The 450,734-nt window shown below is 40.5% G+C and overlaps 9 protein-coding genes, 2 long non-coding RNA genes, 2 other non-coding genes and 1 pseudogene across 35 annotated transcripts; 7 read left to right on the top strand and 7 right to left on the bottom strand.

Annotated features, from left to right (window-relative positions):
• The first annotated feature begins 15,429 nt into the window (after positions 1 to 15,429).
• Positions 15,430 to 129,257, top strand: ARHGAP31 (Rho GTPase activating protein 31). The gene is made up of 12 exons (XM_027060917.2): positions 15,430 to 15,569; positions 80,121 to 80,223; positions 82,889 to 83,033; positions 95,620 to 95,702; positions 96,651 to 96,758; positions 97,909 to 98,051; positions 102,574 to 102,775; positions 104,821 to 104,945; positions 112,157 to 112,219; positions 114,264 to 114,839; positions 117,844 to 118,124; positions 122,034 to 129,257. The coding sequence occupies exons 1-12, from the start codon at positions 15,470 to 15,472 to the stop codon at positions 124,461 to 124,463; spliced, it is 4,359 nt and encodes a 1,452-aa protein (XP_026916718.1). The 5' UTR covers positions 15,430 to 15,469; the 3' UTR covers positions 124,464 to 129,257.
• LOC113600029 (small nucleolar RNA SNORA42/SNORA80 family) lies at positions 101,530 to 101,671 on the bottom strand. Its single transcript, XR_003421008.1, has one exon. It is a non-coding gene; the product is annotated as a small nucleolar RNA SNORA42/SNORA80 family (small nucleolar RNA).
• LOC113600016 (uncharacterized) lies at positions 120,228 to 120,325 on the top strand (annotated as a pseudogene).
• A 5,634-nt stretch (positions 129,258 to 134,891) lies between the features above and the next one.
• TMEM39A (transmembrane protein 39A) lies at positions 134,892 to 165,531 on the bottom strand. The gene is made up of 9 exons (XM_015064631.3): positions 165,213 to 165,531; positions 163,850 to 164,036; positions 158,646 to 158,868; positions 152,686 to 152,769; positions 148,734 to 148,888; positions 141,569 to 141,917; positions 140,603 to 140,790; positions 138,558 to 138,678; positions 134,892 to 135,371 (listed from the first exon to the last, which is right to left on the bottom strand). The coding sequence occupies exons 2-9, from the start codon at positions 163,960 to 163,962 to the stop codon at positions 135,138 to 135,140; spliced, it is 1,467 nt and encodes a 488-aa protein (XP_014920117.1). The 5' UTR covers positions 163,963 to 164,036; positions 165,213 to 165,531; the 3' UTR covers positions 134,892 to 135,137.
• Positions 165,532 to 169,523: 3,992 nt separating this feature from the next.
• Positions 169,524 to 197,325, top strand: POGLUT1 (protein O-glucosyltransferase 1). The gene is made up of 11 exons (XM_027060918.2): positions 169,524 to 169,679; positions 170,438 to 170,528; positions 171,640 to 171,783; positions 180,549 to 180,684; positions 182,843 to 182,964; positions 188,236 to 188,295; positions 189,718 to 189,817; positions 191,635 to 191,693; positions 192,727 to 192,894; positions 194,060 to 194,116; positions 194,811 to 197,325. The coding sequence occupies exons 1-11, from the start codon at positions 169,595 to 169,597 to the stop codon at positions 194,965 to 194,967; spliced, it is 1,179 nt and encodes a 392-aa protein (XP_026916719.1). The 5' UTR covers positions 169,524 to 169,594; the 3' UTR covers positions 194,968 to 197,325.
• Positions 197,326 to 200,735: 3,410 nt separating this feature from the next.
• TIMMDC1 (translocase of inner mitochondrial membrane domain containing 1) lies at positions 200,736 to 225,540 on the top strand. The gene is made up of 7 exons (XM_015064630.3): positions 200,736 to 201,146; positions 203,565 to 203,730; positions 207,983 to 208,071; positions 208,512 to 208,579; positions 218,879 to 218,957; positions 222,328 to 222,438; positions 225,060 to 225,540. The coding sequence occupies exons 1-7, from the start codon at positions 200,965 to 200,967 to the stop codon at positions 225,208 to 225,210; spliced, it is 846 nt and encodes a 281-aa protein (XP_014920116.2). The 5' UTR covers positions 200,736 to 200,964; the 3' UTR covers positions 225,211 to 225,540.
• On the bottom strand, positions 225,155 to 253,685 carry CD80 (CD80 molecule). 4 transcript variants are annotated; one of them, XM_015064629.3, is made up of 7 exons: positions 252,472 to 253,680; positions 250,907 to 251,014; positions 241,260 to 241,577; positions 236,225 to 236,506; positions 231,496 to 231,600; positions 230,553 to 230,663; positions 225,155 to 228,013 (listed from the first exon to the last, which is right to left on the bottom strand). In XM_015064629.3, the coding sequence occupies exons 2-6, from the start codon at positions 251,004 to 251,006 to the stop codon at positions 230,590 to 230,592; spliced, it is 879 nt and encodes a 292-aa protein (XP_014920115.1). In that variant the 5' UTR covers positions 251,007 to 251,014; positions 252,472 to 253,680; the 3' UTR covers positions 225,155 to 228,013; positions 230,553 to 230,589. The 4 variants fall into 4 exon arrangements, 3 of the variants coding, with proteins under 3 accessions (XP_014920115.1, XP_053076883.1, XP_014920114.1); XR_008297679.1 differs by having other exon boundaries at positions 230,553 to 231,600; positions 252,472 to 253,685; XM_053220908.1 differs by having other exon boundaries at positions 225,155 to 230,663.
• Positions 253,686 to 254,425: 740 nt separating this feature from the next.
• Positions 254,426 to 268,729, bottom strand: LOC128315188 (uncharacterized). 2 transcript variants are annotated; one of them, XR_008297681.1, is made up of 4 exons: positions 268,432 to 268,729; positions 262,653 to 262,768; positions 258,361 to 258,428; positions 254,426 to 255,200 (listed from the first exon to the last, which is right to left on the bottom strand). It is a non-coding gene; the product is annotated as an uncharacterized LOC128315188 (long non-coding RNA). The 2 variants fall into 2 exon arrangements; XR_008297680.1 differs by having other exon boundaries at positions 258,361 to 258,463.
• On the top strand, positions 268,708 to 306,098 carry ADPRH (ADP-ribosylarginine hydrolase). 10 transcript variants are annotated; one of them, XM_053220901.1, is made up of 15 exons: positions 268,708 to 268,847; positions 269,698 to 269,797; positions 270,966 to 271,291; positions 272,341 to 272,701; positions 282,362 to 282,474; positions 287,005 to 287,206; positions 289,271 to 289,448; positions 289,949 to 290,057; positions 291,060 to 291,161; positions 293,985 to 294,074; positions 296,296 to 296,463; positions 297,825 to 297,914; positions 301,544 to 301,652; positions 304,939 to 305,103; positions 305,703 to 306,098. In XM_053220901.1, the coding sequence occupies exons 3-15, from the start codon at positions 270,979 to 270,981 to the stop codon at positions 305,785 to 305,787; spliced, it is 2,085 nt and encodes a 694-aa protein (XP_053076876.1). In that variant the 5' UTR covers positions 268,708 to 268,847; positions 269,698 to 269,797; positions 270,966 to 270,978; the 3' UTR covers positions 305,788 to 306,098. The 10 variants fall into 10 exon arrangements, with proteins under 10 accessions (XP_053076876.1, XP_014920113.1, XP_014920109.1 ...); XM_053220902.1 differs by having other exon boundaries at positions 268,773 to 269,055; positions 272,581 to 272,701; XM_015064621.3 differs by having other exon boundaries at positions 268,774 to 269,055.
• A 3,759-nt stretch (positions 306,099 to 309,857) lies between these two features.
• POPDC2 (popeye domain containing 2) lies at positions 309,858 to 338,401 on the bottom strand. Of its 3 annotated transcripts, none has more exons than XM_015064620.3 (4): positions 337,455 to 338,398; positions 332,832 to 332,940; positions 326,167 to 326,557; positions 309,858 to 319,884 (listed from the first exon to the last, which is right to left on the bottom strand). In XM_015064620.3, exons 1-4 carry the CDS (start codon positions 337,943 to 337,945, stop codon positions 319,799 to 319,801), a joined length of 1,077 nt encoding a protein of 358 aa, XP_014920106.1. In that variant the 5' UTR covers positions 337,946 to 338,398; the 3' UTR covers positions 309,858 to 319,798. The 3 variants fall into 3 exon arrangements, with proteins under 3 accessions (XP_014920106.1, XP_014920104.1, XP_026916725.1); XM_015064618.3 differs by having other exon boundaries at positions 326,026 to 326,557; positions 337,455 to 338,397; XM_027060924.2 differs by lacking the exon at positions 309,858 to 319,884 and adding an exon at positions 319,906 to 320,791 and having other exon boundaries at positions 337,455 to 338,401.
• Positions 338,402 to 345,107: 6,706 nt separating this feature from the next.
• On the bottom strand, positions 345,108 to 353,695 carry LOC106968279 (cytochrome c oxidase copper chaperone). 2 transcript variants are annotated; one of them, XM_015064616.3, is made up of 3 exons: positions 353,486 to 353,693; positions 351,205 to 351,293; positions 345,108 to 346,197 (listed from the first exon to the last, which is right to left on the bottom strand). In XM_015064616.3, the coding sequence occupies exons 1-2, from the start codon at positions 353,590 to 353,592 to the stop codon at positions 351,209 to 351,211; spliced, it is 192 nt and encodes a 63-aa protein (XP_014920102.1). In that variant the 5' UTR covers positions 353,593 to 353,693; the 3' UTR covers positions 345,108 to 346,197; positions 351,205 to 351,208. The 2 variants fall into 2 exon arrangements, with proteins under 2 accessions (XP_014920102.1, XP_053076887.1); XM_053220912.1 differs by lacking the exon at positions 345,108 to 346,197 and adding an exon at positions 348,412 to 348,436 and having other exon boundaries at positions 353,486 to 353,695.
• A 112-nt stretch (positions 353,696 to 353,807) lies between these two features.
• Positions 353,808 to 441,249, top strand: CFAP91 (cilia and flagella associated protein 91). Of its 7 annotated transcripts, none has more exons than XM_027060928.2 (21): positions 353,808 to 353,942; positions 355,158 to 355,248; positions 362,214 to 362,366; positions 365,123 to 365,181; positions 371,478 to 371,554; positions 372,065 to 372,222; positions 374,337 to 374,420; positions 375,961 to 376,017; positions 389,049 to 389,230; positions 400,006 to 400,183; positions 404,586 to 404,743; positions 407,001 to 407,183; positions 408,092 to 408,234; positions 415,586 to 415,702; positions 417,050 to 417,121; positions 418,672 to 418,818; positions 420,302 to 420,523; positions 424,689 to 424,837; positions 425,418 to 425,509; positions 437,437 to 437,598; positions 438,764 to 441,249. In XM_027060928.2, the coding sequence occupies exons 6-20, from the start codon at positions 372,089 to 372,091 to the stop codon at positions 437,595 to 437,597; spliced, it is 2,079 nt and encodes a 692-aa protein (XP_026916729.1). In that variant the 5' UTR covers positions 353,808 to 353,942; positions 355,158 to 355,248; positions 362,214 to 362,366; positions 365,123 to 365,181; positions 371,478 to 371,554; positions 372,065 to 372,088; the 3' UTR covers position 437,598; positions 438,764 to 441,249. The 7 variants fall into 7 exon arrangements, with proteins under 7 accessions (XP_026916729.1, XP_053076885.1, XP_026916728.1 ...); XM_053220910.1 differs by having other exon boundaries at positions 374,342 to 374,420; XM_015064614.3 differs by lacking the exons at positions 353,808 to 353,942; positions 355,158 to 355,248; positions 362,214 to 362,366; positions 365,123 to 365,181 and adding an exon at positions 366,076 to 366,313 and having other exon boundaries at positions 438,764 to 441,248.
• On the bottom strand, positions 414,715 to 424,538 carry LOC106968278 (uncharacterized). Its single transcript, XR_001429108.3, has 3 exons — positions 423,899 to 424,538; positions 423,266 to 423,365; positions 414,715 to 415,162 (listed from the first exon to the last, which is right to left on the bottom strand). It is a non-coding gene; the product is annotated as an uncharacterized LOC106968278 (long non-coding RNA).
• Positions 429,510 to 429,643, top strand: LOC113600025 (small nucleolar RNA SNORA70). Its single transcript, XR_003421004.1, has one exon. It is a non-coding gene; the product is annotated as a small nucleolar RNA SNORA70 (small nucleolar RNA).
• Positions 441,250 to 450,734: the final 9,485 nt, after the last annotated feature.

A 450,734-nucleotide genomic window follows, 5' to 3' on the forward strand; every position in this document is an offset into this window, starting at 1 on the left:
TCTGCAGCTTGATGGAGTTCCTTTCTATCTGCTAAAGGGGATACTGCCTGATTAATGAATCATTTAATAAAGCCAAATCTTTAAATTTTACTTGTTTGAAGTTTTGTTATTTAACAGACTTGGTGGCAGCAAAAGAATCCAACGTGAACTCTGGCCACGTTCAGGAACAACAAGAAACACAGGTGTGGAGCTCTGTGAGCACTTTTGAGTTCACTGTCTTTCTCAACATCTCCAAGGACCACTGGTAGGTTCCTCTCGGTTGAGCTCCACTCTTTTTGCGTTTGAGCTCCCGACCTAATTGGCTTTCCTTTACAGGGCAGGTCAGCTTGGGCTCGCAGATGGTTCTGCCCAATGCCCAACTGAGCTGGCAGAAGTGCCAGCCAGAAGCCGAGCCCGTAGACTATCAGACCACAATTCCCCAAGTGGAAAATCCCAGACCTTTGCTCTGACCCTGGGTTCCATGTTGGGAGCTGTTGGTGGCAGCTGCAGTTCTCCATTGTGCTTGAACATGGGGTTTGCTAGATCATTCCCTTCTGTGGTCCAATGTTCCATGGAAATTGATGGTGGTGTGAAGAGGGTCTTCTTGTGGGCAGGATACCATCATGTCTCTCGGTTACTGCCGATATATTAAGGTGCACATTCGTCTGTCTTGTTTTGTGTAAATAACAGTTATTGCTAAGGGAACCTCAGAAACCAGAAAGCAGCAAAAATTGGTGGGCACAGGTCAAGTGTTTAAAGGTTTGTAGAATGCTTGCCACTTCAAGAAGTCTCCCTTGATAAGATAATCTAACCTGTAGGAAACAGGTTAGATTGACACTAGGTCACCAGCCAACTTTAAGAAAACCTTCATGCAATGAGGTACACTATAAAATATCCCACAATCCCCAACCCAGAGTCTGTCCCTCTTTTAGGTATTCGTTTGGCTCTGAGAAATACAAAAGTCTAGGTAAAAGAATGGGATCCTTTAAATCCAAAATACTGAGGGGTACCTGGGTGTCTCAGTCGGTTGAGCATCCGACTTCGACTCAGGTCATGATCTCACGGCTCGTGAGTTCGAGCCTTGCATCAGGCTTTGTGCTGACGCTCAGAGCCTGGAGCCTGCCTCAGATTCTGTGTCTCCATCTCTTTCTCTGCCCCTCCCTGGCTTGTGCTCTGTCTCTCTCTCTCTCTCTCTCAAAAATAAATAAACATTAAAAAAAAAACAACTTTAAATCCAAAATACCGAGCCCGCCACTTTCCAGCACGCCTGCTTATCTTATGTCCAAGCACTATAGTCCTGGAAGTTGCAGATTATCTAGTAAAATGGCTAAATGCTAGTAAAAGCAACCTAAAATTACATTGACCATTATGGGGAATGTTTCAATTAGATAAGAACATGTAAGAAGGGCCTTAAAAGCAAGGGTTTTTGCTCCACAAATATCAATAACTATAAGGTCTTTATGTCTGTCTATGTGTTTGTGCATTATCTATCTATCTATCTATCTATCTATCTATCTATCTATCTATCACCTATTTACATATGATATATATATACATGTCACAAAATATATATGTTATAAACATGAGATACTTTTTTACTTCTGGGTGGTATTAATAAAATTAATTTGTAAAAGAGCCCTTGTAGTTGGTTTAAAGACCAGCACTTGTAGGTTTGGGCATTCTAAATCAGTATTTTTTTTAACTTTTTAAATGTTTATTTATTTGGGGGAGGGGAGGGCAGAGAGAGGGAGATACAGAATCTGAAGCAGGCTCCTGGCTCCTAGCTGTCAGCACAAAGTCCAACACAGGACTTAAACTCAGGAACCACGACACCATGACTCGAGCCAAAGTTTGACATTCAACCCACTGAGCCACCCAGGTGCCCTGGTTTGGGTATTCTAAAAGGCTCAGAAAGATCTAAACTAACCCAAATGTTTCTCAAGTGCACATGAGCTGGGAAAATACTCAGTATTAAAGCAGATTTAAAGTTGTTGGTTTAATTACAATAAACAGGTCCTTAGGGTTATCAGCATTAAATATAAAACTTTTATTCTGTCTGGATTTACTGACAGTCAAATAAGTTCATATTATTTATGTTGCAAAAAGTTGCCAGAAAAAATAACTTAGAATAATGGTTGAATTTGTCTAATGTGTCATGAAGTTTTTGTGGGTAACCTAAACATAAGAACAAGTAAATTAAATACATGTAAATAAGATAAAAAGTTTTTAGGTAAACTTTCTAAATAGTTTCTTCCAAATCTTTTGAGTAACCTGAAATGTAAAAGTTTTGTTAAGTTAAGGGATGAGTTAAGTCCATTAAATACCTAAATCATTTCCAAATAAGATAAAATAGTGACACAGTAATTACTGAATATTAGTTTATTGGCTTTTGGTTTCCCTATTACAGAGAAACTGAAGATAAATCTGGATCTGTTAACAGACATGTTTTGTGCTTTGTTCAGAGATTAGATGATGAAGCAGCATGTTTCTAGATGTTATAAAATGTATTTGCAAATTTATCTAAAGAATACTGGTGTAACAGTTCACAACTTCTTACTTCTCAGCTTCCACTAGAAATTAAAGCTTCTAAGGGTTAAGAATTCTAATTCATATATGTGGTTAAAGCTATTAGAAATAACAAGGGAAACATCTCTGTAGGCAAGAAAGGTACGATGTGTGTTTTTAGTAAAAGAAGGTACAAGAAATGGAAATGCATTTTTGTGGAAGGAAAAGAAAGTAATTTTATCCTAAAGTGAGGAAGAGGGAAAACTTAGGACAAAATCTGAATATAAAAAGAAAGTTGTAGAAGATTTATGAAAAAGGAGTCTTTGGAAAGAAATTTTATGTGTGGTCAGTACTGGCTAAGATTAAACTAAATTTAATTAAGTAAATGAGTTTTGGGGCATCTGGGTGGCTCAGTTGATTAAGCCTCCAACTTCAGCTCAGGTCATGGTCTCTAAGCTAATGAATTAGAGCCCCGCATCAGGCTCTGTGCTGACAGCTTAGAGCCTGGAGCTGCTTCAGATTCTGTGTCTCCCTCCCTCACTGCCCATCCCCCACTCATGCTCTGTCTCTGTTTCTCTCTCAAAAACAAAAGTAAACATTTCAAAAAATTAAAAATCAAGTAAATGAGTTTTAATATCAAAAGTACACTGGTGCAAAATTAAAATTTTGTTTTCTCTTTGGTAAAAGAACAAAGTTTACTTGAACTACTGGTCTGCTCTTAATAAATTGTAAATGAAACTATTTCTTTACCTTTAACATTATCTCTGTAGAAAATAAGGATTCTGTGTTTTGCCAAAATAATTTCTTATGTTTATCAGGGTTTTTTTTTTCAGGTCTTTGATTTCTCAAGAATATTAAGTCAATATTAAAAGAGTCAAACTTTGCTTTCAAATATATAACCTTCTGCATTTTCCTTTAAAATCTTTTATTGTAAATGGATAATTTAGGATAATTAGGATAAATGGATAATTAGGTATTGTTTCATAATGATCTGTGATCCTATTTAATCAAATGCTGAAATCTTTTGATAATTTTGATATACTTCCAAAGATCAAATTCTAAAATGAAATCTTTTGACCATAATCTAACTGAGGAGATCCAGAAGGCCCCTGCAACATTTCAAGTTTTGTTTTTATCATGAGAGATAATAAACCATCTAGGCTTATTTATTTATTTATTTATTTATTTATTTATTTATTTATTGGTATTTTAGACAGAGCAAAAAAGTATGTGAGGGAGGAAGGGGACAGAGGGAGAGAGAGAGAATCCTAAGCAGGCTCCACACTCAGTGCAGAGCTCATGGCAGGGCTTGATCCCACAACCGTGGGATCATGACCTGAGCTAAAATCAAGAGACACTCAACCAACTGAGCCAAACACCCCTAACTAGGTTATTTAGCATGTTAAATCACATGGGAAACATTGTCAAATAAGTGATACTAAACTTTTGATTATATTTGTATAGATATATGTTGTTAAAATAAATGTTCTAGAAATGGCATGAAACTCCTAGAAATCTGATATGTCCTAATATGTTATTAACGTAAAGTGTTGTGTGTCATAGAAATAACCAAATTTCCTTGTCAATTTCAATATAAGGACCTCCTATCAGATCTTTAGCCATGGCCATTTTTAAGTCTTTTGTTACTTACAATTATTGTTTTACTCTGATGCTTTTGCAAATGTGTTTCATCATCAGTGAAATTCATGGGAAGAAATCTGGCAAGTACTCTAGAATACAGATTTCTGATAACTTTCAGCTCATACAACTGAACTGGAATTTAGAAACTCTCAAACAAAGACTGCCCTTGAATCTCCTTGGAAGGGACTATACTAGGTCCTCATCACTAACATATGGCAGCCAAACTTCAGGGACTTACACCTTGAACATACACCTCACAGCTAAATATGGCTCCACCTGACATCTGCTCCTATACAAAAGTGAAAACCTCCCAATCAAATTGACTAGGAAGAGAAGTAGCTGACATCAGGGTAGGCTGCTTCTGCCCAAGATGCTGAATCAAGACTTCATACTAACTAAACATGAAATGCTTCCTTCCCCTTCTTTCCTTTACTCTGACCCTGGCCTGGAAAGACACTGCTGTCATCTGTATCTTCCAGGTTATTGCTAAAGGAAGTAAGCTTTGCCTTTCAGACTGTTGGATTTGTCATCAAAAACTTTTATCTGTCCATCAACAGCGCCATCTTAGTGAAAGTGGTTTGTACCCTTAGTGAAAGGATTTTGTCTTCATCTGTGGTGGTTATCATTCTCCTTGGGCCTGTGAATGCTAGATTCCTGGTGCCTGGCCATGCAATGCCTCCTCCATTACCTAACAGTGCTCCTAATTTTTCACAAGCAAACTAAGACATCTCATTGGTCGACTCCCCTGGATTTACATTATCTTGTTAAAAAAAGACCTAGTAGGAGATATTCATGACTCAGGATTTGCTTCCTTTGGCAGGGCCAGACTTCCCTGGTTAGGAGTAAATGTAAATGAGAATATGATCAGGAATGTCTCCTTAACTCTTAAAGATATTGCAGAATCCATTGCTAAGACAATAGCTGCCCGACAAAGATCCTTGATTTTTCTGGCCAAAGTTGTTCTTGATAATAGGATAGCCCCTGATCATCTTTTAACTGAGAAAGGAGGTATCTGTGCTATGGCCAGCACTGCCTGCTGCACATTCATGAACACTTCTAGGAAGTTAAAACGCAACTCATGAGACCACTGAGCAAGCCACTTGGCTTAAAAAGGAGACTCCTTCAGCAAGGTCTTTCTTTTACTTCTTTGATTTTGGTTGGTTTGGGTCTTAGAGACTATAGTTTCAAAATGTAGTCCAGACATTGGGAATTATCTTGCTTTTAGTAATCATAATAACCTCCCTGGTGCATGGTATCTCCTAAAAGCTTCAAATGCATGTTTGCAGCTGCTAACATCCAAGCAAATGATCTCCCTGATGAGGTTTTTGGAGTGATAGTGGAGTTCATGGGGTCCGGAGCCGGCGACCAAGAAAGAATTCTTGAAGATGTCTTTGGTGCAAAAAAAGAGGTGATTTTATTGAAGCATGGGGATAGGACCCATGGGCAGGAAGAGCTGCCCCAGGACCAGGAGAAGAGACTTGTTTTATACTATGGGGTTAGGGGGTGAGGTAAAGTCCAAAGGAAGTTTCCAGTGAGATTTTCATATGCTAAAGAAGACTCACAGGATACTGGAAGTCTAGCTATTGTCAAGCTAAGGTTGTTTTTCCCTCTGGCAAAGCATTAACATTAAGACAGTAAGGAGTTCTTGGAGAAACATTTTACTCTGCCAACCTCAAGTATTTGTCAATGGACTGCAGGTTATAAGGAAAGGTAGTTCTATCTGCCATTTCCTTCTGCCTTTGTTTCCCACATCACTATGGAGGGATGATGGAAACTTAGGTCCTGCAGGACTATGATATCTACTAGTAAACCATTTGTTTTTCCCCTTTCCTTTGCTCCTGGGCAGCCAGGAGTGCCCACAGGAATACCACACATATCCCACCTGGCTGGGGTGGGGGTGGGGAGGTGTTTGCGGCCTGTTAGCTTGCCTTATGCTCCCTCATCATTCCTAAGACTGGAAGGTCAGAAAAGGAAGGAAGTGGATGATGGACTTAAAAACTGTGAGTTTGAAGTCATAATCTGTGAATATCACAGAGATTAAGCAAAAATGTCATGACCTATGAATAGCACACACACAAAACAACAAAAAGCTTGGAGAACTCTGAGAGTGGCACTAATGTCTTAAATTTTGATCACATTTCAGTTAAGCTGAGAGCCTGATCAAAAGGAGGAATTATTGAAAAGAGAACCACAGGGTCATAATGGAGCTACTTAAGTAAACCAAGACTTAATACCTAACCTAATTGCAGTTTCAACCCCCCAGGAATGCAACCTTTAACTAGTTAACATGAGAATTTCCTGGTCAGCACTAATAAATTTACTGATAGACCTCTTCCATTCTCCTTAGGAGGGCAACCTTGACTGAAACAATAGATTCTTTGCTAATAACTTCCTTTTTTTCTGCTCCTTCTCTACCTTGAAAATCCTTTCCTTTTCTGCAGCTTGATGGAGCTCCTTTCTATTTGCTGGATGGGATGCTGCCTGACTCATGAATCATTTAATAAAGCCAGTTAGATCTTTGAAATGTATTTGTTTGAATTTTTGTTATTTAACAAGTGAGAGCCACAATCAGAACGCTTCCCCAATAGCCCACAAACCGCAATATATCTTCCCTGTTAGAAGACTGTTTAACAGGAAGCCACTTTACCGTTTCTGAAAAATTTTCTACATTCTAACACATAAATGTAAATCATCACAAATCATTTCTGAAACTAGGAAAGATAAAATAAATAAAATAAAATAAAATAAACTTAGAGTCTTACAAATGTGTTTTATATGGGACACCCTTGTAACAGGAAATAGGAAAAGACCCCAAGAAATTGGATAGTGATGAAGGGAATAGAAGAATTGCTAACGAAGATGATAATAATCACTCTTCATATATGAGCACTGACCTAGATTCAGGCAAAGCGTAGGTTATTTCCTTATCTTATTTAACCCTCACACAACCCTACGGGTAGCTATTATGACTTCATTTAACAGGTGGGACAACTGAGGCTCAGAGAGGTTAAATAATTTGTCCAACCAAGGCCCTGGGGCAAATAAGTTGCAGAAGCAGGCATAGAATCAAGGTTAGCCTGAACCCATAGCCCATGTGGCCAGAGCTGGCCAGGGGCCTGTGGGGATCTAAAGCTTTCATTAAGTGCTTCTACAACATCTCCCTCTCAGAGAGAATAGAGGAGCAACACCAGGCGTCTGGAGAAAGGTTGGAATGGACTGGGAGAAGAGTGAGGAGCTAGATTAAGGGGCATCAAGGTTTCACAACAACTGTGTATTGGGAAAACAATTTTGTTCAAGAGGGCTATTTATAGGGATGTTTTTCCTCAGCACTCCCTGCCCCCATCTCCTCCCTTTTGTGTTAAAAGGCGCCTGGCAGAGTGGTAGAGGGTTACAGGCAATGCACAGGAAACTCTGGAACACAATGAACGGGGCGGGGACAGATCTCCACCCACCTAAGAACATCACTAGCTGCAGTATTCAGAGACCCTGCAGGGGACAGATGGAACTCAGAACTGTGTCTCTGCTCCTTTTATCGTCTTTCTCCCAGCCAGAAAGAAGGCAACATGCCCAAAGGGGTGCGGAACAGAGTTAAAATAGGAAGCAGGGGCAGAGTAAGAGGCAACAGAACAAAACAAAACACCAACATAACAGAAATCAGTCGGCATCCCCTATCCAGAGGACTCCCGAATTCACGGATCCAGGTTTTTCCACCCAAGTCTCACTGTAGCTCTCAAACTCAAAAGATGCAGAGCATGAAGGGAGAGAAGGGATCCCAACTGCAACTGCTGATAGGGATGCTTGAACCTACTGTTAGACCCCCAGAACAGACCCAGCCAGGCTTGTGGGGGCTGCTGCTCATGGGAACAGCCTGTCGCATCCTTCCCTCTGGGCCACCAGACAGAGGCCTCCAGCCAAATGGATCCAAATTCAGACTTGAAGGTTAAGGCCAGACCCTGGGCAGAGTCAAATGTCTGTATTACTAGTGATTCAAACCACGGCACTTGGCTCTCCCTCTGGTCTTGTGAAGTCTCCTCTCCACATGAGACTAGGAAGGATGCTTCCTGCTGCTCTTTGGCAGTGCCCTGTGCCCCTGGTGGAGCAGGACAAGGCAGTCTTGTGCTGCCAGGTTTACTCATTGTTTCTGAAATACTGAAGACTCATTTAGTGCAACACTGTGCATCATGGGTCAAATGTCATTACAGTTTTTAAAACACTCCGCAGAGCACAAAAGATTTCCAAATCTCTTGATTTTGAACAACATTCAATGCAAAGAAATTAGAGTGTAACTAAAATACTGGTAGGAGAAGCCTTATTTCTCAAATAATTTCAAACTTTGTGCAGATGTCTCATCTAATTTCTAGTCCCAACCTCTTCACGTCTACCCAGTCCTGCATTTCACATGACCAAAGGGCATTTCCTCCTGAAAGCTCTCATAGTGTCACCACCTGTACCCCAAGACCTGACCTTTACTGCCTACCTGCTTGTACTCACCGACCTTTGTTCCACATTTTCCCTTGAACTCTTCTTTCCAGCTTATCTCTTAACTCAGGCAAAAGACCCAAAGGACATAACATCCTGTGATGGAAACCGAAACTACTCTTGAAGCAATAAAGACTGCCCAGAAAAAGAGCTCCTGCTGGCCCAGACCACCCAGACCAGTATAGATTTTTTTAAATATATATTTTAAGTTTATTTTTTATTTTGCGAGAGAGAGAGAGAGAGAGAGAGAGAGAGAGAGAGAGAGAGACACGGGGGGAGGGGCAGAGAGAGAGAGAGAAGGAGAGAAAGACAATCTCAAGCAGGCTCTGCCCTGTCAGCACAGCCCGATGGCTCCAACTCGCCAACCTCCAGATCATGAGCTGAGCCAAAGTTGGACGCTTAGACGACTGAGCCACCCAGGTGCCCCAGGACCGGTATGAATTTAACCCCCGACTCACACCTGCCAGGATGGACCATGGAGCAACCGAGTGATCCTTGGAGTGACTGACTGTTACCTTTATCTCCTTACAAAACTAAAATCTCCGCCCAAGGAAGAGCACAAGCCTCATTAACATAACATATGAAGCATGTATAGGCATGGCTTCTTAAAGTGCTCCTGCCACCTTATGCCTGCCTTTACCTATGATGATAAGGCTTTCCTATCTAAATAGTCATCCTAATCTGAAATAAAAGGAACCCATTGACTCTTGCTGGGGAGTGGTGGCTTTGGAAGTTATTCCCCACGATCACCTTATTTCCTGCAAATAAGGTTTCCTTTGTGCAACAACTCAAATGGTGTAGTTACTATATGTGACACACCATGGAGTGAACTCATGTTAGCTCGGTTACAATAAGGCCCTTGATGTATAGATAAATATATTTTTCTGCAAAAACTAATTTTTTCCCTTACCAGCCCCCAATTTTATAAACTTGTCATCTCTCTTACATTTACTCTTTTACATAAAAGGCTGAGGTTCTGAATTAATAGGGAGGGAGTGGTCAATGCAATTTTATCATAAAATGTTAGGAGGGCTTCCTTTTTTATGGAGTGTTTTCTTTTTCACTATTCTCTCACTTTCTGCCCTTTCTATCCCCAAACGCCTGGTTGATGGTGAAGCAACTGAATTGCATTCTCAGCTGGGCAACTGTGGCTGTAGTGTTTGCCAACGCCTTTTTTTTCCTCCTGAATAATGCAGTTTTGCAATTCTAGGAACTGAAAGGGAACTAAAATATACAATGCTTCAGACAGAGAGAGAGAGAGAGAGAGAGAGAACATCATGTGTAATAATAACTATGTCTGTTCTTCAACCTCTGAGCTGGGAGTGGGAGCATTTAAGGCTCTCCTCCTTCTCTGTTCTTATCACTGTGACTGCTTGCTCTTGCAGGCCCACTCAGAACCAAAACTGCCTGGGATGCCTGAGTGGCTCAGTCCATTAAGCATCTGACTTTTGACCTTGGCTCACGTCATGATCCCATGGTTTGTGGGTCTCGTGGTTCATGGGATTGAGTCTGGCATTGGGCTCCATGCTGACAGCACAGAGCCTCCTTGGGATTCTCTCTCTCCCTCTGCTCCTCCCCTCGCTCGCACTCTCACTCTCTCTAAATAAATCAACTTTAAAAAAAAAAGGAAGAGGAAAAACTTACTTTCCTGGTCATAGAGGTGGTGAAGCAATGGGAGCTCAGCTGGCATGTTTCAAGAGGTACTGCTAGCAGGATATCCCTGCTTCTAGGACTGAGAGACTGATCCTGGTTCTTGTTCCTTCTCTTCCATCAGGTGGACCTCTCCTCCACTCTGTTCTGTTTGATTAGAGATTGGTAATGTGGGCCTCCTCCAACCTCACTAGGCATGCTTGTTCCTCATTTGAACACCTAGAAACAACAATTTACAGCATAACCTAGATCTGGGAACACATGGCACAGAGAAATGCAATAATAGAGCTAGAAGCCCATTTTTTCTAGAAGCCCTTTTGTTGTGGCATCTTCATCCTCTACTAGCTTCAGACCTTCAGGGCACTGGCATCTGGGCCCAGGGTGGGCACAAGCCCTCTCTCATAGAAGAGTCTCACCCAATATATTAGTCTGCTAAGGCTGCCATCACAGAATACCATAGACAAGGCAGCTTAAACAACAGACGTTTATTTTCTCACAAGTTTTGGAGGCTGGCAGTCCGAGATCAAGGTGTCACAGTTTTGCTTTCTCCTGAGGTTTCTCTCCTTGCCTTGTAAGTGGCCACCCTCTCATAGTGTCCTCACCTGGTCTTTTCTCTGTGGGACACATCCTTGGTGTCTCTCTGTGTCTTCATCTCCTCCTCTCACAAGGATACCAGTCAAGTTGGATTAAGACCCGCTCTAAAAGCTTTGTTTCAACTTTCAAGGCCTTATCTCCAAATACAGTCAGGTTCTGAAGTACGGGGGGGTTAGGGCTTTAATATATGAATTTGGCAGGGGAGGCACAATTCGGTTAATAACACCCAACAACCAGTGACAAGACCAACATTTTTAAGCTGGGAACAGGGGAAAGGGAAGAAGAGGAAATGTACCCAGGAAGAGGATAAACTGATATTCTCCACCCCAGAACAGAGAATTCAGAACCTGTTAATCATGTCCATGGACAAGGGATCATTTATGAGTATTTAAGTGGCTGGGCACTAGCACAGGAGGGAGAACTCTAAAATTGCTGATTGATAAGTCTAGTTTTATGGGCAAGTAAAAGAAAGGCTAGCTCACAAGTGACACAAAAATCTCCCAATACCCATCCTCTGTCTTCTGCATCTATTCATTTATGGCAGAGAAGACTACTACCATCATTGGTGAGGGAAGGAAGCAGATGGCACACTTGGATAGGCATCAGTCTTAGTTGCAGATAAATCCTAAGCCATGACAAAACTCTATGGTGGTAGCTCCATGTGAGTGAAGTGCTTCTTGTTCTATCATAATCTGTTGAAGGGATAATTTATATCCAAACAGCTTAATTATTAGGCTGTTCACATTCCTACACAATCTCCATATAATCTTGCTTTCTAGGAAATCCAAAGTCCAACGGAAAAACCCTTTGAAACCCAAATCTGATTTTCTTCCATAGACTCAGGAAAAGGTACACATCTTAGAGTAAGCAACTAGAAAGAAATATGGGAAGAGGAAGAGGTGAGCAGAGGAAGGAAAGAGAAAGAAAAATAGAGTGTCCAGAAGAAGGGCTAGATTCAAGTTTGGCATCTATCACAGGGCACACTCAGCAATGAGAGGGGTCAGGGAGCAAATGGGGAGGAGGACAGCTTTCCAGCTTCTTGAGTCTTGCTGTCATTATGTGGTTCATTATCTGGCTTGGTAAATTGTGAGTTTTTCCAACCATAAGGTGTAGATAATTGAGAGTTATCAAATAAAGACAAAGAGCCACCATGCATATATATCAAATGTTCAGTCAGCCAGGCATAATGGACACCTCGCCCAGTGTTCATATCATCTCAACCCTGAACTCTATAAACAATGTGAACCCAACTTATCGTGACTTATCATGACACATTGTGGAGTCCCTCTGGGGAATCTTAGGGCTGTGTGGAGGTCACTAGCTTTACTGTTTTACCTAGGCAGTTCTGTTTTGTGATAACCTACACTTCTGCATCTGATGGTGATTAAGAGGACCTGGTACATAGCTAATGTTATACTGTAAAGTGTATGTGAATCATTTGTAAATTACTGGTGGGCTTTATTGTGAGAAAGACCCTACTTAATAAATATTGTAGGTCATTAAAGTTAATTGATATTTGAATAAGGGCTGTTGATTAGTTAATGTTATTATTACAATAATATTAACTAATATTATTTAATATGGTTAATATTAGTTTTATATAGTTAATTTTAGTGTTATATATTTATATATAAATATATTAATATAGTTAATATTAGTTTAATATAGTTAATATAGTTAAATATATGATATATTACATAATATATTATATATTAAAATTATTATATTAATATAGTTAATATTAGTTAATATTATTGTATAAATTAAATATTATTGTATAATATACATTTCCTAATTTTGAATTTTGATAACTGTATTCTGATTATAGCAGACATTAATATTAGGGAAAGCTGGGTGAAGGGTAAATGGGAATTCTTTGACTATTATTTGCAAAATTTTTATAAGCTGAAATTACTTCAAAATGAAAAGTTAAAAGAATGTTTTTAAAGATTTAAAGAAGCAATTCAAGAACTTGACAATTTATCCATATTTTGTGTCCTGGGGGCCTGCACCCAGGAGAAAAGCACCCCTTTGGCCTCTTTCCTTGGCTACCCAAGTGATGAAATCTACTATAGGTCAGATGAAATAAAAGAATATGAAAGTCCTTGCTAAAGTAAACTCCTAAACAAATGTTAATAGTAATAATTACAGTCTTGTATGGAAATGCTTCTCTATAGATAAAGGGAGGAATAAGCCATTACACTAAATATCCTACTGAATATTCTTCAAATAGCTTACAAAATGCTTAGAAACCACTGTCCTGGCACTAGAAAACAGGGAGTCCTTGACTGGTTTTGAACAAAGCAGGAATGTAACAAGAACAATACTTCAGGAAGGTTCATCAAGTCTTTAGTACATAGGATGTATGAAGTGGGCAGAGACCGAACTCAGCAAATCCCACTAGGAGTTATTCTGAGGAGTCACCGATCCTCACTGAATGGGCGTGGAAAAGAAGAAAACCAGAGGAGAGGCCTTTTGAAGGACTCATCGGTCTGGGCAGGACTAGCCTGGAGGTGGGGGTGGAAGGAAAGAAATGAGTCAGTTGTTACTTGAAGATGTCTAGCCAAGATGACAGGGCAATGCTGGTGTCGCTGAGAGACAGATGGAAAATGGAAGGAAGGAGCCACCATACTCAGAGCTTGGGTTAGGAGCTCTGGAGGTCAGGCAGGTACAAGGTGGGAAGACAGGCAGTGGGGGCTGTCACAACTGGGCATCAGCAGTCCTTGCCATGTGGGAGTGCACTTTTGGTGTTATCAGATCTGCATCTCATGTGCAAGAGAAGCCAGAAACTCACATCTCTTAAGTGAAATCTCTTAACCCTTTAAAGTTAGCAATTGATTTGAAAAAATTTTAAAGGATTGTGTGTGTGAAACCAAACACCTCTGTGGGCCAGATTTGCAAGACAGGCTATCACTTGTGACCTCTGTCAAAGAGAAAAGGTGAAAGGTCAGAGTTCAGTGTCACCAGAATACACAGGGAGACCGTGTATAAGTGACTATAAAGGGATTCAGTAAGTAAAATACTATACTTAAAGCTTCTGTCAGCAATCTGAGCTGTATGAATGTCCCTCCCCTTCACGTCTATATATGGATTTGAATTTGTACAGGAAGTTTAATCTAATCTTCCAATGGTTAAATCACACGGATTTGAGTGCTTACTGTGTGCTGAATACACAGAAGTCAAGGAATTTCAGATCTAACTGGAGAAGAAAAGAACATGCCCTCCTGAAAGCTTGAGGACAAATTATGGAACCGCCTGGGAGACTCCTTTCTCCACATTATGCTGGAGTATCAGTCACCTTAAATCCGGGGTACCCCGCAAATCACTTCCATTGTAGTAAACTTGCAATAATGCGTGTGACGTGACGTGATGTGTGTGTGTGTGTGTGTGTGTGTGTGTGTGTGTGCGCGCGTGTGCATGAATCTGTAACCAGAAATCTGATTTCCTGGGCAGTGGTTACAAGGCGGCAGCCTCTAGTCTTCCGTCAGCGTGGGAGGGGAGCTAACTGGGTTGGGGGTACCTGGGCGCGGGAGAGGAGGATGGGAGTGGCCGGCGGAAAACCGCTCCCGGGCAGGTCAGGTTTCTCTGCAGGAATCCCCGTCTTTGTCTCTGTCATTACTCTTGAAGGGTTTGTGTAGGATTAGGCAGGCACCGAAATAGAAAGTGTCAACGAGATGATGACAAGGAGGATGAAAAGGAGGCCGGACTTTTTTTCGGTCCCACCTAGCACCGTCCGTCCCGAAAGCTAGCGCGCCTCCTCCTACCCTCCTCCAAGGGCCGCGGTGGGGCAGGAAGCGGGCGGCTGGGGCTGCGGGTCCTCCTGGGAGCGCGGCGGTTTCCTCCCGAGCTGCCGAGTTATCTCCAGGGCCGCAGACCGGCTCTCCCAAGAGCGCGTCCTACCCCCCCGCCCCGTACTCCTCAACCCACCCACCTACTTCCTCCGGCCCCATACACACGCAGCACTAAGCTGCCAAAAATTTCCACCCTCCGCCCCCCTCCCTAGCTAACTTCCTTCCAGCATTTCCTGAGCTGGATGATCCTAGGATTTGTAAGACAGGAAAAAAAGGAAGGCGTGAGGGCGGGCGAGAGAGACAGGATGCTTGTTTTTCGCGTTCCCAACGCCGTCTGAAGGCAAGACAGCGGGCGCTGGGCAGAGGAGCCACGCAGCCCCGGGGCTGTCTCCTCGCCCCTGGCTGCTGCCCGCTTCCCGCGCTCTCGTCCTCTCCGGGGCGTCTCTGCAAAAGCCGAAAGGAGAGAGCTAGCCCTCCCTCTGGAGCGGGGGAAGACGCTCGGAGATCCCGCAGGAGCCCGTGAAAAGTCCCTGGGACTCCAAGTGAGGAAGTGACACTCCCGCCAGCCGGCCCGCGGCCGCCAGCTCCGCCCGGCCTCCGGCACCGCGGCCCTGGAGGAGCGCGCCGTGGACTGCAGGCTCCGCGGCCGCGCGGGTCTCAGCGCCCCGCGGGGTCCATGCGCGCTGCCCCGGGCCGCACTTCCTCCGCGCGCCCATGCGGGCCCCCGGAGCCGCGCCGCAGCCAGTGATCTGACCCCGAAGACCATCCTAGGCGCGGTGCCAAGCACAGGGGAGGGAGAGACGGAGGGGCAACCTCTTTGGGACTAACTCATGAAGAACAAGGGTGCCAAGCAGAAGCTGAAACGAAAGGGAGCCGCCAGTGCCTTTGGCTGTGACCTGACCGAGTATCTGGAAAGCTCAGGACAGGATGGTAAAGTGCCTTTGCCTTTCCCCCCACCCCTCCTTTTCTTTTTGTTTGAGAGTGAGATGGACTTTTCTGGAGCGTGTTAGATTCCGTTCGCAAGTTAATGTATTCCAGGCCTGTGGGCTCAATGTACTTTTTTTCTTTTTAAAGAACAGATATGATTCCTAAGGTGCACAGCGCTGCCACCTCGACGTGCAGAGGCTGTGTGGGTCTTTCCGTTTGTCGCACACAAGCCGTTATTGGGCGGTGCTGCTGCAAGTTTAACCGGCTACCTCTGCGGGCTGGGGGTGGGAGCTCCAGAGATCCTGAACGAGGATTTTGGATGTCGGAGGCAAGGGATTCGGGCAGGACCTGTGGGATGATGATGATCAGTGGGCTTCTCCGGGTACATAATTACGACCGCCTTGGGTGTCCCTCCCGGGCTCTCCAATTTCATCCGCTCACATCTTTTTTTATTAATGTGCTGGAAGGCAGGGGGTGCGGTGGATCCTGGCTGGGGGAGTGGTTGCACAAACATTTTCTGAATTTCTGAACGGATGCCAAATATATAGTACCTCCCTCCCTCCCCTTCCCAACCCCCCAGACCCTTTACCTCCTCTAGGCTTTCAGATTAGCATTTGGTGTGTCAGACAAGAAGAGTGCTGTAAAAAGGTCAGAAGGCCTGGATCTTAAAATACTGTAGGGTATGTAAAAGAAAAGGAGAGCGTCTCTGTTTTCAAGGCCACATTGGGTAAAAAAGGGAATCCTGCAGAGTAGAGACAGTTTAAACATTTGTTGGGGGAGAGGGAAAGAAAACAATTTAGAATACAATAATAGCATTTGAAGTTAGAAGTTTTTAATCATAGGAAGGCTGGGGAAATTGAGCAGTAAATGACTCCTTTTGTAAGGTTGACTGACCCCGTGCATACCCATGACAAAAAGGCCTTGTCTTTAGAAAGTTAAGTGCGGAAAGAAATTAGACCACTATATAGGCCTCGTATTTACACACAGCTAGCTATAACAAAGGAGGAGACTGGAGGGCTGTTTAACTGTGCAGAATAATTCTGCCTCCAGGAAAATAATCTCAAAAATGATTTGATTAGCTCATATCAAATGTGCATCTCAAAAACAGTGCAAAGATTTTGTTTCAATTACGTTTTTTTGAGACTCAGCACCACCTAGTAATTTGCAGTGGTGTGATATTCCTGTGGTATTCTGGAGTTCAGAGTCTGCTGTGTCATTAGGACAAATGGCTTAGTATCATAGAGCTTGGGGTACCACAGGTTTCAAAACTGCCTCTTTTGAAATCAAGGCATAACAGTCAACTCATTTAATCCTCTCCAATAATCGGGGAGAGGGCGATTTGATATAAAATTGCTTGGACTGAATTATTTTGAATGCGAAAGAACTCCACATGTGCATCTTAACCACTACCCTCGAAAGTTCAGAAGGAAATATTACCCTCCCCCTGTTTTTGTGAGGAACTTGAGGTTCACTACAAACGTTCGGGATGCCCCCTTCCACCCTGTGGGTGTTTTTCTGGGACCCCCTCCAAGCATGGGGTGCTTGCCATTCCTGCCCCATTCTTATGATGTCATAGATTGTAGGATGAGCCAGGAATGTCAGCATTCTGTGAAGACACCTCAAAGGCTGCCTTTGACAGCTCTTCTTTCACCTGCTTTGTATTTTGGGCTTCTATATAGGTTGCATTTGGAAAAGAAGGAAGGGAGCTACTGCTCAGAGGAAAAAAAAATGAAAACCAGTGCCTAATAATCCCAGCCTTGGGGAGGAGGCAAGGAAGCCCAGACAGGTAAATTGACCTGCATAAGGTCATACAGTATAAATCATGAAGGATGCAGAGAGGCTTGGCCTACCAGGCTCCTCTTCCCTCCCTAGCTTCCTTATCCAGGCCAACATTCTCCTCTAATGATTTTGTTTCCCAAATTGAAAGACTGCACAGGCAAGATCCTGTCACAGGATCAGCAAACTTTCAAGTCTGACATACTGAATAGAGTTTAGCTTTAAAACAAAAGGAAACTGACCCACTTAATGATCCAGACACCATTCTTGTGCCACATGAGGTTTAGGCATGCATAATAAACAGCTTATATAAATGAGAGTAATTAGGATTTCTTTTTTGCTACATGTAAAAACTAGTTATGTAGTCCTCTTTTAATTTGACTGTAGTGTAGTATCAGTAAGCACAGTGCTAATGTTTTTTTTTTCCTAAAACAATATGTTTTCCTCATGGACTTTCTGAAACATGTATTAGTTAATAGACAAGGCCTGGACTCTGCTCCCAGGGAGGAAAGCTGACCTGGGCACTGCCCCTTTGCCCACCACCTTGGAAGTTCAACCCCAGAATCCAGGTGACAAGTCAGCATGGTAACTAGAAACCAGAAGGCTAGGGAGGGCCTCACAAGATTGACATCATGATTACTGAGCTTCGGAGTCAAGGGTAAGGTGATGGTCCTGTGTAGAGATAAAGAGAAATGCTTTCAGGTCTGGGAGCACAGGAACAGAAGAGAAGGACCGAGATGTAGGGAAGCCAAGAGAGCCCTTGTGCTTGGACAGGGAGGGAAAGCCCTAAGCTGGGATGGTGGACAGAGCTGGTGATAATAAGCTGTGCTCAGGCCATCCGAATGTGGGGAAGCTACAACCCTGAGGCTGAACACAGATCATGAATGTCATCCACTTCAGTGATTTGCCGTGGCCCAGCCCTGCTACCTTCAGCTGGGCAAATCTGCCAGGGCAGGATGTGTGGGTGACAAATAGGTGTTCAGCTCAGAGCAGAAGCTGCCCAGGGCCAAGTGTCATCCTTAATCTTTAGGAAGCTGATGAAAACCAGAAACCCTTTCTTATAGAAATGTGTGTGTGTGTGTATGTGTGTGTGTGTGTGTGTGTGTGTGTGTGTGTGTGTGTAGTTTCCACAGTTCAGACCCTGCTGTTGATCATCCCCAGAGGCACACAGGCCCGATGTGAAGGCCGTTTTCCCCCCTTTCACTTCTTTGAGGACTTTTCTCCAGTCTGGTAAGAACACTCAAGAACAGCACAAAGTTGCTCCTGACCAACATGGCCGGAACAGTGACCACCACCCCAACCCTCAGCTCTTCCTTAGGAACCAGATAACTTTATCTTCCCATCTGGAATAGAGGGAGAAGAGCATCTCTTCTTCACTGGTATGCTGAAAGTAGTAGTTTTCTTTGTCTTCTTTTTGACAACTGAATTGAGAGAATCCCAACGAAAACCACATCATATTGTCACCTGTGGTTGGGAGGCTGTGGGTGAAGCCGTGTGAGGCCAGAGTGCATCCAAGAGCATTTAAAAAAAATTTTTTTTTAATGTTTATTTATTTTTGAGACAGAGAGAGACAGAGCATGAACAGGGGAGGGTCAGAGAGAGGGAGACACAGAATCTGAAACAGGCTCCAGGCTCTAAGCTGTCAGCACAGAGCCCAACACGGGGCTCGAACTCACGGACTGCGAGATCACGACCTGAGCCGAAGTCGGACGCTCAACCAACTGAGCCACCCAGGCACCCCGAGCATTTCTTATTTCATTGTGAGCCAAGTGCCCCTGGTCTTCCCACAAGACTTGGAAATGCTGGGGCTAGCAGTCAAGGGACCAGAAAGAGAAGGTTATTGGAAAAGCTGTCTTCTGCCTCCATTTGTGCCTTCTGTCTCCACTCTGAGGGCCAAGGACTTTCTCACCCTTCTGAACAATCTGTGTCATTTTATTCGATTCCTGGGAAAAGGTGATATTGTGTCACCCAGTGGTTTGCCATGATGGCAGCACATTAGAATCCCCTGAGGAGCTTTAAAAAAAAAAAAAAAAAGGTGAAGCCCGGGTCCCCTCTCAGAACAATTAAATCAGAATTTCTTGTTGTGCAGGCATAGGTAGTTTTAAAAGCTTACTAAAGGGGCACCTGGGTGGCTCCATGGAGCCTCCATTGGGCTCCATGCTGACAATGCCTGCTTCAGATTCTGTGTCTTCCTCTCTCTGCCCCTCTCCCCGCTCTCAATCTGTCTCTCTGTCTCTCAGAAATAAATAAACATTAAAAAAAATTTTTTTTAAAGCTTCCTAGCTGTTTCTGATATGCAGGCAGAGTTGAGAACCACTGCTTGCAATTTAGGCATTTACAGACTATTTTCCCCTTGGATAAGCAGCCTTGACAATTCAGAATGTCTCCTCTGAGTGTTTGGTAAGAACTGTGAGCCTTTTTATTACTAAAGTTTTTTTTCTAGTTCTTATCAGATTGAAAAGGGAGAAAAATGTGTATATACATATATATATATATATAATATTTCTTTTTTTTTAACGTTTATTTATTTTGACAGAGAAAGAGAGCACACATGTGCTCAGGGGATGGGCAGAAAGGGAGGGGAGAGAGAGAATCCCAGGCAGGCTCTGAGATGTCAGCGTGGAGCCCAATGCGGGGCTCAATCTCACAAACCGTGAGATCATGACCTGAGCCAGAGTCGGGTGCTTAACTGACTGAGCCACCCAGGTGCCCCTTTATATATATTTCTGAGGCTAAATCATTCTCTCAGTTTGTTTATTCATTTATTTCACAAATAGGTACTGAGGCACTGTGGAGGCACAGTGGGAGAGAAAGAAACAAGCCCTCCAGACTTGAGAAATTTACAGTTGAAGGGATGTGAACAGACTTTCAGAAACCAATGGCTCAGGGTGCCTGGGCGACTCAGTTCGTTGAGCTTGGGATTCTCTCCCTTTCTCTCTCTCTGCCCTTCTCCACTCATGCTTTCTCTGTCTCTGTCTCTCTTAAAATAGATAAACTTAAAAAAAAAAAAAAGAGAGAGAAGCCAGTGGATCAATGAAGCTTTGAAAATAGCTGTCATAACTGAAGGAGAACACGTAAAAGCTACTATCTACAAGTAAATAGATAAGATACCCAAACATAAACAGGAACAAAGTCTTAGCAAGGAAGGTAGGTAATATTTTTTTGTTCAAGACAGGATTTAACACTGACTGGAGAACCAGGGCTGGTACTCTCTTTGGCTTAGTCTTTTCCTCCCCAGCATCTTACCTCACACATCCTTATCACACCCTCCCTACCTAACTCTTCACTCTTTTTTTTTTTTTTGAAGTTTATTTATTTATTTTGAGAAAGACAGTGAGAGCAGGGGAGGGGCAGAGAAAGAGGGAGAGAGAGAATCCCAAGCCGACGTGGCTCTTGATCCCACAAACCAAACCATGAGATTATGAGCTGAGCCAAAACCAAGAGTTGACGCTTAACGGACTGAGTCACCCAGGTGCCCCCTGAGTCTTCATTCTTTAGGTCTCCGCTGCTTCTGGAAACTTTCCCTGACCTCCCAAGTTAGGTGCCCCTGCTGGGTATTCCCATTAGGAGTTCTGGAGGCTTCCTGTCCAGCATAGAATCCCCAAATCTCAACTTTGCCTGTTCCCAACCCTGGAGTAAATTACTTACCCCCGCTAGGCCTCAGTTTCCTCATTTGTGAAATGGGGCTAAGAGGACTGATGTGAAGATAAATGAATCCATATAGGCAAAGCACTTGGCAGAGGGCATGTGTATATGGAAAGCTATAAAAGTGTGGCTGTTATTATCATAACACCCTGGACTTGCCCTGGTATAACTACATTACACCCATGACTGAATGAGTGAGGGCTCCAATGAAATGGGTAAATGATATGGTCAGGTGGTTTCACCAGTCATGAAGAGGAATGGGAAACAGATTGGTTGCCCCAGTGAATGAAGAGGCCATTTCATGCAGGGATTTCCCAGAGCTACCGCAGAGTGGATGGACCATCGTGTATAATGGTGGAAGACCAGACTGTCCATCTGAATGGAAAGGGCCCTCAGAAAGATTGGAGAAAGATACCCAGCCACTCCTAAAACCAAAGGGAACTGAAAGAGAAGTCAGGTCTTGGAGGTAGATTTGTGCAGACAGAACAACAACTTCATAAGCTTGCGTTTAGAGGGGCATCCCCATATCTGGGTCCCAGAGTTAAATAGGCAAAACCAAAAGAGGAGAGAAAATGCTTTAAACCTGGAGCGAACTGACTGGTAACACAAAGCCTGACTGTAACTTACTCTGTAGGGTCTGGATATGACAAACAACCCACACAGAGAATAGAAACAGCCACCTCCATCTACCCACACCCCTCCCTCCTGCCACTCTCCAGACCTATACCAACAGCCCCTTGACCACAGGCACAGCCTCTCCCTCTCCCTCTCCCCACACTCCCCCACAGGCAGCCCCTCAAATGCCTTCCAAGCTCAGGAGGCTCAGGCATTGGGACCGCTAAGGAAGCCTACTCTCTTGTCATCCCAGACATTCCCTGAAGCCAAGTGAACCATCTGCTGGGGTAGAGGGAGCTGGAGGCTGGGCCTTATGCTGGGGCAGAGGGAAACATGTTGAAAGCGGGAACACGTTTTCCCGTAGACCATGCTGTAAGTGGAGGATAAGCCCCTCAATACCAGTACAGCTGCAGTTTTTGTTGCACTGTTCCCCCCCTAATGTATTAGGCATCTGTAGGCTAGCTGGAAACCTTTTCTGTGGGAGTGGGAGGAGGGGAGAACGCATTCTGAATTCCAGAAGCTGACTGACTTAGGCAGTTCTGAAACGCTTGCTGGGGACTGTTTGTTCCTGGGAATCACCTCCCTGGAGAAAGTTTCCTGGGATTTTGTGGCTGTGTGTGTGGCTGTGCAACAGAGGGTGGAGAAGAGGGTGGGCTGAAAGATCCAGGACTTAAGTCTGAGAATAAGAAGTGCCCCCCCCCCCGCCTTTTTCCATTAGATATTGTAGCTAAATATTTTTGAGACAAAGTAGTGACAGACCCTTTTAATTGGGGCGACCTGATGCTCGTTCCCTCCAGAACAGACCGAGTGAGCTGAACTGCCTGCCCCCCACCCTTCCCCCCCCCCCCCCCCGCCCCGCCGCTGGCCTCTGGGTTTCAGAACTCAGCTGTCCTTTCCGTGGTTCCTTCATGCCAGTCTTGAGGCCCAGGAACATGGAGCTACTTGCTTTTCAAGCCCAATGCGGGGCTCGAACCCACAAACTGAGATCATGACCTAAGCCAAAGTCAAGAGTCAGATGCTCAACCGACTGAGCCACCCTCGTGCCTGGAGCTACTTGCTTTTTTATTGTTTTGTTTTGTTTCTCACTCATCACTTGCCTTGAATTTAAGCCTTGAAGTAGCTTTTTCCCCACTTATCCCACCCTTCAAATTACTTTTCTTTTTGCATATGGATGCATGTCCCATTCAATTGTCTGAGCTATTTCTATGCCCCAGTACAAATGCCATGCTTGAGTTTAATTGGTCTTGGTGCTCCTCCCTCAAAGGGCAGGCCTTTAGGCTTTACTGAGGTGGGGCCATAGCCTCATAAAGCTTCAGGAGTCTAGATAGTCACCCTGTCCCTCTAACCCTGTCCCCAGCATGCAGTTTTAGGTACAGCTTAAAATAAGAGCACCCAGAAGAAATATGCTGACTACAATTCAGAGGAGAATAGATACTGGTACTGGACTTTTTTTTAAGAGCAACTTTTAATGGAGGAAGAGGAGATATATCATTAAGCTGCTGGATGGCTAAAGGAAGGAGGAGGAAAAGGAGGTCTCTTGGAAAGAGAGAAGGGACGCAGAAATGCAGGCTGAGTCCCACATCAGACCTGCTTGTTATTTTTATTAGTAGAGTTACTGTCTGCATTTATTGCTTACTGTGTGCCAGTCACTTTATACCTACCAAGTAATATTTTTGACATCTGTAAGAATGGGGCATTTTTATCCCCTTTTTATAGAGGAGAAAACTAGATGAAAGAGGTTAAAGATCTTGCCAAAATTATGAAGATAGAAAAGGGAGGATTTAAATCCAGATCTGCCTGACTCCCAAGGCCAGAACCCTAAGCACAAACACAATTTCTCAAACTAGCATATTTTGTAATTTGGCATTTACACTACAATTTTGTAAAAAAAACAAAAAAACAAGAAAAAATCTGTAAAGAGTAGCTTTTTCTCTGTTTTTGCCCTAGCCTAGATCATTAATAATAATAATAATGATGATGATGATGATGATGATGACAGCGGACATTTGCATGGCACTTTACCCTGTGCAAGGCACTTTTCACACACATCTATTCTAAACCTACTAGCTTTCAAGACCAACAAGACTCCACCTTTTCCTCCTGGCCCGTTCCTGCCGGCTGCAGCCCCAATCCTCCTTCCCTTTTGGAACACCCTTTGCCTTAGAGTCAGAGACACGCAATATGATCTTCATTCTCCTTATTACTCTATTTTCTAACTGATAAGCCAGTGATGAGCTCTGCTGAAGGCAGGTGGCATTCAGCAGCTCACACAGATTTGGTAGTACACTGTGCCTCTCAGGGTGAGTCCTATGGCCAGCACACAGCACTTGATTGATTGACCCTATTTCCTCCTCAGGAAGCCAGTGTTAGAGCCCTTCTAGGAAGCTCAGGACCAGTGACACTGCTAATGTGCTGAAATATCAGGAATCCAAGATAATTGAAGCTTCCCCATAGGGACTTACAGCTACTCTAAGATAGAAACTGACCCAGACTTTGCACAGGACGCCCCAGAAACACTGCCTTTTCCTAGTGCCTCACCAGTCACTCCTTGGTATGAACCACATTCTTGGCGGGGCCCCAGAACCAACTGAGTTTCTGGGATGGAGTCTCAGGCACTCTTTGTTCTAGTTCAAGCTTGGCTGATGCATACCAGGCCCTGGTACCACGCCCATGGCCTGATGCTGCCCCAGAATGCCTTTGGGACCCCCTCCACCCCCTCCCCTCCCAGAGACAGGGATGAATGTCACCCCAAAGCAACATATACCAGCTCTTACTGTGACAGACACCAGAAAACAGTTTGACATATAAAGTAGGATTCTGGCAAACTATAAATAAATCTATAGCTTTCGTGACAGGCAACTGAGCTAATTTGTGCAATTATGCATATTTCTCTCCCTGGCTTTGTTCACATTTTTATTCAGAAACCATCTTGCGTGGGGTTTTCAATTCAACGCAACAAGTATTTAATGGGACTCTAATGTGCAAGACACTCTTGGATTTACGAAGATGCTCTCAAGTTCTCAGCCTAGTGGGGTCGTGAGAGGGGAAGACGGCTAAAAGAAGTACAAAGAAAAATGAAATGAGGGCTCCTGCTGATGTGCAAGCAGGGGATACCCACGTGTAAGGCAGCTGAGTGAGAGAGCCATCCGACAGAGTGGATCTCTTGTAAGGGGGAAATTCAATAAAATGATAGACATCATCTGACCATGAGGAACAACAAGGATGGGGGGAGATGGGATGCTTGGTGTCTACAGACAGGAAACCACATGTTTTTGCCTGATACTTGTAATTGGTCACGCCTTCTTGCACCCTGAAGGGGAAGATACTTTATTCTGGGAAAGGTAGTTGAGTGGCCAGGCTTGGGGGTGAGGGGCCCTGTTGGGGTGACAGAAACTGTCTTCAGTGGCAGAAGAGTCAAGCTAGAGGAGGCAGAGTAGCTGATCATAACAAGAGTAGCCATTGGGTTAGCTGTAGTCTGTTAAAAGAGGGAGTCTGTTAAAAGGGAAAACTTTTTTTGGAAAATTTTTTTTAATGTTTATTTATTTTTGAGAGAGAGAGAGACAGAGCACAAACAGGGGAGGAACAGAGAGAGGGAGACACAGAATGCAGAGCAGGCTCCAGGCTCTGAGCTGACAGCACAGAGCCTGACATAGGGCTTGAACCCAGGAACCATGAAATCATGACCTGAGCCGAAGTCGGAAGCTTAACCAACTGAGCCACTCAGGTGCCCCCAAAGAGAAAGCTTTTTGTAACGTTAACTGACCATCCTAATTATGGGTCAATTAAATCTAGCATTATGGCATCAATGTGCAACCTTGACCTGTCCCTGTTGTGTGGAAATTCTGTTTTGTCCCCCATTTAAAAAAAAAATGTTTTTTTAAATGTTTATTTATTTTTGAAGAGAGACAGAGACACCATGAGCAGGGGAGGGGCAGAGCGAGAGAGACACAGAGTCCGAAGCAGGCTTCAGGCTCTGAGCTGTCAGCACAGAGCCTGACGCGGGGCTTGAACCCATGAACTGTGAGATCATGATCTGAGCTGAAGTCGGACGCCCAACCAACCGAGCCACCCAGACGCCCCGTCCCCCATTTTTTATACGAAGACCAACTCAGAGAGGTTAAGTAACTTGCCTAACCATCATCCAGCCACGAAGTAGGGGAACTGAAGGCATTAAATTCCCATTCCACAGCTTTGTGTCCTCTTAGCCACAGACAGGTCAGCTGGCAGTAAATCTGATATGCAAAGCTCCATTTTACCATGCATTGCCAAGGTGATAAGTTCAGCAGTATTTAGCTAGACTTTAATAAAACTTCTGGCAATGGAGTTCTCATGCCCAGTTTTTCAAAGTAAAACATTTAGGTTCCAAATGGCAGGCTTCTACACAGAGAGCGTGCCCTGTTACCATAAGTGGTCCCTTCCACCACTTCTTTCCCATCTGTTTCCTGCATGCAGAGTATTATTGGGAAACAATGATGTCAGCTCTTCCATATAAATCTACACCTCCCTGCTTGCCCCTCCCCTACAATGCATATTTTTGTTCCTCTTTCTGGCTTTTGTCTTGCCGTTCTGTTCCTTAAGGACTCACGCTTTTGGCGTCAATTGTTGGCTTTCTTTTTTAATATGTTTTAGCTATTTAAGCTTTTTGTGGCCTTCAAAGTGCACATGCTTTTTTTGGGTCCATATTTGGAAAATCTTTTGTTTGGCTAATAGCTAGAACATGGGCCTGATGTTAATGGAGAGGAGCCATTTTGCTTTATGGGAAAGCAAAGCTAGATGCAGGGCTCTGAATCAGCTCAGAATTGAGGACACAAACCCTGCTTGGGGGCCCTTAGGGGCTGCATTAAAGCTGTTTGGACCCTGGGTACAAAGCCTATAGGTGAAAGTCAAGGAAATCTACTCATGGAGTAATCTGTGTTTTCTCACCCCAAGCCTGACTTTCAAATGGGACATGGTTTCCTCAGTTCCCCTTTCTTTACTGCCCCTAATGACAATCTGGTTTCAGAAAGGAAAGGGGAGTGGGTAGGCCTTGGGGATAGGGGGTGGGGAGTATAAGCTTTGAATTCTGGATCTAAAAATTCTGGCCCTCTCTTTTTAAGCCTCGGGCAGTGATACTCAAAACTTTACTGGGCATAAGAATGACAAAACATGCAGTTTTTACTTTTAAAATTTAATTTAAAATCGAACTTCAAAATTAAAAAGAAATATCGGTTACATTTAGTACACTATTAGTACACTATAAGGAGCATTAGAAATGCTCCTTAAGTTTCATTTCAGTCTCCTTGAAACAAAATAGACATCTAATAAAAGTTTCCTCTAGGCATCTGCCTAGGTCCTATAGTATCTGGGTCTGTGGACGGCAAGAGGTTTCACAGAATGAGTGCTACGGTTTACAGGGCTCCGAGCGGTAGAGAGATGCTGCATAGTAATATCCTGAGGTCAGGCCTCAGAGATTCTGCTTTTGTAGGCCTGAGATGGGGTCTGAATCCCCATTTTTAAAGACGAGCTCCAGGTGATTCTGGTATCTTTGGTCTACTGATCTCACTTTCAGAAACATGGACTTAGCCCACAGAAAGAAGCAGCTAAGTAAGACCACATGACTTTTATTTTCTTCATTATATTTTATATATTGCCCAGTTTTTCAATAGTGGACATGTATGTTTACGATTTAAGTTGGGAAAATAATCTTTTAAAATTATTATGGGGATGGGATGTCTTGACTCATTCAATTTTTCATAAAGCCTTTTCGTTTTAATCCTTATAAAAAAATCTTCATAAAGTCTGTTCGTTCCCTTTCCTGCCTTGATAGGTACAGTTTAGTGATATCAATTAACTTCTCCTCTGAGAAGCCGTGTAGCCAGGTGGTTAGCATGTGGCTTTTTTGCTGATAGTCTGCCTTGGTTCAAATGTCAGCTCTCTCACATGCTGGCTTTGTGACCCTGGACCAGCTAAGAAATCTCTCTGTGCTTCAGTATCCTCATCTGTAAAGTGGGGATTATGATAGTAATAGTACCCATTGTGTAGGGTTATTATGAGGATTAAATGAACTCGTGCACTGCCTGGAATTTTTGTAAATCTTCTGTAAGTGTTGGCTCTGGTTATTACTTCCTTGGTGATTGGAAATCTTACCCTGTTTCAGCATTACTCAGAGTGTGGTTCCTGAGTAATGCTACAGATGTGGAAGTTGAGAGAGCTGAGAACAAACACTATTCCAAGGCTCCCATATATCCCTAGGGTCTTCCTCTTTAAAAAAAAAAATTATTTCATGTGCACCCAATTATTTATTTTCTTTGGCTGGTGGCATAAAAATGCTGGTTTTAAGACCTTTATTTGTTGATAAATATTTCTGGGGTGGGACTGTGGCAAACTTACTAAATCTTACATGTCTTTAGTAATCAGAAAAAATAATCTAAAAACGAAATGAAAAAGAAAAAGAAAATGAGGGTTACGGTAAAAGGCCATAGTGACAGCCATCCAATCTTCTGGTTTCCATTTGTATTTCAGGAGGGCTATAAATCTGGAAAATGAGCCCATTTTCATCACTGAGGGAACAATGTATGGCCTGGGTTCTAGTTGGCCCATATGATATATCTGTCTATTTGTTTGCTCCACAACGTCATTTTGACAGTTTACTGATCTGACTCAATCTTAGGATGTATGAACAGAATCTTAGGCTGTAGAGCATATGGATCCACACGGCACTCTTTGTGGGTTGACTCTGTGCTCATTTCTCAGTGCTTTATTTGAAGATAGAAGCTTGTACACAGAAGTATAGTTAGGAAGATGATCAAGGTGGTGAAGTGTAGACCTTTATTACTTCTCACCTCCAACTTCCACCCATCATAGTTTCCTAAATTGTCTCCTCCCCTGAGTAGAAAGAAAATTTTCTCCTTGGAGACTGGGACCGTTTTCTGTTTATCTGTGTGTTAGATGTCTGCAGGACTGGTTCCTTTCTGGAGGCTCTCAGAGAGAATCCGTTTTCTTGCCTTTTCCAGTTTCTAGAGGCTGTCCTCATTCCTTGGTTCATGGCCCCTCATCACATCTCTTTGATTTCCTGCCTTTTTCTTATAAAGACCCTGTGATGACATCAGATAATTGGATAATCTCATCTCAAGATCCTTAGCTTGATCACATCTGCAAAAATCCTTCTAGATATATGAGGCAGCAAGAATAAGGACATGGACTACTTTGGGGTGCCATTACTCAGCCTACCACAATCTGTTTTCCCCACAGCACGTTGGCTCAAAAGATATTAATAATGTGAATGAAAGGAATAGGGTGGTGATTATGCGAGGGGAGGAAGAGATGAAAATCAGCATTTACTAAGCACTCATCATGAACCAGGCTCTGGGTTAAGGGGGACACAAGGATGAACATGCATTGTCTGTCCTTGTGGGAGCTCACAGCCTCATGCAGGGGATGGACACATCCTCAACAGATTCTCACCAAACCACAATGGGAGGTGGATGACATTAAGTCTGACTCAGAGGAGCTGAGTCTTCTAAAATGAGTGGAATTTGAGAGGTCTCTCTGCCTGAAGGGAAGATATTCCAGACAGAGGGAAGAATCTAAGCAAAGGCATTGGGTGTAAAACAATATGGCAGGATCAACATTCTCAAAAGAAGAACAAAGAGAACAAGGGTGAAGCATGAGCCACCTACCTGCCTGGACTAGGTTTATAGGGACAAATGGCTTATTAAATGACCATTATAAATCTACCAAAGAAAGAAAGAACAATGAGCACAAATGGGCCAGTTTAAATTCCAGTTCGATAAAGAATCTTGAGCCACATGTCAAGCTTCTGTGTCCTTTTTGCTATTTCTGTTGTTGCTGGTAAGAAAAAACTTGGACCCCAGTCTAGAATAAACTTCCTCCAGGTAGGGGAAAAATGAAGTGCCCCAAGCAGTTATAACCCAGAGTTTCAGTTTATTCCATCTATTTATAATCTTAGGAAATTTCACTTCTCTCTGTCTTGTGGATGATAACCAGAGCGATGTTTAATATTTCAAGTCCAAGTTTTATTTGAGTTGAAAAATATTGTAATGTTCCTTCCCACTTACCTCCTGGCTATACTTTGACTCCATCCCATCTCTTTTTCTTCCAAGTTTCTCTTCATCTTTGTCATTCCTCCAGTATTAGAAACTGTGGAGCAGGGGCACCTTGGTGGCTCAGTCCATTGAGTGTCTGACTCCTGATTTTGTCTCAGGCCCTGATCTGACAGTTCACGGGATTGAGTCCCGAGTCAGGCTTTGTGTTGACAGTATGGAGTCTGCATGGGATTCTCTCTCTCTCTCCCCCTCTCTCTCTGTCCCTCCCCTGCTCAGGTGCTCTCTCTCTCTCTCACTCAAAATAAATAAATAAACTTAGAAAGAAAGGAAGAAAGAAAGAAAGAAAGAAAGAAAGAAAGAAAGAAAGAAAGCTCTATCAGATCCATTGTTCCTGTCAGTTTTACAGGTGCCTGGCCCTGTATGCTCCTCCTCCACTGTGGGATGGCCGTCCCCACCTCAGAGCAGTATCCTCCCACCCCGCTAGGTCCCCATCTCTGAGGAGACCTCGGGGTCCTTTGGATGTGGGCCTCCCTGTCCAGTGTCCACCTCGCCTCAGCCAGATTCCACAACTCCAAGGACTAAAAATACTTCAGCCTCTGCTTCTCCCTCTGGCAGGAGCTCAAACTGATTTTGTCCCTTGTGACTGAAAAGCACCGAGGACCAGAAGGAAGCGAGACTAGCTGGATGGTCAGCTGCTTTCTGAGGGGCTCCTCCCAGAGGTGTATGCGCTCTGACTCTGGACAGTGGTTGTCTCCATCACTCCCTCACCAGAATAGTTCCTCTGGCAACTCTGCCAGCACTTGACTCCTGACTAGAATTGGCAGGAATCATGAAAAAATACAGGATGTGATTTTAATGAGGAATAAACACCTGCCGGAGGTGCCATAGGTCCCCTTCTTTTGTAACATTTCCGAAGTAATTGTAAAAAAAAAAAAAGAATTCAAACGACATGGAGACTTATACAGTACAAAGTCCCTTCCTACATCCTTGCAATCCCATGTGTCAGTCTGGGCTGGATTCAATCAGACTAGTTCTGTCCAGCGGAACTTTCTGAGGGACATGTGTTCTCTCTGCACTGTCCAGTTTGGCAGCCACTAACCACATATGGGCTGTTACCACTTGAATGTGGCTAGTGCCACTGAGGAACTGAACTGTACATTTTAGTTAATTTAAATTTACATAGGGGTACGTGGGTGGCTCAGATGGTTAAGCAGCCAACTCTTGGTTTCTGCTCAGGTCATGATCTGATGGTTTTTGAGTTCAAGCCCCACATCAGGCTCTGAGCTGATAGTGGGGAAACTGTGTGGGATTCTGTCTCTCTCCCTTTCTGCCCCTCCCACTCTTTCTCTCTCTGTCTCTCTCTCAAAATAAATAAATACAAACCAAAAAAAATACCCAAAAATTTACATAGCCTTATGTGACCAATGGCTATTGTATTGGACGGCACAGAGACCTTTCTCTGTGTATATGCTAAAAAATATACACATCGAGTGAGTTTGTTTTTTCCCCACAAAGATAAAGTTACAACATAAATATGTTCTGAAACATGCTGTTTTAAATAACAGCAGGTTTTGGAGAACTATCCATTTTTGTAAGTATAGCTCAATCTCACTCTTTTTCATGACCACATGGGATCCTGCTTAATGGGTGGGTTTTTAATTTTAATTTTATTTTTTAAGTCAGGTATCACATTCTTGTGTTTCTGAATCTAAAAGACTCTAAAGGACATAGTAAAAACTGTCCCCCCATCCCTGCCCTCAGCTTCCCTGTTCCTCACCCCGGAAGTAACTAGTGTTAATTTTCTTGGAAATCTTTCTGTAGAAATTCTGTGCATACACAAGCAAATATATATGCTTTTAATAAAATATCATAATTAATTTAACCATTTCTTTCCCTTTTTACAAGTTCCTATAAGGCTTCTCTTCTTGTCTAAATACTGATTAATTGGGGACACCTGGGTGGCTTAGTCGGTTAAGCATCTGACCTCTGCCCAGGTCATGATCTCCCAGTCTGTGGGTTCGAGCCCCATGTCAGGCTCTGGGCTGACAGCTCAGAGCCTGGAACCTACTTTGGATTCTGTGTTTCCCTCTCTGTCTGCCCCTCCCCCGCTCATGCTTGCTCTCTCTCTCTCTCTCTCTCTCTCTCTCTCAAAAATAAACATTAAAAAAAATTTTTTTTAACGTTTATTTATTTCTGAGACAGAGAGAGAGACAGAGCATGAGCAGGGGAGGGGCAGAGAGAGAGGGAGACACAGAATCTGAAACAGGCTCCAGGCTCTGAGCTGTCTGCACAGAGCCCGACACAGGGCTCGAACTCACGGACTGCAAGATCATGACCTGAGCCGAAGTCGGACGCTTAACCGACTGAGCCACCCAGGTGCCCCTCAAAAATAAACATTAAATGCTGATTAATTGACTTAGCATTTATTGAATATGTTGTATGAGCCATGCATCATTTTCATTGATAATTGTTATTATCTATAACTTATTAAATATTCATACTGCTTCCCTTTGTTTATAATGAGGGTAGAATTGACTAGTCCACATACTTCTAGTTATACTTCAAACTTGTGTTCCAATATTCCTTAGAGATGTCATCTGGCCAATCCATGTTCTGTCTGCTGGAGTCCGGGCCCTGGGTTAAAGCTGAGGCCGGGTGTAGAAGTTAGAAGCTATTTGGCCTGCATGCTGGCATACCCATGGCATCTAGATCACAGTGCTCTGGTCCTCTGAGCCGTCCTGGCACAGGCCGTAGAGACCTAGGAAGCAGCAACAACAGTGAAATAGGTGGCAGCTTAAACAGGAAATGTGTCCTGAAGTTGAACATCCATATTTTTGTGGAAACTATAGCCAGAGTATATCTTATAGCAGAATTGGAAAAGAGAATGTCTGATAAGAGCCTGTCACTAATATCACTCCCTACATCCTTGAATGGCTTCCCAATGCCCTCAAGACAAACATCTGCTCCATAAACACTAAGATGGTGTTTATTGGTTTACCAGCCATCATTCTCAGAGAACTGCCTTCTCTGTAGCTTCCATGGATACCACCGCCCCATCTGAGCATGACCCTCGGCCACACTGTAGTTTTCATAGTTCCTCAAAAGTACGTGTTCCTCCTGCCCTCAAGGATTTGTACATGCTCCTCTCTCTGTGTAGAATACTCACCCTATCTCCCTTTTTAGCTCTACCAGGGCTCTTGCCAACTCCAACCCACCATTTGGGTCTCAACGTGGATGTCTCATCCTCCAAGATGCCTTCCCTGATCCTTCTGAGGAAAGGTCAGGTGTCTCTCCTATGTGCTCCCATTCTACCCCATACTGCCCCAGTGCTGCTCTTGTCACACTGAATGGGCCATCCTCACATCCACCCTGTCCCTGCCTCATTCTGGATGACCCTGGGTCAACTCTGTGAGATCAGGAGCCATGTCTCCTGGTTCATCACTTTAATCACTGGTGCCTACCATAATGCTCATCAATATGTGTTAAATGGGTCGAGGGAGCCAGGGAAGGGCAGTGCTTGCTCTCTTGGGTCCTTGCAGTGGTGGGTGAGGATTGAGGCGTGTGTCTGTGTGAATATTTTGCACATATGTGTGCATCTGTCATGTGACTGTGCATCCAGTGTGAAGACTGTGGGGGTGGAGGAAGAACCCACTGATGGAGTGTGGGGTGGAATCTTCATTCTGCAAATAATTGCCCACTGGTCTTAGGCAAATCATCACACTTTTTGAATCTCAGTTTTCTCATCTGAAAGACAGGAATGAGACTTAGATGAGAAAAGTTAGGCCAAAGAGCTTTTAAAACAGGAGAGGAATTCCAGTATTTATGAATACTGGATACCATAGTTATCCTGCTGTTGAGACAGTTGTGCTCAGGGGACTGAATGGCCCCAAAGGCCCTGTTTCCTGATGTGCTGTGAATGTGAATCCTCCTAGTAAACATCACCTACTGCCATCTTGGAAGGAAACTAGGAGAGCTGTTTCCCTAACACAGCCTTCCCACCCACCCGTTCCCTGCCGGCCTCAACCATCGGCTACCAGCAGGGCTTCTTCTTCAGGCCGGGTGGTTAAGAACATCATGCGGGTGCAGCGCTGGGGCCTCCCCGCCATTCAGTGCCAGCATCATCCCGGGCCAAGGCAAACACAGAGATAAATGAACTAGAAGCTACTGTGTCATTTCAGAGCTGAGAGAATCTTAGAAAATTGTTATCCAAACTTCTCATTTACTATACAGAGAAACCTGAAGCTCTGGAGAATACAGTCATTTGCCTGAGAAGATACACCTGGCCGGTGGAGTTTGCTGGCTGCCAGGGTGTGTTAGCCAGAAATAACAGGTCAGTGTGTTCCTCAGAAGCGCCCAGCATCAGGAACCCCCGAAAGAGGAGAAGGGGCTCAGATAATGCTGCCTGTAGGAGAGAAGGAGAATTCGTAAGACTACCTCAAAACTTGAGAAAAATATCCTTTATTATACAGCTGGTTAAAAAGATGACATATATTTACTGGCATAGAAAGATGTCCAACATCTAAGTGAAAAAGCTTACAAAACAGATATACAGTATAATTAATTCTATTTTGGTAACTATATATATTAAAAAAAGTCTGGGGGGATATATGCAAAACATTAACAATAGCTTTTTTCTGGATGGATGCTTTTCTCTTTCTTCTGCATACTTCACTGTGTTGCTGTGTTTTTTGAGTGATTTGGTTTTTTTTTTAATGATGAATAATGTATAATGTTTATACTCTGAGAAAACATTAAGATATGTTCATTTTGTAAAAGCGTACATATTCTCTAAATTATCCCAACTTTCTTTACTCTGATTTTGTTTTTATCAACAACTTTTATCATCTGCATCTTGCCCTCCTGAGGGAAGCCTCCATCTATACAGAGGCTACACCCAACTGTGAATTCCTATTTTAAAAAGATGGAATTGGGGCACCTGGGTGGCCTCAGTTGGTTAAGCATCTGACTCTTGATTTCGGCTCAGCTTATGATCTCACGGTTCCTGGGTTCGAGCTCCGCATTGGGCTCTGTGTTGGCAGTGGGGAGCCTGCTTGCTCTTCTCTCTCTCTCCCTCTCTCTGCCCCTCCCAAGCTCGCTGTATAAATAAATAAATAAATAAATAAATAAATAAATAAATAAGATGAAATTGCCATTAGATGTCATAAAGTTATCCCCACGGAACTTGATTGCAGAGAATGGATCACTCTCAGGTGAACTAGCCAAATTCAGGTTCTGATTCTGCCAAGGAGAAGACAAAGACCCTTGCCTGTGATGACTCCAGAGAGGCCCAGCTTCCCCCATGCCCGCATCCCTTGAGGTCCTCCTTAACACATCAGCTGGACTTACAGTCCTTATGGCCACTGCTTGGGGTTCAGAGTAAAGTACTCTTGGAAGCCTTTCGCAGCACATTCTTGAATCTCCAACAAAGGGAGAAAGAACTTCAGTTTGAGGTTGTGCAAAAGTATGGCAGCTGGCTGCTCTGGCTACCTGCTGAATTTCACAGGAGACTTGCACAATATCAACAGACAGTGTGAGCCAAATATCTTTTGGTTTGTAAAAGTGAAGTCCAAGTTAATGGAAGGACAGAGAACCTGTTAAAATCAGGGGTGCGGGGGGTGGGGAGGGGGCGGGGGAGAAGTAACTAACCCTTAGGTGGCGCCTTACAAAGTGCTGTTACCAAATCCTCTCATTTGTCCTGAATAATCCTGTGTGTGAGATGAAACAAATAATTATTTCATAGATGGTCCCCAAGGACACAGAACTGATAACCCCAAATCTGTAGTCTTTACTTGCTACTCACTAGGATGCAAGATTTGTGTATATAACCTGTATGTCTAAAGCTCTACATTAGGAATCAGAAGACCTATGCATTTGTCATATGACCTTATGGGAGTCCCTTCATCTTTCTGCACCTTAGCTTCCTCATCTATAGAATGGGGATAATAATACCTGTCTAGCTTACTTTGTGGGGTGGGAATCTGACAAGATAATGGACACAAAAATAGTGTGCTTTGAACATAGTGAATTGCTAAAGGAATAAAAAAGTATAACTTTCCAGTGCGAGACTAAGGGATATGTGTTCAAGAGAACTTTCTCTAAATGAAACTATTATTTTAGAACTGGATAAAATTAATACAGCTCCCCCCAAATCCAACAACCCCCAAGGAGTCCTCTGGGAACCCAAACCATCTATTCTCATGCCTCCTATCCTGCTTCAGGTAGAATCTCGGCTTTGAAGATAAGGAATCAGGTTGAAGAGAGGCAACCCAACCAGCTGCCTCTTTTCTCTGAAACACCCTGGAGTTGGAGTGGGCTTGAGTTAGGGGCTTTTGCTGAAATAGTTGTTTGGGAACCCATACTTGAATCCTAAGAAATTGGGCTAGCTTACTTATTTAGAGAGATATTTAAGTACAAATAAACCTAAATTTGTGCTATTCTTTTCCCATACGAGGGACCACTCCAAGGCCTGAAGTGAGGACGCTGGGGTCCCCTACCCTGCTTAAGCAGAGCACTCTTGCTTTCTTCAGTTCTACTTCTTTTATGCTTTGGGGTAAAATTCATCTGAACAAAACAGTTCATGCTTTAAAAAAAAGTTTGAAAATCACTGCTCCTTAAATCTGCAAGTCGAAACTTTTTTTTTTTTTTTTTTTTTTTTTTTTTTTGTCTGAGGGTCAACCACCCAGCCAATCATTTATCTCTTGTGCCCCCTCCTGACCTCACTAATGCCTCCTTTCTGAGATCTGTTGCCCTTAGGTTTGCCCTGGAATATTTCCTCTGGACAGTCCAGGTGTCATGTGTATTTTGTTTGGCTTGACTTGGTTTCACAAAGGGCCTATAGAACACCCATTCAAATCTAGTTCTATGGAAAAAAGTGGTCAGCACCCATATGTAGTGTGCTGTTTTATGTTTTATAGGATAGAGAAGTTTCCATTTTCAATGGAAACAGTATAGAAATAAGGCAGAGAGAAGCGGCTCTTCTCTAGATTTCTACGAATGATTCTTAGCTGTCTTGCCATTGTGGACATAGTTTCTTTTGTGAACATTAGCAACGTAGAATAATTTCTGGCACTATAGAGGCATCTCTATTAATGTGGGAGGAAGGGGAAGACAAAAGAAAAGAGAGGGAAAAAGGAAGGAAAGGAAAGGGGACACAAAGGAAGAATGGAATTAGAAGGTGGTACAGAAAAGTAGCTTTAGAATTTTTGAAGCGGCCAACCAAGGTGCAAGAATAGCCTTTGCTAATGTTGTTTTGTGTGATGGGGAATAAGGAGGCTCCATTTCCTTAGCTATAATAAGAGGATAAAAAATATTTACCTTATAGTCCTCACAGGAATGTGGTGAGGATCAGCTGAAATAGTGAATAGGAAAGGAACTTTCAGATTTCAGTTAAGAGGTCATTGTTGTTCCCTCAGCTGAAGACTGTCATTTTTTTCTTTTCTTTTTTTTTTACTGTTCTTTGAACAGATGGTTTGAGGGATTAGGATCTTTCCCTCTCTCAATTTAATTTTGGAGCTCTGAAACTAAACCCAGCTGTTTCTACAAAGTTTTCAAATGCTAGGTCTCAATAGTTTTTTACTGGGTAAAACTCAGAATCTTTATAAATGATATCCATTGGAAGTCTCAAATAATTACTCTTAAAAAAGAATATTTTAAAGATAGTACTAATGGCAGAGAAGTAACAGTCTAATTTTTTAAAAAATGTCATCTAATAATTTGAATTTTGCCTTAAATGTAATGTTTCCACTCTGCAAATGAAGGCCTGCTTGATTTTTCTTGCAGGAAATATGCTTGAACCTCACATTATTTATAAAAATGAAAAGATATTTTACTTAATGATCAGCTAATTTAATTGGGTTTCACAGAACTCAAGAACTAAGTTAAGGTAGTTCTTGGCTAAGGTAGTACACTTCCAAATGATATAGATTATTTACATATTTTACTTAGACTTCCTAAGACAACGAGATTTTTTTTTTTTAATTCTTGCATACTCCTAATTGAATACTGTAGAAACTGTAGAATTAGTCTGTCACTTATGGTTATTTTCAGTTAAACACTCAAAATTCTATCCAAAAATTCAAAAACTAAGCTTAGTGTGGAATGTAGCAATAATTCAATGAACAAATCTTTCTGGGACGAAAATTTGAGAAGTGGTGAAAACAAGCTAAACTACATTCCAATATTGGATGGACATCCATCTCTTGGTCCAGTGACCTACCCCCTCTTTTTTTTTTTTTTTTACATACAGGTCACATTACTGGGGAAAAAAAAAGCTGTTTCAAAATAAGCAATGCTGCTGATCTAGTCTATCTTGGGACTCATTGTTAAAAATTCTTCTCTTCTGCTGTCTTCTTTTGGGCAATACCAAACAAACATTAACAACTGTGGAACAGATGTTCTCACTGGAGAAGATTCCAAAGCTGGGCTCAAACGTATCCACAACCAGAACAAGACACTGACCACAGAGATTAATCTTCTGGTATGGGTGTTATGAGATAAAAGCACCTTCTGGATTTCATCACATATTTTTATGAAACAGTCTCTAGAGGGTTATGTGGGTTTGTTGTTGTTGTTGTTTTTTTTTTGTTTTGTTTTTTTGTTTTAAGGATAGAGTCAGAAAGTTCTTATATTTTCTGACCTAAGTGTCATAGAAATGCTTATATTCAGTGTTTTGGTCAAAGTAAATCAAAATGGTTTCTGTTTCTCTATTATAATTTTTAAGTAACACGATTTCTCTGCCACATTCTTTGATTTTGATGCAAGGCATTAAGAATTCACTTCATATTGTAGCATAAGGCATTTTAAGAAGATAACATTTCACTGCATTCCATGAGTTGCAGGATATCAAGCAAGATGGGTTCCCACCTTCCATCTAGGCACTAACACAAAGTTAACATCCAACCAAAACATTGTGCTCTTTATTTCTTCATTTAACCAACAAGTGTTTGTAGAAATCCTAACATTGTTTTAGTGCTGAAACATCCTGTCTCCTGGCTCTAGGAGCCTTTCATTTAATTAAATTTTTATTTGAGAGAGAGCATGTGTGCATGAGTTGGGGAGGGGCAGAGAGAGGAAGAGAGAGATTCTCAGAAAGGCTCCACACTCAGCGCAAAGCCCAACAGGGGCTCCATCCCATGACCCTGGAATCATGACCTAAGCCGAAATCAGGAGTCAATCAACTGAGTCACCAAGGCGCCCCATAGCCCTTAATTTTAAAAGTCTTAAGAGAAGCACGAGTGGTTCCTCCTGCCCCCCTCTAATGTATTTCAGTGATTGGAAAACAGAGTGATGAAGTTGGGAAGACTAGAGGGTGATGGTGTTGGGGAGACAAGGGTGTTGTTAAGGAAAGGAAGTGAATCTACAAGGCCCTCAACCGAATAGTCCCTCACACCTCATTCCCAGTATAGGGTGCACAGCTTTCAATAGATGGGGGAGAAAAAGTGAGATCAGCAACAGAGGTGATATCAGCCAGGTATCCCCCTTGTCAGGGGAAGAACCAAGGAAGGGGAATTAGAAATACCTGAGACATCATTAAGCCCAGAAAGAGAGATTTTTGTATACGGTTTGTTAATTTCACGTCCACCACCCAGAAAATCCTAGATTTCAATCCCAGAACAAGACTTTTGCCTCCTACCATAACATAGGTTCTTAACATAGTTTATGTTCCATCTGTTATTTTCATACCATATCTATTATTAGATTACTATAGATTAGTATCTATAGGATACTGCTATATTCTTCATTCTACCAGGTCCTTACACAGGATTGGACAGTTGTCAAACCAAGGAAACCTGCTTTTATCAATTAGCACATATTTTCTTGCTGCTACAGAAGGATCTCCAGGAACACGAAGTAGACATACAATTTTCTTGATTTTCTCCCCTTCCCTCCTTATAGAAAAGTTATGGGCCACAAATAGGGGGTTATTTTATTCTTAGGCATTTTCTACCCCCAAATGAACCTATTATCATCTGCTTGGGTTGAGATACAAAATACTATACCAGTATCAACAATCTTGGGCCAAACATGAACATGTTAAGTCCATTTTGCATATCTAATCTTCATGATTAGAAAATAGTGTCCTGAATTTACAATATATTTATTGTAAAATAAACTTTTCATGATGTCATTACCTTACCTTTTACTCCTTCACCTCCTTTCCTAAGTAATCATGTTTATTAATGTATTCTTTCCTTTGCCATTAAGAGTTCAATTCCATCTTGGCCCCTTCTGCCCATGAATCAGCATGTCCTTGCCAATCAGGAATCAGCTGCGAACTCACCATTTCCTTTTTATGTATTCTAAAGCTCAGATATTTGACCCTCCTTTGGCCCAACAGGGCATGGTCTTCCCTTTTGTTAATGTCTTGGATGTATAAAAATTGCCCCATCCCCTTTGACTTCTATATATGTTTGTTTGTTTGTTTGTTTGTTTGTTTCTTGAGAGAGAATCCCAAGCAGGCTCCATGCCCAGCAGGGAGCCCAACAAGGGGCTCAATCCCACCACCGTGAGACCATGACCTGCGCCAAAATCAAGAGTGGGTGGCTTTACCAACTGAGCCACCCAGGCAACCCTCTACATATCTTTTAAATTATGGACAATCTTGGGGCGCCTGGGTGGCTTGGTCGGTTAAGCGTCTGACTTTGGCTCAGGTCATGATCTCGCGGTCCGTGAGTTCGAGCCCCACGTCGGGCTCTGTGCTGACAGCTCAGATCCTGGAGCCTGTTTCAGATTCTGTGTCTCCCTCTCTCTCTGCTCCTCCCCTGTTCATGCTCTGTCTCTGTCTCAAAAATAAATAAACGTTAAAAAAAAAAATTAAAAAAAAAATTATGGATAATCTTTAAACTGATGGAAAAACCACTCAAGAACACCTTATCTTCTTTCATCCAGGCCTAGTGACTGGATCAGTGATTTCATATTTTATACATATGTGTGTGTGTGTGTGTGTGTGTGTGTGTGTGTATGTGTGTATGATATGCAAAGTTTTTGAAATAAATATTTTAATATTTTAATTAATAAGACATATTTATGCTCATTGTGGAGAAATTGGAAAATATATAAATAGGTGCTTGTTGTCAATTCTACCACACAAAGGTATAATTTATTTCCAGGTTTTTTTCTATGTATACTTTCCATAAGGGTTGTGATTACATTGTGTGTATATAAATATTATATATTATATACATATAATATATACAATGTATCTTGCTCTTACTTAATATTATAACTTAAATCTTTATTCTAGTTATCAAACCCTACATTTAGCATTGTTTTAAGGCCTTGTAGTATTTTATCATATAAATAATTTACTCCTCCTCATTATTGGTCATTTAGATCAGAGTGTTTTTAATATTATAAAGAAGGCCACAGTGAATATTTTGAGGCATATGCCTCCTATGTCATAACATTTCTTTAGAATAGATTTCCAGAAGTAAAATGACTGCATTAAAAGGTGTATTATTAGGACCTTTTTGTTTGGAAGTGAAGGAACTCGAACTGCAGGAGAATAAAAGGGGGTGGTGGTGATTGATTCATAATATAAGCAGACCTTGGCAAAGGGGTACTGAGGGGGATTTGCTTTAGGGAGCTGGGACCAGAGACTGAAATTTTAACTTTCTGATTTTTCCCTTGTCTCTGGAATGGGATAATAGTATTGATTTTACAGAGATAAATGAAAACAAAGATAATGCATTTAAACTGCCTAACTCACAGAAACAACCTTGCACCACCTTAAGTCCTTTTTTAGAGCCAACATTTTGTTTCTGAACTTGTCTTGCCTGGAGGTTGAGCTTTTTTCACCCCATTCCCCCTCTTGCCGCCTTTTCTCCTTTTGGCCAGCTTGTGTTCCAGATGGGTTTGTCTTGGATGTCTCCCTTGTGCCCTCATGCAGCTACCCACAAGCTCCCCCGCCTCACACCCCAATCTTTGTTTCCACTGCCCAGCTCTGCCCAACCATCTTCCTCTCCAGCCTCCCACCATAGGGCTTAGAGGCCAACGTTGAAAACAAAGGAATCTCTGATACAGAACCGGCTAGTCTGGGAAGGGAAGGCTGGGAAGGAGAGGTGGGCGGGGGTTCTTCGGAGGAGCCCTCACAGTACTCCACTTCCCTCAAAGCCCTCTTGGCTCAGGGGCCCGGCACTCCTCAGCCTGCTCCTCGGTCATTTGTTTGCTGACCTGAGGCTAGGTCAGACCCTGCGCCTGGCTCCCAGCGGGGGCGGGGAGAGTCACGGGAGGAGAGGGGGGCCCAGGCGGCGGGGTCCCGCGACACCCTGCCCCATTCAAGTCGTCCACCCACCCTTCCCTTGCCCCTCCCTGCCCCCCACCTCCCAGCAGGGGCGGCCGGGGAGCCTCCGGAACAGGCCCTGGGGCCCCGCGTGCGCACTGCCGGCGCGCAGTCCCCTCAAGGCCAAGTCTTTGGCTTTCGTTAAGTCAAGGCCACATTCCGTCCGATCCCTCTCAAAAAGGGAACAGTTACGCTTGCTTCTGCTCCGCGCGGTTCGGCTTCCTCCCGGGCCACTCCGCCCACGGGTTTCTGATCCCCATTTTGGCGTCGGGAACGCGACACCCTGCGGCTGCGGGGAAAGCCCTGCGCCCCCGCGCGACTCCCGCCGCTTCCCGGAACGCCTCGGCCCGTCTGAGTCACCGGGAGCCCGGCGGCGCCCCCACCGTGCCCGCGCCGCTCCCGCAGCTGCCCCACGGCTGGGGGAACCCCCAGGGGCCCCCGAGGCTCTGACTCCAGCCGCAGCTCGGGTAGCGAGGCACCCGGGGGAGGGTGCCATCCTCACACCCCGGGCCGAGGTGCGGCAAAGGAGAACACAGGGAGGAGGGGTGCTCTGGCCAGCAAACGGGGGTTTCGTTGGTCTTTTAACCACATCCGGGAAGAAGGGAAACCTGACTGATAACAGGAAAAGAAGAGAGAGAGAGAATACGTTAAAACTTTAGGAGATTGTTTTAATTGCCTCACGTGACATACTATCCGTTGTGAGCGGGAAGCCGTGGAAACACCAGTGGGGGCTCGTGCAAGCTTGGCCTTGCCATCTGGTATGAATGGCCTCGGGCAGGTCCTCTGAGCTTCAGGTTCTCAGGCAAAATGAGCTCATCTTTAACAGAAAATATTTATATCGCTTTTGTGGCTCATATCCTTACTTTCAAAGGGAGGGATTCTTTTTATTGTGAAAGTTTCAACTACAGTGAGAGAGTTCCTTTTGTTCTTCCTTCCTTGCATCTTAATTACATTCTAGTTTATGTGTTGGGTTGTTAACACTGTTTTCACATTTCCTCTCCTTCATCCTTGCCCTTTCCTCCAGGGAATGGGGGGGGGGGGGCTGCATCCCCAGGGAGTTAGGCAGGGTACACTCATGAATGAAAAAGAAAAGCCCCAGTGCACTTGGCTTTCTTCAGGTGTAATATAGGGGGCTCCTGCCATCCCTGTTTTGTATCCAAGGGATGAAGTTCCCTTCAGATCCAACACAGTAGGGCTCTGTTGTCTATATCTGTACATAATCCTAGTCAGAATTATGGCTACAGAGTGTTCCTCTCTTCTCTTTCCCTTTTTGGAATATACCATCTTCTTTAGCCCCCCACCCCCACCCCCACCCCGCCCATCTCCAGGACTCTAAACATTCTCAATTCGCTTCACATCCTCCCAGCTGTCTGGGATGGTGGCTCACAAATGGAGAGCCATGGGAGAAGTGGGAGGGATCATCTAATACATTTATCTGTACCTGTCATCACAGTTTTACGATTGCAACTGTCCCTTCTTAAAAAGAACACTCCTTTATTCTGAGATTATGCTCCTATGACTTCATTTATTGTGAACTGTCTATTCTATTATGAAATGGTGATAGTTGTTGTTAGTTGATGTCCTCTCTCAGAAAAATACAAAAATTAGTAATCCCATGAGTCCCCCCAAATCTTGTAAAACTGATTTATAGGGGTGCCCGACTGGCTCAGTGAGTAGACCATGCAACTCTTGATCTTGGGGTTGTGGGTTTAATCCCTATGTTGCGTGTGGAGATTACTTAAAGGAAAAAAAATTTTTTTAATTGTAAAAAAAAAAAATCGATTTACAAAATCCAGAAATCCTGGGTACCATTGCTCTATTCAGCACCTGGTTCACACCAAAGTGCTAGGGCCTTCTTATTGCCCCTCTCAAGAGCATTTGTATCCATTCAAAGAAACTGCCAGAATGAGAACCACAAAGAATTTCTAAAGAGAGATGTGGGGAAAATATATTTGGACAAAGGGGCCTTTCTGTACTCAGCATCTCGCACTTGCTCTACATCAAGGTAGTACAGTAGAATCTAGTTTTAAGTTCTGGCATTTACTGTGACTTTTAAGGTACCATTCTTTTTAGTAAAACAGAGAACCTATGTGGAGTAAGCCAGGTTCTCTTGGTCTTTCAGTTTGCAGATCAGCAGAATGGCTAAATGAAGATGCTGTACTTTTCCTTAAAAGGTGAAATGTAGGTCATGTGGGTAAGCAGTAAGTAGGACTCCTCACTTCAGTAATCTTAACTTAGGCCTCACTGGCTAATATTTATTGAACACTCACAAGGTGTTTGGTGCTAATCGACATATCCTCAAGCCACAGGATAACTTCCTTCTGGTAACTGATGGTGCAGGGAGGTATAATGTGAATCACCCACCCGTGTCAGTTCAGGTACTGCAGAGGCATATTGCTCTCTTTTGGGGACTTAGATAAAATTTCACCTAAAATTCTTGCTTACATTTGAGAAATAGGGGAAGGGCAGATTTTCCTAAGTTTGAAATGGGTATCCTAGGACTCCTGGACAGGAAGCTGTGCCAGCTTTCATGTACATTAATACTCTACTATTTTAAAAGCACTTTCCCAGATAGCCTCTGTCGATCTTCCCCCAAACCCTGTAACTCCATGAGGCACACTGGAGAGATATTTTTTCTCTTCCATTTCAGACAAGGTATTTAATAGTCTTGTGCAGGGCGCTTACCGTAAGGCCACGATGAAGGGGGGCAGTCTGCTTTCTTTCTCCCACTACCCTGCTGACTCCTTTCTACTTTGAGTCTCCACACCCGTGAACGCATCCGTGAGGCCAAGCCCAGGGCCCTTGAGTCAGTGGACAAAGGGTGGAGGAAAGCCACTTCTGCTGGTTCTTGCCTAAGAATCCACCTCCAGAAAAAAAATGACCAGGCCTGAGATCAGGCTGTTTGCCAGTTAGGGAAAGAACAGTGGGGAGAGGAATTAGAGGGGGAATGAAAGAGGAGCTAGCATTGATTTTCAGACTTTATATTAGAATCATCTGGGAAGTTTTCAAAAATCTCAATACCCAGTATCCACCCCATACTGATTAAATCAGATTCTCTGAAGGTGAAAGGAGGCATTGGTATTTTTAAAAGCTCCCTGGGGTTTCACAGCGTGCAGCCACATTTGAAGAAGTGGTTCAGAGCTCCTTAAACTTTAGTGTGCCCTTGAATCATCTATGGATCTTGTTAAGATGTGAGTTCTGATTCAGTAGGTAGAGAGGGATCCTGCTAGTGTTTGGATTCAGACAAAGGAACCACTGAGTGCTGAGTGGTCAGGAAGAGCCCCCATAAAGGAGGAAAAGTTTGGGCTGGGTTTGGAAGGTGGCAGAACATCATTCGATGATCTTGCAGATGTATGGGTAGAGGATTCTGGCTCTGTGGCCAGTCACAGGCCTGGAGGTGTGAACAGGCAAGGTGTATTTGGGGAGACAATGGCTGGTCCAGTATAACTAAAGAGTAGAAGTTTTTCAATGATCTGATCTACGCTTATTTCACACATGACAGTTGACTGCCTATTGTTTTGAGTACAGATGTGTTCTTTCCTTTTCAAGATCCTGCGTATACAGACCTGTGTTTCACTTCTTTTGTTGTACGTGATACTAAGCACTCAGCTGGTGGTGTATCTTTGACTGAGGTTTTGCATTTGCACTTGATATTCCCCCTTCCTGGAATGTTCTTCCAATAGATACTTATCTTGCTCACTCACTTCCTTTGACACTTTACATTTTAACTGTCACCTTAGTGGGGCTCCTACCATTTAAATAAAATGTAAAGGGACTTGACCACCCCGTTTAAATTGAAACATCCTCTTTCTTTCCCCTATCCTCCCACACACTTCACCCTGCTTTATTCTTCTCCTTAGTAAGTGCTGCTATCTAGTATATATTTTGTTTATCTTGTATATTTACTTTTATGTCTTGCTGACTGTCTCCTCCACTAAAAGACATCTCCACAGGAGCAGGGAATTTCGTTTATGTAATTTACTGCTGTTTTCCCAGTGCCTCAAACAATATTGGACACTCCACAAATATTTATTGAATGAATGAATTAATGAACTGAATTGAATGCATGTATGATACTATTGCCAATGCAAGTAAATTCATTATTCAGGTGTAGGAGAAACTAAAGGAATTCATCTTGCTACTATTCCATTTGGAAGAGGAATTAATGACAGTATTTGGTCACTAAATAGGAAAATCTGGAATAATGTGTTCATAAAAATTAATGTTCCTTGCCAATGGACAAGAGATTTGCTTAAATATCCCATATTAGAAATCTAGGGTAGGGGTGCCTAGGTGGCTCAGCCAGTTAAGCGTCTGTTTTGGTTCAGGTCATGATCTCATGGTCAGGAGATTGATTTCCACATCAGGCTCTGTGCTGACAGAGTGGAGCCTGCTAGGGACTCTCTTTCTCCCTCTCTCTCTGCCCCTCCCCCACTTGTGCACGTGTGTGTCTACACACACATCTCTCTCTCTCACTCTCAGAAATTAAATTAAATTAAATTAAATTAAATTAAATTAAATTAAATTAAAAAAAGAAATCTAGGATAAATGTTTGGCTGATTAGAAAGATCAAGCATCTTTAAATTTTTCTTTAAGGAAATCTCATAAAACCACCATTGATTAACTTCATATTGAAATATTTTAAGATAGAATTGATTCAAGTAAAAGGAAAAAGTAAAGCCTACCAAGTATTATAGATTAAATGCAGGGGCGCATGGCTGGCTCAGTTGGAAGAATGTACGACTCTGATCTCAGGGTCATGAGTTTGAGCCTCATGGTGGGTGTAGAGATTACTTAAATGAATAAATAAATTAAAACTTAAAAAAAATAGATTCAATGCAAATGATATATTAAGAGAAAGAAATACAGAATCTGAGAGGACATTTATGATGGTAAATTAACTGATAAATTGTGGGATTTAGGGATTGGAAGGGACTTTTTTTTATGAGATTTTAAGCATTTTTTTAAAGCTTATTTATTTTGAGAGAGAGAGAGAGAGAAAGCAGGGGAGGGGCAGAGAGGGAGAGAGAGAATTCCAAGCATGACTTTAAAGATCATGGAGTCCTGATGCTTGACTCTCCTCCAGCACATGAACACCAAGTCCTGTCTCTAGTTGGGTATCTCCCAGTGATGAGAAACTTACTATCTCACAAAGCACACTATTCCATCTGTGAATAGCTCTCCAAATATTGGAAAGCTTTTCTTTGTGTTAAACAGTTAGCAACATTCTTATACTAGCTTTACAAGTGTATGGAACTATTCATTACATACATTGGAGAACTGTATTCTTCCCTTAGACAACATTTCAAACTTCGAAGATACCTAAGATATCCCTTCTCCTCCCCCCACACCCCAACTCCTACATGTCACCAGAAACTCTAACTTTTCTCCATGCCAAATAACCTCAGTTTCTCAGTTTTTCTGCATAGGACATTGTTTAGGTCCACTTGCTTTCAAGGTCAGACTCTTCTGAATGTGGCTCAGCTTGCCTGTGCCCCTTTTAAACTGTGTTTCCAAGAATGGAACATATTGTCCCAGGTGTCAACCAAGGAGTGCAGAGTGGTGTTCTCCTTCCTCTTTCTAGATGCTATACTTCTGGCAATGCAGCCTGCGATAGGTCAGTGTCCTTTCAGCCACATCATACTTTGGCCATAGTGTGCTTCCTGTCAGGTATAATCAACAGGACATGACTTGTGCCCTTGGAGATGAAAAGTGACACTCAAAATTGAATGTACATTATATGGCAATTAAGAAATTATAAAATATTTGAGAATTGAATGTAGTGTTTGCTTACTACCTTCTCATCTGTATTTATAATTATAAAGATACAAGCTTTGGAGTCAGACAAACCGAGAGTTGAAAGCCATTTCTGCCCTTCCTAGTTGTGCAGACTTCACCTCTGAACCTCTGTGTTCTCATTTATTAGAAGAGATACTAATACCCACTTTCCAAGATTGGTAGGGAGAAGAAACAAAATCATGTAAGTAGATGTTTGGTATATCATAGATGCCTTAAATGATAGCTACTAGAAAAATAAGAAATAAATATAGAAAAAAAATAAGAAATAAAAATAAGAAATATCTACTGGACAGTTAAATCACCCATGATGGGACTTCATGACATGCTTATATAGCCACCTGACATTCCTTGGAATGGCAAGGAAGTCTTCCTAAGAATCTAAGTGGGTCTGGCATGCAGAGTTTACCCTGAATTAGAGACTTTAGAAGATCCTGTCATTTCACTGCCTTTTAGATCATGGTGGCCTATGGTCATAAAACTCATCTTTCTTTCTTTACTGCTTCTCTCACTCACCTCGGGTTGCCTGGTGATGCTCATGCACACACACAAGCCACATCAACGACATGGGCACCAGGTCCTCCTGTGCAAAACCCTTGCAGCCCGTGTGAGTGGGAGCAGCTAAAAGGAAACATTCAAGAGGTGTTGAAGGGTGCTAGAAAACTTGGAGAGCCTATTGCAGTGGATTAATCCTGGCCTGGTCTTTTGTGGGCCTGCCGTTCTGGTCCCTCTTTCCAGTTCTTTTCCCTCCTTCTTTGCGAGGCCCAGAACCCAGCTGTCCACACCCTCCTTCTAGAAAGTCTCCAGGGACAAACAAAGGCCCCTCACAGGGCCTTCCCACCCCCTGCAGCGTCTCCAAGGTTACAGTAGGGAACTTGGAAACAGGGATTTGGCCCTCCGACAGAGGATGCCCTGCGTGCCCGGTCACAGAGCTTGCGCTCATTCCACAGTGGCCAGTGAAAGGACAGACTGTTCTGTGACTGAACCATGAGCGCATTGAGAGACCGCATCCGCAGCGTCCCCACCGCAGTGTTAGCCAAGCCTCATTGTGTGGGTCTTCGCTGGTGCTGAGGAGCGGGTAAATGACGACCCTGTCTGGGTAAACAAACAGAGACACTGAGGAAGTCGCATGGAGAAGAGAATGAGGCTGTGTCTAAGTGAGGCTCTTCCACTGTCATCAGCGACTCAGCCATTTACTTCATAAAACCTACTGGTGTGGTAGATATTTCCATTCAATTGACTGATTGTTTGAACTGCTCTAATCACCCCAGTTAGTATTGTGGTCCAAGCTTTCAGGAAAGGAGCAAACCAGGCTGAAAGGCAAGGGCTACCGGGGACATGTAGGAGGTGGCTTTGTGTGTCTTCCTGCTTGACTCTTCATGTACTTAATAGATCAAAACAGCAATGATAGAGAACCCAGGGCTCACAGGAGATGGAGCATGGTGGGCCTAGCTCCACTGTTTGCAAGCAGGCTGGTGACAGCAGCTCGGCCTGCTGGCTTCATAGGAACGACCAGCCACCTTGCCTTCCACGCCAGTGGCAGGACTGTGCTGTGACCCAGTGTGAGCACCCCTGGTTTTTGTTACAGTGGGACACGATGTGCCTGCCTTTGAGGGATAAAAACCAGGCCTCCCCGCCCCTGGTGGCTTCACCCGTTTTTTAAAGTTGTTTTGTGATTTATAGTATAGATACTTTCTTTCTGCCATCACACAGTAAACTCTAGTTTTAGAGTCAAGAAATCTGGGTTCTAGGCCTACCTCTCTGACAACCCTAAAGTAAATCACCTCCCCTCTTGGAACTGCGGTTTCTCCATCCGTCAAACAAGGAAGACTGTGACGGGCTGGAAGTATCTGTGAGATGGGGCATTCCCCTACAGTTCTGTGGAGAGAGGTTTTGCCTTTATCTCTTTATCCTTCACCCCGCAGCACTGGGGAAAACCATCACTAAATGGGCTTTGAAATGCTTTTAAATGGGCTGTGGTGTATACATGCCATATGTAGAAACAGACCTGTGCTCTATATGTGCAATATATTTATAAAGTGTGTGCCTTTGAAAGCATCAGAAATAATCTTCGCTGTCAAACTCTCTCCTCACCAGGGCACTTTAAAGCTGCTGTGCTTATCAATAGCTCCTTCAGATCTGCCATGCTGCACATTCCTCAGGAGGTGGCCGGGCTGCTGGTGGGAGTGAGGTTGTTTATAATTTTTCAGATTAAAATGTCATTGGGTGCTCCTCTGAAAGTGCTGACATGTTTCAAATGTCCACTGCTCATGGTCTCACCCTTGGTCTAATGAGTTTAAGGGGTGCTTGGCTAAGACCTTAGGGTCCCCAAATCTCCTTTAAGCCCCAGGGTCCCCATGCTGAATAATTGTTCATTGTTTCAAAACTGAATCACATTTCTAGAGTGCTCCATGCTTGGGACAAGATAAATGATGTGATATACATGGCTCTTTTTAGAGAAAAGAGAGGATCAAAATCAGCCCTTTAATCGTTTCTTTCTATGTGTGCTTTCCTTCTGAACTTTAGAACAATTTCAGAGAAAAGAAGACAATGGAAGTGGTTAAGGAAAGCGATGTTGACATTTTTAGACTTTAAATTAAAAAATACTTTGGGACACCTGGGTGGCTCCATCGGTTGAACGCCCGACTTCGGCTCAGGTCATGATCTCGTGATTCATGAGTTCGAGCCCCACATCCGGCCCACTGCTGCCAGCCTGTCAGCACAGAGCCCGCTTCAGATCCTGTCCTCCTCTCTCTGCCCCTCCCCTGCTTGTGTTCTCTCAATAAATGAATAAATATTTAAAAAATAATAAAAGCAAAAAATACTTTAACTTTTGGGCAGAGCACTAATAAATAGGACTCATTGATTCCAGTCTGGATTTGAAGGCTGGAGGAGGAGTTAGGGAAGGTATGTATATAGTGCCTGGAAACTTTAGTTATTCATTAATTCTAGACTGGAATGAAAATCATCAAAAGAATTCTGAATCTAATGATAAAACATAGTCACTATTTCCTCTAACTTTTAATATGTCTCAGGATAATCACCTTCATGAACCATTTTGAAGAACTTAAGATTTATAAAATATGATTTAATTGTATAAAATGTGAACAAAAAATTATAACAGAATTTTTAAAATGGCTTTGTTAAAACAGGGCTGCTGTTGACTCAGAAGAGACCTCATAAGGCAGCTAATCTCAGTCCAGCCCAGTGCAGGAATCCTGGACCCAGGGAGTTGCCATCCGTGACATTCTCTTAGGGCAAGAGCTCGCTTGATGGAGCTATCTCTGGGTCCTGAATTGCTAGTTTCTACAGCCACAAAGAATATGTCTTCACCTATTTCCACATAAAATCCTTCAAGTATTTGAGAACGGTTTTTACTTTGCCCTAAGACTTCTCTTTACCAGGTTAAACGTCCCAGTTTCTTCAACCAAATGAGGTAATGTTCAGGCCTTCTGGCCTCCTCTGCACCCTTCCGGATTCCCTGTATTTTAAGATGAATCTCCACATGCTGCCCCCGGAGCTCCAGATGTGGTCTAACCAGAGGAGAATGCACAGGGATGAAACACGCACCCAAGTTCCAGACCCTCTGCTCCCGTTCATGAGGCCTGGGCTGGGTTAGCTTTCTTGGCAGCCTTGTCTCACTGCTCACTCATGATGACTAGTCACAGCTATTGCCTTGTTCTTGGTCCCCAACTTCTTGGCAGTGCAAGGTGGAGGTCAAGGTGCTTTCATAGTGACAATGAAGCAGATGTTAAATTTGGTCCTCCCCAGCAACTACCATCTTCATTCTCCAGGTGAGATCACTGAGGCTCAGAGAGAATAAATAACTTGGATAAAGTCACAGAGAAGCAGGAAGGGCTGGCTTGGAAAGGAGCCCAGGCTTGTCAGATTCCAGAGCCTACACTTTTTTCTGTAACACTACGCTGCCTTGATCAAAGGTGCCATTTGTTCCATCTGTTGGAAAGACTGGACTAAAACAGTCCAGCTCAGCATTCTGGTTCAAACCAGGAGTGTTCATTAGAAAGAAAAGCCTGTCCTTCCTTCTTCAAAAGGGGACTCTGAATTTCCATTACTATTTATATTCCATTATGGGTCCATCATCCCTGTATCTATCCCAACCTTTTGGGAAGATACTTGTATTTTCTAACTGTTGTATGTTTTCAGAGGGAGGTGAGGTTAGCAACTCCCACTGACGTATTCAAAGAGCGTGCAAAGGAGCATTTCTTTAGTGTTTGAAGTTATCATGATTCTAATACAATGAAATTTATTTATTACATTCACCCCAGCTTCAGTATTTTTTAAATGTAATGTCATTTTTTCTGAGCTTTTTTCTTAATACAAATGATAAATTTTTTTTATAAAATGCTGCTACTTTATTATCTTGTTGGAGCTATATAGTTTATCTAGCTGTAATTGTCCAGCTTATATGTGCTTGTATATTCATTAACACTCCATTGTCTTTGTAATGCTTGCACACCCAGACTCACTGTCCTCCCAATAGTTATCATCATTGACAGTTGAGACAGAACCTTGTTCTGACTCCTACCCCATTATTTCTTGTTGCCAACTAACCTTTTGATTAGTAGGGCTTTCAGTCATTCCACTTCATTTATGAGTTTTTTTCGACAGTCGCTTTGTGAGAAGTACTCAGGTAAAATTGCAGTAAGCTGCCAGTTCTGTTTCTTCAACGGAGAAAATTGACAGGGGCGGGTGCCAGAAACATTTGCCTCCGGAGGGCTGAGTGGCCCTGCCCACATTATGTTTGGTCCTTGTTGTCACCAGCAGTCTCCTCAGAGTCACTGGTTAACCCTGAAGCGTATGTGGCATTGCAGAGGGTGCAATCACATATGCCTTGGACAGCGCCTGAGCCCCTTTAAAGACTGTGGGGGGACTGACATCCAGGACCCCTTCCCTCACACAGTGAGTCCCATCGCCCTTCCGGCACTTTCCTGACCTCCCTTCCTGGTGTCCCTCATCTCCTGGCTCACCCTCACCTCCCATTTGGCTTGCCGTATTGGCCCCCTCTCCAGCCCCCACCCTGCGCCTGTGGCTCCTTGGCAGGGCTCCTGGCTGACTAGACACTTGTGTGATTGTTGGTTCCTTTGGCTGGAATCCCTAATCCCTGCAAGCTCTCTTCCTGGTTTCAGACCTTCAGCAGAACCCAGATTTCTGGAATCACCCAAATGGTAGCTCTGAGCTCCCTGGTGGTACACTCTTGACAAAGGCTAGATTTTCCTGTGATTAGGGAGCTCTAGCCTTAAGGCTGGCAGTCCCCTGGGGTCACAATTCTTGGGCCCTGCCAGCCAGCCTTCTGCAGGGAGGGTGATTTATCTGTTATCATCTGTATTGGGACACCGTAAGAGTGGAAGGGGGTGCTATTAATAATTTCATCTGCATAAGAGATTACACAAAGGCCATCCCTGGCCAATGGGGACATTATCTGGGTTGTAATCAGCCTCACTCCCCTATTAAAACAACATTGCACGTCTACTACAGATGGACTTTGTACCAACCATCGCACTGAGCACTTTACATGCCTGCCTCATTAATTTAGTTCTTACAGTATACCTATATGTGTATAATGTTGCCCTTCTTTTATGGGGGAGGGAATTGAAGCTCAAAAAGGTTAGATATTTTGCTTGAGGTCACATCTAGTAAGTGGTAAGCCCAAGCCTGAGTGTAGAGCTTTTGTTTTTAATCCTTTGGGTCTTGATCAGTATAATAATGGAATCAATAAAAATAAAACTTTCCTTGGAGGGATGATAGAGACAGCCCCCAAATTAAAATTGAGTTTTGCCCCAGAGAAACACTTGTATGTTGATCACTTGGAATTTGAAATGCATTTTCCCATGGAAAAAAAAAGTCTAAAATGGTGGGTAGGCTCCAAGACCAACCAACAAAAGTCTATGCAAACTGTAATTTCATTGCGGTTTACTCCTCTATGTAATACTGAACTGGAATAGGAAGCAGAAACCATAGGCTTCTATCATAGCTCTTTCACTTATTGGCTGTGTGACTTCAGGCACGTTTTTTAACCTCTCTGAGCTTTAGTTTTATCATCAAAACTGAGAAAATGTCTAGAAAATGTTCAACTTCTAAAAATTACAAGAATCACAGGAGAGAATGTGCATAAAATTCCTTTAAAAATATCACTTGTAGTACTATAGGAATGGACCACCACTTATGACATGGCCAGGAGGAAAGTTAGGTTTCCAAGAAGCCTAACCGTGACCCTCAAAGTGGAGACAAAAACTCCCATAAGCTGGGTGGGGTGGCGGGAAGATAGGTGACAAGGCCAGGGAAGGCCTCGGAACCTCTGGGGAAGTGTGTCCTCCTCAGGTGGAGCTGGTGGTGCTGTGTGTGGGGCAGAGAGGGACTTAGGAGGAGTGTGTGGAGGGAGGAGAACACATAGGTTCCTACAGGGACTTGGGGCTCAGTCAGGAGAAAGGAGGTACATGGCAGCCATGCTGAAGTGGAGATCTGGACTCTGAGGAGCAGGGACTTTGGGCCCTGGCTGAAGGGTGAGGTAACCTCAGGAACAGTGTCTCCACAGCTGTGAGAATAGGGGATGTTACTACTTTGGGGGGGGCAGTTAGAAAGAGCAACAGACACATCTATGGATCAGTCATAGTTCATCAGTATAGGGTGCTCTGTGTTGGTCAAGTGCGTAGGGAATTTAGATCCTTGGGTTGAGTTTAAAAACAGTGATTTCTGAGTAACAAGTCTACAGAAGACTCACTTAACTATATAAAAGTTTTTATTTCTCAACTCCCCCCAAACAAGAGTGTCACCTCAGGTTTTTTATTTAAAATTTTAAGTCCCAAATTATACTTTTTTTCTTTACATAAACAATTTATACCAGCCAGTTACCAGGTGGGCCGTGGTGTAACTATACATTGAACATATCAACAAGATGCAGTGGTGGGAGAGGTCCCTCCTGTGTGGACCTTCCCCATATCCTTCCCCATAATAGTCTTTTATTGGTCCCCACAATTGCTATGTGTATTATTGTTTTTTAAGAAAAAGTTTTGTGATATAATTGACACATCATTCAATTCACCCATTAATGACAAACTGATGGTCTATAGTGTATTCAGAGTTGTGCAACTATCACTGTAATCAATTTTAGAACATTCTCATCACCCTAAAAAGAAACTCTGTGCCCATTAGCAGTCACTCCCCATTCCCCCACCTCTCTACTTACTCCTCCTGTGCTAGGCAACCATTAATTTGCTTTCTGTCTTTATGGATTAGCCTATTCTGACATTTAATATGAATGAAATTATACAATACATGGCTTCTTGTGTCTGGCTTCTTGCACTCGACAAAATGTTTTCAAGGCAAATCCATGTTGTAGCACGTATCAGGACTTTTTTCCTTTTCATTGCCTAATAACATTGCATTGTATGGATACAAGAGGATTTATTTATTTATTCAACAGTTAATGACATTTGGGTTGTTTCCACTTTTTGGCTATTATGAATAATGCTACTATGAATATTCATGTATAAGCTTTTGCGCAGATGTATTATTTTATTTATTTTGGGTATACCTAGAAGTAGAATTGCTAGATCATATGGTAACTCATTTTAACATTTTGAGGGACTATGGGTTTTCATAATATATATGCAACTATATTTAGTATATGAATATACTTTTAAAACAATTTTTTTAAGGTTTATTTATTTTTGAGAGAGAGAGAGACTGTTGGGGAAGGGGCAGAGAGAGGGAGACACAGAATCCAGAGCAGGCTCCAGGCTTTAAGCTGTCAGCACAGAGCCCGACATGGGACTCGAACTCATGAGCTGTAAGATCATGACCTGAGCGAAGTCAGACGCTTAACCGACTGAGCCACCCAGGTGCCCCAAGTACGCTTTTATTACTTAATTACTTTTATTACTTACATTGTATTACTTTTATTACTTTTATTACTTACATTGTATTCTACATGGATGTTGAGTTGGAGGACCTCCCACTTATAAGCCATCCCCAACCTATGTGGACTCAACTGTTGTAGGTATTCATTTTTAACAATTATTCATACTGGTTTGAATAGTTTGAGCTCATTTCAGGTGCAGTTTGTGTCTCCAACCCCTTTGGTACTATAGATTCTTGCATTTAAACAGTGGATGTAAAATAAATAATGATAGCACAATGATTACAAGCCAGGAGAAACAGATGTAAGTCTTTGTATGACCACTTGAGATTTTTTTTTTGGTGGTTAAAACTTAAAACAGTGAAACAGTATAAACTGCAAGGTATATTTTTGCTTTATAAATGCAAATTTTAGTTCATAAATGAAATTTTTTACAGAATTTGATTATCTTTAAAATAAAGTTTTAATTTTTCCTTTTTAAGTAGATTGATTTAAAACTAAAGAACAAAATAAGAAAATAACAACTACTGCTATATTGCTATTATATTATATGCTAATTACTGAAAATAAGGTCATTATATAAAGGAAGATGGTATTAAAAATGATCTGCTCTGGGGCACCTGGATGGCTGAATCAGTTAAGCGTACAACTTGGGCTTGGGTCATGATCTCATGGTTCGTGAGTTTGGGCCCTGCAATTGGAACGGTGCTGACAGCTCAGAGCCTGCTTCAGATTCTGTGTCTCCCTCTGTCTCTGTTTCTTACCTGCTTACACTCTGTCTCTGCCTCTCAAAAATAAGTAAATGTTTAAAAAAAAAAAAAAGATCTGCTCTGAATGTCAGATTATTTTTATTGATCTCACACTAGGCGTGGCACTGTGCATGAACATGTGCAAGGTGACCAGGTTACTTAGAGAGTGTTTCTTGCATAGAGCAAGCTTGAATTGGTGGGGAAAAATGGAAACAGATTAGCCTGGCAGAGTGGAAGCAATTCCTGGCTGTGTTCTAGGAATAGGGAAAGGTCCAGAGTCATGAATTACCTGGGCATATCAAGAATGAATGAAAAGTAGAAGTTTGGAGGAGTTTGCAGAAACGAATAAATCTGCATTTGGGTCTGGAGTAGAAAGCCATTTGAGGCTCCCAGGTCAAAACTTTGTGGAAGAGGATTTGAGGTTCATTATTTTGGCAGCAATACATAAGAAGAATGGGAACAACAGAAGACTACAATCTAAAGGCAACTTATAAGGTTGGTCAAGTAATTCAGACTGAGCTAATGACATTCTCCTTTGGGTGTAGTTACAGGAATGGAGAAGGAACAAATCAAAAAAATCTTATGAACTCAGCATAGGAAAGATGTGAATTTCCCCCTAAAATGTCCTAAAGGTTTAATGTAATTCTTACCAAAATCCCTGCACGGTTTTCTTGTAGACATTGACAAGCTTATTCTAAAATTTATATGGAAAGGCACAGGCCTTAAAATAGCTAGAGAAATCTTGAAAAAGAAGAAGAAGATGGGAAGAATCACTCTACCCAATATTAAAACCTAATGCATAGCTACCATATGAAGGAAGTGTGGTATTGACAGAGGGATAGACACATAGAGCAATGGAACAGAATAGAGAACCCAGTAATAGCCCCACACAAGTACACCTAATTTATTTTTGACAAAGGTGCAAAAGCAATGTGATGTAGGAAGGATAGCCTTTTTGAAAAATGGTACTGGAGCAATTGGATATCCACAGGCCAAAAAATGAACCTGGACCTAAACCTTATACAAATTTAACTCAAAATGGATCATGGACTTAAATGTAAAATGCAAAACTATGAAACTTTTAGAAAAAAAATAACATCTTTGAGATCTGGCACTAGGCAAAGAGTTCTTAGACCTGACACCAAAAGCAGGATCCATAAAAGGAAAAATTGATTAACTGGACCTCATCAGAATGAAAAACTTTTGCTTTGCAAATGACCCTGGTTACAAGGCAACGGAGGCTGGCTACAGAGGAGGGGAAAAAATTTGCAAACCACATTTGACAAAGGACTAGTACATAGAATGTATAAAGAACTTTCAAACCTTAGCAGTGGGGAAAAACCAAACCAAACAAAAAACCCCCCAGACAATCCAATTAGAAAATGGGCCAAAGACACAAGCAGGTATTTCACTGAAGAGGGTATACAGATGGATACACACATGAAAAGATCTTCATTATCACTAGTCGTCGGAGAAATGCAAGCTAAAACCGCAATGAGATGCATGTCATGTAGTTATTTCTTATTTTGCTGAGCCACACATTTATGGCACACGTTGAGGGTCTGGCGTATGGAGACTAATAACTTAGCCAGCAAAAGAGCTTCGCTGACCCCAGTAGCCATCTCCTAAGGTAATTTGTTCTCTTCATTGTATCATACAAATTAAGTGCTCTGGTGGTATCCCCAAATTTGGGGATCTACAAAGGTCTCCAGATGTATCTCTCCCAAATGCCATATATATTTCTAGTAGGATTCAGTGACTAAGTAGATATAGGAGTAGCTCTAGTGTCTACAAAAATCAGCACCATTTGACCCTATCACCAGTTGACTAGCAGTGGCTATGTGAGGTGGACAGTGTCTGGGCTACTTCCCAGCTGTGTGATATGAAAAGGGACCTCTCTCTTTGAGACTCGGTTGCCTCCTCTGGAAATGAGAATGATAATTCTTACCTTACAGGGTGTTGTGAAGCTCAGGTTAAAACCCATGTATTTGAAGTACTCGGCCTAGTTCTCAGCGTGGGTGTGGATATTGTCTCCACATGCAGCCAAGGCCGCGGTCTCCAGGAGGATTTAAGTGACTTTCTGGAGCAGCTTAATTTTGTTGACCATATGGCCAAGAATATCGGAGTCAATTCCATGTTTGCTATTCTGCCTTGTTCTTCTCTTGAGTATTCTAATGTTTATCCAAGCACATACATACCTCAATTGAAAAACCCATCGCTGATATTATTATATAACCACCAGAAATCTGTGTGCAAGACATTCCTGCTACCTCTCAGGGGTCTTCCAGATGTCTTCTCACTTTCTGACACAGACTTAGGAGTTGTGGGCACTCCTGGAATGTTGATCGAAACCATTCCAGGCTGGATATCACAGCTTGTACCCAACCAGGTCCCTGCCACTTTTTTCTGAAGATGGTGATTGTTTTACTTTTTCATATTCATTGTCACATTCCTTAAAGTAGCGTCCCTCTGTGTTTCACAGCCTGATGTCCTATGACTCAGTGTGTGTGTGTGTGTGTGTGTGTGTGTGTGTGTGTGTGCGTCTAACAGAATGTGTGGTATAAATGTATGTGCTTTGAGAAAGCACTTCTATCCTAGGCCAGCAGCTTCAAGGACTTTTCTGTTAATAAGCCCTGCATCTTCATACAACTCTAGCAGTGCTCTACTAAAACCAGACTGAGGTCATTCGTGTGTAAATGGAAACACACTGAGAAAAAAATTAATACCAAATGTACATCAACATCAAAAGAAAAAATAAATTTCTCAATGGAATACGCAGACCTATCAGAGACCATTGGTTACTGCTGGTTCACATAAAATTGAAGGTCAGAGCATGTTTTAGTAAAGTTTTTTAAAAGGCATGGACCAGCCAGAGGCTATGATTTGAATATCCCACAAGGATGATTTCCCAAAAAGCCAGCTGAATCCTGAATTACACAGGGAATACATTCCCCCGAAACACTATAATAATTGTAAAACATAACTAGGAGCATCAAAGTCTGTGGAACTCAGGACCTATAACCACAATATCTTAATTTAAAAACAAATATACAGAGGATTGTAATGATATTAGCAGCCATGAAATATTTAATCACAAATTATACCCTGGTGACTTTTTAAAATAAAAAATGTTTTAGGGGCACCTGGGTGACTCAGTCGGTTAAGCGTCCCACTTCGGCTCAGGTCATGATCTTGCAGTCCGTGAGTTCGAGCCCCGTATCGGGCTCTGTGCTGACAGCTCAGAGCCTGGAGCCTGTTTCAGATTCTGTGTCTCCCTCTCTTTGCTCCTCCCCTGCTCGCTCTCTCTCTCTCTCTCTCTCAAAAATAAATATACATTAAAAATTTTTTAAAAATTTATTAAACACATCACGACAAGTCATCTTCCTGCTGAACATTGTCTAGGGGGTCTATAAAGGTATGTGTGGCTCATTCAGTTGTCACTCGTTTAGGAAATAGTTATTGAGAACCTAGTAGGTATGAGGGTGAATTCTGAAAGAGGAGCAGAGTAGGAGGCTGGTTAAAGAGTGGGCTTTGGAGTCAGCGAGACTTAGATTAATCACTGCCTCCACCATTTGCAAACTGAATGATGTTCAGCAAGGGAGTAAAACTCCTGGTCCTGATTTCTCATCTGTAAAATGAGGAGACTTATACTTGCCTTGCAGGTATGGATTGAATGAATAATACAAATGAGCTATTTAGCCCAGTGCCTAAGTAAAGATTGGAAGGAAAGGAGGAGCAAGGGAAGATGGTACTCCACAAATTTATACTTCCTAAACTCAGAGATACCCTGGTTTCTTGCTCCCTCCTTTTCTGAAGAATGCTGCCAAGATACCCCCAGCCACCCGTAGACTCATATCATCAAAAATATACTTGGTAACCAAGGAAAAGGGCCACCAGGAGGTGGGAACATGCAGAGACAGGCTTAGTAGACAAACGTATGGGAAGAGAAATTCTGATTAGATGCCAAGACTGGCTTTATCTCTGCTATCCCTTTTCTCCCAGAGACCAAGTGGGGAAATAGCTTTCCCTTATCTCAACAGGGAGGAGAGCTCATGGACCCTTCTGGACATCCAAGTTCCTCTGACCAGTGAGAATTCTGGCTCCCTGACACCCATACCTGCTGCTCCTCCCCTTTCTCAGTTCCCCCTCATGTTGGGGTGAGCTCACTCATGAGTGGTGCCTCATGGATAGGTCTAGGGTTGGCCAACAAGGCAAAGAGGGAAGATTTGTGGCAGTGGCTTTGTGAATATGAGTTTGAAAGGGAACACTGCTGTGGGCCAGGCAACAGCCAAGAGTGGGAAATTGACTCAGAAATAAGGTTACCATATTTAGCAAATAAAAATACAAGATACTCAACTAAATTTGATTTTCAGGTAAACAAAAAAATCATGTTTTGTTTGTTTCTGTTTTTTAAAGTGTGTTTATTTATTTTGAGAGAGAGAGGTGGGGAGAGGGAGAGAGAAAGAATCCCAAGCAGTCTCTGCTCTCAGCACAGAGTCTGACTTAGGGGCTCAATCTCATGGATTAGAGATATGACCTGAGCTGAAATCAAGAGTCAGATGCTTAACTGACTGAGTCACCCAGGTGCCCCAAATCATGCTTTAATATATGTCCCATGTTGGGGCACCTGGGTGGCTCAGTTGGTTAAGCATCTGACTTTGGCTCAGGTCATGATATCACAGTTCCGTGGGTTTGAGCCCCTGGTTAGGCTCTGTGCTGACAGCTCAGAGCCTGGAGCCTGCTTTGTATTCTGTGTCCCCTTCTCTCTCTGCCCCTCCCCTGCTTGCATTCTGTCTGTCTGTCTCTCTCTCTCTCAAAAATAAACAAATATATATATATATATATATATATGTATGTGTATATATATATATATATATATATATATATATATATATATATATATCCCATGCAATATTGGTGGCATACTTATACCAAAAATTATTTGTTGTTTATCTGAAATTTAAATTTAACTCGGTATTCTGTATTTTATCTGGCAACCCTACTTAGAAAGGGAATTAGGACAATATTCTCCATTTTCCTGTGCTTCTGTCTGAAACCAGATAGGAAGTAGCATCTCTGGACAGACCACCAATCTACTATTCTGTGAGTTTACCCTACTATGGCTAAAGTCTGTGGTCTGGTGCCTTTTTTGTTGTTGTCGTTAAAGAGAAAAAAAATGTTTAAGAGTGGGGGAGGGGCTGAGGGGAGGAGAGAGAGAGGGAGAGAGAGAATCTCAAGCAAGCTCCACACCCAGAGCAGAGCCTGACCAGGGCTAGATCTCACCGTGTGAGATCATGACCTGAGTTGAAATCTAGAGTTAGATGCTTAACCATCTGAGCCATGCAGGCGCTCCTGGCCTGGTGCCTTTAAGTAGACTTTGATTCATAATCTCCATTGTGCAGGGCATGTTGCTGGGTCCAAGGAATTCAAAGAGGAGTAAAATAGTCCCTGATATAAGGACCCACTCACTCTAGAGTACCAAAGTCCAAAGGTACAATAATCTCAATAAAAACAACAATGGCGGGACGCCTGGGTGGCTCAGTCAGTTAATCTTCCTACTCTTGATTTGGGCTCAGGTTATGATCCCACGGTTTGTGAGTTCAAGCCCTGCATTGGGCTTTCTGCTATCAGCACAGAGACTGCTTTGGATCCTCTGTCCCCCTCTCTCTCTGCCCCTTCCCCACTCGTGTTCCCTCTCTCTGTTTCTCTCTCTCTCTCTCTCAAAAATAAATAAACATTAAAAAAAAATAATGGCAATTGTTAATATTTTCTGGGGGCTTTACCGAGATATTGTTCCAAGCACTTTGCAGATTATTTTATTTAAATCTCACAGCTATGAGATTTATTATTAACTCCAGTTTATAAATAAGGAAACTGAACATTAAAAGGGAGGTAACCGTATCATTTTTTTACACAAATTGGGAAACACTTTTAAGTGACAGGGATTACTATTTGTAGTTACACAGAAATGGGGCATAAATGGGAGCCAACCAAGGGCACCAGGATTACGGCATCAGCTTATAGGAGAGATGCCCAGGTCTCACCGGTAGAAAGGGGTAGTGGGAGGATTTGAACCTAAGCAGAATGGCTTCAGAACGTGTTCCCTTAACGAGGAACAGTAGAAGAGGAGATTAATTTCAATGAATTCCTTCCCACTAGATTCAAATCCCTGAAGATAAGGCCTCTTGTTTCGCTTTCCATTGTGTTCTTGACCCTAGCACCCACCGCTGACCCATAGAGTGGGAACCAAAAAATACTTGACTGACAAATGCATCTGGGAAGCCGTCTTGGAGAGAGTGGAACACAAGCATAGCTTAAATAATGAAGAGGACTAGGGCAGGGACTCCTTTCTCTTCCTTGATCTGTCCCTGTTCCCAGATGTTTGAGGGAAGGTAAGTGAGAGATGGCCACTAAGTGAGCTAGCAAGTGATGTCAAACCAAAATGTTGGGACATGACCAACGTGAAGTCTGTGCTTGAGACTAAGTCATGAAAGGTTCTTTCAGCCTTTGGTCACCTCTTTTTTGTGGTCACCCATGTGCCCCATTGCTTGCCCTCTCCGGTTTCTCTTAGATCCCATGGATTGAGAACTAGTCACATTGCCTGGGTCCTGTGACCCCAGGGCTGCTCTGCCCTCCATATAGAGCTGATCTTCTCAGTAAGTCCCCCAGAACCTCCCGAACCAGCTCAGGTCTGCTTTCCTCTGTGTTCCGCTCAGAGTCCCTAGCCTGAGGCAACCCTCCCACACCCACGGGCTGGCCACAGGCTGCTCTGAGAGTGTCTTCACAGCCTGCTACTTCCACATCTCTTCAGGGAACTTGAGCCTGGAACAATTCATTGCAAGTCTACATCCTATTAAACAGGAATCAGGAGGTCTTTAAAACAATAAACAAAGCCCTCCTTCTTGCTGAGGATCAGCTACTCACTTTTTAGGAAGAGAAAGCAAATTTGTAGAAGAGGAGAGATAGTCTCTGGCAGCTGACTCCCTTTCCTCTGTCTCCAGAAAGATATCATTAAACCCAACTGACTCCTGCCTGACAGTTGTAGAATGAACAAGAAAGGGCTCTTCTTGACATTTTTGTTCTACCCACAATTTAACTGCATGTAATTGAACTAACTAGACTGTAAGCTGAGGTCATAAGCAGCGCCTTATAAGATATTTCTTTGGATCCCAAAAGTTTGGCATAGTGTTTTACACATAGGGATCCAATGAACACACTTAATTTGTTTGACGCTAGGGTGTGCCTAAATGTAAATGCCCTAAATTACTTCTGACACCAAAGTGTTAGTTAGTCTAGGACAGAAGGAGGCCTATAAGATATTTAAGCCCTAATCCTCAGAATTGAAAAGAGAGGAAATCCTGCTCACTTTTCAGTACTCCTGCCCTCTTTTCTCAGGCTGTCTCCAATTTTAGGACTTTACCACTGTAGAGCTGGGTGACCTTGAATAGGTCCCCAAACCTCCCGGAGACTTGTTTACCTGGGACTGAATCAAGCAGGTTCAACAAGATAATCTTAAGGTCTCTTCCAGCTCTGACATTCCAAAATTCAAGGATTCTGGCATTGATGGTATAGTGGTGAGCATAGCTGCCTTCCAAAATTCAAGGATTCTGGTCGACCAGGCAATGGAGAGCAGGAATAGAGGATGGAGTAAGGGCTTGGGGGTGGGGATGGGGTGGCTGGGAAGGAGAAAATAAATAAGGGGTTGGGAAGGAAAAACGCACAGGAGACAAAGGTGCATTTCGCCTCTGTTTTGATCTTCATGAAAATGATGACATCTTGCCACGTCCCACGTGAGGTCCAGTTGATGTCTGCACGTGTGGGCCAAACTTTCCTTTCATTCATTCCTCCACGTGCATATGCTGCCTTGTTGCAGGTGGTCCTTGGGAACAGGCCAATTACTAGACTGTAAGCTGAGGTCATGAGCAGGGTAAGTTGGGTAAGATGGAATAGCTCCTCACAGAGTTTACAGAATAGATAAAAAGCAGATGTTTAAAAACACAAAAACAAAAGCCACTCAGTTAAGTATTAACTGTATATCAGTTGCTTTAAAACTATATAACAAGTGCTCCCTCCTTTTGGGGATCTGAGATGGCTTGCCAGAAGAAGTGACCTGGAGGTGAGTCCCTCAGTGCCTGGATTTTTTTTCCAGACAGTCTCTCCACCTCTTGGTTCTCCTCACCATAATTGATCCTGATTGATCTTTTAAAACATCACTTTCTTGCCATTATTTCCTTGATGGAAGCTTTACAGGGGCCTCCCTGTATGCAAGTTTGAATGGAGACTTAATCTCCATTTGGAACTCCTAGTCTGTTGTACCCAGGAGGGCCCGCTGCCTGCTGGTGTCCAGAATGCCCTGGAGGCATCCCGGACCCCTCCCAGACCCCTTCCACGTGCCCAAAAGGGGATCAGGATTGAACCTTAGCATTTAAAAGCTGCCCTTCCCTGGGCTACCCTTGGATCAGATCTGACAGCTGACATTTTCTCCAGCTGTTATGGGAAAAAGTGAGAATAGAAGTTTTAGAAATTTAAAGCTAAAGAGGTCTGTTTGATATCTAGTTCCTCTAACTCTAGAACTGAGGGTATCTGAGTGGTAAACTAGTATCTTCTTTAGTAGTTTTTTACACCTGTTATATACTATTTATGACTGCCTCCTCCTCTAAGAAGTGTCCAGAAATTTGACAGCAGTCTTCTGTGTCATCTTCATTACAGGGCCTTAATTCTAGATACACCTGGTGAAATTTTCTTGTAAAGACAGAGGTATAACAGTGGTAAGTAAGGAGAGGAGTGAACAGGTTCTGGGAATTGCAATATACAGTCTCTGAATGAATACTGATTCCTTATAGAAGACATTCAGAGAATAGGAGGTCATTTTTGACTTGCAAAGCCTCAAGATAAAAACTTGAATGTCATCATCCTTTGCTGTTTTAGCAAAACACAGATTGCTAGTAATTTTTGCCTGATTTTATGTGAAGAGTAGTACATTACCTGCAGAGGTAAACATGCAGTCCCTCTGCAGCAGCGTATCTTTTTGTTGGGATGTGTCTGATTCATAGAAAAAGTTGGGGAAAGGGTGAATGTTAGTCTCCAAAATACTCTACATCATATGCCTCAACCGTATTCCCTGGGACCACAAAATAGAAACTCCTAGAAATTAGGATATCTTGATTTGCATCTTTTTTAAAAAAAATTTTTTTTGAACATTTTTTAATTTTATTTTTGAGACAGAGAGAGACAGCATGAACGGGGGAGGGGCAGAGAGAGAGGGAGACACAGAATCGGAAGCAGGCTCCAGGCTCTGGGCCATCAGCCCAGAGCCTGACGCGGGGCTCGAACTCACGGACCGCAAGATCGTGACCTGAGCTGAAGTCGGACGTTCAACCGACTGAGCCACCCAGGCGCCCCTTGATTTGCATCTTAAAATAACATCCAGAATTCTAGAAAATACAGCAGAGCTTTGTGTCCTGTTTTTGGCAACTTATTCTATTGGAGGTTACAGGAAAGTTGTGGGATGGTGCATTTCCAAAGGAGGAAGGAGAATGTAAAGGGATGAGCCATGGTCTTCATGGAACTTGGACAGAACTAGAGAAAGTGGTGTTGGGGGTGGGACTACAAAGACCCAGCTGGCCTTGCTATGGACCTTGGTCTTCACAAGGGAGACACACCATCAGATCTTTGTTTTTGAAATCTCATTCTGGCAGCTGGCAGTGAGATGGATTGAGGGGATTCTGATCCCTGAACACCCCAACAGTGTCACCCCTCTGCCACCTCCCCAATCCCACCTCCCAAATTCTGTTAACAAACTTCTTAAAGAGAATCTTTCCCTGAGTTTCTCTAAAAGTAGTCCTGAGAATTTGAGGAGGAATTTCCTGGAGTCTGTACTTTCCTCAAGCTGCCAAGGCCTTTTGCTTGTTCATGTATGAGACCCTCAGGGAGGCTGGTTTCCAGGCAGGCCTCCTTGCCTCTGTTTCAACCATTGGGAATGAGCATCTCTTCAAGCCCTAAGTCTCTGGGTAAATTCTGTGTATGTAGATGCATGATGCAGAGTTTTAGAGTATGAACACCAAAAAGATTTTAAGTGCTAATAGTATGGGTGTGATTTGGTGATTTTTTTTTCCTATGCTTCTCTATATTTTTATATTTTTTACATTTGCAGTACTTGCCTAAGCATAACTTTTAGAAAGAAAGTTAAATTAAATAAGTTGAATGTGCGCCTGGTATTTGCAAGCACAGAACAAGCTCATGTAAGAAATGAGTTGCCGCAAAAGGGTTACATACTGCAGGGAAGTGCGGCTGTTTTCAGCAGGAAAGAGAGGCCTTGTAACAACAGGAAGCACTGGGAGGCCAAGGTACCCAGGCTTCCAAGCAGAGCTATTCTGGAAACAATGGCTGCCTGTGGCTCGGGAATATTGGGCAGGAAATGAAAGGATGCTGGGACAGGGGGTACAGCGAGGAGCTGATAAGCACTACCTGGCTCTTCTTCGCATAGACCTAGAGGGCCAGTGATGAAGTTGTTTTTTTCCAAATGCTCCTCATCTTTCATCAGCATAATTGATTTTTAGAATAACACAGAAATGAAAAGAACCCATGGTGCCATGGGTCTGGAAACCATTAGGAAGCTGAGCCTCCTGGGAAACCAGAAGGTACAATAAGCAAAAGAAGGTATTTCTCACCCTCAGGGCATGGTCACATCAGTTGTGGTTGGGGGTGGGGAAGGAGCCTTCAGATGAACTCAGCACCATTTAAAGCTAAGTTCCTGGAAGACTCCAGTATCCATGATAATAAAAATCACATTGGGCTAATAGGAGCCCAGTCATACCAAAAGGAGATATGTGTAGACCTTCTGAGAGAGAAGTTTATATTTATTTAACACAAATTTCTATTCATAAGGGAAGGGCAAGTTGGGGAGTCAATAATACAAGTAAGAAACAGAAACAAAACTAACACTCATGCTCATGTTTTGCCTTGAAGACCTAGATATAAACCAGCAGAAGTGCGGACTCGAACACTGCAGGTAGAAGTGAAGTCTGCCTTCTAAATTTCTAGCCTAACTTCATCCAGGAAATTCACAGGTCATGGGGTGTAAGACCTGAAAGGAACATTAGCAATCATCTAGATCCAGAACTTGTTCCTGGTACAGATGAAAGTCTGGGGCTGGGAGTGGCAGGGTTTTTTTTTTTTTTTTTCCCCTGGAAGTGCTGATTCATGTGGCTTTAACTGATAAGTACCCAGCACCTAGTACCTGTGGGGGAATTCATAAAAGGAACCGTTACTTTCTCTTCAGAGGTCTGAAATCTAGTACCTGGGGGTCAGAGCAAAAACCTAGCTTCTTAACTCATTGTTTTATATCCTTCTCCATCATTGGGTTGCTCTTGGACAGGAAGTCATCTCTGCTTCCTGCTGCTTTCTGGTCTTCCCCATGCCTGGGATGTGCCTCAGTTTCCCTATCTTGGAGGTTACAAAATGTACTGGAAAGTGTGTGAACTTTGGATTCAACGAGGCTTGTAATTGTATGCTAGGTTTGCCACTAGCTATTTGACCATGGACTAGTCATCCAACTACACTGAATCTTAATTGCCCATCTATAAAATAGGAATAGGAATGCCTATACCTCAGAGTTGTGACAATTTGAGAATTAAATGAAATAATGATTGTTAAGCATGATACCCCACACAGCATTTGATGAGTGCATCCCATGACCACCCACTAGGCATGTAAAAACAAAAAACAACAACAAAAAAATGTGGCCAAGACATAGATGAGAGAAGAAGTTACATTGTCCTCATTCTTAAGATGATTGGTGTTAGTGAAGCATACAATTCAAGAACTGGGTGTATTTTCCCTGTTTATCTCTTGTTACCCTGCTGGACTCCTATCCCTTCTTCCCCTGGGACTCTCTCTCGAGGCACATGTGATCATCTGCTTTATTTATTACCGAGGTAGAGCCTCTATCCGTGGCATCCCAAGGAGCAGGTGGCAAGAAAGAGAGGGGCTGTTGGTCCAGGAAACAAAATCTTGATCGTGTCATTGAAGCTGACTGTGGTCCTCATGCAGTTAAATTGAGTATTTAAATGATTTGTTGGCAATGAAAAGGAAACTGATGCTCACAAGCTAGGCCTGGGAGTATGCTAGGGGTGACTGAAAGGTCAGCCCCATGAACTGAGTGATGTCTGCCCCACAAATACCCTGGGGACAAAGTCAGAAAGTAGGAAGGATGAGCCAAAAAAAAGTCTGCAAATGACACAAAGTCCAGAGGTCTTCATTTTCAGCAACGGAATGAGATCCTTCTGTACTATTCTTGTGTACAAGGTGAGCTGGGCCAGCTAAGCCCCGGGCCATGTAGGAGCTCCTCAGTCTTCTTGTCATCATGCCCCACCCTTTTTCTCTACCTGGCACTGTCCTTCCTTGGGGCCACAGCCACCTCCGTTCCCCAACACCCACCTTCACTGAGGCTGTTTCCACTTGCCCATTAACTCAAAGAAATTTCAGGAATCAGCTAGAATCACCTTCTCTTTCATTCTCAATAAAGCATAAAGAGGTCCTTTCCACTAACCTTCATTTTTTTCCTTTTGGAGCAATAGGTTTGTGGTCTTTTCCCTCATAGGATCTCCTCTCCCCACTCAGCTTTCTCAAAGGACTATTATTCCCTTGACCGGAAGAATTCAAGGGTCAGCCCTGATGGGACAGCTGAGTCTGGTCCTAGAGCTGCCGGGATTGGACATCATCCTACAGGCAACAGGGAGCCACTGAATGTTCCAGAGTAGGGGAGTTTTATCATCAAGTTCAGTTTTTTTTAGAAAGATTTGTCTGGCAGTTGAGCTCAAGATAGAACAAAATCTTCCTGGGCTGTCATTAAGAACTCCCCTAATTTACCTGAACTCTTCTCCACCAGACTGGTCTAGTCAGCATTCTTGGAATTCACTACATTGTTTCTTGCTTTCCCACCTTGTTTATACCATTCCCTATACCAGAAAGTGGGTGGCATTTACTAAGTGCTTATTATATGCCAGGTGCTTAACCAAGTGTTCTGCATGTATTGTATATATTACATCACGTTGTATCATATCGCAGCATAGCATCTCAAATCACCCCCTCGAACCAGTGTTAGAGTTCTTACTGCATAGCCTGGATTTGCCCTTCTTTATCCACTTATGTCACAACATGTGAGCCCTTCAGGGTGAGGGTCCTGTCTCGGCACCCTCTAGTGTGGTCTCCCTGTACCGTCGGCACCCTATAAATAAATGCACACAGTCTCCTCTTTTTGTTCAGCACATAAAAACCCTGCTTGACCTCGCCTACCATATGTAATCTCTTTAGAAGGACTTCTATCACATTTTTTGTGCCTCTCTAGAGCCCTTAACATAGTTTGCTTGATATTTTCATACTGGCCATGTTATTTATACCTGTGAGCTTCAGTTTCCTCACTTATAAAGTAGGAATAATTCCTCCCTCATAAGGTGGTTGTGCGTTGGGTATAAATAATGGATAGAGCTCAGGGATCAGCACAAAGTAGGTGCACAGTTATGCCCATTCCTTTCTTGTCTTCCTGAGGACAAAGGTCTTACCTTCTTGACCCTTCGGCTAGATGGCTTCTGTACACATTTCAAGGGGGATCATTGTCACTGGGAGAGAGTAGGTGCATTGATAGTGGCTGGGGTGAGTCAAGGATATGCACCAGAGGGAGGATCCGGTCTGGACACTTCTACAAGGAAGAGCTGACTTGATTTAGCATCTGAGACTCTAAAAGTGGGAAGGGCAGGGGTCTCCAGAATGCAATCCACCATCAGGAGCTCGGTTGTGGAACACAGCTAGTCCTTGGCCACACCAGGCCAACAGGTCAGGCAAATACTTCTATTAAACAAGGAGTAATTATCTCAATGGGGTTTCAACATCTAGATTTCAACATCTAGAAATTGCCTCACTGACTTCAGAAGGCTCTCTGACTTCTTTAATGAAACTTGTTTTTCAAAAACCCATGTCTTTCTTTAAAAAAATTATTATAGGAAATTCAGAAAAGCAAAATTAAAAATACAGAAAAGCAAAAATCATTTATTTTCTACCACCTAGAAGTAATTACTATTAATAACATATCAATGTGTTTTATTTTTTATCATTTAAGATTTGGGAAAGGGTGGTATAAAAGAGACACTGTCAGTCTATAGTCTTTACCTTTGTTTCTTGCCTTCCAGCTTTTTTTTATTCTTTAAAAATGTTTCTAGTTTTATTGACATATAATTGACATTACTATATGAGTTTAAAGTATACAGAATAATGGTTTGACTTACATATATTGTGAAATGATAACAGCAATAATTTAGTTAGCATCCATCATCTTATATAGTTAGGATAAAAAGAGAAAACAGAAAAAGAAAAAAAAACTTTTCTCTGTGATGAGAAGTCTTAGGAAATACTTTCTTACCAACTTGCCTATATGTCATATAGTAGTGTTAACTAGAGTCATCACACTGAACAGACATTCCTAGTACCCACTTATCTTGTAACTGGAAGTCTGTACCTTTTGACCACCTTTCTCCAATTTCCTCTTCCCCTGCTTCCTGTCTCTGGTAACTTCAAGTCTGACCTCTTTCTCTATGAGTTGTTTGTTTGTTTGTTTGTTTTAAGATTCCACAGGTAGTGGGATCATACAGCATTTGTCTGACTTAATTCACTTAGCATCATGCTCTCCGGGTCTACTATGTTGTTGCAAATGGCAGGATTTCCTTCTTCTTATGGTTGAGTGATGTTCCATTGTGTGTATGTGTGTGTTTAATCCATTGATGGACACTTAAGGTGTTTCCCTGTCTTGGCTATTGTAAATATAATGCTGCTATGAATGGGGGGTGGGGGGGGTGCAGATATCTTTTTGAGTTAGTATTTTCATTTCCTTTGGTTATATTCCCAGAAGTAAAATTGCAGGATCATATGGTAGTTCTGGTTTTTTTTGTTTTTTGTTTTTTTTTAGAACCCTCTATACTGTTTTCCATAGTGGCTTTACCAATTTACAATCCCACCAACAGTGCACAGTTTCTTTTGTCTCTATATCCACACCAGCATTTGTTATCTCGTATCTTTTTCACAATGGCCATTCTAACAAGCAGGAGGTGTTATCTCATGGTTGTTGGTGTTGATTTGCATTTCCCTGATGATGAGTGATGTTGAGCATCTTTTCATGTGTCTGTTGGCCTTTCATATATCTTCTTTGGAGAAATGTCTACTTTTGTCCATTTTTAAATTGAATTTTTTGGTGTTTTTTTGTCTTTTAGTTGATTTTTGTTTTTGTTTTATTTTTTGCTTTTGAGTTATATAAGTTCTTTGCATATTTTGGCTATTAACCCTTGATCAGATTTGCAGGTTTGCAAATATTTTTTCCTATTCTGTAGGTTGTCTTTTCACTTGTTGATTATTTCTTTTCCTGTGAAGAAGGTTTTTAATTTGATGTAGTCCTACTTGATTATTTTTAATTTCTGTTGTTTGCACTTAATGTATCATCTTCAAAAAATCATCGCCAAGACGCATGTCAAGGAGTTTTTCCATATGTTTTCTTCCAAGAGTTTCAGGTATTACATTTAAATCTAATTCATTTCAAGTTAATTTTTGTAAATAGCGTAAGATAGGGGTCTACTTCCATTCTTTTACATGTTGGTATCAAATTTTACCAGCACCATTTATTAAAGAAACTATCTTTTCTCTATCAAGTATTCTTGGCTCCCTTGTAAAATATTAGTTGACTGTATATGCTTGGGTTTATTCTAGGTTCTTGATGCTGTTTCATTGATCTATTTGTCTATTTTTATGCCAGTACCATACTGTTTTGATTACTATAGCTTGATAGTATAGCTTAGAATCATGAAGTGTTTTTCATTTTTTTATCAACATATATTGCTTTTGTAACTTTCTCAAGAAGAATTTTGGTTTTTTTTTTTAAATTTTTTAATGTTTATTCATTTTTGAGAGACAGAGCATGAGCAGGGAAGGGGCAGTGAGAGAGAGAGAGAGAGAGAGAGAGGGAGACACAGAATCCAAAGCAGGCTCCAGGCTCCAAGCTGTCAGCACAGAGCCTGACGCGGGGCTCGAACCCACAAACTGTGAGATCATGACACAAGCTGAAGTCGGACACTCAACCGACTGAGCCACCCAGGTGCCCCTAGTTTTTTTTTTAACATTTATTCATTTTTGAGAGAGAGAAAGACAGAGCACAAGTCGGGGAGGGGCAGAAAGAGAGGGAGACACAGAATCTGAAGCAGGCTCCAGGCTCTGAGCCATCAGTACAGAGTCTGATGTGGGGCTCAAATTCATGAACTGTGAAATCATGACCTGAGCCAAAGTCGGTCACTTAACCAACTGAGCCATCCAGGTGCCCCTTCAAGAGGAATTTTAAAATAAATATTAACCACTAGGTGTTGAATGCCTAAAAGCCATCACTACCATAAGGTAAGGGCTGCAGTGGGAGAATTTCAGGCGTTTGAATAGTTAAGGGCACAGAACCAATCAGCTCTTCCTCAATGGTGTCACAACACTTGGCCACCAACTCATGACAAGGAGGCTTTTTCTATTCCTCCCCAATTATAGTACTATGAAAAAAATAGGAACTTTGGAGTCAGTCACACTTGGTTTGGGAGCCCAACTCTGCCATTTACCAACTGTGTGATTTGGGGCAGCTTACTTAACCTATCAGAATCAGCTTTCACATTTTCAAAATGGAGAACTTCACCTATTTCATGGATTGGCTATGATTATAGAATGGGGAATGCCAGGTTTTTTTTGTTTTTTGTTTTTTGTTTTTTAAAGCATCTAATGCAGTGCCTGACACATAATAAGTGTTTCTCCTTGAGGGATTCAGGTATCCATGAAGCACAGAAAACCCATCTGGAGAAAAATGACCAATCTTCTGTCCAGCAAAACATTTTGAGCATTCATGTTTTCAATGCTATTCTAGACTAATGAGACAGAGTATTGTCCTCAGTGTCTCCAAGGAGCTCACAACTTAGTGTTGGGTAGGAGTAGGCTTGCAAAAAAATTTGTTAGATTTCATTTTTGTTGTTAAATCTCATTTTTTATGAAAAATTTTTTCTTATAGTTCAACATTCAAAAGTATAAAAGAATATATAATGAGAAGTCTCCCTCTTATAGCCCTAGTCCACCCCCAGTTCCATCTCCTATAGGCAGCTAAATTTATGACTTCCTTATGTGTCCTTCCATAAATATTTAATGCATAGATAAATGAATTGCATATCTGTTCTAGTCTCTCTTTTTAAGAAACAGATGCTAGGATACCATTATGCCTGTCTGCACCTTGTTCTCTTTGCTTGACAATATGCCTTGGAGACCACTCTGTATCTGTACATGAAAGTTTTCTCATTCTTTTTAATAACTGTATAGTATTTCACTATATGGATGCTCTAGTATTTATAAGAGGAGCTTCCTACGGATGGGCAATCTTGTGCCATTACAAAAATTGCTGCAATGAAATAAGCTTGCATATATGGAAATATCCTGGAATTGAGACAATGAAAATGTTCTGAAACGTGATGGTTGCTTACCTCTGGAAATATACCAAAAACCACTTAATTATATGCTTTAAAGGGTGAATTTTACAGCATTTGAATTATACCTGAATTTTTTTAATGTTTATTTATTTTTGATTTTTTTTTTTTACATTTATTTTTGAAAGACAGAGAGAGACAGAGCGTGAGCAGGGGAGGGGCGGAGAGAGAGGGAGACACAGAATCTGAAGCAGGCTCCAGGCTCTGAGCTGTCAGCACAGAGCCTGCCGCGGGGCTCGAACCCATGAACTGTGAGATCATGACCTGAGCCAAAGTCGGAGGCTTAACCAACTGAACCACCCAGGTGCCCCATGATGTTTATTTATTTTTGAGAGAGAGAGAGACAGAGAGAGAAAGAGAGAGAGAGAAAGTGGGGGAGGGGCAGAGAGAGAGGAAGACACAGGATCCAAGGCAGGCTCCAGGCTCTGAGCTGTCAGCACAGAGCCCAACACGGCACTCGAACCCACAAACCATGAGATCATAACCTGAGCCACCCAGGCGCCCCTATATCTGAATTTTTTTAAGATTAAAATAAAAAAACAAAAAACAAAAAACTTTTCTTTAAGGAAAACATGCCAAAGTCAAAATATATTTAAAAATTTAGAAAATTAGAAAGCAATTACTTTGCTTTTTTAAAGAACAGAGAGCATAACACTTTTTAAAATAAATACCACACATTTTCAAATTTCTCTTTAATTCGGCACTAGGCCAGGAGGAAGAGAGTAGAAAGAAATTACAAGGCGGAGGAAGAATCAGAGGGGAAATTGCGGGGGACAGCGACCTTTAGGCAAGCGGAGACTCCCAAATGCTAGGGAGAAGGAGTTGCAGGACAGAAAGGGTAGGACAGAAATAAAATGCAGGACAGAAAGGGTAGGACAGAAATAAAATGCAGGAGCTAGCAGAGAGAGAAGTTTCGGGGAGCCACTGTGACAGCTCTTAGATTCCCGGGGTCAGGAGGGGAGCTAGGAAGTTCTCTGCTGACGGCCAAGAGTAATGGAAAAGTAATTGAAATCTTTACTCCATCTCTTGAAAAAAATGCCATTGTGCTGCCCCATTCACAGCATAGCAATGCTGCTTGAAGTCCTCACTCTGCCCTATGCACGGCAGTAGATGTTCAAAAGATTTCTCCCCTGTGCAGCGATTTGTTTCCCTTGCTCTTTTACCCTCCTCCTGCAACAATCAAATCTTCTTCACCCACCCTCTTCACCCACCCTTGGCCCTTGGTCCCTTCTAGCACCTCAGTCACAATGAATATATCCTTCATTCCTGAAAGTTTTCCCCGACTGCTTCCCAATTCCTACCTCCTGCCTCTTCCCTGCTTTCTTCCACTATAGTTTGCATTTCTAATATAAATGGAATAGTACAGTAGGTACTCTTTTTTTTTAAATTTTACTTATTGGGGCGCCTGGGTGGCGCAGTCGGTTAAGCGTCCGACTTCAGCCAGGTCACGATCTCGCGGTCCGTGAGTTCGAGCCCCGCGTCGGGCTCTGGGCTGATGGCTCAGAGCCTGGAGCCTGTTTCCGATTCTGTGTCTCCCTCTCTCTCTGCCCCTCCCCCGTTCATGCTCTGTCTCTCTCTGTCCCAAAAATAAATAAACGTTGAAAAAAAAATTAAAATTTTACTTATTTATTTTGAGAGACAGAGTGGGAGGGGCAGAGAGAGAGAGAATCCTAAGCAGGCTCCGCACGGTCAATGCAGAGCCTGATGTGGAGCTTGAACTCACCAACCATGAGATCATGACCTGAGCCGAAACACAGAGTCGGACCTGAGCAGAAACCAAGAGTCAGACGCTTAACCGACTCAGCTACCCAGGTGCCCCTAGTATGTACTCCTTTATAGTCTGGCTTCTGTTGCCCATATGCTTTATCATTTATCATTTATCATATGCTTTTGATGGCTGAGTAGGATTCCATTGTGTGTATATACCATTAGACTTCACTTTAAAGATTAGGAATGCAGGACCCAGAGAGGGGATGAAATCTGACCAGTACAAGACCTTAACAAGAATCCAGAACGGGGCGGGGGGGAAGGACGGCCATGTTTCCCTAAAACCCAAATGCAGTTTGCACTATGAAATCATATGGTTGCCATGACCACATAAGTAACCAAATAAAACTGTGCTTGTTCCAATCTCTGTCTCCAGATCTGATCAGGTCCTGGCCACACAGGGAACTGGGGCATCTTACCAGACATTTCTTCTGGGGGGACTCAGAAATTATTTAACTGCTGGACTTTTCTGCACCAAATCCTTGAAGAGTTAGGAGTTGAGGAAAGAAGTGCCCCACATTACTTATAAGTATAAAATGTCTGTTAGTTGTACCAGGTTGGATCAAATCAGACAAAGGCTTTAAAATGTTGTGTAAACTGTAAAGCATAAATCAAAGGCAAAATTATCTTCTCTATCAGAAACCACCTCAAGATTTATTTTGTGCTCGGATTAAAATTTAACATTTAGGATTGCTGATCCAGGAAAAACAAAACATAAAAGGGTCTTCGAGAACCATCCGTGAAACAGTTCAAACAAGTTACAACATTCTATCACAATCAGCAACTGAACTGTGTGTACCTCTGTAGGAGGAGACTTGAAGTTCTTTGGGTCCATGATAAACCCTCAGAATTAAACTAGCTCTGTGATTCTGACTTCTAACATTACTCCTGCCCATGCCTAAATTGACAGTGAAAGCTTTCTTTCCATCTATGACTACTCAGCTATTTTGTGTCAAGCTTCTATCGTATCCACAATTCTAGGGTGTCCTCAATTTGGCTGGACCCCGGAGACAATAGTCTACAGAATTCTATAAACTCTTAGTACCCTGTGCAGCACCACTCACCAGTATTACCTTTAGACCCTTGCTACCCTAAGGGTGGGCTGTAGAGAGGCAGTATTCCTATCACCTGGGAATTTCTTAAAAATGCAAATTCTTGACACTCTTCCCCCATTGAAACCCACATGTTAACAAGATCCCAGTAACCTGGGTCACATTAAATTATGAGAAACTCGTGTCTAGACTAGTGGTTCTTCAGCCTTAGCGCATATCAGAATCTCCTGGAGGCAGCTGCTGCTGGTGCACCTGGTCCAGGGACTACAGTCTGAGAACCAGTGCTCTGGCTCTCAAGCTAGATGATTATGGAGATTCAGTGGATCCTTTCCCATTTACTGAGTATGATGGGGAATTCCTTCATCTTCCAACTCAGCCCGAGACAAGAATCCAGGAAAGCGAACACTCCTCAGGGACCCGGAACACAGCCTCCTCCCCTGAGTTGTTTCACTCTTGCCTCTTGTCTAAACAGAGCTGTGGACGAGAGGTTCTAGGGCCTCTGTATCAAAGCCAGAGTAAATTTGTGGTGGAGGCTCCATCCGGGAATGTGTTTTCTCCACCTTTAAATCAAACAGACCTGAGGTACTGCACCTAAGAGCTATGGTACTGGAAGGGCCTTACCTGAGAATGGGATAGGACAGGTTGGTGACCCCACACTACACCTTCTGTAGAGTGTTTCATAAAGGCCCTTCAAATCCAGGGCTTTGTCTTGAGTCCTTCTTGGGAATGCTCAGAGCTCTTAAGTCCACTTGTGCCCTGCATGGCACAATAGCCATATACCTCGGTACAGAGATGTGCTATGGACCACACCAAGGCCAAGCATAGCCCCGGGACTCTAACTCAAAATCTGTGCACTGTTGGATCCTGCTGCCTTTGTGTTATAGAAACACACCTAAATGCATAGAAAAGAGACTTCAGACAAGCAAAATTACCTTCAAATAGAAATATTTAATCCAAGAAGGACACAGAAGCCATTCCAAATAGTAGATATGAGTGTCGACTGGTAAGTGGTTGGTCCCCTCTACCCCAATCATCCATTGGATAGGAGGAGGTAAATTATTTTCACCAAGATTGCATTTCACAAATTACGAATTTACATCACAGAGAAGCTTCAAATAGAAATAATAACTGTCGTTGTAGAATGCTTATTATATGTCAGGGTCTGTGCTAAATGTTTACAGGTATTACTTCAATCCTAACTATGAGGTTAAAATCACTGTTATCCTCATTTTACAGATGTGGACACTGAGAAACAGAATTATTACATATGTATCTTGCCTAAGGTTACAAAGGCAGTTTGACATTCAAACCTGTGTTCTCAACCATAGACCAAATGTGGCAGTCACAAAACAACAGCTTGGTGCTGTAGGGAAAGAGTTGGCCATTATTGTGCACAATAGGGATTAAAACAAAAATGCAAAACATTTTTTTTTAAAAACATTGAACTCTGCTTGCTTATTTATTTGTTTATTATTTAGCAACATGGGGGTGGGAGACAAAAATCTCATAGAAAACTATTTCATAAAACAGATCAGAGTATAGCTCTTTTGGGTGGAGCCAGGAAGAGGTCCTGGACCCCTCCCCATTCTCACAGCCCCTCCCCCACCACACTCTGCTCCCACCTCGTATTCACTAATTGTGAGTGGTTCCACCTTGCTGGTTTCTGGTCTCAATATTTCCAATCCCGAGCCCATTCCCTGCCCTCTTCCTACCTGAGATAACTAAGAAGTTTTTCCCCAGTTCCAGTCATGAAAGAGCAGGGCAAAACATGGATGTGTCCTGGAGGGGAATGGTCCTGGGTGTGCACGGCCTTTGAGAGGTGGGTGAAATACTTTAAGGATGATGAATTTTACTGAACATCCAAAATTATAGTTGGTAGTTGAAAGAAATGGTGGGAATTGTTTAAAAAATATTGTAATATAGACTCCAGGAAGAATGTTAAGTCTGAACACCTGGTGTCTACTTATGTAATGTCCAGCCCAACTTGGAATTGTGTGCAGGCATGATCATGAACATTAAGCTTTAATGGATTGGCATTACTCTGATCTAAGGCATTAGTGGATTAGGTATATTTTGGGGGAGGGAGCACAGTGCTAACCCAAGCACTAGTTCATGACGTTCCATACCACCTCCATGACTGAAGACTTCAGCACCCAAGGCTTTGGTGCTCCACACCAAACCACCATTCACAGCACTGTCATGGAGGGACCTCAGGTGGATCTCTTCAGGGACCAGGGTGGCAAGAAACTTGTTCTCTCCATGCCATCCAGAAGGCCTACAACTGCCATTCTGTCACTGAACTGGCTGGGCCAATCAGGGTCAGCTTTGAGGAGAGGTTGGCATAGTCAGGCTTTTCTACCCAGGCAATGAACTTCTGAAGTGGCAGGAATTCCAAAGGCCATGGTGGTCCCTTTTATGTGGTCCATTCAATCAATGACTGGTTTGACCCATTCAGTGGTCTTGGTGGAGGGCGGTTCTCACCTTTAAAAAAATACTTCAGGCGTGCCTGAGTGGCTCAGTTGTTTAAGTGTCCGACTCTTGATTTCAGCTCAGGTCATGATCTCTTGGTTCATGAATTCAAGCCCCACATTGGGCTCTGTGCTGACAGCGTGGAGCCTGCTTGGGATTCTCTGTCTCTGTCTCTCTCTCAAAAATAATTAAATAAACATTAAAAAAAATACTTTAACACTTTGACCTTTTAATCACTTTTAACGTTCTGGTGGACATCTTTAGTCTTTTCTCCTTTGCATTTTTTTTAACATAGCTAAATTCACAATGTATATTTGATTTTGTGCCTTATTTTTCTTTTGCCTACTTATATCATAAGGGTTTTCCCACGTTAATTACTTTTCATAAGCAACAAATAATCTTGAATGAGGTAAGTAAATCTATCTGCACCTTGGTTTCTTCATGTGTAGTGTAGGCAATTGTATCGTGCTAGCATTCACATTAAAAGCTTTTAAAACACAGATTGTTGGGCACCACCTCCAGAATTTCTGATTCAGTGGGTCTGGAGTAGGGCCTGAGAATTTGCATGTCCAACAAGTTCCCAGGAGATGCTGATGCTGCGGGTCAGGAGACCACACTAGGAGAACCAGTGAAATGAGGAGATTGAGTTGTGGGATTTCCAAGGTCACTGCTGGTTTCAAAATCTAAGTGTTTGCATATTTTTCAAATTTTTTAAAAAAACCCAACCAACTCTTAAAACACATGACTTTTCTAAAGTTTAACAAAACCTCATGATTTTTTAAATACAAAAGAATATCATCTACCATTTAAAAGTAATTGTTTCCACTTGTAACTCACATGCATTCCATACTTGCTTCTCTTTGAAGTTACCTGGAGTTTTAAAAGGATATCTTTAAAGAACAGTTAGACTTATATCTAATACTTTATTGTTTCTCTTTTCATAGTTCCATATGTATTGAAGACCTGTGCAGAATTTATAGAGACTCACGGCATTGTGGATGGAATTTATCGGCTTTCGGGAGTCACCTCAAATATACAAAGGCTAAGGTGAGCTAAAAGAAGAGCCCCCAAAGAATTCTCCCATGAGCCTTCCTCTGTCCATACCTCTGTTCGCCAGAATTGGGAGTATTAAAAACCTGAAGCAGTTGAGAGAAGGGTGGCAGGGCAGAAGATCAAGTGTGATGTTTTCAGATGCCTAACTGTTCTTAATCTAATCAGGAAATCCTCTAGTCTGATGTAATTCTTTCCAACAAAAGCTCCTGAGAGTTTTTAATCTGTTTCTTTGTCTTGCACCAGGTTTAGCCTTCTTAGGTGGATTCAGCTGAACTCAAATGATTTAAAATACAAGTCAGGAAAACATGATTTATTATCATTCACTTGTCTACCCAGAGTTCAGTTAGATCCCAATTACATAGTGTTCAGAACTTGGAGATGATAGGAGTTTTTCTGTTGGCACACATTCAACATTGGATATTTCACTTGGTCAGGAAATCACAAATCTTCACGATTGTGCATTTCTTTCATTGAGGCTGCTATTTTATTTAATTTTAATTTTTATATAGAGAGAGCACAAGTAGGGGAGAAAGGCAGAGGTAGTGGCAGAGAGAGAGAGAGAGAGAGAGAGAGAGAGAGAGAATCTTGAGCAGGCTCCACCATTAGTGGAGCTTGATCCCATGACCCTGGGATCATGATCTGAGTGAAAATCAAGAGTCAGACGCTCAACTGACTGAGCCATCCAGGCACCCCGAGGCTGATATTTAAAAGACTATGGATAGATGGGTTATTTCCAAATGTATTGCTTTTTCCTAAACAATTCTAGAATTTATCCTAGAGTTTTTTGGAAGAAATTTCTGTCACATTGAATTAAGAGTATAATAACCTTCACACAAAACACAGATATGTGTATGTTTTATATGTATTACATATATCAAATAAAGGGAAGAGATATACAGTATATATACAGTGTTTTATCAGGTGGTATTTTTATATATTTATTATATGTTTAGTTATAAATAAATGTAGACTTTTGAAACAATAAAAGCATTTGTGTCACCAGAGTAGTCTGTTAAATTTAATAGATTGTAAAGTTAATGTATTTTGTCTTCTTCCTCTGACTTGGTTTTCTGTCCCTCCCCCTCAAATCGCAATTATAATGAAATTATACCAAAGGAATAAAACATCTTTTTTATTCCTGGAGAAGTGGTGACTGTTCAAAACTAATCAGCTTATTGTAACCATAGATTTTAACAGATCTATGTGCTTTTATAATTTCACTAATTTACTGACATTTTTTAGAGTTTCAACAAATACTTTTTAATGTTTCACTCTTAGCTCTGAAATATACCAACTATATGGTAGTTAGTACCGTAGGAGAACATTTGAGCAATGGCCAATTCTTTTTCATTTAAGGACCAACCCTATTAGCCTCGACAGGGAAATTTTGGCTAAATAAATGAATAAGCTCCAAATTATTCTTGTTCTGGCCTCTTACAGAAACACACACACACACACACACACACACACTTGTGAATTTATAAGTCCGTTGCATGGTTTTCTTTTCAGGGCCCCACTCAGCTCCTTTCAGGTTTGGCCACCATCAGGGATTTCCCCACCCTTTGTTGAAGATCCAGAACCAGGTGACAGGAAAATGGGCAGCGAGCTGTTTTGAAATGCTGGTCCCGAGAGTCCTGTTGACTTTGCCACTACTTGGCTGACCAAATGAATACTGTCAAGAAACCTAATTCCTCCTCTATGTTAAAGCTGAAAATTGTCATTTCTTAAACAGATTTTTAACTTATAAGTGTATACTATTTGAGGCAGTGTATTCACATAAGCTTGGTAAGGAAATGTTTTATAATCAGAAACAAGGCCTGGAATCTGATGATGTTCCCAAACACCTCACTATACATTGCTTATAAGAAGATATTTATGGGACGCCTGATTGGCTCAGTCAGTTAAGTGTCTGACTTTGGCTCAGGTCATGATCTCACAGTTTGTGAGTTCGAGCCCCGCGTCAGGCTGTGGTCTGACAGCTCGGAGCCTGGAGCCTGCTTCAGATTCTGTGTCTCCCTCTGTCTGCCCCTCGGCTGCCTGCACTCTGTCCCTCACATTGTCTCAAAAATAAGTAAACATTTAAAAAATTAAAAAAAAAAAAAAGAAGATGTTTAGAAGCTGGTCTATCCTGTGGGAGTCCCTGTCAGGCAGCTTAGAAGTTTCCATTTAGCAGCAAGGAGATAGTTGCTTAAACCTTGGGTTTGAGTCTCCAGATAAAACAAGTTTGTTGACGTAGGTATATGGAGATGAATGATAACAATCTGACTCACTCTGGTTTTGGTCTCTCCTCCAAGAAAGAAAAGTTCATTTGGAACAAAATGTTGCAGAATTGAAATCTCAACAGGCTTTTTTGGCGGATTGTTTTCATATTTCCCCACTGTTCATAACTGAAACTGCAGACATAATGCGCTGAGAAATCCATTTGTAAATGGGCATTATGTTTTCCTAATGACAGCAGCTTTTACAGGGAAGAGCCAGACCTGACTTGATAAGTCTTCCCATAGCTTCCTTATGCCAGGAATAGAAGGTCATTTTGAATCGAGGTCAAAATGTAGTCAGATCAGCAGTTTAGGGTCTTTTTACCCCTAAGCAGTCAAGCGGCTGCTTACATAGAACACATGTTCCCGAGGTTGTTATGTCTCTGTCTGTGTTGTTTCAGGCAAGAGTTTGGCTCAGATCAATGTCCAGATCTGACAAGGGAAGTGTACCTCCAGGACATCCACTGTGTGGGCTCACTCTGCAAGCTGTACTTTAGGGAGCTGCCCAACCCCCTTCTGACTTATGAGCTCTATGAGAAATTCACGGTAAGTGTTTGGATTTCCATTATGGTTACTGAGTGGGACACGTGGATAGGCCAAGGAGAGTTTCAGCACTAAAATAATAATAATAATACTCACCAGATGGCTGGCACTGTCTTAGCCAGGTAATGGAAATAGGATGGTATAGGGAAGAAAGTAAGGTAGTGGGTCTATTGGCTAAATTTTTCCTTTCTTAAATTTTCAGAATCGTGGCTATTTGTTTCAAGAGCTGGATTAAAATTACTTCTATGTTTATTTAGCTGAATGTACCTCATAGTATAGGGGGAAAACTAAGAATGAGAGATGTGAAATGACTGGCCCAAGGTCACACAGCAGGACAGGAACCTGAGACTCCAGATGTACACTCACGGCTAGTTCATTTTTATCAGGCGACTTCTTCTGTATTTCTTTCGGGGGTTTGGGAAGGAGGTGGGTGGGTAGAGAAGGGAGAGAGAACAAACCCAAGTCAAGAGAGAGATCAGAAAGCTGGAAAAAGAAAATAATCTGGGAAATGCAGCCAAGAGGAAGTGCAGGCCTGTGAGTTGGATTGGTGAAAGATAGATGGACAGAACACCTAAACAGCAGCTCTATGGTTACCAGATAGGGGCACCTATAGGAAAAGTAGAAAGCATAAATGCTTACAGGATGTCTGTAGAGACAGCATTAAAAACTGGGCTTGAGCATTTGGCTGCAGGGATGGAGGTACAGAGTAGGTACAGTTGGATTTAACCAAGATTGAGGGTGTATTCAGCTAATAAAGGGGATGAGGAAGATGAGGGTATATACAAGAGAGTGACTGAAATAGTTGACCATGGAATTTTGTCTGGATAAGAAGGGAAGTGAGGCCTTAAGGCAGTGTGTAACAGTGAGAAAATAGTATTGATGGATTATTGAGGTCAACAGACTGTTAGTATGAGGTGGTCAGAGGTGATGCTTGGAATTAAGATTTGTAGGAGTTGCAATTATGGGTAAGGACCAGATCTAGGCTTAGAGCATGGGCAGCAATCTTTCTCATGGCTCCTGTAATAAACTTCCTTTGAGCATATAAAATGTTCTTCAGTTCAAAATGATATAGGACTAAATGGATGCATTTTAAATGTTGAACTTGGACCATTAAAATGTATTTAAGAGTTTTCAATGATACAGAGAAACACTCATAATGATACCTGGAAAAGAACAGATACATAATTGTATATTAAAATGTGATTAAAGAAAAAGATGTTCAAAGGATTAACAGCCATTTATTTCAATAATGAGGTTATAGTTTTCCCTGCCTCTTTAGACTTTAACTTTCAAAATCTCATCTACTAAAAGGACATTAACTTTTTAATGAAAAAAAATGAGGCCAAAACACAAAAAACTTGGGCTTAGTTGTTGACTACTGGGGAAGCCAACATATACCAGCTGATGTGAAGTGTCAGTAGTTTGTGGACCCTAAGAGAGCTAAGTGGACCTTGAGAACTAAGGCCAAAGCCACTCGGAGTGGCTAAGTCAAAAACAATGGCAGTCTCTGACCATCAAAATCACAGAGGAGTCTTTCCCAGGAACCAGGAAGAAAAGTTGTGGGTCTCATGTGAGTCTGCCAGATTATAATACCATCACCATATGTAATTATTTCCTTGTTTTAAAAGTATCATATTCAGGGGGCACCTGGGTAGCCCAGTTGGTTAAGCGTCCGACTCTTGATTTTGGCTCAGGTCACGATCTCATGATGAGTGAGTTCGAGCCCCGCATCGGGCTCTGTGCTGACAGTGCAGAGCCTACTGGGTATTCTCTCTCTCTTCCTCTCTCTCTCTGTTTCTCCCCAGCTTGTGTTCTCTAGCTTTAAAAAAATTTAACAAAAATAAAAATAAAAGTAGTCATATTTGCTAAAAGACAGTTTGAAAAATGGAGGAAAGTGGAAAGGAACCCTTCGTCCCTTCTTGTAAAGACCAAAAACAACTACGGTTAACATGTGGGGTTTTTTTTCACTCTTACTCCTTGCACAGTGTTTTTGTTTTCCCAGATGAAAATAGAATTTTATTGCAAAAATGAAAGTAATGTAGAAACGTATAAAGGAGAAAGTAGAAATCCCTGGAAATCTCACACCCCAGGCATATCTGCAGCTAACATTTTAGGAGACATCATTACAGATTGCTCCCTCTCCCTCCCCTCTGACTCTTTCTCAAGCTCTCTCAATCTGTCTCTCTCTTTCACTCTCCCCACTTTCCCTTCTCAATACTATATATCACTGCTTTGCAGTGTTAACTCAACAGTGTGTCCATCTTTCCATGCTGACAAATAGACACTTTTTACAGAGTATTCTCTCATATGCGCAGTGAATTTCTAAAGCCAGTTTCCTACTATGGACATTTAGACTTTTTGTTTATCAACACTTTGCTTTTACAAAACAACATATAATAAACATTTTTGTACATATATCTTTATCCTTTTGCCTGCTTATATCTTTAGGGGAAAAATCATAGAATTAGATTTACTGAGTAAAAAGCTTTTATTTAAAATTTTGTTGGGGGGTGCCTGCGTGGCTCAGTCGGTTGAGCGTCCGACTTTGGCTCAGGTCATGATCTCGGGGTCTGTGAGATCGAGCCCCGCATCAGGCTCTGTGCTGACAGCTCAGAGCCTAGAGCCTGCTTTGGATTCTGTGTCTCCTTCTCTCTCTCTGCCCCTCCCCAACTCATGCTCTGTCTCTCTCTCTGTCAAAAATAAATAAACATTAAAAAAATAAAATAAAATAAAATAAAATAAAATAAAATTTTCTTGGGGCGCCTGGATGGCTCAATCGATAAAGCCTCCGACTTCAGTTCAGGTCATGATCTCAATCTCATGGTCCGGGAGTTTAAGCCCTGCATTGGGCTCTGTGCTGACAGCTCAGAGCCTGGAGCCTGCTTTGGATTCTGTGTCTCCCTTTCTGTCTGCCTCTCCTCCACTTATGCTCTGTTTTTCTCTCTCTCTCAAAAATAAATAAACATTAAAAAAAAAAGTTTATTACTGCAACACAGACTTTGGAGAAAGGCTTTTATTTTATTAACAGGAAAACATATTTTTCTCAATTATGATAATTCCTGTTAGTGTTATCTGGTAGGTCTCAAGGTATTTAAATGCTATTTGTCAATACCTAAACTATAAAAGTTACATTATTTATTTCATATAGTAATTCATAATCTTTTTTGAATCACAGATCCTTTGAGGGAAATGATGAAAGTTCTGGATCCAATTCTCAGAAAAATGCATATTCACACAAAATTGTGCCCAAAACTGCAAGTGATTCAGGCTTCAGATTAACAATTCTATGAGTGTCTAGGAGCTACTCGTATCTTTAAATATATGTATATTTCTTAAACATATATAATATTTTTTATATATATATATATGTATGTATATCTTCTCGGCAACAACTTGAGTTTGAGACTAGTTTATAGAAGAAATTACATTTTAATGTTATCATTTATTATAAATTAAGATTACAGTAAATAGAAGCTATTTAAACTTTATGATCTAACTAGTAGGGTTTCACTGATCTCTGGTGGATAATGTAATAACATAACAGAAAACACTAAACAAAGAGAATAACATTTTAGTAATGAGCAAATTTAGAATATATTAGGATTTGAGAAAACTTACTTTCATTTAGCATAATACACCAAATATCTATGAAACAAGAGAATATATAAACAAAAGAAAAATCCAGTTTGCTTATTTAAGGATGCTTATTGGTTTGCTTAAGCTTATTGGATGTTTAATAAGGTTTGCTTATTTTAGGATGCTAACTAGTCTTCGACCCTTTGCTTAACTGTGACATTTGAACCTGTTTCATCACAGGGGCAAGGAAACATTTTTTCATTGTATCCTTTCATTCTGTCAAAAACATCCCCTAGGCATACCTGGGTGGCTCAGTTGGTTAAGCGTCCTGCTTCAGCTCAGGTCATGATCTTGTGGTTTCTGAGTTCGAGCCCCACACTGGACTCTCTGCTATTAGTGTGGAGCCCGCTCAGATCCTCTCCCTCTCTCTCTGCCACTGCCCCCCCCCTCAAAAATAAACATTAACGATTTTTTTAAATCCCCTTATCTTCCATGGAAACATGGATTGTCTCAGCTCAGAAGCTGTCCTCGGAACTCTACCTTGACCATTGTGCCATGTGCTGCTGGTGTGAAAAAAAAAAAAAGTTTAAAATTTTGTGATGTATTGCCAAATTGTTCTCCAGAGAGATAAGAATGGTCTTTTCCCTGCAGCCTCACCAACCAACACTGGATATTTTTAATTTGTTAAATTATTTGCAATCTGAATCAACCAAAAATATATTTAATTTTTGTTTTAACTTGTGCATAAGACTTTATTGTTTGTTTTCTACATGGTTTTAATCCTCTTTTCAGTATAATAGTGCATCTTAGAATATGATAGAATAGAATATCATCATGTTAAAGAACAGAATGAGTCTAATTTATTTTAACTAAGTTTAATTTTATGATAGTTGGGGTATAGATAAGAATTCTTTTTTTTAATTTATTTTAATGTTTATTTATTTTTGAGAGAGAGAGATAGAGAGAGAGAGAGAGAGAGAGAGAGGGAGAGAGAGAATGAGTGGGGGAGGGGCAGAGAGCAAGGGAGACACAGAATCTAAAGCAGGCTCCAGGCACAGAGCCCAACGTGGGGCTCAAACCCACAGACCATGATATGACTTGAGATGAAGTCAGACACTTAACCAACTAAGCTGCACAGGTGCCCCAAATTCTTATCTGGAAACTTTAGATATACAGTTTCTTCATAAATCTTGCTTTTAGGCTCAGAACAAAATCTATATTTATCTCTTCTCACTTTCATTCCCTAACATTGCTAATCATTTTGTTCTCCCACAGTAACACAGTAATACCAAAGCAACATTATTGTCAACTTGTCATCATATTTCCAGGAAATCTAACATGGTATTGTTAGTTCTAACATGGTATATAACATGGGAAATCTAACACTAAAAAATAAAATAAAAGTATTTTGCTGTGCAACTGACTTCGACATAGGTAGGACCTTAGTGAAGTTAACTATGTTGAAAAATTTATCACTTAACTAATTTCTTTGATCACAATAACAAATTATGATGAAAGAAGCAAACCTTCTTCAGGAATATAGAAATAGCTCTGTTAACAGTGTCACAAATTCTTACAATGATTTATTTAAACCCACTTGCACGGCTAAAGTAGAATACTATGTCAATGGAATAATAGGACTAGAAAAATATTAATGAAATTATACTAATGGGCTTATTTATTGAGTGCTTACTACATGATAAACTTGATAAACTTATTAAAATGTTATACTTAATCTTCATAATAACTGTATGAAGTAGGTTTTATAGTCTCTTACAGATGAGAGAATTACAGATGAGCCTCAGAGACTCTTTTGTCTGGGTTTGTACAACTAATAAATAGAAGGAAAGGTTTAATATTCTGTCTCAAAAGTACCATACTATTTTAAAATAAAGTTAACAACTCCTATATAGGCCCAAGCATTCAATAACTTAATATGAAGTAAAGAAAGCGTCCCAGAGTAACAAAGGAACAATTCAATCAATGGTGGTAGGAAAATTGACTATTAGGAAAGGAGGAAAGTCCAGTTACATTCTTACCATTTAGCAGATTTTAGGGTAAAGAAAGTCTTTCTAACAACAAAAGCAAAGGGAAAAAGATCAGCAGAGACAAATGTAACAAACTAAACTACATATAAATTATTTTTCCTATGTAAAAAACACCTTAACAAAATTAAAAGGCAAATGGCCAACTATAAAAACCATCTACAGTAAAGATGATGGGAGATTAATATTCTTTAATTATATGGAATCCTACCTATTAATAAAGGGGAAAAAACCCATAAATAACCACATAACAAAAAAGCCACCCGCTAAACAAATGAGTGAAGAACCTCAACAAACAATGCAGAGAAGAAATACAATTAAAAAAAAATTATAAATGGACCCGAAACTGATGTAACATTGTGTGTAACTGTGCTTCAATTAAAAGAAAAAAGTCAGATGGGGCACCCGGATGGCTCAGTCGGTTAAGTGTCCCACCTTGGCTCGGGTAATGATCTTTTGGTCCTTGAGTTCAAGCTCCTCAGTGAGCTCTCTGCTGTCAGTGCAGAGCCTGCTTCAGATCCTCTGTCCCCCCCTCTCTCTGCCCCTCTCCTACTCACACTTTCTCTTTCTCAAAAATAAATAAACATTTTTTAAAAAGTCATATAGGTAGACAGTTTTGAAATGTAAAAAAAAAATTATTTATGTATTTATGTATTTAAGTTTATTTATTTTTGCGAGGAGAGAGAGAAAGAAGGAGAAGGCCAGAGGGTGGGTGGGGGACAGAGGATCATAAGCAGGTTCTGGGCTAACAGCACAGAGCCTGATGTGGGGCTTGAACCCACAAACCGTGAGGTCATGACCTGAACCAAAGTCAGATGCTTAACCAACTGAGCCAACCTGATGCCCCTAAGAAATTTTTTTAATTAAAAAAAAATTATTAAGTGTATTAGAAAAATATATTTGCATATTAAAGAAACAATTTTTTAACATTAGTATTTCATGCTGGTGATCCTGTGGTGACAGTGGCTCTTGTATGGTTTTTTATTGGAAGTGTGAACTGGCTGGATATCTCAGAAAGTCATTTGAAATTACTGTCAAGAATCCTAAAATGCTCATATTTTTAATATAGTAACTCTATTTCTAGAACTACATTCTAAGATAATAATCAGATGTGTACATAAATGATTGACTTGTAAATATTTCATTGCAATATTATAATACCAAAATTTGGGGAGTATCTGTGTAACAATAAGGGATGAATTAAAATAAATGATAATAAATCTACTATTTTTAATCCTGGGTAGCCATGAAAAGTCTCATTTCTTTTTTTCTTTTTTTTAAGATTGCATTTCTTAAGCGTATTTATTGGCCACAATATAAAGTTAAATGGAGAAAAAAAAAATAGTATATGCAAGTGAATAGGAAATGATGCCAGTATTCATGTTTGGTGCTGGGAAGTCCTGGCAGATTGATTCTTTTATGTTTCACATGTGAGTAGGTTAACAGCAGTTAACATCTGTATGGTAGGATAGCAAGTGATGATAATTCCCTCATTGTTCATATTTTAATTTTTAATCACATATTAGTTTCCTATAGCTGCTGTAACAAATGACCACAAACTTAGTGGCTTAAACAACAGAAATTTGTTCTCTCCCAGTTCTAGAGCCCAGAAGTCTGAAATTAGTTTCACTGAGCTGACATCAAGGTGTGTGCAGGGCTGTGCTCCTTCCAGGGAGCCTAGGGGAAACTGTTCCTCACCTCTCCCATCTTCTGTTCACTTCTGGCACTCCTTGGCTTGTGGCCACATCACTCCCATCTCTGCCTCTGTGACTGCACTGCCCTCTTCTCTCTCTGGGTCAGATCTCCCTCTGCCTCCCTCTTATAAGAGTAGCTGTGATTGCATTTAGGGCCATTGAGATAATCCAGGATCATCTCATCTCAAAACCTTTAACTTAATCGCATCTGCAAAGATTCCTTTCCCAAATAAAGTAACATTTATGGGTTCCAGATATTAGGACCTGATATCTTTGGGAGCAATTGCTCAACCTACAACATTACATTTCCTTTGCATTGGAAAAAAAGTTCATTTTAGGAAAAATTCAGTCTTCACCAGATTGATTCAGGTAAAATTATCATGCCCAAAAGAAAAGTTGCTGATTTGGGATTTTTAGAGAAGGCAGTTTGGGGAGGTGTTTAATTTTATACTGAATTTATATTGAAATAACTCTTTTGTGTATCGGTCTCCCTCATTCAATCCTAAGCTTCCTGAGGACAGAAACAGTGTTTATTTTGTTCATTATTATGTTTCCTTTCCCTGCTCTCCAGCTGCTGGAAAATGTTGTCACTGTTTACTTGGTAAATATTTGCTGACAGGTTTGCGGATCCACACATATTTGAAATGCCACTTGAGGTGGGGAACGAGTGTGTGGCAAAAGCCGACTGACCGTGAGCTCAAGATAGCTACAAAGGGGGACAGTGGCCAGCTGCCCTTGGTTTGCCTAGAACTCCCCCAGCTTTAACACTGGAAGTCCTGTGTCCCAGGAAATCCCTCAATCCCAGACAAAGCAGGATCATGGGGAAATTGGAGATGGGCCAGGTCATGTAATTGTAGCCAGGGCCCAGGGGTACAAGAGCACCTGCCTCTGGAGGTCCCACACAGACCAGGTTCCACCACCACTGCTGACAAAACCCAAAGGCAGAGAGACAAGTGGTGGTGAAACAAGAGAGGAATTATTTCAGAGAGGCCGACACTGGGAAGACAGCAGCTCGTGGCTCAAAGACTGTCTCCAAAGTGCTGAGAATACTTTCAAGGTTTATAGAAGGAAAATGTGGGGCAAAGGTGGGTGGGTACAGGCACGTAGGTAGTAAAGGTCAAACCGATCCTTGTCCTGGGGTCAGTCACTCCCATCTTGCTGACTCAGGGCAGTCCTTATTGCTTGAGGGGCAGTTTCGTCCCCATCAGGGGATGCTTTGCCCGCAGGGTCTTTTTCCTGAGTTAAGAGATAAGCTGGAAAAAAGAAAATCAATTGAAAGTCTGAGGCCAGACGGAGGTAGTTGAAGTTCTCTTTCATAATCATGCTTATTCCACATGTGTGACAAAGATGGAAAGGTATAACGAGTGCCTGAAAGGACACACTGGTTGCCTCTGGAGACAACCTCTGAAGGTCTGTGCCTGAGAGGAAGACTTTATTCTGTATATTCGTTTGAATGCTTTCATTTTTAAAATCATGTGCATCCGGGCGCCTGGGTGGCTCAGTCAGGTAAGCATCTGACTTCTGCTCAGGTCATGATCTCGAGATTCCTTAGCTTGAGCTCGAGTTGGGCTCTGTGCTGACAGCTCAGAGCCTGCAGCCTGCTTAGTATTCTGTGTCTCCCTCTCTTTCTCTCTCTGCCCCTCCCCTGCTCACACACACACACACACACACACACACGCTCTCACTCTCTCAAAAATGAATAAACATTAAAAATACTTTTAAAAATAAAATCATTGCATGAATTACTTTTGAGTCTAATAGCTTAAAATATTTTAAGATAATAAAAACAGCTTTTTAATAATTTTTAAATAATTGATGGGGGCGCCTGGGTGGCGCAGTCGGTTAAGCGTCCGACTTCAGCCAGGCCACGATCTCGCGGTCCGTGAGTTCAAGCCCCACATCAGGCTCTGGCCTGATGGCTCGGAGCCTGGAGCCTGTTTCCGATTCTGTGTCTCCCTCTCTCTCTGCCCCTCCCCCGTTCATGCTCTGTCTCTCTCTGTCCCAAAAATAAATAAAAAACGTTGAAAAAAAAATAATTGATGGAAAATCAAGGGCAATACTGAGTTGCAGTTGGATTACAGTTGGAAAGGATAGGCACGGGTTGTTTGTCCACCATGGTGACAGGGCTGCGAGGTAGCAGGACGTGAGCTGTAAGTAAGGGTGCTGGTGGTGTTCAGGTAAACAGATAAAACAGGAGCAAGGGGCCCACCAGAAGGGAGAGAGTCTAGTCTTGGACGGAGTCCACAAAGGGCAGAGAAGCAGTCTTCTTGATACTGATTGGAAGAGAGCAAATAGTCACAGATTCATCCTTAAATCTTTTAAGATTTAATTGCTAGCCAGATTAGCTTGGCAAAAGTTGAGTGAAATTTTCTTTCAGGCAAAAAATTGGCATAGGCAGAGTTTTAACTCCCCTTCCCCAATTTCCCAGTGGTAGGTTCTGCCAGCCTAATGGGGAAACATAAAGAGTGCTAAAAACAAGTTTTCAAGGACTGGACCCTCCAGGAGAAACTATAGGATCTAGAGGGCTTCTGAATGGGATGGGGAGAGGCTGTGAACAATTAAATAAACAAGAACCCCAAATGGGACCTACAGGCATCAGGGGATGGGCCCGCCCAGCCTCTCAGAACAAAGATGACTAACAGCTTCCTAAAATATCAAAGAAACTTTCCATGAGGGCTGTTAAATTGACCTGCACCTTTATTCCCCAGACACAGGTTTAGGAGGGTGGGGGCACTTTACAAAGTTTGCTGGGGGGAAAAGAGACCTACCACCCCTCCCTCCCCCTTTGCAGGATAGAATGTGGGAGGACCCGTACTACATTCCACAGTCCCTCCTTCCTCTGGAGCTTCTCTCCCTTGGCTTCCCTTATGAGGTTCTCCCTGCCTTTGGAGTCTGGGTCTTCTCCACAAATCTGTTTTCTAAATGACTTCTCAGAAAGAGCAGAGATGTCAAGGTGCTTACTCCAGGCCTCATTCTTGTTCCCACCCTCCACCTCCTCCATATCTCAAAAATTGAGGTTTACAACAGAGTTCATGTTTATGCTGGCTCTCTTCTCAGGCTTGCACACCCACCAGAAGATTGGGACACCTGTGACTGTGACCCTCCTGGACCCTCATTTCTCCCACCAATGCTCAGGAAACAAAATCTCAAGTTTTCCTATGTAGAGAATTTTGATTGCCTTTTAAAACAGTTGGTTTCTGTGTATGTTTTATTTCAATTAAATTAAGAGGGGAGAGCAGAGAAAAGAAAGGGGGGAAGAAACCACTGGGTTGACAAAGCCTTGGCATGATGTTCAACAAATATGGAGGGAGTGCCTCCTGGGTGCCAGGCCCTGCTCAAGGCACACGGGCTCATCACATCCCTGCACTTGTAGAGTTTATATCTAGCATGAGAGACTGACAGTAAGCAATAAACCTAACAAGTAAGTACATTATATTGTATAAGTAATGGTGGTGAATTCTGTGGGGAAAAAAATGGAGACAAATAAAGGAGTTGGGAGGTCCAGGCTGGCCCCGGTTAGGACTTCTTCTCTAATTTAGAACAGAACAGACCCAGCAAGTGTGACCTTAAATAGGGCGTGGCATAACAGAAAGTGCCCAGTAAAGTTAATTTCCTTCTACTTTTCTGTGCTTAAAACTTCTCACTACTGAGCATTTGAACTTCAGCCTTTATTCACAAGCACAAAATAACACCTAAAATCTGAATCGAGGTGAAGGATATAAGAAAACCACACCACACTTAGGAACTTATTTTTGGTTGTATTACAGGGGGCAATATTTATCAAATTAAAGAATGCATTTCCTGATTTTACTTTTTATTATATACAAATGTAAAGCAAGTTTCTAGCACTGGGAGGAAACACAAGACTATGTAAGTTACATATGCCTGTGAATTCAGGGTCATAAGATTGACATGAGCTCAGGAGCCCCCTTTAAGGTGTATCTTGATCTAGGTGGGGGTACATGGGTATGTGCATATGAATGAATTCATGGAGCTCTAGCTTAAGATTTGTACATTTTTAATGTATGTAAAGTGTACCTCAGTAAAAAAAGAAAGATGTGATTACCATTGACCTTGCACTTAGCTACTGCTCCCATGCTTGAGCACTCAGCCACCGCACTGGAAGGGGCTGGGCACAGACAGAACAGTTTCTCAGGACAAGGCACAGGGGCATCTGCTCAGGGATGCCTACATTGTGCAGGAGTTCTGAACAAGCCTGTGATCACACTGCCTTAACTGATACCCTTGCCTCTCCTTGAGGGCCCTGGGCCGAGAGGAATGATGCAGGATGGCTGGGTCCAAGGACCCAGAGGGGGTCTCATGGGACCAGCCAAGAGAGTCCTTGGCTTCTCACAGGGTGGAAATCAAACTCACAATGAAAGGAAGTGAGAGTAGAGTTTATCGAAGACATAGAGAGTATAGATATGGAGAGAGTATCACAGAGACTCAGAAAGGAAAGAAGAGTGAATGTCATCTTTGCTTGGGGCCTGGGTTTTTGTTGAGGATGGTTGTCTAGTGCGTGTGTCTTCTCAGTAATCCAGGAACAAAGATAGGTGTTTAGGTGTTCTCCGTAAGTCACTTATGCCCTAGAGCCAGGGGCCTTGATGAGTCAGTGGTCTTGGAAAATGGTCGTGATGACCTCACCTGGTCACTCTTTAGATGTCATCTCTTATGCTGGAAGACTCCAAAGAGATCATTAACTCCTTGACCTTTGCAAGGAGAACATACATTACCTGTTCTATAAGGTATGTGTAAGGCGGGGGTGTAGGTCCTAGCAAGAACAGAAGCAGGAATAGGAACAAAGAAAAAAAAACTCAGCTTTTTTCATGAGGTCCCTTCAGTTTCCCTGTCTCAGGAGAACAAAATACCCACACAGGAAACAACCAGAGAGTAAGTCCAGGCAAGACCATCAAGTCTCACCTGTCATCTCCACGTCTCTCTTTCCCTCTCCCAGTGTGAATCTCTGTCACTCTCTCTGCCACACCACACACCCAGCATTCTGCATCTTTACCAGATACCCAACAACATTCTGAGGACACAGAGAGACCTAAACAATCCACATGTCCCCACTCGCACTCACTGTTAGATACTTCGCATCACGAACTGTCAGATTTTAGTTGTTTGTTTTTACTAGGAAAGCATGCTTCTTGGAAAGACGATCTCTAGGCCTAGTTGGGAGGCTGGAGTGCCAGAAACCTAAAGAAGGCCAGCAGACGCAGGTGGGTGGCCACCCTCTCAAGCACTCACTCGCCTACTTCACGTTCTTCTTCACAGGAGGCCGTGTCTCATTGCCCGGAAGAAGGCCAACTGGCCCGAATCCAAAATGTTATCCAGGAGCTTCCCCCATCCCATTACAGGTAAGAATCCTTGGGAAAAGAAGCCCACAGCCTCTCAAAGTGGTGAAATACCAAAGAAGCAGGCTGGCATCATAAAAGGGAAAAAGTTCAGCGGACAGTGACTTTCCTGCGGCATTTTGAGGTGGATGAGCAGGTCAGCTTTATCAGAGTGAGTTGGTGCCTGACCAGGGACACTGACAGGAAGGGGCAGCCCTCAGAGTCTCACAGGAAGTCGTTCTGGCCATACAAGCCAGCCTCACTGGCTGTGATAGCCTAGGTTCTTACCCAGATTCATAGTATACACAAATCTATGGAAACCAGGATGATTTTTAAACAGGGTTTGGCTGTACCTTTTGAACTTTTGGCGGACTGATCTCTCTATTTGCTCATCAGTACCACCCCTCACATCAGCTCACCCTTCCATTTTGTTTTCACTGTTTAGCCCCTCATCTAACCACCTTTCCCAATGTTCTCTGAGCCTCTTTTACAAGGGGACAGATTTTGATGTGGGATAAGAAAGAACTTCCTATAATAACAGATGTTATTCACCCACGAGGTCAGCTCTCTAACAAGAACCAAGTTACCTGTAGCTGGAGTAATTACAGAAGGGGCAGAGATAAGAGCCGGTTTCAAGATTATGTGGCGGCAATGGCGACCTGCGTAAAAGGAAGCCAAGGGAGCCACTGATATCTCTCGGGCTCTGGGTGCTGTGATTCCCGGGTCTGTCTCTGGCTCTCCAAGGGCCTGAGCTGACTTCTGACAAAACCATTCCCCTTCTCCACCTTCGGCCAGCATGCCTAGGATGAAGAAAATTATTTCCATCAATCTTGTTACCTTCCTGATATTCCTCCAAAATTCATGAGATAGAAATATTTAGACTCTCTTAAATCCAAACCCAGTCGTCAGGCTTTGCACAGGCACTGAAGTTTCTTATTTTGTTAAAAAAAATTTTTAAATGACCCATTACAGGACCTTGGAATACCTGATTCGACACCTGGCCCACATTGCCTCCTTCAGCAGCAAGACCAACATGCATGCCAGGAACCTGGCCCTGGTGTGGGCACCAAACCTGCTCAGGTAGCCACCACAACCTCACCTTCTCATCACCCCAGTGGGCTCAAGGCAGCCCAACAACTGAAACGAAGACCGTATTCTTCAACACTGAAGCTACTAGAAGACAAACCTGTAGCTAAGTGGTCATGTGTAACACATGTAAATTAAAGATGTTTTTAGGGGTGCCTGGGTGGCTCAGTCAGTTAAGCATATAACTCTTGGTTTTTGGCTCAGGCCATGATCTCACAGTTTGTGGGCTCGAGCCCCTCCTAGGGCTCCGCACTGACAGTGCAGGGCCTGCTTGGGATTCTCTCTCTCTCCCTCTCTCTCTGCCCCTCCCCTGCTCTCACTGTCTCTGTCAAAATAAATAAATACACTTAAAAAAAAAAAAAAAAAAGGTGATTTTCACAGCCTGAGCTCTTTGCTTGCTAACCTGGAAACTCTGGGTTCCAAAGGCGTTTTATGGCTATAATCAGGATGTGGCTAAAGTTAAGGGTCTGTATATTATAATTTCTTGAAAAGGCCTTTCTTGTCTTTGGGGCTTATTGGCTTTTGTTGGTTATGGTGGGGTCACAGCTTCATGTGGCTTCATAAACAATGACCTGCCCCATAGCACAATTGGATGGGGGTGGAAGGAGATCCTGTGAAGAAAAAAATATATTCCTGCATATTCAGTAATACAGTGTTTATAGTCTAGCAATGTATGATACATGGTATACATGGTAACTGTTTTTAAATTTGTTCATGGAGTGCCTGGGTGGCTCAGTCAGTAAAGCATCCCAACTTCGGCTCACGTCATGATCTCATGGTTCATGGGTTGGAGCCCTGTGTCGGGCTCTGTGTTGACAGCTCAGAGCCTGGAGCCTGCTTGAGATTCTGTGACTCCCTCTCTCTCTCTACCCCTCCCCTGCTCTCTCTCTCTCTCTCTCTCTCTCTCTCAAAAATAAATAAACATTAAAAAAAATTTTTTTAAATAAGTTTGTTCATTGTGTTAGGCCTTACAGACTTTGTAGAGTCCTTTTAATAGGTCTTACATAGTTAAAATAATCTAGAGATGAACGAAGCGTATACATTTAGGAGACGGGGTTTGTACAAAAGACCCACTGGCTCCTCTTAACTTGCTTTCAGTTATGGGGCAGACTCACTCACTGAGTGTCTTTCGTCCATTGTTTAGGTCCAAAGAGATCGAAGCCACTGGTTGCAATGGAGATGCTGCTTTCCTTGCGGTTCGGGTCCAGCAGGTGGTGATTGAGTTCATACTGAATCATGTGGATCAAATCTTTAACAACGGCACTCCTGGGTCTTTGGAGAACAATGGTAACGGCTCCATCTGGCAGACTCGCCACCAGGCCGTCCTTCTTCCTTGCCTTAGTCATGGGACCCAATAATAAGTTAGGCTTCTAGCTCCGAGTGTTGGCTGTGTACGTGTGTGACTGCTCTGTGTGTCAGTGTCTGGGGTTCGTGCATACATGTACATTTGTCTGCGTGCAGCAAGATGTGTCTGTGGGTGGCTGTAGCGTGTTTCTGGTCAGCTGCATACCTGGCCTATCCCATGAATGCAGCATGCAGCACTGGATCTCCCATTGGTTTTAGTTAGTTATTAAACCCTTTGGGTTATTATCTACAGGCAACATTCCTCCCTTTTAACTATTATATTTCAAATTTAATTTCAATGTGGTATTTTGGAAGATACTTCTGCCTTCATCTTGGAGTTTTTGAGTTAAGAGGCAGCATGTTCATACTCGTGTGTATATTCAGAATGTGTTCCCTTCATAAACATTTATTGAGTGCTTACTTTAGTCTTCCCTGCACCAGGCACTAGGCTTACAAAACTGAGTGTGTACTTGTGGGCATGCGTAGGCAGAGTAGTTAGCATCGATCTCTGTAGCTATGTTGGTGAAAAAGACAGCTATTTTAGGCTGGGTGTGATAAGATGCAAGAATATGATTTCCTATAGCTCTCATAATGACATAATGAACCCTAGGGATAATTGGTTTATGTTGCTTGAACTCCTGTGAGCCAAATTTGTAAAACTAAAAAATCTAGATCAAGAAGCCTGTGACCACCACTTGTGTGAATTTTCCAACATTAGCATACATCACAATCACCTGGAGGGAAGGCTGTTAAAGCACAGTTTACTGGACCTCATGCCCAGAATTTCTGATTCAGTATGTCTGGAATGCTGCTGAGAATTTGTACTTCTAGTGAGTTTTCAGGTGATGGTGCTGCTGCTGGTCAGGGCCACACTTGGAGAATCCGTGGTATATGAGAACCCTATCTGCAAAATATTTGTGTTAGCTGATTAAAGCATTCTTTTCTAGTTCAGCTAATGTATTTGGAGAAAACAAGTATAACCACCAGAATAATCAATGGCAGTTAACATCAAATTTTAATTCCTGGTATAATTGTTCCCATCCCCACCCTGTCCTCTATGTGGTTTATAAACCTTTCTTAAAAAAATTTTTTTTATTGAGATAAAATTCACATAGCATAAAATTCACAATTTTAATCATTTTAAAGTATACAATTCAGTGGTTTTTAGTGTATTCACAGAGTTGTGCAACTGTCACCACCATCTAATTTCAGAACATTGCATCACTCCAAAAAGAAACCCCATACACATTAAGCAGTCTCTGCACATTTTGCTCTCCCCCGAGACCCTGGCGACCATGAATCTACTTTCTATTTCTAGGGATTTGCCTCTTCTGGACATTTTACATAAATGGAGTCATACAACATGTGGTCTTTTGTAACTGACTTCTTTCACTTACCATATGTTCTCTAAGGTTCTTCCATATTTTTGCATGTATCACTATTTCATCCGTTTTTAAGGATGAATAATATATACCCACTGTATGCGTATACATTTTGTTTATCCATTCATCAGTTGAGGCCACTTGGGTTGTTTCCACTTTTTGGTTATTATGAATAATGGTGCTGTGAACATTTATGTACAAGTTTTTGTGCGAACACATGTTTCCAATTCTCTTGGTTATATTCTTAGGAGTGGCTAATGTTTCCTTCATCTTTACTTTAAATCTCCCATTATTGTAAGCTATATAAATCCTTTTTGAAGGTAGGTGAGAATATGCATTCATCCATTCATTCATTCATCCATCCTTTTGAATCAACCAATAAATTATTGGGGACTTATGATCTCTGAGGAGGTGATCTTTGACCTGAGACCTTATGACAAAAGGAACCAGTCATGTGAGGATCTGTGGGTGAATGTTCCAAACACAAAGGACAGAGAGTCTAAAAGCTCTGAAGTGGAAAGGGGCTCATAGTAGTACAGAAAAGTAGGTCAGTGTGACTAGAGCCAATGTGGTCTCCAAAGTGGGGTGCCCCACCCGAGGGGACACCAAAGACCAAGATACTGAACTACAGGTGTTGGAAGAAACCATTAGAATTTCTTTCTCATTTCTTTATATTGTATACTTTGTAATTTCTATGATTTTGTATATTTTCTGTTATATACAACACTAATACACTAGTATAAATGTATAGTTTATAATGGGAGTATACATTTAAAAATTTTTACTGCATATTTTTGTAGCCCACTGGGTCAGTGGGCAAAGAGGACAGGGAAAGCAGATGGAAGGTCCTTGTAGGTCAAGCTAGGAGTTTCGTTTGTTCTCAGTGCCATGGGAAAGCATTTGAGGATTTTGAGTAGGGAGTGCAGGGTCTGAGCATTCTGATTGCTGTGTGAAGGAGAGACTGAAAAGCAGCAAGTCTGGAAGCAGAGAGACCAGTTAAAGAGCAATGGCGGAAATCAGATGGGCAATCATGGTGGCCTGGACTAGCACGTTAGCAGTGGAAAGAAGGCAGGTGGCTGGATTCCAAGTACATTTTGAAGGTAGAGTTTTCAGACTTGCTTGTTGACTCGATGTAGGAGGAGGTGGTGCATCAAAGAAAGGAATGAATGAAAAATAACTACTCCAGGTTTCAGCTTACACAGCTGGATGGTCCATGGTGCCACTTACTGACTTGGCAATGATAGTAGGGGTACCAGTTTAGGGGTGAAGAGCAGAAATTACAAGCTTTGTTATGAAATGTGAGGTTAGAGATGCCTGTTAAACATCTAAGCAGAGACAATGAGTAGGCCTTAGGACACTGCAGCCTGAAACTAGGGAGAGAGTGGTTACTAAACCAACTGAGGTCTCCTGGCCCTGCAGTGTGGGTTCTTCCCATTGATCCAGTTGCTCCTGGAGTGATTTCATTTTTTAAGTAAATAAGTAATTAACAAATCAGAAATAATCTAGAAAGCAAATATTGAGAGCATATAAAATTCAAATATTTTAACCTCCTTTGGATTAAGTTGGAAAATGGTTAAAGTTGGAAACTTTACTGAAAAGTTTTTGGGCTCATGGATTTACTTACTTGAAGCCCCGCTGAATGACTGCCATGCTCTCCTGCCTGGGAAAACCCCAGTGTCACACACTCTGTTTTCTACAAGGCCCTTTATCAGTGGTTTTATTTCCCTCCACTCAGAGAGGGTCATGTTCTGCAATGAGTGCTGTCAAGGTGCTTTCTGAAAATTATGTGAGTCTTATACCAAAAAAGATTGCTTAGTTTCAGTTGGTGCAAGTTATCTTTGAGTCTCTTCACACCTTCTGAAGTTATAGAAAACTGGCAGGGTTGCCAAAGGCTAAATAGAGGCCAACTTAGATCTCTGCTTTTTTTACTTAGACCAAGATTTCTCAATCTTGGCACTGTTGATAATTGGTGCTGGATAGTTCTTTGTTTGTTTTATGTTTGTTTGTTTTCCTTTTTTTTTTTTGTTTTTTTGTTCCCACATTAGACAGCACCCTTCAGTGCTCACAGGCCAGGCCACCAGTGAGGAGGCTGGGCAATGGTTTGGGGTTGCACACTCCTCTGGCATGTGTACACTATGAGAGGCTCACAGATAAGGGCCTGCCGTCAATGCATCACCATGCACTGGTGCTGGAGAGTTCTTGTTGTGGGGCTGTGCTGTGCACTGTAGGATGCCATCCTTGGCCTCTACCCACTAGATGCCAGTAGTACTCCTACACTTACACTTTGTAGTGTAGTACTCTTACACTTTAGTTGCTTATGGCAACCAAAAATGTTTTTAGACATTGCCAAATGTCCCTGGGGAAGTGGGGTGGGAATGGCAAAATTGCCCCAAGTTGAGAACCAATGACTTGGGGAAAAGAGATGACTCTGGACACCATCGATCTCTCATTATGACTTCTGTTTCTTAAAAAACAAAAAACAAAAAACCAAAAAACACCAAACCAAAAACAAACAAAACACAGAAAGAAAAGATTAGCTTGCATGCACTTAAGACCACTGAGTAGTGAGTAAAAAGCCACCTATCTTTTAGGGAATAATATAGGCTATAAAATACCTTTTTACTGCAGAGATATAAATAAACCTTAGTGATCTAGGGAAAGTATAGGCTCCCACGTTAAATTGCCTTGGAGTGTGTGTTGTACAGCTGCAGAGAGCAGGAACAGTCTCCTGCCTTGTTCTAGCTGAGCAAGGCTACCTCTATGGTTGGACATAAAATTCCCACCTGGCCAGAGTACTAGGCAGGAAGTGTTCAATAAATGTTTGTCGCATGAATGAATGAATGAATGGTCCCTCTCTGAAAAATGCAAGAAATATAGGTTACCTCCTGAAGCCCTGTGTGCCAGCTGGCTGTCTGGCCATGAGGTTGTTAGTTTCCTTATGTACAACCTCTGCCCTAAATCCCCCAAAACTCCAGAAGCCCCCTGCCAGGAAGTCAGGAATGGAGGGGCTGTGGATGGGAAATCTGGCTAGACCTGATGCACAGGACTCCTTCCATAACTGAGGTCTTGTCTTTTCTGTATAGAAAACCCACCAATCATGAAGAGTCTGACCTTGCCAGCCCTCTCCTTGCCCATGAAGCTGGTGAGCCTGGAGGAAGCTCAGGCTCGGAGCCTGGCTACTAACCATCCTGCTCGGAAAGAAAGGAGGGAGAATAGCTTGCCTGAAATTGTCCCTCCTTCCATGGGCACCCTCTTCCACACAGTTCTTGAGTTACCAGACAACAAGTAAGCAGCATTCTCTTAAATTCTGGGAAACGTCTGGGTGGAGGGGGATAGAGGAAGAAGTTATATAGTCTCAGAGCTACAGTGGCAGCATGGGTTGGGGGTACCGGCTGGGTTGGGATGTAATGGAACATTCCAGAGGAAGAAAAGGGAGCTGTCTCCACAGCTCTTTTTCACCAGTGATTGATGTCTTCACTCACTGTCCCTAAGTTATCAAGACCTGCTCTCCCACCAGACATCCTTAAGTACCATGACAGGGATGGGGCTCATAGGGGTCAAGGATCATGGCTGAAATCCCTTACTCTTTAATTTAGATAAAACAGTCTTCATATTTTCAGAAGGAAGTTTGCTAAAATAAAAAACTTGACCCCCTGCCCCCATCCTTCACCTCCAGGTGACATTATAAAAACTATAGAGATGAATGGAGGATAAGCTAACAAATAATGCCACTCTAGACTGAGAGCTCTGGGCATGCAGCACCTGGGGACACATATTCCTGGCTTCTGTTCCTTCTTCCATGCCTGTCAGAACCCTCCTTGCCCTCCCAAACCAAACTGAATATCATTTTTATTCATAGGATATTTTCTTTCTTCATTGCTTCCTCTGTTGTAACCCTGGTCTCCACACATCCCTCCTCCCCTCTCCCCTCACACCCCACTATAAATAGGAGGCAGTGAATGAAGCAGGAGTTCTAAACTTTAGGCAGACAATAGGTGGAGGGGCTGAAAGGCAAACTTTCACTGGAGATGGTCATCCTCAATGTTTGGTCAGTAGAAAGAGGCGTGAAAAGAGACACCTCAGACTTCTTGTCAGTGTCATCCCCAAGATGGCGGGGCTGCTTCCCATTGGGGAGAGAGAAAGTGCTACCATATTACACAGCAGTAGGGGCACTTCTCACAATGCATGTTATGGGAATGGTACACCTAGAACTCACCTGGCAAGAAACCCTTCCATTTCCTAAAATGCATTGATCATGCTCTGTCTGGACCAAGCCCCAGTATTTGCTCCCTAAATCCCTGGAAAATAAGACTTCCACCCAGGGATCAGGAAGAAGAGTACCTCAGAAGGACCCTCAAGTGCATTTCCTCTGTGCCTTAACTACATAAGGGGCACACCATACCCCAAGGTATGTGACCCTATAAAATACATCCTAGACCAAGTGCTTGAAAAAAAAACTAGGCCAGATCCAAAAGAAACCATCAAGTGCTGCAGATCTATCTCTGATTGATTGTAAAAACATATTGCGCTTGACATCTGGATGTTCTATGAGAACCTTATGGAGAAAGGGTCCTTTGTGGAACCCACAAGTTGTAGGGTTTCATCAGGAAACTTTTTGAAATCTGATAGTTGGGCAAACCAGAGCAGGGCAAAGTCTCTGTGGTGACCTCTGGTGGCATCAGGCTCTCCAGACCCAGTCTAGACCTCTCCTTTTCATGCCTTCTTGAGGCAGCCTGGTGAGAGGCATCAGGGAAATGAGTGAAGCCAGAGACACACTAATTACCCTCTGCCTTTCTCTGCAGTGATTTTTGACTACACCTGGCAGCCTCTAACTCTCACACGCCAGTCTCTTTTCCAAGTCACTTTCTCCTTCACCCCCTTTACAGTCTGCAGAAGTCTTCACCAGCTCTTTCCTCACCTGTGGATGACCTAGCAGTATGGCCCAAGTGCAGCACTGAGCTCTGTGGTCTTTAATGTTTACTCCTACAAAAAAATAGGTGTCTTTGAAAACCCAGGACTACACTGCTTACCAGAATCCCCAGAACTGTGTGCTTGCTTGTGACCTCTGAGTCTCCGATGCATCCCTGCCTCTGTCTGCCCTCCCCCCTGCCTTTATAGCACACCTTTGCCCCTTCCCCTGGGGAACATGAAAGCCTAGCTTGGTCATCCAGGGCATCCCCAGACAGGGCCAGACTCAGGCTCAGACTGGATTTTAGAGAGGGATTTCCTGAAATGTCAGAACATGACTGGGCTATTCCTTCTCAATTTAAAGGTCCCACTGAAATGACCAGTTACCAAACTAATGCTGTTTTATGGCTTGGCTCTTTTAGAAGAAAGCTCTCCAGTAAATCAAAGAAATGGAAATCAATATTTAACCTGGGACGTTCTGGATCAGACTCCAAATCAAAGCTGAGTAGAAATGGGAGTGTATTTGTGAGAGGGCAGAGGCTCTCAGGTAAGAATCAATAGCAGTTATGTTTTATGAGATATATATTGTCTTAGAAAAACTCAGTTGAGTCTTATCTCCTGCATAGGGAAAACCCCAGTTCTACCCTACTGTTACCCTCCCGTGTGTCTCCTCACTACCCACACAGCACTTCACTTCTGACACTTCTGGTCACCAAATGTGTGGAGGTTTTTCCCCACAACAAACAATTTTCTGCTACACCAACTGTAACTCAATTCTGACACTGTCTATCCAGAGACAGCATAAGATCCCACAGGTTAAGGGCTCAGTCCCACAAGACTGCCTCCCACCCCGCACATTCTCACACTTCAGGTGCCAGTTACAAGCCTAGATTGTCTGCTGTGCTTCTGACTTACTGCTATAGATTGGAGGTTCGAAAGACCCCCTCCTTGATTTGATTCATTTGCTAGAGTGGCTCGCAGAACTCGGGGAAACACTTCATTACATTGACCAGTTTATTAAAGGGTATGATAAAGGATACAGATGAACAGCCAGTTGAAGAGATACATAAGGTGAGGTCTGGGAGAGTCCTGAGCACAGGAGTGTCTGTCTCCTCCATAGAGTTGGGGTGCATCACCCCACTGGCGTGGATGTGTTTGCCCATCTGGAGACTCTCTGAACCCCGTATAATTGGGAATTTATGGAAGCTTCATCACATAGGCATATTTGATCATTAATTCCATTTTCAGCCCTTCTCTCCTCTCAAGAGAATGAGGGGCAGGGCTGAAAGTTCCAAGCTTCTAATCATGGCTTGGTCTTTCTGGTGACCAGCCCTCATCCAGGAACCATCCAGGAACCCATCCAGAGTGCCCTCATTAAAACAAAAGACACTCCTATGACCCAGGGAGTTACAAGGATTTTAGCAGCCCTGTGCTCCTAAACTAGGGACAGAGATCAATATATGTTGTCTATTTTATAAATAAGTATTCATCATAGTATGTGTATATATAATTTTTTCCTAGCTCTGCTTCTTAGGTCTTTGGTTTGGCCATGTCAACCTCACTAGACCTGAAACATAAAAATTAACTAGGCAGTCTTTTTAAAAAAAAAATAATTTTAGATTTACAAAAAAGTTGCAGAAATAGTAGACAGAGAACCCTTGTACCCTTTATGCAGCTGCTTCTGATCTTAACCATAATATAATGAGCCAAGCCAGAAAATTAACATCAATATAATCCTACTAAATAATTTACAGACCTTATTCATAATTGACCAGCCGTCCAACTAATGTCCTTTTTGGGGTCCAGGAATGCATGTTGCATTCAGTTGCCATGCCTCCTTAATTGCCTCCAGTCTAGGACATTTTTCTCAGTGTTTCTGACCATGACACTTTGGAAGAGTACAGACATTTATTTTGTAGAATATACCACCTCAGGCTGGATTTGTCTGATATTTCCTCATGATTCAGTTGAAGTTGTGAATGCTGTGCCTGTCTCAGCGGGTCATGTCAGGAGGCATATGATGTCAATATCTTATTGCTAGTGATGTTAACTTTGATCGCTTGGTTAAAGTACCATCTACAAAATTTTGTTACTATTTTTTCCTTTCCAATGAACAAGTAGGTTGTAGGAGATATTTTGAGACTGCAAATATCCTGTTTCTCATCATACTTTCATTCCTGAATTTTAGCATCCATCAATGATTCTTGCCTGCAAAATTACTGTTATTACAACAGTTATTACTGTGGTGTTTGCCAAATGGTCATTTTCTGTTTCCATCACTCTGTCTACATTCATTAATTGAAATGTACTATAAGGAAGATCTGTCCCTTCTCCCCTCTGACTCATGCCAGGGTTATAAATTTTAAATGACAGTGTTGCCTTGTGGGAATTATATCTGAATAATGAATAGGAATTGATATAGGAAAGAACTGAGGGAATCAGGGGTGCCTGGGTGGCTCAGTAGGTTAGGCATCCAAGCATCCAATTGTTGATCTCGACTTAGGTCATGACCTCACAGTTTGTGAGTTTGAGCCCTATGTAGGATCTGCACTGATGGCTCCGATTCTGCTGGGATTCTGTCTCTCCATTTCTCTGCCCCTCCCCCACTCGTGTTTCCCCCCCCCCCCCGCTCTCTCTCTCACTAAATACATAAATAAATAAACTTAAAAAAATAAAGAAATGAGGGAATCACTGTGCAATGGGGAATGTAACCAATCCAGCTGAATACTGTGTCAGAAAGGGAAGTGCAAAGAAATCTGCCACAATGACCTTTAGTGTGATAGATTGAAAGTCTGATTTTTTTTAAAAAATGAGGGAAGTAGTTATGAAAACAAATTGTAAAAACTAAATGTACAAATGTAATGAGCAAACCTTGATTGGATCCTTTGAAAAAAAGGACTACATAAGATAATTTGGGGGACAGATAAATTATTAGGTGATGTTAAGGAATTGTAAATTTTCATATTAATGGTTTCAGATTAATGGTTCTTAGGAGGCATATGCTAAAGTTAAAGTATTTAAAGATGAAATGTCAAAATACTGAAACTCATTTTCATATGATTCAGCGAAATGTAAGTGACTAGGTAGATACAGACATAGAAATACATGGCAATGTAGAGAAAGCAAATATATGGCAAATGTCAACCTGGGTGGTAGGTTTAGAGATCTCCAAATTTTGTGAATGTTTGAAGTTTTTAATAATAAAGATTTGGGGGGGAGGAATTAATGCTTATAGGAAAAATGAGAAGAAATACTTTTAAGGACTTTCCTTGAGCCCAGTGATAACTGTATGCCAAGCACAGATGTTAGAAATCTTCACATTTGCCTCCTGGAGTAACAAGGGATGTCACAGGGGATAGACAGCAGTTAGAATGATTTAGGCTGGAAACAATTGCACATCCAACTCAATTGGCCAACTCAATGAGGGAACTCCTGGGTTCTGTAATTGGACACCCAGACGTAAGGAAGGCTTCAGAGTGGTTTAGTGGCTCTGTCTCCACTCCCTTATGTTTTCCTCAGCTGTGCCTTCCCAAGTAGGTCAGCTTCATCCCCAGACTGGCTTCTTTGCTGCAACAAAGTGGCTATAGTACTTGTAGGCTTTACCTTTGACTGTCACTATGTCCAGAAGGAGAAAAGACATCACTTCTGGTGGCTTGCTCCTAAAAGCAGGGACCCTTCTTTTCCAGCAATCCCCCATCATAACACCCTAACCCCATCTCAGTTGCCTTCACCTGAGTCATATGGATCAATCCCTATGGCCAAGGGAGTGCCCTCTGCTGATCGGCTTAGCCATGGCTTCCTAAACCAATCACTGGCATGAGGAATGGGATTACAGTCAGATGCACCCAAAAAGTACAAGAGCTCTGTGAGAAGGAGGAAGGGAAATTGGTTCTGGGTAGGCACCTACAACATTCACTATATGGGGAAACATGTCTTTCTCCAAATGGAAAGATATCTCAGGTGAAGAGGGCAGATTGCCACAGGTATCGTGGATCAGATACAAATCAGAAATTAAGATTCTCTAAGGAGAATTTGAGGGGAGTTTTGGCAAGAAACTCCTGATCTAATAATAAAGAGATTTGCTTAAGCACATCAAAGAGAGAATTTCAGTTACAGAATCAATGATGTAATGAAAGAAGTTTACCAAGGAGCAAAAGGTCAAAAACAATAGAGCAAAACAAATGAGCAAAAGTGAAATGAATGATTTGCCTTGACCTTGACTTGGGAAGATTTCTACCCTGTGGTTTTCAAAAGGAAGGAGCTCGAGGTGCTGGATCAAAGGTTGGTCAACGCTCGGAATGCACAGGGTGTCCCTGGCCAGGGGGTCTAAGCCTGGCTGTCCTCAGAGGTTCACACCCATGGCAGCTTTGCCTCAAGAGATCTGTTGGGAAACCAGAGTACTGGTCATTTTTAGAAAGTCCCTCGGGTGATTTTGAAATGCAACCAGGCTTGAAAGCTACTGGTCTAATGAAACGCCCAGAGTCTAAGAGACCCCCAAAAACAAACCACCAGAGTCCAGAGTCAAAGCTAAGCAGCAAGGGTCATTTATTGCAGGTTCGAACCTGGACCTCTGCACCCCCGTTGCCGGTGACGCCAAGAGGCCCTGAGAGAGGTTTTTACACCCCTTTTATAGACAGGTACAAACAATTCATGGGGAAATCAGGAATTTTCCACAGTTACAGAGCTGCGATTGGTTGGTGTTTAAAGTTGGACACTTAACAGTATTCGATTGGTTCCTGCCTTTAGGTCAGACCACAACCGGGGGTACGGGTATCACAATGATTGATCAGTAATACACGGATGTGCCAAGCAACAATGATTGATCAGGAGTACACGGATGTGCCAAGTAACAATGGTTGATCAAGAATATACGGATGTGCCAGGCAATAATGATTGATCAGGAATACATGGGCGCGCCAAGCAATTGTACAGAAGCGGAACAAGCCGGTTAAGCTTGGTTAGGTTTCAGTTTCCCATAACTTAAGCTTTTAAGTTTCAATTTTCTCAGGCCTCTCACTAAGACCACATGAACAAACAAATCAGGGATAGATCACTAGAATGGCTGAATTTTGATGGGATGCAGAGGTGAAATTAAACAGCCAACAGTGCCAATACAAGTGGCTCTCTGACTTTGACTATTGCCTCAGTGACCACTGGAACCCTCACAACTAAAGACTGGGGGTGGGGGCAGCTTATGGTCATATCCACCAGTGTGGTCTCTGTTAAGTGACTCATAGACTCACTATTTGTTGAAATATGCATGTGAAAAAAGTCCATCAGTGGATTAATATGCTTAAATTATTTTTAAAATTTCTTTTAAAAATGTTTATTTATTTTTGAGACAGAGAGAGATAGAGAGAGACAGAAAGTGCATGACTGGGGAGGCATGGGGCAGAGAGAGAGGGAGACAGAGAATCCCAAGTAGACTCTGCACTGTCAGCACAGAGCCCAACACAGGGCTTGAATTCAGAAATCGTGAGATTATGACCTGAGCCGAAATCAAGAGTCAGATGCTCAGCCGACTGAACCACCCACATATTTAAATATGATTTTTAAAAGATTTTAAAAAATCTTTTATAAATTCCATCAACTAAGGGACTTTTAAAAATTGATTCACCATGTACAGCATTGGGGATTTTTTTGGAGGGGGGTAGATGAAGGGATGTTAACCTATATTTAGAAAGTTGAACAGAAATAAGAAATGAAGGATAAGAAAAAATGGGGTATTGACCAAATGAAGATGCATCACATTGGGGTCTCCCAGTCACTTATGTACTGGAATTTGTGTTATCCAACAGGGAGAGTCCAAGGAACTCTCCAAAGTGAATGCCTTTGAGCAGGGAAATCCCAAAGCCATAGGGATCATCTAAAAGAGGAGACTCGAGGACCCCAAAGCTGCCAGAAAACTGGCAGATGTACTTCCATGAGACCCAGACAAGGTCCGAGACAGAAAAATATAATCTAAATATATTAGATATCTAGATATCTATATTAGATAATCTAGATATATCTAATATCCATATTATAATCTAAATATAGACACAGGCCAAGGAGTCCTGAGTGCTTAGTTACTATCCAGAAATGGAGCCAGGGAATCCTTGAGGACTGTTCCCAAAATCAGCTGCTGTGGCCACCAAGGCCACAAGGAGCTGCATCATCAGAAAGAGAGTCCAACATGAAAAAGTGAACACTGGTGGCTATGCAGAGACAACTGTTGTCCATCCTCCATGACACTTAGTGTCATCTGGTCACTGGCTCTAAAGGCTATCGCATGGAAGCGAGAAGAAGTCCAGAAATGCAACCTCTGGAAAACAAAGGCAAAAGCTTTTCTCAAAGGAAGGGACACTGGCCAGGCAGTCTTACGGTAGTAAATCAGTCTGTAAACTTGTGAAAATAGCAGATCTTGAAAGGACAAGAGACCTAGCCCTACTAGTAGAAGTAAGGAGGTTGAAGGCAGTCTTGCTGTTTCCAAGGGTTTGAGTGAAGATGGCTCTGTCCTCTCTCTCCGGGCCCCAGGCAGAGAGAAGCCCCGAGCAGGGAGGCCAAGGGGCTAATTCAGAGCCTCTCAGAGGCAGCAGGGTTTGGGGCAAGGAGGAAAATGGGGGAACTTTAAAAGAGGGCTGAAACAGCTTAGTCTGAGTTGGGGCCAACACTGAGTGCTTCTTCCAGACCATCTCCCAAGTCTTTCCTGCTGCTGAGCCCTGGTTTATCCTGAAGAACAACAGCAACAAGGGTTATTGTTTGTCGAGCATTGACTGTGTTCTGGGTTAGTACAACCTGATTATTTAAATGCACGGCTCATGTATTTCTCATGACAACTCTATTTTTCCTCATTTTACATGTGAGGAAACTGAAGTTTAGAGAAAAGGTCAGCCACATATCTGAGTTCACATGGCCCAAAGTGGCAGAGTTGGGATTCAAAGCCAGATCTGTCTGAACCCAGAGTTACCTTACAGCCACAAGTCCTGGGGCTCCCACTCAGCTCCCAGAATGCCCTCTTTCCCTTCCTACAAAGCCTGCTGGGAGGAGCTATCTTTCAGCCAATTCAGCTCCCTGAGGTGACATTTTGAAGTGCCTAATCCTGTCCCTGGAATAAGTGTTTACTTCTTTAAGCTACACTCTTCCCCAAATCTGCCTAGGTGGCTTACAAAGATGCACAGAGGACACCAGGCACATAGTAAGTGCTCAGAAAAGGTTGGTTTGGTCTGGGTCTGCTCCAGGGTGAGGTTGGTGGGTGAGATCATTTGGAGAAGCAACCAGTCTGCAGAAGGCAGGAGCAGACCTGCATTGGGGAGAAACGGGACTTCAGTCCCTTGGGCCCTCTCACTTGCTGTACCCAATTCCTGGGTGCTATCAGGTGTGGCTGCAGCCAAGAATCCTGCTCTCCCACCTGCTAGATAGAAGGGGTGGCCAGGAGCCCCATGGATTCTATGCCATGGATGAATCTTGGTATAATAAAATTGGGTTCAAGGCTCCTCATTTGCTAACAGCTATTTGACAAAATTGTAATTTACCTGTGCTTGTAAAATGTTAATAAAATGTTGATCTATGAATGCCCTGTTTTTATAAGCTCAGTCCAATCATGAAAGTAGGAGCATCTAGGGTGGAATGAGGAATGTTTTCTAAAGGGGAGAATTATAAGTACTTGGAAAAACTTTCCTGAAGAAAGTTCTCTCGTGTATGTACAGCCTGACCTATTGTTCTGAATGTTTCCCCTCAATATGCATTCATCAGGGATATTTTTTCTTTTGTCTTTAGTGGAAAAGGCTACTATCCGACCAGCTAAAAGCATGGACTCATTGTGCTCAGTGCCTGTGGAAGGTGAGATCTCACAACTACCTTTGGAACTGGGGATTACTACTGGGAGACAGGAGCTCCCACACCAGACTTGCCTTCATGAGCTACCTGCCTGCTCATCTCATCGCAATCATGCACATCCCCTAGTCCCAAATCTGCCCTGAACCCTGAACCCAAGGGGTTCACACAGCCACTGCATTAATCCCTGCCATTACACTACAGGTCTTGGCCTAAAGGGCCATCCTGTTCCTCCAGCCTTCCTCTAACCATAGCTGGAGATGGCAGCCATTTTACACTCAAATCTCAACCAGGTAGAAGGGCAACTCCTGAGAATCAAAACAGATGGTCTTCCCCCTTGGGCATAAAGAAGAGACGAAAACTGGTTTTTACCTCATGGTTTAGTTCCTATGTACTTATGTGTCTTGAATTTATGTGCTCCCATAGGCTGTCAGGTTATGATTTTGAGTTGGTAGATTCATTCATTCACTTATCAGTAAACAGTGATGGGCACCAGCCTGGCACGTAGCTGGTCATCCTTTGGTGGAGTAGATGTGTGGAGGGTTGCATGCAAGGTGACACCCCACCAAAGTGGCATCTCACCACATTGGTCTTAAGGGGCTGACCTCCCTGCACCTCTCGCTCCTGTTTTGTTTTTTTTTCTTAAGCAGCCAACAACCCCTGCTACAAGTTGCGAGGCACAGGGCTCCCCCGTTTATCCCATGACTTTCCAATTCCTTTAATACAAAACATTTTGCTCTTTGATAAATGAGGCAGCCTGAAACAATGCAGAAAGTCTTTAGAACAACCTTTTAAAAATAACTGTAAACGTGTAAAATAGTGAACTTTTTTTTTATGTTTATTTTTGAGAGAGATAGAGGACAAGCAGGGGAAGAGCAGAGAGAGGGGGGGGGGAGACACAGAATCTGAAGCAGTCCCCAGGCTCTGAGCTGTCAGCACAGAGCCCAGAGTGGGGCTTGAACCCACAAACTGGGAGATTATGACCTGATCCAAAGTCAGATGCTTAACCGACTGAGCCACCCAGGCGCCCCGACAGTGAACTCTTTTTAAGCTGACGCGATTCTTTTAGCATTGTCTCACCTTTCTAGTCATCCGTTTGCTTTGGTTTGGAAAACTTTTGAGGCAGTTCTTGCCCTGCGCCACAGAATTTAATATTTCAAAATGTAGGTCCTCATTTGGATGAGCATTGGGCAGGTATCTGCCCCTCTGAGTCTCGCTTTCCTCATGTGTTAAAGGAGGTCATTACACTTCCCCTACAGAACATTCAAACCTCACGTTACATAAGATGTCCAGCACAGCCCTTAGCCTGCTGGGAATCATTTTCCCGATCCCAGACAACTCACTTGTTATCTTGCGGTTTATTTCCCATACAGATTTTTCTTTTCTTTACTTTCACTTTTAAGTCGGTTGGGAACTTGCTCCTCACAACTGGGCTTTCTAACTTTTCATTAATTTACATTTCTAGTTTCTCATCCCCTGAATCAGCAGGAGGAAGCCTGGGAAAAGGGAGAAAGGTCTAGCTGAGAACAACAGCATTTGTCTCCTTGCTGGGAAATCAAACCCCTGTTTGGGTCCATCTGCCAGAGGAGGCTTAAAACAATACGTTTTCGAGTTTTAAAATAAAACAAAATTCTGTTAGTTTGCCCTTTTTGTCTTCTCCTTTTGAGAAAACATCATTCTGCCATCTCCCATCTGTCTTTTTTCTTTTTCAAGATCTACATTTACTGTTTGGTGGATGACTGTTCTGTTTAGCAACCTTAGCAGTGGCCGTCTTGGAGAAACTGCTCTACCTGCAAAGTTTAAAACAGATGCATCTGATGACAGCAAACGTCCTGTCAGGGCATCATGCCAACATCCTGTGCACATGAGAGGAAGCTTACTCTCTTGTCAACCAAATGTATCCACCTGTCTTTATTAGGAGGGCTAGGCCCTTACTAGAACACGATGCCTTTCCAATATTCAGGTGTTGTATACCTTCCCTTACTGGAAGGCTGTGTAGTCGTATGTCTGCCCCAGCTGCTGACCATGTGTCTGTTTGCTTTTTCACCAGGGAAAGAAACCAAAGGAAATTTTAATCGAACAGTCACCACTGGTGGATTTTTCATTCCAGCGGCAAAATTGCATTCGACCAGCCCTGGCAGCTCCTGTGACCTCAGCAAGCAGGAGGGCGAGTGGGGCCAGGAGGGGATGCCGGCAGGGGCAGAGGGGGGCTTTGACGTGAGCAGTGACCAAAGCCAACTCGAGAGTGCTCAGGCCCGGCCCCCACCTGAGCAGCTGAAGGTGTTCCGGCCCATCGAGGATCCCGAGAGCGAGCAAACAGCCCCGAAGATGCTGGGTATGTTCTACACATCAAACGACAACCCCAGCAAATCTGTCTTCACCAGCAGTCTCTTCCAGATGGAGCCCTCACCCCGTCACCAGCGCAAGGCCCTGAACATCTCTGAGCCCTTCGCCGTGTCCGTGCCGCTCCGTGTGTCGGCTGTCATCAGCACTAACAGCACCCCGTGCAGAACACCCCCAAAAGAGCTCCAGTCACTTTCCAGCCTGGAAGAGTTTTCTTTCCAGGGCTCAGAGAGTGGAGGTTGGCCTGATGACGACAAGCCACTGGGCGCTGAGACTTCTACAGGTAAAGCAGGGGAGAAAGGGTTTCTTTTCATTGCAAGAGGTAAAAAGCTAGTCTTAATCTTGCTTGAACAGAGTTTGCAAGACAATATGGTGAAGTGGTTAAGACCATGGGCTGTGGAGCCAGATTGCCCAAGTGCAAGTCCAGTCTCAGCCATTTCACTGTATGGTCTTTAGCAGCTCAGCTGTATGCCTCAACTTCTTGATCTGTAAAAAGGGAATGATGTTCATAATCCTATCTTCTTCATACATTTGCTATGAATATTAAGTTAGTTAATACATGTAAGGCTGTCAGAACAGTGTCTAATACATAGTAAATACTCAGTAAATAATGCCTATTATTTTATTCACTCACATAGTGAGAAGGTAGGGGGAGAAGCTCAAAGAATGGAATTCTAGCTCAAAAGCTAGAATTAGGGATTCAATTCTTCTCATCCCTCATTTCTACCTCATATCTGCAGAGAACATGGTTAGCAATCCTAGCGATGAGAAAGAACATCTTGCTCCCAATTTCCATATGTCAAATGTGGGGAAGACTCTGATTGGTCCTGCTTGGGTCACATGCTCAACCGTGGACCAGTTATGGTTGCCAATCAATTAGGGTCCTATAATTGGCTAAGGGTGAGTCTCTGAACCATATTTGGAGTTAGGAAGGGGTTCTATGATGAACAGCCAACTGTGAGCCACATAAAATGGAAGTAGGGAGAACCTCAAAGGAGAGGATGACTGACAGACAAACCAACCAATGCTCCTTGTGGATTAAGAATGTTTTTATTATTGAGGTGCCTGGATAGCTCAGTAGGTTGATTGTCCAACTCTTGATTTCAGCTCGGGTTATGATCCCAGGGTCATGGGATTGAGCCCCACATCAGGCTCTCCCCCTCTCTCTGCCCCTTCCCCACTTGCTCTCTCTCTCTCTCTCTCTCTCTCAAAATAAATAAACATCTTTAAAAAGAATATTTTCATTACTAATATTAGCTAACCTTTTTTGAACAACTGTTATGGTATCAGGCACTGTCCTAAGTGTTCTACATGCATTATCTTCATTCTCCTCACAACAACTCTGTGAGGTAGAGGTAGTTACTATTATCCCCATTTGCTTAGAGAGGAATCAGTTAACTTGCCAAATGAGCCATAGCACGGAAACGGAAAAACCAGGATTTTAATCCAGGTTTTAAAACACTCCACCATGCTCCTTCACATGTTTATAATGGACTGTGGAGTTACAAAAATTGTTAAAACATGTTCCCTTGACCCAGCAGGCTCACGAACTAGGGAGAGAAATTAAACTGTACCGAAATGCCGCACAGGTCAGCCTGTAGAAGTAGCAGGAGACCCTCCTTGGGCTTTTTGAATGAGGGAGGGCTTAGGTCCCTGAAACGTAATGAAAGATGTATTCAGGAAGGATTTCAAGGGCATCAGGAAGAGGCAGTCCACTCAGGAGAATTCCAGGAAGGCTTCCCAGAAGAGGTGACATTTGGGCTGGGCCTTCTAACCTAGGCTTTCTAACCTTAGGCTTTCTCCACCCAGAAAAGATGAGGAGGATATTCTGGGCTGAGAGGCAGCTGAATATTGTGGGAAGTGTGTAGGTTTTGGACTTCAACTGGGCCAATTCGCATCCTAGCTTCAGCACTTTTTGGCAGTGTGACAGTGGACAATGGTTGATATCTCTGAGCCAGGGGTGATTGGTATCTCAAGGGCTGGGGTGAAGTGTCAATGGAAGAATGTTCATAAAATGCTTATTCACAGTCTGGCTCACAGAAGATCTTCAGTAAATTCGTCCTTTTCTCCTCCCATTCCCTTCAGGACATGGGGCACGAGATGAGCGGAAGCTCAGGTGCATCAAGTGATGCCTTGTTTGGGGAATGCTCCGGGTGGTGGGTTGGTGTGGATGGAGCAGGGTGAGGGTTAGAAGAGGAAGTGAAGCCTTTGAAGAGAAAGTGTTTCCAAAGGCTTTTGTGTGATTGGTTACTGTCCTGGGTATTTAGTCTTTATCCTGCACTGTGAAAACAGCCTTATACAATGAGATAGGACCTTCTTCATGCAAGTAGCAGAGGTCAAACTTGGGGTCTGCCTCCCTCTCCACTCCCTCTGGTCTGTTTAAGACCAGGGCTTAGGGGCGCCTGGGTGGCTCAGTCAGTTAAGCGTCCGACTTCGGCTCAGGTCGTGATCTCGCAGTGCGTGGGTTCGAGCCCCGCGTCGGGCTCTGTGCTGACTGCTCAGAGCCTGGAGCCTGTTTCGGATTCTGTGTCTCCCTCTCTCTCTGACCCTCCCCCATTCATGCTCTGTCTCTCTCTGTCTCAAAGATAAATAAACGTTAAAAAAAAAAATTAAAAAAAAAAAAAAAAAAAAGACCAGGGCTTAACCATTTCATTTTAGATATATCCAGATTGATGTGCGGAAAACCCCTGGGAAGGGTCACACAGGAAGCTGTCAATCATAATCATAATACATCTTTGTAGCTTTGTGTAAATAATAGATTTCTATGCCCCGGGCAACTGCTTGACTTGTCAGGATCCGAATTTATTTATCTGTGAAGTGAAAGCTTAGATTAGAACAGGGTTTCTCAACCTTGGCATTGTTGACATTGTGGGCTGGGCAATTCTTTGTTGGGGGTGGGGCTGTTTCATGCTTTGTAGGATACTTAGTATCCTTGGCTTCTACTCACGAGATGCCAGTAGCCACCTCCTCCCCACCTACTTGTGGCAACCAGAACTGTCCACAGACACTGCCAAATGTCTCCTGGGGAGGGGAAGAGCAAATGGTTCCTGGTTGTGAGCCCCTGGACTAGATGATCTCCAAAGCCCCTCCCATCTCTGACAGTCTGTGACTTTGGGAACTGAAGGCAGGACATGGCTAGAAGGAAAGGGTAAAAAATGTGAGGGGCAGCAGGCTGGGAGAATTTTCTCCATACTTGGGAAGGAGGACTAGCCCAGGACGGTGACTGTGCTGGGAACAGCCTCTTTTCAAATGAAGTCTTCAACAGGTAACTCTCATCCTCATTGCAGCTTCTGTACCTAAGAAGGCGGCTCTCGAGGATGCCAAGCCAGGACCGGAAGCAGTGAGGACAGAGGAATGCAGCAAAGGCCTCTCCCTGGAGCCAGGCTCCCAACTGGAGGAAAAGAAGGCTCCAGAAATCTCCCTGGGTTCTCAACATCCAAGTGAATTAGAGAAGAGGCTAGATCCAGAGAAGGTGGTGGAGGAGGGTCGTGAGGCTGACCAGGGGAAGCCCAGCACTCTGCAGGAGAGCCCCCGGGCCAGAGCCGAAGCCGTGTTTCTCCACGAGATGGTAAGGTCGACTCACTGCCTGATCCGGCCAGTAAGAGTCCTCTTTATCCCAAGGGTTCTCGGACTAGCTGAAAGCAGTTTGTTTTTATTTTTTTAGAACCAGTTTCTGCCAAAGGGACTTTAGGAGACAGTCTTCTAATCAGGTCTGGGAGTGTTTTTCAGTGGATTTTTCAGAAGGCCTGTGATGATGGGAAGGAACCATCCAGCTCGGATTCCCTAGGACAGGCTCAACTCTAAATATTTCTGATCTGAGGTCACCGTAAACCAGTGACACGTCCTTGGAATATAATGACATTTGATCCCAGAAGCAGCACAAAATCAGTCCCAAATATGATGACCATTATGGGGTCCAGCTTTCCTTCCAGACATCCTGGATGGACGGTTGCCTGTGCACGTTTGTAAAGTCTTCTGAAAGATTTCCAGGATTCGCTCCTTTCCCCCATGGCTTCTGGAGAAGTTAGAACATGATGCCAGGGCTTATTACACCTCATGTACTTTTTAGAGGTGAAATTTTTCCAAGGTTTTATGGGATGTCCTTTTATAAAATGAAGGTGTGAGGAGGTTTTCCAGGGCATCCAGGGAGGAGTCCTGCACGTAGGAGGCAGCTCTGTGACCTGGACGTGTATGTCAAAGGAGAAAGGAAGTTCTTTGCCTTTTAACTTGTTTCCGGGGATTTGGTTTCCAGGACATGCACAAAAGGACGATGTGCTGGGAGTTAGGACAGTGCAGGAGTGCTATAGTGGCCTCAAGAGGGCTGAGAAAAGGTTCCTGATGGATGTGTTTGCCACTGTAGAAGGAGAAGGATATGGACATTCTTACAGGGATTGAATTCTGGGAATAGCACTGCTTTCAGAAGCAGATAAAATTAGTTCTGGAAGGGGAACCAGGCTGGATTCAGGGGAACAGGTAAAGGCATCAGTCCATTCCTCAGTTTAAAAATGTATTTAAGGGGCGCCTGGGCGGCTTAATCGGTTAAGTGTCCAACTTCAGCTCAGGTCATGATCTCTTGGCTTAGCTCGTGAGTTCGAGACCCACATCGTGCTCTCCACTGTCAGCGCAGACCCTTTTGGATCCTCAGTCTCCCTCTCTCTCTGCCCCTCCCCCACTAGCTTGTGTGTGTTCGCTCCCCTCTCTCTCCCTCTCTCTCTCAAAAATAAACATTAAAGAAAAACAATAATAGGGGTGCCTGGGTGGCTCAGTCGGTTAAGCCGACTGCTCTGGTCATGATCTCAAGGTTGTGAGTTTGAGCCCCGTGTCTGGCTCTTGGTTAACAGCATGGAGCCTGGAGCCTGCTTCAGATTCTGTGTCTCCCTCTCTCTCTGCCCCTCTGCTCACACTCTGTCTCTCTCTCTCAAAAATAAATAAACGTGAAAACAAATTTTAAACAAACCAATAAATAAATAAAGTATATGTAAACACCTACTTTGGGCCAGGCACTCCTCTGAGCATGGAGATGACTGCAGTGTGCAAGACAGTCGCAGTCCCTGCCTTCTTCGAGCTGACAGCTTAGTGGGTGAAACATCATTAAACGCATGCTTTCTAGGATGATGTGGAATTACAGCATGCTGTGAGAGTGTATAACAGGAGACCTAACCTAGTCAGAGGGAGGAGGGGAGTCACAATGGTCAGGGAAGACTTCTCTGAAAAATAGACATTTAGACTGAGAACTTAGCTAGACTAAAGGGGCAGGGGACAGAATAGTAAGGGAGAGATTTCTAGGCAGAAAGAGTAAGATGTGCCATGAATCTCAGGTGGGAAAGAGCATGAAACATTCAAGAAACAGGAACAAGACCAGAGAACAGGAATTTGGGCCAGAGAAAGAGGCCCAGAGGGAAGCAGGGGCCAGTCAGACAGGGCTGCTTGGAAGGGATTTGGAGATTAAGGAGCAGTGGGAAATCTGATCTGTGCAGAATTTTATACTTTAAAGGTCCCTCTATTTTGTGAGGAGAATGGCATGGATGAGGCCTGATAGGAGGCAGGGATGCCAGTGAGAAGGCTAGTATGTGACAGACCAGGTGAGAAAAGATGGGGGCTTAGACAAGGTTGGGGGCAACAGAGATAGAAATGGAAGGCTTCAAGAGTTATTTAGAAGCTAGAGTGGCACTCACTTCAGCAGCAAACATACTAAAATTGGAGTGGTACAGAGACGATTAGCATGGTCTCTGTGAAGGATGATATGCAAGTTCATGAAGCTTCCATATTGGGGGGGGGGGGGGTTCCTGGCTGGCTCAGTCAGTAAGGCCTGCAACTCTTAATCTCAGTGTCATGAGTTCATGCTCCGCATTGGGCATGGAGCCTACTTAAAATAAACTAGAATAAAATAAAGTACAATAAAATAAAATAGCAACGTCTAAAATAATATTTTTATTTTAATAATTTTAACTATCACACAATTTTAATAATTTTAATTATCACATAAAGAAAGACGCTAAAATGAACAGGACTTGGTGAGGGATTGGGTAAGAGTGAGGAAGAAGGAAGAATCAAGACACCTCATAGATTTCTGATCTGAGCAGAAAGATGCACCATGGTCCACTTACTGAGATGGTAGAGAGGGGTGGAGGGGAGTTTCCATGCTCATTTATTTATCTAAATTTATTGATTTCTTAGTAAGAGATCAATAAATGGAGGTGCTGAGAAGAGTAAAGAGAGGCTGCCCCTGCCCTGAAGGTGAAATAGAAATAGATACAAATGAATGCAATACAGTAGAATCAGATCCTAAAAATATCCCTGCCTTTTGACCAAGTAATCCTATTTCTGGAGAATTCTCTGAAGGAAATAACTCAAATAGAAATAACTCAAAAGAAAACCTCTTATTGAGCAACTACTCACAGTATACCAGACTCTGGCCTTGAGGAATCAAAGACGAATGGACACAATTCTTGACCTCCAAGAGCTCATAGTCCATTCATTGGGAAAGATAAGATAAGCATCAAATTAATTGTAACATGAAACACATGATCAGAGCCGGATGAGAAGTGATGTCAGGTTGGCATGAGGTCAGGTTTCTCATAAAGGCCTGAACCCCCACAGGATGGATATGCCTTCTAGAACTGCTTCTCCCTGGGACAGAATTAGACCTTGAGAGAAGAACTGAAGGCCACTGAAATTTGTTTCCCAGGCCCCACCAGGCCTCCCTTCATCCCTTTCCTGTCTACAGTTTGGGGCTTTGTGTAGGGTAAGGGAGGAGTCAGACAAAGGGAAACTAGACTTGAGGGGAGACAAGGGCAGCAAACAAGATGGAGGAGAAGGCACCCCTTCAGATCAACAGTGGTTATCTGTGGGTAGTAGGAATATAAGATTCTGCTGTTTTTGTATTCTCCTTTATTTTAATATGTGTTAAAAAATTTTTTTCCATGTGAAATACATATTTCTTTGGTAATAAAATAAAATCTGTATTTATTTATTTGGAAAGCAGATGTCAGGGCAAGACTTAACATTTACATTCCACTGGGAGAATCTGTTTCTTGTGTGCCATCTGGTAAACCTGAGGTTAAATGAGACCAGGGGTTGGTTTGTTTTATAAGTCAACAGTGCACAGGGATTAAGTGTTTCTGTTCTGGTGTAGACACAGCTGGATTTTAGTCCCAGGCTGCTGCTCTGTGATTTCGGTAAATTGTTTAATCTGTTTGAACATAGGTCTCCTCACCTCTACAATGGGAGTAGTTATAGTAGTGTTTACCTCTTAGAGTTGTTGGGACAATTAAACAAGAAAATGCAGTTAAAATGTGTTACCGCACATCATAAGCACTGAGTAAACATCCATGGTTATTAATGCAGTGTCCTTTACTTGCTGGGATAGTGCAGCCTGGCACCTCGCCAATCCCTTTACTCTCCCTGAGAAACAGTTGCAGTTGTCGGTGCCGAGAGTCCTTGGCTCTAAAATAATCCGTTTCTTGGTGTTTTTCAGGATGAAGATGATCTGGCCAACACCCTGATCTGGCCCGAGATTCAACAGGAGCTGAAAATCATTGAATCTGAGGAGGAGCTCTCACTGCCACCACCTGCTCCAAAGATCTGCCCAGTTCAGCCAATCCTGGAGTCCAGTCCAGGGCCTCTCGCTTCCCCAGAGCCTCCTGGGAGCTTGTCCTGTGGCCCAACTGCTGTCTCCACCCCTGTGGAGGAGCGGACTAGGGATCCAACCAATCAGAGCACACAGGGGACTTCCACGGCAGCCAATAGAGAAAAGCCAGAGACTATGAACAGCCTCCACCCATCTGAGCCAGAGAAGGGCCAGCGCCCAGATCCCACCAGCCTGGCTCCTCTGGAAATCGCACCGTTTGAGGCCGCTTCTCCACAAGCAAGGGTGGACCAGGGAGGCCCAGGGAATCTGTCTCCTCTGCTCCCGCCTGCTGCGCCCCCTCCAACTCCTCTGGAAGAGGCGCCTCGAGATCAGCTATCAAAGGGCAGCCCTGAGAGAGAAGACTCGTCTAGGAATTTGCAGACAAATCCATATATAGACCAGCTGAAGTCCAAAGGCAGCCCTGGGACCCCCAGACTTTGTCAGGGGGAGGAGGTCTCTCTAGGGGAAAGCGAACATCAAAACTCAGAGAATGCTGCCCCTGAGGGAAAAGGCTCTGGTCTTCGAAGCCCAACAAGAGAGGTTGAGATCTCCCCACAAGGAGAGGGGGATGTAGCCCATTCGGTGCAGGAGCCCTCAGACTGTGATGAAGACGAAACTGTGACAGACATTGCCCAGCATGGCCTGGAGATGGTGGAACCCTGGGAGGAGCCCCAGTGGGTAACGAGTCCCCTTCACTCTCCCACCCTGAAAGATGTGCAAAAGGCCCAGGTGCAGGGCGCCCAGGGCCACCGATTGGAGAAGAGGCTTCCCCACAGGCCCAGCCTTCGCCAGAGCCATTCTCTGGATAGCAAAACCACCTCTGTCAAGAGCCAGTGGACTCTTGAGACTCCCTCCTCCAGCAGCTGTGCTAACCTTGAGGCAGAGAGGAATTCCGACCCTCTGCAATCCCTGGCATCCAGGAGAGAGATTACTGAACGGGATGAGAAAACCCTAAGGTCCTTCAGAGAGTTCTCTGGCCCAAAAGGGACAGAGGCTGTTCCCAGCCAAAAGGGACCAAGTGGTTTGCAGCCCAAACCAGCAGAAATCAGTCCTGTCAGCCTGGCAGAGGGAAAGGAACTGGGGGCACACCAAGGGCACAACAACCCTCAGATTGAGCAAGGTAGTGTTCCTGGGCCAGACAATAGCAAGGAAAGTTCACCTAGTGTGCAGGACAGTACCTTGCCTGGAGAGCATCCCCCAAAGTTACAGCTGAGAGGCACTGACTGTGGACCCCCCAGAGGGAAACACAGGCCTTCTTCCCTCAATTTGGACTCTGCCATTCCCATCACTGACCTCTTCCGGTTTGAGAATGTGGCCTCATTTGGTTCACCTGGAATGCAGCTCTCTGATCCAGCAGACAGGAAAGTCACATGGATGTCATCATCTCACTGTAAAGTAGACCCATGGAGCATTTACTCCCAGGACCCTCAGGACTTGGACATTGTTGCTCAGGCCCTGACAGGCCGCCGTAACTCGGCTCCTGTGAGTGTGTCAGCTGTGAGAACCTCCTTCATGGTCAAAATGTGCCAGGCCAGGGCAGTCCCAGTCATCCCACCCAAGATTCAGTATACACAGATCCCACAGCCCCTGCCCTCTCAGAGCTCAGGCGACAGTGGGGCTCAGCCTCTGGAAAGGGGCCAAGAGGAACCCAGCTCAACTGGTGAGACCAATCAGAAATCTGCCAAAGATGATTCTGTCTCTTCCTCAGAAAGCCCAAAAGAAGAGAAATCAAAGCAAGATACAGGAACCACTGCATCCTTGCCAATGGATACCACTACATCCCACATGTGTGAGGGACCCATCCTTCCTCCAGAACCAGTCTTGGCTAACCTGCTCTCCACCCAGGATGCAACAGTGCAATGCAGAAAACGCACATCAGAGACAGAGCCATCTGGAGACAACCTTCTTTCTTCAAAAATAGAGCGACCATCAGGGGGTTCTAAGCCTTTCCACAGGTCAAGACCGGGAAGACCTCAGAGCCTAATCTTATTCAGTCCCCCTTTCCCCATTATGGACCACCCTCCCCCTTCATCCACAGTGACAGATTCCAAGGTTCTTCTGTCCCCCATCAGAAGTCCCACCCAGACAGTTTCCCCTGGCCTTCTTTGTGGGGATTTGGCAGAAAACACGTGGGTCACACCAGAAGGGGTTACACTTAGGAATAAAATGACCATCCCTAAGAATGGCCAAAGACTAGAGACCTCAACCAGCTGTTTTTACCAGCCCCAGCGGAGATCAGTGATTCTGGATGGAAGAAATGGGAGGCAAATAGAATGACATCAGTTCACTGGTGTCTGAAAAAAATATCATGATTCATCATCTGGAAGTTATTACAGGGCCAACTTGCCATTATTCCAGGCGTAGGTTATCCAAATTTGGGCTTATTTTGGCCTCTTCTCTTTCTTCAGACTTTTGACCATTTATTAATTAGTTCGTTTGCCAGAAAAGAGGTCAAGGGAAGGACCAAGAGATGAAATTTAGATAAATCCATAACGGCAGGTAGGAAAAGATCAGGTAACAGAACAGGGTGAAATTCTTGCCTCCAATGAGATTTCGGTTTGTTTGTGAGTTGCATTTCTCCCACATTGTCATTATCTATTACCGTTGAGAGTTGGCTAAAATAACGTCTTTTGAAAGAAAGAGAAATCCTTTGCCTGTGTTGGAAAATGTTGCTGTTGAGGTTTGAAGGCCTCCTTTTTACATCATGCTCTTTAATGCTCTTTAAAGCATGTGTTCTTTTAGACCAGCTTTCTGATAAGCTTTGTAAAAGTGTACACTCCAGAATGGAAGAAGATTTGGAAGTGCAAACTAACACCTAAAGATCCAACTGGGTGAATTTCCCTGGAATCTCTGCAGACCTGTCCAAGATGGCTCCATATATCAGCGCTGAAAATCAGAATCTATACACAAGAGCAAATTCTGAGACTGGAAAAATCTAAGAAAACTTATTGGCTGTGGCTTTTGCTAACTTGGGACTCTACCATTATCCTGACCTCTGATTTACAAATCCAGTAGCTGGGCAAGGTGGGGGCTGAGCTGAGCTGAGGGTTACCTCAATGAAATGTGCTGAATCTTCACTTGAGTATGCAATAGTGAAGTGAAGTGATCTGTTTTCTTTCCAAATCAGAGTCCAAGAACAGGATATCATCATAGAGAAAAACCTCACACACGGGCAGAACCATACTCTAAACTTAATATGTTTAAGTTGGTTGGGCATTAGAGAAAACACCTCTAGTTCAGCTTCCCTCTCCCCCACACTAGGCTGGGAGTACAGGAAAGGATAAGTGGGGAACCCTGGCAGGGTGACCATCACTACCACTTGGTGAGAGCTGCCCTTCTGAATATGCATTTCATTTTAGCCCGTGGGTGCCTCCCCCTCTCCCTCTCCTTCCATTACTCAGAGCATATTTGAGTATCTTTCTCCTTTCCATAATCCGCCTCATCCATCACCCACCCCAGCACTCCAACTTGCCCTTCTTCTGTCTATATGCAGGCAGAAGCAATAAACCAATCTGATCTTATTTCAGTTTTTTAGAACTTCCAATGGTTCTTTCCTTTTTGATTGGTGAGAGGAAGGAGAACTAATATAACCTGCTGGCAGATTTTTGGTGCTTCCCCCAAAAAGGGCTTCACAGGAGCCCTTCTCAAGGCAAAAGCCATTAGAGTATCAGCAGTTTCAAACCTAAGACAACGATCTTATTTGAGAAACAAATTAAAATAGACCTGTTTCTAGCCCTATCCACGACTTCTCAGGGTCAAGTCTGGCTGAACTCTGTCCACAAGCTCAGTCATTGCAGAACTTTCTCTAGGGGCTAGCCAGTACCTCTGGGCAGGCCTCACAACCCATGCTGCTGCTGGGGTAGGTAGGGGCTGAATTAAAGTTACCTCGTCCAGTGAGAAATTGGAAGCTGATGCCCTGCAACAGATACATATTCCCCTCTCCTTTCTTCCCTGATAAACCTTACAGTTTTAAAATCTTGTCCTATACCTTTTAAGCCAGTGTCTGTAGTGGGGTAACTGGCAGGCCAGCTGATGAGTTCTACTTTCAGAGGGCGCTGAGGTGAGTGAGGAGGGGAGAGTTAATAGGCGTTTCGGGGTCTTGCATTCTCATTAGGTGAGCAATACACTGGACCAACAGCTGAGGAGATGTCAACCCATTAAAAAAACAAAGTCCTAGGGTATAGCATTTTTCCTCCTTGGCAAGCAAGGTGAAGAAATATAGTGGTGACAGATGAGAAAGGCCATGTTCAGGAGAGTTGAAAAGTACATTCCTGCCTTATCAGAAAATGTGGGCAGATAGGCTTTATCCCAATCGCAGTGCACTATGGTGTCTATGCTTTGATAAAGACCATGTTCCAGTTACAATGTGAGAGAGGAAGGGAACTGGACTTTGCCTCACCATCAGAACTCTGAGCCAAGTAATGAAATATTTAAACTGTTTTACGATTATTTTGAATTTTTGCTTGTAACACTTAGAGGATATATTTTTATTTGGGAATAGACTCAGAAGCCACTAAGTACATACTAATGAGTGGGTTCTGCTCGGGGCACCTAGGCACATTTCTTAAATGGCTGCCATGCTCCTTAGACAGACTCTGACACCTTTTGTCTGTAGCATCATCTTCAGGAGTTTGGATATGTGGATGCCACCATGAGACACAATGACAACTGTCTGGAGATATTCTGTATTCTCAGCTTCCCTAGCCAGTGAATCCAGAAGGCTGTGGAAGCTGACTCACCCTCTCAATCAGTGTCCCGCTGCGAAAATGTGGACTTCTTCTTCACTATAGCCCAGCCTGTCAGCTGTCACAAACGCATCCATAAACTTCCTGGGGACTAGGGCTAGCCTGGCGCTGAGGAAATTCCATTTCATGGCAGAGAACTCAGATTTTCCCCCCTGAAATTGTTCCCCCAAATGCCCTGAGATGACCTATTTGGTCATTCATTTGGGACTGAAAAATGACCCCCTTGAGAATGGCCGGCTGGAAATCAAATTGCCCACTTCCACCCAGGGGAGGGACAGAACAAGGGCTTGTGTTTTCAGGAGGATCTACAGGGTGCTCTGCAAAGGGCTGAAGAATCAAATTGGCAAAGGGCTCCCTCAAATCAATTACCAGTCCTCAAAATGGGGGTGGCTGGATTTAAATGTTGAAATGAAATGCATGCATCTCCTAATGTTTTCTTTCAGTGTTAGCAGTTGCTTGAGAGGATAATCTGTATTGATTGGCAAAATGGCCCTCTCAGGCCAGCTATTTTTTTTCTTTTCTTTTTTGCCAAAATGGACTAGATAGAGGGAAATTTGATTTTTATTCTTTGCTTTAGATGGAATGTGAAGAGACCTGACCAAGAACTCCATTAAGACAGCTTAATCTAAGCCATAAAATTCAAAATATTGACCAACTCAAAATGCGGGATTCTGGGGAATTTAAAAACGTAATAAACATCATCATCCTCAACAGTATTTATCAAGAGCTTAGTAATATTGCACTGGGTGCCTTAGAACTTAAATCCTTGAAGAGTCTACTGAAAAAGGGGAGAGGCATGGTAGCAAATGAAATAGTCCATAAACAAATAGGCACAAGATTTAGAACCATTAAGTTATCAAATGACAGCTGAAAGGGAAACATGTAGCAACTAGCATCCTTTAATAGGATTGTTAATAGTGTTCGAGTTACCTACTGACTTTAATCAAATTAAACACAATTGCAAATCCAGCAGAAGGTACTAGGGAGACAGGCGTTGAGAATTTTGCTTTGTTTAAAAAATGAGAGAGCGGTAATCAAGAACAAATAGTTCTGAAGTTGTGTGTAGTCTTAATTGGTTTGGTTGTGAAGGCCTGCTGGATCTCTGCTAATGAGCCAGGTAATAGCATGCCATGCTCCTGAGAGGGGGCTTTAGAGACTTCCATCACCACAAAATGTATTAACTCCTGTTGATGATGAAGTCATAGGTCCAAGATAAGCTGCTCCTTTCATGCCTAATGTTCAGCGCATGATCACATTTGACTAAAATTGGGTGGTTTATTTATCTACACAGGTCTTGAAGGGGCAGTGGGAAGCATAAGATTCATTTGTCTGGAATTGGAGTGGGAGAGGTTCGGGACAGGACCACATTCTACCACCGGCTTGTCCTATCTGATGACAAAATTAATCTTGGGGTTAAGTGTTGTCAGGAGTATGATTTTAGGCACTTCCGGCAGGAAGGTCAGCTCAAAATGTGGAATGACAAAGAACGTGTCCTCCTTTGTCATCACCTTCCAAGCATGGAGAGGCATAGGAGATAGAAAAAGGGTGATTGCCTGAGATCAGTGTCAGTCTAGATAGTATAAAACTGGGGGCCACCACAGACGAACTGGCACACAGATCATTTAGCAGCCTTGAGGTTCATGAGCAATGCAAAATCACTTCTCTGTGAGGTTGAAGGAGGATGTAGCTAAATATAAGAAACCCACGAAGTAGGTAGCTGTTTTACTGGATGGATCACAATGCTTTGCAATAACAATGCCATAGTAATTCCTGGCTTATTATAATTCTGCAAGATAAAGCACTTTTTCAAAGGCATCTGTTAGAAATCTACATGGATTCAGCTGTTTGTTGAGCTCGACAAGTGTTTCCAAAGATATAGTCAAATTGTTTCTATTGATTAAAAAAGTATAAATATTAAACCTATCCATAGAGACATTTAAGTGTAATTAAAACAGATGTTATGCTTTAAAAATGTATTCTAATAAATGATATAAAGGATAATGCTTATGATGGCACTGTGAACTAGAGAAAGACCTGGGCTCATCAAAATCAATAATAGGAAAAGTAGATTATATGCATCAGGCTCATTGTTCTGGTTCGATGTTGGCTTTCTTTCTTCAAGGTTTGGTTTCACAGCTGGAGTCCTGATGATTTGCTTGAGTAAATTTTTCTTGTTTTTGTTATTTTACCTCTTAATATTGTCAAATATTTGCAACTTCTCTCTCTTACTGTTGTAATCATACATGTTACCAAAGATACCCATTATAAATCAATGGATATTGTCATGAAAATTAAGAAGAAAAAAAGCTATTGCTTCTCAAAAGTCCACAGCTTACCAAGTTATGTGAATCCATCTGCACAGATGTGAACTCAATTTTTCTATTACTTGAATCAATTGGAGGGGACTGCTCTTTCATTTGAATGATTATGTTAATGGTGCTCTTAGGGAAAGAAGCAAAATCCTGGCATATATTATCACAAAAAAGGGGGAGAAAGGCACTCAATGGGTCTAAATCACAGGCCCTTAGGAAAAAAAAAAAATCACACAACTAAGGCTTACAATCTGGCAATGAAAAACACCACTGCCAAGAGGACAAAAATACTAGCCTTCTAAATAAAAATATTTAGAACTTCACACTACTCAGGTCTGCTCCTGTCATCCCTCATTACTACCCTAAATGCCTTTTCATCTTCCCTATTCCCAGATCCACGCTTCCTCTGTTTCTCTTTCCTGGATCCGTGCCCACTGCCCCCCAAATGGCAGCACACAGTTGCCCTCACTCTTAATCTTACCTCCAGCCTCTGGAGTCTTCTCTCATCACAGCCCTGGTATCTTCCCTCAATGTTGCCTCCACTTCCTGGATTTCAATAAAACTTGACTCTCCTCTGAGGACGCTCCTGTCCCTGAACAGTTAAGGCTACACATTTCTCCCTTGTTACACAAACTAGGTGTTCTCTAGTTTCCCACTTCTGATTTGCACCATTGCTCCTGCCCATCTTCTACAAAAATCTATTACCAAAATTCATGGAATCCAGCTATTTTAACTTTTATCATACTTTGTGGCTACAATGTAGTCAATGTCCCAGATCTCCCAGTCTTTGGCACCGAGCTCCCTCTTTCCACCATTGTTCTGGATGATTTCAGTGTTCCTGAGGAAAACCCGCCCCGCACTCTTGGCACAGTTGCTCACAGCTTTTACTTCTCTTTAGTTTGGGCCATTTGCCTCCAGGGTTTCACATTATGCTGTTTCACAACCCACAACTCTATGATCCTAAACTCTCATATTCCATTCTCAGAATTTCTCCTATCCTTGCTCCTTTATCCCTTCTACTTGCTCAAGATTACTAACGCCTGGCTTACGCCTACTCTGAGAGACAGTACTCCCAACCAGACTTCATTCTTCCTTCCCTAGCCTTTCCAGACCTCAAGGAATAGCATCTCAACTACTCCCACCAGCACTACTAACTCCCTTGACCACTAGTACTTCAGCCATACCTGCTTTGCAAACCTCCAAACTAGGACCAGGACTCTTACCACCCATCTTCTCCACTCTTTACTTATTGTTGAATTAGACCAGAGAAAAATTTAAAACCGTGGCAGGAGAGCCTTTGAAAATTTATGGTTTACCACCTCATCAGTACCCTCATTCCAGAAACTCACAAAAGATATTTCACTATTCTAAGCCCCCTCCTAGGTTGATCCACCCCCCACCCCCCCAATTTGCCCCTTACTTCACAAGTTTATGCTGTCAGATGTTTCTTCAATACCCCTGCCCCCCACCAGCACCTTCTCATCCATATATGTATGTACCTGAACTTCCTTCTAGCTCACAGGAATTGCTATTCCTCTTCCCAAGGGCTCCCAAGAACACCTTCTAATTCACAACTTCTTCATTCCAATTCACTGCTCTGGACCAACTGCAACCTGACCTCCACCCCCATTGCTCCATTAAAATTTCTCTTGGCTAAAGTCACCAATGATCCAATAATCACATCAACAGTCAATTCTGTCTCTTGACTTCCTTCTTCTCTCATATTTGATACTGTTGATCATTTCTTCCTTGAAACACTAGTTCACCTTGTCTCTTAGACCTCCATTTCCTTAGTCTGGTTCACTTGAAAGCTTCCTCTTCCTCTCTGCTCTAAAATGTTTTTATTCACCAGAATTGTCCTTCCCTTTCACCCCACTGTTTCTATCACCCACACAACTTTGACACCTCACCCCACCCCCTCTCACCTTCTCTTACATGAACTTTTTAAATGGTTGGCTAACTGATCTCCCCGCTTTCTCACTGACATCTGTCCATTCTCCAGATTGTACATACTGCTGCCAAAGTTGTCTAAGGATGGTGGATCTCATCGAAATCACCTTGAGTGTGTTAAAACAGATTTCTGGGCTCTATCCAGAGTTTCTGACTTAGTAGGTTTTGGATAGGGCTCAAAATTTTCCATTTCTAAGCAGTTCCTAGTTAGGTGATGCTGCTGCTGCAGACCCAGAGATTACATTTTGAGAACTCTCTGGGTCCTAACTCCTAAGTTTAAAATCTTCCATTAGCTGCCTTCAGTTCCTAGACTTCTAAGAATTACTTGAAGTGCTTGTGAAAGGGGCACATTTTTGGGCTTCACTCTTGATTCTGACTTAGATCTGATGTAGTATCCAAGGATCACACCTTTGAGAACCTGTGACCTATGTGGAATTCAAGTCTTTCTATAATCTATCCTTTGCCTATCTCGCTAGCATTATTGAACTGGTTTTTTAAAAACTAGTCCAAGTCCATGGCATGCTGGGTGGCTCAGTTGGTTAAGCTTCCAACTTTGGCTCGGGTCATGATCTCACGGTTCGTGAGTTCGAGCCCCGCATTGGGCTCTGTACTGACAGTGCGGAGCCTGCTTGGGATCTCTCCTTCTCTCTCTCTCTCCCTCTCTGCCCCTCCGACTCATGCTTTCTCTCTTTCAAAATACATAAAAACTTTTTTAAAAACCCACTAAACTAGCCCAAGTCCGTGCCTTGGATTTTTGTATGTCCTGTTCGTACCACATGAACCTTCTTTCCCTCATCTAAGTGGTCAACTCCCAGTCCTCCTTTAAAATGCTCCTTATGTGTTACTGTTGCAGTGAAGTCTTCATGACACTGCAGCTTTCAAGCAAAGTTGATAAATCTCTTTTCTGCATCACCTCTGTACCTTTCTGTACCTTTCTGAACACCTTTGTGTTATAATTACTTATCTGTCTTCTATTAATGAACGCTCAGCATCACCATCTCTGGCACCCAGCAGTGTCTGATATGTAATAATTGCTCAGTAAATAGAAATGGGGGAGGGTTGGTGGTGATGACTGATAGGGAGGGGAAAGAAGCTTAAGGAATATAACACGGAATCAGAGTAAATAGGATATTGAGGAATATTCCCATCATGCTCATGCCTATGAACTGCTTTCCTCTACTTACCCACCTTAAACCACCCAAACTGGCCAAGCATCTTTCTCCTTTTCCTGTATCCAAAGTTCACCCAACTGATCTTTTGCTATGCCATTTTTTTCCACTTAATTTCCCAGTATATAAACAGTCACCAAAAGGCAATTCTTTACTGAGTATGCATCTCCTAATCACCAAGCAAAGATGATGTACTTTCTTTCACATGACGCATAAGTAAAGGGATACACAGGGAACTACATCTGAATGTGGCACCTACAAAGGACAGCTGAAATATGTAGGAGCATGTTGCACTGGAGGCTTTTATCTCCCTGATGCTGTCATATCTGCAAGGGGGAGGGGGGCACTTTGAAATTTCATTAGCCCAAACTTAATTTTTTTTTTAATTCTTTTTTTTGAATGTTTATTTTTGACACAGAGAGAGACAGAGAGAGAGACAGAGACAGAGCATGAGCGGAGGAGGGGCAGAGAGAGGGTGAGACACAGAATCCGAAGCAGGCTACAGGCTCCAAGCTGTCAGCACAGAGCCCTATGCGGGGCTCGAACTCACAAGCTGTGAGATCATGACCTGAGCCGAAGTCAGACACTCAACCGACTGAGCCACCCTGGCGCCCCAGCCCAAACTAATTTTTATTTCTTATATTCACTCATTTGTTTAGCCAGCCTGGCATCTGGTCCTCCTGATTTAGGACTCATTTAGGATATGGCCAAGACAGGTCAAACCAGAAGGGGCAGGCAGGAGTGTAGGGGATCAGCTTAGGAGAGCCAGTCTGTTCTCTTTAATCAGATCTAATCTATCTGAGCTGATAGAACCAAGTTGGAGCCATTTTGATGTGCCAAGACCACCCATTTTGCTCTGAGCTGTCAAGTAATCTCTTCAAAATGTTTATGGGTCAAAAGAAACCCTATCTAAGGAAAGAATATTGAGATGGCCTCCCTCCACTCCAAGAACCACCTTATTTAGGTTGAGCCACTTTACAAAAGCAGCCAATACACTGTGGTTACCTGCTATTTTTCCAATATACCAAAATTGTTCCCACCTCAGGCCACTGTCTTTGGTATTACTGAATGCTCCCCAAATTATTTAGGTGGCTCAGTCTTGCTTCTTTGCTCTGCTCTTTGCTCAGAAATCATCTTCTCAAAGACGTCTTCTAGCAATGCCACTCCTGGCACTATTTCTTTGCCCTGATTTATTTTCTCTTTACCACGCTTACTTATTACTACCAGGAGACAATACACATGAATTTATTTACGGCACATTTTGCACCTCCATATTGTAAGTTCTATGAGGGTAGGAACTTTGCATTTCTTTTTCACTGTTATTTTCCCAGTGCCTAATATTGTGCCTGGTGGTCAATATGTATTTGTTGAATAGCTGCATGGACTCAGACTCAGACTGCCAAATAATGTATCTTAAAAACAACAAAAAGTATACATGTCAAAATATTTAAGGGGAAAATGGTTAAACTTAGCAGTCACCTTGGATAGCTGTATATAGACACGTACTCCTCATAATGCTGCCTTTGCTGAAAACCTGTTGGGAACTCTTCTGCAAGAATTGTTTTCAGAGTCAGTTTATGAATTACATGATTGGTCTTTTTACTTCATAGGTCATATTGTGTTTCACCAAAAACTTCACAGTGTAAAAAAGCCAAAGCACAGAAAACATATGAGAATACATTTCAGGCTCTCAAGACAAGGCCTCAGAAGTTTAGATGACTACTGACATCAATTGACTAAGTAGTTCACCTCTTGAGAATATGGACATGGACCAAAAAAGGTTAATGCTCACAAACATAGAGGTTCTGGAATTTGAAATTAAAAACACATTTTAGGCATAGATCAAATCATCTGAGGACAAAGAGGTAACTTCTTCTATTTCACTTCTGCTTATAACTCCAAACATGCTGTGGGCTGCTGTCCAGACTGCATCCAAGATTGTTTAGCTGAGAACTTGCCCATCCTTCCAGTTACTTGGTATCTTCAGCCTGCCTATATGCCAGCCCACATGGCTTTACACTCATCTTCTCCCACTGGTCCAGCCATACACCATCTCCTTCATGATATGGTCTTTCGTTCTAAAGACTGTCTTAAAAAATATTATTGCAAATAGCTAATAATAAAAGGAAAATCTAAGAGGCAAAAGAAGTGAAAGAACAGGGAAAATGACTGCAAAATCCTGAGTTTCAGGATAGTAGCTTATCTGTAAGTATTTTTAAATGTCATTGAACAGAACAAAATGCTGAGTTCCTATCTCAGAAATGCTTCCTCCCAGTAGGCAACAAAGAGAACCCCACCCAGGACTATAACCCAATCTTTATTCCATGTACTCCAATACAGTTAGCCAGCCAAAGAGAAAGAGACTGGGTGCTGTCAGGCGACTCCACTGACTTCCCTTTCTGTAGCAGTCGGGCCAACCGAGGACTAAAGATAATTCGGACTGGAAGCAGCGTAGACACACCAAAGGTATGGTGTCAAGTGATATATGAGATGTGTTCATAAATGAATGAGTTATTCCAGAGCCACACAAACAAATCAATCTCTTTACTGCAGAGGCACACCTCTCGTCCGGTGTATTATTCAAATGTACTAACACATGAAAGATCACATCACCTTGTTTATGGATACATTTAATATCCCTTACCCTTCCCACCTTTCAAAACATAATAGTATACAAAATATAAAATATCTTAAATATTTATAAAAATCGCAAGAAAAAAATAGAACGTATGAAAATATTTTTATCTGAGTTCTCCCTCATTGTTGAGAGGCAGCTTAATTTGCCTTGAGTTCATAACTGTTGAGTGGGTAGGAGTATGCCCTGCCTAATACTATTCTGTCCCGGAGAAGCTTAAATAAAACATAGTAGTTGCAGAAGAGGATGAGAGCCATGGAAAGTGTGTGGTTCCACTTCTCTGACCGCAGCAAGGAATAGAGCTGGTAGAAGACGACACTGCCCTCAATAAGGATAAGCAGATTTAACAGCCTTAATGGACGATGAAATAGGAACTGTAAAGACATTAAAAAACAAAACGTTATTTCACAGAAAAATACTGTAGTCTTCTCACATTTTCTCCTAAGATAATTTCATATTTACAGGTTCCTATGTGCAATAATATATAGATCTGCTTACTGAACATCAATCAGGCTATTTCTTGCTGTAGAGACCCAAACCTTTCCCATTTTGCTCAAGGAATAATGAAATAAATTTTATTTCAATGCCCTGAGACATGAAAAAGGATTATACCCAAAAGAACTCTGCCTCTAAACATTTTTCTTAAATTATATCTTGGGTATATATTCTATTTGAGATAATCCAAAGTATATTTATCTAAGACAGGGGCTGGATAAAGGACCGAATGGGAAATATTTTAGACTTTGCAAGTCACAAGGCAAAAATCGAAGATATTATATCGGTGTTTACAACCGTTTAAAATGTAAACCATTTAAAAATGTAAAAATCATTGTTAGTTGTGGGCTGGTCTGAGACATAAACACCTGCGCTAGACAAGTCTGGGGAGAGGGGAGGTCTTACAAGCTGAAATATCAATACAATAATTTCTTAATTTTCCCTTAAACTGTGTACCCACCATCATCACTGACTCAAATCCTCTACACCATATATTTCTGCTGGACTTTTTTTTCTGGATATTGAGAAATAGGGTGCACATACAGGACAATGAGAGAAGGAAAATTCAGTCAGAATTAGAGTTTGGCTAAAAACAGGGCTGCTGTATTCACTTCTACCAAATTTTTTATTTATTTTTTATTTTTCTATTTTAATTTTTTTTAACGTTTATTTACTTTGAGACAGAGAGAGACAGAGCATGAACGGGGGAGGGTCAGAGAGAGAGGGAGACACAGAATCCGAAACAGGCTCCAGGCTCTGAGCAGTCAGCACAGAACCCAACGCAGGGCTCGAACTCACAGACCGCGAGATCGTGACCTGAGCCGAAGTCGGACGCCTAACCGACTGAGCCACCCAGGCGCCCCTCTACCAAATTTTTTAAGTGGCTAAATCCTGGTTTACTAATAAAAATGCATTATGAATAGAAAGATAGAGGTCATAGGGTGCAAATTGTAGCAATGGTGGTATATCATATCTAAATAAACTAATTTGGACCTCAAGGCACAAATCTGAGAATAAAGCCTAATTATCATGAAAGGTAGCCAGGTTCTTAGGGTCCTTCTTTGGGAGAAAGAAACTGTTTACCCTGGGTTCTAGTATATGATATTTAGTAATAGAATGTACAAAAATGGCTCTAAAAGGACCCAGGCAATTGGAGTTTCTGTGGCAATTCTAGCAATTAAAATTAAACGTGCCACTAAGCTATAAACTGAATGAGTAGAATGGTGAGGAAAGGCTTTAAATTCTAACAGTTACAGGTAGTAGGCATATTTTAAATGAACGTTCTCAAACTTCAGTGTTCCTAAGAATCATTTCGAAATCTGTAAATGCTGCAAACTCCTGGAATCCTTCAGAGACTCTGATTCAGAAGTCTGGGGTAGGGGTCCTGAATCACTTTAAGGAGTGGGCCAGGTGATTTACATGCAAGTGGCTCAAGGACCGCTTTGAGAAGTACTGATTTACCTGTTTGGTCATGCAAAGTCAGGTAATAAGTTAACTTCCCTAATCCTTATTCTTTGGATTTTGCCCAATTCTTCAGCTGTTCAACACACTAGCAAGGAAAACACTTATTTTTCAAGCAGAAAACTCCAGTAGAATACCTGGTCATTATAGGTTTCAAGGGGACTGCCCAGGCCAACAGAAGTCATTAATGGCCTGTGGAAGTCAGCTGACTGAATTAAATATTCTGTGTAGAAACCAAATGATTATGCAGCTGTGACTTAAGTCTACTCTTCCATCTTAAGGCAACCCCATAGGAGTCTAGAAGGAGTTGCTGGTAGTTTCCTCATTCAAGGGCCTTTCACCTTCTCCGTGCTCCTCCCAGCCCCCACCCAGCCCCACCTTCCACAATGGTATTCACAAGCATCCAGCCCTGATATAGAGTTCCCAGTATTTAATTGAAAGGCCTTAGTAGCGAACGCCTACTGAACCAGAAAGCCCATGTACACTCCCACGGAACTGGGAGGGAGGAAGAGATTCAAGTATCCCCAAAAAGGCCTCCAATTCTTTCTTAGAATATAATCTTCATTCAAAGGCAATGCCCTGCACTATGAACGGTCCTCTGTATGAAACAGTCCTCTGTATGCACCTTCTTTTTCCCACTGCCACTGATCAGCTGGCTTTCCTCTTATAAGTTAATACTGTTGCCTCCTAGAGTCAGAATTTCCTGGACACTGAAAAGATCAAATAGAACATAATCCAAGGTATAAATTCAAATGGGACAGAAGCTGGGATGTCTAGCTAGATGTCTGGTGGATGTCTACTGCTTCTTCCTTTTTAACTTATAAACCTTTTCCCCTTTTATTTTATTATTTTTTTTTAATTTTTTTTTAATTAATTTTCTATTTTAATTTTTTTTAACGTTTATTTACTTTGAGACAGAGAGAGACAGAGCATGAATGGGGGAGGGTCAGAGAGAGCGGGAGACACAGGATCAGAAGCAGGCTCCAGGCTCTGAGCTGTCAGCACAGAGCCCGACGCGGGGCTCGAACTCACAGACCGCGAGATCGTGACCTGAGCCGAAGTCGGAAGTTCAACCGACTGAGCCACCCAGGCGCCCCCCTTTTCCCCTTTTAATCCAGAAAAAGTAAAAGGCCAGAGATCATGGCATTTGTCTTACTTTGATAAGGGAAGTCAAGGTACTTTAAGGAGGTGATATGTATGACAAATACAAAAAACAAAACAAAAACATTACATTACTACATCAAATGTCACTTAAGGATACACAATACAATATAATAAAGATACCACTAAACCAAACTATTACAAATAAATATTGTAAGATGAAACAAGGAAGTCTTAAATAATTGCCTACTTGTTTCAAGTAATACTAGACTCAACAAATTCCAGTGTAACTTCAAGCTGCTGAAGCTGGGATAATGGTATTTGACCTTAAAACTGCCTTTCAGAATACACTTCCAAAAGACAGGGACTATTATACTAGTAGTGATAATTACCATGTATTAACTTCCGTATGTGCTACACACTGTGCTAGGTGCTTACGCACAGAGAGGCCTCCTAATGCTTACCACTAAGTTTACGTTTGAAAAGAAATAAGTGGTACTTGCATAAAAGCGGGCATGGGATACGTCTGAAGGCACTGCCACGTTGTAAGGCCCCATGGCTCTATATAAACATCTGCTGTGTCGCACCAGCACCCCTTGAGGCCATATTGTATTTTCTGACCAACTAAGGGAGAAAGAAATGCAATGTTAGCATATTGGCAATAACAGCTAAGACAGTGTCTGGCAAGGGCAACTACATTTCTATGGAAGGGATTAAGTATTCAAGGCTTCATCTGCCTGAATTCTGAGAATACAGTAATTGCACAAACTGGAAAGAGTAGAAAGTATTTGTTATCATAACTTCACTGCTATAGAGTAGAGATGTTACCAAGTGATACAGTTAAATCAGTGTCAAGGGACTTAAGAGGCTTAGGAGAATGAGCCAAAATAAATGTGTAAGGCATCTATGAGCCAGAAAATCGAATGTAAGCAGGTGGATGGTCATCTCAATCCCAAGTGAGCAAAATCTATGGATGGAAATGCTGGAGAGAACCAACAAGAAGAGAGAGCGGATGGTAGTAGGAGTAGTGGAAAATGAACATACTGTCGAATTAGCATGACATTTACTGCAGAATTACATCCCCAAAAGCTATAGAGTATCAGTTTATTTGTCACATACTTCAAATGCCTCATATATGTGTGAAGCTATACAGAACACAGAGACACACAAGGTACTGACACACAGACTTTTCTTTTTACCACTTTCTTGGTTTATTTTTATAGAAGTTTCTCTAGGAAAAAGAAGTTATGGAAGAAGCTTCATTCTTTCCAGCACCAATGTAATGGAGTTGGGGTGGGGATGGGGATCTTCAGGTTAAGCTTTTTAAAAAATCTAAGTTAATTCATCTCTTGCTGATTTTGGAAATGTTAGTTTCCTAGGGTAAGAACTGGGACAGCATTTTAGATATGTTAAAAAACAAAAAAAACGTCTAGCACCCTGAAGCTTTCCCAGTTCAGAAAATGTTCCATCAGCCTTACTCACACTTACCAGCATTAAAGTGATGATACACCTCATGGCCATGTGCCATCAGGAGCCTGAAGATGTACAGTACTAGTACTGTGGATTGTATTTTCAATTTTTATTGAAATCTGTCCTTTGCCCACAGTCGGGTTTCTTTTCAGCCTGGCCCAATCTCTTTCAGTTCCTGGGCTTGAAGGCCTGTGCTAATCTGTATCAGACATCAAGGCAGATAATTGAAGGGAGGACTCTGAGGGGGAGAGGGGAAGGGAAGGTCCCCTCAATCTGTCCCACTTAATTAGGAAAGAATTTCTAGATGATGAAATTTGTGAAATGTTCCAATTATAAAAGGGAAGAAGATGAAGATGGTCCAGGTCTGAGAGGAAGGTATGGTGAGGGCTCAGAAGTGAGAGAACCAAAGGGTTCCAAAGTTAGGCATTTTGGATCACAGGGACCATGCAGAGAAATGACTGATAAGGGAACACAATGAGAGAAATGCTTACAGAGAACTCAACTAGGGACAGTTTTCATTTAAATATGGGAAAAGCAGAGAGACATTCATTAGTGAGTTTAGGGGGAAAAAATAACAAAAAAAGGAAGCAAGGAAAATTACTAGAACAAATTTGCATTTATTAGGAAGAAAAGATGAGAGAAGCAAATTTTAGCTGCCGGTGTGTGAGATGATTAGCTAGCAGCTATTTAGCTGTGGCAATGAAGATGAGAAGATGAATCTTACAGTCTTCCAAAGAGAATTAAAAATATATCATGACTCTGTGAATTTGGGCAAAGGGTTAAGACTGAAAGAAAACTCCAATATTACAGCTTGGGAAACAAATTACAAACTCTAGAGTGACTGGGCAGTTGAAAGGTAGGAGGCATTTAAGGAGGGTCTGGGGGGGTGGTGGTGGGAATGAGTTAATGTCCCCTGTGTTCAGTTTAGAGTGATGACAAGCATCCATGTTGACAGACAAACAAACAAAAAAAAACCTCAAATGTTCAAAGCCAAGAACAAGAATGACACACAAAGCAAGTAAACATGATCAGCAGCATGTAGAAAGGTGTGATATGGCTTTACCCTCAGGCTACTCACATGTGCTGTGGAGCATTGCTGTAGGACCCATGTTCGAGCTTCTGCCACTTGCCCAGGTGAGCAGCTGATTTATGTAGCAAATCACAATATTTGGATGGCAGAAGTTGTGTGGTGAGCATGACAAAAGCATTGATCCACACCATAATGAGGTGCTCACATGACCAGCGCATGTCATAGTACTGGGTACTCTGGAAGAGATCAGAAGAGGGAGAAATGATCCATGCACTGGTAAGCAAGAAGGTAAGGATGGGTGCGTGTACATACGCCCTGCAGACAAATGCCACACTGAGTCACACATGCATTGGTTGTCCTGCTGTCCGTGCAGAAAGTTCAAGAGCAGAGTCCTCCAAAATCCTTCAACCTGACTTTCTGGCTGTATGAATTAGGGTTGGGAGGGAGAGGCAATTATATTTTAAGTGCTTTCTTTCTAGAAGAAGTGAGTGCTCTGTGAATGACCATCCGGCTGCAGATGTGCTTCTCAAAGGGTAAAGAAAGGGCACTAAAATGTCCCAAAAGATTTTGGGCCCAAGTGACATCCAGACCATTTTTCTTTTCTACTGAAGTAAATTGAAGTTTAGATAAAGGTTAGATTAAGTTCAAGGAAACTCCTGATTAACCATGTTAAGATCAACTACAATAGGCTGAAACCTCAGTCCTCTTAAACTACTACATACTGATTCTATTATAAACACAAGTTTTATTCTCCCCAGGAACTGAAAAAAAAAAAAAAAAAAAAAAAACACTTTAAAAAAGAAAGAAAAAAAGAGGGGACCACCAGGGGTGCATCACATATATGGAAATACCTATCCGCCAACCAGGAGCGGTATTAGTGCACTCCAGATGCAGCCGAACTCCACCAATCCAGGCTGCCAAAGGGGAGACAGAGAAAAGGGGGATTAAATAAGAAATACCCAGTTTATGTCATTCACACACAAATCCAGGAGGCATACAAAAGTAACCACTTACCTTCACAAAACACAGGGGTAGAAATGCGACATAGTAGGCACTGAAGAGGGAGTTGAAGAGAACTTCCTTGATTCTGTGGTTGAAATCTGCTTTCAGACACTCTACTTCATTGCGAATGAGGTCTGGAGATAGGGGGCAGCTGTGGGTGGGGATGGGCGTGGCATTATTAAACTGTTCTTTTAGAGACTCCAGCAATAAGGAGAGAAAGTCTTTGGATTTGGCCAAGCCACCCACAGTTGAGGCACTGTCTTCTACCGCCTGGTGCTGAACCATGTAGTTATAGTCTGTGAGAAGAAGATGAGCTCTACTATCTTGGTGGAAACAGCAGAGAGGAACATAAACACCAAACCTGTAGAAAAAGGTAAATATGAAAAAAGGACCACAGATGCCCCTAAGATCAAATCTGATAACTATGTTAGTAAAATAGTCATGATTCACCAGTGTGAATGTAACAGGGACTTTGCTGTGGTAAATTCATTACTGGGGAAGTCCTTTAATTTCTTCCCATAAAGGCAATATACATTCATTGTAGAATAACAGAAGACTACAGAAAATCACGACAAAATACAAAACACCTAAAAAATAATCGGTTTTATAATTTTTACAACTGGGTGCACAGACTTCATGTTTGCTTTTTTTATATGTTAAGCCTCATACAGCAAAAACTTTTGTATATATATATTTTTAAGTTTATTTATTTATTAGCATGTGAGCAGGGGAGGGGCAGAGAGAGAAAGGGCGAGAGAAAGAATCCCAAGCAGGCTCCACGCCAATGCAGAGCTTGAACACATGAACCATGGAAAGAAATTACCTGAGCCGAAATCAGATTTAGTGATTTAGTGACTTAGCCACCTAGATGCCCCTGTATCTTGTTTTAACTGAGTGGGTGATTATGTGTGAGTGTATATTTTGAGCATTTTTCCATGTAATTAATATTTTTTCTACAACAATTTTTAAAGATAACTATAGTGTTCTCATACAGATGTACCATAATTTACCTATTTCTTGTTGGAAACTTAGGCTGTTTCTTATTTTGCATTACCATAAATATCAATATATGGATAAGCACTTTCCTACATGATCTTTGTGTACCTCTGGTAATTTTTTTTTCTTTTTTTAATGTTTATTTTTGAGAGAGAGCGAGCGAGCACGAGAGCAGGAGAGGGGCAGAGAGAGAGGGAGACACAGAAACTGAAGCACACTCCAAGCTCTGAGCTATCAGCACAGAGCCTGATGTGGGGCTCGAACTCAAAAACCATGAGATCATGACCTGAGCTGAAGTCAGATGCTCAACCAACTGAGCCACCCAGGTGCCAAATTGCAGACTGTTCACTTCAAACTACCCCCGCTTTTTTTAAATGTTTATTTATTTTTGAGAGAGAGAGAGAGAGAGAGAGAGAGAGAGAGAGAGAGAGACAGAGTGCGAGCAGAAGAGGGGCAGAGAGAGAGAGGCAGACAGAATTTCAAGCGGACTCAGGCTCTGAGCTGTCAGCACAGAGCCCGATGTGGGGCTCGAACTCATGAACCCTGAGATCATGACCTGAGCCAAAGTCAGACACTTAACTGACTGAGCCACCCAGGCACCCCTCAAACTTCCCCTTCTTAGTGAGGGGCTCCCTGCCTCCTGACTATATCACCCATCCTGATCCTACAGGCACTCCTAGGTCCCCTTGCCTGGTTATTTTTCTTCACAGATCTTTCTACTCCATCTATTTTACATGTGTGTTAGGTTTTTTATTTGTTATTTTTTCTCTTGGTCTATCTCCCTCACTACAATATAAGTTCCGTGAACCGGCGATTTTGGTCTGCTTAATTCACTACTATATCCTTGATGTGTAGAAAAGTGACTGAAATATACTAGGAACTCAGTAAGTATCTAATGGATTAATGAAAAAAAATTCTATAAATACAATAAATAAATCTCTACAAGTAGAGTAACTTGATTAAAGGCCTGAATATTTTGAGACTTTTCATAACTTCTTATAGTTATTTCACCCATGGCTCTTTAAAACTTAAAAAAATTCTTTCCCCAGTCTTTATTAAGTAACGTCCACATTGTGACTTATGCATTGTAAATAAAATACTCAATTTGCTGGCATAAGTTCAGATATGGAAAATAGCAAATAAAAATATATCCTATTTAGTTATGTATTTTATAAAAAATTAACAAATTCACCTGTTCATAGTTTTCTACAGTGGGAAAAAAAATGAGCTTGTTACTAAGTAAGAAGATGGGTAACGACTCCGGGATCCACTGTGTATATGCCCTGTGGGAAGGAATAAATGCAGAAGTAACAGAACTCACACGTGCAAAACTGTGAAGGCCAGAGAAGCCTGTAAGTTCAATACTGCCGAAACAAACTGCACATGTAAAGATGGGATAAGAGGCTACGGTGCAAGGCAGACTGCAGTGATGGCCCCATTTCTTAACCCTTCTTTGTAGTCTCACCACATAGCCCTCTGTGTGTGAAGTGATCCTGCCCTATACCCACAATGGGCTCAACAATGTGATCTGTTCTGGCCCAAGGAATGTCAGTAGACATGCTGTGATCAGAAGCTTGAAATGGATCTGATCAATTTCATGTGTCCATGTCTAGCCTGCCAGAGCATGAGAGACCCATGGAGCAAAACTGAGTTGTCCTAGTTACTTAAACTGACAGCCAGTCAATCCAACAAATGTGACTAAACATAGCTAAGATCAGGACAGCTTCCAGATTTCCGGATGACCCCAACTCATGCACGATCAATATATACTGTGGTATGCTACCATGGTTTTGCAGTTGTTTGTTACAGCATTATATGGCAACAGATAACTGATCCAGGGTAGAATGAGAGAAACTCATAGGATGAGAGAAAGGTAACATCAAAAGCTTAGACTATGGAGGGCTCTCTGTAAGGTAAAGGGGGTAAAGGAAATAATTTATTAAAGAATTTTAAAGAAGGTTAGTAACATGATTCAACTTTCATTTTGAAAATCATTATAGCTACAGTGAAAAATGGAAAGGAGGAGGGCAAGAATGGATTACCAGAAGACCAGATGGAGGTTTAGAATATAATAGCAGAGGTTACAGGGAGCAGTGGACAGATTCTTTTTTTTTTAATTTTTAATTTTTTAAAAATTTTATTATTATTTTTTAAATATAATTTATTGTCAACTTGGCTAACACACAGTGTGCTCTTCGTTTTAGGGGTAGATTCCTGTGATTCATTGCTTACATACAACACCCAGTGCTCATCCCAACAAGTGCCCTCCTCAATGCCTATCATCCATTTTCCCCTCTCCCCCATCCCCCTGGATAGATTTAAAATAAATGTAAGAGCTACAACTGTTAGTCATTGGACTAACTTACCCTAAACTGAGAAACTAGCTGAGAATCATATTTAAAAAAAAAAAAAAAAGGGCAGAAAAGAGTCCCTTTCTTTTTTAATCTATGAATAAACAAGAAAATAAAGATGATTACTGCCATTATCTAGTATTTTATATTTCGCATACTTAATTTTTAAATTGAAGTTAAATAAAAGATTATACAACTTTTAAAATTTGAAGAAAGTAAACATATTTAAATATAAACTGTTTAAATTACACGCTTATTTCACTCTGTTGCAGGAGTGTGGAGAGCCTTCAAAAATTAATAAGCTTCTTTCTATTCCTAAAAAGTTTGCTAGCCATTTTGATATGGTAATCCTTTTAAACTTAGCCAAAATATTCCTTGATATATCCATAATTAGCCTTTCAAATCAAATAGGGTTAACCTTCTAATGGATTCAGGGGTACCTGGGTGACTCAGTTGGTTAAGCATCTGACTTCGGCTTAGGTCATGATCTCACAGTTTGTGGGTTCGAGCCCATCTGGCTCTGTGCTGACAGCTCAGAGCCTGGAACATGCTTCGGATTCTGTGTCTTCCTCTCTCTCTGCCCCTCCCCACTTGTGCTCTCTCTGTCTCTCTCTCAAAAATAAACAAACATTAAAAAAAAAAAAACAATGGGGCACCTGAGTGGCTCAGTCGGTTGGCCATCCGACTTTGGCTCAGGTCATGATCTCCTGGTTTTTGGGTCTGAGCCCCGTGTCAGGCTCTGTGCTGACAGCTCAGAGCCTGCAGCCTACTTCAGATTCTGTGTCTCCTTCTCTCTCTCTGTCCCTCCCCTGCTCATGCTCTGTCTCAAAAATAAACTTAAAAAAAAAAAAAAATTAAAAAAACCAAAAAACCTTCTAATGGATTCAACCAGCTGTTGTTGATAAATAGAATAACGAAATCATTTCAGTTGAAGCAACTGAAATATTAATCTAGAAATAAAGAAACAATTGATGTAAAATATTATACCTTATAAGAAATATGAATCATGCAAAATGTTTGTAACATAGAAAATTCATTTTACAGGCAAAAAGGTTAATACTAATAAACTGAGTTGATGACTGCCTTAATTAAACAGTATAATCAGGCCTACCATAGTATACCAATAGACTTCCTATCATCCCTGTTCATACAATCTTTGATTATATCTTGATTTTATGCTATGTAACTGTTAAATTCATGCTTACACTTCAGTACCATAAATGGTTATATAAAACAATGATTCTCAAACTTGAGCAAGCATCAGAATCATCTGGAGGGCTTGTTAAAAGACAAATTGCTGGGTCCTACTTTCCGAAGTTTCTGTTTCAGTAGATTTGGGGCAGATTTTGAGAATTTCTATTTCTAAAAACTTTCCAGCTGATGCTAATGCTGCTGTTCTGGAAACCACACTTTGAGAACTACTGATTACAGAGTAATGGTACAGACAAGGGCTCTGAAATCAAAAAGGCCAGAGTCTTTCTCACTAACTGACCACGGGTAAGTTTATTTTAGACTCAATCTGTCTTTACCTGTGGCAAACCCTGCTGTCTGCCAACAGCCACTGTGCTCCTGTTCTTCCACTGCAATAGAATTTTTAGATCAGATACAGCTGCAAATTTCCAAAGTCCTTTACAATCTATCCTGCTAGGGAGTGTGGAGTAAAAAAGATAGCAGGAGCTTAGGTCCCAACACCATGGAGCTAGCTGCCACAGCTATCCAATATGATTTACACACATACTATACAGAAATAAACTTCTAACTTTTTAAAGCCCCGAATACTTTGCATCCGTTATGGCGGACTAAATACACTGCCTCCTGAGTTATGGTATGATTTCATGAGGTGATGTTTATAAACACCTAGCCTAGCACTTAGCACAGAACAGCTCAAAGAATGACAGCTATCCATTAACATCCAATGAAGAAAGTATTGGCCCAAGGCATAAAAGTTAAACTATGCAAAACAGTTTAAAAAGCCAACATGTACAATAAGTTGCAACTATACATTGATCAGAATGGCTAAAATTTTAAAAACACCAGGGATGCCTGGGTGGCTTAGTTGGTCGGGTGTACAACTCTTGACTTTGACTCAGGTCATGATCTCACGGTTACTGGGATCAAGCCCTGCATCTAGCTCCATGCTGACAGCATGAAGCCTGCTTGGGATTCTCTCTCTTCCTCTCTGCCCCTCCCCTGCTCACGCACACATGAATGCTCTCTCTCTCTCTCACTCAAAATAAAGAAATAAACTTTAAAAATAAAAAACAGAAAACATCAAATGCTGACAAACGTGTGGCGCAACTAGAATTCTTATAGAATTGGTGGGGGGTAAAAGGATACAACATCTTTGCGAAGAGGTCTGGTAGATTCTTATAAAACTAAACATACTCCTACCTTATGGCCTAGCAAGGCCTCTCTTAGATATTTCTCTCAAGAGAATGAAAACATTTCTTCACAAAAAAGGCTTGTGTAAGAATGTACCTAACAATTTTATTCTTAGTAATATCCCCAAACTGGAAACAATCCAAATATTCAATAGTAGGAGAATAAACAAACTGTAGTATATTCATACAATGAAGTGTTACTGATATATGTAACCACATGGATAAATCTCAAAAACAATATGCTGAGAGAAGCTTTACACAAAAGTGTATATCCAGTATAATTCCATTTATACGAAATTCTAGAACAGGCAAACTAATCTATGGTGGAAAAAAAATTAAAACAGTGATTACCTCTGGGAAGTGGTTGGTGGTGTTTGGAAAGAGGCATGAAGCAACCTCTAGAATAATGGTCATGTACTATATTGGGACACAGATTTGACTTGTAAGTGTATGCATTTATCAAAACTCAGCAAATGTACACAAGATTTGTGAATTTTATGTATTAATTTTACCTCAAAAGAAAAACTGTAAACAAATATCAAACTCTAGTGACTGATATGCATACATAGGCTGACATATTTTGGAAGAAGTGAACTGAGGTCTGCAACTTAACTTTGAAATGCATCAAAAATAAGGTGGACTGATAGATGGACAGAGGAATGGTTGGACAGTTATGTGTTATGCAATGATAGTAAAACATTAATGGGTGAAATTTAGATGCAGTTGCACAGGTGTTTGCTGAAAAATTCTTTCAATCTCACGTGTTTAAAATTTCCACGGGGCACCTGGGTGGTTCAGTCAGTTAAGTGTCCGACTTTAGCTCAGGTCATGATCTCGCAGTTCGTGAGTTTGAGCCCCACATCTGGCTCTGTGCTGACAGCTCAGAGCCTGGAGCCTACTTTGGATTCTGTGTCTCCCTCTCTCTCTGCCCCTCCCCAGCTCATGCTCTGTCTCTCTCTCAAAAATAAACAAACATTAAAAAAAAATTTAAGTTTCCATAATAAAATGCTGGTCAAAAAAGGTAAGTCTATAGGGCATGAGTACGGCATATTTGTTACATGAAGCCAAATATCAAAGTACTTTGACCAAAAGAGGAAGACCGGTTGAGCCAGTCCATTCAACTAACACTACCCATCATTTGTGTCAATACAGGCTGTACCAGGTCCCTTTATTTGGTGAAGAGAGCCAATTAAAATATTCTCCACTGGTAGAATAGCATACCTCTCAAGTCTCTTGGGACAGTCCTGGTTTAAGCCTATTGTTCCAATTGTGTCCTAGTGTAGAAAATAAATTAGATCGTCACCCTATCCACTCATCTTTCCAATTTTCTAAACTTTTGGTTTTTATATTTGAAGAATTTCCTTTTCCTCACTTTTATACTACTGTTTGCTTGATCCAAACTATTTCTTTAAAAACTTACTAATACAATGGTAAAACTGGAGTACTCACGGGTAGCCAAGGAAAAGGAGATTGAGCACTGAATGGCTTCGGAAGAGATTGACGAGGGTCCAACAAAGTACCCATCCACATAAAGTAAGTAGCACCAAACGAGCTGATATCAGAACCATGTAGTGAATCATAGATGCCGCACCCGCCTTAGTGGCCTGGAAGTTTGGAACCACCAAAAGGAACATTTTATAAACGGCCTTATTCAAAAGCAATATGACTCAAGTAAGGAAATTAGTAGATTTAGTGGAAATCTGTGACCAAAAAAAGGGGGGGGTGGTGGCGGGAGAAAAACTGTCTCATCCCACTTACCTTCCTCATTTTTAAAGATTCAGACCTCTCCAGGAAATTTCTTGGTTCTTTAAGTTCTTATGACATTGTCTAATTTGTTTACATTAGGGCTTCCCAAAGTATGAGAGCCACATTCATCAGAGTTACTTGGGCTACTTACTAAACTTGCAAATTCCTACTGCCTTTCCTTACAGATAGAGAACAAAGCTGTAAGTGAAGGAACCTGTATTTTAATAATCTACCAGGTGATTTTTATGTACATAAAGATATTGAACCATTAATTTATCTGACTTCAGATTAAACTGTGATGACCTCAACAGGAGTAACAACACTTCCATTTTTCTTGCAATCTTCCCCCCAATCTATTTAATGAATTAATGTGTAATAAATTACTGAAGATTCAGAAAATAATCAGACCTTCTCTGACAAATCCCTATGTAAATAAAACTTTCTTTTTTGACTTTTGCAAACATGGAAATAATGTACAATCACTTCCACTTCTTTATATCACAGCTATTCAAATATTTGTTCTTAATCTCACATTTTAAAAACTGATTAAATACAGTAAGAAGCATACTTATCTAAACATGAAGTTTTACAATGTTATTTTCTTTTACAATGAACTAGTAAGAAGAGAATGAGCAAAATGCAGGGGAAAATGGTAGATTCCTACAACCTCAAAACAGCAGTGTCAGAATACAGAAAGAAGAAAAAAATTATGTGGGGTCAATAGCAATGGGAGGGAATAAAGAGACTTTCAGGTCCTTCATATATCCGTTTCTTAGTTTACCCAACACACTACATAGCATATATAATATACACGCAATATATAATATTTATATAGTTACTTATAAATGCAAAGAAGCAGGTGAATTAATACCCTAAGCCTCAAACTATGGAGAAGGTTCAAACTGTTCTCAGTCACAGCAGGGCAAATAATTGTGTATTACTACCCTGATATATACCTCATGCCAATGTACCTCATGTATCAAAGCTGCTGGAATTATGCCATTGACTCCATTTTCAAAATTTAAAGGCTGTTTCTGAGCAATGTCACCAGAGTAGCAGAGCTTGGATGTATTTATCATTTTTGCCTTATTCCAAAGTCCAAGCTCTTAACCACTATGTTATGTATGACAGATACTGTATCAGGCCCTAGGGACACAGTAATAACCAAGACAAATAAGACTTCTGTCTTTATGAGGCTGCCGAAATAAAAAAGAAAATTAATATTTACACAAAATAATTATTTTTATAATTGTGGTATAAGTGCTACAGGAAAAGAGTAGGCTGTTAAGGAGAGCAAATAACAAGAGACCCCTAATCATTGGGAAAGCTTTCTGAGGAAGTGACATTTCAGCTGAGATCTAAAGAATAAGCAAAAACAAGCCAGGTAAAGAGTAGAAAAATATTCCTAATATTATGTTAATTGAGAAGTACAGTATATATATACAAATAAAGATTAGGAAATATACGAAAATATGGTCTTCTCAATAATGAGGTTGTAAGTTACCATTTTTTCCTGCTTTATATTTTAGTGTTTTCCAATTTTTTTCAGTAAAATATGCTACTTTCCTATTTAGAAAAATAATTTTTTAAAAAGGGAGTTGCCTCAGGTTGGTAGAAGAATAGCTGAATAACTTTTGGTCTTGTGGAGCAAACAGAGAAGTAGAATTGGCCTGGAGGTGAATGAACAGTCTTATCTAGTTGGGAGGTATTCCTCCGAGAATAGTATTTAGCTTTCTGAATTAATTACCTCCAGCCTCTCCTTAAAAATGGTCTTTCTCAAGGTAGGGATACTTTCTGATTTAAGCAAAAAAAAAGAAAAGAAAAGAAAAAAGAATGTAAACATTTTAATGGAAGGAAGGAGAGATGATGATGGTTCTTATCTAATTTGGCTTTTTTTAAGGAAAAGAATCACTATACAGCTCTTATTTTTAATTTCTGAATAGGTAATATAGTCAGTGCTCAAAATACAAAATGTGTAATAGTGTTTATAGTGAAATTTCCCTCCTAATGGTCTTGTTCCCAGACGTAACTAGGCAGTCCATTATTAGTTTGTATGTCCTTCTACAGATAATTGATTCATATATAAGCAGGTGTATTTTGTTCCTTCCACCTGCCTTATTTTAAACACTGTTCTGTACTTTGTTTTTTTCACTTAATATCTTAGTGGTCAGTACATTTTCATCTTTTTAATGGCTGTGTGCTATTCCATTATGTACATATCCCACAACTATTTAAACATTCTTTAATTCTTTCTCATGGACTTTAACTTACAGATTTAAGTCTCTGACCAGAAATCTTTTTAAATCTAAGTATTTTGATCTCTGTAAGAATTGCAGGTTTCTTTAGAAAACAGCTAAATACTTTCCAACTAAGATCATGCAAAAATTGTTAAGCTACTGTTAAGCCATTAGCAAAAGAAACAACAGAGTAGGTCAAGTTATAGCCCTTGGAGCGCCAAGGTAGAAACCTCAGTCATGAAGGAATTTACACATTAGCTGGACATACTAATTTGGCATAAACAAGTACCATTTCTAAGTAATTGAAGAGATGAAACAAAATCCTGCCAGTTTTCACAGATAAAAGCATAAAACTCCACTGAGTTCCTCTAAAGAAAGAACAGATTTTAATATATCCAAAGGCAAGCATCTATTTTCATGATCTAAATAACGAACCTGGGAGAAAAGGTTTTAGACAGGCTTTCCCGCTGTGAAAAAACAGGGAATCCTACTTTTGGTTAATTTCAAATGCCTTTCAGGTTATGACTTAACATCTGCACTTACTCTGTGCTCACAAGAAATAAGGTTCCTGAAAATTAGAGCTTATAGACACAAAGACAAAACATGCATGTTTTGGAAGGAAAAACGTTGACTCTCAGTTATCTGTAATTATAGTAACTATTTACTTAAAACTATACATTAAATTATAAACTCCAAAATTAAAATTCTTAGTCACTTCAGCTAAGATTTTTTGTTTTTGTTTTCATAATCATTTATAGGGCATAAGATAACAAAATCTTAAGAGAACACATTTTACCTCCTTCAACTGGAGTTTACAAATATATTAAAGAATAATTACCAATGGCCATTTATATCAACAACATGTAATTTAAAAAAGACATTAACGTCCCAAGTCTTTCTTCTATTGTCCATTAAGATTCTAATCTTTAATATTAGTCTTATGCAAATTTGGATGTTGTCATTTTAAAATTCCAAGTTTTAATAAACTCAAACAAGTATCTCTTGCGAGCAACTCCACAAATGGTATATAACTTCAAGTAAATGTTACCTAAAACAAAGTTTTAGATGCAACTGTTCATTTATATATAACTCTTCGTATCAATAGTTATTTAAAATTCATCCTACTTTTACTATAACTACTAAAATAAGAAAGGTTATATCAAAGAAGTTGGAAACTATAAATAAGCTCCTATCAAACAAATGAGATTTATAACCGTTCTCTTGAACACAGGACACTGAATTTTAAACATATTGTAGGAAAACCTTCTAAAAATAACTAGCACAACTCATGTGGAAGTAAAGAAATTAATTTGTAATTGTAGTCAATTATATTTGGACACGTCACATATTCAGCTTGAATCCATCTTAATAACTAATCTAGCTCCAAGTGATAAAATATAGTGTTATAGAGCTGTTACCTCTGAGATGAGGGCCCATACAAGCCTCCTTGCAAGCATCACTGTGATGAATGCTGCCAGGTGGTAATCAATGAGATGAAAATTCTGTTAAGAGAAACAAATCACTGCATCAGAAAGAAATATGTGTATCTGGCTGCAAATATTACACCAAAATGTTTGCCCCCTCAAAAGATCTTCCTTACATCACCTTACATATACAGACCACAAGAATTTAAAAGCTCTTGAAGAGACTACCTACCTTCTATTTCTCCTTTCATGAAAAACTGCTTTAACTTTACAAACACTATTTTAAACTATCTGGAATGTATTCCTCTCCTTTCTTTGAAAGTTTACTGTGTTGAAAGGAAAAGACTATAGCTTTGAGTTAAAAAGTGATAACTTGCAGAATTATAGCAAGAATAACTTATTTAAAATGCCATATTTATAGTAAGTGTCAAATGTAATGGATGAGATGGAACTCTTAGCGTTCAGGAGTTAATATTTTTGGTCTCTCTATGCAAGCTTATGTTAATCTAATTGGGCATCTACTAACCTAAACTCCCTCCTGGCTGATATATCAATTATATTCACTTTGGTCTTTCTCTTTAACTTGATTTTAACAACGTGTCCTCTATTTGATCTCTTCTTCCTAAGAAATGACAGCATTATCTAGATGTTGCATATGGTTCCTTCTAATTCTAAGCCTATATAAATAATAAGCAAAATGAAAAATCATTAGCAACAAACAAAACTGGGATGTATTTTCATCTTGATGGTCAAAAGGTCAATAGCTTTCCACAGTCCTTCTTCAAAAGCTGAATTTCTTAATTCAGTCAGTAAATATGTTCTGGGCACCCACAATGTGCTCCAAGTACTCTTCTTGATACTGACGATACACTGCTGAAGAATGACAGACAAGGTTCCTGCTCTCCTGGATCTTACTTTTTATTGTGCTGTGAGAGGCAAAGGGGATAGCAGAGATTACTAGTTGTCTCTTCTGCCATCATAGTCAAATTTAAGTGGGCACTGACTCCTAGCTAACTATAGGTTTATTTCCATGCCTCCCTTGCAAAAACTACTTATAGCTAAGGGATGTGAACGAAGTGATATATATAACTTCCAAGCCATGCCCTTAAAGGAAAGAGCTGTCTTTCTCCTTTCCTCCTTCCTGCTGGCCATATGTGCTGACAGGAGTCAGAGTAGCTATCTTGGACTATGATTTGGAAGAAGCATGTTGGAGCTGGCAGAGCAATAGAAACAAAGAGGTGCCACACTGGCATATCACCTACTTAATTTTTTTTTTTTTAATTTATTTTGAGAAAGAGAGCATGAGAGATCACAAGCAGGGGAGGGGCAGAGAGAGAGAGAGAGAGAATCCCAAGTAGGCTCTGCTCTGTCAGTGCAGAGCCCAATGTGGGGCTTGATCCCACAAACTGTGAGATTGTAACCTGAGCCAAAACCAAGAGCTGACGCTCTACTGACTGAACTACCCAGATGCCCCTCACCTGCTTAATTCTTATTTCATAAGGAAATAAAGTTCTATTCTGCTTTAGCCACCCTGTTACAGCAGCTAAAGCCATATCTTTCATAAATTTGTTTAAGTGTAAGGGCAATGACAAGCTAATAAGCAAAAGCATTTTAGACAGTTATAACTGCTCCCAAGAAATAAGACCGTGATAAATAATAACTGGGATGAGAGGTGCAGAGTCAACTTAAATTGTTGGTTAGGGAGGATATCTCTGAGACTGTGGCATTTGGATTGGGAGCTGAATGACAAAAAAGCATCACCCATGACAAGAGCTGAGGGCAGAGAACACCAGGAAGAGGGAAAAGCAATCACAGAAGCCCTAAGACAGGAATATATATGCCTGATGGGTCTGAAAATCAGCAAGAGGGCTGGAATGAGGTAATGAGCAAAAAAAGATTGAGTTTACATATATTATTTAAAAAAATTTTTTTAATGTTTGTTTTTTTTGAGGGACAGAGAGACAGAGTGTGAGCAGGCAAGGGGCAGAGAGAGAGAGGGAGACACAGAATCTGAAGCAGGCTCCAGGCTCTGCACTGTCAGCATAGAGCCTGATGCTGGGCTTGAACTCACAGTTGGAACTCACGAACTGTGAGATCATGACTCGAGCTGAAGTCGGACGCTCAACCGACTGAGCCACCCAGGTCCCCCATATTTAAAAATTTTTTAACGTTTGAGAGAGAGAGACAGAATGTGAGTGGGAGAGGGGCAGAGAGAGATGGAAACTCAAAATATGAAGCAGGATCCAGGCTCTGAGCCATCAGCACAGAGCGTGACACAGGGCCCGAACCTACAAGTCATATGATCATGACCTGAGCCGAAGCTGGATGTCCAGCCAACTGGGCCACCCAGGCGCCCCTTAGCTTTTTTTTTTTTTTTTTTTTTTTAACATTTATTTATTTTTGAGAGAGAGAGCACACACACAGGCACAGAGAGAGGGAGAGAGAATCCCAAGCAGGCTCTGCACTGTAAGCGCAGAGCCGGACACAGGGCTTGATCCCATGAACCTTGAGATTACAACCTGAGCCAAAATCAGAGTTGGACATCTAACCAACTGAGCCACCCAGGTACCCCTATACCCTCTTAGCTTTGAGATTCCTTCTTGCTCACCCCACTCCTCCAAAATAATGCAAACAAATTTACTACACCCCCTACCTAATGTTTGAGGGTCGTATTTATGGTCTTATTTATGGACTATCACCAGTCCATCTAAGACATTTTTGTATCAAAAGATTTAAGTGCCTAATGTATCATATTGTTAAGCAAATTTTGTTATATTCTGAATCACCGAAAACTGGTAATTCTGTAAACCAGAATATCTGATTAATCACCCTTCACTCCTGACTATTCTGAATAGTTTACTATGCTACTTCTAGCTTTTATGTTTCTTAGGGTTAAAATTTACTCGGCTAATGTCTTGATAGCTAGAACAATACTTTACTTATTCAGGGGATCTACATTTTCTTTTAGATAATTATTAAGATTTTGAAATGGAAAAAGAAAAACCTAATATATAAGTCTGACAAATTTCTGAGTCAGACACACATAATAAAAAAAGACCACTAGTTGAGATCTAAGTCCCTTCTAGAGCATCCCAGTCACATAGCCATCTGCTATGTTTGAATACCTTCAGTCACAGGAAGTAACTAGGTCTCTGGAGCCCATTCATCTTTGAACAGCTCACTGAATCAGGCCCCTCTCAGATGGATGGGCTAAAATCTTACTTGCTGTTCCACAGATGTTATTCTTTGCTTCACAAGTGAACTTTAAATTTTGTGTGAGCTAGGACCATATATGGCAGATAAGTGAGCCAATCCACAGAATAACCTGTTTTAAGTGTGCTTTCCTCTACTGCACAGACCAGAAAGCTAAAAACTACATTTCCAGACTTTCTTACAACTGAAGTTCTAGATTTGACTTAGTTTCTGCCAACCATAAGCATTACATAAAATCTGAATTCAGAACTGAGTGAAATGGGGCAGGGTAAAAGGCACTCATTTTTGTTGTTATGAGTCAGAGCAAAAGAAGCATAATTCTGGACTCAGCAGCTATAGTAGTAGCTTCTTGATTATGACAGGAGCACTGGCTCCCTTTGTTGCAAGGCAACATTTGTAGGGGACTTTTAAAAGAACTCTTGCCAGAAACATTTGACTGAGAGAAGAGTTCTTTGATCAGCTTACGAATTTAACAACTGAGAAGTTTCCATGGAATGGCAAAGTGAAAACTGAATAATGAACTACCCAGCAAGTACTTATGGAGTAAATACCGAATAAATACAAAAAGTAAAGCATAGCATTGAGTGAGCACTCATTCTGTCACTACTATGATTTTGAGCCAGCTTTAGAATCTTTAGATCTCATATTTCTCATTTATAAAATGGGAACCAGAAAGTAGTACCTGTTTTTAGAAGGAGTAAATAAGATAATACTTGCAAAGAATAGTAAGCAATGAATGTTTGTCAATGTCATCGTTAAGATAATGAGGAATTTACTTAAAGAGCTACATAGCTGGAAGAAGCCTTAAAGATCATCTAATCCAACCTCTTCATTTTACAACAACATGGCCAAAGAAGGGTAAAGTACAGTTCCTGCACTCAATAAATTCATAATCCAGGAGAAAAGGCTATTAAAAAAAAAAAGCACACAATTTGGCACTGAATCATTACAAGTTTTTTTTTGTTTTGTTTTCTGGAATAACACAAGCAGGAAAGTTTATTAAACCACAAAGTACACTCTTGATATGTAAGAGCAAGTGAGCTCACGAGAGCTGTGCCAAATCGTTACAATTCTTAAATAAACCAAAATTCTCTTACTTGGTATTAAGTAGGTGTATCATCAATATGCAAAGAAATTTTTTTTTAATATTTATTTATTTTTGAGAGAGAGAGAGAGAGAGAGAGACACACAGGCAGACAGACAGGAGAGAAGAGAGGAGACATAGAATCCAAAGCAGGATCCAGGCTCTGAGCTATCAGCGAAGAGCCCAACATAGGGCTTAAACCCATGAACTGGGAGATAATGACCTGAGTTGAACTTGGATGGTTAACCAACCGAGCTACCCAGGTGACCCGAAAATTCTTTTTTTTAAAGTTTACTTATTTTGAGAGACAGCGAGGATGAGTGGGGAAGGAGTAAAGAGAGAAAGATGGGGGGGGGGGGGAGGAGAGGGAGAGAGACAGAGAGAGAGAGAGAATCCCAAGCAGGGCTTCAGTGTGGAGCCTCATGCAGGGCTCAAATTCACAAACCATGAGATTATGACCTAAGCTGAAACCAAGAGTCAGTCACTTAACCAACTGAGCCACCCAGAGTCCCCGGAAAGAAAATTCTTAATAGTTAATTCCAGGAACAACCAAATGATACAAGTTTTGTTTTGTTTTGTTTAATGTTTATTCCCTTCCCATATCATTTTGAAGATTTTGGTCCACATTTGAGTCCTATGTTTACCAGGCCAAGGAAGTTTTCTAATCTTGATAAGTCCCAGATACATAAACTACCCAGCACAATAGTCTTCTTTCTCCTAGAGTGTATCTCCACTACCCACCCAAATCTGCCACTGCCAACCACTTACCTATCAAGTAACCTGAGCACCCTTACTTGTTACTTTATATACCCATCTATGCAGAACCTTCTCTGCACTGAGATTGTCCCAGCTCTCCTAAAGAAATGGAAAAATCACAGAAGAAACCTACAATATATTCTGACATACTTCAGCAAAGATAGTCTTTGTCTCCATTTTATTTTTGTAACAGCGCCCAATTTTATTCATCATAACAATAAAACCTATGAAAGGATTAGAATTTCTAGCCTCCTTGCAGTTAGGAGTGGAAGCATGTGACAATGATGTGAGCCTGGCCCACAAGACACTCTCCTTCATACTTCCCTATGCTCTTTCCCCTTTCTGGCTGACGGAGATGGACCACAGCCACCTTGGAAGCCACATACTGGAAGACAGAAGAGTCTCCATCTGGGTCCCCTGACTGACCACATGGAAGCATGCTAATCCTGTGAACCAAAACAACTGCCTCAGATATTACGTGTTTGAAGCATTATACAATTTTAGGTTTATCTGTTATAGAAGCAGCCATTATCCTAAAATAGCCATTAAAAAGATAAATTTCCTAGAATTTAATCATATTGGCACCTTAAATATCCAACAAATTTAAGACAGTGTAAAGAAAGCTAAGTATCAAAACTCTTTCTTGATATTATTGTAACAAATTATTTAAATGTTTTTTGTATTTTCATTTATATTTCATTTATATTTTTACTTTGTCTGGTCAAGGACCAAAGACAGATATTTATATTTTAACAATCTTATGAGATTAGTTTTTAAAGTAATCTGTGGTTTAACAGAAAAACATTTTATTGAAAGAAAAATTATGAAGACAAGTAATTTGTACACATAGGCTTTCCACTAGTTTCTTGGTTAAGTCACATAAAGGCCTATTAAGACTTACCAGTGAAGTACAAGAAGCAGGATGATTGTAAGGATACCACCACACTGTTTTATAGATATTGATATATTGGATGAACAGAGCAACCAGCAGGTAGATGAAAAAGAGAAATTCAAAGAGCAGGCTCCCATCCACAGGCAAATCAGGAATTTGGCAATGACGAACAGGACCTGGGGTGATTAAGGCTGTGATAGGTGGGACCGGAAGGCCAATAGCACTACCATTCCTGAAAAAGAAAACTACGGTTAACTCAAATGGTGACAGTTTTCAGAGTTATAGAGCATAAAAGGACCCTGCTTCCTTCCCCATTAACCTTTTAGATGTTGGCCTTCCCCCAAACTCTCTCCTAGGATGTCCTACTTGTCTCTCCCTCTATGCACACTCTCTCAGTGATCTAACATGTGGCCACAGCTTCCATGATCTCCAATGTGCTGAAAACTAAAATGTTTCTCCATAGAGCTCACCGCTGAGTTTCAAACCCACGTTATCATGCTATCTACTGGACATTGCTGTGTTCTTCCTCCTATAGTCTTGATCCTAGTTCATGGCCCACTCAGTAGCTGCCAAAATCAGAAACTTGGGAGTCATATTAGAACTTTCCTCTGCCTCTCCATACCTAATCACTCTCTAAATCTTATATATTCCACTTTGTAAAACTTTTTCTACACTGTACCCTCCTCTCTAAACCCAATGCCTTAGTTCAAGCAGTTACCATTTTTTACCTAAAACCATTGAAGTAATCTCCTTAAAATTGACTCTATTAAATTCTCCAACCTGCCTTCAGAGATCTTTCTAAAGTGAAATTGATAGTGTTACTGTCTTGTCTAAAACTCTTTAATGGCTCTCTACTGCCAACAGGATAATATCCAGAAATTTTCAGTATGTCCTATGAGGCTCTCTACTTAACAGATTAGCCTCATCTCTTATCACGCCTCCATATGCAACCTATAGAATACCCATGCTATTTGCTGTCTGTGAACATACATGCTATTCTTTTGTACATGCTATTCCTTTAACCAGCAAAACCATTCAAAACCACCTTCCTTAACCTCTCACTTACACATTTACTGACAAAATGCTTCAAGACTTTTTTTTTTTATTTTTTTAAATGTTTATTTATTTTTGAGACGGAGAGAGACAAAGCATGAGCAGGGGAGGGGCAGAGAGGGAGACACAGAATCTGAAGCAGGCTCCAGGCTCTGAGCTGTCAACACAGAGCCTGACATGGGGCTAAAACCCACAAACCATGAGATCATGACACGGGGCTCGAACTTGTCAACTGCGAGATCATGACCTAAGCTGAAGTCAGAGGTCAACCGACTGAGCTACCCAGGCGCCCCCTTCAGGACTTTCTTTAAATGATCAAGCATATCCTCCGTGCAGCTTACTATGAGTCACTCAGTCAAAACTAATTCACCTCACCTCTGTGCCACCATTATACCTAAATTATGCCTTTATTATTGTACTTTCCATTACTGTTACGTTATTTTTGTATACATCTATGCTTTGTCTATTAAATCATAATCTTAAGAACAGAGACTGTACTTTTCCTAGTTCACTGCACATATATACCTTTATGTTGAGAAGACAGCAGACTAATATATAGTCACAAAAGAGGTATCTTTTAAAACACAAATTAAAATATGGAGATTTTAATCCCCATCTTCTTGCTGTTCTTTCCTCCCGGATTTTTTATAGGTCAGAAATAGCTGGGCTATCTAAAATGATAAGATGGGGCCGGGGGGGGGGGGTGGGGTAAGGAATAAACTTTTCAATTGTTTATATGCCTGGGAATAGTTACAGAGATTTAAGGTCTACTTTTGTTTACACACCAAGGAAAAGAGGCTCGGTTCAGATATTTCCAAAGAATATTCTAGAGAGGGAACAATATCAGCATTGCCGTTCTACTCTAAGATTCCCAAATATAGAATTGTAGCATTAGTATGTGACATTTACAGTACTTTAAGTGACTCATGGGAATATGAACTCTGCTCATTCTCAACAGTTAAGAATACCATGGCAGAATCTCAGAAGAGCTAGAAGGGAAGAACAGGAATGGGGGGAGGGTAGGTAAAAACTGTAAAAGTTTCCTCCTCTCATTCCCAGAGCATACTCCAATAGAACAAGCTTACCAATGAGTAGGTTGTGAATTACCAGTAGGTCTCATAACCTTACCTGCTCAATCATAAACCCATAATTATCATACCATAGCCCTCCAGTGTGTTATGGGACATGCGCCACCGCACAATTCCAAGAGGTGCACTCACACAGAATAAAATGTGAAAGGTGTGCAGTTGTACAAGTTGGTGGACTTCAATGAAGGGGATTAATGCCAACAGCCAAGCCATTCCCTCTCCCCAGTTAATAATCAATGAGATAAGGAAATAAATTCTGATGAGAAGTTACAAGGTTAAGAGCCTCTACTCTAGAACATGCTGAAAATTCTTATTCTTCTTCAGTCAAAAATACATGAAAGGAGAAAGCATGCTAAATTATTTGCTATTATTTAAAGGTTAAAAAGGTTCTGACAGTTTTTCCCAAGTAAAGAAGACAAATGTGCTTCTGCAGTTAACAAATTCAACAAAATGCTGGGCTTCAAGAAATATTCAAAACAAAGTGCAGAAGCTCTACACTTGTGATATTCTATACAGCCTTGGCTATTATACTTCAAAAAACAAAGAGACAAAGGTCAAATAAAGTGATGTAGAGCATCTGAGGGGAAAAAGAGTTTTATTCTAATTTGAAAACTTAAGAGGAGGTAAGATCAAAGTTCTTAAAAAAAGGCAGCTAAAATAAACAGACTTTGTCTATACATCTCAAAAAATTAGAGTAATAAAATAATAATATTATTAAACAATAGTATTATAAATAGTATTATTAAATAATAATAAAAGTATTATTTTTCTAACAGGATATAAAAATAGATGCGAAAAAGCAAAATAACACAAATGTCTGAGATACAATGTGGGTAGTCCTAGTCTAAACAGACCAGCTGTAGTCTTTGAGAAAGTAACTTTATATTCTTGAGCCTCAGTTTCTTCACCTGTAATACAAGAGTTAGAATAGATTCTCTTTAAAGAATTATTTTCAATGTTAACATAGAATATTCTCTTTCAAATTATGCTACAGGTCCCTAAATCATGCCCAGGCTTGAGGTTCACTAGGAAAATTCAAAGGGCTTGGCATATAGTTATGTTCACAGCTAAGATTTATTACAACAAAAGGATACAAATCAAAATCAGCAGAGGGAATAGGTACATGGGGTAAAGTTTGGAGGAAACCAGGTGCAAACTTCCAAGAGTCCTTTTCAGTGGAGTCATTTAGGACCCACTTAAATCCTTGAGCAACTACCTGTGACAACACATGTGAAATGCTGTCTATCAGGAAGGCTTATTAGAGACTTAACACCCAAGGTTTTTACCAAGGTTTTAGCTAAGCATATGGATACAGCAAGAAAGATTCCAAGGAATAAAGAAGAATTAGAAGGGATGGAGAAAGCAGTGATCATTTGGACATAACAAAGCATAAGCAAGGATAAAACAAAGAAAAAAATCACTCTTAGTCTTTCTCAAATAAGATTCTCCTTCAACTAAAAGCTCTCCAGGAAACTCAGAAATTCACAGCATATTCTTCTTCTTTAGAAGGCAATCATTGAAGCACTTTTCCTATGAACAAATTCCTGCTCCCCATAAGAAAAAAGGAGGACAGGGAACTACAGAATTCAACCTTTACTTTTTTTTAACGTTCATTTTTGAGAGAGAGAGAGAGAGAGAGAGAGAGAGAGAAAGCGCACGTGCACAAGTAGGGCAGGGGCAGAGAGAGAGAGGGATGGAGACACAGTAGGGCTCTGCGCTATTGCAGAGCCTGATGTGGGGCTCGAAGTCATGAACCATGAGACCATGGGATCATGATCTGAGCTGAAGTCTAATGCTTAACCAACTGAGCTACCCAAGCGCCCCTGGATTTCAATCTTGATTGTGTCACTCAACTAGCTCTTTGACATTCTCAAGTTAACTTCACCAATCAGGCCACAAACACCTACCAAATACAGGCAAATGTTCTCTTCTCCAGCTGACCTGTATCTTGCAGAATCAAATATATCATCCAAAATTATATCACACTTAAGCAATTATCTATTAGTACTCTACAGACACTCCAGAAGTGAGTTCTCTAGTCTGGATTCTGTCTTACTTTGTACACATTCTTCCTAAAACTATTTTCTAGGCCACCTACCACTGCTATTATCCATATTTCTTATAATCCTTTCTAGGTGGTATGTAATAACCTATTCTAGGCTGCTTCTTTCCCATCAAGAAACAAATACAGAACCACCTTCCAAAATAACCTCTGTAGGTAAAAGTGTCACAACATAATTCAATAATAGTTTTAGTGACTTTTCAAGCCATAAAAAGTGCCAGGAAGAGAGAAGTGCACAAAAAACATGAGGAAGGCTGAAAAGGCAACAAGAGTCCAGATTGCTAGTAATACTGAAAACTAGAATCCAAACAAGAGAAAACTCTATTTAGAAAGGAAGCAGAAATTACGTGACAAAAGTTATCTTGATCAAACACTTGATAAAGTAAAAGCCATCTCTTTCCACTGCTATATGACTGAAACTCCTCATGAAGTGAGTTACCCTGGATAGGATTAGAAATAATCCATCCTAACTTCTGAAAATTAGGAACAAAGATAAATTTCCATTAAAAAGGCCAAATTCTTTACTCTCATACAACATGAGATAAGTCTTACAATGTTTGGGTTACAACTGATAGTTTATTCATTTCAAACAATTTTTTGAAGAAAATAATTTGTAAGATCCTTGATAGAATATGACTTACAGTTTTAGAATTTCACATTAACTGTCAGTTTTAATTTGTCCTCCCCTGTCCAAAAAAAGAATGTTAGTAAGTAGTTAAACAACCACATTTGTCTTATACTTTAAATTCACTTCTCCCTTCTTTTAATGGCTAAAAAAGGTGATGACTAGAATTTGAATTATCAGCTGTAAGAACAGGACTACTTTCACTTTGTGGGCCCCATATCACAACTTTCCACTCCAAAGTACTCTGAAATACTGAGCTTTCATTCTTCAAGAGCAGGATTGCTACAAATAATCTTGATAAGCAAATTATCATAATAGCATGATGACTGCTGTCATACTGATCATAGGATATTACAAATTATGCATAGTCTTATTTCTTCTTTACCTGTTCCTCAGGCCTGTTCCATTGCCACAGCCCCCACCAACCAAAGTCTGTAAAGAAGGTAAAGCTGTACGGCTTAGCTGCTGCCGACTAGGGCCCCTCCTTCCACCGGGCATGTCCGGGAACCAATCTGCTTCCAGTGCCACCTGTAGTTGCAATCCAGGTTAATGGCTGTCAACCTGTTTCAACTCTGAACAAAAGAAAAGACATTTAAACATCAGTTTACTATTTTTAAACTAGTCAAGGTAACAAAACAACCAGAAAAACTGAATGAGTAGGCCTTGTAAAACTAGATTTTCAAATAAATGCTCCCCCAGGGTCTATTACCTACTTTACTTTGATGAAAGGACTACGCAAACTCTAATGGGTCAGAAGCCTAAGTTGTGATCTAAGCTCTGGTCAGCATTAGGTTAAGTCACAATTTGTGTCTTTGGTCAGCTGACTTGTGTCATATGAAAAATATTACCATCAGGTAGAAGTTAACAAGAAACACCTAACAAACACATTTCCAATTCAATATTACAGATATTTCACAGTGAACTACCTGAAATACAGGAGAATCACCACTGTCCAAAATGTTGTGCTTTGTTATCAAGGGATCTGGGTTCTGAGATCAGATGTGCCACATATCATCTGACTGTAACTGAGTCACTTTACCTCTGAGTTTGTTTCTTCAAAAGTGTTCCTTGTCCTACAGAGGTGATTGTCAGGACCGACAAAGATGGATGAAAGTACACCAGTTGGCCTTTTAAGTCTTTAAAAGAATTGTTCAAGTTGTAACTCCATATGTTAGAGTGTAAATATTAGAAAGAGCTATAGTGGATGGCCACTATACTGGCGTGAAATCATTTAAAAATTACTGAAACTGCAGGATTAAAAGGCAAATAACAGATAAAGACCTCCCCCCCCAATCGAAAAGAAACTGTATCTTGATCAATTTACGGCAAAAACATGGCTCTGCCAATACGTACACCAAAATCTACTTCCTAAATAATACAACTTAAAAACGACATCCTGGAAAAACGTTTTCAAACGTTACTGCAGATTGATCCGATATTCCTTATTCCTAACAGCCTTCGGCGGTAGACTAAGAAACCCCAGGTAAGACAAAACATTCAAACCGCTAGATGTAGGGACTGCTGGTCCTTGCTCAGTTAACGAGGGAAAGAAAAGTGTGAAGCAAAAAACTGGGATAGAATAGGCGAGGGGATGAGGTGAAGGAAGGCAAATGGCAAGAGACCACAAACTTCAACAGACTGGCCCCTAAGAGGGGACAAACGACAAAGAGGTTCCCGCGGCGCAACCCAGAGGACCGAAGCACGCCGGGCAGTCGGACAGCGCATACTGTACATGCGGGAATACTCACGCATGGAGGAGGCCCAGCCGGTGGGGCGGGATCCCTGGGAGGAGGCGGCGGCTTTACAGGCTGGACCCCAGGCAAGAGAATTCCCTCCCCGCGTTGAAGAGCTCCAAACGAGCTGCTTGTCCGCAGGCCGTCCCCGCCCGGAAAGTTGAGAAAAGGTGTCCAGGCTTCGGGCTGCCAGCCCCCGCCCCAGCCCCAGGTCAGTGCCAGAGTCAGAGCCAGAGCTAAAGCTAAAGGAAGCGCCCGGCCCCGTCAGCACTCAACCTCAGCCTCCATTACCGCGGAGCTGAGCAGACGTGGCAGCGCACGGCAATGACGTCAGCTCCGCGACCGCCGCTGCCCCAGCGTCTAGCTGGCCCCCGGAACTGCTCTTGCAGTATGAAGAGCCAGCACCCCACCCACTCCTGCATGCACCTGCGCAGTGGGACTCTCCTTCTTCATTGGCTTGTGGTCCAACCTACCCAGCCAACGCTGGCCGAAGTATTTCCTTCCTGGACTTCTACGATGCGTTGGCACCATGCTAGGGGTCCTTATTGTGTCTCTTGGACTCTCCTTAACAGCTACGTACAAGTTATCGTCCCAATTTTACAGACGGAGGAGATTCGGAGCCGTCACCCACGGTCACGTCACCGCCAGATAAAGGAGTTCAAGTCGCGATGTCCTGCTTCATCATCCAGTCTGCGTCTATTGTATGTGAATTAAAGGACTGGATGGATGCTGGAGTTAATACTACAGATTGCTCAGTCTATTGAAAGAGGCGAGACACCAGGAAAACACAGTCATTACAATTACAGTAAATGCAACATTAAAAGTATGCCCAGGGGTGCCTGGGTGGCTCAGTTGGTTGAGCCTCCTAGTTCGGCTCAGGTCATGATCTCGTTGTGGGTTCGAGCCTCCCTCCCTCCCCCTCCCCGTCAGGCTCTGTGTTGACATCTCAGAGCCTGGAGTCTGCTTCAGATTCTGTGTGTGTGTGTCTCTCTCTACCCCTCCCCCTCCTGCTCATGCTCTCTCTGTCGCTCTCAAAAATAAACATTAAAAAAAACCCATTTTTTAAAAGTATGCCCAAAGTCCAGATATTAGCATGCAATTCAGTGTAATAAATTCTGGGGGATGGTGTTGGCGCATTTACCAAGAAAGACACGGCAAGCTTGGGGGTTAAAGGGAAAACTGCAAGAATGAATAGGTTTTCATGAAAGGCTAGCTTTTAGTAAAGGAAGTGACATAAAAAAGTAAAATGGTGGGTAATATGATGAATCAGAAACTGCCAATAGTTTACTATTAGAAAAAGAGTAAAAGTGTCAAAAAGAGTAGGTATATGAGATCTCGCGCTCCAGAGATGTTAAGCACCTTAAGAGAAAGCCCTCTCTGTGGAGTACATGATTAGTTAACCTTTATTGAGAGTCGTTGCGGTGCCAGGCACTAGACTAGTGCCTTTACATATTTCATTTAAATCTCATATTGCTTTGATGCTATCATTGTTCCTATTTTACAGAGGAAACAAATTTTAAGAGAAGTTAAATAACTTGTTGAAAATAACCGCACTAATAAGTGGCAAAGCCAGAATTTAGAGCCAGAATGACCGATATCAAAACCATTAAAGTTAGTAATATTCCAAATATTCTTACTGTCCTAAGGTACTACAGAACTTTCATTCATGAATATGTAAAACTCAACATAGATTATTACATATTTTCATAATTTTGTACATTTATTTTATATTTGCTCTGTTAACTGCTTCCTGGCTTGCTACATTGAAATTCCTTTGCCACTTTTCTGTTGGCTCCCCAGCATCCTCCATTCATTCAGCAAGTATTTATTTAGCGCCTACTGTGTACCAGGCATTGTCTAAGTGAACAAGACAGATATGTTCCTGACCTCCTGGACTTATATTCTAGTGCAGGAAGCATTTAATAAATAAAATACGTTACTAGTATTATGGAGACAAACAGGGGCTAAGGTAGAAAATAAGGAAGGTGCCATTTTGAGGGGATATGTGTTTGAGGGAATGGTATTTCAGTAGAAGCCTGAATGTTGGGAAGGAACCAGAGGCAAAGATGGGAGGGAAAAGCAGTCAAGATAGAAAACAAAACTTATGCAGAAATTCTAAGGTGTGTTAGAGCTTGGCATGTTTGAGAAACAACACAAAGCTGTATAGCTAGGTCATGGTGAGCAAAGGAGAATGTGGCATGACTTGAATTTGAAGAGCAGGAAGAGCTTGAACATGGAGGGTCTTTCAAACCAGATTTTTTACATCTTAAATTAGTGGCGGGCACAGGACTCAGAAATCTGTGATTTTCATAGCTCTAGGATTCTGCTTATTTACATATGGGAACCACTGGAATAAACTATCTCATCTGTTAGGAAAATGAGACAATTATTTCTGGGGGTTCACATGCAGCCTATCTCCCAATGTCTTGATGTTCTTCCACATAAACATTGTAAAGTTGCAGAAAATATTGATTTATTCTCGTTTTAAAGACATTATAATAGAAGGTTATTTCCATTTTCATCTGACAGAAAACTGAAATTATGGAAAATAAAAACTCTTATTAAAGTTTTAAAAATTATTCTCCACTATATTCATTTTAGACTACCTTTGAAGGGTTACTGTGGTGTTTGTCTACATAACACATTGTTTTAGTTATGTGCTTTTTAAACATTTATTTATTTATTTTGAGAAAGAGAGAGAGAGAGAGCACAAGCAGGGGGAGGGGCAGAGAGAAGAGAGAGAGAATCCCAAGCAGGTTCTGCACCATCAGCAGAGAGCCTGATGTGGGGCTCGAGCCCATGAACTGTGAGATCATGACCTGAACTGAAATCAAGAGTCAGATGCTTAACCAACTGAGACACCCAGGTGCCCTAGTTATGTGCTTTTGATGAACCACTGATTTTGACGTACTACACGTCTTCCTAAAGTAGAAGCAACAAATTTCAAGGTTTCATTTGGATCCCTGAAGAAGTCTTGTATAATATAGTGTTGAGGATCCATTTTCTCTTCTTGCCTACTCACTCCCCCGAAGTGAGTGATATAACCCAGTCCTAACTAATTAACATTATTTTATCTTCCACAACTCCTCAATGTGCATCCTACTACCATCTCTACTACTATCAATCTAAGTTCTACCCTGACCTTCTGCAAATTATGGCTCCCCATTTTTAGTGTCTCCAGCACACTATTCCTTAACTGTAATATTTCCTTTTCATTTCAATATACCCCTGCCCTTTTCCAAATTTCCACCTCACATTGATCTTTGTTTCTCTCTACTGAAGCCAATAACAATTACATATTGCCTTATGTTATAAATAATCTCTGGGGAAGTGTATTTGTCTTCCCACCAGTTCTAAACTCAAGGACACAGATCTCATCTCTCATACTTTCATGTATTTCCAGAGCCTAGAATGTTGCCTTGTACATTTTAGACAGTGAATAAATACTTGTATGATTATTATATATACCTATGTATAACTGTACACATATACTGTCCCGTATAATGTTACCCACAGATTTTTCCCATGTTTAAGTCACTTCAATTGTTATAAGATAAAAATTCCTATTACAAAGAGATTTGTTCTATACTGTTTTCCAACCCTTGAGTTCTAAAAGTGCTGTACATATTCAGGTACTCAACAAATCTATACTATTTAATAAGAGGCAGTTTGAGGGGCACCTGGGTGGTCAGCCTCCAACTCAATTTCAGCTCAGGTCATGATCTCACAGTTGTGAGACCCAGCTCTGCATGGAGCCTAAGATTCTCTCTCTCCTGCCCCTTTCCCTCACCTGGACTCTCGCGCTTTCTCTTGCTCTCTCAAAAAAAAAAAAAAAAAAAAAAAAAAAAGTTTGATCTCATACAAAAACTTCTAGCCTATGTTGTACCACTAACTATGAAGCTGTGGGCAAAAAACAGCCTCTCTGATCTTCAGTTTTCTGGCTGCAGAGAATAAGGTGTTTTAAATATGCTACAGAATGTAAGGAATTACCATTAATAGACTTATTTTCCCAGGGGATGCCATTTATTCACTCTCTCCTGGGCTTCGATTGTATGAGAAAAAGTGAGGAAGAGAGAAAGGGAGAGAAAGATACATTTTGAAACTTTCACTACACCCGGCGACATGAAGCAGCTGCTAACTATACAGCTTGGCTCGGAACAAACGAGGCGGGACTATGCACACGCCTCCACCACAGCACTCGGCTCAAGTGCCAGAGCGGTACTCCCTAAGAAACTCTGCCGCAGGCCGGGACTTGGGGGCGGGGAGGCGGAGTGGTGCGCGGCCATCTCTGTGAGGGGCGGCCCTCCGCCCACGTGGTGCGGCACCCACGGCCATCTTTGTGCGGGGCCGTGCTTCCGCCGGCGCCGCGGCTGGGACTCTGCAGTGGGCTGCGGGTGATGGAGCGGTGGGCGCGCCCGCAGCTCCTGCTGTGGCTGCTGTTGCTATTACTGCCCCCAGTGCTGGGCCGCCAGAAGGAGTCAGGTGGGCTCCGGGCGGGGCCGAGCCTGCCGCTGAGGCTCGGGGTCTGGCGCAGTCCAGAGGTGCTTTCCCGCCCCCCCCCCCCCCCCCCCCCGGTTCCCTGAGGCGGCCGGAGGCCGGCTGATGCTGTGGCCGCTGGAGCGCTTAGCTGGGCAGAGGGCACGGGGGCGCCTTGGAGCGGAGAGTGAGAACTTCTGGGTGTCTGGCGCTGCTTCTACTGCCCAGGACCCTGGAGAGTAACCTGTTTTTCGGAATTAGGATAGCGAGGTAGAGAGGGAGTTCTCCTGTTCACTTACAGCCAGTGTCGCCCGCGCTTGGCTACACTGTTCCTCCCTGAAACACACTGGGAAATAATTCATCTCTCTCTCTCTCTCTCTCTGCGTGTGTGTGTGTGTGTGGTTCTTAGTGAATTGACGGAGAGATGAAGGGAGAATTAATGTATTTGGCTTTTAATTAATCCTCTTTATAGGGTTCACTTTGATTAGTAAAAGGTGAGAATACGTGTTCCCAGTTTATTCATAGCTATCTGAGTGCCAGGCGTTGAGCTTGGACATTTTCCAATTTCTTGGACACCTGACAGCCCAAGTAGAGGAGCAGACTTGACATGAGTGCTGGAGAGTTATAGAATGAATCCTTCCTGGCGTTTCCTTTTCACCAGTGGAATGGGAAGGGGTGTCAGAAGTTGGTTCGGCATGCCTGCCGGTAGCAAATGAGAATGATCAGGATATTTTGTTAACTTTCATTTACTTCACTTCTTGAAGGTTCAAAATGGAAAGTATTTATTGACCAAATTAACAGGTCTTTGGAGAATTATGAACCATGTTCAAGTCAAAACTGCAGCTGCTACCATGGGTGAGTTCTTTTCTTTGATGTGTCTTTGAGAGTTTAGTACTTGTCACAAGAATTCCCCTAATATCCCCAAGAGACCTGGATTACAGTAATCAGAGAGCCAAGTACGCCTTGATAAAAGGCAATGTTCCTGTGGTGGGTTTCCTATTTCTAGGGAACAAAAAGGCCCTGGGATAGGAGAAGCCCAGGTGGTCTCAGCAATGCTACTCACTCCTTGGAGTTAGCACACATAGTTGTCTGTGTTCCCCATTGGACTGAAAGCTTCTTGAGGTCAAGGCCAATGTCTTACTCGGTGTTGCATCCCTGGTGCTGGCCCTCAGTAAGTACTCAATAAATATTGTCGGAGGAATGAACATATTTATAAATGAGGCTAATCATCAAGTTTCCTGTTGGTTTTTTTTAAAGTGTAAAAATTATGGCTGAGAGGGTAGTATGGTAGACAGATTACTTTAAAAGCAGTCTTTGGTTCTAGTCACAGATTTCCCACTAATTATCTCTGTGGCAAGTCACTTAACTTCTCTGGGTGTCAGATTCCTCATCAGCTAAACAAAACAGGGTCCTTTAGCTCCTCGATTTGTTATTCTATGACTCCTCAAAAAATTAACCTGATGCTTATGATACTTATTAAAATCTATGTATTGAACTTTAAAAGGGATACAAAATACTGTACTTTCCGGTCACTGCTGTCAGGCTGCTAGAGTATGTGTGGTGAATGGGTGCCAGACAGAACAAGGCAGTCAGTCTGAGACCAAGGGCATCAGACAGTGTCAGACTGTAAGGCATAAATCCTATGTTCTGCAGGATTTGGAGAAGGGGAGGTCAGTGGGACTTCAGTCACTGGGAGGACACAGGTGTTGTGTGCCTATTAAAGGTGAATGTGCATCAAGTAAGGAAGGGGCGATCCGGATCCAGAGAGGAAGAAGAGAAATTGACTTGCTTTCTCCTCTTTGTTGTTTTGCTTTAGATTACCTACAGAAAGGTTGCTCATTCCTGTCCTCCATTCTTTCCCTGGCTTACTGTATTTTCTAATACTAAACCTAAACCCATAGATAGGAAGTAGGTGGAATGGTACCACTTTTTGACCTGCTGTCCTTGACGATTCACATTCTTTCAGTGTCATAGAAGAGGATCTAACTCCTTTTCGAGGAGGTATCTCCAAGAAGATGATGGCAGAGGTAGTCAGACGGAAACTGGGGACCCACTATCAGATTATTAAGAACAGATTATACAGAGAAAATGACTGCATGTTCCCCTCGAGGTAAGAGCTATGAGGTAAATATATCTTCTGACCTTCTTATATATGGGCTTATTTGATACTGTTCTTAGAGAGGAGTTAATTAGAGGGCCCCACAGGTGAATCTCTCCTCATATTTCAGAGGGACTGCAAAATAGTGACAAACTCTTCCTGCCTGAGGATTTTTCTTTCCAACTCCTGCCCCCCTTTCTCCTATATTAAAGTCTGTCTCCTCTCTCTTCTTGAGGCTTGGGCACAATCACTGGTTGTACTGGCTATGGTTCTACCCTTCTCATCATCCACCAGATATGGATGCTGCAGGGCACAGGCTGATGAGACCTAGCAGGATTGAGCTGGGCTGAAGAAGGAGAAGGATTGAGTGTTTTTCATGGGTCAAGTATTGTTCTAGATACTGAGTATTTGAAGAAAGGTGGTGGAAAGTCAAGAATAACTGAGGCTGCAGATTACACAGGCTACACTAGCCAGGAATTCAGGTGTGGTGGTTGAGGTAACATATCAGTGGGCTGAGGGCTGGGGATGAGCAGGGAGGGTCATGGACTAAGCCTGGAAGTTGGACTTAGGTAGCATTACATGTTTATACAACAAATAAGAAACCTCCCTTTTAGGAGTCTTTTTTTTTTTTTAACTCAAATCTTTATAAAATTACAAAGTACAAAAATCAGAGGCCATGGTATTCTCAGCCTAAGATCTTTCTAAACAATCTCTATTCTGTCATTAAAAGGAAAGTATATGAGCAGTATTGCAAATAACGTGCATCCATGTGGACATAAGGAATTATTCTTAATAACAACTTTATTACAAATTACTGCATTTTAATTGTCAAAAATATGTAAAAACAACAACAAAAAAGAAAATAAAGATCACTTAAAATCCCATTACAGTGAAGTAATCACAATTACACTTTTGTTATCAAGTGTTAGGGGTAAATAAGCTGGTAATGGGGAAAATTATTGAAGTATTTTAAACAGACATTTGTTTCAACTTTACAAATTATGAGTATAGAAGAATTTCTAATTTCTACAAATGAGAAAGAAAATATGAATATAGACATTATTAGACTTTGAAGGCTTAACTAATGTTTAATAGTTAGATGAGCAATTTCCAAATGAAGTAAAATACTCTCAAAGTTTCTGTAAGGCACATACCTCTCATTCCAGACCTCAGAACATTTTGGTAAGAATCATGAGCTGTTAGAAATGTTCCTAAGGGAGCATAGGACCTTTCATTGACAATAAATAGTTATATTTCTAATGCATGGAAAGTTCCCTGTCTCAACTACCTACACAACTAAGAAAAGAAAGTTGGGCAAAGAAGAAACAAAATGAAATATTCAGAACCAGTGTCCTTAATGAAATGGATACAGTTGAATAATATCTTTGATTCCCATCTAGCCAAAAACAGTATCTTTCTAGGTCTGGATAATTTTAAATCACCCAGTTGGAGAAGCCCAGATTGCATTTAAAAAACTTTATTGTGAACAAAGTAAAATATAAACTCAGCATTTCAAATATGAGCTGAGAGATTTTGCTGAGGAACCAGAGCACCATCTAATTAAATGACTGGAGACATGTCATTTCAAAGATGGAGAATAATGATATTTTTAAAATAATAGTTTTAGTGAAGTGTGGCTGATATAAGCTGCACATATTTACTTTTTTCTATAATTTATTTTTTTATAATTTACATTCAAGTTAGCACATGGTACAACAATGATTTCAGGAGTAGATTCCTTAAACCCCTTACCCATTTAGCCCATCCCCCCTCCCGCAACCCCTCCAGCAACCCTCTGTTCTCTATATTTAAGAGTCTCTTATGTTTTATCCCCCTCCCTGTTTTATACTATTTTTGCTTCCCTTTCTTTATGTTCATCTGTTTTGTATCTTAAAGTCCTCATATGAGTGAAGTCATATGATATTTATCTGACTAATTTCACTTACCCTCTATTTCCATCCACATAGTTGCAAATGGCAAGATTTCATTCTTTTTGATTGCCGAGTAATACTCTATTGTATATATATACCATATCGTCTTTATCCATTCATCCATCAATGGACATTTGGGCTCTTTCCATACTTTGGCTATTGTTGATAGTGTTGCTATAAACATTGGGGTGCATGTGTCCCTTCGAAACAGCATACCTGTATCCCTTGGATAAATACCTAGTACTGTAGTTCCTGGGTTGTAGGGTAGTTCTAGTTTTAATTTTTTGAGGAACGTCCATACTGTTTTCCAGAGTGGCTGCACCAGTTTGCATTCCCAGCAACAGTGCAAAAGAGATCCTCTTTCTCCACATCCTTGCCAACATCTGTTGTTGCCTGAGTTGTTAATGTTAGCCATTCTGACAGGTGTGAGGTGGTATTTCATTGTGGTTTTGATTTGTATTTCTCAGATGATGAGTGATGTTGAGCATTTTTTCATGTGTCGGTTGGCCATCTGGATGTCTTCTTTGGAGAAGTTCTATTCATGTCTTTTGCCCATTTCTTCACTGGATTATTTGTTTTTTGGGTGTTGGGTTTGGTAAGTTCTCTATAGATTTTGGATACTAACCCTTTATCTGATGTGTCATTTGCAAATATCTTCTCCCATTCTGTCAGTTGCCTTTTAGTTTTGCTGATTGTTTCCTTCACTGTGCAGAAGGTTTTTATTTTGATGAGGTCCCAATAGTTTATTTTTGCTTTGGTTTCCCTAAACTGCACATATTTAAAGTATACAACTTGGTAAGTTTTTTGTGTTCATTATCTTTTTAAAAAATTAATTTTTAATTGAAGTATAGTTGACATACAATATTATATTAGTTTCAAGTGTACAACATAGTGATTCAACATGTATATTCATCGTAAAATGCTTACCATAATATATGTAGGTACCACCTGTCACCATACAATGTTATTACAATATTACTGACTATATTCCCTATGCTATACTTTTCATCTTCCTGACTTTTTTTATTGAAGTACAGTTGACACACAATGTTACGTTAGTAACAGGTGAATAACATAGTGATTCTGGACAATTCTATATGCTATGCTATGCTTGCCACAAGTGTAGTTACTATCTGTAAACATACAACACTATTACAATACCATTGACTGTATTTCCTATGCTGTACCTTTTATCCTCATGACTTATTTATTCCATAGTTGGAAGCCTGTATCTCCTACCCACCTTCATCCATTCTACCCATCCCCTCACATCTTTCTGCTTTGGCAACCATCAGTTTGTTCTCTGTATTTATGGGTCTGTTTCTGCTTTTTGTTTGTTTATTCATGTGTTTTGTTTTTTAGATTCCACATGTAAGTGAAATCATAAGGTTTTATTTATTTTTATTTATTAAGGTTTTTTATAGATGGTATTTGTCTTTCTCTGTCTGACTTATTTCATTTAGCATAATAACTTCTAGGTCCATCCATGTTGTTGCAAATGGCAAGATCTCATTCTTTTTTATGGCTGAGTAATATTCCATTATATATATATATATATATATATGTATGTATATATATATATATATGTATGTATATATATACACACACACATATATGTATTCATTCATTTAATTACATATATATTCATTCATTCCATTATATATATATGTACATATATATATTCATTCCATTATATATATTCACTCCATTATATACATGTAGATATATGTATTATATATATATATGTATATATATTATATCTTATCAAGTCATCTATCAATGGACACTTAAGTTGCTTCCATATGTAGTATTATAAATAATGCTGCAGTAAACACAAGAGTGTATATATCTTTTCAAATTGGTATTTTTGTTTTCCTTGGGTAAATACTCAGAAGTGAAATTACCAAATCATAGGTATTTCCATTTTTAATTTTTTGAGGAACCTCCATAATGTTTTCCACAGTGGCTACACCAATTTGCATTCCCACCAACAGTGCATGAGGGTTCTCTTCGTATCCTTTCTTTCCAACAATTATTATTTCTTATTTTTTTAATACTTAAAAAATTTTTTTAATGTTTTTTAAATTATTTTTATTTTATTTTTTTATGTTTTATTTTATATAAAATAAAACATAAGAGAGACAGAGCACGAACAGGAGAGGGGCAGAGAGGGAAACACAGAACCCAAAGCAGGCTCCAGGCTCTGAGCTGTCAGCACAGAGCCCGATGCAGGGCTTGAACTCACAAGCAGTGAGATCATGATCTGAGCCGAAGTTGGATGCTCAACCAACTGGGCCACCCAGGTGCCCCAGAAATTTTTTTTATGTTTATTTATTTTTGAGAGACAAAGAGACAGAGCACAAGTAGGGGAGGGGAAGAGAGAGAGGGGGACACAGAATCTGAAGCAGGCTCAAAGCTCTGAGCTGTCAGCACAGAGCCCGGCACAGGGCTTCAACCCACAAATTGTGAGACCATGACCTGAGCCAAAGTTGGATGCTTAACCAACTGAGCCACCCAGGTGCCCCTAATATTTCTTATCTTTTTGATAATAGCCATTCTGACTGGTGATGATATCTCACTATGGTTCTGATTTGCATTTCCCTGATGATTAGTAATGTTGAGTATCTTTTCATGTGTCTGTTGGACATCTGTACATCTTCTTTGGAAAATGTCTATTCATGTCTATGCCCATTGTTTCATTGGATTATTTGTCTTTTGGTGTTGAGTTGAATGAGTTCTTTATATATTTTTGATATTTACCCTTTACCAGATATTTTGCAAATATCTTCTCCCATTCAGTATGTTGCTTTTTGTTTTGTTGATGGTGTCCTTCACTTTGAAAAAGCTTTTTAGTTTGATGTAGTCCTAATTGCTTATTTTTGCATTTGTTGCCCTTGCCTGAGGAGACAGATCTAAAAAAATATTGCTAAAACCAGTGTCCAAGAGTTTACTGCCTATGTTTTCTTTCAGGAGTTTCATGGTTTCAGGCCTTACACCTAGGTCTTTAATCCATTTTGAGTTTGTTTTTGTATATGGTGTAAGAAGGTGGTCCAGTTTTATTCTTTTGTGTGTAGCTGTCCAGTTTTCCCAACACCATTTATTGAAGAGGTTATTTTTTTCTCCATTGTATATTCTTGTCTCCTCTGTTAAAGATTAAGTGACCATACAAGCGTGGGTTTATTTCTAGGCTCTCTATTCTGTTCTGGTGATCTGTGTGCCTATTTTTGTGCCAGTACCATACTGTTTTGATTATTATTGCTTTGTAGTATAGTTTGAAACCTGGGCTTGTGATACCTCCAACTTTGTTCTTCCTTCTCAAGATTGCTTTGGCTATTAAGGGTCTTTTGTGGTTCCATACAAATGTTAGGATTATCTGTCCTCGTTCTGTGAAAAATGATATTGGTATTTTGATAGTGGCATTGAATCTGTAGATTTGGGTAGCATGGATATTTTATCAATATTAATTTTTCCAATCAATGAGCATGGTATATTTTTCCATTGATTTGTGTCATCTTAAATTTCTTCCATCAATGTCTTACAGTTTTCAGAGTACAGGTCTTCTATCTCATTAGTTAAATTTATGACTAGATATTTTATTCCTTTTTTTGGTATTTTATTCTTTTTAATACAATTATAATTTGATAAGTTTTGCTGTATGTATACACCAAGATAATGAATGTATCTGTCACTCCCAAAAATTTCTTTGTGCCTCTTTGCAATCATTCTCTCCTACCCCTCCCTGCCATGCTGTCCTTTTACCCTATTCTCAGGCATCTACTGATCTGCCTTCTGTCATTATAGATCATTTCCTAGAGTTTTATATAAAAGGAATCATAAACGGCATTACACAGTTTGTGAAAGAGTGCTATTTTAAAAGCTGAACATGAAAGAAAACAAATGTTTTAGCTGTTAAATGTAAATGTATAGCAACATTATATTTTTTAAACTTCTAACTAGTTCTATTTGTTTATTTTATCATCAAAGGACTGTTCCTTGCACATGGTAAAATATTTAGATAACCTGAAAATATGAACAAGGAAATGGAAGTTTCTCTACTACCTTCAACCCCCAAACCTCTAGTCCCTGAGTCCTCCTCTCAAAAGACAACCACGATTACAAGTTTCTTGTATATCCTTCTAGAAATAGTTTATGCATATACAGTTGTCTAGACTCATCAACAAAATAGAACATGTGTATCTTCTGTTCTGCAACTTACTTTTCTTTTTCATATAACATATTTTTAAATTGTTCCTTATGAGTACATAGAGTATATCTCACTATTCCATGGCTGCATACTGATCCATTGTGTGGATTTCTTTATTCAGCCCTCTATCAAAGGACATTTAAATTATTCTCTACCATTCCCCTTTGAATTTCAACACATGTAAACAATGCTGTAGTGAACTTAAACCTTTGAGTACTCATGTAATTATATCTGCAGGCTCAATTCCTACAAGTAGGATTAGTAGGCCAACTAATGTGTTTTTTAAATCTTGATGGATAGAAGCAGACTGTCTTCCAAAGGAGTTGTGCCTATTTTCTTCTTTTATATACTTTTTCTTTTTTGTTTTGTAAGTAATCTCTACACCCAACATGGGGCTTGAACCCATGACACCCAGTGAGCCAGCCAGCCATCCCAAAGTTGTGCCTATTTTCACTTCCACCACCTTTGTATTACATGCTCAGAATAGACCTCATACTTTCATCAATACTGTGTATTATTGGACTCTGATCTTTGTCAGTCTGATTGGTGAAGACTAGCACCTAGCTTCAACAGCACTTTTTTTTTTTTTTTTTGTCATAGTGATACTTTGTTTTTAAATTTTTAATTGAGGGGCACCTGGGTGGCTCAGTCGGTTAAGCGTCCGACTTCGGCTCAGGTCACGATCTCATGGTCCATGAGTTCGAGCCCCACATTGGGATCTGTGCTGACAGCTCAGAGTCTGCAGCCTGCTTCAGATTCTGTGTCTCCCTCTCTCTCTGACCCTCCCCCGTTCATGCTCTGTCTCTCTCTGTCTCAAAAATAAATAAAACATTAAAAAACAATTAAAAAAAATAAATTTTTAATTGAAATATATTTGACATATAATATATACATTTAAGGTACACAACATGTTAATCTGACACATTTATATAATATATGATTGCCATTGTAGCACTAATTACATAATTATCCTTTCGTTTTAGTAGTTGGAATAATTAAATTTTGGTTTTTTAGCAAGTTTGATTATAATACAGTATTGTTGTCTATATTCACTATACTGTGCACTAGATCTCTAGGGCATATTCACTACTTGTTGTAAGTTTGTACCCTTAAGCAGCATCTGTCCTGTTCCCCCCATCCCTTGGTGACCACCATTTCATTCTCTGTTTTTACAAGTTTGGGTTTTGGGGAGCAAGGGAGGGGCAGAGGGAGGGAGAGAGAGAGAATCTTAAAGGCTCCACACAGAGCATGGAGCTCAACATAGGGCTCAATCTCATGAACCATGAGATCATGACCTGAGCCAAAATCAAGAGTTGGACGCTTAACCAACTGAGCCACCCAGGCACTTCTGGGACATTCTTTAATACAGTTGAGCATCTTTTCTTTCGTTTATGAATCATTGATATTTTTTGCAGTTACTTCTCTCTCTATAAATCAATTTTATGAATCAGTCATTTATATGCTACTGGAAAATTTTGGTCAAACCTTGCAATGTTCCCTCCAGGATAGTGGTGGTCAGGACCTCAAGGGATGGGGCAGAAAAGCTAATCTGCCAGTGTATTCTCTCTTTCCAGATTTCCTCTGAGGATTCCTGGGGAGTCCAGCCAGAAAAGTATACAGGCAAACCTTGTTTTATTTGGCTTCACTTTATTGTCTTTTGCAGATACCACATTTTTTAATAAATTGAAGGTTTGTGGCAACCCTGCATCTAACAAGTTTATTGGTGCCATTTTTCCAACAGCATTTGCTCACTTCACATCTCTGGGTCATATTTTGGAACAATTTTCTCAATGTTTCAAACTTTATTATTATTATATTTGTTATGGTGATTTGTGATCAGTAATCACAACTTGCTGAAAGCTCAGATGATTCTTAGCATTTTTTATCAATAAAGTGTCTTTCATTAAGATATGCACATTGTTTTCTTAGACATAATACTATTATTGCACACTTAATAGACCACAGTATAGTATAAATGTAACTTTTATTGTACTTGGGAACCCCAAAATTCTCTTGACTTGCGTTATTGCCATATTTGCTTTATTGTGATGGTCTGGAACCAAACCTACAGTATCTCTCAAGTATGCCTGTATTACAGTCTTTGTGATTGTGTACATAACATTCTTTCTGGCTTGCAAAACTGATTTTGATAGTGTTCTGAAGTATTCAACTCAAAGGCAATAAAAGTTTTCCTATCTTTCCTCCTAAATTATGAAACTTAATTACGGTGGATATAAATATAATGTCTTTGTGAGAGGCAAAGCCCTAGGGACACACTTAGAGAATTAGCTTTTTCTGGTTACTATCAAAATTTGTATCTTGCTTACTAATTAAACTAAAGAGGAAATTTTTAAAAACTAGGGATGAATAGAGGAAAAGTGGTAGGAGTAGCAATAATACATCTTTCAGACTTATGATCTAACTGGAAAACTTCATGAAGTGTTGTAAGCTGGAGCAGTTTAGCTAGGAAAGATGCCTTGCACAATATAAGAGAGTAGAAAAGTCCTTTTAGAAGCATTGCTTTCAGGAAACTTTGCAGAAGGCTGACGATCTGAACACGGGCTTTCAAAGTGTGAATGGGACCATGTCTTGTCCTATAGTAGGCACTGATTTGGTGAATATGTGGTATTTCTGGTTGACAGGTGTAGTGGTGTTGAACACTTTATTTTGGAAGTTATCGGACGCCTCCCTGACATGGAAATGGTGATCAATGTACGAGATTATCCTCAGGTTCCTAAATGGATGGAGCCTGCCATTCCAGTCTTCTCCTTCAGTAAGGTAAGTATAGGGAGAGATGTATGGGGAGATGGGAGGTGTTCCTCTAGAGTATGAGTAGGAGATGATTGTCCTATGACAGAATCTTCTGGGTAATGGTGAGGGTGACGCCTGAGGTCCAGGAATTGGCCTGTGTCCCTCTTAGCTTCACAGTGGCTGAGCAATAAGACTGAGGCAATGGGTAAAAAGATTGCTTATGTGTCTATAGGTCTAGGGATGAAGGGGAGAGAATAATGGACGCCTAAAGAACTGATAGGACATTGAAGGAAAGGTTTAGAGATCCTACAGAACATAGGGAGAGAGTGGCTCAAAATAGCTCATGGGCTTGGAGTTAGAGAACACCTTCATTCAAAAACTATTTGTTGAACTCCCATATGTGTGTGTGTGTGTGTGTGTGTAGTCCTATCTGTCAGTGTATCCCAGGGGCCCAGCATGGCTAACAGTGAAGCTGAAGGTGGTGGATAACTCCACACAGTTTGTGCTGAAGCAGTACATTGAGGGGATAGGTCTGGGATATCCAAGAGGAATATGTGACAGGGTGAGCTTTGAGTCTAGTTATGGAGGAATAGGAGTACTAGTTCACACCTGTGGACTTGAAGAATTTGAGATAGTTAATATCTTCTCAGTGCCCAGGTTGTTGCAAATGTGTATTGGAAGGCATGGGTCTTGGTTCCCTTGAGACTAGGTATGGCCACATTTAGGGGTGGGTTGGGAGGGCTAGAAGAGAATGGGTGGAAGATTCTATGGGGGAAGGGAGGGTTTAGGAAAACCCGGTGGACTTTGAGAAAAGGAGCACCATCTCTGATGTGGTTTCTCCAAAGAGGGACCTTTTATCCCCACTTTTTCTTTATCACAGTTTACTTTCTCTGTAGACTTGTGTATTTACTGTGTTGCAAATGGGCTGAGGCCACATTTGTGTTGCATTTCCCATGATTTAGCCTCATTTCTCAAAAGTGCTTGGTTTTCTTGTTTGTCATGAAACCCTCCCAGAAGAACAGATAGAAGCTCCCATGTAAGTCAGTAAGGACTTTATGCTTGTTATCTATTTGTTGTTTCTGTGTATGGTAAAGTATAACAATCAGTATACTTTCTTTTCATCTTCTCTTTTTGTTTCTAAGCCAGTGACTTCTAATTCCCAAGAGAAAGCTTTTAGTCTTTCAACTTTATAGTAATTGTACAGCTTCTATTGAGCAGCTGTTATGTCTGAGCTGCTTTATGAATCACATACCATTTTTCAAAAGTATTTGAGAAAGGCAAACAGCATATTGCATGTGTAATTCCAGTGAAACTACTGAAGAGTTAAAGGTTTATCAGGCCAGAGTTTTAACAGAAGTAATCATAAAAAGAGAACAGATGATTTAAAACTTTTTTCAAAAGATGTGGGATAATATCCCTTTCTCCCATTCTGCCCATCAGCACTTCTGGTCCTGATCAACAAATAATAATTTATTGACCAACCAGGGTGAGCTCAACAGTACCACAGTATTAGATAACACTAATGAACACTTACTGAGTACTTACTATGTACCAAACACTGGTCTAAGTTTTTCACATGTACTAACTCATTTAGTAAGCCCATTAGATAGGTAACATTATTGGTATTATTTCTCCCATCATAAAGATAAAGCAGGCATAGAAAAATTAAGTAACTTGCCTAGAGTTGGAAAGAAGTAGAGTCAGCATTTTGAGTCAGCATTGAAACCCAGATGATCTGTTTCAAGAGCCCCTCCCATTTTAACCATTTAATTGTGATTCTTGCTCTCAAAAGATCCATCTAGGAAATAATCAGGAACTGGTAAGACAGTATATACTCCAAATGTAATAGCAGTTAAAAGATAAGAGAGCTGTGTGATGATTCAGAGTTAGGTATTTTATTTCCTTAAACTAAAAACCCTAACAAATAGAACTTTGGGTAACTGGAAAAGTTGACCTTTAATGAGATTTTAAATTCTGGGATTCAGTGAGCCCATGATTTTTAACCCACGGTCATTTTTCTCTTTTAATGTCTAGAGTCCAGACTTTGCAGACAAAGGAAAATATATTTTTGGCAATTTAATACTAGAGCAAGACTTTTGTCCAGATCCTGTGGCATGACTGTAGTTTAATTCTTCTCTCTCTGTTCTGAGACTGATGTAGAACAACCTTTCTGTTTCTGTTGAAGACATCAGAGTACCATGATATCATGTATCCTGCTTGGACATTTTGGGAAGGGGGGCCTGCTGTTTGGCCAATTTATCCTACAGGTCTTGGACGGTGGGACCTCTTCAGAGAAGATCTGGTAAGGTAGGTCCTTTAGAGAGGTTTTATTTGTCCTTCTTTGTAGGTCTTCTTGAAATAAACTAATGTTTGTTTAAGTTAAAAACAAAAGAAAAACTATAGCATAAGAATTTTGTGTGTGTATAAAATATTTACCCATCCATAGGAAAAGAGCAGAGCCTACCCTAAAGTATCAGTAATGCCTTTGGGGAAAGGAGTATAGGAGCCTTTTCTTTTCTTCTTTAAATTTTTCTGTATTTTTAAGATTCTCCAAATAAGAGTGAATTACTTTCATAATTTGAAAAAAGTGAATGACCATGTTGTGGGGGAGAATAGAAAATTACTAGGAGGAACATAAATGTACTTTATAACTTAGATCTAAGTCCTTAAGGTGGAGATGGGGAGGACATATTGTCCCATAATTATCTCAAGTACAAACTTATTCCAGATTCTCCTGATTCACGACTGAGACATGCTTGGGCTGTTGAGTCTATCTGATGTCATTTCAGAATTTAGATTGTCCATGTCATCCAAGCTATAGGTATTTCTTACCTAGTTACATTTTGCATTTATGATTTAAACAACATTGATACCTAATTAGAAAACTTCTAGAAGAAATACAGTCTTTATAGGTCCTCTCTCAGGTCCATTGAGAAAGCAAAAATTTAATTTAACTTCATTTACACAAATATCTATCACCTGTACCATGTGTGGCTGGAGACTCAAAGGGGGTGAAAAGAATGTCCCTTTTCTAAAGAAACACATAGGGCTGAAGTCCTCAATGGCGGTTAGAGCCACCAGGTAAAAAATGAGTCTGTTATCTGGTAGGTGTACTTTGAAAATGATTTTGTAAAATACCTTGGTCTCATACTTCACAGAACTAGAACTGGAAATTGTCCTTTCCAACTCTTTATTTCAGGGGTTGAGTGACTTGGTCAACATCAGGAACCAATCTAGGCCTGAAGTCCTGGTATCCAAGTGCATTATCTTCTCCACATTACCAATTAACCTTACCCATCCTCTCCAGAGGGAAAAATAACAAGTTTTTTAACCTGTTTTTCTTCAAGTTATTCTTGGCTTTAGTTATCTAATCCTTTTTTTTTTTTTTCAGGTACTTGCAAATACACTTTTTACACTCTTCTTTTTTGTAGCTCTTTTTCTACCTGCTATCCATCTACTTTTTTTTCTTTTCTTCCTTTCTTTCTTTTCTTTCTTTCTTTCTTTCTTTCTTTCTTTCTTTCTTTCTTTCTTTCTTTCTTTGTTTTTAGAGATAGAGAGAGAGAGAGAGAGAGAGAACAAGCAGGGAAGGGGCTGAGTGAGAAGGAGAGAGAGAATCTCAAGGAGGCTCCATGCTCAGTGTAGAGCCCCATGCAGGGCTCAATCTTACAACTGTGAGATCATGACTTGAGCCCAAATTGAGTCGGACACTTAATCAACTGAGCCATCCAGGCACCCTACTTTGTTTTTTAAATCTTTAAAAACAACCTTTTTTTCTGATTATGAAACCTATATATGCTCATAAAAATAAAGAAGTATGTCTAACATCGGCATCTTTTCCCCCCACTTCTTAGTGTGTTTTAGGGATCTTTCCATGTCAGTACATATGAAACTACCTCATTATTTTTATTAGTTACATGGTATTCCGTTGCATGGATAATAATTTACCTCATTATTTTCTATGATAGACTTTTAGGCTATGTGTAATATATGCATAATTTCTTGTTTTCTGGACTATTTGAGAGTAAGTTGCATACCTTATGACCCTGTACATCCTAATACTTTAGTGCGTATTTCCTAATAGCAAGGATATTCTCCTTTATAACCATGCTGCAATTATCAAATTCAGGAAACAATATTGGTACAACACTTAATTATCCCAATAATGTCCTATATGGCACATTCTACCTCCAGTACAGGATACAATCCAGGCTCATGTGTTGCATTTAGTTATTATTTCTGTTTAGTCTCCTGTAATCTGGAACAGCTCTTCAGTCTGTTTTTCTCTTTCATAACACTGACATTTCGAAGAATACAGGCCACATACATTATAGAATGTTCTTCAGTTTAGTTTTGTCTATTCCTCATGATTAGATTCAGCTTATGCATTGCTGGCCTTAATACTTACCTAAGTGATTTTTGCATCCATCTATAACTCTTCTTTTTTTTTTTTTAATGTTTATTTATTTATTTATTTTGAGAGAGGCAGAGTGTGGGGGGGAGGGGCTGAGAGAAAGGGAAAGAGAATCTGGGCTCTGTGCTGACAGAGCTCAGTCTCACAAACTGTGAGATCATGACCTGAGCTGAAATCCAGAGGTGGATGCTTAACCAACTGAGCCACCCAGGTGCCCCCATCCTTAACTCTTTAGAGATATTAATTTTGATCACCTAGTCAAGGTGTTACCAGTTCCTCCACTACGTACTCTTTTTCCTCCCTTGAAAACCACTAAGCTTATTTTAGGGAGATAGATTATGTTTTAAAATCTAAACTTACAAGAACATATTTTTCTTTTGATATCGTCCCCTCTTATTCTTCAGGTGAATTTATTCATGATTGCAGAATTGTAATTTAAAAAAAGATTTTTTTTATACATCTATTTATTTTTGATAGAGACAGAGCACAAGTGGGGGAGGGGCAGAGAGAGAAGGAGACACAGAATCCGAAGCAGGCTTCAGGCTTTGAGCTGTCAGCACAGAGCCCGATGTGGGGCTCGAACTCACAAACCGTGAGATCATGACCTGAGCCAAAGTCAGACGCTTAACCGACTGAGTCACCCAGGTGCCCCCAGAATTATAATTTTATATTTTAGAGCCCTCCATTCAAAAGCTCTAGCTATGTGATTTCACGTCTTACTTTGAAACTTTAAAAATCTCCTTGTTTATCTGCATTGATGTCTGCCTGCTATTTTTTCTAATCTTTTGGGAGTTTGTCCCTATTGACTTACTTTTCACTCTGTAGAAGAATTCACTGTTTCTGTATTTTAAAGATTTATGTCTCTACTGTCATAGGAGGTAGGGAGGATGGTTATAAAAGAGGTCTGGGGCAGCCCCAGGCTGTGTTGGCCAATTTTAGCACTTGCCTGGGGAAAAAAGTCCTAACATAGGTCTTTTGAGGGGTAAGTAGGTGGGTAGAAAGAATGAGGGAGAGAGAAAACAGAGATGGTACAAGTCTGTGTATATTAAATACAGTTTTCCCAGGGACCAAGGAAATTTATACTCAGAATTTCAGTATAAATTGATACTTTTTTAGTTGGGTGGTTTGGCAATGTATATCAAAATATAAAATGTATATATCTTTGACCCAGCCATTTCACTTCTAGAATTTATCCCAAAGAGTTAATTGGACAAGTATGTAAAGGTAGGTACACAAAGATATTCACTACAGTATTGTTTCTTAAAGCAAAGAGTGAGACACTACCTAAAAGTCCATGAATAAGTAATGAAGTGGCATGGCTATAAAATGGAATGTTGTGCCTGAATGCAGAGTAAAGGTAGCATAGGGCTTAAAAACAGGGACTCTGGGTTTATACTCTGGCTCTTATCAGCTGTGTGACTCTGGGCAAACTGCTTACCCTCTCAAGAGCCTCAGCTGTAAATTAGGGATAACAAAACCACCTCAAGCATTGTGAGAATGGGTATATATATAATATATAATAGATAATATATAATATATAATATATAATATATATAAAATATCTGTGTTATACAGAGCAAGGTTTCTCAATATTGGTAGTATTGACATTTTGGATAGGATCATTCTTTGTTGCAGGGGTCTGTCCTGTGCATAACTATCCTGTCCTTGCAGGATAGTTAGCAGCACCCCATTAGTGTCTTAATGACACTAAATGCCAGTAGCAGTCCCCCAGTAGTGACAATCAAAAATGTCTATAGTCATGGCCAAATGTCTTCTGGGGGAACGGGGCAAAGTCACCAATTGAGAACCACTGATATGGAGACTTGATTGGAAGGAAATTCTTCACTGAGACGTTAAATTGGTAAAAATGGTTATCTACGGGCAGGAAGGTTCCAGATGATTTTTCTACTTTTATTTTATGCTTTTCCATTAGAATTTTATATAGGGGCTCCTGGGTGGCTCAGTCAGTAAGGGTCCAACTCTTGGTTTCAGCTCAGGTCATGATCTCATGGTTCGTGGGATCAAACCCCATGTTGGGTCTGTGCTAACAGTGCAGAGCCCACTTGGGATTCTCTCTCTCTCTCTCTCTCTCTCTCTCTCTCTCTCTCTCTCTCATTCTCTCTGCTCCTCCTCTACTCACATCCCCCCCCAAAATAAATAAAATAAACTTAAAAAAGAATTTTATATAATAAGCATATACCATATTTCCAGTAAAAAACAAAAACCCAGTAAACAAAAATAACCCAGTGGTATAGCATTTATGTTTCGGTGGGAGGGAGTATGGGGCACAATGAGAGATAGTTCTGGCTTTGGATTGTAGAATCAGGAAAAGATGGTATAGCAAGGAAAACCTATGAGATAGGCCACAAAAATGAGCAATGCTCTCAGCTGAGAGAAGCTGAGTAATGTGACATTTATGTCTTTAAAAGTATTTCTACCTAAAAAGTTTATATCCTAAGTCTCTCCATTATGGTAAATAGTCCAGCAATCCCTCATTAACTCCAATTCAGCTGTCCCCCTCATTTCTCAGAGGAAGACACCATGCAACCCTGTGCAGGGCCCCTACAAAGGAAGTTAAAAATGCTGCATCTGTGAACTAGCAACTTCAGCAAGAAAAGCTGGTCATGGTAGTATGTACTGAGACCTGAGTTTCAGGGACTTTGTTTCATGGAGCACTTAGGACAGTTTCAAGAATACAGGGTGCTTTGCAATATCAGACACGTTTCTAAAGATGCTGCCTATGCATCCAAAACACGAGGTCAAGGAGTGATTTGTTTTCTTGCCCTTAATTCAATTTCTGATATTTTCTGCAGGTCTCTTTGCCTATTAAGTTTATCAATAGCACCACTCTACATAAAGCAGAGAAGAAATCCTCATTGTATGCATTAAATAGCTCTAAACATGTCATTTAGGGGCTGGGAACTTTTCTTTCAATGTTGTTAACTTATTAACGGAGGAACAGATTGTAGATACTATTGGCTAGCATTTCCAAAGGAATGAAGCAACAACAAAGGGAAATGCAATGTCATTGAGGGCTCTTTCTTTTGAAAGCCTCGGTCAGACTTAATGAAAAATGTAAAGCTCTGAACTAATCTTCAGAAGTGGTTAAAACACGTCCTCATTTGGTTAAGAGAAAAACATAGAAACTAACTGAAATCTATTTTTAGGTCAGCAGCACAGTGGCCATGGAAGAAGAAAAACTCTACAGCATATTTCCGAGGATCAAGGTGACTATATTGTCTGGCATTTTACAAATAAATTTGTAAAATATAAGCAATTTTGAGGGTGTGAAGATCTCTAGTTCAAAGAGAAAACTAAGATAACTAAGAAATAAATGTAGAAGCACAGAATTTTAGACAGAGAATTTAAATTTTTTGCCCAAATCACTCTTAGTTGAATTGGAATTGAAAGAAGTAAGGTTCATTCATTTATTCATTGAATAGGTATTTAGAGTGCCATGAGTATATTAGGCATTGAGTGTATGTTGAAGAGAACAGCTGAGTTGTCCTCTTGCCTAAGAGATTATAGTGTCCTATGGGTAGCTTCTGACCTGGACCTCTTCTAGTCACTGTCTAGTTAATGGCGGATCAGGAACCATCACCAGATCTCCTGACTCCTTTTTCCATGAGGTCATGTGGCTGCCAAATAATGGTGGAGACCACAGACTGAGACTGATGAAAATGGAAAGGGAAGCAGGGAAGAAAGGGAGGAGGGAAAGGGAAATGTTGGTCAAGGACCCTCTCCATGTTACTCAGACCCACATCCCCAGTGCCAAGAACAGTACCTGCCATGTAGATACATGAAGACCATCTGTTGTATAGATGAACAGAACAGGGACCGTGAAAGAAGGGTCTTGTCGTTTTCCTGGTGAGTCCTTGTTGGAGATCATACCCTCTATTGAGGCAGTGAACTTGAGAATGTAGATAGGCCCAGTAGCCACTGCTTACTGGTCCTTATCAACTTCTCTTGATTCTCAGATCTTAAGATCACAGCTTCTTAACTTGGGATCCATGTGTGGACTTGAAGAGTTCTAGGACTTCCTATAAATTATATAGGGATATGTCCACTTTTCAGAGAGTGGGTCCATGGCAGGTCGGGGTGGGGGGTGGTGCGGGAGAGGTGTCCAGGACCTCTCAAATGTCAGGACCATCTCCTACTTGGACCATAACTAGGACTTTTTCTACAGGTTTTAGCCCTTTAGTTTTCTTTTTAATTTAAATATTACACTGGACTTTACGAAATACACACAACAAAGGTCATGTAGCTATTTTGGTGAGGGGTGATTACCTAGTCACACAGCTGTGAGTACTAGTGATTATAGACGCTACATGAGCCATCCCAAAAGGGAACTCATTCCTGGGATATGCCTGTAGAGTTCAGAACAACATCCTCTTAAAGACTAGATGTAAGCAAAGAAGGGCCCAATACTCCCCATCTCTGAAGGGTAAACAGCCAGGAACAGGCAGGAACACCTATATGCACAGGGCCCAGTACCCCCCCACCCCCACCCCCACCTCTGCTGTAACCAGTAAGTTATCCATCTATGTGTACAGTCATTGCATTGGGTCCAATTACAGCTTACTTTTTAGAGATTGGGAACAGTATTATGATGGAGGACACATGTTTTATGTCATATGCTTCTTTTATAGGACAAGTCCAGAACGGGATCCTCTCATTCTTCTATCTCGGAAAAACCCAAAACTTGTTGATGCAGAATACACCAAAAACCAAGCCTGGAAATCTATGAAAGTAATCACAATTGTCTGAATAGAACCATAGCAGTGAACATTCTCACTCAAAGAACATTGTCACCTGGGTAGAATTCCAGATCAGGTTTCCTCTTAGTGATAGATGAATGTAGAGAAAGATCCACAAACTAGTATTGGCATATATGTAAATTATTCTTTCAAACTCACATTGCTTTTCTGGGCCATATTATGAGTAGTAGTTTTGGTTTTGTTTTGTTGTTTTGTTGTTGTTGTTTTTGTTTTGTTTTTTTACTACTTTTAAGGTTTAAACCAGAGGACACAAACTTTTTATGGAAAGGGCCAAATGGTAAATATTTTAAGCTTTGTGGATTGTATGATCTTGTTGTAGTTACTCAACTCTGCCATCACAGTGTGAAAGCAGCCACAGACAATATGTAAATGAATGAGCCTGGCTGTGTTCTAGTAAAACTTTATTTATGGCATGGAAATTTGAATTTCATGTAATTTTCACATGTCATAAATACTCTTCTTTGGGTATTTTTCAAGCATTTGAAACGTAAAGATATTCTTAATTGAAATGTAAAGATATTCTTAATTTATTTACAACTCTCCAAGTGATTCTAAGGCAATGCCAGCAATGACTGGCTCCTTCAGGTTGGAGTTCATCTCTGTCTTCTATGACTTCTTGCCTTATTCAAAGAACTTTAAGCCCTAAATGTCCTCATTTGAAATTTTCAAATGCCATATGAGGATGATATGAAAAGAAGTTTTAAACTTCTTGTGGGAAAACTAAGTGTATCTGAGATGTAATATGTGATAGTTGTAATCAAACAGGAGCAAATGAAGTCTAACAAACTTTGTTGAAAAATAAAAATATGGGGGCGCCTGGGTGGCTCAGTCGGTTAAGTGTCCAACTTCGGCTCAGGTCATGATCTCACGGTCCGTGAGTTCGAGCCCCGCGTCGGACTCTGTGCTGACGGCTCAGAGCCTGGAGCCTGTTTCAGATTCTGTGTCTCCCTCTCTCTCTGACCCTCCCCCGTTCATGCTCTGTCTCTCTCTGTCTCAAAAATAAAAAATAAATAAACATTTAAAAATTAAAAAAAAAAAAAAGAAAAAGAAAAATATGAAAAGTGTATCCATTCAGCACAGCCTCTACTGTGGGATGCTGCAAAAGCAAACAAGACTTGTTTCCCTCATCAAAGTGTTTGCCATCTTCTAAGGTAGCTGGGATATAAATGGGGGTCTCAAACTCAGATGCCCCAGGAGGCCACAGGAGTGAGCAGGAGAAAGAGCTAAAGGTCTGGTCAACGCCGCCAAGGGAATAGGAGCTCAGTTTACCAGACCTTCCTTTTATGTTTTACAAGAAAAGTTGGAAATCGGGGTTTTTGGAAGAAATATCTTACCACCTGTAAATGTTGGCAATGGTTTGAATTTTTATTTTTAAATACTTTCCATCCCCAACAAAAATCTGTGTGTGGGTTTTACCTCTGAGCCCGCCAGCCACCACCTGTACCTTCGTATATGTATACTTTACACAGAGTGAAATGTGCTATAGGTTAGGATCTCTGAGTTCAGAGAAGGATCCACATGGCTCTGGGAGCTTAAACTCTAAAATGAGACAGGCCCAGGTTAAAACCCTTGCTCCTCTACATAGGGCCACGTGACCCTGAGCAAGTCTCAACTTTTCGAGACCATGGCTTCTTCATGTATAAAATGGGATAATAATTCTTCTGAATGTGTTTATTCAGGACAATGAAATGAGGTCGTGTTGATGGAATGCTTAACTATGTTTGCTGCATACTGCTTTTCAATAAATACTACCACTCTCAATACTAATAACTTCCTTTTCGCTTAAAGGACACCTTGGGGAAGCCAGCTGCTAAGGATGTCCATCTTGTGGATCACTGCAAATACAAGTAAGACTTCTAGGACTCCTGACTCTTGGCTTCCCTATTACATTTGGAATAGCTTCACTTTGGGAGAGAACTTTAATACTAGGTCCAACTGGGGTTTATGAAAGTCCTATTAATTCATCTGGTTGTTGTTTAATGAGAACATGCTGTGTGTACAGGGTTCTCACCTGAGTTCTATGGGAACTGCAGAGACCCTAAAAAATGGTCCCTGCCTCCATAGACCTTTCTGCTAGCAACCAAAGTGATGGGATTCCTTCTCTCTACACCCCATCCAACCAATAGGTAAAGTTAAAGTATTTATCAGATTAATAAAAGTTTACATTTCAAAATGAATAAAGCATATGTAACTAAAATGTTAGAATTCAATGCCAGGACTAAGGATTAGGTGAACAAGTAAAACCAGGTCAGGAGGAGGAAGTAGGGGGATTCAGAGAGGTGAATGCTGATTACACTGCATAGTGGGAACTCTAGGGTAGAAGCAACTCTAGTTGGAGACGGGTGCATGCATGAGAAATGCTGAAAAGACCATGTTCTTTTCTAAGATAGCTTTTTTCCAGGGGGCATTTCTTTGAAGATTAATTAGGTATACCTGGTTTTCTTCTCCAGAATTCAGAAGAGGAATTCTGTTCAGAAGGGGAACAGCAGGTGCTTTTGGTGGGGTACCCCAGGGGAAAAACAAGGCTTTGGGGAGCCATGACTCACTAGAGACATTAGGCCCAGGAAAGCTCATAGGAAAGGGTAAGGTACTCTCTCCATCTGAGACTTACATCTCTCTATCTAGACCCAGTTTGTGGCCCTCTCTAGGTCTGTCTGGAGAAAGAATCCTCTTTTCTCCCCCACCTGACATTCCCTGAAACAGCCAGTAGCCCCTGGAAACCCACAGGGACATGCAGATGTGTCCTTGAAACCTGAAAATAGGAAGGGCAGGGAGAGGGGTCATAAAAGGAGAGATGGGGAGGAGGGAATAAGAAGAAAAAGAGCCTATTTGTGGTAGCAGGTGTATAGTATTGAATATATTTTGCTCTTTCTTTCCCAGGTATCTGTTTAATTTTCGAGGTGTAGCCGCAAGTTTCCGGTTCAAACACCTCTTCCTGTGTGGTTCCCTTGTTTTCCATGTTGGTGATGAGTGGCTTGAATTCTTCTATCCACAACTGAAGCCATGGGTTCACTATATCCCAGTCAAAACAGATCTCTCCAATGTCCAGTGAGTGGCTCTCCCCAAGCAGAGTGCCTAATGACTCCCCAATCTGCCTCTAAGTCCCCAGCCATTTAAGGCATTTACTACTGATGACTTTTTCCCTTGAAAGTTTTTTTTTATATAAATTTTTCAATGTTTATTTACTTTTGAGAGAGAGACTGAGAGACAGAGAGCAAGCAAAGGATGGGCAGAGAGAGAGGGAGACACAGAATCCGAAGTAAGCTCCCAGTTCTGAGCTGTCAGCACAGAGCCCGACGAGGGGCTCGAACTCACAGACCGTGAGATCGTAACCTGAGCTGAAGGCAGATGCTTAACTCACTAAGCCACCCAGGAGCCCTGAAAGCTTTTTTTTCTATGTGGTTTGTATATACAGTGCTACCAGTCAACTAGGCTATATGTGAGATTTAATCTGAAAAAGTGCTCTAATGCTAGTTTGAAATGTAATGTTCAGGCAGTCCACAGTAGAAAAGTGCTTATCTCTCAAAGACTAAAGATAGGGATATTAGATGTTGTTATATTATCAAAGAGACTTTCAGATATGTGAGAACTGACCCCACTGAAGCTGAGGCCAATTTTCTCACATGATGGGAGGAATGAGGAAGAGATACGGAAAGGGCCCAGAAACATGAGACCAGGGCCCTCTTCTAGGGGCTACAGCAAGAGACAGGAGGGTAATTTTTTTTCACTATTGATTTTTGATGTGTATCATTGAATATTTCTCTATTTTCTCAAGTATGTCCCAAATCTACAACAGGTTGCCTTTAGCCTGTGTGGGGGCTTTTGTTGTTGTTGTTGTTGTTGTTGTTGTTGTTTTTGTCCTGTAAGGACCCAAATGTCTTTGCTTTAGAAAAGAAACAGGGACACCTGGGAGGCTCAGTTGGTTGAGAGTTCAACTTTGGTTCAGGTCGTGATGTGGTGGTTTGTGAGTTTGAGCCCCACATTGGGCTTGCTGCTGTCAGTGCAGAGCCCGCTTCAGATCCTCTGTCCTCCTCTCTCTGCCCCTCCCCTACATGTATGCTCTCAAAAATAAACAAAACATTTTTAAAAATGAGATAAAATAAAAAAGAAATAATCAATTATCCACGTATCTAGAGATTAACCATAGACCTCAGTCTGTGGTCTTTCTTAGCTCAGTGTATATTTTAGAGACTAATGATTCTTTCCATTTTAGGGAGCTGTTGCATTTTGTAAAAGCAAATGATGACATGGCTCAAGAAATTGCTGAAAGGTAAGTTCTATTCATTTTTCCTTATCTATTTTACTTTATCATCCCCAACTAAAGTCACATGACTATTGTTATCATGGTGATATCTGGATTTCGTTCTCATTCTACAGAGATAATCAGAATTAAAACTTACTGGGGGGCGGGCGCCTGGGTGGCTCAGTCAGTTGAGCATCTGACTTTGGCTTGGGTCAGGATCTCACAGTTTGTGGGGTCAAGTCCTGCATCGGTCTCTGTGCTGACAGCTCAGAGCCTGGAGCTTGCTTTGGATTCTGTGTCTCCCTTTCTCTCTGCCCCTCCCCTGCTCACACTCTGTCTCTCTCAGTCTCTCAAAAATAAGTAACCGTTAAAAAAAAAAATTAAAAAAAAAAAAAAAAACTTTCCAGAGGGAACACACACATTCACATATGTCCCAAGCCCATCCTTTATAGTAGTAGACTAAAATCTTTCAGGTAATTAAACAAGTACAGAATTTCTGAGAATTCACTCTTTATATGTTTATTTTTAAGAAAAAAAGTTAAGTTCTATTGCTAAGTGCATGTGTGTGGATATGATGGCTATAGGGTTGGCTCTGCAGATCAAAAGAGTTAATTCATATGAAGCATCTGAATAGGACTTGGCACAAGGTAAGCACTTAGATGTAAGCTATTAGTATTATTAAATGCTGTGCTTTAAGTGTTCTTATTAATCTCGTCTCTAGGGGAAGCCAGTTTATTATGAACCACTTGCAGATGGATGACATCACCTGTTACTGGGAGAACCTGTTGACTGAATACTCTAAATTCCTGTCCTATAATGTAACAAGAAGGAAAGGCTATGATCAGATTATTCCTAAAATTTTGAAAACTGAACTCTAGGCATCATCATTGGACCACAGTCCTCTCTGGCAGCAGCTCTCAAATATCCTGTGGTGAGAAGCTTACCATGACCGTGGCACCTCTACCTTGAATACTGTTATCAAGCCAAATACCTGGTTTTCCTTATCATGCTGCACCCAGACAACTGAGAAAGATCAAAAATGTGTATAATATGGACTCGGAGCAGCTCAACACTTTGGCTGAATAAGGACCAGAAATCATGAGATTTGGGTGTTGAACCCAATTCCACCTTTCATTTTCTTAAGACCAATCACAGCTTGTGCCTCAGATCATCCATACATGTATGTCCATCACTGTGAAACCAACTATGTCCGTCAGAGGATACTTTGTCCCATCATTTGGAGCAGAAAACTAATCATTTGGAACTAGTATAATTCATCTCTGCAGTTCAGTTATTCTAGGCTAATCTTGGTCACTGTATTTTAATGTAGGAAGCCCTATGGGGCTAGTGAAAACCACTTGGGGGTCATTTCCTGAAAGGTCTAAGGAAGCAGTAGTTGTGCCATGCAATGATGTGGCAGTTCTCTTTTGTAAAAGCATAAGCTTTTTGGTACTCAGGAGGTTTCTATAATGCCACAGAGAAAGGGGCCAATTGCATGAGTAATTATTGCAATTGGATTTCAAGTTCCCCTTTTTTGTGCCTTCACACACTACTTCTTTTTATGGTCTCTATTTTAAAAAAAGACAAAAACCTCTTAATAAATTTAGGAAGTAGTCCTCACTCTTTAAAGGAACTGTGCACAAAACAGCAAATTTTCCTCACTCCTTACACACCCTTAATATTTTTCCTCTTTAAATTGGCAGCAGTGTCCACAGCCGCAAGGGCATGCAGGGACCTCAAGGTGTCTTCATCTATGAAATGTTATTGGGGTTTAGATCATCCAAGTTGAGCACTTACTCATGTAGGAAATATTTCAGTGCAAATCCATGTTGGAGTGCCTCTTTTTCCCTTTTTTCCCTTTTTGAAAAACACATTTGGATAGTGGTTTAATCTCTCAGGATGCTCTTCCTTTTATAGTCAAAAGTGAAGAAAAATTTTTAGATGAAAACCCATAGAGTTTGATGACTCAGAACCATTCTGTCCCTTTGGCCCAACTTTTCCACATTAAATCTGCTCTTTTCCTTTGCTTCTTAAGAACTGTTCCGTATATTAGTTTGTTTCAAAATTAGTAAATGTGAGGTTCAGTCATATGAAATCAGGGATTTTATTCCATTAGTCAGGAAATTATTTGGCTTTTTTAAAATAATTTTTTTTAACATTTATTTATTATTGAGAGACAGACACAGAGCATGAGCAGGGGAGGGGCAGAGAGAGGGGGAGACACAAAATCTAAAGCAGGCTCCAGGCTCTGCGCTGTCAGCACAGAGCTTGACACGGGGCTCAAACTCACAAACCACGAGATCATGACCTGAGCCGAAGTTGGATGCTTAACCAACTGAGCCACCCAGGTGCCGCAAGTATTTGGCGTTTTAAACTACCTTCCATAAATGTTTAAGTCTAAGGACCTTCTTAGAGGAGGAGTTGAATATCCTTGGTAAGATCATTGCATAGAATAAGGCAGACATTGAAAGTTAGATGTTTTGTTTCTGAGCATTAAAAATTCATGGGGACCATGTCCTTAGGTGCTAGAAGTCTAACGATAAGCAGTCTGGATTTCTGTGTTGTACAGTGGTGTTGCCTTGTCAGTATGAGGTCCCAGTAGATGTTATCTTTCTTTGTTTTAATTTTCCTGTCACTAAACTAGAAACAGAATTTTCTCTTCTTTGAATGAAGAGCTGAAACTGCATTTCCCTGTGAATTTCCCATTTTGCTTCAAGTTCCAGCTCAAGCATCCTGTCTCTGGATCCTTTCTTTCATTCCATTAGGCAGTTAGGGGCTATGATAAAACTTTGCTCGTGCCTGTGTTATATATCACATTACACTGTAGTTATTTGACTATTTCTGCTACTGTTCTGTAGGCTTCTTGATGGGTGGGAATCATGTTTTATTCATCTTGAGGTCTCCATTATCCAGTACAGTGCCTCACACAGTAGATACTAAAGAATCATTGAAAGGAAGAATGGATGGATGGATGGAGACAGTTGACTTAACTAGATCCTATTTACAGATTGACTAGCCATTTGCTCCTAAGGGGAACTGGATAAGACTGTAAGAGTTGGATCAATGCAGATTCTCATCTGCCCTTTGAATAGTCAATAAGGGAATCTTTGTATTTAAATTCAGCAAATGTTATTCAGATTTTATACTTATCTGTTTACCTCAGTATAGGTGATATGAGGATGGTGTGTAACAATATGAAAAATGTATGTTTTTGAAAATAATTTTTATCCCCATAATTTGTAAAGGTTGTGTTGTTTGTTGTTAACATTACATAGGACCCAAACTTACCCTTTCCTCCTCAGAGGGCTAAAGGCCATACTTTTCTTAGAAAAAAAAAAAAAAGAGAGAGAGAATAGTTTTTTTGAATGAAGTGGCATACATGGATAACACAGTCATGCTCTTCTTTATCTGGAGAGCATCCTCTGTGTGATGTTGTCAGTGTCACGCCTTATTCTACTGTGGCAGGTCAGGTTCTCCTCATTGCCAAGAACAGAAACTTCTAGCTACTTTAAGCAAAAGAACTTATTTGGAAGACTATGAGGGCATCTCAAAGAATCTAAACAAATTTCATAGCAGTTAGAAAGAAAGCAGGGAAACTCCAGGAACATCAGCAAGAGTTTTGGACTGTTCTAGAGTGCTACTGTATGCAGTTCAAGAGACTGCCAGGCTCTGTCTTGCAGCCTGAAATTCCCAAGAGAAAAAAATTTAATGGGCTCCTTTGGTTCAGCTCCAAAGAGGATACTTCCCTACCCTTGACCCCTACACTGACTACAAACAAGGACACACAAGTATATAAATATCCATCTTCCCATGCATCCATATATGCCATCACTTAAGATAATCCTACTGCATCCAGATGTAAGGTGCTATGGGTAAGGCAGAGGGCTACAACTACAAATTAATATTTATCAAATACTGCTTGACATCTACTGTGCATAAACAGTGGGAAATAAGAAAATGTTTACAACAGGCTTCCTAGCCTCAAGGGGCTCTGTGGTTGAGATGATAAAGTAAATAACAATATGAGAGATATCACAGGCAGAAGGTGACTAAGGTGACATAGGCCTTAATCATAAGGCCAATTTTTCATACAGACAATGTGAATTTGGAGTTCAGAGGAGGAAGAAATTTCCATCTAGTATAACGGGGAATCTTCATGGAGGTAAAAATTGGGTTATGCTTTGAGGGGCAAATAAATGAGGTAAATGGAATCCTTGGGAATTCTCAAAATTCATTCTTTCTATCCGTGAAAACAGTTTGTCATATATAATACAATAAACTGTAATATATGTAGCAAGGGCAGTATCTGGTGAGAACCTAGCAGGGAAAGGGAAAACTTCTGACCCCTAAGAGAAACTCACAATGGGAGAAGAAGCTATTGAGTTCTATGAGTAGAACTCAGCAACAAGGGCTGAGGATAGGCAAATGGTGGTTCCGGGTAGTGTGGTGACTATACTGAAATCCTTCCTTGATGCCTTTACTCTAGTGGCAAGGGCACATGCTAGGGAGGAGAAAGCTGTACTGAAACAGAGTAGTCCAAATAAACTTCATAACACCTTTTGGCTTAGCATTGCTCTGAGACCCCTCAAAAAGGGCACACAACAGAGGAAGGGGAATATTTCTGCAGTGATAAAAAAAAAAAAAAGTAAGATCTCGGGGCTTGGAGAAACAGGAGTGTGGGAGTGTGACAGAAGGTAGAATCTGAGAAGCTAAGATGGAATAGCAGGAACAATGTGAGCAGTCACCAAAGGTCTGGGGACTTCTTGAAGTGGCAAAGGGAACCTTACAAAGTTACCCAAAGAAAGCAGCTATGGAGTTAGTGAAATTTGCCCATTAAAGACATCATTTGTACCTACAGGTTAGTGAGTTCTGGGGACATTTGAGTTGTACATAAATGACTTCATTAGTAACTTCCCAACATCCCTGCTCCACAATTGAAAGTCCTCCCGCACCCCAGAATGATTCTGGAATCATCACAAGCATTTAACTTTTCCTACATGCAGATGACAGACTTCACAGCCATTTTCTTGGGCTTTCAGGACTTGAGACTTTGTCCTGGTCCCCACTCCTATCCATATGGGATAAACAACAACCTGGAGTCAAAGCCAGGAGTCAGGGAATCTGAATTCTTCATTCAACAACCTATATGCTAGACACCATGCTAGGTCCTGGATATAGAGATGAATATACCTGGTCTCTGACCTCAGTTAGTCTGTTGAGACACATCAGCAAATAGGAAGTTGTGATGCAGTATAGTAAGTGCTATGATGGGAGCTAACCTAATCCTGTCTCCCAGATGACTGTCACTAATTCAGGTGGTGACTGTAGTCAATTACTCCTCTGGGCCTTTTCTTTAGAATTCCAGCTATCAAATTCCGAAATTCTATTCACTGTATTCTACTAAAAGAGTGTAGCAGTTTTGAATTACATCTAGAAGGGAATAAAGGAGGGGTAAGGATTGGCAAAAAATAAGGGACTATATTTGGTTGCCAGTAAAATGAAATTCCACAAACCATTTGGGAGTATTTCAAATGCGTGTGTGTTTTTAAAGTTTATTTATTTGGCAGGGGGTGGGGGGTTGGGGGAGAGAGAGAACACAAGTCGTGGGAATAGCGGGGGGGGGGGGGCAGAGGATCCCAAGCAGGCTCCGTGCTGACCGCAGCAAACCCAATGTGGGGCTGGAACTCAAACCATGAGATCATGACCTCAGCTGAAGTCCCTCGCTTACCTGACTGAGCCACCCACGCAACCTTCAAATGCGTGTGTTTCAATAAAAACAATACCTGGGCGCCTGGGTGGCTCAGATGGTTGAGCCTCCGACTTTGGCTCGGGTCATGATCTCACTGTTCATGAGTTCGGGCCCTGCGTCGGGCTCTGTGCTGACAGCTCAGAGCCTGGAGCCTGCTTAGGATTCTGTGTCTCCCTCTCTCTCTGGCCCTCCCCCGTTCATGCTCTGTCTCTGTCTCAAAAAGAAATAAACATTAAAAAAGATTAAAAAAAAAATAAAGCAACCTTTAAAAAAATAAAATAATAAAATAAAAACAATACCTCAAAGCATATGTTAGCGCAGGCTGTACTGAAGGGAAATTATTACTGGAATATCAAAGAAATTCCAGTTGTCTTGCCTTTTGAGGAAGAGTAAGCATATGAAAAGAGGGGGAGGGTAAAACCCACCTTGTTAAGAACTATCCAAAGCTGATTCTTCAAATGAGCTTTCTGGAAATCTCGGTCTATCAGGCACCAAGACATCTGGTTTTTTCTGAAACCAAAACTGAATCCCCGCCCAGCTCGGAGGCTTCACTACGTAAGTGAAAGTAGGTAGGGCTTCTATTTGTGCGAATTGTCTTCCCCTTTCCCCACTCCACTTTCTTTTTCATGTATGTGGAATTTCTGGCGTTTTAAACACGCTAAACTACTTCAGCCTGTGACAACATCTTGCCTCCCGGAAACTGACGAAGACCCGGTTTATGTGGCCCAGAAAGCCCAAAGACAGGTAAAGAAACCGGCCGGCGACGGGGCCACGCTACTCCGAGCCAACTCACTTCCGGGGGGCGGGCCAGGCACACTGGGTTCGTCCCGCCTCTAGGCGGAAGTGCTTGGCTACGGCTACGCCGTCGCCCCGCCTATTGGCCTTTGCCCCGTTGAAGGTGGGACTTCCTGTCTCGTGTATCCAAGGTCTTCATAAGTCAGTGCCGGCCCTGGGGAGGAGGGTGTCAAGAATGTGGTGGCGAGCCTGGCAGCAAATTAGCTGGGCATGGTAGAAGGGTACTCACCTATTTATTACTGCAGTTATCCTTACTGTCCTCCCACGGCGTCTCCCAGAGGCCTTGGAGCCCTGAGAACCCAAGCGTGTGCCCGCAGGTTCCGTGAGGGCCATGGAGGTGCGGCCGCCAGCGCCACAGAGCTACTTCTGCCGGGCGCTGTGTCCTTTCCCTCGGGTTTTTGCTGCGGGAGCTGTGGCTGCCGATTCGGAGAACCAGAAGCTGTCTTCCTACGTCCCAGAGCCTGATTACCTGGAATCCGGATGGGACCGCCTCCGGGACCTGTTTGTCAAAGAGTAAAAGTGCCTAGGGTCTGTGGGGAGGGGACTGCGAAGAGCTGTCCTGCAACCTGGGTCATCCTGGGGTGAAGGACCCCTGAGTGATGTGGTTTGTTTTTGAATAAGATTTGGTGTTGTAATGTTTGTGTCCCAAGTTTGTGTCCTCACATTGCCATTTAGTAGTTCTGTTGATTGACAGGACAGTTTACAAATGGTAGGGGTGAAACTCATTATAAGTCAGAGCATTTTTAGAGAATATAGTCTTAGTGTAATCCCCCGATTTTACAAATTAGAAGAATTGGACCGAGCTAATTAGTGTCAGAATTGACCCTGGAATCCACATCAGCGAGAGTACGCTCCAGTATTTTTTTTCGCATTTCACTTTATTCCAAACTTTGGTATTTCATGACCATAGCTCCCCCTTCTCTCCAAAAAAATGGAGATTGGAGAAACGGCAGAGAGAGCTGTAAAATGTTTATTCTGTCAGATAATGAATATATAAAAAATAATAGCAAGTATTGTCTCATTTTTATAAAAGAAACGATATTAGCTAGATCAACAAATAAGGTTATTTCAGAATACAAAATTAACTTCAAACTGAATTCACTTTAATGGAAAACTCATTTCATTTATTCATTTATTTCATCATTTATCAATTATTGGTGGAAAAATGGCCCTTTCATGAAATACTTTACAATACTACACTGTTACCAGGTGGTTAAATTAACTTTGAAGCTTTATTATGTTGCTGAGATTGTTGGGACAAGGAGTTGGCAGAATCGTGTTTAATTGCTTTATTGAAATATCATCTTTATTTTAAAGATAATGAGGCAGCCTTTCTCATTGGTCCTTCCAATCAATCCTTCCAGTCAATATTTACTTGAGATACTTGTGAAAGATCCTATATAGTATATAACAGAAGGGTGTTATTTTGATCAGCTTTGGAAACCACGGAATGTTGGAGCTGAAAGAAACTTGAAGGTAATCTAGGTTAACTTCTATGTTCCCCTCCATCATAGATGAGGAAACTAAAGTTCATAGATTGTGATCTTGCTGCAGGTCACTTAACAGTGGGTGACAGAACCAGAACCACAACCCTGTTGTCACTTGTAGTTTAGGTCTTTTCCACCACTGTGCTATTTCTTCACCATTTATTAGCTGTTTGGGCCAACCATAGGACTTCTTAGAGCCAAATAAATAAAATGGAGATAAATATCACCTATGGCATGGAATTTTTCAGAGAATGAAAAGGAGGCAAAGCATATTCATCTGGCTTGTTAAATTTTAAGCTTTTACATTTTCTCTTTTCTGAGTTCTGTCATAGGCCAATTTTTAGGTAAATGTTTTTGATCTTATTCACTATACAAGATAAGTACAGGGTTCAAATTATAGCAGTTTTTTCTTATTGGCCTAAGTAAGTATAAGAATTACAGTTTTCTGAGAAATTTTATTTAGATTTCTCTTGTAGATGCAGGAGCTGTAAAGACTCACTGATTCTGATTTCAGAGATGTGGTTATTGATAATTAGAATTAGATAAACACCTTATAGTCTCCGAAGAAAGTGATTTAGTAATGTAAATAACATTTAGTATTTAGAGGGCCATTTATAGTAACATAATACTTAAAAACTTAGCTATTCATTAGAGCTTCTAGAAACATCTTCAAAGCTTTATTATCAATTCTAATTTCTTCTTTTGAGAATAACAAATTGAATTAAACAGTGGTTTTTCCTTATGTTAGGTTGGTCTGTGGTGTCCATTGCACAGTGAGATTTCTCATTTGTTGCTTTTTATCATACAGGCCCAATCTGAGCATGGCATAAAAGTGAATTCAGAAAGACAGGTTTTGATTTTTTTTTTTTAATCTAGGATTTTGTTCTTGAATACATTGTCCTAAAATCCATAAGTTTGTGTCATTTCCAAAAGTTAGCTTAAAATTCAAAAAGGGAAATCTTGATCCTTGCATCCAGCTTTTACAGATTCTTCCTGATTCCAGAGATGTAGTGGACTTGTAATAGTCATCAAATAAAACCACCTTCGAAAAAAACATTATTGGAGTATAATGTGCATCTATTTACACATAAGTATATTGATCAACAAATTTTCACAAGCTAAACATAGGTGTGTAACCAACACCGAGAAACTGTTAGCAGCATTTCAGAAGCTCCCCTTTGTGCCCCTTCTAGTCACTATCTTCCTAAGGGTAATCAACCAATAGCTTGATTTCTAACAGCATAGGTTAATTTTGGCTGAAATTTGAGCTACTTGTGATATAACTGTGGTATTTAATTCATCAGGAGATTTTATTAATCTGGAGATTCTGCCCATGATGAAAAATGTGGTAGTGTTAGTATTGGGGTCATTTTGAATGTACTGTCTTTTGGAGAGCAGTATCCATAAACTAATCCCAAACAACATTGTCTTTTTGATGTCTTAGTGAACAGCAGAGAACTTCAAAGGAACTTGAGAATATTTATAAGGCGGCTATTTCAGCAGGCATCATTGGCTGGGCATATGGAGGAATACCAGCTTTTATCCATGCTAAACAGCACTATGTTGAGCAGAGCCAAGCAGAAGTTTATCATAGCCGGTTTGATGCTGTGGTAAGTACTGATACTCTAAAAGTATTTGAGGGCATATTAGTTTAGTAATTCACTTTACACTTAGCTATTCAGTTAGGTGGTAGGGTTGGAAGGGTTAAGATGTCAGAGTAAAGAAACAAAACCTGCACTTAAGAACAGTAGACGTATTAATGCTAAAGAGCATACGCATGGTTTGTCAGACTACTTTTCTTATCTTCAGAGGGATTACTACCATTGCTCTACTTTCTGAAATATATTTCTATCACTTCTCAGTCTTTTGGCTAAGATCAAGTATAGTATCTGAAATATATTTCTAATCCCTAGCTAAATCATCAAGGCTTAGCTGTAGCATATTAACCCCATTCACAGGGTCTCCTTGGAGGACACTAAAACCATAATTAGCATTTATAACTCTACAGTTTATAGAGTGCTAACTCTTTTGTTAGATCTGTACAGCAACTCTGTTTTATAAGTGAGGAAGTTACAGCTCAGAGAGTTAGTTGTTTGGGTTTTGTTTTGTTTTTTTAAATTCTGTCAGCCTTAAAAGTTGTAAAAGTAGTACAAAGAATTCCTATATACCTATCACCCAAATTCTCCAAATGTTAACTTTTTATCACATTTACTATAGCATTCTCTCTCTGTATAATGCATATTATTATTTTTTGTGACTGCTAAAGAGTAAGTTATAGTCATGATAAATACTTCAGCATGTATTTCCCTGAAAACAAGGACATTCTTTTATATAACCACTATATAATTATCCAGATCAGGAAATTATCACTGATATAGTACTGTTGTCTTATTTTCAGACTTTATGTAAATTTTGCTAGTCGTCTCTCCAATATTATTTATTTATTTAAGTTTATTCATTTATTTTGACAGAGAGTGTTCAGAGGGAGCTGAAGTGGGGGAGGAGCAGAGAGAGAGGGAGAAAGAGAGAATCCCAGTCAGGTTCTGTGCCAGGCTCCACGCTGTCAGTGCAGAGCCCAGTGTAGGGCTCAGTCTCATGAAGCATGAGATCATGACCAGAGCCAAAACCAAGAGTCAGACACTCAACCGACTAAGCCACCCAGGCACCCCTATTTTAAAAGTAAATAAAAATAATATTTTTTCCAGGTCCAGCATCTAATACTGGATCAGATGTTGAATTTGCCTTTCATGCCTCTTTAGTCTCTCTTTTTTTTTTTAATTTTTTTTTCAATGTTTATTTTTAAGGGACAGAGTAGGAGTATGGAAGGGGCAGAGAAAGAGGGAGACACAGAATTCAAAGCAGGCTCCAGGCTCTGAGCTGTCAGAACAGAGCCCGATGCAGGGCTCGAACCCACGAACTGTGAGATCATGACCTGAGCCGAAGTCGAACGCCCAACCTACTGAGCCATCCAGGGGCCCCTCTTTAGTCTCTTTTAATATAGAACAGTTTCTCTTTCTTTAACTTTCTTGATTGTGACATTTTTGAAGATTGGGGCTATTTATGTATTATTTTATTTTATTTTATTTTTATTTTTTATTTTTTTAAATTTACATCCAAATTAGTTAGCATATGGTGCAATAATGATTTCAGGAGTAGATTCCTTAGTGCCCCTTACCCATTTAGCCCATCCGCCCTCCCACAACCCCTCCAGTAACCCTCAGTTTGTTCTCCATATTTATAAGTCTCTTCTGTTTTGTCCCCCTCCCTGTTTTTATATTATTTTTGTTTCCCTTCTCTTATGTTCATCTGTTTTGTCTCTTAAAGTCCTTATATGAATGAAGTCATATGATATTTGTCTTTCTCTGACTAATTTCGATTAACATAATACCCTCCAGTTCTATCCACGTAGTTGCAAATGGCAAGATTTCATTCTTTTTGATTCCCAAGTAATACTCCATTGTATGTATGTATATGTATATATGTATATGTATATATATATACATATATATGCACATATATATGCACATCACATCTTCTTTATATATTCATCCATCTGTGGACATATAGTCTCTTTCCATACTTTGGCTATTATTGATAGTGCTGCTAGAAACATGGGGGTGCATGTGTCTCTTCGAAACAGCACACCTGTATCCCTTGGATAAATGCCTAGTAGTGCAATTGCTGGGTCGTAGGGTAGTTCTATTTTTAGTTTTTTGAGGAACCTCCATACTATTTTCCAGAGTGGCTGCACCAGCTTGCATTCCCATGTGGGCTATTTATTTTGTAGAATGTTCTTCAATTTGGATTTGTTTAATGTTTTCTCATGATTAGATTCCAGCTATGTGTTTTAGCAGGAATACCCTAGATTGGGGTATTAGTACTCCTTACTTCTTACTTAGATGTACTTAATGTACTTCTTACTTAGTACATTATATCAGGAATACATGATATCTATTGTCCCTTTACTGATGTTTACTTTGGCACTTGGTTAAGATGGTCTCTGCCAGGCTTATCCACTGTAAAATTACTATTTTTCTCCCTTTGTAATTTTTTTATTTTTTATTAAAAATTTTTTTTTGAAAGAGCACACGTGCAAGCAGGGGAAGGACAGAGGGAAAGGGAGAGAGAATCTCAAGCAGGCTCCACACTCAGTGCAAGCCCAGGCGGGACTTGATCTCAGGACTGAGATTATGACCTGAGCTGAAATCAAGATAATTAGTAAATGTAATTAGTGAATATCTTATGGATACTTATGAGATACTTTGAGACTATGTAAATATCCTATTTTTCATCAAATTTCCATGCTTTAGTTTTAGTATTCAATGATGACTCTTACCTGAAAGAGTTAATACTGTGGTGGTTGCGAAATGGTTATTTTCTAATCCCATCTTTCCTACATTTATTGCTTCATATTCAGCTTTAATGAAGAGCTTTCCCTTCTCCTGTATTTGTCTTTTTATAATTTATTTCTATCAATGTGGACTCGTGGATTCTTGTTTTACTCTGTAGTTTATAATCCATTCTTATCATTATTTATCTTGATGCTGAAATTGGCCTAGATTTGGACAGTTGGAGCCCTTTAAACTAGCTCCTTTGTTCTTTTTATATGTCCCCATCGTTCTTTGAGCATATCTTTATTTTTTGGCATAGCAAGATGTTCCTGGCTCATCTTTTACTTTTCCAGTACCAGCCCCAGAGTTAGTCATCACCAAGGAGTTCTAGTTTCTTTTAGTGGAAAAATTATATATAAAACTAAGATTTGAGGGGCACCTGGGTGGCTGAGTCGGTTAAGCATCCGACTTCAGCTCAGGTCATGACCTCACAGTTCATGAGTTCAAGCCCTGCGTCGGGCTCTGTGCTGGCAGCTCAGAGCCTGGAGCCTACTTCGGGTTCTGTGTGTATCTCTCTCCCTGTCTCTCCTCCACTTGCACTCTGTCTCTCAAAAATGAAATAAAAACATTAAAAAAACAAAGATTTGATGCTACATATGCTCACTTACAGGGATATCATGGCTTCTATAAGCCCTAGGAAATGTGTGTGTGCTCATATATACTTATGTACACATATTCATACACACATCTGTATCTATTTATTTATCTGCCTATTTGTTAAAAGCCACGAGTCCATACTGATACTCTTCAGAGAGGTTTTGACTTGCCCAGTATCTTGTAGTAGTTAAGGATCCACTTAGGGATTCTCTCAAAATCTAGACTATATCCTCAGGATATTGTACCAGACTTGCTCCATGGTGATGTGGAGACAGACAACCTGTCTTCCAATTCTGACTTACTCCTTCTTGGCTGAGTGATCTTGGTTAGAAACTTCCTCTCTGTGCTTTAGTTAAATCTGAAACACCTGCCTAAAAGAAAAGTTGTAAAGATTAAATGAGGTAATATGTTAACACAACTTTTACATAGAACGTGGGCAGTAAATATCAGTTCTCTTTTCTTTGCTCTTTTCTCTATATCTGTATTACTATCATCCTTACCCTTTTATTTACCATTTCTTTGGTTCTTTTTTATTTTATGGTTTCTTTTTTCCAAGATTTCTTGGATATAAAAAGCATGTCTAATACTGACTTTATATTTGCCATGGCATTTGCCACATAGATTCTCTGTTTATGCCTCATTGATAGATTGCTTGGTTGACACTGGCAATTCTTAGTTCCTTTTCTATCTCCCGATAGAATAGGATGCACATGGGACTTTTGCTTAAGTTTCAGTAAACGGTATTTCTAGAGATCTTAATAATGTTTCTGTTTAGGTGTCCCTGCCTAATCCATAGCCATCCTTCTACCACAGTTTTAGAATAAAGAAGGTATTAAGGGGTCTTGGAACCTCACAGCCTTTTCATTAACTTTAGCAATCTGCACATCGTGCTGCCACACGAGGCTTCATCCGGTATGGCTGGCGCTGGAGTTGGAGAACTACAGTGTTTGTGACTATATTCAAGTAAGTTCTCTCTGAGTTGTGACAAAAGGTCTTAGTATTATTTTGGGAGCACATCTTTTGAGCAAGTGAGATTTTTAAAAACTAAACACCCACATGAAAGTGATTCATAATACCTTTTTCCCCCAAGAACTTTTATCTATGTAAAAGATTGGTCCAGATATAGGTTTGCATCCATGGATGGAGGTCTTCCACCTATTATCAAAGTAGAGACAAGGTTTCTAAGTAAGAGAAATTCTTTGGTTCATTCTTCAACAGAAGGTCCACCTAGAAAACCTAGGGAATATTGGTAGTCGGGAACACATTGACGGGACCTAGACTAAGACCAGGAATTGACTTAGTAGGCGTTTCTAATACCTATCACTTTAGTGAAAATTGTGGTCGAGAAAGTAAGGGGGATATGCTTTAAATTTTATGTTTTCTTTCTTCCCCCTTCTTCCCAGCACAGTGAATACTGGGCTAAATGTGTACCGAAATAAAAATGCCCTAAGCCATTTTGTCATTGCGGGAGGTAAGACATTTTTGTTCTTGTTTATGTTTTTCAGTCTTCTCAAATATGGTTTGGGAAATATTTAAGGACTTATAAATCAGAACTACTGAATTCTTTGGTTGACTTCTCATCACATCTCATTCAACATTCATGCAAAATGTATGGAGAGCATTATGCTTGGCCCTTGGTATACTTGGTGAACAAAACAGAAAAGGTCTTTGCTTTCATGGAGTTTTATAGTCTAATGTGGTTGGGGGAGAAAAAGGCTGCTGTGATAGAAAATAGCAAACAGGTGAAGCAATGGGATGATCAGGGTGAGTAGAGAAGGCCTTTATCGGGAGGTGACATTTAAGCTGATACCTGAAAAGTGTGAAGAAGAGTAGCTTATGCAGAAGGAACATTGAGGGTGAAGTCTCCAAGGCAAGAAAGTTCCTCAAAAGCAGGATAATAAGGCTGGAACATAGTCAGTAAGGGGAAGAGTGGCTTGAGATAAGTTTGGTGAAATTACGTAGAAAGGGACCAGATTTTTCATACTAAGTTTGGATTTTATTTTAAAGCTTTATGCCTCTGGTAAATGTGACCTCTTTAAAATGAACATTAAAAAATAAGTATTGAAGTATTATTTCCAGAAATGTAAATGTGAAGTGCCACATATACTCAAACACTCACTGCCTCATGTAATTCTCTCACATGCAAAAAGGTACATATAATTCATAAAACATTTAAAAATTCTTTTAATTTGGAAATAATTTCAAGCTTACAAAAAGTTTTAAAAATAAAAGTAATACAAGGAACACCATATAACCTTTATATACAGGGATTCAGTTGTTTACATTTTAGCCCATTTGCTTCTTGACTTGTTCTCTCTTCTGAGTGCATGCTCTCTTTCTCTGTGTATATGTATATATACACACAGGCAAACACATGTACACATAATTTGAACTTAACAATTTAATGGAAACATTTTAAAATATAAAACTAGAAATAGGCATTAATAGCACTGGAGCAGCTGGAACTTGCCCTTTTTTAACTTGCCACCATTTTTCCATGAGTATTCTGTAGGCTCAAATGCCTATATCCAAACCAAACTCTGTTTTCCTCCCCCAACTTCCATACTTGCTCCTGTTGTTAGGTTCTTTATAATTTACCATGTTAAACAAATAAACAAAAAACCTGGAAACCAGATAATGATATGGTTCTGCCTTTTATCCCCCTCTTTGCAAAGTTCTAGTCCTTTAATTAGATTCCTTTAATATGTAGGGACTCTCACCTCCTCTTTCTTCCCACTGCTGCAATCTGGTCTTCCCTGTTTCTAGTCTTGGTTTCCTCCACTTCCACTGTTACCTTAGTTACTTTTTGGAAATATGAATGTGAGTATAACACTTTTCTGCTTGAGCTTCTTTCATAGTTTCCCATCATTCTAATGTTGATTCTTGATCTGGTCCTCACGTACCACTCTTGCTCCACCCTATGACTCTACTCTTGATTTCCCAAACCCATCCTAATCTTGCTTTACATGTATTGGTCCCTTTTCTTGAGCATGCCTTCCCACTCCTGCAAATAATTTTATTCAGCTTTTATTGAACCTGTCTTTCAAGGTTCAGCTTATCTGTCAGCTTTAGTTTCCTAGTCCCTATTTTCTTATTTTTGGGTCTTCAGGTGTCTTTCCCCTATATTCCCATAATTAACTATAAATATTTTAAGCAAAGCACTTACAACTCTATGTTGTACCTGTTAACTTGTTTTGCTTCTCCACTAGATGACTTACTTGATATCAGAGAAAGTCTTCGCCTTTTATATCACAACTATTTGACACATAGTAGAGTAGAATAAATGTTCCTTGAATGTAAATTGAGTGTAAAAATTAGTAAAAAAATAAACATGATACAAGATAAGTTTTTATCTCAAACCAGCAACCACCATTGAATTTAATGGTATAACACTGAAGTAATTTCCCCTGAAGTCAAAATCACGTCAAGAATGTCTCCCCTCGTTATTATATGGCATTCATCTGGACATTTATAAATGTATATTTGACATCTGGAATGACTGGGTGAGGAGCTTGGCAAATCCTTTCACAAAAAGCAACAATAGAATTGGACATAATTATCAAAAACAACCATTTAAAGATGCTGGAAATTGACCACAGGCACACAACAAATCAGTAAGCATTTATCCAAGAATTCCTACTGAGTTTCAGTAAGAAAATTGGGAGTCTGTGGTGTTTCAGCCTAGGGCTCCTCCTGCCCCCCTAGCCCACAGCTCTGTGATGCAGAAGTTTCATAAGGACAGGCTGGAGGACTGGCTTTATTTGGAGCAGAAAACAGAAAATTCCAAGCCAAGGGGTGTTGCTGAAAACAATTGCAACAGGGAAGGATAATATCACACAGCTAATCTGAGGTTTTGATACTGTTTGGGGTAAGGAATAGACTGGCAGATGAGGCAGAATCTTAACAGGAATATCTAGGGAACAAGACAGCCACAGGGGGTTTTAATAAGATTCTATGTATCCCTAGAATTCTGGAAAGTTGCACACATGTGTAAGTATGTATTCATGCACACTATGGAGAGACTGGCAAGGCCCCTACTTATCTTTGGTTAGTTGTGAGGGTTAATTGTGAACACCAAAAGAAAAAGCCAGAAGAGATTTTAAACTGTCTAAACTTTGAATGCATTCTTCAACCACAGATACGTTGGTAAAGGATAGGAGCGTTACTAGCTTGGGATGCTTAAGCATAATTTCTGACAAATCATTGGCTGACTACTTAAGCCAGTGTGATGCCTAGGAAACCACGCATACAAATAAAAACTGAGCAACGACATTAGTGGCTGTACTCTGCAGAAAAAAGACTCCACAGAACTAGTCCGGGCAAGTCACTACATAGACAAAGAATTACAGTCATCCCCCCTGTGTGGGGGGTGTTAACTCCAGAGTTGCTATAATTTATTACCTAAAATGTCCAGAATGTCCAGTTTTCAACAACAAAAAAATCATATGACATGTAAAACCAGGGGATTAAAAAAGCACTCACTGGGAATGTCTCTGACTGGACCCATCCATTGAACATAGAAGACAAGGCTTCAAACCATTTTAAAGAAATATAAAAGTATGATGATAGTGACTTACCAAATAGAGAATATCAATAAAGACAGAAATTATAAAAAAAAAAATCAAATGAAAAGTTGAAAGTTGATACAACAATAGAAATTAAAATTTCACTGGAGAGGAGGAGCTCAACACCAGTCTTGAGATAGCAAAAGAGAATTCGTGAATTTGAAGAGGGATCAATATAGATGATTTTTCGTGAAGAACAGAATTTTTAAAATGAAGAGAAATGAACTGAGCCTGAGCAACCTATAGGACACCATCAAAAATACCAATAGATGTGTGAAGGGAATGTTAGGTAGAAAAGAGAGAAAGGGTTAGAAAAAAGTATTTTAAGAAATAATGGTCCTTAACTTCCCAAATTTGATGAAAAACATTAATCCACACATCCAAAAGGTTCAACAAACTCCAAGAAGAACAAACATGAGGAGATTCACACCTAAGCACATAATAGTTACACTGTTGAAAGAAAAATCTTAAAAGCAGCAAGAAAAAAATAACTCCCATGAGGAACACCGAAGAGGATTAACAGCTTGTTGCTCATCAGAATGATGGAAACCAGAAGGCAGTAGAATGCATTCAAAGGCCTGAAAAGCATAAGTTGTCAACCAGGAATTCTGTTTCTAACAAATCACTCTTCAAAATTGAAGGCAAAAATAAAGACATTGGCAGATAAACAAACAAAGAAAAATTGTTACTAGCAGATCTGCCTTAACAAAAATACTATAGGAAATTCTTCACGCTAAAAGGATGTAATAAACCAGATGGTAACTTGAATCTATGGGAAGTGTTAAAGAGCATTGATAAAGATAATTATATAAGTTATTATTAAAGTCTGTATAAATATTTTTTCTCATAACTAATCTAAAAGACAATTATGTAAAATAATAACAAAATTGCAGTGTTAGACATACAGCATATTTAAAGTTGTATATGGCATTAATAGCACAAATGAGAGGGAAGAAATGGAGGTATGTTGGAGCAAGGAGATGACACCAAATAGTAACTTGACAGGAAGAAATGAAAAGTACTAGAAATGGTTAATATGTAAGTTAATATAAAACACTCTATAAACCTATTGTTTTCCTTTCTTTTAACTGTTTTTCCCTAATTTAAAAATAGTATTTGAAGGACTCCTGGGTGGCTCAGTCGGTTGGGCGTCTGACTTCAGTCATGTCATGATCTCACAGTTTGTGAGTTCGAGCCCCATGTCAGGCTCTGTGCTGACAGCTCAGGGCCTGGAGCCTGCTTCAGATTCTGTGCCTCCCTCTCTCTCTGCCCCTCCCCCACTCATGCTCTGTTTCTCCTTCAAAAATAAATAAACATTAAAAAATTAAAAAAAACAAAACTAGTATTTGAGGGAGTGCCTGGGTGTTTCAGTCAGTTAAGTATCCGACTGTGGCTCAGGTCATGATCTCCCGGTTTGTGAGTTAGAGCTCCACATCAGGCTTTCTGCCGTCAGCAGGGAGCCCATTTCATATCCTCTGTCACTCCCTCTGTCCTTCCCTCACTTGCATGTGCTCACATTCTTGCATGCTCTTTCTTTCAAAAATAAACTTTTTTTTTTTAATTAAAAAAAATAACAGTATCCAACTAAGTGGCTAAGTTGGTTAAGCAGCTGACTCTTGATCTTGTCTCAGGTCATGATCTCACGGTTTGTGAGTTGAAGCCCCACATCTGGCTTTGTGCGGACAGTGCAGAGCCTGCCTGGGATTCTCTCTCTCCCTCTTTCTGCCTCTCCCTTGCTCGTGCACACACACTCTTTCTCATCAATCAATCAATAAACTTTTTAAAAAGTGCTAGAGACAAAGGACATTTTATAATTTTTTTTTTATGTTTATTTTTGAGAGAGAAAGTGAACAGTGGACGGGCAGAGAGAGAAGGGGACAGAAGGTCCAAAGTGGGCTCTGCACTGTCAATGGAGAGGCTGATGCAGGACTCGAACTCACAAACTGAGAGCATGACCTGAGCCAAAGTCGGATGCTTAACCAGCTGAGCCATCTAGGCACCCTCATTTTATAATATTTAAAGGACCAATCCATCAAGAAGGTATAACATTTATAAACATATAAACTAACAACAGAGCTCATAAATACATAAAAAGAAACACTGAATTGAGAGGAGAATAGACAATAACAGATTGTGAAATAGACAATAACATATCAGGAGTTCAAGCCCCACGTCGGGCTCAGTGCTGATGGCTCAGAGCCTGGAGCCTGCTTTGGATTCTTTGTCTTTCTCTCTGACTCTTCCCCCACTCATGCTCTCTCTCTCTCTCAAAAAATAAATAAGCATTAAAAAATTTTTTTAAAATGACAAGATAACAGACAACTTTAGGAAGACTGACCAAGAAAAAGAAAATAGACACAAATTACCAAAATCTACTCAAGAAGAAATAGAAAATTTTGATAGCCCTACAACAAGTTAATAAACTAAATTGTTACTTAAAAATCTTTTCACAAAGAAAGCCCAAGACCAGATGGCTTCAGTGGCTATTTGGGAAGTTTCTTTCACAAACTCTTCCATAAAATAGAGGAAGAAGGAACGCTTTCAAACTTATTCCTTTGGACTAGTATTATCCTTGATACCAAAGCCAAATGAAGAAGATGAAGATAGCAAAGAGAACTACAGATCACTATCACTCAAGAGTATATACACAGGGGCACCTGGGTGGCTCAGTCAGTGGAGCATGTGAGTCTTGATTTCAGGGTTGTGGGTTTGAGCCCCATGTTGGGTACAGAGATTATTTTATTTATTTATTTATTTATTTGGTTTTTTTTTTTTAATATTTTTTTATTATATATATAATATAATATAATATATATATATAGTCAAATTAGTTTCCATACAATACCCAGTGCTCATCCCAACAGGTGCCCTCCTCAGTGCCCATCACCCAGTTTCCCCTCTCCCCCATCCCCATCAACTCTCAGTTTGTTCTCAGTATTTAAGAGTCTCTTATGGTTTGCCTCCTTCCCTCTCTGTAACTTTTTTTTTCCCCTTCCCCTCCCCCCCGGTCTTCTATTAAGTTTCTCCGGATCCACATATGATTGAAAACATGATATTTGTCTTTCTCTCCCTGACTTATTCACTTAGCATAATACTCTCCAGTTCTATCCACATTGCTACAAATGGCCAGATTTCATTCTTTCTCATTGCCAAGTAGTATTCCATTGTATATATAAATCACATCTTCTTTATCCATTTGTCAGTTGATGGACATTTAGGCTCTTTCCATAATTTGGCTGTTGTTGAAAGTGCTGCTATAAACATTGGGGTACAAGTGCCCCTATGCATCAGCACTCCTCTATCCCTTGGGTAAATTCCTAGTAGTGCTATTGCTGGGTCATAGGGTAGATCTATTTTTAATTTTTTGAGGAACCTCCACACTGTTTTCCAGAGTGGCTGCACCAGTTTACATTCCCACCAACAGTGCAAGAGGGTTCCAGTTTCTCCACATCCTCTCCAGTATCTACAGTCTCCTGATTTGTTCATTTTATTTTAGCCACTCTGACCAGTGTGAGGTGGTACAGAGATTACTTTAAAAAGAAAAGTATGTACACAAAAATCCTTTACAAAATATTAGTAAACCAAATCCAGCAACAACCAAGGATAATATTCTATAACCAAGTAGAATTTATCCAAGGAATTTAAGGTTAGCTTAGAAAAGTATTTGACAAAAATCCAACATTCATGATAAAAACTCTCAACAAACTAGGAATAGAAGGGAGCTTCTTTAACCCAGTGAAGGTCATCTATCATCTATTAAAAAACCTACAGCAAACATCGTATTTAATGGTGAAAGACAAGATTTTCCCCTAAGACTGAGAACATGGGAAAGCTGTATACACTTGTAATTAAGGTGTATACTTGAGATGAATACAGTTGTATTCAGCATTATACTGGAGACTTTAACCAGTGCATTCAGGCAAGAAAAAGAAATAAACACTAAGGTCGAAAAAAAAAAGTAAACTATTTACAGAACACATGGTAATAAAGAGTTTGTGTAATAAAGAGTCTGACTGATGTTTGGCTGCTGATAGCTTATAAGCCTCACTACTCCCTCCCCCCTTTTCAACTGACTTTATTTTTTAGAATAGTTTTAAATTCACAGTAAAATTGGGCAGAAGATACAAAGATTTTGCATATACAATAAAACTTTGGTTTGGGAGCATAATTCATTCCGGAAACATGCTTGTAATCCAAAGCACTTGTATATCAAAACAAATTTCCTCATAAGAAATGATGGAAACTCAGGTGATTTGTTTCACAACTCACAAATATTCATATAAAAATGATTACAATACTGTAATATAATACAAATGAATAAGGAAAGTACAAAATATAAAGAAAAATAGATTAACCTGCACTTACCTTTGAAAATCTTTGTGGCTGGTTTGAGGGAGACGAGAGAGGAGGATTATTGTGTAGGACAACTTTAACTATTACTAACGGATGTTGATTACAGTACAGTATTAATAAACTCTTGTCATATACTGTATTTAATGTATTCAGCATAAGACAACAGAGGGAAGGGTCTATATCTGCAGGCAGCCTGACATAGAATGAAGCAAAGCATTCCTAAGCTTACTCTTGTATGGAAAAGCAAAGGACTGTCCACAGGTTCTTTGAAGTGACAAAAAATACACTAGTGCCAGTTGTGGGCACCTTCCAATGTTCTGAAAAATCACTGATTTCCCATGCTCTGAAAAGCCTGAAACTGAGCATACGAGCATGGGGGATGATCACCCACAATCTCCCAGAGAGGGAGAAAGAGAGAACTATTGGCTCAGTTGTGATCATGTGACATTCAGTGTCAGGTGCTACTTATATTGCAAGTCTTTGCTCGTTTATCAAGTTGAAATTTACTAGAAATAATTGCTTATCTTGTGAAACATTCTCAGAACAAGTAAATTGCAATCCAAAGTTTTACTGTATTCCTCCCCCCGCCCCAACATACACACTTAAACATAGCCTCCCCACTATTAACATTTTACCCCAGGGTGGGATACTAGTTACAGTTGAAGAACCTACACTGATGCATCATTATCCCCTAAAGTCCATAGTTTCCCTTAGGTTTCACTCTTAGTGTACATTCTGTGGGTTTGGACAAATGTATGATGACATGTATCCATCGTTGTGGTATCATAAAGAGCATTTTCATTTGCCCTAAAAGTCTGTTCCACCTGTGTGTCCTGCCCACCAACCCCTGATAAACGGTGATCTTTTTTTACTGTTTCAATAGTTTTGCCTTTTTCTAGAAAGTTATATATTATATAACATTTTCAGATTTACATCTTTCACTTAACAATATGCATTTAAGTTTCCTCCAGTCTCTTTTCATGAGTTGATAGCTCATTTCTTTTTAGTGCTAAATAATATTTCATTGTCTGAATATACCAGTTTATTTATCCATTGCCTACTGAAGGACATCTTGGTTGCTTCCGAGTATTGGCAGTTACGAACAAAGCTGCTATAAATGTGTGCAGGTTTTGGTGTGGACACAAGTTTTTAGCTCCTTTGGGTAAATACCAGGGAGCATGATTGCTGGATCATATGGTAAGAATATGTTCATTTTTGTAAGAAACTGCCAGACTGTCTTTAAAGTGACTGTACCATTTTGTGTTCCAACCAGCAATGAATGAGAGTTTCTTTTGCTCTACATCCTTGCCACCATTTAATGTTGTCAGTCTTCTAGATTTTGGCTATTCTGAGAGCTTTTTAAAAAATATTTATTTTTATTTTTTATTTATTTATTTATTTTTTTTTTGAGAGAGAGAGAGGGAGAGAATGAGTGAGGGAGGGGCAGAGGAAGAGGGGGAGAAGAATCTTAAGCAGGGTCCACACCCAGCGCCGAGTCCTATGCGGGGCTCCATCTCACTACTGTGAGATCATGACCTGAGCCGAAATCAAGAGTCAGCTGCTTAACTGAGCTACCCAGGCACCCCTACAAAAAAAGAAAGAAAAAAAATACACACACACACACACATATGTTTGAGTTTATTTATTTTGAGAGAGACAGAGTGAGCAGGGGAGGGGCAGAGAGAGAGGGTGAGAGAGAGAATCCCAAGCAAGCTCAACAGCATGGAGCCCTACAAGGGGCTCGAAATCATGAACCCTGAAATCATGAGCTGATCCAAAACCAAGAATCAGTTGCTTAGCCAACTGAACTACCCAGGCACCCCTCCCCCCCCCATATTTTATTTTTTAAAAAATGCTTTCTTTGGAAAAGAAGACTTGAAAAAAAGACCAAATTTATTACCATCTCTGGGTAATGTTAATTAAAGGTGATTTTTTTTCTTGTTAATTTTAAAATTTAGAAAATTAAAAAAAACAAATAGTACTTAAGACACATAAGTCTCAATTGTTTTTTTAAAAATGTTACTACATGAGATGCATTAGTTGTGTTGTGCATAGTGAGGGAGGAAAATGAATGACGTCCTGGATATACCAGACCAGTGGGAAGGAAAGGGAGCCTGTGTACTGACCACCTGGTGGCACTGTGGACCAAATGCCCACTTGCAGGCCTGCCTGAGGGGTGTGTAGCAGGACAGAAAGGGTGAGACTGGAGCAAGGTACAAACTGCAGGGGTTTTTGTTCTTTGGGGAAAGCTTTTCTTGAAGAAGGATGAAACTGAAGAGATGGGAGTGAAGAAATTACAGATTTTTAAGGGGAGGTGGGCAAAAATGAAGCAGAATGAGAAGAGGTTGGACCCGTAGAACGGATATACAAAAATTAGGTTTGTAAAAGGTATGTTTCTTCCTTTGAACCTGCAGTGTGGAAGAGAAACTAGCTGTGTTGGCATTTTATTTATTTATTTTTTATTTAACGTTTATTTATTTTTGAGACAGAGAGAGACAGAGCATGAATGGGGGAGGGTCAGAGAGAAGGAGACACAGAATCTGAAACAGGCTCCAGGCTCTGAGCTGTCAGCACAGAGCCTGATGAGGGGCTCAAACTCACGGACCACGAGATATGACCTGAGCTGAAGTCGGCCGTTCAACCGACTGAGCCACCCGGGCGCCCTTGGCATTTTAGATTCAGGAAATCTAGGTTGTGGTGATGTATTATTGATACTGGGTTCTGAAAACTTACTTAGCGGTTTATGTTCTTTTTATAGAAGAAAAATTTTTTAAATGGATTCTAGTACTTAAAGATAATTTAATATTGGGTTTTTTGTTTGTTTGTTTGTTTGTTTGTTTGTTTTAAAATAGCTGTCACAGGAAGCCTTTTTAGAATAAACTTAGGCCTGCGTGGTCTGGTGGCTGGTGGCATAATTGGAGCCTTGCTAGGGTAAGTGTTAATATGGTTTGATACTAAACACAACTTTCATTAATGCCTTACTGTTAAAAATCTCATGCATTTCTAAAGAATAAATTTAAATCTTACAGCCTATAAAAGGCCTTCAGTTTTGTATTGGCTGTCGCTTTGACTGTCAAATTCTAATCTTACCCCAGTTGTTGATTTTGCTTCCAATTATCACCGCTTAGATATCACTAACACCTGAACCTATTTGTAATTTGAACAATGGTATTTACAAGGAGCAGGAAAATAATAAGAAACAATTAACAAGCACATTCCGTTAAAAATTTTTTTTGTTTGATTTTGTTTGTTTAATAAATTAAAAAATTTTTCTTCTCCAGCTTGTTAATTTGAAAAAATTTGAACCTACAGAAAAGTTGAATGAATTAGTACATCAAACACCCATATACTCTTTTCACTTAAGTTCACCAGTTAACATTTTGTCATATTTGTTGTATGTCTCTGTATATGTGTGGAATGTGTGTAAATTTCTTTTTCTTTCTCCTTTTTTCTTTCTGGCTAAACTGGTAGAGACCTCATAATTCTTCACCTCTGAATACATTAGCTGGTATCTCCCAGGATGAAATGAAGAACATTCACCAATGATACCACAGTATAATCATCACAGTAAATAATTTAGCATTGATTCAATATAGCTATCTAAGATATGGTCCATATTCAAAAATTTTCAATTATTATAATAATGCCGTACACATATATATTTAATTCAGGATCCAATTGCATAATGCATTTACAGTTTTGATTCCTTTAAGCTAGAATAGATCCACTGCTCTTTTTCCCCCAGAAAATTTCCCAATTTCTTTTCATTATCCCTTCATGAGTAGATTTAGGTTAAATGTTTTCGTCAGGAATACAGTGTAGGTGAAGTTAGTCCTTCTCAGTGTATCACATCAAGATACATATTGTCTTCACCTATTGTAAGTGATGTTAATTACTTGGTGCAGTACTTTTCTATTGCTGTGTAACAAACTACCACAAACTTTTGTGGCTGGAAACCACCCGTTATTATATCACAATTCTGTAGGTCGGAAGGCTGAGGAGGCTGATGGGCTCTCTTTGTTCAGAGTTTTACAAGGCCAAAATCAAAGTATGGATGAGGCAGGCTCTTATTGGACTAGGGAAGAATCTGCTCCTACACCATTTAGGTTGTTTACAGAATCCTTGTGGCTGTAGGGCTGAAGTTATTGTTCCCTGCATGGTTGTCAGCCAGACACCAGTGTTCCTAGAGGCATACATATTCCTTGCCACAGTGCCCCCTCTGTGTTCAGACCAGCAACTGGTATGTTGAATCCTTCTCATACTTTGAATCTGACTTCTCTCTGCCACCAGAGAAAACTCTCTGCTTTTAAAGGGTTCATCCAGATAATTTCCTTTTTGATTGACTCAAATTCAACGGATTACTAACCTTAATTACATCTGTAAAATTTTGCTATGTAACAGAATCATGGGTATAATTTATAGTTGAGGAATTAGGGCAGGACAATTTGGGGGGCTATTGTAGAATTCTGCGTACATATTTAGTATTGACTTAAATTTCTCCACTGAAAGACTTCTGTTATTCTCATTGTGATTAGTAAATAATCTTGGGTAAGACTATGTGAATAGCATGTTCTCCAGCTATCTTTTTTCTAGTGGTTTTAATGATCTATTATAATTGTTGCCATAATCAGTTATTACTGATGGTTGTAAAATGATTTGTTAGTTCTGTCTTTTCTTCTGTTTTTATTAGCTGGCATTCACCTGAGTTCTCCCTTCGCCTCCACCTACCCTCTCCCTTTTTCTACCCCCTTTTTAGGAGGAAGTTACACTAGACTTATGGATTCCTTTTTTAAATTATTTTTAAAAATTCAGCATGTCATAATCTATCGCTGACATGATTTTTGTTATATTGTGTTTTGTTTGTTTTTTAGTAAATTCTACCCTCAACGTGGGGCTTGAACTCAGGACCCCAAGAGCAAGGGTCACATGCTCTACTGACTGACCCAGCCAGGCACCACTTGTTATATTGTTAATATACCATCTTGGCTTGAAGGGAAAAATTGTTGAAATTAGCAGCAAAAATAATTTCTTTTTCATTGTCATTAAAAACACATAACATAAAATTTATCAGCCTGACCATTTTTAAGTGTGTAGTTTAGTAGTGTTTTTATATTCACATTATTGTACAAAAGATCTCTAGAACTTTGTCATCTTGCAAAATTGAAAACTCTGTACCCATTAAACATTAATTCTCCCTTCCCCTTGTCCCCCAGCCTTTGGCAACCACATTTTTACTTTGTTTCTATGATTTTGACTACTTTATTATTTTTTAAGTTTGTTTATTTAAAGAGAGAGAGTGTGTAAGTGGGATAAGGGCAGAGAGAGAGAGAGAATCCCAAGCAGGCTCCACATGTCAGCATGGAGCTCGACACAGGGCTCAAACTCATGAACCATGAGATCATGACCTGAGCTGAAATCAAGAGTGGGATGCTCAACCAACTGTGCCACCCTGGCGCCCTGATTTTGACTACTTTAGATACTTCATATGAATGGAATCATATATTATTTGTCCTTTTGTAACTGGCTTAATTTTACTTAGCATAACATCCTCAAGGTTAATCTATGTTGTAGCATGTGACAGGATCTTTTTAAAGGCTGTAGATACCACATTTTCTTTATCCGTCTGTCAATGGAGTTTGCCACTTAGCTACAGTAATTTTTCAAATGAGCTTACTTATGTTGTAGCCAGAGGGAACTTATCTCAGAGTCAAAAACTCCTTTTCTTTGAGAACATAAGAACCAAACCCTTAACTTACCGTAATAATTGTTATCTAAATCAGTTTCTCAATGGGTAACTATTGACAGTGTGGGTGAGACTGTTGTGCCAGACTTTTGAACTTTAGGATGTTTTGGTGGTTCCATCCCCAGAAGCCAGTGGTATCCTTCCTCCAACCAAATATGCCCTCCACAGTTCCTGCCTTCTGGAGGTTTTGGTACCATTCCTGTTACAATTTCATTTCTGAGAAATCTTCAGTATAAAGCTACTTACTAGAACTTGTCACAAGTATATATTTTCCCAGTTTATCATTCATGATAAAACAGCCAATTTATAGGCCTGTTGTTTTTATACCAGTTAATTTTGGGAAGTTGCAGTGATTGTTTTTCTCTACTGTTTAGAAGACCAGGAAGGAAATTGCCTTAATAATTTTTTCTTCATTTGACAAGGACACTTTGTCAGAGTTCCTGTACCTGTCAGGGAATAAGTGGCTCAGTCGGTGTTGCTCCTGCCTTAGCAGACACTCACATGGTGTGTGGTCTAATGGCTGCTTTTTCCTAAGCTTTCTCTCTGCTTCCCCCTCAGCACTCCTGTAGGAAGTCTGTTGATGGCATTTCAGAAGTTCTACGGGGAGACTGTCCAAGAGAGAACACAGAAGGATCGCAAAGCACTCCATGAGCTGAAATTGGAAGAGAGGTAAGAAGCAGGTGAAGATAAAGGTACCTGACTTTCCTAGCCATTGTGGTGTTCTCCTTAACCCAGGTACTCTAAACCACCACTCAATTCAAAGAGTTTCTGGGGCACCCGGCTGGCTCAGTTGGTGGCGCATGTGACTCTTGATCTCAGGGTTGTGAGTTCAGGCCCCATGTTGAATAGATAAGCAGTCTGGTTTTTTCCATGTTTTTACTTAAAACTTTGATTTGTGCTAAAAACACATACACACATGGAAATTTTTTGGTTTTTTTAATGTTTATTTATTTTTGAGAGAGACAGAGACAGAATGTGAGTGGGTTAGGGGCAAAGAGAGAGGGAGACACAGAATCCAAAGCAGGCTTCAGGCTCTGAGCTCTCAGCACAGAGCCCAACGCGGGGCTCGAACTCACGAGCTTTGAGATCATGAACTGAGCCGAAGTTGGACGCTCAACCGACTGAGCCACCTAGGCGCCCCCACACATGGAAATTCTTAATATCTGTAGATCAGTTGTCCAAGGACTTAGGTTCTATATGAGAAAAAGCATTGATTTTGTAGCCAATTAAACCTTGAAAACAGAGCTTAAATCCCAGCTAGGCTATTAATTAGTTCTGTGACCTTAGTTTCCTTAATTTCAAGCCCTCAGTTTTCTCAGCCATTCTATAGGCAGAATCACACCACAATGCTCAATACATATTTGTTTCATTCACTCCTCTTCTCCATTGTAAGAGGGTATGTGAGATATGTAGTTTTCTAAGTTCTGGGATAAAGCATTTAAAATTATAATGCCAGTATAAAATCTGGTGTGGAGAATTAAAAGCATGAAAGTGTTGTTAGCTTATTTCTAGTTCTTTAGATGTCATAAGAGGCTTTTTTTTTTTTTAATGTTTATTTACTTTTGAGAGAGAGAGAGAGGAACAGAGTATGTGTTGGGGAGGGACAGAGAAAGCAGGACACACAGAATCTGAAGCAGGCTCCAGGCTCTGAGCTGTCAGCACAGAGCCTGATGCAGGGCTCAAACCCATGAACTGTGAGATCATGACTTGAGCCGAAGTTGGACACTTAACTGACTGAGCCACGGCGCCCCAGAAGCTTTTTCTTTTTCTTTTTTTTTGTTTTTTTTTTTTTAAATGAAACTTTAAGAAATTGGAAAGGTAGGGAAAGTATATTGGTATTTGAATTTGATATAGAAAGTTGCAGAAGAATTAACATTTGGAAAAATATGAACAGATAATAATTGTATTTCAATAAAAAAGGGAAACCAGAGATAGAAAACCTCAAGAATGGCTAAAAGCAATAACTTGAATTGAATTACAGTAATGCAAAAATACTTTGGCAAAAGGAAATAGTGTCAAAAATTTATGTGTGTGTGTGTAGATATACATATATATATATGTATATATATATATGTATGTATATATATGATATTCCTGAGAAGAGTAATAATAGTTAAGAACTTATATGCCTGCTTCTTTGCTTGAAAATAATCATAGAGAAGTTAAAGTGAGAACATAAAACATTGCCTTAGTGAGCTGAAAATGTAGAAGCCTGGTCAGGGCACCTAGGTGGTTCAGTCGATTAAGTATCTGATTTCAGCTCAGGTCATGATCTCACAGTTTATGAGTTTGAACCCTGTGTTGGGCTCTTTGCTGTCAGCTCAGAGCCTGGAGCTTGCTTCAGAGTCTATGTCTCTTTTTCTCTCTCTCTCTCTCTGTGCCCCTTCCCTGCTCATGCTGTGTCTCTCTCTCAAAAATAAATTTAAAAAAACATTTAAAAATTTTAGAAAAAAAAAATATAGAAAACTGGTTATAGAGATATGGAAGAAGAAATGGTCAAACCTGGTTGTGAAGAGTTGAGAAGAAAGTCATAGATGACCTTGATAATCACTTCAAGGAAGACACTAATACTAGATTTAGAAAAAGAACTGATCTGTTATTTGGAAATTAGATTTTAATTCCTTGTAAATACACATCTATAGTGTTGTCCCATCTGACGTTTCCATCTTGAGTTTACCATTGTGCAGTTCCCACAAGGTCTGGCAACAGAGAGTTAATGAAGTGGCAGGGCAGTCACATGCCCCCCAGCCCTGAGGGCAACAGGACAGCCAGGTTGCAAGGCTGACACTTCAGCTCAGGGTGTTTCAGCTCCTGCACGATACCCCTGTATGAACTCTGGAATATCATAAGGATCAGAGCTGCCGCCACAGCAGTGTCCATTTTGGTGATATGAGAATCGTAGTCAGCATGTGAGTGGAACAGGTTAGTAGAGCGAAGAAGGTCCATTATATTTAAAGTGCAGGGAGCAATGTTTGCTCATAAGTCACAGGGAGAAGACGACAAATACTATCTTTTAAAAAAATCAGGGCGCCTGGGTGGCTTAGTCGGTTGAGCGTCCAACTCTTGATTTTGGCTTAGGTCATGCGTGTCCCAGGGTTGTGGGATTGAGCCCTGTGTTTGACTCCATGCTGAGCATGGAGCCTGCTTGAGATTCTCTCTGTCTTCCTCTGCCCTGCTCCCCCACTTGTGCACACACTTGCTCTCTAAGAGAAAAATAAGCTAAAATAAAAATCTAAGAACTAAAGAAATGGAGCAGTACTTGATATATCCTTTTCATTCTTTTATTACAGTAAAGCCAGACTGCAATTTACTGAACTCCTCCCTGAAGAAATTGAAAGTAGCTTACAGAAAAATCGATCCAAAGATGATGTTAAGAAAATTGAAGCACTACTAAATCTTCCTAGAAACCCTTCATCAACAAGTAAACAAGACAAAGACTGAAAATGTTCTGGACTTAAAATTCATTGGCAAATTGAAGGGATCTATGTTGCCCTGTCCATTGAATGCCAAAGGCTAGTCTTCTCCTTGGCCAGCCTGCTGACAGATATAAGTGCTGGCACCTCTAGTGGCAGTGACTTGCTCTTATCTTTTGTTTTCACCAAGAATTGGGCAATTGTACACTCACTTTACTTATCCTTAAATTTAAACACATAGTCTTTCCTGATTGATCTATATATTTGGCATTGTATCTGTACTGGTCAATCAATACATATTTCTTTGCCCTGAATTTTACAATAGTAAATTAAAAATTTCCCAAAATTGGAGTTGAAATCTGTGGATTGTATGTTTATTCTTGCAGCCTTTTAAAAAGATACTTAGTCACTAGAAGGAGGAGGTATCACTAGGTAAGGCAAATGGGTCTGTGATGAAATCCTTGTGCCTTTGGATTCTAGAAACATTGTGGGCCTAAGTGTGTAGTGGGGTTTGGTTTTGTTTTAATAAAAAAGATAATTCCTATGTCATTTGAAATAAGACATAAATTTAACAAAAATGAAGTAGATAAGCATTATTACAAAAAAAAAAAAAAGGAGCCCATCTTTTTTTCTTCTTAGTGTTGCTGACAAAATGTCTATGCTATAATATGCAGAAGATACTTAGCATAGATATTCAGTCTGTACATTGCAGGAGCTTGCTCCTTTAGAAGGAAGCTCTCATGCAGACTGAAACTTTTACTAAATGAGGGGGGAGCAATGCACTAAGTGTACATCTAGTGCTTTGTTTTCATGTTGGGCCTCTTTGTTTTTAGTTCCTGCCCTAAAAATAACCATTTTCAGGAGCCAGGTTTGTGTAGCCACGTGGTGTAATGGCTGAAACCATGGGCTCTGGAGGCAAATCGCTGGCTTGGCATCTATGGCTTTGCAGCCATGTGACCAAAGCAAAGCCATTCTACTTTAAGTCTCAGTTTTCCCCTGTATCAAATGAAACAGTATCCATATCACAATGGGTATTAAATGAAATGATGCATGTAGAGCGTAACACAATGCCGTGGCCCACAGGGGATGATAGAAAAACAAATAGTAGTAGTTATAAGGCTAGAAGAACCTGTGCACAAGTATATTTTTACCACGATTTACATGTTCTCACCACATTCCATAAAACCTGTTTTTCTCAATTATCCTATTCATAAATTGCTGACAAATTGGCAGTTAGTCAATCTCTTTATTGCTTTATTCATATACACATATAGATTAAATTCTCCCAACTAGAAATTATAAAACTAGTGGTTGGTTTTTAAAATATTTTTTTTAATATCACAAAAATACCAGAATGAAGGTAAAATACCACTTTTTGAAAAAAATAGTACTGACACATTTATCAAATGTAATAAGTAACAATATAACTTATTTTAAATATAAATAAGCTCTCTTAGGTGTCTTCTGTTTTGTGACTACTTCTTGAGGTCTCCTTTTGATCATGTCTAAGGATTACTAATCTTAACCAAATGCAGCAACTCCCTTTTTTTTGTTTCTTTGCTTAAAGTTTTTGTCAGTCTCCTACTTTTATTTCTTCCATGATTTTGTTCTGAGAGCAACCATTTAAAAGTGTACTTCTGTTTCTTAGACTATATAGCATAATTCAGTCCTTTTATAGCTATCAAAATTAAATGTTTTAAATCTAGCCATATTTGAGATACTTGGTCAACTTGCTATCCAACTTCAAATTTTCAAATGAGAATATCTGATTCCTCCAGCTTAAGTTAGGACCAAGGACCACTTCCTGGTCCACTGAGTTGTGGAAGGCAACGTCAGAGAAAGGGGAGTCATGAGTAAGTAACACAGGAGTAGCAGTTTGCCACTTTTCAATTCTCTGCTGATCTCAGAAGGATCAGAAATGCCAAGGAGGAAAAGCCACTTTAGTGATCTGAGGAAGCCCTATGGAATGCTACTTTCATTACCTCAATTTCTAAAGATAGCTTACTGTTTAGTAATACACAATAAAAACCTATCTCATTTTAAATGAGAACTTTCTCATAAATATTTTATAAATGAGGTTAAACAACATGAAGCCATTTAAGGAGATTATCAGTCCAATATGAACCAGTAGGATGTGACTATCCCTCTCCAACCTGGCTACTGTTTTGAAGTGTATAAATCATTCATCTTACATGTTAGAGGATATTAGTTTTGGATAGGTCTTTCTCCAGAACCTGATAGAGAAGTGGGAGAGCAACAGAGGAGAGCACAAAGGAAAATGAAATACTGGCTACACATAGACAATGTTCCATCATCCTCATATTGGTATACATACCAGCATACTACCCACACATTAGCATCAGATTGCTTTTTACAACATAAAGTCCTTCAGTGTTGCATCAGATCAAGTCCATAAAGTTGGCCTGACATTGGACAAATTCTTTTTCCAGAAACGTTGTGACTGGTGTGTATGTATATATACACCAGTTAATACCACAGACCCAGACTGATGATGGAAAAGAGCACCAGACACAGGAAATCTGGGTTCTGGCTCTGGCCTTGATCATTGAGGTCACCTCCTGGGCCTTGATGTCCTTGTCATTAACAAGTATTTTCAAATGTCTCTTCCAGGCTCAAGCAATTCTGTGTTTCTAAATTCTTTGACCAAGCCTACCAGAGCTACTAATGTTCCCACTGTATTCCACTAGTCACTTTCTGCAGAGCCACTGAAATGAAGAGGCTCCTAGAAAACAGATACATGAAGTACAAGGTGGGATAATCCTGGCCATCTGAGGAAATTCAAAGAGGTCAATCTAAGATGGAGGTGGGACCTGAGGAAACAAACAAATAAAATACTTTAAACCCTAAATCCCCAAAGGAAGAAAACATTTTAAAATTTTATATTTTGTATCACATAGGTGCTCCCAAATTGAGGGGGCATTGTAGATATTAATCTTCATGGCTAAAGAATATAAAGGGAAGTCTGAATTATGGGAGAATTTAGGACAAGTCTGACAATTTCTGATACATGAAATGTCAGAAAAATATTAAGCACCAGTTATCAACCAAACTATTGATCAAGGCAATACTCTTCTGCCTATGAGGCAAACAGACATATCAGGCATGTTTGTTCTCAATAAGCCTACAATTTAGTAAAGAATATAAGACACAGCATGTGAAAATAAACCCGGGATGGAATGTGATGTGCTCAAGATAGCACTGCTACAGCAGTTCAAAGGCATTGTTGCTTGAACTGGACAAGATGGCCATGTAGAAGACTGGACCCATGGCTTCAATATGAGGTATCAGCCAACTGAGCAGAAGACTGTTAATAAGGGAAGTCAGGGAAGCTCTAGGTAATCACAGAACTGAGGGGGACATCCTGGACAGAGCATCCTAAAGAAGTTGTAAAGAAAACAGGATAGGAAACTGAGAGACTATTGTGAGGAAATGTGTATAGGCTGCTATGGTGTGAAAGGAACCGGAGCTTAATGCCCAGTTTGAGTTCTGGCTTTTCTCCTTGCCTGCCCGACCTTGGGAAAATCACTCAGCCTGTGGGAGGGTGCCTCAGGTTTCTTTCCTATAAAATGGATGTAAAGAACTTGCTCATAGAGATTTTTATAAGACTAAAATGAAATAATGCTTTTGTAAAACAAAATCTATTAAATATATCTCAGGTGTTGTGTTTAATTTCCTTTTGTTTTGTAAAGGTAACTCCATAGACTCTTGTTTCTTTTTTTCTCCCCCTGTGAAAACATCTTTATTTCTTCAATGATAGTAACACTATAGAAAGTTACATTCATACTAATAGCCCAAAGGCACCAGCCTATTTCAGAGAGGTTCATACATTGCATAGAAGACTAGATTCAGTGAATTCATGGGCCTCCTCACTAGCTTACAACTATGCATTTTCTGCTATTCTTGTTTCATCTTTCCCTATGCCTACCCAAATTTTAATTTCTTCAGATAATTTTAAATCCTAGGTAGCACATCATTTTATGTGCAGATGCTTGAGTATGTATGTATTTCTCATAGGTGATGCTTATGTTAGCATCATTACAGCATTATCATATCTAACAAGATTAATAAACAATTCATTAACATCTAACATACAGATGGTGTTCAATTTTCTCCAATTACCTAAAAAATGTATTTTGACAATTGGCTTGTTTGAATCACAGAGTAAACAAGAAACAAGTGTTACTTTTCATTCATATGTCTCAGGTTTCTTTTGATCTATAACACCCCTTTCTATGCCATTTACTTGTTGAAGAAATTGGGTCATTTGTCTTATAATTTCTCACATCCTGGATTTGGCTGACTCTATCTTCATGGTGTCTTCAACATGTTTTTTTTATCTGCCATATTTCCTGCGAGTTCACAGTTAATGATTCAGCAGAGAGACTCGCATTTCTTATACTTTTTCACCCTAACTTCGTAAGTCAAAACGGAACTGTTTATGGAGGCTATCAATCACCCTGGATCTGGTATCAGTCTCTTGGATTCTAATGTTTCTCTTACTGAAAAGAACTGGGTAGTTTAGGATAATACAAAATTGATGTAAGTTAATACTGACTCAAAAAAAGCTGATGTTGTGTTAGTCTTCCTTAACATAAAGAACATTTCAGATCCCAGATAGTAATTTTCTCATTGTATGTAGAATTAGACCATATCTAAAGTCCTGGACTCCATTTGTTGACATTTAGTGTATTCACATGAAGCTTCTGGAACTACTACATGGAGAACAGTTGAAAGAACTGAGAATGTTTATACTAAAGAGATCAACTGAAATGTGGAAAGTTCAAAGTCTTCAAACTTTTCAAGGCATGGGGGGGGGGGGTCTCTTCTGAGTTTTTAAGTGGGAAAAATGACATGGAGAAGTGATTATGAAATTTAGCTCTGTTACTGGGTTAGTAGGATGGCTCTATAAGAGGCAGGGAGACCAAAGAGGATGTTACTGAGTGACCAGTGTACAGAGTGACCAGTAAGTGACCCCAATCAGTGTCCATCAGTGAAGGATACAGGGGAAAAGGAATGATCAGCACAAGGAGTTGGGCCAGGAATATTCAAGATGCACTTAAAGTAGTGTTTTATAGGTAATGTAAGACACTGAGTTGACTGACAAGAGGGAGACATTTCAACATGGCAGAATGGTACAGCAGAGAAAGAAGTTATACAATAAGCAAGTCGTATGTGGGGAGAAGAGATGCCAATCACCTGTTTAGAGTAACCTGAGTTAGGTTTTTAATTCAGGTTAGTAGTAGTAGGTGAAAGAGCTTAAATTTGGTGCTGAGAGGAAGAAGGCACTGTGCCTCATAATCCATGTATCTCATATATTCCACCCTAGTAGAGAAGAGCTAAAGAGGCTACCTCCAGACGCTCTGCTCATACAGTGGTTCTGCAGAATCTATGTAGACAGGTGAGATCTTTTCCATTTCCATGCTCTCCCCATTTCTCTTTGTCTCCACCTTGCAGCAGGTCCTTGAAAACAAGCACAAACAATAAAGATTTAGATAGGTTAGTTTCCCTTAAATGGTGCCCATATATCTGAGCAAGCCTTTGCTGGATTAGAACTATGTCAGTGGTTCTTAAACCAGGGAGATTTCTAACCACCCCCTCCCCCCACACCTTCCCTGGAACATTTGTAATGTAATAGGGACATTTTTGGTTGTCACAACTGGGGCAGGGGTGCTACTGGCATATAGTGAGTAGAGCCTAGAGATGCTGCTAAATATGCTACAATGCACAGAACAGAACCCTAAAACAAAGAATTATCTGGCCCCAAATGTCAGTAGTATTAAGAATGGGAAATCCTGAACTAGAGGGGTAAGGCTGGGCAGTCTGTATCAAAATCATCCTTGAGCCCACCAGACCTTTTTATCCTACCTGTGGGATGAGTCTTAGCCCCAAACCTTGGCATTCTGACTTTTCTCCAATTGAAAATCAAAGATTAGAATATCACTTTGCATCAGAAATGTCTTCAAATTAGTTAGCAGGCCTCAGCATCTCCAAGAAAATATAAAGTTAGGGGGGAAAATAAAAGGACTAAACTAGAATGTGTCGTGAGGGGAGTGATTGCTCATACTTGTAACTCCAGTGCCTAGTAGAGAACGGGGCACATAGTAGGTGTCCGAGAAACGTCTGTCCAGTGGATGAACAGAACTTGGTGAGACACATAAATGAGACACTAAAGTTTCCATAAAACGGGAGGAGGCTATAACCGAGGCTAAAACCTCAGAGAGACGCTGACCCATACTGATGGAGTTTGGGCTTCCAGGAATCAAGGTCAGAATGATAGTACGATAGTACTTACTGTGGACTAGGCATCTTAAGGTAAGTGCAGTGATCACAACAATCCCACTTACTACTGAGCTCAGGATAATGATCCAGAGCTGATTATTAGAAGGCTGTGGCTCTGCTGTGGAGGGAAAAGAAGAGTGTCAGCTCTCATGTGTTTCCACCTGCCATATTCTATGCCTCTTATGTTGACACAACTATAGAGTATTTCACTGCTTTCTCTGCTCATCCACTGTGCAGCTGCTAGCATTTTTCTTGCGTAACTCTTTGATCGGACACATATTTGTGGGTAACTAATATCCAGATGTCAGATATTAAATGTGAAAAAGACATTTTGGAAGTTGCATTTACTGAGTTAAATTGACATGAAAAAGATTCTAAGGAGATACTTTAACAGCATTCTTGTCTTTATATCTCATTTTTATAGCTGATATAACTATGTGTTATTAATAATTATTTGACATCATGTTCTAGATATGCCTTATTTTTCTTTTTCTAGATCTGTCATGCCTTTTCCCTTTCTCTTAGCACATTCTCTTAACACACACACACACACACACACACACACACACACCTCACAGTGGCTGCCTAAAGCTACAGGAGTTCTTTTGCATTTATTTTCAGATACACATTTAATTTTCACCGTCCAGCCTAGAGCTTCTGGAAGGATAGAAGAGGCATAGCAAAGAACTAAGAGTAGCTGTGGTTTGGTATTAGGTGGGGTCATCCTGGAGGGGAGCTCTGCAAACCAGCTAGTAGCTGTAGAACACAGAACAGAGAGAACAGGGGGGACACAGGGAACAATGTGGGTGGAGAGGAGACAGGGATGTGGGACTGCTGTCTGTCCCTGCTGATCAGGAGCAGTAGCTACATTGTTTATTTTTAGTAGTTAGAATGGCATCTAGAGAAAGGACAGGGACACAAAAGAAATATTAGCAGCTCATCTTCTGACTTCTCTGGAATAGTTTACTAATCAATATTGAACATTTGCTAACTTTTTGCTTTTTCATTTTTCTGATGAAAATGAGAGGGTAAATGTTGGTCTTCAGCTTATTCTCATCAGCATGTGGCCCAGTTGAAGCCTCCTCCTCCTTGGACTTCTATGACACCACCTTCTTCTCCTTCTGTTTGTTCCGACTCCGTTTCCTTCGTAGGCTCTTCCTCCTCTTGTTCTTCAAATACCGTTGCTCTCATGGTTCCATCTGTGGTCCCATTCTCTGGCCCCAGTCTTCCTGGGTGATCTCATCCACACCCAAGATTTAAAATATCATCTGATTTGTAAATCTGCATATCATATTTCTGATCTCATTTCTGAACTCCAGATTTGAATTTCCAGCTGCCAACTAGATGGCTGGATGCTAGCATTTCCACCTGATTTAAACTGAACTCAATATATTCTTTCCAAAGCATATCTTCCACCTATATTCACCCATCTCAGTGAACAGCAACACCATTAGTTACCTAAAGAAGAGTAAAGGCTTCTTTTTGTGCTCACTTCCCAGCAGGTCCCCATGGACTTTCTATTCTGTATTCAGGATATCTCTGCAATTGGTTCCTTTCCCCAAAATCTCATGCAGCAACTACTTTATTTAGTTCAGGTTTTTCTTCTTGCCCACCTTAGTAGTCTACATTTGGTCTCTTTGCCTCTGGTTTCCTAGGCTCTAATAATAACTACACATTCTGCCCCAGTAATCATTCTAAAATGCACATTTGATTATAGTGCTCCTGCCACTTAGACACTAGGGAACTTTGGTTTTCTTTAGATTGCATGAAGATGCGTGATTACCAGGATTGGCCTCAAACAACCAGAATGACAAGGGGGCTCTGGTTATTATCCTGGGAGTCTAAAAGTTTCAGATTCCGACTCACTCCTGGCTTCCACTCAGAAGGAAGGCCACTTCCCATCCATCCTCAAACCTCAGGCAGCCTAGAAAGAGGATGTTTGAGAGAAAAAAGGAGGAACTAGTCGTGGCAAACTGGCTCTGTCATGATGCCAGTTAGGAACCTAGTACATGTGCCACAGAGCAGACTCAGAACCCTAACTGCAGAGTTATGTGAGACATCTACCCGTGCTTATCAGACACACCATGAGTGGGATGCCCTGATTTACCCCCTTCCACAAACCTATGTGCCTTCCACTGTATCAAGGGTTAACCAATTTGGCAGATCCAGACTCAAAGAATCATGGACCCAATCTGTTTCATTAATAAATATGTGTGTATGGGGCACCTGGGTGGCGCAGTCGGTTGAGCGTCCGACTTCAGCCAGGTCACGATCTCGCGGTCCGTGAGTTCGAGCCCCGCGTCAGGCTCTGGGCTGATGGCTCAGAGACTGGAGCCTGTTTCCGATTCTGTGTCTCCCTCTTTCTCTGCCCCTCCCCTGTTCATGCTCTGTCTCTCTCTGTCCCAAAAAAAATAAATAAACATTGAAAAAAATTAAAAAAAAATAAATATGTGTGTTTTTCATTAATAAATTAATGAATTTAATAAATAAATTTTAATTTATTTAATAAATAAATTTTAACTAATAAATTAATTAACTTTTATTTTATTTTTTTATTTTAGAGAGAGAGCGAGCTTGCGAGCAGGGGAGAGGGGCAGAGGGAGAAAGAGAGAATCTTAAGCAGGCTCCACGCTAAGTGTTAAGCATGACATGCATCCTCAAACCTATGACCCTGGGATCATGACCTAAGCCAAAGTCAAGAGTTGGACACTCAACTGACTAAGCTACCCAGGTGCCCCTGGGTGTATTTTTTTTGAGTGGGTACTTACATAGTAAAGCTTCACTCACATTGACTTATAATATTTCTATGAACTGTATGCCTAATTTTTGTTTGTTTATGCAGTCAGCCCTTGACCAGCCACAAATGCATTATTTGCTTTTGACTCTTAATGATGACTATAGTTCAATAAATGAGATTTAAAGTATTGATATACTAAAGCTCTCTGACCATCAAGGCTAGTATCTATCAAGATGCTTAATAGCTGATAACTACTTAATAAAGATTGAATGAACAAAGAAATTAACAAACACATGTACTTAATCATCTTTCCATTAATTGTTGTAACTGTAGACCAAAGAGGGTAAAGAGCTAGTATTTTTCATTAGACGGAAAAGGGATACTGTTCATCCTTAGCTTGAGGGAAGAATTGAGAGAAGGCATATTAGGGAAAAGACGATAAAGCTGGGTGGTCTAAATCATCTTTAAATAGCAGCTCCATCCTTTTATTTGAATGGGCTACATTCTGTTTCCTGTAAGTTAGCAAATTACAAGCCAAACCTGGCCTACTCCCTCTTTTTTAGAATAAACTTTTGTTTGAACACAGCCATAGCCTTCATTTATGTCTTGTCTATGGCAGCTTCCATGCTGTAAAATTGAGCAAAATTGAGTTGGTGCCAGCCAGAGACCATATGACCTACAAAGACTAAAATATTTACTGAAATATTACTTTTCTGAAAATATTTGCCAATTACTGTCCTAAAATATCATATACATTCATAGTCCAAATATAATGTCCAAAATAAGATAACTGAAGCTATTACCCTTCTGTGGACTACTTACTCCCTGCCTTAATCACAATAATCTAAAATTGATTAAATAATGATATATTAATAAAGTGAAAAGTAATGCTGAATTAATAAGCTATATGATTCAAACCTCATTTTTATAAATTTTTTAGAACACATAAAAGATGATTGAAAGAAATGAGCTTGGACTATTAATAAAAACATGTCAAAACTGTGTTTGCATTTGAACTAATTTTCCCAGGAAATTTTATCTCATTACCTATTGAGAAAAATAATGAGTTCACCTCAAGAAGGAAAGATCTACAGTAAATCTAGCTCATTAGCTAGAATGAGCTACTAGACCATCTAAAATATTTCCTCTATTACAAGTAAAGATAAGAGGAAGACACGCTATACATTATATATTATACTATGTATCCATGTGCCACTCAGTGTATATCAGATTCAGTATATTGTTTATTACTATGCATCCACAAAACATGTCATTAGGAGTGGGCTCAGGGGGTGAGGGAGAGGTCTGCTGGTCTTCCATATAATCAGCCATAGAAGTTAGACACTTATTTCAGGTATCTGAGTTCTGTAATAACCTACTAAGGGTTTAACATGCATAAATTGATATAAGCCCAGCTTTTCCCATTTTATATTTTCAAATGATTTCACCTCTTGGGGACAGAAAATTCTGTATGTTTACTACCTGAAGGGTAAAGTATTTGGTCATGGTGTTTCGGCAAAAATGACCTTCTTTTCAGGCATTGTCCTCAAGTACCTTGTCATTTACCTTCTTTACCAGACTTGGTTTTGAATGAACCAGTAGTTCTTAAAAGGCACATTCACCCACAAAAGACAATTATTTGACACCATGGGACAATGGGAAGGAGGTACCCAAAAAGAAAGCACCAAAGCCCTAATGGCAAGTCCAAAGAAGGACAAATTTTAGTGCTTTCGATATCAACACTATTGTTACAATGACTTCCTAAGCTGGCCACTTGATATTTGGATGTCTCAATTTTAGAAAGTTTATTTTAAAAACAATTAGTCTAGTAACGTTATGGTCACACGTTATACAGTGACCTTAAGTCACCATAACATTTGTGGGTCTAAAAATACTACAGGAAATGCTATCAAAGTCAGTATGCATAATTCTACAATGTATCTGGCTGAGTTATTTTCTTTTTAGATTTTACATAGTAGAAACTCCCCAGAACAATGTTACTTACATTTTTGCCAGTTGAAGATCTGTGATACTATTAAGTTTCCATACTTGACAAGACACAGGAAGCTATGGTTGTTTGTCATATTGAAATCCAGTTCACTGCTAATAGTGTAGAGCTCAGTTTCAGGATCTTGGGAAACTGTTGTGTTGATGGCATTTAATTCTTCTTCATTTTCCAGCCAGGAGAGGTGAGGCTTTGGAAAACCTCCAGAAGTTAAGCACATTATCCTTTTGATGTTATGAGATGGATTTCCAAGATCAGTTATACTAGGGACAGGGAAGTCAGCTAAAGAAAGAACAAGGATGTAAGTACATATTGTTATGTATTGGGGGTGGGGTGGGAGAAGTGAGGTGGTGTTTTTTTTTTTTTAATAAATTATCTGGTTTTAATAAGAATAATAAAATGAGATATAATTTACAACTTCCCACAAATCATTAATACTTCTGTATGATCCAAAGATTAACTTTGGTTTGAATTGGGTATAACAATTCTTCATCACTTTTTTTAAAAGATCTCTACACCCCATGTGGGACTCGAACTCATGACCCTGAGATCAAGAGCCCCATGCTCTTCCGACTGAACCAGCCAGGCACCCCAATTCTTCATCACTTTTGATGGAGGTAGGAGACCACTTATAGAAAGAAGTAGATTTATATGAATAGATATAGACATAGTATTTGCGTTTGTAAGCAGTGAAGAGAGAAATAATAGACAACATTTATTGAACTCTTAATTTCTGGACACTATTTCATTTCATCTCTACAACAACCCTAGGAGGCAGGTATACATCAAGAAAGACCAAATATCAGCAATTTCATATGATTTAACCTAATTTACATTTTATAATCAGATTGAGGTTGAGAGAAATCATGAGTAAGTGGCAAAACTGGGGTATCAATTCAAATTTTTCTGATACCAGAACCTTCCTTTTCTTCCTCTTCTCTTCTCTTGCCTGCTTTTTCTTCTCTTTTCCTTTCCTGCCTTTCTTTTCTTCCCTTTCTTCCTAATGTTTGAGGTAGATAAAATGGCTTTTATTGATCTATTTATTAATTAATACTGTAAAAAACACCCACGAAAGCCAGCACATCCAACTTGAAAGCCAGCACATTGACTGTAACTTATGCAAATCTAGTTGTATGGTCACGCCTTTGTTGTCTCCCTATTTCCCACACTTGAGATAACCACTACTCTAAATTTTCTTTAGCATGCTCTTACTTTTTCAAAAGTAGTCTTTAATAAGATAAACCTCTGTCCAAATTGTACAACACTGAGCCTGTGATCTCAACCACTATACTTTGCTGACTCCCTTGCTGTTCTGATATGTGTTACAAGGACAGAAGAGACTTCCTAGCATTCCTCTGAGATACTTGAGGCACTCTTTCATTTGTATATTTGACTCCCAATGAGATACGAAAGCATATACAAAACAAAGCATGGTGAAATGACTGCAGAGAACATGGGAGAAAGCTCCTTTACCCGTTTTCTTCCTTATTCTTAGGCCTAAAGAAATTTATACTTCTCAGCCTGAATGTGGGGAACCAAGCCCCAGATACTTCATCCCATCCATACAGTTAGTTTTCTTTTCACAATTTGGAGTTCCACAAAGAGGTGTAGTATAGCATAATAGTAATCAACAGCAGGTTTTTTGTTTTTTTTTTTTAAGAGTTTATTTAGAAAGTATCATTGGGATGCCTGGGTGGCTCAGTCGATTAAGCGTCCGACTCTTGATCTCAGCTCAGGTCTTGATCTCAGGGTCATGATTTCAAGCTCCGCATGGGCATTGGGCTCTGTGCTGGGTGTGACGCCTACTTAAAAAAAAAAAAAAGTATCACAATGTAAACAAATTGTGCCACTTGGATTTTCTTTTAATACAAGACAAACAATGCAAAACTGAAGCCACTCATGAGGACTGTGCTTCTCCAGAAAGTTGGGGTTTTTGAAAAGACCATCTGTGAACCGTACATGATTACTAAAGGTTCCTTTAAGGCACAGACTGGCCAAGATCCAACAGCAAGCTTTAAAACCAGTTTTGCCCTTTAACCCTGGGCCAATCGCTTAACCACTTTCGGTTTTACTTTGCTCATCTGTAAGATGGGGATAATAACACTTGCCTTCCAGGGTTGTAAGCATTAAATGACATCATTAATATAAATCATAAAGCACAGAGCCTGACACACAGGAAATCAGTTAATAGACTGACTTAGGTGGGTCTCAAATTTGCCCTCTTAGATGAGCTCCCTTGTTTATATCAAGTTGCTCAGGGGAAAACTTCCCAAACCGCCTGGCAGAACTGTGAATAATACGAGAAAAGGGAAATTGTGTCAAGTGATTAGAATTGCCAGGAAAAAGAAAAGCTTGCATTTGGTTGGAGGTGAAGTCACCTTTTTTGAATCAACTCTGTCTCTAAATTAAGTTTGACATTTTCCTGAACCATTTTTAGTTTGACATTTCTACTTCTTAAATTTATCTTATAAGATGAGATCATTACAATGGTAGCTGACATCAAGAATATTCCCTTTGTAGGGCACATGGGTGGCTCAGTCTGTGGAGCATGCAACTCTTGATCTTGAGGTTGTAAGTTCAAGGCCCAAGTTGGGTGTAGAGGTTACTTAAAATCTTAAAAAAAAAAAAAAGAATATTCCCTTTATTTCTTATAACATCATTGTTATGTGTTTTAACCTGGAATAACAAATCCAAGTAACTCATATCCTAAATTATGATTCATGTTCATTTCTGCATGCTGCTTTTCTGAGAGATACTTAACCACAAGAATATTAAAAATATTCTGTCTATTAAAAACCATCTTCACAAGGTCTGGCTAGGCTTAGAACAGCCTCAGCTATCTCCTATCGCTTCAGGGAGGTGATCCATATCAAGTAATAGTACTTAAGGCCTTGCAAGACTGTGAACTATCAAAGAATTACTCCTTTGTATCTCATTTTAATGAATTAACCCATGTTTTCACAAACCTTAACGGGTAGGGTAAAAATATCTTACTGGAAGAAGAGGTGCACATATGTTAGAAAGCTAAAAACCTGTTATCCTAGTTAATCTGTTAACTAGTATAGCTATTTCCTCCAAATGCTGGTTAATGGAGGCTTTTATATACTGCTATGCTGATATAATATCATTTTGCAATCTTAGGCACATGTAGAAAAACCAACTTGTCCTGGTTAGCCTGAGATTTTCCCAGGTTTGGCACTGAAAACCTCTCGTTTGAGGAAAATTCTCAGTCTTAGGCAAAGTGGGACAGTGATCACCCTTGTCAAACAAGTGATTATTTAATTTCTTGTTTCTCAAACTGTGGTCCATACCATACAGGCATCACTGTGCCATACCGTACCATACAGTAGCCATATAGGCATCACTTGGTAGTCTGTTGGCACAGAATTGAAGATCCAACCCCAGACCTACTGAATTTGACTCTGCGTTTTAATAAGATCTCCAAGTGATTCATAGGAACCTTAACATTTGAGAAGCACTGCTCTAACTGACTGAGATGGAAAAATCAGAATTGATTGGTTCTGAGTCAAATGAAGCAAGTGAAGCTTCCCTTTTTGTCTTCCCCTTTCTGACTTTTGTGCCTACCACGGCACCCCCTCCCGGCCCTTTTGAGGCCCCTAGCACTCTCGTGTTGCCTTCTTGGCTGACCTTGGTCTCCTGCTGTAGTCTTGCACTCCCTGAGACTCCGACTCTTTTCCCTCTTGGGTTTTATTCTTCATCCTTCTATCAAAATGCACCTTTTGGAATGAGCATTGGGTGTTGTATGGAAACCAATTTGACAATATATTTCATATATTGAAAAAAAATTTTTTAAATGTACATAGTCCTAAGTCAACTTCCCATTAGGTATCCCATTAGAGGAAGGACTATAGCCAATGCGTTAACTAATACAGGTTAATATGTTTGTGGTGCTACCTCCTCCCCAGGTAAAACATTTTCATTTTTAACAGAGATCTCATAGGGGGAAAAGTGCTGAAACTAAGCAGGAGCAGCAATAATGGTGGGGATTCTCAGAATCAATGCAGGTTAGAATTTTGGAGAAGGTGGGCTTTGAAGAACACCTAAAATCACACCCCTATATAATTATTGCTGTCTTCATGACTAGGGAGTACAGAGTGAGGTTTAAGATAATTCTATACAACTGGCTCACTTCCTAAGCTTTAACTGTGATTTGGGTGCTAAAGTGAAAGATTCAAAATAGCTGCAGACTGCAGAGAAGAATAGTGAAGAATTTGCCAAGGATCCACTTACATGATCTGTTATCAAGGTTAATGATTATCTTTCATTAAGTAATAGGTTTAGTTTCCACTAAAGGCCCAAGTGTCCAGGAAGAAAAAGAAATGTGTTTGAATTTCAAGTATGAGGGAATGGTCAAGGGCTGTAATTTCTCAGCAAGGGGCTCAGGCTATATTAGTATCCTCTAGAACTACCACCTGTGATAAACGCAAGATTCCTTCCTATCCACGAAATGCTTGCCTTCACGATAGACGTATAAGTAGGACTTTGATTTATGAATTTTCTTCCCGGCCACATAAATTATGTATCCAATCCTCTAATGTCTAACTTTGTAGGAATAACCATTAGATGTGAGCCTCAAATATAATAATAAATATAAATAATATAGTAGCCATAGTAATAGGCATTCAAATACTATTTGAAAAATATTTATGCCTGCATTGTTCTTATACCTTTGAATATACTTTCACAAGAATATATAACTGGAGCAAGAGCAGTTAATAGTACAGCTACATCAAATCAAATGTGTCCCCTTATGATTCAGAAGGCACTTCAGGATGACTGCCATGAATTTGGACTGTCAAAATGCAAGAAATACACACTAATCAATATTTCTAGAATGTCTTGAGAGATCACTTAGGGTTTATTGTAACATTACAGACTTACTTAACCCTAAATGCAGATACATCCCTCCTTGGTAACATTTTCAATGTTTCAATACTCCTAAATCAATAGGTGTATGTCTTTAAGGGCATCAGCAGTCTGCCAGTTTATAGTAAATCAGAAAAATCCCACTGACCTCTGACCAATAACATCACCGAAGTCAGGTGTTTCACTTTGTAAGACCCTTTTTCAATCTTTTGAATGATACAGGTGTATTTGCCATTGTCTGACAGGCGCAGAGCCATGATCACAATGGAGTGGTTATCGGTGACATCAGTGAATGTGCGGTTCTTGTACTTGGGCCACACTTGTACTTTGCCAGACATGACAGCCAACACCATTTCATCATCCTTTTGCCAATAGATTCGAATTTCCGTCAGTTCTTCGGTGGAAATGTTGTAATCACAGGATAGTACTGCTACTTCTTCCACTGTCTTGTTCACCTGGATGATACCTAGGGAGAGGCAGAAAGAAAAGATTTTGTATTTATTAAATTTGGACTCCTGCACAAGCAGGAATTCAGAGTTGTCAATAACAAAACTCAAGGTGTTGTACCTAGTGACTAAGCATGATCAGAGAACTCAGTTTGATTTTGATCATTTTGGTCCCCAGAGCTATTTTTTTTTATTGTGGTTTAAAAATGTAAAATAGCAATCCCCATCAAAATAACACCAGCATTCTTCACAGAGCTAGAATAAACAATTCTAAAATGTGTATGGAACCACAAAAGACCCTGAATAGCCAAAGTAATATTGAAGAAGAAGACTAAAGCTGGAGGCATCACAATCCCAGACTTTAGCCTCTACTACAAAGCTGTAATCATCAAGACAGTATGGTACTGACACAAAAACAGACACTTAGATCAATGGAATAGAATAGAGAACCCAGAAATGGACCCACAAACATATGGCCAATTAATCTCTGACAAAGCAGGAAAGAATATCCAATGGAATAAAGACAGTCTCTTCAGCAAGTGGTGCTGGGAAAACTGGACAGCAACATGCAGAAAAATGAACCTGGACCACATTCTTACACCATATGCAAAAATAAACTCAAAATGGATAAGAGACCTAAACATAAGACAGGAAGCCATCAAAATCCCCAAGGAGAAAGCAGGCAAAAACCTCTCTGACCTTGGTCTCAGCAACTTCTTACTGAACATGTCTCCGGAGGCAAGGGAAACAGAAGCAAAAATTAACTACTGGGACCTCATCAAAATAAAAAGCTTCTGCACAGCAAAGGAAACAATCAGCAAAACTAAAAGGTGACCGACAGAATGGGAGAAGATATTTGCAAATGACATATCAGATAAAGGGTTAGTATCCAAAATCTACAAAGAACTTCTCAAACTCAACACCCAAAAAACAAATAATCCAGTGAAGAAATGGGCAAAAGACATGAATAGACACTTCTCCAAAGAAGACATCCAGATGGCCAACCGACACATGAAAAAATGCTCAACATCACTCATCATCAGGGAAATACAAATCAAAACCACAATGAGATACCACCTCACACCTGTCAGAATGGCTGACATTAACAACTCAGGCAACAACAGATGTTGGTGAGGATGCGGAGAAAAAGGATCTCTTTTGCACTGCTGGTGGGAACGCAAACTGATGCAGCCACTCTGGAAAACAGTATGGAGGTTCCTCAAAAAATTAAAACTAGAACTACCCTATGACCCAGCAACTGCACTACTAGGTATTTACCAAGGAATACAGGTGTGCTGCTTTGAAGGGGCACAAGCACCCCAATGTTTATAGCAGCACTATCGACAATAGCCAAAGTATGGAAAGAGCCCAAATGTCCATCGAGGGATGAATGGATAAAGAAGATGTGGTTTATATATACAATGGATTATTACTTAGCAATCAAAAAGAATGAAATCTTGCCATTTGCAACTTTGTGGATGGAACTAGAAGGTATTACGCTAAGTGAAATTAGCCAGTCAGATAAAGACAAATATCATATGACTTCACTCATATGAGGAATTTAAGATACAAAACAGATGAACATAAAGGAAGGAAAGCAAAAATAATATAAAAACAGGGAGGGGGACAAAACATAAGAGACTTTTAAATATAGAGAACAAACAGAGGGTTACTGGAGGGGTTGTCGGAGGGGGCATGGGCTAAATGGGTAAGGGGTTTAAGGAATCTACTCCTGAAATTATTGTTGTACCATATGCTAACTAACTTGGATGTAAATTAAAAAATAAATACATTCTAAAAAAATAAAATAATGTAAACTATACCATCTTAACCATTTTTAAGTGTACAGTTTAGTGGTATTATGTATATTCACATTGTTGTGAAACAGATCTCCAGAACTTTTCATCTTGCAAATCTGGAACTCTGTATGCATTTCTTTTTTTTTTTTTTTTACCTCTTGGTAACCACCACTTAATGTTCTGTTTCTATGAATTTGACTACTTTAGATACTGCATATAACTGGAATCATATAGTATTTTCTTTTTGTGACTGGCATATTTCACTTAGCATAGTGTCCTCAAGTTTCATACATGTTTTAGCATGTACCAGAATCTCTTCCCTTTTTAAGGAATAATAAGATAGTGATAATATTCCATCATATGTATATACTCCATTTTCTTTTCCATTCATCTGTCGATGGACAGTGAGGGAGAAGGTCCACTAGTCCCAGAAAAAGGAGGACTTTAGGCAACCTAGCATATGAATGCTAAGTATGGGTACACAATGTACTCAGCCTGATGAGGAATATGGAAATCATTGGACTGTGAGATCTTAAAAGGACTTCCATGTCAGTTCATTTTGGTTGTCTTATTTATAGGTGAGAAAACTAAGCCCAGAAGAGGAAGCTGCCCCTGTTTTACACTTTCTGGCCCAGACCTTTCAGGCCACTCTCCTTGTTTATTGGTTTCCCCAACTTTAGGCCCCAGTTCCAGGATTAAGTAGGCCAGCACTGCCCACACCCCCAGCCAGACCCCACCATTGAACATTTTTGCTTTGAGAAGCACAGTTGTTTTTGTTGCAGGCCTGGAATGAACTCATGACTTCAGGCTGAATTTACTCCCCTCATCTCCACCAGACAAGGTTTAGTGTGCACCTCCCCCCCCCAGACTATTTTTATCCTTTTCAGCAATGCTAAATGGATCTATATCTGGTCCTTATCTTTTCAGCTATCTGCAATCCATGTGACAGTTACCCTATTAGAGGGTCCCATTTAAAACATTCTGCCCATTTTCCCATCAGTATATTCCAGAAATACCAACATTTCAGTATCCAAACTCCACCTTTTTGTTAGCTCCTAAGCGTTTATCAGTAGCACCAAACTCCCCTGGCAGACTATATTTTCTGATTTTTTTGGTTCAGAAGGCATGGCCGTTCTTCCTATGCTACACTTGACCTACAAGCAGAGTCCCCCAAGCCCAAGCTCTTTCACTAGCCACTCCCTCCCCCACCAATGCTATCATGTCCCATATCCCCCAGAGCCACATGGCATCCCCTGGGGAGGCCCCTATCAAAGGATCCAGTCTCCAGTCCCTCTCTCTTCTTAGATAGCATGATCATGGAGCACGAGCACCTCTCTACCTCAACAGCTGTTCTTTAGGCCTTCATCAGATTGGACATGGGTCCCCCACAGCATTAGGAAGTAAGTTTTTTAATGGCGGGTATCTTCAGAGCAGTGTGAGGAAACTCCCAATGATCTCAGGCACCCCTTTTGGCAATTGCACAGAACACTGCCACCCCCAGCTTTAGGGAACATAACTGAGAAAGTGAAGAAATGAAAAGATATACTTCAGAGGAGCACATAATAGATAAATAACCTGAGTTCTTTTTTTGTCTAATGTTTATTTATTTGGGGGAGGGGGTGCGCAGCATGAGTGGGGGTGGGGCAGAGAGAGAAAATCCCAGGCAAGCTTCAGGCTGTCAGCACAGAGCCCGATGTAGGGCTCGAACCCCCAAAATCGTGAGATCATGACCTGAGCGGAGATCAAAAGCTGGACGGTCAACCGACTGAGCCACCCGGGTGCCCCAACCTGAGCTCTTTTGAGAAAGATACAGCAGAGGGCACCTGGGTGGCTCAGTCAGTTAAGGGTCTGTTGGCTTTTGGTTTGGGCTCAGGTCATGATAATGCTTTGTGAGTTCAAGGTCCGCTTTGGGCTCTGTGCTGACAGTGCAGAGACTGCTTGGGATTCTCTCTCTCTCCCTCTGCCCCTCCCCCGCATGCATGCACACACACTCTCTCTCTTTCTGTCTCTCAAAATAAATAAATAAACTTTATATTAAAAAAATACAGCGGAAGCAAACTGATATGTAGGAGCATCAACTACGGATTCCTACTGACTTGGATTCTAGTCCCAGCTCAGCCACTTGCTGATTAATCCAATTCCTCATCAGTAAAAAGTATGTAATACCTACCTCTCAGAATCACTGTAAAATTAAATTCAATTAAATGATATAAATGGAAAAGTCCCTAGTACATGGCAGGTCTTCTGTAAGACTTTTCCTTTCCTTCCCCAACTCTTGCTCCCAACTTCTACCCTGTGGTCTTTTCATTTCACTCAGGGGTTATGTCAGATACATAGGATTCTGGTCTTGCTATTGGCCATTACAGATACCACGACAGAAAGCAGCTCATTCATCTGAGATTCTAAATAGGGTCTTTCCCTATGATCTGTTTGTTCCCACCCAAAAAGAATCCAGGATTTCTAAGTAATTTTTACATGTGGTGACATTAGCCAAAGAGGAATCTCAGGGGCACATAGATGGCTCAGTCAGTTGAGTGTCTGACTCTTGATTTCAGTTCAGGTCCCAGTTCAATCCCAGGGTCGTGGGATTGAGCCCTTCAGTGTGGAGCCTGCTTAAGATTCTCTCTTTCTCTCCCTCTGCCCCTTTCCCTTGCTCACTCTTCCTCTCTCTAAAATAAAAAAATAAAAATAACAAAAATGAAAAAAAGAGGAATCTTAACTGAAAATGAGCTACTTTGACTAATGACTTTTTTTTTTAATTAAAAAAAGGGTTTTTTTTGGTTGTTAATTAAGTAGGCTCCACGCCCAATGTGGGGCTTGAACTCACAACCCTGAGATCAAGAGTCATGTGCTCTATTGACTGAGCCAGGCAAGCACCCCTTCAATGATGACTCTTAAGGAGTTTTTGTCCAGCCATCTGAGGAGAAGTGTGGGTGTCTCTCTAAAGGTCAGTAACCATCAATGGGATCCTTAATGTTCCTATGTGAACTCCTCTCACCACACACTCATGCTGAAGAAGAACCAGACTGAAAAGAGGAACCAAAAATCTTCTGGGCAATTTGGAAATTCCACCGGGACCCAGCTTCCATACTCAGGGCTGCTACATGCAGACAATTAAAAGGTCTCTGAAGTGTTTTGTGTGCTTCAGTGGCTCTGGAGGGGAGAGTCAGGTCCCTGAAATCTGAGTATTACTACCTAAAACCTAGTTGAATTTTGACCTTGCTTCACTATTTTACAGATGGGCACAACAACACTTACCTAACAAAGCGGGCATGAGGATTCTGTGAGGTAACACACAGAAGATACCTCTGCAGTTGTGGGCATATAACAGGTGTACCATTGCCTTCCCCAGACATCCACACAGCCCAGTTCCTCATTTCCCTTTGTCAGGGAGCCCTTCTTTGACTCTCTTTAACCAGTGCCCTCCTCCCAGACCTCATCCATGCTGCTCCTCATTAGTCCCTTGCCCTGATTTACTTCTCTTCAAGTTTATCTTCAGCAGCAGTTACTTCTGAGGCTATGGGAACGAGGGGTGGGGGGGGGGGGCTTTATCTGTTTAGTTTATCATTATATCCACAGAATCTAGAACAGGGACTGGCCCAAAGTAGGCACTCAATAAATATTTACTGAATGAATGACTAGGCATTAGGAGATGAGATCTGCCTCCATCGGTTTTTGCACATTAGAATCATAACCTCGGACAAATTGGTTCCTTGGGAATCTCTACAAAAGGGGCATAATACATTCTCTACTAAAACTTTACATAATTATCACGGGGATTATATGATGTAAATCATATAATACCCAGATGTAAAAGTGCTAAGTTAATTGTAACACACTATACAGAAATTTTAAACTTAATTTTCTCTCATTTCCTTAATTAACTTTCCTGTCATGTGCAGCATGTGATTTATTGAATCACACCCAGGACAGGCCAGAATCACTGTGGTAACTGGCTGACATCCGGACTGAGCCAAGTGCCCACAGCTGGGCAGAACAGATTAAATCCCCATGTGTTGGGCTGTATGTTAGCTCACTGGGACTTGAGAGTGCTTTTTAAGTAAAGATGTTCCCTAACTCTAAAGGAAACACACTAAATTTAGAAAGAATGGAAAATATAGAAACACCTAAAAGTTATAGATATAACCCCACCATCTAGAGATTTACTGCTAATGGTCTGTGTATATCTTTCCAATGGAAGTGACCTTTGGGGACACTTCTAAGTACTTTTCATGAAGGGAACCAGCACACCTGGGGCTCCTGTTGGCCTTGGGCTTGGTGCTGGGAACACAAGGGGGAGAAGTATCTGCTCTCCAGCAGCTAACAGATTTCAGACTTGTTACCTGATTTTTTCCATTGCTCCTGACTTTCTCTCCTCTTGAGACCCAGCCTATGCACTCTGTATAAAGTCTGACCCTTTTGTGTCTCTAAACAGTACTTAAATCTTTAAAAAGCTCAGGGACATTGAATATCAGAGTTCTCACAGCAAGAACTGTGACTTCTAGGACCCTTGGCCAGCAGCGCTCAGACAATACATGACAGGAAGAGTGTCTGTGGTGCATTGAGGGCATTCTTTTCCCTGTGGCTCAGTTTTCCTCATGCCATAAACTTACGGGCAACACCTTTCTTATGTCCCTGGCCCACTCCTACCAAAGGCCTCTCCACTCCCCTTAGAGCTGTGCTTACCTGAAGATATCCCACCTCAGAGAAAGCTGCCTGACAAGGTCAGCCCCTCTGAAAGCGACCGTGTTAGATCCTCTGCCTTAAAAATACCAGTTTCTGGGGGTGCCAGAAACTGGGGGTGCCAACTTCTCAGTTGGTTAAGCATTTGACTTCGGCTCAGGTCATGATCTCACGGTTTGTGGGTTTGAGTCCTGCGTCAGGCTCTGTGCTGACAACTCAGTCTGGAGCCTGCTTTGGATTCTGTGTCTGCCTCTCTCTCTGTCCCTCCCCTGCTTGCACTCTGTCTCTCTCTCAGAAATAAAATAAACATTTAAAAAATTTAAAATAAATAAATACATACATACATACATACCAGTTTCTGGAGTACACGAGTTTTTAGTTTTGCCTCCACAGACCAAACCAGAAGTGGAGAGGAGTCCAGCTGGCCCCTCCCTTTTCAGGACAAAGAGGTCACCTGTCCTGGGCAGCAACGGCTGGGGGTGGGTGGTAGTGCAGCTTCCTGGACCAGACCAGGAGAGGAAGGTGTGTGCCAAATCCCTTTCCCTGAAGCAAAGGCCTCCATAATCTCACCCAGTCTTGCCTCCCACAGGACATGCTCAGCTCCTAGCTGCACCCGGTCTGGCAAACTCTCCCCGATTCTACATCACACACACCCTCCGATTCCCCCATCTCCCTCTGACTCCAGTCTCTTCATCAAAGCTGTCTATTAACAGCCTCCTGACAGGTTTCACACAATCGCTCTGTCAGCCCTACAAGCCATTCTTTCTGCTCTAGCAACACCTTTTTTTTTGTAACATCATTTCAGAACTTTACTACTCAAACTGAAGGGCTGTGGCCCAACAGTGTCGGCATCACCCGACTGCTTGTTAAAAAATGCAGAATCTCAGGCCCCTCCCTGACCCACCTAGGCAGAAACTGTATTTTTCAAAAAATATACAGACTTTATTTTAGAGCAGTTTTAGGTTCATAGCAAAATGAATAGAAAGTACAGAGAGTTCCTGTATACTCCATCTTGTCCATGCACACAGCTTCCCCTACCATCAACATCCTATGCCAGAGGGTACATTTGTGACAATCAATGAACCCACATTAACACATTATCACCAAAGTCTGCACTTTACTTTAGGGGTCATTCTTGACACTATACATCCTATGGGTTTTGACAAACGTAAAACGACATGTATCCACCATTACAGTATCATACTGAGTCTTTTCACTGCCCTAAAAATCTCCTGCTTTTGACAAGGCCCCCGGGTGATTGATATGTATCATCGAGGTGTGAGCAGCACTGGTATAGACCATGACACAACTCCTTAAAACACTTCCATGGCTTCCCAGTACGCTCTAAATAACATTCAGATTCCTGACCATGGCCTTCAAGCCCCATGGAATCTGGTCCCTGCCTCCGCCTGCCCCAACACCAGCCGCTTTCACTTTCCTGCTCCTTTGTTTCCTCCACATGCTGCTCTCCCACCTTCACCCAGATCTCCCTCACCACTCTCTCCTGGCAGAGGAAGACATTGCTTGTTGCTCATACATTCATTTGAGTGATTCTTTGATTGATTTTCACGTTCTTCCCAATGACTATAACTTCCATGAAGACAACAGCCACACCAATTTTGCTGGCAACTTGTCCCCGGGACCAAGAAAAGTCTCCTGTACATAGGAGATGCTCAACATTTGTTGAATTAATAAATGAGTAAACAAAAGGAAGACCACTTGTGCCAGACTCATCCTTACCTTTGTGCCTTTGTCTGTGCTGTTGTCCTACTCAGAATTCTCCCATCATCGCCCATCCTCCACCAGAAGCTTGCCCAGCTGCCCTAGCCCGCCCTGGTCTTAGGCTCTTACAGTCAGAACCAGGCCCTTCACTGCTCTTTACTTGCCTGTGGGTTACTTTTGCCTTCTCCAACTAACACACTCAAATCTCTTAGAGGACAGGATTCCCAGGCACAGTTTTTAAGTACATAGTAGGTGTTCAAGCATGAGAAGTTCATGGATTTGTTTGTTGACTCAGTACAGCAACAAAGAAATCTGGCTGTAGCTATAGGACAAAGTGCTTTCCTAAATATTTTTCTTTAGCTCAAAGATCATCTCCTTCCACTTGCCTCTAATTTTCCTGCTATAATTGCTAAAACTCTGGTTTTAATTTTATATTCTCCTTTTCATTGGTTCCTACACACACACATATTTCCAGGAAGCCTGTATAAGTTTCCTTCTAAGTATTTTTAAACTCTTTAGACTCCCCAGGAGACTTGAGGGTGCTCCCCTAACTTACCAGAAGAAAACTGTAACTGTTGGAAAGGTCATATAACTGCCAAATATATATATAATATCTGATGCATAAATTGTGAAACTTAAGTCACAGTTCTCTTGATTCAGCAACCATGTGAAATAGCAAAATTTCCAGCCCAGGACAGAAAATATACGATGACCACCACTGCGGGCCAGTAATCCATGTGCCCAAACTCCTCTCCCCATCCACCTGCCTCCTTCCCTCACACTTAGATATTCTGGGTGATGCCTGTGGTGCGGACATGCTTTAAGTTAGCAGCTTTTAAGACCTTTTAAGGACCTTTGATGTCAGGCTCTTTGCAAACCGGCAAACCATGCTGAAGCCAGATTCTTCTCTTTACTTTGGGGAAACCAGGTAGTATGCTGTTCAGCAGAAAGAAGATATTTTGTTTCGATTTTAAAAATAAAGTCAGAACCATCCTTCAGCAGGATGAGCCCTGCTCTTCTCAACAGCCTCCCAAATCCAGCCCCCGAAGGTTAGCTTGCAGGGTGACAGAAGGGGGCAGCACAGAAAACACCACCACCTAAACTTTGAAGCAGCAAACTCAGTCAAGTTCCTGAAAGTTCCTTACCTGAACAGAAGTAAAAAAGACTAGCTAGCATCAAGAGCAGAAAGAGCTTGGGATATGGGTGCTTCAGTAGTGGTGTTTTCCACTTTGCTGCGTGATCCATGGCTTTTGCTGCGTAGGGCAGAGAATGAAAACAATTTCAAACCAAGTTAGACATGGGTAATTCCCAGCAAGCACAAGGCAGGAACAGAAGACAATTCAATCGTCTCATACAGAGGGTTCTCCCGTGACATTTGCAAAAACACACCATGAATGGTGTACCTGGGTCTCCAAACTCCTGAATATAAAAGGTTGTGGGTTTATTTTCACAACCTGGAAAGGAAAAAGAGTCACCCAGGAAGGAAGGTCGGCCTAGTATGGGTTGTAAAACTCCCTAGTTGCCTGCCTGAAATGAGTTGGCGATCTTAATCTGAGAAACTTCTAAAGCAGACAATCTTGTGGGAAAAGCAAAGGTTGGGGGAACTCCAAGGAGATAACCCTGCCTTGTACATGTTCCCCAAACTAACCACAGCTCTCCCATAGAATGGCTCTGTTTATGGAGATGATTAAGACTTTGGGTAAAAGCACAGAGAACTACAAGGGCAGTCAATATCGGTTAGCCAAAGTTCTGGTGTTCTTCAAAACATACCAAGAAACACAAAATATCGGTGAGGGCATAGTTTGTCCAAGGCAGTACTTAAGTTACGAAAGTACTTCCTTCTCAATACATTAACATATACATATACATATATATACACAGACATATATATATGTGTATATATATGTGTATATATATATGTATATATAAAAACAAAGACATGTCTTAAAGGGGTAGAGGATCTGAATCAACAGATTCAGATAGAAAACAAATTCAGATAGAAAAATCTATCAGTAGAAAGGGAAAAGACATATTGCAAATATTACTTAGTTATATTATGTACTACAATGTAAGTTGACTTTTTTCAGTAAATATATCAAAACTTAGAACTGAAATAGAATGCTGTGCTTCAATGTGATCTTCTGAAGTTGCCACCACAGACATAGTCCAATGCTACCCAGAGGACATTTGGGCCTCCTCTTTGGGAACCACCCCAGAGGTCATTTTCCAGCCACCCTTGATTGTTTGTTTTATTAGCCACGCTCCATTTTAACCAGGATTAGCTTGGATTCATTTATTCATCAGAATTTTATAAGCCATAATTCTAGTGATGATTCTCCAACTGTGCTGGGAAGCCTCAGCCTCCTATGGGAATGAGACCCCGGCAGGCTCCTTTGGAAATAGGTATGCATCTTGGAGATAGGAGTGATGGTATGCTTGTTTAAAAAGCAGTCAGATTGGGGTGCCTGGGTGGTTCAGTTGGTTAACGGTCTGACTCTTGGTTTGGGCTCAGGTCATGACCTCACAGTTTGTGAGTTCAAATCCTGCATCAGGCTCTGCACTGGCAGTGCGGAACCTGCTTGGGATTCTCTCTTTCCTGCTCCCTCTCTCAAAATAAATAAGTAAACTTAAGAAAAAAAAAAGCAGCCATGTTATTGGTAACTATTCCTACCAAGCTATCCCACGTTAAGATAATATTAAATGTACTTACCTGCTGAAGAACAATTGCTCTTTTTCTCTTGTGTTAAAAAAATCAAAGGATGAGGCCCCAGTTCTGAGATGTTCTTTTCTTGCTGTCTCCAAAATAATGGCAAGTTTCTCAGTTTTTCTTTGGGTGATATATCTTCCAACTTCCTTTTACTCCCTAGAAGATCTGATGTTCTTCACCAGAAATGTTTAAGTCAAAGCAAGGGATGGGTAGGGTGTTAAGTATGATTTGAGGAAGCTTGCTCAGCTTTCCCTTTTTATCAGCATCTCCTCAGAGGGTGTGGCCTAGACCAACCACACAGCCCCTCCCTCACTACCTCACACAAACCAGTAGTCTCAAGGGGAGAGAAGACTGCATTGGGCAGCCTGGGGGAGCCATTGGCTTTGGCGGTAGACAGACTGTGAGCTTTGTGGGCCAGTTGTTTCTGTGTCGGTCTCAAGTTTTGTTTTAGCACCCAGAGTTACCCCTCTCTACTCATGGCCCTGCCACTGCAGGAGTGGGCCATCTACCTCATATATAGTGGCCACTTTTTGGAGAGTGCTGGGCTCAACAGGCCACCCTCAACGGCACTCCCACCCCTCCACCTCAGCTACCTTCACAGAAGAGACTTCCGGCAGCCATGCTGGACAGGATTGCAGTTACTGTAGCCATGGTTGAGGGCACCTCAGGTGAGCACAGTGATAGAACCAAGGGGTAGGATGAAGAAGGTTTTAGTACCCACCCACCCCTTCTGTTTCAATCAGCCTTCTACCCCTGTATAGAATTCTGGAGCATTCTGTAGGTAAACAGCTGACTCATGCTGGTGCAGCCGACCTGTTTTGCACATTTCACAGTTTGCTTCTGCCTCTGGAGCTTCTCTGTTGCTTTGGCATGGGGAGTTTTGTGCTTGAACATGTGCAGCCTGGGAATTTGGGGGTAGTTAGTGCCCGTGGGGCTACTTCTTGACCAGAGGGGGTTGGAAGCTGACAGTTTCCAGGTGGAGAGTTCTAGGAGACATTTCACGAGGTTCTCCAGAAGGTCCCAGTGGGGTTGAGTACCAGTTGCCTGCAGCAAAAGCCAACGTCGTAAAGCACCCTTGTACTGGCTTTTCTTTCTTTCCTGTCTCAATCCCCCTGTCCTATACCACTGGACTACATTCCCAATAAACTAGGCCTTTTTTTCCAGCTTTGCTTTCTGCAGAATCTAGGGTAAGGCAGGAGGGATACTCTTTCTTTTCTTTTTCTTTCTTTCTTTCTTTCTTTCTTTCTTTCTTTCTTTCTTTCTTTCTGGAAAAAAAAATCACAGTTTAAGCTGCCATCTATCCTAATATTTTTCAGTGTTAAGGAAGGCACTGAAATCCCTTCATACTAAAAGCTGATATGGAAGGATGACACCCTCTGGGTGTCCGCAGGGTGGGGAGGAGTGACAATCATCATGAGGGAAGAGAAGGAAAGAATAAAGTCTCTTCCACTTCATGACTGTGCTCAGGCTCTCCCCAGGCCTGGACCTCACCTGGGGGAATGTGTCCCAATGCTCAGCTAATGCCCTAGCCTCAGAAAATTGCTGACTGCCTTTGAGACAAGTCTTACGCACATGAGTGAGTAGCAGCTAATACAATGTGATCTGATAGGTCCACTTGTATAGTATCTCTCCTGGTAGCATCCACAGCGTTAGTGCCTCTCTGCCGGGAGATGGAGCTGTTTGGGTTGAAGGGAGGGTCTTCAAACTGAGATACCTCTACCCCCAAAGTTGCCTGCAGGTTTTCAAAGGGTATGCAGGCACTGGTAATTTTAAGACAATCCATTTCCAGGTTTTCAGTTTCTTTATGGACTCTTTCATAAAACTTACCTGCGGTGAGAAGGACCTTGTCTTTCTCCCTATTAGAGAAGAAAAGGTCACCTCTGACTCAACTTTAATGTCACTATGATACAGTGTTCTAGAAGGTGAAAAAACTTCAGGGTGCCAAATAAAGAGACAATTTGAAATACTGGTGTTTTAATCAATATTGCCTTCTTACATCAAGACAATATCAGCCCAAGGTAGGGGGGTTTCATGTCCCTCCCATCTTGGCCATGTTTCTGTAGAGGTAGAAACGTGGCAGTAGAAACAGATGTATTGTAGAGTTGGCGTGGCAGGAGAGGCAGCAGCTTCTATTTAATAAACATTGCCTCTTCTACTTCTTGTCTATTGGCAAAGGCACCATCTCTCTGAAAGCAGCCAGAAAGAGCAAAGAGAGTGTGGGTAAGAAATGGGGGAGGCAGAGGCACCTTGCTCCACACCAGTGATAAGTTTGTGCCAGGGTTCAGTGGCTGACTGCTCTTAGAATATTCAAGTTCTACAAAGCATGCCGGTAAGACTTTATATGACAGGGGCCCACTGCATTTTCATCTTCTCTGTTAAAAAAAAAAAAAAAAAAAAAAAGCTTGGTGAGCATTTTCATTCATCTGTGTCTTGGTCTGAGCCTCAGCTGCATATTTCGAATAATGATGAGGAAGGATGTTAACAACTTCCACTTTACAGTTGCAGTGACCTTCAGCCTCTCAGTGGAGGGGCTGAAATGCTCCTCTGGCTCCTTCCCCTGCTTCATTCAAAGTTGTTTATAACCTGCACCCAGCATGGGGTGGCAAGATCTAGGCTATAAGACCATGGTCCTCCCAAGTGGTGCCATAGTCTGCTAAAGCTGGTAGAAACGTTATCAGTGTAAGAGTGGTCATCTCTTCCTCTCTGAATGCTGTCACACTCTTTCTGGTTCTCTGAAATGGAAATCACTGGATTCTTAAAATGAAAAGAACAGTGGAAATTCAGAGTTAAACCTTGTCTAAATTAAGGGCTCTATCCCCAATGCCCACTGCTCCTCTTCTGCCTGCGTTTGGCATTACATTCTCTCTGCCTGAAAACCTTGACTGTTCCTTAACTTTCTAGGTGCCTTTCCCTGTCTCTCTGCCCATCCAAACATCTTCCTTCCTGAAAGGACCAGACCAAATGCCTTTTCCTCAAGAAGTTGTCATTGATTCTTCTAATCCCCATCTGCTCTTTCCTTTCTCTTTGCTTCTAATGTATGTACCACTCCTTTGGCATGTCAAGCCAATTCCCCTCAAATGTATGGAGTTTGTACTGTGAACCTGGAACTGTGTCAAGCAATAGGGATGCAAAAAGGAACAGAATGGGAGAAATAAGAACAAGGTAGAGGGGCCCTAAGAAAAAGAAGCAAGAGATAGCAGAGAAAAGGACCAGAGCAATCAGCTGAATAGGGGCCTGCAGAATAGGAGTCCCATACCTCCTCCAGAGCAGTAGTTCACTTCTGTAAGTCATGATTTCCCACCCTTGGATTGGGAGATCCATCCACCAGTAGATTTTGAAACCTTTGGTTCACTTTCTACCAGATGGTCATCAGCCTCTCTGCTTCTCCCAATCCTGTTGGGATTTCCCTCCCACAGGGACAGAAGCTCAGCTGGCCAGCTGGATCCCCACGATCCCCTCCTAGGGTTTGCAATGGGCCTCTGGTACTCCTAACAGACTTGACTGCTCACTGGGCTGGCTCTCAGTGAGTAAAAATACAGCCTCCAGGAAATGGAAAGTAGCCACTCCTATGGTGAAGCCTGGGGTAGAGAATCTAAAGAGTGAAACCAATGACTTCACAATGGCAGCCGGTTTAGGCAGGTTTCCTAGTGGTGTCAGGCCACTAGAGAGTCCCTCAACCTCCTCCCGTGGCCACCAGAGAAATCAGTCCAAAGCTGAAGGGATTTAGTCTGAGAGCACTGTTAAAGCTCTTCACTGGGGGCACCTTGGTGGCTCAGTCAGTTAAGTGTCTGGGTGACTCAGTTAAGTGTCTGACTTCGGCTCAGGTCATGATCTCACAGTTTGTGGGTTTGAGCCCCCTGTTGGGCTCTGTGCTGACAGCTCAGAGCCTGGAGCCTGCTTCAGATTCTGTGTCTTCCTCTCTCTGCCCCTCCTCTGCTTGCGCCCTATCTCTGTCTCTCTGTCTCTCTCTCAAAAATGAACAAACATTTAAAAAAATGTTTTAAATCTCTTCATCAAATTCTGCCTTTATGGTGGGTACTTGCTCTTCTGCAGAGGCTTCAATTCCTCAAATTCCTTCTCATATTCAAACAGCAGCTAAATATCTATGCAAGGTGTGCTTTAAATGGTGCTGTTTCTGGGAAGACCTGCTGAGAGATAAATTCCCCTTTCTAATCAAGCCATGCAATTTCTCTTTAATTTTATGAATAGAGTTCAACTACTACTCCCCATCTGCCTTTTTGAAATCTGGACACTGTGACCTTTTGTTTTGGCCTTTTGGTTTTCCCCTTCAGTTTATATTACATTGTCAATAAGAAACAAATGGCAACCATTACTTCACTTTTCAGAAAAATATTCAAGGAAGAAAGGGGAGAAGGGGGAGGAAGGGAAGGAGAGGAGAAGGAGGAAGAGGAAGAAGAAGGAGGCAAGTAAAGGAGGTTGATTACTCCATTTTAGGGGTGCATAAGTAGCATAGAGGGCTTAAACAGTAAATAACACCCTACTGTTAAAATCTTTAATTCACATGACCTTTAATTCATTGAAGCTTGCTTTCACCGCACTATACAGTCCCGTTGTGAAAGCACCAAGATCATTTCTAGTTTCTCTTTCTCCTGCCTGGTGATTGGCTCCTTTCTATGTTTCTCGGGAGACAAGGAAAATAAAATAGAAAACTGAAAAGAGTGGCTTTTGTAAATTTGTTAACAGCTCTGGTGGACAGTGTGGGTAGGGGGAGGGGCAGCCAATGGCTGTAGTGAGTCTTAATTCCCCCAAATCCTGGACTGGCCAGGATTCCAGAGCAGGTCCCTACCCTCAGGCACAGAAGCCTCGATTCTCCTGGACACAGTACTTGTCTCTTCTTTTCTCAAAGGATCACGCAGTAACATGCTGCAATGTCCTTTGAAGGAAGCCCTTACCAGTTTAGTCAGAAAAAAAAAAAAAACTTCCCTAAACACAACCAAACTATCTCCTGCTTTAATGTAAGATGATTTTCTCTCATTCAGTCATCCACAGAATTTGTGTCCATTATAAGCCCGAAACAAATAAACAGAAACACTTCAGGGCAATAGAGCATCATTACCAAGCTCCTCAAAACCACTCAGCCTGTGTGAAACAAAACCTCGGCTTTCCATTGCTTTTTTTCTCTGAGTTATCCAGTTTAGCATCCTTTCTGTTGTTGCCTGTTACTTTTCTCTGGATCCATTTTCTACATGTAGTTAACCGGGCTCATTTAGAAAGAATCCACATAGGTGATTCCTGGCCGTGGTATGTCATACTTCCACTCATTATTGCCACAATTTCCACATATTTCCACAAATATTTTGTTGGCATTTTCATCATACTGCAGATGCATATTTAGCTAGTTGCTCTGGGGATGAGCAACTGTGCCTCAGCTCGGGAGAATATGCCAACCTAAACCTGCATCTTCACTTTCACTACTACTACTTCTCCTTCTCCTGTTTCTTCTCCTTCTCCTCCTTTTTTTTTTTTTTTTTTTTTTTTTTTTGCTTCTCCCGCGTGCTGGCTGTTTGGGTTATCACTGGGCTTCTGACAATTTTAAATTGTCTTCTTAATTATGCTTCAAAAATCAGCCCAGGTGTTATTTTTTCTGGACGCCTTCTCTGAACACTCTAAGATGGTAATGTCTCTCTCATATCTGCTGACCTTGTATCTTGAACATTCCCCCTTGTCACAGTCCTCATGGCCTAATGTCATTATACTTTACCAAGTCTCCTCTAGTAGCATGATTTTTGCCTTACCTCTGTAACTTTGGGGAGCACCTGGCAAAGCACCTGACACATTTTATGTGCTGTATAAGTAAGGGTTCTCCAAAGACACAGAGTCAATATGTATATGTATGGAGAGAAAGAGATTTATTCTGAGCAAGTGACCCACCTGATTGTGAAGGCTGGCAAGTCCAAATCTCTGGGGACCCAGGAAAGAGCAGATGCTGCAGCTCGAGTCTATTGACACAAAATGAATGAACCTTTTAGAATTTCTAAAAAAGAAAAAGGAAGAGAGTTTTATTCAAGCTCAAGTTAGGACAGCTGCCTGAGATACACAGTCTTCACAAAGAAGAGAGTGCTCCAGTAAGGGAACATTTGGTGTAGGGTTATATACATTTATTCACACAAAAAGTTACAAATAATTAGATGAAGAACATTTCAGTAAGTTGTAGGCCTTGTCTTAATTTTCTAGTATATGCAAGGGGCTATCTGACTTTAATCGTGTGGGAACAGGGAAATTTCTTACTTTTTCTTATCTTTTATGCTCAGAATGCACCTCTTTGGTTATTTTCTTCAATGAAGCAGATGTACAATGTGTACCCTGGGGAGAAATAGAGCCCATGCTTTGAGGTTTTGCCGAATCAGTTTGACTTGGTAAATGTTAAAGTACAGCTTCCCTAGAAGCAAGGGAGCCTGGCCCACAAACATTAAAAGTTGAAAACTTCCTTTATCAAGTCAGAAGACAGTCTGCTGTCAGACTTCCTACTTCCTTGCTGGAGGTCAGTCTTTTTTCTATTAAGGCCTCCATACTGAATTGGTCAGGCCCGATTCTGTCATGGAATATCATCGGCTTTACTCAGTATCTACTGATTTCAATGCTCATCTCACCTAAAAAATACTTTCACAGAAACATCTAGAAAAATGTTTGACTGAATATCTGGGTATTATTGCCTAGACCAAGTGAATATGTTCACCAAGTCTTCTGAATTGAATTGATATGTGGACAGCTGCTTTGGGCTTCCAATGTCTCCTGTGCTAGCTTTTTTTTGGTTTCTTCTAAAAAGCCTTTACTTCATCCCCCCCTCCCCCAACTTTAATTCATTTTAACAAATGTATATTGAAATCCTATTCTGTGGTATGTTTACCTTTGAATCTTTTAGTTATTTTGCGTCTGCAAGAGTTCAAGGGGCCCTGCCTATTAACCATTTCCTGTTAGCGCTCTCTCAATCTCTTTTTTTTTTTTTTTAGCTCTCATGCTTTAACTAGGTGTGGTATTACACAATGAAGACATGAAGTGGCAAAGACTTGTTTAATAACCTGTTTTTCAGTTATCTGTCCTTCTGTTTCCCTTCAAATGAACCAGTTTTGACAATACTGCGGTTGGAGAGCAACTGAACTTCAGGGCCTCATTTTCTTTGTATCAATATGAAAGGGAGTTTATGCTAGAGGCATTACCTTATCTGAGCATTTGGAATCAATTATGCTAAAAATACTATCACTAATGACAGAAATGCTTACAATGTAAAGCTTAGTGGTTAAAAATAGGATAAAAAATTGTATATACAAAAGGATCCACATTTTTTTCAAACACATGTGAAAAAAATAAAGATTTTAAGTATATACAGTATGAGTGATGAAATGTGAGTGATTATGTTTTTTCTGTGTTTTCCAAAATTTCTTTACACGTATAATATGTAAAAATTCTAATTGTGAAAGATTAAAAGTTTCCCCTTAAACTTCTCCTGGCAAACTCTCCCATTATCCTCTTGAGAGGTAATCATAATCATTATTAACAACTTGATGTGTATCCTTTCAGTCATTTTATACACACACACACACACACACACAGCTCTTCTTTTTTTTTTTACATAAGACCATATATATTCTTCATTCTCAAATTTGATATTTTTACTTAACAAAATATCTCTAAGCTCTTTCCATGTGAGCTTGATTATTTACCCAAAGTCTACTGATTTAAATATCCGCCTCGTGGTTTTAAACAGTTCCATAATTATGCCATGATTTAGGAAAAGGTAACACAAACTTACTTCCCTGTAAACAGATATTGAGGTTATTTCCAAGTTTCAGCTATTAGAAACAATTCTGCAAAGAACATTCAGGAACACTTATCTTCATGAACAAGTGTGGGTATTTCTTTTGGAAAGATTTTTAGAAGCTTTCCCAACATTTCTGCTGAAAGTATGCATTACTTTTATCATTAAAAAATGTAAACATTGTATTAAAAAATTTTAAAAATATCATGAGTCAGCAGCCTAAAATGAGATCACATGGCTGGGTTCACTCCATGAGAGAGGGTCCTATGTCATAGCATATACCTGGTAACAGTTGGTCTTTAATGTCTGTAGGATATATAAAGATCACTCCTGGACATTGTTAACAACTCTTTAAGAAAAGTACCATTATTTCCACCTTACAGATGAAACATCTCAGAGATTAGGTTTGAGTCCCTCAAGTTTGTTTCTCAGCAAAAGCCTCAAAATGGCAAATAATACTGAATTGGTGACTAATGAAGATACTTGCAATATGTCTTCCTCAATAAAACTGGGGGTGGGGAACTAAATCTTCAATGTCTCTGTCTTTCCAGTATCTACACTAATGTCTAGCACTAGTAAAATGCCAGATAAATATTAGTTCTTGGCAGACTAGCATTCACTCTTTCCTTTATGAACAAAATCTTGATTTTTGTATAAGTATCCATCTCTCAGGGAAGATGTTTTATCCTTGATCAAAAAAACCCTCATAATCTAACAGTGATTGGTTTAGTCTTGGAGGGGAGCACAGGAGGAGGCTTTCTTAACAGTTTCTTCATCCTTAAAAGAAGACATACTGTCTTTTCCCATTGGACATTGTCTGTTATTGTAATTGGACTTTATATCTGTCAGAGATGTCAGCTTGGGGACAAAGCTAACACAGTGAGACTAGTGGGGCAGAGAGATGAAAGGAACTGGATACTTGATAACAAATAATTAACCCTGGGGATTTCTGATATATATATATCAGAAATATATACATACATATATATATATATTAAGATAATCTAGATATGTGTAGACATTTTGTTATGTAAGATAATAAGTGTCTTTATTATTTAAGCCTGGTGAGTATGGGGAATGTTAGGGGGGTATAGAAGACTGTAATGGTTATTGCAGTTATTTGGAGCCAACTGACAGATTGTTCTTTTGGTTTTCCTGACCATGTCCTTGATGTCCTTGATGAGAAACATTTTCCAATGTTTGACCAAGAAGAAAAAATGTCAGTAGGTGTTGTCAACCTTAAAAATAAAGTAGCCAGTTATTTTACCAGCAAAATGAGTTTATGCAGGAATAGAGGAATTGCAATTTGGGACATGCAAACTCTGGTAAAACATAGTCAAGATCCAGAGAACAAATGAGAGGGGCTTGCTTTTATAGAGGAATGGAGAAAGTTGGGAGGGGTGGTTTTGAATGAAAGTTTATTAGAGGAGAGCCAGAGTTCACACAACCCTGAACTCTGGCTACTTCTCAATAGTTGAGATGTGGCAGTTTCTCACTGGCTGGGTTGTTGCTGGGCAAGAAGAAAATCTTCATCCCTCTAGTTGGGGTAGTAAAGGAAGCTGTATATAAAATAAACTGTAATGCATGGTATATGCATACGAGCTTTCCTCTTCAGGGTGGCCTGACTCCATTTTGAATGAGGCTTTCTTTTATTCATCTTCACATTTCCCCCTTTTGTTCAAGACATTTCCTTGAAAGCATCACTGATCAAGAGTCAGTTTTTCTGCATTTAGTGATTTTGTCCCTTGGTACCGGGAAGGGCCTTTCCTGGTTGTCATGTCCCATGTCAGAGGGAAAGTGCACAGGTTGGAGAAAACATTGAGGTCACATTTGAGTAACAAGGAAGGGTAGGGGGAAGAACTCTCAGGCATTTCCCATCTAAAATTTATATCTTATCAGGGTCATAAATAACCATTGGAGATCATCTTGAAGTGTTGAGTTGAGGGTGAGTAGCATCACCCTATTTGGTATGTTGCTTCTACAAAGGTTTGACAGGTAACGGGTACAAAGCTTAAAAATGATTATACAAAACAGAATTAAAAGCAATGTGACAAATCCAGTTTGTGAGATGGTTCTAAACTGGGAACCCCAACCTGAAGGTAACCAGAAGCCAAAGGACCATGGATCATTACATGAAATTTATTATAGCCAATGTGCTTATTCCCTAGTTTTATGCAGTTGGGCATCTACTTCCCTAGAAGAATTTATCCATGTGCAACAGGTGGTCTTGCCTATTCAAACCCTTCCTTGTTCAGCGCATAGATGATTGAGGGCCATTCAATTATCCAAAACTACTTTAGGCAGCGAGTCACGTGACTGTGTTTGGGCCCCTATTGTCTTGGCTATGGTTGGTTAACTCTCCCAATATCAGGGACAGATTTCTGGTCATGTGTTCATTGGTACTTACTCTGGTCCGAGGGAGAAAGTCTTTTTCTCCAGCAAACCCAAAGTCCTGAATGCCTTCTGGAAATTCCTGTTTAAGATGGCTGTGGAGGCTTAGTGGGGTAGACCAGTGGTAGGCTTCTGGTTTGTTATGAAGAGAAAACAGAACAGTAAATACAGGAAGAGCATATTGTCCTTTGATCCTCCAGCCATCATGACAGTGAGCTGCCCAAGTATAGGGGCCATTGCCAAAACCTCCTCATATGAGGAGTAGCCAAGTGGAGTACATAGGGCTCTCTCACAAGTATTAGTATTTATGGACCCTTTGGTTGGTAATGGAGCGTTACCATTATTATTACATATTGAAAGTGTTATTATTACATATTGAAAGACCACCCTAATACATGGGTTTGAAAGCAAGCCTACAAATAGTCTGATTTATGCTGAATGCTGTGCAGTATCTTTTATATATTTTTTTAATGGATCTCACTCTCCCACTGCAGGGTTGGGTTAAATTGAGGTAAGGAACACGGGTATATGGATTTAGTATTCTAACTTTATAAAAGGGACCTGTGGAACAATTGGGCATACAGTGGCATCTGGGATTTCAGCAAAATTCATTACAGGTTGAACTAAGGAGTCACTGCTATAGTGTGTTTTCTGATGGCAAATCTAACAATTGGAGCAGTTTCCCCCTTTTACATGGGATTGGCAAATGCATACAATGAAAGAGAGATTGAAGAAAGGGTGAAAATGAGCAAGGGAAAGAAGGTTTATAGGCCTTGGCTGGTTATCTTAGGAAAGCTGTCTCCTTCAGCTGCCATCTGCTTCAACTCCTGGAAATCTTTACTTTCAGGTCACCAGTTGATGTGCAGGCCCAGTTGGGGTTTGGTGTGTTCTTTAGATGTGACACATGGATCCAAGGGTTATTCCCTAGAGTTTGGCAGAATTGGGGTTTGTAAACAGCCCCTGCTAGGGGTTGTTGCAATGAAGTTGAAGAGAGTCTGGTCTGTCTTTTCCAAGAGAAAAAACCTCTGGGTTATAAGGAGTAATGCTTGAGGTATTCACCTCCTGGGAGTGTACTATGGAAATATGGTTCTACTAAAGCATGGTTATTTTCAACAAAAGCAATTAGGTCTTTATACTATTGAAGTAGATCTTCCTTTAATCAGCTGTATATCAAAGGACACAGGAGCCAGGTGCATTGGGTGCCCTGTGATTATCAAAAAGGGTGCAAGTGTATGAGTTCCGGAAGGTGTGGACCTAAGACTTAGAAGGACTGATGGCATTGCCTTTGGCCACAGGGTTTTTGAGGAGTCTCTACAATTTTTGCCAACTGAGTCTTAATGATGCTATTGGTACATTTAACTAGATGTGAGGATTGAGGGTGGTAAGCACAAAGTGTTGTACAAGTGTCCAAGTAGCACAGACCTTCTGATGCACTTGACCAATGAAGTGAGTTACCCAGTCACTATGCAGTTCGAGGGGGGTTCCCCAGCTAGACATAATCTTTTCTAATAGGATTTTAGCCACAGAAGGGGCAGTAACTTGCCTAAAAGGAGAGAAAACATATGTCCAGTGAGAAAACATACAAACCATGACTAAAACATAATTTTATCCCTGAGGTGGAAAAAGCTGAATGGCATCCATTTGCCAAACCTCGAATGGCCCATTGGGGAATTTAAAGTTTCCAGCAGCAGCTGTATTTTGTATTTCTCTAGGTTGTATCTGGGGCAGGTGGAGCAAGCAAAATAAGCACTTTTTGCAGCTCTATAGGTATTTTCCCACCAGTATGGGTTCATAAAAGTTATAATTTTATCAGTGGACCAATGATTCAAAGCATGTACAGTAGTCAGAAATGGGAATTTTAAGGCCTCTGGTAGGACTGGGTTTCTATTTGGGCCAAACCAAACTTCTCTTTTTATTGAACCAAAAGTTATTAGATTTCTAATTTTGTTTTTGCATTTCTGGGGACAATTGTTGAGCCTCTCTAGCCATTTTTTCTAGATTATTATTGGGGGAACATCCTTTTGGACCATGACAGAGGCTTGGTTGTTGATTCTTTTGAGAGCAGTGTTCTTTTATATATGTATGTATGTATGTATGTATGTATTTAATGTTTATTTTTGAGAGACAGAGAGTGTGTGAGTGGGAGAGAGTCAGAGAGGGAGACAGAGGATCTGAAGCAGGCTCTGTGCTGACAGCAGAGCACGTAATGTGGGGCTTGAGCTCACAAACTGCAAGATCATGACCTGAGCCAAAGTCAGACGCTTAACCAACTGACACTCAGGAGCCCCTAGAGCAGTGTTCTTGGTGGAAACATCAGCAAGGTGGTTTGGAATGCCCAGGGACCTGAATGACAGTGAAAGCAGCTAGTAAAAGTATAGCATCTAATAATTGTATGGCACATAATAAGCCTCACTGTTTCTGTAGCAGTCCAAAGTCATGAGCCACTCCAAAGGCATATCTACTGTCAGTATAAATATTTGCAGTTTGCCCTTGGCTAAATGTAGGCCTCAGTTAGAGTACAATTCGGCCTGCTGGACTGAAGTAGCCAAAGGCAATGGTGCTACCCAAATAACTTCAAAAGGAGTTGCAGTTGTATAGCTAGCACAATGTGTATCATTTTCACCTTTTAAAAAGAAGCATCAGTAAACCGTGAAAGGTTAGCATTATTCAGAGCAGTTTCTTGTAGGTCACCGTGGGGGTCAGAAGGCAATTTGTCGGTATTAAGCAGTCGTGACAGGTTTCGTCAGTGGAAGAAGGGAGATGAAATAGCAGGGTTAAGGTTATTACGGTGAGGAAGAATCTTGGGAGAAGTGGTTAGCAACAAGATTTTACAGGAGGCAAGGTGACTAGATGAAAGGTGTTGAGTATGGTGAGAATTTAGAAAGCTTCTACCACGTGGAGTACAAGAATAGTTGTAGGGGAGGAATCTCATGATTATTTCTTCAGTGGCCTTGACTGAAAGGACTATGGCAGAAATGGCTGAGACAAGGAGAGGTACCCTTGTACCATAGGGTCTAGCTGTTGGCTATAATACTGTTTGGGTCAACAGTGGGCCCCATGTTTTTGGGTGAGTACCATAAGAGCATTCCCTTCCTTTTAACATAGAAGAGAAGTTGATAATTGGGATGTCCAAGGGAAGAGGGATTTATTAAGCTTTCCTAAGACTTTAAGTCATCTTAGTCTTCTTAAATAATACGGTCAGGTTTATAGATTTTAGTAAAACTTATAGGGATGGGCCACAAGAGAGAAGTCTGGACAATTTCTACAGTCAGTCGCTAACTAGCTCCAAAAATCTCATTGTTGGTATTTGGTTTTTGGTTTTTGGTTAAGTTCAAGATGACATGAAGCCTATTTGGATCTAAATGTAGTCCTTATTCCAAAATCAGGTGCCCTATATATCAAACCTGAGTTTGAACAAACGACAATTTCTTCTTGGAGACTTTATGTCCCTTTAAGGCCAAAAGCTTTAACAAATGGATGCTGTCCACCTGTGAAGAGGCTTGAGCAAGGATCAGAGAAGCAAGTCATCTACCTATTGTAATAGGGCATAACCTCCAGGAAATTTTAGGTCATCTAGATCAGCCTTTAAGGTTTGTCAAAAGGAAAACGTTTCACCTGAAAATATGCTCAACATCACTCATCATCAGGGCACAGTAAGATACAATCTCACACCTGTCAGAATGGCTAAAATTAACAACCAAGGACACAACAGATGTTGGCAAGGATGTGGACAAAGGGGAACCCTTTTGCACTGCTGGTGGGAATGCAAACTAGTACAACCACTCTGGAAAACAGTATGGAGGCTCCTCAAAAAATTAAAAATAGAGCTACCCTAAGACCCAGCAATTGCACTGCTAGGTATTTATCCAAAGGATATAAAAATGCTGATTCAAAGGGGCAATGTTTATAGCAGCACTATCAACAACAGCCAAATTATGGAAAGCGCCCAAAAGTCCATCGAATGACAAATGGATAAAGAAGATGTGGTATCTATCTATCTATAGATACCTACACATGTCTATACACATGTATATATATACATACACACACACAGTGGAATATTACTTGGTGATCAAAAAGAATGAGATATTGCCATTTGCAACAATGTGAATGGAACTAGAGTGTATTATGCTAAGCGAAATAAGTCAGTCAGAGAAAGATAAATACCGTATGATCTCACTCATATGTGGAATTTAAGAGACAAAATAGATGAATATAGGATAAGGAAAGGAAAAATAAAATAAAAAACAGGAAGGCAAACCTTAAAAGACTCTTACAGAGAACAAACTGAGGATTGCTGGAGGGGTGTTGGGTGGGATGGTGGGCTAAATGGGTGACAGGTATTAAGAAGGGCAATTGTTAGGATGAGTACTGGGTGTTATACGTCAGTGATGAATCACTAAATTCTCCTCCTGAAACCATTACTACATTATATGCTAACTAACTTAGATTTAAATAAAAGGTTTTTTAAAAAAGGAAGAAGAGGTTTCAGTATTGTTGTTCTTCCCAAGTAAGGCACAGATACTAGCTGGCCTAATGCACTGGGATGCTAAAGAAGGCACTACATAAATCAACCACAGTAAAAAAAAAAAAAAAAAAAAAAATGCCATTTCAGCAGGGATGGAGCTAATAAAGTATGGGGATTGGTAACAACAGGGTGGTGAAGGATGACAACACTATGCCTCAGAGGTCCTGCACAAACCTCCATCTGCAGCCATTCAGTAGCATGAATGAGTCAGTAGTCTATCTAAGTGATAGCAAGGTCCACAGGCATCATAAAGTAAAAGGAAACTAATGGCTAAGAACACCACCAGTTATTATTTATATTCAAGCCAAAGACACACTTTTTCATGGATTTTTACGGAAAGAGCACTGTGTAATATGCAGAATATTTATGAACAGACATCTTAAACTGAAATAGTTATGAGTTTGATAGGGATGCTTATTAAAAATGTCCCTCACTAGGAAACTTTCTCTGACTACATCTTCAGAGGTTGAGTGAGTTGATTTTTGTAAAGGATCAAAAAGTCACTTTGGCTAACGGTGGAGGTAGAGGTGGGGGTTTGACTGGAAAAGGGCACAAGGGGACTCTCTGGAGTAATGAAAATATTTTGTATCTTGATTATGGTTATAAATATAAACTCATTGAACAGCACACCAAATAAGTGCATTTCACTACATGTAAATTGTATCTCAGTTGAAAACAAAAACAAAAACTCTCAGACTTAGTCTGGGTAGTTATAGCCAGAAAGATATAGCATAGAAAATTAAAGACATAGCAAATTAAAATTTTGGTGTATAGACTTCATACATATGGTGATTCTAATTCTTTTCAAAAGTGGCATTAATTTATTCAAACAAAAATACTGTTAGTTTTTCTTTGCTTTTATTTACTATCAGGATTCAAAACTTCTAAACTGCTACCAAATAAATGATGAATTTACATTAACTTAATCCTGGGGCACCTGCGTAGCTCAGTACCTTGAGCATCTATCTGACTTTGGCTCAGGTCATGATCTCACAGTTGGGTTCATGAGTTCAAACCCCACAGCCCACTGCTCAGAGACTGCTTGGGATCCGCTGTCCCCTTTCTCTCTGCCCTCCCCCCTGTTGCGCTTTCTCAAAAAAAAAAAAATCTAAAAAATTATAAAAAATATAAAAATAAAATTAATCCTTACAACCACCATAAGAAGTAGATGCTATTATTTTCCTGTTTTATGGGATGGGCTCAGAACCCCGACAAAAGCCTTGCACTCCGTACCCTTTCCCCAGTACTTGGTCACACACTGGCTCACCAGAACCCAGAAGAACTGGTCAGAGGAAAGGCCGAAGCGTCATTAAGGGGCTACAGGTGAGTTATGGACACTCGGATTGAGAGTCTGGCTCCCTGAGCCCTGACATTCCGAAATGCCAGGCTCTACCCAGCCCTGTCCCCAGCCCAGGTAGCCAGTGACGCAGGTCCCGTTGCCCCTGTTCGGGCGCAGAAGACCACAGCGCTGCCGGGAAGGCGAGGAGCGGTTGTCCACGGTCTGTTGAACCTGCGCGCGGTTCCCTAGCGCGGCTGCGCGGCTCCGCCCTTGAGCTGGGCGCTCCGCTCGGGGTGGGCCGTGAGTCACCACACACCGGATGCAGCCCGGCCCTCCGCGCACCCTGAACTCTCGGCGCTCGGCCCCTCCCTGGTCCCGCGCGCGTTTCAGTACTCGGCGATCAGGTACTCCTCCCCGCTCCTCCAGCACCTCAGCCGGCGCCCTCCTCCTGGCAGTGCCCGGGCCTGCCTGCCCTGGGTCCTCCAACTCGTCCTCGGGGACGAGGACCCGCAAGTCCAGCCCAGCGTTCCAAGAGCGCTCGCCTTTCCGGCGGTGAGCTGGTGCCCACCCCGCCCCCCTGCCTGGGCGTTTCCCACCCTCCTCCCCACCAAAGTAAGTAAATAAAACGAAATCAAAAAGGGGAAGACTGCCAGGAAGAAGATGTGCACAGACCGTAGTTTTGAATTTATTCGAATTTATATAGTTTGGGGGCGAAGAATGTAAATGGCAGAAGAGTTTAAGGAATAACTGTGTTCTGAAAGCAGGAGTGTGACGTGTAAATGTTAACATGTACATGTACATGTTAACATTTCCAAGGAAAGAGATGGTCATGGATCCCCCCGCCCCCCAGCTTGCAACGCACAAAAACACACATTCACCAAAAACACACATTCGGGTGGAGCTAGAAGGAATTGCAGAAAAGAAGCTGAGCGCATACCCGGCATTCAAATTTGGTCCTCAAAAGCCAACTAAGCTTAGTCTCTGAAGGTCTCAGCACAAGATGGGACCCTCCACTCTCCTATTTACTGATGGGAAAGTTGAGGTCCAGAGTGGGTGGTTTGTCCAGAGTGATGCACCTGATTCTTGGCAGAGCCAGATCCAGGAGCCTGAACTCCAGTTCCTAGGCATCGTTTATAAATAATAAAATATGTAAATAACATTTTATAAATACCCTTTGTGAGTCGAGAAACTCAGCAAGATCCGTAACTCGGTTTTGGTATGCTCAACCCATCTTCATTATTTACTCTTCTCCAGGTGCTTGCCAGCCTGCATTCCCTGGCCCACAGCAGTGCAACTGAAAGGGGACTCCTGGAAGTCCTAGGACTTGAACATAACCCTGAGTAAAAGGTTTTAGGTAAGTGGAGGGGAGGAAGGGCGTGGTGGGTTCCAGGAAAGAGCTTGAACTGAGGGGGAAGTTAGCAAGCCCAACTGCAGCTAGGCACGTTTAAAAGTGCCTGGCCTATGCGAGTAAAGTAGGTGGATAGAGTAGGGGCAGATGGTGAAGGGCTTTGAACATGAATGCTGCAGGCGATACGATACAACCAGAAATTAGAAATGCAACTACAGGGAAACCAGCACTTCACCAGGGATTAGATCCATGGAGGGAATCTGAGATCCCAAGACTGTTTAAGTCAAATCATTTAGCAGGAAGACAAAATTAAAATATTGCTGTTGAAAGGAACGTGGTGGGGAGAAAGTATTCTAGTTGAATAACAGAAAAATCTTTTCCCCTGGTTGCATACGAATAATAAAAATGGTGCTTACTATGTGGTAAACACTGTTGTAGGTGCTTTACAAAAATGTATTTACTTCTCACAATAAACTGGTGAGGTTGTTACTATTTTTGTCACCATTTTAGAGATGTGGAGGCTGAGGCACAAAAAGGTTGCCCAAGGTAAGTAGATCTGTGTTGAGGCAGAGTGGCCTGGAACCAGAAGATTCGGGTCTCAGTGCCTCCATTCACTGGTTGTGTCAATTTACCATCTCTGAGCCTCAGTTTTCTTATCTGTGGAATATATACACTAATCCCTGCCTACTACTGAGGTAGAGAATATGCAGGTGCTTTGCAAACTGTGCATTGTGATGCCAGTGGAAAGTACCATTATTTAATAAAGGAGGGATGCACTTCCAAGGCCAAATCCCAACTAAAAAGAAAATGACAAGCTTGGTTCGACTTGCAGAATTTAATGGGCTTGCCACTCAAAGAGAGGCAAAGATGGAATCAGTTAAAATTGTTGGCTGTGGAGTCAAATGGACCTAAGCTGGAATCCCAGTCCTGCCACCTATTAGCTTTGTGACCTAAGACAAGGCACATAACGTTTCTGATACTGTGTTATCTTGATGATCCTCAATTTACTCCCGTATAAAATGGGTCTAATACATTCCTCATAGAGCAGTTGTATTACATGAGATGCACTTAATACAATGCCTACAATTAGTAAGTGCTCAATACAATGTAGAGGGGCCCATTATTTTTTCCAATTCTTTTTCCTCATCCTCTGTATATCTTAATATTCCCCCAGACACCGCCTCATCATGTGTGAGGGACTGATGGAGAGGTATGTGGCTGCCATGGTGCTGAGCGCAGCTGGAGATGCCTTAGGGTACTTCAATGGGAAGTGGGAGTTTCTTCGGGATGGAGAAAAGATTCACCAGCAGCTGGCCCAGCTTGGTGGGTTGGACACCATAGATGTGGAGAGGTGGAGAGTCAGCGATGACACAGTAATGCACCTGGCCACGGCAGAAGCTCTTGTGGAAGCTGGGAAAATCTTGGATTTGGCTCACCTGTATTCCCTACTTGCTAAGCATTACCAAGACTGCATGGGAGACATGGATGGCCGAGCACCAGGTGAGTGCAACCACTGGAGGTCCTGGCGGTGGAGAATAAAGCGGCCCCAAAGCAGTCATTTAAAATGTTGATTGAGATGTAACATCAAGGAGACAGTTATATTTTGTAGTTGTGACAAAGATAGAAACAACCCAGATGTTCTTTAATTTATTTATCTGTAGTGACACATTCACAGCCTTTTAAAATAATGCAGATAAATATTTACTGATATGGAAAGATATATTAAGTTTAAAAAGAAAAAAAGGATTACAAACCACATAGGGCATCCAAAGGCTCATTGTTGCTCTGGGCCCATTGCTCCTTTTCCGAGGCCTGGTGCTCCTCACTCTAGAATCCACAGCCTCTTTCTGACATTCAGGATCTCTAATCCTCCGGTTCTCATTGGGTTCTTTAAAGGCTTGGGCTTGGAGTCTGATGGTTTTGATGGGGCCACTGATTAGCTGGTTATGTGATTTTGAGCAAGGTTCCTAATCAAGCTCTGAGCCTCAGCTTATTTATTCATTTTTTTAAAATATTAATTTATTTTGAGAGAGAGAGAAAGAGAGCACATGTACATGTGCAAGCTGGGGAGGAGCAGAGAGAGAGAGAGAGAGAGAGAGAGAATCCCAAGTAGGCTCCATGCTGGCAGAGCAGAGCCCGACACAGGGCTCAGTGTAACGAACCGTGAGATCATGGCCTGAGCTGAAATCAAGAATTAGATGCTTAACCGACTGAGCCACCTAGGCGATCCCTTTGCTTATTAATTTAAACAAGAGAATAATATGATAAACCTACCTTTTTGAGTTATTGTGATGTCTCAGTAATAACTGATAAAGACTCCCAAGACTCTCTATATGAATCTGATTCTTTCCTAATAATCATACTAAGGGTTGAATGGAGAGTAAGGAACAGTGTTGGCTTGGGGTTTGGAGTTTGGGAGTGTTCATCATCATACTTTTTTGGCTTTCCCTTTCCATCAAAGAAACTTAGAGACTGATCTTGGTTCTGTCTTCCTGCCAGGGCCTTTGCTTTGGTTACACTGACCCTCTGCTCTACCTAACTCTTCTCAGGGGGTGCGTCAGTGCAGAATGCCATGCTACTGGAGCCAGACAAGGCCAATGGCTGGAGGATTCCCTTTAACAAGCACGAGGGCGGCTGCGGGGCTGCCATGCGTGCTATGTGCATCGGTCTCCGGTTCCCCCACCACGGACAGCTGGACACGCTGATCCAGGTGAGCATCGAGAGTGGCAGGATGACCCATCACCACCCTACAGGCTACCTGGGAGCTCTTGTTTCTGCTCTTTTTACAGCCTATGCTGTGAACAACAAGCCTCCCAGGCAGTGGGGAAAAGAAATGATGGAGGTGCTACCAGAAGCTAAAAAGTACATTATCCAATCAGGCTACTTTTTGGAGAAGAATCTTCAACACTGGTGAGTTGGTAGGTGCCCGCACCTGCTAGAAAATGATTGCATCTGTGTGTGCACAGGCATGCACACATGTGCCTAGAATTCATAGATCAAAGCACCATCGTGGTTCTCACCATCTAGTTTTGCTGTCTGCTGGGTTCAGCACCCCCAACTCCAGCCCACCTGCTAAGGATTTCAAGTTCAGTGCCAGCAGTGGTTGCCACCAAGTAGCCAGGTGAAGACCTCAATGAGTAGTTACACCTGTGGTGCTTCCCTGTTGTATAGGGATCCTATTTTGTATTCCACCTTTCTATAGTTTTTTGGCTATCCTATACTGCTATGAACTTCCCTGCTTATTTCCTGGAACTTGTTTTTTCAGTGTTGTCTTGACACGCAATATTTTGAAATCTTTGGTTAGAGTGCCCAAGAGATAGGCTTTTTTCACCAGCTAATTAATAAGGGGTAAGCCACAATTTCCCTTTTTTGTGAGTTCATGTCACATCACCTTTCTTAGAATAAAAATATCCAGAAACTTTCTGCTGAAATCACTTAATGGTCATGATGTTCCAAAGTTCTATCTTAAAAAAAAAAACAACACAATAGAAGTATGTAAGGAAATGATGTGTTAATTAGCTTGACTATAGTAATCTTTTCACTGTGTATCAGTATATTAAATCATCATGTTGTATACTTTAAATATATACAAGATTTCTTAAGAAAATAAAGTAAAATAAATAAGTTCCACCCTTGAAAGGTGACACTTGACATTATTCTCAATTCAGGAAAAATAGACCTTTATTTCTCACCTTTACCTTGCTATATATCTTCTTTATTCAGCAGCAGCTATCAATGCCTTGTTTATATTAATCCTTGGCAAAAATTTATTGAATGAATGCCACTTAGAGCTCATTTTTATTTTTTTAAAATGTTTATTTATGTATTTTGAGACCGAGAGAGAGAGAGAAAGAGAGAGTGAGTGGGGGGAGGGGAGAGAGAGAGGAGAGAGAATCTTGATGTGGGACTCAGTCTCACAAACCATGAGATTATGACCTGAGCCAAAATCAAGGCTCAACTGACTGAGCCATCCAAGTGCCCCTCCTTTGATTTTTTAAAGCATTTCTTAAAAAGTTTATTTCTTTTGAGAGAGAGAGGGAAAGAGAGAATCCCAAGCAGGCTCTACACCATTAGTGCAGAGCCCAGTGTGGAGCCTGAACTCACGGAACCATGAGATCATGACCTGAGCCAAAACCAAGAGTCAGACCCTTAATTGACTGAACCACCCAGGCATCCCTCATTTTGATTATTTAATACAATTTTGATATTAGTACAAGAAGTTGAAGTCATCTTGGAATTTTCTCTATTCATACATTTATCTGCTACCTTTCCTTATGGTTTTCAAATTTATTTTTTCAATTGACTGTAGAATTTTTCCTTCCTACAGGTCCTACTTCCAAGACCAATGGGAAAAATACCTAAAACTTAGAGGGATTTTGGATGGCAAATCAGCCCCTACCTTCCCCAAGCCCTTTGATGTGAAGGAGAGGGATCAGTTCTATACCTCCGTGAGCTACTCTGGCTGGGGTGGCAGCAGTGGACACGATGCCCCCATGATTGCTTATGATGCCATCCTGGCTGCAGGAGACTCCTGGAAGGAGCTTGCCCATCGAGCCTTTTTCCATGGTGGAGACAGTGATTCTACAGCTGCTATTGCTGGCTGCTGGTGGGGAGTTATGTATGGTTTTAAAGGAGTGAGTTCCTCCAACTATGAGAAACTAGAATACAGAAACCGGCTGGAAAAGACAGCCAGGGCTTTGTATTCTCTTGGGTCAAAGGAAGATACTGTAGTTACCCTTTAGAGAGATGTGACATCATTTCTCGTGGTTTCTCCTCTTATGTAGTCCAGTTTCTTTTCATTTTTTCCAAAGTCAAGAGTTTTAACCTTGTACTCCAGGAATTTTGAGGTAACATGTCCCTTGAGCACCTGAAGCTTGTCTTTCCAAATTCATCCTGTCCCCCCTGACTCTGTCCCTCTTTCTGTCCTTTATCTCAGTTGATAGAAGTCAGTATCTCCCCAAGCTAGAAGTCTCATGGCCCCATATTTGAGTCTTCATTTTCATCATCTAATCTTTCACTAAGTTTTTTCTGTGTGTTTCAGGTTGAGTTCTCCAAAAGTGGACTTTGAGACAAAGATTCAATAACAAGTAGTTTATTTGGGAGGTGATTCCAGGAAGCCCTGGTAGGAAAATGGGAAGTGAGACAGGGAGGAGAGGGGAGGGAAGCCAGCACAAGGTGCGATGAGCAGGTCAGCACTCTGGCCATTTGGGACTAGTCCATCTGGGTTCTCTGTAAGGCACTCCTCAAGAGTTGTCCCACCCAAGGGGCAAGCAAACCTGGGGTGTCCATCCGTCACCTTCCATTTGGCATTGGTTGAGGACCACTCCTAGGGACGCTAACTCCCTGGTACTTCTTGGCCTGTCTTTTGTGCAAGCCAGACACAAATGTCTTCAGGCAAAGACTCAGAGGTGCTTGCAATGGCAAGCTGTACAGTGCATGGGAAGAGTGAAGGAGGTATGTGGGGTCCCAATGGCATCTGCCAGATGGTCTGCCTCCTAAATGTCCTTCACAGCTGTTACTCTTTTACTTTCTTGCACCAGTATTTTTCAGTTGGATTTCTGCAGTCCAGGGTACTCAAGTTTGGGGAGATGCTGCTCCAAGCTGTACTCTGTACTTTGCTGGCCATGACACTTAACGAATTGCCAGTTTTGTTGTTTTCTCTTGGCTTGTCTTTATTTTCCTCTAGACACAACCTAGCAAAGTGCCTGGGAACATGGGAGGTACTTGATCAGTATATATTAAATGAATGTTGTTAATTACCTCCTGTCTGGTCCCTTAATTCCAGTCTTGCCTTCCTCCTTGCCCTCCAGAGTTATCTTTACAAATCAGTCATGCTGAACTTCTAATCATGTTCCAATGAATACTCACCCCCTTTCTCCATTTCTTAATGCTCTTCCCTCTCCTTTTCCACCTGGTAGATGCTTACTCATCCTTCAAGCCCCAGCTCAGGTAGAACCTTCTGGGTGAAACTTGCTGTGATTATTCGGGCACTTGGCCGCTTTCTCCTCATATACCCACAGCCTTGTCTCCAGGCTTGTCACCACACTGGTCCTGTTGAGTGGTGATTGGGTGTCTTCTGAGGACAAACTCAGGTTCCTTGTGAGGAATTATCTTATTCTCTTTGTGGCCTGTCTGCTGGCCCATGAGAGACATTCAATAAATAGGCTCATCAAATTGTGTTGATGTGAATGCTTTCAACATGCGGTTCCACATCTGTTTCAGACACATCTGTTCAGACACCTGCTACTTCACGGTTGCCCAGAGTGACCTGTGATGCACTGTGAGAGACAGAGAGTCTGATGCTTTAACCATGCACATGTGCTGACCTACACAGCTCTGTATTTGAAGCAGGACTCAAGCAAGGGCATGGAATTTATTATTCTTTTATACGTAAAGGGAGAAGGAAATTCCTAAGTTCATTTTCTGTCTCAAAAAACTCTCACACGTATTTATATATTTCAGAAAACAAACACGTTTTATATATTACAAAAGCAAAAACAGGTTCTTTGGTAAGACAAGCAATTGGAGTTGCAGACGTTCAAGCATGCTGGGCTACAATTCACAGAACACTGTCATACGTCTTAAATTCAGATGTCTTAAAAGACTCCTTTGTATAAATATTCTGAGCACAGTTTTAGAAAAATAGAAAACACATACAAGATTTATACAAGACATACAACATTTATACAAGATTCCTGAGCAGAATATTAAGGTGACCCTCATGACTGCTTTCAATTTCCCAGTTGGTAAGAACTGACTTTATAGCACAGAATAGTGTGTGCCTTTCTGCAGATGTAAGACAAAAGGAAACATTTCTCCTGGTTGTTCTGAAGTGTCTTTTTCCAGTAGTTAGGAGCCTAGAATAGACAGAACACTAGAGTTCTATTAGCACTGGCCAAACAGTAGACCTGCTTAAATCTTACAGTATAGAAAAGAGCAGAAGAGCATTTTAACAAGTGGAATCTGAGGCATGACCTGTTTTACCTCTGTAGCTAGTTTGGTAAGTCATCTGAATTTAGTAAGAAGCAAACATGATTTTATTTTTCTCCAACTACTGCCTTCACAGTACTGTGTGGAAGCTGCTTTTCCTGTCCCTTGGAATATCACATTGTTTTTGGTCCTTTGGTGGGGGTGGGGGTGGGGAGTGTATTAAAAACCCAGTCCAGGGGTGCCTGGGTGGCTTAATCAGTTCAGCTTCTAGCTCATGATTTTGGCTTAGTTCATGATCTCACAGTTTGTGAGCTGACAGCATGGAGCCTGCTTGGGAGTCTCTCTCTCCCTCTCTCTGCCCCTCCCCAGCGCTCCCTCTCTCTCTCTCTCTCTCTCTCAAAATAAATAAATAAACTTAAAAAAAACAAAACCAGTCCAGTATTTTTTTTTTAATTTCAACTTTATTGAGGCATAATTGACATAAAAGATTGTAAGATATTTAAAGTGTACATCGTGGTGATTTGATACACATTTATATTGTGAAAGGATTCCTCCCATCTAGTTAATTAACACACCTATCATTGCACATATTTATATTTGGGGGTGGAGTGGGTGGTGAGAACATTTAAGGTCTACTTTCTTAGCAAATTTCAAGTATACTATACAGTGTTATCCACCGTAGTCACCATGTTTCACCTCATATCTTCAGACCTGCTTCATCTTACAGCTGAAAGTTTGTACCTTTTTACCAACCTCTCTCTATTTCCCCACCTCCCAGCCTCTGGCAACCACTTTCCTACTCTGTTTCTAGGAGTTTGACCTTTTTTAAAGATTCCACATATAAGTGATACCATGCAGTATTTGTCTTTTCTGTTTGGCTTAGCATAATGCCGTAAATGAAGCCCATCCCTGTTATCACAAATGGCTGGATTTCCTTCTTTCTCATGGTTGAATGATATCCCATTGTGTGTATGCATATACTCCATCTTCTTTATCCATTCTTCTGTTGATGGACACTTAGGTTGTTTTCATATCTTGGCTATCGTGGATAATGCTGCAGTGACACGGGAGTGCAGACCCTTTGGGACCCTGTTTTCATTTCCTTTAGATTTATACCCAGAAGTGGGAATCCCAGCCCAGTTTAATCAGTTCTAAAACTTCCATGTCATGCCCTCCATGCTCCCCACCTCCATCAGCCCTGGGCCCAAGGGACTTGGAGGAGAAAAGGGGACATTCTTCCCCTCTCTCTTCTGAGGCTCCTTGCTCCTCTCAGATGTTGCCCTGAGACCATTATCATTGGTGGAGCACTGGTAGGAAAGGCTCAAGACAGCTGTCTTCTGAGGAGTCCCCTCAGCCCAAGGGAAACTCGTCCTTCCTGCTCCTGTCCAGCAGTGGGAGTGCAGGCTTCCCACCTGTTGCTGTCTTACATTTCACCCATCCCTCTTAAATAGGCCTTGAGAGATCCAACTTGGAAATAGATACCCATGCCCCCTTGATATGGTCACCTTCAATCTCAACTGGTAGGCTCTCACTGGTTGTGGAGGGTAAGAAAGAGCACCACCTCCCCTCCTCTTTCAAGAAGGTAAGAGAGAACCCCCACAGAACTTGACTCTCTATTTTCCATTCAAATTACTGGCTTCCAGTGGAGGAGAGGTGGGGAAGAGAGGTCTGATAACAGCAGTTCTGTTACCTTCTCCTATATCCTACTGGGATTTGTCTTTCCAAGTCCTCCCAGTCCCTTTAGAATACAGTGGAAGAGGTGGGGGAGAGGGGTAGGAGGGCGAGGACTGAGCATTTGTTATTCCCCAGGTAGGACTTCAGCCACAACTGGAGACAGCAGAGAAAGACTTTAGAGATCCTGCTATGTTTGTTTGAGACAATCTGTCTTCATCACAGGCGCACTTCAAAAAGAGTTCAGACTTTCATACTCTTTCTTCTCAAACCTCAAAATCTCCTCTTCAAACTTTACTCTCAACTGGCAACCTTGCTTGCTATTTCTCTGAGAAAAGAGAAGCAACCAGAGAACAATTACACACTCCCCTCACCACCTCTGCCCACCACCTGCATCTGGCTCAGGGTGTCTACCTTTGCTCCTACTGTGAATGCCAGGTGCCAGTGTGTGTGTGTGTGTGTGTGTGTGTGTGTGTGTGTGTGTGTGTGTGTGTGTGTAGAATAAGGGAGGAGGAGAATAGAGGAAAGAGATAATGTAATTATATGCATGATGTTGCAGTAAATTAAAAAAAATGATCTGAGGGGCGCCTGGGCGGCTCAGTCAGTTAAGCGTCCGACTCTTGATTTCGGCTCAGGTCATGATCTCACAGTTCGTGAGCTGGAGCCCCATGTGGGGTGTGGAACCTGCTTGGGATTCTCTCTCCCTCTCCCTCCACCCCTCCCCCACTTGCATGCTCTCTCTGTCTCTGTCTAAAAAAATGATCTAGCACACAGTATGAATTTATTAGGCTTATCAAATTAATATGTGTGTACTAAAAAAAAGAAAAAAACATGTGTAACATTACAGGGATTAATTATATGTTTTTGACCTGCTATATAATGGTGCTTCATTTGCTTTGTTTGTTACCTAAGATTGCTAGATGTTATCTAGAAGTCTTGGCAATATTTTTTGTAAGAGCTGCAAAATTAGCATTGGCCACATCCACCCTCCTCCAGGCTTCTTCAGCCACCATATTCTCCATTTACTCCCCTCTATACCTCTCCAGGGCAAGTAAATGTGCTTTTTGTTTTGTTTTGTTTTGTTTTTTAAACAGCCACAGAGCTACTGAGAGTGAGGGGGAAGGAATAGAGATTCTGATGATTTCACAACTAACCAGCCTACTGGATCAGCTCCTCATGGGATGGCTGCTGGTGTCTGGTTAGGGATCCAGGGGTCAACAAGATAGGGCATAGTGGGGAGCCTTCCCATCATTTTCCATTTTGGGAGTTTGGGGGTTAGGAGAAGTGATACCTAGGGTATCCATTTGGAGAAGGAAAAAGAAGAGGAGGAAGAAAGAGTTACCAAGTGTCAGGTAGTTTATTACAGCCCATTAGCAGATGAAGAAATTGGGCTCAGAGAAGCTTCCATCTGTCCAAAGTCACATGTCTAGGGTGAGAAGGAGCCGGGGTTTAAACCCAAGCCACGTGTCTCCAATCCTATCATACTGCAACTGTTAGCTGTAGTTAGAAAGTTTTCCTTAGACAAGGCCAAAATGGAACCCAAGAGTTACATGGTGATGTCAGAAGCCTGTGCCCTCTCTTCACCTTCTCACAACTATGAGGGGAAGTCAGGGAGAAAGCTCGTTGAGGCTTGATCCACATTTGGGTGCAGGGGTAGGGAGGGGCAGAGCAGAGCTCAGGTCAGACTGTGAAATGGACAGAGTCTTCACTCTCCCCTCAGCTTCCCTGCCCTCCTCAGAGAGCCTCCTCTTCCTCTGACACCAAGGAGACCCCATCCAATGCCTGGGCTGTGACTGGGACTCCTCTCTCTACATTGTGCTTGGTTGCACCCGTCCCATTTAAGGTTCCTACTTCCCTTTTTTTTTGGTCTCAGTGTCATCATCTGTAGCAGCTGGGTGTTGTCCAGCAAGTGCTGTCTCTCAGGGTCTCTGGGCCTGGAGCCCATGGACTCCAGTTTCCCTGGATGATGCTGAGGCAGGTGGTCCTGCACACAGGAGAACTCCAGCAGAACTACTTGAAGAGTACTGTACTAGATGACGAAAGGGAAAGGGAAGGTGCTCTCTAAGTGTCAGCTGTATTAATGCCACCCACAAGGAATACTGTCCTGGAATGACTGGAGTAGCTAGCTTGGTGTGCCAGCTCTGGCTGTGGTGTGAGCGGCTATGAAAATGCAGCCCTCAATCTCTGGCCCCAGGGACCCTGATTGATTCACGGTCCCAGTTGCGGCCTTTCTGGATCTATCCTCATCTTTGTGCTGAGACTGACCCCAGCTAGTGACTGAGCAGGGTGGAGATGCTAATCAGGTTCATTACTGTAAGACAGGACTTCGTTAATAAGAAACTTCAGCTTGGGGCCCCAGGATGGTTCGGGTTGGTTAAGCGGTTAAGTGTCCGACTCTGGGTTTGGCTCAGGTCATGATCTTGCGGTTCAAGCCCCACCTCCGGCTTTGTGCTGACGTTGCAGAGCCTGCCTCGGGTTCTTCCCCTCTCCCTCTTTCTCTGCCCCTCCCTGCTCATGCTTTCTCTCTCTCAAAATAAATGAATAAACTTAAGAAAAAAAATCCTTAAAAACAACAACAACAACAACAACAACAACAACAACAACAACTTCGGCTTGAACATTCCCCATTGCCCTTGCCAGAACATTCCAGGAACTGTGAGGCAGTCCAAGACTTTTCCTATGTCATCCGTTTCCTTTCCCCTCTTCACAGGTGTCAAACTTGCATCATGGTCTAAAGACTGTCTCTGCCTTCTTCAGCGTCCCTTATTCCTCACAGGTGTTATCTCCGGTAAATCTCTTGCCCATCTAGCCCCATCTTGGTGTCTCTTCTCCGAGGAGCCAGACTACCACACCTGGCGTGGTTGGTGACACCAAAGCAGCCTTCAGTAGTGCCCTATTTATTGCTCCTCTCCTTCCTGGTGGCAGCAGTGCTCGAGTAGTGGGATCATGTGCACCAGGGGAAGCAAGGGCTTCCCTCCAAAATCATTTTATCCTCATCTTGGGCAGACCTGGCACAGCCATGATGACACAGCGCCAAGGCTTCCTTGGGGACTGTTACTTTCTGGTGCACAGGTGCGGAGCATGGCCTCTGGGATTAGTTCGTCCCAACTCTACATGACCTTGTGCAAGTTACTTAGCCTCTCTATGCTCTAAGGCTGTACACACCTCACAGAGCTATTGTCCAGAAAGTGTGATAGTGCCCTACTGGCAGGTTCCACCTCGTAGCGGTACGCTGCAGTTTAAGGAGTGCTGGGCAAGTACCTTGCCTTCCCCTTTCCCCTGACCTGCCCAGAACTAGCTCTCTGTGGTTTCTGCCACTCTTTTGGGTGAAGAGGCCATGTGGTGTGCTGGAAACGCCCTGGTTACAGGCCAGCACAGCAACGGGTCACTTTCTTTGTCTACTGTTCAGTTTCTTCATTCTTTATTTGTAAGAAGATGAACGTCTCTTTGAAAGGAAGGTACTGTCAGAGGCAAACTTCATATTTTCCACTCTTTCTGTTAAATATACACTAAACACATATTATTGGTCCAGTTCTATTCTAGGCCCTGGGGATTCAAAATGAAAGGAGAAGGTCTTTGCCCTCAAGTTGCTCAGAGTCTTCCTAGGGAGATAAACATGTCCACGATGATTCTGTGGGTTTTGTCATCACCTAGAGATAAAAGACTTCTGCCTGGGTTTTTACTAACATTTTATAATAGGAAGTGGGAGAGAGGCAGGAAATCATTTCCTGATGATGTTTGGCTCAGAGAGGAAGGACAATGTGTTTCAATGTCCCCTGCCTAAAAAACGAAGTGTATTTATTTTCATTGGGAAGAAGAAACCAAAAAACTGTGGAGGTTAGACAAATAGGGAGAGTTTATTTTTCTTCTAACAGGTCATGAGGCCAGTTAATAATCAGCGAGACTCAAGTGAGTGTTGGGTATCCAAAGCTTTGAGAGACGGGCTTCTGTGATCTCTTTTGGCATTAGGGGTCGGCTTCACTCCAGCTCTGAGACCTCCAGCTCAACAATGCCCCCAGGCCTAGGGGACAGAAGCTTCTGTTCGTGGGGACTCCTTTTGTGGCTCAGCATTGGAAGTGCAGGTAATTCGGGGGCTCGGGCCTTAGGTGGAATTTCTTTCAGTCAGTGCTTCTATTTCTTAAACCAACTATTTATATAGTGCTAACATTTGGAGGGTCCCCTAAAAGCCTTCTCTTCTCTTGAGATGAATTTAGAAGAGGGAGGGAAAAAAACCTACAATCATAAAGGGACTGGTAACGACCAGGATACTTTCTCAAGTCCCCTAAAAGCTGCATTAATCCTTTCACCCAGCACAAGACTGTAAGAAAATAATATTGCATCAGTTCCAAAATATGACTTACATTCACCCTATAAATATCCACTGTACCAAGATATATTTAATTTTAAATTAAAAATTTCCAGACTAACCAAGATTTTGCCACTGAGAATGGTGGATGTCCTTGCTAATCCACTACCCAACATTTTTGATAGATGTGGGAAAGGTTGCCTGCAAAGAAGTTACAACTATTTATTAATATGTGAGCATGGCTGGTTCCCCACCTCTCTGCCAATACTTCACAGTATCAAACATTTTTCATATTGTCAACCTGATGGAAAAAATAGTATTACATTGTTGTCTTAATTCTTATTTCTTATTATGATTTGTGCTTCCAGTGTCTTGTTTAAGCAATCATACTATAAAGGCAATTTTTCATATTTTCTTCTAAGCCCTAATGGCTAGCCCAATCAGACTAAGATCACTAGGGACAAATCCTTTAATCGTGGTGTATTTTTAAATATAATACTGAATTTTATTTTGCCAAAATTTATTTTTACTTTTGTATATATTTATATATTATTTTGATTATATGTCCATAGAAAATTTACCTATCATTTTCTTTTCTTGCATTACCCTTGTCCAGTTAATACTAAGATTATTATAACCTCATGAAATAAGTGTCTATTCTATAAACAGTTTATATAAGATAAAGACTATTTGTACTTTGAAGCAGTGCAGTTCTCAGATAAAACCATCTAGCTCTAGTATACTTTAGAGTCAGAAAGACTCTTGATTACCAATTTAATGTTTTGATGCTAGTTTTATTTGGGCTTACTATTTCTTCTTGAGTCAGTTTCACTAAATTGGATTTTTCTAGAAAATTATCTATTTCTTCTAAGTTGTCCAATGCATTTGGGAATTTTAAAAAATATCTTTTTATCCTTGACATTCTGGTGTTATACTATAATGTGCCTAGTGTAGACTTATTTTTTTTATCTCGCTCATTACCCTGAGTACAAGTTTTGATTGGAGAAATCATATCTTTAGTTGTGGAAAATTCTAAATAATTATCTTTTCAAACTAGTGCTTCTTCTCCCATTCACTTCCCTTAGAGAACAGCTACGAGATAAAAATAGAATCTTTCCATCTATTGTCTGTGCTTTTTGACTATACTTCCATATTAAAATTTTCTTTTACTTCTGTCCTAAACATTACAGTATTGATTCCCTTTTTATTTCAATGGTTATCTTTTTCATTTCTAATTTCCTAACTAGGTTTTTTCTATAAATCTTATTTTATTATTTATTTGTGTTTTTATTTCATAATTTCATATGCTCTGTCTTTATTTTTATCCTTGTGGGTTCTCAGCATATTTATTTAAAAGTCTATGTCAAAGGCTTTTAAAAACTTATTTCACCTGGAATGAATTCATGATCCACTTATTGGCTTTATTGACTATCTTTGTAAACATTTGATTTCTGTATAAATTTAGATATTTTGTTTGCAGGCTTTTTTTTTTAAAGAAAACTCGCTATTGAAGTACAACATATATACAGACAAGCGCACAGATTATTAATACACAGATTAATGAATTTTCACAGTGAATTCACTCACCTGTGTAACCATCATCCAAATCAAGAAATAAAACATTACCAGGTTCTTAAAACCCATTCCACATATCCCCTCTTAATCCACTACCACCCCAAAGATAACTATTATTTTGACTTCTAACACAATAGGTTAGTTTTATTTCAGTGTCAATGAGAAGTTTGTTTATGGCCTTCCCCACCTCTACCCCCCACCCCCAGTCCTTCCCATCTTTAGACTCTCTCCTCCATTTGGGGGGGGGGAAGGGTGGTTGTCTCAGTTCTTCTTAGTGAGGCCTTGTCTTTCCATCCTGCCTTCCTAAATAAACCTATAGCCCCAGGTAAAAAGTCAATAGCTACTTTTTTGTTGTATTGCTTTTGTTTTTAGCTTCCTTTATGGAGTTGGAGAGCTTCGCCTGGTGCTGACCTTCCACAAAGCACTGACACAAAGCAAGCTGAATCCTCACAACCACTGTCTTCTCCCAGAACAGGAACCCAGCACCATATTGCAATTCTGTTCTTGTTCTTGCCCACAGAGATATAATCTTTATATTTGAGATCATCTATGTCTTTCTTCTCTTTGGATATTCATCTATGATTAGTCTTTGGTTGGACAGGTGGTTAGGGAGAGGGGATATCGGAGTATGATTCACTGTGCCACCTTCCATACTCTTGAATGATAGAAAGTTTTATTATGTATCTGCAAATATTGTCAACTTTCTCTCCTCCTTTTCAAACTTTGTAACTTTGATTCCATTTTATTGTCTTGTTTCCCTGGCTTGGACTAGAACTTCCAGTACAATATTTCATAGAAGCACTGATAGCAGACATTCTCATTTGTTTCCAGTTCTAAATGGAATGCTTCTAATGTTTCGCCTATAAGTATGGTCATCAGATAGGCTCTTGGATAATGCTTTTTCTTAGGTTAAGAAGTGTTGGATATTAAATTTTATTGTGCTTCTTTCTTCTTCATCTATTGAGATGAGCATATGGGTTTTTCTCTTTAATTTTTCATATGTGAAGTACATTAATATATCTTCTAATGTTAAGCCATCTTTTCATATCTTGGATTAAACCCTACTTGGCCATGATGTATTTTTTATGCATATTATCTTTGATGGGCTTAGATTTGCTGGTAATTTATCCAGGGTCTTTATGTCTGTGTTTAATAGTGAAATTGGCCTTTTGTTTTCTTTTCTCCTTCTATCCTTGTCCAATTTGGATATCTTGGTTATTTTTGTAGAATGAATTTAGATTATCCCCCTTTTCTATTCTCTGGAACAGTGATAGGAATTGAAGGAATGATAGAATTTTTCTGGAAAACTGTCTGGCCTGGTAGAGGTTTTTTGATGAATAAATCAAAAACTACTGTTTCAATTCCCTCATGCTACTGTTTTACACTTGACTTTCTATTTTTTCTTTTTGACTAAGTTTCAGTAAGTTATATTTTCTAGGAAATTGTCTATTTTCTAGGCAAATACCTGTAATTTTAATTTTGGGTGGGTATAAACATGCTCTTTAAATTTTTTTTTTTAAAGTCTACTATATATCCCTTTTTATTCTCTATATTGTTTACTTGTGACTTCCCTCTTTTTGTCTTACTCTGTCTTATCAATCAAAAGTACAACTAGTTTATTATTATTTTCAAAGAAGTAGCTTTTCATGTTTATTATGTGTGGCATACCCTATTCTGGGCAGTAGAGTGAACAAAATGGATAAAAATCTCTGCCTTCTTTGAAAGTATATCCTAATACAGGGAAATCGGTAAGCAATAAATTTAATAATAAACTAGTAAATTCCATAGGAGATTAGAAGGTGATGATTGCTATAAAAGGAAATAGATTAAGATGATAAAAATTGAGAGAACAGGGGTGAGGAGCACAGGCAGGTGGCAATTTAAAGTAGTTACACTTGACAAGCAAAGCCTCGGAAGAGAAGAGGGTGTTAGCCATGTGGATGTCTGTGGAAAAGACACTCCAGGCAGAAGGGATGGCTGGTGCAAAGACCCTCAGGTGGTCTAAGCCTGTGTAGAGTGAGGAAGAGTTGGGAAGACACGTGGCCAGAATGGAGGAAGGAATAGTCAGACAGGCAAAGCTTTCCCGGAGCTCATGGTTTAGACCATTTGGGGCTTTAGTCCAATGTTAGGACTTCAGGTTTCATTCTGAGGGAAATGCCCTCTTTTGCACAGAGGTGTGACATTATTTGACTTATTTTTTGGCTTGCAGTTGACCTTCTACTTCATGTGTCTTCACATTGTCTTTCCTCTGTGTCTGTGTCCAAATTTATTCTTATAAGGACACCAGCCATATGGGATTAGGACCCACCCTATTGGCTTAATTTTAGCATAAATACCTCTATTTATTTAACATAAAAACTCTATCTCCAAATACAGTCACATTCTGAGGTCCTGGGAGTTAGGACTTCAACATATCGATTTATGGTTGGGGGGGGGTACTCAATTTATCTCATGACAATATCCACTTCACCATGGCTTTTAATCTTCTCTAGTTGAGTAATATTCATATCCTTTTCTGGCAATGTATCTTTAGACATGGAAACTATTCACAGATTTTGGTTACAGAAGTGATGTCTTTAATAAGTGAGTCTGAATATTGTACTAGCTGATTTATAATAAATGCTGGTAAGCCCCTGTTTGTCTCTTCCTCTCAAGAACAATTGTCTTCCTTCTAAGAATAGATGACCTCACCTTGAATCTTTCTTGTTTTTCTTTTTGTTTTTTCCTCCAGGAGACGCACCTCCTATCCCACAGACAAAGTGCACTGACTTCCAGAATGCTAATCTTCTCCAAGGCACCAATCTCAAAGTCCAGTTTCTCCTCTTCACCCCTTTGGATCCTAGCTGTGGTCAGCTAGTGCAGGAAAGTAGTGACATCCAAAAGTCTGGGTTCAATGCCTCTCTGGGAACTAAACTAATCATCCATGGATTCAGGTGGGAGTAATCAACCAATAGGATCATCTTCACTAAGAACTAGAGAGTGACCATAAGGCCACAGGAAGTTAATGGGGACCAAGGGGAGAGATGGATTTACTGACAGTCACATGTTTTATCTCTCACCTCCTGCTGTCTTTGAAGGTTTCTCATATCAACATGAATACACATTATGTTGTTTATTCCTGTTGGTCATGTATATTAGTCCTCTGCTTGGTCTTATCTACATGCTCTCAAACAGTAAATATGTATGACCCCGGACAAGTTGTCCCAGCACACGAAGCCTTGGTTTCCACATCTGAATAAAAGGGAAGTTGTAGAAGTGGTCCCAGTTGATCTTTCCTTCCTGAAGCATGGGGTATGTGACTCATCTCAGCCAGTGAGGTCATGGGCTGTGTGTAATCAGAGTAAGGGCATGGTGTTTTTATCCAGGGTTTTATTTCCTCTTCTTTATTTTCTTTATTTCTTTATTTCTTTATTTCTTCTTTATTTCTTTATTTCTTTATTTCTTCTCTGGCTTCATGATTTAAGAAACTTCCACTCACGGGTGCTACTTCCATCATCTCCTGAGACTAACCTTTCTCAGGTTTGATTTCTTTGATGCCCTATCGTCCAAATTTTGTTATAATATGTAGTCACTGAGTCTCAATTCGACCACTATCCTTCCTTCCAACGTCTTCTCTCCAGAGCCCACTGACAAGGCCTAAAACAGAAGAAGGTTGGTGGGAGGAAAGAGGGAGAAAATGCAGTGAAAATAGTAGCAGTATAGAGCAACTAGAGATGGGAGTGTCCAATGAAGAGGTGGATGCAAAGGCACTGCACAAAGGATCACCATTTCATGGCCTCTGGGTTCTCTCTGCTTCTCAAATCCCTGGACCCTGAGCACCCGGCTCTATACCTCCTTAGGTATATACTTCCTTACTCTTATGCCAAAGTCTCTTCTCCAGAAAATCTTCTATTTAGCCACTATCTAAGGCTGTATGTGTATCCCCAACCAAGAGATAGCTAACAGAGCTGGAGAGCTCAGCAGCTGTCACTCTGTCTGCTCCTAGATCCCCTGAAATCCACTTTCTATGGCACACACCCAATTTGTGCTCCTCTGCCTACGTGAGTATGCTCTTACCATTCCTTCACTGTGGGCCACTGAGAAAACTTCTCCAGATCCCAAACTCTTGGTAAATTTCTATGAAATTTTTTCTATCATTCTCCTTTTCCTAGAAAAGCGCTTTTATACCATGAGTTCCAGAAGAATAGAAACTGTATCTTATTTTTCTTTATTTCTCACAAAGCACCTGGAATACTGACCCATTGAATTAATGAAAGTATGATCAAAAGAACAAGTACATAAAAACATTCTTCAAGGGAAGTGCATATTTTTAAAATATATTTTTAATGTTTATTTTTGAAAGAGGGAGAGAGACAGAGTGTGAGCAGGGGAGAGGCAGAGAGAGAGGGAGACACAGAATCTGAAGCAGGCTCCAGGCTCTGAGCTGTCAGCACAGAGCCTGACACCGGGCTTGAACTCATGAACTATGAGGTCATGACCTGAGCCGAGGTCAGACGCTTAACCAACTGAGCCACCCAGGCGTCCCAAGGGAATTGCATATATTATAGAATGAGAATTAAGATTGCAAATCTTAATTCTAATGTACAAAGCTATCTTCTTTTTTTCTATAAATAACACAAGCAATGTCAGTACATATGGTTTGTGTGGTATCCATTGCCCAAAGGTACCTGACTGAGGGCTGGTGGGGCTGGAATTCAACCTGAGTTCTGAGCCCAGGCATGAGGCTGCATCTACCTAAAACAAAAGGCACTCTTTTATAATTTACACAAAGGCTCCATATATGCAGGCAGAAGCCCTGGTGACTATAGAATTATGTCCTCCCTATGCTCAAAGTGGTAGAGGGTTTATTGCCCATATATCCCCCTGATTCATTTTGATCGTCCCCCTCCCCCGCCCCCGGGTTTATTCTGTTAATAGAGAATGTCACTGTAATTCCCATGACAATGGATATTGGCTTGGCAGATAATTTTCCCATCCTTTTTTGGCCCCATGTCTAGGGCTTTAGGTACAAAGCCTTCTTGGATTGATAAATTTATCGGTGCCCTTCTTCAAGCAGCAAATGCTAATGTGATTGCTGTGGACTGGGTTTATGGCTCTACGGGTATCTACTTCTCAGCCGTGCAGAATGTGGTTAAGCTGGGCCTAGAGATCTCCCGTTTCCTCAAGAAACTACTGGTAGGTACACAAGAGCTTTGGGGGAGTTTTGCCTGCTTATTAGGGGAGAGGAAACAGAAAGAATCAACATATGAGGAGGAGCTTTAGGGCCGAAGCAGAGCTACCTAGTGGCTTGTGGGTCTTCGATTCTAATCTCAACTTTACCACTTACAGTGCTGACTCTGGGCAAGTAGTTGGCCCTCTCTGAGCCTCCCGCTCCTCCTCTGTAAAATGTGCCACTGCATGTTAGATAGGGAGTCACTCGAGAGGGAGTGGCCATGGGCATTACTCACACACGTTGAGCACCAAAAAGAAAGTGAAGCAATCATCAAGGTGGGGTTTCTAGGAAGAAGTTGAGTGGTGAATGGAATGAAAATTCTGCCTTTTTCCCCCAAAGTGTGTGTGGTGGGTACGTCATGCCCGGGGTCCTCGGATTCTGAAGCTTCAAGGAAAAGTGTGACGCTGTGAGGCCCAGGTTGCCATGGCCCAAATGCAACTCACTTGTAAATGTCCCATTCTAGGTATTGGGTGTGTCGAAGTCCTCAATCCACATCATTGGTGTTAGCCTGGGAGCCCACGTTGGGGGCGTGGTGGGATATTTCTACGAAGGCCAGTTAGGACGGATCACAGGTAACATTATTCTCTGCCCATCACCCCAAGTTTGGAGATAAAGAGAGAATGCCCTTGAAATCCCTCTATTGAGGCAAGCAGAAGGATCTTTGTTCTTATGACCAAGTCATTTATTTCCACTAAACTTTACTTATTGTGGCCATTTACATAAAACAGTACTGTGTTGTTATTGTGTGATCTCTAATGTCAGTATAAGAGGCCATGTATTTCTTTCTGAGCCTCAGTTACTACTTCTGCGAAATGAGTTATAATAGGTCATATCTCCTTGGCCCACTGTGGAAATCACCTTTAGTCAATTATGCTAAATACTTGCAAAACACTAGGGATTTTATGCTTTAGAAGCTACCCTCAATCAATAAAAGACCAGAGTTATGTGGTAAATACTCTGCTTTCTGGCTCTTCTGTGGGACAACTTGTCCCACAGTCATGAGTCATGTTCTACAGAGCCTCTCAGAAGGGTCCCAGTGGAATGAGACCAAGTTGCCCAAAGTGTTAATCCATTCAATACTTTTTTTCCCCCGTGCTCTGATTCATTTTTTCCACTCCTTCATTATGCTTTCTGTGATCTACTCCCAAAAAGCTACTTATGCTTTAAATCCTTGTCTCAGGGTTTGTTTTGGGGGAGGAAGAGGAAAACAGACCCAAACTAACACCTGGGGACAGTACTTTTTACTTGTGAAGACTAGCACAAGGCCTTGAACATAGTAACTGCTCAAAAAATTATAGCTGTTGTTATGAGTACATGAGGATTAATATTACTCACATTAGCCCTTACCAACTGGCTCACTTCAGAGCCAGAGAAGCTGCGTCATTGAGAGTTAGAGACACAGCATGCGTTTTCCTGGGTACAATGGCCCTGAGCTGGTCCTCTTGCCCTTGGATCCTTGCTGGGGGACTCTAGGATCTGACCAGGAAGGACTGCCTGGAGAGGTGTGTGATGGGTCCATGAGGGTTCTGGAAGCTGAGATGAAAGGGGCCCCTGACATCTGTCTGTCCCAGCAGGCCTGGACCCCGCTGGACCAGAGTACACCAGAGCCAGCCTGGAGGAGCGCCTGGACCCTGGAGATGCCCTCTTTGTGGAGGCCATCCACACAGACACTGACAGTGAGTGGGGGTGACCCTCCTGGGATTGGGGGGGGGGATGAGCATGGCAGGGGCTAGGAGGCTGGCATCTACCTGTGTAGCTCTGGGCAGATTCCCTCCCTTCTGAGCTTCTGTTGCAGTGAGGAGTTTACCAGCATCATCTTGATCTCTGGTTAACACTAAATCTTGTGACAAGGCTGGGTGGGGGAGGACACTGCTGCCTGGCTGGCGTAGGGGAAAGTCATACTACTTTTTTTCAGGGTGAATGTGCCTGGCCCCATGGGATTGGGACATTCCACTTCTGGGGCAGATACTCAGGCCTGTTGGGACTTCCTCCTCCCCAGGGAGGAGCCAGCCCTTCAGTCCAGTGAAAAATGAGAAATCCTCCCCCACCCCCAACTCTGAATCCATTGTGACCAAATTAAGCTATTCTGACTAGCTGGAAAAGGGGATGGGCATTCCTCCTCATTTCTACTTTGATATGAAATGCCCAGGAGTTAGCCAGATCCTGTGCTCAGGATGGTGGGTACGAGATCAATTCACGCCTATCCCTCACCAGAAGAGTCTGCTATTCAAGTGAGAGGTGTCCATGTCTCATTCCCTTTGTTCAGAAGCCTTCTTCTTAGCACCCAACACTCACAGACTCATAATTCTGGAAGAAACCCATGCAGTCATGTAATTCAACCCTCTTTCCCACCTTTGTCATCTCACAGTTAGGAAAGCAAAGACCACAGGCTTCTGCCTAGCTGTTGGGTTAACCATATTAATTATCAAGGTCAACTACTTCTGTTTCTAAGTTTGCTAAATAGGTGACTTGTTAGGTCCCTATTTATCAGAGGGCGGCCTCTCAGTCTCCTTCAAAGTTGGAGCCTCTTCCTAATGTGACCAGAGGGAAAAAAATCATTCCATTTGTTTAACTGATTTTCATTGAATTATGTAGTTAGCCCCAAGAATGCAACACACAAGGCATTGAAGAAGGTCCCTGCCCACATGGAAATACAGACTAATTGAGAGGGCATTCATTCATTACTTCCTTCAATAAACATTAGGTACTCACATGTGACAGGTACAGTGCTGGTATTAGGGATATAGCAGAAAAAAGGCCAAGTCCCTGCTATAAGTTGTAGAGCTTCCAGGCAAGTAAACAGACATTATTACACACTATGAGTATGGTAATGGAGGATGTGGGGCAGAGGGTGACTTGTGGGGTGGGGAGGCGGATTACTTCAGGAAGGATTATTGAGGAAAGTCTGTCCCAGGAGGTGAGATTTGCGGATGAGAACGAGCAAGTCCTGGGAAAAGCTGGGAGAACATTCAAGTTGGAGAGAACAGCCAAACGAAAGCCTGGACATGGGTGTGGGACAGGAAAGAAAACCATGTGATTAGAGGGCAGGGAGTGAGGCTAGAGAAGAAGGAGGAGGACCAGGCTGGCCATGGTGAGGAGTTTACATTTTATTCTACAGGCAGTGAGAACAGGGAGGCGATTAGGATTTCCTGTAAAGATTATTGTGGATGCTGTGCACAGAATAAGTTGCAGGGGACACTAAGGGGAGCCTGGAGGCTCATTAGAAGGTGTTTACAGTAGAGGCCAAGAGATGGTGGTGGCTTGTGCAGAGGTGGGGTCAGTAGAGACAGAGAGAAATATAAAGACTCAAGGGGCACCTGGGTGGCTCAATCGGTTAAGCATCCGATCTCGGCCCACGTCATGATTTCACAGTTTGTGAGTTCAAGCCCCACATTGGGCTCTCTGCTGTCATCCCAGAGCCCCCTTTGGATCTTCTGTCCCCCTCTCTCTCTGCCCCTCACTCTCTCTCACTCTTTGTCTCTCTCAAAAATAAATAAACATAAAAAAGTCTTTTAAAAAACTGAAAAAAGAAAGATTTGAGAGGTATTTTGGAGGTAGAGTTGACTAGACAAGTGATGGGCTAAGTGTAGGGAGTGACAGAAAGAGAGGAAGCAAGGATAACTTCCAGGTCATTGCTTAACCCCTAGATAGATGCCACTAAACAAATAACAACCAACCGATCACTTACAGTAGTGATAGATGTGGGAAGGGGAAAGATGTTTTGAAGGGGAAAACCGGGGTCTTTGGCAGCTGGCACTGACCCCATCTGAGGAGTCAGCTGTGGTCACAATGATGAGATGAGGGCTAAAGTATTTCAAATTAGCCAGATCTTATTTCTGCTCAGTCAGATAAGCACAAAAATATGAGGGAGACTGTGGAAACGTGGCCCCACACATACATATGTGAACTCTTGCTCAAAACAAAGTAAACCGTGTTTGACAAGGAAATTCACCAAGCTTGTAATATTTAGTGATTTATAAAAACTTATGTGAAGGGAGGGGCGCCTGGGTGGCTCAGTCAGTTGAGCGTCTGACTTTGGCTCAGGTCATGATCTCGCGGTCTGTGAGTTCGAGCCCCGCGTCGGGCTCTGTGCTGACAGCTCGGAGCCTGGAGCCTGTTTCAGATTCTATGTCTCCCTCTCTCTCTGACCCTCCCCCGTTCACGTTCTGTCTCTCTCTGTCTCAAAAATAAATAAACATTAAAAAAAATTTATAAAAACTTATATTAAGGGATATTTTTCTCGAATTTATTAGACAAATATGAGTATCTTATGGCTTTATTCTTCTTTGCTTCCTTCCAGTGTATAAAAACACCTTTAGAAAACTGATGGCAGGTTCTTCAGTTTCACAGCACTTAGGAGTGAGGTGGGCACCCAAGGGGCACACAGAGTGGATGCGCTCCCAAAGGCAGAGCTCAGGCTCTGCTGCCAGTGGACCCTGCTGTGGGGCCTGGAAAATAAGCCCCTGCAATCAGAAGTAATGAGATTCTTCCTCTTCCAGATGCGGGTATTCGGATTCCTGTTGGACACGTGGACTACTTCGTCAATGGAGGCCAAGACCAACCTGGCTGTCCCACCTTCATTCATGCAGGTCAGAAAGCCAGAGAGAGTTGGGGTTTGGCTGCCCCAGAGGCTGGAATTCACCAGTAGCCTTTATGTTGAGTCAGCCAGTGTGGAACACAGGGGGGTCTTCCTTCTCATGTCCTTTGTTATGCCCCATAATGCCTTTCCCAGCACTTATTGAATGGATGTCTTTGGAGCCCAGGAATTCCGGGGGAGGAGTGCCTGAATTTAAAAGCGTACACCATACTTCTCCTGGCCTACCCACTTTTTAAGCCCTGCAGTGATATATCATCACTCAAGCCAATAAACCCTATTTTTCCTGGGCCCTGATTTGTGGCAGGTCCACACTAGCTGCATCCTCTGCAGAGCTTAGTTGTGGTAGAAGGAGAACGACACGCCCAAAGCTGGCTAGCTGAAGGTTCAATTCACTGATGACTTACTAAATTTGACAGTTCCCCAAAATTGTTTTTAAGATAATCTTGAGTGCATTCAATAAATATACATTTCTTGGGTGCCCAGGTGGCTCAGTTAGTTAAGCATCTGACTCTTGTTTTCGATTTGGGTCATGATCTCACAGTTTGTGAGTTCAGGCCCTGTGTCGGGCTCTGCGTTGGCAGTGCAGAGCCTGCTTGGGATTCTCTCTCTCCCTCTCTCTGTCCTCCCTTGCCCTCTCTTCCTCTCAAAATAAATGAACTTAATAAAAAAATGTACAGTTTCTTTTCTAAATACACAATTGATGCTTGCACAATGTGAATTTGAACTGCACGAGTCCACTTATACATGGATTTTTTGATACAGTACAGTACTGTAAATGTATTTTCTCTTCCTTGTGATTTTTTTCAACATTTTCTTTTCTCTAGCTTACTTTACTGTAAGAATACAGTATTACACTTACACCAAATATGTGTTAATCAACTGTTCATGCTATTAGTTCATGTTATTGTTCTGGTCAACAATAGGCTATTAATAATTAAGTTCAAGGGTCAATGTATTCTTCTAGAATGTTCTTTTTTTAAAATTTTTTTTTACATTTATTTATCTTTTGAGAGACATAGACAGAGCTCAAGTTGGGGAGGGGCAGAGAGAGAAGGGGACACAGAATCCAAAGCTGGCTCCAGGCTCTGAGCTGTCAGCACAGAGCCCGACATGGGGCTCGAACTCACAAACTGTGAGATCACGACCTGAGCCAAAGTCAGATGTTTAACCGACTGAGCCACCCAGGCACCCCTAGAATGTTCTTTTTGAATTCATTCTTCTTAGCATTATTTTAAATAATATTAAATTTGTCAAAAGCTAAGGACCAAGGGTTGTTTAATCTTCTCACATTCTTCTTATGAACATAGCCAACCTATCAGCATTTCTTACAGGAATTTTATCCTGATTTCTGATTACTATGTTTTTAGTCTTTTCTTGCCTTACCAAATTTTTGACACTTTAAGGATTCTTTTGACAATTTTATTGAATAATCCCTAATCTAATTTACTAAATTCACTGATTATCCAAAAACATGTTTCCTTTCACAATTTGTAGATTTTCCAACTTTTTTTTTTTTTTTTTTTTTTTTTTTTTACCAGATGGGATAGTTTGGTTTTAATGGCTTTTGAATATTTCTGTGACATTTCAGCGGCCACTTTTTATTTTTCTTCATAACACAATTTGAAAAGGGTTTAGTTTGTATCCCCCACCTCCCTGTTGCAGCTGGAAGGAGCTTGCCCATAGAGAGTGTGCCAGCCATGGGAAAAAGAGAGTTGACACACAGCTCAGATGTGGTTACTGGTCCCAGAGTGGGAGTCCCAAGGTGAAGGGGGACTCTGAAGACCTCAGAACACTAGAGCTGACTCCCTTGATTGTCTCATCGCTGGGATGAGTATCATGAGGTTATAAAAAATTTTGTTGGGTGTTGATGAAGAAAGTAAAATGTGTAGACAGACATTCATTGTGAGAAGTGGGTAAAGATCACCAATAGTCTGAAAGCTCCCATTTTCTGAAAGAGAGTTTGATGATCATGGAAGAATGGGTCTCAAATTAAACAATTTTTTTTGATAGATTAAGCTTAGGTATCTCTGGAAAAGGAAAAGGAAGAAAGCAGTAGCCATGTCCATTAACATTAAAAAATGTGGCTCAAGAGACATCCCATGTATTTGTAGCCTGCTGGAATATAAAATTCAATAGAGTTATAATAAGTAGCATGGAGGGATTTTCATTTGTCTTAAACTAAAACCTTGGTTGTGTTTTTTTACCCTGTTAAGGTTACAGTTACCTGATCTGTGATCACATGAGGGCCGTGTACCTCTACATCAGTGCCCTGGAGAATTCCTGTCCATTGATGGCCTTTCCCTGTGCCAACTACAAGGCCTTTCTTGCTGGAAAATGTCTGGATTGTTTTAACCCCTTTCTGCTTTCCTGCCCAAGGATTGGTAAATGCCACCCCTTTGACTTCCTTTGACAATTTGGGGAAAGTTCAAGTCTTGCTAGTTGTCACCTCTTTAAGTCCTGCTCTTCTGTGGTCAATAAGTCTATCCAACTACAGTAAGGAAATTCACCAATGAAATGTTCAGCCTGTTCCCACCTGGAGGATGTCATTTGGCCTTCCACATCCCACCTCTTGCCACCCATGCTGTTGCCTGATACTCTACTTGCTCTGCACACACCCTTCACACACAGCCCCTTGTCTGCAAGTCCAGGCAAAGGACACTTTATAAACATTGGTAGAATTCAGAACTGCTGCCCCCACTCCCAGACCAGATGCTTGCCATAGGTCTTTCTAGCTAGGCCAGCCATTCTCCAATTCCTGATTGTAAAATAATCAGGATAGATTCTAAATCAAGGTGTTGTGGGGAATCCCCATGAGTGGCACATATGGCCCCCTTTAGGGGTTTGAGGCTGTAGTGACCATGTGCCAGCTGGAGGGCTGCCTAATTGCTGGCTGGCTTGGGCACATTGCTGGATGACCCAGGCTAGTCTGGGGAGAGGGGCTGGGGAAAGGCTGAGGGATCTGACCTCAATTCACCCTGTGCAGGTCATTGCTGAGAACATCCTAGGGTTCTCCAAGATGAAGCGTTTCAGGAAGAACTCTGGGGGAGTATAAATGGTTCCTTTCTCGCCCTCATTCTCCCACTTCCCACCCCTAGCTGCTACTCAGAACCGCAGCTTGACAAAATGTTAAAGTAGATGTAGCTTCCCACAATAAAGCAAATCAACATTACTTCCTACTCATTGTGCATATGCCACAATTTCCCCCAAATGTGATGGACCAGCCACCTCACACTTTCCCCAGCCTCAGCTCTCACTACACTTTCCCTGGCACTGAACACCCCAGGGATGTTCATGTTTCATGTTTCCTCACCCTGTATGCCTTTGTCCAAACTGTACTCCCTGCTTGTTATGCCCTTCCTTAACTTGTCAACCACTATTCTTCAGGTCAAACGCTTTCCGTGCTTTGTCTGTGAAGGATATAAATGCCGTTTAAAACAACTGTCTAATAGATTATTTTACAAATTGGAGATCTAATTTCAAATTTCTGATACATACCTCCTAAGAATGGGCCAGATGATCTTTAAAAATGTGCTTCCTGTGTATTTGCGTGTTTATCTTTGACTGGGCTGAACTGTATGTATCCTGGGACCCACCTTAGGGCATGACATATAATGAGCATACAGTGTAGTTGTTTGTAGAATGAATGGGTGTGCGAATTAATCAATATGTGGTTGCGTGCCATGGGACACTGAAATGGCCTCCTCGGGGGTCTTGTTTTTTGTCTTTGCCTCTGTATTTCCAGGGCTGATGGAAAAAAGTGGTGTTAAGATACAGCCGCTTCCCAAGGAAGTGAAAGTGTACCTCCGGACCACTTCCATGGCTCCGTACTGTGGTGAGTGGGGGGTTTGTGTGTAGCTCAGGTATGCTACTGTGCTGTTCTGCAGAGTCCAGGGCTCTGGCGTGGGCTGTGTCTAGCATGGCATGGGAGCTCAGGCGTGAGGTGAAGGACAGGGGCAAAGATGTCATAGGAGGGGTGAGGGGCAGCAGCTACTGGTCTTAGACCCTAAACTTTCAGAGCTAGTCCAACCCATGCTCTACTGCAGATTATCAGGTATCTTGCTGTCTATATACTTATCCTAGTTCCTCCCCACCTCGCTTCAGTGTGGGTTCTCTATAATGTGGTTTTTGGGAGCACCCTCTGGCTTCATCCTTCCCACATACTTTTTTTCACCCCCTCCTCGATGCCCATCTTATGTGTCTCCTACCCTGGCAGCCCTGTCAGGTCAGGGTCTCTAAGGAATGTTGAACCTTGCTCTCTACTCTACTTCCCCTACATACACATACTCCAACTATTTACTGTTGCTCCTAACCACTATGCTTCACTGAAGCTAAGATACCAGTAAAAGATGTTAAATGTGAGAGAAAAATGTGTCTTAAATTCTATGAAATATTACAGGTTGAAGCATCATTTTCTCCTATGCTGTTTGCGTCTTAAGTAGAGTGATTATACTTCCTTAGTGCTTGTTATCATAGGATCTTGTCTGGTTTATAGTGTGTATAGGATAAAAGTATGCTGGTTAGGATGATAAATTGTACATCCAAATTAACTCTGATATTCTGATCAGCTTGTGTCTGGTTGGTGGAGGGATCTTTCTTTATGGCCATTCCTTCCTTGGACCAGAACTCCTGTTGCCATGTGATATGGAGCCCAAAGTTCAGATTGTGGTCATGCAGACTTGGATTTGAATGTCAGCTTCTCCACCTACCAGATGTGTCATCAGAAGCAAGTTACTTAACCTGGCTGAACTCTCCATCCTTATGTAGAAAATGGGAACAGCAACAGTATCTACTTTAAAGAATCAATTGTGAGGGTAAAATAAAATAGTATACAGGAAGTTGCTAGCACAGTGACTGGAGCTTGATAAGTGATAATTCCCTTCCTTTTATCATTCAGAGAACTAGGGGAGACTAGATGCGGGTGTTTATCATTCTAGAGAGAATTCATGGCTACCTCTTAGGAACAAGTGGATTATAAGAGTCTACTGTGGGCTTCTCACATATATCTGCTCATTTTACAACCCCGCTCTAGTTAGCTGTGAGGACGGGGAGGTTCTGAGAGATTAAGCCTTGTGCCCAAGGCTACACAGTGGTGTGGAAAAGGCAGAATTCAGCTCAGGTCTTCTGACTCCAAAATCTATATTCTTTCCATGTCACCACCTGCCTCCACACTGGCTTCTTTGCCTCTGCTTCTGAGAATCTGCTCTTTACAACCGTATTTCTTGGATCCTCTTCTGTCCTCACCGCCCCCTCCAGAGGTCAGCCTGAGGGAGGATGCTTTGTCCAGTGGTGGAGGCAGCGATGCCAGGACCAGATGTCCAGCTTTACTTCCAGTTCTGGGACAGCTTCACAGCAACCTGAACTGGCTCCTTCCTGTCTGCGCAGCTGGGGACACACATGGCAGGGAGCCTGGGGCACACTTGAGGCTAGAGGCATTTCAAAGTCCCTGCTGAGGCAGACTCACATAGCTATAATTTTTCTGACTGTTTCGTATTTGTTGTGAGACTCCCTCTCCATGCCCCAGAAGCATGGCCCTGTCTGTTCAAAAACCTCACAGAGCTACAGAAAGAAATAAGCCAGCCTGAGTACCTGCTTCTCTGCATGCTCTGCGCCTTGCAATTCTGAGCTTTTTGTTCTGAGCACTGAAGCTGGGACTCTCCTCTACCTGGAGGGATAGGCCATCCACTTGGTAGTTTGGGTAGTACCAACGGCCTGCAGCTCCCGCTCTCACCCACTCCCAGGCCCCACGCACTGGGTGCCCATCACCCCGCTCGGCCTGCCTGGGTCTCAGCAGTGTTCAACAGGACAGTGGTCACCCCTGACCCCTGCCAGACATGCACCAGCAGGGCAGAGAACCTTCTCCAAATAGTTTTTCTATTGTTTTCAACACTATTGTTGAAAATAAATAGTGTTTCTATTGTTTCTAGATAGTTTTTCTAACAGTATTACTTTTCCCTTTATAGAACAGTGTTTCACACAAAGTGCTTTCTCTCCATTACCTCATTTAATCCTTGCCAATGTTCTGTGAGGTGATATCGAGGGTTGTAGATGAAGGAGCCAAGACACAGAGAGGTTCAGTGACTTAGGGAAAGGAAACAGTGAGTAAGCAGCGGGGCCAGGCCTTGGATCCAGATCTCCTGATCAACCATCCAGGGCTCTGTCTGCTGCCTCCCATGTCTGACTCCTGCACCGGAGATTGGATTCTGCTACTGATTCCCACCCATCCAGTGTTAGTAGACCTGACCCTCTTGGGGCTTCCAGATAATATAAAGAGAGAACCAGAACTTTAGGAAACTTTCTTAATGGGTGAGATCTGCTGGCAAAGGAAGAAGTGGTATAATATGTAAAAGTAAGCCCTGAGAATTCAATTCCTAAAGCTTATGTAATTTAGCTTTTTTTCCAGATTTCAGTTACCCACTACAATTTAGCTCTTGCCCATTATCTTAACAGTCTGCATCCTCTAGCAAACAACTGAGAAAGAGACAGAAGGGGCATGGCATTGGATGTGTTCCTCTGTCAAGAGGAAGCATACGGTACTCTCTTTTCTTCCATGTGGGTTCTTGGCATCTTAGCACCTGTCAGTGAGTCTTGTTACCAACTCCATTAGCCCAGATGGATCATAGCACTCCTCCAGCTTAGTGGTGAGTCTACCAAAATCCACTTGATGTCCCCCCAATATTTGCCTTTAAAACATGACAAATGAAAAAGTACAAGTAGGGCAGAAGTGAAGAATTGCCTGTCCAGCTATGTCCCGATCACCAAAGAAGTCTGTGGAAATGCCCCAAGACTAAAGATACTGCAAAATGCCACCAGATGGGTCTCCCCCTTAATAAGGAAAGGATAGGAGGTTAGGGAAGCTGTAATTCTTAACTTCTCTTGCCAGAGAGACAGCAGGGGCATCACCATGAGCCAGGCTCCTCGTCTGGTTTATGTCAATGACGCAAGTTTGAGAGCCCCAGGATCGATGCTGCCTGGGAGGGTGGAGATGCCATACAGGCACCCAGCTGCCACAGAGAGGGAAATAGTCATCTCCTACACACAAGTGGGCTCCCTGACACTGTGCATATGGAGGGTTATTTTAGGAGTTAATTATTTAGTATAAGAAAGATCCTTTTCAGTTCTTTTAAAATCACACCACCGAGATAATGTCATCAAGCAGGGAGGAATGGGACATTCTAGCATTATAGGTAATAATAAAAACTAACATGTATTGAATGCTTCCTAGGCACAGACACTGTCTAAGGACTTTTGTATTAACTCATTTAACTCTCATTCAGACCCATTTTTATTATCCCCAATTTACAATGAGGAAGCTAAGGATCTGGGATGACAGATAATCTGCTGCTAGTCACACGGCTGTTAAGAGGTAGATCTCAGATCCCTGCACTGCTGCTCTCCGGGGCTTTTTGCATGTTGCACCCACTGACCTCTGGCCCAGGCATCTGCTCTGCTTTGGTTTCCCAGTGCATCACAGCCTCGTGGAGTTTTACTTGCAGGAGCCAAGAAAGAAGGATACCTGTATCTCCATCACCTTCCTTAGCAGCAATGTTACTTCCTCGGTCGAGATCACCATGTACGTAAGTGTCCCGCGTTACATGCACACATCTCCCACAACAGGCCCTGTGCGATCACTGATGGGTGACCCGAGCTCGCTGGGCTGGAGGTGGGGGTGAGGGCAGCACCTACTACAGATGCACCCCACAGACACATGGTGGGCAACTGTCCCAGGTTCAGGATCAGTATTGGGTCCAAGGATAGTGTATTCAGACAACAGCAGCTGAAGCAGGCAGACAGCAGTCATGGGATGTCTCAAAAAGTGGTGAGAACAAAGTAATTGGGTCCCTGATAGGAAACAGTAGTCAGGACTCCAGGAAGGCCACGTCAGGGATGTCAGCAAGTAGGAGGACCTCAGCCACTAGCCCAGGGAGGGCTGGCCAGAGACTGCAAAGCATCTACTCTTGGAAAGTAGGGGCGGTACTAGGTGAGTTAGTAGAACTGAATCACAGGCAGAGGGTCAGTTAGCAAATGAGTACAAGGTGAGGCCAGCAGGGCTTGATGCCAGGTGGTGCCAATCTCTGAAACTGGGCTGCGCATTTCCTTCCCTTATAAGGTCACATCTGGGCATAGTGGCTGGCAGGACCACACTTGAGGTGGGAAGACAGAGAACTTCACCTATAGGAAGGCTCAGGCCTGGCAGGGGACAGGAACTCAGCAGCAGTGGTTCATGTTTCTTTAAAAAGCAATTGGTTAGGGGTGCCTGGGTGGCTCAGTTGGTTAAGCTTCCGGGTCTTGATTTTGGCTCAGGTCATGATTTCATTGGTTCATGGGATTGAGCCTTGCATTGGGCTCTACGCTGACAAAGCGGAGCCTGCTTGGGATTCTTTCCATCTCCCTCTCTCTCTGTCTCTCTCTCTCCCTCCCCTGCTCATGCCTGCATGCATGCTCTCTCTCTCAAAATAAATAAATAAACATTAAAAACAAACAAAAAAAAGCAATTGGTTAGTTACTCCCAAGCCAGCAGGAGCCAGTCTAATCAGAGAAGTAACTGTCTTGGTCAGGGTACAGTCCAGAAACCAGAGTCCAAGCTGGGAGTCCAACAGAGGGACTTCAACCCAGGGAACTAATTACAAATGTGTTGGGAGGGCTGGAAACCCAAAAGGAGCATGAGGCACTGCAGAGATCAGCAACAGAGGCCACTCCGCCTATGGGGTTGGAGGAAGAAAGCCCGGAGGTGTTTGTAGAATACCAGCAGGATCTGGAAGCAAGCAGGAAATATATCCCCTCTGGAATCACAGTCCAAAGCTGTCTCCCCACTGTGCGTGCCTCCTGCAAGTTAGACCTCACTGGAACCTGCTGGCAGGGGAGCCTGAGAAGTGTGGTTGGCAGGGGAATGCATGAAGCACAAACATGGAAATGACCAGTGCGTGTGCACAGAAATGTACAATTGTCCACAGTGGCAGGTGCCATGAGGACAACTGAGACAGAGCCTGACCAAGTGTGAGAAGGTGATGTTTGAGGAGTGTTTGAATTGACATTTGAGTGGTGATTCACAGGAGTTACCCAGGCCAGGGATTAGTGAGAATATGGCACAGGGAGTGGAGAGCAGGGGGTGAGGCATTGGAGAAGGAAAGAGCAGGGGTTGCAGCTGAGGGCCAGACTGTGCCAGGCATTGAAGGACAGGTTAGGGATTTTTATTTTTATCCTGAGAGCAGTTTGGGGAGCCACTGGGAATTTGAAGCAGGAGAGTGACCGGATCAGATTGGAGTTTGGAAATATTTCTCAGGCTGCAGTATTGGAGGTTAATTGCACTACCAGGGAAGACAAGTTTCCACTGAGAGGAGCACATTTCTGGATTCCCAAACACCCTGCCACCAGCCAGGGCTCCAGCTCACACAGACAGGGCTCCAGCTCACACAGGCCAGAGAGAAGTCCCACAGGCAATCAGGACCCCAGCACAGATTTTCAGGTGCCCACGTTAGTCTTGCAGATTATAGCTGAATAATTTTCACTACATCAGTTCAAGGTCACATTATTTCCACAAGGTGTTTTCATTGCCTCTTGGTTGCATGGGTAAATGAGCCAACATTGGCAAGAGTCCTGACAATGACACATAAGTGGCCACTCATTAGAATCACCTGGAAAGCATTAAACACCACTGACCCCCAAACCCTGCCCCAGGCCAATTGCAGCAGAATCTCTGGGCATAGCCTTAACCACTACACTTTTTTTTTAATGTTTACTTATTTTTGAGAGATAGAGACACAGCATGAGTGGGGAAGGGACAGAGAGAGAAGGAGACACAGAATCCAAGGCAGGCTCCAGATTCTGAGCTGTTAGCATAGAGCCCGATGTGGGACTCGAACTCACGGAGCATGAGATCATGAGCTGAGCTGAAGCTGGACTCTTAACTGACTGAGCCATCCAGGCGCCCCTCAACCACTACACTTTTAAATCCTCCCTGAGTGATTGGAATAGGTATCTACAGATTCTTCTTCTCCCCAAAACAATTTGCATTACTCTTTTGAAGAAGACTATCAGAACATGGTTATCTTCAGTTCCTTGTTTGTTGGTTTTTTTCTCTCTTGCAGAATAGAAATTGAAAAAGGCGGGGCGGGGGGGAGTTTATGTGTGAGTCTACTTTCTATAGCTTTGTGTGTGAGTCTACTTTCTATAGCTTTGTGAAATCCCAAGGTTTCCTTCTAATTAGAAAATTTACCCAAACCAGGTCTTTCGGCCACTTACTCATAGCGTCCTTCATACCCTGTTAGTTTGCAAGCTCCTCCATTCATGCAGCTTCTTAAAGGGAAAAACCTTATTTTTTTCCTCTGAAGTATTTCAAAACACTTCTAAAATTAAAAAAAAAAAAAAAAAGGAACAGCTTTTAAAGTTGTACAGAATCTTCCTCAAAAGAAAAAAAAAAAACTAGGGGCGTTTGGGTGGCTCAGTTGGTTAAGCCTCTGGCTCTTGATTTCAGCTCAGGTCATGCTCTCATGGTTCATGAGTTCAAGCCCTGAGTTAGGCTCTGCACAGACAGTGTGGAACCTGCTTGGAATTCTCTCTCTCCCTCTCTCTGCCCCTCCCCAGCTCATGCTCTCTCTCTCTTTCTCTCTCTCAAAATGAATAAATGAACATTAAAAAATATTTTTAAAAATCAACAACTATTTTCTGAGCCACGTTCAAAGCTGTGAGTATATGTGCAAAGGGACTGGTTAGTGTGATACAAAGGATTGCGGTCCCCACCTTCAAGGAGTTCTTTTGTGCATGAAAGCTAACCAATGCTACCAGCGGAACCCCATAGGAGCCAAGGGGAAGCAAAGGCCAAAAGTGTTTCAATAACTTAATTTCCCTTTCCCTTGCAGACCTAGACAGCAACTCCAGGGGAGAGGAATCATAGCTCACACCAACGCACAGTGCCAGATAAACCAAGTGAAATTCAAGTTTCATTCTTCCAACCTAGTTTGGAAAAAAGACCGGACTACCATTGCTGGAAAGTTCTGCACTGCTCCTTTGCCAGTCAATGACAAGTAAGCCCAGAATCCACACCTGCCCCATACATACCCACAAGGACCAATCCTGACCTGAGATGTGACATTTGTTGAGGTACAGTCTCATCACAGAGATTAGCTTCTTCAACAGAAATGACAAAGACTTAGGGTTTTCTTGAATTTCCTATGGGTCCATCTTGGGTTGGAGGTGTTCAAAAGCCAAAGAGGGTAGGCTTCAATTTCCCATTCCTACTTCAATATAAGAAACTTCATTTTATCTGATATACAGCTGAATAATTTTATATATACATATAAAATCTATTTTATATATGTCTTATTCAGTTTCTACATACGATTTATTGAAACAAAGACTTCTCATTGCATAGTTCCTCCTCCTTAGTCTCCACTGGTCACATTCACAGCTGTGGATCCACCTGTGCCTCTAGCACAAATTTATATTAGTCTTACCACCCCTGGGCACTTGGAGGACAGGAGTAGTAGACTCCTATAATAGACAGCTATAGGCTTCTTTCATCTGACATCATGGTAACACAAGAGCACACAACTCCTAGCCCTCTTTCCTGAGCAATCGGGGACCTGCCCTGAGCGCATACCTTCTTGTTGCTCTTCTTTTGCAGCAAACAGACTGTCTGCTTACCTGAGCCAGTGAACTTACAAGCGAGTGTGACCGTTTCTCATGACCTGAAACTAAAATGTGTATAGTATAAGCCTGGGCAGGATGCATCTCCCTGGATTTCAGAGGTCGGGGAGCTATGTTCAACTTACTCTAGGCCATTACTACTAGAAAGAAGGCAAAACTCGTGGTTATTTTCCCCATAATAGCCACCTTAGAGGGGAGAGATAACTCATTCTATCAGAGCTTTGTCTCTGTTACCAATTTGAACAGCCTTACAAAAATACCGCTTCAGCTTGTCTATTCCTACTTAACTGCATATTAACTGCAATTGCCCCATATCCTTGAACATCTGTGCCTAGGATTCAATGGAAACATTCACAGGAACAATGTTTTTTTTTTTTTTTAAATAATAAAACACCATGGAATATCTGAATGGTTTCATTGTTTTATTGGAATGGAATTCTGTGATGTATAGAAATGTGATTTTCTATAGGATGGAGAAAACAATAGGCGCTGAATTCTCTGTATTAAAATAGCAATTGAGAAGAGGTGCTTGGAACAGGAGAGGGGATGGAGGGCTGGGAAAAAGATGGCACCATTCACCATTCCTTACCATTGCCTTCTCTTGATATCTGGAAGGTTTAGGGAATCAGAGAGATCTTTGGGGAATATAGATGAATTTTCTTTGGGTCAGTGTTTCCCGAACTTTGTTGTAAGTTACCTTGTATACAGCCATAGTCCAGCAAGAAACAGATGATTTGCTCTAACAGGGTAATTTGAGGAGAATTTAGTAAAAGGACTATTTACAAAGGTCTTAGTAGGAAGTGGGAAAACCAGAAGGGATGGTGCTGTTCCCTCGGGCTAGGGGCTGAGTTAGCTCATCCTGCCCTAGGTCTGAAGAGGCAAGAGGAGAGAGCACTGGAATCCCAAGACTGACAGGGGCTGCCAGACCTTCAGTCAAGGGACATGGTCACCCGGACAGCAATCCTGTAGGGAGGGAACTGAGGAAATAGATTCTCCAATCTCACTCTTCTTTCTGCCCTCATCTCCTGCTAGTGCTCCCCAATGAATGACTCCAAGCAGAAGCCAGAAGGCAAGAAGCATGTTGATGTGACCCAGGGCATAAAGCAGGACAGAGAAGGGTGGAAAATGCCTGGGGTGTGGGTGAGGAACCCCAGAGAGATATGGCACACACCATCACACTTTCTCCACAAGCAGGTACTCCCTGGAATCTTCCAACTTAATCGTTTTACCACTTTTTTTTAAATGTTTATTTATTTTTGAGAGAGAGATTGAGCACAGGTGGGGGAGGGGCAGAGAGAGAGGGAGACAAAGAATCCAAAGCAGACTCTAGGCTCCGAGCTGTCAGCACAGAGCCCAACGAGGGGCTTGAACTCACGAACCACAAGATCATGACCTGAGCCAAAGTCAGACACTCAACCAACTGAGCCACCCAGGCGCCCCTCATTTTAGCTTCTTTAAAAAATCCTTTAAGTCATTTTTAACTGTACGATCCAGTAGTATTAAGTACATTCATAGTGTTGTACAGCCATTACCTCTTTCCATCTCCAGAACTTTTTCATCTTCCCCAATCGAAGCTTTGAACCCATTAAGCAATTCCCCATCGCCCCCCGGCCCCCGCCCCTGGTAACCACTATTCTACTTTCTGTCACTATGATTTCTACTCTTCTAGAATACCTCATACAATCACGCAATATGTGTCCTTTTGTATCTGGCATATTTCACTTCGCATGACATTTTCAAAGTCCCCCATTTAATAGCATGTGTCAGAATTTCCTTTCTTCTTAAGGATGAATAGTATTCCATGGTATACGTATGTCACATTTTGTTTACCACTTCAGCCATCCACGGACACTTGTGTTACTCCACCTTTTGGCTGTTTGAATAATGATGCTCTGAACACATGTGTACAAAGATCTGTTCAAATAAATGTGCTTTGAAAGAAACTGCTGACTTGCTGGTTCACTGTCCACAGTAAAGGCAGGAAGATGGTATAAGCAATAGCCTGCAATTGGTCCGTCTGGGCCAAGTCACCCAGCTGACCAGAAGTCAGGGTTTGGGCCTTTGTCTAGGCTGTAGAAATGCAATGAAAGGACAGGTGATGCATTGTGAATACTAACGTAGGTCTTTACTTTCTGCACTGTCCCCCACAGTCAGTGGGAGCGTAACATGCATGCAGAAACTCCCCCCAGTATTGGGCAGGCTTGGGGTTCATTTTTATTTTTCAAAACCCAAACCCCCTCTTTACTCCCTCCCTTACTCCACCCAGGTTCCAGGCAAGGACCTCGCTAGAGACAGTGTTACCCAGGAGCTATATTAGGGCTGTGCCTACTGTTCCTTGACCTTAATGTCCTTGTCACACATTTGCCATCCTGGGAGACACTGCTCAGCACATAGTTCTTCCTTGGTTTTCCCCACTGCTTATCGCTTCCAAGCGTGTGTAAATTATGCTTCTATGATCAAAATGATGTTACGTGATGCTGATTGGTGTTTCACTGACCTGTTTTTCCCTGTCCTCATACTTCCAGTTTTGCCTTTGAGTACATCCCTGTGCTTCTTTGCTAATAGCTTCTTACTTTAAAGCACGATTAGACTCTCTCACATTTCATTTTCCTCCCCATCAGAAATTTTAGATCATTACCCTAAATGAAAATCCAGTTTTCCAGGGGCACCTGGGTGGCTCAGTTGGTTGAGCTTCTGACTCTTGGTTTTGGCTCAGGTCATGATCTAATGGCTTTGTGGGTTTGAGCCCCGTATTGGGCTCCATGCTGATGGTACACAGCCTGCTTGGGATCCTCTCTCTCCCTCTCTCTCCCTGACTCCCCTACTCGTGCTGTCTCTGTCTCTCTCAAAATAAAGAAAAAAGAAAAAAGAAAAAAACTTAAAAAAAGAAAAAAGAAAAGCCAGTTTCCCTTCTTGTAAATTAATACAATGATAACATAATAATGTTTAAAAGTCCAACTAGATGTTGTGGCTTGCTGAAGGCTCTCCACTTCAGGCCTGTCCTTTCCTTATTAAAAAGGGAAGATTAGTAAATATGAGATGACAAAACCTTATTAACACCAGAGACTTTCTTCTTTATGTAATCAGTGACTTGAAAGAAAATGAAAACATAAACAGCAATCTCACCAGGAGACTTAATGTTATTTAATGCTGGGTCTATGTGCTACCTTAAACCATCCTGCCCAGTGGCCCACACTTTGGGAAACCTGGCTTTAAGTAGGTGGGACATGTGTGAGATTTGAAAAAAGAGAGAGGTAACAAGAAAATCTGCCTGATGGCAAGGCAAGAGCATCGTCTCCCTTCCACACCCCCTGCTGCTCACAACCTCTTTTGAGATCTTTCCATGAGAATTACAGAAGTAATTCCCTTTGATAGTACACCCCTTCCCTTAAGTGGCACTGCAAACATAGTTTCCAGACCCTTCCTCCCTCTGGTCGTGATACCCTGAATATGTTCAGTTTGTGCCATAATCCCAGGACTGGGCTCAATGTTTTCAATCTTCCTCCCACAGAACACACCAAGTATACAGTTTTACATGTTCCTCATTATAATCCTCCATTAATTCAGCCCAAGAGTCACTTTAGGGTTCAACTGCAACTCTTCAACTTTTTTTAAGTTTATTTTTTTATTCTCAGAGAGAGAGAGAGAGAGAGAGAGAGAACCAATGGGGGAAGGGCAGAGAGGGAGAGGAACAGAAGATCCAAAGCAGGCTCCAGGCTTCATGCTGACAGCAGAGAGCCCGATGTGGGGATCGAATTCACAAACCGTGAGATCATGACCTGAGCCAAAGTCAGATGCTTAACTGACTGAGCCACCCAGGCGCCCCTCAACTCTTCAATTTTTAGAGTCTATTATTCTTACTGATTCTGCTTTCTTTCTTTCTCATGGAATTGATTTTTTTAACCTGAATGAACTTTCCATATAACCCAATTCCTTTACATGTTAGTGTTGTAATCTTTCAACTTGTCAGGAATTAGTTATATCCCGATTTTATCCTTAGGAACATTTAGCTTTCCCTCCAAGCTTTATGTAATTTTTATATATTTATTATATATATATATATATATATATATACACACACATATATGTCATTTTTATTTTTATTTTTTTTAATGTTTATTTATTTTTGAGAGAGAGAGACAGAGCATGAGTAGGGGAAAGAGAAGAGACAAAGGGAGACACAGAATCCGAAACAGGCTCCAGGCTCTGAGCTGTCAGCATGGAGCCCGATGTGGGGCTCAAACCCACAAACCATGAGATCATGACCTGAGCTGAAGTCAGATGCTTAACCGACTGAGCCACCCAGGTGTCCCAATGCGTATGTCATTTTTAAATAGATTTCTTTTTATATCTGTATCCAAGAACTTGAGAGGAGAAAGTGAAGGGCAAAGCCCTACTTCTAGAAGCTCCCTTAAGATTAATCAATACTCTGGGTCTGAACATTTGCATAGATTTCTAATTCATGTTTATCTTGACTACTTATATATTATGAGAAAAGTTTCAATACTTTATAATGATCCCCTGATCTGAGAGAGAGAAAAGAGAGATAATATGATTGAGTTTTAGCATGACTTCATTCCCAAGAGCTCCTGATAATTTCTACTTAATTTCATAAATATATACAAGCAATGTTTTTAGTGATTTGTCCCTGGACTTTGCTGAGAACACACCAAACTTCCTAGTCTCTACTTTCAGGAATTTCTGCTTTACTTCCTTTTGGCTACTGGGGCAAATGTATCTACCATCTTCTAACTTCTTTTCTTTGGGATTATTCAGTGATCACCAAAGACCTCAGTTACCCTACAAGGTATTTCTAAGGCAAGATTGTAACTCAGGGTCTGGGTACCAGAATTCACTTAAAGCAGTTGGGTGATCGCTTCTCAATCTTGGTCTTCAGATTAATTTCCAAACCAAACCAAACAAAAAACCTCCCATACATTATTATATATATATTTTTCAAACTACAGAATCAATAAATGTTCATTTTAACAAGTCAAACTGTAGATATATAGACTACCATGGTCCTGAGGTAATCCATGTTAATAGCCGTATGTATGTCCTTCTACCCATTTCTCCATGTAAATACAAATATATACACACAAAGTTGTTTTTTTAACAAAAATGAAATCATAGTACACCTATCACTCTGCAATTTTTGTAGTCACTTAACAATATGTCATGACTATCCCTCCAATTAGACACAGGTCTAATCTACTCACTGGATGTGTAATGTTCCACAGTCTGGATATGCCAAAATTTTGTCAGCTTTTTTCTTTGTGATGGATTGAGGTTGTTTCAACTACAAATGATGCTGCAATAAATATTTGTGTGCATCTATCTCATATTGTGACTCCTGCATTTCTGTATGATAAATTTTTGCAGTAAGAATTGCTAGGTCAACAGATATATCAAAAGATTAGTAATGCTGGATTACTTTCTAAACATGGCATACCAGTTCACATATGCTCTGACAGTGGTTCAAAGAAACTGGTTTCTTGCAATTACTTATTCAAGCATTTGTCTTCCTAAGATAAGTTACTCAACCCCCCAAATTTCTCCTCTGGAGTTACCATGTGGTGTTCAACTGGCTCCAAGTTGGCCAGTCCATACCCATGTGTGAAAGTGGAATGACATTTTCCTTCAGAACTTTAGGGGCCTGAGATTTCATTACTTTTGAAAAATGGCATTCATTCAGACACCATAGTCTCTGAGCAGTGAAATCATTAGAAGGGATGAGCTATAAAGACCTCTAAAAAAAATTAAACTCTTATTTATTTATGACTATAAAACTCAACTCTTTAAAAAAATTTCAGTCAATACAGAAAGTTATGAAAGAGAAAGTGAAAAACTAAAACTTCCTGAGTATTTAATACGTGTCAGGTAGTGTTCTAATCCCTTTATATAAATTCTCTATTAATCCTCCCAGCAGTTCCATGTACTACCTCATTTTATATCAGAGAACATGGAGGGAGAGGGAATTAAGCAACTTGTCCATGGTCATACAGCTGGCAATGGGTGAAATCAGGATTCACACTAAGCCATGTGCCTCTAGAACCTGGGCTCTGTCCACTGTGTGATACGGGCTGGCCTCCTCAAGTTGGATTTTAGCACTTGCAACATCCTCAGTCTGGCCCCACTCTGCCTAACTGAAGTTACCTGCCGTGTCCCCCTTGTGCTGAAGCCAGTATCCCCCTAAAGCATACTGTAGACTATGTCACTTCCAAGCCTTTGCGCCTGCTGCCCCCACCATCCCCTTCAGGCTCTACCAGCCATTCAGATAGAACTTCCAGTTCTATCTCTTCCAGGAAGACTGGCCTTCAGTATGTCATTTCAGTCAGTATCCATGCAGGGCTCTTGGCTGGCTCAATTGGTAGAGGATATGACTCTTGATCTTGAGGTTGTAAGTTCAAGACCCACTTTGGGTATGAAGATTACTTAAAAATAAAGTCTTTAAAAAAAAAATATCTCCAGGAGGAAGCTGTGGGTGTATAAAGGAATCATACTGAAACATAAATCTTCTCATATTGCTAAAATCTCACCCAGCCCTTGATCTCCTTGTTCAAGTGGTCCCGAGTGACCTTCTCAGAGAGACATACACTGCTGCCCCCCAGCCTTAAACACACCTCTGACCTCACTCTTCAGCATGCTCAGGCCTTGGGGTGACCATCACAGCCCACATTTACCCCAGAGGAGGTTGGCTTCTTCTCCTAAGAGAGGAGCCTGGAGGTGATGTGGCCATCCCTGTGCCTGAGTTCTTCTATGTCCCAGGCCCTAAAATCCTCCCTATCCTCAGTATTCACTCACTTATGAAACATTAACTATTTGCTTTATGGGGGCCATTCAGTGTCCTGACAATAGCCCAAATTCAAACTATCCAAAATAAAATCAACATCTCCCCCAAAGTTGTTTCTCTCTCCTCAATGACAATAGCCACCACACTGGCATGCAACATCAGGCTTGAAGCCTGAGTTATCTTTGGCTCAAGACATTATAATGCTCAAAAAGAAAAAAGTAATTACCCCCTCTTCCTCCCTCCCAATACCTGATTTACACTTAGACACTATGTCTCTCAATTTCTTCAAAATGTGTCTGGTATCTGTCCCTTCCTTTCTGTTTTCTCAGACGTGGGGTAAGGCGTTGGATTTGGCACCAGTCTCTGAACTGGTATCTTCCTCCAGCTTCTTTCCCCTCTAGTCCCTCTATTTACCTGTGCCAGATAACTCCTACAAAGTCTTTAAACTTATCATTCTCCTGCTGCCAATTTTTCACTGGATTTTCCCAAAGGCCTTAGAATAAGAGCTTCTTAACTTCTTAACCTAGAATTCAGGAACTTCTATGCCTCAATCCTTATCTTTCTTCCTTGATTTCTCTTATTCTTTTCCAAAAGAAATTCTTAGATCCTCTGAGGTTGATCTATTATCATTATTATTGTTGGGTTCCTTAAGCAACCCTTGTTTATTAGTCATCAAGCCACAGAGTGTCAGAGGAAGAAAGAAGAGCCCAGAAAGATTAAGGGAATTGCCTGAAGTCAAACAGCCACCGGAGAAAAAACACAGCCACTCTCCCATTTTTACCGCACTTCCAAACCAGACTGCACTTCTATTGGGTTTTAATAACTCTAAGTGACTCTTCAATAAATGCAAATGTGAGCTTTAATAGCTTTTGAAGACTATCAAGGGGCAGTGTTTATCTGGAAGTAAATTCCTGCTGCTACCCTGAAGCTCTGGGTCTTTAACATTTACCCAGGCCCATACCAGTATAGACAGATTCTTAGTTTGGACAGAACTGGAGGGTGGAGAAGTGGAAAGAGATCTAGGCAAATATCCAGGGAAGGAGAGCCCAATATGTGAACACCCCTCTTCTTGGGGTCAGACTGACTCAAGTGAAAATGCCCCTTCTCTCCTGCAGTTACCAGCCCCTGCAACTTCACAACTCCAAGTGCTCACCCAGCCCTCCTGGTTTGGACTTGAAACTCAGTCCACCCCAAAGTCAAGATCGTTCCTTTTTCACTCTCAACCCATGGTTCACTTCAGAAGCTGCCCTTTGCTATACTTCTTCTATGGAGAGCACGGGGAAATGGTAAAACTAAAGACAAGCTATCACAAAACCAGAATGTTCACTCATTCATTCATTCATTCACTCATTCAGCAAACCTTTAGTGTAAGCCTGCTATGTCCAGGCACTATTCTGATGGCAATCCTCTTAATAATAACTACAATGTATTGAATGCTTACTGTGTGACAGGCATGGTTTTATGTTTCATTAAATTCTCACAGCAACATGAGATAGGTTCTTCTTTTTTTATTGCCATTTTACATATGAGCAAGCTGAGGTACAGAGCAGTTATGTAACTAGACCATGAATGTGGCAGTGCTAAAATTCGAATCCAAGTGGTCAACTCCAGAGCTCTGTTTTCTTAACCCTACACTATGTTCATAAGGCATCCTAACCCAATGTCTACTTATGTTATCCCCATATCCTTGTTTTTTAAACTTAATTTAATAAAAATTTGCCAGCAATGGCAAGGTGTCTGGCCATGTTGCATTAAAGTAGATTTTACTAGGTCAGATGAAGTATTACAGTGTAAATAGGAGGGTTTTAAAAATATGTGTATTTATGTTTGTGATGAATAAATGACAGGTGTTAAAATAATTTGAGAGCTACTGGAGGTTGCAAAAGACAAGAGAAATAGAAGACATGTGGTGAATGACGAGGAATCAGATTACAAGAAACAAAATTCAGGGAAAAGAGAAGAAATCACATTGGAGAAATTAGGAGTGACCCACATTTTCATCTCCCACATTTCAGAGAGGAACAGGCAAGAAGTCTGAGCTGTCCACAGACAGGAGATGGGGACAGCAGGCCTGAGCTCCTCAGCAGGGCCTGGAGAAACCAGAAGAAAGGACCTCCTTCCTGAGTCACGCATGAGTCAAAGACAAAGTGTTCTAACTTCAACAGGAGGCAGAAGCAAAAGAACACTGGAAAGTGGAACTAGAAGTTTCTAAAATCCTAATCTAGGCCATGTTGAAATGTTAGACAGCTGAGTTTAACAAAGATCTAACAATTACCAACTAAATGCCAGGCACATGACACCATGTGGGGTGCTGGGACTATGGCAATAAGAATCTGCCCAGCCCTCAAGCACCTGGAGAGAAAGTCTGGGGGGAGGTGAGAGCTGAGGGTGGTGGTCCAAGAGGACTCTGAGAGTCCTGGAGGGGACAGATTAATGTTGACAGAGGTGGGGTAGATGTCAGGGACAGTGTGGGAGGGGAGGGGACATTTGTACTAGTCTTGAGGGATGACTAGGACTCAGAGCAGAGGGTTGGGGGTATAGAGGGCAATTCCAGGCCATTGAGCAACCGTCAGTTGGCAATCGGCAGTTGGCAATCATGTGCTATGCAGAAGGCTCTTGGTAAGGATCACGTCAGAGAAGTGAATCAAAAGTGAAATAAAATCCCATGATCTCTAGGGAAATTTCTGAGTGGGAGACATGTGTCAACGTATGAATTCCATGACAATTAGAAGTGAAACCACTGAGAGCATTGCTCACATTTTTTCCATCATCGAGACTTGTGGGGGAGTCTACAGGAAACCACGGTGTCAGGAATATATGCGGAAGAAGATGGAGAACCTCTAAGATGGATTTGCCTCCTCTCCCAAGCAATTCCCCCCAGGCTATCTCTCAGGTGTCTGCCTCTCTGTTCCCATCACCATCATATATTCTGGCCCTTGGTACCTCACAATCCCTCTGACTGTTTCAATGGCTGACACTGTTCTCCTGGCTTTGTTCTCTCAGGTCTCTCAGAATGTGAACATTTATGAAACAACTAAACTCTGCCAGACTCTGTGGTATGCACTGAATGCAGTCTCCCTCAGCACTGCTCTGAGTGCGCCATTTTCCTGCTCACTTTCCATCGCCTTTTGATGAGAGCTTATTTGGGTTCCACAGTTAGTCACTAAGAGCCATTGGTTCTCCTCCAGCCATGCTTTTCTTGTACCTTCCAGCGTAGGGTCTTTGAGTCACATATTTCTTTTTCCTGGATTGCTTCTGCCTTGCCTAACTCTGTCTTTGAAGGCACAGCTCAGTTTCTCCATGAACCCTCCGAATACCAGAAATAGGAAGTGATCTCTTCTGCTGGAGTTCTGTAGGTCATATAGTGGTTTAAACCACTCTTGTAATGCTTTCCACAGTGGACTGACACAGTGCTTATTTGTACATACGTCAGGGATCTGACGTATATTTATTTATGGTTCACAAGAAACCTATTTACACATGGACTGAGGACTCTCAGAGGAGAGTTAATTAATTAATCCTCAGAGGAGCCAGGCCCAAGGAGCTTGACTTAGCAAGGCCTTGGTGGGGAGAGGGGCAGGGTGCTTATGATTCATATCTCTCCTTTGCTAGAGCTCAAGTTCCTTCAGGGCAGATACCATGAATGATTCACTTATTAAAGCCTGTGATGTCCAGCATAATGTTTGACAGCAAGTGAATATTTAATAAGTATTCATGAGATAAAAGAATATTTATTGTTGTCTCCTGAGAGCAAATCTAACTATTTGCCAGGCTTTATTGCTAAAATTTTGATATAAACCCAAGATTTTCTTTTCACATGTGTGGATCTCTAGTGTGGGGTTACTGCAGAAGGTTCACAAATCCATGTCATGTCAAGAATTTTCCATAGACTGAGTAAATACAATGCTTTGTACCTACATGTAATGCTATATTTCAAATACATAAAGATACCATTGTGGTTGATTCTAAAAATCTACAAATATATCTAAAAAAAAAAAACCTTGTAAGAATCCAGATATCTTTTCCCACACAACTTCTATGATGTAGAAGGTCTGATCCTTTTAAAAACAAACGCACACACGTTAAATGAAGTTCCCATTGTACAGAACCTCTGTTATGTACTGCATGTGTGTAACAGGAGCCCTGCTTAGGGAGACCTCTAGCTCGAGGGGTGGCACCACATCCAGGTAATGCTGAGTCTCAACTTAGCGTGTACACACTTTGTTGCTGTTTGTTTATTGCTTTATTTATTCTCCACAACCGCCCTCAAGGGTTGACAAAAGAGCTACTGAATTTCTCAGAATTGACAAGGGAGAAATATATTGTGAAATATATAGGGAAGAGACAGAAATCAAACAAGAAAGGAAATAAACAGTGTAATTTCAGGAAAAAAAATGAGAAAAGGATGTAAGAGCTATATGGGACACAATGTACAGTTCTATCAAGCATGTAATTGGAATCCTAAAAGGAGAGGAAAGAGAAAAGACTCTGAAGAAAGTCCAAGCAGGGAAAAGGGACAGAAGATGATGGTAAGGTGAGTGGGTATCTTAGCTGGGATGGTGACATTGGAGCTGAGAACTGAATGGCCAGAAGTCAGCAAGTGTAAAGACCCTAATATAGAAAGAAGCTAGGTATGCCTGACAGATACCAAAAAGAATAGTGTGGTTGAAACATGATAAATAAGAATGAGATCAGAATAAAATACAGTTGAAGGACAGGCAGGTAGGGCATTGTGGCTTATAAGTTTCCAGAAGAATAGGATTCACCAAACATGCTTTTGCTTCCCCACATTTCCCAATCCCTTTAACCAAAGCACAAAGTGGATTATTAAGTGGGTCCATGAGATTACCGCTAGTCAATGGACTATGGGCAGAAGTGATTTGTATCCTTTCTGGGCCAAAGCATCAAAAAGCTAGCACAGGAATGTCGAGCTGTTTCTCTCTTCAAGTGACAGAGCCAGATGGTCAGAGTAGATTGAATCACTGAGTTGCAACATGAAGATGGTTGCCCTCATGAGTCATGCAGACTGGCAGTAGACTTTAAGAGAGAAATAAACATTTGTGCTATGAAGTCATAATAAGCTCATCTTGACTAATGTCACATGGTAAGAAGTTTGGATTTTACTCTAAGTATAATAAAAGCCATTTGAAATTTTGAGCGAGAGAGTGATGAGATCATATACATGTTTAAATGACCACTATGCTGTGTGTACAATAGATTATGGGGAAGAGAGACAGGAGAAATAGGGAACCAGTTGTAAGTCCATTGAGGTTAATCCAGGTATGAAATAATAGCTTGAAATCAGTGGTAGCAGTGAAGGTGGTGAATTGAATTCAGGATATGTTTTGAAAATAGAACTAAGATAAATGGAAAGACTCCAAGGTTTTGGGCATGGGCAACTGACTGAAAAAGAAGACAGAGTAGAAGGTAACATGGGTGGAGTGGGAACCAAGAGTTATAAAGCTTTCTGGGTTTAAAGATCTCTTCCAAGAATAGGAAAGAAGAAAGATAGAGTACTTCCTAACTCCTTTTACAAAGTCAGCATAACCCTGATATCAAACCTGACAATGATATTACAAGATACATATTTGTAAAAGTCCTAATATATATATATATATATATATATATATATATATATATATATATATATTTGCAAACTAAGTTCAGATATAGACAAAGAGGAAAATACAACATAATAAAATTGGATTTCCTCCAGAATGCATGGTTGTTTTAATATTCACATATCTATTGATGTAATTCATTAACAGAATAAGGGAGAAAAATAATCTCCATAAATGCAGAAAATCATTTAATGAAATTCAATACTCATCCCTGATTTTAAAAAAAACAGCAAATTAGGAAAAGAACTTCTTTAATCTGATAGGGGCAATATAAAAATCTAATAGCACACATTATACTTAATAACGAAATATTGAAAATATTTTCCTTAAAGTCAAATATGAGAGAAGGATGTCTTCATTATCCCTTCCATTCATCCCTGTACTATAGGTCCTACCCAGAAAAACAAGGAATCAAAAGAAAAATAAGGAGGAGAAAGAGGAGGAGGAGTGAGGGGGAAGGTATAGGTTAGGAAGGAAGAAATAAAACCATCATTATTTATGGATGATATATGTGAATCTGTGGAAAATCCTGAAGACTCCCTGAATTAATTATTAGAAGTGATAAGTGAATTTATCAAGATCACTGAATTAAAGTTAAAGATACAAAACATCAATTATATTTCTATATGCTAGAATTTTCACTCATGTGTGGATCTTGAGAAACTTAACAGAAGACCATGGGGGAAGGGAAGGGGGAAAAATAGTTACAGAGAGGGAGGGAGGCACACCACAAGAGACTCTTAAATACAGAGAACAAACTGAGGGTGGATGGGGCGGGTGAGAGAGAAGGAAAAATGGGTGATGGGCATTGAGGAGGGCACTTGGGATGAGCACTGGGTGTTGTACATAAGCCAATTTGACAATAAATTATATTCATTAAAAAAAGTCACTGTTTTAGGTATGAATGTTATAGGACAATAGATAACCAGAATATATGTTGAAGTATTTAGGGGAAAAGTAAAATAGAATATATTAAATTTATAAACCCACTTAAAACTATGAAAGGAAATTTAATTAACTAAGTTTTTTAAAGTCCCTCTGAAAACTATTGTTTAATACTAGGGTCCTAAACAGAACAAGAGATTTGTAAGTTGAACTTAAAAGCTTAAGGGAAAACTAGGTTTTTAAAAATTTCTACTTCTATAAATTGAATCTAACTGGAAAAACAAACAAGTAAACCATGAAAACTTCTTGGCTAGCTGACTTCAGTGACCCTTTTAACAGTTCAGAAAAACAACAAGGGAAAAAAACTGAGTGATTTATGGAGTGCTTACTAGGTGTCACGCCATGTACATGTCCGAGGGGCTCTACCTAAGTCAGCTCATTCAGTGCTCACCACAACCCTGGGAGATGGGTTTTGTGAATCCCCACTCTACAGATGAGGCTCAGAGAGCCTATGTAACTTGCCCAAGATTCTGCAGTTAGTGAAGGATGGGATCGGTGCTTTCACACTTTTGGGTGCCTTTTCCTGGAAGGAAGGCTGGTGAGGGTAAATTTGCACAAGTCGCCTGGAGCCCTTGATGTTAGCAGCGGGGCAACGTCTTCTGTGTCTGCTCTGACCTTGCCTGTGAGCCTTCCAGGGGGTGAGACGCGGTGTGCACTCAAGTGACCTTCCTGTGAAGATTAGTGCGGCCAGAGAAAAAGATAGCCTGTTGATCCTTAAAGTTCAGGAGTGTGGGTTGGAGCCAAGGGGGCCTGTCCCCTGGACATAACTTGAGAGTAGCTGTGGAGAGGAGTTCTAGAAGCTGTGGAAAGAAAAAGAGGAAGGATTTCAGCACTGTGGCTCCAGGTGGCTTGCCTAACACCGCAGGGTTCTTTTCAGTTTATTTTTCTTCTACTAATTCACAACGCTTTAGCTGTCCCCAATACCTGATGTGATAGGGGCGGTCGTATCTTTGAATCGTCTCATTCTGGAGTATTAGAATGAACCAGCTCTGAAGTTATTTAGCCCAGTCTCATTTTTATAGGAGACGAGACCAAGAAATCAACTCCTGGTGCTTCCTATGAAGAACCTATAGAATTCTACTTCCTATCTAGCACTACTGAATGAGTTTCCAGGAAAAAAAAAACCTGTATGGCAAAATGATGAGTCTTATAAGACCCCTGTCTTTTTTTTTTTTTTTTTTTTTTTTTAAACAAAGAGAGGCCTGTAAAATACAAGTAGGAGAACAATAGGTTCAGGCTGTTGTGGGTTGCAGGCTGCTGTGATCCAGAGGGCTGGGAGGGAGCTGCTTCCTCTTTAACTGAGCTGACCCAACATGAGGTCTTGGCAGAGAGAGTGGTGCTACCACCCAGAGACTCAGAACTTGAGGCCCGGGGGGCAGCTCCTGCTGTGCCACCATTAGGGGCAATTTTTTTGCCCCAGGTCTGTTTAGCAAAACTGACAGCTCCAAAGGACCTTACAGCCACTGCAGAGAAAAATATAGTGTGATGAAAAGAGGGTGAAGAGAGTGTGATGGTGATCTGTCTCCCCATGAGCCAATAAAGGAAAAGAGATGAAGGTCTGGCAAGTGATTGGTGAGTCAGGGGCTGAGGAGCCCATCGTGTGAGTCTCCACCTTTTTGCTGGGCCTTTGTCCTCAGGGGCCTCTGCCAGTTGCCACCTTCCCTGGAAAGCCAGACTGGGGGAAATAAGAGGTGAAATCATGTACCTCTGACAGAGAGGGAGGGGGGTTGCTAAACAATTCTGTATACAATGGGATACTGAAATACTTTACACATTTAACTAGGGCTTTACAAATGACAAACTACCTTTCTATACATTATCTCAGTTACTCCTCACATCAACCTGGTGAGGTAGACAGGCTACCTATCTACCTATTAGTACGTATTTATTATCCATTAGACTATTAGTCCTGTTCTGGAGATGAGAAACCACTCTTTATGGTTAAGTGACAGGACCAGAGTCAGATCTTAGAATCACAGAATCATAGTATCAGAGTTAGAAGACACCTTAATAGCAATAGCCTAAGGCATCCTTCTCTCAGAGCCTGCATCACCTTATAAAATCTCTGAGATTTCTTCTGGCTCCTACCTGAACTCTTCCAATGATGAGTAACTCACTAACTCTATGAGGCAACCCATTATTAATACTGAGTAAAACCCTTCCTCCTTATCATATTCAGTCCTTAACTCATTTCTGTCCTCAAGAATACCAAATTAAGGCAAATTCTTTTTTTAAGCTTATTTATTTATTCTGAGAGACAAAGAACATGAGTGGGGGAAGGGCAAAGAGAGAGAGGGAGAGAGAGAATCCCGAGCAGGCTCTACACTGTCAGCATGGAGCCTGATGCGGGACTTGAAATCATTAACCGTGAGATCATGACCTGAGCCAAAACCAAAAATCAGATGCTTAACTGACTGAGCCACCAAGGTGCCCCCCCAAATTAAGGCAAATTCTAATTCCCCTTCTTTTCAAAATCTGAGGATAGCACTCTTGCTCATCTCTCCAGATTAAACACCTTCAATTCTTTCAACTGTTACTCATGATGATCCATGACGTAGTTATCTGGCACAGTGCCTAAAATATACAGTAGATACTCAAATAGTTGTTGAATTGGCTCCCTGGCCCTGGGTACTATTATCCTGGTCCTGTGCTCCTTCCCCGACCACAGTTAGTCTCCATGTTGTTATCTGTTTCTCATTTGCTCGTTTATTTAAACAATAGGGAGGAGCGCCAGGGTGGCTCAGTCGGTTAAGCCTCTGACTCTTGATTTCAGCTCAGCCATGATCTCACGTTCATGAGATAGAATCCTGTATGGGGCTCTGCACTGACAGTGCAGAGCCTGCTTGGGATTCTCTCTTTCTCTCTCTCTCTCTGCTCCTCCCCTGCTCTCTCTCTCTCTGAAAATAAATAAACATTGATAAACATTTATAAATAAACATTTATAAATAAATACATAATAGGGAGAAAGGCAACAACATATGGTTTCTACTTTCAAACCACAGGGTTGCAGAAGAACTTGAAAACATAATCAAAATTGGCCACATTTCAAACAGCTTTCGATTAGTGATTAATTTGTGCTAATAGACTTGCTCTCTGACTTAACTGCTCACTCCAGAGTTGCATTCATGGAGCAGCTCCTATAAGTAAGACACCAAATGGGACATTGTAGAGAGTGTCCTCCACAGAATTCAAACTCCTAGTGAAGGCTGGGTTAATGCGAGGTCTGACTCTAACACCCCCCATGAATGCATTATGCAGCAGGGCTGTTTTGCCCATTCAAAGAAGTAGCATTCAATTCCGGGCAACCCCAGACTAAAAGATGTACTGTTTTTCAAAAAGACCTCTAGTGGAAGCGCTGGCTATTCTTAGCTGGTCGTGGTGGGAAGGACAAGCACGGGTGTCCGTGTGATGAAGCTGTATCTTTCTCAATGATGTAGAACTCAGCCAGCTTCATGCTTCTTATGTAAGTGCTGTGCCAGGATGAACAGCACTGAGCTTACAATTCTGGTAACGGAAGAGCCGGGGAATAGATGGTGAGTTGTTCCCCTCATTATGAAGGAAGCAATAGTAAATAGCTACCTATCACAAGGGACTATTGTTTAAAGTAATAACCCTAGAAGGGATTTGATGACAATAAGTCAAACCAAGCCCCCGAAACACAATTCCAGAGAAGGATCTACGGTTTAAATTATCCCATTATCACAGACTGAACTGAAAGCCATCTGAAATTTATACAACTTGATCAGGTTTTCAAGTTGTTCTGAAAACTGTGGTTTGGAAGTAAATAATACGTTTTTTCCTTTCTATTACTTGAACAAAGAAACATTGAAAAATGTACTCTCTTTATATTGCCAATACTAATACTTTAGAAAGGGAGTTATAATAGCAGCTTTCTCATCTTGAGGTTCTGAAAAGGCTGCTTCCCAAAGGATGATTTGAAAAGGACTATTTCATATGATAGTCTCAAGGGCAGAGGAGCTTCGAGATTGAGTGGTGACCTTTCACACAGAACATCTGCACTATCATCACATAGTAGGTGATAGAGTCTTCACAGGTACAGAATTGGGGGGGGTGCTTTTTAAAAAATTGTCTTAATGTTTATTTATTTTTGACAGAGACAGACAGAGCAAAAGTAGGGGAGGGGCAGAGAGAGGGGGAGACACAGAATCCTAGGCAGGCTCCAGGCTCTGAGCTGTCAGCACAGAGCCCAACACAGGGGCTCGAACTCATGAACCGTGAAATCATGACCTGAACTGAAGTTGGACGTTTAACTGACTGAGCCACCCAAGCGCCTTGTGGCGGGACTTCTAATCAAGCAGAACCCACCATTCAGCAAGGAGGAGGACAGTCCCAAGTCATAAGAGTAAGTGTAGTGAAATATGCTGAAAGACACTGTGATGTCCTGGGGCTTGTGTCCATTTCACTGCTGACTGTTTCTCCTTTTTGCTTCTGAACAACTCATCCTTTGCCTTCTTAACATAAACCCAAGGAGGCCTTTGGGGTCCATCTTATCCAACACACTCAAATGAAGAAAGTGAGGCTCGGTGAGATTGTGTGGTTTGCAAAACGTAGCAGACCCAGACATAGAAGCCAGGACACTTCAGGCTCCCAGTTCTGGCTATCTCTCGTTTATCACGTTGCCTCCTCATGTCTGGGAAAACTCATACATGAAATGTGTAGCTACCTAAAGCTGGGAATTTTCATCCCTTCACCTGAATGGTTTTATCTACAGGCAGAGGGAGAGGTACTGATCTTGGAAGAGTATGGATTAAAGACCAAGATGGGGGTGCAGGGCAGGTTAAGAGGAAGAATAGATAGAGCAAGACAGGGAAGTGGGGAAGAAGGGAAAAGAAGGTAATAGAGGAGAAATATGTCAACAATTAAATGGGGGAAATGTAAAGGAGAGAAGAAATTAACTAAGAAGAGAAGGCCTGTTTTTTCTTCTTATGAGCAGCAAACTGAAGGCAACCAAGGACTGAACAGGAGTCGGAAAGAGGGAAGAAAGAAGAGCAAATAGAACTACAAAAAAAGGAGAACACTGGGACGAAAACGAGAACCCCAAGAGCTGCTATGAGTTAGGAGTGTGTACAGGTAGGTGGGTGGGCATGCTGGACAAAGAGAGGGATCCACGGGACATAACCCATATGCATGGATGGGGGTGGACAAGCAGGAAGGTGAGTATCAGCACAATGGGAAAGGGGTGATGAGAGTGGTCACTGTAAATGGAGGAAGTCAACAAGTAATCTTGGGTCCTGGATAGATCCATGGAATTCTCCAGAATCAGCCCAACTATGGTTCTAGGGACACTGGCACTACAGGAGATGATACATTCCCTATCTCTAACACCAACACTCTAACCTCTTATCATTTGCCTCTCCTACCTCTTTCATCATTTACATAACTTGTGTTATAAAATATATAAACATTCACTCATTCATCATGTGTACCCTGGAAACTTTCCTCACTGAGCTAGTTCCTTGAAAAATTTGTCAGTGCTTCCCAAAGGATGGTGGGTCCCTCGGGCACCTGCGTCACACACACTTGGAAATGCTTTCCCAACTGGGAACCGTGGGATTTTCCTTAGGAGAATCCAGACCTCCACCACTGCTGGGTGGAGTCCCAGAGGAAAATGTCACAGCACTGTGAGAGCAACAAGGGGGAATACGCAAGCGATTTCCCGGAACTACTCAGTGCAGCCTTTCTTGTCCATTCTCCTGCGGTGTGAGGGAAATCCTGCCCTTACTGTTAGGTCCTCCCAGATTTGTGCCCATCCACCTCACCCAGGTGTGGTTTGTGGGGAAAGCCAGGCTGCTGTTACACCCATAGGATCATAGTAACAGGGCAGCACCCAGTCCTCTGCCCGAACAAGCAACGCACTCTACACCGGGCAAGAGAACAGCAAGGTGGGATGCTTTCCTCCCAGGGCCATCAGCGTATATCACAAGCCTCTTTGAAATATGTAATTTTAACAGACATAGCTGCCCAATCCAAGCTAAATAGCGACTGCTTTCCAGAGCTGCCTCTATGCTAGGAAAAACCGATAGGAATAAGAACCGATAGGAATTAGCATTTTTTCCCCTTTAAAATGCATGCCATAGGGGTGCCTGGGTGGCTTGGTCGGTTGAGCGTCCGACTTTGGCTCAGGTCATGATCTCACGGTCCATGAGTTCGAGCCCCGCGTCGGGCTCTGTGCTGACCACTCAGAGCCTGGAGCCTGTTTCAGATTCTGTGTCTCCCTCTCTCTCTGCCCCTCCCCTGTTCATGCTCTGTCTCTCTCTCTCTGTCTCAAAAATAAATAAACGTTAAAAAAAAATTTTTTTTTAAAAAGAAGCAGCCAAACTGTTTAAAATAATTAATAATAAAAAATAAATAAATAAAATGCATGCCATAAATAAAATCCCCAGTAGCGCTCTCTGTGATCTTAACTATTCACACAGGAGCTCCTGGGTGGCTCAGTCGGTTAAGCGGCCCACTTCGGCTCAGGTCATGATCTCACGGTCCGTGAGTTCGAGCCCCGCGTCGGGCTCTGTGCTGACAGCTCAGAGCCTGGAGCCTGTTTCAGATTCTGTGTCTCCCTCTCTCTGACCCTCCCCTGTTCATGCTCTGTCTCTCTCTGTCTCAAAAATAAATAAATGTTAAAAAAAAATAAAAATAAACTATTCACACAAACTTGCAAACAATTTAGCAACTGTTTGCTTGCTCAAAATGTCAAGCAGCCCACTTTCTAAGACGCAATCACCCTTAATAAAAAATGAGTTCAAAAAAAATCCCCCGACGCCTTGCATGCACCTGGAGTGAGTTGCTACTGCAAGGCTGGGTTAATGCCACTTTCTGGGAGTCCTGTGAGAGGACAGACTCCGTGAAATGGTTTTTTGCCCTTACAAGCTGAGTTAAGGCCAACTGTTGGCGGGAAGGCAAAGAGCTGCCTTCTGAGTACTTACACAGGATCCTGAGCCAGGTGGTTGTGCCCGTGTTAGCTCTCCCTCACCTCATGTACTCCCCATCACTCCTATAATCCATGAACGATTCTGATCCTGACACCTCCTCAAAATCCTCCAGCACCAGACTGGCGGAGTCCTCACCCAGGACGCCGCTGTCCGGCCTGGACATCCTGGCCCGGGTGGGAGGTGCTGGAGGGCCACTGGCAGCTGGAAGAGGAGAGCGAGGGGGTGTTTGCTGGGCAGATGTGGGCATGGCTGACTCACGGACTTCCTCATCATCCTTCTCAGACTCTGGCCCTGTATCTGGAGCAGCAGGACCCAGGACATGGTACAGGCTGGGGAGACGGATGTCGAAACGCAGCCCAAACTTGGCAAAGAGCTTATCGTTGAGAGCGTAGAGCTTCTCAGAGATGTCATAGCCCAGCAGGGCTGAGAAGAGGCGGGAAATGTATCGCTCTTTGGTCAAAAGAAGGTGGAGACTTTTCCGGGGCCAGGAGATGTAGCTACATGCAGTCTCAGCAGTCAGAGTGACCTGAAAGGGGTCAGGAGAAGAGAGTGAAGATTTAAATTAGACTGTGTTCATGCTTAGCTCAGAGAAACATACAATTACATGGCAAAAGGCTGCACTTTTGTTGAAGAAACTGTGGGAGCCCCCCACCATAGGTGCCCCCCATGGCCTTGCCTGGAGGAGGGCCAGTGAATGACTTTTACTTGTGTGCATTGACATGGAGGGGTGTACTTGTCAGGAGCCCTGGGTTCAGCCATTCACCCACTGGGCCCTCCCCTCCAGGAACCTCAGTTTCCACACCCAGTTTCCTCAGCTGTCATATTCTGTGGTCCCATGGCTGTGGAAGGTTCTGAGTCTATTGTGATCTCAAGATAGAGATGGGGCCTCTCATTGCTCTGAAAAAGGCTGGCATGCTGATGACAGTTTGTTTTAAGAATAAAGAAGGATAATATATTGCAGTAAGGATTAAGGAAGGGTTGGAACACATTTCAGTTAGAGAAGAGCTTCTCATTAGGCCTGCCAAGTTGCATCAGTGGGAGAACATTGGCCTGGAATTCAGGCCCAGGAAGCTGCTCTTGACATGGCTATGACAAGTAACCAAAGAGATCTGATGACTAAAGTCAGAAAAAGGGCACAGAGGAGAGGAACTCTTTTTTTTTTTTTTAACGTTTATTCATTTTTGAGAGACACAGAGAACATTTATTCATTTTTGTGAATGGGGGAAGGGCAGAGAGAGAGGGAGGCACAGAATCCGAAGCAGGCTCCAGACTCTGAGCTGTCAGCCCAGGGCCTGGCATGGGTCTCGAACTCATGAACCGTGAGATCATGACCTGAGCTGAAGTTGGACACTTAACCGACTGAGCCACCCAGGCACCCTGAGGAAGAGGAACTCTTAAGAGCACAGAGACAAAGGGCACCTCATTCTCCATTTATTTAGCCATCTAGGAGGTTCTGAGCACTTACTACGGGCCCATAATGCAAAGCTAAATTACACCTGCAGGGTAGGTAAGGTGCCTGGCACGTAGCAGGTGCTTGATAAATCCTTGTTTTAACAATGATAAGTGCTAAAACTGGGGTTAAACTAGAAACGTAAGTAGGAGAGTAAAGGAATAGGGTGTAGAATCACACAATTCTTTATAATTGGAATGGCCACGATACTTTAAAAGTGAGGCGGCCAGAAGGCTCATGTTGAAGAATTGTGGAGACAATGGAGATAATGGTGATGATGATAGCAGCGAACATTTACCTAGAGGTGGCTGTGAGCCAGGCATTGTGTTCAAGTCTTCATGTGGATTTTCTTATTAAAGGTAGGGTTGACTTCCAAACACCCTTTATTAGAGATTTTCTATAGTGATTTTAATTCCTGCATTGGGGACCAGAGCTCCCACTACCCTTCTCTCTTCCTTCCTCCTGCAGTAGACCTCTTCTTCTTTCTTCACTCATTTCCTCACCTCTGCTTCTCCCCGCCCTCCCCTCCCATCATCAACCCTGAAGTCAGGCCTCTAAATTGCTTCATCAAGGCCAGGAGCTGGCTTCAAGTTCAGCTTTACCCTTTGACCAGCTGTGTGACATCAGACAAATTCCTTAATCTCTCCAAGCATGGTGCCTCATGAGAAAAAAATTCTGAAAGAAGTACTCACAATCTGCCCATTCCTAGCAGTTCAGCAAGGAGCCGTCACTATCTGCCAAGGCCCATACTTTATAGGTGTACTTACCAATAATTCCCAAACAGGAAATCAGAGTACTGACCCTGAAGCAGGTGTGAAGAAAAGCCACTCTGGACATAAATGGTGTCCTTGATGCCAAACACAAAGACAATGGGCCTGCTTATGAATGTGATTTTACTTCTTCCATCTTAAAATAAACCAAAATAAAATCCTTTTTCTTCCCCCTAGCCTCTCTTCTTTGGCTAGCTACGGCCTCATTAGTTTACTCCCCTTCTCAGCAAAACTCCAGGAAAATGGTTGTCTGTGCTTGCTGTCTCCAGCTCCTCTCCTCTCACTCTGTCTGAAACCAGCAAGGTTTTGCCCCTCACAGTCCACACACACACTGTTCCTGGTAAGGTCACCAGTGGCCTCTAAGCTGTAGTGTGACATCAGTTTTCCTGGTCAACCTTGCTGATGGTCCCTTCTCTTTAATGAGCTTTCTCTACTCGGCTCACAGGGTGCCACGCTCTCCTGGGACAACCTCCTTGTCGCTCCTTTGAGGCTTCCTTTTTCTCTCCAGCTTCTAAACACTAGGGTATCCCAGAGTCGGTCCATTCTTAAACTTTTCTCTGTCTAAACTCACTCACTTAGTGATCTCATCTAATCGAATGGCTTGGAATATCATCTGTGTTCCAAAACTCCCCAACTTGTGTCTCAGGCTCAGACCTCATTCTTTAATTCTAGACTCACATATTCAACTGCCTGTGCGGCATCTCCATTTAAATGTTCGTAGATGACACAAATCTAATATATCCAAAACTGAACTTCCTCTTTTCCTCCAAAACCAATTCTACTTGTAGCCTGCCTTATTTCAGTTGATAGCAGCTCCATCTTTCCAGCTGCTCAGACCAAAAGCCTTAGAGTCTTCCTTGATCCTCCTTCTCACACACACACTACATGCGATGCATTAGGAAATTCTTTTGGCTCTGTTTAGAAAATTCATGCTCTGGCCCCACATGATGTGGTTCCTTGTCCCCTCTTTGATCCTCTCCTACTATTCTCTCCCCTTCCTCTCTCGGTTCCAGCCACCACTGCCTCATTTCTGTAGTTCAAATATGCTAGTCCCTCCCACCACAGGGCCTTTGCACTGGTTCTTCCTTCTATCTACTCTGCTCTGCCCTCAGCTTCCCAGAGCTCACTGTCACCTCCCTCAGGTCTTTGTTTAAATATCACCTTCTCAACAAAGATTTCTATGACCACCCTACGTAAAATTGCATCTGTAACTCTCTTAAGCCACTCTATTTTTTTTCACTATTTTTTTCATTATCTTTTAACATCTTACATAGTTACTCATTATCTCTGTGGCTTATTTTTTTATTTTTATCTCCCCTACTAGAGTACAAATGGCATGAAAGCAGGGAACTTCCTTAGTTGTTCACTGATACATCGCAAACACCTTTAACAGTGCCTAGTATACAATAAATGCTCCATATACATTACTGAAGTGATTGAATGAATCAGGTAAAGACTACAAATCTTATATGCTGCAAAACAACCGAATGTGACTTTTGCACGTCCTGTATAAAATCCTTCCTCAGAGGTCTTCAGGAAACTTGTTTATTGCCTCGTTCCCCCATGCATGTGCATATGTCTGTAACAAAGTTTCAACAATCTTTTTCTTTAGTTCTCACTTCAGGGGCTGATTAAATGAATCAAATGAAAAAACATATGTAAAGAGGACTTGGGTTTAGTAAGACACAATGTAAATTGGAGAAATAATTATGATTTCTGTGTGATACCTCCTATGCTATGTCCTTGGTGACGAATGAGAGGATCACAGTGCTAAACAGTCAATAAATTCTTATTTAATTGGATTGCTGAGAGGTGTGATGGAACATTGATTCATTTGTGGTAAACACAATGAAAATTATGATTCAGACAGTCACTACAGATTGCCCTATTAGTCCACAAAGACTATAATTGCAGAAGGCAAGGACAGAATGAACTATAACTCAGGACAACACCTGACATTTACAAAGAGGAAATGAGACTTTACACAGCCAATAGCAAACGTGTGGATCTTATTGCTCCCAGAGGAGGTGCACACTAAAAATATAAATGGGAGGAATATGATGGTAGCTACATTCCAGGCTGAGAGGCCATCTGGGGTTACAGCCCCTCCTTTCAAGCATAGCTTAGGGGAGAACACCCAGCTTATCCACCACCTGTTCATCAGTGTCAATGTCAGAAACAGAGCCTGGTCTATCTGGCTCAGGACTGGTTCTTAGGGCCCTAAAGGAGTTCTCACAGGAGACTGCTGGGCTGGTTGGAGACGGTAGGGGTGTGTGTGGTGGAAGAGGAACATGATTAGTGGGGGTCTATGGCTGGTGGCCTGGCAGTGGGATGGGGATTGTCTGTCTCTCAGGATCTGTCCTCACAGAGTCAGAAGTCAGGGTGGGGCAGAAGCAGGCCCAGCCAAGTGGCCACTGCCTGGCATGTATCTATTCTGGAGTTAGCTCAAATGCTAGCTTGGGGGACTCCCCAATAGAAGTGATAGAAGTAACATGGAACGCAGTACTAGCAAACTATTTGGACAGGGGAGTCCTTATAAGGTGTGTGTGTGTGTGTGTGTGTGTGTGTGTGTGTGTGTGTGTGTGTTCATTCCACTGTACTAGTGACCTGCTCATTTTTAAAAAGAAAAGAAATATTGGGTGGGAGAATGGGCTAAATGGGTGATGGGCATTAAGGAGGGCACTTGTTGGGATGAGTACTGGATGTTAGATGTATGTGATGAATCACTAAATTCTACTCCTGAAATCATTATTACACTATATGTTAACTAACTTGGATCTAAATAAAAATTTTTAAAAAAGGTCTATATGATCATATGTTGGTGAGGATGTGGAGAAAAAGGCACCCTCGTGCACTATTGGTGGGAATGCAAACTGGTGGAGCCAACGCACTGGTGGAGCATGACAGTTTGGAGGTTCCTCCAAAAGTTAAAAATAGAACTACCATAAGATCCAGTAATCACACTACTAGGTATTTACCCAAAGAATACAAAAACACTAATTCAACGGGATACACATACACTGATGTTATAGCAGTATCATTTACAATAGCTAAGACATGGAAGCAGCCCAAGTGTCCATTGACTGACAGATGAATGGATAAAGAAGATGTGGTGTATAGGTACAATGGAATATTATTCAGCCACAAAGAAGAATGAAATCTTGTTTTCAACAACATGGATGGATCTAGAGGGTATTAGGCTAAGTGAAATAAGCCAATCAGAGGAAGACAAATATCATAGGATTTCACTCATGCTAAATTTAAGAAACAAAACAAACAAAAGCAAGAAAAGAGAGAGAGTGCATGAGAGAAAACAAGAAACATACTCTTAACTATAGAGAACAAACTGATGGTTTACAGAGGAGATGTGGGTGGGGAGATGGGTGAAATGAGAAAAAAAGAAGCATTTATAAGGGTGCAAATTTCCTCTTCATTTTTCTTCTCCTAGCTGTGCTAATACAACCATGGTTTGCTTATGCTGTAATTACCCCTGAGGTTGTTTTCATGTAGTTTGAGATTTGGGGGGGAATAAAAGTGTGAAGGAAAAAAAAAAGAACAGAAATAGTAGAGCCAGGCAACTTGACTTTGCCACTTTTGAGACGAAGACTTTGGGCAAATTGCTTGATGTTTTGGAACCTCAATTTCCTCATGTTAAGTGGGGTAATAATAATATCCAACTCAGAAGGTTGTTGCGAGAATCAATAAGGCAATATAACATATGGCGCCTCCCATGTACTAGCCATTCAATAAGTGAGAGCTGCAAAGAAGGGAACTAAAGTCTGAAGGGTTGGCAGCTCCCACCTTGGAACATGTCTGTGGATGCCAGAGTTCTGAGACACCAACTGCCCACTGCCAGGCCAGTTCAGAAAAGCTTTCTTGAACACTTACTGTGTTCATGGGACTGTCCTTTGGAGCCCAAGAATAGACAGAAGGGGAAGCCCAGATTTCTACTCAAAGAGTTAGGAAAGGAAAGACAGAAAGGAAACCAGATCATGAGAACAGGGAGCAATATATGCACCAGTCAGCAGAAGTAAAAAGAATAGAAAGGCACACAGACAGGAACAATAAGCTTTGGGATAGAAGCTGATGAGGTCAGTCTGGGCAGGCTTCAGAGGAAGTAAGATGCCATAGCCTCATTTAGAGGGGGGAAATGCATTTCAGGCAGAAGGTACAGAGGGGGGCAAGCATGGCTGTTGCAAAACAATTGGATGTATTTAGGGAAGTACTAGTCATTCAGTGTGACCAGTATGAGCAAAAAGTGGGAAGGAGAGAGGGGCTGGAGATGTGGCTGGATATCACAAAAGGTCTTAAGGAGTGTGGGTTTTTATTTTGTGATCACTGGGTTTTAGGCATAGGAGTGACATGGCCCACCTATCAGGGGTTAGGACCTCCCTGTCCCACCCCACCCACCTCTGCCAGCAGCCCACGCACTCTTTCCACAGAAGGAGAGCGCTCCCACGCCTAGCATCACATTGGCGGTGGTTCAGAGAACAGATGTAAGCGGGGAAAGATGGAGGGGGGCATATCACTGGGTCACAGTAGGATGGGGTGGGACGGTGCTGCCACAGGCTCCCTATTACCTGGAACACCCCCTCCTCGGAGGGCTGCAGCGATTCCCACTCAGGAGAGTCCATGAACTGGTAAGGAAAGATGTAGTGCAGAAATTGCCCATCCTGGCTCACACGAACCCTGGCAAAGGGAGAGAAGAGACCATGTGGGAAAAGGACAGTGACTACCCAAATCTTCTTCAGTCTACATTACATATTTAAAAATGGAAAATGTTGAGAATCCAATATGGGTTTTTTCCTCTTTCCCCCTGAAAACTCAGAGTTTCAGCTTCAACCTCTCTCTAACATGAGTTATACCAGGAAAGGAGGTGTCTCTATTAGACAAAGGGGGAAGATAAAAAGATCTTTGAGGTATATTCTGTCCATTGGAAAGGAGCTACTGTTTCTTTCTTTTTTTTTTTTCTGGAGCTTTATTGGCTAAATAAATATTCATGGAGTACCTCCTGTGTTCCTGGAGGTCTGGAAATGCAGAGAAGTGTATGATCTGATCCTTGCCTTTAAGAATTTCACAATTTAGTGGAAATCACAGATGCATAAATAACTGACTGTAGGTCAACCTGTGTTATTGTGGAACAGGAGAATAGAGGAAGGAGAGAAATTAATTCTCTTCAAGAGGCAGATTTCTAAAAGGTGACATTGGAGCTCAGTTTTGAAAAATGAATAGGATGTTGAAAAGCAGATCAGGATGGGAATAGATGGAGAACTGGGAATCCAATGTGTTGTCTGTTTTCCAATATCTGTTTTTTCCCTTCCCCCACAATGCTAGAATTTTAGCTGGGCTTGTGGCTGCTCAACTAGACTGCATTTCCCTACCTCCCACGCAGCTAGGTACAGCCATATAATTAAATTCTGGCCAAATGGGATTATTAGCACTCCAAATCTTGCTCCTAATGAACACCTAGATATATATGTCTACATATAGATTACCAAAGACCATCACCAATTAATAAGCTGTTGCCTTTTATCTGACATCCTAAAGATGGAAGACAGAGGGGATACAGCTCTCAAGCCAAGGATGTGGTGTTAGCCTATAGTCTCCAATGGAAGAAACACATTTGCTCTTACAAAACCAGGTAATATATAGAGATAGCCAGGCAGAACTTCCCTGAATAATAAGTAGATTCAAGAGAAAATGAAGTGCCATGCTCTCCTACCTCAGGGTCTCCATGGATTCTGTACCCTCCAACTGGATCTCTTCCTAATTTCTACCTTCTCTGTAGATCTCAGCTTAAACATTTCTTCTTGTAGGAAGTTTCATCTGACCTCCCCAGAAAAGTTAAATCCACCAGGTACCTGCTCTCAGTGCACTTTGCATTTCTCTTTGGAAATATTATGTCTGTTATTCATCACTATGTCAAACATTAATTATTGATTTTCTTGATAGCTCCATGAGATAAGAACAGTATTTTTCATATTTTAACACTGGATCCTTAGCCCCTAACACTCTTCACAAATAATTTTGGAAGGGAAAAAGTAAGAAGGGAAGGTAGGAATGGGGGAGAAAGAAAAGAAGGAAGGAACAATTGAACAGATGAACTCACTTGTGTCACCATAAAAAGCAGACCAACATCTCAAGGAAAAGCTTCTCAAATACAGGAAGAAAGACAACAGGAGAGAATGAGCCTGTTGCTGCATACACCAGACCTTACCAGCTCCTCAGGCAAGGGCTCTGGCCACTCAAGCCAGCTACTAGGAGTGCCATTATTTAGACTATGACATCTAATAAGCCTGCATGGCTCCCTGAAGCCATTTCAATTAGTCTATTATGCTCTTTGTCATTTAAGCCTCTTCTTCCTTCTTGATCTCCTGGACAACAGGTTTTCTTCCTACATGAATAGCTTAGTTGCCTACTCAGGAGACTGTGCATATGAGAGAATTTTGTGTGAGAGAAACTCACCAACAGTAAGCACAGCTCAACAGGGTGATAAACTTTGGGGAATTCCCTTGGCTTTTCTGAGTCTTAAAAGGGACTGGTTATAAATATTAAAATAAAAAGGACATCTGAGGTTTCAGCAAAGGGCTCTAGATGAGTCTGCATGAGAGATGGGGAGGTCTGTACAAGAAGCCCCCACTTCCTAGCATAGAGTTCTTGTTCACAGCTTCAAGGTGTTCAGTACCTAACTGTAACCAGCCCAAGGTACAATGATTGTCCTTTAAAACTGGAGCCTGGTCATAGACTAGAAGCCTTGGCTCCCAGCTCTAACTTAGCAAATTTGAGACAGGAGGACATTGAAAGATAACAAATAAGACTCTTGGGGCACCTGGGTGGCCCAGTTGGTTAAACATCCAACTTTGGTTCAGGTCATGATCTCACGGTTCATGGGTTCAAGCCCTGCATTGGACTATGTGCTGACAGCTCAGAGCCTGGAATCTGCTTGGGATTCTCTGTCTCTCCCTCTCTCTCTCTCTCTGCCCATCCCCTGCTCATGCCCTGTCTCTCAAAAATAAATATCTAAAAAAAATTTTTTTAAAGTAAGACTCTTACTCCAAACTTTGAAAAGCAAAGGGGAAAATTGTTAATTTTTTTAAAAAAATATTTTATTTATTTATTTTTTTAAAGTAGTGTCCACACCCAACATGGGGCTCGAGCTCACACCCCCAAGATCAAGAGTTGCATGTTCTACAATCTGAGCCAGCCAGGTGCCTCCAAAACTGTTTAATTTTTGATATGGATTTTTGATGCTAAGTATACTAGGAAAAGCCACACTGAGGGGGCAAGTCCCCCTCTCCCTGTCACGGGGAAGTGGTCTTATATAAGTTCATATTAAATTCATCACATAAAAGATAGCTGAACCATACAATAAGCTTAATATACTTCCATACACATGCATCATACTAGTGGAGAGGGCCTTTCTCCCCCCTGTCTCAATTTCCTCCTTTGAACAGATGAGCCATGAGGAGCAAATAATATCCTGGATCATGAATGAGAATGTTTCCTAAATTGTCTTTATTTTAAGCATGGAACTGTAGGGGACAAATAGTCATATTGTATTTGTATTTACACATGTATTTGTTTATAAATAATGCCACTTGCTTACACTTCACTTTACTCGTGAATGAAATGAAATGTCTCCCCACGAAACCTCATAGCTTATTCAACCCAAGACTTTGAGTCCAAAAATAATCACATGTATACATAACACTTTTGTTTCTACACATTAGTAGATAAATGCATATTAGTACTACCAGTAGTAGTTGTGGTACCATCATTTTCATCCTCAAACTTTTTTCTTTTTCACTGTGTGGTTGACAGTCTTATCTGGTTTCTTCCCCACTCCCACCTTGGAATTAAAGCCTTCTGATAAGATTACTATCTTTATCTTTTCTACCACATTCTCCTGGATTCAAAAAAGCAGGGGAGGAAACTGAGGACAAAGCTTTTGAAATACTTTGCTTGCTTTCCACTGAGGCAGCCCAAGTATATACCATGTTAAGTAGTTTACTGTTTGATGCTCAGTCCCACAAGTAAGTCCCTCTAGGGCAATATTTCAAAGATTCCACAAATGCCTACCAAATGTACAGCATAGAACCCCATGGTATTTCTTCTGAAAATATCAGCCATTGGCCAATACACATGTACAAGGTATGATTGACCATACACTGATCCTGACCAAGATCATTTTTGCTGGGGCGCTTGGGTGACTCAGTTGGTTGTCTGACTCTTGATACCAGCTTGGGTCTCGATCTCACTGTTCATGAGATGGAGCCCCACGTTGGGTTCTACACTGGCAGCAGAGAGCCTGCTTGGAATTTTCTCTCTCCCTCTCTCTCTCTCTCTCTCTGCCCCTCCCCCACCCACTTGCACACGTGCTCTCTCCCTCTCTCTCTCAAAATAAATAAATAAACTCTAAAAAAAAAAAAAGATCATTTCTGCTAATTTTTTACTGTCACCCTTCCTAAAAGGAGCCCAAGGTATCTCCACCAAATCCTCAATGAGATATGTGTGGGCATCACTACTCTTCCCTCACTGTGTGGTCCTTAGATTTATAGTACTTCACTGGTCTGTAAAAGAATCTCAGTAGAACAAATGGGAATGGAAAAGTGGACAAGGAACATTCCCTCTCCTCATCTGGTTGTATACCAAATGGCTTTACCACAGAGCCTATATATGATATCCTCAACACAATTGGGGCTGTTTCCTTGATCCCTTGGCAAGGAACAGGCACTGTTGCCTGTATATACAGTCAGCACTTAGGAAATACTGAATACATATGAAAGGAACAAATCTACCTCATTGAAATGTTCACTTTTCCAGAGCTTATAGAGATGTTGTGACAGCTTAAGCATGATCCACCAGTGTGTGTATACTGTGTGTGTGTGTGTGTGTGTGTGTGTGTGTGTGTGTGTGTGGTCATTTCAGACCCAGGCTGAAGAAACACTCACCCCACACCTCCCAACACCAAGCGCACCCACAGTCCTTCCTGCCAACCAAGAAGATGCCTCATGATCTTGTTTCCTCTTGGAAAATGCTAAGAAAGAGGAACCAAACCCATGCTTAGAAACATCTGTTTTGGTCTGTTTGACTTGCCATATCCTTCCCTCAATGGAAGGGGCCTCAGAATGCAAAGGGAGACACTGGGAAATGAGAAGCATGGGCAGAGGGAGGAAATGCTGAGCAGCGACCCAGTAGCTTACCGGCCAGAGAGTAGCAGGGACAAGCGGTTGATGGGTGTCTCACCCTCCACAGCGTAAGTCTGCTCAGTGGCCAGAGTGAAGACCTGCTCCTCACAGCAGTGAACAATCTCCTTGTACACCTGCAGAGGCACCTGCAAGGGTAGGCACAGCGTCTTGTAGAGGAGATCGAACTCCTCGGGGAGGGTGTTTTTACGCAGGCGGTAGACCAGGTATGCCAGCTGGAACAGGCAGGCCGTTGCCAGCAGGAAGCTCCAGAGGATGATGTCCAGGCCGCAGGCATCAAACCAGCCCCACATCACGCAGCACACATAGCCTGTGCCCAGGAAGCCAAAGAGGTAGAAGCATCCATACACCCCACTGCCCCCCATGAAGCCCAGGAGCAAGAAGCAGTTGGCCAGATGGTAGACAGCCCCTTCCAGATCCTGCTTCCAGCCACTGCACACTGGGTCCTGCCAGAGAAGCTGGCGCATTGTGCTGCCGTTAGCACTCATCTTCAGGGCGTCTCAAAGCCTTGCTGGGCTTGAAGACTGTCCTCACATAGGGAATTCAAAAAATGAACTAATCTGTCCTCCCAGAGTCTTCTCAGGTCCGGCTTCTCACCGCCAACTCTGCCTTTCCTGAGAGGAATGCTTCCAGTAGCCTTGGGAATAAATGGCAGAACATAGTATACTTCATGGAGAATTTTAAAACTTTTTTTCCTCTCGTTTTCCTTCAGCAAGGTTCTGGCCTTCTTTGCAGAGCTCTGGCAAGATTCCTGGGCTCTAGGTTTCTTAGAGCAGACTTCACATTTGGCTCTTAGCAGAAAAATCTAAATTGTCCCGAGGTAAAGATAGGACTATGGGATCGAAAACTTTAGCGGTGAGGGATAAAGTGGCCACATCCTGCTCTCTGTTGTCCCTAGTCAGAATGAGGAGAGCCCAGCACGGGAGGCACACTTGTGTTCCATTTGGAATGCGTCTCTCTTGGCACCGGAAGAAAGGGTGACCCCAGATGGATACCATGTTTGGAATTGGAATCCAAGAGGTACTGGCAGTGAGAAAAAACAGGCCAGGCACACAGGCAGGCTGGCAGAGCACTTAACATATCTCCCCAGAGGACAAGACCTCTGGGCAAGTGAGGCAGGCTGGGGAGAACAAAGGAAAAGTGAGCAGAGAATTTACCACAGTACCGGCAGGCAGGCCGGGTACTGCTCAGAGCTCCGGTGGGGAGGGCTAGGGGCTCTCCTGAGCTGGGAGGGCATAGCCAAGTAGGAAAGTAGGGGACTATTATAAGAAAAAATCCTAACAGTGAGAACTGGAAAACCCCTCAGAAGTCTTTATTAAGTCACATTATAAACATCTCTAGGCATTTATTTGACACCCATTAAACAAAAATGGCTACGCAAAGCAGTTCTTTGAATTCTAAACTGACTTTCTCCTGCATATATCTGGATTTAGGCATAGTTAATACAATGGTACTACAGTGCTCAGATCATCACCCTACCCATTATTTGCAAATTATAATAACTACCACCCATTAAACGGCCTACCCGGTGCTGGACCTCAATTAGGTACTTTACATAGATACTATTTAGTCATCATACAACCCCTCCAAATAAATATTATCTTCCTTCTAGATCTAAAAAAAAACTGAGGCTCACCTAAGTAACAAGTTCCCATAGGCAGTAAGTGGTCCAGCCAGGATCTGATCCCAAGTCAGACTCAGCGCTGTGCGCCAAGCAGTTTGCACAGCAAGTAGAAATAGACTAGATCCATGACTCCCAATCCCACATGCACCCTCCCCCACCCGCCAGAAGTCTGATGACATCCAAGGAACTTCTGGATGAACCTGGGGTCTATTTTGGGTCCCCAAAAAATAAATCTGGAGTATGCAAATATTAAGACATGTCCCTCTGGCTTCCAAATGACTCCTTGATTTTTTCCCTTGCTGCTACTTAGTACTTATTATCATTCTATTGCCCTTGAGACACTTTGGGGGGGGGGTGTGGTACCCAGTAACTTTCCAAAACTACTTGAGTGCTCAATCCCCAGGGACTTTTATTATACTGCTGATAACCAAACCAAAATTAGTGAGAAATTAGAAATTGTCAAATATGCTGAGGAGTGGAACTTTTTAGCTCAACAAATATTTACTGGGCGCCTGCTATGAGCCAAGCACTCAGAGAATCAGATTCCTAAGAGCTTTCACTCAATCAAGAGAAAGACACTTGAAAAAACAACGGCAATTCAGTGTTGGGCACAATAACTGAGTTAAGTTTAAAGAGAGGTGGCTGCCTAGAAGGAAACATTGGGTACAGGAAGGAATACATACGAGCTAATGCTGGGTTTGAGGCACAGGCATTGAATTAACCAGGTAGGTAGAGGGAGAAGAGCATCTCTAGTGGTCAGAACAGCAGAGGTAGAGCCGTGGAGTTGTGAAAATGCATGGCATATTAAAGGAAGCCCGTTTTTTCTTTTCTTTTTCTTTTAAATTAAAATCGCTTGACCAACAAATGTGTACCTTACTCCCTTCTTTCTAAAGTTGAGCGGGGGGAAATCGGTGGTAAAGGAAAAGAGCTAGAGAGTGCCTGGAGAAGGAAAGGCCCTGCCCCAGTCCTCCTCTCAGCGATGACGTGGATGTCATTTGAGCAGCAGAGTGTGGGGATTTCCATACGCTGCTTTTATGTCACCTGCCTGCCTCCCAACCAACCACTGACTTCGGCAAGCAGCAGCTGCTCATCCCTCCACCTTAGTCACGCACCCAGAGCTGCCAGGGCCGCCGTCCCTGCCAGCTATGAGCCAGGAAATCAGAAGCAGGAAAGAAGAAGCAACCAGGGCCCTGCCCAAGATAACATTTCAAAGCAGGTCGTCTTTCTCGGCATGCCTGACCGATGGGCTGGCCCTGACCCTTTAAAGAGACAGACGGACCCACTGACTGTTATTCTCAGCCTGCCTTGTCAGTCCACATACGTGCTCATCTGAGCAGAGGATGCTACCATCTATCAAGCAGTCATTGTTTCCTCATGTCATGCCATGACACCTTTCTTTTTTAAATGGAAGAAACAAACTCCGAGAGGTTAAGGAAGGTCAAAGAGCTAGCATGTCAACTACAGGGCAGGTCATTTGAGTTGTATGTTCTCTGTGTTGTCCCACCTTGCCAAGTACGTTTGGGAATTTATATGCTATGGGGGATTTTAGCATGCTGCTGGTGGTGTGGCCTCACTGGTACATAAGCCCCAGAGGCTGTCACGATAGTGATATTGTTGCCTGAAGGACGGAACCTATGATGGGAATACGACAATGCAAAGTTGTGTCTTGTTTGTTTTTAAATCCAGATGACTGAAGAGGGAAAACATTTTGTGTCAAAATGGTATGTTCTTATAAGGAAATCCATAAATATGCGGGTGGAAGCACAGAAGAAAATATTGGGGGAGAATAAAAGGAAACAAACAGAAGTCACATCATTTATGGTATTGATTCAATCCCATAAGCATTTATTTAGGGCAAAGTATGTACACCAAGCACAGGGGATATAAAGATGAGCAAGACAATTGTCACCTTCAGGGAACTTTTGGTATGATGAGGAAGAGTGACCCAGAAATAACTGCAATCCAATAAAATAAGTGTATTTGGGGTTCAGAGGAAACCCAAAGGATTGGGGAGAAAGGATTCAGAAAAAACATCACAGGGAAGGTGACATTTAAGCTGGTCTAAAAAGATGACTAGGTGTTCCCCAACTAGGGGAGGGCATTCCGGGAAGGGAGAACAGAATGTGAAGTCAAGTCCAGAAGTAAAACAAAAATACACGGCATATTCTGGTAACAGAGTATAGCCTGCTTTAGGTGAATCAAAAGGAACAGCAGGACACGAGGTGGGAGAGGCAGGCTGGGGCCAGATTATGAAGTCAGCTGGCTAAACTGTCCCTCCCAGTGTGGCAGTGAACCATGGCTGGTGTGTGAACGGTTACTGTCCCATGATGACATAAGGGAAGAAACAGAGAATTTAGACATTTTTATAGCAATTTGACAGAGAAAATGGCCATTAAATTCAATAAAAACTTTGGGCTTGCATAATGTATGGGTTTTTTAAGTGTATTCCCACCCGCCTCCATCTCCTTAGTAGTGGTTGTTAATTGGAAAATATTAAACCACATACAGTTTGAAAAACACTGAGCTTGAAATTAACATTTTCCTAATATATATTAAAACAGAACACAGGCATGATGTAGGCTTTAGACACACACTGCCAACGCGACCTTGGGCAGACACCACCGATTGTCTATCCGATAGCCATTCCCCATTTTTCCTTAGTTTATGGAACTGTGATCTTGCTTGGGCAATATGTTAAAGAAAGGTGGGCTTCTCCCCCACTTGCCAGGGCTTGAAATAAGGCTGGTCAAAGCCAAGGACGATATCCCATTCCCCTTGATGGCAACTGGTTTACGTGTAGGCGTGTGACAAATGGGATATAAAAGGAAGAGCATGTAGGAGCTTCTGGGGGAAAAGTATACTTCCTGACAGACAGTAAGAAGTCCTGCTACCTTTTATCCTGGCTTGAATATGCTTGTACAGTGATGTAATGCTTGGAGCTACCATGAGATATGATAGCCATGAGATATGATATACTTAAGGATGAGGATAAAGAGCTGAAAGATAGAATAAACCAGTTCTCAAAAGTATGACTGAGCCACTATCTCAAATCTGGAACTTTCAACCTCCAGACTTCATGACAGGAAGTAAACTGCACTTACTGCTTAAGTGCTTAGTTAGGTGTTTTGGTACCTGCAGTTGAATGCTTTTAGATTCAGATCTCCCTTAAGATCTCCATAAGGACTACTCTTCAGGAAAGTTCTCTGAACATCTGCTGATTGTTTTATTCTATGAAAACTGAACATTACACAACTTATTGTGTTCTACTAATACTTTTCTGTCAAAAATTTGAGTAAACTATGAGAGGAAATGCTCCTTCAAACTCAATTTGACCATTCAGAATGACTCGGTTAAGTGAACAAGATGGTTTAGTGGAAAATTGGTTGCCTACTCAAAATCCACTTATCACTTCCTCCTTGTTACAGAATTCCAGTTTTGTGCTGATATCTAATTATTATATATGAATCCATGGGCGGGAGTGGGGCAGGGATCCTGTTTAAGTCGATCAGCATAAGGCATTCTGTTGCCAACTATTATTAGTCTATAAAAATGCACATAACCTAATTTGGCTCAGACTTTAAAAAAAAAAATCATGCCTTGGGAATGGCTTCTTTCTTCTGCTGGACTTGAATAAGAAAGCACATGATTTCATCAGTCCTGGAAGCTCTGAGATGAAAATACTTGAGTCTTGGATGGTATCATAGAACCTATGATATTGTTTCATCTAGAGCTTGCCCTAACTCTGGACTTCTAGTCATATGAGTGTCCCTTGATGAGGATTTTCTATTACTTGATTTCAAAATCACCATGATGCACACAGATGGAACTACCAGCTAGCTAGTTTTTGATACCTAAAGAAACCTGGGTAGTCACACATGCACTCTTTTTAGGAAAGCTTCTTGGAATAGTCATCATAGTACTATTTAACTTTATATATTTGTAGTTTATATACATGTATCTACTAGATTATAACTCTTTGACAGTGGGGACCATGTCTTACTAACCTTTGTTCATTATTTAGCACATAGTTAGCATATTATTATGTCCTCAATAAATGTCGAGTCAAATAGCCTCTCATCTCCTTGAGGACAAGATGTATGTCTGATTCACACATGAGTATTCAATATCTAGGGCAGTTCCCTATATATAATACAATTTCACTAAATATGTACTGAATGAATAAATGAATTTATAACTATGAATAGGTTTATATTAGTTGGTACAGGAGAGAACATTGGGCTTGACCTCTACTCACCAAGACTCACATCCCAGGTCGCCAGCTGTTTGACCACAGCAATTTCCTTAAACTGAGTACCTCACTCACTTGTAAAATTTTTCCAACAGCCTTACATCACTCCAATGAAAGGTATAGTTATCCTAAGGTAAGCCCTGCTTAGGGTCATAGTCCCATTCTCATCAACCTTCCAGTCAAATGTTAAGGTTAGAAAAAAAGAAATGATTAGAAAGAATGGTGTGACTGTGTCTGTATTAAGAGTTTGGGAATTACTGTGAATAGCAGGGGTTTAGCAAAGATGTATGTCAGAATGTTGTGGTCACCTACTAGGAAGTGAAGTGCTTCATTTTTCAAATTACTGTGGTAACATCTCTTACTTTTATTAGTACCAAAATGCTGTGCATAATCTTTGGGAAGGCTTAAGCATTAGGGAAGGATGGGCAGAAGGTCTTGTGAGATGGATTTCTAACTGTGGCAGATGTCAAGAAGTGCTTTAGTTCCTCTACATATCGTGTGAGCATATCAAACTGGCAAAAGCTGAAAAAATTAGCCTTGCTAAGAACTTAGGGAAATGGGCACCCTCAGATACAAAGGTGCAAATGGGTATAACCTTTCTAGAGATCGGGCAGGCAGTACTCATCCAAAACGAAAACACGTGGAGCCTCTGGTCTATCCTTAGCTAAGTGATTGCTTAAGGATTTGTAAAGGATTCCCTATGGAAACTTCCAATGCATGATATTATGGAGCAGCCAAAAAAAAAAAAAAAAGTAAAAGTATATACATGCAGAAAGAGATGAAAGGCAAGGTCACTAAAAAACAGTCCTATTGTAGACTAGTGGGATTTCAGGTGATTTCTTCTTTTCTTCCTTACATGGTTCCATAAAACCAACCAATGAAACAAAATACAAAAGAAGAAACAAACAAAACAAATAATTTAGGCATCAGGTTTAGGTCCTGTTCAACACTGATGCTCAATTTCGTGAATGCTATTGGACATTTAGCAAGCATTCTACAAAACATTTGTTTAATAAATGAATGCACAAACAATAGGGAATTGGTTAAATTATTCTAAACTCAGAATGGATTCGTACATAGCCAATACAAATCATATTTTAGGACTATATTACAGGCTGGTAAAATTATCAAGGAGAAAAAGAAACTAATATTATGATTTTATTAAAAGTAAATAGCATAGAAAAATGACCTAATTTTTTATTTTAAAAAATGTGTAAATGCCTAGGAAAAGCCTGGAAGAGTATACAGCAAAAATTAACACTGGATGGTAAGTCTGTATTTTCTCCCTTTTTGTAGTTCAGGACATATTCAAGCAGAATCTGGATGACCATCTGCCAAGGACTGGTGTTGGATGGAAGCTGATTTTTATCTTGGGAGTCCAAGATTCTATTTTTCACCTAGCAGAATGCTCTGAAAGCTATGAAGTACTTACTAAAAGTATTATATCCAAATATTCAGGTGAAAACATGAGTAGAGAATCAAAAAATTAGAGAATGTTAATAACACTAAATGCTACTGTGCCAAGTGCTTTATATACACCATTTTAATTAGTGCTCACAATCTTGCACATTATTACTACACTTTTTTAAGTTTATTTATTTTGAGAGCAAGAGCACATGAGTGGGGGAGGGGCAGAGAGAGAGGAGAGAGGGAATCCCAAGCAGGCTCTGCGATGTCAGTGCAGAGGCTGACGCAAGGCTCAATCTCACAAACCATGAGATTGTGACCTGAGATGAAACCAAGAAGATGCTTAACTGACTGAGCCACCGAGACGCCCCTTTCAGATGAGAGAAACAGATCCAAAGAGGTTGTGACCTGCTTGAGATGACACAGCCAGTTGTTGAACCTAAGTCTGTCATACTTCAAAGCCATGCTTAATTAACTAGAAGGAATCCTAAAGAATACCTTAATTCAGCTCCTTTATAAAAGAGGCAATTTTCCCATCATAGAATGACATATGAACACTACATATTCTCTTATGTTCTTTAGTATCTTTTGTTGTTGAAATATGAAACTCAACTTACTAATAGGCAGAATATGGCTAATTTCTTCATTAGCCCATAAGCAGCTTCTAGAACCACAGGATTGCTATAGCAAGCAAACCAAACTCCATGTTCTATCCCAGGCATTATTATAGCAGAGCACTGAGCTAATTTCACTGATGACTTATTTGTTCTAGTCAAGCCTCTGACCTGGGCGAGCTTTTAATCAATAAGAGATAACTGTCTGGCCAGTAGGCATTAAACTATGATCCCCTAGTCTATCTTAAAATGTAACTAGACATCTACAGATTAATTATGCCAAACAGTTGAGATCTTCTGAGCCAAGGAATCCTAATGTGGTCCAAAATCTAAGCGAGTAACTTTCCCAAAAGACTGACTAGTAAAGAATAATAATAATGATCTAAAATATTAAGATTGAAGGCTTGTCCAGTTCTTGCCTTTAAGTAAGTTAAAAATAAAAAACAAAATGTTGAATGAGATGATGTGGGTACCGTACTCATTCTGAATTGGTAAAGGGTTATTTCCTTACTTCTATGCACCTCATTTTGGAGGTTTCACTGAATGAGATCAGGATCTGCTTTCTCGTTACAACTAAAATCTAGAGTTCCCAGAATGACACAAGAACATAAGAAATTAATATTACAGGATGTTTTTTTATACTATATCCTTTAAGAAAAATAAATGCCATGTGAGGACGTGAGGAACACAAAAAGAGACACACTTGAAGATTTCTGACCAGAGATAATTTCCTTTTTCTAAAAATAAGTTATAAATACTTTTTCCATTTATCAAAGTTCCACAAATTCCCAAAATTACTGAATCTTCTTCATTCTTCAGGAATTATTCATTCACAGAGTAAACCACCTACAAAAAAAAATTATATTAGAAAATTAGATTTTAAACATCATGCCAGACCTATGGAATTAGGGAATTAAGACCAGTAGAAATGAATGCCTCAGCCAAGTACTATTAACCAATTGCCACAATAATTCTAAACCAGTCATGAAATAAAAGACACAGAGTCTTAAATTCTAGTTTTGCCTAAAAAGCCTCACTGAAACTGTTCAATCCAATACATTTTCTCATCTTTAGAAGTCTGTTAAAGTAAAAACTATACATATTTATTTATTTACTCAAAAATATCGTCCCAAAAAGTCCAGAGCAGTGTATTTTTACAGATATTCAAGAGAAGAGACTTTGCAAACCCTTCGTTGCTGATTCAAGTATGTTTGGCAAAGATCCACGAAGTGGATAGCAAAAGGTCAGTTCTGTATACAAGGTGCTTCCTGTGGAAAGTTACTCACTTTATCCCCAGGGCAAAATAAGGGTAATGTTTTGAATCCACTTAGAAATCAGAAAGGGAGAGTAGGAGAGGATAGGGTTGCTGGTCTAAGTCAATCACTACCATGCTTCTCTCCAAACAGTTCTCACCCACCCTCACCCCCAGTCCCTATCCCAGAAGGCAGAGAGAACAATGCTTCAAAAAGTAATTTGGGCTAGCCAATTCTTCAAGTCCAGTGAAAGTGCTTCCTTCATCTAGCTATTATTATTCCCAGTATGTGGTTTAGAAAACATAAGCCTGATCAACAACACAAACATCTAACCTGTTTTCTAAAAGGCTAAAAGGAAGAATACACTTAAGGAAGGGTTTGAGCAGGAAAGATAACCAAAAATGAAGCCACTCAACATTGTAAGAGACAGCAGTCCACAGCACTGTTACCTCTTTTGCCACTAACTATATCTCAGGAGGGGCTACTCCTGAAAGCTTCTGGATGTCAACCTCTTGGTTATATATCTGGGTGTAAAGTCCTTGACAGAAGAGACCTTTCTCATGCTGGCATTTTCTAGGTATTAAACAATAAATATCTATTGAATAAATGTTTAAATAGCAAGGAAGGACACTTTTGCTGGATTTTGTTGGAACCATATTTTCATACATAATCAGTTGTATGTGTGTATATGAAATCAGCATATTTTAAGCATACTTTAACCAAATATTAAGTTCTGTTAAATAGTAAATACTGAGTATCCCCACTGCCTGGTGCTAGTCCTTTCATTTCTTTCAATGATTTTAGCACCCAAACTGGGTTCTCAAGGTTCCTTCTAACTCCTAAAGGCAGAAAAACAGACACTAGCTGTTAATGTTCCTCTTTAACATTTCTAAGTAGGTTCTAGGTTCCTCTAGTTTTTCTTTCAGTAAAAGAAATAGTCCTAAGATAAAAGAAAGTGTTTAGAATCACCACCATCATCCACTTATTTTTCCTTAAGAGCAGTTTTCAAGTCACTGCCTTTGCTACTATTAAATCTTTAGATAGTTTATACTTAGCAATATCCCTGCTACTTCTTCAGTTTAAGCCAATGGTTCCTTAAGAAGGGTCCACCTGAAAATTATCTAGGAGTTTGAGTCAACAGGAGATCAGGGCCCAGGGCTTGTGAATTTTGGAAAACAGTCCTCAGGTGATTACAAAGTGCACCTCTGGCTGAATGTAGCCCACATTTATATTAACTCCCAATCTACTAAATTCAAGGTACAATTACGACCTGTCTTATTTAGGATATAACATTAAAATCTACAAAGGTTTTTGAAGTAAGGAACTTTCATGATCATTATTGGGAAGATCTAGGTTTGCAAAAATATTTTTCCTTTGAAGCTATCATCAGAAAAATGTGGTCTAATAGTCTAAGAGATATCAATTTAGTTCGGTTTATCTTATAACAATGTAGACAGTAGTGTTGGATTTTACAGCCAATGACCTGGTTATTGAGTTATATATACCTACACATTTCAGCAACAGGTCTTTCTAATTTGCATTCATAATAAAGTTTTAGGATTGAAGATCAAGACTATGTGCAGTCCTAAAAATGAGTAGGCTGGTAACCAGACCTCATTAAGTGCAAGGAATGAAGTGTAAAGCATCCATGCTTTGGAGAACATAAAAGACCTAGACTCTAGTTTTAATTCCACCAGCTACCCATTCTTAACTTGGGCAAGTATTTTTTTGACTTCACTTTTTGTCCATTTCCCAATGGGAGTTGGGGAAATAGGATACCTGGGACCAAAGCAGATCCAAACACCTGTTCCTCTTCCAAAAGCAGTAGTATGCTGAAAATGAAAACATGACATCTGAATTCTAAGAGAGGCCCTACATGGATTCAGATTGTTCTTGCCATAATTGGGATTCAAAAACATGTAATCAGGTCATATAACCAACAGACCTCAATTGGATGTCTGCTATCCACAACTCCCAACATATGGGCTATTCCGTTCTGGCTTCTATTTGATAGTTTACAAATCCTATTTGTACACCTGTCATTTAATCATCACAATGACTCTTTGAAGTAAACTAAGGTTAAGAAAGTTAAGGACTTGCCCAAGACCACACAATCAGTTAATCATCAGGTTTTCTAAGTCCAAAGCTCTTGCATTTTCTTTTACACACAAATGAAGTACACAGGTATCCCTCTCACTTTGTCCCAATAATATAAAGAAAACTATGATATTTCCTAGTCCTTGTGAATTTGTGCTAATTATGACAACAGTTGTAGCACTTTTGTGGTAGACATGAAGTCCAAGAGATGCTTCTGATGCTCCTAAAATTAGCATTTTTAAAAATCACCCTTTTTATCAAGACAGGCTTGGCATTAGCACCAACACTTTATACAACTGCTTAGGAAAAGAGTAAGAATATAAACAAGGAAACTGTGTACAAATGTTGAGATTCCAGGTCTTTAAAAATAATTAATAGGTATAATTATACTTTTAAAGAACACCCCCTCCCCCCCCACACACACACCCAAACTTACTTATTTTACAAAATGATTCACTATGGAATTTCTTTAAATAACCATGTAATCTAAAAGCCACTTAAGTATGTCATGCACACACAGAGTAGATATACCATACTAAATATAAACATCACAAAATATGTTATGGGTCTTTTTATAAATTAAAAAAGTGAAATCCACAGAGGTTTAATGTATTGATGAATGTTAAATGTACCTGAAGCAAAATACATGCTAAGCTAGACAATCAAAATTAAGCCTCAGGACTTTCAGCCTAGACTATTTTCTACTACATAGTGATACTTCTTATTAGTTTGGAACAGGTTCCTTATCTGTCCTTTTTTTACAGCTCAATGAGTAAAGACTAGCTATGTATGAAATTCTAAAGAGGCAGTAGAGAGGTGAAAGAGAAAGAAACCAGGCTATTACTGTTATATTAGTATGTGACTTTGACATTATCTCTCAGCTATTATTAAGTTAAAACTGGCAGTGTGATATGGATGTTGGGCAGTGGAAGGGGTGGGCAAAAAGCAGAGGGAATCTGCCTGGAGACACGAGGTTGCAGATCTGATCCTACAACTTACCTTGGAAGTCATTCCGTATCTATAGGCCTTAGTTCCTCATTTATTTATTCATTTAATTAATATTCCTCTGTTGAACACCTACTATGTAACAGGCAAAATTATAGGTCCTGGGAATATGACAGTGAGTAAAGCAGAAAATTCTTTTTTTTTTTTCTATTAGAAAACCAGTATGTTCTGAAATTTTTTATTTATTTATTTTTTAATTTAAATTTTAGTTAACATACAGTGCAATACTGGTTTCAGGAGAATTCAGTGCTTCATCACTTAACATACAATAGCCAGTGCTCATGACAACAAATGCCCTCCTTAGTACCCATGTTTTAAAAAATGTTTATTGATTTATTTTGAGAGAGACAGAGAGAGAATGAGCAAGCAGAGGAAGGGCAGAGAGAGGGAGAGAGAGAATCCCAAACATGTTCTGAGTTGTTCCCCATAGAGCAGGACTCAGGGCTCCATTTCATAAACTGTGAGATCATGACCTAAGCCAAAGTCAAGAGTCAGATGCTCAACTGACGGAGCCACCCAGGCACCCCAAGCAGAAAATTCCTCTCAGAGCTTACGTTGTAGTCGCAGTAAAACAATGCAGATAATAAATACATACCTAATATGCAGGCAGTGATGTTAAGAGTAGCCACTAGCCCTATGTGGCTATTAAAGTTAAAATTAAATAAAACTAAAAATTCAGTTCTTCAGTTTTACTACCACATTTTAAGGGCTCAGTAGCCACACAGGGCTAGTGGCTACCAGAGTGGAGAGTGAAGGTACAGAATATTTTCATTATCACAGCAAGTTCTACTGGATAGTGCTGGGACAGAGTGATGGGGAAGGGATGTTATTTCAGATGGGAGTGTTAAGTGAAAGCATCTCTAATAAGGAGACTATGGGACAGAGAACTAGGAATGGGTTAAGTTGCTATCTGAAGAAAGAGTTCCAAACAAAAGATCATTTATCTGTGGTATTGCTGTATACACATAACTTAAAGTCCCTTTCAGCATTAAAATTTGGATTCAAAGTTCTTTTAAAAAATGGTCCGAGGTTTTAGTATTATTAGAAGCATGGTACAAAAGAAATAGCAATAATTCTATTTTTCTTTTGCAGAAAGCAATGCTTCCATGTACTGCCTACTCCCTATTTAAAAGACCCACATCAGAAACAAGGAATGAAGAATATTTTCCTTTTAGTTCTTTTAAGTCAGACAACTGAATATTTTGAACTTCCAAAACCATTATTCCTTCTGACTCTAACATAACTCTAAAGGCTTTTATCGAGCCCCTTTTTGAAAGATACATTCTCCCCTCCTTAAATCCACTGAATGATTCTCAACTTATTAGCATCATTTACTCCCTACATTAGAAACTGAAAATTATTTTTTAAGTATACTTAAGCACCCAGGTGAATTACCTTTTGAATAGAATGTTCTCTGGTGACTGCTAAATCTATAAAGCACAAATCTGAAGCAATAACCCTATGTATTATCTTCCCAATCAGAAAGTATCATGCTCACCATTTCATATCTTAAATCCTAGGGCTCTCATGCATTCCTTGTGGGCCTCAATTAGGTGTCCACAGTGCTCTTCTCCTTTCTCAATGATGCTATAAAACAAAATGTACTTGTTATCTAACAAAGTAGGCATTAGTACATTAATAGTAAATATGCATGACAGTGACGGGGAATGAGGCAGAACATGGATCTGATGGAATGTAGTTGGAGTTAAAGAAATAATTATGCATATCAAATATTGCCTCTAGTTCATATCAAAGGAACAATACAGTTCTCTAATGAAATCGATCATCTGAATACAATACTTATGTTAAAAAATTTTTTTTAGGGGTGCCTGGGTGGCTCAGTCGGTTAAGCGGCCGACTTCGGCTCAGGTCATGATCTCACGGTCCGTGAGTTCGAGCCCCGCATCGGGCTCTGTGCTGACAGCTCAGAGCCTGGAGCCTGTTTCAGATTCTGTGTGTCTCTCTCTGGCCCTCCCCCGTTCATGCTCTGTCTCTCTCTGTCTCAAAAATAAATAAACGTTAAAAAAAAAATTAAAAAAAATTTTTTTAATGTTTATTCATTTTTGAGAGACAGAGCATGAACGGGAGAGGAGCAGAGAGGGAGGCAGACAGAATTGGAAGCAGGCTCCAGGCTCTGAGCTGTTAGTACAGAGCTCCAAGCGGGGCAAACCCACCAACCTCAGATCACGGCAAAGCTTAACCAACCGAGCCACTCAGGTGCCCCTGAATACAATACTTAAGTTAAATGAAGGACAGAGAGAGGAATTGAATTTTTTGCCTATCACAGAGGAATTAAATCTTTTATTCTGCTCTACATTCAAATAGACCTAAATAAATCTCCTTCTAATCATAATACACCCAACAACATAAACGGCAAGATCTGTCAGGCAACAGCAAGCAGCCTGATGAGCCTCCCTCACAATGATCAAAGAACTTTTTACACTAAGTAAAATCTAGGATCACACAGCTTTTTATTTCTAGGGCCTGGAAATGTAATTTTAGCAAAGATCAAGTTAAGTCAAATTTAATTACAGGAAAAAATTGACTCCTGACTATAGATATTTTGGCATAGTGGTCTGAGACAATTAATGCAAAAGCAATTTGAAGGATAGGATCTCCTCCTTTAGAGATCCAAATCCTATATATCCTTCAATTGCGCAATGAATAGCTCATTCATTACAAATGAATGAATGTTTGGTGAAGATAACAGCTAGTATTCCCTGATCATTTTTTGAATACTGTGGAAGACCTGTATCACTAAACCTTACAGGAATCCTAGAGGCAGGCAGACACACTTTTATTAGGCCCATTTTAGACATAGGAGGCAGGTGTGTTAAATAATTTACTCAAAGTCGCAAAGTTGGTGGACCAGATTCAAACCTTGACTCTGGATTCCAAGTTCTTAGTCATGACACATTACTAGCTTTAGATTCAATAAGCACTTACTGTTAACTATGAAAGCAATTTCAGTATCAGATTGTAGTCTTTCAATTCTCCCTTCACAGTATTGAGAAGTACTGAGTATTAATAAAAAGGACTGCTTTCCTATAACTCTTAACTCCATTATGCCACTTGTGAATATTTTATGTGAGGGCAAAAAAGAGGGAGAGGTTTACAATTCACATTTTCTGAGCATTCCCCCTAATGAGATTTGTTCCACAACAGAGGTTGTATAGAATGAGAACAAACAAAACCTTTTGTGGGTTGACAGGAATTCAGATGTGTTATCCTGAATACTGTCACCTATGTCAGACTGTCTGATTTTTCATTCACCTACCCGGGAGTGGGGGGATAGGGGGGAGGTAAGGGGAACTCTTCAGTACTTTAAGAAATGTACCGGGTCCCACTATGCCAAAATTTTACCAGAAAATTTTACTCTTTTGTCTTGCCAAATCTTCCATCACAGCCCATACATACCACGTGGTAATAGCAATCATTAGTATCTCCACTACCTATAAGCTTCTTTAAATCAAGTAGCATCTTTACGTCTTTAGTAGACCTAGGGCAGTGCTTGACACAGAAACAGATGCTCAAAAACCCTATGAGTGAGTGTGCGAAGCGAGCCCGGTTCAATCTGACCTCTCTCCTAACCTTTCATCCATCTTTCGGGGCTGGGCTACGGGCTCAGTCAACAGACAGAGTACTGGGTCCTCTAACTCTCAAAATTGCAGCACGGCAAAGCTCGGACCAGTGAAAGCCCAAGGCCGGGCAGGGCACGGAGGTACCGGAAGGCAGCGCATGGGGCCTGCCCGCCGCTCCCTCCCCATTTGCGCACTGACCAAGCATCGCGCGCCTTCTTGGTCTCCGGACAGGCGCAGCAGGGCTTCAGAGGCTTCTTCTCCTGTGACTCAGCCGGGGCAGGGCTTGCGGCCGCCAGACCCGGCATCTTGCAAGCCTACAGCAACAACTAGCACAGCCACCCTAAACCCTCCCAGGCTCGGCGAACGCCGATTTGCCTTCAGTCACTTCCGGCAGTGGCTCTACCAGGGACAGGAAGTCCTGCCTCTCTCAGACGGAGGGGTAGTTAGGAGGGGGAGAAAAAAAAGATTTAAAATGGCGCGTGCGCAGAGAGGCTACATGAAGGGCGCTTCTTTCGCGCAGGCGCAGGGGCGGGATGAAAGGGCAAAGAATTTGTCAATCAACTTGGGGAAGACTGGAAGAAGGGGAAAATAGTGAGATGGTAACTCATATCTCTTAACCTCTCAATCTACCAATGGAAAACTGAAGCCCAAGAAGGTGAGATGACTTGTCCACCCTAAACAAAAGAAACACGAGTGAAAGCCAGTTTCCCTTGAGTAACAGATTAGTTCCACATATTTCATGCTCGAGTTATTATCTGCCTTCTCCTCCCTCCCCGCCCCCACCTCCATCTCTTTTGTTCTGGTTTAGTTAAAAATGATCAGCAAAGAGCTTTGAACAATCCAATCCACAAATGTGAGGGGAAAATTCTAATAACTCATACCATACCCAGTACACTATTTTATAGCTCCCTTTCTAACTGATTTGATTTCAGTATGAATTGTTAATCATAGGGCAAATATACCAGTTAATAAAATTGAAAAATGACTTTTCCTTGGCATTTCTTGAGTTCAATTAGGTATATAAGTAAACTGGCACCTACTATTTGCAATTGTGGGGATTTCTTTCATGCATAAAATTGTTGGGGAAAAGGAATGAACTTATTTCTTTTTTACCTTATTATTTTTTAAAATTTATTTATTTTGAGAGCGCAAGTGGGAGGAGGGGCAGAGAGAGAGGTCAGAGAGAATTCCAAGCAGGCTCTGAGATTTCAGCACAGAGCTGGAGGCAGGCCTCTATCCACCAACTCCTGACATAATGACCTGAGCTAAAATCGAGTCAGTTAAGCAACGGACTGAGCCACCCAGGTGCCCCTGGACTTATTTTTTAGAGCAGGACTTCAGGGCATAGTTCAAATAGCTGCCTAGTATATTTTAGGTAATAAAACTTTCAGTGTCACCTAACCAAGGTTTGTTTCTGTATTTCAGAGATTTAGCTCAGGGAATCCGTATGTATGTCTATGAACTGGTGCTATATACCTTTTTTTTTTTTTCCTTTGAGAGAGAGAGAGAGAGAGAAAGAGAGAGCACGTGAGTGGGGTAGGAGGAGAGATAGAGGGAGAGAATCTCAAGCAGACTCCACACTTAGCACAGAGCCTGATGCAGGGCTTGAACCAACTGCAAGATCATGACCTGAGTCAAAATCAAGAGTTGGATGCTTAAATGACTGAGCCATCCAGGTGCCCCTGTGAACTGGTGCTATATGGAAGTAATTTCTCTATGTGTATTTTACAAGTTACTAAAACATCCCCATTTTGTCATCTAAAAACTTTTAATAAGCATGATTTTTACTTCATTATAGATTGATATGTTTACTAATAACAACATATTGTCCTTATATTCTCCTAGACTCACCTTTATCCACTATTATCAGTTCTTTCAACTAGGTGTTTGCTACTGCTACTTAGTATCTTGCTATTGAAACAGTGCTTCTTGGACTAGCAACATCAACATCACTTTGGAAGGTAATGTACAATAAACATGGCTGAACAAATCAATGGGGAAAAGAAAACAAACTGAAGAAAATTAAACACCACATCAAAGGGTGGGGTTCTGGATGCATTAAAAGTCTACATGTGAAAGGTCAAACTAAGAAATCAATGAAAGGTAGTGATAGTGGAGGAGCTTATCTCTTTTTAAAATAATCTTCCCAACTTTAGGGGTGCCTGGCTGACTCGGTGGAGTGTTTGACTCTTGATCTTTGGGTTGTGAGTTTGAACCCCACCCCATTGGGTGTAAGGTCACTTAAAAATAAAATCTTAAAAAAAAAATCCCAACTTTAATAGCATGTCTCTGTTACTTAGGGCTCCAAAATACATTAATATAAAGTTGGTAGAGGTTATCTTTGTACTGAGGGGTGGTGTACATCTGATGGCATTTCAAAAGCACAAATTTTGTCGACACAAATTGAACAAACTTTTAGAATCTCTAAAAGTAAAGAAAGAGAGTTTTATTTGAGCCCAAGTTAGGACAGCTGCCCAGGAAACACATTCTTCATAGGAATGAAAGTACTCTGGAGAATGAACAATTTTTACAGGGAATATACATACTTCTTTACATCTCAAAAGATGATAGATTAGCATATAAGCAGGAATCATGAATTTTATCATAAAGGAATGCAGGGAACAAGAACACTGATTGATATCTCAAGAACAGGATGGGTTTTCCTTTGTACTACTCACTCACAAAGCAGATGTACAATGCATGTGTGGCAGTCCATAAATCAGGCTTTTGGTATGAACAAAGTTTATATACCATCATGCTAACTTAGAAAAAAATCTAAAATGGCTTCCCTTGTCCATCAGGTCTTTAGAGAGTTCTTTGCTCATCATAAGTAAATATATATATATATATATATATATATATATATATATATATATATATTCTTTTTTTTTTTTACATCAAAATAAAGGCTTAAGGTTTTACATAGGACATGTTAAATTAATTAAACAAACCAATAGACTGATGTGGCGCTAATGCTGCAGTGGTCTACACTAAGCAAACCAAAATCTAAACCTATAAATACCTCAAGTTTACAAAATCAAAAGGCTAAGGACAGCCAATCACAGCCAACTAGGATATTTGCTGTAGCCAATCAATAATTTCCTTACTTTTCTTCCACCTTTTCTCTGTAGAAGCCTCTCTCTGTGTTCCAGTAGTGCAGCAAGCATTCCTAACCATTTCTGCTGCCCATTTTGAACGAATTTTTGCTCCTAAAAATCTTACTATATCTCAGTTTATCTTTTAATAGAAACTATAGACAAATTTAACAAATGATGAATGGGTCAAAGATATTTGAAATATCTAAATCCAACAAGGGATTGATTCTAGAATATTTAAGGAACTTATAGAAAGTAATGATAAGAGAATAGCAACCCCAATAGAGAAATGGAAAAGGGATATGAACAGACAGTATATAGAAGCAGAAATATTCAAACAACTTGTTTTTGTTTGCCTACTTATTAAAGGCAAGAGAATATGTAGAATACACAGAAGAGAAAAACTGAGGCCAACACTCATAAAAAGAGCTATTCCAAAGGAGTACTAGTCATAGAAATAGAAAATAAAACAACCATGAGGTATCACTTTATACCCATTAGACTGACAAAAATTAGCAAACTGAATAATGCCAAGTACTAGTAAGGATTCAGGAATCCTCCCAGGTGACTGTTGGGAATGTGGAATGGTCTTGCCATTTTGGAGGGCAGTTAGTCAGTATCCAGTTAATTTAAGAATAGGTGCATATTCTGTGATTCAGCAATTCTATTTCTGGATCTGTATTGAGAAGAACTTCCCAGCAAGTCCATAAGGGAACGTATATGGGAATAATTGTCACAGCATGCTTCTGTGGCAGAGAACTGGAGGCAATGTGGGCATTCATGACTGTGGGGGTGGATAGGGAAATGGAGTGTACTGTGAACATACTGGAAGAAATTGACAACATACACAAAATAACATGGAAAAAAATTTTAAAGCGTATGGGTAGTGAGAAAAGGTAAGAAAGAGAATGGATACATAGCCCAATACCATTCACATAAAATTAAAGAAGGGGTACAAAAACCAAAAATACACACAAGAGTACATATGTATAAAAAGACTTGCTTTTGACAGAATGGGGGAAGAGAATAGGGATAAATGAAGACCCTGCAAGGGTCCCTTGCAGGGACCAATGATGACAATGTGTCATGCACAGAGTAAGATAAAGAAGTCAATTATCTACATTTGAAAAACAAGGAAAACTACACTGGTCGCATCCCACTAAATGTACTTTGGAAAACACTGCTTCATGGGTAGCAAATGAATTTAATAATTTTGATGTCCTTTTTCACTACCCTTTTAGGTGATATGGAACAAAGTTAAGTTTTATTTGAAGAGCTTAAGTCATGTCCTTGCTTTTAAGTAAAAAATAATGATTTTGTCATAAAAAGATATTGTGAATTTGCAGATGACATACTTTGATCTTATCATACTCATTTTGGTGCCCCAACAGCAGTTAGCATATGGTAGACACAGCATAAAGTTTTATTTAGACAAATTATTCCCAAGAAAGCTTTATTTTGCCCTGTTACTACAAAGAATCTAGAAGTATTTTTTCCCATAGAAAAATCTCTTATCCAGGAATGTCTGGGTGGCTCAGTCAGTTCAGTGTCTGACTTTTGATCTCAGCTCAGGTCTTGATCTCAGGGTTTTCAGTTTGGGCTGGCATTGGGCACAGTGTGGGCCCTCACGTTGGCCCCTGCATTGGGTGAAAAAGAAAAGATCTCTTAAATAAGCAAAGAAACAAATGTTGAACTGATTTTTCCCTCTAGTAATATCCAATAACCCCCATATTGGCACTGATAATTCTTTTTTCCTTTTTTTGTGAATATAATTTATTGTCAAATTGGCTTACATACCACACGCAGTGCTCATCCCCAGAAGTGCCCTCCTCAATGCCCATCACTCATTTTCCCCTCTTCCCTACCCCCCACCAACCCTCAGTTTGTTTTCTGTATTTAAGAGTCTCTTGTGGTTTGCCTCCCTTCCTCTCTGTTTGTAACTATTTTTTTCCCCTCCCTTCCCCCATGGTCTTCTGTTAAGTTTCTTAAAATCCACATATGAGTGAAAACATATGATATCTGTCCTTCTCTGACTGACTTATTTCACTCAGCATAATACTTTCCAGTCCCATCCATGTTGCTGCAAATGGCATGATTTCATTCTTTCTCATTGCTAAGTACTATCCCATATATATATATAAACCACATCTTCTTTATCCATTCATCAGTTGATGGACATTTAGGCTCTTTCCATAATTTAGCTATTGTTGAAAGCACTGCTATAAACATTGGGGTACACGTGACCCTATGCATCAGCACTCCTGTATCCCTTGGGTACATTCCTAGTAGTGCTATTGCTGGGTTATAGGATAGATCTATTTTTAATTTTTTGAGGAACCTCCACACTGTTTTCCAGAGTGGCTGCACCAGTTTGCATTCCCACCAACAGTGCAAGAGGGTTCCTGTTTCTCCCCATCCTCGCCAGCATCTGTAGTTTCCTGATTTGTTCATTTTACCCACTCTGGTATGAGGTGGTGTCTCAAGTGGCTTTGATTTGTATTTCCCTGATGATGAGTGACATTGAGCATCTTTTCATGTGTCTGTTGCCCATCTGGATGTCTTCTTTGGAAAATTTTCTATTCATGTCTTCTGACCATTTCTTCACTAGATTATGGGTTTTTTGGGGTGTTTGGTATAGATTTTTGGATACTAGCCCTTTATCTGATATATCATTTGCAAATATCTTTGCCCATTCCATCAGTTGACTTTTAGTTTTGTTGATTGTTTCCTTTGCAGTGCAGAAGCTTTTTATCTTCATGAGGTCCCAATGTTCCTTTTTGCTTTTAATTCCCTTGCCTTTGGAGATGTGTTGAGTAAGAAATTGCTGCGACTGAGGTCAAAGAGGTTGTTGCCTGCTTTCGCCTCTAGGGTTTTGGTGGTTTCCTGTCTCACGTTTAGGTCTTTCATCTATTTTGAGTTTATTTTTGTGTATGGTGTAAGAAAGTGGTCTAGTTTCATTGTTCTGCATGTTGCTGTCCAGCTCTACCAGAGGCATTTTCTAAAGAGACTTTTTTCCATTGGATGCTCTTTCCTGCTTTGTCAAAGATTAGTCGGTCATACATTTGTGGATCCATTTCTGGGTTCTCTATTCTATTCTGCTGGTCTATGTGTCTGTTTTTGTGCCAATACTATACTGTCTTTATGATTATAGCTTTGTAGTAGAGGCTAAAGTCTGGGACTGTGATGCCTCCTGCTTTGGTTTCCTTCTTCAATATTATTTTGGCTATTCAGGGACTTTTGTGGTTTGATACAAATTTTAGGATTGTTTGTTTTAGCTTTGAGAAGAATGCCAGTGCAATTTTGATTGCGATTGCATTGAATGTGTAGATTGCTTTGGGTAGTATTGACATTTTAACAATATTTATTCTTCCAATCCATGAGCATGGAGTGTGTTTCCATTTCTTTGTGTCTTCTTTAATTTCCTTCATGAGCTTTCTATAGTTTTCAGTATACAGGTCTTTTACATTTTTGGTTCTGTTTGTTCCTAGGTATTTTATGGTTCTTGATGTGATTGTAAATGGGATCAGTTTCTTTATCTCTCTTTCTGTTACTTCATTATTGGCATATAAAAATGCAATCTATTTATGTATATTGATTTTGTACCCTGTGACTTTGCTGAATTCATGTATCAGTTCTAGGAGTCTTGGTGGAATCTTTCTGGTTTTCCATTTAGAGTATCATGTTTTCTGCAAAAAGTGAAAGTTTGACTTCTTCTTTGCCAATTTTGATGCATTTTATTTCATTTTGTTGTCTGATTGCTGAGGCTAGGACTTCCAACACTATGTTAAACAACAGTGGTGAGAATAGACGTCTATGTCATGTTCCTGATCTCAGGGGGAAAGCTCTCGGTTTTTCCCTACTGAGGATGATATTAGCTGTGGGCTTTTCATATATGGCTTTTATGGTGTTTAAGTATGTTCCTTCTATCCCGACTTTCTTGAGGGCTTTTATTAAGAGAAGATGCTGTATTTTGTCAAATGCTTTTTCTGCATCTATTGACAGGATCATATGGTTCTTATTCTTTCTTTTATTAATGTGATGTATCACATTGATTGATTTTTGAATATTGAACCAGACCTGCAGCCCAGGAATGAATCCCATTTGATCATGGTGAATAATCCATTTTATATGCTGTTGAATTTGATTTGCTAGTATCTTGTTGAGAATTTTTGCATCCACGTTCATCAGGGATATTGGCCTGTAGTTCTGTTTTTTTATGGGGTCTCTGTCTGGTTTAGGAATCAAGGTAATGCTGGCTTCATAGAATGAGTCTAGAAGTTTTCCTTCCATTTTTATTTTTTGGAACAGCTTGAGAAGTATAGGTATTAACTCTGCAGTTGGGTAACAGCCCCTTCTTACCCTGCCCCCACTTCCTTTAATGAGCTGTGTTCAAGATATTAACAATCTCTTAGTTTCCTCCCTGAGCACTGTGACTCTTAAAACCCTTCCAACAACTGCTTCTTCAGAATGGAGTATTCTCCTGCCCATGAAAAAGAGGACCAAAAGATATTCCTTTCCAAGGTGAAATATTTAGTTGTTTATATCCAGCTACTTGCCTCTCCTCTTCTTTCAGAATGGCACAGCTACCCCACACATGTAGGTTACTTTTTCTTCTGCCTTTTAATTTATGAAGAGGTAAGCTTTAAGGTTAATGATTGGTTTTTACATTAACGTCATTCTTTACTTTTCTTACTCAGTCTAAATGTCTTAGACTTGTGGGATTGTTAGAGTAGGCAGTTAGTTAGGTTCTAACAGGATACCTGGAGGCCAGCACCGAGGAAGTCATGGCCAGTTGTTGGGAAAGTCAGAAGCCTGTCCTGGCAGCACTCCACAAGAAGCTAGATCTAACAAGACTGAGCCAAGGTTGTGGATGCTGTTAAGAGAAACCTCTGACCAAATTAGGAAGAAAAAACATGAAGCATTGTTTCCCAAGTAATAAATATTCTGACTCCTAGTTAGCAAAGGTCAATAACAAGACACCCAAACCCTCAGGGCATGCATCGCTCTCTCTTTCTTGCTATCATATTTCCAAAGTGTACTTTTTTATTTAATAAACTTTCCTGCTTCTGTTACTCATCCACTATGCTGAGTGTGTGTCCTTGAGTTCCTTCTCGTGACAGGACCAAGAACCTTCAGCAACTCCTTCAGGTCTGGCTGGGTCAGTTCCCCAGGGCCCTAGGTCTCTGGAGTTTACCCAGCAACAGGATGGTTTTAGTATTAAAGGAAACGTAGGAGTATAAAACAATGACATTTAGTATTTCCCATTCTCCCCCAAGAAAAATCTCAAAAACCCACTTCCTCCAAGAAAAACACAATTTTAGAGAGCTGTAATTAGAGATTAAATTGAGAGTAGGTGGCGTGTGGAAAGTAAAATAAGATAAAAACAGAGAGGGAGGCAAACTATAAGAGACTTAAATACAGAGAACAAACTGGAAGGGAGGTGGATGGGGGGGATGGGTTAAATGGGTGATGGGCATTAAGGAGGGCACTTTTTGGGATGAGCACTGGGTGTCTTATGTAAGAGATGAATCACGGGATGAATCCTGAAGCCAATACTAAAGACTACACTGTATGTTAACTAACTTGAATTTAAATTGAAAAAAAAACAGAGAGAGAGATTAGATTCAACCATCTGTTTTACAGAGGCAACTCAGAGGCTGGTTTGATTAGTACATTTCATATCACATTCTCGCTTCCCGGTTATGATTATAATCAGCAATACATTACTATTTTAAGCCCCTGGGGCTCTTTGTTAGTGCTATTGTAATTGCTATATTAGTAGGCAGCAAGAGTTGAAAAGGTGACTGTAATGGACTTTTTTTATAGTACAGTGAATACGTTATTGTGAAGTACTGAATGGGAACATCACCTATGAATGGCACCAAGCATTCTGTGGATGACAGCCCTAGTAATGCAACAAGCAACAACTAAAATCCCCCCATGATGAAAGTACTTAGCTATTTTTCATGCCTAACTAATTCCAGGTATGGAGACTTCACCAAGCAAGGGTGGGTAGTTGATGTTGGTAGAGGAGTGACACCATATGCTGAGACAGAAGAATTACAGGTCCTGAATTCTCACTTCCCTAGTTAATAAGTTTGGAGGTAATTTTGTATAGTATTTACACTTTGTCTCTGGGGATGGGGGAAAGCTTTCCAAATTTCACAGCTAAAGATGTGCAATACATTATGCTCTGTAGCTTTTCAAGAACTCTGAAGGTTTTGAAATTTTACCCAATTTGCCTACCACAGTCCCATGAACGCTAATAGAAGCCAGACAACTGTTAGGTTAGAGATAAGGGATAATTTATTTCTTACAGCCATAGCAGTAATGTATCAGCATTTTTGTGCCAGTTCTCTGAGCCCCAATTCCCACACGGTGATGTAACGAAGGCCAGATGACATCTGCATACACACTGGGTTGCATTATAGGAAAAAAATAATGATATTAGGAAACCCAAATCTTTAATAATAGGGTAAGAATGTATGCCCTTTGCTCAAAGGGAGACCATCTGACTTCTAAAGTTGTTAGCAAACCTGCCCTTTACTCCAGAATCACACACTATCTCTATTGTCCAAGGTTGTTTCCTACACAAAGGAACAAGGCAGACAGTATCCCCCTTACAAGACAAGCAGAAACACGGCAAACTGTCTCCCAACATGGGTTTTTTATTAACTTACATCTCTCTACATTATCAAAGTTACTTTTATACAAGTAAACCACAAGACGCAGAATGTAATTTCATAAAGATTCCACATTAGTGGAATTAACTAATGTTAATTCTTGCTGTGTAGCAATATTAGCAAAAACCTAGTGGGAATACACATTTATTATCTCAGTTTTTTATAGTTAGGAATCTAGACATGGCTTAAGTAGCTCCTCTGATTAGGGTCTCACAAGACTACAATCAAGATATTGGATGAAACTGTGGTCTTATCTGAGGCTCTAATGGGGAAGGATATCCTTTTTTTTTAAAGTATGTATGTATGTACGTATTTAGAAAGTGTGAGCAGGGGAGGGACAGAGAGAGAGAGACAGAGAGAGAGAGAGAGAGAGAGAGAGAGGATCCCAAGTAGGCTCCATGCTGTCCACGCAGAGCCCAACATTGGGCTCGAACTCATGATCCATGAGATCATGATCTGAGCCGAAATCAAGAGATGGATGCTCAACCCACTGAGCCACCCACATGCCCTGGGAAGGATATGCTTTTAATTTCACTCAAGTTGTTGGCACAATTCAGTTTCCTGCAGTTGTAGGATTGAAGGATTTGGTTTCTTGCTGGCTGTGGGTTGGAGGCTGCTCTCAGCTCCAAGAGGATCGGTACTTTGGTATGTAGGATCCCCAACATGGCTACTTGCTTCCTCCCAGCAAGGGAGAGAGTGAACAACTCCTGTAAAATGGCCAGTACAGTCTATGTAAGACATTCACATAGTCACTTATCTCATCACATTTGACATATTTATTGGTGAATGTCTTCCAGTGTATTTATGGAGGGGGCTGGTTGTTGGCTACTTAAGATTAATTTATGTGATTCAGTGAGGTAAGTCTTTCTGAGGGGACATTTTAGCTGAGAACTTGAACGATGAGAAGTCAGCAGCGTGAAGATGGGGGGGGGGGGCCAGGGGTGAGGAGCATTCTGGGGAAAATGGACAGAAAGTGGAAATGTAGCTATGCCCACAGACAGAAAAATATCACACCATACAACATTGTATTTTATTTGTTTCTGGGTCTGTTTTCTTCACCATCCAATGAGCTGTATAAATTATCTCAGAATCTTCAATACCTATTTTATAGTAGACAGTAAATTGTTTTGTTTTTTTTTAATTTATTTTGGGGGGGGAGAGAGAAAGAGAGAGAACCGGTGGGGGAAGGGCAGAAAGAGAGGGAGACACAGACTCTGAAGCAGGCTCCAGGCTCTAAGCTGTCAGCACAGAGCCCAATGTGGGGTTCAAACCCAGAAACTATGAGATCATGACCTGAGCCAAAGTTGGACACTCAACTGACTGAGCCACCTAGGTGCCCTGACAGTAAATTTGTTTAATAAGTGGATGTATTTATTCATTTAGGAATCGTTTTATTAAGATTTTATTTACCAGGTACTTCAGAGATACCAAATGACCATGTGAAGGCCTGTGTCCACAATGAACGCACAGTTGTGTGCAGGAGCGTTGCAAACCATTACTAATGCAAGGTGATCCATGATATTGGTGCTACTATAGCATTGGAAGAAAGAATGAACCCTCAATCTATTTGGGGGATTTGGGGAAGCTACATAAATGTAGTAAGGTTAGCACTGAGTCTTCAAGGAGACCTAAATTAGTTGGGGTGCATAAATAGGAAAAAGCATTTTAGGCAAAGAAATCAGTTTGAGCAAAGACTTGGGAGTGACAAAGTATATGGCTGGTTCAAAAGCCCCAAGAAGTTTAGGAGCAAACAAAACCAGGAGTATCTGTGGAAAGAGGGATAGCAGCCCAGGAGGCTTATTCTATGTGTCTATAGATCACATCAAAGGGATAAAGAAGTCAACTCTAAGGTGTGCCACTAGCCTAACAGGATAATTTGAGCATCATAAATAATAATGGATTAAAACTCATCAGATATGTAAAATGTATGCATTGCTAATAATAACTAAACAAAACCTTACTGGTTAACATTGGAGGTTGCTAGGGGACCAACTAATTTCTCTGAAATTTTATAATTAAAGTGAAAAAGCCCAGCATTTATCACGCCTTTCTTCTAGGATCCCTGTATTTCATGATAACCAGAGCTGGTGAGAGAAAGTTTATAGAAGAATCCCAGGTAATAAAATCATTCAAAGTATTAGAAATCTATTGTTCTAGGATAAGACTTAAGAGACATACCAAAATGCAGTGTGAAGACTTTTTTTTTATGCTTTTAATGGGAAAAAAACCCCCAACTATTAAATGATATTTTGGATTCAGCCAAGTTAATTTGAATATGTATTGAGTATTAGATGATACAAAGGAATTACTAATTTTGTTACATGTGATAATGGTGGTGAAGTTAAGAAAATCCGTGTCAGTTTGAGATGCAGATTAATTTAAGGGTAAAATGTCTGGGATCTGTTTCAAAATAGTTAAACACGGAGCAGGCGAGGGGATGAAACTAGATGGGCAAAATGTTAATTGTTGATTCTTGGTGATGAGTCCGTGAAGGTTATTAAAAGTGGATTTACCTTTGCCTATGTTTAAAATTTTGCTTAATAGTTTTAAAAGCAGAACAAGCGCTGCGGAAAGGGGATGTCGGAAATGAAAAACCTAAACTATACTAGAAGATTGAGATTTCCCTGGGATTTCCGAAAGAGTTAAGAATTTTAATGGTCAAATCTCTGCTGGATTTGAAGAGCAGCCTCTGGCTGCTCTCCGGGCGAGGGCCCAAGGAGGGCGGTCGAGGGCTCGCGGTACTCTTGTAAGTGCAGTGAGAAGTGAGGACGCCCTTCCCCACCCGGCACCCTTCCCTCCTCAAGCCTGCCCTTCTTTTCCATCCTTCTTCTCTCCCCACCCCACACACCCTTTTACGCTCCTCCGCGCTCTCCTTTCCCCACTTCCTTCCCTTCCTGCGTCTCGCCCCACCCCTCCCTTTTCTTCACCCTACTGGTCCTTTCCCACACAATCCCCGCCCTCCCGTTCCAAGCCCCTCCCCGCGCATTCGTCCGGACCATCCTCTCCTGCTCCTCGCCCCGCCCCTTCTCTTAGCGTTCTGGCGGAGGTTACCATAGCTGCCGTGCGCACAACAGCTAGGCTTTTCTAGTTGGTCCCCGGCTGGCCGGAGGGAAGAGTCGACACCATGAACCATGTAGTGACTATCGAGGAGCCCCTGGCCAACCCGCAGGTGTCTCAAACCCGGTGCGGGGTGAAGTCGGGGACCTGGGGCAACGTCTCCTCCAGTCGACCGTATGATTTTCTGTACGGTAAGGGCGGCACCGGACCTCCCTCCAGAGTTGTCGACTCCTGGCCTAGGTGGGCTTTGGGTCGGTGATACCCGGCTAAGGGGCGAGGTGAACGGGAGACCAGCCTCGGGACGATCCCCTCACCACGGTTATCCTTTGTTGGGTGAGAGCAGCGCAGAGCTCCCCAGGTGGCGGTGCTCCTGTGCGCGCGTCGGAAGCCTCAGGTGCGCTCTGCTTCTAGGAGGAACACCGCGGGCAATCGCTTTACTGCCCCCACCGTCTTTTCTAGATAGTCTGCACAGCTTTAAGCAATCTTTCTGAAACCTGTACCGGGTGTTTTGTTATCCAGAAATGTATGCAATGATTTAGCAGACTTGGAGATTCACTCAACATTCCCTCATTCTAATTGTATGAAGTGCCAGACAAAAATGACCTTCCCTTTCCCATTCTCTGGGCAACTCCAAATTTGGCTTTGTAGATAAAGAAGTACCAGTTTATCTCGACTTTGTTTTCAGTTTTCTCTCTCTCTTTTAAAACTTATTGTTATTTATCAAAGCACTGCTTATAAACTAGGTCCACTGTGTTCCTTTGGATCAGTAAAGCCCCAGTTTATTTTAATGCCCAGCTTGCCCGTTTATGTTCTGTTTCTTCTACTGGACCTTAAGTTCTTTAAGTTCTTGTTTAACACATTTTTGCAGCCTTCTCAGCACCTATTCCAGTGTTGGTACATTTTTTTTTTCCGATTTTGCCCTCAGCAGTCCCATGCTTTTCACCTGAACCTTGCATTGCTTTTAACCGTGTGGTATCTCCTCTGGGATTCCCAGGATCTTCTTTCACTGGGAATCAATAGGTTACCCATTTCCTGGTATAGAGGCTTTGTAATGGTTGCTTACATATTCTGGCCTGTGGTTTTCTTTATTCACTCTTGGTTTCGTCTTGTAAAATAAATCTAGTAAACCCTCGTAAACACATCATGTTTATTTCGAAAGTAATTTGAGAATGGGATATACTTATTTAGTAAAGACAGGCAAATAATTTATCAAGTTTCCTGTCTTTTATCCTTAAAAGTCTCTCTCCCCCCCCCCCCTTTTTTTTTCTGCAGGGGGTTACTAAATGTTTCCGTGTCCCTTGCAAGGAACAGAAACCCACTCAAAATAGGCCAAATAAAGTTTGGATTCTTCCAATTAGACGGGCAATCTCACGTCTATTAATGGACAGGAAGCATAATATAGCCAGGACAAAGTAGAACCAAGACAGGGAAGGTCAGAACTAAGGTGTAGTGCCCTTCTGCTTGATTTCTTGGACTTATTTTTTTTTTTAACCTTGTTTAGGTTGTCAGATTTAGCAAGTAAAAATACAGGATGTGCAGTTAAATTTGCATTTGAGATAAATAACAAGTAATATTTTAGTCCCATGCAATATTTGGGATCTATTTATATAAAAAGTTATTCATTGCTTACGTGAAATTTAAATTTAACTGAGGATCCTGTATTTTATCTGGCAACTCTAACCCTGCTTTTTTCTGTGCATATGTGTCCTTCCATCTGACAGAAAGCCACTTGTTTATGGATTTCTTTTACTATGACAGGGACTGGGGTGGCAGTCTACATGGCCTCTTATCCTAAATAAAGCTCACCTGTGAGTCCTTGTGTATCTTAGCTGAAAATTGGAGAAATGAGATATGTTCTTGACCAGCCAAAGAGTTGACTGGCTTGGGTCAGATTTCCATCCTGACAGAAAGAACTGCAGTGGGTAGGTGTTGTGGTCAGTGATACACACACATAAGCACATTTCCAAGTTTTTTCACCCTTCACCCACCCACACCCCTCAAACCCAATGGCCTTTTCACCATAGTTAATTGTCTGCAAGGCTTTTGCTCCTCCAAGAAGCTTCGGGTGTCTTCATTAAATGTAATTTTTACTTCTCTGATCACTCTAGCAATTAAGGTTAATTCAGATACATTTGTAAAGTACTTTAGAGTTAACATCATTTTTTTTATAGATCATACCTCATTTGTATACCATTTTGCAGTTTCCTCAATTTTTTGCTAAATGTTTTGTGTCTCTCAAATGTCTAAGTGACCATCATATGTTATCACTTTCCTGAATCTAAACTTGTTGATGGATTAGTAGCTACACTATTGCCCTGATAGTTAAAGCCTTTTAAATATATGATCCATTTAATTTTTCTAGCTTCCAAAAATGTTTTAAAATGCTTTCTAGGTTTATCATAAGCTCTTTCTTGCTATCTTTTCCCCCAGAATATGCAATTTATTATGCCTTTCCCTAAAAGTAATCATTATGTCTTGGGGTTTGAAACACTTCCTGTCTCTTATGATTACTTGGTGTGACAATTTCCTAGGCTTATTAGAACAGTTTCTACAAGATGGGTAAATTGGCTGAGGGGCTTTCTCATGATTTCCATGAGAAACTTTTCCCTGTAAAATTCATGGGCTTTTGATATGTAAGGCCTGGGAGCCAGAAGAATTGGAGTTCACATTCTAACTGTTCCATCCGTAAGTGGCTAACTTCTTGAAGCCTCAGTTTCCTCACCTATAAAATGGAGGCCTAGTGCCTACCTCATTGGGTTTTTGTGAGGATTAAATGGAATATTGCACATAAAGCACTTAACACTCGTGTAAGAATAAGCAAGTGATGCCTGGTGAGTGCCATTACCTCGGCATCTCAGGGGTCTTTCTATTGCCTTTGAGCAATGATTATGATCACAATTGTAGGGTATGTCACAGAATGTGTAGTCATAAATCACATAGTATTGTGTAATTATTTTCTATAGATGGCAGGAATGTTTCTATAGATCATGTCTTCATACTCCTTATAGGAATAAGAGGAGAATGGTTTATAATTTATTATTTAGAGTTAGGGGAAATGCAGGCTAAATTCACTTAAGATGAACAACACAGTTGGAACCATAGGCCCAGTGACATCTTTTAACTCACTTAAAAAAAGAATACGAATAGAAGTTTCCCTTCGTCCGATGCTATTCCCAATATATTAGACGTGTTGAAGCTATAGCCTTCTTCCCTTTAAACAGGTGCATTCGTCCTGCCTTCAAATTCACTAGTCTGTAATTTTAGGCCATAAAATTTGGCCTTGCCATTCCTAAATCAGCCCAGTTTCCATCACCTTCTCAACTTGAGTCATAGAGGTGGATTTGGGTGATGAAGCTAAAGAAGATAATATCTAAAGGTGATGATTCCCAAGTTTGTATCACAGGTCCAGACTTTATCCCAAACTGTAGATTTGTATATGAAATTGCCTACTTTATATCTCCACTTGGACACATAATAGATACCTAAGCATGCTTTCCTAATGTTCTCCCTACAAACTTGCTCCACCACAGGTTTTCCTGTATCAGTTGATACCCACCCCATACTTTAGCTGCTGAGGCCATCATGTTTCCTCTCTCTTTCTCTCTCTCTCACACCATTCCAACACATTAATAAGTCCCTTCTGTTCCACCTTAAAAATATATCTAGAATCCTGCCCTATTTCATCACTTCTGTTGCCACCACCATGGTGCAAACCAGCATCATATCTCTTCTCTAGGCTTATTGCAGTAGCCTCCTAATAGGTCTCCCTGCCTCTTCCATTGCTTCCGTGAGGTCTGTTCTTCATGGGCAACCACAATGAACATTTTAAAATGTAAGTCAGATTTTATCGCTTCTTGGCTCAAAATCTTGCAGTGGTTCCCCACTTTACTCAGATTAAAGCCAAATTCTTTTCAGTGGCTCACAAAGCTCCCTGTGATGTAGGCCCTGGGTAACTTCCCTGACCTTTTCTCTATTATTTTTTCCCTCTCTCACTGTGTTTCAATCATGTTGGTCTCTTTGCTGTTCTCCAAACATGTCGGGCATGCCGCTGTCCTAGGGCATTTGCTCTAGCTGTTTTCTCTGCTTCAAACTCTCTTCCTTCAGATAACTGTATAGTTAACTCCCCACTTGCAAGTCTCCTTAAATGTCACCTTCTCAGTGAGGCCTGCCTTGACTACCATGTGTAAAATTGCAGCCCCATCTCCCTTAGCTGTTCTTTCCCCGCTTTTTTTAGTAATACTACCCTCTAACTCTAATGTATTATATAATATGCTAATTTGTTATGTTGTTATTATTGTCTTTCTCTCTCATGAAGTCAGGGATCTTTATCTTTTTGTTGATGTGTTCCAAGCACCTTGAACATAGTAGTCAGTCAATAAATCTGTCTTGAATGAAAGAGAGCTTGAGCCTCTTATAGCTTTTCAACCTTGGGGGGAATATTAAATGTCTGTTTCCAGTATATCATTTTTGTTGGGTAACTGAGGAATTACTAGACCCTAGGAACTGACTCACATTATCTAAATTAAATTTAAATTAAATTACTTACAAATCACCATACCAGCATATTAGAAGAAATATGTTACCAAGTCATCTAGACTAGTTGGTCAGGGTATTTGTTTCTTAAGAGATGTGTACTTGGGAAATCAAGTCTGTTTCTGAATAGACTTGCTTATGAATTTAATGCCATACTGTTTAATTTTAAGGGATGGTACAATAAAGCTTGAATAAATCACTTTAAAGATGTATCTAACAAGCACATACTTAAAATAATGGCAATCTTTTGTTGAACTTTGAGAAAAATTTAGTCCTGTCATCAACATACTTACAGATTCAAGGAGTGAATTATAGCTGATTTTATTTATCTCTTGTTAGACAATGACATTTACTTACTACATTTATCAATTCTGAGGTACCATGTTGTGAAGAGTTTGTATCTTTCTTTTGTCCTGAATAGGGGAAGTAGTGCCCAAATGTGTTATTTCTTTCACTTGCAGATGGGTGTAGTGAGTGTATACATGGTCTTTCATCTTAGAGTATTTCCTGGCCTATCCAGACCCACAAAGTGGTTTGTTGATAGGAGAGAAGACCGCATGTTTAAGCTCTGGTGCTTGAGAACTTATTAGGCCTTCTTTTTGCCTTCCATTTCTATAAACTGACTTTGGAATACATTGAAAAGAGATGAATCTAATAGACTCTCACTGGTGGTAGAGTAACAGGGCTGTGAGTTGCTACAGATTTAGGCAGTATCTAGTTTTTATAATTTGTTTCCCAATTAAGTAATTACATTGTTTTGCCATTATTCTCAGCCCAGGAGTATGTTCTATTCCTTATACTACCTTATTGCTTATTTTGCAGACCCATTGTTTATTGTGTCAAGTGAGAAAGACCACACACAGGCAAATATCCAAGCTAACCTGATTCGAAACAGACTGGTAGGTCTAATTCATTCACTAAGGCAGCCTGATGAACTTGAACCATCTAGTTTTACTGACTGCACTGATCAGATTAACTAGTCATCAGATCTCCAGTGGATTTTATATTCTGCAGAAATTACTTTGTCATGATTCCTAGGGGACAAGGCATCTTGATACTTGTGGCTCAGTGTGAGTATTAATTAATAGTGAATAAAGGATTCATTATAACCTAATTTATTTCAGTGGGGAAAGTTACGTATGCCTGTGTTAAAAGAATTCAGGTAGTACAAAAGCGTATATAGTGTGAAGTAAATTTTGACCCTCAGGCCCCTTCTCGTAGTCATCTATTATCAGTTTCTTGGGTATCTTTCTAGAGATAGTCTGTGCATATACAATATCTCTTCTTTCTATGCCACATTCACTGTTTTGTACCTTTAAAAAAAATTTACAATAATAAATAAAATGCTTTAGAAAATCTGATGGTAAAATTTTGTCCTTTTCTTCCCTACCTCCCTGTCTTAATATTAGAGAAAAGTTCCCAGGTTTAGAACCATGTTCAGTAACCTGATTCATTATCCAAGATATTCTCTGTATTGGAGCAAGGCAGACCCTGTCCCACCATTCATCTGTCAGGAATGGAAGAGACATGAGGAGAAACACAGAGAAGCCCTCTGGCACCTTGCCATGTAAGTGTCAGGTAGCTTCAGTTGCTACTCATGTTTTTAATGAATTTATTTTTCTTCTTAAAATTTTTTATTCTTCATTTTTTGAAAGTACAATTGTGATGTTATACCTAGGTTGATTGACCCCCAATTCTCTCTCTTAACCCCTCTACCTACTGGGGGGGCTGGGTGGCATAGTCAGTTAAGTGTCTGACTTCAGCTCAGGTCATGACCTCGCAGTTCATAGGTTTGAGCCCCGCATCGGACTATGTGCTGACAGGTCAGAGCCTGAAGCCTACTTTGGATTCTGTGTCTGCCTCTCTCTGCCCCTTTCCTGCTCACACCCTGCCTGTCTCTCTCTCTCTCTCTCTCTCTCTCTCTCTCTCTCTCTCTCTCAAAAGTAAATAAACATTGAAAAAAATATGTTAACCCCTCTACCCAAAACAAGCCTGATTTAGGGGCAATGGTTATAGGTTTATAAGTTAGTAGATATTCTCAGAACCTTGGAGTGAATATATATATTAAATAACAACTTGCCAGCAAAGGTAGAGGGGGCTGAATTTGTTGTTTCTTTGATCTATCTTAGAAATTGCAACTATACCTTTCTGCTAGTATCTAAATATATATTTTTGGAGACTTACAGCCAAAGCACCTTCAGAGATAAGTCTCTTGAATTCTTTATTCTTTTAATTATTTGAGTCAAACTTAGTAAATTTTAAAAAGCTACCTTTCAGCATGGATATAAAAAATTGTCTCTTAAAACTCTGTTATTCCTATGTGCTATTAATTAAAAGTGTGCATTTTTGTATGTGGGATAGCCTATGTCTACTCTCTTCTTACTCTTACTTCCTCTTGTTGGTTCCTGGCTTCCTGGCTCAGGGAAAGTAATTACAGCAAAACCTTGGTTTGAGAGCATAATTCATTCTGGAAACACGCTTGTAATCCAAAGCACTTGTATATCAAAGCGAATTTCCCCATAAGAAATAATGGACATTCAGACGATTAGTTCCACAACCCAAAAATATTCATATAAAAATGATTACAATACTGTAATATAATATAAAATCGTAATGAAAATACAAAATATAAAGAAAAGTGAACAAATTAACCTGCACTTACCTTTGAAAACCTTCATGGCTGGTGTGAGGGAGATAAGAGAGAGGAGGGTTATTGTGTAGGATGACTTTCACTAATGGAATCACTGCTGTCTCTTGGCTCAGTGGAATCTTTTACTGCATGGGCACCATTGTATACACTCACATGGATATTGACTACAGTACAGTATTAATAAACTCTTTGTCATTTACTATATTTAATGTAACTGGCAATAAGGCAGCAAAGGAAAGGGTCTTTATCTGCAGGCAACCTGACCTAGAATGAAGCAAAGCATTCCTAGGCTCACTCTTGTATGGAAAAGCAAAGGACTGTCCATAGGTGCTTTGAACTTTTTTTTTTAACGTTTATTTATTTTTGAGAGAGAAAACATGAGTGGGAGAGGGGCAGAGAGAGGGAGACACAGAATCTGAAGCAGGCTCCAGGCTCTGAGCTGTCAGCACAGAGCCTGATGCAGGGCTCGAACTCACAAACTGTGAGATCATGACCTGAGCTGAAGTCGGACGCTTAACCGACTTGAGCCACGCAGGTGCTACTGTCCACAGGTGTTTTGAAGTGACAAGAAAATACCAGTGTCAGTTGTGGGCACCTTCCAACATTCTGAAAAATCACTGATTTCTGCCAAACACCATGGCCTGAGACTGAACAGCTGAGCATGGAAGAGGATCACCCACAGCCCCGCAGTGAGAGAGAGAGAGAGAAGAACCATTGGCTCAGTTGTGATCATGTGACATTTGTCATCTGGTACCTCTTGTATTGCAAGACATTGCTCATGTATCAAGTAAAATTTGTTAGAAATGTTTGCTTGTCTTACAGAACACTCACAGAACAAGTTACTCACAATCTAAGGTTTTACTGTATTACCTAGTCTGAGATGTAGGTCAGTCAGATGCATGTTAGAGAAGACTTTGCTCTCAGTCTCAGATACCCTGTGTATCTCCTACTTTATAGACATAAAAATATGAAATAGAAATGTTTGGAAATGACATGTTAGACTTTAATAATGTTCTCCTGCTTCATTTTAGAACAGATACATCTTTTCAGATGGCCAAAGAGGTTTATGCAGATCCTGAAGTAACTGGAAAGAATCGCTATAAATACTTTGAAAGGTAAAAGTAATTACTAATGAAAATGAGCCCTGTTATTTTTAGAGAATGTCTTTATGATAATGATACCAGCTGTCACTTCTGAGTGCATGCAGTGTGCCAGGCACCAATTTAAGTGCTTGATATATATAATCAATTTTTACAACAGAAATATAGGATAAGATATATTATCCCCATTTATCAGTAAGGAAGCTGAGACCAAGACAGGAGAAGTAAATTGCTTGAAGTCTCTTAAGTTAGTAAGTGGCAGATCTGGGATTTCCAGCTAAATCTGCCTGACTTCAGAGCTATTAGCTGTAAATAGGAACGTATATTTGAGAACAAAATGAAGTCATCAAATCAAGTGAGATGCAGCAGAGACACCATGACAGTCCTAGTACATGGGCAATTGTTATAAGTGGACACGTAGGTGACGTTTGCTATCTGTTGTGTGAATGTTGCCAAAACCAACATGGTTGAAAGTTTCACTTCGTTTCATTTGTGATTAATGCTCATGTGATAGCCATATAGTCAAATTAAAATGAGGATCTCCCTATAGGTTTTATGTGGTTAGAAAAATAATCTTGTGTCCATCAACTGATGAGTGGATAAAGAAATTGTGGTTTATATACACAATGGAGTACTACATGGCAATGAGAAAGAATGAAATATGGCCCTTTGTAGCAACATGGATGGAACTGGAGAGTGTTATGCTAAGTGAAATAAGCCATACAGAGAAAGACAGATACCATATGGTTTCACTCTTATGTGGATCCTGAGAAACTTAACAGAAACCCATGGGGGAGGGGAAGAAAAAAAAAAAGAGGTTAGAGTGGAAGAGAGCCAAAGCATAAGAGACTTAAAAACTGAGAACAAACTGAGGGTTGATGGGGGGTGGGAGGGAGGAGAGGGTGGGTGATGGGTATTGAGGAGGGCACCTTTCGGGATGAGCACTGGGTGTTGTATGGAAACCAATTTGACAATAAACCTCATATATTGAAAAAAAAAGAAAAAAATCTTGATATACATACATAGGCTTCCTTGAGAAAGTAAATTTGTAATCTGCATTGTTATTTGTGAGCATCCTCCTTATGGAAGTTATGTGATGCTGATTTTTCAGAGAAATGTTAAATTTTTAACATGGTATATTCAATTTCTAGACTTTCTGGGGGTAGTTTTTAAAACTAAATCACTGGGAATTTCAGAATGTCTCAAGGAAGTGGGATCTAATGACCAACTGAAGTCCAGGTAGAAGACATCACTTCTGAAAGTGTGGCTTCTTTACCATCTTCAGAGAAAACATCAGAATGTTTATTAAAAATGCAGATTCATTAGCTCTACTTTAAATGTACTGAGTCTCCTGGGCTAGACCTGGTAATTTGCATTTTAAACAAAAATCTCCCCACTGCCCAGTGATTTTGTGTTTGCCCAGGTTTGCGGATTACAGATTTATGGGATATTCAAGCTCACTGATTTTAAGGGACGAATCTGAGAGTTGGAATAAGGCACAGAGAGCACACAATGCATAAGTCCCACATGGTTGTGTTCTTCTTTCTCCCGCCAGGCCTTTCCTTCCATTTCATCAACAGATGCCACTTAATGTCGTTTTTGCAGTAACCAAGTAAGTAGCCATTATTTTAAAACTTTTTTTCTAGTTTATTTGCTGTTTGTTCCCATGCTTATTTCCAGAAGATAGTTCTCTAGATCAATATTTTTCAAATTCTGGATCACAAATCATTCGAAAGTCATGAAATATTTTAGTGGGTGATGAACAGCATTTTAGAAAACAAAATTGAATAGAAAATAACCAAAAGCATTAGGGTAAATTGCTTTTTTGCTTATAACTTTTGTTTTGGATAGGTACATACATACATTCGTATGTAATGGTTATGATGTAAAATGTATTTCTTCTTATTATGAGTTATGGTAAAAATAAAAGTTTAAATATCCTTTTTACTTACCTGAAACACACACTTATTTGGCAACAGTTCTTCAACATTTTATCAAGAAAATGAATCAGTCATGAAATAGGTTTTGAATACTGGAACTTCATAATTTAATAATCATCTAAGCTATACAAGTTAATTTAATATGCAAAGATCAGGGGCACCTGGGTGGCTCAGTTGGTTGAGCACCCGACTTCAGCTCAGGTCATGATCTCAAGGTTCCCGAGTTCGAGCCCTGTGTTGGGATCTGTGCTGACAGCTCAGAGCCTGGAGGCTGCTTTGGATCCTGTGTATCCCTCTCTCTGTGCCCCTCCCCTACTCATGCTCTATCTGTCTCTGTCTCTCAAAAATAAAAAATAAAAATGTTTAATATGCAAAGATCAATAAAACATGGTTTCTGTCCCAAAGAGGATTGGACCAAGGTAAGAGAGAAGTAAAGGATAAGAGCCGAATCTAGGATTAATGTCCAGTTTCCTAGTCTTTTGTTTTAGGGCTATACTGTTTTTGCTATTACTGTTTCCTGTGTCAGTATAACTTAATGTTTGTTTGAGAGAAAAAAATGAAATGATCAGGAAAAGAAACCTTTTTTAAGGTCTCAGATTTCTGAATCGAAATTTAGATAGGGCTTGCCTTTCAAACAAGCATTTAAAGGATATGGTTACCCCTTATTATATAGCATTTTATGAATAGAATATATGTTATCAAATGTCTGTAATCCTTAAGATAAATGCCAGTTATGATCCCAATTCTCCTTTGATTTTTTTAAGACTGCATGGATACCTATGGCTCTTACATAGATGGAGAATAGATTTCTTTCTTTCTCCCTTGACAGAGCAACTTTGTGTGGTTCATTTTACCCAAGGACAGCTGCAGACTTGTTTTTAGTGAAATGTTTTATATGAGCAAAGGGAGAGATATGAGACCAGTAGATCCCTAAAGATACCTTTGATAATACTTTAAATGTAGGCTCACTGGATCATCTACTTTGGAGGTCATAATTACATCAGGTTTAAAAGTTGTTCATTTAATTATGGGGAGTTCTGAGGTGTACAGTCATGAACACTGGGCCTTTTCACTTCTTTTCTAAATTAACTGTGACATGAGGGATTTCCTATAACAAACTTTGACAGTTGACATCTTAGATAATCTCTGTCCTTCTTAGAAGTTTTTAAAGAATCAATCAGTATCCCTGAATGAAGTCAGCTCTGGAATTATGGCCGTGATGAATTTCTGAGCAGTGAGGATAATTCCACCTTATGTTAGTAGGGATGGACTTGTCTGGGGACCAGCTGGCCTTCTCCAGCCATACCCTTTTCATGTTTAGCTGTTGGAGTCTTTACTTACTCATTCTATGAAGCTAGCATTACCTTGATTCCAAAACCAGACAAAGACCCCACTAAAAAGGAGAACTATTGGCCAATATCCCTGATGAACGTGGATGCAAAAATTCTCAACAAGATACTAGCAAATCAAATTCAACAGTATATTAAAAGACTTATTCACCATGATCAAATGGGATTCATTCCTGGGCTGCAGGGCTCGTTCAATATTCACAAATCAATCAATGTGACACACCACATTAATAGAAGAAAGGATAAGAACCATGTGATCTTGTCAATAGATGTAGAAAAAGCACTTGACAAAATACAGCATCCTCTCTTAATAAAAACCCTCAAGTAAGTTGGGATAAAAGGAACATACCTTAATGTCATAAAAGCCATATACAAAGGGCCCATAGCTAATATCATCCTCAGTGGGGAAAAACTGAGTGCTTTACCCCTGAAGTCAGGAACATGACAGAGATGTCCATTCTCACCACTGTTGTTCAACGTAGTGTTGGAAATCCTGGCCTCAGCAATCAGACAACAACACAAAATAAAAAGCATCTGAATTGGTAAAGAAGTCAAATTAGCACTCTTCGCAGATGACATGATACTCTACATGGAAAACCTGACTTGACGAAAAAACTGCTAGAGCTGATATATGAACTCAGCAAAGTTGCAGGATGTAAAATCAATGTACAGACATCGGTTGCATTTCTATACACCAATAATGAAGTAACAGAAAGAGATATCAAGGAATCGATCCCATTTATAATTGCACCAAGAACCATAAAATACCTAGGAACAAACCTAACCAAAGATGTAAAAGACCTGTATGCTAAAAACTGTAGAAAGTTTATAAAGAAATTGAAGAAGACATAAAGAAATGGAAAAACACTCTATGCTCATGGATTAGAAAAACAAATATTGTTAAAACATTGATACTACCCAAAGCAATCTACACATTCAGTGCAATCCCTATCAAAATTGTACCAGCATTCTTCACAGGGCCAGAACAATCCTAAAATGTGTTTGGAACCACAGAAGACCCTGAATAGCCAAAGTAATGTTGAAAAAGAAAACCAAAGCTGGAGGTACCACAATCCCAGACTTTTGCCTGTATTACAAAGCTGTAATCATCAAGACAGTATGGTGTTGGCACCAAAACAGACACATAGATAAATGGAATAGAATAGAGAACCCAGAAATGGACCCATAAGTATATGGCCAACTAATCTTTGACAAAGCAGGAAGGAGTATCCAATGGAAAAAAGACAGTCTCTTTAGCAAATGGAGCTGGGAAAACTGGACAGCAACATGCAGAAGAATGAAACTGGCCCACTTTCTTACACCATACACAAAAATAAACTCAAAATGGATGAAAGACCTAAATGTGAGACAGGAAACCGTCAAAATCCTAGAGGAGAAAACAGGCAGTAAGCTCTTTGACATTGGTCATAGCACCTTCTTACTGGGCAAAGGAAACAAAAGCAAAAATAAACTAATGAGACTTCATCAAGGTAAAAAGGCTCTGCATAGTGACGGAAGCTATAAAACTAAAAAGGCAACCAATGGAATGGTAGAAGATATTTGCAAATGACATATCGGATAAAGGGTTAGTATCCAAAATCTAAAAAGAACTTAATAAACTCAACACCCAAAAAACAATCCAGTGAAGAAATGGGCAGAAGACATGAATAGATACTTTTTCAAAGAAGAAATCAAGATAGCAAACACACACGAAAAGATGCTCAACAGTGCTCATCATCAGGGAAATACAAATCAAAACCACAGTGAGATACCACCTCACATCGGTCAGAATGGCTAAAATTAACAAATCAGGAAACAACAGATGCTGGTGAGGATGTGGAGAAAAAGGAACCCTCTTGCACTGTTGGTGGGAATGATACTCTACATGGAAAATCTGGCACAACCAAAAAACTGCTAGAGCTGATACCGTGGTGCAGCCACTCTGGAAAACAGTGTGGAGGTTCCTCAAAAAATTAAAGAGAACTGCCCTACAACCCAGTAATTGCACCACTAGGAATTTATCCAAAGAATACAAAAATGCTGATTCGGAGGGGCACATGGACCCCAATGTTTATAGCAGTGCTATCAGCAATAGCCAAATTATGGAAAGAGCCCAAATGTCTATCAACTGATGAATGGATTAAGAAGATGTGGTGTATATATATAATGGAATACTTTTTGGTGATGAAAAAGAATGAAATCTTGCCATTTGCAACAATGTGGATGGAACTAGAGGATGTTATGCTAAGTGAAATAAACCAGTCAGAGAAAGATGAATATCATATTGTTTCACTCATATGTGGAATTTGGGAGGCCTTAACAGATGAACATAGGGGAAGGGAAGGAAAAATAAGATAAAAAGAAAGAGGGAGGCAAACCATAAGAGACTCTTAAATACAGGGAACAAACTGAGGGTTGATGGGGGAGGGGCGGTTAAATGGGTGACGGGCATTAAGGAGGACACTTTTTGCGATGAGCACTGGATGTCATATGTAAGAGATGAATCACTGGGTTCTACTCCTGAAGCCAAGACTACACAGTACGTTAACTAATCTGAGAATAATAAAATAAAATAAAAATTTTAAAAAGAAAATAAAGATGGTTACTATGAAAAAAGATAATAAGGGAATACTATGAATAACTCTATGCTTGCAAATTTGATGACCTAGATGAAAAGCTAATCACTTGAAAGACACAACTTGTCAAAACTCACACAAGAGGAAATTGGCAATATAAATAGACCTGTATCAAAGAAATCGAATCAATAAGTACTAACATTCCAAAACATAAAGCATCAGAACCAGATGGATCTACTGGTGAATTCTACCAAACATTTAAGAAATGATACCATTGTCTGTAATCTCTTTAGATAATAGAAGCAGAGAGAATACTTTCTAACTTTATGCAGTCAGCATTATTCAAATGCCAAAATCAGACAAAGACATTAAAAGAAAGCTACAGACCATTATCTCTCATGAACATAGGCACAGATATCCTCAACCGAATGTTAGCAAATGACCAAGCACTATGACCATGTAAGATTGTCCAGATTTGCAAAGCTGGTTCAGCATTTGGAAATCAGTTAGTGTCATCTGTCATATCAACAAGCTGAACAAGAAAAATCACATGACCAAAGTGATAGAGGCAGAAAAAGTATTTGAAATACCCAGTGCCCATTCATGATAAAAGCTGAGTAAACTAGGAATAGAGGGAAACATCCTCAACTTGATAAAGAACTTGTACAAAAAAACTACAACATACTTAATGGTGAGAAATTTGGAGCTTTTCCATTAAGATCAGGAACAAGGCAGGGATGGCCCCTCTCACCCCTCCTTTTCAACATCATAGAAGTCCTAGCTAACGCAGTAAGACAAGAAAAGGAAATAAAAGTTATACAGATTGGGAAAGAAGAAATCTCTTTGTTAGCAGATGCCATGTTCATCTATGTAGACAATCAGAAAGAAAGGGCTAAAAAAACCTAGAACTAATAAGTGATTATAGTAAGGCTGTAGGATACAAGGTTCATATACAGAAGTCAATTCCTTTCTATATATTACCAATGAACAAGTGGGATTTAAAATTAAAAAGACAAAACCATTTACACTACTATAAAAAATGGGATATTTAGGTATAAATTAAACAAGATATATACAAGATCTATATGGGGAACACTGAAACTTCGATAAAGAAATAAAAGAACTAAATAAATGGAGAGGTATTCCATGTTCATGGATGAGAAGACTCAATATTGTCAAGATGTTAGGTTTTCCCAACCTGATTTATAGATTTAATGTAATCTCAATCAAAATCCCTGAAAGCTATTTTATGGATTTCAACAAACTGATTTTAGAACTTATATGAAGAGGCAAGAGCCCTGGAATAGCCAACACAATATTGAAGGAGAAGAACAAAGTTGGAGGACTGACACTACCTTACATCAAGACCTACTATTAAGCCATAGTAATCAAGACAGAGTGGTATTGGGGAAAGAATAGACAAAAAGATCAGTGAACTAGAATAGAGAGCCAGATATAGCCCACATAAATATAATCAACTAATCTTTGACAAAAAGAACAAAGGCAATCTAATGGAGTAAAGGTAGTCATTTCAACAAATGGTGCTGGGACAACTGGACATCCACATGCAAAAAAACAAAATAACAAAAAGGAATCCAGACACAGAACTTACACCCTTCACAAAAATTAATTCAAAATGGATCACAGATCTCAATGTAGAATGCAAAACTGTAAAACTTTTAGAAGATAACATAGGAAAAATCCTAGATGACTTTGGGTACAGCAATGACTTTTTAGCTATAACACCAAAGGTACAATCCTTTTAAGAAATGATGGAGGGTTGCCCAGGTGGGTCAGTCAGTTAAGTGTCCTACTTTGGCTCAGGCCGTGATCTCACAGTTCATGAGTTCAAGCCCCACATCAGGCTCTCTACTGTCAGTGCAGAGCCTGCTTTGGATCCTCTGTCTCCCTCTCTTTCTGCCCCTACTTCACTTGCATGCACATTCTCTCTCTTTCAAAAATAAACATTAAAAATTAAAAAAAAAGAAATGGTGGATAATCTGGACTTCATTAATTAAAAACCTCTGGTTTTTTGAGCTACGATGGCAGAGAAGTAGGAGGACCCTAGGCTTGACTCTTCCTTGAACATAGATAAATATCAAATCATTTTGAACACCCAAGAAATCTATCTGAGGACTGGCAGAACAAACTGCACTACTAGAGGGAGAGAAGAAGTCACATCATGGAAGGTAGCAGGTGCAGAGATGTGATTTGGGGGAGAAAAGGATTGTGGAGGGGAGGGAGCCTTGATCATGGAGAGAAGTGAGAGAAAGAGAGTGAGTGTTGCATAAGGGATTCCACAAGGAAAACATTTCCGCAAAGCCATTGACTGTGGAAATGAAAAGGGCTGATTATCATAGTTTTTATAACCAGTAGAGTTCAAAGACTGAAGTTTTAGAGTTTCCTGCCATGGCTGATATGGAATCTGGCAGGTGAGGCAGTGCTCCTGGGGAGAAGGAGGGAGGAGAGCCTGGAAGCAGACTGTGCGAACTGAGGATTCCCTCAGACACACTGGGAGAGATGGTTCCCCCTTCTTGGAGTGCATCTGGGAGAAGTGGCATTGCCTCTCTGGTGACAAAAGAACCAGCAGGTGCCATTATGCTCCCCTGCCCATAAGCATAGGCGCAGGGACACCAGCTGCAGGCAGCTGACCTGGACACTGGCTTTTTGCTGCACTTTATTCCAAACTCCAAGTTCCTATGTGTTGGTGCAGCTGCTCTTCAGGGACAAACCTGCACCAGCCCCAGTGTGACAAGACCCACCCCTAGAGGACCAGCATGGGTCTGTGCCATGCCATGTCCCTAAAGTTTGGAGTTTTAAAACTCAATTGGCCTGCCTGGGATAAAACCCAGGTACACTGCACTGCTGGGTGGGCAGATGACTTGGACAGACAGGGTGAAGGCAGGGATCTGAGGGACACCTGAGACACGTGAGGGGAGATTGTTCACTCTTCTGTGATGGCTTCCCAGACAGCAGTGGGTGTGAACTCCCACTCCAGGATGAGGGAGAGGGCTGGCACCATTTCCCTTCCCTGCTCCTCAGCATAAACTAACTTCAGTAAGCAACACAGCACCAATAGTGGTGGCCCAAAACACTTATACCAAGCCCTGCCCTGCTGCACTCTGCAGGTGCTTCTTTACTAGGGGGAATGTTTTTGAGAATCAGAGCAGGAGGACCCTCCCACCCAAAGACCAGCACAAACCCCTCATGTGCACCAAATCTACTGATCATAGAGTGCTGCAAAGCTTCACTACTAGTGGAAATAACATCAGGTCTCTCTTAACAAACAGACCAGAGCACACCTAGTTAAAACTTGCCACACTCTGGCCAAAGTCCAAATACTTCCCAGTATAGGCAAGGAGAAACTCTATAGAGGACTGACCTGAGAGAAAGAGCAGCCAAAAGACAGAAGCAGAGAGCACACAGCATACACCAGAGACACTTTCTGAAGTGCCAGGTCCTGGACAGTATATGATCTCTTCTTCATAAAGCCATTACTCTCAGGAGCAGAAAATATAACAGGCTTTCCTAACAGAGACTTAGACAAAATGCCAAAATGGAAGAATTCATCCCAAAAGAAAGAACGAGAAAAGGTCATGGCCAGGGATCTAATCAAAACAGATATAAGTAATATACCTGATCTAGAATTTAAAACAACAATCATAAGGATACTAGCTGGGCTTGAGAAAAGCATACAAGACATCAGAGAGTCTATTACCACAGAGGTTGAAAGACCTAAAAACTAGTCAGGTCAAGATAAAAACTGCTATAACCAAGATGCAAAACTGACTTGATGTATTGACAACAAGGATGGATGCAGCAGAGGAATGAATCAGTGATATAGACGACAATATTATGGAAAATAATAAAGCTGAAAAGAAGAGGGAAAGAAAAGTATTGGATCATGAAAGTAGGCTTAGGGAACTTAGCAACTCCATAAAGCATAGTAACGTTCATATCATAAAGAGTCCCAGAAGAAGAAGAGAGGGAAAAAGGAGGAGAAAGTCTGTTTGAGGAAATTATAGCTGAAAACATCCCTCATCTAGGGAAGGAAAAAGACCTCCAAATCTAGAGGCCACAGAGAACTGCCATCAAAATCAAGAAAAGCAGGCCAACACCAAGACATATCGTAGTAAAATTTACAAAATACAGAGATGAGGGGGAAAAAAAACAAAACTAGGGTACTTGGAGACAATGTAATATATTATTCATCACTAAAAAGAAATGAGCTTTCAAGACATGAAAAGAAATGAAAAAGAAATCTTAAATACATATCACTGGTGAAAGAAGCCAATCAGGAAAGGCTATATACTGTATGATTTCAACTGTGTGACATTCTGGAAAAGGCAAAACTATGGAGATTATAAAAGGATAATTTATTGTCAGGGGGTTGAAGGGCATGGATGAATAGAAGGAGCACAGAAGATTTTTAGGATGGGGAAAATGCTCTCTATGATCCTATAATGGTGGATACATGTTATATATGTATACGTATATACATAAGGATTTGTCCAAGCCATAGAATGTATAACACCAAAGAGTGAACTCTAATGTACACTGTAGGATGATTATGATGTGTAAATTTAGGTTCCTTAGTTTGGTTTTTTTTTTTTTTTATGTTTATTCATTTTTGAGAGCGAGTGAGAGGAGGCAGAGCATGAGTGGGGGAGGGTCAGAGAGAGAGGGAGAAGAATCCAAGGCAGGCTCTAGGCTCTGAGTTGCCAGCACAGATCCTGATGCAGGGCTCGAACTCATGAACCGTGAGATCATGACCTGAGCAAAAGTCAGAAGCCCAACTGACTGAACCACCAGGTGCCCCTTAGTTTCTTCGGTTGTAACCAATGTACCACTCTGGTGAGGGATGTTGATAGTGGAGCAGGATATGCATATGTGGAGGCAAAGTGTATATGGGAACTCTCTGTACCTTCCTCTTAATTTTGTTGTGAACCTAGAACTACTATGAAAAATTATCTTTGTTAAAAAAATTTATTTTTTTAATTTTAAAAATGTTTTTAGGAGAGAGAGGGCATGCATGCAGATGGGGTAGGGGCAGAAGGAGAAAGAGAGAATCTCAAGCAGACTCCATGCTCAGCGCAGAGCCTGCCATGGGGCTCAATCCCATGACCCTGGGATCATGATCTGAGCTGAAATCAAGAGTCAGAGCCGCAACTAACTGAACCATCCAGGTGCCCCTGAAAAAATTAAGTCTAAAAAAATACAAACATTCATTGGAGTTTACAGAATTACAGAACAGGATTTGCTACTTTGTGAAACCCCTCATTGTGTTTAGTTTCATTGGGCTGGAAGGGAAAATCTAGAAGACTACAGGTATGGCAGATAGTCCGTGCTCCTGGTGTCTATGTGGTAGTTAGGAAAGAAACTGTATTAAGTTATTATAGGACTTCTGTCAAAGTAGCATTCCCCCTTTGCATCCTCTCCTTTGACTCACCTACAAGGGTCTTAAGTCACCATAAAGCTTAGTCGGAAGGATTCATGAATTTTATTTGTTGTTGTTGTTGTGTATTTATTTATTTTGAGAGAGAGAGAGAGAGAGAGAGAGAGAGTGCTTGCTAGTGGGGGAGGGGCAGAGAGAGGGAGAGAGAGAACCCCAAACTGGCTCTGTGCTCTCACAAACCCTGAGATCATGACCTCAGCCAAGATCAGGAGTTGGATGCTTAACTGACTGAGCCACCCAGGTGTCCCTCATTAGGTCTTATCCTAGCATACTTGATCAGATGGCTCAAATATGTAATTTTTAATTCAGAAAACAATTTATTCTTTTGATTCCAACTAATGGTATTATATAAAAATATGCATAAGATCTGGGATGATATAAACCTGAAGTTATTTCCTCAACAAGAATTTTTATAGTAGAATAATTTCTGCTGAAAATGTAAGAAATTATAAACACTTAAATCATCTACATATTTTAGAAATTCATAGCAGCTGCTAAAAAAATTATTTCCATACCATTAGAATTCAGCATTAATAACAAATTAAAGTACTATTTAAAAAAAAAGTACTATTTCATTACAGGTTGAACCTCCAAATAGGTACTTCTTTCTAGCTCATTTGAAATGCATTTTTTTAAGAGCTAAGCTGTATATGTTTTGCTTATATATAAACACCTCTCATTACCTTTGACTGTTTTTTAAAATGGAAATTCCTCTTTTTTGCTGTTATAGTTTTTTGTTTATGTAATTTAACTAATTCTTTTACCAACTAGAAAACATATTCTTTTAAATGGAAATAGCTATGTTGTTTTTTTGCTCATTTTAATAGTAATACATGTCCAGGTTAAAAAAAAAAGAGAATTTAGAAAACTATAAATATGAAAAAAATCTGTAATCCTACTATCCAGAAATAATTGTTACTTTATTGTATATCCATCTAGGCATTTTCTATGCACAAAACACAGGTTTTAAATAAAAATAATGTAGTCCTGTTGTACATATTGCTTCATAGTGTCCTTTTTTTCTATTTTACATTGAATCATGGACATTTTTGTATGTTCATAAATACAGATTTCATTGTTACTTTTAATAGCTGCATAAATTTCATTATAAGCATGCCATATTTTTTGAAGTCGTTTTTCTATTCATGGTGATCATTTAAGTTTGATTTTTCTTGAAAAAGACCCACATGAATAGATTAGAAAGATTTCCATGAAGTATGGTTTAGTTAAAAAAGCAACATGCAAAAAGGTATTCATAATAAGATTCCATGTTAGCAAAACAATAAAATAACACTCTACATGTGTGTATTTGTGTGAGTGTAGAAGAATAAGAGTGGGTAAAAATACAGCAAGATTCAAGGATAATTCAAGAATATATTCTAGATCTAGGATATACAGAGAGGGTAGTGCTGTGGGTGTTAGGGAGGAAAAGATATTGAGGGAAGCTAACTCAAAAGTAAAGGAAAAAAGCACTGCACTAAAATATTAAAGCATATGTGCTATCATATGTTTTGTTACAAAAATTATGTATAAGAGTAGGCATATGTTTAAATGAATCAACTAAAAATTTTTTTCTGTACTTAAAAAGAGCCAGAACAGGTCATGATCTCATGGTTCCTGAGACTGAGCCCTGCATCAAGCTCCATGCTGACACCACAGAGCCTGCTTGGGATTCTCTCTCTCTGCCCCTCCTCTGCTTGCTCATGTGCTCACTCTCTGTCTCTCAAAATAGATAACTAAACCAAAAAATAAATTAAAAAGCCAGAATAAAAAAATAAGATGAAAATAATGGATCCAAGGTTGATGCCTAATAACCTCAGTTGTAACCATTTTTTAATTGGCTATTAAAAAAAGAGTTTGTAATTTTTTACTCTTACACGTGAGACTTTATGAACATATTTGCATTTATCTCTGTACACTTGTCCAGTTATTTTCTAGAATAAATTCCTAGGAGTGCAGTTGCTGGGACAAAGGGTTGTTTTTTTTTTTTCTTTTTAAGTTTATTTATTTTGAGAGAGAGAGGGAGAGTACAAGCTGGTGAGGGGCAGAGAGAGACGGAGAGAGAGAATCCCAAGCTTGAGCTCATGTGGGGCTCAAACTCCTGAACCACAAAATCACAACCTGAACCAAAACTGAGTCAGATGCTTAACTGACTGAGCCACCCACATGCCCCAAAAGGGTATTTTTAAAGGTTGGATAAGATAACCTGTCAGATAAAGGTTAGATCGATAAGTTACCTTCTAGTTAGGTTGTGTCTATTTGTATTTCAGTCAACAGTTTATGAGAATGCCTGTTTCTTCACAACTTTGTCAATGCTAGGTATTTTCAGTCTTCTCAGTCTTTGCTTATGTGATGTAATAAAATATCATCTTGCTGTTTTACTTTATTTTTCTTTGATTACTAGTTATGTTCATTAATTTTTCATGTGTTAGAAGTTTTACTTTTTGTTTTGTGAATTGTTCTTTACCCATTTTTTCTTTTGGTATTTCACTGTCATTTATTTATAAGGACTTTTTGTGTAGAAAGGCTATTTAACTTTTATCATATATGTTGTAAAACGTATTCCTAAGTGTGCCATTCATATTTTAAATTTGTTTATGACATTTTGAGGTGTAGAAGTTTCAACTTAACCTTAATTCTATTGATCATTTCCTTTTATAGTCTCTGGCTTTTGAGCCATGCTGAGAAACACTTTCACTCAAAGATGGTGTATTTACTCATGTTTCCTATTACTTTTATAGTCTCGTTTTTACATTAAATGCTTTAAAATATCTGGAATTAATTTTTGTCTAAGGGATGAGATAACTATTCCATAATTAACCAAGTGATCCCAGCATTAATTATTGAATTGTCCATCTAGAAAGAGCCTTATCTTTTAAAAATTCAGAAAGAATCTCTTCTTTTTTCTCTGTTCCTGTATTTCTAGAGGGAAACAGCTAAAATTGGATGTGTAACTACAAGCAGAGCGGAAAGAAACTAGGAAGTAGCAATTCTAAACATGTTCAGAAGTAACTGTATGACAAGCTAGGATCCACCTTTTATAACTCTATGTTCAACCCTGCCCAATGATATACAGATGAACAGGCACTTTTATGAATAGACCTGGGCATTTATATCCCTTCAGTTTCTTGGCAGAGGTGAGAATAGCAAGGCAGTTCACTCAAGATAATTGGCCACAGTCCTGGTTACACTGGGTGCATGAATTTGTGCATGTTTAAAGGGGGCATAGGCTTAGTGAAGCTAAGGATTCATTTCTGCTTGACTATGTAGTATTGTAAGTGATTGGATCAGGTTTTAATTTTTAAAATAATTTTCCCTTTTAGGACAGAGCCATATACTTTTCCTACTACTTCTGCTAAGTACCCATCTATCCCTTCAAAGTGTACTGTGGGCACTCAGACTGATTATCGGGATGCTGAAGTTCAAACAGATCCATATTCTCCAGAATATGTAGTATGTCAGGAGTCAATCCCTGAGCTCTTGACCCTGGCTACTCTTACTTGGGGTGAGTTGGTAATTGTCTTGGATATTTGTAGATGCCTGTCTTGATAACCATGCATGCTATTGAGTTGCTGGAAATGATGTACTTAGAAGCAACTATGGTATAAAGTGTTGCTATTTAAAATGTCTTGCTCAACAGAGCTACTTCATAGACTCATACTTTTTCTGATACTTTTGTTCAAAGAGAGGTATGCCCTTTTCATTGCAAGGAGGCTTATTGTACTTTATCCCTGAAGACTGAAGTTTTATTTTGGCTTAATTTTGTGGTTGCTTTGCTGACTACTCACCTCCCTGTTCTCAGTTTTTCCTAGTGAATCAGTTCCTTTTCATTGAGCAGTCCTTACTCCTTTACACATAAACCGTTTTTGAGTGTATAATACTGAATGTATATTCCACCATATGTAACAATATTATCTTACTTTGACAAAATATCTTTCAATTTACCAAAGCTCTCTTACATACCCTATTGGATAGTTTGGATGATTTCTTTTTTTTAATTTTTTTTAAAAAAAATGTTTATTATTTATTTTTGAGAGGGAGAGAGAGAGAGAGCAGGGGAGGGGCAGAGAGAGAGGGAGACACAGAATCTGAAGCAGGTTCCAGGCTCTGAGCTGTCACATAGAGCCCGATGTGGGGCTTGAACTTAGAAACTGTGAGGTCATGACTGAGCTGAAGTTGGACGCTTAACTGACTGAGCCACCCAAGCAGCTCAATGATTTCTTTTGATATTATCTCTGAAATGTTAATATAGTTCAGGCTCAGAAAGTCACTCTTTGATGGTATTAAAATCTGACCTAGGCCTGTATTATGTGAAATTAGAAAAATTAATAAGAAAAGGGGCTTTTTTAAATGACTAGACATTAGCTTATTGAACTCACTTGATTGTAGCTGGGAAACTGAGGACCAGAGAGGCCACCTCCTCCCAGGTTGTGGAGATAGTTGGTACACTATTATGATTTTTATTAAAATGAGATTACTTTTGTTTCCCAGCTGTGATGGTTTGCTGTGATCAAGTCTGTGTCATAGGCAATGAAGACTTCCATATCTGAACTCTAGTTTTGATTCTTGTTTCTTGGCTCACCTTATGATATCAGATGAAGCATTCTTGACTTCCATACTTTATAGCAGGGGCTCTACTTTCAGGCGTAGATGGCAGATTAAAAATATGCTGAAATCTTTCCCTTCTGCTCTGAATACCTAAAATACACACACACTAATAAGCACATAACCACACTTTTTTTAAAAAAGGTAAAAAATTTCCATACATCAGAAGTGGAGATTACTTCCTAAAAGAAAGAAATAGCTGGGAATCTATGATGGTGAGCAGGGATTGGGAATGGTGGGGAGCTAGATCCAAGTTACCTGCCCGGACTAGAGGAGGCAAGACTTTTCTCTTGTCCACAGGTGGTACTGAAGCCCAGTGCCTTCCAACACAGAGGTTGAAGTGTCAATAAAAACCACTATGAGTCTGGCCTGCCCCCTCATTTGTGAGGCCCTGAGTAGGAGTTTAAATGGAGGCCTACATACTATATGTATAGATGTTTAAAAATTATAAATCAAGTTAATATTTGTTAAGTAAAATATGTTCTGTATTTTTTACAAATATATCTTTATAATAAGTTGAAAGGACAAGTTTAAAATTCTTAGATTCCTTGGGATTCTTTGGTGGAAGGTGGCAGCAAGGGGAGAGGCTGCCTGTGGCTTGCCTTTTTCTCTGGCTGTTCTACATCACGAGGGGCCTGTCATGTGTGCATGTGATCACCTTACCTGGTTTTTCCAATCTCAGTGTACACATCCCTGCCACTTGGCCACCCCTTGGGCTTAAGGGTGAACAAACAACAGCATATAGTCTGCCCTCAGGAGTCTGAATCCTGGGAAGAGGTCCATGTAGATTTTGGAAGCAGGCTTGGGCCATTTGTTTAAGGAATTCCAGGGTCTCTAAGAGTAGAGTAGCTCCAGGTGGGCATAGTCTGTTGAACTATGATGCTGGGTAGGGCTCTGAAGAATGAGGCTGGGGAGCTCTCTCTCTGTCCAGGTCAAAGAGTGCTACTGCCCAGGGTACTCATGAGAGAAATCTACAGATGATCTCAACCCAAGAATCACAAAGCATCTAAAGAACACAGATGCCAGTAGTGATCAAAAAAAGAAAAAACCAGAAAGAATGATTTCTTGAGCAAACAGAGCAAATGGAACAATCTGAAAAGGACTTAGGAAGTACTTTTTATATCCTCAAAGAGATAAACAGGGGGAGGAACATGAAAACAAAAGTGTGAACTATGAAAAAAGAATCAGTTGGAATCACTGGAAAGGAAAACTATGAAGTTTGAAATAAAATGAACTCAGTAGTAAACTAGGCAGAGCTGAAGAACAAATTAGTGAAATGAATGATTAAATGAACAAGTATTCCAGAATGCAACATGCAAAAGTACAATAAGATTTTAAAAAGAAAAAAAAAAGGTAAGAGCCTTGGGGGATTAGATTATAAGATCCAGAAATTGAAAGGAGAGAGAGTGGTAGAGAAGCAATGCAAGAAAAGATAATGGCTGAGAATTTCCCAGACTTGAAGAAAGATGTAAGCCCACCGGTTGAAAAATTTTATTGAGGGATAAATTTTTTTTTATCCCTGCTAAGTGTTGGCAGAAAAATTTTTAAAAATTCATAGCTATAAATCAAGGAAAAAGAAGACATTGAAAAAGCTATTGGAGAGAAAAGTCAGATTACCTACAAAGGGACAAACACCAGATTGACATTTTATAGTATTATTTTTAAAGTGCTGTGGGAAAAGAATTGCAAATCTAGAATTCTTTCACCAGCCAAGCTATTATTCAGGAGTGAAGGTGAAATAAAGACTTTTCATGGGATAGGACATTTCCTAGGATCTATGCCATAGGATATTGTATAGATGAAGCAAATTCATTTATGTAAGGTACTTATTAGACCAGTGCTTCACATATAAATAAGCATCTGTAAATGTTAGCTATCAGTCTGAATAAAAGAAGATTAAAGGATATACTTCAATTAGAAGAAAAATGATCTCAAAAAGAAGAAGCAGGGTTTAAGAACATGATGAACAAAAAAAGAGAAAAATATATAATTAAAAATTTTAGGTGTCGAGTTTCTAAAAATCATTTTTTAAAAAAGAAGCAAGTACTAAAATTCTAGGTCAATATTGGCAAACTGTGGTCCACAGATCAAATTGGCCTATTGCTTTTTTTTTTTATATAGCTTGGATGCTAAGGATGATTTTTACATTTTAAAATGGATGAAAAAATTTTGTATTTTGTAACGTGAAATTTATAGAAATTAAAATTTCAGTGACTGTAAAGAGGTTTTATTAGAAAACAGCCATACTCATCTGTACTGTCCTGCTGTTGCACTATAATTTTTGGAAAAAGTTAAAATTTTTTTAAATTCCAGTATAATTAACAGCGCTCTATTAGTTCCAGATGTATAATGTAGTGATTCAATAACTCTATACATTACTCAGCATTCATCATGATTAAGTGTACTCCTTAATCCTCTTTACTTGTTTCACCTATCCTCCCCACTAACCTCCCAGCTAGTAACCACTAGTTTGTTCTCTATAGTTGAGAGCCTTTTTTGTTTGTCTCTTTTCTTTATTGGTTTGTTTTGGTTCTTAAATTCCACATATGAGTGAAATCATACGGCATTTGTCTTTCTCTGACTTATTTCACTTAGCATTATGCTCTCTAGCTCTATCCATGTTGTTGTAAATGATAAGATTTCATTCTTTTTTATGGCTGAGCAACATTCCAGTGTGTGTGTGTGTGTGTGTGTGTGTGTGTGTACACCATTTCTTGTATGTGTGTATGTGTATGTTTATACACACACACACACACCATTTCTTTATCCATTCATCTGTGGATGGACACTTAGGTTGCTTCTATAATTTGCCTACTATAAACATTGCTGCTGTAAACAAAGGGGCACATATACCTTTTGAAATTAGTGCTTTTTTGTTCTTCAGGTAAATACCCAGTATCATATGGTAATTCTAGTTTTCATTATTTGAGGAAACACACACTGTCTTCCACAGTTTTTGCAGAAGTTTGCATTCCCACCAACAGTGCATGAGGGTTCCTTTTTCTCCACATCTTTGCCAACACTTGCTTCTTGTTTATTTTAGCCATTCTGACAAGTGTGAGGTGATATCTCCTTGTGGTTTTGATTTGCATTTCCCTGATGATCAGTGATGCTAAGCATCTTTTCATGTGTCTGTTGGCCATCTGTATGTCTTCTTTGGAGAAATGTCTGTTTATGTCTTCTGTGTCCATTTTTAATTGGATTATATGTGTTTTTGGTGTTGACTTATATAAGTTCTTTATATGTTTTGGACACCCTAACCCTTTATTGGATAGGTCATTTGTAAGTACCTTCTCTCACTCAGTAGGTTGTCTTTAAGTTCTGTTAGTTGCTTTGCTGTGCAGAAGCTTCTTATTTTTCTTTTTTAAAGATTATGTGTTCTGAGAAAGAGAGAAAGTGTGAGTGGTGGAGAAGCAGAGAGAGAGAGGAGAGAGCAAGAATCCCAAGCAGGCTCTGTGTCAGTGCAGAGTCCAACATGGGGTTCCAATTCACAAACCATGAGATCATTACCTGAGCCAAAGTCAGGCGCTCAAGCAATTGAGCCACCCAGGCACTCCAGAAGCTTCTTATTTTGATGTAGTCCCAGTAGTTTTATTTCTGCTTTTGTTTTTCTTGCCTCAAGAGACATATCTAGAAAAATGTTGCTGTAACCACTGTCAGAGAAATTACTGCTTGTGTTCTCTTCTAGGGTTTTTATGGTTTTACATGTAGGTCCTTAATCCATTTTGAGTGTATTTTTGTGTATGGTGTAAGAAAGTGGTCCAGTTTCATTCTTTTGAATGTAGCTGTTCAGTTTGCCCAATACCATTTGTTGAGGAGACTGTCTTTTTCCCAGTGTGTAGTCTTGCCTCCTTTATGGAAAATTAGTTTACCATATAACTGTGAGTTTATTTCTGGGCTTTCTATTCTGTCCTGTTGATCTATGGGTCTGTTTTTGTGCCAGTACCATACTGTTTTGATAACTACAGCTTTGCAGTGTATCTTGAATTCTGGGATTGTGACACCTCCAGTTTTGTTCTTTTTCTTTAAATTGCTTTGGCTCTTTGGAGTCTTTTATGGTTCCATATAAATTTTAGGATTATTTGTTCTAGTTCTGTGAAAAATGCCATTGGTATTTTGATAGAAATTGCATTAGCAATCTGTAGATTGCTTTGTGTAGTATGGACATTTTAACAATTATTTGTTCTCACAATCCATCAGCATGGACTGTCTTTCCATTTGTGTCATCTTCAATTTCTCTCGTCAGTGTTTTAAATGTTTATTTTTGAGAGAGAGAGAGAGAGAGAGAGAGAGAGCACGAGTAGGGGAGGGGCAGAGAGATAGGGTCAGAGGATTCAAAGTGGTCTCTGTGCTGACAGCAGAGAGCCCCATGTGGGGCTCAAACTCATGAACCGTGAGATCATGACCTGAGCCAAAGTCAGACACTCAACTGACTGAGCCACCTAGGTGCCCCTCATCAGTGTTTCATAATATTCAGAGTAGAGGTCTTTTACATCGTTGGTTATTTCTAGATATTTTATTCTTTTTACTGAAATTGTAAATGGAGCTGTTTTCTGAATTTCTCTTTCTGCTATACTAATAATTTAGTGTATAGAAATGCAACAGATTTTTATATATTGATTTTATATTTTGCGACCTTACTGAATTAATTTATGTGTTCTAGTTTTTTGGTGGAGTCTTTAGGGTTTTCTCTATATAATATCTTGTCGACTGTAACTAGTGAAAGTTTTACTTCTTTCCTACCAATTTGGGTGCCTCTTATTTCTTTTTGCTGTGGCTAGGTCTTTCAGTATTATGGTGAGTAAAAGTGGTGAGAGTGGACATCTTTGTCTTATTCCTGATCTTGGGGGAAAAGCTCTTAGTTTTTCACCATTGAGTATGATTTCAGCAATGGGTTTTCCATATATGGCCTTTATTATGTTGAGGTATGTTCCCTCTAAACCTACTTTGTTGAGGGTTTTTTATAATGAATGGATGTTGTACTTTGTCAAATGCTTTTATTATATCTGTTGAAATGATAAATGATCATATAGTTTTTATACTTTCTGTTGATGTGATGTTGATTTGATATTGATTGATTTTCAAATACTGAACCACCCTCCATCACAGGAAGAAATTCCACTTGATTGTGGTGAATGATTTGTTTCATTTGGTTTGCTAATATTTGGTTGAGGATTTTGTATCTATGTTCATTAGAGATATTGGCCTGTAGTTCGTTCTCCGCCCACCCCCCACCCCCCTTTCAGTCTCTCAGAGTCTCTCTCCTTTTGTAGTGCCTTTATCTGGTTTTGGTATCAGGGTACCGTTAACCTTATAGAATGAATTTGGAAGCTTTCTTTTCTCTTCTATTTTTTTGGAATAGTTTGAGAAGAATAGATATTAAGTCTTTTTTAAATGTGTGGTAGAATTTACTTGTGAAGCTGTCTGGTGCTAGACTTTTGACTTCAGTCTTTTCAAACCTGTTGAGAATTGTTTGTGACCTAATGTGTGATCTATTCTACAGAATGTTCCATGTGCACTTGAAAAGAATGTGTATGTGAGGCATGAAGATTAGAAATAAGAAGCAAAACTATCTTTCTGCGCAATGTACTCATTTAGAAAATCAAATGAAGTAACAAATTACCAGAACTAAGAACCTGATTTCAGTAAGGTAGCTGAATATAGAATCAACATGCAAGGATCGGTAGCTTTCCTATATATGAACAATATCTAAGTAGAAATATTGAAAATATCATACTCTTAATATTGACAATAACAAAGTGCCTAGGAATATCATTTAACAAAAACATGTGCACAGTATTATGGAGAAAAATGTAAATTATTCCTTAAGCACATGAACAAAGATTTGATAAAAAGAGAGGCATACCATGTTTATAAATGGGGAGAGTCATGCTTAAATAGATAGGATTTCTCCCCTAAACATTTTATACCTTCAAGCAATTCTAAACCAAATCTGTAATCCCAGTATAGCTGTGCCTATGTAAATCAGCATCTTTCCTCTTTTCTTCCCAGAAATCATACAAAAGCAACAAGCACAACACAACTCCCACAAATTGCACTTTCAGTGATACTTAAAAAAAATCTGTGAACTACTACTAAGTATTTGTTAGGACTACAAAAAGCAACTGAGATTCGGCAGAAACAATGTGGGAGGAAGGAAGGAAGCATGGGCTGTGGGAGAGCACCAGGGGACTCTCAGAAGGCTCGAGCAAAATTATACTTCTGGAAGGCAAATTTGGCAATATTCAGAAAAATTTTAAATGATATTTTATGATCTAGCTGCTAGACTTTAGATCCTTTCTAAGAATCATAGAGAAATTTGCATATGGGCATAATGAGACCAGTACAAGGATGTTTGTTGCAGCGTTACTATGTGTAATCAAAAAATTAGAAGCAACTTAAAACATCACTTTTGAGAAGATAGCTTAAATTGTGGTAGAGTCCTACAGTGGAAGAATGCAGTTAGATCTCTGTGTATGACTAGCATCCCCAAAACAAAGTTGAGTAAAAAAGCAAGTTGCAGAATGATACAGTAAAATATCATGGATGTAAATATTAAATAAAAGATTATCGTGTCTCCCTCTCTCTCTCTGGCCCTCCCCCGTTCATGTTCTGTCTCTCTCTGTCTCAAAAATAAATAAATGTTAAAAAAAATTAAAAAAATAAAAAGGGGCGCCTGGGTGGCTCAGTCGGTTGAGCGTCCGACTTCGGCTCAGGTCATGATCTTGCAGTGCGTGAGTTCGAGCCCCGCGTCGGGCTCTGTGCTGACAGCTCAGAGCCTGGAACCTGTTTCAGATTCTGTGTCTCCCTCTCTCTCTCTGGCCCTCCCCCGTTCATGTTCTGTCTCTCTCTGTCTCAAAAATAAATAAATGTTAAAAAAAATTAAAAATAAATAAAAATAAAAGATTTTCATATTGTTACTTATGTATAATTCATTTTCCCCCCAGCTTTCCTGAGATATAATTGACATACTGTGCAAGTTTAGGACACACCACATGACTTTATATACATATTTTTTGCAAAATGATTACCACAATAAGATTGGTTAACACACCTATTACCTCACATAGTACCATTGTTTTTTTAGTGTGTGTAAAACATTTAAGATCTACTCTCTTGGCAGCTTTCAAGTATATAATACATTATTGTTAACTATAGTCACCATGCTGTACATTAGATCTCCAGAACTTATTCATCAAATAACTGAAAGCTTGTACCCTTTGACCATTTTCACCCATTTCTCCCATGCCTCTTACCCCTGGAAACCATCAGTCTATGCTCTGTTTCTAGGAATTTCAGTTTTGTTAGATTCCAGATATAAGTGAGATCATACAGTATTTGTGTTTTTCTGTCTAACTTATTTTACTTAGCATAATGCCCTCAAATTATCATTCATGTTGTTGCAAATGGCAGGATTTCCTTTTTTATGGCTGAGTTTTATATATTTTATATTACATATAAAATTGATCACATATTAATTTTATTCAATATATGTTTATTATATTTAATATGTTATATAGGAATTATACATATATCATTTTTTATAACATTCATGTGTTAATGGACACTTAAGTTGTTTCCATGTCTTGGCATCTGTAAATGCTGCAGTGAACACGGAGGTGCAGATATCTCTTTGAGATAGTAATTTCATTTCCTTCAGATATATACTCAGAAGTGAATCATATGGTACCTATATTTCTAGCTTTTTCAGGAACCTCCATACTGTTTTTCATAGCGGCTGTATCAATTACATTCCTGCCAATAGTGTGCTAGGGTTCCCTTTTCTCCACATCCTTGTCAGCATTTGTTACCTCTTGTCTTTTTGAAAACAGCCATCCTAACAGATGTGAAAGGATATCTCATATTTTTCTTTTGTAATTCCCTGATGATTAGTGATGTTGGGCACCTTTCATGTACCTACTGGCCTTTTTAATATCTTCTTTGGAAAAATGGCTATTCATGTCATTTGTCCATTTTTTAGTTGCATTATTTTGTTCTTTGCTATTGATTTGTAAGAGTTCCTAATGTATTTAGGATATTAACTCCTTATCAGATATATGGTTTGAAAATATTTTCTCCCATTCCATAGTTTGCCTTTTCCTTTTGTTGCTCATTTCTTTTGCTGTGTAGAAGCCTTTTAGTTTGATGTAGTCCCATTTATTTATTTTGCTTTTGTTGCTTGTACTTTTGGTGTCATATCCAAAAAATCATTGCCAAGACTAACATCAAGAAGATTCCTTCCTATGTTTTCTTCTAGGAGCTTTACATTTAAGTCTTTAATCCATTTCAAGTTAATTTTTGTGATTAGTGTAAGATAGGGGTTCAGTTTCACTCTTTTGCATGTGGATATCCTATTTTTCCATTACCATTTATTGAAGAGGGTATCTTTCCCCCAGTGAGTATTCTTGGCCTCCTTGTCAAATATTAGTAGACTATGTATGGGTTTATTTCTGGGCTCTTGATTCTTTTTGTGTCTATGTGTTTATTTTTATGCTAGTACTATACTGTTTTGATTACTGTAGTCTTGTAATATAGTTTGAAACCAGAAAGTATGCCTTCACCTTTTTCTTTCTCAAGGTTGCTTTGGCTCTTTGGGTTCTTTTATGGTTCCATAGGAATTTTAGGATTGTTTTTCTATTTCTGTGAAAAATGTCATTGGGATCCTTATTAGGGATTATATCAAATCTTTGGATGTCCTTGCATAGTATGACTATTTTAACAATATTAATTCTTCCAATCCATGAACATGGGATATTTTTCCATTTATTTTTGTCATCTTCAATTTCTTTCATTAGTGTTTTATAGTTCTTAGCATATAGATCTTTTACCTCCTTGGCTAAATTTATTCCTGTTATTTTTGTAAATGGGATTATGTTCTTTATTTCTTTTTCAGGTAGTTCATTGTTAGTATTTAAAATACAACTGATTTTTGTATGTTGATATTGTATTCTGCAACTTTACAGAATTCGTATGTCAGTCTAACCATTTTTGATAGTCTTTATAGTTTTCTATATCTAAGATTATGTTATCTGCAAATAGAGACCATTTTACTACTTCCTTTTTGATTTGGTTGGCTTTTATTTCTTTTTTGCCTGATTACTCTGGGTGGGACTTCCGGTACTATGTTGAATAGGAGTGATAAGAGTAGGCTCTTGTTTTTTCCTGATCTTGGAGGAAAAGCTTTCAACCTCACTGTTGAGTGTGATTAACTGTCAACTTGTCTGTACAATTCATTTTTGTTTTATTTCTCTAATAGAGAGGAAGTATAGAGTAGTACATAAGACCACAAGGGTCAGATTGCTATGTTCAAATCCTGATTTCTGCCACTTACCAGCTGTAAGTTACTTTGATATTTCTTTGCATTTCAAAACATTGATTTGTCTAATATAGGGCATTCCAAGGTATGATTGTTCAGTAGTCACAGAATATTCTTCAAATACTCTCTAGCATGTTATGTGTAACTAAAATGTCTTCTGGCTGAGTAACTAACAAGAGGCAGTACAGGGGATAGATAACAAGCTGTGAAGCACAGTGTGAGGATGTTTCCCAATATCATTTCATCCTGTCTTAACCCTTGAATTTAAAAAGGATAGGAACTGAAAGGGAGTAAATTAAATACTGGAAGGTACATGAGTTTGTCCATGTGTTTCTAACTTGCTTTGCTTTACCATCCAGGTCGAGGGCTCCCAGCAGGACAAGCTGAAGTTGAGATGATAGAACGTGCCCGGGAGAAGCGTGCTTGGGAAGCCACTCTTCCCTGTCTGAGTGACACCTCCCAGTTTGAGAAGAGAAGGAGGATGATGAATGCGATGGAGAGGAAGGAATGGGCCTTCAGAGAGCAGGAGATTGAAAAGTAAGTTCTAGATTATCCAGACATCTGCACCTGCACTGGTGGAGTAACATAAATACTTTTTATCTGTAAAGAATTTTCCCAAATATGTGGGTTTATAACAACCCTCCACCTGTAGAGATAGGAAATTGGGTTGCTGGTTCTTTCAGGAATAATAGCTCTATAATTTTCTCTCTAATAACATAAAAGTGTATAATGCCCTCTTTGTGTGTAAAGTGAAGCGTGGAACCCTTAACAGATTTGAACAATTCCTCAAAGCATCTGTGATTCTTCTCTTCCCTTTTCTCTTTAGGAAAAATCTAATTTAGACTATTTCAGAATCCCACTGCTTTCTGCAAATGTCTTTCAAACTGACTATTTTTATTTTTATTTTTTAACAGTTTTGTTGAGATACAGTTCACCTATCCTAGAGTTCACCATTTTAAAATGCACATTTTAGTCATCTTTACTATATTCACAGAGTTGTATCTCCATCATCACTATCTAATTTTATAACACTTTCCTCACTCCAAGAAAGAAACGTTAAAGAAACTCTAATCCATTAAAGAAACTTTCCATTTCCCCCTTCCACCATCCTTTACAAATATTCACCTACTTTCTGTATCTTTGTATTTGTCTTTACTGGAAATTTCATATACATAGAATCATGAAGTATATGGTCTTTTGTAACTGGTTATTTTCACATGTGTTAAAGGTATACCTGCCTTGTACCATATATTAGTTCTTTTTCCCTTTTTATTTATTTTTTTCTTTTAATTCAAGCGTATATTTGTTCCAATTATTTCTAACAATAGTAAACTAAAAAGAGATTTTGAGCATTTAAATTTTTCAGTAGTTTTTACTATTTTTTTTTAATTTATTTTTTTAATTTACATCCAAGTTAGTTAGCATATAGTGCAACAATGATTTCAGGAGTAGATTCCTTAATGTCCCTTACCCATTTAGCCCATCCCCCCTCCCACAATCCCTCCAATAACCCTCTGTTTGTTCTCCGTATTTAAGAGTCTCTTACGTTTTGTCCCCCTCCCTGTTTTTATATTATTTTTGCTTCCCTTCCCTTATGTTCATCTGTTTTGTATCTTAAAGTCCTCATATGGGTGAAGTCATATGATATTTGTCTTTCTCTGACTGACTGATTTCATTTAGCATAATACCCTCCAGTTCCATCCACGTAGTTGCAAATGGCAAGATTTCATTCTTTTTGATTCCCGAGTAATCCATTATATATATATACATATATATATATAATACATATCTAAGCATATATATACGTTATATATATAAAAGCATATATATACGTTATATATATAACATATATATACATTATATATTATATATTATAATTATATATATTATTATATATTATATATCATATATTATAATTATATATATATGATATATAATCATATATTATAATTATATATATAATATATATAATTATAATATATGATATATAATATGTAATATATAATATAATATATTTTTATATATAATATATTATATTATATATAATTGTAACATATAATTATATAAGTATATATTATAATATATATTATATACATTATATATATATATATATATACATACACCACATCTTCTTTATCCATTCATCCATCAATGGACATTTGGGCTCTTTCCATACTTTGGCTATTGTTGGTAGTGCTGCTATAAACATTGGGGTGCATGTGTCCCTTTGAAACAGCATACCTGTATCCCTTGGATAAATGCCTAGTAGTGCAGTTGCTGGGTCGTAGGGTAGTTCTAGTTTTAATTTTTGGGGGGAACCTCCATACTGTTTTCCAGAGTGACTGCACCAGTCAAACTGACCCTTTCTGTTCATTCCCGATGCCATTTTGCCTAGGCCTTGGCCCTCTTCATATCCATCAGCCTCCTAGCTGATACTGTCTCTTATTCCCTCTCGTACTGGATTCACAGTCAGGACATCTTGGGTTCTAGCTACAGCTAACAGGGGCATTTTCTACTTAAAAGACAAATTGTGGAATTCCTCAATTAGGAAATGAACTCACGGTGGATAAACAACAATATACAAAGGTACTTCTGGTTTTCAGTCATTTAACTAATGTATTTTCAGTAATGAGGCTGTCCTTGGAAGGTGTAGAAATGATGAAAACCCCCAAATTCCAGCTCCCCAGCAAGAAAGGAAAGGAAGGGAACTTATTGAGGTTGTTCTTTGTTCCAGGCTGCGCCAAGGCACTTTGTTACTCATAGCAATGCTACCATGGTCCCTGACAGTCTGCTTAGAGTTAAGAACCAGGAGAGTTAGACTCAACGTGGTTCTGAATTCAAAATATGTTTGTCTTTTTACAACACTTTCTATTAACCCTGAATCCAGACTGTGTGATGTTTTGGTAAAAGCTTGCAGCTAATAGAATGTAAAGTACTTTGGGGCAAAGTAGGTATCAGGTACCCAATCCTGTCTGTAGAAAATTAAATTTAGTGCTGCAATTTAGAGAGGTATATTCTTATCAGAAGGACATTAAAAACCTTTAAAATGTTTCTGGCTAGTTCTGTTTGGAGTGAGTGGAGATTTGGGAAAACTGAGAGAAGGTAGCCTCTGAGCTGGGTGTTGAAGGGTAAGAAGCCATCAGGTAGATGATAATATTAGTGATGATGATGATATTCGTAGAGCATGTTACATTTGTGGAGAGGTTACCACGTGCTGGAGCCATGTTTGTTCCAAGCCAGTAGTTCTCAAAGTGTGGTGCACAAACCAGCAGCATTAGCATTACCTGGGAACTTGTTAGAAATGCAGATTTTCAGGCCCCTCCCCAGTACTCCTCAGTAGGTATTTCTGACCTACTGAGTCAGGCCATGGGCTCCAGGTAATCTGATGCATGTTTAGGTTTGGGAACCACTGTCCTGCCACATAGACATTAATTCATTTAATACTCACAACAACCTTATGGGATGGATAGATAGATACTATTATGCCCATTTTATGACTGAAGGAATTGAGGTAAGTGATGAACTTGAGAACCAAACCTTGGATTTCTAACTCCAGAGAGAAAGGTGACTATTGGTGTGTGGCTTATTTTTTAAAAAATACCTGTTTCTCCATTTTCATTTGTCACTACTTCCACACCCTCCCCTCTACGTTCACTTTGAGAAGCCCTGCCAGCATGACCTATTTGCTCTGTCTCTAGCCCTTTGATTTGAACATTCAGATTCCTCTGCTTAGGCATCGCTTTTTCCTTGTCAATGTGGCAAATCTCAATCTTTGTTTATCTTCAAGACTACAGAGTTAATGCCTCCTGTAAGGAAGCCTTCCCAACCTTCCCCATATCTACTGGGAATAGTGCTAAACATAGATGCTCTGTCATTTCTTCTCCCACAGTCTTTTCATTCTTCTGGTCTGGTATGTATCTCCTTGTCTTATAAAATGCTAGTTGATACGCCTGCTCCAATAGAACAGTGCTTCTTGATAGAAGGTGTTTTATCTTGTTCATCATTGTTTGTTTCCTGCCTGGCATATGGTGAGCACTTAATAAATATTTGACAAATGAGTGGCTAAATGAATTAGTCTATGAATTTTTAAGTAAGAGTAAAATGTTCAAATTCTATTTTAGGAAGGAAAATCTTGACAGCTGTGTGGAGCAAGATTGGAAGGAAGAGAGACTAGATTAGCAACTAGAGTCCAAGTTAGGAGAGGGTTGACAAAAACATGAGCTAGGGAATGGATGCGAGAAGTGCTTTAGAGGAGGAATCATTACAGGAGGGAAGAAGATATAAGAAACAGTAGATTTCTGGGGGAACAAAATGAGCAGGCGTTTTTGAGGTTGTCAGGGGATAGCTGGAAATTCAAGTAGACAGGAATTCTGGTTTAGAAATACCTGGGCTTGAGGTACAGATTTTGAAGTCATTTATACATGGTTATATACAAATGAGCAAGGTAGCTCTGGGAGAACAAGGTAAAGACAAGGGGAAGGGAGGCAAAGATTGACTGAGTGTCTGTATATGCCAGACCCTGGCATTTTCACATTTATTCCTTAAGATAGCATGCTGCCTCATTTTCTCGTCACTCCTATTACTTAACCCTCTAGCCAATATCTGTCGACCTGGAACTGTGCATATACATTTTGTTGTTCATTTAGGCTCATCTGCCTTGAGAGCACCCCCCCTTTTTTTCTTTTTTACCTGGCATACTTCTCTTTGCCTTTCAGAACTACACCCAGACATAGTCCTATTATAGAGAGACTTATTGTTGAGTTGCCTCCCCAAGCACCTAATCCATTTGTCACACTTTTGCCAGAGTGGTCTTTTTAAAATACGTGAATATGATACCAGCCCAAAGAGAAGATCCTGTTTATGGCAGGCGTTCCCTTTCTCTCTAGTAGAACATTCTGTTGGAGATACCACATACTTCTTTATGTTTGGTAATTTAAAGACTGCAGGAGATTCGCCTGGAAGTCCTAAAAGAGCTGCTGAAGAAGCGTGATGAGAATCAAAATGAAGTGAACATGAAGCATTTGAATGCCCAGTGGTCTAAACTGCAGGAAGCAAAGGAGGCAAAACTGGCACAGATTCAGCACAGACATGTATCAGGTAAAGGTGCAATATGAACAATGAAGAGAATGGGAAAGTTGGCTTTGCTTTGAATCTTTGACCAAACCTGATTTAGATAGAATTCTTATGAGTCCTAGTGTTATTAAATGAATAAAGGAAAAGAGTTACTTTCAAAAGTAGAAGACTGGAGGAAAATTTCTAAGAAAACCAAGTAGTAATGTTCTAACAGGTAGTCAAGTTACTGACATTATTGGCACGCGCACACGTGTGTGTGTGTGTGTGTGAGAGAGAGAGAGAGAGGGAGAGAGAGGGAGAGAGAGGGAGAGTAGGGGATGGGCTTCTCATATTCATGGGTTGAGTTCCCAGAGAGCCCAATTTCTCAACCTTTTTTTAAATTATTTCCCTTAAATGAGACATGTAGACATATTTTCTCCTGCTTGCCCCCTCCCATGAAATTTTAAGACCATGGATATACTGTATATCTGTTTATGTATTATATCTGTACATATAAAAGGAGTAGTCAGTGGATGATTAAGAATGACTATATAAAAAATTTTTAAGGACTATATAAAAACTAAATTAAAATTAAAAAAAATTTAACTTATTAGGATTTAGCTTTATAGCTTTATTTGCTTAGTAACTTTTAATATAATTTACTTATAAAATTGTAATGTATCAATCATATATGCAAATTATCAATTTAATGTATAATAACAGAATGTAATTACAACTTAAAAAATCAAATTTGTTATTTTTCTAGCAAAAGTAAAACAGTTATAAAAATTAATTCCATAAAATTATTTTTAGTGAACTTTAACTTTTAACTAGATGCTAGGTATACATGTTCAACAGTTGTTTTTTTTTTTTTTTTTCAGCACTTCACAATACTAACAATGGGTTGAGTAGCTTTTTTTTTTTTTTTTTTTTTTTTTTTTTCTCCCCCTGTCCCTCTCTTCCTGCCCTTTGGGATCACCTCCCAAATAAACTGCTTGCACAACTGCTTTTGTCTCATGCTCTGCCTTTGGGGGAACCCTGGCTAAGACAGAACTCAAATGTCACTTCCTCAGGGAGGCCTTCAAGGACCCCACTCCCTCCCATCATAAGTGAGGCACCTATTATCTGCTCTCACTTATATGCCCCTGAACTTGTCGTGTGTGTGTGTGTGTGTGTGTGTGTGTGTATGAGAAAATAACTTAACTAGCTTCGAGGTATGTAGTTAGACATTGTCAACATTTTTTCTTTTCAGTACTTGGTATAACTAATGATGAGTTGACTAACTTTTGTAGGTAAATAATAAAATGTTAACTATTTTTATTTAATTCTAAACCCCAAGTTATACACAGAAGCACTGAGGATCAAACATAAACACCCAAGTCAGCAGTGGTGCATGCAGCCGCCTCTTGCAACAAGACTTTGCAGTCCCACAGTATGACTTTGCATGCATTGACAGCACACAGCACAGAGCCTTCAAACCGGCTGGCACTGTGATAGGACTGAAAGAGAAGGAGCCGGTGGAGGTAGCAAGCATGACTCCTTAGATGAATGAACTCTGAATGTGCACGGCTCAGCCTTTTCCCTCTGACTGCCAAACACTTCTAGAGCTCTAAGCTGGGATATATTGTGCTTTATTCTATTGTTAACCAAGATGGTCAGATTACTGAAGAACCTGTAGTCTCCCTCCCTTGCAATTATTCTCCTAGCAGAAAATAATTCTCCAAATCTCCCCTGAACATATATTTTCAGTTACTTTGAGTTTCGTTTGTAAGCCTGGAAGACTTTTGCCGAATACACCTTCTTACCTCAGAGCTTGGAATGCAGTTATTCAATTTTTTTTTAAGTTTTTTAATGTTTATTTATTTTTGAGAGAGATAAAGAGCAAGTGAGCAAGGGGCAGAGTGAGGAAGACACAGAATCCGAAGCAGGTTCTAGGCTCTGAGCTATCAGAACAGAGCCCAATGCAGGGCTCAAACCCACGAACCAGGAGATCATGACCTGAGCCAAAGTCGGACGCTCAACCAACTGAGCCACCGAGGTGCCCCAGTTATAAAAGATTTTTGACGAGTACCCATTGAGGACACTAATTGCCTCAACTTCTGTCACTCCTGCTTGTCTCATGAGGATCTGGGCCACACAGAGGACTAACCTCTGTTTTTAGTGTTATATTCTGTCTGCAGTGAGTGGTCTTCATGACTGCACAGTTCAGTAGTTTCTCTGTGAACAAAAACAAAACTGGCCTATTATGCATTTGTTTAGAACTATATTTTGGAGATAGTCACAGAGGTATGTTTTATTCTAGCAATCAGGAAACTTGTGGGAAAGGGAAAGAATATAGAAGGGAAGTTGGAGAGAAGAAATATCATCAAGGATTATTCTGACTATGCATCCCAGGTCTATGGGCCTTTGTCTCGCCTTGGTCGTTTCCCTGATAACAACTCAGAGGACTTTGTAGTAAAAAACCACTATCTCAACACCTATGAAGGTAAGATGTTTACATGATAACAAGTCCAGTATAAGAGGAGTATTAGATTAAAGTACTAGAAGAGAAAGAAGTATTGGATTAAAGGCTAAACAACAAGTAAAAATATTTTCAAGAAATAGCAATGAACACATTCAATATTATTAATATGAGTTCATACAAACCAATAAAAACTGCTAAGACTCAAATAAATGGATATACTATATAACAGTGTATCAATGCTTAACTACTAAACATTTAAACTTGTTCAGTGTCACTAATAAAGTTATACAAAAATGAAACTGAAAAAGCTTTTATATCAGATTTTCAAAGCAAACAAGAAATATATCACGAAATCAGCCCTTTAAGAAGTGCTAGAAAACTAGTGGGCAAGGAAATGGATAACCAGGGGATAAATTCATAGAGCTGTACCTCTTACAAAGTCCAAGAGAAGCTTATTTAGATTATTTAAATTTTAGTTGACAAGTTGAAGCATCATGTATATGGCCAAGATCATGAGTTGATGGTCACACTCTTGAACTTGTGTCTCTGGCAGAATAAGATAAATTTGTGTACATCTACTTTAGTCTGGCAGAATAAGATAAATTTGTGTACATCTACTTTAGAATGATGATCCCATGTATCATATGACCATTAATTTTCTCTTGATTATTATCGTAGAATTTACTACATTTTTGTAGGGAAATATTGTATTAGAATGGATTCTCTTACAATCTTAAGTCACTGAGAACATGAGTTAATTATGCAGAAATTTGCTTTACATTTTGGGTCCACTCCAATTATGTGGGCTCTACCTCATCAATAATTCTAAATGAAACCACTTGGCAAATAGCTCCTAAAACTAACAATACGCTTTCAAAATGGTAAATTTAATCACCAAATACTAAAAAACATGTACTTTTTTCCTGTAGGATTAGTTGAACTTGAGTCATGTCTCCCAGATTTTGTGACACAACCCCGAATCAGACCTCCAAAGCCAAAAGTCACTACCACGAAAGCTGGTTTTCTCAAGAGGGCAGCAAGAATGGAACATGAGTTGGCAGAGGTTCATAAGGTATAATAATCCTTATTCATAGACAAGATGCTTCTAGTGGGACTTTTGCAGTGAAATACTATACCTCCAAAATTGCAATGTCCAGTAGTTCTCAACGGATAACTCTACATTTTTTCTCCTCCCTAGATTTTTCTCTTCTGGAAGTTGCCTTTGCTATGCTGAATGAATATGCTTCTTTTCCTCATTTCAAACTGTAGGAAAATCTCTTGGAGGTTGTTCTCCAATTTCTTGGCGGAAGTCATGTTACTTCCTAAAAGTGGTTCTGACTTTGGATCTCCATAATATCTGAGACTACGTTGAGGCGTAGCAAGTTTCTAGTGTTAGGAATTACTGCGGGTTTTAATAGTGTACTAGGCCTCATTTTCTCCCTTTTAGATTTGTTACCAGGGTAACAGGGAGTCACATTCAAGGCCTCTTTGATCTAGTTTAAAGCTCAACTAAATGAGAAGGTGCAATGGTTGTCCCCATGAAACAAGTACAGAGGAGCCACCAGCTGTGCTTCCCATTTGTTAATTGGACTGTAGGTGTATAGACTCTAGAATTCGTGGTTTATGATAGTGCTGCTCAGTCTTTAGCAGGCATCAGAATCACCCAGAGGGCTTGTTAAAACACGTGTTGCTGGGCCCAACCCCAAAGTTTCTGATTGAGTAGGTCAGAAGTGGGGCTGGAGTATTTGCATTTGTTACAAGTTTCCAGGTAATGCTGATCTGTAGGAACTACACTGAGACTCTCTGGTCCACGACATAATCTCCCCACTGGTCCACGTATGTTTGTTTGTTCAGTTGGTTTTGGTAGTGGAATAAGAATCCATGGGAGGCCATACTCACTATAAAAATTAGGACCTTAACAGTAATTCATGTGTATTTATGTGGTTCTTCCCACCTCATCCCCCTGTCTCCATTTACCCATTTGAACTCTGCATTCATTATTCTCGCACTTTCTGTAAGATGTGTTAGTAGATACTTTTTGTTAGGGTGTGGAAGTTCTCTTCTGTTCCTAATTTACTGAAGCTTTTAATCATGTGTTCATGTTGTATTTTATCACATGTTTCAGCTGTATCTATTGAGATAATTATATATTTTTCTTTTTAAAATTATTATTATAATAAGGAACATTTATAGTTGCTTTTTTTTTTAAACAAACATTAATCTATCCTTACATACTGGGGATGAGCCTAACCTGGTCAAGGTGTTTTATCTTACTTTTAATACATTGTTGGATTTGATTTACTAGTTTATTTTTCAGAATTTTGATTCTATATCTGTGAGTGAAATGGCCTTACTTTTCTTTCTCATTTTGATTCTGTACAGTATTGGTGTCAGAGTTATACAGGTCTTCTTAAATGACTGCAGAGTATTCCTTCTTCTCTACTTTTGAAAAGAGTTTAAGCTTAAGATGATCTGTTTCTTCAGTTTGGTAGAATTATTATCTGAGATGTTACCTTCATGGGAAAGCTTTCACCACTCCTTCTTTCCGTACTACTTACAGATCTTTCTGCATTGTTTTGGTAAATTACATTCTTTACAAGGTCCATTTCACCTAACTTTTCAAATTTTTTGGCATACGTTGATAGTATTATTTTATAATCTTCTTAGCGTTTGTTTTATCTATAACCGTGCCTACTTTTTCAGTCATAATATTATTTATTTGTGCTTTAACTCTTTTTTCTTATTCAGCTTTACTGGAGGCTTATTAATTTTCTTGGTATTGTTCTTCCAAGGAATGAACCTCCAAATTTGTTGATTTTCTTTACTATAGATATTTTATCAATTGTATTAGCTCCTATTCATATTATGTCTTTCTCTCTTGTTTCTTTTTGCTTTGTAGTTCTTTTCCTAACTTAAAGTAGGCATGTAGCTCATTAATTTTCAGGCACTCATCAATTTTATAAAGTATTTAAGGCTAAACATTTCCTTCAAAACACTGATTTTGGTATATTTCATTAGTTTTGATATGAAGTGTTTATTAGTATCTAACTTTTTAAAAACATCTGTTATGGTTTTTGCTCCTGTGAGTATTTAAGTTTTTAAATTTCCAAATATGCAGGAATTTTAACTCGTTTTTGAAGTAAATTCTAACTCATTTGCTCTATGGTCAGGAATCCCTATTCTTTGAAATTTAGTGAGGCTTGTCTTGTGAACTAGTATATGAGTTTACATATAAAATAATCTAAGTCCACCTTCAAGTAATATTATCACTTTCCATGTAGAGCATTTCCCTTATAGCAGATTATTCCCAGTTCCTCCCTACAGTCCCTGTGGCATTGCTGTCGTTCATTTCACTGATCCATAGGCTATAATCACCCAATACATTTTTACTGTCATTGCTTTAACAGTTATATTTTGGATCAATTAAAAATAAGAAAAAATAGTTCAATTTACCTTCATGTATTCTTTCTGTGCCACTGTTCCTTTCTTTATAGAAATGCAAGTTTCTAACCAATGTCATTTTTCTCCTGCCTGGAGAACTTGTTTTACCATTTATTACAGGACAGGTCTCCTGGCAATGAACTCCTTCAGTTTTTTGTCTGTCTCAAGAAGTCTTCGTTTCTCTTTTATGATTTTTTTTTTAGATATAATTCAATACCATAAAATTCACCCTTTTAAAATATACAATTCAATTGTTTTTAGTATGCTCACAAGATTGTTCAACCATAACCATTATCTAATTCCAGAACATTCTTATTATCCCAAAAGAACCCCATGTCGATTAGCAGTCACTCCCAATTACCCTCTTCCCCATAGCCCCTGGCAACCACTAATCTTTCAATTTATGGATTTGCCTATTCTGAACATTTCATATAAATGAAATCACACAATGTATGGCCTTTTGTGTCTGGTTTCTTTAACTTAGCATAATGTTTTCAAAGTTCATCCATGTTGTAGTAGGTCTCAGTACCTCATTACTTTCTGTGACTATATGATATTCCATTGTGTGGATGTGTTACAATTTGTTTATCTGCTCATCAGTTGATAGAAATTTGAGTTGTTTCTCCTTTTTATCTAAGCAATGCTGCTGTGCACGTTTGTGTACAGATTTTTGAGTGACATAAGTTTTTCAGCTCTCCTGGCTCTAGATCTAGGAATGGAGTTACTGGATCACACAGTAACTATGTTTTACTTTTTGAGGAACTGCCAGACTGTTTCAGAAGTGGTTGCACTGTTTTACATCCCTACCAGGAGTGTATAAGGATTCTGATTTCTCCATATCTTTGCCATCACTTGTGACTGCCCATCTTTTTATTATAGCCATCCTAGTGTGTGTGAGGTGGTATGTCACTGTGGTTTCAATTTGCTTTTGTCTAATGATTAATGAAATTTAGCATCTTTCATGTGCCTTTCATTTGTATATCTTTTTTGGAGAAATGTCTGTTCAGATTCCTTGCTCATTTTTTAATTGGGTTGTCTTTTAATTGTTTATTATAGACATTACTTTTAATGTCTATTGTTGAGGTATAGGAGTTCTGTATATATCCTGAGGCCTACCCTTATTAGATAAATGATTTGCAGTGTTCCTCCTATTCTGTGGGATGTCTTTTTACTTTCTTGATAGTATCCTTTGAAGCAGTTAAGTATAAAATTGTGATCTTTTCACTTTTGGATAATGATTTCACTGAGTATAGAATTCTAGGTTGGTGGGGTTTCCTCCCCCCAACACTTCAAAGATTTCACTCCATTCTGTTCTTGCATGGATGGTTTCTGACTAGAATTCCACTATAATTTTTATCTTTGTTTTTCAGTAGCTAAGGTGTTTTTTCCTCTGGCTTCTTTCAGATTTCTTTCTTTGTCTTTGGTTTTCTCTAATTTAAATACTATATGCCTGTGGTGTTTGTGTGTGCGTGTGCGTGTGCGTGTGTGTTTAAGGTATGTGTCTTTCATGGCGTTTTTTTAAGCTTTCTGGATCTGTAGGTTGGTGTTTGTCATTAATTTAGCAAAGTTTCCAGCCATTATTATTCCAAATATTTACTCTGCATTCTCTTTCTTCTCCATCTCGCATTCCAGTTGTACACATTACTCCTTTTGATATTGTCTCACAGTTCTTGGATATTTTGTTGTATTTATTTGTTTGTTTCTCTTTGCATTTCAGGTTGAGGAGTTTTTATTGACCTATCTTTAAATTCCTGGATTCTTTTTTTTTTTTTTTTTAGCTATGTGGAGTTTACTGATGAGCCATTGATGGCATTCTTCATTTCTGTTATAGTGTTTTGATTTCTATCCTTTCCTTTTGATTCTTTGAGTTTCTGTCTCTATTTACATTACTCATCTATTCTTGCATGTCATCTACCTTTTCCATTAGAGCCTTTATCATAATATTGATCATTGTTATCTTAAATTTTCTGTCTGATAATTCCAACATTTATGTCCTATCTGAATCTAGTTCTGATGATTGCTTTCTCTCTTTAGACTGTGTTTTTGTGGGGTTTTTTTTCCCCTTTCCTTTGGAATACCTTTTAATGTTTTTGATAGCCTGACATCTGTTATCAAGCAATAGGAACTGAAGTAAATAGGCATAATGTGGGATTTATTCTAATCTGGCTAGACATTGGGCTGTGTTTAATGTTTGTTGTAGCTGATGGGGTCATAGGATTCACATTATTTTATTGTCCTTGTTTTTATATGTCCTTTTGGATTTGGGATGAGATGCCATTGTATGGAGTCTGTTAGTTTAGAATATTGGTTTGAATTGAAGAGAATCACTAAATATCAGGTTTATGTCCAGACAGTGTATCTGCTTTTAGTCTTATGGCTAACATTATTTTGAGAATTCAGAATCATAGAAACATGAAGGTACAGGTGGTATAAGGTTTAAAAAATACTTTATGGGCTATGTCACAGTAATCATGGAAGAAAAATATCTAGAATGGCATAAAAGAATTTCCACAGTACAATATTTTTAGGCTATTCTTGGTAGTAATTTAGGTTGGAATATATTTTTGAAGATTTGTCAAATTACTTACATCTTAAAGTAGGTTAAAAGAGTGTAACAATCAGTTCTTTCTTTCATTTATGAAAACTATGGATTAAACTCAGTTGCCTAGCCAGTTTGTCTTTTAAGCAGGTTAAAATGTATTGTTTGGTAAGAGCATTTCCTTGATATTCTCATATTCATTCATGTTCCTTTCTCTCTCCCTGGGAACTTTATTTTTCAAGACAATGATAAGACTGAGATTGAAGAAATTCTCAAATATTTTTGTTAGTTTTATTATACTTTTGATTGGACTTCTTGACCAAACATTTTTAATTGTAAAAATCCAATTGCTTTTTTTCAAAATTTAAGTGATTTTTTTCTTTCTTTTCTCTCATATTTAGAATTTATTTATTGACTGGGAAAAATATCCACATAGTTCAAAATTCAGGAGTTCTATGAGAGTATTAAATGTAAACCTTCTATCCCTGTCTCCCAGCTATGTGGTTCCAAGTATCTTTTTAAACTTTTTTTTACACAAATGTTAGTATATAATACACATGGTTTTGTCTGTGCTTTTATTATTTAATATATCTTGGAGATCATCCCATAATTATGTTACATTATTTTTTGCATGATATATCATTGCTTAAATGTGCCATATTTTAACCAATCCCTTCTTGTTATTTATATTGTCTCGAGTTTTTTGTATTAAAAGTAATACTGCATGGGGCGCCTGGGTGGCGCAGTTGGTTAAGCGTCCGACTTCAGCCAGGTCACGATCTCGTGGTCTGTGAGTTCGAGCCCCGTGTCAGGCTCTGGGCTAATGGCTCAGAGCCTGGAGCCTGTTTCCGATTCTGTGTCTCCCTCTCTCTCTGCCCCTCCCCCGTTCATGCTCTGTCTCTCTCTGTCCCAAAAATAAATAAACGTTGAAAGAAAAATTAAAAAAAAAAAAAAAGTAATACTGCATTGAGTAATCTTGTTTGCATATAATTTGGTACATGTGTGAACATATCTAGAAGAAAATTCTTAGACATGGAATTGCTAGCCCACAATATGCCTGCATTTATAGTTTTGATGTATATTGACAAATTTCTTGCATAAATGATGTACTAATTGCTGCAGTGTATGTGAGTGCCTGTTTTCCCAGATCGATACCAACATATTATGAATGACTGGTTTTAAAGTGGTTTCATGTGGTGCTATTTAGGGCCTATCACTGAAGAGATGCCTGTGTTTAGAATTATTATTTTTTTGATTGCTGTTGCTTTTATTGATTCAGTAGTTGTGGTTATTGTAAAGCTGTTATATATTAGAGCTGTTATATATATTTTGTGTCAGTTTTATTTTGTAGAAACTCAGAGGTTCTATTACAACCACAGTAATTTCATATGGTTTCAAATTTTACTCAATTTGCATATTTTTACTAATTTCAAGTTTTGGCTTTGTGCTTGTTTTATCACTTCTGTATGTTTTCTGTGGGAAAACTAATGTAAAAATTATGTGGTGAAAATGTGATTCTATTATTTTATTCTTGAGAGACAGAGACAGCATGTGAGTGGGGGAGGGGCAGCGAGAGGGAGACACAGAATCCAAAGCAGGCTCCAGGCTCTGAGCTGTCAGCAGAGAGCCCGACGCGGGTCTTGAACTCACAAGCTGTGAGATCATGACCTGAGCTGAAGTCGGATGCTTAACCAACTGAGCCACCCAGGAGCCCCAGAAAAATGTGATTCTAAAGTATGATTTTTAAATGATGGAGATTAGAATTTTTGATACTTTTAAGTTAAAAGTATCCCCTCCTGTGGCTGAATATAGAACCAGTGAACAAAATCCTATGTTACATATAATTTGGGGGACTTTTGGTGATCAAAAGTAAAACAAATAAAACATATGTTGAAATCAGAACACACACACTTTCACAAGGAAACAAGTTCATTTTCAAGAATCATGATGTGCAGGCCTTCACTGCCAAAGGAAAGCTCCTCACTTTGAGACAGTTGCCCTTAAATGCTCCTCAATTCCCCTATAACAACAAAACATCAAATATTTCCATCATTTATGGCACAGGGAAATTTTCTATTGCCCAGGCACTTATTCTAAACAGATAATAGGCTCTTATGAAAGAATAGGAGTTGGGGTTTTGTTTGCATACATACGAGAGAACCTTTTAAAATCTCAAAAAAAAATAATTTAAGTCCTCCAAATCTTTGATTAAAATGGATAAACCTAGAATATGTGCCATGTTTATCCAGTGGTTAGTTGATCTTTAGGAATATCATAACATCCCTTGGGTCACAGAAGCACCTGGGTTTGGACTTTCTCAAACTGTCCAAGCATAACCATAGAGAAGATAATTTCTGATTGATCTTCAGAACTGTGGCCTAGATCTGGTAGTGGAAGAAAATGCAAAGGTAAAGAATGACACTACTTGGTGTTATTATTCTAGGCAATATTGGATAAGAAGAATAAAGTTCTTGAACCAAAGAAACTTCTGCGCTTTCTTCAAAGAAAGTCACTACCTCAACCTCGCCTTCCAACTCCAACTTTGGAAATGAGTTCCAATGTAAGTTTGAAACTTGATTTGAAATGCTAAATTCAGTATTGCTGTCTGTTCTTAGATACTTTGAGTTAAAAACAAACCTAATTTAACAGGGTTACCTTCTCAAGATATGACTTATATGGCATTTATTCTTATGATTCAAACATCAAACACACACGAATAAGCACAACAAAATCTTTCCAAGAAAAATAGGCATCAGAAGGTAATCCTCATGTATGTCAAATAAAAAAAGAAGATTGAATGATGATCAGTTACTATAACCATCTTGCCCACATGGGGAGGTGGCTGATGACAGCTGGTGTCAGAGAGGAGTGAAGTGCCAGAGATGTCATGAGGACAGGTTGGCTTCTGAGGTAGGACTGGCTCAAGGAGGTCACCTTGACCAGAGTCATACCTCACCTTCGTAGATCTCCAAACTCTGTTTGGATGAGGTACCAGAGTCAGTCAGGATTTAGGACTGACTCAGACTAGACAGCCCCCACCTCCAAGAAACTGCTAGAGATGCCACAATCCAAACGTCCTGCTTGACCGAAGGATAACTGCCTGGTAGATGGGGGCATTCCTCTTAGCAGGTCAACCCGTCATCTCCCAGGATAGGGCAGTTCTCACAAGAAGCCAGATTGTACTGAGAAGGTTGTCAGAGGGAGGGGAGTTGACAGGAGATCTCATTAGGGCTTCTGATGGGTCACCTGCGTGGAGGGACTGCCAGGATGTGCTTCTGGACATCCCCTTTGCTAGACTTTATGCCAATCACTGCCTGTAGTTAACACATTGTCTTTCACATGTGTGAAAGACATGCTTTCTTTTGCATTTAGAGGCACCTTAATTAGATTTGCAGACTCTGCTTTCTGCTTTTGACACAGTTATTTAAGGTGATTTTTGTAGATGGCTATTCTTGTCCATTCTGATTTTACCAGCTTATCTAAATTCTTGTGAGAAACACCTTACTCTAGACTCTGACACAAACTAGCTTTATTCCTTGTCTACTCTTGATCAAACATGAAAAAACTATTACAAAAGGGATGGTGTAAGCAATACTTGTTGTTTCAAGAAAGATTTTGCTGGAAAGGAGTATAGAAAAATGAAAATGGCTTAAATTGTAGGGATAGCATGAATTTTTTGCTGTTGAAATGATTTGTAATGATGTCTTATCATTATAAAAGAATGAATTTTAACAATCCAGTAGCATTTAAAATACTATATTTTCAATGAGAGTATAGACCTCATTTATTTCTCTTTAAGTCTCTGGCATCTAGCACAGTCCCTTTTGCTTGATCTGAGTCTTCAAAAAATATTTCGTGCTGACTGCTGCTCTTCTCAAGCTGCTTGGTTCTCACTTTGTTCTTTTAGGAAGAAGAAGATATAGAGATGGCTGTGATCTACCTTCAAAAGTTACTCCGGGGAAGAGTCGTTCAGAACACGGTGTGTAGGGTCCAACCACTGGTCCTGTGCTTCTCCTTTGAGGATGGATTTATAGAACGCATATGTGCTTGGTTCCTTGGGGTGAATTCCTTCTGGCACCCTGCTGTCCTCTGGAACTCTATACTCTCAAGTTACCTACCCATTCCCTTCTGTTCCAGTTTGTCCAAGTGGGTGGCACAGTGTCAAAGAGAGAAAGGACCTGCTTGCTGTTGGTCACAGTTGTAACCAGGGCAAAGTGAAATTAATATCTTAGAATTGCTAAATCCAGCCATTTTCCTACCTAAATTTTGACTTTTTAAAAAAGTTTATTTATTTAATCTCTACACCCAACATAGGGCTTGAACTCATTGACCCCAAGATCAAGAGTGTCATGCTTTTGCAACTAAGTCAGTGGGTGCCCCTGAATTTTTACTATTAAGGCATCACAAACCAAGTGGATTCCCTAATTTTCCACAAAGTCATAATTATTTGAGTTGGCATATAGCTAGCAACACCTGAATAATAAATAGCAAAGTAATAATAACTACAGTTTTAAAGCCATAGTATAAGCTCACATTATATTTTCTTTGCTTTACTTATATCATCTCTCTTTTTTTCTATCAGTTGCCCCATTTTACAGGCAAGTGATTTGAGTCTGAGATTATGTTAACTGCTAGCAAATTCAACTCTGGTCTTCCTGACTATAAAGCTTTCACCACATTATTTGTACAAACATACTTCACTTTTAAAGTGGACTAATATAAAGCACCAGCAAAAAATTTTTTTCTCCTCACACAGCTATAACTCATAAGAGACTCCGTTATAATTAGTAAGTCTGGGAAGCTGGGTGAGCATCTTGTGTTGAGCATTATTCTTTACTCTCTTTGAAAATTTCCCCGGAAAAATGTCACAGCTGACTCCGTATTACAAACCAGGGGCAGATCTCTTGGAAAAGAAAACATGGCTATGAAAAATACCATCCTCAGGCATCTTAGGGAAGGAGCACAGAAAATGAGGGGAAGGTTCTAGTTTCCTTTTTTTTAAATTTTTAATGTGTGTGTGTGTGTGTGTGTGTGTGTGTGTGTGTGTGTGTGTGCGCGCGTGCATGTGCACAAATGCATGCTCAAGTTGGGGAGGGTCAGAGAGAGAGAGAGAGAGGGAGAGAATCCCAAGTAGACTCCATGCCCAGTGCAGGGCCTCACTCAGGGCTCAGTCTCATAACTGTGAGATCATGACCTGAGCCAAAATCAAGAGTTGGACACTTAACCAACTGAGCCACCCAGGCGCTCCAGTTCTAGTTTAATATGACTCCTGTAGTAACCACCTTGTCTTCGAGAGACATTTTAAGAAATGAGTAAACAACTGATAACTAAGCTCTTTCTCTACCTGAGCAGCTGGAGGTGTAGAAAAGGGAGCTGACCTCTAGCTCTCTGGAGCACCCCTGCCCTGTAGTCCCAGAACGCAGGACTGAACCCACTGTTCACAAGTGCCTCACCAGTCCCTGGATGAGTCCTGATGTGTTGCACAAGGGACGTTAATTGCAAGTCTCTTTTTGATTTGATTTGATACAGATGTTTGAAGGCAAGGAAAAGCGACTGGAGTTGATCCAGGAGCTGCGCACCAGCCATGCACTCCAAGAAGATGACAGGCTGCTGAAGAAAGCTGAGAAGCAAGTGACCCTGGCCTTACAGCGACAGAGGAACTTGCATGAGCACAAGGTTGTCTCCTGGATTTTTATTATTGCACAAGTGGCATTATAATAATAGTAAATGAAATGACAAAAAAGAAACATTCCCCCCAATCCCATCACTCTATCACAGTCAGCACTTTGGAACAATGCTGCTGCAGTCCAGAAATGGAATGGGCTATGCCCTCACTGAACTGAGCATGATCTTATATTTGCCAAAAAAAAAAAAAAAAAGAGAAAAAAAAAACCCTTTTAAAAAATATTTGGTGACTCTACCAAATTTCAGTGGGAGCTTGGCAGAATAAAAAATAATAAATGCAATAAAAAAAGACATGAGATTTATTTTAAAATATCAGCACTTTGGGTGTTGGAGCTGTACATAGCTCAGGCTGGTTAAACTGCATATTAAATATGTTAATATCTCATGGTATTCTGTGATGTCATCAGTGTCACCTGACAACAGCTGGTAATTGCAGCTCTACCCCAACAACTGTAAATGTTTTTCCTATTTTCTTCTGGCATTTGTCTATATAGAGAGTTTTTAATGGTGCTGACTACAGAGTGGACATACTTTTACTATCTCTCCCACTAATCCATAAATCAATATGAAAAAGAATCAATTTGCACAGTATAGTGCTATATGAAAGTGAAGTTAGTATGACCCACCCTTAGTAATGCAAATTAATGCTTGTGCCATGTGGAATTGGGCACAAATGGTAAGCAGCTTAGAAATGAGTACATTATTGCTTTTACATGACATCAGGCTTGTGGATGGTCTCAGTTTGGGGGAGGGAGGAAAAAAGCCACAAGCTGTGAGACCCAACAGAGGGACCAGAGAAAGAAGAGCCCTGCAAATGATAGAGCTGGGATGCACTTCTGTTCAGATGGGAACACAATGTCCTGGAAGACCCAGGAACTGGATGGAAAAGTGACCTGTAGGCTTTTTCCTACTCTGTTTCAAAGATCGTTCTTAATGACTTTCAAGTTATTTAAAAGAATAAAAAGTACCACAGTTTTCTACTTTCATGTTATTCAGGATCTTACAATTCCCCAAACTTGTGTCAAAGGATGAAGCATTAAAAAATTAAAAGGTATCTGAGTGAATTTCTAGGGGACACTATTTTATTGAACTCCCAAAAAATTTTTTAAATAAAAACCTTAACATTTCCTTTCATGTCTGGGAAGATAGAAGCACTTTACCTTCTGGATAAAAATGAAAGACAAAAAAAAAAAAAAACAATTTGTGTGGATACTAATAGAAATGTTTTGCTAAGTCCTCCTAATAATTTGAGGACTATAATCTATCAGTGACGGACTGAGCAATCCACTTTCTCATGTCTAAGTTTGTATCCTAAGTTTTCATAGTAAGAACACTTGGGATGGGGCTGTCCTAGTGATAATAAACACTGAGTGCATTCTGAAAGTGAAGTGACCAAGAGTTCTGGCTAGTCCAGCAACCCTCCTTACAAACCATCGTGAGTAGTAGAATTTGTGTCATTAAAAATGTTTTTCAGGTGTCACTGGTTGAAAACCATTTGGCTGGACTGGAAGGAAGGGTTCTGGCAGACATGTTTGACTTCCTGTCCAAAGAGCTGGTGAGACTACAGGAAGAGAGGAGGATCCATGCTTTTGCCATGCTGGCCGAGCGGCAGCGGAGGATGCGAGAAGCTGAGGAGAGTGGTCGGCGCCAAGTGGAGCAAAGGCGCCTGCGGGAGGAGGACCAGATATTTAAGGAGGTAAGTGGGGCAGCTGGATGTCTGGAAGCTGCTTGTGTGTATGGAGCTGAATTAAACCAAATGAAACTCATGATATGAAATGCCTTTTGTTTTTTGTTTTTCATCGCGTTCTACAAATATGTATTGAGTTCCTGCGATATGCTAGGCACAGTTGGAAACCAGTCATGGTCCCTTTTCTTCTAGGGCTTAAATACTTAGATAACATGCAGTTATGTGTAGAATTAGAAAATATAGTAAGCTTCATGAAGGAAACATATGAGGCCCAGTGACGCATTTTAAACATTACTCTGCTTGCTGTGTGGAGAACAGTTTGGACGGAAGACAGTGGGAACAGGAGATCAGGAAGGAGGCTCTTGAAGTAGTTTGGGCCAATGAGACACAGGAAGTCAAGGAAGATGTATAGTTTCTGGCTTAAGTAACTGGGAAGATGATGGTACTATTTCCGAGTGGAATTAGTGGAATTAGTTTAGGGGCAGGGGTGGAAACAGGAAGTTGATTTATATTAGGTTCAAGACATTCTAGTGGAGGTGTCATTTCAGCAGGTGGATAGACAAGATGGAATTTAAAAGAGGTTTTGGCTAGAGATATAAACAAGAGGGGCATCTGGGTGGCTCAATTGGTTGAGCCTCCAACTCTTGATTTTGACTCAGGTCATAATCTCATGGTTTGTGAGATTGAACCTCATGCCAGTCTCCCTGCAGATAGCAGGGAGCTTGCATGGGATTCATTCTCTCTCTCTCTCTCTCTCTCTCTCTCAAAAAAAGTAAATAAACTTAAAAGAAAAAAAACACAAACTAGAGTACCAGGTTGGTAAGTTAGAATTCTGACCAGTGCATAATGAGCAAGATATAAATTCAAGATATAAAGTCAATTGAGCATCTCACTATTGATTTTGTCTTAGGTCATGATCCCAGGGTTGTGGGATTGAGCCCCGCTTTGGGCTCTGCACTGAGCATGGAGCCTATTTGAGATTCTCTCTCCCTCTCCACCCCTGCCCCTCCCGACTCATGCTCTCTCTAAAAAAAAAAATACATAAAAAAATATAAAAGCTCAAGTGTTAAAATTGGAGGGGATTTATGAGGAAGATTTCTTTATTTTTTTTTTTTAATTTTTTTTTTAACGTTTATTTATTTTTGAGACAGAGAGAGACACAGCATGAATGGGGGAGGGGCAGAGAGAGAGGGAGACACAGAATCGGATGCAGGCTCCAGGCTCTGAGCCATCAGCCCAGAGCCCGACGCGGAACTCGAACTCCTGGACCGCGAGATCGTGACCTGAGCTGAAGTCGGACGCTTAACCGACTGAGCCACCCAGGCGCCCCGAGGAAGATTTCTTTAAAAGGGACTGTGCTGTGCTATCCCCCTGCCAACATACCCAGACACCAAAATACCCCCAGAGGTTGGTTTCTTTTTCTGTAGTCACTGGAGAGCTTTATAAGTATTCTTCCATTTAGGGTGTCTGACCCCCTAGGAATGGAGAGGAGGGGAGCTGGGCTAACCAGATGCTTTGGAGGTGGACACAGATGAGGCTGTATGGGTGGCCAGCACACCCAGAATATGTCAAGGCAAAGGCTGTGTGAGAGTTTCCCTTGGACTAGATGTGGGACACATGGGACAGAGAGAAAGAGCAAACTTGGAACATAAAGAATTTCTTGTCCAGGAGGACTGTCTGAATTGTATGTGTGCATACTTTTGAGCTCCTCAGTTAAAAAATATGCATCCGTTTGAGATCTTATTTGATCTAAGATTTTCAGGATTTACCCAATTCTCATAGAATTAGGATTGATTTGTGAATAGTATTTTCTGTGTGGATTTCAATTTTTTTTTTAACCAAACAGATTGCTCTCCTTCTGTACAACTTAAGTTTTGAGTTACATGTAGTCAAGTGCAGCTTTTTAACTGGAGTGGCAGATCATCTATAATGTGTATGAGCCTATAATCCATATTCTAGCCTCCTACCATCCTAACACATTTTGCTTCAAAAAGAGTTGCTTTTTGAGACTTAGAAATTATCGGCAAAACTTACTACCCCTACCTAATATCACTAAGGAAAAAACAGCTGGGATGAGAAGAATCAACCTGGGGGTGAGAATAAAAAGGAAGGGGGTACAGAAACCAGTATGCTCAAAAACACAGAAGGGAAGAAGGAGGTAAGAGCTTCAAGGAAGGTAGTTCTAAGTGGGAATGACCCCAGGAAATGTCATCCATTTCTAGGAAGGGTTAAGATGACCCTCCCAGCCTGATTTAAAGACCATTTATGTAAACAGTGTATCTATTTGTGGACCTCAGATTCAAATACCATCCATCATTTAAATTCCTAATCTCCCTTCATATGGCCCTTTTAAAGACAAATATGCTTGCACATTTGTATAATGTTATGTGTATACACATAATGTATACAAATGTATACATTAAGTATTTCCAGAAAAATAACATATATTGAGAAATGTAGATACAGAAAGTCATAGACTCATATTGAAACACAGACACATGTTTGCATGCACATATTCAAAGACATTGACAAGCACAATGCAGGGTATATAGTATTAACAAAGACATGGAGAAACACATGTAAATGCACATACAGCCACCTATATGTTTCCTTTTTCATTTAAGCACATACAAACACAAACGGGTCCAGAAACTGACACATTTATAAAGATATATGTAAACACACAAGTGCGTATACTGCTAGAGGTGGGCCACATTAAACCTGCCACCTCTGAACTGTTACAAGACTCACCTGTATCATTGGCTTCCTGAAGAAGACTGTGAGCTCCATGAGAGCAAGCATACTGTATATCCCTTGGCCTGTTCCACAACACCAGCGTAGATCTCTGCACCTAAGACAGTCAGCAAATATATTTTGGTTGGTTGTTTGCTTGGTTGATACTGTATTAAATTGGTCATTGCGTCTCATCCATAGGGAAGGTCTAGGGATTTAAGGTTATGGACTTGGTGTTTTACAAGCGTAGGTACACTAAACATTACATACTCAGAGTCCTGCTGCAGTGCCACTCAAGAAAAACAGGGACTGAGTTGTTACTGAGTCCCAAAGCATTTATCTCAGGTGCAAAGAAATATTCAGACACAAAATAGAAAGGTATCCTTCCCCCAAGAAGCTCAAAATCTGTTGAGACAGAATGCATATAAAACTAAGTATGGCACACTTGATTCTTATGATACTTCCTGTGCATCTACCAGTAAAACAGACAAAACTGAACTGTACTGTTTACAGTTGCATACTTAAGGAGCAAAACTGTAGAGAAGTGGGAGTGTTTTCCATAAAAGCATGAGTGGAAAGGGGCTATGGTCAGGAAGAACCAATAGCAGCCTCCTAGAATTCTCACAGTGGCTGCATGGGTACTGGATTTACCTTAATTCATTACACTGTACATCTATCACTGTGCATTTTTCTAAATGTGTGTTCTATTTCACAATTTCAGAAAGCTTAAAGCAACAGCAGTCCAGGGTATGATAGTTCAAAAATTCATCAGAGTTCCAGGATCCTTGTAGCTTTCTGCTCTTCTGTCCTTAAGGCATGGCCTTCATGGCAGTTTAAGATGATTCCTGGTTCTCCGGCATTACATCCCCATGAAATGAGAAAAGAAAAAACAAATTCCCTTTAAGAATCCTTCCTAGAAAGTGCACAAATTATTTCTGCATGTACTCCCTCAACCAGAACTACAGGAACTAGGAAATATAGTCTTTATTCTAGACACTTGTTGGCTCACGGGCTCTGTTATGTAAGAGGAAGGAGAGAAAGGACGTTGGGAAATACCTCTAAGTCTCTGCCACAGCCAGGCAATTTGATCAAGTCACACTGCTGGTGAGAATAAAGCCAGGATCCAAAACGGGGTTATTGACTGAAGCCAATGATCTTTCTGCAGTGTTGTACTGCCCACCCTCAGTAAGACCCATAATTCTGAAATGGGCTAGATGGATAGGGGCTGCCAAGAATGGGCAGGTAGGTGGACTAGAAACAGACTGACCAGAAAGTTAAAAAAACAAAACAAAAGGAATAATCAACCAGGGGACTGTTGACTTAATGAACAAAATAGATGTGCTAAAATTAAAAAAAAAAAGGTCAACCAATGTTCCTGCATTTTTTGGATCTTATTTACTTATTCCTGTTCTCGGTAACGGGGGTATTTTTGGTTTTGCAGGTGGTTAAAGTTCACCAAAGTACTGTAACTTCCTATCTGGAAGACATAATACTGAATACCGAAGAGAATACTGCAGAAGAACAAGCCAGGGCAGAAATTGAGAAGATGGCTGAGGAAATCAATGACATTGCTTACGAAATGGAGAGCCGGTTTGTACCAAGAGAACAGATGGCAGAATGGATAGTCTATTTGCTGTTACTCATACATATTCTTCAAGAGCTTATGATTTTACCACCAAGGAGAAACAAGTATATAACTCCTGTTTCAGTGTCCATTGTTTTAACTGCATAACTCTTCAGAAGTCAACATGCCTGGACCTTTGTATGGCAGGAGTGCTAGAAATAGAATTTTCAGTTATCCTCTGTAGTCTGGATCACTTCCATATTAGTTACTTTCAGAATATCACAGAGCATGAAAGCAATGTGAATAAGTATGTGCAATATTACTTCACCCCAAAGGTTTTGGCTTCTTGTATATCTCTAACATTCCCTTTCCGGCAAGCAGGCTAAATGGAGGACAACGTCAAATCTGAATTTGCATGGAGTCAACAAGCCCATCAGGAGTGTAAGATTTCAGAGTACTTAATCAAGGAAAAGGCAGTGATGGGATTTGAACAGTGGAGTTTCTTATACAAGCAAGAAAAAACTGAGTATAAATCAGTAGCTCAAGTAAGGCAACAAAGGAAATAATTTGTTGTTTTTCTTTTTTTTTTTTTTTTTAATTTTTTAGTCGAACTCAGCTTCAGTCAGAGGAGATTGTTGCTGAGTTGGTTTATAGTTTCCTGATCCCAGAGGTCCAAAAGGACTTTGTCAAAGAAAAAGGTAAGCCGGGGGTGATTGGGTGGCTCAGTCGGTTAAGCATCCAACTCTGGATACTGGCTCAGATCATGATCTCACACTTTGTGAGATAAGCCCCCATCTTGCTCTGCGCTGACGGCATGGAGCCTGCTTGGGATTCTCTCTCCCCCTCTATCCTTGCCCCTCCCCTGCTTGTTCTCTCTCATTCAAAAATTTTTTTAAGAAAAAGTTAAGCCACTGTAAATGCTTCACTTTATGATTTTTTAAAGATATAAACTATTTTCAATATCCCGAGATTTAAAATAAGTATCACTGAATTTTCTTATTTTAGAGCTTGTCAAGTTTTCTTCATGCTGTCTGATTCCAGAAGACAACCATCTCTAGTATAGATGGGGTGCAGTTCTTGTTAGTGTGACAGACCATCAAAAGCCAAACCTTCCTTTAAGAGGAATTTCCCAAGTTCCCAAAAGAGGTGTATTTTATGATTTTATTTTTTTAAACATAAAGCAAATGTGGGGGTACCTTGGTGGCTCAGTCAGTTAAGCAGCCAAGTCTTTATTTCAGCTCAAGTCATGATCTCATGGTTGTGAGATCGAGCCCCACATTGGGTGTGGAGCCTGCTTAAGATTTTCTCTCTCCCTCTACCCCTCCCCAACTTGCATGCACTTTCTCTCAATAAATAAATAAATAAATAAATAAATAAATAAATAAATAAATAAAATTTAAACATAAAATGGGCGCCTGGGTGGCTCAGTCTGACTTTGGCTCAGGTCATGATATCACGGTCCGCAAGTTCGAGCCCTGCGTCTCCCTTTCTCTCTTGCCCCTCCCCTGCTCATACTCTGTCTCTCTCTCTCTCTCTCTCTCAAAAATAAAACATTAAAAAATTTAAAAAAATAAATAAATTTAAACATAAAGCAAATGCTGACAATATGGGATTTTCAAACTGTAGTAGCCATTTGCAGGTGGGACACATGCAAGGTTGGTATTGGAAAATTGGGATGCTTGAAGGTCCTAAATCTACTCTGCTGCTCTGCCTGTACTACAGATGTCTTCTCTTTTTTTCCAGGACTGTATCCAAGTATAAATATCTTATTATTTGTCAAAAGAGGCATGTTTTGAAGATTGATGCTTGTAGTCAATAGAGAAGGGGAAAAAATTTTGTCTTACAAAGAGAATACTCTTCTGGAGCTTTTAGACTATTGGTGCCAGTTTATCAGAGAGGGGTGCAACCAGACATGTATTTATCTGAAATGACTTACAGGGAAGATGACTAGGTAGGAAGATCCTAAGCTCACCCTGTCCCACAGATACACCTAGATAACACACCCATCAGTGTAAATAACCCAGAAAATGACCTGAAAACTGACAGAACAGACTCTCCACAGCTAAATGTGGAGAAGCGACCACATCAAAAATGGTAGAAAGGGTGGAGACATGGTCAGGAACCAAACTGACCCATTAGACTGTCCATAGGCGAGACACTGCAAATGTGCAGAAAGGAGAGGAGCAGACCCCATACCAGGTGCCCTAGGGAAGGGGGACCCACAGTGGGAAAATGAATCCCTGTAACATTTGACTTTGAAAACCAGAAGGGCTTAACTTCACACATTTTATAATCAATAGGGCTCAACACCTTTAAAAATCAGTGGCTTAGTTCTAGGAGAGCCAGAGAGCAATAGGAAATAGTCTCCACCCTTAAAGAGACAGCATAACATACAGCCCCACTGAGATACAGCATAGAAGCAGCAGTCTGAATGTATGGGAAGATTTATTTACTAATCTCAGAACATGTGCTGGGGGCAAGGATCTTTAGGATCCGAAAACAAAAGAGCTGACGGGTGCCATTTCCCTCCCTCAATCATTCCCTTCCTCAATAAATGGACACCTATAAGGACCAGGACAGCATACACACTCTTCACTTAGCTTGCTAACAACATACCCCACCCCTGTGTTCTCCTGTGGATTCACCTTCTCCAAACTGTTTCACTCAGCAGGAGTCCATCGAGAGTAATGCCACAAACCTGGCATTGTACAAGCAGCCCCAATGGGCTAACACTGCTCGCCTGACTCCTACTCCAGAGAGAGGGGAAGATGACCACACACACACCAATTCAATTGTGGACCCAGCAATGGGCAGATGTGGTCTGACTGCAGGCCTCACCCACCCAACAAACCCCCCCCCAGGGGTCAACCCAGAGAGAGCACCCTGCAGCTCCAGCAAACATCTGAGCTGACCCAAATCAAGCCCAAAGCAACATCAGACTGGCCAAATTACAACAGAGGGACCAAACCCTGCCCACAACAGGCAAAAAGAGCCATTGCAGATGACTGGACTAGAGGCAAACATGACTCAGACACAAAAGTAGGGCACATGCAACACACATAGGAGATACCCCTGAAGCACCAGGTTCTGGTGAACATGGGACAATTGCACTGCAGGGCACTATAGGGCTTCTTCTTTGTAAGGCCACTACTTTCAAGAGCAGGAGGTACAGCTGACTTTCCTAACACAGAGAAACACAGAGTTAGACAAAATGAGGAGATAAAAGAATATATCCCAAATGAAAGAACAGGACAAAATCACAGCAAGTGAGCTAAAGGAAAGGGTGAAAAGCAATATGACTGATAGACAATTAAAAGTAATGGTCATACCAATGGAATAGAATAGAAACCCCAGAACTAGACCCACAAAAGTATGGCCAACTAATCTTTGACAAAGCAGGAAAGAATATCCAATGGAAAAAGACAGTCTCTTTAACAAGTGGTGCTGGGAGAACTGGACAGCAACATGCAGAAGGATGAAACTAGACCACTTTCTTACACCATTCACAAAAATAAACTCAAAATGGATAAAGGACCTGAATGTGAGACAGGAAACCATCAAAACCCTAGAGGAGAAAGCAGGAAAAGACCTCTCTGACCTCAGCTGTAGCAATTTCTTACTCGACACATCCCCAAAGGCAAGGGAATTAAAAGCAAAAATGAACTATTGGGACCTCATGAAGATAAAAAGCTTCTGCACAGCAAAGGAAACAACCAACAAAACTAAAAGGCAACCAACGGAATGGGAAAAGATATTTGCAAATGACATATCGGACAAAGGGCTAGTATCCAAAATCTATAAAGAACTCACCAAACTCCACACCTGAAAAACAAATAACCCAGTGAAGAAATGGGCAGAAAACATGAATAGACACTTCTCTAAAGAAGACATCTGGATGGCCAGCAGACACATGAAGAGATGCTCAACGTCGCTCCTTATCAGGGAAATACAAATCAAAACCACACTCAGATATCACCTCACGCCAGTCAGAGTGGCCAAAATGAACAAATCAGGAGACTATAGATGCTGGAGAGGATGTGGAGAAACGGGAACCCTCTTGCACTGTTGGTGGGAATGCAAACTGGTGCAGCCACTCTGGAAAACAGTGTGGAGGTTCCTCAGAAAATTAAAAATAGACCTACCCTATGACCCAGCAATAGCACTGCTAGGAATTTACCCAAGGGATACAGGAGTACTGATGCATAGGGGCACTTGTACCCCAATATTTATAGCAGCACTCTCAACAATAGCCAAATTGTGGAAAGAGCCTAAATGTCCATCAACTGATGAATGGATAAAGAAATTGTGGTTTATATACACAATGGAGTACTACGTGGCCATGAGAAAGAATGAAATATGGCCCTTTGTAGCAACGTGGATGGAACTGGCGAGTGTGATGTTAAGTGAAATAAGCCATACAGAGAAAGACAGATACCATATGGTTTCACTCTTATGTGGATCCTGAGAAACTTAACAGAAACCCATGGGGGAGGGGAAGGAAAAAAAAAAAAAAAAGAGGTTAGAGTGGGAGAGAGCCAAAGCATAAGAGACTCTTAAAAACTGAGAACTGAGGGCTGATGGGGGGGTGGGAGGGAGGGGAAGGTAGGTGATGGGCATTGAAGAGGGCATCTTTTGGGATGAGCACTGGGTGTTGTATGGAAACCAATTTGACAATAAATTTCATATATTAAAAAAAAAAAGTAATGGTCATAATGTGCTCTTTTCCCATGGGAGCCCAGTGTACAATGGCTGCAAAGAGTACCTCCTTGGCAGTGTGTGATTACATAGCCTGTTGATTGTATGGGTGGCCCTAAGGGACCTTCAAGACATCTCAGATGGCTTTAGCATCAAATACATCCCAAATTTTGGCCCCTGGGAAAATGGTAGACTCAGCACTCTTGAGAACCTCAGCACTGCCCTCTCCTTATTCATGCCCACCAATAAATCCTACTACTTGTCAAAAATAAATTAATGGTCATAAAGGTACACAGTGGAGTGGAGGACCTCAAGGAGAGAAAATATAAAAAAGAACCAGAGATGAAGAACTCAATAACTGAAATAAAAAGTACACTAGAGGGGAAAAATAGTGGACTAGAGGAAGCAGAAGAACAGATTAGTGGTCTGGAGGTCAGAGTAATGAAAAGCAAGCAAACTGAACAGGAAAGAGAAAAAAGAGTGATAAAAAATGAATATAGGTTAAGGGAACTCAGCCACACCACCAAACATAATATTCACATTATAGAGATACAAGAAGGAGAAGTCAGAGAAAAGGGGGTGGGAGAAGAAAATGTTACTTGAAGAAATAATAGCTCAAAACTTCCTGAATCTGGGGAAGGAAACAACAATTCAGGAGGCATATAGAGCTCCCCCCAAAAATCAACCCAAAGAAGGTCAACACATAAAAATTAAAATGCAAAAAGTAGTGATAAAGCAGCAAAAGAAAACAGTTACATATAAGGGAAATCAAATAGGGATATGAGTTAATTTTTCAGCAGAAGAAGGGCCAGAAGGGAAGCATGATATAAGAAAAATGCTGAATGAAAGAAAACTGCAACCAAGAATACTGTATCCATCAAGGATTTTATTCACAATAGGAGAGAGAGTTTCCTGGACAAATAAACGTTAAAGAGGACTCCTTGAGTGGAAAGCAAACACCATAAGCAAGAGTAAGAAAAGTAGTAAGCACAAAAGCAGTAAAATTAAGTATATCTATAAAAATCAGTCAAAGGACTCACAGACATAAAACATGACACCATATACCTATGATGTAGGGGGAGGAGGAGTGCTTTTAGAACGCTTTTAGAATGGGTTCAAACTTAACCATCAATTTAATATGGAGTGTTATATGCATAGATGTTGTATATCAACCTAATGGTAACAACAAATCAAAAATCCGTAATAGAGGGGCACCTGGGTGGCTCAGTCAGCTAGGCATCTGACTTTGGCTCAGGTCATGATCTCAGTTTTTGAGTTTAAGCCCCATGTCGGGCTCTGTGCTGGTGGCTCAGAGCCTGGATCCTGCTTCATATCCTGTCTTCTCTCTCTCTCTCTCTCTCTCTCTCTCTCTCTCTCTCTCTCTCTCCCTCTCCCTCTCTCTCTGCCCTTCCCCCATTCATGCTCTGTCTCTCTCAAGAATGAATAAACATTTAAAAAAATGTTTTAATAAAAAAAACAGTAATATGCAAAAAATAAAGAGAAAGGAATCTAAGTACATCTCTAAAGAAAATCAGCAAACCATGAGAGAAGAGAGTAAAAAAAAAAAGGAACAGAGAAGAATAAAAATAACTAAACAAGTAACAAATGGAAATAAGTACATACTTATCCATAATTACTTTGAATGTAAATGGACTAAATATTCCAATCAAAAGGGTGATGGAATGGATAAAGAAACAAGATTGAGCCCCACATTGGGTATAGAGATTACATAAATAAACAAATAGCTTTAAAAAAAAAAAAGGCCCATCTATATGCTGCCTACAAGAGACTCATTTCAGACTTAAAGATATATGCAGATTGAAAGTGAAAGTATGGAAAAACATTTATCATGCAAATGGAAGTAAAAAGAAAGGTTAGTAGTATTTGTATCAGACAAAAAGACTTTCAAAGAAAGACCAGGGCACCTGGGTGTCCAGCCAAAGCATCCAACTTTGGCTTAGGTCATGATCTCACAGTTCATGGGTTCAAGCCCTGCATTGGGCTCTGTTCTGACAGCTCAGAGCCTGGAACCTGCTTTGGATTCTGTGTCTCCCTCTGTCCCTGCTCTTCCCCCACTCATGCTCGGTCTCTCTGTGTCTCTCAAAAATAAATAAACGTTAAAAAAATGTTTAAACAAAGACTATAACAAGCTACAAAGAAAGACACTACATAATCATAAAGGGGATAATCCAACAAGAAGATACAACGATTGTAAATAGTTCTATACCCAGCATGAGAGCACTCAAATATGTGAAGAAGCTATTAACACACATAAAGGAAGTAATCAATAGTAATAAAATAATAGTAGGGGACTTTAACACCCCACTTACAACAATGGATAGATCATCAAACAAAATCAGTAAGGAAACAGGGGCTTTGGATGATACATTGGGCCAAATGGATCTAAGAGACACTCAGAACTTTTCATCTTAAAACAGCGGAATACACGTTCGAGTGTACATGGAACATTGTCCAGAATAGATTACATGTTAAGCCACAAAATAATTTTAAAAATTCAAAAAGTTTGAAGTCATACTTCTAGTCCAACTACAATGTTATGAAACTAGAAATCGATCACAAGAAAAAACCTGGAAATAACACCTAGACAGAGGTTAAATAACATGCTACTGAACAATGAATGGATCAGCCAAGAAATTAAAAACTACATGGAGACAAATGGAAATGAAAACACAATGACCCCAAATCATTGGGATTCAGGAAATGCTGTTCTAAGAAGGAAGACTATAGCAACACAGGCCTACCTCAAGAAGCAACAAAATCTCAACCTAACCTTACACCTAGAAAAATAACAACAAACAAAACTCAAAACCAGTAGACAGAAGGAAATAATAAAGATTAAAGAAGAAATCAAGGAAACCAGGAGCTTGTTCTTTGAAAAGATTAAAAAAAAAATTGATAAACTTTTAGCCAGACTCATCAACAAAAAAAAAAAAAAAAAAAAAAGAGAGAGAGAGAATGATGCACATGGGTGGCTTAGTTGGTGAAGCATCCAACTCTTGATTTTGGTTCAGGTTATGATCTCAGGGTCATGAGATCTAGCCATGTGTGGAGCTCTGCCCTGTGCATGGAGTCTGCTTAAGATTTCCTCTCTCCTCTTCTCTCTTTCTTCTTTCCCCACACTGTCTCTCTTAAAAAAAAGGTGGCTGGGGGACTCAAAATCAGAAAAGAGAAATAACAACTGAAACCACAGAAATACCAAGAGTTAGGAGAATATTATGAAAAATTATATGGCAAGAAACTGGACAACATAGAAATGGATAAATTCTGAGAAATATATAAACTTCCCAAACTAGATCAGGAAGAAAAATTTGAACAGACTAATCACCAGCATGGTAGATTGAGTCAGTAATAAAAACAAACAAGCCCACAACAAACAAAAGTTTAGGACAAGATGGCTTCATAGGTGAATTCTAGCAAACATTTAAATAAGTGTTAATACCTATTTTCTCAAACTATTCCAAAAAATAGAAGAGGAAGGAAAGTTTTCACATGTATTCTATGAGGCCAGCTGTACCCTGATACCAAAACCAGATAAAGACACTACAAAACAAGAGAACTACAGGCCAATATCTCTGATGAACATAGATGCAAAAGTCCTCAAGAAAATATTAGCAAACCAAATCCAACGACACATTAAAAATTCATCATGATCAAGTGGGATTTCTTTTTGGTGGTGGTTTGGTATTTGCAAATCAATTAATGTGATACATCCCATCAACAAGAAAAAGTATAAAAGCCATATGATAATTTCAATAGATGCAGAAAAAGCATTTGATGAAGTAGGGCATTCATTCATGATAAAAACCCTCAACAAAGTAGGTTGGGTGGAAACATACCTCAACATAGTAAAGGCCATGTATGAAAAATCCACAGCTGACATTATACTTAGTGGTATAAAACTGAGAGCTTTCCCATAAATTCAGGAATAAGACAAGGATGTCCACTTTCACCAGTTTTATTCAACATAGTACTAGAAGTCCTAGCCACAAGCAGTCAGACAATAAAAGAAAAGGCATCCAAATTAGTAAGAAAAAGAAAAACTTTCTTTTGCAGGTGACATGATAATATATAAAGAAAAGCCTGAAGACTCCACCAAAAACCTACTACATCTGATAAATGAATTTGGTAAGGTTGCAGGATACAAACCCAATATATTATTTTATATTTATTAAAAATGAAGTAGCAGAAAGAAAAATTAAGAAAATCCCATTTACAATTGCACCAAAAAGAATTAAAAATCTAGCAATAAACTTAACTAAGGAGGTGAAATACCTATACCCTAAACACCTTAAAACATTGATGAAAGAAATTGAAGAAGACACAAAGAAATGGAAAGGCATCCCATGTTCATAGGTTGAGAGAACAAATATTGTTAAAATGTCCACACTACACAAAACAATCTACATATTTGATGCAATCCCTATCAAAATACCAATCGCATTTTTCACATAAGTAGAACAAGTAATCCTGAAATTTGTATGGAACCACAAAAGACCCTGAATGGCCAAGGCAGTCTTGGAAAAGAATAAAACTGGAGGTATCACAATCCCGGATTTCAGGATACCCAAAACTGTCAGTTACTGGCACAAAAAAACAGACCCATAGATCAATGGAGCAGAATCGAGAGCCCAGAAGTAAACCCATGATTATATGGTTAACTAATTTTTTATAAAGGAGGCAAGAAAAAGTCTCTTCAACAAATGGTGCTGGGAAAACTGGATAGCTACATGCAAAAGAATGAAACTAGATCACTTTCTTACACCATATACAAAAATACACTCAAAATGGATTAAGGACCCAAATGTGAGACCTAAACCCATAAAAATTCTAGAAGAGAGCACAGGGAGCAATTTCTCTGACATCATCCAAAGCAACATTTTTCTAAATATGTCTCCTGAGGCAAAGAAAATAAAAGCAAAAATAAACTACTGGGACTACATCAAAAAAAAAAAAAAAAAAAAAACCTGCACCATAAAGGAAATATTCAACAAAACTAAAAGCCAACCAACTGAATGGGAGAAGATATTTGCAAATAACATATCTGATAAAGGTTTAGTATCCTAAATATCTAAAGAACTTTTACAACTCAACACCAAAAAAAATCCAATTTTAAAATGGCAGAAGACATGAACAGACATTTCTCCAAAGAAGATACACAGTTGGTCAATTGACACATGAAGATGCTCACATCACTAATCATCTTGGAAATGCAATTAAAACCATGGTGAAATATCCCCTCATACCAGTCAGAATGGCTAAAAAACAAACAAAAACAAAAAACAAGAAACAAGTGTTTGCAAGGATATGGAGAAAAAGGAACCCTCTTGTACTGTTGATGGGAATACAAACTGGTGTAGCCACTGTAGAGGACAGTATGGAGGTTCCTCAAAAAAATAAAAAAAAAAACTACCGTATGATCCAGTAATTCCACTACTGAGAATTTACCCAAAGGATATGAAAGCACTCATTTGAAAAGATATATGCACCCCTATGTTTATTGCAGCCTTATTTACAATAACCAAATTATGGAAGCAGCCCAAGTGTCCATCGATAGATGAATAAAGAAGATATGGTGTATATCCACAATGGAATATTACCCAGCCATAAAAAAGAATGAAATTTTGCAACAACATGGATGGTCTAGAGGGGATAATGCTAAGTGATATATGTCAGCCAGAGAAAGACCAACACCATATGTTACATTAGAACAGAACAAATGAACAAAGAAAAAAAGAAGTAAATGGATTTCTAAATATAGATAACTGATGGTTACCAGTTGGGAGGTTAGTGAGCAAATGGGTGAAATAGGTGAAGGGGATTGAGAGTACATGACATGATGAGCACTGAGTAATGTATAGGATTGTTGAATTACTATATTGTACACCTGAAACTAATGTAATACTATATTAATTATGGTGGAATTTTTTAAAAAAGGTAAAATGATCTTTGTAAGCCTCAAATGTTTACAGTCAAAAAAATGAAAAAAAAGAAGTGAAATAACACCTTCAAATGTTTCTGTGTTGTGTAGGAAAATTCTGTACAGGTTTTGGTATAACATTTCATATCACCTAATGGGGATAAAGGAATGGTGGAGTGCATTTGAAGAGAACAAGAAAATATCTTATTTTCCCATTACATAATTGTACTATAATTTTTAAACCAGTACCCTCTGTGATAAACATTTAGTTTGTTTCACTGTGTTTTCCTATACGAGCAGTGCTATAATCAACATATTTTACATATATCCTGGTCATGCTTCTGACAGTAAATTCTTAGCAGGACAGCACTGGAAATAGGATATGTGCATTTTAATTTTGCTAGATACTACCAAATTGCCCCCACAAAAAGATTGTTCTAATTCATATTCCTGTCAACCGTGTAGAATAGTGATGATAATATTTCATTTTCAGATAAAGTAATATTTCTGTGTCACCAGATAGAAGGGATCATGTGTTTTCTAGATCTTTAAGAAAATATGCAACTCCTTTTTATTTTTCCTAGGTCCAAAGGTCAGCCTGCTTCAAGTCAATTCTACCTGAGGGAATTGAAAGAGGCAGGGAAATAGTGTGTTTAATAGTTACTAGTTTGTGACTCTCTCCCCTAGCTTCTCCAGGCTCTGAGGGAAAGAAGCTTAATTATTTAAGTGACTTATCTCAGTTTCTTACACCTACAGTAGCTGTAGGTGTATTCTCATTTTTCAATTATAGAAATTAGTGCTTAGAGACATTATATGACTTACAGATTTGAACAATGGTCTGTGTGACTCCAAAGTACCTATTCTTTCAACCATAGTACTGTGAAGGGTAAGTTGCTGTGTGATTTATCCTATGTAAACTCACTGATACCTGCATAGCACAGAATCCACAGTACTTCTTACTGTCCTTCACTAGCTGTAGGATTTGGGGTAAATTACCTAATCTTTCTGTGTCTCAGCTTCCTCATCTGTAAATGGGGATATTAATAATACTCTCTTTTAGGGTTGTGCGGTGGTTTAAATCAATATATGCCAACTGTTTAAAACAATGCCTGGCATCTAAGGGAAATGGGATGCTTAATGTACTAATTCTTAATAATAAATATTCTTAAGATATGGAGCTGGGACCGCCTTATATAGCCATGGGCTTAGAAACTCATCGTCACTCAACAGGTATCCCCCATATTAGGAACAAAAGTTCAGAGAGAAGTATGAGACAAGTGCTCTACCTCTAAGTCATTTACAATCTAGTGAAAAGACAAAATGGAACTCACATCAAGTGCTTCAGTGCTGCATGATTTGTATAAACTCAAGTGTGGCAATGGTAAACGTGGCTGGCAGTCAGAGGAGACTTCTGGAGGAGCTGGGACCTGAGTTGGGCTTTGAAGAAAGGGTTGGATTTGGAGCACAGATATTCCAGATAAGCGGAGCTGAGGAGGAAGGGAATAGAGGCAAGCCTGGTGGGGAGGGATATGGTGAGACTGAACTGGAGGGTGGGTACAGAGGGGCAGCAATAATAAACTTTGGATCTTGGAGCATCTGGGTAGCTCAGTCGGTTAAGCGTCTGACTCTTGATTTCGGCCCATGTCATGATCTTGCCATTTGCGAGATCAAGCCCTGCATCAGGCTCCATGTGCTGTCAGTGCAGAGCCTGCATGGGATTCTCTCTCTCTTTCTCTCTCTGCCCTTCCCCCACTCATGCTGTGTTCTCTCTCTCTCAAAATAAATAAACTTTAAATAAATAAACTTTGGGTCAGGTTACCTATAGAAGGTATACTTCTAAAACAGCAGTTAATTTTCACTTAATCCAATCAGCCTTAAGTAAGGGAATATGTGGTTTACAAAATTGTCATTTCTGTCACTGCCTTCTTGAAAGTCTCTGGGAATGATTTTGTTCAGATTTTCTGAGTAAAAATTTTTGTCACTTTGGTACAGTGAGGAACGCACAGCAGAAGCATATCCTTGCAGCCCATCAGATCATCCACAGACACACAGAAGCCATGCTCAAAAAGAATTTTGTTGAGCAACAGCAAGACGAGGTCTCAGACACTGACCAGTTACTAGAGGAAGAAACTCAAAATGACAAAAACAACTAAGGTGAGTTTGATTTTTCATCTGAAAGGAAGCAGAGAGGAGGAGAGGCAGCATCATTCAGCTTTCTGCTATACTCTAAAAACCATAATGTGGAAAGATTGTCCTCTGTTTAAGAAAGTGAAACACTCCCATTTTAATTGGCCCATTCCATCTAGGTTATGGAATCTGCTATTGAAATTATTAGAGAATAGAGTTGATATTATAGCAACTGGACTCTTGTGACCAGAAAAGAGGATTTTGTTTTACTTTTTGAGTCCTCATAGTATATGATGGTATTCCATCATAAATAAGCTGTAAAATGTGTCTGTGTAAAAAAAAAACAAAAAAAACAAAAACCCTTATGGAGTAGACAAACTACCTATCCTATCATGCTAGTTGTAAGCATAGCATTAGGCAGAGCCTGCCCAATTCTAGCCCACCAGGAGTTGGTCTAGGCTCAACTAAGCATTCCTAGTCACAAGGCAATCGTTTGATACGATTTGAGTATCTATCTATCCAGAAAGATGCAAGACAGGAACCACAGCTTCAAGCAGGGCAGCATCCGGTATTTCTCTTCCTATGGAAGCTCTTGCCAAATCCACATAAAAGAACACTAGCTATTTTCTTTAGTCCCCTGCTTACAAAGCTCTGGTGCAAGGAAAAGAAATTCACATTGGGTAGGTGCAGGACCTGCCTGGTTTACATGCCTCAGGGGCCAGTATATCTTGTAACGATTCCATAGGCATAGTTTCTAGGGTCCACCTGATGCATTCATCTAGTCAAAGAAGTCAGCACACAAACCTGTGGTTTCCTATTAGGTATTAATAGTTCATTTATAATTCCTTCCAGTTAGATGCTAGTTACCAATCAGGGGTCAAGCAGTGTTACTTAGTAACATATTTGAGACAAACTGTCTTACCGAATTACTAAGGAGAAGTGTTAGAGAGTCAGTTGAAAGTAAAATTCTCATGAGAATTTTTATAAGAAAGGAAGTGAACCCTTTGCCTATACCTTCTTCAACCCTCCTCTGATAGAAGCATGTCATCTGCTACTTTGGCCTGAGGGCATGCTGTCAGGATAGGGAAGGCACAAGGCTTAGGGGCACATTTGAGCCTGGCGTTCAGAAGGTTTGAGTGTTGGCCAACTCTGCTACTAACATAATCTTATATAATAATTCCCTTCACTACAGGTTTGCCTGCACTTACGTGACCAACAGACCATCTGCAGGGGAATCTATTGGGACCTGAAGTTTCAACCAATGAGGATCATGGAAGGAATGTTGAGATGAGGGGGCAGTTAAGAATGAAAGCAGACAGAAAGCAGATAAAGGACTCTTAAATACCTAGCTATGGCTGTAAATTATAGCAGAAAACCTTTTGTTTTTAATTAATAATGAAATAACCTCTGAAATCACTGAAGATATAAACCATGTATTTACATGGAATGTTATCCATACATCTATATAATATAAATTCAAGGACCATAGCATTTTGCCTATCTTATTATTGTGATAAAATTACCCTTAATGTTTGGATAGTCATTTTTCTTACATGTAAATTTAATATTATTAATAATTTACATAATTTAAATTAAATATGTGTGCATTTACTTCTGAGTATAAAGGATCTCTTTACTGCTTTATTACATGTTTAGAACAAAGGGGCATGTGGTGGCTCAGTCGGTTAAGTATTGGACTCTTGATTTCGGCTCAGGTCATGATCTCGCAGTTCGTGATTTCAAGCCCTGCATTAGGCTCGGCACTGACGGTGAGGAGCCCACTTGGGATTCTCTATCTGCCCCTCCTCCATTTGTGCTCAGTCTCTCTTTCTCTCTTTCCCTCCCCCTCTCTCTCTCTCTCAAAAACAAACTTAAAACAATGTTTGGAACATGATGTTTAGTTGCCCCCATAGTATGTATTACTCTCTTTCCCTTCTCTGTCAGAAGGAGGGAAGGACAGATGTGAGATTATTTAATAATGCTTAAGGATGTAGGCGTGGACTGTTGAGTTAAAAATATTTTTAATTAGCTTGAAAACAATGGAGACCTAATAGTGAGGAATTGCTGGGCAAATATCTAGGAGCAAAATTCAGAGAGTTGGTTCTGGCATTTAGAGCCACTTTTTTTTTTCTCCCCTGAGGGAATGTGCAAATTCTAGAAAATTTGGCTGAAAAGCTGAGTGAATCTTTCCCCAGCTTTGTAAAACTAAGGGGACAAAAACTGGAGTCATACTGGAGGCCCTGGTAAGCCTCTTCCATTTAGGTTGGACTCTAAAAGGCTGTGTGCCAGTAGTAAGGATTAATTGGAAATAACTGTCCCTCACAAAGACTACAGTTTAGCTTCCAGTCATCTGAATGCTCCAAAAAAAATCTCAGTTGCAGAAATTGAATTAAAGAGATCATTGATTCCTGTTGCTTCAGAAAACTTGTCAGAAACAAAACTTAAATTCTCTTTGTAGAAAGATGACATCATCCTAGACCTCTTTTCAAAAACAGGTTTTTATATACAATTTCCAGAATATGATCAAGGATATCCAGGTACATGAGAACAAGCAGTAGCAGAAATTACAGGTAATAGAAACAAACCTAAAGGGATCTAAACTATTGGAATTATTAGATTTAAAAATAACTATGCTTACTACTATGGACTTCTAGCCTCCAGAATTGTGAGAAAATAAATTTCTATTGTTTTAGCCACCCAGTCTATGTTGTTATGGCAACCTGATCTAAGACAGATTTTGGTGCCAGGAGTGGAAACTGCTGTAACAAATAGTTCAACAATGTGGAAGCAGCTTTGAAACTAGAGAATGGCCAGAGGCAGGAGAGTTGTGCAGTTTATACTAGAAATATGGATATTAAGGGCAATTCTGGTAAGGTGTCAGACAGAAATAGGGAACGTGTTACTGGAAACTAGATGGAACACAATCATTTATAAAGTGGCAAAGAACTTGGCTGAACTTTGTTGTAGTGTTTTGTGGGAGGTAGAACTTGTGAGCTATGAAATTGGATAGTTAGCTGAGAAGACTTCTAAACAAAGTATTGAAGGAGTGACTTGGTTACTCCTGACTGCTGATATAGTAAAATATTGAAGGGAGATGAAATGAAGAAGGAATTATTAAACAAAAAGGAATAAGAACTTGAAGGTTTGGAGAATTCTCAGTCTATCCCTATTTCAAAGAAATGAGAAAGTGTATTCTGAAAAGAACATTAAGGGTGTGGTTGAACAGCTATTTGATAAAGAGCTTATAGGATTATAAGAGTAGGAATACTGCCAGTTTGAACTGAAGGAGATGGAGGCAGGATGAAATGAAGGAAGGCTGTCAGACCTCTTGGCTTTGACAGGATGAACCGATAGAGCTACTATGAGGCAAAAGTACACAATTCTTCAAACAGTTTCAACAGGTCAGATGGTCTTGATGTAGAACCCTAAGAGTGGGACCACCGTGGGACCTGATCCAGGCAGAGGTGCAATGATAGGACCCTCACCAAGAGCCAGGACAATGGGACACAGCAGAACCAAAGCATTGGGCCATCCTCCTGATCCATGGGAGTAATGCTGCCATCCCCACAGACCTAGAAGGCAGGACATTGAGGCAGAGAGGATTAATTTCAAGCTTAAGAATCTGATAGGATTTGTCTAGCTAGGCTTTGGACTTATTTGGGACCCATTACTTCTTTCTTTCTGATTTCTCCCTTTAGAATGAGAAATCTATTCTATATTTGTTCTGCCATTATATTTTAGAGGTACATGACTTATTCACAGCTGGAGAGGATTTTGCCTCAGGATGAACATACCTTGACTCTCACCCATACCCGATTTGTGATTTAGAGGATATTTAGATGAGATTTAGTTGATGCTCTAATGAGTTAAGACTTTGGGGGCTATTGGGATGGAATGAATGTATTTTGCATGTGAGAAGGACATGAATTGGGGGAGGGGAGGGCTGGGGTAGAGTGCTATGGACTTGTGTCCCTCCCAAATTCAGATGTTGAAGCTCTAAGCTCCAATATGATGACATGTGTAGATAAGAACTGTGGGAGATAATTATGATTAGATGAGATCATGAGGGTGAGTCCCCCATGATGGGAATGATGCCCTAATAAGAAGAGACACCAGAGAGCTTGTTTTTTCTGTTTTTTTGTTTTTTTTCTTTTTTTCCGTGCCATATGAGGACATGGCAAGAAGGCAGTGATCTACAAACCAAGAAGAAAGTTGGCCCCAGAAACCGACCATGCTGACATCTTCATCTTGGACTCCTAGCCTGCAGAACTGTGAAAAAAATAAATTTCTGTTGTTTAAGCTACCCATTCTATGGTATTTTGTTATGGCAGCCTGAACTAAGACATTATGTGTAAAGAGATAAAAATCAATATTGAAATTTTCAAGAGAACTGTAAATGATAAAAATGATAAAGCAGATTTGCAGAAAATAATTCTAGAATCTAAAAATACTGTAGTCAGCATGAGAAATTCAATGCATGGAATTAAGAGCAGGATAAATACAGCTAAAGTGAAAACCAGTAAATTAGAAAATAGATGAGAAGAACTTACTTAAGAAAGAATACAGGAACAAAGAGATGGAAACCACAGAAGAGATGCAAGGATTGATGTAGGATAACTTAATCCTTAGGAAGAGACAAAAAGATAGTAGACATACATCGACCACTGATTTTAGATATTTGACTGCTAAGAAGAAATATGTTGGGAAATCTTATGAAATGTGAATTTTCTTTTTTTTTTTTAAGTGTTTATTTTTGATAGTGAGAAGAGGAGGTGCCGAGAGAGACAGGGACAGGATCTGAAGCAGGCTCCACAGTGACAGCAGAGAGCCTGATGCAGGGTTTGAACTCACAAACCATGAGATTATGACCTGAGTTGAAGTCAGATGCTTAACCAGCTTAGCCACGTAGGTGCCCCTGAAATGTGAATTTTCTAAAACCAGTCAAAGACTTAATATTTAGGAACCCTTCTTAACCCCAAACAGAAAAAAATTAAAAATCTATACCTAGATATATTTTAATATGACTGCTGAAAACAAAAGAAAAAATATCTTAAAAGTTTTTAGAAGAAAAGTTGAATTACCTTCAGAAGAGCAATAATTAAGCTGATAGTTGACTTTTCATCAGAAGCAAAACTAGAAAATAATGGAATGATATTGTCAAAATGCTGAAATAGTGTAATAAAATAGGATTCTATACCTTGCAAATATATCCTTTGAGAATGACAATGAAAGATATTTTCAGATAAATGAAACAAAATTTGTCACTAGAAGAAATTGCCACAGGAAAAACACAAGGGTGTTTTTCAAACAGAAGAAAATTTATCCCACTTGGAAAGTTGGAGGTAAATGAAGAACATGTAGATAAATATTTATTGACTGTATAAAACAATAAAAAATAGCAATACAGTTATACAACATAAGTAGTATATAAGTCAGAAATCCATAAATGGATTAAACTGTCCTAGGACACTTGCATTATCTAGGAGGAAGATAAAAGGGTTACTTAATATTATCTTTGATAACTCAAGGAAACATTCTGTAACCTCTAAGGTGAATCCTAAAGGATAGTAAAAAGATGTAGGACATTGAAACTAATAGGAGAAAATTGAATTAACCACCCCCCCTACCACCACCACTCAATACAAAAGGAAGATAGGAGAGAGAAAGGAAACAAAACCAGTAGAAAGCACCAAATAAAATGGTAGGTATTTATCACTGATTCATCACGAATTTATATTAAATGTAAATAAATGCTCAAAGTCAGAATTTTTCAGACTGAATAAAAAGGCTGTTTGTAAGAGGCATATATAAAAATACAGAATCCTTACAAGGAGAGAAAAAAATACCATGAAAACATCAGCCACAGGAAAGGTGATACAACTATATTAATATCAGGCAAAGAAGACTTTAAGGCATAAAGCTCTGTTAGATAAAATGAGGGTCACTTCATAAAGATAAAGGTTTTAATTCATTGGGAGAGTATGAGTCACAAATATGAATGTATCTAATAACATGGCCTCAACCTATGTAAAGAAATTTTAATAGAACTGCAAGGAGAAACAGACAAATCCAAAGTAATGCTAGGAAACTTTAATCTCTCTTGGGAACTGATGGAGCAAATAAAGGGGAAAAAAGTAAAAAACGGAAGATTTGAAATACATAATTAAGAAATTTGACCTAACGCACATTTATAGAGTATTACATCTAACAACTACAGAATGCATATTATTTTCAAGAACACACACAACATTTACAAAAACTGTATACTGTCATAAACCAAGTGTCAACCCTTTCAAAGAGTCGAAATCATACAAAGTGTATTCTTTGATAAAAATGCAATGACAAGATAATTCTAATGTTTGAAAATTACAGATATAAATCTGTTCAAAGAAAGTGTCATAACAACTAGAAAATATTTTGAAAAATGACAAAAATGTACGTATCAAACTTCTGGAACACAGTTAATGTGGTGCTTACATAGAAATTTGTAGTCTTAAAGGCATTTATCTGAAAAGATGAAAATAAAGACTAAGCATTCTTTTCAAGAAATTAGAAAAATAACAGCAAAGTAGATACAAAAAAGCAAAAGCAAAGAAAGAATACACTAAAATAACAGAATTTAATAAAACAGAAAATAGACATGTTTACTGATTCTAGGTAGGATGTAGTAGGTAGCTGCAACAATTAGAGAAAATAAGACATTATAAAAATCATTTTTAAAGACATTGGAGAGCTGTGGAAATTGAAGGGACTAGAACTAAAAGGACAGAGCAAAGTCCTTCTTAAGTGATCTGAGATAGCTGGCCATTTTCTTGCCTTGGGGCATTAGCCAAGTTTGGGCATAAGCTGGGGCTCAGGCTTGCCAAAGACAGAAGGGTCTTAATTTACTAGGGGAAACAGAAACCAGGAAGGTTCTTAAAATCCATATGGGCTATCATGATGGATTGCAATTGAGAGGAACACCATATGTAAAGCCAAATTTCCCCTCAGAACATCCGCATTAGGTTTTGGTGGATAAAACTTTTACTGGTGAAAACATGTTTGAATCTATCATGTGTTATTTAACCAGCTGTCTCAATGGTGATCCTCACTCAGTCACATGGGTTTAACCATTGCTAATTACTGCAACATGAAAAATTTTTTTAGTCATAAATAGCTGCATGTCTTGACTTGCCCTACCTCACTGATACTCGATGGCTTAGCAATGGTGAGTTTCAGTGTGAGTTTTTGAGCTCAGATTGAGATTTTTCTAAGAAAACTACCCTTATCCACTATTATGGAATCCTGAATGGCTTTGGAAATTAGCGTTTGCTGTAGACTTGGTAGTATTTTTTAATGAGTCCAACCTAAAATCATAAAGCATAACAGAGTTTATATGTAGAACTTAACACTATGGTAAAGTCTTTTCAGTGACAACTAACATTGAATCACAAAGTAATGGCAAGCTGCTTTATATGCTTCCTGTGCTATCAAAAGTTAAAACAAGAAGTTAATTCCCACACATATTTGCAGCGAATGTGTTTTGAGTTTAAATTACTGAGTTATCAAAGATAATGTTAAAAAACACTTTTATCTTCCTCCTAGACAATGCAAGTGCCTGTGGACAGTTTAATCCATTTATGGATTTCTGACTTATATATACTACTTATATACACTTCTAGGAGCATTTTTTTGGACTTTGAAACAAGTGCAAAGGAAATTTTCCCATTTCACAGTCTCTTTACCTGTGCAATGGAGGGATGTCTACCTAACCTTCAACTGGAAGTGATTAAAATGCATTGTAATGACATGCTTAGAGGGAAATATCAAGAGAAGAATCTAATTGAGTTCTGTAAATGCCTTCCAAGCAATAAATATGCACAATAAAAGCCTATGCTCATGGATTGATATCAGTATTGGCAGCATCTATCTGTGTGACAGACATTTTCAAAGCTGAGATGGGGGCGGGAGGGCCTCATTGCAAATGTTTATCTGCTAATGGTGATATGTAATCAGTTTTGATGATCTGAATCTCAGGCAAAATATTATCCCCTAGATGAGACTTCCATTTTTTTTTCATTAGTAGACCTGTATTAAAAAAAAAAAAAAAAAGAAAAGAAACCTACATGAGGCGCCTGGGTGGCTCAGTTTAGCATTTGACTTGATTTTGGCTCAGATCATGATCTCACAATTGGTGAGATCAAGCCCCACATCGGGCTCTGTGCTGACCATGTAAAACTTGCTTGGGATTCTCTCTCCCCTAGCTCTCTGCCCATCCCCTGTTTGTGCACATGCGCACACTCTCTCTCTCAAAATAAATTATTAAAAAAAACTATAGTCAATTATTACTGTCCTTTGAATTTTATCAGTAAGAGATTTGTGAACATTTGTTTTGTTTCATTGAGTACTGACATAATATCCTTGATTTTATTGGCCCACAAAGCCTAAAATATTTATTATCAGGCCCTTTGCAGAAAAAATCTGTCAATTCCTACTATGCAGCAGTTAAAATGAATGAAACAGACTGAATACAACATGGATGAATCTCACAAATAGAATAAGAATTGAAAGAAGCCAAATCCAAAAAATAAATCTACACTGAGTCCATTTATGTAAATTTCAAAATTAGCACTAAACTGTGGCATGTAAGAATGCATAATTAGGATGCAAAGATATAAAGAAAAGCAAGGAAGTGAATACTATAAAAATCAAATAAAATTCAGAATAGTGATAACTTTTAGGGAGAGGGTTGTGATTGGGAAGGAGTAAGTGGGAACATATACGATTTTTTGACCGGTATGGTATTTACACAGATTAGTATTTAACATGACATTCACTAAGCTGCACATTGGTTTTCTTTATTTTCCTATATGCATCATATTCTGTAATTAAAAGCTAGATATGTCTGCATATATACAAACATATATATACATGCATGATGCCTTCAATATACACAAATATTTCTGGAAAGATCAATAAGCAATTGGTAAGTATTTGTTGGTAGGCATGGGAACTGGGGGGAAATAGACATACTTTCCTGCTATTAATATCCTTTTGTAGTGTGAATTTTTTTTTACAGCGTACACATATTAAGTTTTCAATTATAACTCCATTAATGTAAAGTTTTTAAGCTGTAATTTGAAAACTGAGACCCTGTGAGTTAAGAAACATTTGGATCATGAAACTCATATGTGGCAGAGCTAGGATATGCTTGGGATGTCTAGCTTCTGAGCCAAGGCTCTGTGTAATTGCATCACAGTAATTTTTTGGATATATTGGTCTGATAATGATTGTTTCTTAAAAGATGACATAATCGGGGCGCCTGGGTGGCTGAGTCAGTTAAGCGGCCGACTTTGGCCCAGGTCATGATCTTGCGGTCCGTAAGTTCGAGCCCCGCGTTGGGCTCTGTACTGACAGCTCAGAGCCTGGAGCCTGTTTCAGATTCTGTGTCTCCCTCTCTCTGGCCCTCCCCCATTCATGCTTTGTCTCTCTCTCTCTCAAAAATAAATAAACGCTAAAAAAAAAAAATAAAATAAAAAAAAAAAGATGACATAATCATAAACATTTGTGTTTGGTTGTTTTTACAGATTATGATCTTTTAAAAAACAAGCTGTACAAATCATCATAAAGAATTCCAATAGTCTGTACTTCTCCCAAGATGTGCATATCTTACGGATTTATCAATGTGTAATTCATGAGAAAAGATAATTATTTTCCATAAACTTTGAATAATTTTAAATGATTTTCAGTAATAATAATCAAATGAAGGAGGTTTCTTCTCTTTGGTGTTTCCCAGATGCTCTACTTCAAGAGAAAATTTTCTCATGTGTCATTTCAACATTTGTTAACTAGGAGGATATTCTGGCTTGCCGAATCAAAGAAATGTTACTGAATATTTCTTACATAGTTTTGGCTTGCTATTCATAGTGCATTGCCCTACCTACTAAGTTGGAAAGCATGCATACCCCAAGACCTGACATTTCATCTCCTAGATATATACTCAATAGAAATATATACTCAATAGAAATATATGAGTATGTACACCAACAGGCATGACAAGAATGTACATAGCAGTACTTTTCATTATAGCCCCTAAACTGGAAACCCAAACATCTATCGACATTGGCATAGAAAAATAAGCTGTGGTATATCCATACAATAGCACATCAACTTACCATTGAGCTTTAGAGCTAAGAAGAATATTCATGCAACACCCATAGAGAGAGTGCTGTTGAAAAGCAATCTGCCCATCCTGTGTGTTGACAAACATCAGGATCCCTCCTCATTTAAAGATTGATAAATAGGAAAAAATTAAAAGCATCAACAAAAAACCTACATGGGCCTCATATGCATGTTACTCTGAAAACAGAATAAAAGCCTATCTTAGAAAATATCTTACTTATAGGAAACAAAAAGAGCTTCAGAAACTATCTGCTTGGTGATTTTAAGGAAGCAAAAAGAAATGACTGTTAGGAAGCCGAAGCAGGGAATAATAAGAGCAGACACCAACAGATGCAAGCTGAGAAGAAAAAGCTGGCTAAAATGAAAACAAAAATACAAAAAGATTAAAACTCAATGAAACACAATTTGGATGCAGTTAAAAGAACAAAAATAACACAGCAGAGAATAAAAGAAGTGATGTTGCTGACAAATTTGTCAAGTTATCCAGTATGGTTTGGGAAGTATAGGGTAAAGAGATGAAAATGACAAAGAGGTTAGCTTGGGATGACCAATCCTACAAGCAGTAGGAATTCTTGAAGAAGAAAGAAAACAAAATAAAAATAAAGTTGTGATAAAATATTTTCTGAGCTGAAAAAATACTTGATCATACAAACTGGCTAAGGTTTACTTGTATGGGGACAACCAGGATCAGGGTAATGTTTTTTTTTCCCTGAGGATCACTGACAAACAGAAAAGTACCGCACAAGTGAGGAGGCAGTTGAGTTTTGTTCCTTAAAAATGCTAACCTGAATGAGGTAAAAGTTATTCACCTGTAAAATTTTAAAAAAAATCAGGAACACAAGACAAAATGAGAAGAAGCAAATTAGGCATGATGGAATAGAAGAGGAGGGTTGCTATACAATAGACAATAGCAAACTTATTCTGTAAAGAGCCATATAGTAACTATTTTAGGTTTTGTGGGCCAGTCCCTGTTGTAATTACTCAACTCTGCCATTATAAGATGAAAGCAGCATTGGATAACACATAATGAGGGAACATGCCTGTGTTCCAATAAAACTTTATAAAAACTGGCAGCAGCCAGATTTGGCCCATGAGCTATAGTTTCCCCATTCGTACTATATAGCAATGAACTAAAGTTAAAATAAATATGTACTTTGAAAAAGGGTTTAAAGTGGCTTCTAATAAAGAAGATATAATAAAACTTAGAATTTTTTTTTTTAAATTTTATCTTACTGTGAGCATGAGCCAGGCAGGTAGAGAGAGAGAATCTTAAGCAGACTTCACACTCAGCACAGAGCCTGATGCAGGGCTTGATCCCATGACCCTGGGATCACGACCTGGTCCAAAATCAAGAGTCAGACGCTCAACTGACTGAGCCACCCAGGTGCCCCAACTTAGAATATTTTCTAAAACAATCTTTATGCAGTCTTCTAAAACTAAGATTTGTATTTAGACAAAAAGGAAAATACAAGGTATTACAGAATTCTCATTAGCTAGCTGAAGTTTACCAGGAGGGGAAAACTTTTTTCTGTTAGTAGCGATGTTCTACTTATAATGGCTTTAGTTAAACCACCTGAATTTTAATAACTTTTGCTCTTGAGAATAAAACACCTTGAGTGATGTGTAAAGCTATGTGATCATAACAACTGGAGCCATGTAGTGGTTTGGGGCCAGATTAGTACAATCAATAGCAATATACATCACCATAAACTGAATTCTAAGGTAAAAAACTTTTCTCATGGATGCATAATCAGATAGTGAATCCTTGTGCCACTTACCAAAGGCATTGCCTCTTTTCAACATTTTTAAGAATAGGCAAGGTAAAATCCAAGGAAGAAGTGTGTAGTGTGAATAAAGGATCTCCTTGGGATGAGAAACTGTTAAGCACAAAATTGTTGGAGATTCCAAATCCTTAAGTACGGAGATCCCAGACAAATTAGAGTATATGTTGGTTCAAGGGAACACCCATCTCTCTTCTCAATTGTGGACCGTGGTGCCCACTTGTGAGGAGAGTTGCACCTACTAAGACAACTTGTAAGTACTTTTATGCAGCAAGCTGCAGAGGCTTACAGACCCAGTCACCAATAGAATGGAGAATGCTGAGTGGCAAGAGTATCCGAAAGCAAATGGCTTTGCTGTGGAACAAAGGCTAGGCTAGCCTCTTAGCAGTAAAGTATCATAGAGATTAAGAGCCCAGTGTTCTGGATTGAAATCTCAGTCCAATGACAGCGTGTCCTCAGACAAGTTACTTGATCTCATTAAGCTTTGGCTTCCTCATAGCTAAAATTGCATAACCATAGAATGTACATCATGGGGTTGGTATGAGGATGTGATGAATTCATTCATGTAAAAGGCTTAGGACAGGAGCTGGCATATGGTAAGCACTCAATAAGTACCATTTAGCTATTTTTGTTATTACTATAGGATAGAAGCAAAAGAGAAATGGGTATAGCAAAGTAACTACATCTGCTATGCAGAAAGTGGCTCAGGGGATATCAAGCACTAGCCAATTAGATGAATTTCTCCATCTCACTTGGGGAAGAGTGAGAGGAATGAGTGCCCCCATGTTCTTTAGAGTCCTGGAATATTGACAATAAGGGCTCAGTCTCTACCAGACATCAGAGCAGTAGAGGGAAGCCATAAATATTGTGAAGAAGAATTTCCCAGAAAACTTAACTAAAACCATTGAAGGAGGCTTCTTTTGTTATAGGTGTCAAATGTTGAGGAAACTGGAAACAGGCTATAATAGTCCTCAACCATGGCTGCATGCTAAGGTCATTGAGTACTTTAAAACCATTGGTTCTTAGACCTCTCCAGACCAATTAAGATAGAATCTTTAGAAGTGGAGCCAGGCAAGTGGTTTTTTTTTTTTTTTTTTAACTTCCCAAGTGATCTAATGTACATTCAAGATTTAGAATAGGAGAAATCTTTCCCAAGGAAACCGTCCCTCCCCAAGTATTTACCATTCAGAAATTTACCACGGGAGGCAGGTCTCTAGTTTT

This window comes from Acinonyx jubatus, chromosome C2 (genome assembly GCF_027475565.1).
Source record: "Acinonyx jubatus isolate Ajub_Pintada_27869175 chromosome C2, VMU_Ajub_asm_v1.0, whole genome shotgun sequence".
Lineage (NCBI taxonomy): Eukaryota > Metazoa > Chordata > Mammalia > Carnivora > Felidae > Acinonyx > Acinonyx jubatus.

Coding starts and splice junctions, on each gene's coding strand:
- ARHGAP31 (XM_027060917.2), top strand. CDS start 15,470: ATGAAGAACAAGGGTGCCAAGCAGAAGCTGAAACGAAAGGGAGCCGCC. Junction 83,034..95,619: donor AGCTCTATGAGAAATTCACG/GTAAGTGTTTGG, acceptor TCTTCTTCACAG/GAGGCCGTGTCTCATTGCCC. Junction 102,776..104,820: donor CTTGAGTTACCAGACAACAA/GTAAGCAGCATT, acceptor TGGCTCTTTTAG/AAGAAAGCTCTCCAGTAAAT.
- TMEM39A (XM_015064631.3), bottom strand. CDS start 163,962: ATGCCCGGTGGAAGGAGGGGCCCTAGTCGGCAGCAGCTAAGCCGTACA. Junction 148,889..152,685: donor TATGGGCCCTCATCTCAGAG/GTAACAGCTCTA, acceptor CCAAACTTCCAG/GCCACTAAGGCGGGTGCGGC. Junction 140,791..141,568: donor TACCCCTGTGTTTTGTGAAG/GTAAGTGGTTAC, acceptor GATCTCTTCCAG/AGTACCCAGTACTATGACAT.
- POGLUT1 (XM_027060918.2), top strand. CDS start 169,595: ATGGAGCGGTGGGCGCGCCCGCAGCTCCTGCTGTGGCTGCTGTTGCTA. Junction 180,685..182,842: donor CAGTCTTCTCCTTCAGTAAG/GTAAGTATAGGG, acceptor TTTCTGTTGAAG/ACATCAGAGTACCATGATAT. Junction 192,895..194,059: donor ACAGATCTCTCCAATGTCCA/GTGAGTGGCTCT, acceptor TTTCCATTTTAG/GGAGCTGTTGCATTTTGTAA.
- TIMMDC1 (XM_015064630.3), top strand. CDS start 200,965: ATGGAGGTGCGGCCGCCAGCGCCACAGAGCTACTTCTGCCGGGCGCTG. Junction 203,731..207,982: donor ATAGCCGGTTTGATGCTGTG/GTAAGTACTGAT, acceptor CATTAACTTTAG/CAATCTGCACATCGTGCTGC. Junction 218,958..222,327: donor ATAATTGGAGCCTTGCTAGG/GTAAGTGTTAAT, acceptor CTTCCCCCTCAG/CACTCCTGTAGGAAGTCTGT.
- CD80 (XM_015064628.3), bottom strand. CDS start 251,006: ATGGATCACGCAGCAAAGTGGAAAACACCACTACTGAAGCACCCATAT. Junction 241,578..250,906: donor TCTTTTTTACTTCTGTTCAG/GTAAGGAACTTT, acceptor GCCTCTCCCTAG/GTATCATCCAGGTGAACAAG. Junction 231,601..236,224: donor GATCTTCAACTGGCAAAAAT/GTAAGTAACATT, acceptor TTCCCTCCACAG/CAGAGCCACAGCCTTCTAAT.
- ADPRH (XM_053220901.1), top strand. CDS start 270,979: ATGTGTGAGGGACTGATGGAGAGGTATGTGGCTGCCATGGTGCTGAGC. Junction 291,162..293,984: donor CATCCACACAGACACTGACA/GTGAGTGGGGGT, acceptor TTCCTCTTCCAG/ATGCGGGTATTCGGATTCCT. Junction 296,464..297,824: donor GCTTTCCTGCCCAAGGATTG/GTAAATGCCACC, acceptor CTGTATTTCCAG/GGCTGATGGAAAAAAGTGGT.
- POPDC2 (XM_015064618.3), bottom strand. CDS start 337,945: ATGAGTGCTAACGGCAGCACAATGCGCCAGCTTCTCTGGCAGGACCCA. Junction 332,941..337,454: donor TCCCTGCTACTCTCTGGCCG/GTAAGCTACTGG, acceptor TCCCTTTGCCAG/GGTTCGTGTGAGCCAGGATG. Junction 326,558..332,831: donor CCGAGGAGGGGGTGTTCCAG/GTAATAGGGAGC, acceptor GACCCCTTTCAG/GTCACTCTGACTGCTGAGAC.
- LOC106968279 (XM_015064616.3), bottom strand. CDS start 353,592: ATGCCGGGTCTGGCGGCCGCAAGCCCTGCCCCGGCTGAGTCACAGGAG. Junction 351,294..353,485: donor AAGAAGGCGCGCGATGCTTG/GTCAGTGCGCAA, acceptor TTTGTTTTATAG/CATCATTGAGAAAGGAGAAG.
- CFAP91 (XM_015064614.3), top strand. CDS start 366,190: ATGAACCATGTAGTGACTATCGAGGAGCCCCTGGCCAACCCGCAGGTG. Junction 389,231..400,005: donor CCTGGCTACTCTTACTTGGG/GTGAGTTGGTAA, acceptor TTTACCATCCAG/GTCGAGGGCTCCCAGCAGGA. Junction 400,184..404,585: donor AGAGAGCAGGAGATTGAAAA/GTAAGTTCTAGA, acceptor GGTAATTTAAAG/ACTGCAGGAGATTCGCCTGG.